We start from the raw sequence: 521,077 nt of genomic DNA on the forward strand, positions 1-521,077 counted from the left end.
ATTGGAGCCCCCCACTTAGCAACTATCTGGGTGGTTTAACGAGTGAACTCGAAGATGGTGACCATATCACAGAATGGTCCTCCTGTGGTCCCAAAAGCTATGCTTTTAGGACTAAAGACAATCACGTGGTGTTGAAAGCCAAAGGCGTGACTCAAAACTATGAAAATGCCCTGCGTGTAAACTTGGAATCAATTACACGCTTGGTCGAGGGGTTCAAAAACGACCAGAAAAAACGACCGGAATAGTGACTTTTTGAGAAATTTTGAGCTCCTACAAAAAAATTGTTAGGGATGAAAAGGGCTTCCTTCTAAGGAATGGCCCACTTACAAAAATATTCTGGGTAGTCTATGACAAGAGACTGCTTTTGCCTGACGGGACCACATTGCCCTTTGGCTACTGACTTATGCTACAAGCCCCAGTGTGTCTTAAAGCTTAATCTTGAAACTAGGGGGCACTATTTTCCTTTTTGGAAAAATAACGTTCCCAAAGTAAACGGGCTATTTTGTCAGGACAAAATGCTAGAATATGCATATAATTGACAGCTTAGGATAGAAAACACTCTAAAGTTTCCAAAACTGTAATAATATTGTCTGTGAGTATAACAGAACTGATATTGCAGGCGAAAGCCTGAGAAAAATCCAATCAGGAAGTGACTCTTATTTAGAAAGCTCTGCGTTCCTATGCGTCCCTATTGAGCAGTGAATGGGATATCAACCAGATTCCTTTTTCTATGGCTTCCCTAATGTGTCTAGTGTCACAATACATAGTTGCAGGCTTTTATTTTGAAAAATGAGCCTGAACGACAACATTGCGTCAGTGGTCAGCTGGAGGCTCTCAGAGTGTTTTGTGCGTAATAGACAAATGCGGCCATTGTTTCTCTCTTTCCTACTAAGAAGCCACCTGTCCCGGTTGATATATTATCGAATAGATATTTGAAAAACACCTTGAGGATTGATTATAAAAAACATTTGCCATGTTTCTGTCGATATTATGGATCTAATTTGGAATATTTTTCAGCGTTGTCGTGACCGCAGTTTCCGGTGGATTTCTCAACCAAACGTGAAGTACAAACGGAGGTATTTCGGCTATAAAAATAATCTTTATGGGACAAAATGAACATTTGCTGTCTAACTGGGAGTCTCGTGAGTGAAAACATCCGAAGCTCATCAAAGGTAAACGATTTAATTTGATTGCTTTTCTGATTTTCATGACCAAGCTGCCTGCTGCTAGCTAGGCATAATGCTATGCTAGGCTATCGATAAACTTACACAAATGCTTATCTTGCTTTGGCTGTAAAGCATAATTTCAAAATCTAAGGTGACAGGGTGATTAACAAAAGGCTAAGCTTTGTTTCAATATATTTCACTTGTGATTTCATGAATATGAATATTTTCTAGTAATATTTTTTGTCCATTGCGTTATGCTAATTAGTGTCAGTTGATGACAATTCCCTTCCGGATCCAGGAGAGGGAGTTCCAAGAGATATAATGACTGCTGTAGAATGTTTTGACCCCCGGTTGCAACTACCATTTTCAGCCTTCATCGCAGGCCCATCCAATAGTGGTAAAACTTGTTTTGTAAAAAGTATTTTAGAGAATTCTGAACATGTGTTATCTCAAAAGCCTGATAATATTGTGTGGAGGTATTCGTGTTATCAACCTCTGTATGATGAATTGTTGAAGAAAATAAAAATCAAGATTGTTGAAGGAATACCTGAATCCCTCTCTGATGATGAACTTCTCCCTCCTCATAAAAACAATCTGCTGGTTTTGGACGATATGCTATTTGCAGGTAGCGAACATCCCGAAATTGCACGAGCTTTTACCCAATATACTCATCATAGAAACCTGTCCGTGCTTTACTTGGTGCAGAATGTGTTTCACCAAGGTAAAAATAGCTGCACCATTAGTTTGAATGCCAATTACATGATTTTGTTCAAAAACCCTAAAGACAAACTACGATTTAACACTCTAGTTCAGCAGATGTACCCGGGAAGGAAATCCTACTTTATGGAGAGCTACGAGGACGCTACCAAAGCACCATTTTCTTATTTAATCGTGGATATAAAAGCAAATACTCCAGAACACCTGAGGCTACGAACCGGTCTGTTCCCATGGGAGTGGCCGGCTGCGTACATTCCTAAAAAGTAACCGCTATGTCTCTATGTTAAAAAAGAAATCTGCCCCTCTTGAGAAGCCTAGTTGGGGCTACAGCTAAAGAACGGAAGGCCATCTTGGGTCACTGTTCTTCAGATCTCATATTATCCCTATGTGAGATTGCTATGAATCTTTTCAAAGGACGCATTCCACTCACCCTAACCCAATTGAAAAAATTAAAGAGACAAAATACAGCGATCAAACTCTTTGCCAATAAAAGGGCCAGTCTTCAAAAGAAAAGTCATAGCATATAACAGTCTGAGTGTTTTCTTCTACCTTTACTAAGTATAGCCGTGCCCTTCATCACCAGCCTTATTGCTGCCAAACGTGGGGGTTGAACACAGAGTATGATGGCCAATAAAATGTATTTGGTGCCTCAACAAGAGTTGGATAGACTTTAAAAAAAAACAAATGCAGGGTCCTGAAAATATCAGACAAACAGCGGAAAATTATTTGGATTCGGCCATGACGGAGATTTTGAACCGAAAAGGATTGAACCCCTATGATAAGGTCCAAAAATACACAAACCTATTGCAAAGGTATTTGGCCTTGGTAAAACAAGGTGAGAGAGAGACCAACCATTTAACGCTTTCCCTACCGGACCCTTTAAAAGATGACGAGCCTAGCGAGAGCCAAACCTCTGTAATGCCTGTACCTGCGAGCTTACTAAAGTAATGCATGACATGTTGACACATGTTCCGGCACATAACAGGAAAGATGTTAGATACATTATGAACCAGATAAAAGACTCAAAGGGGGCCGCTACTTGGAATGACAAAGGAGAGTTTATTCTTCAGGGCTCTGTTGTCAGGGGTTTACATATGCTTGACTTGCTTAAAAGTACCACGGCTGCCCCCAAGGTTGCCGATGACAGAAGATCTCCCGGGTGGCGTCAGTTTCTTAAGGCCCTGGCAATCCTCAACATTCCCCTCTCAGGGGGTACCCAACTATAAGCTTCGTCAACAGATTCAAGCTTTAAAATAAAAACCTTCAACGAGCTACAGCACCTCTAGAGATGCCCCAACAACCCCTCCCCCCTATGAAAGGGATGATGACTAATTTACCCCCCAGAACATCTCCGGACCTTTTCCTAATCCCGATCTCTCAGGGTGGTTAGACTTTTGAATGACTTTGAATGACTATGATTAAATGCAATAAACTCTATTAGAAAAAATAAGCAATTTAACATTTGTGGCATTCTTGAAACAGTTGACGTGAGCATACGCTCTGATTACACGGTCTTACAGTAAAGGACACATATTTGAACACTTTTAATATTTTCTAACAAAACAAGCTACAACGTTATCATTACTTCTTAAATCATCATTATAAAGGGACATAACATCTTCAAAAGACACTCCCCGGGCTCTTTGGCATAGGTAGAATACACAGTGGTGACCGCATGTAGTGGAAAGGTTATCTTGCACTTGTTTGATGCAGTAGTATATCTTTGATCCGTTTTTGATTTGGGGAAATGGGAAAAACCGAGGGGGAAGCCGTAGGAATCAAAAAAAGTTTAGATTTTTCTTCTTCCTTCGTCTTCTAATGTCACAGCTAGCCAATGTTCACCCGGCATGTGTTTAGGATGGGCTGCTCCGGCCATTTCTCAATAGGTAATTCATCACAAGCCAACACTCCACAAAATTGTTTTCCAATCAATCGGCTCATGAGCCCTTCCAACTCTTGGGTATTAATGGCTTTGCTCAACGATCCTTAATAATAATCCACTAAGACCTGTCTTCGGGCATTCACATCCAAGATTGAATCAGAGCATGCATAAACAATCATGCTAACGGTACAAGCTAAAGGTGTACGAAAACGCATTTCCAGTCTGAGGTTACCTTGGGACACCACCGACAGATTTCCTGAGGTGTCTTCATCAGGTGATAAATTGAAAGCATACAATGTGTAACCCTCTGCAAAATCATTTCTGTCAATAGGTAAAGAGAGATCTTTTCGATGCCTCCCAGGAGCCAGGAATAGATTGTAAAATTCTCGCACAGATGTTGTTATTAAATTGAGGTTGGAAAGCCTTTGCAAGGACCTGACGTCCATCTTGACAGAGAGCTACATACTCTGCATTGAAGTGTTGAAAATTAAATGGGTTTTTATATAAGCTGTTGATAGAGGAATTCTAAACTCCTTTATGCTTTAATTGCCAAAACCAATTAGCACTCATTTCTAATTCATTAATGAATTGTAAGTTCATTAACCTCTTCCCTCTACTCGGGACGCTTGCGTCCCAACTAGAGCTCTGGAAATGCAAATGCGCTACGCTAAATGCTAATAGTATTAGTTAAAACTCAAACGTTCATTAAAATACACATGCAGGGTATCGAATTAAAGCTACACTCGTTGTGAATCCAGGCAACGAGTCAGATTTTTAAAATGCTTTTCGGCGAAAGCATGAGAAGCTATTATCTGATAGCATGTAACAATACACTACAACACAAAAGACCCGCAGGGGACGTAAACAAAATAATTAGCATTTCGGCGTTACACAAACCGCACAATAAAATAGAAAACATTCATTACCTTTCACCATCTTCTTTGTTGGCACTCCTAGATGTCCCATAAACACTATTGGGTCTTTATTTCGATTAAATCGGTCCATATAAAGCCTAGATATCGTTATATGTAGACTGTGTGATAAACGAAAAAAACATTGTTTCAAAACGTAACGTCATTTTTTAAAATTCAAAAAGTCGACGATAAACTTTCACAAAACACTTCGAAATACTTTTGTAATGCAACTTTAGGTATTAGTAAACGTTAATAAGCGATAAAATTCATCAGGAGTCGATGTAAAAATCATTAGCAATTTGTAAGTCGCTCTGGATAAGAGCGTCTGCTAAATGACTTAAATGTAAATGTAAATTAGCTGTCCGTCTGGAAAAATGTCCGGCTAGAAACTCAACCAAAATATCCGGTCCTAGACCTGAAGAAATGCGCTGCCTTGCATGTGTTTGACCAAGAAAAAACTTGTAGGGAAATGACAAGACTCTAGACACCGTGTGGAAGCTGTAGGTACTGCAACCTCAGTCAATTAATTGTGGTTCACCTTTATCAATGGGTTCAAGTCGTGCAGCAATATATTTTTCCATTTTCAGTGATCAGTTTTTCCTGTGCTTTTCGATGTAAATGCCGTTCTGGTAAAGCCACAGCAGTGATTTAACCAGTTTTATAAACGTCTGAGTGTTTTCTATCCACACAGACTAAGCAAATGCATATACTATATTCCTGGCATGAGTAGCAGGGCGCTGAAATGTTGCGCGATTTTTAACAGAATGTTCAAAAAAGTAGAGGGAAGAGGTTAATTATGCATGAAGTAGATTGAGACCAGTCTTAAAAGCCAGGTAAAGAGCATAAAGTGAACATAAAATGACGTCATCAGTTTCACACCCTCTCCCAGCCTTACAATGGCTTAGTATTCAGTCCTGGAGATAGTTTCACTCCCCTCATAAACTACATTCCAACCTGTCTAAAGGATATACTTCTCTCCACTAATGGAATCCAACCAAAACATTCTTATCTGTTTGAAAAACTATCTTAACCCTCTTTCTTAAACTTTCTCAGAGGAGACACAGACAATTAATTCATTTCTGCTTACATTTTCAGTAACAGCTCAACTAAAAACCCATACTTTTCAAATCATAACATAATAGTATTAGAATAAATGGTTCTAATCATTAATGTATACATAATTGATCATCTAAACTATAATTACCTCTAACAATCCTCCCTTTGATCAAATATTATACATTCAATTCTACATCTAGTTTTATTTAATCATAAAAAATGAAAGTATAAACGAACTTAACTAACCTTTTTATAGAGGTTTATCAGATTATCATATGAATAGACACATAATCAACAAATCAATTACAAATGTTTATCCAACTCTTCACATTTCATCAATCAAATCCAACCTTAACTCCAACTGTTTTTAAACCTACATCAGAATCATAACTCCTCTTTCAGGATTTTTCTTTTCTTCATTAAAAATAGTTTAATCATTGAAACAAATTACAATCTAATTCCCCTTCATCTCAACACTATTCTCATCAAACATAAATTCCCCACAAATGACAGATCCAGATTCGTCCACTTCCTCTGTAGACATGCCTTCAATCCTTCATGGGTCAGAACCTGGAATCGGCCCATAATGCACCATCTGTAGTGTCATTGATCTCTCCAGAGTCCTGGAAACAATAATTTTCATACATACACGCAATCAACCACGTACGTACAAGACTAACACAGTCACACCGGTTAAGGTGGCCCATAACACCACATTTTTCCATAAATACTGTCAACCCAATTTAGTTCAGAGAAGTATCCACCCCAGAGTTTCTGCCAACCCGTGAGCCAGGGTGGTCAAACCAGCTGAGGCTTCGGGCACTGATTCGTCCGGAGCTGTGCTACCTGGGATGTAAGACACGGTCCTGATTACCACGCCCACTTCCTCCTTTTATCTAATGCAATTCTATTCTGTCAGGTCTTCCAGCTGGTTGCTTCAGTCTGTTCTACAAACCCTTTAATAACCTTTCTGGTAACTATAATTAATCCAGTCTACATTCTTATTGAGAGTAGACCACTCTAATCCTGCTAGTATCTGATTTCTTGCCTTGAACTCATCCGGCACACCTCGTGGAACCCCAATGTTATCAATATATACTCTTTCGCCAAAAGACCCAGATGGAGCATCTCTTCTCTCTCGTTTGGCTAACTTCATGTCTTGGTGTTGTATGAGTGTAAAAGGCATTCCTAACCAGTCCAATCAGTCGGCAATACTGCACAAACTCATTCCCCCGCACAACCACCAGATGTCGACACTGGCCCATTTTATTTTATTGAAATCCCCAGAGTTCAACCAGCCTGTCAATTCAGACATGGTCTCGTCAATGGTCATATTCTCTGTACCAACTTGGTTCCTGGGGATATAAATAGTGCAAATCAATACAACTGTCATTATTTGGCATTCCTGCTTTCATGAACAGCTTTACCATACATGCCATTCCCTTAGGGGAATTAATTCCGTTCAGTGGGAAAGGGATAGTTGTTAACTGGGGTTTAGCGTTTGCACAGGCATAACATTCTTCTTTAGCCACTGATCTGGCCGTATATTGAATCCATTCCAACCATAAGTTGGACTCCCCAAACCCAGTCTCCACCTCTATAACTTAACTGGTCGAAGCCCACATAATGTTAATTCGCACCTTTATACAATACTTCCTTTGCTCGGGAACACAGTCCAAAACGCCAACCCCTACTATACTCCACCTGATCCCAAATTGAGTGTATGGGTTTACGTAGCCATCCCTTTCAGTGTGAGCTATGACCTGTGTCCACGATCAATATGGGAACCTGCACTGATATCTCTTCTATTTTGGAACAAAATCCTCACCGTCTAAACCATGGGTCAAATTACCACTCTCCGCATCTCTAGTAGGACGTGCTGTATCAGGAATACGTCACCCACGATAAGACAGCTCAGACGAACAGCTTCCATGTGAAACCCCACCCTTTCCCCGAGAACACATCACTTAGCAAGAGCCAGATACATCTTCACTTCTATGAACAAAAACAGGGGTGACAGGACAGGGAGGGTTACTTCATTCGAGAGATGGCCCCCGGAATTCTGTTAATTCCAGTTCTCCTCCCGAACACTGTTTATTGTTCGACAGTGAAATATGTATCTTACCCCCCCGCAGTGCGATATGAATCCGGGTGGCCCACGGGACTGGATTGAGTGTCTTCACCTGTAGTTCACCTGTAGTGCATAACTCTTGGACATACAGGTTTGGTTAATAAAACAATTTCTTATTCGTCAAACCAATTAGCTAAAAAAAAAGTGTATTAGTTAATTATCCCGTAGGTCACATCCTATTCTAGAACACTATTTACCCATCCCCCTTTTGTTACCTGGCTCTGCCCAGGTAACAACCTTGCCTTATTCTTATACAATGACTTAGATAAGATTTAGTGAATTATCCTTATGTATGAAATTCCATTTAGGAGTGTCCCTTTCATTTTCCACATGTCCAATTCTCACTTTTGTCTCCACTCAGTAACTTATCTACACACTATGTTATCTTTGCTCGTCCTGGCCCCCCTTCTAAAACTTCTCTGCTCTACAACCTTCAAGGTCTCTGCAGTGCGGGGGAGGGCTCCTCTGTCTGCCTATAGCTATGTTACTCATGTTTTCCAAATTTGAACTACATGTCTCACTGTTTGGCTCCATCCAAACCCATGGACCCTCTTTTAGAAAAAAAACATGTCTATGAGCGGCTTTTCTCCAAATTCCTTAATCAATCTATCTTAATCCTAACAATAATCCTAACTCCTCATAGATGTCCTATATTCCTGTTAAATATAATACTATTTAAAAACTTATAATCTAATAAATGCTAACCATATTAAAAATCCTTCCTACACTAACAAGCCCTCTCCTTGGGGACCCTCAGTATTCTATCTGACAATAACATGGATTTAATGTGTTGCAAAGTGTGGAATAAAACTTTGGTCCTGTAAAACAGAGTAAAGCAGAACAAAGCATTCTTATAAACCATCTGGTCCCCTCAGCTATTCTTATCCAGCACCAGGTGGGCAACATGCCACCCTTCACGACAGGGAGATAAAAACATACATGGGTCATCCTCAGTCAGTCTTATCCTCCCCTCAAAGCATGCTTCACCTCAGCCTCTCCAACTGGAGCATCAAGCAAAGGCATCATGCCTGAAGCCGTCACCACATCTGTAACAGACTTCTTAAAACACGGTATGATGCAAGCAGCACATCACATCAATAACAAATAATACAAGACTTAGGGTCAGAAATCCAGTAACCACCATACCAGTATACTTACCAAACCAGGCTCCCAACCAGGTGGACAGTCAGACTCCTCTACCCCCTAAGCAAGTCTATTCTGTATAAGACAGCCACAATTTGTCCCTACCATCAAAACCAGTCTCCGTGCCTAATTGATCAATAGCTGAATAGTCTAACATTAATTACCTGAATGGGATTTTTAGCATAGTGGTGGCAGGTTCGGTCCAGGGGTGGTAGAGGAGTGTGTCTGGCCCTGGTCCGTCTGAGACCTCCGGTTTTGGCAGTACCTTAATAGAAAACACACCCACCGTGTCTGTCCCGGTCCTTTGTAGTCCGGGGGTGTAAGTGCCTGCATCAGAGAGCTTAATAGTTTTGATGGTTAGTAGGATTTCATCACCTTTACAAAGTTCAACAGTGCTTCCAGGTTTCCCCTATATCATGGAAGACCTATCCACCTTTGTGGGATTCCCTATGCTATAAGGATATCCTCTTCTCCAGTCCCAGAACTGTCCCAAGTTGGTTATCATGTAATCCCCATACGGACACCCTCCCCCATTACACAGGTAATGTCCCCCGTCTTTTGACACTCCTGTACACGGGTGTTAAAATCAAACAAAAATACCTCAATTCCTTCCCTGCCCTGTTGGCTCAAAATATGTTATCTTCCCCTATTTATTCTCAATGATGAATATGACTTTCTCTCTGTTACAATACCAACTTCCTAATAGACTATTAAAAAAAAAATTCACAGCTAATGTTATAAGACAGAATCCTGAACCACTTCCTCATTTGCGGTTCAAACAGTAATTCTAAACCCTCAACCAAAACTGCTTCATTTCTAATGAATTTACCTTAAAACTAGTAACTCAATATGACCCATTCATTATACAAATGACTCTCCCCTGAGGCTGATCAGACCTCAGAAGCCAGTCATGACAAGGTCAAAGGGCCATACCATATTAGACATAAAGATCCCTTTATCCTTACAATAGAATAGTCACCTGTGTGAGCGTGCCTCTAAAACCTAATGATAATTCCCCTTTGACTCAAATCAATAATCATAAGTTTTAAACATCGTCTACGGATATGTTTACTTAAATGACCATGCTACCTTTAGATACAATTAACCCGATAACATTATTATCCAATGCATTACTTTTTCTCTCTGCCGCAAATGTCGTACATTTCACAGTGTAAGGAATCCGTAATTTAATCCCCGATATTTAATAAATATGCATTCGCATTTCTCTCATGGCTCCTTTAATTTACTTATTTTGGTTAACTCTCATCCGTTCCGGAACAAAGAGTTCTACCTAAACCCGCCAGAACACACTGTTCAACTAAGTTAAATCAAACCCTAAAATTGACTATAACCAATAAACAAAAAACAAAAAAAACACTTTTATCTCAACTTCTGAAAGGTTACTCGAAACCCCGATACACACACTAACAGCCATACATTTTGCTCCCTTATCCCCAGTCCCTGATGACAAAAGTGTCTCGCTAGTGACGTCATCATCAAGCGCTCAACCTGCCAATTCGTAGCGACTTCAAATTAATTGTAAATAATTCTTGTTCGATTAACCAAACCTAATTTTTCACATCTGTTCAAATCCTGAATTATAATTTACCACCCCAACCAACATCTCTAAATTCGCCAATTTTATAAAAGCTTTTCGATGGGCATAAATCATAATTGTCTCTTTGTTATCATTTAGAATCCATTTTGCTCTAAATACCTGTCTCGTCTTTGACTTAGTATTTTAATTACAACTCTATTCCCAATACGTTATTCACTTGTCTAATTACAACTCAGACCAGCATTAGTGAGTGCTCACCTTAAAAATGCCTTGTCTCTGGGAACAGGGAAATCCCCTTAACCCAAACATTTACTCCTACAACGACACCCAATAATTCTTATGATCCCTTCACGTCGTTCGTTTTAAATCTCTTGATGTATCATGTAACTTATTTTTCTCTCTTCGAATTGTCGTCCCACAATATTTTTTTCCCACTGTCATACACTCAAACCACTGTGATTACCGTGCACTGTCCCTTTAAGATAAGACTTTTCATTTGTTCCCCGCAACGAGAACGGAAATCAGATCATTTTTAGAATACGTTACTTTTTGTTCAAATTCACTGGTGTTACCTTAACCAAAAATCAATAATCAGAAAAACAATCACAACTTCTTACGATTAAACTATTCTTACCTAATTTATAGTCCAAAGCGTTGCACTATATAGCCCCATTGAGTGTCTAGCAATTCCGTTGCTTGGCTATAGACACAAATCTGCCCGCCTTTGTAAAATATATATTCCCTATTCAGATTGAGTTCAGTTTTAAATTCTAATCATCAGAGTAAACCCAACCGAACTTCTCAATTTACTATACCCTAACATTAAACGTACCATGTTTTTGTGTTAAACTTCTCATGTCAATTGATTCATAAATAGCCATAACGTCCAGGCAGGCTGGAATTGTGTTGTATCTCTCGTTATCCCCTCCATTTAACTTTAGTTAACTCTCTCTCTTCTATGATACATCTATTTAATTACGACTCCTATCTCAATACATTATTCCACCAGATCATTTTGGGCGAAATAGCGTTTTACATCGAAACTGTTTCGCCATTATTTTTAATGACTTCTTTTATCAATTCTATCTAGAACACATAATATCCATTCAGTTATATCTTTTGCAAACACTGGCGACCGTATTTTTCAGGCAAAACATGCAAATAGGTCAATTACGATCTAAAATCAATTTTAGTTAAACGGGAACCGAACCGTGGATTACCGTTGGTGAGACTGCCGCTCCCACCACTCCCCTACCAGCACAATGAAATTTGACTGAGATTCTCCGCAAATATACCCATTTTCACAGTTAATTGTATTTGTTACTCCGACATCTAGACAACAGAAAATAGCCCAAATTTAAACGCCCAACGTTTTCTCTCAGTTTAGGATTCTCATTAATCTCGCTCCCTTTGTATCTGTTTTAGAAGGGATTCTAACTTTTCGACATCTAGGCGTCCGTCAAAACCATACCTTTTTTCCCATTTAGGACAGAAATCTACATTCCTTCTATCTTTTTGTTTCATATAACGGTAATCTTCCGTCTTTGCAGAAAGCAGTTTATAAGGGTTACTACCTATTATAATAAATTCCTGCCCCCCCTAATAATTCCAATCTTCAACCCTTTATGTTAATTTCTCTTTCTTGGAATCCTTATTTACTTACGCCTAGTAATTCCAATATTTAACACTTTATGGTTAATATCTCTTTTATTGGAATCCTCATCTACCAAAGTCTGACATTAAGTCTCCCCCGTATACAATACATTACTGTTCCTTTAGGACTTTTGCTAAGATTGCCGCTCCAAATCAGCCTACTTGTAGGGTTGACCGAAGACAAATAGACCGAGTCTCAAGAGTCTCCGTCCACTCGTCGTTCAATCTGATACTAGTTTTCACCCGTATACAGCGATCACTGCAGTTATATACAGTATCCCCGTTCCTATAGGACTTTGAACTAAAATATCGCCCCAAATATAGCTTAATCTGTAGAGTTGATTGAAAATGACCAACGGAAAAGCAACTCAATTGTTCCCCATAATCTAAATAAAGACCACCCACCTGCAGTATCTATTACCAAGATCTATATATCTATGGGGTCACTTGTTCTGTCTCTCCGCTGGATACTTTGTTCAATCTGACATTTAACTCACCCGTATACAGTAATCACTTTTCACTATCAAGAACACTTACTACTAAAAACCGGGAAAGACCCCCCCATACATACATCGCTCGATCTCCCGTCAGTTCTGGGGCTTCTTTCGAGGCATTTCTCCCCATTCTTAATCCTTACCGTTACTAGTTGTCATGTATTGTCATGTTATGTCTTGTTCCTGTTCTTTCTCTTCACTTCGTTTCCCCCTGCTGGTCGTATTAGGTTACCTTCTCTCCCTTTCCTTCCCCCAGCTGTTCCTCATCTCCTCTAACTACCTCGTTTACTCTCTCCCACCTGTTCCCTTTTTTCCCTCTGATTAGGTCTCTATTTCTCTCTCTGTTTCTGCTTCTGTCTTTGTCAGATTCTCGTTTGCTTCACCCTTGTCCCGTCCTGTCGTAATCTGCCTCTTCATCAGATGCTACGTGTGATCAGCTACCTCTGTCCTCTACAACCCGCGCCTACCCGGAGAGACCAGCAGTCTGTTGCCGCTAACCCTGCTATTCTCCTCTGCTGCTAGAAGGGGACTCTCCTGTAAAGATCAGAGGTCTTTATGATTTATTTGTCGCCCTCTCTGCGGGTTGTCTATTTTGTCAACCGATACATCTGAAGAGGATTTATGTCTTCCCTGTGTTTGGACATTAAAAGACTCTGTTTCTGTTAAACCGCTTTTGGGTCCTCACTCACCTGCATAACAGAAGAATCTGACCAAGAATGGACCCAGCGACCTCGGATCCTCTCCACTCAGCTGTCGAGATCCAGGGAGCGATGCTAGGCAGACACGAGCAGGAATTGTCTGCTGCTCGACATGCCGTTGAGACCCTGGCCGCCCAAGTCTCCGACCTCTTGAAACATAGTCACCATCTCCGCCTCGATCCACCGGCTACTTCCAGGGCTTCCGAGTCTCCGGAGCCCAGAATTAATAACCCACCGTGTTACTCTGGGGAGCCCACTGAATGCCGCTCGTTCCTCACCCAGTGTGATATTGTGTTTTCTCTCCAGCCCAACACGTACTCCAGGGGCACAGCTCGTATCGCCTACGTCATATCTCTCCTTACTGGACGGGCTCGTGAGTGGGGCACGGCAATCTGGGAGGCGAGGGCTGAGTGTACTAACCAGTATCAGAACTTTAAGGAGGAGATGATACGGGTTTTTGATCGTTCTGTTTTTGGGGAAGAAGCTTCCAGGGCCCTGTCTTCCCTATGTCAAGGTAATCGATCCATAACTGATTACTCTATAGAGTTTCGCACTCTTGCTGCCTCCAGTGACTGGAACGAGCCGGCTTTGCTCGCTCGTTTTCTGGAGGGTCTCCGCGCGGAGGTAAAGGATGAGATTCTCTCCCGGGAGGTTCCTTCCAGCGTGGATTCCTTGATTGAACTCGCTATTCGCATAGAACGACGGGTTGATCTTCGTCACCGAGCTCGTGGAAGGGAGCTCGCGTTATCCGTTGCCCCCTCTCCGCATCACTACCATCTTCCTCCACTGGCTCAGGTGCTGAGCCTATGCAGCTGGGGGTATTCGCATCTCGACTAAGGAGAGGGAACGGAGAATCACCAACCGCCTCTGTCTCTATTGCGGTTCCGCTGGTCATTTTGTCATTTCATGTCCAGTAAAAGCCAGAGCTCATCAGTAAGCGGAGGGCTACTGGTGAGCGCTACTACTCAGGTCTCTCCTTCAAGATCCTGTACTACCTTGTCGGTCCATCTACGCTGGACCGGTTCGGCAGCTTCCTGCAGTGCCTTGATAGACTCTGGGGCGGAGGGCTGTTTTATGGACGAAGCCTGGGCTCGGGAACATGACATTCCTCTCAGACAGTTAGGGAGCCCACGGCCTTGTTCGCCTTGGATGGTAGTCCTCTCCCCAGGATTCAGCGTGAAACGCTACCTTTAACCCTCACTGTCTCTGGTAATCATAGCGAAACCATTTCTTTTTTAATTTTTCGTTCACCTTTTACACCTGTTGTTTTGGGCCATCCCTGGCTAGTGTGTCATAATCCTTCTATTAATTGGTCTAGTAATTCTATCCTCTCCTGGAACGTCTCTTGTCATGTGAAGTGTTTAATGTCTGCTATCCCTCCTGTTTCCTCTGTCTCTTCTTCACAGGAGGAGCCTGGTGATTTGACAGGGGTGCCGGAGGAATATCACGATCTGCGCACGGTGTTCAGTCGGTCCAGGGCCACCTCCCTTCCTCCGCACCGGTCGTATGATTGTAGTATTGATCTCCTTCCGGGAACCACTCCCCCCCGGGGTAGACTATACTCTCTGTCGGCTCCCGAACGTAACGGTTAAGAATCGTTATCCGCTTCCCCTTATGTCTTCAGCCTTCGAGATCCTGCAGGGAGCCCGGTTTTTCACTAAGTTGGACCTTCGTAACGCTTACCATCTCGTGCGCATCAGGGAGGGGGACGAGTGGAAAACGGCGTTTAACACTCCGTTAGGGCACTTTGAATACCGGGTTCTGCCATTCGGCCTCGCTAACGCTCCAGCTGTCTTTCAGGCATTAGTGAATGATGTACTGAGAGACATGCTGAACATCTTTGTTTTCGTTTACCTTGACGATATCCTGATTTTTTTCACCGTCACTCCAGATTCATGTTCAGCACGTTCGACGTGTCCTCCAGCGCCTTTTAGAGAATTGTCTTTATGTGAAGGCTGAGAAGTGCTCTTTTCATGCCTCCTCCGTCACATTTCTCGGTTCTGTTATTTCCGCTGAAGGCATTAAAGATGGATCCTGCTAAGGTCCAAGCTGTCAGCGATTGCCCCGTCCCTAAGTCACGTGTCGAGCTGCAGCGCTTTCTCGGCTTCGCGAATTTCTATCGTCGTTTCATCCGTAATTTCGGTCAGGTGGCAGCTCCTCTCACAGCCCTTACTTCTGTCAAGACGTGCTTTAAGTGGTCCGTTTCTGCCCAGGGAGCTTTTGATCTCCTCAAGAAGCGTTTTACATCCGCACCTATCCTTGTTACACCTGACGTCTCTAGACAGTTCATTGTCGAGGTTGACGCGTCAGAGGTGGGCGTGGGAGCCATTCTTTCCCAGCGCTCCCATTCTGACGACAAGGTCCACCCTTGCGCGTATTTTTCTCATCGCCTGTCGCCGTCGGAACGTAACTATGATGTGGGAAACCGCGAACTGCTCGCCATCCGCTTAGCCCTAGGCGAATGGCGACAGTGGTTGGAGGGGGCGACCGTTCCTTTTGTCGTTTGGACTGACCATAGGAACCTTGAGTACATCCGTTCTGCCAAACGACTTAATGCGCGTCCGTATCAGACCGCTTTCCATTCCCTCTCGACCGTGGTCTCACATCGCCTTAGACTTTATTACCGGACTGCCTTCGTCAGCGGGGAAGACTGTTATTCTAACGGTTGTCGATGGGTTCTCTAAGGCGGCTCATTTTATTCCCCTCTCTAAGCTTCCTTCTGCTAAAGAGACGGCACAAATCATCATTGAGAATGTTTTCAGAATTCATGGCCTTCCGTCAGACGCCGTTTCGGACAGGGGTCCGCAATTCACGTCTCAATTTTGGAGGGAGTTTTGCCGTTTGATTGGGGCTTCCGTCAGTCTCTCTTCCGGTTTTCATCCCCATTCTAACGGTCAAGCAGAACGGGCCAATCAGACTATTGGTCGCATCTTACGCAGTCTTTCTTTTCGTAACCCTGCGTCTTGGGCAGAACAGCTCCCCTGGGCAGAATACGCTCACAACTCGCTTCCTTCGTCTGCGACCGGGCTATCTCCTTTTCAGAGTAGCCTCGGGTACCAGCCTCCTCTGTTCTCGTCCCAGCTCGCCGAGTCCAGCGTCCCCTCCGCTCAGGCTTTTGTCCAACGTTGTGAGCGCACCTGGAAGAGGGTCAGGTCTGCACTTTGCCGTTATAGGGCGCAGACTGTGAGAGCCGCTAATAAGCGTAGGACTAAGAGTCCTAGATATTGTCGCGGTCAGAGAGTATGGCTCTCCACTCAAAACCTTCCCCTTAAGACAGCTTCTCGCAAGTTGACCCCGCGGTTCATTGGTCCGTTCCGTATTTCTCAGGTCATTAATCCTGTCGCAGTGCGACTTCTTCTTCCGCGACATCTTCGTCGCGTCCACCCGGTCTTCCATGTCTCCTGTGTTAAGCCCTTTCTTCGCGCCCCCGTTCGTCTTCCCCCCATCCTTGTCGAGGGCGCACCTATCTACAGGGTCCGTAAGATTTTGGACATGCGTCCTCGGGGCCGTGGTCATCAGTACCTAGTGGATTGGGAGGGTACGGTCCTGAGGAAAGGAGTTGGGTTCCATCTCGGGACGTGCTGGACCGTTCGCTGATCGATGATTTCCTCCGTTGCCGCCAGGTTTCCTCCTCGAGTGCGCCAGGAGGCGCTCGGTGAGTGGGGGGGTACTGTCATGTATTGTCATGTTATGTCTTGTTCCTGTTCTTTCTCTTCACTTCGTTTCCCCCTGCTGGTCGTATTAGGTTACCTTCTCTCCCTTTCCTTCCCCCAGCTGTTCCTCATCTCCTCTAACTACCTCGTTTACTCTCTCCCACCTGTTCCCTTTTTTCCCTCTGATTAGGTCTCTATTTCTCTCTCTGTTTCTGCTTCTGTCTTTGTCAGATTCTCGTTTGCTTCCCCCTTGTCCCGTCCTGTCGTAATCTGCCTCTTCATCAGATGCTACGTGTGATCAGGTACCTCTGTCCTCTACAACCCGCGCCTACCCGGAGAGACCAGCAGTCTGTTGCCGCTAACCCTGCTATTCTCCTCTGCTGCTAGAAGGGGACTCTCCTGTAAAGATCAGAGGTCTTTATGATTTATTTGTCGCCCTCTCTGCGGGTTGTCTATGTTGTCAATCGATACATCTGAAGAGGATTTATGTCTTCCCTGTGTTTGGACATTAAAAGACTCTGTTTTTGGGTCCTCACTCACCTGCATAACACTAGTAGCTATGGTCTTTAAACACTTATCTATGCCCTTCTATATCATTTTAAATTCTATGTGCGTGCAGTTCTATAAATTTGTAATTTACCGTTACTTAGTTACTTCTAGTTACTATTCCCTTTAAAAATAATCAGTATGTATTTTCCATCCTGTGAACCGCGTCCATAGAAGACTTTTGATCGGACATCACATTTTCCCCATAGGATATTCCTTCTGGGACTTTCAACGTTAAATGTCTCGAATCTCACTTCTCTAGACTAAGTTGACCTCTCCTGTGAACCACGTCTATAGAAGACTTTTGATCGGACATTCAATTTCACCCGTAAGATATTCCTTTTGGGACTTTCAACGTAAAATGTCTCAAATCTCACTACTCTAGACTAATCACTTATCATTTGATATTAATTTCTTTCAGCATTGTACAGGTTCATTTATTCTGTTCGCCTAGAATTACCCTGCCTTCTCACCAAGCCTAATTTATCCTCACCTGTTTTAACATATCTATCTGCTACTTTCCACAGTCAGACTACTTCCCATATACAGATAGACTATTAGGTAAAAACTTTATTTAGGTATGTTTATTGAATTATTGGCCATCCTATTTGTACGGAACAAGCGTCCTAATTCTCCAATGCGTACTATATCACTCCTTAATAATCCTTGGCTTGCAAAACCAGGCCGTATTAAGCTCTAGTTTATTTGTTGGTAGCGCTACTTACCTCAGCTCAATTTCGGACCTGCTTCCATTTTATCGATATCCTGGTTAATACCCCCGGTAGAAACCCATTTTATTTGTTCGGAATATTCAAGCACCTATTATTGATCAAATTCAACTCCTTCATAACATTTTAATCAATAAATATCCAAAATAATCCCTCCCAAATTCGAGAATAAAGGCTACTTTACCTGCTGCCGGCTGGGAAAACATTGTTCGTTTGAATCTAGTCACCCTCTCTGTCCTCTGTGATAATACGCAGGCCTGTTTCAATTTTAACCTCAATTCAGAGGTCAGGTCTTTAGTAAAACGAGTCAAAAACTCGTCCGTGCACGTTTTCAGCGTATTACCCCAAGGCACAGTGATAGTTATTTAGATCCGGCATATCGAAGGACCAAATTGATAGAGGAATTCTAAATTCCTTTATGCTTTAATTGCCAAAACCAATTAGCACTCATTTCTAATTCATTAATGAATTGTAAGTTCATAAATTATGCATGAAGTAGATTGAGACCAGTCTTAAAAGCCAGGTAAAGAGCGTTTAATTCCAGAGAGTACTGACCCAAAATACAAAGAACATTACATTTTAAAGAAAGTGAACATAAAATGACGTCATCAGTTTCACACCCTCTCCCAGCCTTACAATGGCTTAGTATTCAGTCCTGGAGATAGTTTCACTCCCCTCATAAACTACATTCCAACCTGTCTAAAGGATATACTTCTCTCCACTAATGGAATCCAACCAAAACATTTTTATCTGTTTGAAAAACTATCTTATCCCTCTTTCTTAAACTTTCTCAGAGGAGACACAGACAATTAATTCATTTCTGCTTACATTTTCAGTAACAGCTCAACTAAAAACCCATACTTTTCAAATCATAACATAATAGTATTAGAATAAATGGTTCTAATCATTAATGTATACATAATTGATCATCTAAACTATAATTTCCTCTAGCAGCTGTCCGTATTAGAGGCGTGATCAACCAAACCTATAACAATGTATCGGGGTAAAGGGCCTAGAAAAAGGTTTTCTTGACTGCAGATTCTACTGCCCACAGGTATGCTAAAGGTTTTCATGGTAATTCTTTGGAGAGGGTAAAGGGCATTTCCTTTCATCAAAGCCTGTGAGTGACCCAGACGAACTGCCGGAGATAGACAATTTTTTAAATAAAAAGCGTTGCCCCCAACACTTTTAAACTAAAATCCCCGTCCTGGGAAAACATCAGGCAAAACTCATTCTTGGCCCTCGTTAATTTTATTCTTAAATCAACTGAATTTAAGAGTAAACGTTCTTGAAAGAAAATGTCAGAATGTATAGGTCCTAGCAGATGAAACTCTCGAGATTCGGCACAGTAGCGAGCGCGTTCCTCCAGTCCTTTGTTTGCACCGGTGGAAGGGTCTGTCGGTTCCATAGAGACTCCTGCAGTATCCTTGCTAAACAGCCCTGTGCTGAATTGTGTCTTGAGAGTGTCTTCGGAGTAGTTGAGTAAACACTCCATGATGGCCCTATAAGGGTATGTGGCACTGCTTTGACTGATTAGACGTTCACCCAAAGTCACATCCACTTGGGAGAAGATGGTGGCAACTGGGTAATTAATGAGACTCACTTTGGCATCGTCTGCAATATTAGTAGCATCTCTTTTGGTCACTTTTAGCGTAAATGCACCAAGGTGTTGTTGAGGTCCAGATAGTTGTCAACGTGGCCTGGTATGAAAAATTCTATAGGACCGTTGTCTGTAATGGCAGAGAGTGGGGCTATCTCCACATAACTGGTCCTCTCTATTGAATGTTGGGTTAAGGGGGCCGTGAAAAGATCGAGCTCTGTCTTTATAACTTCAGAGGACATGCGGTGTAAAAGAGCCATGTTGCTTGTTCTTTTAGAAAATACTTCAGAGTATTCTTAATGTCGTTTTTGGTCCAGACCTCCTCACTTTACCACGTTTTTGACTCACTGAGTTTCTTTTAACTGTTAACCTCCACTTTTTAGGGGCAAGCCTGCGCCTTACACCCGGAGGTCTCTTTTTTGGTCTTCGAGACAACTTCATAAGCCTTCTTGATGCTTGGCATCTGGTGACGCCCTTCTGGTCATAGCATTGGCTATGGCTACAACCTCACTTACTATATTTTTAGCCGCTGATTTTAAATGTGGTTTGGCTATGCTGAGGCCTCTCTTCATTAACGGTAAAACTATCCTAAAGAGGTTACAAAATATACCTCCTATCCCCGAACCGTACATGGTCGGAGATCCATAATAACACTGTGAAGTCCATGGAGAACAAGAGCACCTCCTCCCAGCTGCCCACTGCACTGAGGCTAGGTAACACGGTCACCACCGATAAACCCATGATTATCGAAAACTTCAACAAGCGGCTGGCCATGCCTTCCGCCTGGCTACTCCAACCTCGGCCAAAAGCTCCCCCTCGCAGCTACTCGCCCAAGCCTCTCCAGATTCTCCTTTAACCAAATCCAGATAGCAGATGTTCTGAAAGAGCTGCAAAACCTGGACCCGTACAAATCAGCTGGGCTTGACAATCTGGACCCTCTATTTCTGAAACTATCCGCCGCAATTGTCGCAACCCCTATTACCAGCCTGTTCAACCTCTCTTTCATATCGTCTGAGATCCCCAAGGATTGGAAAGCTGCCGCAGTCATCCCCCTCTTCGAAGGGGGAGACACCCTGGACCCAAACTGTTACAGACCTATATCCATCCTGCCCTGCCTATCTAAGGTCTTCGAAAGCAAAGTCAACAAACAGGTCACTGACCATCTCGAATCCCACCGTACCTTCTCCGCTGTGCAATCTGGTTTCCGAGCCGGTCACGGGTGCACCTCAGCCACGCTCAAGGTATTAAACGATATCATAACCGCCAATGATAAAAGACAGTACTGTGCAGCCGTCTTCATCGACCTTGCCAAGGCTTTCAACTCTGTCAATCACCATATTCTTATCGGCAGACTCAGTAGCCTCGGTTTTTCGGATGACTGCCTTGCCTGGTTCACCAATTACTTTGCAGACAGAGTTCAGTGTGTCAAATCGGAGGGCATGCTGTCCGGTCCTCTGGCAGTCTCTATGGGGGTGCCACAGGGTTCAATTCTCGGGCCGACTCTTTTCTCTGTATATATCAATGATGTTGCTCTTGCTGCGGGCGATTCCCTGATCCACCTCTACGCAGACGACACCATTCTATATACTTCCGGCCCGTCCTTGGACACTGTGCTATCTAACCTCCAAACGAGCTTCAATGCCATACAACACTCCTTCCGTGGCCTCCAACTGCTCTTAAACGCTAGTAAAACCAAATGCATGCTTTTCAACCGTTCGCTGCCTGCACCCGCACGCCTGACCAGCATCACCACCCTGGATGGTTCCGACCTTGAATACGTGGACATCTATAAGTACCTAGGTGTCTGGCTAGACTGTAAACTCTCCTTCCAGACTCATATCAAACATCTCCAATCGAAAATCAAATCTACAGTCGGCTTTCTATTCCACAACAAAGCCTCCTTCACTCACGCCGCCAAACTTACCCTAGTAAAACTGACTATCCTACCGAGTCTCGACTTCGGCGATGTCATCTACAAAATTGCTTCCAACACTCTACTCAGCAAATTGGATGCAGTTTATCACAGTGCCATCCGTTTTGTCACTAAAGCACCTTATACCACCCACCACTGCGACTTGTATGCTCTAGTCGGCTGGCCCTCGCTACATATTCGTCGCCAGACCCACTGGCTCCAGGTAATTTACAAGTCCATGCTAGGTAAAGCTCCGCCTTATCTCAGTTCACTGGTCACGATGGCAACACCCACCCGTAGCACACGCTCCAGCAGGTGTATCTCACTGATCATCCCTAAAGCCAACACCTCATTTGGCCGCCTTTCGTTCCAGTTCTCTGCTGCCTGTGACTGGAACGAATTGCAAAAATCGCTGAAGTTGGAGACTTTTATCTCCCTCACCAACTTCAAACATCTGCTATCTGAGCAGCTAACCGATCGCTGCAGCTGTACATAGTCTATCGGTAAATAGCCCACCCATTTTTACCTACCTTATCCCCATACTGTTTTTATTTATTTACTTTTCTGCTCTTTTGCACACCAATATCTCTCTCACCAATACCTGTACATGACCGTCTGATCATTTATCACTCGAGTGTTAATCTGCAAAATTTTAATTATTCGCCTACCTCCTCATGCCTTTTGCACACAATGTATATAGACTCCCCTTTTTTTCTACTGTGTTATTGACTTGTTAATTGTTTACTCCACGTGTAACTCTGTGTTGTCTGTTCACACTGCTATGCTTTATCTTGGCCAGGTCGCAGTTGCAAATGAGAACTGGTTAAATAAAGGTGAATTCTTTATTTTTTTTAAATAAAATAACCGGGTAACCCATTACCCACTTGAGCAACATAGTATGAGACATAACGGTTAGGGTCGAGATGTTGGTGGTCCATAACCCTTTTAATTGATTTGTATTATGTTTATAAAAATATATAATACTAATACTTATATTATATATGTAGAGAGGTTTTGGTGGGTCTAAAGTGGAGTTTTACAATCGTTTTACCATAAGTAAATTCAATGTTTTCGTTCTGATCCGTTTTAAGCTCAACCAGAATGTTTTCGATATATTTCTTGCTTACAGGTACATAGTGTGGCTTGTCGTAGTTGACAGTGACTATATCGCCGTCCTTTCCGTCTATATGAGCTGTTCTCAGGAGGGGCACACAGTTGTCTCCAACCCTTTGATAGGACATGATGTCGGTATACACAAATATGTTGTAAAATCCTGCATGTATATCCGCAGGGAATGGGAATAATTTATCTTTCGCATACGTCCATTTATTGGGACCCATCCCCAACATGTAGGCTAAATTACCACTGGTCTTTATACCCCCATCAGCATCTCCTGAGATTTGTACACATTTATGTATAGGGTTGTAGATCAAGAGTATTTCCATATTGTTCAGGGTTAGGAGTTCATTCAACTCTGAGACGATCCTGTCGACAGTTCTATAGAACCCTTTTTTAAGCTTAATAAGTTTCGCAGGTTCTGATATCCTTTTGCAATAAAAATCCCGGTCCTTATCTTTGATATTATACCAACTATGAGGGTATGTAATCTTGCTGAGACCTACTTCCCAGGCCTCTGATAACTTCATTGGCTTTGGAAAATTGGTTGTATAATTCGAAATCTGATTATTACGATATATATGTGCAGACGCATTACTGGGGAGAGTCAGGTAGAAGCCGCTGTGTTCCATGATGCACTCCTGTGTACACGTGTCATGTATTGTCATGTTATGTCTTGTTCCTGTTCTTTCTCTTCACTTCGTTTCCCCCTGCTGGTCGTATTAGGTTACCTTCTCTTCCTTTCCTTCCCCCAGCTGTTTCTCATCTCCTTTAACTACCTCGTTTACCCTCTCCCACCTGTTCCCTTTTTCCCTCTGATTAGGTCTCTATTTCTCTCTCTGTTTCTGCTTCCGTCTTTGTCAGATTCTCGTTTGCTTCACCCTTGTCCTGTCCTGTCGTAATCTGCCTCTTCATCAGATGCTACGTGTGATCAGGTACCTCTGTCCTCTACAACCCGCGCCTACCCGTAGAGACCAGCAGTCTGTCGCCGCTAACCCTGCTATTCTCCTCTGCTGCTAGAAGGGGACTCTCCTGTTAAGATCAGAGGACTTTATGATTTATTTGTCGCCCTCTCTGCGGGTTGTCTATGTTGTCAATCGATACATCTGAAGAGGATCTATGTCTTCCCTGTGTTTTGACATTAAAAGACTCTGTTTCTGTTAAAGCGCTTTTGGGTCCTCACTCACCTGCATAACAACACGCGAATGATGTTGTATTTATAATGCATGAGGGTTTAAGTTAACCCCCGATGCCTCCACCACATCGTGCTCTAATACCCAACTGTTGAACTTTTGGGGTCAGTTTTTGGCGCGGACCAGCACCCATTTTTTTTTTACCCCTTTCTCTCTTTTGATCTAGAATCTCCTCCACGTTCTCATAAAAAGATCCCTCTATAAGCTCCCCGTCATAATCTTTTAACTTGTAGACCGGGGGTATGCGCGGTAGGAAAACACCCCTCAACTTGGTTATACGCATCAAGTCCCCCACTATGAATTTAAAATCAATTTTTTCTCACGGCGAAGGGGGAACAAACCATACAGATTTTAAAGATTTGAAAATAGTTTTCAGAAGAGACCTCAGAGGGCTTCATCTGTATACTCTTATGGTAGCTGTTGTTGTACCCCTTTACTAAATCTTGAACTATATCGATATATCTATGAACTATATCGATATATCTATGCGCGTTGTGAGCTGTAAAATATCGCCACATCCGCTCCTTCAGAGTTCTGTTAACCTCTTAAGTCGACCCTCTACTTTTTTGAACATTCTGTTAAAAATCGCGCAACATTTCAGCGCCCTGCTACTCATGCCAGGAATATAGTATATGCATTTGCTTAGTCTGTGTGGATAGAAAACACTCAGACGTTTAAAAAACTGGTTAAATCACTGCTGTGGCTTTACCAGAACGGCATTTACATCGAAAAGCACAGGAAAAACTGATCACTGAAAATGGGAAAATATATCCATGCGCTACTTGAACCCATTGATAAAGGTGAACCACAATTAATTGACTGAGGTTGCAGTACCTACAGCTTCCACACGGTGTCTAGAGTCTTGTCATTTCCCTTCGAGTTTTTTCTTGGTCAGACACATGCAGGGCACCGTATCTCCTCTGGTCTAGGACCGGATATTTTCGTTGAGTTTCTAGCCGGACATTTTTCCAGACGGACAGCTAATGATCTTTACATCGCCTCCTGGTGAATTTTATCGCTTATTAACGTTTACTAATACCTAAAGTTGCATTACAAACGTATTTCGAAGTGTTTTGTGAAAGTTTATCGTCGACTTTTTGAATTTTAAAAAATGACGTTACGTTTTGAAACGATGTTTTTTTCGTTTATCACACAGTCTACATATAACGATATCTAGGCTTTATATGGACCGATTTAATCGAAATAAAGACCCAAATAGTGTTTATGGGACATCTAGGAGTGCCAACAAAGAAGATGGTGAAAGGTAATGAATGTTTTCTATTTTATTGTGCGGTTTGTGTAATGCCGAAATGCTAATTATTTTGTTTACGTCCCCTGTGGGTCTTTTGGGGTGTTGCATGCTATCAGATAATAGCTTCTCATGCTTTCGCCGAAAAGCATTTTAAAAATCTGACTTGTTGCCTGGATTCACAACGAGTGTAGCTTTAATTCGATACCCTGCATGTGTATTTTAATGAACTTTTGAGTTTTAACTAATACTATTAGCATTTAGCGTAGCGCATTTGCATTTCCAGAGCTCTAGTTGGGACGCAAGCGTCCCGAGTAGAAGCAACAGGTTAAAGCGTTCAACAACTGAAGCTTTCAAATCTGAGCCTGTAGCAAAATGTACTATATTGTGCTTCTTCATGAGTTTCTGATAAGTATTATTAAAAAATTATTTTCCGCCATCAGTCTGCACTTTCTTGGGGGCTCCTCCTTCCTTCAAGATAGAGTCAAAGGCCCGGATCACCTCTGCCCCGCTCTTATTTTTTAAGACCCTTACAAAGGCTATTTTAGAGAAAATATCTATAACCGTTAGCATGTAGCGATTTCCATCATTTTTATCTGCAAGGGCCTGCATGTCACGTAGATCCGCCTGAAAGTGTGACAAGGGATGAGTAGAAAAAACTGGAAATTGTTGTCGTACAGGTTTATGCAAAGTGTATGCATCCTGCTCTGCTAACCACTCATTCACTTTAGCAGCGCTTAACCGGCTATCTGTCTCGGTATTTGGGTTCTATACACACTTAGAAACCGCTTTTTTGGCGCATCGTATATTATTGCTTTATACTTCGCCCTTTCTCTATGTTTCAGCCGAGGTCCTGCTTCCGTTGTTACAGTCATCAAAGCTCTGCCACTGATCACAAAATCCATGTTTATTTAAAAAATCTCATTTAGTGTTCTGGGTCCGCATGTCTTGTTCTGGGTTTTATTTATAATGTGTCTGCCTCAAATACAACCCCCCCGGACATTCCTACTTCATAGACAACAAGCCTAAGGGCAATACAATAGGGTGGGTGTGGGGTCACCCTCTATGAAATGTTCAAACACATCCCCCCCCAGTTCAACCAGGTCCCTACACATCAATCATCATGACAACTTCAAAGGAACAGATGCAATATAGATATAAAATAACACACCCTCTAACACATGACAACAGAAATAGGATGTCCTGGCCGGATGCCCATATTTGGGCATGTACGCATCATCCGGACATAGGGTCATAAATCAACATTTTGACCCGTGCCGTCTACTTTATTCTCTCTGCAAAGCATCCGAGTGAGCTGGGTGAGCAATTATGCAGGTACTTTTCAGAAATGGATGACACAAACTGGATTCGCTAGATTTCTCGATAGGGCAAAGCTCAGAGATTCTTGCCTTGGCAAATCGCACTGTTAAGACACTGAGGCTCTTTGCAATCACGTGCCTATGTGGGAGTGGATTCTCGCCCCTCACTAGCATGAAAACTAAATACAGGCACAGACTGTGTGTGGAAAATTATTTAAGACAGACTCTCTCCAATATAACCCAACATTGCAGAGTTATGTGCATCCTTTCAAGCATACCCTTCTCATTAACCTGTGGTGAGATATTCACCATTTTTGATGAACAAATAAAGTTTTATATGTAAGATGGCTAAATAAAGAGCAAAATTATTGATTATTATTATATTATTATTTATGTCCTGGTCCTATAAGAGCTCTTTGTCACTTCCCACGAGCCGGGTTGTGACGAAAACCTCACGTGTTATTATGTTTAATAAATGTATCATATAGTGTGTGTGTGGCAGGCTTACAATGATAGCAACAAAACAAAACATTTGAGAGTGAGCTGACCCTGGTGCTAGAGGGGGTACGCAGCAGGAGGTTGAATGTTTGAATGGGTACGGGACTATAACAAGTTTGGGAATAACTGCTTTAAAGGATATGTAATTACACTTGACCTTTCAGTGTCACAGCAGATGACGTGACAGATGAATGTTGGCACGGTGGGCTGAATTACATTTCATGGTACAAATCCGATTACACAAAAACCTGTCAAACATAAGATGGGTGATGTGTGGCAGGAAATACAAATACTACTGACTGTCAACATACAGACAATATTCAACATTTGTTACTCGTTTTTGGTGATGACATTTTTTGCATATGGTAGTTTGCATTGCAGCTGATATAGATAACATAGAACCAACATTCTATGAATCATTGTCATAATCCTTATCATTGAATTGGCACTATGGACATGTCCTTAAAACCTCTACAGGATCGATGGGTCCCCCACGGGATGGTTGAGCTAAGGTTGTAAGGTTGTAAGCAACAAGAACATTTTCCAGGACATGGACATATCTGATATTGGCAGAAAGCTTAAATTCTTGTTAATCTAACTGCACTGTCCAATTTACAGTAGCTATTAGTGAAAGAATACAGTGCTATCGTTTGAGGAGAGTGCACAGATATTAACTTGAAAAGTTATTTATAAACCAATTTGGCACATTTGGGCAGTCTTGATACAACATTTTGAACAGAAATGCAATGGTTCATTGGATCAGTCTAAAACTTTGCACATACACTGCTGCCATCTAGCAAATCTAAATTGTGCCTGGGCTGGAATAATACATTATGGCCTTTCTCGTGCATACAAAAAAAATACAAAAAAAAAATTGTTGTTTTTTCTTTGTATTTTCTTTTACTAGATCGAATGTGTTACATTCTCCTACATTCATTTCACATTTCAAAAAATTTCAAAGTGTTTCCTTTCAAATGGTATCAAGAATATGCATATCCTTGCTTCATGTCCTAAGCTACAGGCAGTTAGATTTGGGTATGTCATTTTAGGCAAAAATTGAAAACATTTAAGGAGCGGAGCATACACTTGCCCTGAACATACAGTATTTGTTGAAAGGAAATCAGACATTTGTCAACCTTTTTTAATCAGCCTGGGAGGAAGAGGTCCCTCTACTCCTTGAAGAGCGCTCTTCCTCATAAAAATATATTTTTATTTTAGAGATTATAGAGCTCCAGCATTTCTGATTGACATCTTTGCTCACGAACGCATACAGAAATGGGTTCAGAAAACTGTTTGCACTAGCCAGAGTCGCAGATATCTTTAGATATAAAAGTTAGAAAATTGTAATTACCTGGCTCCTGATTGATGAAGACATGGCAAGGCAGCCAGCTAATGAAGAACGTGGCTATCAGTACAGTCATGACTGAAGTTCTTGGAGGACCTGGTCATCCTGTTCATCCTCAGTTGCAGGATGATGACAGAGTAGCAGAAGATGATGAGGAGCGGGGCACAAAGCCAATGACAGCTACAGTTAGGTGGCTGTTTTGGGATGGGTATTGCTTTTTTTTCCATCAATCTACACACAATGCCCCATAATGACAAAGCAAAAACATACATGTTTTGCAAATTTATAAATAAAACAAAAATATTAAATTTACATAAGTATTAAGACCCTTTACTCATTATTTGTTGAAGCACCGTTGGCAGCAATTACAGCCTCGAATCTTCTTGGGTATGACGCTACAAGCTTGGCACACCTGTATTTGGGGAGTTTCTCCCATTTCTCTGCAGATCCTCTCAAGCTCTGTCAGGTTGGATAGGGAGCGTCGCTGCACAGCTATTTTCAGGTCTCTTCGATCGGATTCAAGTCCGGGCTCTGGCTGGGCCACTCAAGGACATTCAGTGACTTGTCCCGAAGCACTCCTGTGTTGTCTTTGCTGTGTGCTTAGGGTTCAGTTGTAAGGTGAACATTCACACCAGTCTGAGGTCCTGAGTGCTCTGGAGCAGGTTGTCATCAAGGATCCCTCTGTCCCTTGCTCCGTTCATCTTTCCCTCGATCCTGACTAGTCTCCCAGTCCCTGCCGCAGAAAAACATCCCCACAGCATGATGCTGCCACCCCCATGCTTCACCGTAGGGATGGTGCCAGGTTTCCTCCAGACGTGATGCTTGACGTTTAGGCCAAAGAGTTCAATCTTGTTTTCATCATGGTCTGACAGTCTTTAGGTGCCTTTTGGCAAACTCTAAGCAGGCTGTCATGTGCCTTTTATTAAGGAGTGGCTGTCTGACCACTACCATAACGGCCTGGTTGGTGGAGTGCTGCAGAGATAGAGTTCCTCTGTGGAGATGGGAGAACCTATCAGTGACCATCAGGGTCTTGGTCATCTCCCTGAGGTATTTGAGGTTTAAAAAGTCCAAGTTGAAAAATTCCACAGAAATTTCATTTCGAAAAATGTATATCAACCCCTACAAAAACGAATAATCCAAAATCAAATTCACATTTCCTGTTGTTGCTGTACGAAACTGGCTCAAAATAAGATCCTACATCGGTATGTGTCAGGTCCTGCAAGCTCTAGTCCTGTCTTAGCTTGATTATTGTCCAGTTGTGTGGCCGAGTGTTGCAAGGAAAGACCTAGTTAAGCTGCAGCTGGCACAGAGCGGCACGTCTTGCTCATCATTGTAATCAGAGGGCTAATATAAATAGTATGTATGCCAGTCTCTCTTGGCTAAGAGTTGAGGAGAGACCGACTGCATCCCTTATTTTTATAAGAAACAATGTGTCATCTGGATTATCCAAATAAAGTGTGACCAATATCTCCACAAGACTTTACTCATGAGAGAAACAAATCAAATCAAAGGTAGATTGTTCGAAATTATGTTAACATGAGACAAAGAACACGACTTCCATCGTAGACAGTATGGAGCTGCTTAAAATTAAAATATATAGCATTGGGTTGAGGAAAATGTTTGCTGTGGCTACAGTGGTACCCACCATCAGTCCAGCTTTTATAACCGCCAGGTCGTAGCTTTGGTGGATCAACTCAAACAGAACAAAGACATGGTTGGGCAGCAGATGAAGAACGTGGCTATCAGGGCAGTCATAAGTTAAGGGCTTGGAGGACTTGATCATCCGGTTGGTCCTCAGTCGCAGAATGATGACGGAGTAACAGAGGATGAGGAATGGGAGCACAAGTCTCCTGATAAACCGACCTACAGTGATCATCTTGTGGCTGTGTTGGTTTGTCTAGTTATTGAAACACTTGCTCTTCCCGACATGAGTCTTGGCATCGCTGAACACCAAGGAGGGGATGCTCAGTGCGACATAGGCAACCCAGACCAGGAACACCAATTCAAAGGCCTTGCCAATGGTGGAGTGTTCCTGAGCCCACACTGGAAACGACACTGACACACAGTGGTCAACACTGATGACGACCAGGAGTAATATGCTGCCGAACATGTTCAGGAACATCACAAAAGAGCTGAATTTGCACATGAAGAGCTCAAAGATCCACTCCTTTGTTTCCGGGTAAATGATGTTGAAGGGTAGACAGGCACAGAATATGATGTCGGAGACGGCCAGGCTGGGGTACCAGGTGGTGTTGACCATCTTTTTCATATTGTGACCAGCGATCCAGATGACCACGCCATTCCCACAAACCCCCAGAAAAAAACACATTGACCACCATGAGGGAAATGCATAAAACCTCCATGAAGCATGTATTATGGGTTTTGAAAGCTACCTCCTCCTCACGAGGAGTAACAAGTGGAATTGCTATAATCCCCATAATCATAACCAAAACCATAAATGGTTTCAGAATCCACCATTGTGTAGCAGTTCTTTGGCTTGCAATACCTGTCAAGATAAGATATTGTAGTTAGGAAACGGTTTTGATCACCCCTAGTTCTCTTCCCCTACATCCCCTTCAGAGGAAGTGTACATACACTTAGGTTGGAGTCATTAAAATTCGTTATTCAACCACTTCAACCAATTTTCTTGTTAATAATAACAAACTATAGTTCTGGCAAGTCGGTTAGGACATCTACTTTGTGCATGCCACAAGTCATTTTTCCAACAATTCTTTACAGACAGATTATTTCACTGTATCACAATTCCAGTGGGTCAGAAGTTTACATTCACTAAGTTGACTGTGAATTTAAACAGCTTGGAAAATTCCAGAAAATTATGTCATGGCTTTAGAAGCTTCTGATAGGCTAATTGACATCATTTGAGTCAATTGGAGGTGTACCTGTGGATGTATTTCAATGCCTACCTTCAAAGTCAGTGCCTCTTTGCTTGACATAGTGGGAAAATCAAAAGAAATCCGCCAAGACCTCAGGAAAATATTGTAGACCTCCAAAAGTCTGGTTCATCCTTGGGAGCAATTTCCAAACGCCTGAAGGTACCACGTTCATCTGTACAAACAATAGTACACAAGTATAAACACCATGGGACCACGCAGCCGTCATACCTCTCAGGAAGAAGACGTGTTCTGTCTCCTAGAGATGAACGTACTTTAGTGCGAAAGTACAAATCAATCCCAGAGCAACAGCAAAGGACCTTGTGAAGATGCTGGAGGAAACAAGGTACAAATGTATCTATATCCACAGTAAAACGAGTCCTAAATCGAGCGTAATCATAGCCTCAAGCTCATTACCATAACGCAACGTTTCCTATTCATGAAAATCGCAAATGAAATGAAATAAATATATTCAAACACAAGCTTAGCCTTTTGTTAACAACACTGTCATCTCAGATTTTCAAAATATGCTTTAACCAAAGCTACACAAGTATTTGTGTAAGAGTATTGATAGCCTAGCATAGCATTAAGCCTAGCATTCAGCAGGCAACATTTTCACAAAAACAAGAAAGTTCTTCAAATAAAATAATTTACCTTTGAAGAACTTCGGATGTTTTCAATGAGGAGACTCTTAGTTAGATAGCAAATGTTCATTTTTTCCAAAAATATTATTTGTGTAGACGAAATAGCTCCGTTTTGTTCATCACGTTTGGCTAAGAAAAAGACCGGAAAATGCAGTCACTTACAACGCCAAACTTTTTTCCAAATTAGCTCCATAATATCGACAGAAACATGGCAAACGTTGTTTTAGAATCAATCCTCAAGGTGTTTTTCACATATCTATTCGATAGTCTATCAGTGGTGGCAGTTGGCTTCTCATCAGTAGCAAACGGAAAAATACTGCAGCTGGAGATTACACAATAATTGTGACAGAGGACACCAAGTAACCACCTGGTAGATGTAGTCTCTTATGGTCAATCTTCCAATGATATGCCTACAAATACGTCACAATGCTGTCGACACCTTGGGGAAGCGACAGAAAGCCTAAGCTCATTCGTGGCCCATTCACAGCCATATAATTCATTGGCATGAGGCGGTTTCAAAAAATGAGGCACTTCCTGATTGGATTTTTATCTGGGTTTTTTCTGTAACATCAGTTCTGTGGCACTCACAGACAATATCTTTGAAGTTTTGGAAACGTCAGAGGGTTTTCTTTCCAAAGCTGTCAATTATATGCATAGTTGAGCATCTTTTCGTGACAAAATATCTTGTTTAAAACGGGAAGTTAAAGCCAAGCCCACTCGAAATCGGAAAAATCGATCTGCTTCCACCTTGAACAGAATTGACACATCACGTCATTGCGAACGACCACTCCACTTTGTGGGGAATATGTCCACTAAACACAAATCGAAACGCCCATACCTGGAAACAGTCCTGGAGGACTGCTTAACTTGTCATGCGCTAATTGATTCAGGTGCGACAATACCACTCATCTCTCAAACATTGTTTGATTATCTAAAAAGGGCTTAGAAGCCAACTAAATGTTGGTTAAAAGTGGAACGATGCGACACTACACTTCGAGGGGTCACTCAGACTACCTCGCCTCTCACATTGAGAGTCATGCTGAAACTACACTTCAAGGACGTATCGCTCGTCCACCCTGTGTATGTTACAAGCCTCGAAACTGTACCCCTGCTACTTGGAGCAGACTTGATGGATCGGTTACTGCCATTGATGGATTGGAAAACAAACCAGGTATGGTCACAGGCTACAGTGTCTTCTCCACCGACCACACTGTCTTCCCCTAACGCTAGCTGCAACGCAGTCATTCACGAGGGGTATCTGTCGAAAGCACTCCTTGGGAAAAAGATGTTTAGAAACCTCTTGGTGCAGAATCCGATCCAAGGAGACATTACGATATCTCGACACATTCCATCAGCCAATCTGATTGAAAATTATTTTCATGATTTCGAGCCAGCTGTCTCTGTGAATGAGCAACTTCCCTCCTCCTTGCAGTCATGCAATACGGTCATTGAGATGAACTTGTCTTGCCCTTCTGACACTTCCGCAAACACTGCGGCTGTACCAGCAAGAAAAACATTGATGCGCAGAGTATACTCTGCTTACGATGACACACCTTCCACTTTGTGGGGGACTGTCAACTCTTACAATGACACTAATGGCGTCAGTCCAGCAACTGACCCGATGACTCCCACTGGTGAAACACTTTGCGATATCACAGACCGACATCCTTGTCTCAGTTCGCAGGTACTGAAGAGGTTGCCACACGCGGACGCGGTGGTGACTGACAGACCTCCACAGCCACTGAGGGTGTTGAAGCACAAACACCAGGAGATTTGGTTGAAAGGTTACAGCCACTCTCATAATAACGCGGCCACTGACAACTTGTACATAGGGTCCGAACTTTTCGTTTGCGCTTCGGTTACCAACACTACGGAAAACACCGTACGAGGCCGCCAGAGCATAAATCAAATCTAGTTGTAAACTCCCCTTTAAAAACAGTGAGGAGCAGACAGGCCCCTAGATGGGGATTATCTTAGAACACATCTAATATGGTACTGAGGTGTACCACACTGGTCGTAAAGGAAGTCCAGTGGAGTTGTCCACCTCCAAAACAAATGGCAACAATAATCATTCCTTGCCATGTGTAGTGGTCACTACACGACAACTAGTAAAATGCTCTAATCATGTATTCCTGTAGGATAATACATTTCAGAATAAATCGGTAGGACAACTGGACCCCTTGAGTACCAGTACCAATACCACAGTCAGTCCAGCAACACTCAGTAAGAGGATTAGTAACCTCGCGAGTTAAATTGCTATTGATAATAGCAACATAGGAGTCACTCAGGGTGCAGCACGGGGAAAGGAATCTCCATTGCACTCTTCCAATGGTTAACACACGCCACTAATAAATAGAACCCTCCGTTCAGGAGAAAAGTTATTAGAAGTCATGAACCACGATCACACCATGTACGACTGGTCTAATACTTAGAATACTTCCGCCATGAGGTTAGCTCCTCCGTGGATAACATAGCTATGAAGTATACTTCCGCCACTACAATATTGGAAGACAGTGACTGGTAGTAAAATCACTACAGACTCCCTCGACACCAATTCTGACTGACCTCCAGGCATTGACTTGAAAATTACCTGACTACGTCAGACTCATTCTGAACAAATTGTAATCTGCCAGGATACTTAGTTTCCTTCCCTTGACATGTGCGCTTGCGTAAGCATAAACGCACATGCACAACGGAACATCCAATTAGGATTTATGCTAGGATCACTTAAGGGTCCAAGCAAAATACCAGCCTTAGAAAGTTAAACATTTATTTTGAGGCCTTTAACCTCTTAAGTCGACCCTCTACTTTTTTGAACATTGTGTTAAAAATCGCGCAACATTTCAGCGCCCTGCTACTCATGCCAGGAATATAGTATATGCATTTGCTTAGTCTGTGTGGATAGAAAACACTCAGACGTTTAAAAAACTGGTTAAATCACTGCTGTGGCTTTACCAGAACGGCATTTACATCGAAAAGCACAGGAAAAACTGATCACTGAAAATGGGGAAAATATATCCATGCGCTACTTGAACCCATTGATAAACGTGAACCACAATTAATTGACTGAGGTTGCAGTACCTACAGCTTCCACAGGGTGTCTAGAGTCTTGTCATTTCCCTTCGAGTTTTTTCTTGGTCAAACACATACAGGACACCGTATCTCCTCCGGCCTAGGACCGGATATTTTCGTTGAGTTTCTAGCCGGACATTTTTCCAGACGGACAGCTAATGATCTTTACATCGCCTCCTGATGAATTTTATCGCTTATTAACGTTTACTAATACCTAAAGTTGCATTACAAACGTATTTCAAAGTGTTTTGTGAAAGTTTATCGTCGACTTTTTGAATTTAAAAAATGACGTTACGTTTTGAAACAATGTTTTTTCGTTTATCACACAGTCTACATATAACGATATCTAGGCTTTATATGGACCGATTTAATCGAAATAAAGACCCAAATAGTGTTTATGGGACATCTAGGAGTGCCAACAAAGAAGATGGTGAAAGGTAATGAATGTTTTCTATTTTATTGTGCGGTTTGTGTAACGCCGAAATGCTAATTATTTTGTTTACGTCCCCTGTGGGTCTTTTGGGGTGTTGCATGCTATCAGATAATAGCTTCTCATGCTTTCGCCGAAAAGCATTTTAAAAATCTGACTTGTTGCCTGGATTCACAACGAGTGTAGCTTTAATTCGATACCCTGCATGTGTATTTTAATGAACTTTTGAGTTTTAACTAATACTATTAGCATTTAGCGTAGCGCATTTGCATTTCCAGAGCTCTAGTTGGGACGCAAGCGTCCCAAGTAGAAGCAACAGGTTAACTGTACAGCTACAGCACTCACCAGTTTTCTTCTCAGAAGTCCATAGGTCATCCCTGTAGACTGCCCAAAACTAGTGTCTTACAGCTGTAGACTTATGTTGAAGGATTTTTATCAATAATGACTAAATAATGTATACATTTGGCGTAGAGTTATAATTCACAGAGTGGTCTGTCGACTGTTAACCTCTTGAATCTAGGTGGCACTATTTTAATTTTTTGAAAAATAACGTCCCCAAAGTAAACGGCTATTTTGTCAGGACAAAATGCTAGAATATGCATATAATTGACAGCTTAGGATAGAAAACACTCTAAAGTTTCCAAAACTGTAAAAATATTGTCTGTGAGTATAACAGAACTGATTTTGCAGGCGAAAGCCTGAGAAATATCCAATCAGGAAGTGACTCTTATTTAGAAACCTCTTCGTTCCAATGCGTCCCTCTTGAGCAGTGAAAGGGATATCAACCAGATTCCTTTTTCTATGGCTTCCCTAATGTGTCTAGTGTGACAATACATAGTTTCAGGCTTTATTTTGAAAAATTAGCCTGAACGTCAACATTGCGTCAGTGGTCAGCTGGAGGCTCTCAGAGTGTTTTGTGCGTAAAGAACAAATGCGGCCATTGTTTCTCTCTCTCCTACTAAGAAGCCACAAGTCCCGGTTGATATATTATTGAATAGATATTTGAAAAACACCTTGAGGTGTCACACCCTGACCATAGTGTGGTGTGATCTGAGTGGGCATTCTATGTTACATGTCTAGTTTGTCTAGTTCTATGTTTGGCCTGATATGGTTCTCAATCAGAGGCAGGTGTTAGTCATTGTCTCTGATTGGGAACCATATTTAGGTAGCCTGTTTGGTGTTGGGTTTTGTGGGTGATTGTTCCTGTCTCTGTATTTGCACCAGATAGGGCAGTTTAGGTTTTCGCACGTTTATTGTTTTTGTTAGTCTATTCATGTATAGTCTTCGTTATTAAAGAACCATGAATAGAAACCACGCTGCATTTTGGTCCGCCTCTCCTTCACCACAAGAGAACCGTTACATGAGGATTGATTATAAACAACGTTTGCCATATTTCTGTCGATATTATGGAGCTAATTTGGAATATTTTTCTGCGTTTTCGTGACTGCAATTTCCGGTCGATTTCTCAGCCAAACGTGAAGAACAAACGGAGCTATTTCGCCTACAAAAATAATATTTTTGGAAAAAAGGAACATTGGCTATCTAACTGGGAGTCTTGTGAGTGAAAACATCCGAAGCTCATCAAAGGCAAACGATTTAATTTGATTGCTTTTCTGATTTCCGTGACCAAGTTACCTGCTGCTAGCTGGACAAAATGCTATGCTAGGCTATCGATAAACTTACACAAATGCTTGTCTAGCTTTGGCTGTAAAGCATATTTTGAAAATCTGAGATGACAGGGTGATTAACAAAAGGCTAAGCTGTGTCTCAATATATTTCACTTGTGATTTCATGAATAGGAATATTTTCTAGTAATATTTATGTCCGTTGTGTTATGCTAATTAGTGTCAGTTGATGACAACCCTCCCGGACCCGGGATGGGTAGTATCAAGAGTTTAAGGTAACACAACAACAGAGTTTTGGACAGGAGATCAAACAAGTGAAGGCAGGAAAAAGCCTAAACAATGACTGTAAAATCAGAGAACTGAAACCTTTCCTGGACGAACACAAACTACTCAGTGTAGGAGGAAGACTGCAACAGTCCAACTTCACATTCAGAGAGCAGCACCCATGGGTTCTGCCCAATAAGTACAGATACTCAGAAATGCTGATACAGTACCACCATGAGAAGGTGATGCATTCTGGAGCAAGTGACACTCAGCACCCAATGTTAAACAAGGGGGAAATGACACGCAGATGGAAGTACAGGCAGAGACTTGTGACCAGTTTCTGGAACAGTTGGTGAAGAGACTACTTGCTGGATCTAAAGTCAGCACACCGCTGTGACACACCACAGCCCACCCCACTGAAGGCGGGTGACGTTGTACTCATTGGAGAAGATAACATACCCAGACAAACCTGGAACTGTTTCTAGGCCGAGATGGCCTAGTTAGATCATATTCAGTTCGTACTGCTTCAGGGACTTTGTTGAGGAGACCTATTCAGTTGATATACTGCCTAGAGATCTAGATGAACAGTTGTTCATCGGGGGGGGGGGATGTTGTAACTTTAATGTGTTACAGAGTTAATGTTTAAGTTAATTCATTGAGCTGTATCTAAAGATATTTCTTTACAGTTATTTACATATGTAATTGTATTGGTTTGTATTGAATTACGCTTTTTGACTGCAAGTTCCAGAATGCCTTGCGACAGGAATGAGGAGATAACGCACCAGTTATGTGCAGGTGCAAAGTGATTAAGTGATTAAGCTGACTTTCCGCTAGCATCTTACCTGCATTGCTCTTGTAAAGAATTGCTATTTCTTATGCAGGTGACCAGCCTACTGCTAATACACGGCTACAACTCACAGTAAAGCCTGTGGGGTCCCCTACAGGATAGCTCCCGCATTACACACTTACTGCCAAACTAGCGCACACACATAATCTCCTCTCTAGTCGAACATTGTGTGCCCGAAGAGGATTCCACGATGACGGACAGACAACTGAGCCAATGGCGGAAGACTACAGACTACACCCAGCCTGAACCAATCCAAAGATCCGATCTTCTAGAATCAACCTACTTTCTGTGCCATATATTAGGGCTGTGCTGATTGTTAACGGCCTCTTTTCCTGCTGTTCTGTGCGAGCTAACGGGAGAGCCGTAATTACGCGGTACCAGATATCTTCACTCTGAATAAACTGTCGCTTGTCATACAATTTACCACTTTGTCTGAATCGATCCTTGACCGGCTCAACCATTTACATATCTAATTACTAACAGAACTTGGTAAGCAGAGGATAGTTAACTAACGGTCCAGTCGAAGTGAACTGATTGGGTGTGCGAGAGGGGGTGAGTCGGAGGAAGGACGATTCACGAAGGGCGAGTGAAGACGTTTCGGGGGTGGACAACAATTCTGCTCAACTCGGGAAACTGATCTAAAGGTGCAGCATAAATAAGGTAAGCAAAACCTGTTAAATCAAACTTTGCATATTGTCATATAGTCTGTCTAAATTTTGATCAGTATTTCCGAGTAAGTATGAATTCTTGTGTAAATTTATAATTTGCTGACGAGTCGAAAAGAACAGTGAAGTGAACATATGTAGTAACAAGCCGGCGACGGCCGGTGTGATATAAATCATTGATGAGATATCAGTAAGGGGATAGTTAATTACTATTCATTAAATCTGGCGCCGAGGGGATAAATTGTAATTTTGTCCCGCGACCCGGTCAGCACAGTCTGATAGCTTTCAATGATGAGAGATCACTTTTAAGGCCTGGATAGTTCCGATAGGGGTCAGGAATAGAGATCAGTAAGGGGATAGTTAATTACTATTAATTAAATCTGGCGCCGAGGGGATAAATTGTAATTTTGTCCCGCGACCCGGTACGGCTCAGTCTGATAGAGATTCACTGATAGGGGTCGGACATGTGTAATAATTCTGATAGGGGTCAGCTCGATAGGGATCAGGAATAGAGATCAGTAAGGGGATAGTTAACTACTATTCATTAAACCTAGCGCCGAGGGGAGAAATTGTAATTTTGTCCCGTGACCCGGTCCAGGCTAGTCTGATAGAGGTTCACTGATAAGGATCGGCTTTCAGGGGTCAGAGATATAACGTGTTGTTTTGTCTTGTTTTGTCTATTTGTAACTGTTTATATTAAAATGCAATGTGGTTGTAATTGTTTCCATTAAGATTGTTGGTGGTTAGATAGAGAGAAAGAGGCAGAAAAGAACAAAAATCACGTATTTAAGAAAGAAGGGTCAGATACGAAGGGAGCGAGATTAATGAGAATCCTAATTGAGGGAAAACTTTGGGCGTTTTAAATTGGGTCTATTTGCGGAGAATCTCAGTTCCATAGCATTGGTGGTTCAGTGGTAGAATTCTCGCCTGCCACGCGGGAGGCCAGGGTTCGGTTCCCAGCTGAGGTGTAAAGAATAGTTATATATGTCTGAGTTTTTGGTTGTAATTAAACTAATTGTTTTGCAGAGAAAGTTATAGTCACTAGTATTGGTATAAGATATAAACTGAATGTTTTAAATAGTTTGTTTGGTTCAAATTGAAAGACTAATTCATTCAACTTAATATAAGAACGGAGATTTTGATGCAAGACGATGTCTGTTCACTAAATGATTTGTTGGGAATAATACATTGGGAAAAGAGTCGTAATTAAAATGCTAATTCAAAGACGAGACAGTAACTTAAATCAAATTAATTCTGAATAATAACGGGGGAACAATTACGATAGATTTGTGTCCATCGAAATGTTTTTATAAGATTAGCGAATTGAGAGATGTTGATTGATGTTGTAAACTCTAATTCAGGATTCAACAGATGTGATAAATTAGGTTTGGTTTATCGAACCCGAAATACTGTTGTTGCAGACAGCCAACCATTATTTACAATGAGTTGAAAATCGTTGCGAAATGAGTCAAGATTGAGCGCTTGTTGATGACATCACTCGCGAGGTTTCCGTCGCCACGGAAATGATGTCTTGACTGAGGGTGACGGAGAAAATGGTTGGTGTCTTTTAGAAGGAAATGCGTGCATTATTGTTGAGTCACTTTTCAGAAGTTGATAAACATTTCAAAATACATTTTAAAAGGAGTATGTAAATCGTCAGGAAAGATGCTAAAAACTAGCAGCTGATTCGCTGGGTGGGTATCATTGATTTGTGGCGTTCATTTGGACTGTAATTAGGCCATGAGAAAGATAGATTGAATGTCTGAATCATAAAACATTGTGATAATGGATTCTGATGGTTATTGATTCTTGTTTTGATCGTTTAAATAACACCAGTGAATTTGAGCACTGTTTCCATTATGTGGAACGGTGTCAGGGTATTAATGGTGAAAAGCAACCTCTATAGTAAAACATAATTGTACATGTTTCGGTAAACTAGCTAGGTTGAATTTGGTTATTTGAGCATTTCCCTTGATACGTAGACATACGTAACAGGGGCAAGTTGTTTTTCCTTGAGGAACACGCAGATGGTGTTTTGTTTTATTGAGATGTAAATGTGAGTTGAAGGAGCCAAGGGAAAATACATTATTTTTATTAAATATCAGGGGCTATAATCTTGGGGAGAATGAGGCCATAAACGACCAAATTGGAAAGGCCTGGAAGTTTTGATTAATCATTAAGGTTTGCAAATATATACACATAAAACATTTGTTAGGACCAATTGTTTTTGTGCAAAGGTATTTTAAAGAGACACGCTCAAATATGGAACTTTATGAGTTTTTATTTTATGAGTTTTAAATTACACAAGTGAATTTGGATTTTAAGGATAAAGGGTTCTTTAATATGTCTAATGTAGTATAGAACTTGACTATAAAAGGGTGGGTTGACTTATTGACCTTATCATGACTGTCTTCTAGGGTCTGATCAGCCTTAGGGGAGAGTCATTGGTATAATGAATGTGGTCATATTAAGTTACTAGTTTTAAGGTAAATTCATTATAAAGGAGTTTAGGTTAGGAGGTTAGAATTATTGTTTGAACTACAAATGAGAAAGTGGTTCAGGATTCAGTTTTTGAATGGGCTATTAACAGAGAAAAATAATCCTATTTAGCATTGAGAATAAATAGGGGAAGATAAGATACATGGAGGTTGGGATAGGAGATATATTAAGCCAATAGGGCAGGGAATTACATAGAAAATAAGTTTCAGTTCTTAGGGGTGATAAATTACTGTAGATAAGGAATTCTGCACTTTGTAACATATATTAAATTCATGTTATTGTCAGATAGAATACTGAGGGTCCCTGAAGGAAGGATTTTGATATGATAAACATTTGTTTTGATCTTCTTTTTTTTTTGACTATTAGGAGTTTAAAAAAAATAGTATTAAATTTAACAGGTATATAGGACATCTGTGATGATTTAGGATTATAGTTAGGTTGATTAAGGAAATGTAAGGACTTTAGAGATTGACACTCATAGACATGATTTTAGATAAAGTCAAACAGTTAGAAGCTTAGTGGTATTTGAGAGATATGAGAGAAAAGGTTTAAATTGGTAAATATATATTTAAGAAAATATATAAGTAGCGCAGATAGTTCTTAAGTAGATAAGAAACTTGACAGGGAATTGGTACTGGATTGACGCCCAAGGGAGAATTGGACATGTGGAAAACTAAAAGGGGCTCCTTCATGATGATGTCAGACATAAGGATAATATACTAATCTTACCTAAGTCATTATTTAGAGTAGGTAAGGTTGATACCTGGGCAGAGTCAGGTATCAAAAGGGGGATGGGTAAATTGTGGTCTAGGATAGGATGGGGCCTATTGGATAAGAAACTAATCATTTAAAAAATGTAGCTAACAATTGGGCATAGAAGTTAAAGATATAATCAGATAAAACATATGAGAATTTGTTTGTTAACCAAGCCTGTATGTCCAGGATTTTATGCATTACAGGTGAACTACAGGTGAAGTCACTCAATCCAGTCCCAGAGGCTTGGGGACCATAGAAGACCCCTGGTGACAGCTAGCTGAAAGAGCTACCCAGATTCATATCGCACGGCGGAAGGGTAAGACACTTTTTCACTGTCGGACAATAAACAGAGTTCGGGAGAAGAACTGGAATTAACAGAATTCCGGGGGCCAACTCTCGAATGAAGTAACCCTCCCTGTCCTATCACCCCTGTTTTTGTTCATAGAAGTGAAGATGTGTCTGGCTCTGGCTAAGTGATGTGTATTTTGTTCCAAAATAAGCATAAGAGATCCCTAGATCTGGGTAGACAAGAAGTTAGAGTAGAGATTACATGATAACCGATTTTGGACAGTTCTAGGATTGGAGAAGAGGGTATCCTTATAGCATAGGGAATCCCACAAGGGTGGATAGGTTTTCCATGATATGGGGAAACCTGGGAGCAATGTTGAACTTTGTAAAGGTGATGAAATCCTACTAACCATCAAAACTATTAAGCTCTCTGATGCAGGCACTCACACCCTCGGACTACAAAGGACGAGGACAGACATGATGGGTGTGTTTTCTATTAAGGTACTGCCAAGACCAGAGGTAACCGGACACACTCCTCTACCACCACTGTGTTAAAAATACCATTCAGGTAATTAATGTTAGAGACTATTCGGCTATTGATCAATTAGGAACTGAGACTGGTTTTGATGGTAGGGACAATTTGTGGCTGTCTTATATGAGGTACACAGCTAAAACCCTGAGAAGAAAGGACTGCATTATTTGTAGTCATGCTAGACCTGTTCTGGCTACACACCCATTTGCTGTAGGAGAAGGAGAGGGGTGGTTGTGTATTCTGAGAAGTTTTTACCAGGTTAAGCCCAATTCAACCCTCTGTTCCTCTTTGAGCCTTGTGTTTCCTGCAGTACCTCCTCATTGGGCCTCTTGGGGTGTTGAGGCATATGGGGGCAATTACAAGTGCATCACGGGTACAGGTAATGGCATTGATTATGGGAGATTGCCTGAAGCTGATTGCAGTAGTAACATAACCATTAATTCCACTTGGCCAGTTACAGGCCTAAACCAAACTAGTGGTAATGTAAATGTCTGGCTGATGTGTGGTGGATGTGTGGAGCCAAAAGAGAGCTGAGACCCATTCTTAGAGGAGAATGGCAAGGTACGTGTGGTCTGACCAGTTTGATAATTCCACTAACCATTGTTGATGTTGCTGCTGAACAGCTGTTGGGTTCTGTATCCAGGGGACCTGAAAACATTCCATCCCTTGGGAGACATAGATGTAGTGCTCCATGGACAGAGGATGTAGTCGACATACACACTAACCTGTTGGGTGTGCCAGTGGGGATTCCTCATGAGTTTCAGGCCTTGGGTAGGAATGATGGACTCTGGCACTTACTACCTACTATAGGTCCAGCCATGGTGGATGCTAGACAGACTGCATGGATTAATTATATCTACTATAATCAACAGCGTTTTGTGAATTACTCCCGTGATGCACTCACTGGTATGTCTGAACAGCTTGAGGCCACATTTGGGGTTTCCAGACAGAATAGACTTGCCTTGGATATGCTTCTTGCCAGTCAGGGGGACGTCTGCAAGATGTTCGGTGAACAATGTTGCACGTATATTCCTAATAATACCAGTCCAGATGGTAGTATATCTAAGGCGGGCTTGATGCACTATCTGCTAAGATGAGGTCCACGGGGGGGGTGGAGGAGTCTGTTCTCTTGGCCTGGTTTGGTAAGTACACTGGTATGATGGTTACTGGATTTCTGACTCTAATTCTTGTATTATTTGTTATTGATGTGATGTGCTGCTTGCATCATACCGTGTTTTAAGAAGTCTGTTACAGATGTGGTGAAGGCTTCAGGCATGATGCCTTTGCTTGATGCTCCAGTTGGCGATGCCGATACTGAAGCATGCTTTCAGGGGAGGATGGGACTGACTGAGGATGACACATGGTATGCTGTGGGTGAGGTAGTAGAATAATTTTACACCACCACAGTTCCTTGTTATAAATTTTTATGATTTTTATGTTTTCTTTCCAGTATGTTTGTTCTCCCTGTTGTGAAGGTTTAGAGTCCCTGGGTGGCAAGGAGCCCACCTGGTACAGGGTAGGAGTAGCTGAGAGGACCAGATGGTTTCTAATAATTCTTTACTCTGTTTTCCATGACCAAAGTTTTATCCTACATCTTACATGTCAATAACAATAAAGTTTTATCCCGTTTTTGATAAGTGACACCCTTGTGGGTGACAAAAGGGGGAAACAAAAGCATACAACAAAAGCATATATCACTTGTTATTAATAATACACTTTTTATTATTTTCATGAAATGCTATGACTGCTGAAATAAAGGATAATGAGTGACACCCTAGCGGGTGTCAAAAGAGGGACTTAAATTTCACACTATTTTCTTTTGTTCTGTTTTTGAATGAGCTGTTCTCTTTTGACATGAAGGTAGTTTAAACTTTGTAACTGTTATATGATTCATTGCTGAATTTTTGTTCACACCCTTGGGGTTATTTTACATTATAGCCATTACCATATATATGATTGAATATTATCTGCTGTTGCCTTGTGTGGATGTATGTATGTGTTATGCTACCTAGCTGATTTGAAACATTGTTAAAAGTATCAGGGCCATGGAATTTTCTCATGCTGGAAAAATACAGAAGGGAGGGCACATTCAGAGCGTGGGGTTGCGAGAACAAGCGGTCTTTTGTTAGATAACAGGAGCCAGGTGCGAGATAACGGTATGGAGCATGAGACCCATCTTTCAGTTTTTGCAGCCATTTTAGGAGGGGGATCCAGTTGCTTTTATTGATTAAGCTTCTCCATTGTATGTCGTGTCCCATCTGGGATGGGAAGAGGGGGAAATTATTTTTCTTTGTGGGCCATTTCCGTATAGACTTACCTAGTTTAGGCTATTTTTCCTTTTTGGATTATGTTTTCGTTTTTGCTTGGAGTAATGTATCTGGACTATATCACATCTCTTAGGAGATGTGAAGAGAGGAATCACAACTTTTCCTGCGGGAAAAAGTTGGCTTATGTGGACAATCATTTTACTTTTATTTTGAGCTGTTGTTCTCCGCTCTGTTAAATGAGGGTTGTAAGTTCCTAGGTGGCTGGTAGCCAACTTAGTACATAGTGGGATTGAATGGAGAACATGATGGTAATACATATATATCTATTTCTGTTTAATACCGTGCCTTATTTCATAGTCCCTTTGGGAGAAGTTTCTCTTTGTGTCTGGATCTAGTTAGGTTGTGTCACGTCTCTGGTGAGACGTGAAGAGAGGGTTTTGTAAAGAATTGCTATTTCTTATGCAGGTGACCAGCCTACTGCTAATACACGGCTACAACTCACAGTAAAGCCTGTGGGGTCCCCTACAGGATAGCTCCCGCATTACACACTTACTGCCAAACTAGCGCACACACATAATCTCCTCTCTAGTCGAACATTGTGTGCCCGAAGAGGATTCCACGATGACGGACAGACAACTGAGCCAATGGCGGAAGACTACAGACTACACCCAGCCTGAACCAATCCAAAGATCCGATCTTCTAGAATCAACCTACTTTCTGTGCCATATATTAGGGCTGTGCTGATTGTTAACGGCCTCTTTTCCTGCTGTTCTGTGCGAGCTAACGGGAGAGCCGTAATTACGCGGTACCAGATATCTTCACTCTGAATAAACTGTCGCTTGTCATACAATTTACCACTTTGTCTGAATCGATCCTTGACCGGCTCACCCATCTACATATCTAATTACTAACACTCTGTAGTATCTAAAGTTGTTAAATGTAACGTGAACAAGTATTATTACTAAAAGAAGCTTTCATATCAAACCTGACGTCCCGAGTCATTACTTTGAAGTTAGTTCATCTAAAACCCTCGAAGCATCGTTACCAATCACACCACAAAAGCCCCGGCCCTTGCAGAGCAAGGGGAACAACTACTTCAGGGTCTCAGAGCGAGTGACGTCACCGATTGAAACGCTATTAGCTCGCACAAACCACTAACTAGCTAGCCATTTCACATCGGTTACAATAACAAACATAGAATTCACATGCATAATGATACTAAATAACAATAGGCTAATACATCAGTCATGGGCTGACAGCCATCAGTGTAAATATGCACAATACTGATGATCAACATTAGCATCAATACAAATGTATAGCAATTTTTTTACTCATGGTGTTACATAACAGGTGCACTGTGCACATCCTTGAATCATCACGTCAATATCATGACAAAAAATATGCTGATCAAAATTATCATCAGCAACGTCATCATCACCATGTTCTGACAACCAAGCATAATGATACCAGTCCAGACAGACTAGCCTACTCCTTCCTCTTCCCTGTATTTAAATGAGAAATGCCATTAGGGGTAAAGTAGTGTTTGGTCATGACAGTGGGAAATCCATCCTGTCTGACTGTGCCCACCCTTTACACCATGAGTAAACAATCCCTTAAAATTACATGCTAAACCACACTACTGACATTTTATCATATTCTTTAGTTCAGCGTTTCCAAAACTAGAATCTGGGGACCCCAAGTGGTTGATTATGAGTTGATTATTTGAATCAGCTGTGTAGTCGTGCTAGAGCAAAACCCTAAAAAGTTCACCCCTTGGGGTCCCTAGGACCGAGTTTTGGAAATGCTGCTATCGGTCCTTGGCTGAGTCAGTAATTAGATCAAACAACTCATGAAGGGCTTGAAAGATACAGGAGCTTGACTAGTGGGGGGTTGCAGGTCCAAAAGCAGCTGGTCAGTGTTAGAATAGGCCAAGTCGGGGGTCATGGTTCTAGGTTGACTCAGAATGGACAACTCTGTGGGAACAACATGAATAGAATAACAATATTGAGTTAAATGTCAACTGGGCAGTACACACCCCTTGTTACACAGAACAAGACATTTGAAATAGCATGTTAAGCTATTTGATCAATCTTAGAAACAGCAGTCACTCAATAAAAGGAGGCAAGAGGACCACATCCTGGAATCCAAGCCAATAGCACACGGTTGCTGTTCCTGATTTGTTGATTTGCTGTTCCTGACTTGTTAACTCCTTCCCTGTGTGTGTGCGTGTGTGTGTGCGTGTGTGTGAATGGAGGACAGTGTGTGTCAATGTGTGTGAATCGGTGCATGCAGTGTTTCTGCACGTTAATATGACATCATTATGCAGTTTTACATGTTCATAAGCTTGATCAAGTTGTCTCAGGTTTAATTTGAATTGGTCATTTCATACTTAAAAATGTTTCCTTCATAACAATTATCAGATTATCTTGAACCATCATCATAACATGGCCTGTGCATTGTTACACAATTAAACCCTCACGTTATTATTGGCAGGTTAATCCTTTTTTACGGATAAAAGTATTTACAGTGAGTGTAATAACTTTGCGTTTTATTCAACTCTGAAACATTGCCCAGCCCCTCAATCCAATGGTGCAACACTTTACAGAGAGGGATTGAACAGACACAGAATGCATGTATTCACTAGGAAACAAACAGTGGCGGTTGGTGCCGTTTAAGATGGAAGATTATTTTTATTTTTTGCATGGCCTTATTTCTGTTACAGCATATTGGATGACTATCATTCATATTCTATTCACCAAGCTCAATGTAACATCTCTAGTTTTATGCCACTACATGATCCAAAATAAATGTTATTTGTCACGAGCCGAATACAACAGGTGTAGACCTTACTGTGAAATGCTTACTTACAAACCCTTAACCAACAATGCAGTTCAATAGAGTTTAGACAATATTTACTAAATAAACTAAAGTAATAAATAAAAAGACAACACAATAAAAAAACTATTCCAAAGGCTATATACAGGGTACACCGGTGCCGAGTCACTGTGCAGGGGTACAGGTTAGTCAGGCTATATACAGGGTACACCGGTGCCGAGTCACTGTGCAGGGGTACAGGTTAGTCAGGCTATATACAGGGTACACCGGTGCCGAGTCACTGTGCAGGGGTACAGGTTAGTCAGGCTATATACAGGGTACACCGGTGCCGAGTCACTGTGCAGGGGTACAGGTTAGTCAGGCTATATACAGGGTACACCGGTGCCGAGTCACTGTGCAGGGGTACAGGTTACTCCAGGTCATTTGAACATGTAGGTAGGGATAAAGTGACTATGCATAGATAAAAACAGTGAGTAGCAGCAGTGTAATATCAAACGGGGGGTGTCAATGTAAATAGTTTGGATGGCCATTTGAATAATTGATCAGCAGTCTCATGGCTTTGGGGTAGAGGCTGTTAAGGAGCCTTTTGGTATCCAATTGTTAGCGCCTAACGGTCGTATGCGGAGCATTTGCCATACCAGGTGGTGATGCAACCGGTTAGGATGCTCTCGATGGTGCAACTGTTGAACTTTAAAAAATATATATATTTTTTATTTTACCCCCTTTTCTCCCAGGGGTTGACATTTCATACTTTTATTTAGTAAATAGTTACTATCTTGTCTCATCACTACAACTCCCGTACGGGCTGGGGAGAGACAAAGGTCGAAAGCCATGCATTCTCCAGAAACACAACCCAACCAGAAACACAACCCAACCAAGCCACATCCAACCCGGAAGCCAGCTGCACCAATGTGTCAGAGGAAACACACGGACCTCCCGGTCGCGGCCGGCTGCGACAGAGCCTGGACTCGAACCCAGTCTCTGGTGGCACAGCTAGCACTCCTAACACTGCAATGCAGTGCCTTAGACCACTGCGCCACCTGGGAGGCTGTTGAGCTTTTTGATGATCTGGGGACCCATGCCAAATCTTTTCAGTCTCCTGAGGGGGCCCTCTTCACGACTGTCTTGGTGTATTTGGACCATGATAGCTTGTTGGTAATGTGGACAACAAGGAACTTGAAACTCTCAACCCGCTCCACTACAGACCTGGCGATTTGAATGGGCATGTTCGGCCCTCCTTTTTCTGTAGTCCACGATCATCTCCTTGGTCTTGCTCACGTTGAGGGAGAAGTTGTTGTCCTGGTACCACACTCCTAGATCTCTGACCTCCTCCCTATAGGACGTCTCTTCGTGGTCGGTGATCAGGCCTACCACTGTCGTGTCATCAGCAAACTTAATGATGGTGTTGGAGTCGTGCTTGGCCACACAGTCGTGGGTGAACAGGGAGTACAGTAGGGGACTAAGCACACACCCCTGAGGAGCCACCGTGTTGAGGATCAGTGTGGCAGATGTGTTGTTTCCTACTCTTACCACTTGGGGGCAGCTCGTCAGAAAGTCCAGGATCCAGTTGTAGAGGGAGGTGTTTAGTCCCAGGGTCCTTAGCTTAGTGATGAGTTTTGTGGGCACTATGGTGTTGAACACTGCACTGTAGTCAATGAACAGCGTCTCACATAGGTGTTCCTTTTGTCAAGGTGGGAAAGGGCAGTGTGGAGTGCGATTGAGATTGCGTCATCTGTGGATCTGTTGGAGTGGAATGCGAATTGGAGTGGGTCTAGGGTTTCCGGGATGATGGTGTTGATGTGAGCCATGACCAGCCTTTCAAAGCACTTCATGGCTACCGACGTCAGTGCTACGGGATGGTAGTCATTGAGGCAGGTTACCTTTGCTTTCTTGGGCACAGGGACTATGGTGGTCTGCTTGAAACATGTAGGTGTTACAGACTCGGTCAGGGAGAGGTTGAAAATGCCATTGAAGACACTTACCAGTTGGTCAGCGCATGCTCTCAATACATGTCCTGGTAATGCATCTGGCCATGCGGACCTGTGAATGTTGACCTGTTTAAAGGTCTTGCTCACATCGGCTACGGAGAGCATGATCACACAGTTGTCCGGACAGCTGGTGCTCTCATGCATGCTTTCAGAGTTACTTGCCCCGAAACGAGCATAAGGCATTTAGCATGTCTGGTAGGCTCACGTCACTGGGCAGCTCGTGGCTGTGTTTCCCTTTGTAGTAATAGTTTGCAAGCCATGCCACATCCGACAAGTGTCAGAGAGGTGTAGTATGATTCAATCTTAGTCCTGTATTGACACTGCCTGTTTGATGGTTCGTCTGAAGGCATAGCAGGATTTCTTATAAGATTATTAGTGTTGACAACAGGCAGTCCTTGGGCAAGTGATTTTTTTGTATGTTCCCAAGTATTCCCACAAATAAAAAAAACGGACATATGTGATCATGTAGCAATGTAACCAAGGAATGAAATGTATGTTATTTTCAAATACAATCGGTTTTTGGGCTAGGTTGTGGAGAAATTGCAGTGTACAAATTATTAGAATTGGGTGCTGCCTCCCCGACCATTCGCTCCGACAAAAATCAGATCGCAGGTGAATGTAGTTGTCAACCCCTGGTGTAATGTTAACACACTATTATAAAGCAAAGTGCACATGTGAACTTGCTATTCCACATGTGAAAGTTTGATTTTCACATGAATGTTTTTTACATCTGAAAATGCAATTGAACATGTGAAAGTTAGATTTTCAAATGTGAAAGTGTTTCACATGTGAAACTGGAAATTAGATTTTCCTGTGATAAAAAAAATGATGTGTTCTCCTCACGTGGAAAGGTGGTGTTAACATGTGAAAATACTGTACGTAAATAACGTTATGTAAATATAAAAACTGACCACTTTTCAGCTCAACATGTGAAAATGCTATTTCACCTGTGAAAAGGTTATTTCACATGTGAAAATGTGTTTTTGTGTGAAAATGGGATTTTAACATGTGAAAATAAAAATGACACTTTCTTGCAAGGGACATTTTTCCTATCGCATATTGTAACATTTAATTCAAAATAAATATTTTCAGAAATGTTAATGGTTATATATTTCATCAAATCTTTATTTAATAAGCATTTGAAAAGAAAAGAAATACAGGTTAAAAAAATAAGACATTTGTTACCTTGATCAAGAGGGATTTAGAACAATGTGTAATTATACTGTGCATACTGTGAGTATACAATTCATAAAAATTATAGACCAAAATATTGTATATGACATTTACAAGTACATTTCAAGCTGGAAAAGTATGTTGTATTCCCATTACTGTTCAAGGACATTGTCCTCCCTATCCAGGCAAGTCATCTCATGGCCCTCCTCTCCTTCGTCCTCTGTCTCAGGCTGTGAGTGAAAGTTATGCTTAAGTTCTTTATTTCCTTGCCAGATGCAGATGATAGGATAGATGCAGCTGTTTAAGACTGACAGGGCAGTGGCTGTGGGCAATACGTATCTGAACCATTTGTTGTCTATCCCCATTGTGATTTGCGGCATAGATAGACAGAGGACAGGAGCCCAGCATAGGAAATGGGCAATAGTCACAGGTCGAATAACCAATGACTTCACTTGGTTATTTCCCCTGCTGTTAATGCAGCAACGGCTGACACACGTCACACCCAAAGGGAGCAGCAGCCCGAAAATTAAGCGACAGCTCACCACAGCCATCATTCTCTCCTTACCCTTTTTAGAGATCTGGCGTTGTTCAGTATAATCATAGTTGTCAAGGCAGAGGTATCCATCGGCAGTATACTGAACCTCCCTGGACAGTAAAGAGGGGGTGCTTAGTATGGCCCCAATGAACCAGGACAGCAGAACCATGCTGCTGGACATGTGATGTTCAAAACATCGGGGGACACACCAGCGCACATTCCAGAAAGTGATCATCACTGAGGCAGAGAACATGTTCATAAACATCACGAAGGACCCCAACTTGCAGACAACCTTCCCAAATGTCCAGGAGAAGTAGTTCCAGGCTGTGATCAAGTAAAGTGGAGTGAAGAGGCAGAAGATGAGGTGGGTGGCAGCCAAGCCAATGATCAACATCCGTCGACTCAGTTTCTTCTTGGACCTGTATTTCCAGACAATCATGAAGATGACGGCAGCGTTGAGCAGTAGACCCAGTAGAAGGTTGGCTGCGTAGACCGACACATACATTAATCTCAAGCCAGTCCTCATCTGATACATCTCATAGATGACTGGGGACTGAGATGGTATCACCACTGAATCATTGTAGTCATCATAGTCAGATGAGTTGATTGGGGGAACCATGATTTCAGTTGTTTTTTACCCTAAGAAAAAAGGAATGCAATGATTCTGTCAGAACAGGTCCTGTATTCAATGACGACATTTATATCAGTGGAGGCTCCTCATAGGAGGAAGAGTAGGACCATCCTCCTCAGTGAATTTCATAAATATACATTTTTAAACATTTAAAAAGTTCTAATTTTTTGATAAAACTATACTAAATATAATCACGTCACCAAATAATAGATTAAAACACACAATTTTGCAAAGGTCTATAGTAGCCTCAACAGCACTCTGTAGGGTAGCACTATGGTGTAGCTGGAGGACAGCTAGCTTCCGTCCTCTGGGTACGTTGACTTCAATACAAAACCTAGGAGGCTCATGGTTCTCACCCCCTTCCATAGACTTACACAGTAATTATGACAACTTCCGGAGGATGTCCGCCAACCTATCAGAGCTCTTGCAGCATCAACTGACATGTTGTCCACCCAATAAAATGATCAGATAATTCCTGTACTGAAAGCATGGGGTACAGCTAGCTAGCACTGCATAAAATGTGCTGAGTAGTTGATTTCAAAGAGAAAGAAAGACAATTTTATTTTATTTGACCTTTAACTAGGCAAGTCAGTTAAGAACAAATTCTTATTTTCAATGACTGCCTAGGAACAGTGGGTTAACTGCCTGTTAACCTTGTCAGCTCGGGGATTAGAACTTGCAACCTTTCAGTTACTAGTCCAACGCTCTAACCACTAGGCTACCCTGCCGCCCCCAATAGTTGAACAGTTTTTTTCACTTACTATGTTAAGCAGCTGGCTATGACTACACAACACAACATTGGAACTCTTCCAAGTCAAGGTAAGCTTTTGATTTGACTCATTTATTGCCACCGGGCCTATTGATGTAACTGCCTACTGACTGTACACTAATGTTAATGCATGATTGTAGCGGGTTTACTAACGCATTAGTTCTATTAGCTATGCTCACTCTGACGCTAAATGAGCTAATATGGTGACAACGATGTAGGCTGTGTGTAGCGGTTTGGCTTGGAAAGGTTTTCCTACTTACAAAACATGTAGAGGTCTGTAATTTTTATCACATGTATACTTCAACTGTGAGAGACAGAATCTAAAACAAAAATCCTGAAAATCACATTGTATGATTAAGTAATTAATTTGCAATTTATTGCATGACATAAGTATTTGATCACCTACCAACCAGTAAGAATTCCGGCTCTCACAGACCTGTTAGTTTTTCTTTAAATCAAATCAAATTTATTTGTATAGCCCTTCGTACATCAGCTCAAAGTGCTGTACAGAAACCCAGCCTAAAACCCCAAACAGCAAGCAATGCAGGTGTAGAAGCACAGTGGCTAGGAAAATTCCCTAGAAAGGCCAAAACGTAGGAAGACACCTAGAGAGGAACCAGGCTATGTGGGGTGGCCAGTCCTCTTCTGGCTGTGCCGGGTGGAGATTATAACAGAACATGGCCAAGATGTTCAAATGTTCATAAATGACCAGCATGGTCAAATAATAATAATCACAGACAAAACAGTTGAAACTGGAGCAGCAGCATGGCCAGGTGGACTGGGGACAGCAAGGAGTCATCATGCCCGGTAGTCCTGAGGCATGGTCCTAGGGCTCAGGTCCTCCGAGAGAGAGAAAGAAAGAGAGAGCATACTTAAATTCACACAGGACACCGGATAGGACAGGAGAAGTACTCCAGATATAACAAACTGACCCTAGCCCCCCAAACACAAACTACTGCAGCATAAATACTGGAGGCTGAGACAGGAGGGGTCAGGAGACACTGTGGCCCCATCCGATGACACCCCCGGACAGGGCCAAACAGGAAGGATATAACCCCACCCACTTTGCCAAAGCACAGCCCCCACACCACTAGAGGGATATCTTCAACCACCAACTTACCATCCTGAGACAAGGCCGAGTATAGCCCACAAAGATCTCCGCCACGGCACAACCCAAGGGGAGGCGCCAACCCAGACAGGAAGATCACATCAGTGACTCAACTCACTCAAATGACGCACCCCTCCTAGGGACGGTATGAAAGAGCCCTAGTAAGCCAGTGACTCAGCCCCTGTAATAGGGTTAGAGGCAGAGAATCCCAGTGGAAAGAGGGGAACCGGCCAGGCAGAGACAGCAAAGGCAGTTCGTTGCTCCAGTGCCTTTCCGTTCACCTTCACACTCCTGGGCCAGACTACACTCAATCATATGACCCACTGAAGAGATAAGTCTTCAGTAAAGACTTAAAGGTTTAAGAAGCCCTCCTGTTCTCCACTCATTACCTGTATTAACTGCACCTGTTTGAACTCGTTACCTGTATAAAAGACACCTGTCCACACACTTTATCAAACAGACTCCAACCTCTCCACAATGGCCAAGACCAGACAGCTGTGTAAGGACATCAGGGATAAAATTGTAGATCTGCACAGGGCTGGGATGGGCTACAGGACAATAGACAAGCAGCTTGGTGAGAAGGCAACAACTGTTGGCGCAATTATTAGAAAATGGATGAAGTTCAAGATGACGGTCAATCACGCTCGGTCTGGGGCTCCATGCAAGATCTCACCTCGTGGGGCATCAATGATCATGAGGAAGGTGAGAGATCAGCATAGAACTACGACAGGACCTGGTCAATGACTTGAAGAGAGCTGCGACCACAGTCTCAAAGAAAACCATTAATAACACACTACGCCGTCATGGATTAAAATCCTGCAGCACACGCAAGGTCCCCCTGCTCAAGCCAGCGCATGTCCAGGCCTGTCTGAAGTTTGCCAATGACCATCTGGATGATCCAGAGGATGAATGGGAGAAGGTCATGTGGTCTGATGAGACAAAAATAGAGCTTTTTGGTCTAAACTCCACTCGCCGTGTTTGGAGGAAGAATAAGGATGAGTACAAACACAAGAACACCATCCCAACCATGAAGCATGGAGGTGGAAACATCATTCTTTGGGGATGCTTTTCTGCAAAGGGGACAGGACGACTGCACCGTATTGAGGGAAGGATGGATGGGGCCATATATTGCGAGATCTTGGCCAACAACCTCGTTCCTTCAGTAAGAGCATTGAAGATGGGTCGTGGCTGGGTCTTCCAGTATGACAACGACCCAAAACACACAGCCAGGGCAACTAAGGAGTGGCTCCGTAAGAAGCCTCTCAAGGTCCTGAGTGACCTAGCCAGTCTCCAGACCTGAACCCAATAGAAAATATTTGGAGGGAGCTGCAAGTCCATATTGCCCAGCTACAGCGCCGAAACCTGAAGATTCTGTATGTAGGAGGGGCCAAAATCCCTGCTGCAGTGTGTGCAAACCTGGTCAAGAACTACAGGAAAAGTATGATCTCTGTAATTGCAAAGAAAGGTTTCTGTACCAAATATTAAGTTCTGCTTTTCTGATGTATCAAATACTTATGTCATGCAATAAAATGCTAATTAATTACTTAAAAATCATACAATGTGATTTTCTGGATTTTTGTTTTAGATTCCGTCTCTCACAGTTGAAGTGTACCTATGATAACAATTACAGACCTCTACATGCTTTGTAAGTAGGAAAACCTGCAAAATCTGCAGTGTATCAAATACTTGTTCTCCCCACTGTATGTCTACCACAGTATAAGAACAGCTGTTTACTTACATCCTGTCAGTTCTCTGTTCTACCCTGCGTGGTGTTATAGTGAACCCGTATATATGAAAAATTGCATTTGCCATTTAATTCAAGATAATTAACGACAGATTCTGACTTTTATTCTTCCTGATACCGGATTCGAAAGACGCAGCCTCTAACAGAAGGGAAAGGAGAGAGGAGGAGAGCGCATAGATGCGAGAATGAATACAAAGTGCTGTGTTAACGCAGGATCAGGGGTGTATTCATTCCGCCTATTCTGTTAAAACATTTCTTAAATGAGAGCAAACGGAAACAAAACGGGGATAAACATGAATTTGTCCAATAGAAACTATTTTGCAACTGTTGGACTATTGATTACATCCTATATAAGCTAGATGCACCTACATTGTACACTTTCATTCATATTCTAGGTTGTAGCAACGTCATGGTGGATATAGGGAAAATTTGAGTATCATGTAGTAGACTAAACCTATTGCTGTTACATTGAACTGGGTGAATGGAATATGAATGACAGTCATCCAATATGCTGTAATAGAAATAATGCCATGCTCATGAAAAAAAGATCATCCTCCCTCGTCTTAAACGGCACTAATTGCCGTTGTAAAAGTAAAAAAAGTACATTTAAAAAAGTAAAAGTACATAAATGCTCCTTCATTCCAGTTGATCAGTAAATAATGTTTATGTTGCTAGATCTAAAATAAAAACTTCCATCATTCCCTGTATGTTTACTACAAATTGTCCATGTTATACTTGACCACTACTGGATATATTCAAGGCAACACAAAAATCAACACAAAGAACAACATGCTAAGTTTTAGTGAATGGTATGCTAATTGTAAAGCCAATCCATCAAACAAGTTGTTTGTAGCCTGAGAGTGGCAATAGCAATGGTCCTAAAGTCTGGAAGTTAACAGCTTCCAGTTCAGAAGTGTTGCTGATACCGTATGGTCTAAGAAAAGAGTTCAAAGGAACACAAGACAAACATGCTGTTGGTGTAAAGATTTCCACCGAAGTTATTAACCTTACCGTAGGCAACAGACTTAGAATATTCTGTAGAAAAAAAGTGCAGCTTCCCAAACAGTATTCAAGCGATGTTAATCACTGATCCCCTTCAAAAAAAAAAAACTCAATAAACAATAAATTCTTTAGGAAATGAACATCCTGTATTCCAGGACAGCCCAGCCCCAGTAATGCAGAACAGATTACATCAGTAAGCCATTTCACTAAAAGAGTCCCTTTTACACCCCTTTAATATTTTAAATAGAAATTGTGAACCAATATTGAAGCCTGTTATATTAAATGAAGCGCCTTTTAATATAGACCACATGGATAATTCAATAAATCCAATGTTTTATATGAATAAAGACTGGTCAAAATCTAGGAAGATTTTTTCCCTACTTAATGAACATTTCTCCAAGTTTTCACCATCATTGTAAAGCCCTAGTTATTTTGTTGTTTTGACAAATTCATTTTTGAAGATTATTCATTTCATGTGATTAATGATTCATTTGTCTGTCCCTCATTTTAAGAACCCTGGTAGACGAACTTCACGCCTTTTTTTACTAGAAATACAGATTTAGAAATATTTTTCTTCAAAAGAAACATTGAACATCTATAGTCAAATCCTAGTGTAAAAGCAGGTGAGCGGGTCGAGCGTAAAACGTAACAAAATGTGTGGATATTGCATTCAATTATCATTCCCTGTTGCACACAACACACTTCAATTCCCCATGTCACAAGGGGATGGTCAACCCTGTTACTTTATTTGGAACTTAGTCTTTTTTCCTCGAGTTGGGATAACATGGTTTTTATTAAGTTGGACATGTGCTCTACATGGCAGAATGTTAAAAAAAACATTTTTTAAATCACTAAGTTACACTACCCAAAAGGGACCCATCCGCTCAAACTGGTACACTTATTAGGTACTATAGTCCTTTTGTTTTATTTAACCTCTTGAGATGTGAAAACTTGTACTTTATGACAATGTAAAAAAAAAGAAGGTGAAATCATATACAGTGGGGCAAAAAAGTATTTAGTCAGCCACCAATTGTGCAAGTTCTCCCACTTAAAATGATGAGAGGCCTGTAATGTTCATCATAGGTACACTTCAACTATGACAGACAAAATGAGGGGGAAAAAATCCAGAAAGTCACATTGTAGGATTTTTAATGAATTTAGTTGCAAATTATGGTGGAAAATAAGTATTTGGTCACCTACAAACAAGCAATATTTCTGGCTCTCACAGACCTGTAACGTCTTCTTTAAGCGCCTCCTCTGTCCTCCACTCGTTACCTGTATTAATGGCACCTGTTTGAACTTGTTATCAGTATAAAAGACACCTGTCCACAACCTCAAACAGTCACACTCCAAACTCCACTATGGCCAAGACCAAAGAGCTGTCAAAGGACACCAGAAACAAAATTGTAGACCTGCACCAGGCTGGGAAGACTGAATCTGTAATAGGTAAGCAGCTTGGTTTGAAGAAATCAACTGTGGGAGCAATTATTAGGAAATGAAAGACATACAAGACCACTGATAATCTCCCTCGATCTGGGGCTCCACGCAAGATCTCCGTGCTTCTACACCTGCATTGCTTGCTGTTTGGGGTTTGAGGCTGGGTTTCTGTACAGCACTTTGAGATATCAGCTGATGTACGAAGGGCTATATAAATACATTTGATTTGATCTCACCCCGTGGGGTCAAAATTATCACAAGAACGGTGAGCAAAAATCCCGGAACCACACGGGGGGACCTAGTGAATGACCTGCAGAGAGCTGGGACCTACCATCAGTAACACACTACGCCGCCAGGGACTCAAATCCTGCAGTGCCAGACGTGTCCCCCTGCTTAAGCCAGTACATGTCCAGGCACGTCTGAAGTTTGCTAGAGAGCATTTGGATGATCCAGAAGAAGATTGGGATATGGTCAGATGAAACCAAAATATAACTTTTTGGTAAAAACTCAACTTGTCGTGTTTGGAGGACAAAGAATGCTGAGTTGCATCCAAAGAACACCATACCTACTGTGAAGCATGGGGGTGGAAACATCATGCTTTGGGGCTGTTTTTCTGCAAAAGGACCAGGACGACTGATCCGTGTAAAGGAAAGAATGAATGGGGCCATGTATCGTGAGATTTTGAGTGAAAACCTCCTTCCATCAGCAAGGGCATTGAAGATGAAACGTGGCTGGGTCTTTCAGCATGACAATGATCCCAAACACACCGCCCGGGCAACGAAGGAGTGCCTTCGTAAGAAGCATTTCAAGGTCCTGGAGTGGCCTAGCCAGTCTCCAGATCTCAACCCCATAGAAAATCTTTGGAGGGAGTTGAAAGTCTGTGTTGCCCAGCAACAGCCCCAAAACATCACTGCTCTAGAGGAGAACTGCATGGAGGAATGGGCAAAAATACCAGCAACAGTGTGTGAAAACATTGTGAACACTTACAGAAAACGTTTGACCTCTGTCATTGCCAACAAAGGGTATAACAATGTATTGAGATAAACTTTTGTTATTGACCAAATACTTATTTTCCACCATAATTTGCAAATTAATTAATAAAAAATCCTACAATGTGATTTTCTGGATTTTTTTTCTTCTCATTTTGTCTGTCATAGTTGAAGTGTACCTATGATGAAAATTACAGGCCTCTCATCATTTTAAGTGGGAGAACTTGCACAATTGGTGGCTGACTAAATACTTTTTTGCCCCACTGTATATATATATATATATATATATGTATTTTTTAATATACACTTCTCAAAAGGCACCGAATTGGTGGAACCCAAGTAGTAAAGAACCCAGCAGGCCCTAGTGTGGAGACTGCAGGACTTTTAATGATTAACATTTAATAATGTTGGTCATAGTCTATAAAAAAAGTTAATTATCAACTGTGTACTGTAAGATAGACTTTGAGCACAACATGCAGTGGCTAGTTTAATTTGGTGGGCTGAGCAGCAGACCCCCAAAATAGGGATCTACAGTATTTACATTGTGTGAATGATCTCATCCTAAAACCCTTTATTAAGACAGAGCAGCACTTTGTGCTATGGGAACAAAATGCATGAACTTGCCTCGAGTTGTGACATGTTTTAACAGACAGGTCTCTAGTGTTCAGCATGTCCCATCAAAAAATAATCTCACTAAGACGGCATTCTTTTGGAGTTCTGGATGGTACATATTCACAATTACCCATTTATCTAATGATGTCCAGGGCCGGGGGAGGAGAGCAGGCCCAGCGGTGGCAGCTCCCCAACTGAGGCCCGGCCGTGCCCCAGCAGAGGAGAGCATGCACGGTGGAGATTCCCCAACTGAGGCTGTCAAGTCCCCAGAGGAAAGTAGCCTGTGTGGTCTCTGTTGGCCACCATACTGTAGTGGTGTCAGCAAAGTCACAAATCCAATGAGACAAAGGACCATGAGAGAGAGCGACCTGGCTCTAGTAGATCAAGTGGATGGGCAAATGTCCAGCACCGTAGTGACCTCCCTAGGTCACACAGGTCAGGGAGAGTTTTGAGAGGCAGTTATGGTAGACTCTTAGGCTCCAATCATAGGGGATGAGGAGTGGAGTGTGCAGCTCAGGGTTGTGAGGTAGTGTTAATTAAGTCACCGGAAGGGAATTTGTAACACTGTTATTAGGGAAACAGTTTCACGTCATAACTGGGATATTACAGGAATAGATTCGACCAAGCGTACCGTGTGTGTGTGTGGCTGCCCATATGTCAAAGCCGTATCTGGAATTGATTTAATACCAGCCTAAGAATGTTACCCAACTGGAATATTAGTCAAATATATATTTTTTAACTCACATCCTTTTCCATCGATACTAGTTTGTTAACAGATATTTAATGGTTGGGGGAACAGTCTCTACAGCACAGGTAAATCATTGACCTAAACCTGGGACAGAATCTGTGTGCTACACCCACAATAATATCTGATCTATATGTGTATATGACCAATAACATTTGATTTGGCGTCTGTAAACAGGGGTACAAAGTGAGGATGGCTGAGGGGGTGTCCGGAGAAAGGCCCCCCCGTTAAATTGGAGAATTTTTCCAAACTGAAAACAGCCTTTTCCTGCAATCCAAAGCCACAATCTTTATGCTTAATTATTTGTAAAAAACATGTTTATTTTTCTGCATGTCTAAGCATACTTGAGTTGTTTTTACCCTCCTGACTGGTGGTTCTTTTAAAGAAACAATGCTTTTCTGCATCTCTGCTAAAATCAGTGTAAAATATTTAAAGTAGTGCGTCATATTCAGTACACTTAGTTTATGCTTGCTTTTCTAAAGTCTACCAACCTTGCCAGCAGGAATGCCAGCTAAGATAGACAAGCTAGCTACTCTAAAGTGAATGAGCCTGAAATGGCTTCTTGGTAGCTAGTTATGAGGTTGGGTACCTATCTGGGATAGCTAAAGCCAACTTCATAAAATTGCTAAGCAGCTAGTAGTATTACAGAAAAGAACACGACAAATCAGAGGGCACTGCAGCAGTGCCCATTGCATGTCACAGCCTATCTGACCCACTTCAGCAAAGTCACTTTTAACTTTAGAGAACATGGAGACCTGCTCGTGTGTTACACACACACACACACCTCTTGGAGGGAATGCAACACCCTGCTACACTCAACTCCCCGTGGAGTGAAAGAGGTATGCGATTGTAGGTGCGGGTAAGGTATGACAGAGGCAGAGAAGTTTACCATTAACAGGGAATTTATTTCCTTCACACAGTAAGGTGGGGAAAAGGAGCTGGACAGAATGAAAGCAAAGAAAGTAAAAGAACCCCCTCTCCTACCTTAACTACTTACCCGTTCTTTGTGCGCTAACCAAAATACAGGGGATGGTCCACCCAGGTCTTACATAGTGTGCATAGACTGAGTACATACTACGGGTATATGTCTGCCCACAGGTCTCTTGCGTAAGCACTCCCAAGGTCCCTTCCTCTTCCCCCCTGGGAAAAAAAACAGAATTACTAACGTAATGCGAACCATTTCAATAATCAAAAACAGTCCTTTTGAAATACACATACGTCTGCAGGACCGTCTACTTAATACTTTACAACAATTATACAGACCAACAACAAAACACAGGACATACCAAGAAGCTCTCTTGCATAACAAAGGAACACTGTATTTTAAATCTGCAGAAGGAGTCAGTCATTTCAGACAGCTGTATCCCCCTGACGAGAGGGCAGGGTCAGAGCTCCAATTGTCAGAGCCCCAATTGTCGATGGGGCCGACCAATCAGCTGCTTTGGACTTCAGGAAGCCATTTCCTGAAATACACACATAAATACATACAAACCCACAACAACACAGAAACTGGGGAGCGTAACCTCATGTACCCTGCAGATTAGATTTCCCAATGAAGGTCTAGCTATAAATAATTAACCAGTACACACAGACACACAACAATGGCTTGGTTTCAGGCTGTCTCACCATGGGAACATTTGAGGGGGATTCAGGCTCGACTTCCTGTTTGGTCTTGAACGGCCTGTTCTTTAGGAGGCTGTCTGGGAAACATGCCAGACAGTAAGAGGCTTGCCATATTTCATATCAATGTTCATAGTGTTTCCTCAGCCAAACATGGTCTCACATGGTTCTGTTTTGGGTCTTGGAATCCTGGAGGGTTGGGGCAGTGTTGTTACACGTGGTGTAGTTCGGGTGTAATCCAGAGACTCCCTTTCTAAATCAGTCTCAAGTGAAGAAACATTTGTGATATCTATTAAAGGTCCTGTAGCCTACCTACCACTACAGGAATGACTGTGTTAGATTACAACACATTTCTACCCATTTACAGAAATGTTAATGAACTTAAATTGAAGCGTGGTTCATTCTGCGTTGTGTAATTTAATGAGGACACTGCCACAACTGGAGGTCTGCTTGTTGGATTTTTATTTGCCCTGCGCACTTGGAGACATCGCACGATATGTTAGCGCATGGCGCGGTCACAGCTCTCAGGCATCTCGCTAGCTGAAGGTCAGGCAAGAGAGAACCAAAAATAAATAACAGGTGCTGCGTGCACACATTCAGTGCACAACAGCACACAATACAAGTAAAATGATATACAACATAATTTGGAAAAAATAAAAGACATACCTGCGCATGAAGAGACAACGCACAATATGTTAGCCCTTGGCGCAGTCACAGCTCTCAGGTACCTGCGCGAGCACATGGAAACTCACTCAAACACTGTCCCAAGTACCCACAAGTTACAATAGGTACCCTAGTTAGCGAGCTCCTTAAAATTAGTTAACATAAATATTTATATTGTCCACATTGTAACAAAACTTATGGTTGCATAACAGCACATTGTGTAACATTACCACGGTTCTATATTTAAAAATTGCAGAGCCAAGGACAACATACCTTGCTAGTTGAAGGTCAGGCAAGAGAGAACAATAGGGGGGTACAGAAATACAGATAACCCCCGATGGACAAAACCAAAATATAACATGTTTTACAATCAAGTGTATTTACAATATACAGTCGTGGCCAAAAGTTTTGAGAATGACACAAATATTAATTTTCACAAAGTCTGCTGCCTCAGTTTGTTTGATGGCAATTTGCATATATTCCAGAATGTTATGAAGAGTGATCAGATGAATTGCAATTAATTGCAAAGTCCCTCTTTGCCATGAACTGAATCCCCCAAAAAACAATTTCCACTGCATTTCAGCCCTGCCACAAAAGGACCAGCTGACATCATATCAGTGATTCTCTCGTTAACACAGATGTGAGTGTTGACGAGGACAAGGCTGGAGATCACTCTGTAATGCTGATTGAGTTCAAATAAAAGACTGGAAGCTTCAAAAGGAGGGTGGTGCTTGGAATCATTGAACACGTGCCGCCATCCTTGCTTTGCACAAAAAGGGCTTCACAGGCAAGGATATTGCTGCCAGTAAGATTGTACCTAAATCAACCATTTATCATATCATCAAGAACTTCAAGAAGAGCGGTTCAATTGTTGTGAAGAAGGCTTCAGGGCGCCCAAGAAAGTCCAGCAAGCACCAGGACCATCTCCTAAAGTTGATTCAGCTACGGGACCGGGGCTCCACCAGTACAGAGCTTGCTCAGGAATGGCAGCAGGCAGGTGTGAGTGCATCTGCACGCACAGTGAGGCGGAGGCTTTTGAAGGATGGCCTGGTGTCAAGAAGGGCAGCAAAGAAGTCATTTCTCTCCGGGAAAAATATCAGGAACAGACTTGATATTCTGCAAAAGATACAGGGATTGGACTGCTGAGAACTGGGGTAAAGTCATTTTCTCTGATGAATCCCCTTTCCGATTGTTTGGGGCATCCGGAAAAAAGCTTGTCCAGAGAAGACAAGGTGAGCGCTACCATCAGTCCTGTGTCATGCCAACAGTAAAGCATCCTGAGACCATTCATGTGTGGGGTTGCTTCTCAGTCAAGGGAGTGGGCTCACTCAAAATGGTACCAACACATCCTCTGAGAGCAACTTCTCCCAACCATCCAGGAACAGTTTGCCTTTTCCAGCATGATGGAGCACCTTGCCGTAAGACAAAAGTGATAACTAAGTGGCTCGGGGAACAAAACATCGATATTTTGGGTCCATGACCAGGAAACTCCCCAGACCTTAATCCCATTGAGAACTTGTGGTCAATCCTCAAGAGGCGGGTGGACAAACAAAACCCCACAAATTCTGACAAACTCCAAGCATTGATTATGCAAGAATGGGCTGCCATCAGTCAGGATGTGGCCCAGAAGTTAATTGACAGCATGCCAGGGCGGGTTGCAGAGGTCTTGAAAAATATTGACTCTTTGCAATCAACTTCATGTAATTGTCAATAAAAGCCTTTGACACTTGTAATGAAAATGCTTGTAATTGAAATGCTTGTAATTATGAAATGCTTGTAATTATACTTCAGTATTCCACAGTAATATCTGAGAAAAATATCTAAAGACACTGAGGCAGCAAACTTTGTGGAAATTAATATTTGTGTCATTCTCAAAACTTTTGGCCACGGCTGTAGATATGAAAAAGTGTTTGTACACAAACAAAATAACATTAGCTATGCAGCTGTATTTAAATGTTAAAAACACACTGAATTATTATAATTATTATCAAATTATTAACATCCCCTCTTGACCTGGCCTATTTGAACTGGTCCTTGTGTGCAACTTGGTGCATAATCTAGGGGAACAACATCACACTGCTACATAAACATGCATCTTGGCCTGAAGCTATTCTCCACTTCAGATAGTATTATCATGTTAAAACATGTTAGGTGGTGGTGGTTTCCTCACATTCTTTGATTTAACCTCTCTTGGGTAGGGGGCAGTATATTCATGAAAAGCATGCCCAAAGTAAACTGCGTCAAGAAGTTAACCTGATAGATATTGTGGCAGATGGCAGGGAGAGGTGAGGGGAGTGGTGATTGAAGGGAGATACCTTGCAGCCCGCCGGCTCCACCCCCGAGCCTTATATGACCTTCCTGCCTACAGAGGCGACCCTGTGGATCGTTAAGCCAAGGAGGGCTTGGGGATAAAAGAGGAAGCGACCTGCACAAAGGGGCAGAGAACGGAGAGGGAAGAGTGTGTTATGAAGAGTGTGTTATGAATAGTGTGAGAAGAGAGAAAAATATCTGTGTGATTACCTGTTGTGACCTCGACTGTCTGATTACCCCCACTATGTACCGAACCGGTTTGGCTGAGGACCCGAGTTTTAGGATTACCCCTGGAGAACAGAAAAGATAACGAGAACGGATTGTGGACTGTGAAATGGTTGGTGAATTCCCTCCTTTTCACCAGTGTGCAAAACTCCCTAATAAACTCCCCATTTGCATTCTAGTTGTGTTCCTTGTGCGTGTTTGGTTATTGGACTTAGTGAAGTGGAAAGCCCACACCCTTGAACTTGGTACAATATCTTCCCCGAAGATATATTCATGGAGAAGCGTTGTAATAGGCTGTAAATAATTACTTGAAACGTACTCCTGAAAAGGCTAAATTCACCATGCTAAAGAAGAGCATGCTAAGGAAGAGCAATCAATGTTTTTGTAGGGAAATATAGAAAGAGCTGAAGTGTCAAATGTCCTATTAACATATTACCATTAATTGGTCAGTCATAAATTCACTGTCCATAACAACAATATTTTGGCAAGGTAGTACCTAAAATATCAGAGGCTGACGACACCAGAGACCCACTCTAGAACAACGAGAGGTGGAACTGAGACACAAAGCAATTATTAAGCATTCAACTGAGGCCTACAACAGAACAGAACAAAATAATTGCATTTGTTCTATATCTCAGATCCCTTGATTACCAGGATTCCAGGATGATTAATATGTGGTATAACTGGGGTGATGTGTGAGGTGAGAGATTGGGTTCCAAAGCCTCCAATGCCTGCATACTACTCAACAATGTTCAATCATTAGTGAATAAACTTGACAAACTCAAAACGAGGATCTCCTTCCAGATGGACATCAGATTCTGCAACATACTGTTTTTCTGAGACCTGGTTTTCCTACGAAATCAAAACTGATTATATACAACCAACGGGTTTTACAGTTCATCAAGTGGATAGGAAGAAGACTCTCTCTGGTAAGAACAAAGGTGGAGAGCTCTGTTTTATGACCAATAACAAGTCGTGCGATGGAGAAAACGTATAGGGACTTGCAAGCTTCTGCTCTCTCGACTTGAAATACTTGGTCATCAAATGTCTCACTTTTTATCTTCAGAGAGAGAGTTCTCAGGGATTACCGCCACGGCTATGTACATCCCACCCCAAGCAGACACCAAAAATTTGTTCAAAGAACTTCATTGGACCCTGAACAAACCGGAGACTGCATACACAGAGGCAGCATTCATTGTCACAGGGGACTTCAACAAAAGTAATTTGAGAACCGTGCCCCCTAATTACTATCAACACTGACTATCCAACTCGCATTCTACGTGAGACCACTGCTACACCCCTTTTCGACTTGGTTATAAGGCCATCTCCCGTCCTCCTTTCTGCATATCTGACCATGACTCAATTTTACTCCTTCCCGCCTACAAACAAAGACTCAAGGGATGTTCCGCTGGTCTGACCAATCAGAATCCATGCTCCAAGACTGTTTTGATCACGTGGACTGGAATATGTTAGCCCTCGCAAGGTTGCCGGCCCAGACGACATCCCTAGCCGACCCCTCAGAGCATGTGCAGAACAGCTAGCTGTTTCCGGACATTTTAAATCTATTTTTAGCTCAGGTCGTTATCCCCACCTGCTTCAAGATGTCCACTATCATCCCCGTGCCCAAGAAAGGGACAGTAACTGAACTGAATGACTACTGACCAGTAGCACTCACTTCCGTCCTCATGAAGTGCTTCGAGAGGCTAGTCAAAGACTACATCACCTCCTCCCTCCCCGACACACTCAACCCGCTCCAATTCACTTACCACCCTACAGATCCACAGACAACACAATTGCCATTGCACTGCACACAGCCCTTACCCACCTGGACAAGAGGAATGCATATGTCAGGATGCTGTTCAGCTAGGCCTTTAATACCATAGTGCCCTCCAAGCTCAACACAAAGCTCACAGCCCTGGGACTGAACTCATCCCTTTGCAACTGGGTACTGGACTACCTGATGGGGCGCCCCCAGGTGTTGAAGGTAGGCAACATGACCTCCTCCACACTGATCCTCAACACGGGGGCCACACAAGGGTGGGTCCTCAGTCCCACCCTGTACTCCCCTCATACCCACAACTGCGTGGCCTCACACAGTTCCAACTCAATCATCAGGTTTTCTGACGACACGACAGTAGTACAGTTGAAGTTGGAAGTTTACATATACTTAGGTTGGAGTCATTAAAACACATTTTTCAACAACTTCACAAATATCTTGTTAACAAACTATAGTTTTGGCAAGTCGGTTAGGACATCTACTTTGTGCATGACACAAGTCATTGTTCCAACAATTGTTAACAGACAGATTATTTCACTTCTAATTCACTGTATCAGAAATCCAGTGAGTCAGAAGTTTACATACACTAAGTTGACTGTGCCTTTAAACAGCTTGGAAAATTCCAGAAAAGGATGTAATGGCTTTAGAGGCTTCTGATAGGCTAATTGACATCATTTGAGTCAATTGGAGGTGTACCTGTGGATGTATTTCAAGGCCTAACTTCAAACTCAGTGCCTCTTTGCTTGACATCATGGAAAAATCAAAAGAAATCAGCCAAGACCTCAGAAAAAGAATTGTAAGACCTCCACAAGTCTGGTTCATCCTTGGGAGCAATTTCCAAACGCCTGAACGTACCACGTTCATCTGTACAAACAATAGTACGCAAGTGTACCGCACAGCCGTCATACCACTCAGGGACAGCGCAGCCGTCATACCGCTCAGGAAGGAGACACGTTCTGTCTCCTAGAGATGAACGTACTTTGGTGCGAAAAGTGCAAATCAATCCCAGAACAACAGCAAAGGACCCTGTGAAGATGCTGGAGGAAACAGGTACAAAAGTATCTATATCCACAGTAAAACGAGTCCTATATCAACATAACCTAAAAGGCCGCTCAGCAAAGAAGAAGCCACCCGTTAGATAAAATACCGAACGGTTCCGTATTTCACTGAAATAATAAACGTTTTGTTTTCGAAATGATCATTTCCGGATTCGACCATATTAATGAGAAAAGCATGAAGACTTCTGCCTGAAGCCCATACATGCCGCAGTGCACTTGTTGGACCGCAAGTATGTTAGCAAGAGCATCCTGTCTGTTGCCTAGATCAACAAGGCCTATGATGTCATCACTACCGTGTCTCGCCACCTTGGCCTGAATGAGGGCAAGGTTTTTGGCAGTCTGGCGGGGTACACATCCAAGCAAGGGCTTTGGAATGGAGATGCAGTATGGCAGTCGTGCCAACATATCTCATCAGCCACCTGGTGGAAGGATATTTGTGGATCTGAGGCTCTTTCCCCTGTTGCCTCCATCATCCTACAAATCCCACCAACATCAGCCGCCTCACAGCGCAACTAGTCCTTGTTTGGGAACACACACACCAAAGCATGCAACAGGCTGACCAATACAAGGGTTGAAGAATTGGTGGCCATCCGGGCAAATTGGATGCTTTTTGAGCCTGACAACAAGCCAGAAGAGGTCCAGGGAAAATACATGGAAGCCTAAGATGAAGACAACCAAAGCTTCAGTTTCTAGACTATCATTTTACAGATGTATGTTGAAAAAGTTTTTGGGAGATGCGATGGATCATTGGGGATCATTCAATATTCCCTTTCTTTTGTTGTTCAGTGAAATCATCCCATGTGAAGAGTCAACTCATTTAATTAAAGTTAAATTCGTAACTAAATGTTGTTGTTTTTTCTATTGGAAGGATTTAATCATTTGCAATTATGTCTACTTAAGGTAAAATGTTAATTTTTCTGTCTCCATATGATATGCTAAATATATCCAATGCAAAAACCATCTACATTTAAATGGTATTAATATTAATTTGCATATATTTCCGTTAATTCTCATATATTTCCGTTAATTCCCATATATACCCATTAATTCCCACTGAAAGTTTCCACCTCTGAATATTCCCCAAAATGTGCAACCCTATCACACACACACAGAGAACAAACAGAACAGAACAACATCTCCAAACAGAACAACAGCTTTATCACTGGTGTACAGGATATAATCTTTACTCTGTCCCCAGTTTAGCAAAGAGGAACCAGATGGTTTCTGTCAGGTCTTGGCTGAGTGCCCAGACATCATGGGGTCATTCTACACACACAGGCCTCTATTAATGCCCACACACTTTTCTATTTTATATGAGTTAGTTTCTTTAATAATCTCAATCCCAATGCCTAGGCTTAAAGAAGGATATTTTAGTACACAAGCATTAGTAAGGGTTAACAGAAAATGCCATCACAGTGCACATCTCCGAGGAGCTGAAATGGTCAAACCAAACAGACACCATGTTGAAGAAGGCACAACAGTGACTCTAATCTCAGGAGGTTGAAGAAATTCAGTCCATGCTTGACAGTGTTCTATGGCAACTCTACCACCTCTGACCGCAAGGCTCTACAGAGGGTGGTACGCTCAGCGCAATGCACCATTGGGTGCACACTGCTTGCCCTCCAGGACACCTACAACACCAGGTGTCGCAGGAAGGCAAAAAGATCATCAGGGATCAGCTACCAAAGCCACAGCCTGTTCCCCCACTTCCATCACTCCGACAAGGACAATACAGGAGCATTATGGCCATAACTAACAGATCGGTCAGTAGCTTCTGACCACCGACCATCAGGCTGCTGAATAGCCACCACTAGTCAGCTACAGTACCTACTCCCCATGTATCACCCCTGCTGCTCCCCCTTTGGACCCCCCCCCCCCAAAACAGACAATTACCCTGCCTACACCCAAATGTATATTTATAGTTATCATTGCCAGTTGTAATTATTATTATTATTTTATTAATATTCATTTTATTATTATTATTGTTTCATTCACACCTCCACTGTTGGAGTTCGGAGCTTAAGTATTTAACTGTACACTGTAACTACATCTACGACCCTGTGCATGTGACTAAATAAAATGTTAATTGAATCTGTATGCTATGTGCTACAGCCACAATCCGTCATCCAGAGAAAATCACATCAAGCTTAAATGTCACCACGGACATTAACGGCTCTGTAGTGTCTTCGCGACTTCAAATACAAGGATGTGAACTTGACCTTGACATTTACTGACGTTTCTAGTTAGCAATACAAGAATAACATGGCGTAACACTGCGCACAACCAAGTGTGCTTGGTCCTTAAAACCTCTTGAATCTAGGGGGCACTATTTTCATTTTTGGAATAATAACGTTCCCAAAGTAAACGGCTATTTTGTCAGGACAAGATGCTAGAATATGCATATAATTGACAGCTTAGGATAGAAAACACTCTAAAGTTTCCAAAACTGTAAAAATATTGTCTGTGATTATAACAGAACTGATATTGCAGGCGAAAGCCTGAGAAAAATCCAATCAGGAAGGGACTCTTATTTAGAAAGCTATGCGTTCCTATGCGTCCCTATTGAGCAGTGAATGAGATATCAACCAGATTCCTTTTTCTATGGCTTCCCTAATGTGTCTAGTGTCACAATACATAGTTTCAGGCTTTTATTTTGAAAAATGAGCCTGAACGTCAACATTGCGTCAGTGGTCAGCTGAAGTCACTCAGAGTGTTTTGTGCGTAAAGAACAAATGCGGCCATTGTTTCTCTCTTTCCTACTAAGAAGCCACAATGATATATTATCGAATAGATATTTGAAAAACACCTTGAGGATTGACTATAAACAACGTTTGCCATGTTTCTGTCGATATTATGGAGCTAATTTGGAATATCTTTCGGTGTTCCGGTCGATTTCTCAGCCAAACGTGAAGAACAAACGGAGCTATTTCGCCTACAAAAATAATATTTTTGGAAAAAAGGAACATTTGCTATCTAACTGGGAGTCTCGTGAGTGAAAACATCCGAAGCTCATCAAAGGTAAACGATTTAATTTGATTGCTTTTCTGAATTTCGTGACCAGGTTGCCTGCTGCTAGCTATGCATAATGCTATGCTGGGCTATCGATAAACTTACACAAATGCTTGTCTTGCTTTGGCTGTAAAGCATATTTTCAAAATCTGAGATGACAGGGTGATTAACAAAAGGCTAAGCTGTGTTTCAATATATTCCACTTGTGATTTCATGAATAGGAATATTTTCTAGTAATATTTATGTCCGTTGCGTTATGCTAATTAGTGTCAGTTGATGATTACGCTCCCGGACCCGGGATGGGTAGTATCAAGAGGAGTGGACATCAGTAATTAACAGAGCCCAACATTCCCTCCCTTGTACAATCAGATTTAATCTTTACCAAACCACAACCCATCATATTTCACAGAACCTGATGCAGTCAATTTGCTTATTGGACATGAACTTGAACAGTCTTAGTTTTTGGTTGTGTTTGATTGTTAATAAATCCAGTTAATCTGGTGGGTGGCGCTGTCATTCCAGGTAGCGCCTTGGATTGTCTGGAGGCTCCTGCACATCCTCCATTATAGCTTCTGCTATAGCAGCACCTTCATCCACACATTCCCTTCTTTCAGCCTGGGGTCCCTGTACCGCCCCACTGTCCTCTACAGCTCCCTGTGTGTCACCCCCAGGAGCTCTCTGTGCATTTTCTCTCTCAATTGTTGTGCTGTTTCCTGTGGAATGGATTTGGTTAATGTGAGGCCGCCATATCATGTCTGGGCTCACTTGAACCTGGTATTAGTTCTCACTTGTCACATTTTGCAGTTGTGGTGCCTAAATACATTGCAGTGGATTTCATGTCTACAGAAGAAATCACACTTCTGTAAGTTTCCCAGTAGTCTATAGTACTCTTTCAAGTCTTCATATGACCTCTTCCATGTTAGCCAGGTGCTCTTCGTCTGTGCCTCCTGTTATGATCATGTCATCCAGGAAACACAGGGTTCCTGAGAATCCTTGCAAGATCTGGTCAATGATTTGTTTCCAAATGGCTGGGGCCGATACAATGCCAAAAACCAGGCGGTTATAAACTGTATTCGGAAAGTATTCAAACCCCTTCACCTTTTCCACATTTTGGTACATTACAACCTTATTCTAAAATGGATTCAATTTTAATTCTCATCAATCTACACACAATACCCTATAATGACAAAGCTCAAACAAGTTCAGATTTTTTTGCAAATGTATTTACATAAGTATTCAGACCCTTTGCAATGGGACTCGAAATTGAGCTCAGGTGAATCCTGTTTCCATTGATCATCCTTGAGATGTTTCTACAACTTGATTGGAGTCCACCTGTGGTGGATTCAATTGATGAATTTGAGTGATTTGGAAAGGCACACACCTGTCTATATTTGTAAGTCGCTCTGGATAAGAGCGTCTGCTAAATGACTTAAATGTAAATGTAAATGTATATAAGGTCCACAGTTGACAGTGCATGTCAGAACAAAACCCAGGATTGTGTCGAGGCACAGATCTGGGGAAGGATACCAAAATTTGTCTGCAGCATTAAATGTCCCCAAGAACACAGTGGCCTCCATCATTCTTAAATGGAAGAAGTTTGGAACCACCCAGACTCTTTCTAGAGCTTGCCACCCGGCCAAACTGAGCAGTTGGGGGAGAAGGGCCTTGGTCATTGAGGTGAAGTACAGAGAGATCCTTGATGAAAACCTGCTCCAGAGCACGCAGGACGTCAGACTGGGGCGAAGGTTCACCTTCCAACAGGACAACGATCCTAAGCACACAACCAAAACAATGCAGGAGTGGCTTCACGACAAGTCTCTGAATGTCCTTGAGTTGCCCAGACAGAACGCGGACTTGAACCTGATCAAACATCTCTGCAGAGACCTGAAAATAGCTGGGCAGCGATGCTCCCAATCCAATCTGACAGAGCATGAGAGGATCTGCACAGAACAATGGCAGAAACTCCCCAAATACCGGTGTGCCAAGCTTGTAGTGTCATACCCAAGAAGACTCAAGGCTGTAATCGCTGCCAAAGGTGCTTCAACAAAGTACTGAGTAAAGAGTCTGAATACTTATGCAAATGTGATATTTAAGTTTTAAATTTTTAATACATTTGCAAAACAAATTGCAATCCATTTGCAGTCCATTTTAGAAGAAGGCTGCAATGTAACAAAATGTGGAATAAGTGAAGGGGTCTGAATACTTTCCGAATGCACTGTACCTGTATAAACCTTTGTGTGTTTATTGTCATGTAGGGAGATCCGCTTTAGCCAACAGTTCGTGGTGAGTAGTCCCAGTTCTGATGTCCAGAAGTTATTTTCGGTCATAAAAGACAACGTTATGTACAAAATAAGTACAAAAAACAAGTTACAAAAAAGCAAACAAACAAACAAAATAGCACAATTGATTATGGGCATGTAAAACGTCAGTCATCCTCTTCGGCGCCATTTATTCCAAAAAAGCATAGCGAGGCTGGGAGTAATGGAGTGAAAGAGTCCATATGAAAAATCCCATTCGTGCAAACGAAGAACTGTAGAGCAGAAAGAACTGTAGACTGTAGAGTATAGTGAAACAGTAGGCAGTACTGTACAGTTCAGAGTGTAGGGTGAAGATTCGGTCACAATATATATATATATATACAGTGCCTTGCGAAAGTATTCGGCCCCCTTGAACTTTGCGACCTTTTGCCACATTTCAGGCTTCAAACATAAAGATATAAAACTGTAATTTTTTGTGAAGAATCAACAAGTGGGACACAATCATGAAGTGGAACGACATTTATTGGATATTTCAAACTTTTTTAACAAATCAAAAACTGAAAAATTGGGCGTGCAAAATTATTCAGCCCCCTTAAGTTAATACTTTGTAGCGCCACCTTTTGCTGCGATTACAGCTGTAAGTCGCTTGGGGTATGTCTCTATCAGTTTTGCACATCGAGAGACTGAAAATTTTTCCCATTCCTCCTTGCAAAACAGCTCGAGCTCAGTGAGGTTGGATGGAGAGCATTTGTGAACAGCAGTTTTCAGTTCTTTCCACAGATTCTCAATTGGATTCAGGTCTGGACTTTGACTTGGCCATTCTAACACCTGGATATGTTTATTTTTGAACCATTCCATTGTAGATTTTGCTTTTGGATCATTGTCTTGTTGGAAGACAAATCTCCGTCCCAGTCTCTGGTCTTTTGCAGACTCCATCAGGTTTTCTTCCAGAATGGTCCTGTATTTGGCTCCATCCATCTTCCCATCAATTTTAACCATCTTCCCTGTCCCTGCTGAAGAAAAGCAGGCCCAAACCATGATGCTGCCACCACCATGTTTGACAGTGGGGATGGTGTGTTCAGGGTGATGAGCTGTGTTGCTTTTACGCCAAACATAACGTTTTGCATTGGTGCCAAAAAGTTCAATTTTGGTTTCATCTGATCAGAGCACCTTCTTCCACATGTTTGGTGTGTCTCCCAGGTGGCTTGTGGCAAACTTTAAACAACACTTTTTATGGATATCTTTAAGAAATGGCTTTCTTCTTGCCACTCTTCCATAAAGGCCAGATTTGTGCAATATACGACTGATTGTTGTCCTATGGACAGAGTGTCCCACCTCAGCTGTAGATCTCTGCAGTTCATCCAGAGTGATCATGGGCCTCTTGGCTGCATCTCTGATCAGTCTTCTCCTTGTATGAGCTGAAAGTTTAGAGGGACGGCCAGGTCTTGGTAGATTTGCAGTGGTCTGATACTCCTTCCATTTCAATATTATCGCTTGCACAGTGCTCCTTGGGATGTTTAAAGCTTGGGAAATCTTTTTGTATCCAAATCCGGCTTTAAACTTCTTCACAACAGTATCTCGGACCTGCCTGGTGTGTTCCTTGTTCTTCATGATGCTCTCTGCGCTTTTAACGGACCTCCGAGACTATCACAGTGCAGGGGCATTTATACGGAGACTTGATTACACACAGGAGGATTGTATTTATCATCATTAGTCATTTAGGTCAACATTGGATCATTCAGAGATCCTCACTGAACTTCTGGAGAGAGTTTGCTGCACTGAAAGTAAAGGGGCTGAATAATTTTGCACGCCCAGTTTTTCAGTTTTTGATTTGTTAAAAAAGTTTGAAATATCCAATAAATGTTGTTCCACTTCATGATTGTGTCCCACTTGTTGTTGATTCTTCACAAAAAAATACAGTTTTATATCTTTATGTTTGAAGCCTGAAAGGCCGAATACTTTCGCAAGGCACTGTATATATATATATATATATATATATATATATATATATATATATATATATATATATATTTATTTATTTATTTTATCTTTATTTAACTAGGCAAGTCAGTTAATAAGAACAAAATCTTATTTTCAATGACGGCCTAGGAACAGTGGGTTAACTGCCCACAATATAATGGTCAGATATGAACTAGAGAATAGGGGTTGGAGAGTCCTACTGCTCACACTATTAGTGTGTGAGAGAAAAGGAGAACCATGGTTTTCCTGGCCTCCCTCCCTTCCCCCCTGCCTATGTGGATAAAGCCTGTTAATGTAAAGATTTAACACAGAGCCATGTTGTCCCATCTGTGCTTATGACTGTTGGCACACTGCCAGCTCTAATCCTCCAGGGTGTTAACCGGGAAACTGTGTGTGTGTGTTTGTGAGTGCATATCTGCGTGTGGCTATGTGCATTCCAAATATACGCATGCTGTTCCTCTACATAATCCATATGGTAGTCATATGGTTCCACACAAATACTATTTTTCCAGGTTAAACTAAGGTCATTCACCAGATACAGTATTGATTGCTTCAGACATGTCTGTGCTGTTCAACGGTCGTTCCAGCCGTTAATCATATCCTGCCTCTGTAGTTTTCCAAGCCCCACACACACATTTACTGGCAGGCCAAACTGGCCCTACGCATTCCCCTCACTCACTGGAAAAATCATTTTGACAAAGAATCCATCCCCTAAGCCCAGTGAAAACTCACCAGCGTAGCCAGAGTTTTTTTCCATTGGTCACAGGGTCTGGGAAAACGGCATCAGCTAACTAGAGTTGGGTCTTGTTATGTACAGCAATGTTCAGAGAGCAAGATCAATAGAAACAGCAAGATCCATTGTATGCTTTGGCAATGTGGTAAAACTTTCCATGCCAATAAAGTATTTTAAATTTAATCAATAGCACTGTCACACATCATGTGGGAGATGGGGTCCATATGTATGACCTGCGGCTATTTAGTTAACAGGGTAATTAATGTATTTTTGTATTTATTTGATTTTTTATTTAACTAGGCAAGTCAGTTAAGAACAAATTCTTATTTTACAATGATAGCCTACCCTGACCAAACCCTACCCTGAACCAGATGACACTGGGCCAATTGTGCCCCGCCCTATGGGACTCCCAATCACGGCTGGTTGTGATACAGCACGTGATTGAACCAGGGTCTGTAGTGACACCTCTAGCACTGAGATGCAGTGCCTGAGTGACCGCTGCGCCGCTCGGGAGACCATGCTAGTATCTAATGAACTATTCTGTGGGTAAATAGAGTTGGAGCAAAGAGTGTTTTGTCTGCAGCGAGGGTGTTATGTGATAACATGATAGTTTGTGAGGGTGATACACTGTTTTTTAAATCTTTAATTTCACCTTTATTTGACCAGGTAGGCTAGTTGAGAACAAGTTCTCATTTGCAACGACCTGGCCAAGATAAAGCGTAGCAATTCGACACATACAACAACACGGAGTTATACATGGAATAAACAAAACATACAGTCAATAATACAGTAGAACAAAAGAAAACAAAAAGTCTATATACAGTGAGTGCAAATGAGGTAAGTTAGGAAATAAATAGGCCATGGTGGCGAAGTAATTACAATGCAATTAAACACTGGAATGGTAGATCGGCAGAATATGAATGTGCAGGTAGAGATACTGGGGTGCAAAGGAGCAAAATAAATAAATAAATACCAGTATGGGGATGAGGTAGGTAGGTAGATAGATGGGCTGTTTACAGATGGGCTATGTACAGGTGCAGTGATCTGTAAGCTGCTCTGACAGCTGGTGCTTAAAGCTAGTGAGGGAGATGTGAGTCCAGCTTCAGAGATTTTTGCAATTCGTTCCAGTCATGGGCAGCAGAGAACTGGAAGGAAAGACGAGTGGGTGCTGTTATGGTGACCAGTGAGCTGAAATAAGGCGGGGCTTTACCTAGCAGAGACTTGTAGATAACCTGTAGCCAGTGGATTTGGCGACGAGTATGAAACGAGGGCCAACCAACGAGAGTGTACAGGTCGCAATGGTGGGTAGTGTATGGGGCTTTAGTGACAAAACGGATGGCACTGTGATAGACTACATCCAGTTTGTTGAGCAGAGTGTTGGAGGTTATTTTATAGATGACATCACTGAAGTCGAGGATCGGTAGGATGGTCAGTTTTACGAGGGTATGTTTGGCAGCATGAGTGAAGGATGCTTTGTTGCGATATAGGAAGCCGATTCTAGATTTAATTTTGGATTGGAGATGCTTAATGTGAGTCTGGAAGGAGAGTTTACAATCTAACCAGACACCCAGGTATTTGTAGTTGTCCACGTATTCTAAGTCAGAGCCGTCCAGAGTAGTGATGCTGGACGGGAGAGCAGGTGCGGGCAGTGATCGATTGAATAGCATGCATTTAGTTTTACTTGCGTTTAAGATCAGTTGGAGGCCACGGAAGTAGAGTTGTATGGCATTGATGCTCGTCTGGAGGTTAGTTAACACAGTGTCCCTGGAGGGGCCAGAAGTATACAGAATGGTGTCGTCTTCGGAGAGGTGGATCAGAGAATCACCAGCAGCAAGAGCAACATCATTTATGTATACAGAAAAGAGAGTCGGCCTGAGAATTGAACCCTGTGGCACACCCATTGAGACTGTCAGAGGTCCGGACAACAGTCCCTCCGATTTGACACACTGAACTCTATCAGATAAGTAGTTGGTAAACCAGGCGAGGCAATCATTTGAGAAACCAAGGCTGTCGAGTCTGCCAATAAGAATGTTGTGATTGACAAAGTCGAAAGCCTTGGCCAGGTCGATGAATACGGCTGCACAGTAATGTCTCTTATCGATGGCGGTTATGATGTCGTGTAGAACCTTGAGCGTGGCTGAGGTGCACCCATGACCAGCTCTGAAACCAGATTGCATAGTGGAGAAGGTATGGTGGGATTCGAAATGGTCAGTAATCTGTTTGTTAACTTGGCTTTCGAAGACCTTAGAAAGGCAGGGTAGGATAGATATAGGTCTGTAGCAGTTTGGGTCTAGAGTGTCACCCCCTTTGAAGAGGGGAATGACCACGGCAGCTTTCCAATCTTTGGGAATCTCAGACGATATGAAAGAGAGGTTGAACAGGCAAGTAATAGGGGTTGCAACAATTTCAACAGATCATTTTAGAAAGAGAGGGTCCAGGTGGTCAAGCTCGGCTGATTTGTAGGGGTCCAGATTTTGCAGCTCTTTCAGAACATCAGCTATCTGGATTTGGGTAAAGGGGAAATTGTGGGGGCTTTGGCGGGTTGCTGTGGAGGGTGCCGGGAAGTTGACCAGGGTAGGGGTAGCCAAGTGGAAAGCATGGCCAGCCGTAGAGAAATGCTTATTGAAAATTTCAATTATAGTGGATTTTCCTAGCCTCAGAGCAGTGGGCAGCTGGGAGGAGGTGCTCTTATTCTCCATGGACTTTACAGTGTCCCATAACTTTTTTGAGTTAGTACTACAGGATGCAAATTTCTGTTTGAAAAAGCTTTCCTTAGCTTTTCTAACTGCCTGTGTATATTTGTTCCTAACTTCCCTGAAAAGTTGCATATCACGGGGGCTATTCGATGCTAATGCAGAACGCCACAGGGTGTTTTTGTGCTGGTCAATGGCAGACAGGTCTGGAGTGAACCAAGGACTATATCTATTCCTAGTTCAATTTTTTTTGAGAGTGGCATGCTTATTTAAGATGATGAGGAAGGCACTTTTAAAGAATAGCCAGGCATCATCTACTGACGGGATGAGGTCAATGTCATTCCAGGATACCCCGGCCAGGTCAACTAGAAAGGCCTGCTCGTAGAAGTGTTTCAGGGAGCGTTTGACACGGATGAGGGGTGGCCGTTTTGTCACAGACCCAATACGGATGCAGGCAATGAGGTAGTGATCGGTGAGATCTTGATTGAAAACAGCAGAGGTGTATTTGGAGGGCGAATTAGTTAGGATGACATCTATGAGGGTGCCCATGTTTACTGATTTGGGGTTGTACCTGGTAGGTTCATTGATAATTTGTGTGAGATTGAGGGCATCAAGCTTAGTTTGTAGGATGGCCGGGGTGTTAAGCATGTCCCAATTTAGGTCACCTAGCAGCACGAGCTCAGAAGATAGATGGGGGGCAATCAATTCACATATGGTGCCGAGGGCACAGCTGGGGGCAGAGGGAGGTCTATAGCAAGCGACAACAGTGAGAGACTTGTTTCTGGAAAGGTGAATTTTTAGAAGTAGAAGCTCAAATTGTTTGGGTACAGACATAGATAGCCTGCAGAGTTCTGTATTACTATATCTGCAGTAGATTGCAACATAGCCCCCTTTGGCAGTTCTATCTTGGCGGAAAACGTTATAGTTAGGAATGGAAATTTCAAGGTTTTTGGTGGTTTTCCTAAGCCAGGATTCAGACACGGCTAAGACATCTGGGTTGGCAGAGTTCTAAAGCAGTGAGTAAAACAAACTTAGGGAGTAGGCTTCTAATGTTAACATGCATGAAACCAAGGCTTTTACGTTTACAGAAGTCAACAAATGAGAGCACCTGTGGGGTGGGAGTGGAGCTAGGCACTGCAGAAAATGTATTCACAGATATCTGTGCACTAGAAATGAGGTGTTCTCTCTACATTGCTGACAAATAATAAGACCAGATATGAGATGCAGAGTGGAAGTGGTGTTTAAGACAGCTGCGAGAGCTCCTGGGGGACACACAGAGGCAGAGAGGCATCCAGATAAATAACTGCAGTGCTGTACCAACCAACTCTGGAGGGAAGGTCGCGCATTAGCCAGGGGGACATCTCGCCTGGAACAGAGGCATTTGGAAAGTCATAAGCTTGTCAGACTGGAAACAAAGCGTGGCACAGCAGTCTGGTTGAGTGGTCTGACCTGGTTTAACCCAGCAGCATGGCCATGGTCCCTGCATCCCCATCTCTGAGCTGAGGAGAGAGGGGATGTGTAGAGAGAGGAGAGGAGAAGGGAGGAGGAGAAAGGAGAGGATACAGTAGGATAGTGGGGAGAAGATGAATAAGAAGATAACTGCATGAGCAGTGCATGAGCAGTGACGGATAACTGCATGGATGACGGATCACCACCTCAAGCTGAACCTCGGCAAGACGGAGCTGCTCTTCCTCCCGGGGAAGGACTGCCCGTTCCATGATCTCGCCATCACGGTTGACAACTCCATTGTGTCCTCCTCCCAGAGCGCTAAGAACCTTGGCGTGATCCTGGACAACACCCTGTCGTTCTCAAATAACATCAAGGCGGTGGCCCGTTCCTGTAGGTTCATGCTCTACAACATCCGCAGAGTACGACCCTGCCTCACACAGGAAGCGGCGCAGGTCCTAATCCAGGCACTTGTCATCTCCCGTCTGGATTACTGCAACTCGCTGTTGGCTGGGCTCCCTGCCTGTGCCATTAAACCCCTACAACTCATCCAGAACGCCGCAGCCCGTCTGGTGTTCAACCTTCCCAAGTTCTCTCACGTCACCCCGCTCCTCCGCTCTCTCCACTGGCTTCCAGTTGAAGCTCGCATCCGCTACAAGACCATGGTGCTTGCCTACGGAGCTGTGAGGGGAACGGCACCTCAGTACCTCCAGGCTCTGATCAGGCCCTACACCCAAACAAGGGCACTGCGTTCATCCACCTCTGGCCTGCTCGCCTCCCTACCACTGAGGAAGTACAGTTCCCGCTCAGCCCAGTCAAAACTGTTCGCTGCTCTGGCCCCCCAATGGTGGAACAAACTCCCTCACGACGCCAGGACAGCGGAGTCAATCACCACCTTCCGGAGACACCTGAAACCCCACCTCTTTAAGGAATACCTAGGATAGGATAAAGTAATCCTTCTCACCCCCCCATTAAAAGATTTAGATGCACTATTGTAAAGTGGCTGTTCCACTGGATGTCATAAGGTGAATGCACCAATTTGTAAGTCGCTCTGGATAAGAGCGTCTGCTAAATGACTTAAATGTAAATGTAAATGTAAGCATGGGGACATGACTGGAAATAACTTAAATGGAATTGGGTAAGACCATTGGCTCTAATATGGCCATATTGTCAAGAAGACTGCCGACAATTTTATGGGTGTTTTTAACTTAATTCATAGCACATTTGTCTGGAACAGAACACTTAGCAAGGGACTTGCTTTTCTGCCTGGCTTTTGGGAATGTAAAGCAGAAATATTTAATCTGTTGGCACCATGCTCAGCAATAAAATTCAAATAGCAAAACAGATAAATATGTCCTTTACCATAATAATAGGTCTCACTGTTATCTTCCTTTCCACACCAGCTGGCTGCCTGTCATAGCAACCAATCTACAGGGTCACTCAAGTGATCCAAGTGGGGATTACAGATGCTGTTCTCTGAATTTCCAATGACATGGTACGACAGAGGGACACATTGCTGTTATCATTATTATCATAGAGGATTAAGAAGTCAATATCTTATCTACTCTCTCTCTCTCATCTGAACAAGCCAATTGGACAGTGAGTTGAAACATGGGGGAAAAGCAAGCATTTGGATTAATGAAATTAAACCAATAAGATGCCGACTCAGAGGGCCTGAGGTTTTATGAGATTACTCTATTGGCTTTGGCCATAAATCTAAATCCTGTTATTCATTCAGAAACATCCAATGGCGCTGAGGTCAATTAGTGCCACAGCTCCACAGACAGACCTGGCTGGGCTCAGGGACAATTTCTCCATGTACAGTGGGGCAAAAAAATATTTAGTCAGCCACCAATTGTGCAAGTTCTCCCACTTATAAAGATGAGAGAGGCCTGTAATTTTCATCATAGGTACACTTCAACTATGACAGACAAAATGAGAAGAAAAAAAATCCAGAAAATCACATTGTAGGATTTTTAATTTATTTATTTGCAAATGATGGTGGAAAATTTGGTCACCTACAAACAAGCAAGATTTCTGGCTCTTTCTTTAAGAGGCTCCTCTGTCCTCCACTCGTTACCTGTATTAATAGCACCTGTTTGAACTTGTTATCAGTATAAAAGACACCTGTCCACAACCTCAAACAGTCACACTTTTTTGCCCCACTGTAATCACAGTGGGATCCTGTTATCCCAGTAGTCCCACCCTGCTGGGGGTTTTGTGCTGTTCAGATTATGACATTTTCCCTGTGCCTCCACACAACTGAGGTTCCAAATTGTTTTGATTTGCAGACATATCAGATGTTTTGAGGGCAGAACAATGTGGCATGTGAGATGTTATCCTATACATAACTGTGGTGGCTGTCATTTCTCCCTGCTCTAATTTTGTGTATCTTCCATCCATTGGTTGCGCTTCTAACGAGACAGTTTTTGTGTGGGCAGGGTGAAAACAGCTCCTGAATTAAAGGCAAGATGCTTCTTCACAGCAGATGCCTCTCACAGGAGAGTTTTCTACACCTCCCAGTCTCAGCACATTCTCCACAAACCACTCAAAAGCAACATGGAAATGTGCCATTCAAGAAAGCAGAATGAGAAAAAGAAACCCACCCTAAAATTCTTGCTTGAGGAATGTTATTTTGCTAAAAGCTGTTTTTGCCCATTTTAATTCAGTTATTTTCATATCCTATTCTTCTGAACATCATACATGTAATCCGCTACTTAGTCAGCAATGTCCTCTGACTTCCAGCACAGTGAGATTCAATTCCCAGTGGTCCAGATTAATACCCACACACTCAAATTACACATGCTCCTCGGGCATTTCTGTGTTTCTGGTTTGACATGAATACTCTGCCATCCCATGCATAAGCACAACTGTATGTGCATTATCATTATGCTGCAAATAGTGAGCAAAGGGACTGGAAACTTCCCGCAGAACTTTGCGAGGGAGCAGTTGGGCTGAGGCCAATTTCCTTTGAAGCATACAGAACTGTTAGAGTGAATATGCTGCTGAAGCTTTGACACCCTGGTTCTGGGGGATTGAGCACGTCAACTATTCATAGGCCTTGCAGATGTGGTGCTTGAGGGATTGGGAGTGCCTCTGGCTTTTTGTTTTGATAGTACTCACTAGCGATGTTACAAGGAGCACGTTGCCAGATGGGAGCTCCATGCTTAACCGCCATATGGGACTGTGATGATTAATCGAATCACGATGCCATTGGTGCCCCCAACTCCCTCTAACCCCCCACCTGCTGCCAGCTTATTCAGATCATTTTATATCCACTGATCTTTGTGTTTGAGGAAAACATTACATCTGAGGCATGGTATAACACAACTTAGTTCCCTTCCCTGACCAAACATAGACAGAACATGAAATAGAAACTGGACAGGAAAAAATACTGGAATGCCATTATGACCACATTGCTTAGTATCACATATAATGTTACAGGGAGGATTTTTGAGATTAGTGTCCCTTCCTTAGTTTTTTTTAGGTGAACAAGCCCCTCTGAATACACCTAGTATAGCTGATAAACAAGGGAATTGCATTTCATATTTTCACTCATACTGTTATTTTTCATCTATGGTTTCCAGTAAATTACAGGCAAGTATGATAATAACCAATCAAGTCAACCCACCAGACAACCACCTCACGTTCTCTCTGTGTATGATAAGATTATATTTTCCTGCCACCCACAGAAGCAGAGTGATCTCTGTGTACTGAGACATGTCCCTGTTAGCATTTGACTCCTGGGCTGCATCTCAAATGGTACCCTATTCCCTATATAGTGCACTACTTTTGATCATAGCCCTATGGTTGTAAAGTAGTGCACTAACAAGGTAATAAGGTGCCATTTGGAATGCATTTATGGTTCATTTGCCTGTATTGGAGAAAGCAGATGTCGGATGGTGATTTTTGTTGGTAAGTGAAACAGGAGTCCCTTGGAGGTCTCTGGTAGTTGTTGCTCTACAGCAGAGGAACGAGGCTTCTGTTCTTGGCTATTTCTATCTCCTGTCACTCTGCACGCTTCTGTAGCCCATACACCACTTCATCAGCTGGTGGCACTGCTGGAGTCCATTAGTATCCAATTATCTCAGAGGAACTGCTAGCTACCACACCACAGGAGACTGGCACTGTGGCTAGCCTACTGTACATTAGGTTATCTGACAGAAAACATCAATGTTATTGATCCTTATATAAAGATTGCTATGTAGAATTGTTTTTATAGTAATTGTTATGCAGAGGTTCTTTGTCCCACATTTACATAGCTAAAGTGTTCCTTAGACTCTAGATCTGATCAATGAATATGTAATTGATGAACAGGGGAGTGGAGTAATCACAAGAAAAGATTTAATAAATTGTGAAGGTCCTAATTTACTTCAATGTTCTACACGGATTCGGTCTCAGAAAGTGCCTGCTGTGCCAGACTGGTCTCATAGACTAGACCTAACATAGTAAATATACATTGGGGATACTCAAATTAGTATGATATGTTACGTTTGGTATGGTTACATAAGATAGAAGTTAATCCGACCCTCTCTCCCTAGTCATCGCCATTTTACCTGCTGTTGTTGTGTTAGCTGACTAGCTGTTGTTGTCTCACCTGTTGTTTTATCTAGCTCTCCCAATCAAGACCTGCGATTACTTTATGCCTTGCTGTATGTCTCTCTCAAATATCAATATGCCTTGTATACTGTTGTTCAGGTTAGTTATCATTGTTTTAGTTTACAATGGAGCCCCTAGTTCCACTCCTCACACCTCTGATTCCTCCTTTGTCCCACCTCCCACACATGTGGTGACCTCACCCATTATAACCAGCATGTCCAGATACAACCTCTCTTATCATCACCCATTCTTTAAAAGTAACTTCCTCACCATCTTAGACAAGCATGCTCCGTTCAGAAAATGCAGAAGTAAGAACAGATCTAGCCCTTGGTTCACTCCAGACCTGACTGCCCTCGACCAGCACAAAAACATCCTGTGGCGGACTGCAATAGCATCGAATAGTCCCTGCGATATGCAACTGTTCAGGGAAGTCAGGAACCAATACATGCAGTCAGTCAGGAAAGCAAAGGCCAGCTTTTTCAAGCAGAAATTTGCATCCTGTAGCTCTAACTCCAAAAAGTTCTGGGACACTGTAAAGTCCATGGAGAACAAGAGCACCTCCTCCCAGCTGCCCACTGCACTGAGGCTAGGTAACACAGTCACCACCGATAAATCCGTGATAATCGAAATTAATAATAATCGAATTTCTCAACGGCTGGCCATGCCTTCCTCCTGGCTACTCCAACCTCGGCCAACAGCTCCGCCCCACCTGCAGCTACTCGCCCACTCCTCCCCAGCTTCTCCTTTACCCAAATCCAGATAGCAGATGTTCTGAAAGAGCTGCAAAACCTGGACCCGTACAAATCAGCTGGGCTTGACAATCTGGACCCTCTATTTCTGAAACTGTCCTCCGCCATTGTTGCAACCCCTATTACCAGCCTGTTCAACCCCTATTACCAGCCTGTTCAACCTCTATTACCAGCCTGTTCAACCCCTATTACCAGCCTGTTCAACCCCTATTACCAGCCTGTTCAACCCCTATTACCAGCCTGTTCAACCCCTATTACCAGCCTGTTCAACCCCTATTACCAGCCTGTTCAACCCCTATTACCAGCCTGTTCAACCCCTATTACCAGCCTGTTCAACCCCTATTACCAGCCTGTTCAACCCCTATTACCAGCCTGTTCAACCCCTATTACCAGCCTGTTCAACCTCTATTACCAGCCTGTTCAACCCCTATTACCAGCCTGTTCAACCCCTATTACCAGCCTGTTCAACCCCTATTACCAGCCTGTTCAACCCCTATTAACAGCCTGTTCAACCCCTATTACCAGCCTGTTCAACCCCTATTACCAGCCTGTTCAACCCCTATTACCAGCCTGTTCAACCCCTATTACCAGCCTGTTCAACCCCTATTACCAGCCTGTTCAACCCCTATTACCAGCCTGTTCAACCCCTATTACCAGCCTGTTCAACCCCTATTACCAGCCTGTTCAACCCCTATTACCAGCCTGTTCAACCCCTATTACCAGCCTGTTCAACCCCTATTACCAGCCTGTTCAACCCCTATTACCAGCCTGTTCAACCCCTATTACCAGCCTGTTCAACCCCTATTACCAGCCTGTTCAACCCCTATTACCAGCCTGTTCAACCCCTTACCAGCCTGTTCAACCCCTATTACCAGCCTGTTCAACCCCTATTACCAGCCTGTTCAACCCCTATTACCAGCCTGTTCAACCCCTATTACCAGCCTGTTCAACCCCTATTACCAGCCTGTTCAACCCCTATTACCAGCCTGTTCAACCCCTATTACCAGCCTGTTCAACCCCTATTACCAGCCTGTTCAACCCCTATTACCAGCCTGTTCAACCCCTATTACCAGCCTGTTCAACCCCTATTACCAGCCTATTACCAGCCTGTTCAACCTCTATTACCAGCCTGTTCAACCCCTATTACCAGCCTGTTCAACCCCTATTACCAGCCTGTTCAACCCCTATTACCAGCCTGTTCAACCCCTATTACCAGCCTGTTCAACCCCTATTACCAGCCTGTTCAACCCCTATTACCAGCCTGTTCAACCCCTATTACCAGCCTGTTCAACCCCTATTACCAGCCTGTTCAACCCCTATTACCAGCCTGTTCAACCCCTATTACCAGCCTGTTCAAACCCCTATTACCAGCCTGTTCAACCCCTATTACCAGCCTGTTCAACCCCTATTACCAGCCTGTTCAACCCCTATTACCAGCCTGTTCAACCCCTATTACCAGCCTGTTCAACCCCTATTACCAGCCTGTTCAACCAGCCTGTTCCCTATTACCAGCCTGTTCAACCCCTATTACCAGCCTGTTCAACCCCTATTACCAGCCTGTTCAACCCCTATTACCAGCCTGTTCAACCCCTATTACCAGCCTGTTCAACCCCTATTACCAGCCTGTTCAACCCCTATTACCAGCCTGTTCAACCCCTATTACCAGCCTGTTCAACCCCTATTACCAGCCTGTTCAACCCCTATTACCAGCCTGTTCAACCCCTATTACCAGCCTGTTCAACCCCTATTACCAGCCTGTTCAACCCCTATTACCAGCCTGTTCAACCCCTATTACCAGCCTGTTCAACCCCTATTACCAGCCTGTTCAACCCCTATTACCAGCCTGTTCAACCCCTATTACCAGCCTGTTCAACCCCTATTACCAGCCTGTTCAACCCCTATTACCAGCCTGTTCAACCCCTATTACCAGCCTGTTCAACCCCTATTACCAGCCTGTTCAACCCCTATTACCAGCCTGTTCAACCCCTATTACCAGCCTGTTCAACCCCTATTACCAGCCTGTTCAACCCTATTACCAGCCTGTTCAACCCCTATTACCAGCCTGTTCAACCCCTATTACCAGCCTGTTCAACCCCTATTACCAGCCTGTTCAACCCCTATTACCAGCCTGTTCAACCCCTATTACCAGCCTGTTCAACCCCTATTACCAGTCTGTTCAACCCCTATTACCAGCCTGTTCAACCCCTATTACCAGCCTGTTCAACCCCTATTATCAGCCTGTTCAACCCCTATTACCAGCCTGTTCAACCCCTATTACCAGCCTGTTCAACCCCTATTACCAGCCTGTTCAACCCCTATTACCAGCCTGTTCAACCCCTATTACCAGCCTGTTCAACCTCTATTACCAGCCTGTTCAACCCCTATTACCAGCCTGTTCAACCTCTCCTTCGTATCATCTGAGATCCCCAAGGATTGGAAAGCTGACTTAGCGCGAGGTCATCCCCCTCTTCAAAGGGGGAGACACCCTGGACCCAAACTGTTACAGACCTATATCCATCCTGCCCTGCCTATCTAAGGTCTTCGAAAGCCAAGTCAACAAACAGATCACTGACCATCTCGAATCCCACCGTACCTTCTCCGCTGTGGAATCCGGTTTCCGAGACGGTCACGGGTGCAGCTCAGCCACGCTCAAGGTACTAAACGATATCATAACCGCCATCGATAAAAAACAGTACTGTGCAGCCGTCTTCATCGACCTGGCCAAGGCTTTCGACTCTGTCAATCACCATATTCTTATCGGCAGACTCAGTAGCCTCGGTTTTTCTAATGACTGCCTTGCCTGGTTCACCAACTACTTTGCAGACAGAGTTCAGTGTGTCAAATCGGAGGGCATGTTGTTCGGTCCTCTGGCAGTCTCTATGGGGGTACTACAGGGTTCAATTCTCAGGCCGACTCTTTTCTCTGTATATATCAATGATGTTGCTCTTGCTACGGGCGATTCCCTGATCCACCTCTACGCAGACGACACCATTCTGTATACTTCTGGCCCTTCCTTGGACACTGTGCTATCTAACCTCCAAACGAGCTTCAATGCCATACAACTCTCCTTCCGTGGCCTCCAACTGCTCTTAAACGCTAGTAAAACCAAATGCATGCTTTTCAACCGTTCGCTGCCTGCACCCGCACGCCCAACTAGCATCACCACCCTGGATGTTTCCGACCTAGAATATGTGGACATCTATAAGTACCTAGGTGTCTGGCTAGACTGCCAGCTCTCCTTCCAGACTCATATCAAACATCTCCAATCCAAAATCAAATCTACAGTCGGCTTTCTATTTCGCAACAAAGCCTCCTTCACTCACGCTGCAAAACTTACCCTAGTAAAACTGACTATCCTACCGATCCTCGACTTCAGCGATGTCATCAACAAAATAGCTTCCAATACTCTTCTCAGCAAACTGGATGCAGTTTATCACAGTGCCATCCGTTTTGTTACTAAAGCACCTTATACCACCCACCACTGCGACCTGTATGCTCTAGTCGGCTGGCCCTCGCTACATGTTCGTCACCACTGGCTCCAGGTCATGTACAAGTCTATGCTAGGTAAAGCTCCGCCTTATCTCAGTTCACTGGTCACGATGGCAACACCCACCCGTAGCACGTGCTCCAGCAGGTGTATCTCATTGATCATCCCTAAAGCCAAAACCTCATTTGGCCGCCTTTCCTTCCAGTTCTCTGCTGCCTATGACTGGAACGCATTGCAAAAATCTCTGAAGTTGGAGACTTTTATCTCCCTCACCAACTTTAAACATTTGCTGTCTGAGCAGCTAACCGATCGCTGCAGCTGTACATAAGTCCATCGGTATATAGCCCACCAAATTTACCTACCTCATCCCCATACTGTTTTTATTTTATTTACTTTTCTGCTCTTTTGCACACCAGTATCTCTACCTGCACATGTTCATCTGATCATTTATCACTCCAGTGTTAATCTGCTAAATTGTAATTATTCACTCCTGTGGCCTATTTATTGCCTACCTCCTCATGCCTTTTGCACACAATGTATATATATATATATTTGTTCTACTATGTTATTGACTTGTTTATTGTTTATTGTTTACTCCATGTGTAACTCTGTGTTGTTGTCTGTTCACACTGCTATGCTTTATCTTGGCCAGGTCGCAGTTGCAAATGAGAAATTGTTCTCAACTAGCCTACCTGGTTAAATAAAGGTGAAATAAAAAATAAAAATAAATAAAACTTAACACAAAAGTAAAACTAGGGTGGTTGGTCGGGGTGGCTGGGTGGGTGTATAACGCAAACGTTTAGCAACTCAAAGCATGCGTGTTCGAATCTCATCCCTAACCTTTTCAACCTAACTCCTAACCTTAACCCAAAATAAATTGTAACATATAATACAAAATGGATGATGGACATTCAGAAATGAATACATACCATACTAATTGGAGTGTCCTGGATTAACATTTACTATGTTACATCTACTCCTGAGTCCAGGTTGGCTGTCCCTGGCCCACACACACAGCTACTGTATGCCCACAGAAAGAGAGAGGGAGAGTATCCTCTGTGTTCAGTCATTCATAAAGGATGCCTCAATGTGAATAGCTCCCCTCAGGGGGCTGTCAATGAGGTAAAGAGGAAGGATGGATAAGAGCATCAAGTGAATTAATCATGACCATAGACAGAAAGTCATGTGGAAAAAAGTCCCTCTCCCTCAGGCCTAATTGTTTCATTTTGGAAGGGCGTAGCATTAACAGTGATTCTCTTCCCTATCCATCCACCCAGCCTCTCTGCAGAGAGGCTATCCACAAAGCTGATGCAATAGTTCTCACTTAACCACGCTGAACACGAATGAGGCAGGGTCAGTTGGTACACAATTGTGGGATTTGGAGTAGGGTTAGAGTTCAGAAATTATTTGATAAGGACACAATCATAAACTGTTTGTAAAAGCATTTTGTATCAAGACAATGTGTTGTATGCTCCTCTGGGTTTATACAGTACAATGCAATATATTACATGTTAATTTATGTTCACTATAACAGGCAGCTATACTTCTCATTTTGAGCGAGAGGCAAAGTTGGACACTGAAATAGCTGAGAAATGAAAAACGTTGTATTTTCAAATAATACATCAGGGAGGCCTTCTCTCCCTCCAGTACCTCTCCTCTCCACACTGTCATCCATCTTTCACCCCATTCCCTGCCCTCTGAGCCATCCATACTCAGAGTGAAAAGAGTGGCCATCCCTCCATCTCACTCCCCTCTCTCTCCCTGTGACAGGTCCCTCTATCTCTGACACCCAGCTCTGTCACCCAGAACAAAGCCTCTCCACAGACAGGAGCACGGCTCTTAAAAGCTGGGCCAAGGAGAGAGTCTGGGAATAGGGTGACAAAGAGAGGGACTGAGAGAAAGAGAGTGTGTGTGTCTGTGCTAGAAAGATTTGTTCACTGGCCCTGATAGCTCTCCCTTTTTGCTCTCCCGGTGGTTGGATGGATTCCCTATCTCTTGAAGCAAATACCCTGACAGTGACCCTGAGACCAGTGTGTTTTTTAATTGTCTGTAATGGAGCACTCTATCTGTCTCAGTCTGGAGGGGAATCTCCTGCTGCTTCTGTGTTCACAGGCCTGTGGTGTGAGCACACACATGATACCTGCCATGAGGAATTGTCTATCTTATACCAGCATAGTGCAGGTATCACATCATTGATTCATCCCTATGCAGATCATACAAACACTTGTGCCTATACGTAAGAGACATCATTAAAACAATTTGCCTGGTCAGAGAGGTATGTACAGTATGCCTGTCTCTCTAACCGCTGGCCCATTGTTCACGTTCCATGCATAGCAATAACGTGGCACGACTAATCTGGGAGATAACAGAATATGACTCTGTCCCAGATGACAGGCGCCTAACCTGTTTTTATAAGACTTTCATTTAAAAAATAATGCCAAAGTGACATAAGCATTTAATTGCATCTGCATTAAGCGCTCTGAATTAGCACTTATCAGAGATTTCATTACTTCACCCACACAGTTGTATCCTATTCTTGCAGCCAAGAGGTTTCTGCTCAGCATATGCCAGATGGACACAGAATTAGCCCACATTATGACCCGAGGGTCATCCATCTCATAACTTCATGTTTCCCTGCCTCAAAGTGAATTCCCTTTCATTCATGCTCTATTTTCAACTGGAGTGTTGTTGTGAATTCTCACCCAGAGGGTTAGCTATATGATGCCACTGTTCTGCAGATCAGAGGTCTTTTGACTGTGTTCTCAGTCAAAGTGACTGGGAGAATAGCTGCAGATAACATTAGACAGCAAGGGCTTTGGTTATTTTACTAAAGGTGCATAGCCGAACATACACTGAACAAAAATATAAATGCGATGTGTAAAGTGTTTACATCCCTGTTAGTGAGCATTTCTCTTTTGCCAAGATAATCCATCCACCTGACAGGTGTGGCATATGAAGAAGCTGATTAAACAGCATGATCATTACACAGGTGCACCTTGTGCTGGGGACAAAAATCTTGTCACAACACAATACCACAGATGTCTCATGTTTTCAGGGAGTGTACAATTGGCATGCCGACTGCAGGAATGTCCACCAGAGCTGTTGCCAGAGAATTTAATATAATGTATCTACCATGAGCTGTCTCCAATGTCATTTTAGAGAATTTGGCAGTACATCCAATCGGCTTCACAACCACAGACCATGTGTAACCACTCCAGCCCAGGACCTCCACATCCGGCTTCTACACCAGTGGGATCATCTGAGACCAGCCATCCAGACAGCTGATGAAACTGTGGGTTTGCACAACCAAAGAATTTCTGCACAAACTGTCAGAAACCGTCTCAGGGAAGCTCATCTGCATGCTTGTCATCCTCACCCGGGTCTTGAACTATCTGCAGTTCGGCGTCGTAACCGACTTTGTTGGGCAAATGCTCACCTTTGATGGCCACCGGCATGCTGGAGAAGTGTGCTCTTCACGGTTGAATCCCGGTTTCAACTGTACAGGGCAGATGGCAGACAGCGTGTATGGCGACGTGTGGGTGAGAGGTTTGCTGATGTCAACAGAGTGTTGCATGGGGACGGTGGGGTTATGGTATGGGCAGGCATAAGCTAGGGACAATGAACACAGTTGCATTTTATCAATGGCAATTTGAATGCACAGAGATACCGTGATGAGATCCTGAGGCCCATTGTCATGCCATTCATCCGCTGCCATAACCTCATGTTTCAGCATGATAATGCACGGCCCAATGTCGCAAGGATCTGTATACAATTCCTGGAAGCTGAAAATGTCCCAGTTCTTCCATGGTCTGCATGCTCACCAGACATGTCACCCATTGAGCATGTTTGTGATGCTCTGGACCGACATATACGACAGTGTGCTCCAGTTCCCGCCAATATCCAGCAACTTCGCACAGCCATTTAAAAGGAGTGGGACAACATTCCACAGGCCTATGTGACGGAGATGTGTTGTGCTGCATGAGGCAAATGGTGGTCACACTAGATACTGACTGGTTTTCTGATCCTAGCCCCTACCTATTTTGAAGGTATCTGTGACCAACAGATACTATATCTGTATTGCCAGTCATGTGAAATCCATGGATTAGGGCTTAATGAAACTATTTCAATTGACTGATTTCTTTATATGAACTGTAACTCAATAAAATCTTTGAAATTGTGTTGCGTCTATATTTTTCTTCAGTGTAATTGAAAATATATGGCAAGATCTGAAAATGGTTGTCTAGCAATGATCAACAACCAAATTGATAGAGCTTGAAGAATAATGAAAAGAATAATGGGCAAATATTGCACAATCCAGGAGTGGAAAACTATTAGACTTAACCAGAAAGACTCACAGGTGTAATCACTGCCAAAGGGGATTCTACAAATGATTGACTCAGGGGTGTGAAAACTTAAGTAAAAAAGAAAATTGTAATTCATTGTCAATACATTTGCAAAAAATATATAAAAACATGTTTTCACTTTGTTATTATTAGGTATTTTTAATCCATTTTGAATTCAGACTGTAACAGAAAATGTGCAACAAGTCAAGGGGTATGAATATTTTCTGAAGACACTGTATAGTCGGACGGTTGCAGATGGATTAGCAATTGTGGGCGGGTGCAGGTGAACAAACAGCTGACCCGTACACCAGTTCACATGTTCAAAATTCATGATGCAACTTTGAAACCAGGACTTCAAGGTGCTGTCATTAAACACTGGAGGTAAGGTGGGGTTATTCCAAATAAGGGTGCCTGGCGATGTTGGTTCTTTCCACCTCGTGAATTTATGTACATTTTCTCTAATACAAATGGAATTGAGAATCATTGGATTGTCTGTTTTTTTCTTCAACAACTTGGACACAAAGAAGTTCATATATTTTTAGATCATAAGGTTTTACTTTTTGGCTTTGACACTCCTCCATGCACAAGGATGATCTGCTGTCCATTGTTTAAGTGAACGCAGTTGTGCAACCCAGAAGACATTTACTCCTGAGGTGCTGACTTGCTGCACCCTCGACAACTACTGTGATTATTATTATTTGACCATGCTGGTCATTTATGAACATTTGAACATCTTGGCCATGTTCTGTTATAATCTCCACCCGGCACAGCCAGAAGAGGACTGGCCACCCCTCATAGCCTGGTTCCTCTCTAGGTTTCTCCTAAGTTTTGGCCTTTCTAGGGAGTTTTTCCTAGCCACCGTACTTCTACACCTGCATTGCTTGTTGTTTAGGGTTTTAGGCTGGGTTTCTGTACAACACTTTGAGATATCAGCTGATGTAAGAAGGGCTATATAAATACATTTGATTTGGTTTGATCTTCATATGAGGTAGTCCAAAACATCCAGATTTATAGGGTGAGTGTAAAGCAGTCAATTTGTCTCTAGCTCTTTCCATTCCAAATCAAGTTTGAGAGCAGACCATTTATTTTATTTTAAAAAGTTGGATGCAATTGAAACTGGCAGGCCCTGGAATAAATACATCAACCTTGGTAATATATTAATTTTGATTATGTTGAACCTACCTTACAAATAAATAGGGAGATTTCTCCATCTGTGAACATCGGATTCAATCTTATCTTTTAAAAGGAAAGTAATTGATTGTATATGCCTCCTCCAGATTGCATGGTATCGGTACACCCAGGTATTTCATACGTTTCTATGTTCATTTACACTTAATTAAATTTACTTTCTAAACTTGAGAAGTCATAATTAGAAATTCTCCCAATTCACTTTGAATCCTGATACAGCACCACATGTATCTAACAGTAGTAAAATAGATGACAGAGATTATTCTGGTTCAGATAAGTAAAGTAAAATATAATCTGCAAACAATGATATCACACGTTGATCTCAACCAATCTCTACGCCCGGATTGAGCCATGAGTTCTAATTATTGATGCTAGGGGTTCTGTGGATAAAGAAAGTAAATATCTAGACAAAGAGCATCCCTGTCTGGTCCGTCTTGATAACTTGAATGATTCCGAGATATGTCCATTTGTTTGTATATATACACACACTTTGGGGGATTTGTACAATAGCTCAATCCAGGAAATAAATATCAGACCCCCACCCCCCCCAAAAAAAAACATTCTAATCAACAGACTACAGTAGGTTCCTCGACTTGTCTTGGGTTCGGTAGCCTTGCCTTTCAACTGAAACAGGTACACTACCACTAGTGAACACTCACATTTCCTGAGCTATTAGATGATCCGTTATCCCGCAATTAAAAACTAATTCAGACAAAGTCGTTTTTGTCAGCAAGTCATTGTGCCAAATCTGTCCATTGACTTATTTCAGTGCCTGTCCCTGGCCCTGCCTGTCCCCCAGCAACCTCCCTGGCCCTGTCAGTTTATTCCTCTACATTTGCCCTCTAGTCTGATTTGATGAGCTCTTTATAAAAGTCAACACTGAGGCGTAGCAGGGGCTTTAGCCATGCCGGTATCTAAATGTCTGAAGAGGCCACACGGGTTGAATGCTCTGCCACTATGTAATGGAGATTTAATTATCATTGTCCTTAGATACATTGATTGTAAGACTTAGGGGATAGTGGGCTGAGTTGAGCCATAGGGGTAAGTTGAACCTGGCTTCACTCAACAAATGACTTGTTTATTATTTAACCCTCTGTTCCCCATGTTGTGTTCGTGGGTGATTGTTTGTTTGTTGTAATTCGGTCCGTGTTTGTGGGCTATTGTTGCCTTGTATATTTGTATTTTTTGAGTAAAGTATTTCAATTTCTCATATCTGCTGTCCTGCGCTTGACTCCCTACACCAGCTACACACAAGCCGATTACAGAATCACTCACCTGAAGAATGAAGTCAGCAGGAGCAGACGCCCTCCCTGTTGCAGTGGAGGAGCGCATTCAGCAGCACGTGACCATGTTGCAACATCCCAGCGGGATTCGACTCCCGCTCCGAGGGGGTATGATGGGACGGCTGCCGGATGCCAGGGGTTTCTACTCCAGCTGGAGCTCTACCTGATGACCATCCACCCGGCTCCTTCGGGCAGTGAGAGCGTGTCTCCTCCTGCCTCTCAGGCAAAGCCCTGGAGTGGGCCAACGCCATATGGAGTGATGGAGACGCGGCGTTGGACCATTACGCAAAGTTCACCCGCCGTTTTTGGGCAGTGTTCGACCACCCGCCTGAGGGTCGTGCGGCGGGTGAACGTGCCGCCAGCGCGGGATGGAACGACAGAGCCCTGATCTATCACTACAGGTGCAGTCTGCGCGAGGACGTCCGTCGGGAGTTGGCCTGCAGAGACACCCCCCTCACATTGGACCAGCTGGTGGTCCTGTCTATCCGGCTGGACAACCTGCAGACTGCCCGCGGACGTCCGGATCGGGACCTGTCCTTTCCATCCAAAAGCACCTCCGCTCCGATGCCCATGGAGCTGGGAGGTGCTGCACTTAGGATGACCGGAGGAGGGGCCATTCCCTGCACCATCTGTGGCCGCAAAGGGCACACTGCTGGTCGGTCCTGGGGGCATTCCTCAAGGAGTTGAGGCAGCAGGCAGGGTACTATCGTGTTGTATGTGTTTATTTAATTTCCTGAGTTTTCCCTGCATTCCCAGCATAAGGCGCTCGTAGATTCAGGCGCAGCTGGGAATTTTATTGACCGTTCATTTGCCCATAGTTTAGGGATTCCCCTTGTTCCTGTGGATATGCCCTTCCCTGTGCACACCCTAGATAGTCGACCATTAGGGTCAGGGCTGATTTGGGAGGCCACCGCTCCACGGAGCATGGTTACGCAGGAGGGTCATAAGGAGAGAATCAGTCTCTTCTCGTGGTGCTGGGCTTACCATGTTTGGCCTGTCATCACTCCACTATTTCGTGGCAACAGAGGGCTCTTAAGGGGTGGTCACGAGAGTGCTCAGGGTGGTGTGTGGGGGTTTCCATCGGTGCGACTATGGCGGAATGTCCAGACCAGGTCTCCACCGTGCGCATCCCCTCAGAATATGCCGATTTGGCTCTCGTCTTCTGTAAGAAGAGGGCGACTCAATTACCACCTCATCGGCGGGGGGATTGTGCGATAAATCTCCTGGTAGACGCAGCACTTCCCAGGAGTCACGTGTATCCTCTGTCACAGGAGGAGACGGTGGCTATAGAAACATATGTCTCCGAATCCCTGGGGCAGGGATACATTCGGTCCTCCACTTCACCTTCCTCCTCGAGTTTATTTTTTGTGAAGAAGAAGGATGGGGGTCTGCGCCCATTTATTGACTATCGTGGGATCAATCAGATCACTGTGAGGTACAGCTACCCGCTGCCTCTCATTGCCAGTGCGATCGAGTCAATGCACAGGGCGCACTTCTTCAGAAAATTGGATCTCAGGAGCGCTTACAACCTGGTGCGTATCCGGGAGGGGGCAGAGTGGAAGACGGCATTTAGTACCATCTCAGGACACTATGAGTACCTCTGGACATTGCGGGGGCACCGGCGTACGCTGTTCGAGCCATCCTGAACTCGAGGCGTCAGGCGAGGGGCCTTCAGTACCTCGTGGAGTGGGAGCGGTATGGTCCGGAGGCGAGATGCTGGGTTCCGGTGGAGGGCGTCCTGGACCCTTCGTTGCTGCGGGATTTCCACCGTCTCCCTCCGGATCGCCCTGCACCTTGTCCTCCGGGTCGTCCCCGAGGTCGGTGTCGGCGCGCTGCTGGAGCCGTGTGTCATGTGTGGGTACTGTCACGACATCCGCCGAAGTCGGTCCCTCTCCTTGTTCGGGCGGCGTTCGGCCGTAGACTTCACCGGCCTTTTAGCCAACGCCGATCCACTTTTAATTTTTCATTTGTTCTGTCTTTGTCTTACCACACCTGGCTTCACTCAACAAATTACTTGTTTATTATTTAACCCTCAATTCCCCATGTTGTGTTCGTGAGTGATTGTTTGTTGTAATTCGGTCCGTGTTTGTGGGCTATCATTGTTTACTTGTATATTTGTATTTTTTGAGTTAAGTATTTCAATTTCTCATATCTGCTGTCCTGCGCCTGACTCCCTACACCAGCTACACATAGGACCGCTACAAAAGGGGTGAATGAGAATATGTACATATAAATATATGGATGAGCGATGGCCGAGCAGCATAGGCAAGGTGCAATAGATGGTATAAAATACAGTATATACATATGGTATGAGTAATGTAAGATATGTAAACATTATTAAAGTGGCATTATTTAAAGTGACTAGTGATTAATTTATTAAAGTGTCCAGTGATTGGGTCTCAATGTAGGCAGCAGCCTCTCTGAGTTATTGATTGGTGTTTAGCAGTCTGATGGCCTTGAGATAGAAGCTGTTTTTCAGTCTCTCGATCCCAGCTTTGATGCACCTGTACTGACCTCGCCTTCTGGATGGTAACGGTGTGAACAGGCAGTGGCTCGGGTGGCTGTTGTCTTTGATGATCTTTATGGCCTTTCAGTGACATCAGATGCTGTAGGTGTCATGGAGGGCAGGTAGTTTTGTGCAGAACGCACCATCCTCTGGAGAGCCTTGCGGTCGAGGGTGGTGCAGTTGCTGTACCAGGCTGTGATACAGCCCGACAGGATGCTCTCAATTGTGCATCTGTAAAAGTTTATCAGGGTTTTGGGTGACAAGCAAAATTTCTTCAGCCTCCTGAGGTTTCACTACAGCTCAGGAGACGCCACACTGTCTTTGTGGGTGGACCATTTCAGTTTGTCTGTGATGTGTATGCCGAGGAACTTTAAAAAAAACTTTACACCTTCTCCACTGCTGTGCCTCTGCTGTTTCCTGAAGTCCACGATCAACTCCTTTCTTTTGTTGATGTTTAGTGAGAGGTTGTTTTCCTGACACTACCGTGACCACACCTCCTCCCTGTAGGCTGTCTCGTCGTTGTTGGCAATCAAGTCCACTGCTGTTGTTTCGTCTGCAAACTTGATAATTGAGTTGGAGGCGTGCACAGCCATGCAGTCGTGGGTGAACAGGGAGTACAGGAGGGGGCTGAGCATGAACCCTTCTGGGGCCCCAATGATGAGGGTCAGCGAAGTGGAGATGTTGTTTCCTACCTTCACCACATGTGCAGTCCATCAGAAAGTCCAGTACCGAATTGCACAGGGCAGGGTTGCGACCCAGGGCCTCCAGCTTGATGATGAGCTTGGAAGGTACTATGGTACTAAATGCTGAGCTGTAGTCAATGTTTACATAGGTATCCCTTTTGTCCAGATGGGATGGGGCAGTGTGCAGTGTGATTGCGATTGCATCATCTGTGGACCTATTGGGCCGATATGCAAACTGAAGTGGGTCTAGGGTGGCCGGGAAGGTGGAGGTGATATGATCCTTGATTAGTCTCTCAAAGCACTTCATGATGACAGAAGTGAGTGCTACGGGGCGGTAGTAATTTAGTTCAGTTATCTTTTCCTTTTTTGGGTACAGGAACAATGGCCATCTTGAAGCATGTGGGGACAGCAGACTGGGATAGGGAGCGATTGAATATGTCCGTAAACACACCAGCCAGCTGGTCTGTGCATGATCTGAGGACACGGCTAGGGATGCCGTCTGGGCCAGCAGCCTTGAGAGGTAACAAGTTTAAATGTTATACTCATGTTGGCCACAGAGAAGGAGAGGGTGGGGTGCAGTCCTTGTTAGCAAGCCGCGACAGTAGCACTGTATTATCCTCGAAGCGGGCAAAGAAGGTGTTTAGTTTGTCTGGAAGCGTGACGTCGGTGTCCGTGACGTGGCTGGTTTTCTTTTTGTAGTCCGTGATTTCCTGTAGATCCTGCCACATACGTCTCGTGTCTGAGCCGTTGAATTGCGACTCCACTTTGTCCCTGAACTGGCATTTTGTTTGTTTGATTGCCTTGCGGAGGGAATAACTACACAGTTTATATTCAGCCATATTCCCAGACATCTTTCCATGGTTAAATGCAGTAGTTTGCGCTTTCAGTTTTGCATGAATGCCGCCATCCATCCATAGTTTCTGGTTAGGGTATGTTTTAATAGTCACAGTGGGTACAACATCTCCAATGCGCTTCTTTATAAATTCACTGACCGAGTCAGCGTATAAATCGATGTTATCTGAGGCTGACCGGAACATATCCGAGTCCGCGTGATCAAAACAATTTTGAAACATGGATTTCGATTGGTCAGACCAGTGTTGAATGGTTCTAGTCACTGGTAAATCCTGTTTGAGTTTCTGCCTATAAGATGGTAGGAGCAAGATGGCGTCGTGGTCGGATTTGCCGAAGGGAGGGCGAAGGAGGGCTTTGTATGCATTGCGGAAGTTAGAGTAGTAGTGATTGAGTGTATTACCCCGCGCGTAGTGCAATCAATATGCTGATAGAATTTAGGTAGCCTTGTTCTCAAATTTGCTTTGTTAAAATCTCCAGCTACAAGAAATGCAGCCTCAGGATATATGGTTTACAGTTTACATATTGTCCAATGAAGTTCCTTGAGGGCCGTCTTGCTTGAAGGGGAATGTACACAACTGTACATAACTGACGAGAAATCTCTTAGGAGGTAATATGGTTGGCATTTCAATGTAAGGAATTCTAGGTAGGGTGAGCAGAAGGACCTGAGTTCCTGTATGTTGTCATGATTACACCATGAGTCGTTAATCATGAAGCATACACCCCCACCCTTCCTCTTCCCAGAGAGGTGATTATCTCTGTCGGTGCGATGCATGGAGAAGCCCGGTGGCTGAACCGATTCCGACAACATATCCCAAGAGAGCCATGTTTCTGTGAAACAGAGAATGTTACAATCTCTGATGTCTCTCTGGAAGGCAACTCTTGCTCGAATTGTATCTACCTTGTTGTCAAGAGACTAGACAGTGGCAAGTAGTATGCTCGGGAGCGGTGTGCGATTTGCACGCCTACGGAGCCTAACCAGGAGGCCGCTCCGTCTGCCCCTTCTGTGGCGCTGTTGTTTTGGGTCGGCTTCTGGGACTAGATCCATTGTCCTGGGTTGTGGTCCAAACAGAGGATCCTCTTCGGGAAAGTCGTATTCCTGGCCGTAATGTTGGTAAGTTGACGTCGCTCTTATATCCAATAGTTCTTCCCGGTTGTATGTAATAAGACTTCAGATTTTCTAGGTTAACAATGTAAGAAATAATACATAAAATACGAAATACTGCATAGTTTCCTAAGGACTCGAAGTCGAGTCCTAAGGACTCAAAGTAGATAATTTAAAGATTGATATAACCTTCAATATAAGGACCTAACCCTACCATGAAAGCGCATCATTGTTGCTGTGTGAGCTAATATAGTCAAACTGTTTGCCTTGGGGTAAATTGAGCCAATGGCCATGGGGTGAGCTGAGCCAATGGCCATGGGGTAAGTTGAGCTAATGGTTGAGCCAGTGACAAGTTGAGCAAATGTAAGCGTTTTCTTCCCAGGTGTAATGCAGGCATTATCGCTGGGATATGAGGTAACAGGCCAGGCCTATGTTAAAAGTGTTAAAAAAAGTACAAAGTGTTTGTTAGGTGTTAAGCCTTTAAACCTGTGTTACAATATACGTAAAGGGCAAAAAAATGATTGTGATTGTGTTGAATTGTGTTCTGGAAATATAGATAGACATGGTTTTAAAAACCTAATGGAAATATTTCATTCAGTCCAGAAATCTGTAGGCGGCTTAACTTCCCCTATCTCGCGGCTCAATTTACCCCACACCCAGGGTAAGTTGTGCTAAGAGACCACTTTTTCTGGACAAGCTATGTTTTCAAAACTGTCATGTTTACGTGAATTCTGATTATTTCCAGGGAAACACAACATCCTGAAATATATGTAGATATCTTTGTTAGAAAGAATACTGTATTTCCCTTGACTGAGTGATGCTGAATGTAAAAAATGACTCAATTTACCCACTTTCCCATATCATTGACTTACCAGTACAATCATTCTAGTTCTTTAGATAACATGTGATTTTGGTACAGAGATCAAATGTTAGAGCTGACCAAATCAGTTTTATATGGCCGTAACTTAAGTCAAAGTAAAACTTTGACTTTGCATCAGTAACAACTTTGACATATTGCTTTTACCTGTAGGACTTAAAAACTTCTTAGGGATAGGCGTCCCGCTAGCAGGACACCTGTCGACAACATCCGGTGAAATTGGAGGGCGTGCAACACAAATAAATAATTGTAATATTAAACATTCATGAACATACAAGTGTCTTATATCATTTAAAAGCTTACATTCTTGTTAATCTTACTGCGTTGTCCGATTTACAATAGGCTTTACAGCGAAAGCATACCATGCGATTGTTTGAGGATGGCGCCCCACATCAACATATTTTTCAACCAGCACGGGATTCATAAAATCACAAATAGCGATTAAATAAATCGCTTACTTTTGAAAATCTTCCTCTGTTTACAATCCCAAGGGTCCCAGCTACAACATGAATGGTTGTTTTGTTGTTTTGTTAGATAAAATCCTTCTTTATATCCCATAAAGTCTGTTTAGCACCATCGATTTCAGTAATCCACTTGTTCAACATGCAGACAAAGGAGTCCAAAAAGCTACCGCTAAACTTTGTTCAAACAAGTCAAACTACATTTCTATTTATCCTCAGGTATCCTAAATTGTAAATAAACTATAATATTTCATACGGAAAGAAGTATGTTCAATGGAAAAGTAAAATTAGTAACGCGCCAACAGACTGATTTTTGAATTGGGAATCTTTGTACAAAAACTCCAAATTCTTGCTCGTTTTTGAAGGAACAAGCCTGAAACAATGTCCAAAGACTGTTGACATCTAGTGGAAGCAATAGGAATTGCAATATGTGAGCTGGAATAACATAGAACCCATTGTTTTCCATTATAAGAGCATGGGAGCGCAACAAAAAAAAAGATTCTGGTTGGTTTTTCTTTGGAATTTTGCCGGCCATATCAATTGTGTTATAGTCTCAGACATTATTGTAACATGTCTAGAAGCTTCAAAGTATTTTCTATCCAATGCTACCAATTATATGCATATCCTGGCTTCTGGGCCTGAGTAACAGGCAGTTTACTTTGGGCACGTCAGTAAGGCGGAAATTCAGGAAAATAGACCCTAGCTCTTGTAGTGCTAAACATTATTTCAGAGGTGTTCTTGGGAACCACCATGGCTGATGGATGGTTTGGCCTCATCACTATTAGACAATACAAACATTATGGCTAACACACACACATACTGTCTGAACTATAACACAGGGAAAAAATGGGATATACTGTACATCTGATAGGCAATCAAAAGCAGACACATTTATGAGTGGTGCAGACAAGATTAGTCTACCTTGCAGACACATAAACTGCACAGTATGGCAGGCTAGTTTAAAAACAACATGAGTGGATCTTACAGTAATCTCATAAGCACAGAATCAATGAGAGATTGATAATAACCGGCTTCCTACTATACAGGTTTCAGACTCTGAATTATCTCTGCTCAAGTGATCATAATCAGATACACCACTGTACAATATCAAGCAGGATGTGCTGTACAACAGATGGAAGAAGGCCTTCTGATTTATTGCTACTCTGTAGAAGTACCGTAACACACAGCCAAGGTAAAAATAGCCTCAAACACGCAGTTTGGATGCGTGGGATAGCGTTGCGCACCTAGATGGCATACTAAGTAGACTGTCTACTGGAAATGGGGTGAAGAGGCACCTCTTTTCTCCCTCTGACATTTCTTCAGATGAGGGAATAAAAGCTTTGAATTGTCACATGAAAGGATGAGCCTTTGGGGTCGTTTTTTTCTCTCAGAAAATCTGTTTACCATGGGTCAGCAATATAAGACCTTGACTTGTTTCAAGAATTGTGGAAGGCCTTCTCCTCCAATGCACACATGTAATAATATGTGTGGGCCGGCGAAGAAAGAATTGTATATACTGAGGGTTCTATCTTCAAACCCGCCATATGTAGCGTACAGTATGTGAGGGCAAGGGGGGGTTGAAAGTTCAACAGCATTTTATCTCTCTACAGCAGATATAATGCTTTTATCTGTAACATTTTGATTAGTTCTCCCAAGGATTGATATTTCTCTTTCTCTCTCTAATAAATGCTTTATTGGCAAGAATGGGTGGTTGCCAATGTACAGTATATGAAGTATTACATAAATTAACTATATTTTTCTCTTTCTCTCGTACACCTCCACCCCTATTCAATTGAGTGAGCAGGATGGAGAATTTATAGTAAATACACTTGGCTGCTAGAACTGCTTGGGGTTGCAGAGGAGAGCTCTCTCATGCTATAAATCACACTTTCTCCTTGGCCCCGCAGAAGACACAGACAACTGCAGTCTTAGCTGGTCTCAGCCTGTTGGGAAGGCTGTGTTTACTCTTGCATGCATGTAGTGTGTGTGTGTGTGTGTGTGTGTGTGTGTGTGTGTGTGTGTGTGTGTGTGTGTGTGTGTGTGTGTGTGTGTGTGTGTGTGTGTGTGTGTGTGTGTGTGTGTGTGTGTGTGTGTGTGGTAAACGTAAATCCGGGATACTCAAATAAGTATGATATGTTACGTTTGGTATGGTTACATGAGACAGAAGGTTACGTAAGGCAAAAACAAAAGAGGGGTGGTTATACAGCGCAAATGCCTAGCAACCCAAAGGTTGCTTGTTCGAATCTCATCACGGACAACTTTAGCATTTTAGCAACTTTGCGACTACTTACTACTATTTAGCTACTTTGCAACTACTTATCATGTTAGCTAACCCTTCCCATAACCATTTATCCTAACTCCTAACCCTAACCTTAACTATAACATGAATGTCTAGCAACCCAAAGGTCATGTGTTCGAATCTCATCACGGATAACTTTATCATTTGAGATAATTAGCAACTACTTACTACGTTTTAGCTACATTGCAACTCATTAGCATGTTAGCTAACCCTTCCCCTAACCGTAGTCCTTTAACATAACCCTTAACCCTAACCCATCATGCAATGTTAACTGTGAACACGGAATGATGAATCCTCAGGGAGTAGTACCCCAGGAGGTCCAAAAGAGAGCATTACTAAACCAATGATAAATTGTTGGTGTAATAATCACAATGATCTTATCAGTGTGGGGAAAAACAAGAGGCAACGTATTTCAAAATGGCAATGATGCAGTAACACTGTGGCAGCAGTAGTGTTTCTCTTGTTGTTCATTGATGTTGCTGTTATCAAACTCACAGTAATTCAGGTCTGAAAAATGTAAGGAATATGGCAATACTGCCCTCTCCTGATTATAAGTGAAACTACAGAGAAATGCACAGCTCGTGAAAAAAAAACATATTACACATCAGAATATTAACATTTTATATGGCTTTACAGTGACTGACTAAAAGGTGATTGTATAAATTAGAATGTAAGCATTCAGATCAAATGGAAATACAAAGACTGAATTATGGGGAAATCCTTTTGGTCGGCTGCAGATCGATCTGAAGCCTATAACTAGCTGTCACCTCAATCAGGCTAAGCAGTGATTTAAATGGACATCAGTAGTAGGACATTTTAAGTATATTTCTCTGCAAATGCATATTTTGCTCTCTGCCTTTTAATGAATTTCCTTCCATAGCCTCCAGTAGCAGGGATCTACAGAACAGGGCTCTCATTAACCTATCAAAATGAGCAGAATCAACTGCTCCCCCAGGGTTTTGGCTTGTGCCAGTCTAATTACAAGCAAAGCCTGTTCCTGCATTACACCGCTGGCTGGTGTTCCTCTGAGACCCTGCACAATACCTGTACTCTAATTGAGCTGTAACACAGAGAGAGAGCTAAGCATGACACTTGAGGGGTTTATCTTAAAACACAGTATTGCCTATAGATGTTTATATGCTAATACCCCAAAATGGCAAATATCCACTGTATTTTCCGGAAAGAAAAATCCCTTCAATTTGCAATGAACACCTACTCAATGCAACAATGACTGGATTATCAGTGGGTCGAGAAAATATTGGTTTAGCTGATAGGCCTACACTGATATTCACACCCCTGTACTTTTTCCACATTTTGTTATGTTACAGCCTGAATGTAAATTGGATTAACTTGAGATGTTGTGTCAATGGCCTACACACAATACTCCATAATGTCAAAGTGGAATCATGTTTTTGAACATGTATACATATTAATTAAAAATTAAAGCTGAAATGTTTTGAGTCAATAAGTATTCAGCCCCTTCGTTATGGCAAGTCTAAATAAGTTCAGGAGTAAACGTGCTTAACAAGTCACATAATAAGATGCATGGACTCACTCTGTGTGAAATAATAGTGTTTAACATGATTTTTGAATCTGTAGCCCCCACATACAATGATCTGCAAGGTCCCTCACTCAAGCAGTGAATTTCAAACACAGATTCAGCCATAAAGACCAGGGAGGTTTTACAATGCTTCGCAAAGAAGGGCACCTATTGGTAGATGGTTTAAAATGTTTAAAAAGCAGACATTGAATAGCCCTTTGAGCATGGGGAAGTAATTATACAGAACGAAAATATAATTGCAACATGCAACAATTTCAAATAATTTATTTAGCTACAGTTCATTTAAGGAACTCAGTCAATTGAAATAAATAAATTAGACCCTAATCTTTGGATTTCACATGACTGGGCAGCCTTGGGGAGCAGCCTTGGGTGGGCCTGGGACAGCATAGAGCAAGGCCCAGATAATCACAATGAGTTTTTCCCCCACAAAGGGGCTTTATTACAGACAGAAATACTCCTCAGTTTCATCAGCTGTCCGGGTGGCTGGTGAAGTTATTATTTGCACTTTGGATGGTGGATCAATAGACCCAGTCACTGAAGAGATACAGGCGTCCTTCCTAACTCAGTTGCCGGAGAAGAATGAAATCGCTCAGGGATTTCACCATGAGGCTTTAAAACAGTTACAGAGTTTAATGGCTGTGATATGAGAAAACTGAGGATACATCAACGACATTGTAGTAACATCACAATACTAACCTAATTGACAGTGAAAAGAAGAAAGTCTGCACAGAACATAAATAACGTTTGCAACAAGCCACTAAAGTAAAACTGCAAAAAATGTGACGAAGTAATTCACTTTTTGTCCTGAATTCAAAGTGTAATGTTTGGGGCAAATCCAATACAACACATTACTGAGTACCACTCTCCTTTTTTCAAGCAGAGTGGTGGCTGCAACCATGTTATGAGTATGCTTGTAATCGTTTAGGACTGGTGAGTTTTTCAGGATAAAAAATAAAAGGATTGGAGCTAAGCACAGGCAAAATCCTAGAGGAAAACCTGGTTCAGACTGCTTTCTATCAGACACTGTGTCACGACTTCGGCCGAAGTTGATGCCTCTCCTTGTTCGGGTGGTGTTCGGCGGTCGACGTCACCTGTCTTCTAGCCATCGCCGATCCATTTTTCATTTTCCATTTGTTTTGTCTCGTTTTTCCACACACCTGGTTTTCATTTCCCAATTATTGGTCATGTATTTAACTCTCTGTTTCCCCCATGTCTTTGTGTGTGATTGTTATTTTGTTCAGGTCAGAATGTTCCGGCTGGTTTGTACTGGGTGCTGTTCATCACCCTTGTTTTGTAGCAACCGTTCTTTTTGCACTTTGTAAGTTGTTTACTTTGTGCTGTTGAGTAAAGTGCGTTGTTTCACTCATCTCTGCTCTCCTACGCCTGCCTTTCTACACCAGCTACACCCACCAACCTGACACACTGGGAGATTAATTCACCTTTCAGCAGGACAATAACCTAAAATACATAGCCAAATCTACACTGGAGTTGCTTATCAAGAAGATAGTGGCCGAGTTACAGTTTGGACTTAAATCTATTTAAAATTCTATAGCAAGACTTGAAAATGGTTGTCTATCAATGATCAACAACCAATTTGACAGAGCTTGAAGAATTTTGAAAAGAATAATGGGCATATATTGTACGATCCAGGTGAGCAAAGCTCTTAGAGACCTACCCGAAAGACCCACAGCTGTAATCACTGCCAAAGGTGATTCTAACATGTATTGACTGAGCGTTGTGAGATATTTCTGTATCTCATTTTCAAAACATTTGCACAAATTTGACAAAAACATGTTTTCACTCTGTCATGTGGTATTGTGTGTAGATGGGTGAGAAATAAAATATATTTAATCCATTTTGATTTCAAGCTGTAACACAACAAAATAATAAGTCAATACTTTCTTAAGGCACTGTATCTGTTCAGTGGGATATGTTTGAGTGAAAGTTAGAGTGAACTGTCCAGCTCATGACACAATTGTGCCTTGTCACAGTTGATCTCAAACTTGCAGGATGCCAGGGGACAGAATATACTGATGTGTTTTAATTCTCTGTAATAGCTGCTGGATCTATAATTAATCAAGAGATCATGGAAAGTAATTATCCAGTGTTCTGGGGGCAAGGATTTCTTTGCTAGTAGTTGTCTCCTCTGAGTGTTGATATTGGGTCGTTCCACAAAATGAGTCCCTTTAAGTAGAAATTGTGCAGCAATATTACATTTGAAAAGCCTGTTATATTAAATTAAGTGCCCTTGGAAAATTAAATAAACTCAGCATTTTGACATGTCCCTCTGTGTACTCTCTGTGACTTCTAGGAAGTTTTGAATTTACTTAACATAAACATTTCTCCAAGGTTTCACCACTTCTCCACAGCCCTAGTTATTTTGTTGCTTTGACAAAGTCATAGCTGAAAAGTATTATTTATTTAATGTGATTAGTGTTTCATTTTAAGGTAAAAAATAAAAATAAAAACGGACTCATTTTAATGTCAACCCTGTTACGTGAAATTAACTCTCATTTTAATATGGTGAAACTATTCCTTAAAAAAAAAACGTTAACCCTGTTACGCATAGATAGACAGACTAGAAATGTTTTAATGCTAAACATTTCTGGGGTGAAGCTGGGGTTGCCCCTCCATGTAACACGCTTCCATTCCCCCTGTCACAAGTGGATTCATGACTGATTTGGTACTAAGTCATTTCTTTATTTAACACCTTGAGATGAGAAAACATGTGTTTTTATTAAATTGAGCATGTGCTCATGACAGAATATAAAAATCTGGTGAAATAAAACGTTTTTTTTTTTATCACCAAGTTACACTACCCAAAAGGGACTCATTTAGTTAAATGACTCTATTACCCACCCGCTTAAACTGGTAGAGGATGCTTCCCAGCACTGACTCTCATGGTACTGTCATGGTAAAAGAAACTGGGAATATCTATAGGCCAATTTGCCATTTAGGAGTAGTGTTAGAAGTGTTGCATGATCACCAACTTAGTTATTCAGTGCTGACTGTCAACATAAACTGCAGTCTAGGCTAGGTTGCTACTTATACAATACAGGTCGACGTATTTAATCAATGCATAACGATTTACTAACCAAATTCTATTGTCATAATGACAGTTATTACATTATATACTGTTAACTCCAGTTAATAGATAATAGGCCTACATTTTCATCAGGCATAGAGAGCACAATTTATATCCAACATCCAATCAATAAGGGCTACGAACCGGTGTTTGTTTTGCTGAATGAAAGCACGCTTTGTAGAGATCTGAGCCAATGAACAGCAACGAACAATCTTGTTGTGACCAATCATATTCCAGCACATATACCGGCTTGTTTTCCCAGGAAGTTGATGATGTGTATTTACAAGAGGTTCGTAGCTACCTGAGCAGCGCTTTAGCTACTTAATGTATCTTTAGTCTACAAACGATAGTGGTTACTTAGAGACTGATACATTTATTTAACATTTTCACGTAGCTTGTTTGATTTCTAGTCAAGAATGGTGTAATAAGGTGAGTACGCTGGTGAAGATGCTTTGCTAGCTAGCTAGCAGCTGTCAGTGCCATTTTTGCAGTACAAGCCTGGCTTGTCGAAAATACTGCCAGTAGCTAGCTATGTATCCTGTGTATTGGGTGATTTATATTTAGCCATATAGCTAATTAGGCTTACTAGTTTTGTATGGGTTATTTAGCTACTCAATTTAACACTTAAGCTCTACGTTAGCTAAAGACTGCCTCTGCAGTTTTTCGTTTGACATGTACACAACTGCCAGCTGTCAAAATGAAACGACCATAAATTCTGTGTGAAAACTGCTTCTGATTCTGCCTCTCCTACACAGCTGTTCCTCGGCTAGCCTAACTCGAATAGATGGGGGACGTGTCACTTGAGAATGGAGGATACTATCATCAGTGATGATGGCTTCATTAACGGTGTGGTGGCGTTACACAAGTGGCCATCTCCTTGGCGGATGGGGCCCGCTGCTCTGCCTGTTCCTGGGCTCTATGGTGGCGCTGTTGATGCCAATGGTGGGGGTGGAGGACCAATGCTGTATCACTCTAAAGGGGATTGCCCAGTTGCACTGCCAGCTATGGGGTAAAACTCATCGCCCCACTGTCCAGTCCACCAGCCTCACTGTCCCCTTTACAGCCCTCGATCTCCTGCCCCTTAGGGCCAAGCCCAGTATAGGTAAGTGAAGTTCTCATGAAATATATACTTCTGGTTGTAAGACTCTAAATCAACTGTCGGTAGTAGAGCACCGACACAAAATGAAAATACAGCGTTCAGTTAAGAGAGAATGAATTTCCAGAGTGTGTTAAGGGTAGGAGGATAATACCCTCCATACTCTTGGGTTCATGAGTCATATTTAAAAGTACAAATATGAAATCGCCTTTTTGATTGGGTTAATACATGTATTGGACAGCACAGCCTAGTTATGCAATGTATTTGGTGTGTGCTGATTGCAGAGACCCAGCTGGAGGCCAAGGCAGCGCTGCAACAGGCTGTGGAGATGAAGAAGCAGGGGAAGAGGGAGAAGGCCCACAAGCTGTTGGTGCATGCACTCAACATGAACCCAGACTTTGTGGAAGCTCTGACGGAGCTGGGGACCATTCTGGAAGAGAAGGACGTTGTCCAGGCGGACCATCTGTATACCAAGGCCCTGGCCATCTCACCATGCAACGAGAGGGCCCTGGTGAGCCGTGACCGCACACTCCCCCTGGTGGAGGAGATCGACCAACGCCACTTTGGGGTTATCGACAGCAAAGTACGCAGGCTGATGTCCATCCCCAAGGGTAACTCTGCTCTTAGACGTGTCATGGAGGAAACGTACTACCACCACATCTACCACACAGTGGCCATAGAAGGCAACACACTCACTCTGTCTGAGATCCGCCATATAATTGAGACTCGCTATGCCGTGCCCGGCAAGAGCCTGCAGGAGCAGAACGAGGTCATTGGTGTGGACGCGGCCATGAAGTACATCAACACCACGCTGCTGTCCCGAGCTGGGGCCATCACTGTCAATGACATCCTGGAGATCCACCGGCGCGTGCTGGGCTATGCAGACCCTGTGGAGGGTGGGCGGCTGCGTACCAGCCAGGTGTTTGTAGGCCACCACATCCCACCCCACCCACAGGACCTGGAGCGCCACATGCTGGACCTGGTGCAGTGGCTCAACTCAGAGGAGGCCCTGCAGCTGCATCCTGTGGAGTATGCAGCACTCGCCCACTATAAGCTGGTGTACGTGCACCCCTTTGTGGATGGGAACGGACGCACATCACGGCTGCTAATGAACCTGGTGCTCATGCAGGCACGCTACCCACCCATCACCATCCGCAAAGAGCAAAGGTCCGAGTACTACGCCGTTCTGGACACAGCCAATGAAGGCGACGTCCGCCCCTTCATCCGCTTCATAGCCAAATGCACAGAGATCACCCTGGATACCCTGCTGATCGCCACCACTGAGCATCCTGTGGGGCTGCCTGGCACCAGCCACCACCAAGCCTGTCCAAACTGCAAACAAACCATACCTGTCCACAACAGTGAGAGGGGACGGGAGTGAGCTGGGCAGGAGGGTACATGACTGTTTGGATTTTGATTTAATTGATCTAATTTGGGGTTAATCCTGCTTTAAGTGTAAAGATATCAGTTGATATACATATTACTAATAGCAGCCCTGTGTCAAAATGATAGCATGACCTTGCAATTTCCCAGTAGAAATGTGCATCTTTACATAAAACAAATATTCTCATGGTTTAAGATTTCCTCATACCAGGTAGAGGTGCAGGTTAGTGGAGGCTGCTGAGGGGAGGGACAGCTCATAATAATAGCATCAAACCATGTGTTTGATACCATTCCACTCCAGCCATTATCATGAGCCTGTCCTCCCCAATCAAGGTGCCACCAACCTCCTGTGGTGCAGGTGTTTGAACTAATTATGCTGAGTTGTGATTTAGAAAACTCAAAGGGTCATGAATTTGTTGACTCAAATGGGGCTGTTTCATACTCTTGGCCATGCTACTTATTGTTTTTAGTGCCGTTTCTAAAGGACATTTAGGCCTAAACTGCATTTCACCCATCTATCAGTGAACTCATAACTGAAGGTGTTACAAATTGGGTAATACAGTATGTGTACATGTCTGAGTTGTGATTCTGATTATTGGTCTGTCTTATCCATGGGGGAGAAACATCTAAAGCTTGGCTGTGCGCAGAAGAACGGTGTTGTAATGTAGCTTATCCAACTGGGTCATACAGTCTTTCACTGAAGCACTTTCATGTATTTGAGTTTATTTACTACAAAATAAACGTATTATCTGTTGAATGTGACTTAGTGTAAAAACCTTAAACATTATTTGAATTGTTTTAATAAACTTTAGGCCAAAACAGCAACAAACCACAAGATGGCAATTTTACAACATCCAAATAAGTAGTAAATAAAATCACAGAAAAATAGACCACGTACAATCTCAGAAAGTTGCATTGATAATTTAGTTTACATTTGTTCTAATAAAATAAACACCATGACAACATTTTAAAATGACACACCCCATATTTTTGTATTGGACGAAACAGAAAGCAACTTCTAAAGTTCAAACATTTGTAGTCTAACTAGATTAGGCCAGGGTTTCCCAAACCCGGTCCTGGGGCCCCCCTGGGTGCACGTTTTGTTTATTCCCCTAGCACGATACAGCTGATTCAAAGCTTGAGTTGGTTATTGAATCTTCTGTGTAGTGCTAGAGAGAAAACAAATGTGCACCGGGGGGGAGCAGGATGAAGTTTGGGAAACCCTGGATTAGGCCACTGTGGTGATAGAACATTGATAGATATAGCTAATAATTCTCAAAACAAACAAATGTATTACAAAACTATGGTCAACCACTGGGAGTCTGAACACACATTTGACGTTCCCCACTCATCCAAACAGGATTGATTTGAAAGGAAAAGGAGACAGTTCTGAATTAAGTATAAACCTGCTTTCCCATGATGTTATCACATACGGAACATATATTGTAGGGCAGATTTGATGGAGGGCTCTTGCAATCAAACAGCTGCATAGATTTTTCTCCCAACAACAGTTGATTCACTTGTGGACAGTACTCATTACAATACTAGGATGACAGCTTCTCCAAACTGTCAGTTCTTCATTCCCTACCCATCTCAAGACTTCCACAGATGGTTAAGGTATTTAAGAAACTAACTTACCTGGAAGTAAATTGGAAACAATCTAAGGAAAATATGACATACAATGTAGAACAAAAATGTCCTCCCTTCAATCATTTCAGGTAAGACAGCCTAAACATGATAAGCAAACCAAATGGGGCGCTGGGTTAATGACATGCACACGACTACCTGTTAAATTACAGTGCCAGCAATAAAACTTTTAACAGCTATAGATGAAGGATAAAGGATTTTAACAGCTATAGATGATACATGCCTTTCCTTTTTTGTTTCCTATGAACAGAGACTTTTGAAAACTACATTGTAAATGTGAGCACAGAAAAGGTAAGGAATTAGGTGTACATCTGAAAATAAATTATTTGTACAACTGCCGTTTAAGGTAATATTCTGTAAAGCGAAGCATTAGTCTTTCACTGTTTGGGAACAAATATCGTTGCATGTTAGCTGCCCTGTAAGGGACGCAAAAGATTTTAGTGGCATGTTGACATTGAAGATACCTTAGAGGAAAGATTCACCCATTCTAAATGTTATATTGCTTTTGTGCATCTGATGCAAAACGCATCATACCAGCTGTATTTCTGCCTGCTTGAACGGCGCATAGCTCAGATAAACATGAAATTACACCAGGATTCGATAGAATATCACTCTAGATACACAAAGATATTCATAATGTGTGACACTTAAACACAAATGGGGGGAAATTATTTTCATTGTTGTAATACATAATCTATAACATCTCAAATGTCAAGCTCTTGCATATACTTTTTAAAAACAACAAGAAACATAATTCACAAGCTGGGTTGTTTTAGCAGTTAACAACAAAAAAAATACTAAACTCAGAACCCTTTTCTCAATTCAGAAAAAAATAATTTACACGTTATGTCTTCTATAAAAACACCTTTTCCAATCTAAAAAAAGCAAGACGAAATTGGTCACTCACACTTTTTATGAATCAATCATTGTTCAAAATGAATATGAATCAATCATTGTTCAAAAGGAATATCAATCAATCACTGTTCAAAAGGATGGTAATATGGAGTTTGGGGCCAGTCGAAGGAGCCAGGGAGATTAAGGCTTTCTCACAAAAAGTGACAAGGAGAATGAGGCCATGGGAGTGATTAAAGGGGAGTCAAACAGCACAAGATCTGCCATTTCTTCTCAAGGACCCAAGATGGCTTTCCATACAAAAGGCAGTCATTTGATTTACTTTCGTTTTTCCATAATTTTCACTTTCTGAGAAGCATTTTGGCAAAGTCTGAATTGGACATGGGCTTGGCCTGTGCTTCAAACCCAGCGTCTCCGGATGCACCCCCTGTGGGTTTAGGTGCAGTCCCATTTTCTGCTTTACTTTCTGATCCAGTCTGCCGATGTAGGGAACGAGGGATTAGTGAGAGTTGGGTTCGCCCTTTTCCCCTCCTGAAAAAGAAAACCAATGGAATCAAAGCTCTCATTCACATGTATATATTTCTTCTGTGAACATGTGAGAATAGCCCGATTTAAAAGGCAGCTTATGTTTAATGAGTTGGAGAAACATAGCTAATCGGATATTTGTAATGAGTACTTTCGTCAGGGTAACTAACATCTTTCCTTGTTAGAAGAGTATTATTACTAGTGTTGGAAACTTACGATCCATAGACCATAGCCCGGGGCATCATGGCTCCCATGGGCCTGCTGAAGTCAGGCTTGTCGGCTGCATTTCTGCGAGGTGGGTTGCTAATGGCAACAGAGAGTGTGTGTTCCTGTAGTACCGTGCCATCCAACTTCAGCACGGCCTGGGAGGCCTGAGCCTCATGTTCAAACTCCACGTACGCCAGACCCTGCAGACACGCCACAGCAGCACATTATAGCAGCAACTCACATGAGCTATCCATTTTACGTATAAGTCAATGGAGCTTCTACATGTATGATTCAAATGATCTGTTTGGATTTTTACAAAGATTACACATAACAAATATAAGTTACTAACTTATTACTCAACTGGAGAGCCTAACTGGAGAGCCTAACATCTGGATGGAGAAAAATACTTAGCCTCCCAGCCCTGTACAGACCAACCTCCCAGCCCTGTACAGACCAACCTCCCAGCCCTGTACAGACCAACCGCCCAGCCCTGTACAGATCAACCGCCCAGCCCTGTACAGACCAACCGCCCAGCCCTGTACAGACCAACCTCCCAGAGTTATGCCTCCTAACCTTGGGTTTGCCTGAGCGGTTGGTGACCAGGCGGATGTCTTTGATGGTGCCTTGATCCTTGCACAGCTCCTCCAGCTGCTCCTTGGTGCAGGAAAAGGGCAGGCCCGAGATAAAGATCTTGTGTTTCTCTAGGTTTGTGTTGTACTTAAACACCTAGAGGAAGAGACACGAAAAGAGTAACTCACTATCTATATGGTGAAACCACCATTCCATTCATCCACCCCTAAATCAAAACAAACATACTGAACAAAAATATTTAAAAACGCAACAGCCAACCATTTCAAAGGTTTTACTGAGTTACAGTTCATATAAGGAAATCAAGTCAATTGAAATACATTCATTATGCCCTAATCTATTGATTTCACATGACTGGGAATACAGATATGCATATGTTTGTCACAGATACCTTAAAAAAAAGTTAGGGGCGTAGATCAAAAAAACAGTCAGTATCTGTTGTGACCACCTTTTGCCTCATGCAGGGCAACATCTCCTTTGCAAAGAGTTGATCAGGCTGTTGATTGTGGCCTGTGGAATGTTGTTCCACTCCTCTTCAATGGCTGTGCGAAGTTGCTGGATATTGTCGGGAACTGGAACATGCTGTCATACACGTCGATCCAAAGCATCCCAAACATGCTCGGTGAGTATGCAGGCCATGAAGACCTGGGACATTTTCAGATTCCAGGAATTATGTACAGATCCTTGCGACATGGGTCCGTGCATTATCATGCTGAAACATGAGGTGATGGTAGATGAATGGCACGACAATGGGCCTCAGGATCTTCACACAGTATCTCTGTGCATTCAAACTGCCATCAATAAACTTAAATTGTTTTCGGTGTCCATAGCTTATGCCTGCCCATATCATAAACCCACCATGAAGCACTCTGTTCACAGCGTTGACATCAGCAAACAGCTCGCCCACACGACGCCATACACATGGTCTGCGGTTATGAGGCCGGTTGGACATACTGCCAAATTCTCTAAAATATTGGAGGTGGCTTAAGGAAGAAAAATGAACATTAAATTATCTAGCAACAGCTTTTGGACATTCCTGCATTTGGCATGCTGACTGCACGCTCCCTCAAAACTTGAGATGTCTATGGTATTGTGTTGTGTGACAAAACTGCACATTTTAGAGTGGAACAAGGTGCACCTGTTAAATCAGCTTATATGCCACACCTGTCAGGTGGATGGATTATCTTAACTAATTTGTGCACAACATTTTAGAGAAATAAGCATGTGCATGGAACATTTCTAGGATCTTATTTCAGCTCATGAAACATGGAATCAACACTTTACATGTTGCGTTTATATTTTTTTGTTCAGTGTAGATTGGTCTCACCTTAAAATCAGGGTTCTTGTTTTTATCCACACAAGGCGATACGAACATTGGCCTGCCATCGACCTCACGCCGGTCCATCTTCAGGGCCTCGGGCACGGACGTCTTGCCCTCAAACTGTACGTAGCAGTACCCTCTGAAGCCCTTGGCAGCATAGACGGGGCGCACCGACTGGACAGGACCACAGGGCTCAAACAACTCCTTCAGTCTCTTCTCTGGATCCTCCATGCTGAAGGCCAGGTTGCTGATAAACACACTGCAGTCATCCTTGCGTTGTTCAGGGTTGTCTTCCTGGGTCTTCCGTACGGTGGCTGGTGCCATCTGTTGGCCCCTCTTAGCACCAGGGGGTTCCTGTCTGCGGCAAGGGGGGGCTCTCCTCCCAAACAGTCCACTCTCTGTCTCCATATACTCCTCAGCACCTCCTCCCCTGAAGCTGCCCTGGTTGCCCTCCCCTCGGTGCCTCTTTGGAGGTTGCTCTGTTGCACAAAAGATAAATTGAGTGTAAGGCGCTGCGATAGACTGGTGTCCTGTCCAGGGGGTTTACTTGTTCTTCAAGCTGCCTCACACTACACAATCAGGAGATAGCTCATAGGGCAGGAGCCTGTTCCGGCTCAAGGCTACTTACACAAAGCTTTAGCAAACACACAGGATGACTTTTATACTTGCCATTTTGTTAGCATAAGCGGAGATCAAGCAATAACCTTCCTATGTAAAAAATAATTAAAGGGGGAAAAAAATGGTAGGATCGTCATGTCGTCTCCCCTTTACCCGATTCCTGATGTCTCCCCTTTACCCGATTCCTGATGTCTCCCCTTTACCCGATGTCTCCCCTTTACCCGATGTCTCCCCTTTACCCGATGTCTCCCCTTTACCCGATGTCTCCCCTTTACCCGATGTCTCCCCTTTACCCGATGTCTCCCCTTTACCCGATGTCTCCCCTTTACCCGATGTCTCCCCTTTACCCGATGTCTCCCCTTTACCCGATTCCTGATGTCTCCCCTTTACCCGATTCCTGATGTCTCCCCTTTACCCGATTCCTGATGTCTCCCCTTTACCCGATTCCTGATGTCTCCCCTTTACCCGATTCCTGATGTCTCCCCTTTACCCGATTCCTGATGTCTCCCCTTTACCCGATTCCTGATGTCTCCCCTTTACCCGATTCCTGATGTCTCCCCTTTACCCGATTCCTGATGTCTCCCCTTTACCCGATTCCTGATGTCTCCCCTTTACCCGATTCCTGATGTCTCCCCTTACCCGATTTCTGATGTCTCTCCTTACCCGATTCCTCCCCCCACTCATTCTCGTTATCCTCATCCTCTGCCTTCCTCTTCTCCCCAGGCCTGCTGCCTTTCTGTCCCTTCTTTTGGTTCTTCTTGTCTGCCTTGGCCCTCCGCCGCTGTTCAGTCTTCTGCTCCTCCTGTCGGACCAGATGAGCCTCTTTCTCTGCCACCTGAGAGAGGGATTGGGATGAAGTTAAGAACATGACAGCACAGAAACAGACAGCTGCACAAGCAAAGCTGCTCCCATTCCATCCTCCCCTGCCCAGTATAATCAGTGTTCTATGTTCACAGGCCTAACTAGCAGCAGTGTTGTGAGTGTTGCGGGGTCAGCTTACCTTGGCCCTCTGCTCGTTTACTCTGTTCAGCCTCGTCTCAGTCTTCTGCACCGCTGCATCCCAGTCCTCCAGAGACCCTGGTGGCGACACAACAAACTGCACTGAAACTCACTTTACTCTCACACCATGACTTACCGATTCGGTGTTGTTTTCTACAAATCAGCCAATCAATATTCCCAACTGACACCTGTCCACTTATTCATGGCATTTCCATTAAAAAAAGACTCACCCTCAACCCTCTCAAAGGTGAGCAGGACCTCACACACATGCTCAGGGTAGTCGGAGGTACACTGGACGGCCCTGTGGAGGGCTTTCCTGCAGTGAAGAGCATCTCCGTACGACCTGCAGAGTCAAACCATATCACAACCACCATCAGACTTGTCATAGATACATATATCTCTCGAGCCATCAAATCAACAGTTCACAGGTGACCACTAAATAGTGGCCTCACTGACCTCTCCAGGTTATAGTGGCCTCACTGACCTCTCCAGGTTATAGTGGCCTCACTGACCTCTCCAGGTTATAGTGGCCTCACTGACCTCTCCAGGTTATAGTGGCCTCACTGACCTCTCCAGGTTAGTGGCCTCACTGACCTCTCCAGGTTATAGTGGCCTCACTGACCTCTCCAGGTTATAGTGGCCTCACTGACCTCTCCAGGTTATAGTACTCCAGCCACATGTTGGCGAATTTGGCATTCCCTTTTGTCATGATGCTGTCCCACAGTTCTCTAGCTTTCTGAATGTTCTTACAATGCAGGGCCTGGTCAGAGAGAGGAGGGAGAAAATGGTATACAATCACATTTTAAATTGTATAGATGCAATTTTTGCACTGACTTGTATCTGCAATGAAAGAAGCAAGTGAACAAGACAAGTTTTTCATGATCGTCACCCTTACCTCTATCTTTGCCCAGACCTGCATGATGGTACAGGAAGGGTCTCCACTTTCACTAAATCCTAGACACGAGTAATACACCGTAGTGAGTCTCCAACACAAACACACAAGGACCAAGATGAAGAGTACTGTACACAGGCCGCAGGTCCACTTACTCTCTTCCACGTCCTGTTTCATATAGTCTAGAGAACGGGTGAAGGCTGCCCGCAGCTCCTCCAGCTCTCTGCTCGACTCTGGAAAATAAACACCATTATCAATAGAGGACTTCATTCATCCATACATTCATCCATACATTCATCCATACATTTGACTTTCTCAACACCACAAATATGATCTTATTACTTATGTTACTTTGCATTACCCAATGTTAAGGTGCTTTCACCTTTGCTGAAATCGACACGCCGCCTCAGGTAATCGAGGTACGCTTCCCAGATATTAACATAATCTGTAGCCTGTATGAATCCGGCATTCAGGGCCTTTTCAAAAACGTCTGTGGAGGGGAAAAAAATAGATGGTCTTTCATGATTCCCCAGTCCCAGTACCAATAATAAGGGCAATACAACATCTTTAACCAAGTTCACCCCTTTTCATTGAAACATATAGTATATCACAACAGCGAGTACACCCCTCACATTTTTGTAAATATTTGAGTATATCTTTTCATGTGACAACACTGAAGAAATGACACTTTGCTACAATGTAAAGTAGTGAGTGTACAGCTTGTATAACAGTGTACATTTGCTGTCCCCTCAAAATAACAACACACAGCCATTAATGTCTAAACTGGCAACAAAAGTGAGTACACCCCTAAGTGAAAATTTCCAAATTGGTCCCAATTAGCCATTTTCCCTCCCTGGTGTCATGTGACTCGTTAGTGTTACAAGGTCTCAGGTGTGAATGGGGAGCAGGTGTGTTAAATTTGGTGTCATCGCTCTCACACTCCCTCATGGTCACTGGAAGTTCAACATGGCACCTCATGGCAAAGAACTCACTGAGGATCTGAAAAAAAGAATTGTTGCTCTACATAAAGATGGCCTGGGCTATAAGAAGATTGCCAAGACCCTGAAACTGAGCTGCAGCACAGTGGCCAAGACCATACAGCGGCTTAACTGGACAGGTTCCACTCAGAACAGGCCTCGCCATGGTCGACCAAAGAAGTTGAGTGCACGTGCTCAGCGTCATATCTAGAGGTTATCTTTGGGAAATAGGCTTATGAGTGCTGCCAGCATTGCTGCAGAGGTTGAAGGGGTGGGGGGGTCAGCCTGTCAGTGCTCAGACCATACGCCGTACACTGCATCAAATTGGTCTGCATGGCTGTCGTCCCAGAAGGAAGCCTCTTCTAAAGATGATGCACAAGAAAGCCCACAAACAGTTTGCTGAAGACAAGCAGACTAAGGACATTGATTACTGGAACCATGTCATGTGTTCTGATGAGACCAAGATAAACGTATTTGGTTCAGATGGTGTCAAGCGTGTGTGGGGGCAATCAGGTGAGGAGTACAAAGACAAGTGTGTCTTGCCTACAGTCAAGCATGGTGGTGGGAGTGTCATGGTCTGGGGCTGCATGAGTGCTGCCGGCACTGGGGAGCTACAGTTCATTAGGGAACCATGAATGCCAACATGTACTGTGACATACTGAAGCAGAGCATGATCCCCCTCCCTTCGGAGACTGGGCCGCAGGGCAGTATTCCAACATGATAACGACCCCAAACACACCTCCAAGACGACCACTGGCCTTGCTAAAGAAGCTGAGGGTAAAGGTGATGGACTCGCCAAGCATGTCTCCAGACCTAAACCCTATTGAGCATCTGTGGGGCATCCTCAAACGGAAGGTGGAGGAGTGCAAGGTCTCTAACATCCACCAGCTCCGTGATGTCGTCATGGAGGAGTGGAAGAGGACTCCAGTGGCAACCTGTGAAGCTCTGGTAAACTCCATGCCCAAGAGGGTTAAGGCAGTGCTGCCAGCAGTTTAGACATTAATGGCTGTGTGTTGTTATTTTGAGGGGACAGCAAATTTACACTGTTATACAAACTGTACACTCACTACTTTACATTGTAGCAAAGTGTCATTTCTTCAGTGTTGTCACATGAAAAGATACTCAAATATTTACAAAATTGATTTACAAAAATGTGAGGGGTGCTCACTTTTGTGATATACTGTACATTTCATTCATGTTTAAAATCTCCTTGTTTACGTCCACATCATACATGACACATATGAGTGCTGCCTCCATAACCCACCTGTGGTCCAGTGCTTACCTGAGATAGTGTGGTGGTCAGCCCCATGCCTCTCCAGGGCAAGCAGGTAGTTCTTCCACAGGCCCACGGTCCAGGGGCAGTTCCTGACCGCACGGTCGTGAGAGGACAGGACCAGGTCTTTGATTTTTAGTTGACGATCCTGAGGCAACAGCAAAAGACTTGATAATAAAACAATCCAACAATCAATCACAACCCACATTGACAAGGTACTCAAAAACCGTGAAACTACAGTCATTTCTACCTGAGTGATAAATGACTTCATTGCTAGAAAGGTGAACCTGTAGGATAGTGTTCATTCTCCATCATAACGCTGCACAAGGAATATTATACTGCCCAACACCATTAGGCAAAGTCATAATTTGATTCATGTGTGGAAGAATATAATGCAGTTAAATCGCACCTCCATCAATTTAATCACTTCCTTTAGTATATGCAGAAGGCCAAAACGTGGCTTTTAAAAAGAGCCTAATGGATCACAGGTTTGGAACAACAAGATGAAACTTTGTTTCTTCACCAAACGGCCAGGCTCTGATGAATTACTGGATGTTGTCCGTGTTTAAGGTTGCGATCTCAGCATCTTATTACCATCCCATTAAAGCAATTAAAAGGCCATGAATACATTTCAGGAGCTGCTGGAGAGAGCGAGAGACGGCTGGCTGCGAGTAATTCAAATGAGCCCAGTGCAGCACGTCACCCGGTGCGGGGCGGGGGGGGGACACTCACCAGGTACTTGGTGTACTTGGCCCACATGTCTGGTACCAGGCAGTTCTCTGCCAGTGCCCGCTCAAAGATGATCTGGATCCGTGCCGGGTCACCCTCCTTTTGCTCATAGTCAATATAGGTCTGATATTCTGCTAGCTTGGGTGGCTCGGCTGCCATCTGAAACACAAACGTTGGCAAGTTAAAGGCATTGAGCAGATGACCATGTCTAGCATACAGACTCGCAATGATTTCAGAGGTACACGTAGGAAAAAGCAATCAATTTGCTTAAGCACATAATGCTTAAAATGACAAAACTTCCCTACTAATCTACTGCTACTTTCTAGGCAGTGCAATCAGAATTGAATGCTTCAAATCCATTAAATTATTCCAAAACAAACAGCATGGTACAAAATGTCCAGGGTAGAATACAATCTAGGTAAGTACCAAAGTCTCCTCATAAGGCTTGCTCTTCTCCATCTGTTGCAGGGCCCTCTTGTACTTCTGGGAGACTGTATCAGACACCCCCTGGTCAGACCACTCCTCATACTCTGCATATGTTCCTTCCATGTCTGTAAAACAGCAGTTATCATTAGGAGAAACCTCTTTCACATTCTAAGTGTGGCTTAAAATGAAGGTGATTATATAAAAGAGCATCCTGTGCATTTATTACAGTAAATTAAAAGGGAGGAACACCAAAAGGTTCAAATCTCATTCAGAAGGATATTGACTTTTGACATTTTGAGTGTCCCCTCATTTGACCAATAACACACAGCCATGTAAATGCTTCAGCCTGTTTTCTTTTTCTATGTGCCATTATCTTGTGGAGGTAGAAAACAGTGACTGACAGGCTGTAGATAAGGAGGGATTATACACTGAGCGTTGGCACCATGGTTGGCACAGGTCATAGAAGCGAGAGATGGGTTTAGCCATTCCAGAAATGCCTCCGGTGGCCTTTCAGCCAGACCAGAAAAAGGCTGCAGACAATACCAGACCATCTGGCTATCTCTTGGTGAGTCCTGCGCTTGGATGAAAGGCTGGTCAGGGACCACATTACTGGGCCTGGTGAGAATGAGTGCTTTCTCTGTAAACCTATTGAGTCTTTGAAAGGCAACATAGTAAGAGAAAGCAACACTCAGCAACTCTCCTAGTGTCTGGTGACTTTAATGCAGGAAAACAAATACATTTTTACCTCATTTCTACCAGCATGTCGCCTGTTCAACTGGGGGGGGGGGGGACTGAGCTTAAGGCTAGAGCTGCCGCTTTCAAGGAGCGGGACACTAACCCAGACGCTTATAAGAAATCCCTCTACGCCCTCCGACGAACCATCAAACAAGCAAAGCATAAATACAGGACTAACATCTAATCCTACTACACCAGCTCTGACGCGCTCATTGGATGTGGCAGGGCTTGCAAACTATCACGGATTACAGAGGGAAACCCAGCTATGAGCTGCCCGGTGACACGAGCCTACCAGATGAGCTAAATGCCTTCCATGCTCGCTTCGAGGCAAGCAACACTGCCTCGAAGCTCTCCGTGGCCAATGTGAGTAAGACCTTTAAAACAGAAACAAACCTTTAAAACAAACGTCATTCAAGGCCAGACGGATTACCAGGACGCGTACTCAGAGCATGTGCTGACAAGCTAGCAAGTGTCTTCAATGACATTTTCAACCTCTCCCTGACCCAGTCTGTAATAACTACATGTTTCAAGAAAACCACCATAGTCCCTGTGCCCATAAACACCAAGGTAAACTGTCAAAATGACTATCGCCCTGTAGCACTCACATCTGTAGCCATGAAATGCTTTGAAAGGCTGGTCATGGCTAACATCAACACAATCATCCCAGACCTACTCCAATTTGCATACCACTCCAACAGATGACATACTCTCTATTGCACGCCACACTGCCCTTTCCCAATTGGACAAAAGGAACTAGGGTTGTCCCGACTAAAAATGTTTTCCCATATATAGACACACCCTATGTGTTTAAATAAAATCATCTTGTCTGAAGCTTTAAGTACAATGTGATTAATAAATTCACACAAATGACTCAAGAGGGAGCCAGAGATCAAGATAGCCTAACCAGAAGAAAAAAACCTGTGGCCGAACCACCTTTTCCCACTGCTGCTGGCCTTCGCAGATTGTGCCATTATGCTCCTGAAATTGCCGGTAATTTGGCAACCTTTTCAATTTGGAGCAGTGGTGGGAAAAGTACTCCATTGTCAAACTTGAGGAAAAGTAAAGATAACTTAATAGAAAATGACTCAAGTAAAAGTCACAGTAAAATACTACTTGATTAAAAGTCTAAAAGTAATTGGTTTTAAATACACTTAAGTATCAAAAGTAAATGTAATTGCTAAAATGTACTTACAGTGCCTTTGGAAAGTATTCAGACCCCTCAACTTTTTCCACATTTTGTTAGGTTACAGCCTTATTCTAAAATGGATTAAATTGTTTTTTTCCAACTCATCAATCTACACAATACCCCATAATGACAAAGCAAAAACAGGTTAATAATTTTCTGCTAATTTATTTTTTTAAATGAAATTTACATAAGTATTCAGACCCTTTACTCAGTAACTTGTTGAAGCACCTTTTGCAGCCTCAAGTCTTCTTGGGTACAAGCTTGGCACACCTGTATTTGGGGAGTTTCTCCCATTCTTCTCTGCAGATCCTCTCAAGCTCTGTCAGGTTGGATGGGGAATGTTGCTGCACAGCTATTTTCAGGTCTCTCCAGAGATGTTTGATCAGGTTCAAGTCCAGGCTCTGGCTGGGCCACCCAAGAACATTCAGAGACTTGCCCCGAAGCCACTGCGGCGTTGTCTTGGCTGTGTGCTTAGGGTTGTTGTCCTGTTGGAAGGTGAACCTTCGCCCCTGAGCGCTCTGGGATAGGTTTTCATCAAGGATCTCTCAGTACTTTGCTCCGTTCATCTTTCCCTCGATCCTGACTAGTCTCCCAGTCCCTGAAAAACATTCCCACAGCATGATGCTGCCACGTGCCTTTTACTGAGGAGTGGCTTCCGCCTAGCCACGCTACCATAAAGGCCTGATTGGTGGAGTGCTGCAGAGATGGTTGTCCTTCTGGAAGTTTCTCCTATCTCTACAGAGGAACTGTAGAGCACTGTCAGAGTGACCATTGGGTTCTTGGTCACCTCCCTGACCAAGGCCCTTCTCCCCCAACTGTTCAGTTTGGCCAGGCGGCCAGCTCTAGGAAGAGTCTTGGTGCCAAACGTATTCAATTTAAGAATGATGGAGGCAACTGTGTTCTTGGGGACTTTCAATACTGAAGAAATGTTTTGGTACCCTTCCCCAGATCTGTGCCTCAACACAATCCTGTCTAAGAGCTCCACGGGGAATTATTTCGACCTCATGGCTTGGTATTTGCTCTGACATATACTGTCAACTGTGGGACCTTATATAGACAGGTGTGTGCCTTTCCAAATTATGCCCAATCAATTGAATATACCACAGATGGACTCCAATCAAGTTGTAGAAACATCTCAAGGATGATCAATGGAAACAAGATGCACCTGAGCTCAATTTCATGTCTCATAGCAAAGGGTCTGAATAGTTATGTAAATAAGGGGTATTGTGAGTATGGGGTATTGTGAGTAGATTGCTGAGGAAATGTTTTTATTTAATCCATTTCAGAATAAGGCTGTAATGTAAGAAAATGTGGAAAAAGTCAAGGGGTCTGAATACATTCCAAAGGCACTGAAAGTATCAAAGGTATCAAAACCCTTATATTATGCAAGCCAGACAGCAACGCCTTCTTGTTTTTTTAAATTATGGATAGCTTGTGGCACACTCCAACATAATTTACAAACGGAGCATTTGTGTTTAGTGAATCCACCAGATCAGGTAGTAGGGATGACCAGGGATGTTCTCTTGATAAGTGTGTGAATTGAACCATTGTCTTGTCCTTTGTATTTTCTTTTATTTCACCTTTATTTAACCAGGTAGGCTAGTTGAGAAAAAGTTCTCATTTACAACTGCGACCTGGCCAAGATAAAGCAAAGCAGTGCGACACAAACAACACAGAGTTACACATGGAATAAACAAGCATACAGTCAATAACACAATAGGAAAGAAAGTCTATATAGAGTGTGTGCAAATGGCGTGAGGAGGTAAGGCAATAAATATGCCACAGTAGCGAAGTAATTACAATTTAGCAAATTAACACTGGAGTAATAGATGAGCAGATGATGATGTGCAAGTAGAAATACCGGTGTGCAAAAAAGCAGAAAGGTAAATAAAAACAATATGGGAATGAGGTAGGTAGATTGGTTGGGCTATTTACAGATGGGCTGTGTACAGCTGCAGTGATCGGTTCGCTGCTCAGATAGCTGATGTTTGAAGTTAGTGAGGGAAATATAAGTCTCCACCTTCAGCGATTTTTGTAATTTGTTTCAGTCATTGGCAGCAGAGAACTGGAAGGAAAGGCAGCCAAAGCAGGTGTTGGCTTTGGGGATGACCAGTGAGATATACCTGCTGGAGCGCGTGCAACGGGTGGGTGTTGTTATCGTGACCAGTGAGCTGAGATAAGGCGGAGCTTTACCTAGCATCGACTTACAGATGACCTGGAGCCAGTGGGTCTGGCGACGAATATGTAGCGAAGGCCAGCCGACTAGAGCATACAGGTCGCAGTGGTGAGTGGTATAAGGGGCTTGGTAACAAAACGGATGGCATTGTGATAGACTGCATCCAGTTTGCTGAGTAGAGTATTGGAAGCTGTTTTGTAAATGACATTGCCGAAGTCAAGGATCGGTAGGATAGTCAGTTTTACGAGGGTGTTTGGCGGCGTGAGTGAAGGAGGCTTTGTTTGCGAAATAGGAAGCCGATTCTAGATTTAATTTTGGATTGGAGATGTTTAATATGAGTCTGGAAGGAGAGTTTACAGTCTAGCCAGACACTTACGTATTTGTAGTTGTCCACATACTAAGTTAGAACTGCCCAGAGTAGTGATGCTAGTCGGGCGGGCAGGTGCGGACAGCAAACGGTTGAAAAGCATGCATTTGGTTTTACTAGCGTTTAAGAGCATTTGAAGGGCACAGAAGGAGAGTTGTATGGCATTGAAGCTCATTTGGAGGTTAGTTAACACAGTGTACAAAGAAGATGTATACCAAATGGTGTCGTCTGCGTAGAGGTGGATCAGGGAATCACCAGCAGCAAGAGGGACATTGTTGATATATACACAGAGAAAAGAGTCGGCCCGAGAATTGAACCCTGTGGTACCCCCATAGAGACTGCAAGAGGTCCGGACAACAGGCCCTCCGATTTGACCCACTGAACTCTATCAGAGAAGTAATTGGAGAACCAGGCGAGGCATTTGAGAAACCAAGGCTGTTGAGTCTGCCGATGAGAATATGGTGATTGACAGAGTCGAAAGCCTTGGCCAGGTCAATGAATACAGCTGCACAGTAATGTCTCTTATCGATGTCGGTCATGATATCGTTTAGTACCTTGAGTGTGGCTGAGGTGCACCGTGACCAGCTCGGAAACGGGATTGCACAGCGGAGAAGATACGGTGGGATTCGAAATGGTCAGTGATCTGTTTATTAACTTGGCTTTCGAAGGCTTTAGAGAGGCAGGGCAGGATGGATATAGGTCTATAACAATTTGGGTCTAGAGTGTCACCCCCTTTGAAGAGGGAGATGACCGCGACAGCTTTCCAATCTTTAGGGATCTTGGACGATATGAAAGACACGTTGAACAGACTGGTAATAGGGGTTGCAACAATGGAGGCGGATAATTTTAGAAAGAGAGGCTCCAGATTGTCTAGCCCAGCTGATTTGTACAGGTCCAGGTTTTGCAGCTCTTTCAGAACATCTGCTATCTGGATTTGGGTGAAGTAGAAGCTGGGGAGGCTTGGGCAAGTAGCTGTGGGGGGTGCGGAGCTGTTTGCCGGGGTTAGCCAGGAGGGGGGTAGCCAGGAGGAAAGCATGGAGAAATGCTTATTGAAATTCCCGATTATCGTGGATTTATTGGTGGTGACAGTGTTAGCCTCAGTGCAGTGGGCAGCTGGGCGGAGGTCCTCTTATTCTCCATGGACTGCTATGGTCCTGCTAGGCATTCGATATGTAACAAGTGCTTTTGGGTGTCAAGGGAAACTGTATGGAGTAAAAAGTACATTATTTTCTTTAGGAATTTACTGAAGTAAAAGTTGTCAAAAATATAAGTAGAGTAAAGTACAGACACCAAAAAAAAAAACTTATGTAGAACTTAAGTATTTTTACTTCCTTTACACCACTGATTTGGAGTGCCAACTTAACGTTTCTACCGATCTCCGTGCCCGTTATGTACATTTTCGTGGAAGTTTCATTTCTTTAATAATAAAGTTGGCGTATCTCAAAATCATTGTCATGTAATTAATACAAATATATCTGAATTAAAATTACACAAATCTAAAATGAACTTCCATTGCCAACTATGTAAAAATAGCCTACATAAAGGCAACAAATAAAAACATTGCAGCCTGCAGGTAAAAAATATCCTGATAAAAATAAAGCACATTGGCTACGCATGGACTGTCTGCAAGGAACTTCAAACATTGCATCAACTATCAACTTGGTCCAAACATACAAACAAACATTGTAGATTAGAAATTATGGGAATTAAATGGTACAAGTACTACTGGTAATACTGGTGTCATCCGCGTCCTCCGCAATGGATTAGTCCTTTGAGACAGGCATCAATCAAGACGTGCCATAAAACATTTTTTTTTTTGTGCAACTGCTCAACCCAAAAAATTATTGGTAGACCAATAACCTATCGAACAAACAATCGACCAGTCAACTAAATGGGGTCAGCCCTAAAAGAAACACATACGTGAGAATGCTGTTCATTGACTACAGCTCAGCGTTCAACACCATAGTGCCCTCCATGCTTATCACTAAGCTAAGGTTCCTGGGACTGAACACCTGCCTCTGCAACTGGATCCTGGACTTCCTGATGGGCCCCGACTCCAACACCACCATTAATTTTGCCAACGACACAACAATGGTGGGCCTGATCACCGACAACGATGAGATACCCTATAGATAGGTCAGAGACCTGGCAGTCTGGAGCCAGGACAATAACCTCTCCCTCAACGTCAGTGAGACAAAGGAGCTGATCGTGAACTACAGGAAACAGAGGGCCGAGCACACCCCCATTTACATCGACGAGGCTGTAGTGGAGTAGGTTGATAGCTTCAAGTTCCTCGGTGTCCACATAACTAAGGATCTATCGTGATCCAAACAGACCAGCACAGTCATGAAGAGGGCACGACAACTGGTGGCTAAAAAGATTTGGCATAGGCCATCAGATCCTCAAAAAGTTCTACAACTGCACCATCGAGAGCATTTTGACCAGCTGCATCACCACTTGGTATGGCAACTGCTTGGCATCAGACCGCAAGGCAATACAGAAGTTAGTGCGTACGGCCCAGTACATCACTGGGGCCGAGCTCCCTGCCATCCAGGACCTCTATACCAGGCAGTGTCAGAGGAAGGCCCAAAAATTGTCAAAGACTCCAGCCACCCAAGCCACAGACTGTTCTATCTGCTATTGCATGGCAAGCAATACCAATGCACCAAGTCTGGAACAAACAGGACCCTGGACAGCTTCTAACCCAAGTCATATGACTTCTAAACAGCTAATCAGAATACCTGCATTGACCCTTTGTTGCACACACTGGACTCTGCCCACACAATAACACACACACTACATACACATAAAATGCACACGCATGCATACTGACGCCACACACACCTTTCACACTCACCACATATGCTGCTGCTAGTAACTTTACCCCTACCTATATGTACAGTACATAGCTACCTCAATTGCCTCATACCTCTGCACATCGACTCGGTACTGGTACTCCTTGTATATAGCAATGTTATTTTCTACTCCCTATATATAGCCATGTTATTGTTACTCAATGTGTGACTTTTCATTTTTAGATTGTTGATCTTATCTTTAAAATCTGCATGGTTGGAAAAGGACCTATAAGTAAGCATTTCGCTGATAGTAAGCATTTCGCTGTTAGTTTACACCTGTTGTCTATGAAGCATGTGACCAATCCAATTTGATTTGACATTGCACTGGCTCTCCACGACTTGGTCCTGAAAGGGTCATTGCGATGGGTACTTCCCAAGTGTGCCATAATAGCCTCTCAAGGACATGTTGTTCCATCCAACCAAATCCCTCCCCCCTACCCTCTGTACAGCATCCCCTCCAGAATGGAGCAGGGAGAGCCTTACCCATTAAGGGGATGGCCAGCTGGCGGCGGAAAAGAGTGTGGATGCGTTCGAGCTGAGCGTTCAGAAGCTCCTGCTGCTCGCAGGTGGGGACAATGCCAGGGGGAGGCTGAACAAAAGGAAGAGATAGAAAACAGACAAAATCCAGCAAAGAGCCTAGTTTGTGTAATATCAGATTGCGTTCAATCATGCTTTTTCAAAATTTCTGCCCAATACTGAAGATACAAGGAAAATCTACCATCATTAAATTAGCAGACGGTCTTATACAAAACACCAAGAAATATAGACATGCGGAGATATAGAAAAATGAGCAGCATGTTGCAGCTACTAGAGATCATTATTCTTCAGGGACGCTCACCTGAACAGTTGCCAGTATGACGTTCTCAAACTCCCTGTAGGCCTCCCACAGAGTTGCCCCCTTGGTCATGTGCAGCCCCACGGCTGTCAGGGCTCTCTCGAAGATGGACCTCACCTTCTCCATCCCACCAGGCAATCCCATGCCCCCGATAGAGTACTGGGCATACTCCAGCCAGATTTCAGGGCCTGAAGGCCACACAAGAAATTCAATGTTTACTTTACAATAACATCACATTATATAGAATCGTAACACAATCCAATAAGTAGGGACAGAACTCACAGATATAATCTTTCACAGCCATCTCAAAGAGCTCGTAGACTTTCTCCCGGTTCTGCTCCTCCTCGGTTAGGCGGATCTCATCCTTGAGCCAGTCCAGCCATATCTCTGCAAGAAAGGACAAGTCAGATTTGTATACAGTTCACAATAACATTCAGTATGTTTACAACAATTAAACCATCACTTTTCACAGTAATGATGAAACAGTAAACCTTGTTCCAAATTACTGAATCATCATCATACATAAGACTTCTTCACATCAATGAATCACAAAAGAAGCAGCAGACGTTGCAACAAGTATTTTATTTAATCTAGTCTACCACAAAGCACATCAGCTCAATCAGAAAAGTGGCAAAGCATAAAGTCTGCTGCATCTCCAGAGGCCATCAGACACCAACCTTCAGTCAGTGGGAAGAGCTCACTCATCTTCTGCCTTGCCTTACGCAGTGGAGGCAGCTCCCCCTCCTGCCTCAGGAGTTTTATGAGGTCCACATGACAGTTGTAGTCAAAAGCATTGATGGACAGCTGAAAGTCAGAGAGAGCATAGAAGACGAGTCAGACCAACAACCTTGTGTGTGTGTGTGTTTACAGATGTTTTTGATTAGCAAACAAATATATAATATGAAAGTTAACTAAATACTGTAATGAGTATTGCTTGTGAAATCAACCAGATAGCTTGACTGTTAAATGTTGTTGCTGACTGACTGGCTGGCTACCTACCTTTCTCAACTGCAGCCCGCCGAAAGGGCGCGTGTTCAGTTTGTAATACAACTGCAAGCACGTTGGCTGGTATTCTTTTCACACGTATTATATAATTGTGGCTGGGTAACATGCTAGTTGACTGGATAGTTACATAATGAGGCATCAACTAATAGCTGGCAAACTATTAGCATACGAGCTAACGTTACCTTAGTAGCTAGCTAGCTTTCTTTGCAGTACAAGCGGTGCAAGTCTGCAAACAAGCCAACTTGTTTGTGATGTGTTTGCTTTTAAATCAATGTAACAAACAACGCTGTTAGCTGGTTGACATCAAACGTTATAAATGGCTAGCCGTAACTGTGGATTAAAATAGCTAGCTAGGTTTCCATTCATTTCTCAAACAGTTAGCTTAGCTAACGTACCTGCTCCTCCAAACGCTGAATTTCGGCTTCATTCTCTTTATCATCTTCTGACGAATCGTCTTCTTCGTCGTCGGAGTTTTCGATTCCCATACCCTCCTCTTCATCTGAATCCATTTCTCTCTCCATCCCTGCCTCTTCCTCCATCTCTTGCAACTGCGTCTCTTCTGCGTTCCCCGTTGCTGCCATGTTGGAACTATGTCTGCCTGGTAACAGCAGTGAGAGCTGTCCAAGGTAGAGCCTGGCAGGCAAACCCACCCCCTGATTCTACTATGCTAAATTCGAAACGTCACGTAATATGTTACCTACATGGCAAGAACACAACCAAATAACTATGTATTAATATTACTTGGACAATAACAGCTATAACCACCATATATTGCATTTGCTAAGATTCCTCCTGAAAAGAGCAGATACCGAATATCCCAGCAATTAAAGAGGGACTCCTGTAGGGCAATTTTAATGGCCGACGTCCCTGTGCATGCTGTGTAATGATGAGAAGCACATAAGCAGCCTATTGTACTGTTATGCACTTCGTCGTACATATCATATGAGTAAAAAACAAAGTGGGAAATGTAGACCTATTTGTTCTTATACGTGTCAAAAGTAATTGATTCCTGTTTATATGCTAATGCGGCAAAATGCTACGTTACATTATTGTGCAGATGAGACTTAATAGACATGTTGCAAATGATCAGAATGTGTTATTTTGAATGCACAAAAAAATTGTTGTTTGGGGCCACAGCACAGCATACTGCCAAAAATATTTGAAACAGCAGACAACCGCCTTTTCTTCTCGAACGCAAAAAAGTCGAAAATGTCATGTGTTTGTGACGTATTCGATTACGCTTCTTCTTTGGTTTTTATGACGGTCCACAAACAAATATTATAGGTGCATGCTGCCACCTACACTGTTGGCTGTATATCAGTCCTCAACAATCCTCTAGATGAAGTATGAATTAATTACACTTTGTAAAAATAAAAAATCCCTACAAACTAACCCTGCACCCATTAAAACCTAAACACTATTCCAGTACTTTGGCCCTATCTGATCAAAGACTACAGTACGAAGATAGGCAGAAACTTCCCGCTTTGAGGATAACAAAGTGCCATCGACACGGCCAGCTACCAAGGACTGTGGGGTCTCCTCTTCCGTGGCCAACGTGAGTAAGACATTTAAACGTGTTAACCCTCGCAAGGCATGCGCAGACCAGCTGGCTGGTGTGTTTACGGACATATTCAATCTCGCTATCCCAGTCTGTTGTCCCCACGTGCATCAAGAAACTACAATTGTTCCTGTACCCAAGAATGCAAACTGAACTAAATTATTATCGCCCCGTAGCACTCACCTTTGTCATCATGAAGTGCTTTGAGAGACTAGTCAAGGATCATATCACCTCCACCTTACCTGTTACCCTAGACCCACTTAAATTTGTTTACCGTCCCAAAAGGTCCACAGACAATGCAATCGCCGTCACACTGCCCTATCCCATCTGGACAAAAGGAATACCTATGTAAGAATGCTGTTCATTGACTACAGCTCAGCATTCAACACCATAGTACCCTCCAAGCTCATCATTAAGCTCGAGGCCTTAGATCTGAACTCTGCCCTGTGCAATTGAGTCCTGGACTTCCTGACTGGCCGCCCCCAAGTGGTGAAGGTAGAAAACAACACCTCCACTTCGCTGATCCTCAACAGTGGGGCCCCACAAGGGTATGTGCTCAGCCCCTCCTGTACTCCCTGTTCGCCCATGACTGCGTGGCCATGCACACCTCCAACTCAATCATCAAGTTTGCAGACGACACCACAGCTTGATTACCAACAACAACGAGACCGCCTACAGGAAGGAGGTGAGGGCTCTGGGAGTCTGGTGTCAAGAAAATAACCTCTCACTCAACGTCAACAAAACAAATGAGATGATCGTGGACTTCAGGAAACAGCAGAGGGAGCACCCCCCTATCCACATCGATGGGACGTACACATCACGGACAAACTGAATTGATTTGATTTGATTTGATTTGGTCCACCCACACAGACAGCGTCGTGAAGAAGGCGCAGCAGCGCCTCTTCAACCTCTGATCCAAGGTTTTACCAGCCTTTGTTGCGCAATCGATATGCTGATACAATTTAGGGAGTCTTGTTTTCAGATTAGCCTTGTTAAAATCCCCAGCTACAATGGATGCAGCCTCAGGAGATGTGGTTTCTAGTTTGCAAAGAGTCAAATAAAGTTTGTTCAGGGCCATCGATGTGTCTGCTTGGGGAGGAATATATACGGCTGTGATTATAATCGAAGAGAATTCCCTTAGTAGATAATGCGGTCGACATTTGATTGTGAGGAATTCGAAGTCAGGTGAACAGAAGGACTTGAGTTCCTGTATGTTGTTGTGATCACACCACATCTCGTTAATCATAAGGCTCTTCTTACCAGAAAGATGGTTGTTTCTGTCGGCGCGATGCGTGAAGAAACCAGCTGGCTGCACCGATTCCGTTAGCGTCTCTCGAGTGAGCCATGTTTCCGTTTAGCAAAGAACGTTACAGTCTCTGAAATGGTTGATACTAAATGATTTAACTTCATATGGAGGAATTCATCTCATTATTTAAGAAAAGCGGTAATATGTAGCACCCAAGGTGAGGGAGGGTTGAATGCTCTGGATTTTAAAACATCTAATATAATATTTAAGATTAAATGGATACAAAACTATTTAAGAAATAAGGATTGCATCTGGAGTATCATCCCTAATTTAATATTCCAACAAATTGGTAGTCTTGAATTCTTACTCAAATGCAACTTTGATATGGGTAAAATCCCTACTAAGCTTGCTAACTTTCACAAACAAGTACTTCTAACTTGGAACTTCATGTACAAACGCACTTCCCCTCATAGGTACACAATCTGGAATAATAAAGACATAAGATACAAAAACAAGTCTTTGTTTTTCCAGAACTGGTTTGACAACAACATTATTTGGGTTAAACTATTATTGAATAATGATGGACAACTATATGATTATCCAGAATTTATTAGAACACACAATGTTACATTCACTCCTGAGGAGTATCAAATTGTTGTTAGAGCTGTCCCTAAAGGTGCTATTCTTCTTTTAGGAGATTATAACAGTACTCCAAGTGCAACTGTTGAGGATTTTGTAGCCTCAATACAACTAGAAGGAATGAACATTTTAAACTACAAATGTAATAACATGTATATAAGGAAACTATGTCCATATGTTACTATTCCCTCTGCTAAAATGTACTGGAGTGCAGCCCTAGGACAAGTGAACTGGAACTAAGTTTTGTTATCTGGTAAATATTGTATATCCAATAAGGTGAAAGAAGTATCATACAAACTCATTCATAGAATCTACCCTGTAAAGACCTTTATTATACACAGATTTAAAATAGCTATTGATAACAAATGTGTATTTTGTGATTGTGACCCAGAGACTCTTGACCATTTATTTTGACCATTTATTTTGGGACTGCTCTTATGTCGAAGATTTTGGTATGAGTTAGAAGATTTTATTTTAAAAGAAACAACTATTAATGTTAATTTGAAAGACTCTGATATTATGTTTTATTTTGAACCAAATTATATGGACCCTGATTTAACTTTCATTGGTTAATTTGTTTATCTTTCATGGAAAACTTTCTTTGTCCATAAAATGAAGTGGGCAGAAAACAAACCCGTTATCTTATTTAAGATATAATTGAAATATTATTTTGAAATTATCAGTAAATGTAAAAATCAAAAAAGCAATACGCACCATAAAAGTATTTAACCAATCGAAAATTAATCTTGATATGTAATACCCCTGTCTGTTAGGTTTATGTACTCTTGTTTGTATATTTCTTTTTTGTGTGTGTGTTTGTTGTGTTCATAATAAAATAAAATATTTATTTTTATTTTTTCAAGTTGTAGCTAAAGTTGTCCAGTGCTAGCTAACTATAGTACTGTTGACTAACACCATTCCGTACAAATTTGCGCAACCGCAGCATTCAAACGAGGCTGCAGTGTAAATTCATGGAACTAACTGTGTTGGCATCAAAATCCTGAAGTGTGAACTACGTTTCTATTCAAGCGTTGATTTATTTACATGGTAATGGCCGGATAGTATTGGAGAGAAATTGAAAAACTGACTGATGTTTTACGTTAAATTGTGACGTACCATGACGTACGGCACGCATAATGCAGCTCATTCTGTGTCGTACAGCTTCTCTCGCAGATTAGAAACAAAAGGGACAGGGTAAAGGGGGATACCTAGTCAATTGTACAACTGAATGCGTAATTTTTTTTTAATGCGTCATCACTGCAAGCCATCATGATTCTCAAAAGCCGCTGTTTACTTCTGAAGATAATTTAAGCGACGCCCTAAAAACCTGATTCAACTTCGACACAAACCTTCGAATAGGTATGTACTGACACGTAAAATAAAACTCTTTATAAAGAGTTTAAATAATATTTTAGAGGTAATAAATTGGACAGATCGGGGGAAAAAAGCCGTATCCCACACGGCTAATCTCCCCATTCCCTATCACGCAGTAGGTTTCGCTTCCCAATCCGCTATTATTAAAAAGACCTGACAGAGCCTTCAATCATGCAGATTCGGGCAGCATGAAGGTCTCGTCAATGATTTTGCTGGAAAGGGGAGAAATTGTACTTTACAATGGTATTCATATTACAGTTGACCTGGAAATATTACGTTTTTTGGGCGTTAAAATAAGGTAACTTGAATGTTACAGCGCGATGTACAAAAGTGAGTTAGCTAACAAGAAGTTGCTTCATCTTCACTGGCTGCTATATATTTGATCCTTATGCCATACTGCTACGAATAGCTTTTGTCCCCATATGTATGCTTTGTTTCCATGTCTTGAATGTCCCTTTCCTTGTATTGTGTCTTTTCTGTGCCATTCGCAGGTAGTGGACCACTATGAGAACCCAATAAATGTGGGTTCCTTAGACAAGAACGCCAATCATGTGGGGACTGGCTTGGGGACGTTATGAAACTCCAGGTATGTCAGTTCAAAAATCTTGCTTATGCCTTTTGTGTCTTTCCCTTTGTGTGGTTATCTGTGCCCAATAATGTTTGTACCATGTGTTGTGTTGCTGCCTTGCTATGTTGTGTCTTGGATCTTGTATGTGTTCTTGTGTTTTGTCCTATATTTTTTATTTGTTTTATTTTTAATCCTTGTCCCCGCAGGAGGCCTTTTGGTAGGCCGTCATTGTAAGTAAGAATTTGTTCTTAACATATTTGCCAAATTAAATAAATGTGCAGTGGATTGTTTTGTAATCCTTTTGGTATTATTTGTTTTTCCTTGTCTGGGGTTTGATACTAAGTTCATAAGTTTTGGTCTTTTCAGTCATATGCAACTGTTAAATATCTGCTTGTCTGCAGATCCAAGTGGATGAAAAGGGAAAGATAGTGGATGCTAGTGTAACAGTATAACTTTAGTCCGTCCCCTCGCCGGGCTCGAACCAGGGACCTTCTGCACACATAGACAAGTCACCCACGAAGCATCGTTACCCATTGCTCCACAAAAGCCGCGGCCCTTGCAGAGCAAGGGGAACCACTACTTCAAGGTCTCAAAGAGAGTAACGTCACCGATTGAAACACTATTAGCGTGCACCACCTCTAACTAGCTAGCCATTTCACATCGGTTACACTAGATTCAAGACCTTTGGCTGTGGCTCAGCCATTGCTTCCAGTTCTCTAGTAACAGAGTGGGTAAAGTGCAAATCTGTAAGTTGATTAGCCCAAATTTGACACACTACTCTTCTCTGCATCATGCTGGTAGGATTGGGGTTTAGATTTATTCTCCTACATGTTTCCACTTGCAGATTGACAAAGCTCTTAAGATCAAGAACACTGATATTGCCAAAGAACTCGGCCTTCCACCAGTCAAGCTTCATTGCTCTAGTCAGTCAAACAAACTGATACTACAATAGGGACATGGTCTAATACCTACAGTGCCTTGCTTCAGAAGTATTCATACCCCTCGACTTATTCCACATTTTGTTACAGCCTGAATTCAAAGTGAGAGAAACTATTTAATCCATTATCTACACACAATACCCCATGATTAAAGTTTAAACATGTTTGCAAATGTATTAAATTAGATATCTCACATACATACTGTAAAAGTATTCACAACCCTGAGTCAAACATGTTAGAATCAGCGATAGCAGCTGTGAGTCTTTCTGGGTAAGTCTAAGAGCTTTCCACACCTGGATTGTACAATATTTGTACATTTTTAAAGAACTTTCAAGTTGGTTGTTGATCATTGCTGGAGAGCCATTTTCATGCCAATTTGAAGTAAAAACTACCTATGCCACCTTGGTAAGCAACTCCAGTGTACATTTGGCCTTGTGTTTTTAGGTTGTCCTGCTGAAAGATGCATTTGACTCCCAATGTCTATTGGAAAGGAAACTGAACCATGTTTTCCTCTAGGATTTTGCCTGTGCTTAGCTCTATTCTTTTTGTCCTTGCTGATAAGCATACCCATAACATGATGCAGCCACCGCCATGCTTGAAATTATGAAGTGGTACTCCCTGCTGTTGTATTTAGCACATAGTTAATATCTTTGCAAACATGATGCATGCTCTGGAATATTTTTTTTATTCTGTACAGGCTTCCTTTTCACGCTGTCATTTAGGTTAGTGTTGTTTCTCCTATCATAGCCTTTCAAGTCTCCATTGATCTCATGGTGAAATCCCTGAGTGGTTTCTTCCTCTCTAGTAACAGAGTTAGGAAGGACACCTGTATCTTTGTAGTAACTGGGTGTATTTTAACTAAACCATGCTCAAAGTGATATTCAATGTCTGTTTTATTTTGACCCATCTACCAGTAGGTTTTTATTTTCTTTAAGGCATTGGAAAAACCTCCCTGGTCTTTGTGGTTGAATCTGTGTTTGAAATTCACTGCTCAACTGAGGGACCTTACAATTCTGTGTGTGGGGTACAGAGATGAGGTACTCATTCAAAAATCATGTTGGACACAGTGAGTCCATGCAACTTAACATTTTTACTTGACTTGAATACTTGACTCAAGACATTTCCGCCTTTTATTTATTCATAAATGTTTAAAAACAATTCCAATTTGACCGTATGGGGTATTATGCGTAGGCCAGTGACACAACCTCAATTTAATCCATTTGAAATTCAGGCTGTAACAATGTGTAAAGACTTTGTTTCTGAAGCCACTGTATATCCCAGATGTTGGCGCAAGATTGTATTTCTCCCTCTGTTATTCATCTCCATTTAGTGCTTGCAGAGGATGCTATAAAGGCAGCCTTGGCAGACTACAGGGTCAAACAGAAGGAAAAGAGATGGTAGCAAAACTCAATCAGTCCCGGTTCTTTCCAATCGCCTTGCTCTGACATCCTAACCACCTGTGTGATGCAGGCCTCAAAAGGTGAACATGACAGGTCAACAGTCATGGCCAAGTTCGGCGATGTGTAATTGATGCTTTCAGTTTAAACCGTATCAGAACTGCTGGAGAGTGTTTACTGTTAAGTTATGGCAAATGTTTAAGAATTGTTTGTTTGCTGTTATGTATGACAATTCTCAAATGATTACATTTACATTTACATTTAAGTCATTTAGCAGACGCTCTTATCCAGAGCGACTTACAAATAGGTGCTTTCACCTTATGACATCCAGTGGAACAGCCACTTTACAATAGTGCATCTAGGTCAAATGATAATCCTAAATGTTGAAATGGAATAAAACTATTTTGTATTTACAACTCCCAAGAAAGGCATTTTAAACGTAATTAAAGGACTACATTTTTGATGTACATTACCAAAAATCTCATCAAGTTTTGTTTAGTTGGCTCTAAAGACAGCATCATGTTTCTGGTGGCAAGTTACAACTAGACAATTGAGGTAGTTACATTTCAGTAATTAAACTGAGTGCCATTGCACAAAAATATAAATACATAATCTTTGTCACTCTGGGGGACACATTGTCCCTACTGTTGATCTCAAATCACAGCAAGTGTGATTCATCCATCTGTGTGTTGCAGTTAAGATTTTGATAAGATTATTTTTAAATACATTTTACTCTCATGATTGCTGAAATGGGGCCACCCTCTGGTTATGCGCAAGGATCCGTTTCAGGATCAGCAGCACTGCTACAATGAGAAGACCCACCAGCACACACAACACAGCCAACAGGCTTATAACTGCTGATGAGCCCTGTTGAGTGAGGGTTCTGGGAGTGGGCGCAGGTAAGGAGCTAGCCTTGTTTGCGGAACTTGTTGCCTCTACAGCAATTGAATTACCAGGAGGATATCGGCCTGTAGAATTGTCTAAACACCTGGGCTCCTCAATTGGTAAAGAAGTGGTGGAAGGCTCCTTGGGTGGGGCTACAGATGGTGTTGAATTCAGAGACAAGCAGTCCTCATAGCTTAGATCCTGTAAAGTGTAGTGGTCAGAAAGAAGCTGAAACAGAGCAGTATCTTGGTCTTGATAAGGTGCTTGAGTGGGGCTCTCTGCATTGTGAAATGTTCCCTTCAATTCTTGCTTTGATGAACCAGAGATACTTCCAAAATCCCTGGTTTTGATGGGTGAGTATAGAAAACCAGGCACAAGGGTTTTCACTGTGAAGGTACCTAGCTGTCTCTCTGGCTTGGTGGTGAAACTATGGTGAGAGACTTTCTCATTAGGCTTTAGAACCCGTGGACAGATAGCCATGACAGATAGGGTTAGGAGCATGTGATGTGCAAGGTGTGTTGGTTCGGCACACACCAGGTCAGTGGCCATCTTCAGCCTTCCATTCAGTAGCCACCGGTACAGGTACAGGATGTCACACTCACACACCCACAGGTTGTTGGCGAGCTCCACAGAATGGAGACTTGGCAGCCCGTCAAAGGCGCTCTCTGGCACTGAGCGCAGGCAGTTGCTGTTGATCTTCAGGACCTGCAAGTTGACCAGTGCATTCAGCGAGGGGAGGTCCAGGGCAGAGATGCAGTTAGCTGATAGGTCTAAGTGGGTGAGGGAGGCTGGCAGGTTCAGAGGCAGGCTGGTTAGTCGGTTCCCTTTCAGTGTCAGAACCTGCAGCTTTCCCAGGCCCAGCAGAGCCCCTGGCTGGATGGCACGGATGCGGTTGTCCTCCAGGTCTAAGCGGGTGAGGTTGCCCAACTGGCGCAGGGCCCCGGTGGTGATGTAGGTGATGCGGTTCTTCTGCAGCTGCAGGGTCTCCAGGCTGGGGGGCAGGCCCCGGGGGAAGTGAGCTAGTTGGTTGTGGCTGAGGCTGAGCTCTTGCAAGCTAGAGAAGGGCCGAAGTAGGTGGTCCACATTACAGAGCTGGTTCCGGGCCACAGAGAGGACAGATGTGTTGAGAGGGACGGAGACTGGCAAGGACCTCAGGCCCAGGGACTCACAGAGGACCAGCAGCCCAGGGTGAGGACAGCAGCAGCCTTCTGGACAGGGGGATGTCACAAGGCAGGCCAGTGGAGACACACAGAGAACCAGTAGGAGACCACAGAGGCACCACAGCATGGCTCACTTGGAGGAAGAGGAAGGAGAAAGGACAAGGCAACATTAGACATGGAGATAGGTAGATTGCAGCTTGTGCCTAGTTACTAATGACTAACTAATCAGGATAAAAACTACAGCAGCATGCAAGGCATTTAGTATCAGACAACTGTGTGTGTTTCTGATACCGAAGGCAGTTTCAGAGGCTGATGTCCATTTGGATGGATATAACTATAAGGAAGGAGAGTCACTCAGACTATTCAGAGCTGTTATTCCATATGAAGCTTGGATGTTTTAAAAGATAAGACCGTGCTGATATAGTGAATCCAATGTGTTCAATGACTTAACTGAATAAATAAAAATTTGAAAAAACAGCCATCATTGTAAATCACAAAGTAATTGGCATACATTTTTATACACAACCTGTAACTACTACTGTACCATTCTTCCAAGGCTCTGTTTCATCCGCTCTTCCCAAGAAGCTGACCAGCCAAGACGGCTATGATCCACTGTGTGACTGACTCTCTCCAGAAACCACAGTCTTTGACAATTCCAACCAGCTGCCCATCAAAGTTTAATGAACCCTTAAGGTGCTCTGTTACCGGTTTTGTATCCTCTTCATCTTCCAAATGAATTCAATGTTCCTATTCCTTTAAGGGCAGATGGAGAACACTGAAGTCTCAAAATAGAAACACAGCAATAGTCTCTTTCAGGAGCAGATCTCCCTCTGGTAGCGTCTTCTCTACGGTTATCCTCCAGGTCATATGGCATACTTTAGCATCCTGTCACTCTGCGAAGTACGATTAAATGAAGCCAAGTCAGTGTTATTGACAGCCCGAGACACTTTGGGTGGTCCTGTCCTGTGGTTGTGTGCCTTCTGTTCTCCAGGTGGACAGAGTTAGAGTGCAGGGGTAGTATTATTCCAGAATTATTTAGCACCTTGTTGACAAAAGAGTAGGGAATCAGATCCTGGTGCGAGGCTCCTTCAGGGCTCACCTTTCAGGCACGACAAGGCTTCACTTGCTTTTGGGCTGTTCTGCCTTCATCTTTGATGTTTGTTCTTTCTTAACGTGACTGAATAACTGGCCTTCTGCCATGGGATCAAACTTCGTTTTCACTTTGAAAACAAATGGGTATTTATGATATACATGCCTCCCCTTTCTGTGAAAAAGAACAATCGGATATTTTATAATTAAATCATAAACAATAAAGATGGCAATTAATACTTTATTTTTTATGTAACGGATATTGCAATTATTTCTGCACCGTTATTTATAGGCATTTTCATATTAAGGCATCAACAGTTTTTTAGGGTCTGGTTTTAATTGTTTCTTGCAACAAACAGCTGTTACATCCTCTCACAATACTTACAATGTTTGCAGGAGGGCAGCAGTTGCATGCCATTTAACTAATAGCTTACATTTTCTTTTCAGGAAATAGGCAAATCTTTACATGTCCCTGGTACAAAATCAGATAAGTGATTTATCTTCAAGTAACCTGACTTGATATGGGCATGTGGACAAATCAGTGTGTCTTGTTTTCAAATACACTCATGTCCAGTTTCAGAGCAAAGTACTTCATGTAGTTGGATTGACAGCTGTTGAAATATTGATCGCATCTTGTAAGGAAATAAGGGAACAAGACAAAGGAGCTCTCTCGTCATCTCAAGGCTCTGGTGCCTTTCACTGGCTTTGTGTTTGGGCATGACATTACATAGTGGTGCCAGCATCCTGTCCCTGGCCAATCAGGTGACACTACAGCCATATTTTCCCCTGTAATGTGTGAGTGGGCAGGGTATTTCAAAGTTTGTCACAGAAATATTTATTATAGCTTATATAATATGAACCTAAAAATACAACTGTCAGCGCAGACAAAGTACATGCAGTAGTATGCATGTCACTATAATTGTCATTAGTCTTTTTCTTTTCTTTTTTTTTTTTTACATTTGAGAACAGGCCTAACAAACCAGACAGCTTTTCTTCAAACATAGGCTACTGAAGTTATTCTTGGGTAGAAATAGATGAAAATGAGGGGCTCCAAAGTAGAATCAAATGTTTTTACACACCCTGTGGTCCAATTGGCAGCACTAACATTCGGGCATAGTCAAACTCCACATTGCAATTTGTTATAAAGGGAAAATTGTGAAATCTCTTCCTCAGACTTTTGCACTTACAATTTCAATAAAAACAAATATATCAACCATACCTCTTTATTGAAGCTGGACAAAAATAAAATAAGAAAACTACCACAATCTACAGCAGAACTGAGGGTCATGGTAAAACAATCCATAAAGGGATTCAGGAGAATCTTTGGATTTTACATGACTTTAGAATTAAATAAGTACCAGTATTAATAAAAAGTTAGTATGCACTGATCTTGAACCTGCAAATCACACGTTTTGTTTGAAAAAAAATATATACAAAAAGCTGCTCTACTCATATAGCATTTGCAAATTCTCTAAAATAATAATCCATAAATCACCCAGTGTGACATGTATGAAAATGCATGTAATTTCAAAATGTCTAATTCCACTCAAAAAATTCCCATCAATTAATTGAGTAGAGTTAGTAGAGAATCATGTTTGGCTTTCTCTCTTCACAGATGCCAACTTTCTTTTCTCTGTGTGATCTAAATGTAACAGACAAAATAAAGGAAACACCAACATAAGGTGTCTTAATAGGGCCACGAGCCACCAGAACAGCTTCAATGCACCTTGGCATAGATTCTACTTGTGTCTGGAACTCTGTTGGAGGGATACGACACCATTTATCCACGAGAAATTCCATAATTTGCTGTTTTGTTGATGGTGGTGGAAAACGCCGTCTCAGGCGATGCTCCAGAATACCCCTTAAGTGTAAAACTGGGTTGCGATCTGATGACAGACGGCCATAGCACATGGTCTACAACTTTTTCATGCTCATCAAATCATTCAGTGACCACCTGTGGATGGGAGCATGGTCATCCTGGAAGAGACCACTCCCATCAGGATAGAACTGATTCACCATTGGTTGGGTGATCACTCAGAATGGCTGTGTATTTATTGTCATTTACCTTGCCCTCTAAGGGGTTGTGTGAACCTAAACCATGCCAGGAAAATGCACCCCACACCATAACAGAGCCTTCATTTACTCAAGTGTTTCCTTTATTTTGGCATTTACTTGTACATCTCTTTAGTAAAGCTAAACTGATCAGTACAATTTCCCAACGGTAATAACAACATGCAAACATCCTATAAATACTGTCTTTGTATAATGTCTTCTTTTTTACTATCAGTAGAATCTATCAACAATTGATTAACCAATCTCATTTCACAATGACCCTTTTATACATCAAGAGAAGTATAGGAAGAATAATTTATACAGTCACAGTCAAAAGTTGACACCTACTCGTTCCAGGTTTTTAAATGATTATTTTTTTACTATTTTCTACAAAGTAGAATAATAGTTTAGACATCAAAACCATGAAATCATGTAGTAACCAAAAAAGTTTTAAAATCAGAATATATTTTACATTTGAGATTCTTATAAGTAGCCACTATTTGCCTTGACAGCTTTGCACACTCTTGGCATTCTCTCAACCAGCTTCATGAGGTAGTCACCTGGAATGCATTTCAATTAAAAGGTGTGCCTTGTTAAAAGTTAATTAGTTGAATTTCTTTCCTTCTTAATGTATTTGAGCCAATCAGTTGTGTTGTGACAAGGTAGGGGCGGTATACAGAAGATAGCCCTACTTGGTAAAAGACTAAGTCCATATTATGGCAAGAACAGAGAAACGACAGTCCATCATTACTTTAAGACAAAGGTCAGTCAATTGGGAAAATTTCAAGAACGTTGAAAGTTTCTTCAAGTGCATTTGCAAAAACCAAGCGCTATGATGAAACTGGCTCTTATGAGGACTGCCACAGGAAAGGAAGACCCAGAGTTAACTCTAATCAACTTATCCACTGCCTCAGAGTTACCAGCCTCAGAAATTGCAGCCCAAATAAATGCTTCACAGAGTTCAAGTAACAGACATCAACATCAACTGATCAGAGAAGACTGCATGAAATCAGGCCTTCATGGTCGAATTGCTGCAATGAAACAACTACTAAAGGACACCAATAAGGATAAGACACTTGCTTGGGCCAAGAAACACGAGCAATGGACATTAGACCAGTTGAAATCTGTCCTTCGGTCTGATGAGTCCAAATTTGAGATTTTTGGTTCCAACTGCCATGTCTTTGTGAGACGCAGAGTAGGTGAACGGATTATCTCCACATGTGTGGTTCCCACCATGAAGCATGGAGGAGGTGTGATGGTGCTTTGCTGGTGACACTGTCAGTGATTTATTTAGAATTAAAATATTGGTTTGCGCGTAGTGGGACTATCATTTGTTTTTAAACATGACAATGACCCAACACACAGGCTGTGTAAGGGCTATTTGAACAAGAAGGAGAGTGATGGAGTGCTGCATCAGATGACATGGCCTCCACAATCACCCGACCTCATCCCAATTGAGATGGTTTGGGATGAGAGTGAAGGAAAAGCAGCCAACAAGTGCTTAGCATGTGGGAACTCCTTCAAGACTGTTGGAAAAGTCTTCCAGGTGAAACTGGTTGAGAGAATGCCGAGAGTATGCAAAGCGCTATGGCATAAGGTGGCAACTTTGAAGAATCTAAAATATATGTATTTACTATAATTCTACAATGTAAAAAATAGTAAAAATATAGAAAACCCTTGAATGAGTAGTTGTGTCCAAAATTTTGACTGGTACTGTATTTACATATGACATGATATGGCATATACTGTATATATATATATATATATATATATTTTGGCAGTCAAACCTGAAATTCCTTCTGTTTTAAGGTCTTTGTATGCTAACTAGACCCAGTTATATCTGTATGCTAAAGGTGCCGACAGAGTCAGATTCCACAGACAAGTTTGGCACACAGCAGCTGACATACCCAGGGAGTTCCCTCTGCAAAAGAAAAGGCCTCAATCTCCTTTTTTGCTAGTTTGCATGGTTGGAGCCCCAACCTATACTTAGTGGTTTGCCTTCCGCAGGTGGCAGGTGCAGACCATGGGCTGGCTGGTGTTGGAGCTCTGCGGCACCTCCTCAGCCTTCTGGCCTTTGTGCTTAGACTCCACTCTGCGCGTTTCCTCCTCCTCTACCTCACTCACTTTCTGGACCTCCTTCGGTTTGGGCTCCTTACCCACCTTTTCCCCCACCAGTGCGGTGGAAGGGGTGCGCAGATTCTTGGGGGTTCCCTGGATCTGGACCCTCCTGGCAAAATCAGGCCCGTCATAGACCCTACTCTGGACTTCACTGGAGGGTTCGACTCCGCCAGCTGTGTCACCCATAGATTTCCTGGGTGGGTTGGCAGGGGGTTTGTAGGCCTCCATCTTGCGCTTTTGGCTCATGGTAGCGGCACAGCAGATGATGAAGATCATGACGATGAGGAGGGACGTGACCACAATTATGATCAGCATATTATCCTGGAGGAAGTCCACCACCCGGGTGAGCATAAAGTCCTTCAGGCGGATCATGGTGATGGTGATGGTGTTGGTGATGGTGCTGACCAGGGTGGGGGCTAGGGTAGTGGTGGGGGAAACATCAACGGGGGCGACATCGACGGGGGTGACGTCGACGGGGCGACATCGACATCGACGGGGGAGAGAGGGTGGTGGGGGCCATCGACGGGGATAATGAGATCCGGCTCCCCTCCGTCACCACTGCCATCCATGGAAATTCTATAGACCAGGGGCACATGCACTGCATACCCATGACCCCAGAGCAGAACCATGCTCACACATGCCAAGTGAAGAATCAAGTGGTTACTCATCTTTCCTTCAGGATCCTGTAAAGACAAGAGCGAGACATTCAATACAACATTTCTCAAAATTGCAGATGGTTTAGAAAATGTTTTGATGTCAAATTCATGACTATTTGGGCTGATTTCAAGAATATAGGCTTTCATTTTCTGCATCTATATAACAGCAGCTACTGTAGGCCTACAACATGCCTCCCCACTGAGCACAAACTGGTTAAATATTTTATATATATTGAATTTGCTTCCACTACAAGCAACAAAAAATAGCCTGGGCAGCACCTCCTACTGGAGAGTTGATACATCTACAGCTATTCCTTCTGTCTCCCATTCAGGGCTGCAACCTGGTCTCAGAGCATTATGTATGTAAATTCGACACTCCATTTTGTATATGTTAGGTTTTGTATTGAGTTTCACCCCTTTTGCCCTCAGAACAGCCTAAATTCTTCAGGGCATGGACTCTACAAGTTGTCGAAAGCGTTCCATATGCTGGCCCATGTTGACTCCGATGGGTGTCCTTTGGGTGGTGGACCATTCTTGATACACAAAGGAAAGTGTTGAGCGTGAAAAACCCAGCAGCGTTGCAATTCTTGACACACATCGGTCAGCCTGGCACCTACTACCATACCATACTTCTCCAAGATGGCGTAGCAGCAAGACGTGTTTTGTCCCGTGTAAATATTCAGCTTTGTTTTTCTGTATACATATCAATCTCTTTTTCCATTTTCAAGTTAAATATACCTTCCTGCAACCCGCCTTACCTAACGTGGTATGGATCTGCTATTTTTTTAGACCTTATAACTAGAACCTCCATTAGAAGCTAGCCTTCAGAAGTTCCCACACTGCCCCTACTCGGATGGTATCGCGCCGTCCCAACCTTCGCTCTCTCTCCCCCGCTACTCTCTCCTCTTCCATCCTATCATCTCTTCCCTCTGCTCAAACCTTCTCCAACCTATCTCCTGATTCTGCCTCCTCAACCCTCCTCTCCTCCCTTTCTGCATCCTTTGACTCTCTATGTCCCCTATCCTCCAGGCCGGCTCGGTCCTCCCCCCCCGCTCCGTGGCTCGACGACTCATTGCGAGCTCACAGAACAGGGCTCCGGGCAGCCGAGCGGAAATGGAGGAAAACTCGCCTCCCTGCGGACCTGACATCCTTTCACTCCCTCCTCTCTACATTTTCCTCTTCTCTCTCTGCTGCTAAAGCCACTTTCTACCACTCTAAATTCCAAGCATCTGCCTCTAACCCTAGGAAGCTCTTTGCAACCTTCTCCTCCCTCCTGAATCCTCCTCCCCTCCCCCTCCTCCTCCCTCTCTGCAGATGACTTCGTCAACCATTTTGAAAAGAAGGTCGACGACATCCGATCCTCGTTTGTTAAGTCAAACGACACCGCTGGTTCTGCTCACACTGCCCTACCCTGTGCTCTGACCTCTTTCTCCCCTCTCTCTCCAGATGAAATCTCGCGTCTTGTGACGGCCGGCCGCCCTACAACCTGCCCGCTTGACCCTATCCCCTCCTCTTCTCCAGACCATTTCCGGAGACCTCCTCCCTTACCTCACCTTGCTCATCAACTCATCCCTGACCGCTGGCTACGTCCCTTCCGTCTTCAAGAGAGCGAGAGTTGCACCCCTTCTGAAAAAACCTACACTCGATCCCTCCGATGTCAACAACTACAGACCAGTATCCCTTCTTTCTTTTCTCTCCAAAACTCTTGAACGTGCCGTCCTTGGCCAGCTCTCCCGCTATCTCTCTCAGAATGACCTTCTTGATCCAAATCAGTCAGGTTTCAAGACTAGTCATTCAACTGAGACTGCTCTTCTCTGTATCACGGAGGCGCTCCGCACTGCTAAAGCTAACTCTCTCTCCTCTGCTCTCATCCTTCTAGACCTATCGGCTGCCTTCGATACTGTGAACCATCAGATCCTCCTCTCCACCCTCTCCGAGTTGGGCATCTCCGGCGCGGCCCACGCTTGGATTGCGTCCTACCTGACAGGTCGCTCCTACCAGGTGGCGTGGCGAGAATCCGTCTCCACACCACGTGCTCTCACCACTGGTGTCCCCAGGGCTCTGTTCTAGGCCCTCTCCTATTCTCGCTATACACCAAGTCACTTGGCTCTGTCATAACCTCACATGGTCTCTCCTATCATTGCTATGCGGACGACACACAATTAATCTTCTCCTTTCCCCCTTCTGATGACCAGGTGGCGAATCGCATCTCTGCATGTCTGGCAGACATATCCGTGTGGATGACGGATCACCACCTCAAGCTGAACCTCGGCAAGACGGAGCTGCTCTTCCTCCCGGGGAAGGACTGCCCGTTCCATGATCTCGCCATCACGGTTGACAACTCCATTGTGTCCTCCTCCCAGAGCGCTAAGAACCTTGGCGTGATCCTGGACAACACCCTGTCGTTCTCAACTAACATCAAGGCGGTGGCCCGTTCCTGTAGGTTCATGCTCTACAACATCCGCAGAGTATGACCCTGCCTCACACAGGAAGCGGCGCAGGTCCTAATCCAGGCACTTGTCATCTCCCGTCTGGATTACTGCAACTCGCTGTTGGCTGGGCTCCCTGCCTGTGCCATTAAACCCTACAACTCATCCAGAACGCCGCAGCCCGTCTGGTGTTCAACCTTCCCAAGTTCTCTCACGTCACCCCGCTCCTCCGCTCCCTCCACTGGCTTCCAGTTGAAGCTCGCATCCGCTACAAGACCATGGTGCTTGCCTCACGGAGCTGTGAGGGGAACGGCACCTCAGTACCTCCAGGCTCTGATCAGGCCCTACACCCAAACAAGGGCACTGCGTTCATCCACCTCTGGCCTGCTCGCCTCCCTACCACTGAGGAAGTACAGTTCCCGCTCAGCCCAGTCAAAACTGTTCGCTGCTCTGGCCCCCAATGGTGGAACAAACTCCCTCACGACGCCAGGACAGCGGAGTCAATCACCACCTTCCGGAGACACCTGAAACCCCACCTCTTTAAGGAATACCTAGGATAGGATAAAGTAATCCCTCTCACCCCCCCTCCCCCTGAAAAGATTTAGATGCACTACTGTTCCACTGGAGGTCATAAGGTGAATGCACCAATTTGTAAGTCGCTCTGGATAAGAGCGTCTGCTAAATGACTTAAATGTTAAATGTAAATGTAAGCTAGCCAGCTAATTAGCTAATTGCTATTTAGTCATTGTTAGCAACTGCTAGCAGTCTTTACCTTTAGCACAGACACCAGCCGCTTTAGCCCGGATAGCCCAGATAATATCTGGCATTCTGCACAGTGCGATATCAGCCCTGAGCATATTGGACTGCTTTTTTTTCTCTCCACTACATCACCGGATTCCTGCCGCAAGCTCCGGACCATTACACTGGGTCATCGCAGCAAGCTAGCTGCTACCGAGTGGCTATCGTGTCTAACGGCCTTGTCCAGGAAGCAAGCACCAGTTAGCCTGGAGCTAGGCCCATCCCCCCAGCTAGCAAACGAAGTACACCAACTACAATACCTCTCTTGCCAATTGGCCTGGACACTTTGTCAACACGGAGCCACCCCCCAATCCATCACGACGTATTTAGTCCGATGTGCTCTCAACCAGCCTCTGAGTTGATGATGTCGGTGAGGACCCAGCTACTAGCCCCGGCCCGCTAACTGTCTGAGCGCCGTGTCTCCCGCTCGCCTAGCATAGTGACGACTGCCGAGCAGCTCCCCGTTTCGTCCATTGCTGCTTATTGGACCCTATGATCACTCGGCTACACAGCTGATGCCTACAATACTTAATTTTGTTCATCTGTCGGCCCCAGCCTCAAACTCAGGCCCTGTGTGTAGCTAACTGACCCTCTCTGCCCATTCATCGCCATTTACCCGTTGTCTTAGCTCTCCTGATCAACACCTGTGATTGCTTTATGCCTCCCTCTAATGTCAATATGCCTTGTATACTGTTGTTTAGGGTAGCTCTCATTGTTTTGTTTTACTGTGGAGGACCTAGTCCCGCTCTGCATGCCCCGGTTATCTCCCATGCCCCACCACCCACACATGCAGAGACCGCACCTAACTTAACTTGCGCCTCCAGAGATGCAGTCTCTCTCATTGTCACTCAATGCCTAGGTTTACCTCCACTGTACTCGCACCCTACCATGCCCCTGTCTGTGCATTATGCCTTGAATCTATCCTCCACGCCCAGAAGTCTGCTCCTTTTACTCTCTGTTCCGAATGCACTAGACGACCAGTTCTTATAGCCTTTAGGCGTATCCTTATCCTACTCCTCTGGTGATGTAGAGGTTAACCCAGGCCCTGTGTGCCACCAGGCACTCTCATTTGTTGACTGCTGTAACCAGAAAAGCCTTGGGTTCATGCATGTTGACATCAGAAGCCTCCTCCCCAAGTTTGCTTAATTCACTGCTTTAGCACACTCCACCAACCCTGATGTCCTAGCCGTGCCTGAATCCTGGCTTAGGAAAGCCACCAAAGCCACCCAATTACAACATTCTCTGTCGAGATTGAACTGCTATAGGGGACGGAGTTGCAATCAACTGTAGAGATCCCTAACCCTAAACAGTTCTGTCCTACTATCCAGGTCTATGCACAAACAAAGAGCTACTACTTTTAAAAATCACTCTCTCCACAAATAAGACTCACTGTTGCCGCTTGTTATAGAGCCCCCTCAGCCCCCAGCTGTGCCCTGGACACCTTATGTGAATTGATTGCCCCTCATCTATCGTCAGAGTTCGTATTGTTAGGTGACCGAAACTGGGATATGCTTAACACCCCGGCCGTTTTACAATCTAAGCTAGATGCCCTCAATCTCACACAAATCATCAAGGAACCTACCAGGTACAACCCCAAATCCGTAAACATGGGCACCCTCATAGATAACATCCTGACCAACTTGCCCTCTTAAATACACCTCTGCTGTCTTCAACCAGGACCTCAGCAATCACTGCCTCATTGCCTGCATCCGTAATGGGTCTGCGGTCAAATGACCACCCCTCATCACTGTCAAACACTTCCTAAAACACTTCTGCGAGCAGGCCTTTCTAATTGACCTGGCCCAGGTATCCTGTAAGGATATTGATCTCATTCCATCAGTAGAGGATGCCTGGTTATTCTTTAAAAGTGCCTCACCATCTTAAATAAGCATTCCCCTTTCAGAAACTGTAGAACTAAGAACAGATATAGCCCTTGGTTCATTCCAGACTTGCTGCCCTTGACTAGCACAAAACATCCTGTGGCGCACTGCACTAGCTTTGAATAGTCCCCGCGATAAGAAACTTTTCAGGCAAATCAGGAACCAATATACAGTCAGTTAGGAAAGCAAAGGTTAGCTTTTTCAAACAGAAGTTTGCATCCTGCAGTACTAATTCCAAAAGGTTTTGTGACACTAAAGTCCATGGAGAATAAAAACACCTCTCAGGTGCCCACTGCACTGAGGCTAGGAAACATTGTCACCACTGATAAACCCACGATAATCGAGAATTTCAATAAGCATCTCTCTACGGCTGGCCGCGCTTTCCACCTGGCTACCCCAACCCTGGCCAAATGTTCTGCACACCCCGCAGCAACTGGCCCAATATCCCCCCACTTCTCCTTCACCCAAATCCAGACAGCTGATGTCTAGAAAGAGTTGCAGAATCTGGATCCCTACAAATCTGCTGGGCTAGACAATCTGGACCCTCTTTTCCTAAAATTATCTGCCGCCATTGTCGCAACCCCTATTACTAGTCTCTTCAACCTCTTGTATCGTCTGAGATACCTAAAGATAGCAAAGCGGCCGCAGTCATCCCCCTCTTCAAAGGGGGGACACTCTAGACCCAAACTGTTACAGACCTATATCCATCCTGTCCTGCCTTTTCTAAAGTCTTTGAAAGCCAAGTGAACAAACCGATCACCGACTATTTCGAATGCCACCGTACCTTCTCCGCTATGCAATCTGATTTCAGAGCTGGTCATGGGTACACCTCAGCCACGCTTATGGTCCTAAACAATATCATAACCGCCATTGATAAAAGACAGTACTGTGCATCCGTAGACATCGACCTGGCCAAGGCTTTCGACTCTGTCAATCATCGTATTATCGGCAGACTCAACAGCCTTGGTTTCTCTAATGACTGCCTCGACTGGTTCACCAACTTCTTCTCAGACAGAGTTCAGTGTGTCAAATCGGAGGGCCTGTTGTCCAGTCCTCTGGCAGTCTATGGGGGTTCCACAGGGTTCATTTCTCGGGCGACTCTTCTCTCTGTATATATCAATGTCGTCGCTCTTGCTGCTGGTGATTCTCTGATCCTCCTTTACGCACACGACACCATTCTGAAAATATCTGTCCCTTCTTTGGACACCGTTAACAAACCTTCAGATGAGCTTCAATGCCATACAACACTCCTTCCATGGCCTCCAACTGCTCTTAAATACAAGTAAAACTAAATGCATGCTCTTCAACCGATCGCTGCCCGCAAGGGCCCTCCCACCTAGCATCACTACTCTGGATGGTTCTGACTTGGAATATGTGGACAACTATAAATACAGAGGTGTCTGGCTAGACTGTAAACTCTCCTTCCAGACTCATATTAAGCATCTCCAATCCAAAATTAAATCTAGAATTGGCATCCTATTAAGCAAAAAAAGCCTCCTTCACTCATGCGGCCAAACATACCCTTGTAAAACTGACCATCCTACCGATCCTGGACTTCGGCGATGTCATTTACAAAATAGCCTCCAACACTCTACTCAGTAAATTGGATGCAGTCTATCACAGTGCAATCCGTTTTGTCACCAAAGCCACATATACTACCCACCATTGCGACCTGTATGCTCTCGTTGGTTGGTCCTCGCTACATATTCGTCGCCAACCCCACTGGCTCCAGGTCATCTATAGGTCTTTGCTAGGTAAAGCTCCGCCTCATCTCAGCTCACTGGTCACCATAGCAACACCCACCCATAGCACGCACTCCAGCAGGTATATTTCACTGGTCATCCCCAAAGCCTCGTTTGGCCACCTTTCCTTCCAGTTCTCTGCTGCCAATGACTGCAACAAATTGCAAAAATCACTGAAGTTATATCTCCCTCACTAACTTTCAAGCATCGGCTGCCAGAGCAGCTTACCGATCGCTGCAGCTGTACACAGCCCATCTGTAAGTAGCCCATCCAACCAACTACCTACCTAGTCCCCATATTTGTTTTGTTTTTCTCTGCTCTTGTGCACCAGTATTTCTACTTGCACATCCTCATCTGCACATCCATCACTCAAGTGTTAATGCTAAATTATAATTACTTCACCACTATGGCCTATTTATTGCCTTTACCTCCTTACTTCATTTGCGCACACTGTATACAGATGTTCTATTGTGTTATTGACTGTACGTTTGTTTATCCCATGTGTAACTCTGTTGTTTGTGTCGCACTGCTTTGCTTCATCTTAGCCAGGTTGCATTTGTAAATGAGAACTTGTTCTCAACTGGCCTAGCTGTTTGTGAAATAAAAATAAAAAAATACCCTGTTCAACTGCACTTAAAACATGCCCATTCACCCTCTGAATGGCACACATACACAATCCATGTCTCAATTGTCTCAAGGCTTTAAAATCCTCATTTAATCTGTCTCCTCCCCTTCATCTACACTGATTGAAGTGGATTTAACAAGTGACATCAATAAGGGATCATAGCTTTCACCTAGATTCACCTGGTCAGTTTATATCATGGAAAGAGCAGGTGTCCTTAATGTTTTGTGCTACTCAGTGCACTTAGTATGTTAGCTAACCCATCCCCAAACCTTTTAGCTAACCCTAACCATTTAACCTAACTCCTAAACTCCAAGCCTAGCTAGAATTCGTAACATATATACGTTTTTGCAAATTTGTAGCATATTGTAGATTTTGCTAATTCGGAACATTTAATACGAATTGTAATTCATAACATATCATACAAATTATTGATAGACATCCACAAATTAATACATACCATACAGTATCATACCAAAAGGAGTGTACTGGATTTATGTACAGAATAACAAAATGCTCTGAGACCAGAGTGAGGGTTTAAACCAACCCCAGCACTGTTTATTTGTCACTGAATATTACCAAAATTATGTAGTGAGAATGATTAAGTAATTCCAACGACTAGGTTCAACAGAGCAAATTATTTCAATCATACAGTATATTATCAATTATGCTATTTAGGCATAGGCAGCATGTGAGTTTAAAGTTTGGGGAAGCAAATTTTCACAATAAAAATGCACCTTTAAATAAAGCAAAATCAGTTTTCAAGCGATTGTATTTTGAAATATTGCATTGTGACTGGCTGGGCCTCCACTTTTCACTGACAGTCGCATCTCAACAATCATGTATTTGGTATTTGCCACGTGCTTAGCCCAAATTGCACACGCTGTCATTCCCTCCTGAATATAAGCAATGTGAATTAAAACAATCCATAACTGATTTTAAAAACAAAAAATGTAAATCATGCTTTCAGGGTATACACATATATATATACACAAATGAAAAATGTGACATGGGCGGTGGCCCATAGCCTGCTAACATTTATGTTTCTGTATTATTTTTATAATCTAGCGGATGTCACGTATACTCAGATTCAAAGTCAATATGGCACTATGAATTACTTTGAGAGGAAAGGAGGGTACTTGAGAGAGAGCGGTCATAAGCTCCCACATTTTTCAGCATGTTTTTAAAAATACATTTATAGATTTTTTGAGATGTACATATACAGGATGCTACCCTAAACAACATAACCTTCATTCCAAATCTGAACAGCAAACCTACAACCTGATTTTGGATGGAATTACTTGGGATGCTTCCTACACAAGGATTATTATTCCCAAACTGTAAATCAAAAAAACCATCCAACCTGGAGCTGAGTGAGTAATGCTTAGCGTGAAGCAATTTTTTTACTTTCAAAAGCCAAGAAGAAAAATACATTACAATTATATATTTTACTTAATAAGGACTGAATGCTCAGGCTACCAAGCTTTGCTAGGACAAAGAGATACAACTTCAATTAGCACTGACGTGTTAAGCGAGTGGTGTCGAAGTCACCCCGATCCAGAGGCCTTGAAGTCCCCTACTGCTGTTCAAAGACCATCCACTGGCATTTTCTACAAGAAATCTTCCTACAGAAATAAAAGCTTCTCTGAAGTGAGTGACACCTACTCCCATTGCCTGCTGCTTGGATTCCACCTGACGATCTTGCCCATCCCCCATCTCCCCTACGCTTTCACTCGTCTCCACAACACATGCACTGTTGGGGCGAGTAACTCTGAACTTACAACGGCTTGCCCCAAGTCATTATATATATATATTTATTTTTTTGTGCATTTTGCTTTTTACCTCATGACTCCTGCATGCTTTGTTGACTACGAACTTCCTTTACCCAACTGTGGGACAGACTATTTGTTCCCACACTCGGGACTCTGACTCGATTGGTTACAGACTTTTGGCCTCCCATGCCGTTCTATCACCTCTTCTCCCGCTTTGTATTCATGTTACCTGATGAAATTGCTGTACAATATGATCTTGTTGCCATCTGATGCACATTCAGATGTCATAAATCAGAGCTCTCCCTGTACTATGTCGTGCCTTGATTGTATTACTGTTGATGATATCTGGAAATGTGCATGTACACCCTGGCCCATCTACTGTTGCTAACCCCAATTCTGACCTGTGCACTGATATCTGCTTCTGTAAAAATCTGGGGTTTCTGCACGTTAACACTAGAAGCTTGTTACCTAAAATTGATCAATTGAAAGTGTGGGTTCAGAGCTCCAATCCAAATGTGTTGGTCATTACTGAGACGTGGTTAAATAAGAGTGTTTTGAATTCCGATGTTAACCCTTCTGGTTATAACCTTTTTTGGGCGAGACAGATCTTCCAAAGGTTTGGGAGTGGCAATCTTTACCAAGGATCACCTTTAGTGCTCGGTTGTCTCCACCAAGTCTGTCCCTAAACAATTTGATTTTCTGGTGTTAAGCATTAAACTTTCAAATAGCTCTTTGTTGACTGTTGCTGGGTGCCATCGTCCTCCATCAGCACTGGCCTGTACCCTACCTGCCCTAAGCTCTCTCCTGGCCCCTTACACCAAGTCTGAATTGTCCTGCTAGGTGACCTAAACTGTGACATGCTTAAACCACCTGACCAAGTCCTAAAACAATGGGACATCTTTCTCAGATTATTACCAATACCACAAGGTATGACTACAAACACCCAGAAAAGGCTACTCTTCTTGATGTTTTCCTCACAAATAATCCTGATCGGTATCAGTCTGGTGTTTTTTGTAATGACTTTAGTGATCACTGTTTTACAGCCTGTGTTCGTAATGGCTGCTCAGTGAAACGACCTGTCCTGATTTGTCATAGACGCTTGCTAAAAAAAACTTTAATGAGCAAGCCTTTGTATAGAATCAGCTTGATCCCCTCTTCCGAAGATGCATGGACCTTATTTTTTAACATTTTCAGTGGTATTGCTAACAAACACGCCCCCATAAGGAAAATGAGAATTAAAAACAGGTTCAGTCCCTGGTTCGACTGTGAACTTGCAGAGTTACTCCACCGCAAAAATTGCATTTGGCGAAAGGCTCGGCACACGCATACTCAGGCTGACTGGTTCTCGTTCAGGCAAATGAGAAATAAGTGCACTCAGGCTATCCGGAAGGCCAAAGTTAGTTACTTTAAGGAGCAGTTCTCTCTCTGTGGGTCTAACCCCAAGAAATTCTGGAAAACAGTTAGACTTGGAGAATAAACGATCCCCCTCACAACTGCCCATGTCCCTTAAAGTTGATGATGTGGATGTTACTGACAGAAGCACATGGCTGAGCTCTTTAATCACCACTTCATTAAGTCAGGATTCCTATTTGACTCAGCCACGCCTCCTTGCCCGTCCAACATTTCCTCATCTCCCACCCCTTCTAATATGACTATCCCCGATGCTTTTCCCTATTTTTCCCCTGCTCCACTACAACATTTCTCCCTGCAGGCAGTCACTGAGTTCGAGGTCCTAGAGGAGCTGCCCCTATCATCTCCAAACCTCTCTCTCCTTTCTGGGGAGGTTCCCAGTGCTTGGAAGGCAGCCACGGTTCATCCTTTATTTAAAATGGGGAGATCAAGCTGATAGTGTTATAGGCCTATTTCAATTTTGCCAAAATAGTTGGAAAAACTTGTCAATAATCAACTGTCTATAGTATTCTCTCTGGAATCTGGTTTCCGCTCAGGTTATGGATGTGTCACTGCAACCTTAAAGGTCCTTAATGATGTCACCATTGCCCTTGATAGAGACTGCCAGAGGTCCGGACTACAGGCCCTCCAATTTGACACACTGCACTCTGAGAAGTTGGTGAACCAGGCGAGGCAGTCATTTGAGAAGCCAAGGCTGTTGAGTCTGACGATAAGAATGTGGTGATTGACAGAGTAGAAAGCCTTGGCCAGGTCGATGAATACAGCTGCACAGCAATGTCTCTTACCGATGGTGGTTATGATATTGTTTAGGACCTTGAGCGTGGTTGACGTGCACCCATGACCAGCTCTGAAACCAAATTGCATAGCGGAGAAGGCACGGTGGGATTCGAAATGGTTGGTAATCTGTTTGTTAACTTGGCTTTCGAAGACTTTAGAAAGGCAGGGTAGGATGGATATAGGTCTGTAGCAGTTTGGGTCTAGTGTCTCCCCCTTTGAAGAGGGGGATTATCGCGGCAGCTTTCCAATCTTTGGGAATCTCAGACGATACGAAAGAGGTTGAACAGGCTAGTAATAGAGTTTGCAACAACTTTGGCAGATAATTATAGAAAAAGGGGGTCCAGATTGTCTAGCCTGGCTGATTTGTTGGGGTCCAAATTTTGCAGCTCTTTCAGAACATCTATCTGGATTTGGGTGAAGGAGAAATGGGGGAGGCTTGGGCAGGTTGCTGTGGGGAGTGCAGGACTGTTGACCGGGGTAGCCAGGTGGAAAGCATGGCCAGCCGTAGAAAAATGCTTCTTGCAATTCTCAATTATAGTGTATTTATCGGTGGTGACAGTGTTTCCTAGCCTCCTTTATATATGCTATTTGTTTTAAAAATGAGCTGGTTAAAAAAATATGAGTGTATTTGTCTTTTGTTTATGTATGGTTGATATTGCTTATGAAAATAAATATTGTAAAAAATAAAGAGGACTATGTCTTGCCAGTCACTGGTACAGAAATGGCTGAGAAACAGTATACTGTACTGCCAATGTTGTGTCAGCATTACTGCCTGTGTCCAGTGCTTGATTTGAACTGGACACTGCCGGAACAGGATCCGACACCTCTCAGTTATGGACTGTTTCATTCCGAAACCCATTTTACCTCTCGTGTCATGAAAAATAATGTTCGCTATTTGTAATGTAAAATTTTTAAAAAGCAAAATCACAGTTAATTTAAGTTGCCTCCTCTGTAATTCTCATGTCCCCAAAGCTTGGTTTGATTTCAAATGGGATATACTAATTTTTAATAAATATGTTGGAGTCTCCCTCTTAACCAAAAAGTTAAATAATATAATTAGAATAGAATTAAGTCAAATAAAACTGTTTTTAAAGTGCATTTAAAGTTCTATTTGATTCTAAAAGATTTTTGATTGAAATGGAGATGAATCCAACATATCAATTATTAATTTGTAGCCAAACAGGAATTGAAGCCAGACTCAGTGGCACAGCTGGACCTGTCGAAGCAGAAGAAGCATCTCCTTTAAATGTGTATATTTGGTTGTGTTGACAAACAATTCAATATCACTTTTGTAATAAGGTAAATAGCCTATTAGTTTGTCGACAAGTTAAGAATTTGTTGGATTCACATTTCCCTCAACCAAAAATGAGTTAAAGAATAGGAGTAAGCCAGTGGCTCAGATTAAACTATCCAAGCAGTGGATACATATCCTTTAAATGTTAATATTTGATTGCATTGTCAACCAAACACAATATCACTTTTGTACATTAGGCTATTTACTATCTTACAAACTAATGTAACAGTATTTATTCAACCTTAAAAAGGGCAACTCCACCATTTTCAACCTAATTTTCATCATCTCCAGCACAATACCAGTGTCAACATGTGAAAATGGTGCATTTCTATGTTTTGTAGAAAAAATATATATAAAGTTAAAAAGTTCTACCCAATGACATAAAACATTTTTTTTAAAGTGATTTTCAAACACACATTGGCTGTGACGTTGGGAGCAAGATAATACGCTCCCTTGGGCTAGAAACTCGTAGTTTTGAAAATCACTTTCTTTTCATTTAATCCTTTCCTGTGACGTCACAAAAGCATTTTTATAGACCTTTTCAACCGCAGATCATAGAAACGCACTGTATTCACAGGAGATGATGAATATGGAGGTTAAAATCAGTGTCTGTGGAAATCTTCACATATGTTAAAAGAATCTGCACAGAATCTCAAAAAGGCATTGATTACTTGCACCATGTACTTTAATGTAATCTCAACTAACTGCAAGCCAGATCACTTGGTTGTGCTTTTAGATCAAGCAGTGATAACACATTAAGTTATAAATAAGACAGATTTTTCATTCAAATTTGGTTGTGTAGTTATATGGTTGAAAACACAGTGACAGCACATTGGGGGGAATTCAACAAACTTTTGGCTGTGTTTTTGAGTGGGTGAAAATAGGTTGGAATCTCAACGTATCTACCAAATACTACCCAATTGTCCATGTTGAAATGAGGGTGTGCCGAGTCTCCCTTTCGCTCTACTAAGGATGGATGGGCAGTTGGGTTTCTAGTATTAGATTGAAGAAACATTCAATGGTTTGACAGTACAGAGGATGGATTTTGTGTTATTATAACTCAGAACAAAGTAGAAACCTCTCAGGTGTTGCTCACGTTCCCAATTACCAGATCCATCTAGTTATACAATCACTACAGAAAAGTACAGCCACAATAGTTCTCCCATTTCGCATATTGTATTAAATCTATTTTAACTGTCTGTAGCCATTACTTATTTGGGGTGGAGGCCGGCAGTTTGGTCATGGTTTAAATGTGTAGTGGAGAGAGGCCACCCATCCACCACACCAAAGAGAGGAGAAAGCTATATATGCCACAGGGAGCAGAGAGGCGTAGGATACTTGTGGCTGTGGTCTCCCTTTACACTGGGCTGCAGCACGCTAACAACAGGCTGCGGCAGGGATCGGATGGGTTATTTCTGCTCATAGGGAAAGTCTGCATTCATCCTGCCTTAAGAACGGGTGCACTTATAGTATGCTCTACAGAGAAAGAGTCAGTCTCAAGAAGCAGCTAATGCAGTTCAAAACGGTCTCTCTCTCCTAACATAGTATCTCACAGCCCAAACTCTAAATCTGTAGCTTCACTCCATCTGGAAATACATGTAATTACACAGTGCTGCTTACTACTCTGGTGAGAATGGCTGGCTTCTAATCAGCCTTGTTACATTCAACCTCTGAAGCCTTACTCCTTACTGTAAATGTGCCCATCATGTCTCTCTTGTGTGGTTATGCATACAGTATGTATGTACTTTAGTCATTCTAAAATGGATGGTTAGCTTGATCTCCCCACCCATGTATGTTCAGTCAGGAAAGCTACAGAGCCATGTGCGCTGTGACTGGACCTTGGTATTTACCAGACATAATTACATCTTCAGGAATAGTCTCCTCGTTGGTCATCATCTCTACAGTCCATCCACTGAAAAACACTAAAAGAATAATGCTGAATTCCTCCAGCCATCTACACCTACAAGCTCCAATCACCACCATGTTATTGTGACTTTTACCCCTCTAAATATTAAGACTAACTTTCTAATGTGACATTCACCATAATCATATTTTTAAACATTCTATTAGCTGGAGGACTCAACCTCTCAAACGTTGATATTTCTAAACAAATGGACTCTTACTTCGATCATTCAAAACCAAAGATTGATGGATATGTTAATCTACACTTTTGAAACCTTTTCTTAGGTCTTCACCAAAAATATAAGACCACAACTGATCTTGTATGACAAATGAAACGTGACAGTACCTGTAACTTTAATTTCCTAAAAACAAAAACTTTCCCCATTGTCCCCGTTTCTTGTCCTTAAGTTGACAGGTTTGTCGTACCGTACAAAGTCTACAGCAATCAAAACTACCATTTATTCTTGTTACCCATACAGTACCAGTCAAAAGTTGGAACTCACCTACTCATTCAAGGGTTTTTCTTAATTTTTTACTATATTCTACATTGTAGAATAATAGTCAAGACATTAAAACTATGAAATAACACATTGAATAATGTAGTAACCAAAAAAAGTGTTAAAAACAAATCAAAATATATTTAGATTCTTCTTCTTTATTCTTCAGTAGCCACCCTTTGCCTTGATGACAGCCTTGCACACTCTTGGCATTCTCTCAACCAGCTTCATGAGGTAGTCACCTGGAATGCATTTTAATTAACAGGCGTCCTTGTTAAAAGTTCATTTGTGGAATTTCTTTCCTTCTTAATGCATTTGAGCCAATCAGTTGTGTTGTGACACGGTAGGGGTGGTATACAGAAGATAGCCCTATTTGGTAAAATACCAAATCCCTATTATGGCAAGAACAGCTCAAATAAGCAAAGAGAAAAGACATGAAGGTCAGTCAATTGGGAAAATGTCAAGAACTTTGAAAGTTTCTTCAAGTACAGTCGCAAAAACCATCAAGCGCTATGACGAAACTGGCTCTCATGAGGACCGCCATAGGAAAGACCCAGAGTTACCTGCTGCAAAGGATAAGTTCATTAGAGTTACCAACCTCAGAAATTGCAGCCCAAATAAATGCTTCACAGAGTTCAAGTAACAGACATCAACATCAACTGCTCAGAGGAGACTGCATGAATCAGCCCTTCTTGGTCAAATTGCTGCAAAGAAACCACTACTAAAGGACACCAAAAATAAGAAGAGACTTGCTTGGTCCAAGAAACACGTGCAATGGACATTAGACCGGTGGAAATCTGTCATTTGGTCTGATGAGTCCATGTGAGATTCTTGGTTCCAACCACTGTGTCTTTGTGAACGGATGATCTCCGCATGTATGGTTCCCACCGTGAAGCATGGAGAAGGTGGGATAGTGCTTTGCTGGTGACACTGATTTATTTAGGATTCAAGGCACATTTAACCAGCATGACTACCACAGCATTGTGCAGCGATTCACCATTCCATCTTGTTTACTCTTAATGGGACAATGATTTGTTTTTCAACAGGACGATGACCCAACACACCTCCAGGCTGTGTAAGGGCTATTTGACCAAGGCGGCGAGTAATGGAGTGCTGCATCAGATGACCTGGCCTCCACAATCACCCGACAACTCAATTAGGATGGTTTGGGATGAGTTGGACCGCAGTGTGAAGGAAAACTATCCAACAAGTGCTCAGCATATGTGGGAACTCCTTCAAGACTGTTGGAAAAGCCTCCTACATGAAGATGGTTGAGAGAATGCCAAGGGTGTGCAAAGCTGTCTTCATTGCCAAGTGTGGCTATTTTAGAAGAAACTAAAATATATTTTGATTTGTTTAACATTTTTTTGGTTACTACATGATTCCATGTGTGTTATATCATAGTTTTGATATCTTCACTATTATTCTACAGTGTAGAAAATAGTTAAAATAAAGAAAAACCCTTGAATGAGTAGGTGTCCAAACTTTTGACAAGTACTGTGTCCTAACTGGGAATTAAACCAAAAAAGAAAAGGTCTGTACTTACAGATGCTGTCTGGCTGAAGTGTCTCCTCTGGACTGAATGGTAGAGGGGTTCGAACAGCAGAGAGAGAGAGAGCAGAAGAAAATTGAGGTGTGGAAAGAAGAGGGAGCGTCCAAGTTGCCACCCTCTCCTGTAACTTCCAGTCTACTGAAAGTTGTTTATCCAGTTCTAAAAAAGCCTGCTGATTGCAGAAAGATGTCCATCCCTCTACATTTCCATCCCCTCCCCGTACCGCTTTACATAACTCCCCCCAAAATCCTCCTCTCCCAGAAGTGGGATCATGGTGGATGCTTTGGCCAGTCTAGAAAGGAGGGACAGTTAGGGGCTGCCATACTGCATGGATTTTCCTTGTTTGCTCCTAAACCTTAAATATGATGGAGATATTTATGAGGGGAACATCTTTGTCCACTACATAGATATTTCCTAATTGCTCACAATCACAGAGTTACTGGTTCACGTGGCAATTCTGAAAGTTGAGTGATTAGGTCAAATACAAAATTTAGCCGAAATGTGGTCAATCTTAATGCAGGATTAATGCACTGGAGTAGCACAACATTTGTAGTACTTTCTTCATTATCAAAGACAAAGTACTCACTTCCCCCTTGCCATTACACACAGTTGAATCAGTATTCTCTAAAATGGACAAAACCACTTTTTGTACGTTGACAGTTAGTGGGTATTTATGTTCTCCACAGGGCGAGTCCCTATTTTCCCCCTGCTTCTCACAGAGATCTCTAATTATGTGCTCCAGATTACAGCCCGTCTCCACACAGCCTACAAGGCCAGCTTAAGAGAGGGCCCGTCTTTCATCATATCACACACGTACAAACCTAACAGAAAATTTACAGTCAGCTACAAACATGTGCCTCAGATCATAAGCCCTGCAGCGCCAGCAGGGATGTCTGTTTTGCCCATGGCTGTTTGGAGCACTTCTTGCCTCAGCATTGTTGTAATAAGATTCGATAGAGGTTGAAGAATTCAGTACGACAAACATTTTTTAAATGTTTTTATTCTGTATGTACAGGGAAGGTCAGGCATACACATGCTTCACAACAGTGATAGATGTGTATTTCTCATTAGAATAACAGTGACAGTAACAGATAAGCAAAGCACTTCTTTTTCTGTATAAGTACAAAACATTTGCTACATAGCTGACAAAGTGCAAGTGTGTTATTGTGAATTGCGAGTTTGACTGTGAAGTGTTACAAGCATCCGTCAATGTCTGGGATGAAGCTGTTGAGAGTGAGATTGTCCCCCTCGCTGTCCTCTGTGCTGGGCATTAGGGTGATGTTGCTTGTGGGGCATCTGTATCTCCCCTGGCCTCCATAAGTGGTTCTGGTGGGGACCACTGCTGAGATGCACACCATCTCTGTGCCCTGTCCCTGCTGGCCCCTGTGTCTGTATCTGCTGCCCCTCAGCTTGGTCAGGAGGATGACGGTGCTGACAATGAACATTGTTATTACAGCAGCCAGCACAGCGATGATGATCAGGCACTGACCTACCAGCCCTCTCCCCTTAGGGGTCATGGTCGGGCATGTCACTCTGTTCAAGACACTGACGCTTCCTGGAATGGAGGATTTTGCTGTCCCTTCTGTGAAGGAGTTGATGGCAGTGGTAGGGTTGGGTGGATGCAGGGCGGATGGGACAGGTGTTTGTTTAACTCTCACAGTTGTGTGGGAGAGCTCAGTCTCATGGTCTGTCTCTGAGGTTTCAGTTCTCATTGTTTGCTGGGTAACGGAGACTTCTGTTGCGTTTTTGGTGAGGGCTACAGGGGGCATTGGTTGAGGTGGTAGCTCAGACAGGTTCAACTCCTGGGGTCCATGGGTTGCTACCTCCCCATGGCTAAGTAGACATCTTGAGACCGCCTTGCTTGACAGAACCAGAAGGAACACAAGAGCTGGAAATCTCCCAGGCTTTGGGGTAAACATGGTGGCAAATCTGCGAAGGGAAATGATAACAGCAAAAATGTAAAGACTATGTTCAATGAAACAGTGGTACAACTCAGACGTTCATCACAAAACTATGAGGCATAGCTATGCCCAATTCAAGCCTTCCTGTTTTACACTACCGTAGCATGCGCTAAGGAAGAACCAATGTGATAAGTGCTATGAGACAAAGTGTGAAAAGTAACTTGACCTTCTGTAATCTAGTGTGATACATTACAGAAGACTGCACCGAAATGCCAGCACTGTCATGCACAAATACCCAATACTTGTAATAACACGGTATAATACATTGGCTTAATATTTAAAATGGTGTTGCTCATCAACATCACTTTGAGCCTGTGTAAAGGGATCAATTTCCTTTACAAAAAATGTTAGTGACAGTGACTGACAGATAATGATCTGCAATACATCTAAATCCACCCCATCAGTGATGTTGCAAATCTATCTAATTACAGGTTCTTTTAGAAAGTGGAGACTTTGTAGAAACTGTATACTAGCTCATGCAGCCCAACACTACTGATCACCCCACTGCTATGACACTTACCCAAATGCTGGAGGAGAAGTCTTGTTTTATGGTATATTGGCCCCTCAACCAGCAGATTGTTCACCGTCAAGCAAGAAGCGAGACATTGGCTGATCTGTGAGGAATACAGGAAGCATGCTGCCTTTCACAGAAGTGAAGCTGTTTAAAAAAATAAAACACTGACAAGTGTTACACTTACAAATGAGGAATGGGGTATGGTGGCATACATGGGTTTCAGATACAAGGAAAGCTAGAATCTCTTGATAAAGAATAGCAAGTATGTGAGAGCAAAAGTATATGAGCGTACACTTGACATGCAGTGCATTAGTAAAGTGTTCAGACACCTTACCATTTATTACGTTACAACCTTATTCTAAAATGAATTTATTATTCTAAAAGTCTAAATTGTTTCTAAACACAATACCCCATAATGGACAAAGTGAAAACAGGTTTAGAAATTTGTGCAAATGTAAAGAAAAAAGGTAAAAATGAAATACCTTACATAAGTATTCAGACCCTTTGCGATGACTCAAAATTAAGGTCAGGTGCATCCTATTTCCATTGATCGTCCTTGAGTTGTTTCAATAACTTGAATGGAGTCCACTTGTGGTAAATTAAATTGATTGGACCGGATTTGGAAAGGCACACACATGTCTGTATAATTTCCCACAGTTGACAGTATATATCAGAGCAAAAACCAAACCCTGAGGTCGAAATAATTCCTCGTAAAGCTCCGAGACAGGATTGTGTCGAGGCACAGATCTGGGGAAAGTGTACCAAAAATATCTGCAGCATTGAAGGTCCAAGAACACAGTGGCCCCCATAATTCTTAAATGGGAGATGTTTGGGACCACCAAGACCCTTCCTAGAGCCTGCCACCCGGCCAACTGATCTGGCCGCCCTGCCACTCCTCAGTAAAAGGCAAGACCGCCTGCTTGGAGTTTGCCGAAAGGCACCTAAAGGACTCTGACCATGAGAAAGATGATTCTCTGGTCTGATGAAACCAAGATTGAACTCTGGGGCCTGAATGCCAAGCGTCACGTCTGGAGGAAACCTGCACCATCCCTAAGGTGAAGCATGGTGGTGGCAGCATCATGCTATGGGGATGTTTTTCAGCAGCAGGGACTGGGAGACTAGTCAGGATCGAGGGAAAGATGAACGGAGCAAAGTAGAGAGATCCTTGATGAAAACCTGCTCTAGAGTGCTCAGGACCTCAGACTGGGGCGAAGGTTCACCTTCCAAAACAGGACAACGACCCTAAGCACACAGCCAAGACAACACAGATGTGGCTTCAGGACAAGTCTCTGAATGTCCTTGAGTAGCTCAGCCAGAGGCCAGACTTAAACCCGATCGAACATCTGGAGAGATTTGAAAATAGCTGTGCAGCATTGCTCCCCATCCAACCACAGACCTTGAGGATTTGCAGAGAATGAGAGAAACTCCAAATACAGGTTTGCTAAACTTGGCGTCATATCCAAGACTCGAGGCTGTAATCGCCGCCATAGGTGCTTCAATGTAAAAGGTTTGAATACTTATGTAAATGTGATAGTTTAGCAAATGTATTTAAAAATAATAATAATAATTCTACAAACCTGTTTGGTGCTTTTTCATGGGGTATTGTGTGTAGATTGAGGGGAAAAAACAACTCAATCCATTTTAGATTAAGTCTCATGTTTGCCCAGTCCTCTGCATCACTCATTAACTTGACAACAGAATACACTTACTATTTTTAAATTTCTTTATTCATTTTTCTGATAATCGATAAGTTTGATACTTGAAGCAGAAAAAAATGAACAAAAATGCTCTACAGACCTCCACAAGAGGCTGAATCCTTGTTTGTTTTTCTTCTGTTATTAATTTCTCTTTTTGTATTTATAATACCTGTGATAGAATGGAGATTCTGTTCAGTCATGACGCATTATGGCAAGGAACGCAGACAAGAGGTAACGTTCAAAACCCACCAGAACCCAACTCCTAAACACACTGCAGCCCAAAACAACAATGGAAAAAAAAAAAAAAAAAAATGGATACAAATATTTACAAAGCTTTAAATCATTTTCTAGGCCTTTATTTCAAACATCACATACATCTCTCTACAGCATATATCTCCAACCTATAGTGTCCCTTTGAATAGCTATTCATCAATATTCCAAACATCACAGGTATCGCTGCCTTGAGTAGACCAAGGAGGCTGAGGAGAAGCACTTACAGGGCAGTACAGGACAAAGTCCAAGACATCCTCCCCTGACAGATTCATATCTCTACAGCACAGTAGAACACATTGAAGTAGTTCTCAACCCCAATCAAATATTACAGAACACCAGACGATGCATATTTAGACTAAAATTGCATCCTCGGATGTAATCTTAGATTCTGTGAGGCCAGGATGGAGTGATTGATATAAGCATACATTTCTCAGTGCTTTCTATGCCCAAAACCCACTGTCAAAGTTCCTCTCAGGGTGCCTATCCACTCTCTCCTGCTAAATAGCTCACACCATTCTCAAACCGCAGTCATCATTAAGTACTTCCTGTGCACAACTCTGTCATTTCTGATCTCTTCAGTGGCAACAAACTTTAAAGGCTAACAAACTCTGAACCGTAAACCTAACCCACCCTCCCGCTGAAAAAAAAGGCAGAACAAAAATAGCATGACAATAGAACTATTATCGCAGTTGGCAACACCATCAAATATTCGGACAATCCAAACGACTCCTTGTTCCTCTGATTCTCTAGTGATGTGACCATGTATTTAAGGGGAAACTATTTAAAATCCTGATAAGGAAGTACATAGTGGGATATCTGCAACGGGAGAGCTGGAGAAGGAAGCACAGGATAAAACGCACAGTATATTAACATCACCATACCACCCAATTCTGTTATCATAGGCCAAAACCTTGGTCACACCCTATGGTGAATCCATATAATCATCTAAAAATCCCCTCGCAGAAAAAAAAACTCCAACCAGGTCAAAGACATACGAGACAAATTCACACATCCTGAAAGCCTTCCTTCTCCACGTTACTTCTTGTCAACCAACAGTCAAAATTGTTGTTTCAGACACACCCCTGTTACTCACCCTCTGGTTGGCTGTATGGGTATGGGCCAATGAAGTGGCGAATAGTGAGCATCCTGACACACACACCCTGAACACAAGGGCACGGTTCAACATTGGGGTTTATGACAGCACAAACTCCTCAAATCAAAGGCGGGACAAGGCTGATACACTGCTAAAAGCCAGGAAATGTTTACCAGCTACATAGAACACAATTCCATTGGTCCTTCTCTGGGCAGCACACAGGACATTGCCACAAGAACCCGTACAAGCCACCCAGGTGGCTCCATGTCATGAGTCAGCAGAACTGTAACTTACAGTGCAGAGCTTATTACAGTACACACATACCATCTGTGTCACAGGGCCAGATGGGGACAATGACAAACAAACAAGGAACATAGTAGCAAACTATGGCACATTTGTTTCATAAGACTGGAACGCCAACAATGCTGATGGTAGCCAAGGTCACCTAAATGACAGGAACGCTAACAATGCTGATGGCAGAGGTCAACTAAATGATTGAAAATGATTTTTGGATTGGGCATGTGCATTGTAAACAACTCCAAAAAAGAAAAACAGTTCAAGTGAACATCTAAGGCTACGAGAAGTACAAGGTGCAGGGTGACATCTCACCTGTCGTTTTCATCTACAAAGCTAAGGGGAGTCCACTCATACCCTTTCTGTTCCACAAAATTGATGGAGATGATCAAAACATTGTTCAAGTTGCAAACATAAGTTATACCAGGTATCAAATGATATGTAAGGACTGCATGTTTGCGGCTTGCTTAGTAAAACAAGCTAGAGTAAGAGAGATCAAAGATGGAGAATAAACAGTGGAAATTAAAATCTCTTGAGTAGAATATATATGCATGTATTAACGCTGGTCAGAATCAGGAGATGTTAACAAGTGTACAGACAATGGTCCTGTTAAGATGGGAGGAGAGGGAAGAATTTAGAGGTTCAGAAAAGTCAGGCGGGAGAGCAAGAACACTTACAGCAAGAATCACACCACCACCTCAGAGCTTTTCAGCAAAGACAACAGAAGTACTATGATAAATCAGGCTTGAGTGTTTGATATTTTCCCATAATGAGTTGGTTCTCCTCCATTGTCTTTTACAGTAATTGTTTGATTATTGAAATCTGCCATCCCCCTCCTCGCATTTCCAGCCTATTGCATTGTCCCTTATAGTTTGTATTTTGAGTCTTCCTGGAAAACAAAGAGAAACATTTTTTTTTAAAGAAAAATACTGTCAAGGAGGTGTAAACATAACTCCTTTAAAATTTGGCAACATAAGTAGTTGGGGTAGACAATATACTGATACCTACATATAAAACATTTGGGTTTACCCAAATAGAAATGTTTCACATTGGAATTTTCTTGGTCACAATCTTAAAAGCAAAAGGAATATGCAAGACTTTTTCATACAACATACAAGACTAAACCGCCACTTATTAAAAGGAATGGAATAGTTTGCCATATTTCTCTCTTATTCCATCATGTTAAATGAGGGTTTGGGGCTGGCTAAGAAAAGTTAATATCGGAATGTTGCTTGGGATCATTGCTAGGCAGGTTTCAGGCAGAACGCTGTCATTGAGATTGGCAGTGACGGGTCCCGCCCACCTCCTAGCCAATGGATCGTCCTGAATTTTGGGGGGAGGGTCCTTAAATGGCGATCTTGGACATCTGCTCCTCAAGTTGGATGATTCGCTTCTCCTGACTGCTCACCAGGTCCTTGAGGGATTTGATTTCTTTCAAGACCTCATCCAGCTTGGCTTCATTTTTCTGAGGAATACAGAGACAGGAGCAAGACATGAGGCCCTTTCTGGAGATGTTAGTACCAGTCCTAGTATAGTTAAAGCTTTTGCACAAAGACAAAATGACTGTAAATTCAGGGTCTACAGCAGGGTTCCATAACTGGCAGCCTGTAGGTGATTTTATTTGGCCCCCAAATGAGCAATTATAGATATATATTTTTTTATATAATACATTATTTTTTATTGTTGGACATTTTTTTAAAAAAACTAAAAACACCAGCAAATCAACTCCAAATTATTATTTTGGAATTCTGTCCCAAATGTTTTCTTCAAATATTATATCGATTTTGGGCTTCTTACAAATATTTTGTAGACTGCAAAATGACTGCAATTATGTACCAGCCCCTTGATCGCCCGCTCAAAAAAAAAAAAATTGTCCCGTGACTGAATCTAGTTGATGATCCCTGGTCTACACACTGTGTGCGTGTACATTTTTAATACGGAGGTCCATTCTATCCCTGCAGGCATTCTACGCTGCAGGCATGCAGGGCTCCAGTATCCCGTAGCACCCTGAGGGTTAACATGGAGCGCCTGCAGGCTGCAGAGCAGCAGCCCAGTCTGCCATGATTACAGGCCAGAGCTGCAGATCGAAGTGGAGGCCAGGGCTGGGCCCTGCGTGGGCAGCTGTGTTGTGGGTGAGGTGGGGAAGGAGCAGCAACCGCCCCTCATTGAGTCAGAGAGAGCGAGGGGGGTGGAGACTTCTAGTAACCACCTTATGAAGTCAGGCAGCCACCCACTTCTAAAACACACCCAGCCAACAAACTCTTCATGTTCCAAGGCCCCAACTGCAATATGTCAAGGCCAGGGCTGAACTAAAGGCCATTTGATGACTGTGGTGGTGGGTGTGGCAATCAGACTAGCCCTGGGAAAGCACTGTACATACCCAAGGAGATACATACTGTAATGTTGATATACTGATCCAGTCTGGTGTCAACTTTCAATCAAAACACTAGTGGTACATTGCACATACAGAATAATATCCTGGTGTCTGGTGAGTAGTACTTGTTTACATAAAAAAGAGCAATGTTTCCCAACTCCTGTCCTCTAGTACCCAAACAGTACATATTTTTTATTGTAGTCCTGATTCAACTTGTCAACTAATCATCAGGCCCTCTGAGTTGAATCAGGTATGCTAGTCAGGACTACAACACAAATGTGTGCCGTTGAGGATACTCTAGGACTGGAGTTGGAGTGGAGAGAGACTATGTCTCTCCCATACAACCCAGTCAGAGTCCTCCCCAGACAGAGACAGCAGTCCTCACTCTGGATGGAGTGGGCGAGGCAGACTTGTTGGCTGGGCCCCTTTTCTCTGTGTTCTTGCTCAGCTTGTTGTCCAGGATGTTTTTCTTGACCACTTTGAGGTCGCGGTTCTTGCCAGGGACGTAGCCGTTCTTCAGGGATATGAGGATGGGCTCGCCATTCTTCCCCTCGAACCAATCCTCTGCCTCGATGGCACAGTCTGGTCCTGCCGTGTCTGGGTACAGGTCATCCTGGAACAGGTCAGACTGCAGAGCGAGAGCGGCACAGAGACTGCTGTTAGAGAACGCTGTACCAAACACACAGGGCCCGTTACCTGGACACAGATTAAACAATCCTGAACAAAAAAGCATTCTCTATGGAGATTCTTCATTGAGCTTGCTTTCTTAATATGTGTCCAGTAAAACACCCTAAAATGTTCTATCCCTCAAAACCGACGTTTCAGTTAAATGTGGCATTGATTGTTGAAATCATTCATATATCGACTGTCTAGATCAGAATGAAGAAGCTCACCTTTCTGGGCACAGTCATGATGATCGGTTCACATTTCCTTTCGTGCAGTTTATAAAACCTGCCAACATAGAAGCAGAAATAAGTGTATTATTCAAAACATCATAACAGGCCCACTGTCTAACATCCTTTTACAAACACTGCAGCCCAGCCCAATGCACTTCTACTTCCAGGACACTGGCAATAGTCAGGCAGCCTCAGTAAACATGGAGTTGAATAACTGCATGGTACACAATTCTGGTTGGCAGGGCCTGGAGTTAATCCGTTTATAAGGAGAGAGTTCTCCTCCAACATGTGGTTATGTGTTGCCTCCTGGTGGACATGGACAGGTAATAGCGCCACATTCCAAGTCATCTTCCGTTTAGGGCCACCTCATAGACCCGGCCAAGAACCACCCCACTTGGTTCTAGACCTTCCCACTAGACCTTGCTGAAATGAATCAGGGGTATGCCCAACAAGACATGATATTCAGATATGATAGAGCAGTCCTAAAATGGCTGATCCATTTCTCTATTCAGCCAGCCCTACCTGGCGATCTCACACTTGTTGACATCCAGACCTCTCTTGGGCATGTATCCCATTCCCCTCTGGGGCTCCTTGGTGGTGAAGGTGCTGAGGTAGTGGACAAATGGGGCCTCGTCCGTGATCTCAAAGTAGCGGATGCTGCTGTCACCCTACAAACCAGAGAGACAAGATCACGGCCTTTTAGTGCTTGTCTGAATTCCTACATTTTTTTAATGACTCAATGAGCAGCAATAGACTAAAGTTTAAGATACAGTATAATGTTTTAGTAATGACTTCATGGATAACACTTCACCATGCAGAACTTCATGGATCAAAGTAAGACTTGTTATAAGTCACTTGCACAGCAGATCAAATGGGTGTGTATGTATGTAATCTTCGGGAAAAACTCCACTCACCTTACCACACAGGTAAACCACATTGGTGTCTGGGTCATAGAAGGGCAAGAGAACTCCATTGCTGGTGTCCATCTCATGCACTGAGATGGCCTCGTCCATGGCTTGCTGTAAATGAAACATTGCCATAGTTGGTTACTGAGCAGTCCAGTAACATCTTTAATATAGGGAATATAGGGTTCTGTTTGTGACTCAGCCAAGAGTTGTGATGGTGAGGACAGGGTGACCCACCGGGTTCCACAGGGCTAGCTGTCTCTCACTCATACGGCTGAAGCCCGTGGTGAACACGTTTCCGTCCGACAGGAAGATGGCCCTCATGGGCCGTGCCCCATCATGGGCCTTCTCCTTCTCCTGTGACACAGATGGTCAACATCAACATAAGGTACATACACCCTAAATTTTCACCTCCGAGATTCCTTCGAATTCGTTTTTTTTTAGGGAAAGTTTGCGGAATTTGACAACCCTATACAGCAGGTTTGTTAGTGAAAATTATTGTCAGTGGTGCTCACCCCTACGATCTCCTCCTTGCGGGGGTCGATGACACGGATGGTCTTGTCCTTGCAGGCAGTGCAGATGAGGCTGCCGTTGCGGTTCCAGCAGGCACTGAAGATGACATCAGGGTGCATGTCCTCCAGCTGAATCATGGCTTCTCCCGTCCCCACGTTCCAGATGATGATCAGGTTGTCACAGCCTGAAGATTACACACATTTAACAAACACACAAGAGAAGCATGGACATAATATCACTCTGATGTGGCAAGATAATATCATCTACAACTCTTAGCTCATTCTGGTTTGGTTCTGACTCTTCACACTGTGAATATGGTCATTCTCAAATGGATACTGCGAGATTCTGGCAATTAAGCAATGACGAAGTCTATAGGTAAAGTAGCATACGCTAGCGTACCTGTAGACTTTCAGTCATTGCGCTAATGCTAGTCAGCATTGGCTTGCCAAACTACCTCTTCCTTCTGCATGTAGACATAACAAATGACATCCACAAGTTCAATGGACTAATGGGTAAGTAGAAAAACAGCACAATAGCAAAAATCTTGCAGTATCCCTTTAAGGCAATTGTCAGTGTGTCAATGGGGACAGATGTGCGTTGATCAGACATCTCAGTGTTTGGGGAAAATTATGCCACAGGGTAACAGTGACAAGCTCACAGCAGGTTACCACTTTTCTCAGGGCGAGGAGGGGATGAGAGCGAGTGAGCTGATGGCGACCGAGAATACAACCACAAAAGCAGAGGCACACAGGCTGAACCAGAACTATAATGATAAGGACAGGAGGACACTAGTGTTGTCACGATACCAGAATTTAAACTTTTGATACCATCACAATACCACTGCAAAAAAAGGCATGGAGACAAACTTCACTACTGCTCTGTTCAATCGTTAGGCATCTTCTGAGTTCATTATTACATTGGAAATGTTTGACGTCAGAGACAGACATGTACGCATTAATGAATCAATTATACAATCAATTTGACTTTGTTGGTTAAAACAAGTACATAACAATGGTAATCATGTATTTATTAGTATGAAAATGTATACACTCAAGCAGTGAGTCACTTCGGATAAGAGTCTGCTGAATAACTCAAATTTACATTTTTTAATTGGAATGGTAAACCTCCTTTGATAAACTGGGTAAATCAAGATGTAATCTAGGCCTATTCGCAATACAGATGAACGCATATTCAATGTGTGTGTGTGCATGCATTGAGTAATTGAGCTGGTTTTGGCTGATTTCATCTGTTTCCCTTCCATTTGGGACTTAAGCATTTCACTGTAAGGTCTACACCTGTTGTATTTGGCGCACGTGACAAATAAACTGATATAATATTGTACCGTACTGATCAACAATATTTGCATAGAGGTCATTTATTTTATAAGAGTGTGCGCTGTCTCTTTAACGACATTCACGAGGCAAGCGGGGGGCGGTCCGTCTGAGCCTTATTCACACAGTCAGTTCGCTAAGGCAATAGATCATCTTTGGGAGAGACATGAGAGACCGATTAAGTGAATGAATTAAGTTTGTGGCAATCAGCTTTGAAATCAGCATATTTTGCATTAAGGTTTGCATATTATCACAAAGTACTCAGGTAGTAGTGAATCGATGTTAGCGTCAGCTGTAAGCTAGCAAGGGAAGTTAGCCTACAAAGCAGGAAGCTGACGGAATCTTATTGCATTGTAAAGTGTTCTAGCCTGTATAGAAATGGTTTTGCGACCAGTAATGAACAGGTTCAACATTTCTACATGCCGTGTCGCATTATTCAAGTGTGTAAACTTCTATGCAGCATTTGTGGAGAGCTAAACCTGATGCAGCCCAGACTCCCAGTGCAGACTAAGAGGAGCAGGCACAGTGCGCTCGCACTAAGGGGGACCTTCAGCGGCGCTGATAGACTTGATCCGTGAGAAATTTGACAGAAGTAGCAAAAGTAACAAAAATGATAGTACCGAACCATGTATGTTCTAGTATCGAAAAAGTACAGACGTTTTGGTATACCATGCAACACTAGAGGATACCACTCACCGGCACTGAGCAGGACGTTGCGTGCTGTGGGGTGCCATGTGATGATGCCAACCCTTTTGGAGTGTCCCTCCAGGACCACCACAGGCTCAGACAGGCCAGTAACCAGTCCGTTCTCAGGGATCTGCCACACCTGCAGACAGAGATGAGGGTCAGAGGTCAGGGCATAGCTAGGGTCAATAATGCATCACATACAGAATTTAAATCAAATTTGATTTGTCACGTGCCAAATACAACATTTCACCTTACAGTGAAATGCTTACTTAACAGCATTGTTGGTTTAAGGGCTTGTAAGAAAAATATGTTAAGAAAAAATAGAAGTAACAAATAGTAAAATAACAATAGCGAGGATATAAACAGGGGGTACCGGTACAGAGTCAATGTGCAGGATATAAACAGGGGGTACCGGTACAGAGTCAATGTGCAGGATATAAACAGGGGGTACCGGTACAGAGTCAATGTGCAGGATATAAACAGGGGGTACCGGTACAGAGTCAATGTGCAGGATATAAACAGGGGGTACCGGTACAGAGTCAATGTGCAGGATATAAACAGGGGGTACCGGTACAGAGTCAATGTGCAGGATATAAACAGGGGGTACCGGTACAGAGTCAATGTGCAGGATATAAACAGGGGGTACCGGTAGAGAGTCAATGTGCAGGATATAAACAGGGGGTACCGGTACAGAGTCAATGTGCAGGATATAAACAGGGGGTACCGGTACAGAGTCAATGTGCGGGGGCACCGGTTAGTCCAGGTAATTGAGGTAATATATACATGTAGGTAGAGTTAAAGTGTCAGAGAGTATGGCTGCAGTTCCCCTGCTGTTACGTGTCGTAAAGCACTAAACTAAATCGACCACAGAAAGCAGTACATTCACATCAAAAACTCTTTTAGATTGACATTACTGTGACAGGAAGTTAGTAGATCACACAACCATGACTCAAGGGGGCGGCAGAGATCTAAAGTCACTCCCCATACTGACGTACAGCCTGAGTAGCTTACTTCCCACTGACAATACAGCCAGTAGACTATACAAATACAGTAAAGATCGCAGAATGAAAACATTGATCTATGGAAATAAAGACTAAGGGTGAAAGTCATTATCTCTATGATCTCCGACAGCAGTAGACTGACATTATGAAAGGCATGTGGTTCAGTAGTCAAACCACTGCATTACTACTGAACCCTTACACGAATCAGAGCTCCTACTCCAGCTGCAATAGGTCACTACAGATACAGCAGTCAGCAGCAGCTCATCAGGAAATGTAATCTAAAGTAAAAATTACTTTTAGGGAACCAAGTCTGTGTGTATTTCTAGCAGCAATATTAAATGTTCTGAAGAGAGAGGAACCTTTGGCGGTTCAACTTCTGTAAATGCACTCGGAACACTGCATCCATTTCACAGACAGGTCTTCTGGTGTTGAGAGAGTTGCATGGGGAAGTCAACGCCTACAGGTGGGGAAGTGGTAGAAGCATACCAAAGTACACTGCGCACACTGATCACTGCCCAAATAAGGACATATGGAGAAAAGTACAGCACCAGCCTCAAACAAGTTAGTGACCTCAGCCATATAAAAAAGGCTAAATCATTCCCCAGAGCTGATTCCTATACGACTTGTCTCTCTGCATCTAATCTAATCCAGACTAGAGGGCGAGCCCTGCCTGCACCCATGCTTAGCTACCCTATCACTATCGGAATCAGCACCCTTCCCTACGCTATCAGTATCTGGCCTTTCACAACCAAAACTTGTCATCTCCTGTCGGTTGGCATCGGTGAGAGGGTGTGTGTAGATGGACAGGTTAAGTATGAACAAACATTGCTGTACGGTTCCACTGAAAGGCACAGTCTCTGCTGAGGTGTGTGTCATGGAGAGGGGTGATTGTAACCATACCATAACTGTGCAATCCTCCGAGCCGCTGGCGATGACCTGGTCATTGTGGGGGCACCAGTCGATGTCCAGCACAGGGCCTGTGTGACCACACACTGTGGGGTAGGCCTTGTCAATGCGGCCCGACTGTGGAGAAACAAGCAGATACAGACATGAGATCAGTCACGGATGTCTATAACGCCTGGTGATCTGAGGGAACAACTTGACCAGAGTTTAACTTACACATTAAATCACAGGGTTAGGCCGACCAACCAGAGACCATGTACAAAACAAGGAGTATACAATAGCGATGTTCCCTGTGAGCAGAGGGCAACATCCCGAGGAGGAGGAGCTCAGTCAAACATTAACCAGACACATTTTGACTACCTGTATTTAAATCTGTGTTTTCAACCAAATTACACAGTCCACTAATGCATTAAGAGCATAGAGAGGAACAGAGACAAACACAGAGAGACTCACCAGCCTAGCACTGTCATAGCCTCTAAAAACAATCTGTTTGCAATTCTGCTGCATAGCTATATCCTAGGACTCATTTAGATTAAAGCTTGCCCTTGTTTAATATGTAAATGATGGCATGTTGGTGGTGATGTCGTCAGACGCACACCAGCAGAAGCTTATTTTTTGCTCTTTAAAGTGAAACCCTGAGCTAACCTCCAATATGAGCCTCTTATATAATACCCTTATACAACACACAGGCCAGATGGCCAGAAATCACTTCCCCAGCCATCACACACACACAAAACAAAGGAGCCAGACAAAGGGAAGGCTTTTCCACCCTATCAGCTGACTTCCTGATGACATCAGTCTGGTCTGAAGGCGGGTACTATCTTGACCTCTGACCCTATCGTGATTGGAGGATCAGGTGCTCTCCACAGTGTAAATTCTGGGTAATGTAAAGTCTGAAGATGCTGAGGGGGGGTAAGGGTTGGATTCGGGAGACTGACGCACCCTTTTCCATGCTCCCGTCAGTTGATTGCCCAACCAGACCACCACAGAGCCCGACAGTCCGATGATGTCACCGAGACAGAGCCCTGCTGGCTGCAGCCATATTTAAAGCATAATGGTCTGCCTCATGAAAATCACTCAATGCCCACAGCCATTCTAGCAGTAGACTGGGCACCATGACAACAATGGTTTCAGAGGGCTAAATATAAGTGCTGCATATTCAGTCACAGGGAGAGAAGAGCTTTTCCAGGTCTCTACTGTAGACATTAGAAAACATAACAGGGCCTGTAAGCATTAGGCACACCAGCCTTTAGTGTTGACTTCAAAACTCAAGAGAAATGCTTAGAATGACCATTCAGATAACCTAAGAGCGTGAAGTCCGAGAGAACAAACATTCAGGTATGAAGAAGCTCTGTCCTCATGGACATGTAATCGAGGCGTATGTGGACAGAGGGAGGTAACAAACGACGAACCTGAGTGGGCGGTCTAGGCCCTATGTCTAAATGCTTGTGTAACAGCAGGCAGTGGATTGGCCACTAGGACCCAGACAGCCATTTCAGACCAGGATATGAGTCAGTATGTTGTCTGAAGTCTCCTCCATATTTCTCTATTACTTCCCTTACTTCCCTGCCTGCTGTGGCACTGGGCCAAAAAAGGACTGGCCAGTTCAACTCTGCTGCTCACGTCACAATACACCACACAGTGTTGGGTTAAAACCTGATTACGATAGTGGTCAGTGAGTCACAGTAGTTCAACACAAACTAAAATGAATCTCATGCCAGACATGGCCATGGGGATTGTGGTCATAGAAGACAGTCAATTGGTTCACACCACAACCCACTGCCCAGGAAACAATCACAGCCCTCCCTACAGCAGAGTTGGGCCGTGACACAAACTCCAACATCAGTGATCAAAGTCTGAGTGTACTATACCTGTGTGTGTATATGAATCTAAAAATCACATGACCATGCCTCGCCCTGTCCAGAGAACACTCCTGGAAATCTAACATAGAATAATCAGCCATTGTTCTGGGCCTGGGACGGAAGGATAGGCTCCTCTGAATACATAGCCAGAGAGGGAGGTGAGCAGTTTCTGGAATGAGACAAAAGGTTGACGTGGTCACAAACAGTGGCCCATATTGTAGCAGCGGCCTGAAAGTGATTCTCAATCTCCCGCTGTTGGGGGGGGGAGTGGCCTGTTAGCAGCAGGATGTGCAGCAGGAAAGACAAGTCAGTGTCGAGGGGGTTTAGGCTAGCTAGGCTATATCAGCAAGAGGACCAGGTGTGACAGAGCAATGTAGGCTAGCTAGGCTATATCAGCAGAGGACCAGGTGTGACAGAGCAATGTAGGCTAGCTAGGCTATATCAGCAGAGGACCAGGTGTGACAGAGCAATGTAGGCTAGCTAGGCTATATCAGCAGAGGACCAGGTGTGACAGAGCAATGTAGGCTAGCTAGGCGATATCAGCAGAGGACCAGGTGTGATAGAGCAATGTAGGCTAGCTAGGCTATATCAGCAGAGGACCAGGTGTGACAGAGCAATGTAGGCTAGCTAGGCTATATCAGCAGAGGACCAGGTGTGACAGAGCAATGTAGGCTAGCTAGGCTATATCAGCAGAGGACCAGGTGTGACAGAGCAATGTAGGCTAGCTAGGCTATATCAGCAGAGGACCAGGTGTGATAGAGCAATGTAGGCTAGGCCTATAATAGCAAAGGATACTGCTCAGTACTAGCATTTCCTCTTAGCTGCTTCGGCCTTGCTCAGATCAACAACATACAGCTAGCTGGCGGCTGTGTTCGAGAGCATCAAACTGATGCATCATGGGGAAATTGTGACTGACTAATATTATTGAGTAGTTATTTATGATGCATGGTGATTTGTACAGTCAGTTTCGACTCGCCTTTAAAGTCAGCTGCAATGTGGAACACGCCCAATGTTTTTCATCAGGCTAGGTGGTTGGTTGTATAATGTCGTTAATGTCAGCAGAGGTGTGGTTTCCCTGGCTTCATGTGATTGTGACATGTTGAGTTGCAGGTTTTCAGCAGACCTTTTTCTTCACAGGGACAACAAAAGGTGTGCAGATGGCAGACTAGGATCTGGGTGTGTGTAGTACATAGGCCAATACACTGAGCGCACAACACTTCAGGCTCTTTCCATGACAGACTGAACAGTTGAAAGCTATGATCCCTTATTGATGTCACCTGTTAAATCCACAGACAGGTTAAAAGAAGGCCTCGAGACAATTGACACATGGATTGTGTATGTGTGCCATTCAGAGGGTGAATGGGTAAGACAAAAGATTTAAGTTCCTTAGAACGGGGTATGGTAGTAGGGCCAGGCACAACGGGTTGAGTGTGTCAAGAACTGAAACACTGTTTAACAACAATGATCTATCAACCAAAGGACATCCAGCCAACTTGACAACTGTAGAAAGCATTGGAGTCAACATGGGCCAGCATCCCTGTGGAACGCTTTCGACACCTTGAAGAGTCCATGCCCTGACGAATGGAGGCTGTTCTGAGGGCAAAAGGGGGGGCAACTCAATTTTACAAAGGCATTCCTAATGTTTTGTTCACTCAGTGGTATTTGCTGCCTGCCCGTCTCAGTGGTATTTGCCGCTGACATCAGCAGTGTCATGTCCTCTAACTGCTGCCTGGTTCACAGACCCCAGAGAGATTAGAGACAGTGCCCCAAATGGCATCCTAATCCCTATATTGTGTACTTCTTTTCACCAGAGCCCTATGGGTTCTGGTCAATAGTAGGGCGTTATATAGGGGACAGGGTTACATTTGGTACGTACTCGCAGACAAAGAAAATGTGCACAGGGTCTAGGGAGGACCTCGGCACTCTACAGGAGACTCACATTTCACATGGAAACTCTGTTACACACATCTCTCACACCAGTTCAATTCATACGCTTTGTTATTCTTCACCACAAAAACTAGGCGGACAGTACAGACTGTCCCCCAACCAACAATCTACATGGTTGACTTGTGAAGAGGGGACAGAGCCCAACAGCAGTGAGGGGCTGCTGTAGGCCTGGCTGTTAACACAGTTCACACGGCTGCTGTAGGCCTGTTTACACACAGCTCATAGGGCTGCTGACATGCCGTCCAGCGGGACTGAGAGCCTGTCGTTCCAGTCATCCCACACCCCAGGCAGCTCTGATGGGGCTGTGACTAATGAGAGAGAGGGAGCGAGAGGGTTAAACGCACCACTGAGGTGTTAATCGTGTTTGTCTTTGCTATACACAATATGGAATTCCACGGTCCGAGAGAAGTACAGGACAAGATCTCGCTTCAAGCCTGAATAAATATTATTTGATAGCGTTGTGATCATCTACAAAAGGCTGGAATGTTGTGCATGGTGAGGTCACTGATGGTTAGGAAAGGACTGCCAATAAACAGATCCTAGCCAAACTGCGCAAACATTTCCAAGGCAGGCACCACCATGCTGCTGTTTATGGGGAGAACAGACGACACACATCACTCTTTTACACCACAACTTCTCAATACATAACCCTTTTAGTAGACATTCTTATCCAGAGTCCAACTTCCTTGATTCAGGTGAACACAGGTAACTAAGCTAGATTCTGAGATAGTGAAGAGCAATAGGAGGCCTGGCCTGTGGCAACCTGCCTCTGCTCTGACTGACTTGCTCCTCCCTGAGACGCAGCCTGAGGCAGGTATGTATAGCTGCGTTTACACAGGCAGCCCAATTCTGATAAAACATCCCCCCCCCAAATTGGACTTTTGACCATTAAGATCAGCTCGGAAAAATGTGGCGTGAAAAGATGTGATTGGTCAAAAAAAACTATTAGTAGGAAAAAGATTGGAATTGGGCTGCCTGTGTAAACGTAGCCAAACGATACAGCCAGCCTTGATTCTTATTAGTGTCATAAAATTCAACCCCATGTAATTCGGTAACCACAGAACTGTATTGAACTGGAACCATTCCTGAGAAGGTGCCAAGTGAGCAATTGCTAAAGCTGAAGATAAGAGGAAAGGCGCTGATAAATGATGCTTGTAAGTACAGAGAATAGTGCTCTAAGCTGAAGACCAGGCAGAGTACAAGGACCGGCGACAAGTATAAACACAGTGAAAAGACTGTTAGCTAATTGGCACAGCCCCTTTACATGCCTGCCTTGAGTGACATCACAGAACACTTTCAGCCCCCAAACCTTAAAAAAAAAAAAATTTAAGCGCTGCTCCTGAAACAGATCAAACCAGCAAAGAAGCAATGAATGGCAGACCAGACCACTGGTCATAATCTCCACGACAAACAGTCCAGTGGGAAAGACAGGAAACTGGGTAGGAGTGTGTTTCATGTAGACAAGGAGGCGGGAGTTGAGACATGCGACAGACAGTTGAGCAAACCACTGACTTGAGTAGAAAGGCTGAATAGCACGGTCAAAATCATACGCAATTGAGGCAACCCATCAAATAAGTAGGCTAAAGCCTGAGTTGAATAAAGCAATCCAAAGCAGACTCCGTCCCCAACATACATTTTTCATTGGATTGTTATATATGATACTGTAAATGACCAGAACACCTAAGGACCTTGACAAGGCTATGTGCTGTATGATATCCTATGAGAGAATGTGTCAAGCAAGCAGACATGTTGGATAGCAATAAGTGAAGCTACACAAAATTTGTGTCCAAACCTCATAAGATACAACAAAACAAAATGGACGATGGCAAAGTTAACTTGTTATGGCTGGGGGCAGTATTGAGTAGCTTGGATGAATAATGTGCCCAGAGTAAACTGTCTGCTACTCAGGCCCAGTTGCTAATATATGCATATTATTAGTAGATTTGGATAGAAAACATTGAAGTTTCTAAAACTGTTTCAATGATGTCTGTGAGTATAACAGAACTCATTTGGCAGGGAAAACCTGAGAAAAACAATCCAACCAGGAAGTGGGAAATCTGAGGTTTGTAGTTTTTCAACTCTTTGCCTATCAAATACAGTGTCTATGGGGTCAAATTGCACTTCCTAAGGCTTCCACTAGATGTCAACAGTCTTTGTTTGATGCTTCTACTGTGAAGTGGGGGCAAATGAGAGGGGAATGAGGCATGAGCTGACCACGCGCTTTCACGTGATAGTTAGCTTGAGTTCCATTGCAATTCTTCAGATAAAGGAATTCTCCGGTTGGAACATTATTGAAGATTTATGTTAAAAACATCCTAAAGATTGATTCTATACATCGTTTGACATGTTTCTACGGACTGTAACGGAACTATTTGACTTTGTCTGCACCTAGTGATCGCGCGTCATGAATTTGGATTACTGGGCTAAACGTGCAAACAAAAAGGAGGTATTTGGACAAATTATGGACTTTATCGAACAAATCTAACATTTATTGTGGAACAGATTCCTGGGAGAGCATTCTGATGAAGATCCAAGGTAAGTGAATATTTATAATGCTATTTCTAACTTCTGTTGACTACACAACACGCCAATGTATACTGACATTTTTGGATATAAATGTGAACTTTATCAAACAAAACATACATGTGTTGTGTAACATGAAGTCCTAGGAGTGTCATCTGATGAAGATCAAAGGTTAGTGATTAATTTATCTCCATTTCTGCTTTTTGTGACTCCTCTCTTTGGCTGGAAAAAATGGCTGTGTTTCTGTGACTAGGCACTCACCTAACATAATCGTTTGGTTTGCTTTCGTCGTAAAGCCTTTTTGAAATCAGACACTGGTGGGATTAACAAGAAGTGTATCTTTAAAAATGGTGTAAAATACTTGTATTTTTTAGGAATTTTAATTATGTGATTTGTTGTTTTGAATTTGGCGCCCTGCACTTTCACTGGCTGTTGTCATATCGATCACGTTAGAGGGATCTCAGCCCAAAGAGGTTATCACTTTGAATCCGTAAAACCCAAGAGGCGTCACGCACAAACACATCCTTACAGCAAAACATCTGACACATGATGGGAGGGCTCGTACACGCATGTTTCCCCTCTGCGCACCATGGAAATGTCCACCTTTCCGCTTCCCTTTGTGAGTGTACGGCCTTGAGAGCACAGCTGAGGCTGCATACCGGTCAGACCCTCGGGCCGGTCTCCATGAGAAATGCAGCACAATGAGAGGCACAGTACAGGCAACCTGGACACCACCGTGAGGCACTCTACTCTGACTGTACATGGCTGGAGATGCTCCAGCTTCAACACATGAATGGAGGGGTAGATCAGAGGGCAGGTGGTCAGAAATTAGTGATGACAGGGCAGGAGCCAAGACCAACATGTGGCTGCCCAGGCCCAGTTAGGTTAGGGAAAAAACATTTTTATAGAGATCAAAAGAGGAATGAATCTTGGGCCCAGCATGTCTTACAAACCTCATTAACAAAATGTTTAGAGGGACATGACTGTCACTCAACCAGCAAAACACTAGCACTAGTGAGGAGAAATTCTACTTGGTTCATTCACAATGTTCCATACATTTCCTTGCCTTTCAGAAAGAAAATATGGAAATTATATACAATGAAAACCTGCACCAAGCAAGCATAGTCCTAATATTTAATTACAAAATCAATCGCACTAATAACAAACAGAACATGGCAATGAGATCCACCGTGAATCTGGCTGACAGACAACACTTGACATAAAAAAAATCTCCCTCTCCTCCAGGCCTCTCATCTCCAGCCTATCCCTGAAATCACCGGGAACTGGCAGTGCTGGCAGCCAATGACGAGGCAGGGAGGAAATGGTCCTGTAAGGCTGTCAGGCAGGGTGCAGTGAATGGCCATATATGGTAAAATCTGCAGTCAGCAGGACTCAGTGGCAGCAGTGGTGAAAGCAGTAGCAGAGGCAGTATAGGGCTCCTGGAATACAGATTGAGCAGTGGGCAAAGACCATTACAATACCCCCCTCTTGCATGTTTAAGAGTTAAGTAGGGAGTGTGTGTGTGTGTGTGTGTGTGTGTGTGTGTGTGTGAGTCAGCCAGAAAGAGCCGGCTTTAGGCAAAATAAATAAATAAAAAGAAAAGCAGATCAATTTAAAAAAATTGGCAAAGGTAACGTGTCAGTGAGAATAAATACAAATCCATTGAAAAAGACTGCTTTTTAGCCCATTCATTGATGAATACATTTGACCGGTCATGCTTATCGGTGTGTAGGTCATTTTGCAAAATGTAGTGGAATTAATTGCAGCGTGTGTATTTTTGTTGGTCATTATGTATACCCGCACAGCGTACAGATACAGAGCCTAGTTTGAGTGGAAAATGTGTCAGCGTGAGAGCTGCTGCTACAATGCCTCAAACAGCTCGTTCGTTACTGCTGGAGTGAAATGTGCTTTTTTACTAGTCCAATCATTGTGCAACAATTCTAAATGCAATGGTGTGATAAAAGTTGATGGCCACAATTAAAAATAGCTAGTATTTTTATTTCTCAACTGGTAATTGAAGCATGCTTCCCATCCACCATCCAAGTGCACAGGCAACGGTAAGGAGGCTTTAGCGCCTCACACCAGTGGAGGGAGTATGCATTTTGAAAACATACTTAATGTTTGAAACCAGAACGTTTAACTTCATATCATAAACTCAGCAAAAAAAGAAACATCCTCTCACTGTCAACTGCGTTTATTTTCATCAAACATAACGTGTAAATACTTGTATGAACGCAACAAGATTCCACGAACAAGTTCCACATACATCTAAGAGAAATGGAATAATGTGTCCCTGAACAAAGGGGGGCCAAAATCAAAAGTAAATGTCAATGCAGCTGGTGGCCACACCAGATACTAAGTACTGCAGTGCATCTCCTCCTCATGGACTGCACCAGATTTGCCAGTTCTTGCTGTGAGATGTTATCCCACTCTTTCACCGAGTTCCCGGACAATACTGGGGGGGCGGCCCTTGCCCTCACCCCCAGAGCCAACAGGTCCCAGCCATGGTAGAACAGACATTCCTGTCTTGCAGGAAATCACGCACAGAACGAGCAGTATGGCTGGTGGCATTTTCATGCTGGAGGGTCAATGTCAGGATGAGCCTGCAGGAAGCGTACCATGAGGGAGGAGGATGTCTTCCCTGTAACGCACAGCGTTGAGATTGCCTGCAATGACAACAAGCTCAGTCCGATGATGCTATTACACACCGCCCCAGACCATGACGGATCCTCCACCTCGATCACAGGCCTCAGTTTAACGCTCATTCCTTCGTCGATAAATGCGAATCCGACCCCTGGTGAGACAAAACCGACACTTTTCGCCAGTCCTGTCTGGTCCAGCGACAGTGGGTTTGTGCCCATAGATGACGTTGCTGCCGGTGATGTCTGGTGAGGACCTGCCAAACAACAGGCCTATATGCCCTCAGACCAGCCTCTCTCAGCCTATTGCGGACAGTTAGGCCTCTCAGTACGGACAATGCAATTTATTGCCCTGGCCACAGCTGCAGTCCTCATGCCTCCTTGCAGCATGCCTAAGGCACGTTCACGCAGATAAGCAGGAACCCTGGGCATCTTTCTTTTGGTGTTTTTCCAGAGTCAGTATAAAGACCTTTAGTGTCATAAGTTTTCATAACTGTGGCCTTAATTGCCTACCATCTGTAAGCTGTTAGTGTCTTAACCATTCCACAGGTGCATGTTCATTCATTGTTTATTGAACAAACATGGGAAACTGTGTTTAAACCCTTTACAATGAAGACCTTTTACGAATTACCTTTGAAAGACAGGGTCCTGAAAAAGGAACTTTTCTTTTTTTGCTGAGTTTTTATGAGGTATGTCTTACCTTGCTTCGAAGTAGCCTAGTCAAAACCAGACCATAGAAATGTGGCGGAAACAGAAATTCTCATCTCCATCACGTGCCGGGTGCTTTTTCCCCTGCTAATTGCATTATGGAGCGAACATTCGAGTATAACTTACTGCCTTGTGCACATTACTGCGCTTATAGTTTATCAACATTTTAAGATAAACATTCTGATCGGTTGCATCAGCCTCGCTACTTATAACAATGTAGCCAAATGGTTCTACGAATTTTGGATCCATCATCCCACAACTGTCCCAGAGTCTGTTTGGAATTGGCCATTTCTTTCTTGCAGAGAACGACAAGCTGACCAGTAGAATAGGTATACTTTTCCACTGTAGGGGATGGTAGATTGACATAGGCTAGTGATTTTGCTATTCGCTACTTGTCTTGTTGGCTGAGGAAAAGTAAAGGAACAGCTTTAACATCTTCAAATTGCACATCGGAATTCGGTAAGAAGGAAGCACGCCGTTGCATGTTAAGATGAATTACCATAATGTAAATGTGATTTGTCATTCTGAGCAACGTGGGTGGATGCTCAAATTAGATTACACACCTAATGCACATGGGTCTGGTACATTTCAAATATCCAGTTCATTTAAATGCTGCCGGTAAAATCTGTCAGGTACCACTAACGGAAACCCTGGTGTGTGTGTGTGTGTGTGTGTGTGTGTGAGACCGTGTGCACGCACACACACCCAGGGATCTCTTAAGCCAAAAGGGTGAGCTCTGGATGAATGAGGGATTGAGGACTGGTCTAAAGACAACATGGCCAAATCTGATTTCTCTCTTCTATGAAGAAAGAGTTTTTGAACCACTGGTTTAGAACATGACCTCGTACACACAGTGTCCTGGCTGTATTTTTATCCCAAAAGAGTCCCAGAACAGACAGAAGAAACCTACTGCCTCAGTCAGAATAACGTTATTGCAGCACACTGATCAACACATGGTGACTACATATGGGAAATAAAGACAGAGGCTACTGAGCCAGCAAGTCATGAAGAATTCAACAATTTCATGCTTGACTGACTCAAGAGGGCTTTCAAGGCATCAGATTATAAAGCATAAAGTGGTTTATTTATTTTTTCCTTATTGAGACCCCCACCCCTCTACAGAGTTGGGTCAGGCAGATTGAGAGGCCAAAGCAGGAATGTCTCAGTGCAGTTGCTAAAGCATGCAGTCTCCCACTGCTTCCTTCATATGGAAATGAGGGAATATATTACATTGCGTCAGGCGCACAGAGAGAAAGGAGATTGAAAGCATGAGGGTTGAAGACGACATGCGTTCAGTCAGACACCTGACACCTCCACACATCCCTCTCGGTCCTGACAGGACGCAGCCAAACATGCAGGCAGCAACAATGAGGCGAGGCGCTGAGTCATCTTGGACTGCCACAGGAACCACCTCCTACACAGAGACACACCCAGCTCATCTCTGTGATACTGACTGACCAATACCACAGGCACCTTATGGCCACACACACACACACACACACACATCGCTCCACAAGCTCAAGCATAGGCCAACGTGTCCAAGCACACACACAGGATAATAGGCAAGTGCAAGGAAAGTATGAAGGGTGAATATCAAGGCAAAATCTCAAGACACCTTCAGTCAAAGCTCAAACCTACACTTACATGGAGGGTTTCTGTGGTTCTCGGACTTAACACCAACAATGCTGGATGTGGATAGGGGAGGTAGAACATATGAAGATAAAATGAGGGCCACAGTACGGGCCATATTTTGGGGGTTGGATTCAAGGAGCAGCACCCTCGTTCCACATCCAGCCCCCCTCAGCAGGCCGAATGCTGCTGTGACAAAGGGCCTGGCTGGGAGTGAGCGAGGGACAAAGGCTCTGAGCAGCTGGCTGCCCAAACAGGCTGTGAACAGCACAGCATGGGCAGATGGGCCTGTCCACCCTCACATGGGCTATAGTGTGTGTGTGTGTGTGTGTGTGTATAAAAGAGGCAGAGATGGCAGAGAGAGTCAGACAGACATGCGAAGACACATTGATCTGAACGCTGTGCCCTGCTATGAGTCTACGTTGACATTGTGTGTAGGGGTTGAGCCATTAATTAAAAAAAAATTCACCTTTATTTAATCAGGTAGGCCAGTTGAGAACAAGTTCTTATTTACAACTGCGACCTGGCCAAGATAAAGCAAAGCAGTGACACAAACAACACATGCAATAAACAAACGGTCGACCTCTAGACTGTACGATTATGATTTTTCAACACAGATACCGATTATTGGGAGAACCAAAAAAGCCAATTCCGATTAAATCGGCAGATTTTTTAATAAAAAAAAATAATAAAATTAGTTTTAAGTATTTGTAATAATGACAATTACAACAATACTGAATGAACACTTATTTTATAATACATCAATAAAATCAATTTAGCCTCAAGTAAATAATGAAACATGTTCAATTTGGTTTAAATAATGCAAAAACGAGAAAAAAAGAAGTGCAATATGTGCTAATGTAACCGATGTGAAATGGCTAGCTAGTTAGCGGTGGTGCCCTAATAGCGTTTCATCGGTGACGTCACTCACTTTGAGACCTTGAAGTAGTGGTTCACCTTGCTTTGCAAGGGCCGCGGCTTTTGTGGAGCGATGGGTAACGATGCTTCGTGGGTGACTGTTGTGTGCAGAGGGTACCTGGTTCGAGCCCGGGTCGGGGCGAGGGGACGGACTAAAGTTATACTGTTACACTATGTAAGAAAGCTAACGTTTCGGTTCCTTGCTCAGAACATGAGAACATATGAAAGCTGGTGGTTCCTTTTAACACGAGTCTTCAATATTCCCAGGTAAGAAGTTTTAGGTTGTCGTTATTATAGGACTATTTCCCTCTATACCATTTGTATTTCATTAACCTTTGACTATTGGATGTTCTTACAGGCACTTTTGTATTGCCAGTGTAACAGTATAGCTTCCGTCCCTCTCCTCGCTCCTCCCTGGGCTCGAACTAGCAACACAACGACAACAGCCACCATCGAAGTAGCATTACCCATGCAGAGTAAGGGAAACCACCACCCCAAGGCTCAGAGCGAGTGACGTTTGAAACGCTATTAGCATGCGCTAACTAGCCAGCCATTTCACTTCGGTTACACCAGCCTCATCTCGGGAGTTGATAGGCTTGAAGTTATAAACAGCGCAATGCTTGGCGGCACAACAAAGAGCTGCTGGCAAAACGCAAGAAAGTGCTGTTTGAATTAATGTTTACGCGCCCGCTTCTGCCTACCACCGCTCAGTCAGATGCTTGTATATTCAGTCAGATTATATGCAACGCAGTACACGCTAGATAATATCTAGTAATATCATCAACCATGTGTAGTTAACTGGGGCGGCAGGATACCCTAATGGTTAGAGTGTTGGACTAGTAACTGAAAGGTTGCAAGTTCAAATCTCCGAGCTGATAAGGTACAAATCTGTCGTTCTGCCCCTGAACAGGCAGTTAACCCACTGTTCCTGGGCAGTCATTGAAAATAAGAATTTGTTCTTAACTGATTTGCCTAGTGTGTTATAGTAAAGGTTTATAACATTTTAAAAAAACTAGTGATTATGATTGATTGTTTTTTTATAAGTTATTTTGCTATTTTGTAAATGACATCGCCGAAGTCAAGGATCGGTAGGATGGTCAGTTTTACGAGGGTGTGTTTGGCAGCATGAGTGAAGGAGGCTTGGTTGTGATTCTAGATTTAATTTTGGACTGGAGATGCTTAATGTGAGTCTTGAAGGAGAGTTTATAGTCTAGCCAGACACCTAGGTATTTGTAGTTGTCCACATATTCTAAGTCAGAACCATCCAGAGTAGTGATGCTACACGGGCGAGTGGGCAGCGATTGGTTGAAGAGCATGCATTTAGGATTACTTGGATTTAAGAGCAGTTGGAGGCCATGGAAGGAGTGTTGTTTGGCATTGAAGATCTGGAGTTTTGTTAACACAGTGTCCAAAGAAGGGCCAGAAGTATACAGAATGGAGAGACTGCCAGAGGTCCGGACAACAGGCCCTCCGATTTGACCCACTGAACTCTATCAGAGAAGCGGTTGGTGTACCAGGCGAGGCAGTCATTAGAGAAACCAAGGCTGTTGAGTCTGCCAATAAGAATGGTGATTGACAGAGTCGAAAGCCTTGGCCAGGTCGATGAATACAGCTGCACAGTAATGTCTCTTATCGATGGTGGTTATGATATCATTTAGGAGCTTGACCGTGGCTGAAGTGCACTCATGACCAGCTCAGAAACAAGATTGCATAGCGGAGAAGGTATGGTGGGATTTGAAATGGTCGGTGATCTGTTTGTTAACTTGGCTTTCGAAGACCTTAGAAAGACAGGGTAGGACAGATATAGGCCTGTAACACTTTGGGTCTAGAATGTCTCCCCTTTTGAAGAGGGGGATGAACGTGGCAGCTTTCCAATCTTTTGGAATCTCAGAAGATACGAAAGAGGTTGAACAAGTTAGTAATAGCGGTTGCAACAATTGTGGCGGATAATTTTAGAAAGAGAGGGTCCAAATTGTCTAGCCCAGCTGATTTGTTGGGGTCCACATTTTGCAGCTCTTTCAGAACATCAGCTATCTGGATTTGGGTGAAGGAGAAATTGGGGAGGCTTGGGCAAGGTGCTGGATGGTGCAGAGCTGTTGACCGGGATAGGGTAGCCAGGTGGAAAGCATGGCCAGCCGTAGAAAAATGCTTCTTGAAATCTCAATTATCGTGGATTTATCGGTGGTGACAATGTTTCCTAGCCTCAGTGCAGTGGGCAGCTGGGAGGAGGTGCTCTTACTCTCCATGGACTTTACAGTGTCCCAGAACTTTTTGGCGTTTGTGCTACAGGATGCAAATTTCTGTTACGAAAGCAAAGGCTAGATTTTTCAAACTGCCTGTGTATATTGGTTCCTAACATCCCTGAAAAATTGCACATCGTGGGGACTATTCGATGCTAATGCAGTGCGCCACAGGATGTTTTTGTGCTGGTCAAGGGCAGTCAGGTCTGGAGTGAACCAAGGGCTATATCTGTTCCTGGTCCTATATTTTTTTTGAAAGGGGCATGCTTATTTAAGATGATTAGGAAGGCACTTTTAAAGAATAACCAGGCATCCTCTACTGATGGGATGAGGTCAATTAGAAAGGCCTGCTCGCTGAAGTGTTTTAGGGAGCGTTTGACAGTGATGAGGTTGTGGTCATTTGACCGAAGACCCATTACAGATGCAGGCAATGATCGCTGAGATCCTGGTTGAAGACAGGTGTATTTAGAGGGCAGGTTGGTCAGGATGATATCTATGAGGGTGCCCGTGTTTACGGATTTGGGGTTATACATGGTAGGTTCATTGATAATTTGTGTGAGATTGAGGGCATCAAGCTTAGTTTGTAGGATGGCCGGGGTGTTAAGCATGTCCTAGTTTAGGTCACCTAACAGTACGAGCTCTGAAGATAGATGGGGGGCAATCAATTCACATATGGTGTCCAGGGCACAGCTGGGGGCTGAAGGTGGTCTATAACAAGCGGCAACAGTGAGAGACTTGTTTCTGGAAAGGTGGATTCTTAAAAATAGAAGCTCAAGTTGTTTGGGCACAGACCTGGATAGTATGATAGAACTCTGCTCTCTGGGTTGGCAGAGTGTGCTAAAGCAGTGAATAAAACTTAGTGAGGAGGCTTCCAATGTTAACATGCATGAAACCAAGGCTTTTACGGTTACAGAAGTCAACAAATGAGCACCTGGGGAATAGGAGTGGAGCTAGGCCCCGCTGAGCCTGGATTAACCTCAACATCACCAGAGGAACAGAGGAGGAGTAGGATAAGGGTACGGCTAAAGGCTATAAGAACTGGTCGTCTAGTGTGTTCGGCACAGAGAGTAAAAGGATCAGGTTTCTGGGGAAGAAGAATAGATTCAAGGCTAAATGTACAAACAAGGGTATGGTAGGATGTGAATATTGGGGAGGTAAACCTAGGCATTGAGTGACGATGAGACACCAGAGACACCATTTAAACCAGGTGAGGTCACCGCATGTGTGGGAGGGGGAACCAAAGGGCTAGCTAAGGCATATTGAGCAGGGCTGGAGGCTCTACAGTGAAATAAGATAATCACTAACCAAAACCGCAATGGACAAGGCATATTGACATTAGGGAGAGGCATGCGTAGCCGAGTGATCATAGGGTCCAGTGAGTAGCTAGGCAAGCTGGAGAAACGGCAATTCAGACAGCTAGCGGACCGGGGCTAGCAGAAGGGCTTTAGGGGGACGTCGCAAAGGAAGAGTCTGTTGAAGCCCCCTCGGACAGTTATGTCGGCAGACCAGTCGTGATGGATCGGCAGGGCTCCGTGTAGGCAGTAAAAAGGTCCAGGCCAATTGGCAAAATAGGTATTGTATCCCAAGAAATTGTCTGATGGACCTCTTCAGCTAGCCGGGAGGTAGGTCTAGCTCGAGGCTAACTGGTGCTTGCGTCGAGACAGAGACGTTAGCCAGGAGTAGTCACTCGGATAGCAGCTAGCTAGCTGCGATGAGCCGGTGTAAAGGTTCAGCGGTAGATGTGGTAGAGAAAAAGCAGTAAAAAAGCAGTCCGATATGCTCTGGGTTGAATCACACTGTGCAGACTGGCACGAGTTGACCAGGCTGAGGTTAGCTGATGACCGCTAGCAGTGGCTGACTACTAGCTAGTAGATAGTTAGCTGGCCAGCTTCTGTTGGGGGTTCCGGTTGTAAAGTATAGAAAATAGCAGATCCATACCACATTGGGTGAGGCGGGTTGCAGGAGAGTATGTTGAAATTGAGGTTAGAAATATATACGAAGAAAAAATAAGAAGTTTTGTCATGTCCCGTGTACATGTCTGACTGCTACGGCATCTTGGATAAACCACCAGAAGAAACACTCTGCTAAGCCATGATCAGAATACCTAGAGCTCCATAGCCTCATTCAAATCAGAAAGGTCATCTGTAAAATCAGGAAGTAGTCTCCAAATCTATGGCACAAAGTCATTTTAAAAGGCTGCAGTTGCAGAAGAAAACCCTGAAACCCTGATACTGCAATGTTAATTAATGCAGTGTAACATTCCTGTTTGTAGAGTAGTATTCTCCACGCTGCCATAGAGATCGATGTGTGTTCTCTAAACTTATATGGAGACAGCAGCCTGAACCTCCCCTTTCTCTGAAAGACTACGTTTTGACACAGTGGTAACCAAACAAGCCAAATAATTCAAAACACTTAATGGCCATTTGAAACAATATTAACTCTTAGTGTTTTAGAGCATAGCCTGTTGAGGGAACATTAAAAAGAGATTAGTCCATGCTGCCAGCCAGTATGTAAGCAGATCTGAAAACATGGGATCCATTTTTAATCCTCAGCTTGTGGAAATTGCCCTTCGCTCTGCGCGTAAAAGCAATCATTCTGTCCACTTTTAATTCACCAGTCAAAGCAGACTTTGTCCTACGAATACACCCTGAAGCCCAAATTTATTTTTTACGCGCATGAACGAGCACGTACATGCTGGAATTAGAATGCACAGGAGTAAATGAGAGAACACAGGGCCGCGAGCGTCAATAGCGTCAAATTATAAAGCAAGTCTATTTTACCCTTGCTTCTACGCGGTTCAATGCTGGTAAAATATTACAGAGATCATACGTTTCCTGTAGTTCTTGACCAGGTTTGTACACACTGCAGCAGGGATTTTGGCCCACTCCTCCATACAGACATTCTCCAGATCCTTCAGATTTCAGGGCTGTCGCTGGGCAATATGGACTTTCAGCTCTCTCACTTTTCTATTGGGTTCAGGTCTGGAGACTGGCTAGGCCACTCCAGGACCTTGAGATGCTTCTTACTGAGCCACTCCTTAGTTGCCCTGGCTGTGTGTTTCGGGTCGTTGTCATGCTGGAAGACCCAGCCATGACCCATCTTCAATGCTCTTACTGAGGGAAGGAGGTTGTTGGTAAAGATCTTGCGATACATGGCCCCATCCATCCCCCTCAATACGGTGCAGTCATCCTGTCCCCTTTGCAGAAAAGCATCCCCAAAGAATGATGTTTCCACCTCCATGCTTCACGGTTGGGATGGTGTTCTTGGGGTTGTACTCATCCTTCTTCCTCCTAACACGGCGAGTGGAGTTTAGACCAAAAAGCTCTATTTTTGTCTCATCAGACCACATGACCTTCTCCCATTCTCTGGATCATCCAGATGGTCATTGGCAAACTTCAGACAGGCCTGGACATGCGCTGGCATGAGCAGGGGGACCTTGCGTGCACTGCAGGATTTTAATCCATGACGGCGTAGTGTGTTACTAATGGTTTTCTTTGAGACTGTGGTCCGAGCTCTCTTCAGGCTCTCTTCATTGACCAGGTCCTGCAGTGTAGTTCTGGGCTGATCCCTCACCTTTCTCATGATCATTGATGCCTCACGAGGTGAGATCTTGCATGGAGCCCCAGACCGAGGGTGATTGACCGTCATCTTGAACTTCTTCCATTTTCTAATAATTGCGCCAACAGTTGTTGCCTTCTCACCAAGCTGCTTGCCTATTGTCCTGTAGCCCATCCCAGCCTTGTGCATGTCTACAATTTTATTCCTGTTTTCCTTACACAGCTCTCTGGTCTTGGCCATTGTGGAGAGGTTGGAGCCTGTTTGAGTGTGTGGACAGGTGTCTTTTATACAGGTAATGAGTGGAGAAAAGGAGGGCATCTTAAAGAAAAACTAACAGGTCTGTGAGAGCTGGAATTCTTACTGGTTGGTAGGTGATCAAATACTTACGTCATGCAATAAAACGCAAATGAATTACTTTTTTAAAAAATCATACAATGCGATTTTCTGGATTTTTGTTTTAGATTCCATCTCTCACAGTTGAAGTGTACCTATGATAAATTACAGACCTCTACATGCTTTGGAAGTAAGAAAACCTGCAAAATCGGTAGTGTATCAAATACTCGATCTCCCCTGAATATCCATCCTGCCCTGCCTATCTAAAGTCTTCGAAAGCAAAGTTAATAAACAGATCACTGACCATTTAGAATCTCACCGTACCTTCTCCGCTGCACAATCAATCCGGCTTCCGAGCCGGTCAAGGGTGCACCTCAGCAACGCTCAAGGTACTAAACGATATCATAACCGCCATCGATAAAAGACAGTACTGTGCAGCAGTCTTCATCGACCTGGCCAAAGCTTTCGACTCTGTCAATCACCGTATTCTTATCGGCAGACTCAATAGCCTTGGTTTTTCTGACGACTGCCTCGCCTGGTTCACCAACTACTTTGCAGACAAAGTTCAGCGTGTCAAATCGGAGGGCATGTTGTCCGGACCTCTAGCAGTCTCTATGTGGGTACCACAGGGTTCAATTCTCGGGCCGACTCTTTTCTCTGTATATAAAATATGTCGCTCTTACTGAGGGCGATTCCCTGATCCACCTCTATGTAGACGACACCATTCTGTATACTTCTGGCCCTTCTTTGGACACTGTGCTAACTAACCTCCAAATGAGCTTCAATGCCATACAACACTCCTTCCATGGCCTCCAACTGCTCTTAAACACTAGTAAAACCAAATGGATGCTTTTCAACCGTTCTCTGCCCCGCACCTGCCCGCCAGACTAGCATCACCACCCTGGACGGTTCCAACCTAGAATATGTGGACAATATAAATACCTAGGTGTCTGGCTAGACTGTAAACACTCTTTCCAGACTCATATTAAACATCTCCAATCCAAAATCAAATCAGCTTTCTATTTCGCAACAAAGCCTTCACTCACGCCGCCAAATTTACCCTAGTAAAACTGACTATCCTACCGATCCTTGACTTCGGCGATGTCATTTACAAAATAGCTTCCAATACTCTACTCAGCAAACTGGATGCAGTCTATCACAATGCCATCCGTTTTTGTTACCAAAGCCCCTTATACCACTCACCACTGCGACCTGTATGCTCTAGTCGGCTGGCCCTCGCTACATATTCGTCGCCAGACCCACTGGCTCCTGGTCATCTATAAGTCTATGCTAGGTAAAGCTCCGCCTGATCTCAGTTCACGATAACAACACCCACCCGTAGCACATGTTCCAGCAGGTATATCTCACTGGTCATCCCTAAAGCCAACACCTCATTTGGCCGCCTTTCCTCCGAGTTCTCTGCTGCTAGTGACTGGAACGAATTGCAAAAATCGCTGAAGTTGGAGACTTATTTCCCTCACCAACTTTAAACATCAACTATCTGAGCAGCTAACCAATCACTGCAGCTGTACATAGTCCATCTGTAAATAGCCCACCCAATCTACCTACCTCATCCCCATACTGTTTCATTTACTTTTCTGCTCTTTTGCACACCAGTATCTCTACTTGCACATCATCTGCTCATTTATCACTCCAGTGTTAATCTGCTAAATTGTAATTATTCGCTCCTATGGCCTATTTATTGCCCACCTCCTCATGCCTTTTGCACACACTGTATATAGACTTTATTTTCTCTACTGTGTCATTGCAAATGAGAACTTGTTCTCAACTAGTCTACCTGGTTAAATAAAAGATTAAATACATTTTTTTTTTATATAAATCCCTGAGACACAGCCAGGGTCTGGTAGCGGGCCAGGCAGGCAGTGGCTGTATTGAGTAAGGTGCATGGCTGTATTGAGTAAGGTGCATGGCTGTATTGAGTAAGGTGCATGGCTGTATTGAGTAAGGTGCATGGCTGTGGCTGTGTGATGACAGGCCAGAGGATCGGCTTCCCAAGATCATAGCGGAGTCAAATGACACTGTCCACCAATGGCCTGCTCTGGTTACAAGCAGTCAAAATCACACAGGCAGAACTTACTGTATATCAGGCCATGGCTGGCTGACATTGGGGCCCCGCTGAACCAGACATGCAGGAACACCACCAGGCTCTGTGTGTGCACGCGTCTGCTGCAGCCAGACATCTACTACTGACCACTTATGACACTAATAACAACTAATGCTGTGACTGAGGGACATCACAGACCAGAGACCCCGTTGGCGTCAAGGAGTGTCTGACCTTCTACACTGTAATTAAACTAATTATGAGGTTTGGTCCGACATTAACAATGTTCCGCTGGCCTAGGGCCAGTAAAAACATGTCATGCCAGTGGATCTCGTTAGTCACCGGCCCGACATGTTTTTACTGACTAACGTTCCAGTTCAACATTTACCTGCTCTGTCAGTCTACCATTGTAGACTAAAGACAGAAAAGTCATGATATTTGTATGAGCAACATGATCAGCCTTTCATTCACGCTGCCGCAAGTCATTACTTCAAAAACTAGGCCTACATGAGTTGATGCCTTCACACAGCACACGTAAGCCATCCAAAGCAAAAAATCCACTCAGTTTATTTTAGGGAAAGTGATTCACAGAAGTAAACCTTCAATTGTGAACGTACTAGCAATATGCTGGCTAGTCTGCAAAAAGAAACCTAGCATTGGGACTAGCCAGTCAATGTCTCGTTTGGAACGTTTGCCCCTTTAAGACAGTCGTATTTTGATGTAAAAAAATCGAAATGACATACTTAAAAAAAAAAAATTCAATGCAAGAATAGGCGAATGACTTGCATTTAATTACGTTACACCAGTTTTTCATACATCATAACCTAATGTAGCCAATTAATAGCTGAATATATAGAGAGAAAGCATGCCAACCTGCATGACCCCAGGAGTGGGTGTTCAGTCAACTGTTTACAACCAAACACTGTCCAAATGCTGTTAATCTCCAAGCTGAGGGTAGAGCAAAGTGGTCTGAGCGCTTTAAGGCCCTTATATGGAGCGGATCAGCACAGAGAGGTCCTGTCCCCAGAGGCCTTTGGTTTAGTTTGTGTTGTACACAATGCTATAATAACCGAGATAGCCTGCCAGCCTATAGTGAGGGTTGGGAAACCTCACTCAGGGAGAGCGGACACAATCATCCCAGTTGCTCAGACACGAACAGTGTTTGTCCTCCCTGAAGTGAAATCTGAAATGCAAATGTATGTTTATTTACTGTATGCAAAACAGACATTTTAACTGGAAAACAACCTTGCTGTTAAAAGGGGCAAAGCTGAAGGAAAAAAGGCTTGCCTGGCTGGCCTTTGCCATCCATCAGTAACAGCCTAGCTTCCAAAGGCATTGTAACACTACCCACCCTATCCTCCTAGGTCCCATGTCCTGCTTGTATCAAATATCTGAAGCCAGTTTGGATGCTTCCCTCTAAAAATACCCTTTAATACCCAAAAAGGGATACTTTGGGACTTTGGCAATGAAGCCCTTTTTCTACTTCCCACTAGTCAGATGAACTCGTGGATACCATGTGTGTGTGTCTCAGTAACTTCCTTCAAACTGCATGCAAACTACACAACAACGTTTGTGGCCACCTGCTCATCAAACATCTCATTCCAAAATCATGGACATTAATATGGAGTTGGTCTCCAGTTTGTTGCTATAACAGCCTCCACTCTTCTGGGAAGGCTTTCCACTAGAAGTTAGAATATTGCTGCAGCCACCAGAGCATTAGAGGTCAAAGACTGATGTTGGGGGATTAGGCCTGGCTCACAGTCGGCGTTCCAATTCATCCCAAAGGGAGTTCGATGGAGTTGAGGTCAGGGCTCTGTGCAGACCAGTCAAGTTATTCCACACCGATCGACAAACCATTTTTGCATGGACCTCACTTTGTGCACGGGGGTATTGTCATGATGAAACAGGAAAGGGCCTTCCGCAAACTTTTGCCACAAAGCTGGAAGCACAGAATTATCTAGAATGTCATTGTATGCTGTAGCGCTAAGATGTCCCTTCACTGGAACTAAGGGGCCTAGCACAAAACATGAATAACAGCTCCAGACCATTTTTTCCTCCTCTACCAAACTTTACAGTTGGCACTATGCATTGGGGCAGGTAGCGTTCTCCTGGCATCTGCCAAACCCAGATTCGTCCTTCAGACTGTCAGATGGTGATTCAGCACTCCAGAGAAGGCATTTCCACTGCTCCAGAGTCCAACGGCGGCAAGCTTTACAGTTGTCACTTAGCATTGCACATGGTGAGCTTAAGCTTGTGTGCGGCTCCTCGGACATGGAAACCCATTTCATGAAGCTCCTGACAAACAGTTCTTGTGCCGATGCTGCGTCCAGAGTCAGTTTGGAAATCAGTAGTGAGTGTTGCAACAGAGAACAGACCATTCATACATGCTGCAGCACTCAGCTGTTCCATTGTGAGCTTGATGCTCCTAGATGTTGTCACTTCACTTCACTTACAGTTGACCGGGGAAGCTCTATCTGGGCAGAAATTTGACAAACTGACTTCTTGGAAAGGTGGCATCACTAAGATCTTCAGAAGTAGTAAGGCCATTCTAGTGCCAATGTTTGTCTATGGAGATTGCATGGGTGTCTGCTCAACTTTATGCACTTGTCAGCAACAGGTGTGGCTGAAATAACCGAATCCACTCATTTGAAGTGGCTAACTAGCGCCAGCCCAGTGGCTAACTAGCGCCAGCCCAGTGAGCCCAGTGGCTAACTAGCGCCAGCCCAGTGGCTAACTAGCGAAACTAAAGCTATTACCATAAATGTCCAGTCAATGCGCCAACACTAGTTAGCGATGGCTCGCGAAACTACCTCTAACTTTCATACTGAATGCAGATACATACAAATAGTATCCACATGTTCATCGGACTCTAAGTAGACAAATGGCTTTCCTAGCAAAATCCCATAGTATCCCTTAAAGTAATATTATCCTCCTACATCATCGCCACGGTGAGTACACAATCACCCGGCCACTGAGGATATAGTAAAGAGCCAACAGGCACAAATAACAAAAAGGTGGATTTTAGCTGCTACAGTATTCTATGGTACTGTGTTGTCCCTCACTAAAAGAAGATAAATGACAATAATGAACTGTAAATCTGACAGCTGGTTAATTTAAGGTCATTAAAACAACTGCCGCTGAGCTGACGGGGCTTTTGCTTTCTTTCTGTTCAAAATATAGGAGAGGTGAACAGACTTGAGTTACTAACAAACCATTTCATTGATACAAAGATGGCACTTATTATGATCTTCAGAATAGTGAATCTGTAGTATCGGTCTCCCACATCTGGGCCAGTCAGACTGCAGTCTCTCTCTCCACTGACCACCACCAGTATGTACTGCTGCCTGCAATGCTGAGCAACCCAGAATCCATCCAATCTCACACAGCAAAAAAATCCCCATCTGTCCACAACCTGAAACACGTCTATGTGATGCTGCTACTGATACACAAAATGCTGTTGCTTTCTCCTCATGAATGACTAAGGGAAATATGTAGGCTCTCGAACACACACACATAAATACAAAAATATATAACTGCAGGGTTGGGATTTGTAGGTGGCCAATGTGTGATTTCCCCTGGATGTGTGTGGGTCTGAGCAGTAAATTTTGCTGTGTGTGACGTGCCTGGTTGTTCCCTGCAAACAGGGCATGTTGAAACTGACTCTGGGAAGGAGGGGGGCTGGCCCAGGCCAAAGCCACGCAGACACACACACACACTCCGTCATGTCCCCAGGGGGAGGTGTGTGTTTGGGAAGTGTGTGTCAAAGCCACAGATGTAAGGACAGGTCAAACTAGGCCAAAGCCCAAATCTGCTCAGGCAGCAATAGCACATATGAATGTATAAACCTCTGTTGCTTGACATTAGTTTCCTTGCGAAACCCACTGACAGATCTATGCAATGCAGTTGTTATAGTCAATAATCTGACTCACCTTGTTAAGAGGGAGGACCAGGAAGGCCCCGCCCCCGCTGGCCTCTATGATGATGGCGACAAACTTGGGGTTGACGGCGCAGAATGAGCTGTCCCATGTGACCCGTGACACTCTGATGTCATCGTAGCACTGGTCATTCTTCAACGCCTGGCCAAAGACATGACGGAATTTGCTCGCTCGCACAACTCGCCTGAACATATCTGGATAGTAGACGGGGGGAGGGGAGAAAAGTTGGGGTTTAAGTTTGGAAACTGTCACTCACAATCAAAGGGAAAAGACAAAACCAAGCAGTCAGGGATTTTAGGCCTGTAACATCTCAAATGACAATTCTTTAAAGAAACAAAGAAAAAAAACAGCATTTCACAAGGTGCTACTTGGCTGAGAAGTAGAAAGGCTGCAGCTCTCACATGTATACGTGTTTACTGCTTGTGAGACATGGGTGCCTTGAACGTCCTGTCCCCTAGCTGTGGCTGCTACTCTGCAAGACAGATTGATTGCATGTGTGACAGCCCTTTACACATTCCCCTCCCAGATGTGAGTCTCAGCCTCAGTCAGACTAAGCATTCATCCCAAATGGCACCCTATTCCCTATGGGTCCTGGTAAGAAGTAGTGCACGAAAAAGGGAATAGGGCGCCATTTGGGACATCACTACGGTAAGGTTCTACAGCAGCATAGTACAGCCAGAGAGAGGAGCCATATGACAGATCAGACTAACCCTCCTTCCCCATCCCTCCGACACACAACCAGGCTGACATTCAGCAGACATGTGCCAGCATGGGCGCCAATTATCTAGAGTTGAGCAATGAGCATAGCTCAGCTGTATCATTCCTTTGTTCCACCACCAGAATTAGGCCTACACTTGCTATTGTGTACTTCCTCATACACAAGCAACGAGGAACTAAATAACAACAGAGTAGGCAGAAATGAAGCCGAGAGAGCAAGACAGAAAGAGATGATAGCAAAGCTGGGCAACCAAAGCCTCCCTGAGTGAATTCCTGGATTGGAAAATAATGTTGGCGTAGGCTTTGCCATGAAGGTTAAAGTGTAATCACAGTCTATTAAAACCAAGAGATAAAATGCTTGGCAGGGAGAAATGGTAATCCTCAAATAACCCCAGATATCTAGACATATACATGGATATTTATTTAAGCCCCACCCTAGCACATGAACATGTTTGACATAACATGTCACACAAGGCTCACACCTCATCACATTTCATTTGTTTTTCTTTCATCTTGCATTATGCCAACTATCAAACAACTTAGAAATACAAGAACCATCTTTCATCCATTGAATAGCTCACCTACTTAAGTGCCATTTCCCAACGAAAATAATACATGTCCAATTCAAAATATAAAACAGCCAGGGAGGCTGTAGGTTGTTCAGCTGAAATTCTCACCCAGGAATAAAATCTGTTAATTAACAGATGAGGGCACTTTGGACAACATGTATTTTTAACAGCTACAAGTGAAGTCATATCTGAGAGGACAATAAGTAGTAACCTAGTTTTCAAAGATATGCTCCTGCTAAGAGCAATTCCTTGGTAACAGAATTACGCAGTCTCCTCTCTTTAAAATATATGCCAAACAATCATTTCAAAGTTAAAACCATACAACTCCTGTAAATGAGTTTGTCAAATGTGGTGGAAATGAAAAGTAATGCTTCTGCATAGAGTTGTATGGTTGGTTAAACTTTGGTTTGGTATACATTTTAAAGTGAACAATCCGAGTCTCAGGTGTATTTCCGTTACCATGGAATTGTTAATAACTAATCACAAAACTGGGCCACAGTCTTAGTTTATTAATTAAGCCTATAGTACCCCTTGCAACAGAAAAGTGAATGCTGCCATCATTATGTCATTGAATACAAAGACAAAACAACCACATTGTGTGCAGACAGGTGTGAAACTGTCGTGTGGGCTCGAATGAATGTTTTTGCGCGATATTCCAAATGCCTGTATCGCAGAATCAAGGATATTCTTATTTTTTGTTTTTATGAGTGTTTACGACCGCTTGTTCTCATGTCTTTTAGGTCTGGTTTCGTTCGCTCCTTCTGTGCACCTTCCCATTCACACTAGAGATCTGTATATGACGATATGCTCATGTCTCCGCCCAAACAATGGGAGTCGTTGTTCCAAACGCGGGAAGGCAGGCGACAAGTTTAGGTTCAAAATAAGCAACAAGCGCATAGAAATGCATTAAGCTTCACACGTGATCACTCATTCGACTCCGTCTCCCAAGCCCCTCCCCCTCACAACAACAAAGATGAGGGATCACGTGTTCCGCTCTGACAAACGGTTTCAACACGCTCTTTGCATTTGAGTTTTGGTTAAACAGAAATCTGTCATATAGACACTGAAACACATGGATATATTATTTTACTGTAATAGAGAAGTTAACATTTAGAACCATATCCTGTTTATATTTAAACTCCAAATTTGAGCAGACTAAAACAGATGTGCCAATGAACATTCATTCTGGAAAATGAAATGCTCAATGTCACGTGCGCATTACGGTACCACATATCGCTAGCAGCATTTTAGTAAAATAAAGATGGTTTTACAAGCTGTTTAGTCTTTTCTAAAATGTGCAATAAGAATAAAACAATTATATAAAGGGATTGGCAAATCGTTCTCATTCTGAGAAGGTAGGCCACTTGATTTCAACATCTGAACTAAGTGGAAAGGCTAGCATGCTGTTCAAACAGTTGGAGACAGACAAGGTTGTGTTCATAACAATTCAACTGTTTTTCCTTGTTAGCTGAATTCAGAGCTTGTGAAATTATACCTAGATTTAAGTTGGCTAAACATGTAATATTAGCTGGCTACTCACTAGCTTGTGCTGGAGAGATCGTTTATGAGACCGGTACTAATGCCTGCTACATTATTCGTGAATGTGCATTATTCATGGTTCTGGTTACATTTGTTAGAAAAATGGCATTTTTATAGACTGATCTGAATGCAAGATCAGTGATCACAAAAAAAAGCAGGTAAAACTATTTTGATAAAATATTAAATTAGTAGTGGGTCTTACGGTTGTGGAAGGCATATATTACACAAGCTCTGAATTCATTAGTTTATTGCTGACCATTTTAAATGCTGTGTATTTGACCTTTAAAATTGTACAACAAAGCTTAGAGAAAACATTTATCTAGATATATTTGTGAATCACCCATAAGTCTGAAAAACATTGAGATATGAGTTTTACGCCTTATCACCCAGCCCTAACTCTCGGTTGACTAGATTAATACATCGTTATTCAACAACTCAAATCACCTCTCCTTTTACACCTGATTTGGCAAATAGTCCGTGTTTAACTTCAACAGATGAAATACAGTGCTGTTGAGGCAACCAGGTAAGGGAGAAGAAACTAGGTCCTACATCATATAGCCACATCCCTTCTCTGGGACATAGTATGGCATCTAGCCTACAACTGTTTAGTTTAGCCTGAGAAAGAAGTCTCTCACTTAGAAGTCTCTCTCCTGAGATCCTCAAAAGGTTCTACAACTGCAACATCGTGAGCATCCTGACTGGTTGCATCACTGCCTGGTACAGCAATTGCTCGGCCTCTGACCGCAAGGTACTACAGAGGGTAGTGCGTACGGCCCAGTACATCACTGGGGCTAAGCTGCCTGCCATCCAGGACCTCTGCACCAGGCGTGTCAGAGGAAGGCCCTAAAAATGGTCAGACTCCAGCCACCCCAGTCAGACTGTTCTCTCTACTACCGCATGGCAAGCGGTACCGGAGTGCCAAGTCTAGGACAAAAAGGCTTCTCAATAGCTTTTACCCCCAAGCCATAAGACTCCTGAACAGGTAATCAAATGGTTACCCGGACTATTTGCACTGTGTTATTTCTTCACCTAATACCTTTTTTGCACTATTGGTTGGAGCCTGTAAGTAAGCATTTCACTATATGAATACATGTTGTATTCGGCGCATGTAACAAATAAACTTTGATTTGATCTGGCCTTCAGATCTGTGTAGTCTAGCCATGATCCACTGATATGATGCACGACCACCGAGCAGAACAAGGCTATCTACTATTCACATCCTAAATCACTGACGAAGCAGGGCATGTGGTGTTGCCGGTGTGTCAGAGGCAAAACGAGAGGATTTACTCAGGCCAAAATCTGCCCATGTGAGATTCTCCCATTTTTGTATGGAGTTCTAGGAGTGTGTTGCATTACATGAGGCTTAGTTGATCAACTTACTGATACAAGTTGATGCATGTGGCTTTCTGGACACTTTCAAAAAAAACTATTTAGGTGTACCTGTTCACATGCATATCTGCCCTCTCATTGGCTAGAGGGCAGATACGCATGTTCTCGCATTCATTCAATCATTGAGGACATGTATTTCCATTGTTAGAGCAGTCACTCTTATCTTGTCAATATAGTAGATCATCTTTGGTGTCAGTCAGGCAGGAAGTCCTTCCTGTGGAGGGGTATGGCACAGGCAGATAATATGCAACACTACTTCCACTGTTAACCCTTGTGGAATACAAGCTCAGATCCTCCCATCACCACCCTCCTCACCATGCTACAGGCAGTCGGGCACACAGCCCATGTATCCCCCCATGCTGGAGCTTAAGGAGGGAAGGACCTTGGCAGTAAAAGTTAAATGGGTAGGCTATACAGTCAATGAATCGTTCTGCTATGCATTTGTCCTTATTTGTTACATCGATGTTAAGGGGAATTATCCACACTGTTGGAACTAGAAACACAAGCATTTCGCTACACCGGCAATAACATCTGCTAAACACGTGTATGTGACAAATACAATTTGATGCTGACCCTCACCTTCTAACCTATGATCTTCATACTTCAATCTGTTTGTTTCTCAAACCAACAAACAGAAGAAAACGGGAAATTGTTCTTCCTCAGTGTGAGGGCCGTTTCGGCAAAAATACTCAACAAGGATGACTTTGTTTTAGGAAATGAAAGCCCCCAAGACCCAGTCTGCCCACCCTCCCACTGGGGATCTACCACAGTGCTTCTCTGTAATGGATGGCAGCTCTGTAGTCACTTAAAAATCAACCACCATTTCCTCTGGGAGGCCACATGCCTTGTCGACCGGGTCCAAACCAACCCAAACAGACACCTTCTCCTGTTGACCTCTTCATTACCTCTGTTGTCATGCTTCAGGCTCAGCCAAGGCCACCCTACTATGGAACAGTGGGTTAACAGAAAACTAACCCCTATTAGAAAATGTGTTCTGAGAGACTGAGCTAAGACATACATGCGATAAGAAAAAAAGTTTATCATTTTTGATTAACATGAGGCTTACTCAGATTTTTCCACACAAAGCTCTGAAAATGTGTCACAACAGCTGTATGGGCCAATATGGCCACCTAACAACACTTAAAGCCTCACAGGGTGTCTTCCATGGTCCTCTATGGCTTTTCCGCACAATATGATTGTGTGCTGCTGGTTCATAAACTGATGTAGATGGAGAGAGAAAAACCCACATCATTTGAACAATCTAGCGTATTGTCTTGCAAAAAGTATAAACCCACTACATTGAGTGACACAGGACAGATTAGGCCTTCAACCAGCTGGGAGCGGTGGGGAATTGCCATGGCATTTGGACATTTGTAAATAGAAAAATTGCATAAAATGTCCTTCATCATTTGATGTTTTGGCATGTCAGCCTGTGCAGTTTGAGCCCTCTTGGTCTAGATTGGTTTGTGTGGTCTGAAGGTTGGCTAATGCCAATCAGCTTTAGGGGCACAGTGAGTAGTGTTTCGCACCATCATGCCGACCTAAACCGTACTGTGCTAGCACAGTAGGCCTACTGCTCGTTTCACCTCAGCTGTGTGAAAAGGGCTAAATGTGACCCCAGTCTTGTATGTCCTCATTATGCCAAGGCTGAGGGAACAGAGTGGAAACAGCTGGCTTTAGAGCAGCCCAGTACAGAACATTGCTATAACCTGTATGAGTTTCCATCAAGCTGCCTGAACCTGCATGTTCCATACTGAGAGCTTGTGATCCAACACAGAGAACACGTGCCAACTCCAGTTATAAGACTATCTTAAAAAGGCATGATACTGGAAGACATGTAGAAATGCCAGACATTTTAGTTCTCTATGTTGCAAAGATGCATAAAACAGCTTACGTCAGGAACAAAGTCATGGTGCCCATGTTAAATGGGAAGGAACTGGTGTATGTGTGTGTATTTAGACACTGGCTATCAGACAGTCCTCAAAGTGGATGACAAGCTAATTGAGGACCACTCCAAATGTTCAATTAAAGCCAGTCTCTCCCTACTGGGTGTCTGATGGCACCATATGGTCTCTTGTCTGGAGGGAGCCAACTCTACAGAATGGGGGAGGCAATCATTGACATGTGGTCTATTGTGAACAGCAGAACTCACCAGGGTCCTAGCTCAGTCTGAACAGTGGAGCCTGATTGGTCCCCTGAGTGTGTGCAGGACCATGGCTAATTATCACAGAAAGCCAATCAGTCTCATTAGTGCATAGATGCTGAGGGGGGGTACATGTGATACCTGTTCCATTTCGGCTGACGTACGGTTTAATAAATAACAAGGTCAACAGGGTTCCCCTCTGTCCGAGTGATCCATCTGCTGCAAACAGAAAACTTCCCAGGTCTACTACACATCATACACAGATGGAGTAGAATGAAACTATGCATGGATAATGAGCTGTTTGTTCCTGTAGTGACAGGACCTTTGCCAGCAGAGCAGCCCCAGCCAGACACTTATGGCTTGGCCTGACCTGCTCATCACAGGCCCTGCCTGTATGGCTGTCCCACCCATTAGACCCTGGGCTTCCCTCCGAGTCAGATAAATATCCTGCTGCTTCAGTTTGGTCACCACGCCGGTCTGCCTGACCAGAATGCATAATGACCATTCTCCATCCCTGGCGGGGAGCAATGCATGTTGGGACATCCTGCTACGTGCTACGGTCCTGCATCAGAGGTCAACGCAGGGTCACGGCTGCAGATCCTGGCAAATATGCTGCGAGTTAGGTGAGGCTGGGACATCTGACAGACAGCTGGACAGAGAGATGGTGGAAAAGCGGTGTTGCCAAATGCACCAGTGGTCTGCTCTAGCCTAATCCATGAGTCAGCCATGCCTGAAGTTGAGACTGGATCGCAGTAAGATCTCCAGGCCATGTTTGCAAACACAGATGCTGCTTAGCAACATCAGTAAAATACCAGCCACGGAATGTTTAAAAATGTCAAGCATTTATGAGAGGTGTTTGTCATGACCACAGCACAGTTAATTAGGCCTCATGTCCATGAGCAGTATTTGAAGACAAGCTGCTTACAGATCAATTGAACCAGTAGAGTGGAATGCCCAATTTCATGCCATGAATCACACACAGATATCACATTTCTATAAACAATAAGAGGGAACATGCCATTATCCAAAGTCTCTACACATACAAGAAAATAAACATTGAAGGGGCGATATCAGGCTACTGCTCGGAGGACAGAGCAGGACTGGCAGTACAGTAGTGACATAGTGTAGCAGTCACTGTACCATAGCTCTACAATGACTAATATGAAGAGATTAGTGGTGTGAAAAATGGCTCATAATGTGTGTTAAATGTGACTGATGAATTTGTAAGCATTACAGCGTCAGAGAGGGGCCATGCAGTGTTCAGAACTAAGCCAGTCACCTGCCAATCAAGAAGCAAAGCTCTGTGAGAACTTCTGAGAACAGAAAATACACTCTGGCAAGTAAGAAGATCATGCAGTTCTGCTTGCTGAATCTGGTCCATACAACTTCAAACGTTTTTAAAATGTTCAGCTAGTGCATAGAAACCCCACATACTGTATGATTCAAAGGCAATGAATATGAAAAAGTTGACTGGAAGACAGGTGGGGTTTGACAACTTTGGTAAACAACAGTGATAGATGGGGTCGGTTGTTGAGGGAGTTCTGTAACAGAGCTCGGTCTGAGAGTCTTGCATGGCGGCGCACTGTAGCCTGGCTTTCCTATCCTCTACTTAAGCAATAATACGCAATGTTAAGCACTTGCTGGTCATTAGTTCTATTCGTATTGACTGCAATGTAAAGCAAAACCACTACCCAAGCACTGGTTGACAGGTCTAGAACAATGCAGGTTGCTATGGCAAAGCATGAGAGCTACTTATTAAAAAATGTAAACGTCACGAGCTACATAAATGTTTGATATACTTCCACCCGGTATGCCTACTTTGCAGTTAACATTTAATTGAGAAAGTTTTGGGTAGCGAAGCTCTGTCAACCCACAAGACTGTTATCACATCAACTGGCTAGACACAGAGTGATAGACCAACACGTGCACCACACAGACAGTGGGAGCTTTACTTGCAAGATGACAATTTGCAGTGGAACACGTGGAAATTGCATGTACTTTCAGAATTGTTTGGCAAGAGACTTGCGATCAATCTGCTATTGAGGCTCTTCCCACCTTGCTAACTAGCCAACCACACAGCTAACTCAATCACTTCAGACTGAAGTTGAAAAGACTGCATACTAGCTGTATTTCGTTTCACATGTTTTCTATTGATATTTCTTTGCGTGTGTGTATCCATAAAAATGATGCCAATCCAGGATTTCGACTGACTGAGAAAAGCTGGCCGTCTGTCTCGTCCCAAATCCTGACACTATGGAGATCGAATTTCAATATTGCAAATGTTGAAGATAATGTCGACATGCTTTTTACAATGGAGATCAAGTTTAAATTCCATGGCTGGGCAGATGAGTGTAGATCGTTTCAGTGTTGTGTTCAACACCACCTAAAGTGAGACCGATTCAAGACTGGAAAAATCCAAGTGAGTCCAATTCAAGACCATGATTGTAATTGTGTCAAATACAACCATAATAAAAGTTAAAAATGTCCATTATTTCTGTGTTCATATTTCAGAAGAACATATGGATTATTTAGACCAGGGGTTCATAAACTTTTACAGCCTGTGACCCAAATAAGAAAGTGCTTTCCTGGGACCCAAGCTCATGAAAACATGCACCTTTTTGTATTTATTATGGATCCCAGCAGATACTCTTACTGGGGTCCGGCAGTTACACAATTATTATTATTTTTTATACATTCAGATTTCACAACACACGGACCTCAGGCCCCTACTCCACCACATAGCTACAATACAAAACCAGTGTGTGTACGTGTGACCTCAGAGCATGCGCAGACCAGCCGGCTGGAGTGTTTACGGACATATTTAATCTCTCCCTAACCCAGTCTACCTTCACCACATTCTTCAAGATGTAAGAACGCTGGTCATTGACAATAGCTCAGCATTCAAAACCATAGTACCCTCCAAACGCATCATTAAGCTCGAGGCCCTGGGTCGCAACACCGTCCTGTGCAACACCGTCCTGTGCAACACCGTCCTGTGCAACACCGTCCTGTGCAACACCGTCCTAGACTTCCTGACGGGCTGCCCTCAGGCGGTGAAGGTAGGAAACGACACCACTTCGCTGATCCTCAACACTGGGGCCCCACAAGGATGCATGCTCAGCCCCCTCCTGTACTCCCATTTCACCCATAACTGCGTGGCCACGCACGCCTCCAACTCAATCACCAAGTTTGCAGTCGACACAACAGTAGTGGGCTTGATTACCAACAACGACGAAACATCCTATAGGGAGGTGGTGAGGGCTCTGGAAGTATGGTGCCAGGAAAATAACCTCTCATCCAACGTCAACAAAACACAGTGGACTTAAGGAAACGGCAGAGGGAGCATCCCCCTATCCACGGGACTGTAGTGGAGAAGGTAGAACGCTTCAAGATCCTCAATGTACACATCAATAACAAACTGAAATGGTCGACCCACACAGACAGTGTGGTGAAGGCACAACAGCACCTCTTCAACCTCAGGAGGCTGAAGAAATTTGGCTCGTCACCCAAAACCCTGACAAACTTTTACAGATGCACAATTGAGAGCATCCTGTCGGTCTGCATCACCGCCTGGTACGGCAACTGCACCGCCCACAATCGCAGGGCTCTGCAGAGGGTGGTGCTGTCTGCACAACACATCACCGGGGGCAAACTACCTGCCCTCTAGGAGACCTAAACCACCCAATGTCACAGGAAGACCAAAAAGATCAACCACCCGAGCCACTGCCTGTTCACCCTGCTATCATCCAGAAGGCGAGGTCAGTATATGTGCCTCAAAGCTGGGACAGAGACTGAAAAACTTCTTCCTCAAGGCAATCAGACTATTAAATAGCCATCACTAGCACACTAGAGGCTGCTGCCCTATATACATAGACTTGGAATCACTGACCACTTTAATAAATGGAACACTAGTAATAATATGGCGATGAGGTATTTGGGTGTGCTATTTACAGATTAGCTGAGTACAGGTACAGTGATCGGTAAGCTGCTCTGATAGCTGATGCTTAACGTTAGAGGGGAAGATAAAACTCTAGCTTCAGTGATTTTTGCAATTTGTTCCTGTCATTGGCAGCAGAGAACTCTAATGAAAAGCTGCCAAAGGAAGTGTTGGCTTTGGGGATGACCAGTAAAATATACCTGCTGGAGCGCGTGCTACGGGTGGATGTTATGGTGACCAGTGAACTGAGAAGGCAGGGCCAACAAGAGCATACCTGTCGCAGTGGTAGGTAGTATATGCGGCTTTGGTGACAAAACGGATGGCACTGTGATAGCAAACTGGATGAAGTCTAAGTAGAGTGTGGGGGCTATTTTGTAAATGACATCGCCGAAGTCAAGGATCGTTAGGGTAGTCAGTTTTACGAGGGTGTTTGGCAGCATTGGTGAACGAGGCTTCGTTGCGAAATAGGAAGTTGAGTCTAGATTTAATTTTGGATTGGAGATGCTTAATGTGAGTCTGGAAGGAGAGTTTACAGTCTAACCAGACACCTAGGTATTTGTAGTTGTCCACATATTCTAGGTCAGAACCTTCCAGAGTAGTGACACTAGTCGGGCGGGAGGGTGCGGGCAGCGATCGGTTGAAGAGCATGCACTTCAAAAAGCAGTTGGAGGCCACGGAAGGAGTTGTATGGCATTGAAGCTCATTGGGAGGTTTGTTAGCACAGTGAAAAGGGCCAGATGTATACAGAACGGTGTCGTCTGCGTAGAGGTGGATCAGAGAATCACCAGCAGCAAGAGCGACATTGGATATATACACAGAGAAGAGTCGGCCCGAGAGTTGAGCCCTGTGGCACCCCCATAGAGACCGCCAGGGGTCCGGAGAACAGGCCCTCCGATTTGACACACTGAACTCTATCAGAGAAGTAGTTGGTGAACCAGGCGAGGCAGTCATTTGAGAAGCTAAGGCTATCGAGTCTGCCAATAAGAATACGGTGATTGACAGAGCCAAAAGCCTTGGCCAGGTCGATGAAGACTGCTGCATAGTATTGTCTTCTATCAATGGTGGTTATGATATCGCTCAGGACGTGGATCGTGGCTGCGGTGTACCCATGACCAGCTCGGAAACCAGATTGCACAGTGAAGGTACGGAGGGATTCGAAGTGGTCGGTGATCTGTTTTAAAAAGGTTTATAAAAGTTAGGGTCTAGAGTGTCACCCCCTTTTGAAGAGGGGGATGACCGCGGCAGCTTTCCAATCTTTGGGGATCTCAGACGATACGAAATAGGTTGAATAGGCTAGTAATAGGGGTTGCAACAATTTTGGCAGATCATTTTAGAAAGAGAGGTTTCAGATTATCTAGTTCAGCTGATTTGTAGTGATTCAGTTATTTCAGAACATCAGCTGTGTGAATTTGGGGGAAGGAGAAGCAGGGGGCGTTGGGTAAGTTGCTGCAGGGGGTGCTGAGATGTTCGCCGGGGTAAGAGTAGCCGTGGAAAAATGCTTATAAATTCAATTATCGTATATTTATCAGTGGTGACAGTGTTGCCTATCCTCTGTGCAGTTGGCAGCTGGTAGGAGGTGTTCTTAATCTCCTTAGACTTTAGTGTCCCAAAATTTTTTGAAATTAGTGCTCCAGGAATCAAATGTTTGAAAAAGCTAGCCTTAGCTTTCCTAAATGACTGAGTATATTGGTTCCTGACTTCCCTGAAAATTTGAGCAAATCTGTTGGAATCATGGAAATAGAAGTTAGAATATAAGTGGGCACTTTGAATACAGTGGTGTTTGAGATGACAAATTAAAATGCCAGGGAGGAGTTAGTGACAAGGTAGGAACTAAATTGTTGATACTTGATTCCTAGGGGACCCTATAAGATTTGGCTACATTGCACGTTCTCTCTTAGCTACTTCATGTATCTAACATTCTTGCTTTGCATATTCCTCTTTGATTTAGAAGATACTGTTGCACAAACATGCTGATTGAGGTTGACGCCATCACTGGTATTATCAGGCTGTATTAGCTAGCTACGTTTGCTCAGTACATTTATTAGCTAGTTAGCTATTAGCATTTGTGGCTAACAATTAGCATCTCAAGATGTAGGGCAACTTGCAAATAAAAGACAAACTAGCTGTTTGCTGATGTAAGAAAAACGAATAGTGTAATTATAGGACGCTAGTGGATTTATATTAAGAAGCAAAGTGAAAACAGTATTGCTGCATGTGCTGCATTGACCATGCAGACTGAACACAAGTGTCTCGTGGTTGAGTAACATCAAATGCGTGCCTTGAGTGACAGGGGGCATGACCAACCAGATGTGTTGGAATGTGGTTACTGAAATGTGGTTAAGGAAGAGTGCTCTGAACACGGATGTTAACCTTTTTCAGCAAGACAGAGCTTCCAAACGGTGGGGGAGTGGCAATCTTAACCAAGGATCACCTTCAGTGCTCGGTTGTCTCCACCAAGTCTGTCCCTAAAGAATTTGATTTTCTGGTTTTAAGCATTAAACTTTCAAATAGCTCTTTGTTGACTGTTGCTGGGTGCCATCGTCCTCCATCAGCACCGGCCTGTACCCTACCTGCCCTAAGCTCTCTCCTGGCCCCTTGCACTCCCTCACTGAAGCTGGAGACTCTTACCTCCCTCACTAGCTTTAAGCACCAGATGTCTGACCAGCTCACAGATCACTGCACATAGCCCATCTGTAAATAGCCCATCCAACTACCTCATCCCCATACTGTATTTATTTATCTTGCTCCTTTGCACCCCAGTATCTCTACTTGCACATTCATCTTCTGCACATCAATCACTCTAGTGTCTAATTGGTATACTGTAATTACTTTGCCACCATGGCCTATTTATTGCCCTACCTTCCTTATCTTACCTCATTTGCACACACTGTATATAGATTTTCTTCAACTGTATTATTGATTGCATGTTTTGTTTATTCCATGTGTAACTCTGTGTTGTATGTGTTGAACTGCTTTGCTTTATTCTTGGCCAGGTCGCAGTTGTAAATGAGAACTTGTTCTCAACTTGCCTACCTGGCTAAATAAAGGTGAAATAAAAATAAAATAAAAACACCAAGTCTGAATTTGTCCTGCTAGGTGACCTAAACTGGGACATGCTCAAACCACCTGACCAAATCCTAAAGCAATGGGACTCTAAATCTCTCAGATGATGACCAATACCACAAGGTATGACTCCAAATACCCAGAAAAGGCTACTCTTCTTGATGTTTTCCTCACAAATAATCCTGATAGGTATGGTGTTTTCTGTAATGACCTTAGTGATCACCCTTTTACAGCCTATTTTTACCTTCATAGCTGATAAACACGCCCCGTTAAAGCAACTTAGGGTAGAAAAAAAGAATCAAACTAATCGTTTATTCTCCTGTGATTTGAAAATCCTTTTTCTGCAAAAGAATCAAGCATGGGCATTGGCGAGGAAAACTGGTGAAACAGCTGATTGGCTGCCTTTTAGGCAATTGAGAAATAAATGGACCGGAAGGATAAAAAAGGTCAAATCTAGGCATTTTCTTGATGCTATGACAGAGTCTGCTGGTGATCCCGCTAAATTCTGGAAAACTGTTAACTCACTTAAACGAGGAAACTCCGACTTCCCTGCCAAAGCAAATTACATCGGAATCTGGGATCATCAGTGACCGAACTGAAATTTGTGATGCTTATTAATTTATTTTATTTTTTAAGTTTTATTTTTGCATTTTCCAATTAAGAACATTCAAAACAAAAGTGAAAAGATATTAGACAACGATAGGACAAAGTGACAGTAAGAGACGAGCGTAACAAAAAAAATATATATATAATTATATATACAAACATACAATAAGAAAAAAATTACGAGACATTGGATCACCTGCCGTAGGCTACATATTCTACATTACGAGTGAAACATTATGTGAGGATTATATATAGATTCAATCAATGAGATGTGGGGGGAGATTCTCCATATAGTCAATAAAAGGTTGGATTATATATAGATTCAATCAATGAGATGTGGGGGGAGATTCTCCATATAGTCAATAAAAGGTTACCAAATTCTGTAAAATGTCTTTAACTTATTCCTCAAGCAGTAAGTGATTTTCTCCAAAGGGATACAACTATTAACTTCCGATAGCCACATTGCAACTGGCAGGGAGGAATCCAATACATTTCTTGGCAATCGCTAGCAATATTTCTGTTAGCTTTATAGTATGGCTTTGCCTAAGATTGGTGTTAGTAAAGTTACCCAGTAGACAGACCTCCGGGTCTAAAGGGAATGCAACCACATGAATTGAGGATATGGTATCGCATACCCCCTGCCAGAAACCGTGTAGTTTTGAACACTGCCAAGTGGAATGGAGGAATGTTCCTTCATCTGAGCCACATCTAAAACATAGGGAGGAGATATCTGGGTTGAACTTGTGCAGTCTAGATGGGGTGATATAGAGCTGATGGAGGAAATTAAACTGGATCAGTCTGTATCTGGAGTTCAATGTGGATGTAACCCCATCCCTGCATAGGTCACTCCATAGATCCTGATCAAGATCAATACCCAGATCTTTCTCCCATCTAAGTCGGGGTTTATCTAGCCCAGGCAGTGTTAGTCCTGACATAAGAGCATCGTATACACGGGAAATGGTCTTGAACAGTGGTTGGTCTGCGTGGCAGAGTTGTTCAATAGGTGACATCTTAGGTAGGTTCCATTGTCCCTTGAGAGTCACCCTAATAAAGTTTCGTAGTTGTAGGTAGCTAAAGAAGTCCCTGTTAGGCAAGTGGTATTTCTGTTTCAGCTGATCAAAAGACATAAGAACTCCCTCCTCGTAACAATGTTCCAGAAGAGTGATCCCCTTATCAGACCATGGTCTAAAGTCACTATTCTGGAAAAACATAGGGATCAATCTATTGTTCCATAAAGGGGTTTTAGGGGAAAGGAATCCCTCTCGTCCAAACAGCTCATGCAGTTTGCACCATGCCAGGACAGAATGTATGATTAAAGCGTTGTCTGTGGTGGTTTTTATAGATTTTCTGTCCCATTTGTAAAACAACTCTGCCCCGGTGTCATCATTTACCTCAAGCTTTTCAATGTTCAACCATGAGGGAGAGGGACCATTGTCAAACCTCTGAGCCAGAAACCTAGACTGTGCAGCTCAGTAGTACATTCTACAATTGGGGAGGTTTAAGCCCCCTTGACTGTAATCAAGGGTCAGTTTATCCAGGCCAACCCTAGGGGTTTTGCCGTGCCAGATAAACCGTCTGGTCAGCTTGTCGAGAGAGGAAGAAAATGCTGCGGGAACAGAGATAGGGAGATATTGAAACAGATATAGAAATCTGGGCAGGACATTCATTTTAATTACATTGATTCTACCCAGTAGAGTGAGAGGTAAGTCCATCCATTTACAAAGGTCAACCTCCACCTTTTGCAACAAACTGGCCAGATTGAGTTTATAGAGGTTGTTCAGATTACCATCCACCATTATGCCCAAATATGTGAAGCCCATAGGCGACCATCTAAAAGGAAACTTGTGCTTGATGGTATGATGGTCAAAGACAGACAACGGTAAGATATCGCTTTTATCAAAATTGACCTTATATCCAGAGAAAGAACTATAACACTGTAGTAGGATCTGCAAGTGAGAGAGGGAGTGTTCTGGGTTTGTTAGAAATAAGATAAGGTCGTCCGCAAAGAGTGATAATTTATGGGTATGGGGGCCCACCTCAAAGCCATGTATGTCAGGGCACGTTCTAATAGCCTCAGCCAACGGTTCGATGGCGAGGGCAAAGAGGTGGGGGCTAAATTGGGCAACCTTGTCTGTTCCCCCTATAAAGAGGGAAAGAGGAGGAAGTAATCCCATTGGTAGCAATCCTAGCTTTAGGAGATTTGTAGTGATTTTATCAAATTTACAAACACGGTACCTAAACCGAACTTTTCCAAGACGCGAAAGAGGTATGGCCATTCAACCCTATCAAAGGCCTTTTCAGCGTCGAGGGAGACTGCGACACTAGGTATTTTGTTTTTGTTAGCAAGGTGAATTATATCAAAGAACCTTCTGAGATTATTGGAGGACAATCTATTAATTATGAAGCCAGTCTGATCTGGGTTGACCAACAGGGGAAGACATGACTCCAGACTCTTAGATAGATGTAAGATGTGTTTCTTGTAAAAACACAATGTCAGCCTTTAATATCTTAAGGTATGTATAGACTCTTCCTTTTAAAATCGGGCTGTTAAGACCTTTTACGTTGAATGTGACATATTTTAGTGGATTAAGCATAGGTTGGGTTTCAAATATGTAACTGAATAGAAATCTATCATATGCAGATAATTAGGAAATGTTTCAACTTTGGTTTGAGCACAAACGTGACCTCTCTCTTTAGGAAGGAAACAATAAACAGAAAAAGGAAGAAAAAAATAATCCCACCCCGAATATTTACTGCCCACGGTAAGGGATGCTTGAGTCTCTTTTCGAAAGATTAACATAAATGAGGGGGAAAGCAGTGGGCCTAAGCCCACTTATTGCTTCGCCCAGTGGATATGGACTAAACCAAAATATACTCTCCTGTATATGTACTTTCATGCGCAGGGTGGATGAGGTAGCCGGTGATGTTCTTCTCCTTCAGTGCTTTGGCGGCAGGTCTGAACTGCTTGCGACGTCTGGCGAGATCCGCGCTCATATCTGGGAAAGGCTGACCCTCTTTCCATCGATGGTGATGTCCCCTTTGGCTCTTGCGAGATGCAGTATCTTCTCTCTGTCTTGGAAATGGAGGAACCTGATCAGGACGGCTCATCTGGCCGGGGTTTCGGCGCTGATGTTCTGTGGGCACGTTCGATTTCCAGCGGCTTGGTGAAGTTGATTATGCCTAGGACCTCCGGGATCCATTGAGTGAAGAAACGGACCAGGTCACGGCCCTGAGTGTCCTCTTTCAATCCCACCACACGGATATTACTACGTCTACTCTGGTTCTCCATCTGATCTACCTTGTTTTTGAGGTAGGCATTGTCCTTTTGCAGTTGTATCAAGACCTGGTCATGTCTAGCGATGGTATCTTCAACTGTGCTAATGCACAACTCTGCCTCAGTCGTTCTCTAAAGGAGATCATTCATGGAGGATTTCAGGTCGTCAATGGAAGAATGGAGTTCAGACGATTTCTTATCGATTTTCATAGAAAGACCTCTGTTACTATCCTGAATTTCCCGGAGGAGAGTAGCCAGCATGTCGGCAGGCTCGCAAGAGGCTGCTCAGAGCAACAGTCTGGACCTGTCGTCTGAGTTATGAGGGCTAATGCTAATCTTGCTAGCTGTAGCGTTATCGTTATCTTGGGAATCAACAACGTTTTGGTCGTCCTTCTTGCCTCTCGGTCGGAGGTCCATGGCTCTTTGGGAAGGTAAGTACTTGACAATTTATCAGCCGATGTTAGAATATTGTTTCAACGTTGTTATTTTAGGTAAAAATAGAATAACTTTGAAGAGCTCGGTTTGTCAACGTCTGCTCAGCTCCACGGCATCACGTGCTCCCGATGCTTATTAATTTACTTATTTTTCTGCTGGTTTCTTTTTGAAAGAAAAAAATGGCCAACATGATCCTGACCGGTCTATTGTTTCAGTCCCTTGGCCTTCAGCTTATGTGGAAAACAGTAAGCTAGTTTTTAATTTTCAAAAAGTCACAGAAGAGGTCTTTTTTGCACTATCTTCTAAGAAATCATTAGGCGCTGACAAGCTGGATCCATATTTACTCAAGTATGCGGCACCTATTATTGCTGGTGTAGTGACGCATATTTTTTATCAAACATTTGTCGTAGGAAAGATTCCTAAATCTTGGAAAACATTTTTTATTTTACCACTCCTCAAGGGAGGTGATGGTAGTGAATTGAATAATTATCGGGCCCATCTCTAAGCTCTCCTGTTTGGCTAAAATTCTAGAGTCATTGGTGAATAGGCAACTTCAATCTTTAACAATACTCTTTCTAGTAATCAATTTGGCTTTAGACCTAAACACAGTACTATTACGGCCACTGTACGTGTTGTAAATTATATTACTAATACCCTAGATAATAGAAAGTACTGTGCCGCCTTGTTCATAGATTTATCTAAAGCTTTTGACACTGTAGACCATGCAATACGTTTGGGTAAGCTGTCGTCAATAATACTGGGATTGGATGCCTGTCGTTGGTTTCATCACCATCTAAAGGATAGAAGTCAGGCTGATTGACTGGATGCCATCGACTCTGAGCCATTGGAGTTGGTTAAAGGGGTCCCACAAGGTTCTATACTTGGTCCATTACTGTTCACCCTCTACATAAACAATATCGGTGATGAGATAAGTGTCAAAATCATTTATATGCTGATGACACTCATGTACTCTATCGCTTCAACAGCTGACCAAGCATTATCACTATTGGAGACAGATTAAGATATTGCAAAGATTTTTTTATACAGCTGAGACTTGTTTTAAATGCAAAGAAAACATTTTATGATTTTTAATAGGTTCAAAAAGTTGGTTGAAAATACACTTGCACTTACGAGCTTAAATGGTTATCAAATGAATCAGGTCTCTGCATATAAATACTTAGGGATATGGTTGGATGATAAACTGTCTTTTAAAATGCATATTGACAAACTTTGTAAACGGCTAAAAATCAAGCTAGGCTTCCTCTATAGAAACAGGACATGTTTGTCATCTACAAATAGAAGACAAATTGTGCAAGCTACTTATGTCTCTTATAGATTATGGGGAAATTATTTACATGAATGCTACGGCATCAACACTTTAAAAAAAATCGCTGGATGCTACTTATAATTGCGCACTTAGGTTTATTACGGGTGCTAGCTACAGAACTCACCACTGTGTTTTATATCAATATGTGGCCTGGACTTCGCTGTCCGTTAGACAAGAACAACATGCTCTCATGTTTGTCTATAAAGCACTTCTGAATAAGCTACCTTTTTATTTATCATCACTCATCAATATTAGAATTAGAATTCCTAAAACCAGGTCTCAAGCATGGATTACACTTGAGGCCCATGCGATTTCCACAGAGTTTGGTATGGCTGCCTTTTCCTGTTAGGCTCCTTGCCTATGGAATAGCCTGCAGACTAAACATGACTCTTCTCCCCCTTGCTCATTTAAAATATTTATTGGAGCATTTTTATATTGCTTGTAACTGTTTCGGGTAATGCAAGTTCTTGTGCTGTTAGTAGAATAACCTGTGTGTAAATGTTATCTGTTGCTGTTTTTTTTGTGTGTTATCTGTGATCGTTGTGTTTGTCTTGTTTAGTTTTTTAATCGTTGTACCTAAACTGTATGTGTAAACATGTATACGCAGGGCCCAGCTGTAAAGAGACCTTGGTCTCAGTCTGTGTTCCTTGTTGGAATAAAGGTATAATAACAAATCACTGTTTTTCAGCCTGTGTTCGTAATGGCTGCTCAGTGAAACGACGTGTCCCGATTTGTCTTAGACGCCGCTTGCTAAAAAACTTTAATGAGCAAACCTTCATGAACTCTCCTCTGTCGAAGACGTTGGTCCTTATTATTTGATATTTTTAGCGGTATTGTTAACTTCTTGGTGACTGGGGGGCAGTATTGAGTAGCTTGGATGAATAAGGTGCCCAGAGTAAACTGCCTGCTACTCAGCCATAAAAACTAGAATATGCATATAATTTGTATATTTGGATAGAAACCTCTGAAGTTTCCAAAACTGTTTGAATGATGTCTGTGAGTATAACAGAACTCATATGGCAGGCAAAAACCTGAGAAAAATCCAACCAGGAAGTGGGAAATCTGAGGTTTGTAGTTTTTCAACTCATTGACATTCCAATATACATTGTAAGTGGGGTCATTTTGCACTTCCACTAGATGTCAACCGTCTTTAGAACCTTGTTTGATGCTTCTACTGTGAAGTGGGGCCGAATGAGAGGGGATTGAGCCAGGTGTCTGGCAGATTGCCAAGAGCTCGTGGCGCACGGTCATGTGAAAGTTAGATTGCGTTCCATTGCTTTTCTACAGAAAAAGGAATTCTCCAGTTGGAACATTATTGAAGATTTATGTTAGAAACATCCTAAAGATTGATTCTATACTTAGTTTGACATGTTTCTACGACCTGTAATATAACTTTTTGGAGTTTTCATCCGACCTTTTTGGCTGGACTTATATGCACGTTTGGATTTGTTTACCAAACGCCCTAAAAGAGGAATTTGAACATAAATTAACTTTATAGAACAAATCAAACATTTATTGTGGAACTCGGATTCCTGGGAGTGCATTCTGATGAAGATCAAAGGTAAGTGAATATTTATAATGCTATTTCTGACTTCTGTTGACTACACAACATGGCGGATCTCTCTTTGGCTGTTTTGGTCTCTGAGCGCCGTACTCAGATTATTGCATGGTATGCTTTTTCCGTAAAGTTTTGAAATCTGACACAGCGGTTGCATTAAGGAGAAGTTTATCTAAAGTTCCATGTACAATAGTTGTATCTTTTATCAATGTTTATTATGAGTATTTCTGTAAATTGATGTGGCTCTCTGCAAAATCTACAAATGGTAGAGGGAAATAGTCCTATAATAACTACAACCTAAAACTTCTTACCTGGGAATATTGAAGACTCGTGTTAAAAGGAACCACCAGCTTTCATATGTTCTCATGTTCTGAGCAAGGAACTGAAACGTTAGCACATATTGCACTTTTACTTTCTTCTCCAACACTTTGTTTTTGCATTATTTAAACCAAATTGAACATGTTTCTTTATGTACTTGAGGCTAAATTGATTTTATTGCTGTATTTTATTAAGTTAAAATAAGTGTTCTTTCAGTATTGTTGTAATTGTCATCATTTCAAATAAATAAATCTAAATTGGCCGATTAAAATCGGTATTGGCTTTTTTGGTCCTCCAATAATCGGTATCGGCGTTGAAAAATCATAATCGGTTGACCTCTAATATAAAGTCAGAAAAGCTGCTGTCTCAGCCACTGCCTGCCTGTCACCAAATGAGTACCCCTAGGCTAAATCCGACGCTCTTCTCAACAACATAGCTCAGGCAGTAGGAAGCTCTCATCCATTTATATGCAGTCATACTCAGCTGGCCCCTCCCCGGTTTTGGTGTTAAATGCTCTATAACAAAGCTTTCTTAGTATCCAACAAGCTTTCTCTTTCCTTAACCTTGTTCTGAACACCTTCAAAAACAAAAGTCATGTGGTTTGGTAAGAAGAATGCCCCTCTCCCCACAGGTGTGATTACTACCTCCGAGGGTTTAGAGCTTGAGGTAGTCACCTCATACAAGTACTTGGGAGTATGGCTAGACAGTACACGGTCCTTCTCTCAGCACATATCAAAGCTGCAGACTAAAGTTACATCTAGACTTGGTTTTCTCTATTGTAAATCCCTCCTCTTTCACCCCAGCTGCCAAAAGAAACCTGATTCAGATGTCCATCCTACCCATACATCCAGCCATCAGATTTGCCACCAATGCTCCTTATAGGACACATCACTGCACTCTATAGTCCTCCGATTTGATTTGAAACTGGTCATCGCTGTGTACCTGTCGCAAGACCCACTGGTTGATGCTTATTTATAAAACCCTCTTAGGCCTCACTCCCCACTATCTGAGATACCTACTGAACCCCTCATTCTCCACAGACAACACCTGTTCTGCCAGTCACATTCTGTTAAAGGGCCCCAAAACACACATCCCTGGGTTGTTCGTCTTTTCAGTTCGCTGCAGCTAGCAACAAACACTCAAACTGGACAGTTCTCAATCTCTTCATTCAACAACTCAAAATCACGCACACTCGTACTGACAGTTGTTGCTGCTTTGTGTGATGTATTGCTGTCTCTACATTATTGCCCTTTGTGCCATTATCTGTGCATAATAATGTTTGTACCATTGTCTCTCGTCCTTTTTTTTTTATACCAGCCCCCGCAGGAGGCCTTTTGCCTTTTGATAGGCCGTCATAGTAACTTAGAATTTGTTCTTAATTAACTGACTTGCCTAGTTAAATAAACGGACAGACCTCTCCATCTTAGCTACTGATATATTAACATGTTTTGACCATGACTGTGTAACAGAGGGAGAGTGAATGAGCAAAAGTACCCAAACCAACAAGTTAGACAAACTTGTTGCTGCGATAGGTTCTCTCATCTGGTAGTGTCAGTCTTGACTGCATCAAATCGATGTAAAGCTAGCTAGCTACACTAGCCAGCTAAGTTAGTTAGCCAGCTAGCAAGGATAATTGAGGCTATTTTGCTGAGCTCCATTCATTTTAAACAGCCTACCTGTTGGTTGATCATTGTAGCCTACTCCTAACTTAACCAACTTAATTCTGTAATTGTCATTCTATTTTGCATTGATTATAAATCTACCAAGTCACTTGTTACACATGGTAGTGCAGCTAGCTTTTTATTTTGTTTATTTTTTTATTTTATTTTTAAATGGGGCGCACCGATAGAAACGGTCATAAAACGTATTTTATTACCATTTCTAATGTCATGGTATATCCTTGTATGTAGCAATGCCACAGATGTTAATTTAAATTTAGACAACACATTTGAAATTATACCTTATTTTTTCTCAAAAATGAATATTCTGGGCCTCCTGAGTAGCGCAGTGGTCTAAGGCACTTTTGAATACTCTAATAAATGTGTATATCCCTAACTGTAAAGAGCTTAACACTTTTCTATAAGCTCCTGTCCTGTGTCAGTGTCGCACAAAGTGCATTTTTGCACAACCAGTGAAGAGAATGACGAGACAGAAAGAGAGCGCGAGACTGAGCACAGCATGTGAAGTAATCAGTGATAACAGAACAATTCAGTCCATTCTCACTTTCCTTGAGAGCACAGAAGGTTAGAGGTCTCCTCTCTCCTCTCTCCACCAAACAGTCAAAGCTGAGTGCTGGGGAGTGGGGACTGCTGCCTTTTCTTAAACCAAGGCACATTATTATGCTCTGACATAAGGCTGGGAAGCAGTTAGTGAAAAGAGAGGGGAAGAGTGGAAAAAAAAAAGAGCAAGAGCTCGTAATGCCTTCTTTTATGTCCCTTTCATTTGAAGACAATCTAACACTATACATGGTTATGTTCATGCATCACAATTAGGCCTACTACAGCATGGCCATCCCATTTGTCTACAACGATCAGTGCCAAAACTGGTTTGTCAATGAGAAGGCTGCCACACTATAATACTGCCCCACCCTGACAATGCACCACAAGGATCACTGCAAAACAATACACACAAGGAAATAGACACTGTCATTCAGGGGGAAAGGTTAGTTCACTGATCAATCTGAAATCATCCTGAGTAAAAGGGAAATTGTACACAGACAGAGCCAGGAAAATGATGAGGAAGGTCTGTATCCGGTCTGATCCCATTCCCCCCACCCACCGACAGATCAGGTCAGCATCTCCACTTCCATTATTTTTTAACTAGTACCACGGACCTTCAGACAAGTCTTGAGGCTTGTAGGCGCCCTAGAGCAGGGTTTCCCAAACTCGGTCCTGGAGCCCCCCCCTGGGTATACGTTTTGGTTTTTGCCCTAGCACTACATAGCTGATTCAAATAGCCAACTCATCATCAAGCTTTTATTATTTTAAATCAGCTGTGTAGTGATAGGGCAAACGTGCACCTGGGAGGGGCTCCAGGACCGAGTTTGGGAAACCCTGCTCTAGGGCACCCACGGGGGGGGCAGGACAGAGCTTTCCACAGATATTAGTATGTAGCCCCAACCGTTCAGGCGCAACACAATTTATTTTGTGAGAAGACCGATTTTCAGGATGTCTCATGGTCTGACAAACACCGCTCTAGCTCTGCCACCTTCCATCGCAGATGCAGAAGGGTGATATTGGCTATTGAGATGCAGCTCTTGCAAAAAACAGATCTCTAGTTTAATGAATGTCATCAGGCTCAGGTAGCATCAGCTTGAATTTCCATTCTGATCAAAGCTTTAATCAAATCTAGACACATTTATATGCTTTATAATGACACTTTTGGTTTGGAAGGGAAATACCGGGTTGCCTAGGAGAAAAGTGATTTATTCTCAGGATGGACATTTGTAAAATATTCAACCCTAGTCGGTGTGCACATGAAGTAGCCCTACATAACTTGGCACTGATTAGGGCCTCCCAGGTGGTGCAAGTGGTCTAGGGCACTGCATCGCAGCGCTAGCTGTGCCACCAGAGACTCTGGGTTCACGCCCAGGCTCTGTCGCAGCCGGCCGCGACCGGGAGGTCCATGGGGCGACGCACAATTGGCCTAGCGTCGTCCGGGTTGTCTCATCGCGCACCAGTGTCTCCTGTGGCGGGCCGGGCGCAGTGTACGCTAACCAAGGTCGCCAGGTGCACGGTGTTTCCTCCGACACATTGGTGTGGCTGGCTTCCGCGTTGGATGCGCGCTGTGTTAAGAAGCCGTGCGGCTTGGTTGGGTTGTTTCGGAGGACTCATGACTTTCGACCTTCGTCTCTCCCGAGCCCGTACGGGAGTTGTAGCAATGAGACAAGATAGTAACTACTAATAATTGGATAATATTAAATTGGGGAGAGAAAGGGGGTAAAAATTAAACAAAAAAACTTGGCACTGATTAACCACATAGCCCATCAACACAAATGACCACTCTGGAGTGGAGCCCCCCACCCCAGTGTCTGGCATTATGTTGTCCCAAGGCTTTTCTTTCTGTACTGTCGCCTCAATGCACTGGCAGACTTTGCCTTTTGTCACTCAGAACGCATAGAGAGACGCCACCTAAATCCTCTTCCCGTAACCAAATCCACAGTGTACCATTGTAATCAAATTCCAGCTACATTCCACTGCTTTTCTCAACAATGAGATTGGTGAAAAAACAGCACCTTTCTCTGTTCCTGGGTGACCATGTGGTCTGTGCTCTGCTCTTTGTAAAATACCACGAGGGCACAATGTCAGCAGCACAGTTCAATGGAATGTTGTATTGTTTTCAAACTTGGGACTATGCGCTCAAGGGCCAAAAAGACTGTATCCTGCAAAATACAGACAGAGCCAGTGCAACAAGACAATCCACTGGAACTGAGCCACTTATTTCCCCATTTACAGTGCATTCGGAAAGTATTCAGACCCCTCAACTTTTTCTACATTTTGTTTCATTACAGCCTTATTCTAAAATGGATTAAGTTGTTTTCTCCCCTCGTCAATCTACACACAATACCCCATAATGACAAAGCAAAAACTGTTTTTGTTTTGCACATTTCTTAAACACACTGAAATATCACATTTACCTAAGTATTCAGACCCTTTACTCAGTACTTTGAAGCACCTTTGGCAGCGATTACAGCACCGAGTCTTCTTGGGTATGACGCTACAAGCTTATTACACCTTTATTTGGGAAGTTTCTCCCATTCAACCTGTTTTCACTTTGTCATTATTTGGGGATTGTGTGTAGATTGCTGAGAATTTTTTGTTATTTAATCAATTTTAGAATAAGGTTTTAACCTAACAACATGTGGAATAAGTCAAGGAGTCTGAAAACTCTCCTAAGGCACCGTATCCATCTATGCTCGGACGAATGAGACCAGACATTTCAACTATGTTCAAACTGTACATTAAATGTCAAATGAGGATGATGTACAGCAGCATTCACTATTTCACCTTGTTCTGGAAGGTCAGGATCTGGTACAGAACCTTACCAGGGACTAGCCTAAACTATAAGAATAAAACGTCAACTGTTTCAAAGGAGGACATTTGTCTATGCATGTACTTATCCAACTTAATTCCCAGACTTGAGAAGGTCCACTAACCAAACCCTATGAAACTACTTAAATCAAGACAGGCTTTAGGCAGACAGAATCCTGTGCTGTGTGGCCTAGATTAAGGTGAGAGGTTCTGTTTTACATCCACAATAACATCCACTAAATGATAAAGTCAAAACAAAAAGTGTGGGCAATAGTTAAGATGAAACAACCAGTTTTGACCAGATGGATACACTGCCACAGAAATCATGCTGAATGGTGTGCTCATCAGATCAGTGCATGCTCCTGGCCACTTCCCAAATGAGTCACATCTACAGACAGACAAGCACACATCACATGACATCTTGGTCTCAAACCTCAACTAGGCCTGTGCAGTCCTGTCTGTCACAAACAATCTCACCCTGGTTCTGACATAGTCAGTCAGGTCCTCCTCCCAGTTCCTGCTGGAACTTCAGAGCAGGTTTGGGAGCGCACACACAGAACTGGACAAAGGAAATGCGACTGGACAAAATACCATCACACTTGGTTCCCAAAAATGAGGAGAGGTGGATACTGTTGGCAAGACATGACCACCTTTCCATGATGGGTCATGTTCACAGCACCAAAGGTACTTGTGCCTACTAACCCTAATCAAACAGACTAATGGTGTTGGGTGTGATAATACCAGCAAGAACCTGGTGTGATGCAAGAACTTAGAGCACATGTGCAGCTTTGTGTGATGGTTTCTTAATACCTCCACAGGGCAGAAAATAATTGGTTCAATAAACATTGCTAATGTGTAGGCCTACTCCAAATCGTTATGCAGAATTTTATTTCCCTGTAGAGGAGGAGTCTCAGAAGATGTAAACCCTTCACCTTGGTGATGTGGCCTCAGATAGCACCACCTTGCACAGACAGGACCTGACAAACTCAAGAATGTGAGATGTGAACCGAGGTATGCAATCAGAGTTACCATCAGGCAGAAATGCTACCTGAAAATGTGCATGTTCTTCTTGTGTTCTCCCAAATTTTCTAAGGACCTTCATCTTGGAATCCATTTATACAAACGTGGCTGGAGGGGGGGGGGTTCGAGGACTTATTTGACAACCCCCACTCCCTCTCGCTGCATCCTCTGTAGCCTGCATCTCACGCTTAATTTCCCTCTGTATTCTGACCCACTTCCTCTCCCAGACAAGCCTTGGGAGGTGAGGGGTAACTTCGGAGTTAACAGTGGTGCGGTCTGAGTGGCCAGCCAACCTGCCAGCCAGAGGTTGATGCGTCCTGACATCCAGACCAAACATGACCATGGTGTTAACATGTGCCCCTCAGGTCAGACTGACAGCTAGCTATGGCCAGTCGTCCACCCACAATGACTCACTCATTCTCCAATGGAAGGGAACTCCCAAGCTGCTTACGCAAACACAAGTCTTTGCAAATAGTTCTGGAGGGGGATCGAGGCTAATAATAGGCAAATCCTTCTGGTCTGAAAACCAAAATCCCTCAAGTAAAATCAATGTTGTCATAGATCAAAATGCTATTTTTAACAGCCTGAAAAGTCAAAGGCTGATCAAAGCTATGGCTGTTTAATCACAGTAACAGATGTAAGTAGGTTGGCATTATACAGGGCCATTCACGGTGACCCATCACCTCTGTTAGAGAGCAAAGCCATAGCTTAATGTTTATGGGCGATGTCAGATACAAAGAGGGACGCATAACGTCTTTATGGTCAGACTAAAATATTTGTGTACAATTAATTTTATCCAATCGATCCTCGAAACATAGCTGTGCCAGTAGTAGCACAGCTGTGCTGACAATGTGCTTTTGTCTGGGAATTTGAGTCATTCCTACATGAATTATAAATTCATTTTTGCAAATGAGGTTATATCTGTGGACACAAAACTAATTTGATTGTGCTAAAGCCTGCAGTCATCAGCAACACCCAGATGACATTGTAAAGCTGAATGAGCTCAGATGTCTGAATCAATACTTTCCAGTTAACTAGCTAACGTTACCTCCCTAATATTATATCGTTTTGACAGTTTGAGGCTAAATTACATTGCCCCATCCTCGTTTTAACTGGAACCACAAGTCAGTTCGGTTCATCAGAAACGATTACTTTGTCGTGGAATAATACCCTACCACAACTGGCTGCTGGACTGGTCATTCATTCCACATGGTGGATAGCTTGTCAGTTTATGGCTATCACAAGTACTAAAGGCAAAAAATGTAGCTAGTTAGCTACCGAATTTAGCTAGGTAACTAACTCATTGGCGTTGAAAACTTGTCAATCCCAATTAGCTGTAGTTTTCCTCACTGGATTCAAGCAAGTGGTGCCTCGCTAACTAAAGCACAGACGGCACAGATTAATACAATAACCAAGTCGGAACTGTGTGTACAACATTATTAAAGATAAAGCAAAAAGACTTACCTTCCAGATCAAAGTACAAATATCCCTGACTGCTGAATTATCTAAAATAGGACTGTCGACGTTCACCCAATTGAATCCACCGCTAATGCCACTGACAACTCGCTTGTGCTCTCTTTCCCTCTGTCACTGCTGCACCGGACGCAACGCCCTCCCCTATCCCCATTCCCCGCCTCAGTTATGGCTTGGCCAGGCATGTTTGGAAAAGATGAGCAGCAGCCAAGACCACCAATCACAATCACCGTTAGAGCTGTGTCAGGGAGCAAGACACATGCCTCCAATATGTAATTGTTAATGTGATAAATTGTGTGTTATAATGAATAACATAAAAAGGAAACCCAATTGTTTTTTTCTACATAATAACACATCTACTGTATATTGTTACAATGTGATAAATATGAATGCCTTGAAAATCTGAAACTTGATGAGCAATAAGCATTGACATAATCCCCCTCTCTTTCTTTTAATGACCGATGTGTACACCTTGAAGGCATGGGAATGGTTGGTGCACTGTCCCTTATAAAACGTAATGTCCCAGTAGAAGTAGGCTGAAAATCTATTCTGACTGTACCTATGCAAATGTCACCCAGACGCAGTAAAAGGGCAAGAGGGCAGTGTACTGTATGTAGTGTGTTGCTTTAACTGCCTCCTCTAAAGCTGATGACAAATGTTGTTTAGAGATATTTTAGCTAATAGATTAAATAGAACATGAATTGAGAACAAAATCTACCTCAGGAATTTGTTTATTCTGCTTGCCACAAGATGGCATCATTTTACAAATCCACATAAATAGCGTCTGTATCCGTCCAATCAGCCACCAAATGTTTCCCTGAGCCTTGTTGCTTAGGCCCACGGTAGATTTGGAGAGGTTTGGGATAAATCATATAACTAAATGAAAAACAATGTTTTGGACCTATGGATCAGAAAAGCCTATGATTACCAAATACTTTCAGCATACAAATTATTCAAATATACACGTTTCTGATTCATGCACATCTGTTATCTTTCATTCATCCCCACTTACAGTAGGTTGTCACATAATGCACAATTCAGATGAAAACTTGTAAAGCTCATACCTTTTCTCACAGATGGTTTCCTCTCCAGTGTCTTCTCTGGGGATTTCTTGGGGGTGTCAAAAGCCGCCAACATTTGAGCCACATTCACAGACTGGGGTTGCTCTGAAACTCCATCAGGTTTAGCTTCCAATGGCTTTGTCATATCCGGATGCTTCAGTTTTTCTTGTAGTAGAATGTTCTCCTTTAAGAGTTCAGAGACAGGCCTTGATTTAGGAGTATCCTGGTGTTTGCCACTCTCTGAGACAGTTTGGTCGTTGTCCTGGGTAGACTGTTCATCAAAGTGGACTGCAGTGTTGCTCTCTGTGACTTGCTCTGACACAAGCTCTGTTTTGAAAGTAAAATCTTGAGACTGAAGCTTCTCATCTTTGTTCTGATTATCCATACTCTCTTGGCTTTCTTCTGATAGAGCACTTCCAGTTCCTACCGAGGCTGAGGCAGCCTCTATCACTACAACTGGGATGTGTGTTATTTGAGGAGGGTCCTTCATGGTCTTAGCCTCCTCCATAGACTCAGCATGCAAGGCCTCTGAGGTGCATTGCCTGGGTGTTGGTGGAGGAATCTCAGTGACAGTGATAGCGCTTGGTGATTCATCAATGTTGTGCAAAGGCAGGGGCTCTGTGGTTTGATCATCCTCTTTATTGCAGAATGGAGACTCAGTAGACTCAGTAGACTCAATGACGCCCTCATCAGACATTGAGGAAGATGCAGGTTTTTCTGTGATGACCTCACTCCTAGTGGAGGGCCTGCCTTTAACAGGCAGACTTGTCTGTGAAGTCTCTGGTGATGGGGTCTCAGCTGGGGGAGTATTTTTCATCGTCTTCCCCTCATTTTGGGGCGAGGCAGCTGTTGTTGCAAAGTCCTGCTCTGAAGCCTTACAGTCAGCCTCATCCATCAGTGATGACATTCCCGCTTCTCTATCAGTGACAGATCCAGTCTCCAGAGGTGGAGCTGGTGGACAGATGATATCTGTAGAGTCCTGAGTAGTTTTCCCTGCCTGGTCACTTTTTTCTAGGCTTTGTGGATGAATCTCCTCATGGCAGGGCTTAGTGTTAACTTCTGCTCCAGGGGGTCTCTCTGTTGTACATACAGAGGATGATAACATTATGGTTTCCTCCTCAATATGACATTGTAATCCAGGGTTATTTTGATCTGGAGCTGTCTTTGCAATATCAGCGGATGGTTTTGGTGTTGTTTCCTTGGCAGCAGGTTTTGGTGTTGTTTTCTTGGCAGCAGGTTTTGGTGTTGTTTCCTTGGCGGCAGGTTTTGGTGTTGTTTCCTTGGCAGCACGTTTTGGTGTTGTTTCCTTCACTGCAGGTTTTGGTGTTGGCACAGCCCCTGTCTCCACAGCCACTGAATGAAGCTTTGTCTCAGGTTGCAGCTGGTCATGGTCATCAGACTGGTCCCTTGACACAGAGACCACCTTTTTAACTTTGGAGAGATCTGGAGACGGCTCATTTTTGTTTATTTTCAGAAGCTTCTCCAAAATGGAGCTGGGCTCCTCTGTATGCCCCATGGGCAAGGCTTCTTTGTCCCTTTGAGTGGGAGGGTTAGTTGTAGGGGATCCTGCCCCTTCCAGCTCACTTTGTTTGTGATTATCATTCAGGTCAGGCTTAATGTCACACCTTGCCACCTCTGACACTTTATTTTCTTTCTCAATGTCACCCTTGTTTTCATATCCATGTGGCTTTACCTGTCCCGTTGTTGGAGGGTCATGATTCAAGGTACCACCCACGGCTAACAGAGACTTTTCCCCTTTTGTCTTTTTTAATGGTGATTGAAGTTCAGCCTTGTAGGGGTCTTTCAGCTCTCTCAAATCGCCTACTTCTCCATAAATGCACCTGGTGTCTCCATCCTCAACTGCCTTTGAGGGTTCATTTTTCATTTTCATTTCCTGGTCTTTCTGAACAGTCAACATATTTCTTCCTCCCTCTTGAATGACGTCATCAGTAGTTTCAGTATTAGTCCCATCCTTGCCGACTTTCACAGAACCTTCCTTCTTGTATTCCATGGTGCTCTCACCCATTGAAACAGTGCCATCAGTTTTCTCCACAACTGGATTATACATCTCACCAGTAACTCCCTCTGAAGCAGAACAGCAATTTTCTTCCTGGTTTTTCTGGTGTGGAGCTGTTCTTTCATCTCGATGGTCCATCTTGGCAGTTTTACCCTCCTTCTTCTTCTTCTCTCTCACGTTTTGGGTGGATTGTCTGGGTGTTCTGGCCTTCTCCTCACACTGTGTGTTACTCTCTGGGCTATGGCTTTTGTACTGATCCTGTTGAGTCAGTGGAGCAGTCCTGCCACCCTCCTCTCTTCCCTCCTCTCCTCCAGCCCCTCCCTCTCTCACCTCCCCCTCCTTGAAAGGACTCACCCCTTTTTGAGTGCTATGGTTTTTCTCTGCCGAAGGTGTTGTTGGCTCCATGCCTGGACCTTCATTCAGACTTTTAGCATCAGCTAACGCTGGGTCCTCCCCGGCTTTACCGGCCTCCTCACAGGGGCTTCCTCCCTCCATGGCACCACCTCTATCCCTGCCTGCTTCCACTAGGTCGGGGCAGGGCCCCCTCTCCTCCACCCCTCCACTGCTGGCATGTTCATCCCCATCCACCTTGTCTTGATTCTGCCCAATGCTAGTCTGTGGACAGAGACAAGCTGTTACCCTCCTCACTCTGAAGTAGCAGTCTACAATAATGCCATAGCTGTGGCATGCCAGTCCAGCAGCGTTTATTTAACTGTAAACCCTGTGCTCTGCTCTCCCACATCCACTCTCTCTCTCCATCCATCTCCTTTTTTTCTTTCAAAGCAGGGTGTATGATTATACCTGTCCCACTGAGAACTGGCAGAGATAGAAATATGAGCTGGAAACATGAGAAGTAGAGACAGGAAAAGGAACAATGTAATCAGATATCAGGAACAGAGCCAGGTTAATTTACTGTGAAATAGCACAAATCTGATCATGTGTAGACACAGTGGATACATTATATACCACTAGTTCGTTATGGCACACAAAACAGGAGCCATTTACATGGTCTGGTCTGGCTAAGCATCTTATGACCACAACTGCTCTAAACCACATTGATTGGTCATGCTTTCACAATGTCAACCCTTATAGGGTCAACTTAAGAAAAATACATTGGTGTCACAAGATTTCTCCTTCTGAGGATGATCATGTCAGCTTGTAGGACCTTAGCCAGGCATGACACATTCTGATGTATGTAAAAGTAGAGGTATGACATGAGTGAAGGAAATTGCACTAATAAAAAGGGTTAGGATAGATCATCCCAAATTAACACATTTAATAGTAAGTGGGTGACAGACATGCAGGACATGGTCCTTTGATTCTAGTATTTGAGATGGCCAGAGTGAAGCCTGACTCCACAGATGAAGCAGAGGCACATACAGTTGAAGCCGGAAGTTTACATGCACCTTAGCCAAATACATTTAAACTCAGTTTTTCACAACCACTGACATTTAAAAATGTAAAAATCCCCTGTCTTAGGTCAGTTGGGATCACCACTTTATTTTAAGAATGTGAAATGTCAAAATAATAATAGTAGAGAGAATGATTTATTTTAGCTTTAATTTCATTCATCACATTCCCAGTGGGTCAGAAGTTTACATACAGTCAATTAGTATTTGGTAGCATTGCCTTTAAATTGTTTAACTTGGGTCAAACATTTCGGGGAGCCTTCCACAAGCTTCCCACAATAAGTTGGGTGAATTTTGGCCCATTCCTCCTGACAGAGATGGTGTAACTGAGTCAGGTTTGTAGGCCTCCTTGCTTGCACATGCTTTTTCTGTTCTGCCCACAAATGTTCTATAGGATTGAGGTCAGGGCTTTGTGATGGCCACTCCAATTCCTTGACTTTGTTGTCCTTAAGCCATTTTTCCACAACTTTGGAAGTATGCTTGGGGTCATTGTCCATTTGGAAGACCCATTTGCGACCAGGCTTTAACTTCCTGACAAGGTCCTTTGCTGTTGTTCTGGGATTGATTTGCACTTTTCACACCAAAGTATGTTCATCTCTAAGAGACAGAACGCGTCTCCTTCCTGAGCGGTATGACGGTTTCGTGGTCCCATGGTGTTTATACTTGGGTACTGTTGTTTGTACAGATGAACGTGGTACCTTCGGGCATTTGGAAATTGCTCCCAAGGATGAACCAGACTTGTGGAGGTCTATAATTTTTTTCTGAGGTCTTGGCTAATTTCTTTTGATTTTCCCATGATGTCAAGCAAAGAGGCACTGAGTTTGAAGGTAGGCCTTGAAATACATCCACGGTACACCTCCAATTGACTCAAATTATGTCAATTAGCCTATCAGAAGCTTCTGATGCCTAACCGACTTAGCCTAACCGACTATAGTTTGTTAACAAGAAATGTGTGGTGGTTGAAAAACAAGTTTTAATGACTTCAACCTATGTGTATGTAAACGTCCGACTTCAACTGTAGACGATTTAAACTCTCTAGCCTGATAATAATCTCTTTCTCACTCTTTGGGAGTTTATGAGGTTTTAATAAATTACATTTCTGGAGATTTCTTTGTCCATCTTTAGGTTACAAAATGTATTTCCCATCGTTTGGATTGAGAGGACATTGGATCGGGGAGTTATTTTTGTTTGGAGGAAACTCAATTTATCACCAGATGTTTGTTCTCAATAATAGTAATTGATTGACCTACTCAAAATGAATGCATCTGCAGGAAAATTTAAGAGATTACTCCCTGAGATGTTGACTCTGTCTAATACTATATATGTAATTTCTGAAAGCAGGATTTTCATCTAGTACATCTACTGGTTATATTGGATATTTAGCTTATTCCTTCATTATTTTAGTTTTTTGTCCATTGTTATTTAGGAGGCTGTTGTAGGGGCACTAGCAATCCTGGATCTGGTGTGTGTCTGTCTATGGTTTTAGTTGCTTCAGTTGCCTAGTCTGTTGTACAACTGAATGCATTCAACTGAAATGTGTCTTATGCATTTAACCCAACCCCTCTGAATCAGAGAGGTGCGGGGGGATGTCTTAATTGACATCCACGTCATCGACACCAGGGGAGCAGTTGTTGTTAGGGGTTAACCAGTGACCGTTTCGCGCTCTTAACCGCTAGGCTACCTGTCGCCCCAATCATCTCATCGCTTCGCAAGCGATCTTAGCTTTCGCTCGTGTTGCTGGTGAGTGTATCAGTTGGTCCTCAATGTTACAGAGCTACTTTTTTCACACTGAACTGCAGTGGTCATCAGAGAGAATGATGAAGCATAGTGGAAAGAGGTCTGGAACAAGAGTCTGTTTCCTGTCAGTGCCCCTACTCTACTTTCCCCCTCTATTAAAGCTGTGGCTGCTGCTTCCTTATCATATGGCTGCTCTGAACATTTACCAGACAGCCAGAGACAAGACTGGGTGAGAACATGTTATCTAACAGCCGGTCACTGTGCAGAAATACAAACGAGTTGAAAACATGTAGAAATCTGTATCAAAGTGTTACAATATGTTTACATTACATGGTATATACATGATATATCACTCAACCCTGAGTCCATTGTTTGAGTAGTGTAGCTGAAATGAAGATAAAAAAAAGTGTAGCCTACCATTATTTTTCCTCTAGAGAGAGAGGTGAGGTTCCAAACGTAGGTTTCTACAGCAGTGGTACATCAAGCTCACGGTGCAGTCACAGCTATGCTGAACTCTCTGGTAGACTGCATGAAATAAGAGAGAAAACTTTAAGGAGAATAAGGAGAAAACTTTCCTTTCCATCACACACCAGTCATGTGAAAACTGACTACTACAAAGGCTCACCCTAAAATCACCCTCAGCTCAGACTCCTGAGAGTCCTGCAGGCCCCATCAGCACCATGCTCACCGAGGAGGACCCCCTGCCTCGAGACAGCTCATTCCTGGCTACAACTACACCATTGTCCTGCACCCTTCTGCCATAACGCACAAGGCAGATCACTTGATCGCCTTGCGCTCTGCTGCCCCAACTCAAACCAACAACAACAAGCCAGGAAGCACAAGCAAAAAAGTTATTCCAGTCTTACAGTACCTGAATGAAGGCAGCATGCAGTAGGCTACACATTCTCAGCACTCTGGTATGATGACTGGAGAGGCAGCCAGGGTTAGGCCTGGCTCCTTACCGTTACTACAGTGATGGATATAGTTTTGATCTGTCCTGTGTTTGTGTAAAACCGCGACGGACACTGACTGATCAGTCATGTCTCCCAGCTGAATGCTCACCCAGGACTGACGGAGCACTCTTTGTTAGTTGGTTGGTTGGTTATGTCGAGTCCTCCCTCAACTGCACTAGCAATGGGAGGCTTATATTCCAGCCTTGTGATGTCAGACCCCATTTGCCTAATACAATAAGTGTCTCATCAAGGTTTATCAATTAAGGCCAAGCTCCCAGTTTCTAATTTCCATACTGTGGTGAGATACACACCGCACAGTGACCTGTAAACTCTATAAGTCCACAAATCCACCATGAAAAGCCTTACTCCTCATCAACTCATTCAATATGTGTTTATGTTGAGTTCTAGAGCACCTTTCACTGAATTCTTTACATTTGGAGCTGTTCATTACTAGACAAGGTCTGATATCCCCTTATCATGTTCAGGTACAGCAGACTCAGATTGTTAGAGCATTGGGCCAGTAACCAAAAGGTTGCTGGATCGAATCCCCGAACTGACAAGGTAAAAATCTGTCGTTCTGCCCCTGAGCAAGGCAGTTAACCCACTGTTCCCCAGGTGCAGAAGATGTGGATGTTGATTATGGCAGCCCCCCACAACTCTATGGTTAAATGCGGAAGACACATTTCAGTTGAATGCATTCAGATGTACAACTGACTAGGTATCCCCCTTTCCTTTTGACAGATCTTCTCAGAGTGCACAAGTCATTTTCACAGAGTAGGCTTTGATTGTGAACTCAAGCTGAGATGTATTTTTCTGAATTTCTAGTCTCCTAGGAAACAGCATGAGAGGTCTGGCTCAGCAAACAGTGAGGACCCACTGGGCGTGTGGAAATGTGGGTAATATTTGGTTGAGACATTGATCAATGAGATTTCAACCATTATTCACCCACTCAAAAAGACAGCCAGAATTTTGTTGAATTCCCAATGTGCTATCATTATGCTTCAACCATCTAAAAGCACAACCAAATTCCAATGAAAAAACAAATGTCCGATTTTTGGTTTAGTCCTCATCTAAATGTGTTATCTTGGTTAAGATGGAGACGTGAATCCAGCATCTCAATTATTCATTTGTAGACAAACTGGAATTTTTGGTTAAAATGGAATTAAAACCGGACTGAGTTACCTCTGGCTCATTCAGCGATCCCTATGGGAAAAATGAATGGGGAAAGACGTTTTGACGTTTTTCCAAAAACACCATTCATTTTCCTGTGTTGTCATGTGTTGCTGCCTTGCTATGTTGTTGTCTTAGGTATCTCTTTATGTAGTTTTGCGTTGTCTCTCTTGTCGTGATGTGTTTTGTCCTATATTTATGTTATTTTTTTATTCTTTATTTTAATCCCAGACCCCATCGCTGCAGGACGTATTTTGCCTTTTGGTAGGCCATCACTGTAAATAAGAATTTGTTCTTTAACTGACTTGCCTAGTTAAATAAAGGTTAAATAATTTTTTTAAATAAAAATAAATAAATAGGCTTTGTCCAACGAGCCATGGCAGAGTTAGTGCCTACAAAAAGACGCCATTACTATTTCTCTCTATATACTGTAGGCCAAAATGGTATCATTGATGATACTGTATATGACTTATAACGTATGGTTACATTTCATTTGCTCTATTAAACCTACTATTTGGAGTGACTTCGATAACAACAGTGAATATACAGTACCAGTCAAAAGTTTGGACACACCTACTCATTCAAGGGATTTTTTTATTTTTGCTATTTTCTACATTGTAGAATAATAGTGAATACATCAAAACTATGAAATAACACATATTGAATCATGTGGTAACCAAAAAAGTGTTAAACAAATCAAAATATATCTTATAGTTGAGATTCTATAAAATAGCCACCCTTTGCGTTGATTACAGCTTTGCGCACTCTTGGCTTCACCTGGAATGCTTTTCCAACAGTCTTGAAGGAGTTCCCACATTATGCGGAGCACTTGTTGGCTGCTTTTCCTTCACTCTGCGGTCCAACTCATCCCAAACCATCTCAATTGGGTTGTGGTCAGGTGATTGTGGAGGCCAGGTTATCTGATGCAACACTCCATCACTCTCCTTCTTGGTCAAGTAGCCCCTCTGAAAGATTCTTGGAATCTGTGTGTGTAGCTGGACAGGTCGAATGACTGACAATAGTGAAGGTGAACAGGGCCACGGGTCAGGTGACAGAGGAATGGAGGAGACAAAGGCAGGAATTCCTTTAGGTGTATTTACTGGGTAGTTTTGTGTGTGCTGCATAGCAAAGAAAACAAAATAACATGTATCAAATCACATTCATAATCACAAAAGTCAAATCATATTAACAATCATTCTCATTGACATTATGAAGTAATTAAGCAAGTCAGTTCAATATGAAGCATGATTGAGTCATTTAGGATCATAACCGTTTCACCATAATCATGACAATGATTATGCAAATAAATTGATCAGTTATAAATTATTACATCTATAATCTCAATCAGTTTGATCTCAGGATTATCAATTTAGCAAATATGAATTAGGTTTCATATTTCCAGGTTTGTCTTGATATGTATATATAATTTAGTTACATTTAATCATATATCAATGCCATAATTGTCCAGTGATGATCTGTAGGGCCGACATCATTGTCCAAACCGCGCTCCTCTGTATTAACTATAAACAATAACTGATGGCCCACTCTCCCAAGCACAACAAATAGTTCAGATGAAAGATAACCGATTCGGTGGATTTACAATTTGCGGACGCACACAATGTCTGTATTAGACAGAGATGGGGGAGGGGGGGAGGCAGTGAGGTCGGGCGGAGGCGATATCCTCCTTTTAATGAGTTGAGACCTGTTGGACATTTCCACCCGACCTAATTAAAGCGCTCTGGCCCAGTTTGCGCAAGCGGCCATACATTTATGGCCGATTCCACCAACTCCATGGGCCTTTTCAACACCCCCGGTTTTCAAATAATGTAGCGGGCTTGGGCTGATACACGATAGCAACCAAAGCCCATGTAAATCAGTTTATAGCATTCCGTCATTGGTTAATCTGAGAGTTCCTCATACTGACATTGGCTGTGGCCTCGGGGCCTATGGTGCCAACTTTAGAAAAGTCATTTCAATTTCTACTCTTTCCTCTATTACTAATAGGGATATAGACCAAATGGGGCAGTTCTATGCAATCTTATAGCCGTACCAACTTTATCAATATCAACCATCAGACAGGGCCTTCAACTACCAATTGAAGGTAGCTTGTTCGTGTTGGAAACTCCATGTGACTTTAAACATTGTAAAGGACTTGGGTTGATGCATCTGAACATAAGGGGCTTACTTCCTAAACTGGATTACATAAAGATCTGGACGAAGTAGACAAATCCAAACATTCTGGTATTGACTGAAACGTGGATCTCTGGGGACATTGTGGACTTAATATTGAGGGTTATAATGTGTTCAGAGATGATAGACAGGGTAGAGATGGTAGAGGGGCCATTCTTATTAAAAATAATTTATCTGTCTCTTTACTGAAATCCATTTTCCTTACCAAAAAATGTGAGCTACTATCTTTAAGCCTTTGTTAACTAGTTTGTTGCCTTTTACTAAATCAGAGTTATTATCCTGTGTGACCTATATTATGATTGGGAAATGCAGGCTTCAGACAATATCAAAGACATGTCATGATCTAAACCTAACCCAGCTGGTGACTAAGCTTAAAGATCCTTCAAAGTTAACTCTAATCAATCTTATTTTAACAAATACACCAGAGAAATATGTTCCTACTGGTGTCTTCGCCCCAAGATATTTGTATCCATTGCCCAGTTGTTTGTGATAGAGATGTGAAAATACATACAGTACCAGTCAAAGGTTTGGACACACCTACTCATTTGGGCTACAATTTCTGAGGTTGGTAACACTAATGAACTTATCCTCTGCAGCAGAGGTCATTTAAAGTAATGATAGACTGTCTTGTCTTTTTGCTTATTTGAGCTGTACTTGCCATAATATGGACTTGGTCTTTTACCAAATAGGGCTCTCTTCTGTATACCACCCCTACCTTGTCACAACATGCTGAAATGCATTAAGAAGGAAAGAAATTACACAAATTAACTTTTAACAAGGCACACATGTTAATTGAAATGCATTCCAGGTGACTACCTCATGAAGCTGGTTGAGAGAATGCCAAGAGTGTGCAAAGCTGTCAGCAAGGGAAAGGGTGGCTACTTTGAAGAATCTCAACTATAAAATATATGTTGATATGTTTAACACTTTTTTGGTTACTACATGATTCCATATGTGTTATTTCATAGGTTTACTGTCTTCACTTTTATTCTACAATGTAGAAAATAGTGAAAATAAAGATAAACCCTTGAATGAGTAGGTGTGTCCAAGCTAAGCCTTGTGTCATCACAAAGAGGAACTTCAAAAACTTCAGTGAACAGGCTTTTTAACACAATATTTATTTTAGTGACTGATTGTATTTCAGCTATCCCTGAGCCTGATATAGGTTTCAGCCTTTTTGCATACCATCGTGGATAATCATGCTCCCTTAATTAAATAAATGAAGGGTTAAAGGTATTTAGAATGCCTGTTACACTCCGGAATTATCAGAAGTCATTCATAAAAGAGATGATGATGCTTTGCCAGGAAGGCAATTTGAACATCTACTTTTAAAAATCCACCTTTCTAAAAACAAGTCTCTCAACGTTGCCGCCTGCTATAGACCACCCTCTGCCCCCAGCTGTGCTCTGGACACCATATGTGAACTGATTGCCCCCCATCTATCTTCAGAGCTCGTGCTGAAATGATGTAAAATATATCACTAGCCACTTTAAACAATGCTACCTAATATAATGTTTACATACCCTACATTATTCATCTCATATGTATACGTATATACTGTACTCTATATCATCTACTGCATCCTTATGTAATACATGTATCACTAGCCACTTTAACTATGCCACTTTGTTTACATACTCATCTCATATGTATATATTGCACTCAATACCATCTACTGTATCTTGCCGCTCTGTACCATCACTCATTCATATATCTTTATGTACATATTCTTTATCCCCTTACACTTGTGTCTATAAGGTAGTAGTTTTGGAATTGTTAGCTAGATTACTTGTTGGTTATTACTGCATTGTCGGAACTAGAAGCACAAGCATTTCGCTACACTCGCACTAACATCTGCTAACCATGCGTATGTGACAAATAAAATTGGATTTGATTTGATTTGCATGGCGACCTAAACTGGAACATGCTTAACACCCCAGCCATCCTACAATCTAAACATGATGCCCTCAATCTCACACAAATTATCAATGAACCTACCAGGTACCACCCCAAAGCCGTAAACATGGGTACCCTCGTAGAAATCACTATAACCAACTTGCCCTCTAAATACACCTCTGCTGTTTTCAACCAAGATCTCAGCGATCACTGCCTCATTGCCTGCATCCGTAATGGGTCAGCAGTCAAACAACCTCCACTCATCACTGTCATACGCTCCCTGAAACACTTCTGCGAGCAGGCCTTTCTAATCGACCTGGCCGGGGTATCCTGGAAGGATATTGATCTCATCCCGTCAGTAGAGGATGCCTGGTTATTCTGTAAAAATGCCTTCCTCACCATCTTAAATAAGCATGCCCCGTTCAAGAAATGTAGAACCAGGAACAGATATAGCCCTTGGTTCTCTCCAGACCTGACTGCCCTTAACCAACACAAAAACATCATATGGTTCTGCATTAGCATCGAACAGCCCCCGTGATATGCAACTTTTCAGGGAAGCTAGAAACCAATATACACAGGTAGTTAGAAAAGGCTAGCTTTTTCAAGCTGAAATTTGCTTCCTGCAATACAAACTCAAAAAAGTTCTGGGACACTGTAAAGTCCATGGAGAATAAGAACACCTCCTCCCAGCTACCCACTGCACTGAAGACAGGAAACACTGTCACCACCGATAAATCCACTATAATTGAGAATTTCAATAAGCATTTTTCTACGGCTGGCCATGCTTTCCACCTGGTTACCACTACCCCAGTCAACAGCACTAAACCCCCCACAGCTACTCGCCCAAGCCTTCCCCATTTCTCCTTCTCCCAAATCCAGTCAGCTGATGTTCTGAGAGAGCTGCAAAATCTGGACCCTTACAAATCAGCCGGGCTAGACAATCTGGACCCTTTCTTTCTAAAAAATGATCTGCCGAAATTGTTGCAACCCCTATTACTAGTCTGTTCAACCTCTCTTTTGTGTCGTCTGAGATTCCCAAAGTTTGGAAAGCAGCTGCGGTCATCCCCCTCCTCAAAGGGGGGGACACTCTTGACCCAAACTCCTACAGACCTATATCTACCCTACCCTGCCTTTCTAAGGTCTTTGAAAGCCAAGTCAACAAACAGATTACCGACCATTTCGAATCCCACCATACCTTCTCTGCTATGCAATCTGGTTTCAGAGCTGGTCATGGGTGCACCTCAACCACGCTCAAGGTCCTAAACGATATCTTAACCGCCATCGATAGGAAACAATACCGTGCAGCCGTATTCATTGACCTGGCCAAGGCTTTCGACTCTGTCAATCACCACATCCTCATCGGCAGACTCGATAGCCTTGGTTTCTTAAATGATTGCCTCGCCTGGTTCACCAAATACTTCTCTGATAGAGTTCAGTGTGTCAAATCGGAGGGCCTGTTATCCGGGCCTCTGGCAGTCTCTATGGGGGTGCCACAGGGTTCAATTATTGGACCGACTCTCTTCTCTGTATACATCAGTGATGTCTCTCTTGCTGCTGGTAAGTCTCTGATCCACCTCTACGCAGACAACACCATTCTGTATACTTTTGGCCCTTCTTTGGACACTGTGTTAACAACCCTCCAGACGAGCTTCAATGCCATACAACTCTCCTTCCGTGGCCTCCAATTGCTCTTAAATACAAGTCAAACTAAATGCATGCTCTTCAACCGATCGCTGCCTGCACCTGCCCGCCCGTCCAACATCACTACTCTGGACGGTTCTGACTTAGAATATGTGGACAACTACAAATACCTAGGTGTCTAGTTAGACTGTAAACTCTCCTTCCAGACTCACATCAAACATCTCCAATCCAAAGTTAAATCTAGAATTGGCTTCCTATTTCGCTCCAAAGCATCCTTCACTCATGCTGCCAAACATACCCTTGTAAAACTGACCATCCTACCGATCCTCGACTTCGGCGATGTCATTTACAAAATAGCCTCCAATACCCTACTCAATAAATTGGATGCAGTCTATCACAGTGCCATCCGTTTTGTCACCAAAGCCCCATATACCACCCACCACTGCGACCTGTACGCTCTCGTTGGCTGGCCCTCGCTTCATTCTCGTCGCCAAACCCACTGGCTCCAGGTCATCTACAAGACCCTGCTAGGTAAAGTCCCCTTATCTCAGCTCGCTGGTCACCATAGCAGCACCCACCTGTAGCACGCGCTCCAGCAGGTTTATCTCTCTGGTCACCCCCAAAACCAATTCCTTCTTTGGCTGCCTCTTCTTCCAGTTCTCTGCTGCCAATAACTGGAACGAACTACAAAAATCTCTGAAACTGGAAACACTTACCTCCCTCACTAGCTTTAAGCACCAGCTGTCAAAGCAGCTCACAGATTACTGCACCTGTACATAGCCCATCTATAATTTAGCCCAAACAACTACCTCTCCCCCTACTGTATTTATTTATGTATTTATTTATTTTGCTCCTTTGCACCCCATTATTTCTATCTCTACTTTGCACATTCTTCCACTGCAAATCTACCATTCCAGTGTTTTACTTGCTATATTGTATTTACTTCGCCACCATGGCCTTTTTTTTGCCTTTACCTCCCTTATCTCACCTCACTTGCTCACATTGTATATAGACTTGTTTCTACTGTATTATTGACTGTACGTTGGTTTTACTCCATGTGTAATTCTGTGTTGTTGCATGTGTCGAACTGCTTTGCTTTATCTTGGCCAGGTCGCAATTGTAAATGAGAACTTGTTCTCAACTTGCCTACCTGGTTAAATAAAAGTGAAATATATATATATATATATTTTTTTTTTTTTTTTATTTTAAAGGCCAGGAACACAGGCTTTGGCCCAAACTAGCAAGCTTTTAAGCAACTGAGGAATCATAGTATAAGACAAATCAGAAAGGATAACTGATTATTACAGTGCCTTCAGAAAGTATTCACACCCCTTGACCTTTCCAAAAAATGTGTTACATCCGGAATTTAAAATGGATTAAACTTAGATTTTGTGTCACTAGCCTACACACAATACCTCATAATGTCAAAGTGGAATTACGATTTTATATTATTTAAAAAATATATATTAATAATAAATGTAAAGCTGAAATGAGTCAATACAGTAAGTATTCAACCTCTTTATGGCAAGCCTAAATAAATTCAGGAGTAAGAATATGCTTAACAAGTCATATAACAAGTTTCATGGACTCAATCTGTGTGCAATAATAGTGTTTAACATGATTTTTGAATGACAACCTCATCTCTGTACCCCACATATTCCCCATGAATTTCAAACATACTGTAGATTGAACCACAGAGACCAGGGAGGTTTTACATTGCCTCACAAAGAAGGGCAACTATTGGTAAATGGGTAAATAATACAAAAAAGCAGGCATTGAAAATCCATTTGAGCACAGTGAAATTATTCATTAAACTTTGGATGGTGTATGAATACACCCAGTCACTACAAAGATACAGGCGTCCTTCCTAACTCAGTTGCAGGAGAGGAAGGAAACCGCTCAGGAATTTCACCATGAGGCCAATTACAGAGTTTAATGGCTGCGATAGGAGAAAACTGAGGATGGATCAACAACATTGTGGTTACTCCACAATACTAACCTAAATGACAGAATAAAAATATTCAAAAACATGCATCCTGTTTGCAATAAGGCATTTAAGTAAAAAATGAAAAAATGTGACTTTATGACTTTATGTGAGGAATACAAAGCGTTATGTTTGGTGCAAATCCAACACAACATCACCGAGTACCATTATTCATATTTTCAAGCATTTTGGTGGCTGCATCATGTTATGGGTTTGCTTGTCATCGGCAAGTTTTTGGGAATAAAATAAATGGAATAGAGCTTAGCACAGGCAAAATTTGAGAAGGAAACCTTGTTTAGGTCTGCTTTCCAACAGAAACTGGGAGACAAATGTACCTTTCAGCAGGATAATAACGTAAAACACAAGACCAAATATACACTGGAGTTGCTTACCAAGACGACATTGAAAGTTCCTGAGTGGCCTAGTTACAGTTTGACTTAACTCGGCTCAAACATCTATGGCAAGACTTGAAAATGGCTGTCAAGCAATCAACAACTAACTTAATCATTTTTTAAAGAATAATGTGCAAAAAGATTGTACAATCTAGGTGTGCAAAGCTCTTAGAGACTCACCCAGAAAGACTCACAGCTGCAAAGCTCTCAGAGACTTACCCAGAATGACTCACAGCTGCAATTGCCGGCAAATGTAATTGCCGCTAAATGTACTGGACTCAGTAAATGAGATATTTCTGTATTTAATTTTCAATACATCTGCAGAAATGTCTAAAAATATGTCCTCACTTCGTCATTATTAGGTATTGTGTGTAGATGACTGAGATTTTTTTTATTGAATCCATTTTGAATTCAGGTTGTAACTCAACTAAATGTTCTGGAAAACTGTCAAATCCCTGAAGGGCTCTACTTCTTCCTCTTTGCCACAACAAATTAATTCAGACAGGCCTCATTACAGAAAAAATGCCATCATTGATGCATTTAATTAATCACCATTTTATTTCAACATGCCTTCTCTTTAAAATAACTTCCAAGCCTATTCACAATGATATTGGTCTGGATGATCATAGGGGAAACTTGCTGAATGATCAGAAAAATTATAGTCCAAGCTTTTCTTTAGGCTATTTACAGAAAAATAAGTCTTCGATGCTTTGCTTGCAATAGACAACAAGAAATCCACAGGCGCTGACCAATTTGATCCCAGTCTGCTTAACTGTGCAGCGCCCATCATTGTTGGCTCAATAATCCACATTTTTTAATTAACATTATCAGGAAATATTCCAAAATCAGTTCTTGTGCTGCCACTTCATAAGGGTGGGAGAGTATAGATCTTAATAATTATTGCCCCATTTCAAGCCTTCCTTGTTTTGTGAAGATTCTTGAATCATTGGTAAATGTACAGCTTTGCTCTTTTTTATCTGGGAAATGTATTTGAAATGTAAACCAATCAGGGTTTAGGCCTGGGCATATCACTATTACAGCAACCACTTTAGTTGTTAATGATCTTGTCAATGCTTCAGAAACTAAAAGTAAATGTGCTGCATTGTTTGTGGACATGTCAAAATCTTTTGATACGGTTGATTATGCTATTTTTTTGAATAAGTTGTCCTCGGTAGGCCTGAGCTCTGATACCTGTTTATGGTTTCATAATTCTTAGTGACAGAACTCAGGCCATCATGATTGATTGAATTAAGTCCAAATTTCTTGAAGTACATTAAAGTATTCCGCAGGAGTCGATACCAGGACCTGTTCTTTTCACTACTTATACACTGCTCAAAAAAATAAAGGGAACACTTAAACAACACAATGTAACTCCAAGTCAATCACACTTCTGTAAAATCAAACTGTCCACTTAGGAAGCAACACTGATTGACAATAAATTTCACATGCTGTTGTGCAAATGGAATAGACAACAGGTGGAAATTATAGGCAATTAGCAAGACACCCCCAATAAAGGAGTGGTTATGCAGGTGGTGACCACAGACCACTTCTCAGTTCCTATGCTTCCTGGCTGATGTTTTGGTCACTTTTGAATGCTGGCGGTGCTTTCACTCTAGTGGTAGCATGAGACGGAGTCTACAACCCGCACAAGTGGCTCAGGTAGTGCAGCTCATCCAGGATGGCACATCAATGCGAGCTGTGGCAAGAAGGTTTGCTGTGTCTGTCAGCGTAGTGTCCAGAGCATGGAGACGCTACCAGGAGACAGGCCAGTACATCAGGAGACGTGGAGGAGGCTGTAGGAGGGCAACAACCCAGCAGCAGGACCGCTACCTCCGCCTTTGTGCAAGGAGGAGCACTGCCAGAGCCCTGCAAAATTACTTCCAGCAGGCCACAAATGTGCATGTGTCTGCTCAAACAGTCAGAAACAGACTCCATGAGGGTGGTATGAGGGCCCCGCCGTCCACAGGTGGGGGTTGTGCTTACAGCCCAACACCGTGCAGGACGTTTGGCATTTGCCAGAGAACACCAGGATTGGCAAATTCGCCACTGGCGCCCTGTGCTCTTCACAGATGAAAGCAGGTTCACACTGAGCACATGTGACAGACGTGACAGAGTCTGGAGACGCCGTGGAGAACGTTCTGCTGCCTGCAACCTCCTCTAGCATGACCGGTTTGGCGGTGGGTCAGTCATGGTGTGGGGTGGCATTTCTTTGGGGACCACACAGCCCTCCATGTGCTCGCCAGAGGTAGCCTGACTGCCATTAGGTACCGAGATGAGATCCTCAGACCCCTTGTGAGACCATATGCTGGTGTGGTTGGCCCTGGGTTCCTCCTAATGCAAGACAATGCTAGACCTCATGTGGCTGGAGTGTGTCAGCAGTTCCTGCAAGAGGAAGGCATTGATGCTATGGACTGGCCCGCCAGTTCCCCAGACCTGAATCCAATTGAGCACATCTGGGACATCATGTCTCGCACCATCCACCAACGCCACGTTGCACCACAGACTGTCCAGGAGTTGGCGGATGCTTTAGTCCAGGTCTGGGAGGAGATCCCTCAGGAGACCATCCCCCAACTCATCAGGAGCATGCCCAGGCATTATAGCGAGATCATACAGGCACATGGAGGCCACACACACTACTGAGCCTCATTTTGATTTGTTTTAAGGACATTACATCAAAGTTGGATCAGCCTGTAGTGTGGTTTTCCACTTTAATTTTGAGTGTGACTCCAAATCCAGACCTCCATGGGTTGATTGATTTGATTTCCATTGATAATGTTTGTGTGATTTTGTTGTCAGCACATTCAACTATGTAAAGAAAAAAGAATTTAATAAGAATATTTCATTCAGATCTAGGATATGTTATTTTAGTGTTCCCTTTATTTTTTTGAACGGTGTATAAATGCTACCGGTCAATCTGTTAAAACCTCTACAGGAATAGGTGTCCCGACCTCAATTTTTTTTCTCATCGGATGGTTCTGTAATCGAATGAATCACAGCATACAAACACCTTGGTATTTGGATTGACAATGATTTATCATTTAAAAAACACAACTGAGTTTCTAAAGAAACTATTATTTAAAGTGGGCTTTTTTTTACAGAAACAGATCTCATCTCTCTTTAGTCAGCAGGAAGCAGATTGTGCAGTTAACCTTTCTACCTGTTTTTGATTATGGTGAAACTATTTATCAAAATGCAGCTACCTCTACTCTTAAACTCTTGGATGTTGTTTTTCATTGCGCCCTTCGTTTTATCACAGGAGACAATTTTGTTACTCATCACTGTATTCTTTACCAAAAGGTTGGTTAGACCTCTTTGAAGTCACATACAGTTGAAGTCGGAAGTTTACATACACCTTAGCCAAATACATTTAAACTCAGTTTTCCACAATTACTGATATTTAATCATAGTAAAAATTCCCTGTCTTAGGTCAGTTTGGATCACCACTTTATTTTAAGAATGTGACATGAAATAAATAATTCTCTACTATTATACTGACAGCTTTTATTTCTTTCATCACATTCCCAGTGGGTCAGAAGTTTACATACACTCAATTAGTATTTGGTAGCATTGCCTTTAAAATGTATAATTTGGGTCAAACATTTCGGGTAGCCCACACTAAGTTGGGTGAATTTTGGCCCATTCCTCCTGACAGATCTGGTGTAACTGAGTCGAGTTTGTAGGCCTCTTTGCTCGCACACGCTTTTTCAGTTCTGTCCACACATTTTCTATAGGATTGAGGTCAAGGCTTTGTGATAGCCACTCCAATACCTTGACTTTGTTGTCCTTAGGCCATTTTGCCACAAGTTTGGAAGTATGCTTGGGGTTATTGTCCATTTGGAAGACCCATTTGCATCCAAGCTTTAACTTCCTGACTGATGTCTTAAATGCTGCTTCAATATATCCACATCATTTTCCTTCCACGTGATACCATCTATTGTGAAGTGCACCAGTCCCTCCTGCAGCAAAGAACCCCCACAACATGATGCTGCCACCCCTGTGCTTCACGGTTGGGATGGTATTCTTGGGCTTGCAAACCATGTGCAGTTGCAAACCATAGTCAGGCTTTTTTATGGCGGTTTTGGAGCAGCGGCTTGTTCCTTGCTGAGCAGCCTTTCAGGTTATGTCGATATAGGACTCGTTTTACTGTGGATATAAATACTTTTGTACCTGTTTCCTCCAGCATCTTCACAAGTTCCTTTGCTGTTGTTCTGGGATTGATTTGCACTTTTCACACACCAAAGTACGTTCATCTCTAGGAGACAGAACGCGTCTCCTTCCTGAGCGGTATGACGGTTGCGTGGTCTCATGTTGTTTATACTTGCGTACTATTTTTTGTACAGATGAACGTGGTACCTTCAGGCATTTGGAAATTGCTCCCAAGGATGAACCAGACTTGTGGAGGTCAACAATTTCTTTCTGAAGTCTGATTTCATTTGATTTTCCCATGATGTCAAGCAAAGAGGCACTGAGTTTGAAGGTAGGCCTTGAAATACATCCACAGGTACACCTCTAATTGACTCAAATTATGTTAATTAGCCTATCAGAAGCTTCTGAAGCCATGCCATCATTTTTTGGTATTTTCCAAGCTATTTAAAGGCACAGTCAACTTAGTGCATGTAAACTTCTGACCCACTGGAATTGTGATACAGTGAATTATAAGTGAAATAATCCATCTGTAAACAATTGTTGAAAAAATTACTTGTGTCATGCACAATGTAGATGTCCTAACCGACTTGCCAAAACTAGTTTGTTAACAAGAAATTTGTGGAGTGGTTGAAAAACAAATTCTAATGACTCCAACCTAAGTGTATGTAAACTTCAGTAAGCTCTTTTTGTTTACAAAGCCCTGCTCTACAAACTTCTGACTTACCTAACGATTTGGTGCCTCTAGGGCATTTCAGATTGATGTTAGGGGACCTTTTTACTGAAGAATGTGTCTATTTTAATGTGCATATGAATGTGTAGTTTAATTTGTTTATTGTATTTTGATGTGTATTGTGTTGCTATACAGGGCTCATCTGGAAAAGAGACCTTGGTCTCAGCATTGACTCCCTGTCAAAATAAAGGATAAATACAAATATTGAGAATGATTACTGAAAGATCTCTTAATAACTAAATATATTTGATTTTATTCAAACCCAATGTCAAACTTTATTTAAAGATGACTTCTAATGCAATGTATTTTCCACATCACAATATGTTGAGAAATGGCATTGAAACAACACTGATTCAACCAGTTTATGCCCAGTGGGGAGGGATGCGGCTCCTGACACCATGAGCTGGAGAACTCAACCTCTACCGACTGTATAAGATGAAGACCGTCCTCTTCCTTACCCAACTATGTTTACATACTCCTGCCATGGCCTGCCGCATATGAACACATGCCAGAAAACTGTTTCAAAGAAGAAGGAGAGCGTGAAAGAATGTGAGAGTGTGTTTGTCTGTGTGAGGGTGTCAGAGGGTGAGTTCTGTGTAGACTATGGCTGCAGTAATGGTAAACCAAGGCCTCTGACTAACCAGGAGGGAGGAAAGAGAGCTGAACAATAGCTGAGAAAAATGTCTGTTTTCTCTCTGGTCTCCATAGTAACTTCCAAAACAGGATACTTACTCAGATAATAAAACAAAGGGGAGGTATGGCAGCCAAGAATTCACCAGCAACATAATCTACAGCAAGTAAATAGGGGCCAGCCGACAGCCAGCTAGCGCTGAGTCTAAGGGCTGCCGCTGTGCAGACAGTCAGCAGTTCCCCAAAACACGCCACTGGCAATTGGTGCCTGTTTGCATTTGAAGAGTGTGATATGACACTTTAGAGAGGTTGCGTCATCGCAATATAACGTCGGCCCAACTACATCCCTGATTCTATTAAAAGCCCAAAATGTAAAAATTTTAAAAGGGAGACTGCTAACCTGTTTGCTGACCAAGGAGGACATTTGAAACCGTCTATCACTTTTTACTGCATCCCATCAAAATCACCACAGAACAGTGTCATTCAGAATTTCACACACAGTTTCTTGCAGGGTCTTTCTGACAATGTTATAGCCATTACACACTCAATCCACAGTTCAGTCATGGAGGTCAAATGAAATTAAACTGTTACAGTTATCTGAAAATCTGATCTCATTTATGTTTTAAGGTAGTGTTAATAACCAGAGTGATTAAAAAAACATTACAAATATAAGTGTTCAGAACCTAAAAAGATTTGATAGTCGTTTACCCTGTTATGACGTTGTTAGTCCTACTGCAGTGTTAATTGTGCCACTTTTTAAATTTTGATTTAGTCTAGTCTTAGTCACATTTTGGTCATTTGAATAAGGATTTAGTCCAGTTATTGTCAAAATGACAAAAACAGTGAGCCATTTTAGTCATCTAAATGCCCTTTGATTTTAGTCATATTTTGTATTGCCTCATTAACCTACAGTAAACATAAATCACTGACTTCTACAGTATGTTCAAACATACATAGCCTTGTCCTAACATGTTGTTTCTGCATTCCCAAAAAGCAGAAATATAACAAACATATATAAGAATGATCTGGTCATGTAAATTCCTAATTCCCCCTACATAGATATTGCACATTACATACATAATAACTAGACACACACAAGTACAGAGAGAGAGCGAGAGCTTGAGTAACACAATCACCAGATGGTGCCGCAAAGTAATGGAACAGTAATATGTAACTGGTTAGCTATGGGGAAGCAGGAGTCGCCTGCACAATGTGTACAATCAAGGCAGAGCAGGGCTTGTCTGCCCACACACATCGCTTGCTCCCCAGCAGCTCACCAGCTGATGTTGGCTGTGGCGTATCGTTCCCACTGCCGATCAGAACTGCGATGTGCATGCTAATATTAATTGTGCTTATCACGGAAAAGCTCTCCATCTCTCCAAAAACTCCTATCCATTCCACTTAATAGTCAATTTTTGTCAGCAGATATCCATCCAATTGGAGACAGATTTATGTGAATATTCAAAATTCCGCATAAAGAAAATATGCGCATTTCCCCACCAATGGTATTTTAAAACTGATTAAAAATATACTAATAAATTACATTTCAAATTACAATACAATAACAAAAAAACGAGTAGTGATGTCCCAAAGAAACAAAATAATATTAAAGTAAAAAATAACTACACAATGATATCATTTTACTGATACAAATAGATCCCACCATGTCAAAATAAGGAATTACGTCGGAATTTACATCATCACAGCTGTCATGATTTTGTTGTTGTTTTATATATAGTATGACTTATCTTTCATAAAAACTGTGGATGGAAACGTGGTTAAGAGATACCTTTTGTCGTCTCGTTTTAGTCAACTGAAACGAAAAATTATTTTCGTTAAATTCGTTTTTTTCTTGGTCTATATAGTCAGTTATAGTCTAGTGAATTGCCACTGAAAATAGGTGTTTGACTAATATTTTTGGTGACGAAATTAAACAGTCCTACTGACATAGCCTCGGGAGAAGCATGTTTTAACTTAAAGGCTTTCACATAACAGTGCAGCAATGGCTCCACCCCCCTCTTCGACACCTATGTCATTTTATGAAGAACAGTCCATCATTATTCACACACTCTACCATACAGACCAGCAGGAACCAGAGCCTGCACCAGAAAGTGCTTCATTGATGTCATGCAAACTGGGGCCGCCAGCCAAACGTTACCTAATCTGGCTGTTATAACGCAACTCTCCTGCCAAGGTATACAGATGGGAGCATGAGTCTTGACCCATGCATTTAGCGATATTTAGCAACGTCAATCCCTCCCCTCGATGAAATATTTCATCACACACAGTGGGCCTGTAGCAATCAGTGGACCATTTTATGTGTCACCGCGGATTTATTACCACATCTCCCTTTGTCAATTCATGTTCAATGTCAGGAGAATTTAAATAGATTGTAAAACAGTGATTATGAAACCACATGCCTCCTCTCCCTGCTGAGTAACTGCGTGTCTGTCTGTCTGTCTTAATTAGCAGATAAAAGGCTATGGTATGGTTCTTATTTTTCTCAAAATACCAACAGTAATAGTTTTGAGTTACGATATTGTATTCAAAAGCCACATGTTTTCAGTTTGAGAATAAACAAATATACATACTTCTGTGATATGAAAAAACGTTTATTTTCATAAAAAGTACATTTTAACAAATGTAAAAAAGTGCATAATGCATTCAAACTACAGCAAATGTACAGTACCAAAAATCACTGCATACTTAATGATAACAAAAAACAGTGGAGAAACCTATCGCTGTGATCTTTCTCAAATTGATTTGACTTTATGCCTACAAGAAACCTCAAAATCATTAGTGATATGAACACTCTATCAGTATGACACTATGCGATCCTACGGTCTCTTCTGTTTCTCCCAAAGGTGCAATACATAAGATGTAACAGATTAGACGCAAATAAATGATTAATATACAAAATGAGAATCACGATTATGTCAAACAGCTTCAATAGTGTCTATTTAGTGACAACACCAGTAGATATAATTTTTGTGCTATCCCACATTTCAAAGAGCACTAACAATTTGGAATCAAAATCCCGTCTTGGAAACCCTGATGGACATGTGAATGGGACAAGGAAGAGAATATTGATTAATACTCTTCAAACCAAAGAAGTTTAAAAAAAGGAACACCAGGCTTCAGATTCCTGTTTCACACCTTGGTCTATCATTAGAAAAAAATAAAAATATGAAAAGAAATGCAGGACCACTGTTCTACTAAAAAGGAAGGGAAGTCTCATCAGTGTCCCACTCCCATCATGTATCAACCCTACTATCCAAATCCTCTGCAATACTGGCTGCACCACACACACACACACACACACACGTCACACAGCTCTATGCCTCTGTTCTCACGGCTAAGGCACTAGTGTGTGTCCATAAATCAAACCTAAATGGAAGTGGACTAACAGCTCACACACTCATATAGCACTAATGACCTCCAGTTGCACTGTGTGCAGCATCAGACGCCAAGTGGCAACCTAGATGGGGTTAAGGGGCACCACACTGGACAACAGACCCCACAACACAGGTTGGCATCCATTGTGAAAAGAGTCTAGATTGCCACACACATTTTAAAACTTAGTGCACATTACATGATGCACACACACCATAGGACAGCCCTGCTGTCCAGAGATGTTGGCCTGGCACCTGGGAAGCACGTCCATCGCTCTGTTCTCTACATCTAGTGTGCAGCAAGAAAACAAAACAGCAACTAAATAAACCCTCACCCTGAAATGGAAGCAGCAAGGGTATAAACTGGGGAGAAACATTACAGAGCCATCTCTACAGTACAGAGGTCCTGTATACAGTATGTGCACAATCACATCAGCGTTTGCGTGGCACATCAAATACACTTACACAGTATCATGGTTGACATTTTGACGTACAATGACAGAGGCAATTCAGCTAATTTAACACTTTCTTTGAGGTCAAGATTTTAGTGGTAAGTGGCTGTTTGGGTTATGCCCAATAGAACCAAAACCTTTTCAAAAATAAAAAATAAAAAAACAGGCAACTGACACATGTCAATAAAATAGCATATGTACATACATACATACACAAACACAGCATAAGTGATTAAAACTGGAAGGACACTGCTTGCAGTAAAACAGTGTCCGCACAGGAACTGGAGTCATTGGGAAGAACTAAGTCTCTGCTCTCCATATTAACAGACACGTACATACAGTACTATACAGCAGTATATTCTGTAACGTCATCGACTACTGTACATACATATTTACATACAGTAAATGCGTCATGTGCTCTCATAAGTGGGAGAAATGCATGTGCAATATGAACCTATTAAAAATGTAGTTCAATAGTTCACAGTAACCATTCTCATGCACAAATACTGAACTTATAAAATCATTTCAAAAGCAAATATGACTGCAACATTGTAAAAATAACTGCAAAACTGAAGAAAAAAAAATATGGTAATGTAGCTAGATGTTAAATGAACAATTGATATTATTTTCAATTATACACGAAGACAAGCTGAGTGGAATGAACGACATGGAACGTGAAATAGTGGTACACTTTTCAGGGTAGCAGTACTGAGACAGGGCGAGAAAGAACAAGGATGGAAGTGGATAGACATCATGGATCTCATGGCCTCATGCATAAGGAATGGTGTGACCCTCCAGAGTCCCACAGAGGAAAGAAAGATCAGAGAGAAGCCGTCTCTGGAACCTAAAGAAGACTTTGTACGACTCCCAATGCAACTGCTCACAATTTTGATTCTGCAGCGCAACTCAGTTCAAAGACCAAGTCTCAGATGCAATAAAGGACATGATTACAGACAAGCGTGGGTCAACAAGCAGCTGCAGAGGGAGAGAAGTTGTATTTTATTTATTTTTATTTAACTAGGCAAGTCAGTTAAGAACAAATGTTTATTTTCAATGACGGCCTAGGAACAGTTGGTTAACTGCCTTATTTTTTACCTTGTCAGCTCTGGGATTCGATGAACGCTCTAACCACTAGGCTACCTGCCGCCCCTATGCTCAACTTATAAAACTGACAAAGAGCAGTTTGAATAAGATTAGCATTCAACGTAGCCAGAAGCAAAGCAAAATCGCAAGAAGGTTCCTTTCAGTGGACGCCGATCTCAGAAAGGACCTCTACAAAACACTGGTAAACCCAGGCCTAGACACAGGCTAATGGGAAGGGAGGGCAGTAAAGGAGCTGCAAGATGGCTTTCTCAGCCCCATTGCTATGTCATATGTTTTCCACGGCACTGTTGCTGAATCTCAGGTGAGGTTTGGCTGGTGAGTGTCTAGACATTGGAGGCTCGGCAGATTTAAGATTATAAACCAGACAACTATGGACTACCCTGCATACAACATACCTCTCACCTGACAGGAGCAGGTCTGTAGAACTGCTTGAACAAAATGAAAAGCACCACATCACCATGGCGTCAGAGGTAGAATGGTCCCAGAAGACTCCTGGAATTATATGTAGACGTTCTGCAACAGGTAAAGGTTGGAAGCTTGGAGGATATTATAGCATCAAGGAAGGAATGACTTTTGTTACAGAAGTGAAATCATACTGCAGTACTTGCAGGGAGGGCTATGGTCTTTTTGGTTTTTATTATTTTTGGATCTGAATGGTTTGAAAATGATTTGTGACATCTATTTGGCTCATCCCAAAATGATTCAAATCCCCAAATACAAAGCAGGCTCAGAAGCAGAGGAAATGGATTCTATGCTTGTATAATTTACAATCACATTTCTAATATCACATCGTTAGTAAACAACCGACCACCTGGAACAGATCATCTGTAACACAGAGGTGAAAAGAGGAAGAAAATGTTTCAGCATACCAACTATCCAGGACCATTGTGATGTCACACATTTGACCTATCACATGATAGTCATTGTCCTCCAAACAACATACTGCACATCAAATGAATGGTGCTTTGTGTTATGACATGTTTATGGTCTCTGTAAGTGTCATATTGCTTACTGTAAAAATGTTGACTGAAGCTAAGATAGATAAGCAGTGCTAAATACAGCATGGACAACCACGCCCTCTTCTCACCTTTGTTTTCAGCACATGGTGAGAGAGAGAGAGCAAAATCAATATCATCTGATTATCAACTCTAAGACAGCAACTAAGCCAATCAACACAATTTGTACCATAAACCAATGGTAAAGCAAACAGAACATTGAATGATAAAGTCTATGTAATATCCACTGCTTGTGAAAGTCAGGGTATATATATAGGATGGTGATGATAATGAGGAATATGGTGGTGATGATAATGATGAAGCTGTAATTCTGATCTCTGGACAGCTAGAAAGGCAAAGGACCAGGAATGAAAATAGCTTTTTTGAAGTCCTGATGGAGACCAGGTCTTCTGTACAAGGTTCATCTTCACACACACATTCATTGAGCTCCATGCAAAAACAGTCTAACCAAAATACCATCTGGATTGTGGTATAATATTTGGATTGTTTCTTTTAACTTCAATATGATGTGGACTTATATTTATATTATTTAAATGTTTATTTATATATGTATAATTCTATATATACACACACATTTGTTTTTTTAAAGACTGTCCCTCTCCCATCTCCAAAATCTGTTACCCTCTCCAGCTCAGAGTGGGGGATGGCGGGATGGGTGGAGGAGTGTCCCTCCATCCTTCCTGTCAGCTCCTGGCCCCCCCTGGCAGTGCTCTCTCTGGGCTGGTCTGGTCCCTCTGTGCTCTGGGATGAGTGGAGGTGAAGGTGGAGGTGGAGGTAGAAGAAGAGGTGGAGGTGGTGGGGCACTCCCATTCTCGGCCTGGCTCTGGGGAAAGAGAGCGGAGCAGGAGGGTGCCAGCGTCCGAGGAGCAGATGGAGCACAGGTCTTCAGAAGAGAAATTGAGGCTGCCCAGTTTGGCCAGTGAGTTAGAGCGTTTGAGGCTTGAGGGGATGGTGAGGCCGGCCAGCCGCATGCGAGTCTCGATCTCCTGAGCCCTCTGGCGCACCAGGCCGGGTTTGCCCCTCACACTGCGGATGCTGTCACTGCTAGAGCTACGTGTCAGTGTGGAGCCATGGGGGGAGGAGGTGGGCGTCAGACCCCCAGATCCCACTGCCCCCAGCAGGGTCTCATTAGGCAGAGGAACCAGCAGCGGCTCTAGGCGTACTGGGCATGGTGTGGAGGACTTGGGGAAGTCTCCTGGGAAAGCTGAGAAAATCCCCTCCACAGGACTGGAGTCCTCTCTTGCCCCTGAGCTGGGAGTTTCTGGAAGCTCCAGGGGATGAAGCCCCTCTAGGGACAGACCTGACAGCCTCTCCAGCCTCTCTGCCCTCCGGCGGACCAGCCCTGACCTCTGTAGCTGCACTAGAGTCTCCTGCTGCTGGGCCACGTTGCAGGCCACCACCGGCCTTTCCTTCTCCAGGCTCAGCAGCTCTGGGACAAGGAGAGCCTCAGAGACCCCTAAAAGCTTCCCTTCCTCACCCTCAGATTCACCCTCCAGAATATCAGCCCTGTCCTCAGATGTCAGCGAGTAAGGGGAGTCCTGGGCATCAGGTAGAAGTGTAGAGGGCGGGGTAACACAGTTGTCACAGTCACACAGCAGGCTACAGGGGTGTAGTAGCAGGCTGGGGGAACAGGGTGTGTCGGGTGAGGTGAGTGAGAGAGGGAACGTGGGACTGGGGACCTCCACAGAGACACTTAGCACACTGGGGAGGGGTGTGGGGTTAAGGCAGAGATCGGCGTCCTGGGTCAGTATCTCCACTCCATGGCTGGGCTTGTCGTCTGATCGAGAGAGGCCTGAAGGCTTGACTGTGTGAGCAGGTTTAGAAGGAGCAGTGTCCTAAACAGAGGGGAAACAAGAAGTCAGAAACAAAGAATAACCATTACTCTTTATGAGTTCAGTTATCTATTTACCATGAGCTACTACATATACATATGAATTGTATATTACAGAGACAGAAGACACCATAATGAAAACCGCTCCACACTTACATTGAGGCTGGACAGGGTATTAAAGTGGTTGTTATTGTTGGAGTTCTGGTTCAGGGTTACCAGGTCCAGCCCATTGCTCTCTTTCTCTCCCTCCTTCACCTCTCCTTCACCATCCCCTCGCCCTGCACTCTCCCCTCTTCCTCCTGGCTGTGCTAGTGCCTCCATCTCTGCCTCCTCTTTCTGCGCCTCCTCCTCGTCCTCCTCCTCCACGGTGCTGAACTCCAGACGTAGGCGCAGCTCCTCCAGGGGCTCTGGTCCTCGGCAGCAAGTCTGGGCCGCTGTCCCCTCCCCAGCCTGACCAAAGTGGGTAAGGCCTTCTCGCCCCCCAAAGGCCTCGTCATCCAGCAGAGCATCCCGCTCCACGTCCTCTATCTCTATAAAGACCCGCTCCATGTCCAGGAGGGGCGGAGCACGCACCGGCGTGGAGGGGTCACTGTCCAGGGCCGAGTCAGACAGCCTGCGAAAGTAGTAGTTGTTGTAAGCGGGGTCCACTTCCAGACTGATCATCCTGCAGGGGGAGAGGGGATGTGCCACCCCCTTCTCCCCCAAAGCCTCCTCATAGCAGGGGGACATCACCGGTTCAGGGGTCTGATTACCTGGGTCCTCCCTCCCACAGCACTGGGCCTGCTGGCCCTCAGGGAGGTCGCAGTCTGGGTCGGGACGATCGGGACGCCACAGCTTGTTGTGACGTTGCTTACTGGAAGTGGACAAAGGGGAGGTAAGGAGGAGCTTGGGAGATATACTCAGATAATACACATAACATACAGAAAAATCTATAACCTAGGGCAGTATTTCAGTGCTTTGATCCCTTGCTGGGCTTCCTTAGTCGATCTGGGCTATGGTAATTACAGAGGGCGTAGTGTGACTGTACCTGGCGTCCAGGATGCCTTCGTACTCAGCCAGCTGTCTCATGAAGCCTGCGTTGGGCCGTGTGATGCTTCTTTTCTGCTTGACAAAGTTGTAGGCCTTCTCCAGCGACCAACCATACTCCTTCATGACGTAGGCAATAACGGTGGAGGCCGAGCGGCTGACGCCCATCTTACAGTGGACCAGACACTTGGAGTGGTTCTTCCTGGTAGGGTTAACGCAACATGAATGCAGAGTAGTTAGGAGAATCAGAGTAGAATCCTCTGCTAGTTCTGTCACTCAGACGAAGATAATGACAGCCTTTGGGTTGCTAGTGGTAACCATCTTCAACTCCCTTCTCTAGGACAACTTGGTCACAGACAGTGGCACACTGCCTCGTGTCACTTTAATTACATTCCAGTCAAGTCACTCACAGTTCTCTGGAAGCTACTATTACTGTACCTCAATTGAAAGCAGCAGAAAGATACATTTACTATCATCGTGGTTCTGACTAAGAGCCACCTATCTATGTGTATGAATAAACAGAGGATTACACAGGAGTGTGTAATAGTAAAAAATGGCTTGCTTTATCAGCTGTGTCTCTCGCTATCGCTGTCCTTCGGTCACTCTTACCTGTTTCAAGGCTAACAGGACTTACTTTGCTTTAACAATGAAGTTGTAAGTCTCGTTCCAGTGGGCCAACAGGTCTGTAGTCTCCTCGTCATAGACCCGTATGTTCTGGTAGGAGAATGTTCCTGGGAAGAAGTTATCTATCTCCCTGGTGACGTTGAGGATATAGCCCACCCTGGTAAGGAGACGGTTATTGGATGAAGATAGACAGACAGATACTATCCCCGTAATATCCTGACAACCTTTGAGTTTAATAAAATAAAAGTCCACATGAGCCAATAAATAATACATTTTATGGAATAGAAATGTTTGGAAGCTGGCAAAAGGCTCCATTTATTTACCCAGTGTCCTGAAGCTCCTCCAGATTGGAGGCATTCCATTCAGATCCCTGCAAACAAATGTGGAAAATTTTTAGTTAGACTGAACATATAGTTATGACATGTATAGCGATGGGCTGTCCAAATGTTGCTCTTCCAGGGTACTTCTCTGCTAGCAGCATCAGCCAAATATCATGGCTTCAGTAGGCCAAAACTCATTGAGACAAATAGATCCTATCTCAACCAATGAGAAACTCTAAAATGTACTCGATCAATCAGATTAAGCAGAGTTTGAGTAGCTTGAATGCTAGTCTGCTTGTGCTTCTTGTCACTCGTTGTCATGCCAATGACAACAACAGTGTTTGCAAGAACACAAACAGATATGGGAACATGCCAGAGTTTGAGCATTGCCAAGCAGTTCTGGATGGGAAAATGTTGCCAGGTGACTAACCAAGTAGAGGTGATCAAAGATGAGTGTTGCCTTGTCCATCTGGCCCAGGATCAGCAGCATCTCGTTGTCGATGAACTCCTTGTACTGCATCAGGTTACAGCTCATATGCTGCTCCAGCTCTGTTCGGATCTGACGGGACAGCACAGTCATAAACTCCCAACCACTTTATTTTCTACCGCTTCTCCTTGTAATATTACTGATTATGGTTTCAAGTATATAAATAATGTCAGACCGAAATAGCCTGAAGACTACACTACAAGTCATTAAGACCGTAATAAAAATGTTTGTTTTTAATACTTCATCCAAATGACACCCTATTCAGTGGCCCCTGGTCAAAGTAGTGCACTATAAAGAGATGGCACGCAGTTCATGTTCATGCCTCCCCTCTGTTCACCTGTTTAGAGGTGACATTCTCCAGATCCTGGAACATCATGATGCTTCGGAGTTTGGCTTTGATAAGGCACTCGGTCCTCTCCCTCTCTGTGGGCCTGCATCAGCGGACACAAACACAGAGGTTTCATCAGCACACTACTCTCCTCTCAGTCCAAGGGTCAGTCAGAAGCAGCAGCCCTCCAGGACCAGCACACGTTTCATATACACTATATATACAAAAGTATGTCGACTCCACTTCAAATTAGTGTATTCGGCTATTTCAACCACATCTGTTACTGACAGGTGCATAAAATCGAGCACACAGCCATGCAATCTCCATAGACAAACATTGGCAGTAGAATGGCCTTACTGAAGAGCTCAGTGACTTTCAATGTGGCACCGTCATAGGATGTCACCTTTCCAACATGTCAGTTTGTCAAATTCCTGCTAGAGCTTCCCCGGTCAACTGTAAGTGCTGTTAATGTGAAGTGGAAACGTTTAGGAGCAACAACAGCTCAGCTGCAAAGTGGTAGGCCACGCACGCTCACAGAACAGGACCACAGAGTGCTGAGGTGCGTAAAAATCGTCTGTCCTCAGATGCAAACACTCACTTCCGAGTTCCAAACCGCCTCTGGAAGCAACATCAGCACAATAACTGTTTGTCTAGAGCTTCATGAAATGGGTTTCCATGGCTGAGCAGCCGCACACAAGCCTAAGATCATTTGCAATGCCAAGCATCGGCTGGAGTGGTGTAAAGCTCGCCATCATTGGACTCTGGAGCAGTGGAATTAGTGGATTCGGCTATTCTCTCACGTTTCACTATCTGCAGTCCAACGGACGAATCTTGGTTTGGCGGATGCCAGGAGCCCGCTACCTGCCTCAATACATAGTGCCAACTGTAAAGTTTGGTGTAGGAATAATGGTCTGGGCTGTTTTCTTGGTTTGGGCTTGACCCCTTAGTTCCAGTGAAGGGAAATCTTAACAATTACATTGTATAGTGTCTGTGCTTCCAACTTTATGGCAACAGTTAGCGGAAGGCCCTTTCCTGTTTCAGCATGACAATGCCCCTGTGCACAAAGCGAGGTCCATACAGAAATGCTTTGTCCAGAGCGGTGTGGAAGAACTTGACTGGCCTGCACAGAGCCCTGACCCCATCGAACACCTTTGGGATGAATTGGACCGTCAACTGCGAGCCAAGCCTAATTGCTCAACATCAGTGCTTGACCTCAATAATGCCTGTGGCTGAATGGAAGCAAGTCCCCGCAGCAATGTTCCAACATCTCGTGGAAAGCCTTCCCAGAAGAGTGGAGGCTGTTATAACAGCAAAGGGGGATCAACTCCATATTAATGCTAATGATTTTGGAATGAGATGTTCGCTGAGCAGGTATAGTTATGTCATATTCATTGGCAATTTCTGTTGACTCACTTGTCAACAAACATGGTGGGGGAGTCAGGCCTCAAGGTCTCAAGGTCTCTCATGGCATTCCACTCATTGATGCAGCTCTGCTCAGAGGAGATGCAGCTCTCATAAAAGCCCATCCAGGTGAGGGCCATGCCCCCGGGGAAGTAGTTGTACCTGCGGGACACCTCACACACCTTGTGGAGGATCTGCAAAGCCGACCTGAGACAAGGGTTAGAAAGAGACACGGGTCAATAGTGGGTCAATTCATCTTTAAATCAACCATCTTTGTTAATCTGGGAGAAAAGAGGTGCAGTATTTTTGACCTATACGTTTTTAATGTGTATTGAGCTGATTCACATGAATGAATGGAATGCATTTTAAACTGAGTATCTGTAAAGCACTTTGTGACAACTGCGGATTTAAAAAGAGCTTAAAAAAAAACATTTGATTGATTTATTGTTGCATGCACCTACATCTCTACCCCACTAGACAGCAAAGTGAGTCAGTATGGAAATGCCTCAACAGTATGTTCTGAAGTCAGCAGCCAATTCATTGATGTGGTATTGCTTCAATAACAACAATGTATTAGGCAGTCATTCCTACGGTTGTCTACTCACCACATGGCCTGTACAGACACAGGTTTGAAGACATGATTCCGGCTCACTGTGTTCACACTGAAACCCCTGAGGGAGACAAGACAGGCGATGACTCTCCCTGATCACACACTGATTAACACCCAGTAACCACTACTTCAACATAACTGGCTCTATCAAAATACAAGTCATTTTAGTACTTTAGGCTGTGTGAAAGGATAAGGTGATACCTGTAATAAGCTCAGTATCATTTTCTGTACAGGTATTCAAGTTATTACAGTTTTAACCAAAACAGAGCTGTTTCTCCCCTGAATGGACAGCAGGGGGCTGGCTGCCTGACTGATGGGACAGATATAGAAGACTTGTATCTCTATGGGGGACTCACTCACCCGTCTCCATCCAGATGGATCTTGGTGTCACTCCACAGAGGCAGCACCATGCCAACGGAGCAGCTTTTACTGGGAACAACACACACAGACACGTTCCCAGCAGATCAACACAACATCTGGTTTTACGTTCCAAAACAACTTTAAATGGAGATGCTGCTTACAACAAGGGTCTAACATCTGCATCAAAGACGACCATAGCAAGTGAGCAGACATGCGAGCGGGCCCAAACCCATACACACCTGTCCTTGTTGCTGAAGTCTATTCCCAGCAGGATGTTCTCCTCTGTGTCCTGTCGTCCGCTGGTGTACACCACCACCATGTAACGCACTCTGTCTGACCAGGCACTCTCCAACCGCACCGCCTGTAGCAGAGGACACGACCGTTTCATCAACTCTTTCACACAAACAACTAGGCTGCTACATGTCCATCCACTTCTACCAACAAGTCAACCTGCTTAATACAAATTGACTCTGAACATTGATGGTAAACACAGCCTGACCCTGGGAAAATGAGCCTAACACCCATACAGTCCAACCATTACACACACACATTCCAGTCCTCTAAAGTAATTTCTCTCAGTCAAAAACTGTTTGTAAATGCATGGGAAGCATGATTCCAATGGAGTGTGAGAACATAATGGTAGGTTTTATTTATTTCACCTTTATTTAACCAGGTAGGCTAGTTGAAAACAAGTTCTCATTTGCAACTGCAACCTGGCCAAGATAAAGCGTAGCAATTCGACACATACAACAACACAGAGTTACACATGGAATAAACAAAACATACAGTCAATAATACAGTAGAGCAAAATAAAACAAAAAGTCTATATACAGTGAGTGCAAATGAGGTAAGTTAGGAAATAAATAGGCCATGGTGGCGAAGTAATTACAATATAGCAATTAAACACTGGAATGGTAGATCGGCAGAAGATGAATGTGCAGGTAGAGATACTGGGGTGCAAAGGAGCAAAATAAATAAATAAATACCAGTATGGTCATGAGGTAGGTAGATAGATGAGCTGTTTACAGATGGACTATGTACAGGTGCAGTGATCTGTAAACTGCTCTGACAGCTGGTGCTTAAAGTTAGTGAGGGAGATGTGAGTCTCCAGCTTCAGCGATTTAGGTTAGGTAACAATCTAACTAACTCTTCATTTCACAGAAAGCATGGAAACACTTGGTAATGCTCTCCTGCGCACGTTCAAACATGTTCTCATGAGCTAATAATTACAGTGAGTAAACGAGAGTCTTAAATACACAATAAAAAGCATTCAGGCAGTTTGCCTATGTCATGGTGCCAGGTGGTTAGTCACTGCACGTGCGTGTGTCTCTTACCAGTTTGATTCGGTCCTCGAAGCGAAGAATGTTGATCATCACCTGCAGGTGCTGAGGTAAGTCTCCTGTTGAGAGAGAATAAAATAAAACATAAATACTAAAAGACAACCATGACAACACCTGGTCAGTCAGTGCCATTATCAGATAGCATGGTTTCATGTGATTAGTCCTATAAAACAAATCTTGACATTTGAAACTGAACACTCATCGTACCACATGACATCTTAAAGGTACTCCATTGTTGAGTGAGTAAGTGCAGGTACAATGGGCTAGTGTCATGCAACAGGCCAAAGACACTTTCCTGCTTGTCATCAACAAATTGATCACCCACAACTCAGTCTCAGCTAACCATAAAACCACACCTAAACACCGCTTCTTCTCTGTCACGTTGGAATGTTTTGAGCCGATCATGCCAGGCTTGACGTAAGTTCCCCTGAGGAAGTGGGGTGAGAGAAAGGTTACGTACCAAATAGCACTGCATTCCATATGTAGTGCACTACATTTAACCAGAGCCTCATGGTCCCTCGTCAAAAGAAGTAGTGCTCAAAATAGGGCTTAGGGAGACATTTGGGACGCAGGAAGCCAAAGAGGGAGCTACTGGATAACGAGGGGTTAAATGACAAGCCTAACCACTGCAGTGATGATGAGTAAAGAGGGGTAGCCAAGTATGTGTCAGTCAAGGTGTTCTGCCGACTGGCAAACAAACTATGTCCTCTCCTCCTGGGCAGCTTTAATTATAGCTGTCAGCGGCACGCTGGCTCTGGGCATGTTCCCCTGCTTCATGGTACGTTCAAACATATATTACAGACACGTTCAGACATACAGTGGGGAGAATAAGTATTTGATAACCTGCAAAATCGGCAGTGTTTCCTACTTACAAAGCATGTAGAGGTCAGTCATTTTTTATCATAGGTACACTTCAACTGTGAGAGACGGAATCTAAAACAAAAATCCAGAAAATCACATTGTATGATTTTTAAGTAATTAATTTGCAATTTATTGCATGACATAAGTATTTGATACATCAGAAAAGCAGAACTTAATATAGGGAACAGAAACCTTTGTTTGCAATTACAGAGATCATACGTTTCCTGTAGTTTTTGACCAGGTTTGCACACACTGCAGCAGGGATTTTGGCCCACTCCTCCATGCAGACCTTCTCCAGATCATTCAGGTTTCGGGGCTGTCGCTGGGCAATACGGACTTTCAGCTCCCTCTAAAGATGTTCTATTGGGTTCAGGTCTGGAGACTGGCTAGGCCACTCCAGGACCTTGAGATTCTTCTTACGGAGCCACTCCTTAGTTGCCCTGGCTGTGTGTTTCGGGTCGTTGTCATGCTGGAAGACCCAGCCATGACCCATCTTCAATGCTCTTACTGAGGGAAGGAGGTTGTTGGTAAAGATCTCGCGATACATGGCCCCATCCATCCTCCCCTCAATACGGTGCAGCCGTCCTGCCCCCTTTGCAGAAAAGCATCCCCAAAGAATGATGTTTCCACCTCCATGCTTCACGGTTGGGATGGCGTTCTTGGGGTTGTACTCATCCTTCTTCTTCCTCCTAACACGGCGAGTGAAGATTTTAATCCATGACGGCAGTGTGTTACTAATGGTTTTCTTTGAGACTGTGGTCCCAGCTGTCTTCAGGTCATTGACCAGGTCCTGCCGTGTAGTTCTGGGCTGATCCCTCACCTTCCTCATGATCATTGATGCCCCACGTGGTGAGATTTTGCATGGAGCCCCAGACCGAGGGTGATTGACCGTCATCTTGAACTTCTTCCATTTTCTAATAATTGCGCCAACAGTTGTTGCCTTCTCACCAAGCTGCATGCCTATTGTCCTGTAGCACATCCCAGCCTTGTGCAGGTCTACAATGTTATCCCTGATGTCCTTACACAGCTCTCTGGTCTTGGCCATTGTGGAGAGGTTGGAGTCTGTTTGATTGAGTGTGTGGAAAGGTGTCTTTTAAACAGGTAACGAGTTCAAACAGGTGCAGTTAATACAGGTAATGAGTGGAGAACAGGAGGGCTTCTTAACCTCTTCCTCCTACCCTCTACTTTTTTGAACATTCTGTTAAAAATCGCGCAACATTTCAGCGCCCTACTACTCATGCCAGGAATATAGTATATGCATTTGCTTAGTCTGTGTGGATAGAAAACACTCAGACGTTTATAAAACTGGTTAAATCACTGCTGTGGCTTTACCAGAACGGCATTTACATCGAAAAGCACAGGAAAAACTGATCACTGAAAATGGGAAAATATATCCATGCGCTACTTGAACCCATTGATAAAGGTGAACCACAATTAATTGACTGAGGTTGCAGTACCTACAGCTTCCACACGGTGTCTAGAGTCTTGTCATTTCCCTTTGAGTTTTTTCTTGGTCAAACACATGCAAGGCACCGTATTCCTTCAGGTCTAGGACCGGATATTTTCGTTGAGTTTCTAGCCGGACATTTTTCCAGACGGACAACTAATGATCTTTACATCGCCTCCTGATGAATTTTATCGCTTATTAGCGTTTACTAATACCTAAAGTTGCATTACAAACGTATTTCGAAGTGTTTTGTGAAAGTTTATCGTCGACTTTTTGAATTTTAAAAAATGACGTTACGTTTTGAAAACGCTGTTTTTTTCGTTTATCACACAGTCTACATATAACGATATCTTGGCTTTATATGGACCGATTTAATCGAAATAAAGACCCAATAGTGTTTATGGGACATCTAGGAGTGCCAACAAAGAAGATGGTGAAAGGTAAGGACTGTTTTCTATTTTATGGTGCGGTTTGTGTAACGCCGAAATGCTAATTATTTTGTTTACGTCCCCTGCGTGGCTTTTGTGTTGTAGTGTATTGGTGCATGCTATCAGATAATAGCTTCTCATGCTTTCGCCGAAAAGCATTTTAAAAATCTGACTTGTTGCCTGGATTCACAACGAGTGTAGCTTTAATTCGATACCCTGCATGTGTATTTTAATGAACGTTTGAGTTTTAACTAATACTATTAGCATTTAGCGTAGTGCATTTGCATTTCCAGAGCTCTAGTTGGGACGCAAGCGTCTCAGGTAGAAGCAAGAGGTTTTAAAGAAAAACTAACAGGTCTGTGAGAGCCGTAATTCTTACTGGTTGGTAGGTGATCAAATACTTATTTCATGCAATACAATGCTAATGAATTACTTAAAAATCATACAATGTGATTTTCTGGATTTTTGTTTTAGATTCCGTCTCTCACAGTTGAAGTGTACCTATGATAAAAATGACATACTTCTACATGCTTTGTAAGTAGGAAAACCTGCAAAATCAGTAGTGTATCAAATACTTGTTCTCCCCACTGTATATTAATTTACATGTATTAGTAGGTGAGTACTTTACTCTGCAACTGTTCTGGATCATAACAGCCAGGGGCTATTGGAGTTTCTCAGCTCAGCCCAATTCAGACGCTCTGTCTCACTGTCAGATCGAGAGAAATCTACTTAGACAAATGATAATCTCTGCATTTGGTTTGTTTAAGGCCAAATTCAATTGACATGCAGGCATATTTCTTTTTGTGCTGGCAGTTCTGCAAGTTTTTCACTAGGCAGTGTTTCCATAAGATATGTCCCGCCACTGTTACAGCTTTGAGAAAATAGTGGCCAGCCAAGATGTTGGCCAACAATGGTTGTTTCTCAGACCGAAAAAACTGCACAGTGTGGATCAGAAATCAGTCAGCTCACAACCTGAGGGCACCGCTAAGTATTCTAACTACAATACGGCACAATGTTCACTAGCGGGCTGCAGGCCAATACATTGCCCAAAGTCCAAGCTTGGGAGATTATCCTACTTGAAAACATTCTGTCCCATAGCAAAGAACCCAGAAAAAACCTGGCCTATTAATTTTCCACAGGCAGTACTTCCTCTATAAGAAACACATGACTGCATCCTCCAGTAACTCCCAACCAACACAAACACTTAATGCGGGCTCGCAGCCAATCCTGAGTGTCCTGAAGTTCTGTCAATTCACTTGGTGACGCAAACCATTCCAAATTCCTATTGAATTCACTTAAACAAGGAAAACAACAATGAGAATCAAGTCAACCTTGAAAACAGTAAGTAAAGGGGAGAAAAACATCCATGGTTCTCAGTGATATTGAGAGTGCATGCTAAGCTCTCCCTAGCAGCTGCAGGATCTTGTCTTTAACCAATTAAAACCTCTGCCTCAGAATCACACCTGAAATATCATCCATCACATAATACTGGTGGCTAAACACAAGGCCCTATATATGGTATACCATATGGATTTCATGACGTTGAAGCTTTGAATAGACTCTCAGATACATGATTCCAACATCGATAACTGCCAGATGACAAACCCTCAGTGTCCTGTTTCAATTGATATGGAACACAAGTAGACCTACTACTGAACACTACCAGCATCCACATAACCTATTGTAGACCTACTACTGCTGAACACTACCAGCATCCACATAACCTATCGTATGCCTACTACTGAACACTACAAGCATCCACATAACCTATTGTAGTCATACTACTGAACACTACCAGAATCCATATAACCTATTGTAGGCCTACTACTGAACACTACCAGCATCCACATAACCTATTGTAGTCATACTACTGAACACTACCAGCATCCACATAACCTATTGTTGTCATACTACTGAACACTACCAGAATCCATATAACCTATTGTAGGCCTACTACTGAACACTACTAGCATCCACATAACCTATTGTTGTCATACTACTGAACACTACCAGCATCCACATAACCTATTGTCGTCATACTACTGAACACTACCAGAATCCATATAACCTATCGTGTGCCTACTACTGAACACTACCAGCATCCACATAACCTATTGTTGTCATACTACTGAACACTACCAGAATCCATATAACCTATTGTAGGCCTACTTCACCACTAATCTGCCTAAGCTACACATGACTGGAACATGCTAATAAAATCAGCCAGACACCTCTACTCAAGTGCACTCAAGTTTTCCAGAACAGGTCGAAAGTAGAGACCATTCAGACTACACAACAAAGTACCAGACAAAACAACCACAACAACACTGTCTGTAAGATAGACAGAGTAATGTCAAAAATTCAAAGTCTGAGTCTTGGGACAATTTAGCCACTTTGCATGGCAGCCCATGTGGTCCTGTCCTGTGGAAGGGTGGTAGGTACTCACCTGCATGTTTGTGGTGGGGATGTGCTTTCTGGCCCTGAGGACTGCTGCCCTGCTGCAGGAAGAGGGCAGCACCCTTCACCATGAAGAAGCTCTCGCTCAGGCTAGAAAAACAACAGATGGAGAGAGCCGTTAGAAACTGGATCATGCAACAATGTGGGCAGACTGAGCCATATGGTCACTCAACAGTTCAACACTGATATGCGAGTCAAACTGTTCCAGTTCTATAACATAATCCTTACACCTTCTAGAGCGCCATGTTACAGAGAAAGTGAAGATAAGTCATACGTGGGACCAGACAGACAAGAAAAGTGTTTAATATAGGGCTTCAGGTCAGGAGGTCCAGACAAGCACCCAGTATTTCAGCCACTAAACCCAATTGTAAAAGTTCAGCATTAAGCCAAGTTTAACCTCTTCACTTTTTAAGGCGAGGGGGCAATATCCTGAATTCCAGATGACTGATGTTCCCAAAGTAAACTGCCTGTTACTCAGGCCCAGAAGCTAGGTTATGCATATAATTGGTAGCATTGCATAGAACACTATAAACTAAAAATGTTAAAAAATAATGTCTGTGAGAATAACAGAACTGATATGGCAGGCGAAAACCCGAGGAGAATCCACACAGATTTTTTAAAATTGTTTTTAGGTCACAGGCCATTTCAGTGCAAGCCTATGAGATATTCAAAATAATTCCTCCCAGATTGCAGTTCTTATGGCTTCCACTAGATGTCAACAGTCTTTAGAAAGGGTTTCAGGCGAATTATTTGAAAAACGAACAAGTAGTTGTAGTTTTTCCAAGGAGTCCCTCATTAGAAAAGTAGCCTTGTTGCGCGAGTGAATGAGGTGCGCGCTCTTCGTTATTTATCTTCCCTATTGAACATACTATTCTCCGTATTAAATTGTATCGTTATTTTAGATATTAGAGTACCTGAGGATTAACTGAGGATTGACTTGTTTGGATGAACTTTACCGGTAACTTTTTGGATTAGTTTGTATGCATGTTGAACGAGTTGATTAATGAAATCAATGGCGCCAACTAAAAGGACTTTTTTGGATATAAAGAGGGACTTTATCGAACAAAACAACCATTCATTGTGTAGCTGGGACCCTTGGGATTGCAAACAGAGGAAATTCTTCAAAAGGGAAGTGATTTATTTCATCGCTATTTGGGATTTTGTGACGCCTGTGCTGGTTTGAAAAAGTATTTTGATTTGGGGTGCTGTCCTCAGATAATCGCATGGTATGCTTTCGCTGTAAAGCCTTTTTGGAAATCTGACAACGCAGTTGGATTAACAAGAAGTTAAGCTTTTAAACGATGTAAAAAAACGTGTATTTTTTATGTTTAATATTACGATTTTTGTATTTTGTGCTCTGCAATTTCACCGGATATTGTCGTAGTGGAACGCTAGCGGGACACCGACCCCAAAGAGGTTTTAAGAGGAAGCCGGAGCCTCAACTTACAGCAGCTATGAATCAAGCTTTGATCCTGAATGCTTATCTGGCCTTTCCCCTGGCCTGCATAAGCTGCTGCATCCTGATGGGATCTGTCAGGTCTCTGCCGGCCCAGACAAATGCAAAACAGACTGAATAATTAGCTGCAGTAGTTTGTAATGCATTCCTCTGAGCTACACACGGCATTTACAAGTCTCACCTGTCTAGGATATTATGTCCACATTGAGTTCCTGTGCATTCTGCAGGTGACATAACTAATATGGCAAGGTGAAGCTGAAGCTGTTTTCTATGCTTGTGCCAATTATTCTCTTTCACTGTGCTTACAGAATAAGTCTCTCTCCGGGCTCGTAAATCCACCTGACAGGAGGGTGGAACATATATCCCGATGTACCCTGTATGTGCAGTCTAGCAAACAGGCACGTCATTGGAAAGTACAGGCGTGATGAGAGTGACAGGAACAAAAACAAACCGGAAAACTAGACAACACCAGAGCCTATGGAATAGGCACATGTTAAATGTCTACCGATATATTAGTATTTCAGGTAAGACAATAACGTCCTCCGAGCAACCGATGGCAAAAGTCTGACTTAAAACTAAACATTCAGAAATCACATATTTCAGCCCAGTAAGGGTCAAGAACCATCCCAGAGTCATTCCACCACCCCCCTCCCTGATTGTCTGTCCCTGACTGGACTTCCTGTTTCCAGGCTAGGAGGAGGAGACCTTGCCCAAGCATATGATAAGGCCGAAACAGGCTCTGCTTTGTGCCACCCAACCCCACCACAGAGACAGCGTTCCACAGTGACGGGCACATAGGAGTGGCCAGCCGCTGATCACAAGCGCTTTTGTTTCACTTTGGCTTCTCTCCTACCCATTGGGTCGTTCCACCTCAAAATGCACAAGAAAGAGGGTTGACACCCATCATCACAGATTGTTCTGAAATCATTTTGGTTGTTAGAAACAGATAGCATTCCTGCAACATTTTGTTGAAATATATTAGATCTGAGGAATTAAATGTAATTGATTGCACCCATATAGGCCATTTTAATGTATAGGATTCATATAATATTAAATAAATATAGTACCTAACATCCGATTTGGACCAAACTTTTATTGAACAATGAGTTAGACATGACAATTCCAACACATGGTCACGAATCACCCACACCCCATGCCAATTCCACCCTAACAACGAGTATATAGTATCAGTTCTCTATGTCTGACAAGTAGTACGGAGCAGCTGCGGCTCAGAGTATAATTTCTTCATCCTATGTAATGTATTCCCAGTGAATTTAGGAGTGTTTTTTTCCCCCCTGTTCAGAGAAATTAGTCAGACGTTGATAGGTTTATGTCCCATCCTAACGGGAAGAAAAAAAAGAAAGAAAAAGAAAAACCACTGGGAATACATTACATAGGATGAAGAAACAAAACTCAGAGTTGCAGCTCCATACTACTTATTAGACATGGAAAACTGAAACTATATACTTGTTCTTGTGGTAGGATTAGCGTGGGGGTATGGGGGGGTCCGTGTGTGGCTTTTGGCCATTTCTTTGGATTCCTCATGTCTTACTCATTGTTCTAAAAAATGTTTGGTCCAAATAGGATGTTAGGAACTACATTTATTGAATATTATATTCATTTGATCAATTAAAATGGACAATTTGGATGCAACAAATTAGCTTAGTTTCTCAGAGATCAAACTATATTTCAACAAAATAATGTTGCAGGAATTCTAATCTTATCCGTTTCTACAGAAAATATACCTGAGATGGTGGGTGTCATGGCTTGCTGAAATGATCCTGTTTTGAGATGTATTAGGCTATGGAGGCGCTCCTGTCAGGGAATGATGAATATGAGGTAGAGCTGCAGCTAGCTAAATCTATAGGAGATGGAGCACCTCCTTCAAACTTTAGGACTCTCTGTATGTGCTAGAGAATCCTCAAACACTTTTATACCTCAACCATCTAGCCTATCACTTGGAGCCTTCTTCAGCATAACCTGTGATATCTCGGCAGGATATCATTCTATTAACCCTATAGCATTGTAAAACTACAGTATTTCGCTCTTACTAAAAAACTAAATTATAGTAATTCTCCTATTCTCTATTAGATAGTACACATACATTGTATTCGGAAAGTATCGAGAACCCTTGACTTTTTCCACATTTTGTTACATTTACATACAGCCTTATTCTAAAATGAAGGGAAAAATGACTCAATTTACACACAATACCCCATAATGACAATCTATATCTATAAAGCAGGTGGAGTTGATAGTTTATGGTTGTGATCAGGGTGATTCCAATATTGTTTGTTTAAATCTATCAAAAGTAAATAACTTTACTGACCGTGAGTGGTCTTGCACGAGTTGTAATGAGGACATGAGTAAGGGGTCCTTATGGTATAACTGACTCTGCTTAAAAGAAAATGGTCTCGTTTTGAAATGACTATATGGCTGATTTTAGTGAGACTAAGAACTTCTATTTAATCACTTTGATTCATTTTATTTTGGCAGAGGTCAGCCATCAGAGGACATAAGTAACAGTACAGTGCAGTCGTAAAGTATTCAGACCCCTGGACTTTTCCCACATTTAGTTACGTTATAGCCTTATTCTAAAATGGATTCAATTGTTTTTTTCCCTCAATCTGCACACAATACCCCATAATGGCAATGCAAAAAAAGGTTAAGAATTATTTGCAAATGTACTCAATATAAAAACTGAAATAAACATTTACATAAGTATTCAGACCCTTTACTCAGAACTTTGTTGACGTACCTTTGGCAGCGAGTACAGCCTCGAGTCTTCTTGGGTATGACGCTACAAGCTTGGCACACCTGTATTTGGGGAATTTCTCCCATTGTTCTCTGCAGATCCTCTCAAGCTCTGTCAGGTCGGATGAGGAGCGTCACTGCACAGGTTTTTTCATGTCTCTCCAGAGATGTTCAATCTGGTTCAAGTCAGGGCTCTGGCTGGGCAACTCAATGACATTCAGAGACTTGTCTTGAAGCCACTCCTGCATTGTCTTGGCTGTGTGCTTAGGGTTGTTGTCCAGTTGGAAGGTAAATCCAGTCTGAGGTCCTGAGTGCTATGGGGCAGGTTTTCATCAAGGATCTCTCTGTACTTTGCTCCGTTCATCTTTCCCTTGATCCTGACTAGACTCCCAGTCCATACTGCTGAAAAACATCCCCACAGCATGATTCTGCCATCACCTTGCTACACCGTAGGGATGGTGCCAGGTTTCATTCAGTCGTGACGCTTGGCATTCAGACCAAAGAGTTCAATCTTGGTTTCATCAGACCAGATAATCTTGTTTCTCATAGTCCGAGTCCTTTAGGTGACTTTTGGCATACTCCAAGCGGGTTGTCATGTGCCTTTTACTGAGAAGTGGCTTCCGTCTGTCCACTCTACCATAAAGGCCTGATTGGTGGTGCTGCAGAGATTGTTATCCTTCTGGAAGGTTCTCCCATCTCCACAGAAGAACTCTAGAGCTACTCTGTTCGTGACCATCGGGTTCTTGGTCACCTCTCTGACCATCTTCCATTTAAGATTGTGTTTCACTTGGTTCTTGTGGACCTTCAACGCTGCAGAAATGTTTTGGTACCCTTCATCAGATCTGTGCCTCGACACAATCCTGTCTCGGAGCCCTACGGACAATTCCTTCGGCCTCATGGCTTGGTTTTTTCTCTGACATGCACTGTCAACTGTGGGACCTTATATAGACAGGTATGTTCCTTTCCAAATCATGTCTTTACCACAGGTGGACTCCAAGTTATTGAAACTTCAAGGATGATCAATGGAAACAGGATGCACCGGAGCTCAATTTTGAGTCTCATAGCAAAGTCTATGTAGTTCTGTCCTTGAGCTGTTCTTGTCTATTGATGTTCTGTATTATGTTTCATGTTTGGTGTGGACCCAGGAAGAGTAGCTGCTGCTTTTGCAACAGCTAATGGGGATCCTAATAAAATACCAAATAGTCTGAATAATTATGTAAATAAGGTTTTGGTTTCTATTTTTAATACATTTTCAAAATAAAGTCTAGAAACCTGTTTTCGCTTTGTCATTATGGGGTATTGTGTGTAGATTGATTAGGAAAACATGTTAATTTGATCCATTTTAGAATAAGGCTGTAACATAACAAAATGTGGGAAAAGGGGTCTGAATACTTTCCAAATGCTGTACACTACTGTATGATCGATTGAAATAGGCTGCACGCATAAAACACAGTGAGAAACCACAGTGAGAAACCAGAGGATGTGTTGAGCGTGAATCTTTCTCTCCTGTCATGTAAATTACCAGCCCTACGTCCACCACCATAAACCACACTCAGACAGTCTAGCGGCACCCTGCTATCAGCTTCTCCACTAAAACCAGGGCTAAAAATATATCTGTTATCACAGCAAACAAAGACAGTGACAAAGAGACTTGCCAAATAGCCTCAATGATCCCTTGGAGTACCTATTCTTCTAGGATAGGAAAGACAGGCTTTGATTCTGAATGAGCAGAATTCATACAATCTCAAATGTATGACTACTATTAGTATCAGGCTTGTAATGTGCATGAACTTGATCGGACCCGTGTTAATTTAGGCTACTATTTTTTTTGAGTGCTCTCACATTTAGTCAATTTTTGTCATTTGAATAATGATTGTCTAGTTATTGTCAAAATTACTAAAACAGTGGGACATTTTAGTCAATTCACATTTGTATTGCCTCATTAACTTATAAACATAAAATCTTCCATGTGCACAAAACATACATAGCCTTGTCCTACCAACATTTTTCTGCATAACATCCTATTCTCTTCCCAACAGCAGAAATATGAAAGATAAAATAATAATATTACATTATATAAGAATTATCTGCCTAGTTAAATAAAACATGTAAATGTAAATTCCAAATTCAGCATACATAGATAGATACATTACATACAAAACAGACAGACAAGTGCAGAGAGAGCGAGAGAACAATCACAAGATGGTGCCACAAAGTAGGCTATTGGCAAAGTAGTATGGGTTGCACACCTCCATCACACAGTCCAGTCATTGCCACTGTTTTGAACGTTCCACAGTCGCCAGAGCCACATTGATGTCCAAAAGTAGAATGGGGGCTTATGACTGTTTCGCACAATGATGTAGTCGAGTCACTAAACCTCGAGTCCCATGTCTCCTGTGTTCAAGTCCAAGTCACCAATGGTCAAGTCACAAGTCCCTATGGCTTAAGTCTGAGTCCCAGTGCTCGAGTCCTGGTCCATGTGTTCAAGTCTAAGTCACTGGGTTCACATCAACTTTTTTTTAAAGAAAGAAAGAAAAAAAGAAGTTATTTAAAGCGTAGTGGCAAGAGGAATTTAGTCAATAAATTGTCTTCTATCCCTTTTCCCTTCTTTCTGTGCCACCAAATGTTTGCATATAGGCTACTGGTAATGTTACCATGGCCACGTTGAGATGAAAAATTCTCAAACATTGCAGATAGAAATTCCATGAATAGGGCAGACTTTTATTCCTTGTTCTACATTACATATTTCTATCTGAACGTTCCAAAACATTGCGTTGTGTTGAATGTGCCTCAAGTTGTAAAGCTATAGCTAGCAAATGATGCAACATGACTGAAAAAGGTGTAGCCTAAACAAATGATTAACGGTCCAGTCCACAAGTAGCCTTGTTTTAGAACGGCCCGCGATATGCTTTATGAATTTAAAATGCACCACGCCATTGTACGATAGAAATAAATAACGTAGCACCGGTATGGGTCATGTCTTTTTAACGGAATCAAACTTTTTTTTTCTGAGGAAAAGATGGAAATGTATCTACAGGACCTGTATATGAAATGCAGTGGAAAAAGTAGGAGGGTTGATCGAGACTAGAAATTCAAAAAGACTACTTTTCTATAGCCTACTCAGGGGAGAGAAAAAAACAGCAAGACTTTTACTATCAAACTTAATGCCGTTTTTTACTTCGTAAAGCAGCTTGTGTAGGACCTAGAAGGTTGGTGGTGTCTGATTAGCTAAAGTGATGCAAGAGTGTCAACTGCACGGTGTGTATAATCGGAGCCGGAGCAGAACCTGTCTACCTACACTCATCACTTGCTCCCTACAGCTCACCAGTTGATGTAGGCTGTGTTTTCCGGGTGTGACGCATCCTTCCCACTGCTGAACGGAACTGCGCATCTGTGCTGCTAATATTAATTGTGCTCGTCACTGAAAAACTCTCAATCTCTCCAAAAATTCTTGTCCAGTCCACTTAGTCAGATTTAAGCCACAGAGATCATTTTGGCTCATCTTAGTCAATTGAAATGAAATAGCACTTCGGTTTAGTTCGTTTTTTTTCTAGGTCAATTTAGTCAGTTACAGTCTCGTCAATTGCCACTGAAAAATAGGTGTTTGATGAATATTTTACTCAATTTCTGTTAACGAAATTAACACTGGATCGGACACATGATTACTCTTCTGTTGAGCTATGGAAATGTCAAGCCAGTAGCTAGGCTAGGACATTTTACACAGAAAAAGTTTGCAGGTATTGTTCCAAAAAGGACATAGTACACAATAACATTCCAGTAGCCCTCCTATTGCATTTGTACACCACTGAGTATTATCTGTCATACACATCCTCCCATTCTACACAACTGAGCAGCACTGGGCACACTACTGTCTAAGAACCACACATGTTAAATTAGGAAACTAACAGCATTTCTATTCTTGTAGATCACACACTCCATTTACCTATGAGAGAACTTTGCAGCACTCTACTAAACTCACATGCGGCATATCTCGGTCTGGGTCAGCACGGCGTTCTCCACAAAATAGGGCAGCATCTCCAGTGCAGCCTCCTGAGAGGACTCCAACACCAGATGCATTCTGTTGACCAGCCAGAGAGAAATCTAGCCTCTTCCCTGACCAGTCTACAGCCCTCTTCTTTCGATCCAAGAGTCGGAGTAAAGAAATGTAAAGAGAGAGATCTTCAGGTCCTGACCCAATCCCTGGGTGACAGACTGACAGTTACTTAGCCCGGTCTTATCTGTGTGATGTAGGTAGGCGGCTGCCTTCTGCTGCGCTGTAGTGGCACACCTCCTTCCCTCTCCATTTATCTATAGCCTACTTTTCCCCCAGTCCCTCTGTGTTTGAGTAAAGCAGTGAAGAAAAGCAAAGTCCGAGTGCTCCTGCCTGAGAGGACTTGCTGCAGCGCAGTGTCCAACCGCAGCTTGAGGCAGAGGGCTGTGTCCTACCTCCCCTCCCCCAGGGACTCACACACAATTCAACCTCCTCCCCCTCTCTCACGCACAAACTCACAGACACTGTATAGCCGGAAGTGTTACGAATCCAGAGGATTTCAGATGCTGGACCTTCTTTTCTCAGCATGAGTTCTTCCCCAGCATGAAATCATTTTCCATCCAGAATCAATTGTAAGAAGTCAACCAAACAATGTATATGTCCTAGTTCTCAGCTGCAGAGCAACAACAGGTTTCCACTTCAGCAGGGGAAAATAAGGTCCTAATCAGGATCTTATACTGCTGTCCAACAGAAAACTGCTCTCCAAGTCTTCAGAGAATGGCTTTCTTTCTTCCCTTCTCTGGGACCAGCAAAGCTACTTGTTCAATTTCAAAAGACAAAAGGAAACAGAGGGACTTCGGCCAACAATTCAGAATGGATGTCTTGATCTCCTTAGCTAGCAGGGGCCAGAGGCTGCATGCCACCCAACAAGTCAACTGACTCCCAGGCAGCGCTGCCAGGGAGCTCCTCACATGGGCCAAGCATGGACAGGGAGGGCAGTGAGCCTGGCACATAGCTCTGCCCAAATCTCATTAACCTCAGGGGAGGGACCAGCCCATCTCTCTCATTTAAGACTGGCCACTGCTGCCTGTCCCTCACTTCCACTTCCATCTGTCCCACACAGACCAGTGTTACTGTCAGTCACTCCACACTCGTGTCACATATGGTAATGTGTGTGTCTGGGGCGGGTTAGGAAGGGAGAACATTAGAAAGAGTAGGTATTAGGTCCATGTTATTGTGTGAAGTAGACTCAAGTCATGACTGTCCACGTGAATCCAAATAGATCAGCAAAGTACAGTGGGGAGAACAAGTATTTGATACACTGCCGATTTTGCAGGTTTTCCTACTTACAAAGCATGTAGAGGTCTGTAATTTCTATCATAGGTACACTTTGAGAGACGGAATCTAAAACAAAAATCCAGAAAATCACATTGTATGAAGTGTACCTATGATAAAAATTACAGACCTCTACATGCTTTGTAAGTAGGAAAACCTGCAAAATCGGCAGTGTATCAAATACTTGTTCTCCCCACTGTATATGATTACTGTAAGTGAAAGTAGTTTCTAAATGTACCAATGTTAAATGTCTCTGTCCCTCTCCTCCACCCCGCCATCTCTTTTGTAACAAGCAGTCATGTTGTGTCATTCCGCTAGGGACCTGTTTTTAACGTATTAAGTGTGTATGTTTACTGTGTTAGCATTTGATTAGCTAGAAAATAAATAATTAAACCAATGTGTGGTATTGAAGGCTTGAGTTTTTGCAGATGCAATGAGGTTGACTGTTCAGAAAGATGACATGATACAAGTTTATGATTAATAAGTTAACTGTTTATAGATGTGAAAGGTAAAGACCTTTGAGTTTAACTCTTTAAAAGAACAGCTCGTGGTGCCCCAGATCATAATGATTTAATTCTTACACGATTAATTTAAATTGGGTAACAATTAAACAGTTAGGTAATTAGATAAATAATAGTCTTCAGATTTATGTTAAGTCACTCCTATTTTCTCTAACACACACACGTCATTCAACTAATTTGAGAGGATTTGCTGACATAGAACTCCTGCCTTTGTCTAGGACACAGATAACACCATCTCCTTGTCAACAGAAAGAGCTCTGTGATACCTAAACAACAGGCTACTAGCAAGTCAACTGAGCTCTAGGTGGAAAACTCCTTCTAAACTATATGTGATCAATATTGCCAGGAACAGTGGATTAACCTAGTGAGGTCAGCTTTGGTAGCAGAGGGAGGCCTAGTCCATGTGACTGGGCATTAACAGAATTACTCTTGCAGCCAGATAGATCACTTGGACCGGTCTGAACCAAGCACAGCCTGCCAGTAATCTTATCCTCTGAATCACCAGGTGTTTGCATGGTGTAATGGATTACTCTGAAGGGGACTCTCCACACAGAGACTCTCCAGAGGGGGAGTCGCTACGCGGGTTATTCATGGGCCCAGGGCTTTCTGCACCCACCAGCACAATGGAAGAAAAGCCTCTTCTCAGGGCTGGCTAGCTATTGCATAAGGTTGGAGTTTGAGGAAGTTCACAGACGCTTTGGATGGACTCAAAAGAGACCTACATTGCCTTGCAAAAGTATTCATCCCCCTTGGCGTTTTATCCTATTTTGTTGCATTACAACCTGCAATTTATATGGATTTTTATTTGGATTTCATGTAATGGATATACACAAAATAGTCCAAATTGGTGAAGTGAAAAAATTAACTTGTTAAAAAAAGAAGAATTTAAAAACGGAAATGTGGTGTGTGCATATGTATTCACCCGCTTTGCTATGAAGCCCCTAAATAAGATCTGGTGCAACCAATTACCTTGAGAAGTCACATAATTAGTTAAATAAAGTCCACCTGTGTGCAATCTAAGTGTCACATGATCTCAGTATATACACTGCTCAAAAAAATAAAGGGAAACAACACAATGTAACTCCAAGTCAATCACACTTCTGTGAAAGCAAACTGTCCACTTAGGAAGCAACAACAATTGACAATAAATTTCACAGGCTGTTGTGCAAATGGAATAGACAACAGGTGGAAATTATAGACAATTAGCAAGACACCCCCAATAAAGGAGTGGTTCTGCAGGTGGTGACCACAGACCACTTCTCAGTTCCTATGCTTCCTGGCTGATGTTTTGGTCACTTTTGAATGCTGGCGTTGCTTTCACTCTAGTGGTAGCATGAGAAGGAGTCTACAACCCACACAAGTGGCTCAGGTAGTGCAGCTCATCCAGGATGGCACATCAATGCGAGCTGTGGCAAGAAGGTTTGCTGTGTCTGTCAGCATAGTGTCCAGAGCATGGAGGCGCTACCAGGAGACAGGCCAGTACATCAGGAGACGTGGAGGAGGCCGTAGGAGGGCAACAACCCAGCAGCAGGACCGCTACCTCCGCCTTTGTGCATGGAGGAGCAGGAGGAGCACTGCCAGCACCCTGCAAAATGACCTCCAGCAGGCCACAAATGTGCATGTGTCTGCTCAAACAGTCAGAAACAGACTCCATGAGGGTGGTATGAGGGCCCCGCCGTCCACAGGTGGGGGTTGTGCTTACAGCCCAACACTGTGCAGGACGTTTGGCATTTGCCAGAGAACACCAAGATTGGCAAATTCGCCACTGGCGCCCTGTGCTCTTCACAGATGAAAGCAGGTTCACACCTGCTTGACTGCCATTAGGTACCGAGATGAGATCCTCAGACCCTTTGTGAGACCATATGCTGGTGCGGTTGGCCCTGGGTTCCTCCTAATGCAAGACAATGCTAGACCTCATGTGGCTGAAGTGTGTCAGCAGTTCCTGCAAGAGGAAGGCATTGATGCTATGGACTGGCCCTCCCGTTCCCCAGACCTGAATCCAATTGCACATCTGGGACATCATGTCTCGCTCCATTGCACCACAGACTGTCCAGGAGTTGGCGGATGCTTTAGTCCAGGTCTGGGAGGAGATCCCTCAGGAGACCATCCGCCACTTCATCAGGAGCATGCCCAGGCATTGTAGAGAGGTCATACAGGCACGTGGAGGCCACACACACTACTGAGCCTCATTTTGACTTGTTTAAAGGACATTACATCAATGTTGGATCAGCCTGTAGTGTGGTTTTCCACTTTAATTTTGAGTGTGACTCCAAATCCAGACCTCCATAGGTTGATAAATTTGCTTTCCATTGATACTTTTTGTGTGATTTTCTTGTCAGCACATTCAACTATGTAAAGAGAAAAGTATTTCATAAGAATATTTCATTCATTCAGATCTAGGATGTGTTATTTTAGTGTTCCCTTTATTTTTTTGAGCAGTGTATACATACACACACACACACACCTGTTCTGAAAGGCCCCAGAGTCTACAACACCACTAAGCAATGGGCACCACGAAGACCGAGGAGCTTTCCAAACAGGTCAGGGACAAAGTTGTGGAGCAGTACAGATCAGGGATGGGTTATAAAAAAATATCAGAAATTTTGAACATCCAACGGAGCACCATTAAATCCATTATTTACACAAATGGAAAGAATATGAGACCACAACAAACCTGCCAAGAGAGGGCCGCCCACCAAAACTCATGGACCAGGCAAAGAGGGCATTAATCAGAGGGGCAACAAAGAGACCAAAGATAACCCTGAAAGAGCTGCAAAGCTCCACAGCGGAAATTGGAGTATCTGTCCATATTACCACTTTAAGCCGTACACGCCACAGAGCTAGGCTTTATGGAAGAGTGGCCATAAAAAAAGCCATTGCTTAAAGAAAAAAAATAAGCAAACACGTTTGGTGTTTGCCAAAAGGCACGTGGGAGACTCCCTAAACATATGGAAGAAGGTACTCTGTTCAGATGAGACTAAAATATATATTTTTGGCCATCAAGGAAGAAGCTATGTCTGGCGCAAACCCAACAACTCACATCACCCGAGAACATCAGCAGTCCCTGCTGTTTTTCCTCAGCAGGGACTGGGAAACTGGTCAGAATTGAAGGATGGAGCTAAATACAGGGAAATTCTTGAGGGAAACCTGTTTCAGTCTTCCAGAGATTTGAGACTGGGTCGGAGGTTAACCTTCCAGCAAGACAATGACCCTTAAGCATACTGCTAAAACAGCACTCGAGTGGTTTTAGGGGAACATTTAAATGTCTTGGAATGGCCTAGTCAACGCCCAGACCTCAATCCAATTGAGAATCTATGGTATGACAAATATTGCTGTACGCCAGCGGAACCCATCTAACTTAAAGGAGCTGGAGCAGTTTTGCCTTGGGCAAAGATCCCAGTGGGGGGGGGGGGGGGGTGAATAGTTATGCACGTTCAAGTAGTTTTTTTGTCTTATCTCTTGTTTGTTTCACAAAAGAAATGATTTTGCATCTTCAAAGTGGAAGGCATGTTGTGTAAATTAAATGATACAAACCACCAAAAAAATATATTTTAAATTCCAGGTTGTAAGGCAACAAAATAGGAAAAACGACAAGGGGGTGAATACTTTCGCAAGCCACTGTATATGACAATTTTGACAACCTCTCCAGAACTCTCCGATCAGAAGTGTCCTTAATTAAGGAAAAACTGAAATCTGTAGACACACTACAGGCAACAGTGACTACACAGGGCACTACCATACAGTGATGACATAACATAACATAACCACCCTTCAGCCACAGTCAAGTGTTTAAAGAAAAATGCGAGAACCAAGAAGGATGTCAACGGCGCCAAAACATTCGCCTGGAGGGCATTGCTGAAGGTCTAGAGGGGCCCCGTCCAACAGACTTTGTTTCTCAAATATTGCAGGACATGCTTAACCTCAAAGAAAACACCCTCTTAGAGACTGTGCCCATAGGTCACTGCGAGCTAGACTCAGAGAGGGTGATCCCCCAAGGCTCTTCGAGGGTATTAGAGGGTATTACCACCATGTCCGAGACCAGATCATGTGCCAAGCTGGAGAAGCAACACTCTTACTGACAGAGGCAAGAGACTGTCCATTTTTCCAGACTTCACTGCCTCTGTGGCCAAGAAACAGATGCCTCACAAGTCCTCAACTGGCAGCTTAATTAAATAGTACATGTAAAACACCAGTCTCAATGTCAACAGTGAAGAGGCGACTCCGGGATGCTGGCCTTCTAGGCAGAGGTCCTCTGTCCAGTGTCTGTGTTATTTTGCCCATCTTAATCTTACATTTTATTGGCCAGTCTGAGATATGGCTTTTTCTTTGCAACGTAAACAAGACTAAGGAGATGATTGTGGACTACAGGAAAAGGAGCACCGAGCACGTCCCCATTCTCATCGACGGAGCTGTAGTGGAGCAGGTTGAGAGCTTCAAGTTCCTTGGTGTCCACATCAATAACAAACTAGAATGGTCCAAACACACCAAGACAGTCGTAAAGAGGGCACGACAAAGCCTATTCCCCCTCAGGAAACCAAAAAGATTTGGCATGGGTCCTGAGATCCTCAAAAGGTTCTACAGCTGTAACATCGAGAGCATCTTGACCGGTTGCATCACTGCCTGGTACGACAATTGCTCGGCCTCCGACCGCAAGTCACTTCAGAGGGTAGTGCGTACGGCCCAGTGCATCACTGGGGCAAACCTCCCTGTCATCCAGGACCTCTACACCAGGCGGTGTCAGAGGAAGGCCCTAAAAATTGTCAAAAGACCCCAGCCCGGCCCATATGCTAGAATATGCATATAATTGACAGATTAGGATAGAAAACACTAAAGTTTCCAAAACTGTCAAAATATTGTCTGTGAGTATAACAGAACTGATATTGCAGGCGAAAACCTGAGGAAAATCAAACCAGGAAGTGGCCTCTATTTTGAAAGCTCCATGTTCCATAGCCTGCCTTCGCTCCATTTAAAGGGATATCAACCAGATTCATTTTCCTATCGCTTCCTCGAGGTGTCAACAGTCTTTAGACATAGTTTCAGGCTTTTATTTAAAAAAATGAGCGAGAAAGATATCATCGCGTAGTGGATAGCTGGGTGTTCGCATGAGTTTTGCCTGCGCAACAGTGGGGCAGCCATTTTCTCTCCCTCTCCTACTGAAAAAGAGACAGTGCCGGTTGATATATTATCGATTATATATTTTGAAAACAACCTGAGGATTATAAAAACGTTTGACATGTTTCTGTGAACATTACGGATACTATTTGGAATTTTCATCTGCGTTGTCGTGAACGCTCAAGCCTGTGGATTTCTGAACATAATGCGCCAAACAAACGGAGGTATTTTGGATATAAAAATAATCTTTATGGAACAAAAAGGAACATTTATTGTGTAACTGGGAGTCTCGTGAGTGAAAACATCCGAAGATCATCAAGCGATTAATTTGATTGCTTTTCTGATTTTCGTGACCAAGCAACTTTGATGCTAGGTGTTCATAATGTTTTGTCTAGTGATCGATAAACTAACACAAACGCTTGGATTGCTTTCGCTGTAAAGCATATTTTCAAAATCTGACACGACAGGTGGAATAACAAAAAGCTAAGCTGTGTTTTGCTATATTGCACTTGTGATTTCATGAATATAAATATTTTTAGTATTCTTTTTTAAATGTGGCGCTCTGCAATTCAGCGGTTGTTGATGACAATTATCCCGCTAACGGGATGGGTTGCGTCAAGAAGTTAACTACACATGGTTGATATTACTAGATATTATCTAGCGTGTCATGCGTTGCATATAATCTGACTGAGCATACAAGTATCTAAGTATGATTGAGCGGTGGTAAGCAGAAGCAGGCGCGTAAACAATTCAAACAGAACTTTCGTGCGTTTTGCCATCAGCTCTTCGTTGTGCGTCAAGCATTGCGCTGTTTATGACTTCAAGCCTATCAACTCCCGAGATGAGGCTGGTGTAACCGAAGTGAAATGGCTAGCTAGTTAGCGCGCGCTAATAGCGTTTCAAACGTCACTCGCTCTGAGCCTTCTAGTAGTTGTTCCCCTTGCTCTGCATGGGTAACGCTGCTTTGAGGGTGGCTGTTGTCGTTGTGTTCCTGGTTCGAGCCCAGGGAGGAGCGAGGAGAGGGACGGAAGCTATACTGTTACACTGGCAATACTAAAGTGCCTATAAGAACATCCAATAGTCAAAGGTTAATGAAATACAAATGGTATAGAGGGAAATAGTCCTATAATTCCTATAATAACTACAACCTAAAACTTCTTACCTGGGAATATTGAAGACTCATGTTGAAAGGAACCACCAGCTTTCATATGTTCTCATGTTCTGAGCAAGGAACTGAAACGTTAGCTTTCTTACATAGCACATATTGCACTTACTTTCTTCTAAAAACTTTGTTTTTGCATTATTTAAACCAAATTGAACATGTTTCATTATTTACTTGAGGCTAAATTGATTTTATTGCTTTATTATATTAAAGTTAATAAAATAAGTGTTCATTCAGTATTGTTGTAATTGTCATCATTTAAAATAAACAAATACAAAATCAGCCGATTAATTGGTATCGGCTTTTTTTTGGTCCTCCAATAATCGGTATCAGCGTCTAAAATGCACCTGTGTAATGATCATGCTGTTTAAGCAGCTTCTTGATATGCCACACCTGTCAGGTAAATGGATTATATTGGCAAAGGAGAAATGCTCAGTAACAGGGATGTAAACAAATTTGTGCACATAATTGGAGAGAAATTAGCATTTTGTGCATATGCAACATTTCTGGGATCTTTTATTTCTGCTCATGAAACCAACACTTTAGATGTTGTGTTTATATTTTTGTTCAGTGTACAATGTTTTCATGGGTCAAGTGGTGGAATGAACCTTAAAGAGAATATGTAATCTGGCAGTTAAATTGCAAAATGTTGTAGTGTAGAACGTCCCATACTGAACCACTGAGACCTGGAAGCAAGACAGGTCTTAACCAGGTGGATATAGGTGCGCTATTTTAATTTTTGTATGAAAAACGTTCCCGTTTTAAACAAGATATTTTGTCACGAAAAGATGCTTGACTATGCATATAATTGACAGCTTTGGAAAGAAAACACTCTGACGTTTCCAAAACTGCAAAGATATTGTCTGTGAGTGCCACAGAACTGATGTTACAGGCGAAACCCAGATAGATAAAAATCCAATCAGGAAGTGCCGCATTTTTTAAAACCGTCTCATGCCAATGACTCCTTATATGGCTGTGAATGAGCTACGAATGAGCTTACGTTTTCCACGCATTCCCCAAAGGTGTCTACAGCATTGTGACGTCTTTTTAGGCATTTCCATTGGAGAATAGCTGTAAGGGACCATATTTGGCAAGTGGTCACATGGTGTCTCCCGGAGACAATCTCGCGTAAAATACTGAGGTAGCCATTTTTCCAATCACTTCTTATGAGAAAACAATTGCCTCGATGGATATATTATCGAATATATATGTTAAAAACACCTTGAGGATGGATCCTAAACAATGTTTGCCGTGTTTCTGTCGATATTATGGAGCAAATTTTGAAAAACGTTTGGCGTTATAGTTTAAGTATTTTTCGGTCGATTTCTCAGCAAAAACTGATGAACAAACGGGAGCTTTTTCGCCTTCAAAAATATTATTTTTGGAAAAAAGGAACATTTGCTATCTAACTGGGAGTCTCCTGAGTGAAAGCATCTGAAGTTCTTCAAAGGTAAATAATTTAATTTGGTTGCTTTTCTTATTTTCATGAAAATGTTGCCTGCTGCCAGCAGAGCCTAGCATAGCATTATGCCATGCTAAACTTACACAAATGCTTGTCTAGCGTTGGCTGTAACGCATATTTAGAAAATCTGAGATGACAGTGTTGTTAACAAAAGGCTAAGCTTGTGTTTGAATATATTTATTTCATTTCATTTGCGATTTTCATGAATAGGAAAATTTGTGTTATGCTAATGAGTTTGAGGCTATGATTACGCTCCCGGATACGGGTTTGCTAGTCGCAAGAAGTTTTAAATAGTATCTCATGGATATCATTCCTGAAGACGTGCATCACTGAGTGCTAAAATCCAAAATTGCATTACCAGAAGAAAGTACGTTCTCAGAAGAAAATCCTTGAGTAGTTTACACACTGTACAAAATCTAGTTAAGCTCACAACCAGTGGTTGCAAACGGTTCAGGTAACAGAACTGAAAAATAAAACATTTTGAGGAACAGGAACGAAAGTGATATACTGTTTCGGAACAGTACTGTTATTTTAAAAACATGGGAACTAGTTAATAACATTGATGTTCTGGGCATTTTTTTCAGTCCCACAAAAAACCCTCACTCTAACTCAGGAACATATTCCAGTGTCTGCCTGCCAGCTGGAAAATCATTGCCAGTGTGTGTGCATGTATATAGGCAACCTCCCCCTCCAAAGCTTAGGCCACTGTATCCTACTGATGTTAAAGGTGTTATTTAGGAATTAGAGAGAGATTTGTAATTAAGAGAAAAATGTATTATCTTTTCAATGCTCGGTATGGACAGGGGCTGAGTCACTGGCTTACTGGCGCTCTTTCATGTCGTCCCTAGGAGGGGTGCGTCACTTGAGTGGGTTGAGTCACATGATGTGATCTTCCTGTCTGGGTTGGCACACCCCCTTGGGTTGTGCTGTGGGGGAGATCTTTGTGGGCTATACTCGGCCTTGTCTCAGGATGGTAAGTTGGTGGTTGAAGATATCCCTCTAGTGGTGTGGGGGCTGTACTTTGGCAAAGTGGGTGGGGTTATATCCTTCCTGTTTGGCCCCGTCCGGGGGTATCATCGGATGGGGCCACCGTGTCGCCTGACCCCTCCTGTCTCAGCCTCCAGTATTTATGCTGCAGTAGTTTATGTGTCGGGGGGCTAGGTTCAGTTTGTTATATCTGGAGTACTTCTCCTGTCTTATCCGGTGTCCTGTGTGAATTTAAGTATGCTCTCTCTAATTCTCTCTTTCTTTCTCTCTCTCGGAGGACCTGAGCCGCAGGACCATGCCTCAGGACTACCTGGCATGATGACTCCTTGCTGTCCCCAGTCCACCTGGCAGTGCTGCTGCTCCAGTTTCAACTGTTCTGCCTGCGGTAATGGAATCCTGACCTGTTCACCGGATGTGCTACTTGTCCCAGACCTATTATTTGACCATGCTGGTCATTTATTGGCTATGTTCTGTTATAATCTCCACCCGGCACAGCCAGAAGAGGACTAGCCACCCCTCATAGCCTGGTTCCTCTCTAGGTTTCTTCCAAGGTTTTGGCCTTTCTAGGGAGTTTTTCCTAGCCAACGTGCTTCAACACCTGCATTGCTTGCTGTTTGGGGTTTTAGGCTGGGTTTCTGTACAGCACTTTGAGATATCAGCTGATGTACGAAGGGCTATATAAATTAATTTAATTTAACACTACAGTTTCTGCTTCACATTGATTTATTAATGAACAAGGTAAGACGTGTTAATTCTGAGGCTGCTCTGCACACACAAGCTTGCTAGCTACAGTAGCTCTGGTGGAAGTTAAGCCAACTCTCGGAAGTTCAAACACATTCAAAGTTCCTCCATAGAAGCCGCTCCTCTGTAGCTATAATTCTGTGGGCTTTACTCTGATAATGCATGTCGTAACAATGCCCAGCGCATCAAACCAAGCCTCCACTAGCGGTCTCCCCATCCGCAAATTCAGTCACATTTCACGCCCTACACTTGTCTGTCCATCACGCATGCAAGTAACTATAGCCTAGGCAGCCAATAACACCAATGCACAAATCGGCTGCCTAGGCTAAAACAAGTGGTGTAAAGTACTTAAGTAGTACTTTAAAGAATTTTTACTTAAGTCATTTTTTGAGGGTATCTGGACTTTATATTTTTGCCAACTTTTACGTCAGTACATTCCTGTAGAAAATAATGTACTTTTTACTCCATACATTTTCCCTCACACCCAACAGTACTCGTTACATTGACAGGAAAATGGTCCAATTCACACACTTATCAAGAGAACATCCCTGCTCATCCCTACTGCCTCTGATCGGTCGGACTCACTAAACACAAATTATTTGTTTGTAAATTATGTCTGAGTGTTGGAGTGTGACCTTGGCTAGCCGTAAATAAAATAAAATTGTGCCATCTGGTTTGCTTAAAATAAGGCATTTGAAATTATTTATTCTTATACTTTTGATAATTAAGTACATTTTAGCAATTCCATTTACTTTTAACACTTACGTATATTTAAAACCAAATACTTTTGACTTTTACTCAAGTAGTATTTTATTGGGTCACTTCACGACAATTGAGTACTTTTCCCACCACTGCTACTTAAGTTGTTTTTTGGGGTCTGTACTTTACTATTTATATTTGACAACTTTTACTTCACTACATTCCTTAAGAAAATAATGTACTTTTTACTCCATACATTTTCCCGGACACCCAAAAGTATTTGTTACATATTGACAGGTGTCATGACTGCCTTGTGAGGATCCAAATAGGTCAGATCAACTTTGAAATAAATAACATCAACCAGAGCCCCTTTCACTCGCAGAGGAGGCAAGGAGGGAACTGGTGGGGGTAAACCCTGTTGTAAGTCAAGGAGAGAACATTCAGCATCTGCCTCTCCAATGTTCACCACAGGAATGTGCCTTTGTTTTAAAAATACTTTTCCCTCCGAAACTCAAACACGGTCTAATGCGAATACTGGAACAATATTTACATTTACATTTAAGTCATTTAGCAGACGCTCTTATCCAGAGCGACTTACAAATTGGTGCGTTCACCTTAAGACATCCAGTGGAACAGCCACTTTACAATAGTGCATCTAAATCTTTTAAGGGGGGGGGGGATGAGAAGGATTACTTTATCCTATCCTAGGTATTCCTGAAAGAGGTGGGGTTTCAGGTGTCTCCGGAAGGTGGTGATTGACTCCGCTGTCCTGGCGTCGTGAGGGAGTTTGTTCCACCATTGGGGGGCCAGAGCAGCGAACAGTTTTGACTGGCCATTAATATTAACATAGAACGTGGGGAATAGTCAGAAGCGACCTAAAAGAACACTAATGTCGGTTTGGTTGTTATTTTGTGATGTCATTAAAAAATGTTAGAAAAGGAAATACTGCAACTTGCAAAGAATACATACTACATGTACCAATGTTTCCATCCTCTGTGTTGTGCATGCTATATGAAAAATAATTAAAGTGTTAATGAGCTCAGTCTCACGCGTGCCAGTGAGAGGTAGCTGAGTTCCATTGCATTTCTAAAGACAAAGGAATTCTCCAGTTGAAACATGATTGAAGATTTATGTGAACATCCTAAAGATTGATTCTGTACATCGTTTGACATGTTTCTACGAACTGTAACGGAACTTTAACTTTTCGTCTGGACCTAGTGCTCGCGCCTCGTGAATTTGGATTTGTGAACTAAAACGCGCAAACAAAAAGGAGATATTTGGACATAAATGGACTTTATCGAACAAAACAAACATTGTGTAACTGGGATTCCTGGAAGTGCATTCTGATGAAGATCAAAGTTAATATTTATAATGCTATTTCTGACTTCTGTTGACTTCACAACATGGCAGGTATCTGTATGACTTGTTTTGGTCTCTGAGTGCTGTACTCAGATTATTGCATGGTGTGCTTTCTCCATAAAGTTTTTTTGAAATCTGACAGCGGTTGCATTAAGGATCTATATATTTAATCAATGTTTATGATGAGTATTTCTGTAAATTGACGTGGCTCTCTGCAAAATCACTGGATGTTTTAGAAGCAAAACATTACTGAACATAACACGCCAATGTACACTGAGATTTTTGGATATTAATATGAACTTATCGAACAAAACATACATGTATTGTGTAACATGAAGTCCTATGAGTGTCATCTGCTTTTTGTGACTCCTCTCTTTGGCTGGAAAAATGGCTGTGTTTTTCTGTGACTAGGTACCGATCTAACATAATCAGATGGTGTGCTTTCGTCGTAAAGCCTTTTTGGGACACTGTGGTGGGATTAACAACAAGTTTATCTTTAAAATTGTGTCAAATACTTGTATGTTTGAGGAATTTTAATTATGAGAATTCTGTTGTTTGAATTTGGCGCCCTGCACTTTCACTGGTTGTTGTCATATTGATCCCGTTAGCAGGATTTCAGCCGTAAAAAGTTATTAAGAGAAGGATGTGATTTAAGAAACTATAAGAGGAAATTGTTTCTATAACTGTGCACAGTAAGTAGTCACCGCCCCCTTGAGTGAGGTCAGAGAGCGTGTCAACCTGACAGAACCGCTCATTTTAAAACAAACTATAAAATTATGGATTAAGAATTAAAATATTAGACCAGAGAGAAAAAAAGTGGTTTGAACTCAATCTCAACATGAGGTAGAGACGATAGTCACCTCCCAGACAATCACTGGTACAGCTGATTATCTGTCCTTAGTAATGTGGGACCATTCTACTACTCTGCTCAAACCACCGTAGTACACTACTTTCATCACCCCGCTGGGAACCATCGACACAGCTTGCTGGCTTATTTTCAAAGAAGCATCTTCCAGAGCAAATGGAAGGAGAATAAACTCTTTAGTTCTGTTCAGGACTACATGACAAGTTACCGGATACCGGACAACGGCAGAGGAGAACAGTAGAAGACGGGTGGGAACCCCTTTTGGACAATCAGGGCTTTACAAGCGTGCCGCGAAAAGGCCCAACTCCCTTTCCAAGGCGACCTGGTTTATTAGAGAAAGACGGCAAACCAAGGCATTTTCAAGTAAATACATTCATGATTTATTACTCCAAGCGGGCGGCGGTTAGTGTGAAAGGATAAGTGAGAGTAGTTTCTAAATGTACCAACGTTTAGTGTCTCTGTCCCGCTCTCTCTTTCCTCGCCCTCTCCATGGCTTTTGTAACGAACAGCCATATTGTTGTCAGTCCGCTAGGGACCTGTTTCTAATGTATTAAGTGTGTATGTTTATCCTGTGTTACCATTTAGTTAGCTAGTAAATAAATTAAACACATTTGTGTAGTACTGAATCATAAGGCTCTGGTTTTTGCAGATGCAAGGATGTTACGACTGTTCAGAATGATGATACAAAGCTATTAATAAGTTGACTGTTTATTGATATGATAGGTAAAGATCTGTCGCAAAGACCTGGCGATCTGTCACGAAAACAAACAAACAAAAATGTGCCGTTTGGTTTGCTTAATAAGGAATTTGAAATAGTTTATACTTTTACTTTTGATACGTAAGTACAATTTAGCAATTCCGTTTACTTTTGATACTTTAGTATATTTAAAACCACTTTTATCAAGTAGTATTTTACTGGACTTGAGTCATTTTCTATTAAAAGGGATCTTCACATTTAGTCAAGTATGACAATTGAGTACTTTTTCCACCACTGGGTAACTATAGGTTGCTCGCTCCATAGCAAGCTGCTCTATACGCACTAATTGGTTAAGTAGTTTAATGTCAAGCTAAATATAAAAAAATGAGAGGTTAATAAAAAGGAACAATATAAATAATTACTTTTTTTGGGTTCGAACCAGATCAGAACTTGTTTTTCAGGTTAGAACAGAACAGAATGAAACAATTGGAAAATAATTTAGGTTCCAACCCCTGGTCACAACATTGTTCCATCTCTCATGCAGTGTGCCGCCTATTCATGTTTCCAGGTCTGAAATTGTTAGTTATCAGAAATACATTGAAAAATAATAATAATAACAATGTTGACATAAACACCCCCACCAACAAAAACAAAAATAAACGCGACATGTTCCCCATTTTCAGGAGCTGAAAAAAAGGTCCCAGAAATTATTAACTCAAAAATGTTGTGCACAAATTTGTTTAAATCACTGTTAATGAGCAGTATCTTTAAAACCCTTTCAGGATCCACCCCTTTTTTTTCAATTTTCACCTGAAATGACTACTGCCTGTAGCTCAGGCCCTGAAGCAAGGATATGCATATTCTTGGTACCATTTGAAAGGAAACACTTTGAAGTTTGTGGAAATATTAAGACTGTAGGAGAACACAGTAGATCTGGTAAAAGATCATTCAAAGAAAAAAAAACATTATTTTGTATTTTTTTAAACCATTATATTTTAAATGGAAGAGAAAGGCCATAATGTATTAATTACAGCCCAGGCACAATTTAGATTTTGGCCACAAGATGGCAGCAGTGTATGTGTTAAGTTTTACACTGATCCAATGAACCATTGCATTTCTGTTCAAAATGTTGTATTAAGTCTGCCCACATGTGCCTAATTGGTTTATGAATAACTTTATGTTCAAAATTCTTTCACTGTAATAGCTACTGTAAATTGGACAGTGCAGTTAGATTAACAAGAATTTAAGCTTTCTGCCAATATCAGATATGTCCATTAGAGGTCGACCGATTATGATTTTTCAACGCCGATACCGATACCGATTATTGGAGGACCAAAAAAAGCCGATACTGATTCATCTGACTTTTTTTTTTTATCTGTAATGAATTAACACTTAACTTAATATAAAACATCAATAAAATCAATTTAGCCTCAAATAAATATTTAAAAAATGTTCAATTTGGTTTAAATAATGCAAAAACAAAGTGTTGGAGAAGAAAGTAATATGTGCCATGTAAAATATGTGCCATGTAAAAAAGCTAACGTTTAAGTTCCTTGCTCAGAACATGAGAACATATGAAAGTTGGTGGTTCCTTTTAACATGAGACTTCAATATTCCAAGGTAAGAGGTTTTAGGTTGTAGTTGATATTTATAGGACTATTTCTCTCTATACCATTTGTATTTCATATACCTTTAACTATTGGATGTTCTTACAGGCACTATAGTATTGCCAGTGTAACAGTATAGCTTCCGTCCCCCTCCTCGCCCCTACCTGGGCTCGAACCAGGAACACATCGACAACAGCCACACTCAGAAGCATCGTTACCCATCGCTCCACAAAAGCCGCGGCCCTTGCAGCGCAAGGGGAATAACTACTCCAAATCTACAAGCGAGTGACTGCTGGCAAAACGCACGAAAGTGCTGTTTGAATGAATGATTAAGGGCCTGCTGCTGCTCAGTCAGACTGCTCTATCAAATCAGACTTAATTATAACATAATAACACACAGAAATACGAGCCTTTGGTCATTAATATGATCGAATCCGGAAACTATCATTTCGAAAAACAAAACGTTTATTATTTCAGTGAAATACGGAACCGTTCGGTATTTTATCTAACGGGTGGCATCCCTAAGTCTAAATATTCTTGTTACATTGCACAACCTTCAATGTATATCATAATTACGTAAAATTCTGGCAAATTAGTTTGCAATGAGCCAGGCTGCCCAAACTGTTGCATATACCCTGACTCTGCATGCAATGAACGCAAGAGAAATGACACAATTTCACCTGGTTAATATTGCCTGCTAAACTGGATTAGTAGTTATAACTAGTGATTATGATTGATTGTTTTTTATAAGGTAAGTTTAATGCTAGCTAGCAATTTACCTTGGCTTCTACTGCATTTGCGTAACAGGCAGGCTACTCGTGGAGTGCAATGGTTAGAGCGTTGGACTAGTTAACTGTGCGGTTGCAAGATTGAAACCCCTGAGCTGACAATGTGAAAATCTGTCGTTCTGCCTCTGAACAAGGCAGTTAACGCACAGTTCCTAGGCAGTCATTGAAAATAAGAATGTGTTCTTAACTGACTTGCCTAGTTAAATAAAAGGTTTATTTAAAAACATTTTTTTAAATATATATTTTTTTTAATCGGAAATCGGCACCCAAAAATACAGATTTCCAATTGTTATGAAAACTTGAAATCGGCCCTAATTAATTGGCCATTCCGATTAATCGGTCGACCTCTAATGTCCATGTCCTGGGAAATGTTGTTACTTACAACATTGTGCTAATCGCATTAGCCTACGTTAGCTCAACCGTCCCGTGGAAGGGACACATATCCCTAAGAAGTTTTAATAAAGCCCTTTTGTGGGGAAAAACTCATTCTGATTGGCTGGGACTGCCTCCCCAGTGGGTGGACCTGGCTTCCTTCTATGAACTGTAACTCAGTCAAATCTATGAAATTGTTGCATGTTGAGTTTATAGTGTTGTTCAATATAATATCAATACATATTTAGTTTGAGATATTGTTTACCTTCTGTAAGTTTAAGAAATATTGCCTTGTGCCTTTTAAGTCCATTACCAAACACCCACATAACTAAGGTATTTTCACATTTCTCTCCATCATGAGGGAGAATAATAAAAGTTCACCAACTAGTGATTTTACTGATTTCACATTTGTTTATGAATGTGATAACTCGTAATTTAATGATTACTACAAAAAATAAAAATTTAAACAGAATTACTGCAACTGAATTGGCTACAACGGGAAATCATAATCGTCACAAACCACAGCCGGGTCACCTGCTACTGTCCTCCGTTCCACTGGCATACAGTTAGGTTCAACTGTTTTCTTTGTCTTTGTTGTCCGGTGGTCAAACCAAGAGTGTTACAACAGTTTGAACCACCCCTCTATGCCTTTCACTCTCACCTCTCCCAGCTCTTACACACCTACCCATGAGCCCCCTCTTTCCATTTACTGATACCAACATACTCACCCAATGAGTACCGACTGACACCGGATGTTGGTAAGTAGTTGAAACTTGGTCAGTCCCTCCTGGCCTTGATGTTAACGTCCACAGTTGGATCGGACAGGTTCAGATTTGGTCCAATCATGGATATTTCCCAAGTTTGGATAGTACAGTAAGTAGAGCGCAATACAGTACCGCACAGTAAGTACAATACAGTAAAGACAAGTAGAGTATAGTACATTGTACTGTACTGAACTCTACTGTCCAAACTTGTGAAACATGAGAATGACATTACATGGGGCAGCAGGTAGCCTAGTGGTTAGAGCGTTGGGCCAGTAACCGCAAGGTTGCTAGATCAAATCCCGAGCTGACAAGGGAAAAATCTGTCGTTCTGCAGTTAACCCACTGTTCCTAGGCCGTCATTGTAACTAAGAATTTGTTCTTAACTGACTTGCAAGTTTAAAAAAATGTATGAAAAACAAGTCGCATCTGCACAGTTCCACTAAATTAGTTTTTGTACCATTTTCAGTGGAAATTGTTGAAGGTAGTCCTTGTGCATAGAGTTGTATTGTTTGTTAGTTTCAATACAATGATTTTTGTTTGGCATACATTTTAAAGTGAAAAAACTGGCATCATAAGCTGTTTCCGTGGAAATGCCCAAAACATTCACAGCAGTATCAGATTTCACTGCATGAGGGCATGGAGGCAGAACACAGTAAATCTCCCTGTGATTAATTACCAAGATTATTGACCCCATGGAGCCAGAGAACCACATCCCTCACTATGTAGGAAGGGTGACGTGCTGACCTCTTCCACTCTTCCCCCTTTGTCCTGGGGCACAGTAGAGCAGGAAGTTATGACCAGCTTTCAGGCATCCTGTTTTCAGCGAGAACAAAAATAAACTAATGTCTGACCCACACGCACATGAATGGAGAAAAAAAAAAAAAAGACTAAGGAAAGTGGGATGATGGGCTTGAAAACAATCATGTCTCTGAATGTCAACACCTTTGTTCATGAGTGACGTTACACATCCATATAAAAGCTGACAAATGAAGCAATACAGGCCAGTGGTGCACATGCCCCTCACTCTGCCCAATTTCACCTAAAAACTCTGATTGCTTCATACAGGGAAAGTAACTTAATTCAGCGGCACACTAAATCCATTCAGTGAGTTGATTAAGACTAGAGGTTGACCGATTATGATTTTTCAACGCCGATACAGATTAAATCAGATGATTTTTAAAAATGTATTTATAATAACGACAATTACAACAATACTGAATGAACACTTATTTTAACTTAATATAATACATCAATAAAATCAATTTAGCCTCAAATCATTAATGAAACATGTTCAATTTGGTTTAAAAAATGCAAAAAAATGTTGGAGAAGAAAGTAAAAGTGCAATATGTGCCATGTAAGAAAGCTAACGTTTCAGTTCCTTGCTCAGAACATATGAAAGCTGGTGGTTCCTTTAAACATGAGTCTTCAATATTCCCAGGTAAGAAGTTTTAGGTTATAGTTATTGTAGGAATTATAGGACTATTTCTCTCTATACGATTTGTATTTCATATACCTTTGACTATTGGATGTTCTTATAGGCACTTTAGTATTGCCAGTGTAGCAGTATAGGTTCCGTCCCTCGACTTGCCCCTACCTGGGCTCGAACCAGGAACACAACGACAACAGCCACCCTCGAAGCAGCGTTACCCATGCAGAGCAAGGGGAACAACTACTAGAAGGCTCAGAGCGAGTGATGTTTGAAACGCTATTAGCGCACACCCCGCTAACTAGCTAGCCATTTCACATCGGTTACACCAGCCTAATCTCAGGAGTTGATAGGCTTGAAGTCATAAACAGCTCAATGCTTAAAGCACAGCGAAGAGCTGTTTGAATGAATGCTTAAAAGCCTGCTGGTGCCTACCACCACTCAGTCAGACTGCTCTATCAAATCATAGACTTAATTATAACATAATAACACACATAAATACGAGCCTTAGGTCATTAATATGGTCAAATCCAGAAACTATCATCTCAAAAACAAGACGTTTATTCTTTCAGTCGGTCGATCTCTAGTAGTGACCAAAACAGACAGACAATCACTGTTTAAGCACCTGTCGCAACAATAACGAGCCAAAAGAGGGAAGACAACATTTTGTCTAATTGTCTGTTAAAGATTGGAGAACCCTGGTCTACAGGTTTGTCCCATACTGGTGGTTTTATTTGGCCCCCCAATATCATTGTTGTACATAAGTCTGTAAAAACATCAGTATATCGGTGATTTTAATTTTGTATTCCCAAGCATAATAGAGACACGTGATTGCATAAATTTAAGCAAGATTTATTTTGTTTTAGTAAAATATTATATAGGATTGGGATTCTGGCAGTCAAATTGCAGTCTACAGATGATTTCTAATCATGTTCCAGCTCGCAAACCATCCCCTCAAGACAAAAATCGGCCCGCGGCTGAATCTAGTTGATGATCCCTGCCGACAGACAGACAAAGGTTTCTTAATAATTTGTTACAGTGGTGACCGGCATTGAGAGGAACCAGGAATGAGTAGATCTGGAATGCTTACCCCACACCAACAAACACAGATGACAAAAACGTCCTCCTAATCTCCATCTAGCATTATCCTGCTCCACCATGGAAAAGAGAAGCAGCTCTGGGCTACCCAAGCAAGTCCACTAACACTAAGTATTAACAACACTTACCTCTGATTTAGCCGCCGCTCATAGTCACTCCCAAAGTCCTGCAAACCAAGAAAAAGCAGAGGAAAAGAAACAAAAATTACCAAATCTGATACTTCAAGACATTGAAGCGCTACAGTGCAGCCATTAGTATCAGGTGGACATGGATCTACAGGTAACTGACAAAATAAAGGAAACACCAACAAAGCATCTTAAAATAATTGTCCAGTGTTTCCATATTTCTATGATATATCATCTACACAGAGAACAAAACATTAGGAACACCTTCCTAATATTGAGTTAAACCCCCTTTCGCCCTCAAAACAGCCTCAATTCATCGGGGCATGGACTCTACAAAGGTGTCAAAAGCGCTCCACAGGGATGCTGGCCCATGTTGACTCCAATGCTTTCCAAAGTAGTGTTGAGTTGGCTGGATGTCCTTTGGGTGGTGGACCATTCTTGATACACACGGGAAACTACTACCATACCCCGTTCAAAGGCACTTAAATCTTTTGTCTTGCCCATTCACCACTGAATGGCAAACATACACAATCCAAGTCTCAATTGTCACAAAGATTAAAAATCATTATTTAACCTGTCTCCTCCCTTCCATCTACACTGAAGCGGATTTAACAAGTGACATAAAAAAAAAAAATTCACCTTTATGTAACCAGGTAGGCCAGTTGAGAACAAGTTCTCATTTACAACTGCGACCTGGCCAAGATAAAGCAAAGCGACAAAAACAACAGCCTTACAAACAAACGTACAGTCAATAACACAATAGAAACATCTGTATACAGTGTGCGCAAATGAAGTAATGAGGTAAGGCAACAAATTGGCCAATAGTGGTGAAGTAATTATTTGTAAATACCATTACAAAGTAGGTGTTGGCTTTGGGGATGACCAGTGAAATATACCTGCTGGAGCGCGTGCTACGGGTGGGTGTTGCTATGGTGACCAGTGAGCTGAGATAAGGCGGGGCTTTAGCTAGCAAAGAGTTATAAATTACCTGGAGCCAGTAGGTTTGGCGATGAATATGTAGCGAGGACCAGCCAACGAGAGCATACAGGTCGCAGTGGTGGGTAGTATATGGGGTATTGGTGACAAAACATATGGCACTGTGATAGACTGCATCCAATTTACTGAGTAGAGTGTTGGAGGCTATTTTGTAAATGATATCGCTGAAGTCAAGGATCGGTAGGATGGTCAGTTTTACGAGGGTGTTGGCAGCATGAGTGAAGGAGGCTGTGTTGCGAAACAGAAAGCCGATTCTAGATTATAATTTGGATTGGAGATGCTTAATGTGAGTCTGTAAGGAGAGTTTACAGTCTAACCAGACACCTAGGAATTTGTAGTTGTCCACATGTTCTAAGTCAGAACCATCCAGAGTAGTGATGCGAGTCAGGCGGGCAGCGATCGGTTGAAGAGCATGCATCTTGTTTTACTAGCATTTAAGAGCAGTTGGACGCCACGGAAGGAGTGTTGTATGGCGTTGAAGCTCGTTTGGAGGTTTGTTAGCACAGTGTCCAAAGAAGGGCCAGATGTATACAGAATGGGGTCGTCTGCATATAGGTGGATCAAGGACTCACCCGCAGCAAGAGCGACATCATTGATATATACAGAGAAAAGAGTCTGCCTGAGAATTGAACCCTGTGGCACCCCCATAGAGACTGCCAGAGGTCCGGACAATAGGCCCTCCGATTTGACACATTGAACTCGGTCTGAGAAGTAGTAGGTGAACCAGGCGAGGCAGTCATTAGAGAAACCAAGGCTGTTGAGTCTGCCGATAAGAATACGGTGATTGACAGAGACGAAAGCCTTGGCCAGGTCGATGAAGACGGCTGCACAGTACTGTCTCTAATCGATGGCTGTTATGATATTGTTTAGGACCTTGAGCGTGGCTGTGGTGCACCCATGACCAGCTCGGAAACCCGATTGCATAGTGGAGAAGGTACGGTGGGATTCTAAATGGTCGGTGATCTGTTTGTTCACTTGGCTGTCGAAGACTTTAGAAAAGGCAGGGCAGGATGGATATATGTCTGTAGCAGTTTGGGTCTAGAGTCTCCCCCTTTGAAGAGGGGGATGACCGCGGCCGCTTTCCAATCTTCAGGAATCTAAGACGATACAAAAGAGAGGTTTAACAGACTAGTAATAGAGGTTGCAACAATTGTTGTGGATAATTTTAGGAAGAGAGGGTCCAGTTGCTGCAGGGGGTGCAGCGCTGTTGGGCCTGGGGTAGCCAGGTGGAAAGCATGGCCAGCTGTAAAGAAATGCTTATTGATATTCTCGATTATCGTGGATTTATCAGTGGTTACAGTGTTTCCTAGTCTCAGTGCAGTGGGCAGCTGGGAGGAGATACTCTTATTCTCCATGGACTTTAGTGTCCCAAAATGTTTTGGAATTAGTGCTGCAGGATGCAAATTTCTGTTTGAAAAATCTAGCCTTTGCTTTCTTAACTGAGTGTATTGGTTCCGGACTTCCCTGAAAATGTGCCTATTGCGGGGACTATTCGATGCTAGTGCAGTACGCCATAGGGTGTTTTTGTGCTGGTCAAGGGAAGTGAAGTCTGGAGTGAACCAAGGGCTCTATCGGTTCTTAGTTCTACATTTTCTGAAAGGGGTATGCTTATTTAAGATGGTGAGGAGAGCACTTTTGAAGAACAACCAGGCTTCCTCCTGAAAGCTTATATGGGATCATAGCTTTCACCTGGATTCAAATCAAACGGTCACATGCGCCAAATACAAGTGTAGTCCTTAACATGAAATGCTTACTCCCAAGCTCTTACAGTTCAAGCGTTTAAAAAAAATTCAACAAATAAACAAAATTGTTAAAATTATAACAATAAAACAACAAGGCTACAGTTGAAGTCGGAACTTTACTTACACACACTATAGTCAAATACATTTACACTCAAGTTTTCCACAATTCCTGACATTTCATCCTAGTAAAAACTCCCCGTCTTAGGTCAGTTAGGATCACCACTTTATTTTAAGAATGTGAAATATCAGAAGAATAGAGAGAATTATTTATTTCAGATTTTATTTCTTTCATCACATTCCCAGTGGGTCAGAAGTTTACATACAGTCAATTAGTATTTGGTAGCATTGCCTTTAAATTGTTTAACTTGGGTCAAACATTTCGGGTAGCCTTCCACAAGCTTCCCACACTAAGTTGGGTGAATTTTGGCCCATTCCTCCTGAAAGAGCTGATGGAACTGAGTCAGGTTTGTAGGCCTCTTTGCTCACACACGCTTTTTCAGGTCTACCCACAAATGTTCTCTAGGATTGATGTCGGGGCTTTGTGGATGGCCACTCCAATATCTTGACTTTGTTGTCCTTAAGCCATTTTGCCACAATTTTGGAAGTATGCTTGGGGTCATTGTCCATTTGGAAGACCCATTTCCGACCAAGCTTTAACTTCTTGACTGGTGTCTTGAGATGTTGCTTCAATATATCCACAATTTTCCATCCTCCTGATGCCATCCATTTTGTGAAGTGCACCAGTCCCTCCTGCAGCAAAGCACCCCCACAACATGATGCTGCCACCTCCGTGCTTCACGGTTGGGATGGTGTTCTTGGGCTTGCAAGCGTCCCCCTTTTTCCTCCAAACGGTCATTATGGCCAAACAGTTCTATTTTTGTTTCATCAGACCAGAGGACATTTCTCCAAAAAAGTACAATATTAGTCCCCATGTGCAGTTGCAAACCATAGTCAGGCTTTTTTTATGGCGGTTTTGGAGCAGTGGCTTCTTCCTTGCTGAGCAGCCTTTCAGGTTATGTCGATGTTGGACTCGTTTTACTGTGGATATAGATACTTTTGTACCCGTTTCCTCCAGCATCTTCACAAGGTCCTTTGCTGTTGTTCTGGAATTGATTTGCACTTCTCACACCAAAGTACATTCATCTCTAGGAGACAGAACGCATCTCCTTCCTGAGCGGTATGAAGGCTGCGTGGTCCCATGGTGTTAATACTATTGTTTGTACAGATCTACAATTTTGTTTCTGGAGGTCTTGGCTGATTTCTTTTGATTTTCCAATGATGTCAAGCAAAGAGGCACTGAGTTTGAAGGTAGGCCTTGAAATACATCCACAGGTACACCTCCAATTGACTCAAATGATGTCAATTAGCCTATCAGAAGCTTCTGAAGCCATGACATTTTCTTGCATTTTCCAAGCTGTTTAGAGGCACATTCAACTTTGTGTATGTAAACTTCTGACCCCCTGGAATTGTGATACAGTGAATTATAAGTGAAATAATCTGTCTGTAAACAATTGTTGGAAAAATTACTTGTCATGCACAAAGTATATGCCCTAAACAACTTGCCAAAACTATAGTTTGTTCACAAATGTCTTGTTGATGGGTTGAAAAACAAGTTTCATTCTCCAAACTAAGTTCTATTTCAACTATTTCAACTGTATATACAGGGGATACTAGTACCGAGTCAGTGTGCAGGGGTACAGGTTAGAGGAAATGTGTACATGAAGGTAGGGGTGACATGACTATACATAGATAAACAGCAAGTAGCAGCAGTGTACAAAACAATGTAAATTGTTTTTGGGTGGGGGGGCGCAATGTAAATAGTCCGGTGGCCATTTGATTAATTGTTCAGCAGTCTTATGGCTTGGGGATAGAAGCTGTTAAGGAGCCTTTTAGTCCTAGACTTGGCGTTCCAGTTCAGCTTGTCGTGCAGTAGAAGAGAAAACACTAACTTGGGTGACTGGATTCTCTGACAATTTTATGGGCTTTCCTCTGACACCGCCTATTATATAGGGTCCTGAATGGCAGGAAGCTTGGCCCCAGTTATGTACTAATGTTCTTTGAGTAAATAGCAAGCATTTTTCAAACTCTTTGAGACAAGTTTGAGGTGAGGTTTTTGAAGTGTTTTTCTACAATTTATGCTTTGACCACAAATACGAGTATAGGACGAGTCAACAACATTATTTAAGTTAACAGAATAGGGTGATCTTCAACGAGCCTTGGCATAGATTCTACAAGTGTCTGGATCTCTATTGGAGGGATGCCACAGCATTCTTCCAAAATAAATTCCATAATTTGGTGTTTTGTTGATGGAAAACACTGCCCCAGGCGCCGCTCCAGAATCTCCCATTATTGTTCAATTAGGTTAAGATCTGGTGACACCCACTGTTTGTGTGTCAATCTAATAAACATGATAAGAAATATGACAACTCATAAATGTTCATTGTTAACCTAGATACCTGACTTTATGAGAGAGGTGAGCGCCACTAAATGGAGGGAATGGGGCCATTCTTCATGATAAAGTTTCACAACAGTAATATCTTCAAAACAGTTCTTATTGTACTAGGAGGGATATCATAGATTGGAAGTATCAAGATAGAACTACAGATGTAGGATCTTAATTTTATCACTTTTGTTGCTGCGAACTTTGTGCCCAGCAGGAAATGCAAACTTGTACTGTATTTGAGTTTTAAAAAGGCTTCAAGTTTGTCATTTTCACTCTGAAATTTCAGACTTGATTTTCCCTAAGAAAAAAGTGTTATCAACCTCTACAGAAATGTCTATTAATTATGAAATACATCATTCTAATTTCCTGTTGCTGCAGGATTTTTTTCTGCTGTAGCAAGCTGGCTCTAATTAAGATCCTATATCTGTACATGGTGACAGGTAACTGAGGTGGGCCATTCTCCAGAAGTTTCACCTACTAAAACCTGAGGGATGTCAAACAAAGCACTACTAGCAATCTCCCTGCCAAGGTAAGGTAGGCTGTGCCAGAGTACAGCAACAATGAGAGCAAATACTTGTGACAAGTTGTGTCCAATACTGCATTTCAGCTCCAAAAACACACGCCGCTTTCCATTTTTGAACTAACTAAATAGGGCGAGCATTACACTTGTGATGAGCAGAAAACAGCAAAGAAAACTCATTGTCTTTCATAAAAATTTGAAGTTTCACAAACACACAAAACAGTGAGTAAAGTAAAGGTTTATGTCCCCATCTAAACAAACAGTGCCAGTAAGGTAATATGGTTGGCCTCTACCCAGGGGAAGGGCACCGAGGGGCCAGGTGAAACACACCAGGGAGGGTAATCCAATAGTTCACCTGAACAGCCCTGCAACCGCTACAAGTGAAATTACAGCCATAATTCTGCCACAGCAAGACATAAAAGCAACAAGTTAGAGCCATGAATAGAAAGAAGATTTCACTTCGTAGGGAAGAGTCTAAAACCGAGGAATGAAACTCTCCGCGTGGGTAAAGAAGCAGAGCATTTTAGGTTGTGATTGTACTTTTGTTTTCATGACTAATCAAAACTCGTTTCCTCATGGCCCTCTGCAGCATACATATGGTGAGCAATATGTTGAAGCACATTTGTTCATTAAAATAACATCAAATTGATTATAAATACAGTGCAGATATTGTTAATGTTGTAAATGACTATTGTAGCTGAAAACAGCTGATTTCTTTATGGAATATCTACATAGGCCCATTATCAGCACCCATCACACCTGTGTTTCAATGGCATGTTGTGTTAGCTAATCGAAGTTTAGCATTTTAAAAAGGCTAATTGATCATTATTACACCCTTTTTCAATTGTGTAAGCACAGCTTAAAACTGTTGTTCTGATTTAAAGAAGCAATAAATCTGGCCTGCTTCAAACTAGTTGAGTATCTGGAGCATCAGCATTTGCGGGTTCGATTACAGGCTCAAAAGGGCCAGAAACAAAGGCCTTTCTTCTGAAACTTGTCAGTCTATTCTTGTTCTGAGAAATGAAGGCTATTCCATGCGAGAAATTGCCAAGAAACGGAAGATCTCGTACAACGCTGTGTACTACTCCCTTCACAGAACAGCGCAAACTGGTAGTAACCAGAATAGAAAGAGTGGGAGGCCCAGTTGCACAACTGAGCAAGAGGACAAGTACATTTGTGTCTCGTTTAAGAAACAGATGCCTCGCAAGTCCTCAACTGGCAGCTTCATTAAATAGTACTCACAAGACACCAGTCTCAACCTCAACAGTGAAGAAGGGACTCCAGGAGGCTGGCCTTCTAGTCAGAGTTCCTCTGTCCAGTGTCTGTTCTTTTGCACATCTTAATCTTTTATTGTTATTGGCCAGTCTGAGATATGACTTTTTCTTTGCAACTCTACCTAGAAGGCCAGCATCCCGGAGTCGCCTCTTCACGTTGAGACTGGTGTTTTTAGGGTACTATTTAAAGGACAAAAAATAAGTGGTTTTCTTTCAAAAACAAGGACATTTCTAAGTGACCCCAAACTTTTGAACGGTAGTGTATATAGAATCGCAATACATATTGCGATCGTGATAATATTGCATCATGTGATCCCTGGCAATTTCCAGCGCTACATGTAGGGCTAATAGCTATATTTCACTTTTGCTATTCTTGGCTAATTCATGTAGCCTACCTTCCACCGTCACAACAGCTACCATATTGTTACCCCACCACCGTCCTCTCCTCAATGCTTTCCCTCCACTTCTCATTCCCTCCACCGTTCATGTGAGAATGACATCATAGCTGCAGCAGCCTCCTGAGGGGCTTGGTTGCTCCTCATCAGTCAGGGCCCTGGGAACAACGAGGCAGCCAGTCAGTCAATTCCAGCCCGCATGGAAAGTGAGTGACAGGGAAGGCCAGTCCTCTGTCATGCCAGCTCAACTATCGCCATCCTCATGACAAACATGTTTCTTTTTACACATCTCTTTTTCACATTGCAGGTGTAATGAGTCAGGCCCAATGACTCAGTATTTTAAGGCAAAGAAGCAGTCTAATGAAAGAAAATAAAGATCAGCTAATGCTATGGTCCCAGTTCTTGATATAACAATGATTGTTCTCATCTTTGATACAAATCCACCCTCTACTCCTCAGTAAGGGCTAGTGCCTAGTGGAGACATACAACCTTCCTTCCTTCCTTCCTTCCTTCTGGAGGCTAGTGTCTTTGTTGAGTTTTACATGACTACAGTTTATATTAACAGTTAGCACCCCCAACTGGTCGAGGTGTACTATCAATTCAAAAACAGTACTTTGACTAACTATCATTTCTATGAGTTATATGAGTTACATCACATGCCATTGGGGTGATTTGTGTAGGCTTAACTGTTATATTTTGAAATGTCAAAAAGTGGTCATGTTATTGTTTAGAATTACCTTGCATTTTGTGATGGGATTAAAGCATTGGCTAAAGTTAATACGGACTCATGGTTCAGCTAACAAATAAAACACTTCAACACAAGGAGCAGTAACATGAGTCCCTTTGTCATCTTGGAAGTGTTCAAGATGGCAAAGGGATTACATGTTTTTTACTTGTCTGTCTGTATTGTCAGACTACTCTCTGTATGGGAAATTACTAGGCCTCTACCACATGCCATGGCTGTATGAAGTTATGCCACATTTCACCTCATTGACAGTTCCTTTAGAAGACATTATATAAATCAGTATATAGAACATTACATACTGTCCATAATAACACTGGTTTTGGCAAAAGTAGCTAACATTTAGCTAGCCAACATTTTGGTCTACCAGATTTTATGGCACTACTGCAGTACCGTTACACACACACACACAAATGTGTTAGCTGGCTAGCAAGCTAGTTTACTACATTCACCAGCAGGATAGAGAAGAAAACAGCACAGACCTTGTTTAAAAGCACTTCCATTTAACGAGCAAACTAGCTAGTTGTGGGTTTTAAAGCTCAAGCTTGTAACAACGTTGTGTGCAATACAATTATGATTAATACATACTCAGTGATAAAATAACAAGGTACCTATGCATGATAAGAATGCAAACTAGGTACCTAATGCCATAGTAATTTGGAAATGGCAAGTGGTAGCTAGCTAATGTTGGTCATTAATATGTTAACGTTAAATCAATTGCTAATTAGTTAAAAGAAAATAAGTACACGCTAGCTAACTAGGTAACCTGCGTGTATTGTGAGTTAGTTGGGTAGCTACCTAATAACTTTACTGGCTAGTAATAGCATTGCTACTGAGATGCAACTTTGCTTGCTCGCTTTTCCAAACAGCTAGCTACCTTGCTAGTGATGGAGTTGAGCCTAGTACTAAACTAGCTTATCCCGTCGCTACAAAACACTAGCTACAAGGCCTACCTATGTTACTCCCACGTATCCCCGGTGTTTTCTTACGCGCTTTCTTGACGTTTCTAGAACGTCTCTCCAGCTATTTCCAAACTTACCTCCCCCACGTTGGTGGTGGTAGTGCTGGCTGTGGATGCAGCGCTTGGGGTAGGGGAGCGCTGCAAAGTAACCAGAGCCATGACTGGGAGAATCTGCACAGGCCGGTGTAGCCTGTCCAGAGAATGGTTTTATTTCGGGTAAAGAACCTGAGGAAGTTGCTTCTTGATGTCAACGTCTATTGCGGTCGAAGCAGAGAATTTCATCGTCGTTATTACATTTCCATCGTCCTAAAATCTGGCAGCCAGTGCCTCAGTTGTTGCTTTTGAATGTTCTCTAATAAAAATACATTCATGTAATATTAAGAACGTGCAGTGCAGACACACGTCGTTCCTCATGCTGCGGCTTTCACACTAGCTAGCCTCTGTAGCCTGCACAAAACAGCTTCAATCAGGCAGGAGGATGTAGGGATGCGAGCGTATACCATAATGCCAGCCCAGACAGCTAGAGCTGCTGTCTGTGTGTTGATGCTGAATTCAAACATTCAGTGGTCTGGTCCAATGGATGTTATCAAAATCTGTCTTCCAGTTTAAACAGTGTATTTCACTTCGCCTGTCGGTAAAAAAAAAGAGTAATTTCTCAAAAGTGACATGCTTTCCCATGTGTTTTACTGGGAGAATGCGTGTAAATTCGAAAGGAATTTTTGCCACGAATCCTCATCCAAAAATGTTGATTCGTGAGCGGATTCCATTATGCTCTACTCTGGGGCAGTGGGCTAAAGTCCGTCACGTCGCTGGTAATGGGGACATACATAATTGCCAACAAAATAACATTTTGGTCAGTGTGTGTTAACCATTTAACTGTACGAGAAAGCTTAAAAGGCCTCAAATGGTAAATATCGGTATAGGTTTTTTTGTATCGCCAAACATTTCATATCAGTGCATCCCTAGTTTCCGATGTTCTAGGAAGATGGACAGGGACTTTGCCCTCCTAGCTTCAGGGGGAAGCAGGTTCCAACATTGGGGTGCCAGGACAAAGAAGAGCTTGGACAGGGCTGAGAGGGAGCTGGGTGGGCCAAGAGACCTGAGGTGGCAGAATGGAGCACTCGGGTTGTGGTGCAGGGTTAAAGCATAGCCAGCAGGTGGGCTGCTGTGTTCTGGGTAAATCACACACTTGGGGAGCCCAGCCAACAGCGAGTTGCAGTGGTCCAGACAGGAGAGGATAAGTGCCTGGATTAGGACCTGCGCCATTTCCTGTGTGAGGTAGAGTCGTACTCTATGGATGTTGTAGAGCATGAACCTGCAGGAGCAGGTTCAGGGTCCAGGGTCACGCCAAGGTTCCTTACACTCTGGGAGGGCGACACTGTGGAGATGTCAACCGTGATGGAGAGGTTTTTGAGCAGACAAGCCTTCCCCGGGAGGAAGATCAGTTCCGTCTTCTCGAGGTTGAGCTTGAGGTGTTGGGCCGACATCCAAGTTGAGATATGTTTTTATTTAACCTTTGTTTAACTGGACAAGTCAGTTAAGAACAAATTCTTATTTACAGTGGGTTAACTGCCTTGTTCAGGGGCAGAACAACAAATTTATACCTTGTCAGCCCGGGGATTCAATCTAGCACCTTCTGGTTACTGGCCCAACGCTCTAACCACTTGGCTACCTGCCACCCCATCTGCCAGGTACGCAGAGATGCGTGTCACGACCTGGGTGTCAAAAAGGGGAAAGGAGAAAAGTAATTGAGTGTCATACGCATAGCAATGATAGGAGAGACCATGTGAGGATATCACGGAGCCAAGAGTGTGCATAGCCTGAGACACCCAGCCCTGAGAGGGTGGACAGGAGGAGCTGAGGGTTCACAGTGTTGACGGCAGCAGATAGATCTAGGAGGATGAGAACAGAGGAGAGAGTCAGCTTTGGCAATGCGGAGAGCCTTCGTGACACAGAGAAGAGCAGTCTCAGTTGAGTGACCCATCTTGAAGCTTGACTGGTTAGGGTCAAGAAGATCGTTCTGAGAGCGATAACTAGAAACTGTATCAGAGACAGCACACTTAAGTGTTTTGGAAAGAAAATAAAGGGATACAGGTCTATAGTTTTTGACGTCAGATGAGTCGAGTGTTGATTTCATGAGGAGGGGAGCAACTTGGGCCATTTTGAAGTCAGAGGGGATGCAGCCAGTGGTCAGGAATGAGATGAGGGAAGTAAGGAATGGGAGAAGGTCTCCAGAGATGGTCTGAGAAGGGAGGAGTGGATGGGGTCGAGTGAGCAGGTTGTTGGGCGGCCAGATCTCACTAGTCGCAGGATGTTGTCTGGAGAGAGAGGGGAGAAAGAGGTCAAGGTGTAGGACAGTTCTGTGTGAGTGAGACCAGTGGACTCCATAGGCTGAGTGAATGAGTGGTGGATGTCAACCTTTTTTTCAAAGTGGTTGACAAAGTCGTCCACGGAGGGAGGGGAGAGGTGGAGGGTTAAGGAGGGAGGAGAGAGTCGAAAAGAGTTTCCTATGGTTAGAGGCAGAAGCTTGACATTTAGAGTGGTAGAAAGCTGCTTTAGCAGCGGATACAGAGGAAGAAAGGGTAGAGAGGAGGGAGTGAAAGGATGATAGGTCCTCCAGAAGTTTAGCTTTCCTCCATTTACGCTCAGCTGCCCGGGTCCCTGTTCTGTAAGCTCGCAACGAATCACTCTGCCACAGAGCAGAAGAGGAGGCCCGAGCCGGCCGGGAGGAAAGGGGACAGTGCGAGTCATAGGATGTGGAAAGGGAGGAGAGTAGGGTTGAAGAGGAGGATTTAGCAGAAGGGAGAGATAATAGGATAGAAGAGAAAAGAGTCATGAGAGAGAGCAAAGATTACGAAGGCGCATGACCATGTGGGTAGGGGCTGAGTGGTTAGGGTTGGAGGAAAGGGAGACAGAAAAAGAAACAAAGTAGTGATCAGAGAGACCAGGGGGGGGGGGGGGGTTGCAGTGTGATTAGTAGGCGAGCAGCCTCAAGTAAAGATGAGGTCAAGCGTAGTTCCTGCCTTGTGAGTTGGAGGGGATTGGGTAAGGGTGATTTAAAAAGAGGCATGGAATTGAAAGAGTTGGAAAGACATGAATCAAAGGCAGACGTTGGGAGGTTTAAGTCGCCAAGTAATAAGAGCGGTGAACCATCGTTAGTAAATTAGCTTATCAAAGTGTCAAGCTCATTGAGGAACTCTCCGAGGGAACCTGGTGAGCAATAGATGACAATAATGTTAAGTTTGAGTGGACAAGTGACAGCATGGAATTCAAATGAGGAGACGGACAGGTGAGAGGGGGAGAAAAGAGAATCTCCATTTAGGAGAAATAAGTAGACCCGTGCCACCACTGCAACGACCAGATGCTCTCGGACTATGAGAGAAAACATAGTTAGATGAAGAAAGAGCAGCTGGGGTAGCAGTGTTCTTTGGGGTGATCCATGTCTGCTTTTGAATGTTCTCCAATAAAAATGTATTTATGTAATATTAAGAATGTGCAGTGCAGACACATATTGTTCGTCAAGGGACTGAAGGGCAGCATAGGCTGAGATGAACTCGACGTTCTCAAACGCAGATGGGCAGTTCCAAACACTGCCAGACCCGGAATTCCACAAAAAAATTGAATTATATCAAATTTTATTGGTCACATACAGATATTTAGCTAATGTTATTGCGAAATGCTTGTGTTCCTAGCTCCAACAGTGCAGTAGTAACTAACAGTGCAGTAGTATCTAAAAAACAATTCACAACAATACACACAAATCTAAAATTAGAAGAATGGAACTAAGAAATATATAAATGTTAGATCGACTAATGTCGGAGAGGCATTGACTAAAATACAGTAGAATCGAATACAGTATGAGATCAGTAAAGCAGTATGTAAACATTATTTAAACGGTATTAAAGTGGCCAGTGTAAAGCAGCCTGTAATGTGAAGGGTTGCGTAACCGGGTGGATGCCGGCTAGTGATGAATATTTAACAGTCTGATGACCTTACGATAAACCTATGACAGAGAGACTGAAAAACAGCTTCTGATGCACCTGTACTGTTCTCGCCTTCTGGATGATAGCGAGGTGAACAGGCCGTGGCTGTGGTGGTTGATGCCCTTGATTTTTTTGGCCTTCCTTTGACATCGGGTGCTGTAGGTGCCTGGAGGGCAGGTAGTTTGCCCCCAGTGTTGCGTTAGGCAGAACACACCACCCTCTGGAGAGCCCTGCAGTTCCGGGAGGTGCAGTTGCCATACCAGGCAGTGATACAGCCTGACAAGTGGCTCTCAATTGTGCATCTAAAAGTTGAGGGTTTTAGGGGCCATGCCAAATTTCTTCAGCCTCCTGAGGTTGAAGATGCGCTGCTGCGCCTTCTTCACCACACTGTCTGTGTGGGTGGACCATTTCAGTTTGTCAGTGATGTGTACCTCGAGCAACTTGAAGCTTTCCACCTTCTCCACTGTGGTCCTATAAATGTGGATAGTGCGTGCTCCCTCTGCTGTTTCCTGAAGTCCACAATCAGTTTCTTTGTTTTTTAGACATTGAGTGAGAGGTTATTTTCCTGGCACCACTCTCCCAGGGCCCTCACCTCCTCCCTGTAGGCTGGCTCGTCATTGTTGGTAATCAAGCCTACTACTATTGTGTCGCCTGCGAACTTGATGATCGAGTTAGAGGCGTGAGTGGCCACGCAGTCATGAGTCAACCAGGAGAACAGGAGGGGGCTGAGCACGCACCCTTGTGGGGACCGTGTGTTGAGGATCAGCGAAGTGGAGGTGTTGTTTCCTACTTTAACTACCTGGGGGCGGCACATCAAGAAGTCCAGGACCCAGTTGCACAGGGCTGGGTTCAGACCCAGGGCCCAGAACTTAATGATGAGCTTGGAGGGTACTATGGTATTGAATGCTGTGCTATTGTCAATGAACAGTATTCTTACATAGGTATTCCTCTTGTCTATATGGGATAGATGGGGCGGCAGGGTAGCCTAGTGGTTAAAGCGTTGGACTAGTAACCGAAAGGTTGCAAGTTCGAATCCCTGAGCTGACAAGGTACAAATCTGTCGTTTTGCCCCTGAACAGGCAGTTAACCCACTGTTCCTAGGCCGTCATTGAAAATAAGAATTTGTTCTTAACTGACTTGCATAGTAAAATAAAGGTCAAATTAAATAGGGCAGTGTGCAATGCGATTGCATCGTCTGGATCTATTGGGGCGGTAAGCAAATTGTAGTGGGTCTAGGTTGGCAGGAAAGGTAGAGGTGATATGATCCTTAAGTAGCCTCTCAAAGCAGTTATTGATGATACGAGTGCTACGGGGCGATAGTCATTTAGTTTAATTACCTTTGCTTTCTTGGGTACAGGAACAATAGTGGACATCTTGAAGCAAGTGGGGACAGCAGACTGGGATAGGGAGAGATTGAATGTGTCCGTAAACACTCCAGCCAGCTGGTCTGCGCATGCTCCGAGGACGCGGCTAGGGATGCCGTCTGGGCCGGCAGCCTTGCGAGGGTTAACATGCTTAAATGTCTTACTCACGTCGGCCACGGAGAAGGACAGCCCACAGTCCTTGGTAGCGGGTCGCGTCAGTGGCACTGTGTTATCCTTAAAGCGGGCAAAGGTGTTTAGCTTGTCCGGAAGCAAGACGGTGTCCACAACATGGCAGGTTTTTCCTTTGTAGTCCGTGATTGTCTGTAGACCCTGCCACATACAGTGGGGAGAACAAGTATTTGATACACTGCCGATTTTGCAGGTTTTCCTACTTACAAAGCACGTAGAGGTACACTTCAACTGTGAGATACGGAATCTAAAACAAAAATCCAGAAAATCACATTGTATGATTTTTTTGATACATCAGAAAAGCAGAACTTAATTTTTAGTACAGAAACCTGTTTGCAATTACAGAGATCATACGTTTCCTGTAGTTCTTGACCAGGTTTGCACACACTGCAGCAGGGATTTTGGCCCACTCCTCCATACAGACATTCTCCAGATCCTTCAGGTTTCGGGGCTGTCGCTGGGCAATACGGACTTTCAGCTCCATACAAAGATTTTCTATTGGGTACAGGTCTGGAGACTAGCTAGGCCACTCCAGGACCTTTAGATGCTTCTTATGGAGCCACTCCTTAGTTGCCCTGGCTGTGTGATTCAGGTCATTGTCATGCTGGAAGATCCAGCCACGACCCATCTTCAATTCTCTTACTGAGGGAAGGAGGTTGTTGGCCAAGATCTCGCGATACATGGCCCCATCCATCCTCCCTTGAATACAGTGCAGTCATCCTGTCCCCTTTGCAGAGAAGCATCCCCAAAGAATGATATTTCCACCTCAATACTTCACGGTTGGGATGGTGTTCTTGGGGTTGTACTCATCCTTCTTCTTCCTCCAAACACGGCGAGTGGAGTTTAGACCAAAAAGCTTGATTTTTGTCTCATCAGACCACATGACCTTCTACCATTCCTCCTCTGGATCATCCAGATGGTCATTGGCAAACCTCAGATGGGCCTGGACATGCGCTGGCTTGAGCAGAGGGACCTTGCGTGCGCTACAGAATTTTAATCCATGACGGCGTAGTGTGTTACTAATGGTGGTTCTTTGAGACTGTGGTCCGAGCTCTCTTCAGGTCATTGACCAGGTCCTGCAGTGTATTTCTGGTCTGATCCCTCACCTTCCTCATGATCATCGATGCCCCACGAGGTGAGATCTTGCATGGAGCCCCAGACCGAGGGTGATTGACCGTCATCTTGAACTTCTAACTTCATTTTCTAATAATTGCGCCAACAGTTGTTGCCTTCTCACCAAGCTGCTTGCCTATTGTCCTGTAGCCCATCTCAGCCTTGTGCAGGTCTACAACGTTATCCCTGATGTCCTTACACAGCTCTCTGGTCTTGGCCATTGTGGAGAGGTTGGAGTCTGTTTGATTGAGTGTATGGACAGGTGTCTTTTATACAGGTAACGAGTTCAAACAGGTGCAGTTAATACAGGTAATGAGTGGAGAACAGGAGGGCTTCTTAATGAAAAACTAACAGGTCTGTGAGAGCTGGAATTCTCACTGGTTGGTAGGTGATCAAATACTTATGTCATGCAATAAAATGCAAATGAATTACTTAAAAATCATACAATGTGATTTTCTGGATTTTTGTTTTAGATTCCGTCTCTCACAGTTGAAGTGTACCTATGATAAAAATGACAGACCTCTACACGCTTTGTAAGTAGGAAAATCTGCAAAATCGGCAGTGTTTCAAATACTTGTTCTCCCCACTGTACGTCTCGTGTCTGAGCCGTTGAATTGCGACTACACTGTCTCTGCACTGATGTTTTGCCTGTTTGATTGCCTTACTTACGGGAGGAATAACCACACTGTTTGTATTTGGCCATATTCCCAGTCACCTTGCCATGGTTAAATGTGGTGGTTCACGCTTTCAGTTTTTCGCAAATTATGCCATCTATCCAGTTTCTGGTTTGGGTAGGTTTTAAGTCACAGTGGGGACATCTCCTTTACACTTCCTGATGAACTCAGTCACCGCATCTGTGTATTCGTCAATGTTATTCTCAGAGGCTACCTGGAACATATACCGGTCCATGTGATCAAAACAACCTTGATAGTGCATTTTATTGTTACAGGGTAGACATCATGCATGTGTATACAGCCGTAAAACAAGCAGAGGTCTAGCCCCCCTTGAGGTTCTTGAAGGAGCAGCCAAGGAAGTGAGAGAAGGGAAGAAGTCCATTCGAGCAGCAGCAAGGGGCCGAAAAAATGCATGAAATGACACTGAAGATTTAATTGATTCTGACCAGTTACATGGGCTTAGTGACTGTTGATAATGGGATATGATAAAGGGTGAGTCGGTCAAGGATCGATGCAGACAAGGTGGTAGATTGTACGACAAGCGACAGGTTTATTCAGAGTGAAGATATCTGGTACAGCGTATATACGGGCCCCTCTGTTAGCTCATCAGAGACTAGCAGAAAGGAACCTTGCTAACAGTGAGTACAAGCTTCATATACAGAACAGAAAGTAGGTTGATTTCTAGGAGATCGGATCTTCGGATTGGATCAGGCTGGGGTGTAGTCATCCGGCATTGGCTCTGTTGTCTGTCCGTCATCGTAGAATCCTGCCATGCCTGTTCTTGGTCGTCACACCATGTTCAGCTGAAAAGGAGATCTGGTGTGTGCGCTATCTTCAGTCACACAATGTTCGGCTGGGAGGGAGATTATGTGTGTGTGCTAGTTTGTCTCTAAGTCTAGGCTTTCTGCCAATCTGTGGGTGTCTTATCTGGGTGTCCTCGGCAGCTATGTGTGTACTGTATGTGCGTCGTCCCTGTCTTCTGGGGTCAGTGTGTAAGAGCGTATGCGTCCCTGTCCTGTCCTCAAGAGTCCGTGTGTAATGTGTGTGCGTCCCTATCTTCAGGGGAGTTGTGGCCGAACTGCCGTCTAGCACCTGTGGCTAGGAGTATCCTGTTGTGACAGTGTTGTGGATGATTTAAGTGAGTGTGTGTGTGAGAGATATCCTGTATGGGGCCCAACCTGTTTTACTATGAAAATACGTTGTCTCAGCTATAGTAGTGTAATGTCACCTACATGAGAATTAGCAGTCCTCTACATGACCTCAAATGCAGAGAGAACTTGCCTATGAATTGGCACATCAAAATAACATCCCTGTCCCAGAACATCATACCCGAAGGTGGCTCTACTTACCTTGTCCTAAAGTTTTTGGACAAGCTATGTTTTTAAAAAATGCTATGTTTTCATTCATTCTGATCATTTCCAGGGATACACACCATCCTGAAAATGTGTAGATATCTTTGTTAGAAATAATAAGTCAAGGGAAATATAGTAGTGATGCTGAATGTAAAAAATTCGTTTTTCTTTTTCCCAGCGCAGTTAAGTCAAAACTACGCCCCGTTATTCAGAGGGGCGTTCTACTACGCTCCAATTGGCTAGCTAGCATAGTCTCTCTCACTGATCAGCCCAGAGACAGTGGTCTTCCAAGGTAAGGATGGAAAGTGTAATTTAACAATTAACGTTAGATGCCGAACGTAATGCAGGCTTATTATTATCAACATTTGCCCAAGTATTTATTTTCAGAGTTTCAATGAGTTGTGAAAATGTCTCAGAACTCTGCTGAATTCCCCCAATTGAAGGTCAGCTAAGTTTACTTAGGCTACTTAACGTTACTAGCTCGGTATTTGAAGTTGTTATATTATCATTAGTTGTGTATTATCAGGTAAAAGCATATGCTTACTATTCATAATTTCTCAAATATTGATTAGCTAATAATTCAGTCGAATACGCTATGCTACAGCCATTGAATCTGTCTTTGAGCGTTAAGGGACGTTAATGGCTAGCTCTGTAAACGACATTATGTTATTATATTTTTCAATCTTGAAATACAAGGGCAAACGTTATTAATCAATGACTGAAATTTCGCGTACGTGATATTCCCTTCCGGACTTGGAGAGCGCTCAAAGCGTTGTAGAACGCCTCTGAATAACGGGACGTGGTTTTGGCTTAACTGCTTTGGGAAAAAGAAAGACGCGTAAAAATGGCTCAACATTCGCCTCTCTCCCCTACAGGCCTTATGGGTTAAAGTACGGTGAACGTTTTAAATGTTACCTAGTAGAAGTAGATGTCATTTTGTAATTCTATTAGTTTTAACAAAATATTTTTCTACAGTACATTATTCCTTGCCGGGCAAGGCTAATAGAGTGGGATATATTTTCATATTCAAGCCTTTATCTGTCACGTAGACCCAAAACGACTTCTGTACCTTGGACCGACCATGTGACGCTATATTTGGAGGCGGATTGTCAGCTCGAGGACAAGGCAACTTAGAAGGTAAATCCAGTTTTCCTGCTGTCTCCATTTTATAATGATTTCTAGTTTACTTTGACATTTCTTGAATTATTTGTTCACCTTCTTTTCTTACATTCTTCATCCAACCAATCGCCATTTCGAGAATGTTTCATTTTCAAAGTTGCAGCAAAGCCATCGAATATCGAGCAAAACAGATACTTCACACTGTTTTAACCTGCAAGAAGCATACTTATACCAATCTCTACAGGCTATATTGCTACTTTGTCAGTTTCCAATGTTGTTTTCAGAAGGATTTGTTAAAGTGTGGACACGTGCAGGCTTTACATTTTTTTTTGAACTAGGTAAGTAAATTAAGAACACATTCTTATTTACTTTTGAAGGCCTACAGCTTTCTACCTTGTCAGCTCGGGGTTGTTTTGATATATATCTATATTCTGTTTTTTTCACAATTTCATGCTACTTCATACAGTTAGATGGTCAGAGGGTCGGGTACACTCAAGGACATGTAAATGTTTGTTAAAAGTTATATGGAATGGTAGCAGATTCTGAGCAGAACCAAGGTCACAAAGAATGGATGCAAATCAGAAACAAAAATAAGTAATAATAACAACAGTAAACTGTTGTGTTTGTTATTTCCAGACATGCGTGTGGCAGTGATCGGAGCTGGGGTCAGTGGCCTGTCCACAGCTCAAAGCATCTATGAGCAGTACCACTCCATAGTCAGTCCACTGACCATTGAGGTGTATGCGGACTGCTTCACCCCACTGACCACCAGCGATGGGGCTGCAGGATTCTGGCAGCCATACCTCTACGACAAGGGCAATGTCCAGGAGACGTGAGAGGGCTTTCTGCTTGGCTCTATGAATACCAGTGGAGGCTGCTGAGGGGAGCGGCTCATAATAATGGCCGGAATGGAGCAAATGGAATGGCATCAAACATCTGGAAACCATGTGTTTGATATATTTGATACCATTCCACTGACTCCGCTCCAGTCATTACCACAAGCCTATTTTCCCCAGTTAAGGTGCCACCAACCTCCTGTGATGAGTACATTTTGTGCATGCCTGTAGTCCGTGAATCAATAGAATGTTTTATAAGTGAATGCTTACACTGTATCATTCTCTGTGTTATTTTGCAGTAAATGGTGTAAGGAGACGTTTGACTACCTGTTGAGCTTCCTGAGCTCCCCGGACTCTATCAAAATGGGGATTTTCCTCCAGTCTGGCTATAACCTTTGCAGTGAGCCTGCACCAGTGAGTATTAGTGTATCTTCAGCTTAACATCATGACATAGATTCACCCTCAGATAACAGTTAACTGACCCATACTTCATCACTCACATGGAGGCAAGGCCTAGCAGTTAAACATTTCAAGATTTTTATTTAACTAGGCTAGTCAGTTAAGAAAAAATTCTTATTTACAATAACGGCCTACCCCGGCCAAACCCGGACGACACTGGGCCAATTGTACACCGCCCTATTGGACTCCCAGTCACACCCGGATGTGATGCAGCCTGGATTCAAACCAGGGACTGTAGTGAAGCCTCTTGCACTGAGATGCAGTGCCTTAGACTGCTGCGCCACTCGGGAGCCCAGTTGTTGTAAAGTCTATCTACTTCTGTATAAGCCTTTTGCTGAAGTAGATGAACTTGAGCCCAAGTTCCTGTTCCACCATCTGTGTTATTACAGTGTAGCAATGGTCTATCGTAGCAGTTGCTTCGCTAAGTTTACAATGTTTGTATTTTCTGAATAGTCTGAATACACTAAGCCCATCTCAATAGTCTACTCTTCAGCATTACAAAGACAAGTCCATGACATAATTAGAAGACATGGCCACTGAGACCACACTGTATGCTCTCTCTGTCACAAGGCTAAAGGATTAATGAAGCCTCTGCATTACAACCGCAAACCAGCACAGGCATGGAAGGTCATGAAAATAATTAGTAACTAATAACTATATTCACTTTATTTTATTGCAGGATCCCTCTTTTAAAGATAGTGTGCTGGGCTTCAGATTGCTTACTAAACGAGAGCTGGAGCTGTTTCCTGCATACTGGTACTTTGTTTGGACATTTGCTATGTTTTTGTTGCATTAGTCCCGTTGGCTGTTGTCATATGTCGACAGGAGTCATGCAACCCTATACGGCTGATGACTTTAGAATGAGTCTGGTCATGCAGCATGTGCCCCTATCAGTTGTCATTGTTTTTGACCCTCACTGTCACTCTCCCCTTGTTTATGTCGGGGGGCCTTTTAGCTATGGGTGGTTCAACACTGCTCTCATGGTGGAGGGGAAAAGTTACTTGCCTTGGCTGATGGACTGGTGAGTGATTTACTTACCTTATCTGTGATATCCAAAAAAGTGTTGATAGTTCATACACACAGGGCCATATGATCAAGCATTTCCATTTCGTGAGTTAACCATCTATATTTTACATAAATCTATGACCAGTTTAGTTCATTACAAAATATACAATTTTAAAGCAGTTAGAATTTTTACAAATGGTCAAACCAGTTGTTTGAGAATAACTTTATATTGACACAGCTGTGGGATAAGCTGGGTTTATCTAGTGGAAGGGGAAGCAAAAGATCATGTGTTATTTATTTATTATGGTGGTTTCATCATCTCTCAAGGTCAATATTATGTTTTAGCACCCAACCTAACATCATGTAAATATGTGCAATTTGGCTTCCCTATATTACTTCCTTTTCTATATACCTTTATGTGATGTTTCTAGGTTACAGAAGCGAGGTGTGACATTTTACCAGAGGAGGATAGAGTCCTTCAAAGTGGTGAGAGTTCTAAATGAATATAATGAACAGTGCGGAATGTTCTAAGACCCACCTCACAAGGAGTATGAAGAAAGAAGGTGCTGTATTTTCTGAGGACCTCATTCTGTCCTTGGCCTCTTTTGTCCTGATGACAGTAATTTTACTATGCTTATTCAATTTCCATCTAATCTAGGCATGTGTTTTCCTTACCCAACGGGAGTGTCTTACACAGTACAGTGCATTCATGCTCAGAGTGCAGCTCAACCATATTAGTTTTACTCAGTGTTTAATTTTGAGAAATATCCTGAAAGTATTCATATCCAATATCCAGTCATTAATATCCTACAAACCACCCCAGAGAGAGGGAGAGCTTTGGCTTTCATAAATCCCTGTTCATGAATATCAGCCGTGTTTATTTATTTTAATTCAACCTCCCAACTTTTCTTCCTGCCGCCTTGTCTGTTGAGTTCAGCTTGCGGAGAGTGGGGCAGACGTCATCATCAACTGCACAGGAGTGAGGTCAGGGGATCTCCAGCCTGACCCTGACCTCACACCAGGCCGTGGGCAGATACTGAAGGTCAGAGTGCAAAGGTTGAAAGGTGAGTTTGGTAATTACAATGAGGACATGGCTGATTATGTTACTCTTAATCTGTCTGTGTTTCAGGTGGATGCTCCATGGCTTAAGCATTGGATCCTCACCCACAATTTCACTGCTGGAACCTACAATTCACCGTACATTATACCAGGGTAAAGTGGATAAAATATCAGAAATTCCACCTACTGCAGGTGTCAATAAAGCAGTTATTACACATTTTTCAAGTTGTTGCATATAATTACAGAATCAAAGTATACCTTTGTCTAAGTATTCAGCTCCTTGTTTTTTATTTTATTTTGGAATACAGTGAATTGAAGACCAATAACTTCTGCCCTGTCTCTGTAGGAGTCGTTCAGTGGTTGTTGGTGGGTGTTTCCAGCTGGGGAACTGGAGTGAGCAGAACAACTCTGAGGACCACAAGGCGATATGGGAGGGGGCCTGCCAGCTGGAGCCCAGCCTCAAGGTCAGAGGTCACAGACCTTTGAAAAGATCCCTGGTCTGACAGACATTGAATAGAGGGGTTATCACAGCACCTATGTTTAAATGGCTCAGCCATCAAACCAAATCAATGCTTCTCATCCAGTAGACAATACAAGTACAGATACAGTATAACTACATTAGCTAGCTCTTCCCTGTTTGTTTATTCATATGGCTCACCTCCCCCTGACTCCTCAGCATGCCCGGATAGTGGAGGACTGGTCAGGGCTCAGGCCTGTTCGTAGTAAAGTCCGACTGGAGAGGGAGACCATGCAGTCTGGACCAACCACATTTGAGGTGAGTCACCAAGAATAGACTGGTTACTACTTCTTCAGTAACCAAGATGTATTGTTTGGCTATTAGTGTTTGCCACCCTTTAGGCTCCAGATTAGAAGTACATAGACATAACACTGATATTAATGTGCTGTTTTCAGGTGATCCACAACTATGGCCATGGAGGGTTCGGATTGACCATCCACCGAGGCTGTGCACAGGAGGCAGCTCGGCTCTTGGGGGAGATATTGGAGCAGAAGGGCTGGGAGCCCAGGTCTCGTTTGTGAACTAGTGGTTTATTACCTAAACAGCAGTGGCATCAGTATCTCTCACATGTCTGTATGGGACCATTTTAACATCAGAACGGTTTGCGAAGGAACCCGCATAGGAAACTCCTGGGGCCTTCAGACAACAGTGAGGGTTCATTCGTATTTGCAAGAGAACAACTCAAAATCAGAGTTTAGGTAGTGGAGTACCTGATTAACCCAAAACCAGCTAACTTGGAACACAAAGACTACCAGCCAGCCTTAAAATGGTTTCATGCCAGTCATCAGGATTTCTTTTATTGAATGACAATTTCCTTTGTTGTGTAGTCATAACTATTATAACTATCGGTTGAAATCTATTTTGAAAAGTTAAAATGTTATATTGTAGTTGAAGAGATGCTAATATATAACATATTGAACCAATACATTTTTTTTCCAAAAGTGTGATCTCACAAATGTGACATAAAAATAGGAGTGCAATATCAAACAAAAATGTTAAGATATCTTATTAATAATGTTCTATCATGAGTTTTAAAACTTATCAAGTTTGAAAATGAGTGAAGAAATAAATACTTCCACAATCCAACATTCTGCTTTTTTGAAACTTAATTTATTGTTGTATCATACACATTTACATCCAGTGTACTGAGAAGAATCTGTGCACAGACATTTTTAATGTGGTACTAAATTGCAATGGCAGGCATGTAGGAAACAGCTTTTAGGACAAGTCCAGGGTTCACTACCATTTTCAACAACAACTTGTTTCATGTGTTACTTTTACAAGGGGACAAAGACCATCCCCGCACCACCTCACCAACAAACAACAACCAAACCAGGTATTGGTATAGTATATACAGAGATTACTTTTTTCCAGTAAGCAAAAGCTGTACCACTCCGATAAATTGTTGTATGAAGGTTTGTGTGTGTGTTTGTATTATCAGTATTGTTGAGTGTTCTGTGTTTAATATGTGAATTCAGGTTAACATGATGTTTAGCATTCACAGCCAGCCATTGAGGTGTACCCTGAAAAACCATGTGATTATGTTTGCTTTGAATAATTTCACTCATGTGGAGTAAATACTACTGTACCAGACTGACAACTCTGGGTGAATAAGAGGTGAAAGTATAGTACGGTTCAAAGATTTCAGTAGCACTTCAGTTTCATGACATATAAAGCCTTCAACATGCACATATAAGCATTGTAACACCTGGCATGAACTTTCATCTGTACCCATCTGCAATTTCCCTAATTTACATAAACAATGTTCACTGTGCGACAACAGTACGATCCCGTTCAAGTCAGACTACAATATGAGTGCTAATAAATGCTTATACCAGCTGCACAGAGAGACTTTACGTCGTCATTTGATTGCCTCACTTATACGTTTCTAAACTGAAGTGTAACTGAGATTAGTGACCCCACACCTCGAAGTGCCTCATGTCAGTTGACCGCAGGGTGATTACAGTGGCTGATGGTTACCGTGGTGATGGGGACGTGCAGACAACCCAAGATGTACAGATTTGATTATGTTGAGTGAGTAATTACGGTAACATTAGATAGCAATTTGTTACATGTCATTGTTTTCATTATAGCTTTGCACAAGATAATGGACTTTTTGGGATGTTTCAAAGCAGCTGCCCTTTCATTAGGCAAAAGTCCTCAATTTGTCCCTCATCCAAAAACAAGTAGTAGGACCTGAGTATGATCTCTTAGAGGAAACGGGTTTAATAGAAACAATGCAGCAAATCAACGTCCTCTATCACACTCTTCTACCATCGCTCTCGCTGTTCTTCTCTCACAATATGACTGTAAAATTCAAATACTGAGCTGGAAGAATGGCAATCCCACCCGAATGTTTTTTCTCCCTGCCACCATCCAGTGCAACTTTGAATACTCCATTGAGCTCTGTCTCACTCAGAGTGCGGTTATCGTACATTAGCAAAAATCATGGTAGTGGTCGAAGATTAAAATCGGAGAGAAATGTTTTTCAATAACATTTTGCTGGCAGGCTCTCTCTCAAGCCACTGTGGTGCCTATATACAAACCAGTAATGACACATTTGAGTTGAGAATGGACAAGGGCTTCTTGCCTAGCTTCCTTCTCCTTCATTGCCCCTCTATTCCACTCCAGCCTCCATCCTCCACCACCTTCTTGCCTGTGTTCAGTCCTCCTGGGACCCAGAGTCAGAGTGTGGGATGCCCCCAGAGCTGTTGCCATGGGCCCGGCCCATCATCTCCTGGCCCCACTCGCGGTGGCTGGACTCCTGGAGGCCCCGGCCAGTGGTCTCAATGGGCAGAGCACATGAGGCGATGGCAGCCAGCATGCAACAGATGCTATACACTGACAGAGTCAGGTACACAGAAGACTCCAACATCACCTGCAGGAAAGAGAGGAGGAATGCAGTATTAGTGTCTCTCTGTGAAGACTTGACTGTCTTTCAGTACACATTAAGTACAAAGCAAATATACCTTATATTGGTTGTGGTAACCTTTATTTTATTGTTTTACCTGTGCAACAAAGGGTGTGATGAGGGCTCCCACTCTGGCCATTCCACTACTAGTGCCCAGACCTAACGCTCTGGTTGCTGTTGGATATACCTATGGAGTCAGGAGAACACCATAGGAATACATCACTCATAAACATTCAGGACAGACACTTCAAGTGGTTTACGCAAAGGGGAATGTCCATTTTACGCCTTATTTGCATTTACAGTATGGTTTTAGTTTGTACCATATTGACGCTTATTAGAAACCAATGGGGAAGAAGAGTATGGAGCAAAGAACTAGTCCTTTGTTTAGTTACAAATCTATCAAAGAAATACAACTGAACAGAAAGCTGACGTCTGAAATGTAGTATAATCTTGAAGCCATAAATAACCTCAAGACATAGTTATACAATAACAGAGGAAGAGGCAGAGCTACAGTGTTTGATCTGGTTATAAATCAAAGTCGTGTTTGTCCACCTCCGTCGACCTGTAATCAAGGCCAAGTCACTTCAGCTTTGTTTTTAGAGTACGAGCTGACGTTCATAGAGTCAATAATGTAGCCATAGGGTTCCATGGCCGATCAACTCACCTCAGGGGTGTAGACATAAGCAGCCTGGAAACCTCCTGCAATGAAGGCCCTGGCGATGAATATCAATACTGTCAACCAGGTCCTGGAGCAGAGACAACAACACTGTTAATAACAACAACAACAACACTGTTATCAACAACACGGGTAATAACAACAACACCGTTAACAACACTGTTTATAATAATAACAGCACCGTTAACAGCAACACTGTTAATAACAACAACAACACTTAACAACAACACTGGTAATAACAACAACACTGTTAACAACAACACTGTTAATAACAACAGCACCGTTAAATGCAACACAGTTACTGTGTTGTCAGTTGTGGATCCACCACAGTGTGATGTTTGTCATGTTAAATTTGAGAGTAGTACATTACTAATACTAGTAGTAATAACGCCGTAATGGATGGTCTTACCTCCCTACACAAGCGTAGAGTGGAACAAGGCAGAGAGAGAAGACAAAGAAGCACAGTGCCATGGTCTTCCTCCTTCCCAGCCGATCGATGGCCCACAGAGTCACCAGTAGGCCTGCCCAACATTAACACATCAACCAATCCATTCAGATATTTTTATCGATCAGAACAATTTACAACCTACTTTACTTCACAGTACACTGCTCCCCATACAGCAATTATTGCATTTAGCAATATACTGACTGAGTTGAGGTTGAAGAAGTATACAGTGCCTTGCGAAAGTATTCGGCCCCCTTGAACTTTGCGACCTTTTGCCACATTTCAGGCTTCAAACATAAAGATATAAAACTGTATTTTTTTGTGAAGAATCAACAACAAGTGGGACACAATCATGAAGTGGAACGACATTTATTGGATATTTCAAACTTTTTTAACAAATCAAAAACTGAAAAACTGGGCGTGCAAAATTATTCAGCCCCTTTACTTTCAGTGCAGCAAACTCTCTCTCTCCAGAAGTTCAGTGAGGATCTCTGAATGATCCAATGTTGACCTAAATGGCTAATGATATTAAATACAATCCACCTGTGTGTAATCAAGTCTCCGTATAAATGCACCTGCACTGTGATAGTCTCAGAGGTCTGTTAAAAGCGCAGAGAGCATCATGAAGAACAAGGAACACACCAGGCAGGTCCGAGATACTGTTGTGAAGAAGTTTAAAGCCGGATTTGGATACAAAAAGATTTCCCAAGCTTTAAACATCCCAAGGAGCACTGTGCAAGCGATAATATTGAAATTGAAGGAGTATCAGACCACTGCAAATCTACCAAGACCTGGCCGTCCCTCTAAACTTTCAGCTCATACAAGGAGAAGACTGATCAGAGATGCAGCCAAGAGGCCCATGATCACTCTGGATGAACTGCAGAGATCTACAGCTGAGGTGGGAGACTCTGTCCATAGGACAACAATCAGTCGTATATTGCACAAATCTGGCCTTTATGGAAGAGTGGCAAGAAGAAAGCCATTTCTTAAAGATATCCATAAAAAGTGTCGTTTAAAGTTTGCCACAAGCCACCTGGGAGACACACCAAACATGTGGAAGAAGGTGCTCTGGTCAGATGAAACCAAAATTGAACTTTTTGGCAACAATGCAAAACGTTATGTTTGGCGTAAAAGCAACACAGCTCATCCCGCTGAACACACCATCCCCACTGTCAAACATGGTGGTGGCAGCATCATGGTTTGGGCCTGCTTTTCTTCAGCAGGGACAGGGAAGATGGTTAAAATTGATGGGAAGATGGATGGAGCCAAATACAGGACCATTCTGGAAGAAAACCTGGTGGAGTCCTGAGACCTGAGACTGGGACGGAGATTTGTCTTCCAACAAGACAATGATCCAAAACATAAAGCAAAATCTACAATGGAATGGTTAAAAAATAAACATATCCAGGTGTTAGAATGGCCAAGTCAAAGTCCAGACCTGAATCCAATCGAGAATCTGTGGAAAGAACTGAAAACTGCTGTTCACAAATGCTCTCCATCCAACCTCGCTGAGCTCAAGCTGTTTTGCAAGGAGGAATGGGAAAAGATTTCAGTCTCTCGATGTGCAAAACTGATAGAGACATACCCCAAGCGACTTACAGCTGTAATCGCAGCAAAAGGTGGCGCTACAAAGTATTAACTTAAGGGGGCTGAATAATTTTGCACGCCCAATTTTTCAGTTTTTGATTTGTAAAAAAAAGTTTGAAATATCCAATAAATGTCATTCCACTTCATGATTGTGTCCCACTTGTTGTTGATTCTTCACAAAAAAATACAGTTTTATATCTTTATGTTTGAAGCCTGAAATGTGGCAAAAGGTCGCAAAGTTCAAGGGGGCCGAATACTTTCGCAAGGCACTGTACCTGGGAATTCAGACAGGGTGGTCCACAGCAGATCCTTGTAGTCGTCTGAGGTCAGGTATTTACACTCCAGGCTACACCTGGGCTCCCTCTTACTACCCTTTGACTCTAGAGGGAGACATAACACAAGAAACACGTGATGCACCAGTTATCACTACAGACATACAGAATCACAACTCCTGAAATGGCCTTGAGACTTGCACTGAGTGTACAAAATATTAGATACAATTGCTCTGGCCATGACATAGACTGGCCAGGTGAATCCAAGTGAAAGCTATGATCACTTATTGATCAGTGTAAATGAAGGGGAGGAGACAGGTTAAATAATGAATGTTAAGCCTTGAGACAATTAAGGCATGGATTGTGTCATTCAGAGAGTGAATGGGCAAGACAAAATATTTAAGTGCTTTTGAACGTGGTATGGTAGTAGGTGCCAGGTGCACCGGTTTGAGTGTGTCAAGAACTGCAACGCTGATGGGTTTTTCAAACTCAACAGTTTCCCGTGTGTATCAAGAATGGTCCACTACCCAAAGGACATCCAGAAAACTTGAGAACTGTGGAAAGCATTGGAGTCAATATGGGCCAGCATTCCTGTGGCACACTTTCTGCACCTTGTAGAGTCCATGCCTTGATGAATTGAGGCTGTTCTGAGAGCAAACGTCATGCAATTCAATATTAGGAAGGTGTTCCTAATGTTTTGTACACTCAGTGTATATGCTAATGTGACCTGAGGTCAACGGGAGCTATTCTTGGTTAAAGCATGACACAAACATCCTGTTTTTAGTTGTCAAGATGACATGTTAATTGTATGTCAGAAATGACCTTGGCCTGTGTTGTTCTCCCATTACACTAAGAATTAACTGATTAATAAGATTGTTTGGCCTCAGCAGGTTAATGCTGTCCTTGAGAGTGTTTGTGTGAGTGTTACTGATGATGTCAGAGGAGAGGAGCAGTGACTCACCCCCACAGGCGCCCCCCTCCTGGAAGAGCTCAGTGGTGAGCAGGACCAGGCCATAGTAGGCAAATGCATTAGAGAACCTGAGACAGATAAAACACAGTGCTCAGTCAATATAAGGATTCCCATAAGGAAACTGGGTTAATTAAAGATGCAACTCTTATGAAGACATTTAATCAAAGTATGTAACAGAGCACTGGTTATGTTTTAGTAATGTAGGAAAGTTGAAATTAGCCATCAGATGGGATTTACTAACTTTTAATTACCTGTAATTAAAAATGAGGAAATTCAAATTTTTTCTTTGTTAAAAGGGTTATTTACCAAATAAACCACAACAGAATTGTGGTCCAGCGAAAATGTGGTGAGAAAAGATCCTGGATCTTCCCACGGTCCTCCTGATTGAAAAACAGAAAAGCAACATGACAGATAAATAACTGAAGCAAAACAAACTACAACCATTTTAGTACACTCTATTTTCATTACATGTGACTTGCCCTGTCTGGAACTGCGAGGAGTAACAGAGTAACCTACGTTGCTACCATGACAAAGACCAAAGCCGGCGGGAGAACCGTTGAGGACAATGGTGTCTCTCTATCATTGGGGAAGGATCTTTTAAACAAAACAAAAAGAGTTCTACAAACAATTGTTTCAACAACAAGAAAATAGATTCAAGTATTTTGTCCACATACTGGTGGATTCAACTAATAAAAGAATGGACAACCTGACCAGAGAGGTCCAGGACCTGAAGAACAGTTTGCAGTTCTCCCAGGGTCAGCTCAATGAATTGAAACAGGAGAACGACAAGATGAGAGAGGACATCAGTTCTGTGTGTGAATCCATGATAACAAGGACAAGCAAGGCAGAATAACATGGTTGTGGACGGAATTGCAGAATCTCCACATGAGACCTGGACCGAGCCTGAGGAGAAAGTGAGGGAAATGATCAATGAGAAATTGAATTTGGACGACAGGAAGATTGAGGTGGAGAGCGCCCAAAGGACTGGAAAACCCACCACCGGCCCAGGTGACAGGCCCAGGCCAATAGTGGTCGAGTTCCTGAGGTTCAAGGACAAAGTAGCTGTTCTGGAAAGAGCCAAGAACTTGAGAGGAACGTGTATCTTCCTCAACAAGGACTATTCTGAAGCTGTGCGCCAGAAGAGGAAAGAACTTATCCCAGCCATGAAAAGCTGCCAGAGCACGTGGAGACATTGCTTACATCTGTTATGACAGGCTCATTGTCCACCCTCCTTTCTAAAAGCCTGGAAGGGATGAGAGAGCCAAGCCAATGGGTTCGTATGTTCAACCCCACAGCACACACAGACACTTAAACACTTAAATGTGTATATTTTTATCTTGTTTGTTATTTTCCATATTATGTCTATCTCTGATAAGTTACCCAGTAATGGGCTGAAAATAGCCCATATTAACATATGTAGCCTTAGAAATAAAGTTCATGAAATCAATAACTTGCTAATATCAGATAACATTCATATATTAGCCATTTCTGAGACTCACTTAGATAATTCATTTGATACATCAGTAGCAATACAGGGATATAACATCTATAGAAGAGACAGACATGCTTATGGGGGAAGTGTTGCTGTATATATTCAGAGCCATATCCCTGTAATGCTTAGAGAAGATCTTACAGTGGGGCAAAAAACAAAAAAAGTATTTAGTCAGCCACCAATTGTGCAAGTTCTCCCACTTAAAAAGATGAGAGAGGCCTGTAATTTTCATCATAGGTACACTTCAACTATGACAGACAAAATGAGAAAAAAAATCCAGAAAATCACATTATAGGATTTTTCATGAATTTATTTGCAAATTATGGTGGAAAATAATTATTTGGTCACCTACAAACAAGCAAGATTTCTGGCTCTCACAGACCTGTAACTTCTTCTTTAAGAGGCTTCTCTGTCCTCCACTCGTTACCTGTATTAATGGCACCTGTTTGAACTTGTTATCAGTATAAAAGACACCTGTCCACAACCTCAAACAGTCACACTCCAAACTCCACTATGGCCAACACTAAAGAGCTGTCAAAGGACACCAGAAACAAAATTGTAGACCTGCACCAGGCTGGGAAGACTGAATCTGCAATAGGTAAGCAGCTTGGTTTGAAGAAATCAACTGTGGGAGCAATTATTAGGAAATGGAAGACATACAAAACCACTGATTATCTCCCTCGATCTGGGGCTCCACGCAAGATCTCACCCCGTGGGGTCAAAATGATCACAAGAACGGTGAGCAAAAATCCCAGAACCACACGGGGGGACCTAGTGAATGACCTGCAGAGAGCTGGGACCAAAGTAACAAAGCCTACCATCAGTAACACACTACGCCGCCAGGGACTCAAATCCTGCAGTGCCAGACGTGTCCCCCTGCTTAAGCCAGTATATGTCCAGGCCCGTCTGAAGTTTGCTAGAGAGCATTTGGATGATCCAAAAGAAGATTGGGAGAATGTCATATTGTCAGATGAAACCAAAATAGAACTTTTTGATAAAAACTCAACTCGTCGTGTTTGGAGGACAAAGAATGCTGAGTTGCATCCAAAGAACACCATACCTACTGAAGCATGATGGTGGAAACATCATGCTTTGGGGCTGTTTTTCTGGGCCAAAATACCAGCAACAGTGTGTGAAAACCTTGTGAAGACTTACAGAAAACGTTTGAACTCTGTCATTGCCAACAAAGGGTATATAACAAAGTATTGAGATAAACTTTTGTTATTGACCAAATACTTATTTTCCACCATAATTTGCAAATAAATTCATGAAAAATCCTACAATGTGATTTTCTGGATTTTTTTTCTCTCATTTTGTCTGTCATAGTTGAAGTGTACCTATGATGAAGATTTACAGGCCTCTCTCATCTTTTTAAGTGGGAGAACTTGCACAATTGTTGGCTGACTAAATACTTTTTTTTGCCCCACTGTATGTCAAGAGTTATTGAAGTGTTGTGGTTGCAGGTTCACTTGGCACATCCAAAGACTTTTATTTTGGGGTGTTGCTAGGCCACCAAGTGCTAACAGTCAACATCTAAATAATATGTGTGAAATGCTTGATGGTGTATGTGATGTAAACAGAGAAGTCTACTTTCTTGGGGACCTGAATATTGACCTGTTCTCATCAATCTGTCCACTCAAGTGGAAGCTTCTCATTGTAACCAGTGCCTGTAATCTGGTTCAGGTAATTAATCAACATACCAGGGTGTTTACAAACACTACAGGAACAAGATCATCCACATGTATCAATCACAACTTTGTTCTAAATCTGTATCCATACCCATTGGATGCAGTGATCACAATATAGTGGCTATATCCAGGAAAGCCAAAGTTCCAAAAGCTGGGCCTAAAGCGGGGCAGGGCAGGCTATACCTGTCTTGCAGCCACAAGTTTTCCAAGGGGCATGGGGGCTCCGTTCTCCTTGGCGATGCGCTTCAGGGTGTTCAGCGCTTTCTCCTGGTTCCCTGTCAACACATCATAGCGGGCACTCTCTGGCAGCCACTGTTTCCAAAACCAAAGGGTCAGTCGTTCAATAGTGTAAAAAAACAGAATTCAAGTGAATTGGTAGTAGCTGTTACAGTCATACTCACAAAAGAGAGGATAGCAAAGATGAAGAGCGGAATGGTAGAGAGGCCGAGCAGCCAGCGCCAGCCCAGAGTGGGCATCACCACGATAGCCAGCAGTACCTCAAACACAGTGCCCAGCGCCCAGAATATCTGCAGGGGCACAGCAATAGGTACAGGAGAAGGTTGGCATGATGAGTTCCCTGGCACAGTGAAGCAGCTTCATTGATCCAGCGAAGAGTGGAGACCTATCCTGCTCCTGAGGGGCCACAAACCTGGCATCAAGAGGATCACTCACAAACAAGTGGATCAATGTGCACCACACTGACCTGCTAATGTCTCAAATCAATGAAGGACTTGACAGAGTTGAAAGTGGACCTCACAGGACAGCAGAGTTAGAAGGGTGGGGGAAAGGAATTGGGTTGGACAAGCTACAGACAGAAGGTAGAACTACATACAGAATATAGGATAGTTAAGGGTAAGCCATACCTCTATCAGCAAGATGCAGGTGGCTCTGGACCTCATGGGGAGAAACTCTGCATACAGTGTCACCCTGAAGGGAGAAGGACATGTGACTATTATGCCACTTCTAGAATAAGATGTTTTATTTTTTATTTAGTCACATGCACAGTTGTAGTTGCAGTGTACAGTGAAATTATTAAGCTCCAAGCTCCAGCAGTGCAGGTGTGAATGAAACAATAAAATATATATGTATATATTTGTTTACAACTGTGACAATGAGAAATATGAATGTCCCTATAGGGAGCAGCCAGGGTTATGTACCCAGTTATAAATTGCCTACTTATAACTGGGTAAATAACATAACCCAATCCTTTACTTTGAACTACTAAAGTATATACTGTAGCTATTGCTATAATGCCAGAGAGAAGGGACACGTACGACTGTGGTGCTCCTCCGATGCCAAAGCCCACCAGGGCACGGAGGAAGAGTATCCAGCCATAGACGGGGGCAAAGGCGCTCAGGACACCATAGAACATGGTCCACGCCACACTCATCTTCAGACCCTGTGTACACACAGACATACACACCCACATCCACAGCTGTGAGCTCTGACACTGACAACAAAATACCCCAACTATCTCTACCACACATCACACTGTTATGGATCTCCCCATTCCCCATCTCTTCCCAATACATTGATATAAAACTGATGTCTCACGAAAGCCTGTAAAACAAATAACTGTTGTGAAATTATTAATCAATATAGCTGTGTCTGTCCTGTTGTGAAATTATTAATCAATATAGCTGTGTCTGTCCTGTTGTGAAATTATTAATCAATATAGCTGTGTCTGTTCTGTTGTGAAAGTCATAACCTCCCCCATAATAAACCCAGTCATTGAACTTACTGTTTTTCTGCCATACTTGTCGGATATGTTCCCCCAAATGGAAGAGCTGATCATCATTCCAATGAACACCGCCTGGATAAAAGAAACAGAGGGACTAGTTATCACTATATGTAGAGGCTTTATCTGTAATGAAAAGTGACAAGTGACACTGTAAGACTGCATTAACATCAACAGCTACTGCTATTAAACTCCTCACTACAATTACTAGTCCATCCAATCCCCACCAGCTTCTCAACAACTACCGTTAGCCCACCAATCTAGTCATCATTTAGTATTACTTGTAGTCAGTGTAAGAATGTGTCAGGCATTACCGAGGTGAGTAGCGCCACCCACAGACTTGGCAGCCTCCATTCACAGTGCAGCTGTGGAGCTAGGATGCTCAGAATCATCATCTCCATAGCATCAGCCATCTGAAAAACAACAGCCATAAGGACCAGTGCGGAAGGAAACAATGAAGGCACAGTGAATTTTGCTCATATACAGTACATTAAATCCACATGCACATGTTTGTAATACAGAACATACACAACATGTTATGAAACTGTTATGTTTTCCTCTCTGACCAGACTAGCCCTGTCTAATGCTTGGCTGCTCACCCAGGACAGACCAGTGAGGATGGAGAGTTTCCACTGGAACTTCCCAAAGCCAATGGCCTCCACAGCATCCTCCACCATGAAAGTGTCTGTGGAGAACAACTCAAGTAAGAAATCACATAAAATACAGATGACGACTTGCAAGTATGGATTACAAGTTATTAAAATAAATGTGTCCAAAATGAGTAACTGTAGTCAATCTCATAATAGATAAAGCCACTTATAAAAGCACAGTGGTCCCCAGGCAGGGAGGGGATAGGTGGAAGGAGAGAGTGGGAAGGTGGTCCATGCATATGGGAGTTGTTATGAGTTTGGTTGGGAAACTGAGAGTGGAGGCTGAGGAGGGACCCAGTCATACCATCAGTTGGATTAGCAAATTCCCGAGGTACTGGTGCACCATCCTGAAGTGCCACAGACTCCATATAAGCCTGCCTCCCATCGATCTGGACCTCCTGCTCTCTACCCCCGCCGTCATCCTCAGAGCGTGTGCTATCACCCGTGCGACGGAACTTGACCACGCTGCAAGAAAGAAAGCCAGGAAGATCAACTTTGATCAGTTGCCAGTCTACCGTAAGGAAACAGAGCTGAATGAAGCGAGAATGAGAGGCTGTTGCCTAGGTGATATAAGCTGTTCCTATGTACTCTGTGCTTTGTGACTGGGTGGTGAAATCCATCAGTGGGTGAGATGTGTCAGGGAAACGGAGGGAAGTTGCGCACTGCTGTTCACAACTGAGAAACTTGTGTGACTCCTAAAAAGTGTGTGTAGATGGCAAATAGATTGGATTTTAGGAAAAATATGAATTCTCAAATTAAGATAATACTTAAAACACCTGTATGTTATCTGTACGTGGAGTTTATAAACTCCTCATTTTGTAAAATAACAGATTGCTGATAGAGGGTGGAACATTGTAAAAGGAACATTGAGGCAGACCTTTATTTTTTTTAACCTTTATTTAACCAGGCAAGTCAATTAAGAACAAATTCTTATTTACAATGACGGTCTCGCAAGAGGAGGCAAAAGACAGTGAATGTGTATGTGTGTGTGCAGGAATGTGAAATAACACAACATGCTTCCTTACATAAGGCAACGCAAACAAATGACATTGGGTGACAACTAGAAACAACTACATGTCTCAACAATCTGTTCATCTATTTGTCCTTTGAACTCCTCCAGGGACAACAGGTTCTGGAGTTTCAGTTTGGCTTGGAGGGAATTCCAAGACCAAGGGGTTGAGTAATGAAATTACCTTTTTCCATGCTCAGTTCTAATTTTTGGAACTGCTAGCATATAACAAGTTTGAGATCTGAGCTTGTATGTGCTTTCATTTCAAGCTAGAAGAGAGGATAGATGAAATGGCAGTTCTCCTAAAATGGCCTTATAAATAAGAATGTACCCGTGTTTGAGCCTGCGTGTTGCTGGTGATGTCCACCTGACAGCACTGTAGAGATCACAATGTTGAGTTAGACGTCTCTGATTGGTTTCAAAATAAAGGGCTGCATGATTCACAGAGTCAAAAGTCCAGTGTAGAGCTTGAGGAGTGTAGATACATAGTATCAACATTGTTCAACACAGAGAGAAAAGTACAACGAATCCACCATTTTCTGGGGGCAAAGGAAAAACAAGCTTTGTGACGGTAATAAAACCAAATACGCAGCTTATGTTTCTTGACAAGGTTCTCTATATGGGTGGTGAAGCTCAACTTCTCATCCACCCAAACTCCCAGATATTTGTACGTTTTGACTTGCTCTACAGAATGTCCTTCCAAAGTAGTAATTACATGGATTTCAGAGTGTTCATTATTGAAAAATATGATTCATTTTGTTTTAGAAGAATTAAGAACAAACTTCAAATCGTACAGATTCTGTTCAATAATGATAAAAGCTGTTTGAGATAATTCAAAAGCCAAAGTCAAACTGCTGCCACTTGAATAGAGAACAGTGTCATCCGCATAAAAATCTACATCAGCTGTTTCAATATGTCTCCCAATGTTGTTGCTATAGATAATAAACAACAGGGGACCAAAAATGATTCCTTGAGGCACATCCGAGCACAACTCTACGGTGTATGACTTACAGCCATCTGCCTTAACACACTGGGTTTGAAGTGACCAGTAGTTCACAAACCACTCCTGAGCATGACCAGTGAACTCAATGCACTTCAAACTCTACACTAAGATAGTATGGTCCACAGTGTCAAGCGCCTTTGACAAGTCTATGACTACAGATATACAATGTAGCTTCTTATCCAGAGCACGGTGAATATCATTAAAAACCTGAAATGTTGACTAGGGACTCCAATACCTTTGCCAGAACAGACTATTTAGATCTGTGATTAAAGTTATTCAGTAAAGTCAGATCACCTTTCAAAAGAGGTAGGACAAATGCTGATTTCCACAATTTGGGGATTTCATTACATTCTAGGGTGAGGTTAAAGATGCATGTTAAAGAGGGAGCAATTATGTCTGCAGCTAATTGTAGTAGACAGGCACCTAGAGCATCAGAGTCAAGGGACTTTTTGACATCAATTGCTTTCAGGCCTGTATGCACCTCTGAGACAGAGAAGGGTGAGAAGGAGAACCAGTGATGTCTTAATCACTGTAATTACTACACAGATTTGCCAAGGGCAGAATAAATACAGCTGGTGGCCCAGTGAGGAGCCTAGAAATCAACATGCCTTGTTTCCTGTACTTCAGTTTCTTTCAGTTCTGTACAGAACAATCCCACATTTATCCCATATATAGATTTGGAGAATGGAAAATGGACAGATCCTGTAAACCTTTGTGTTGGTGGCTTGACACTTTCTGCAGTAACATTTCAATGTGGCCTAATTGCCTCAAAATTCCTCTCCTTCAACATAATAGCTTTAAGATATACCGTATGTATCCTGTTAGGAAATATTATTTGGGGGTTCACGCTGGGGAGAAAGGCAGTTCTGAGCATTAGAACTCAAGGTTTGCAGCCACAGTCACTTATTACACAATTTCAGTTCTTAGTTAGATAGTTTCCAGGCCTACTGCCAAGTCACTGCTTTACTACCATAGGAACAATTAGAAAGAGAATGTTATGCTTTTATTTTATTACACATTAAAAAGGAGAGTCTCAATAGGAACTGTGTTGAAAATTGATAGTGACAGCCATGTGTGGACATCTCTGTTTGACTAGCTAAACTAAAAGCTTTACCTAAACTCACTGTACCTTCAGTGAAAAACATGTTAATCCTTTTAACAATAAACATAAATTTACATAAAAGATTATCATCCACAAGAGATGACATTGTAGTATGGATATTCTAAATCGTGGTCATAATTGTTGCTAGTAAATATTGAGTAATAGGCAACCCCTATACAGTAATTGGTAGGCTAAATGCGTGGCTATTGTCGAGCAGAAATATCAGGGGAATTTGTTAATTTTAATTTTATATTTGCTACATGTTGTGTAAAATATTATATGTTATCCAATCCATACTAACAAACTGGTGCAACTCATGGATGATCAAAATAAAGACATGACCAATGATGTTGTCACAGTAGTAGCTTCATATGCAGTAGGCAATGATGTTGTCACAGTAGTAGCTTCATATGCAGTAGGCAATGATGTGAATGAACCATTTTACAAATATGCACACTGTCACTACCAATAAAAAATACCTTGAGATACAAGGAAAAATAGATACAAATACTAGGCGACCTTGTTGTAGCACCCATATGAGGAGTTGGTTTATGGTTACTGTTTACCGGTCATTGATGCTTTCAAACAAAACGCACCGTCAGTTCCTCGACATGCCACATTGTATTCGCGTAGAGTGGCGTATTGCACTGTGGCTATCTCAACAGAGGAATGCAATGTTGCACATAATATTGTCAAGAGATCATTCTGTCAACCAACAGCTGCGAATCAAACGATCACGAAAATGTGTGCTAAGAAAGGCTGTTTCTGTTGGGTCGGTTTAGCAAATTAGCCCAGCCACGATCAAATTAGAAATTAAGTCTATTTTTATATATATACATATATATTGTTGAGTATACTCACGGGAGTTGTCTTAACTGGAACAAATCATCTTCCATTTTGGTGATGTTTATTGGGTTCCACAGTGAAGTGTTTCATTGCCGTTACATTGTTATCATAGCGAGACGAGATTTCAGCACCACGGGCTTGCGGAGAGCGACCCGTCCTTGTTCTCAGCGGAGAGCCAATGAGGAGCGGGATATTCACAATTTCAGCTTCCAGTGTCGTTGTCACAGTAGTGTTCCAGTCAGAGAGGACGGGTGCATGCCTCTGCCCTGGCGTTGCTGACACATACCGGATCTTACAACGCCTGGTTAGGTATTTTACGTATCAGCTAACCACATCATATGTTATAGCAATCTGTCAGTCGATGACACAGTCGAGACGTGACACGCAACCATTGGTTTATGCATGCAACGTCTGAGCAGGGGAACGCGACCGGTGTGTTCACTGCATGGTGCAACACAACTGATGTCTTAGTCTGTTTGATCGCAAATTAAGGAATTTCAAACTGATTGAAGAAAGACACAGAGTAATCACAACGAAGACCACGTTACTGCATAGGCTGTTGTGAGAAAATGCCAGAACCGCTGCCAGTGCAAGGATTTACAATGGGGATTCGATCATTTTTTCATAGTTTAAGAATCAATGAACATCTATTGACCCTCATAACTAACCTAAACCTTTCTCTAATTAAGATGCAGATCTCTAGTACTCTATAAACTCAGCTACTTCTGCTTAATCCTGAGTCAAAGTGCAAATAACATTAGACAGATCTTTGTCTGTAGAATGACCTTTATTCGCCATGTATATTTACACATACCCATAATTTGCCTTAGTGAGAAGGTGCTGCCATCAATAGACAACAGACAGAATACAGACGCATGTCCACATAGACATCATAAAGAGCAACAAACATAAAACCTTGGAGTATAGGCTGATTACAGAGGGAATATATACTTTACAGAGAGGATATATCTATATCAGCAGAGGAATGTGTGTGTGTGTTGGGGGGGGCTGTCACAAACACACACCGCTGTAGTGAGGACACCCAATCATGGCCAGATGTGATTCAACCTGGATTCAAACCAGGGACTGTAATGACACCTCTTACACTGAGATGCAGTGCCTTAGACCTCTGTGCCACTCGGGAGCCCTAGAACTCTCTGTATTTGTCTGTCTGTCACACACACACACAAACACACATATGCAGAGAGAATATAAGGGACATTGTCACATGTCTGTGATAGGCTATAGGCTGCAAGCTTTTTGATCCCTTGTGGAATCAATCCTAAAAAAATGTTTATGCTAGTCAGGTTTGCAATTAAGATGTTATTTAGAACATTTCTGTGGGTAAAATAGAATGCTTTTTAGCATGTGACAACCTGTATAATACGCTTAAGTCACGCAGGCTCCATTTTGAAATGAAAGCGAGGCTGAGGTGGGTAACCCCCGGAAGTCGCTAGTCAAAACAACAATACACTGGATTTATATCGATACATGGGCAGATGAAGACGTTAGACTTTTTAAAATGTATTTTTAATTTAACGAGGCAAGTTAGTTCCGAAGAAATTCTTATTTACAATGACGGCCAACCCCTAACGACGCTAGGACAATTGTGCGCCGCTCTATGGGACTTCCAAACACGGCCGGTTGTGATACAGCCTGTAACGTTAATCGAAACAGGGTCTTGTGGTGACGCCTCTTGCGCTGAGATGCAGTGCCTTAGACCGCTGCGCTACTCGGGAGCCCTGTATGCCCAAGGCAGTCAAACTAAGAGGTTACTGTAACTGGATCGAGGGTTACATTCACGATGTACAAGGTAAGATGATGTATTTGTACTTTTTTTGCAGCTAGCTAGGTAGCTAACGCAACTTTGTAGGTTGAAAAAGGTGTAAAGTTGGTATTTTAACGTAGCTTATTTGATCATATTACTGAATGTTTTCAGCTATTGCTACATAAACTCTTTGTAGCTAAGTATTTAGTTAATGTTCCCTGTTGTTGTGCGTGCCGTCTTGGTTCAAGTATGGGTTCAGTCAGGAGTGAGGCAGGCAGGTGTAGTTTGACAGCAATGTCACACATTGTCCTCACATTATTCGTACATAATTCAGGTAGATGCGGGTCAGTTAGGAAAGTAGGTGTCAATTGAGTAATTATGTTTCTATCTGCAAATTAGGATAATATTACTTTAGAAACAAACGGAAATGCGCTTGGATGCACGACTCGAATGGCAAGTGTGGAGGTATCAGTGTTGCCAACTAATTTTCAGGTTAAGATGCTAGAAGCAGGTTGATTTGTTGCTAAATGACGTTGTGATGTCATTGCGTGATAACGTAAAACTGCGTCATTACGTAGAATACACAATAACGTTTCTCAAATTGACTGGCCATCTCGGCAAAAAATATGATTTGACATTTGTTCATGTATAGACTCCCACTCTTTTCTGTACTTCTGGCTGTACAATTTTGATTGAGACATGTTGATTGATGTTGTAAGTTCTTTTCAAGATCAAACATTCGTGACCAACTATATTCATTGGGTTTGACTCGTCGAACCCGTACTACTGCTGCTGCAGTCAGCCAAAATCGCAATGTACTTTAATATATATTTTTTTAACAACAAATCAATACAGAAGGTACATGAGGGAACACAAGTATATATAGATTATAAACAATGGACAATTGAGCTAGGGGGTACAATATCACATTACAATTACACAAGGACCTTAAGGGACATACATACGCTTACAATTCTACCAGCTTTTTTGTTAGAGTATTTAACTCTTAAAATACAGTTCAATTTCTTGAAAGAAGGTGTCACACAATCTTTGACAGCTATGAGTTCACATTTATTAATGTTAAGATATAGACCATACGCTTTGGAAAAGGATTGTAATCACATTGATCGCTATGGGAATTTGGTTAGCGTCTTTCAGAAAAAGTGTAGTATCGTCAGCCAGCTGGCTTATAATAATTTCTTTACCAGCTATGGAAATACCTTGTACAGGACTATTATTTAAAGAATTTGTAAGAAGTTGGGTGATTAATAAAAACAGGTACGGAGAGATAGGACCATCTTGCCTAATTCCTCTCTTTAACTCAAATCTAGGTGAGGTGCCAAATTTCAATTTGATAGAGCTGTTACCATTTGTATAGAGAGTCTTAATAGCCTTACAGACAAAATCCCCAAAGCCAAGTTTCTCAAGGGAGTGGAAGAGGAACTGATGCTCTACTGTGTCAAATGCTTTATAAAAATCTAAAAATAATATGAAGATATCCTCAGGTATTAGGTCTGAGTAGTCAAGTATGTCTAATACTAGTCTGACATTGTTAGAAATATGTCTGTTCCTCATGAAGCCAGACTGTGTTTCATCAATGATTGCATCCAGGACTTCTTTAATTATTTTTGCAAGTAGTAAGGCTAATATCTTATAGTCATTATTAAGAAGACAAATTGGACGCCAGTTATCGATGAGCAGCACTTATTTTTTAGGCTTAGGTATCAGTGTTATTAACCCCTGACTCATTGTAGGAGGGAGAACATTGTTTTTAATCCTCTCTAAAAAAGACTTCAATTAGGAAGAGAGCTACTTGTTCAGAAGATAATTTGTAAAATTCTGATGTAATTCCATCAACACCTGGTGATTTATTGTTCTTTAGATGTTTGATAGACTCTAATCTCTTCAACTTTTATTGGTTCATCACACTGTTTAGATTTGCAATGTACTGAAATTGCTGCTGGCCTGCTGCTGACGTCATTCACAATGCACTTTTGCAGCCATGCACGTGTGTTGTGACTTAGTGTGTGACAGAGAAAATTGTTTTTGTCATTTAGAGGGAAAATATGTGCATTTTAGCATTTGAGTCACTTTTCAAAAGTTTTTGAATAAATTTTTAAAAGTAGCTAAATTGGTTGCTAGGTGCTGTTTGAAAAGAAAGTTGCCAGGGTGGTCTGAAAAGTTGCTAAATCTCGCAAAAAAATGGCTAAATTGGCATCACTGGGAGGTATGTGTTTAATTTGTGTGCTAGGATGCCACGAACCGCAATCCAAAAATGGAAAGTGCTGTATGTGTGTCAAATTTACTCAATTCCCATTTTCATCAAGAATAATAAAATGGTAATGTAATCCCTTAAATTACATACCTTTATGTTATTTTCAATTAGATATAATAGACCCAAATTGAGTAATTTTGACCCCACCAGATAGTTACAATACTTAGCAGTATTTTCTTCAAACCCCTCACTAGTGAAAATCCATACATCTATGCAATAATCAAACCTCTTAAGTTTTTAATTTCAGGCAAGTAGACTTTTTTTGCATTGTTTCGGGTTCTGCTTTGATTTAGCCTAAATTAATGCATTATGGAATTGTTTGGACAAACCATATCATTATCTGTTCTTTGTGTCCCTTATGGAAGGTTCTAGTAGTTGAAACGCGTTGCAGTTGTTTGTCCTGATGTTCTAGTCTGACTTTACCCATATGTATTATTTTGTAAATATATTCTGTTAATAGTTCATTAAAGTTTGTCGCAATGTCCCGGCCGCCTACTCTTCATCTTTCTTTGGATTACTTGCCATTTAGGAGTCAATCTTCATCTCACTTTATGGTGTGTTGAAATAAATATTTTGTCTAACTCACTTATTTTTCACTTTTTTCCCCCAGCTGCAGTTCTACTCTGAAAGTCCATTCATCATGGAGACTAAATGCAACTGCAAAGCTGGCCCGGGACAGTGCAACCATTCCCTCAGTTTACTGTAAGCCATTGCTCATTACATTAAAATGGGCTACACATCTATTCCACCAACAGAAACCTAAACATGCTTGCCTCAAACATGGCACATCCGACGCGTACGTCAGGCCTGAAGTCAAAACATGTAAAAACAGTTAGATTATCGAAAGTAAAGCCACTGAGGAATAACAATGCACCTGCCAACAAGGTCCGCAGGACTTGAGGGGATTGTGCCAAATATGTATTGTCCAGTCCCTACACCATTGCCCAGTAAATAGTTTGCAAGGAACCTTATGCAAAAACCTTGCTGCAATAGGAAGCAACTGCCAGATATACACCTTGCTGGCCTCAAACTCAGCATACTTTTTTTGTGAAATGCAACAATTATTTCCTTGAGAGTCTGAAAAGTTGGTGGACATGAAGTCCAAGTTGGACCAATACTTTTTTGAGCACTTCCTGCCAGCCCTGTGCAGGAATAAAGAAAAAATAAATCACACTGGTAGGTGGACAGGTGTGTCTCTGGTCAACACTCCAGTCCAGTTGGTGGCGGTAATGCACCTTAAAGTTGGTTGCCAACCGCCATATAAAATCCTCAGAAGAAGAAGGTGGAATGGTGATACCCTGGTGCCATGGTAAAAATAAATACTGGTGTAGTTTATTCAGTGATGTACAGGACTGGACTTTGAAATGTTTGTAATTCCAGTTACATGATTGAAGCTTAAAATATGTCTATAAATGGAGTTAGTCTATTTGATTGAAGCTTGAACTTTTAATGAACTGTGAAATTATTGATGCTGGAGACATGTATTTTGATAATTAAATAGTCATGTTTGAAAAGCATTTGTCATGGTATTCTTCTCAGGTAGAAATTCAGTATATCAATCTATTGTACATCACAGAAATACAGGGTTCTCCCTTAAGCATTACAGTGGCTCTCTACATTGAGTGTTAGACAAATGGATAAATGCTTACAATAAACAATTCTTCATTCATTCCCATATAGTGGAAATGGGTAGAGCACAAGATACGTGTTCTTAAAAACAGTAGCTCTTGGAAAGTTGAGTACAGCACGTACAAACCACAGCTGGTTAACTGAACTGGCGAGTGTCAGGGGGATCACGCTATCAAATATGTCTTCTAAGCCTGGTAATCAGCTTTCAGGGTGTCAGTTTTTAACCCCCGTGTACAACATGATGAACCTGGGATCACACTGGAAACTAAACTGTTGCCTTCTTAGTGAGTCATTCTCCTTTGCTAGCCAATCTATTTCATCACGCGCTGCCTCCAGTGGCTCTTCCGTAGGCAGGGGCTTCTGTGTAATCATGCTTTGGGAATAGCAGCTCTGCAACCTGGCCAGCTCTAGGGGAGAAGGAGGGTCCGTCATGGTCTGGGACGGTGTGTCCGGGAGAAGGGCCTTGGTCAGGGAGGTGACCAAGAAGCCGATGGTTACTCTGACAGAGGAACTCTAGAGTTCCTCTGTGGAGATGGAATAACCTCCCAGAAGGACAACCATCTCTTCAGCACTCCACCTATCAGGCCTTTATGGTAGAGGTTCCAGACGGAATCCCATTGAGCACATCTGGGATCTGTTGGATCGGAGGGTAAGGGCTACGGCCATTCTCCCCAGAAATGTCTGGGAACTTGTAGGTGCCTTGGTGGAAGAGGGGGGTAACATCTCACAGCAAGAACTGGCAAATCTGGTGCAGTCCATGAGGAGGAGATGCACTGTAGTACTTAATGCAGCTGGTGGCCACACCAGATACTGACTGTGACTTTTGATTTTGACCTCCCTTTTGTTCAGGGACACATTATTCAATTTCTGTTAGTCACGTCTGTGGAACTTGTTCAGTTCATGTCTCAGTTGTTGAATCTTGTTATGTTCATACAAATATTTACACACGTTAAGTTTGCTGAAAATAAACACGGAAGTTTATTTTTTTGCTGAGTTTACTATCTTAACTAGCTACCATCACACAACAACATGTTGGCTGGGCTTACTTCCGGGGTCATATGATTTCCCCAACCTCACTTTAATTTCAAAATGTCACCTGAAGCATCACTAAATTAAATGTTTGGTGCTGATGAAGTCTGCAAAGTTGAAGAAAGTGTGGAAAAGAATAACAATGTCAACCATAGATGTCGCACTGATCTGGAACAATACACAAGAAGATGGAACCTGAGACCCTACGGCGTGCCAGAGGTGGAGAATGAGGATGTGCGCGGTGCTTCGAGGGTGATTGTTGACGTGTGCAGTGCGCCTGGTTCGCGCAAGGGGACAGACGTAAAGTCTATACTGTGTTTCGTGATACCATCAACGTTGGACGTCGCCTCGGCAAGAAGCAACAGCAAAACGATTCAAGACCAAGCGGTATCATCATCCTCTTCACTGCCAGATTCTACAGGGATGCTGTCTGGAAAGCTGCTAGGAAGAACGCCTTCCTTCAGAGCCATGGTATGCGTTTCGCCGAGCATCTCAGCCCGGAGGACATAGAAAGAAGGAACAGGTTGTGGCCAACGATCAAGAAAGCACGAAATGAGGAAAAGGCTGCTTACTTCGTCGGAGGACGAGGCTTCATCAACGGTTCAGAAATCCATATTCCTCTCTAAAATCTCACCAGAAGGAACATAGATAATTCAACTGATAGTGTAAGGAAAACATTAACTCAAATTGTTCTATTGTAATGACCATCCAGAAACAGTGTTGCATCTTTTTTGGCATTGTATTCATGTAAGAAAACTGTGGCAAGACATCAGTAGATGTATAATTGAACACATTTATGAAGATCTTACACTATTATGGAGAGATGTACTGCTTGGATTCTTTACCTACGATAGAAATAAGATGAAACATTATATGTAATTAATTTAATTATTATTTTGGACAAATGTCATATTCACAAATGTAAATTTACAAACACAACACCACATGTTCTTGACGTCAAAAAGAAATTGAACTATTTTAAGACAATTAAATACTATACTAACAAAAAAGCTGTTATAATAATAAGTGTTTGTATGTCCCTTAAGGTCCTTGAGTAAATGTGATATTTTACCCCCTAGCCCAATTGTCCTTTGTATATTATGTGTATATATACTTGTGTTCCCACATGTACGTCCTGTATTGATTTGTTGTTCATTAAAAAAAAAAGAAGTATCGAACAAATGACTTCCTGTACAGCTGTGTTTGGTCCGTCAAAAATCCAAAGATCCCAATTTAAGTTCCACTACGTTAGCTCCGAGAATATGCCGTGGTGCAGATCAGCGACATCTGAAAAGCTTATTCGAGAGTTCCTGTACTCTGGTACCATTGTCAGGTCAGACCTGAATGTTTTTACAAGGCCTTTCTTTTCGCCCATTAAATGTGTGATTGTGTCGGGGTTTAGCGAAGTGTGTTCAATGAGCTTGCTCTTTCTTAGTGCGCAGTTCGAACGACGTTTTTAAGTGGCGCACACCCAAACGACGCCAAAGCAATAGAGTACTGTTGATCTGACTGCATCAATCTGAAATTAACAATTTTACGGACTATTATGGGATTACCATACCACCTGTTAGCAAAATTCCAACATGTTTTAGAGAAGTCTTTGTGCATTGTGTCGTAGTAGAGGATGTCAAAAAGAGCAATCTACAGTAGCTAACGTTTATAGGCAGATCTGTCTGTCATGTCGACAGGACTGCCTGTCGTTGCCTGGCGAACATGTGTCATGTTCAGCAAATGAAATTCGACTCATATGAACCAGGAATTATCTAGTCAACAGGTTTATTGAGCTAATTTGAGCTCCGCTGCTGCTTTGGATACATTAGAGTTTGTTAGGTATGGACATAGAATATATTCAGAGTAAGTAAAGGGAAACTCATTTGATGTCCCAACAGTTCAACCTTTTCTATGAGACTGTCAATAATATGTAATCACTTTTGATTTTTTTTCAGGAATAAAATTATGAAAAACTGGGGAGTCATTGGTGGAATAGCGGCTGCCATGGCTGCTGGAGTATATGTTCTATGGGGTCCAATTACAGACAGCAAGAAAAGGAAGAAAGGTAAGCTTGCCCAATGTCTGTGTAGGCAGTTAAATACGAGATCACTAATGTTATGTAGGTGGATGTTTATGAGGGCCATTGACTGTATACTAAAAAAAGTATCCACCATAGGCATGGTACCAGGCCTGCTGAACCTGGGAAACACCTGCTTCATGAACTCTCTGCTCCAGGGCCTGGCAGCTTGCCCTTCCTTCGTCAAGTGGCTGGAGGAGTTCACTAGCCGCAAAGGTGTGTCAGAGGACGAGCCAGAGAAGGACCCCAAACTTTCCACAACACTCCTGCAGCTTCTCCAAGGTAGTGTTTGGTGATGGGCGAAGAAGGAATCAGAATCCCTGTACACTCAATTGTTAGACTCTGTGGTTGCAACCCAAGTGGCACCCTATACCCTAAGGTGCACTACTTTTAACCAGGGCCCATGTAATGCACTATGTAGGGTACCATATGGGATGCACTCTGACAGTACATTCTCTGATTTGCAGCATTGTCAAACGACAACACTGGGGAGGATGTGCTGGATGCAGGGCGTCTGCTGGAGGTCCTCAGACTCTACAGGTGGCACATCAGTTCCTTTGAGGAACAGGTACGTTATCCTTACTTGTTAAGTATTTGTGAGCATTTTTTCAGAGCATTCAAGTCAAAATGATTGTCTTAAATCTGTTCCCCATAAGAATTCCGCTCCACGTTCAAAACAAATTAAAAGGCAGCCCTTCCAGTCGAAGCTCACATCCACTACAATACCATGGTACTTTCCAATAGAGCAGCAATTAATCCCCCTATGGATTTCACATGACTTGGCAGGGGTACAGCCATGGGAGGGCCTGGGAGGACCACCCACTGGGGAGCCAGGCCCAGACAATCAGAAAAAGTTTTTATTACAGATAGAAATACTCTTCAGTGCCCCCCCTCCCAACGATCCCGCAGGTGAAGAAGCCAGATGTGGAGGGCCTGGGCTGTGGTCTGTGGTTGTGAGGTCGGTTGGACTTCTTGCCAAATTCTCTAAAATGACGTTGGAGGTAGCTTATGGTAGAAATTAACATTAAATTCTCTGGCAACAGTTCCGGTGGACATTCCTGCAGTCAGGATGCCAATTACACGTTTCCTCAACTTGAGACATCTGGCCTTGTGTTGTGTGACAAACTGCACATTTTAGTCACCTTTTATTGTCCCCAGCACAATGTGGACCTGTAATGATCCTGCTGTTTAATCAGCTTCTTGATATGCCACACCTGTCAGTTGGATGGATTATCTTGGCAAAGGAGAAATGCTCACAAACAGAAACAAATGTGTGTACAATATTTTGAGAGAAATAAGCTTTTTGTGCATATGGAATATTTCTGGGATTTTTCTTTTATTTCAGCTCATGAAACACAGTACTAACACTTTACATGTTGCATTTTATATTTTTGTTCAGTCTATGACTGAGATATGTGGTCGTCCCACCTACCTACACTACATGACCAAAAGTATGTGGACACCTGATCGTCGGATATCTCATTCTAAAATCATGGGCATTATTATGGAGTTGGTTCTGCCATTTTCTGCTACAACAGCCTCCACTCTTCTGGGAAGGCTTTCCACTAAATGTTGGGACATTGCTGCAGGGACTTGCTTCCTTTCATCCACAAGAGCTTTAGTGCGGTCGGGCACTGGTGTTGGGCGATTAGGCCTGGCTCGCAGTCGGTGTTCCAATTCATCCCAAAGGTGTTTTGATTGGGTTGAGGTCAGGGCTCGGTGCAGGCCAGTCAAGTTATTCCACACCGATCTCGACAAACCATTTCTGTATGGACCTCGCTTTGTGCACGGGGGCATTGTCATGCTGAAACAGGAAATGGGCTTCCCAAACTGTTGCCACAAAGTTGAAAGCTCAGAACCATCTAGAATGTCATTGTATGCTGTAGCGTTTAGATTTCCCTTCACTGGAACTAAGGGGCCTAGCCCGAACCATGAAACCAGCCCCAGACCATTATTCCTCCTCCACCAAACTTTACAGTTGGCACTATGCATTGGGGCAGGTAGCGTTCTCCTGGCATCCGCCAAACCCAGATTTGTCGGTTGGACTGCCCCCATTCTCATCGACGGGGCTGTAGTGGAGCAGGTTGAGAGCTTCAAGTTCCTTTGCATCCACATCACCAACAAACTATCATGGTCCGAACACACCAAGACAGTTGTACCGGTACCCCTTGTATATAGCCTCGCTACGTTTATTTTACGGCTGCTCTTAATTATACACTGCTCAAAAAAATAAAGGGAACACTAAAATAACACATCCTAGATCTGAATGAATGAAATATTCTTATTAAATACTTTTTTCTTTCCATAGTTGAATGTGCTGACAACAAAATCACACAAATTATCAATGGAAATCAAATTTATCAACCCATGGAGGTCTGGATTTGGAGTGACACTCAAAATTAAAGTGGAAAACCACACTACAGGCTGATCCAACTTTGATGTAATGTCCTTAAAACAAGTCAAAATGAGGCTCAGTAGTGTGTGTGGCCTCCACGTGCCTGTATGACCTCCCTACAACGCCTGGGCATGCTCCTGATGAGGTGGCGGATGGTCTCCTGAGGGATCTCCTCCCAGACCTGGACTAAAGCATCCGCCAACTCCTGGACAGTCTGTGGTGCAACGTGGCGTTGGTGGATGGATGAGACATGATGTCCCAGATGTGCTCAATTGGATTCAGGTCTGGGGAACGGGCGGGCCAGTCCATAGCATCAATGCCTTCCTCTTGCAGGAACTGCTGACACACTCCAGCCACATGAGGTCTCGCATTGTCTTGCATTAGGAGGAACCCAGGGCCAACCACACCAGCATATGGTCTCACAGGGGGTCTGAGGATCTCATCTCGGTACCTAATGGCAGTCAGGCTACCTCTGGCGAGCACATGGAGGGCTGTGTGGCCCCCCAAAGAAATGCCACCCCACACCATGACTGACCCACCGCCAAACCGGTCATGCTGGAGGATGTTGCAGGCAGGAGAACGTTCTCCACGGCGTCTCCAGACTGTCACGTGCTCTGTGTGAACCTGCTTTTATCTGTGAAGAGCACAGGGCGCCAGTGGCGAATTTGCCAATCTTGGTGTTCTCTGGCAAATGTCAAACGTCCTGCACGGTGTTGGGCTGTAAGCACAACCCCCACCTGTGGACGTCGGGCCCTCATACCACCCTCATGGAGTCTATTTCTGACCGTTTGAGCAGACACATGCACATTTGTGGCCTGCTGGAGGTAATTTTGCAGGGCTCTGGCAGTGCTCCTCCTTGCACAAAGGCGGAGGTAGCGGTCCTGCTGCTGGGTTGTTGCCCTCCTACGGCCTCCTCCACGTCTCCTGATGTACTGGCCTGTCTCCTGGTAGCGCCTCCATGCTCTGGACACTACGCTGACAGACACAGCAAACCTTCTTGCCACAGCTCGCATTGATGTCCCATCCTGGATGAGCTGCACTACCTGAGCCACTTGTGTGGGTTGTAGACTCCGTCTCATGCTACCACTAGAGTGAAAGCACTGCCAGCATTCAAAAGTGACCAAAAGTGACATTGTGTTGTTTAAGTGTTCCCTTTATTTTTTTGAGCAGTGTATTTATTTTTTACTTAACACTTATTTTTCCCAACTGCTTTGTTGGTTAAGGGCTTGTAAAGTAAGCATTTCACCTGTTGTATTCGGCCCATGTGAAGCGTGACTCATCACTCCAGAGTCCAATGGCGGCGAGCTTTACACCACTCCAGCCGATGCTTGGCATTGTACATTGTGTTCTTAGACTTGCGTGTGGCTGCTCGGCCATTTCATGAAGCTCCCCACAAACCGTTATTGTGGTCATGTTGCTTCCAGAGGCAGTTTGGAACTCTGTAGTGAGTGTTGCGACTTACCAGCCCTCTGCGGTCTTTTTCTGTGAGCTTGTGTGGCCTACCACTTCGCAGCTGAGCCTTTGCACCTAGACGTTTCCACTTCACAATAACAGCACTTAAAGTTGAAAGAGGCAGCTCTAGCAGGGCAGAAATTTGGATGTACTGAACTGTTGGAAACGTGGCATCCTTTGACAGTGCCACGTTGAAAGTCACTGAGCTCTTCAGTAAGGCCATTCTACTGCCAATGTTTGTCTATGGAGATTGCATGGTGGTGTGCTCAATGTTATACACCTGTCAGCAACGGTGTGGCTGAAATAGCTGAATCCACTAATTTGAAGGGGTTTCCACATACGCACAAGTATCTTAGGATGAATGCACTAACTACATCACTTTGGATAAGAGCGTGTGTTATATGACTAAAATGTAAATGTGTAAGGTATATTGGTTTAATCTCTCGTCCCTATTTACTTTTCTTAGGATGCCCATGAGCTCTTCCATGTCCTCACCTCTTCCTTGGAGGAGGAGCGAGACCGACAGCCCAAAGTCACCCACCTCTTTGACATTCAGTCCCTTGAGGTACGTTGTCACTCCCTTTCCTTTAATACTCATAGCCCTGCTAAGCTTAGTCTCTTTCAGCACAGTGTGTTTTTGATGTAAGTTAATTGCATTTTTGCCTTCTGACTTCTGTTCCTTTATTTTTGTTATCAGAGTCTCCCAGATATAGATGATAAGACCTTAAGCTGCAAGAGTCGAGGTAAGAAAGCAAATAGTGGTGTGGAATATTTTACTAGAGAAGTAGGTTTTGGGAAAATAGGGAAACTACTTTTGCTCTTCCAGGCCCTCTTCATCCTTTACGAAGTCCTTGGAAGTTTCCACATCCTTTCCATGGCCGCCTAACAAGCAATATGGCTTGCAAGCGTTGCGAACAACAGGTGATTAATGTATTTGATTATTTTTCATAACACGTGAATATCAGATATTTGGCAGTGTACTGTCATTAAATCAGTGGTTTGTTTGTGCTATTAATTCCTTTTCTTGTTTGCAGAGTCCAGTGCGATATGACTCTTTCGACAGCCTCTCCTTATCCATCCCTTCACCGCAATGGGTAAGCAGAATGGGTGACAGGAGAAAAAATACATGACGGAAACCTTCAAATCATTCAGGTGAAGGTTTTCCTTGTACCATTGCTGGTACAAATATCATTATGTGTACACCAATGTTGCAGGAGCAAAAGCATCCACGAGTTCAGGTAACCCTGTTCTACACGACTATGTAAAATAATAGCTTGTGAGCTACAGTATATGCAATGTGCTGAGTATATTTCCCTTTAGGGCTGGCCTATCTCTCTGGATCACTGTCTCCAGCATTTCATCTCTTCAGAGACCATTAAAGAGGTGGAGTGTGAAAACTGCACCAAGGTACTAGTCTTCACTTGGTTGGTTAAGAAAAAGGAACTGTACTTCTGTGAGCCTATGGGTATGTTATTTTGGAGCTTTAGAATGAACCTTGTTTTGACATCATCTCTCCCGTCAGCTTCAACAAGGCACCTTGGTGAATGGGCATGTCCTGGAAAGCCAGAGGACAACCTTCATCAAACAGCTTAAACTGGGAAAGGTAATGGTCTTTCCCACTAACCATGTTTTTATGCAAGTAAAGTCAAAACGTACACAGAAATTGCTGTGATAGACACAGGAAGTTTCGGCACAATTTTAGAAATGCAGACGGATAATTTGTTCGTTCGACATGGTGGGATCTTTTTGTATTGGTCAAATTAATTATACAAGAAATGGCGGTGGAAACATCCTTATGTGCAAATATTGATTAGATAACCATCATATCGAAGTGAACTTTGAGTCACACAATATTATGGTGTGTGGTCCTCCTACGACTCAGGAAGCCATGCAGTTTATTAGGCTATGCTGCCCTAAAAAGGCAAAACGCAGTAACTAAACATATTTGACCAAATTCGTAATCTGTTGTAATGGCCAGGTATATTATCTGATTTAATCTTGGCATTTAGTTTCTTGACACAAGAACGAGCCAGTTGATCAGAATATATCATGGAGTATCAGAAATTCCTGTCTAGACAGAAAAAGGTGGTTACTGCCTTTTGTAGTGCAGTGTAGATAAAACAATCTATGAACTTCACAGGGTGGTGAAAGTGCACGGTGATGAGCTTGATGCTCCTTTCCAATAAATATCCAGGGTCGTATTTTCGGTAGTTGGAAATGCAATGGAAACACATTGGACTTTAGATTTTTATTCGGTACATCAATCATGTAACAAAGTGCTTATACAGAAACCCAGCCTAAAACCCTAAAGAGCAAGCAATGTAGATGTAGAAGCACGTTGGCTAGGAAAAACTCCCTATAAAGGCAGGAACCTAGGAAAAAAACCTAGAGGAACCAGGCTCTGAGGGGTGGCCAGTCCTCTTCTGGCTGTGCTGAGTGGAGATAAGAGTTTATGGCCATTAAGGCCAGATCGTTCTTCAAGCTGTTCAAACGTTCATATATGACCCACAGGGTCAAAAAATAATCAGTGGTTGAAGAGAGTGCAACATGTCAGCATCTCAGGAGTAAATGTCAGTTGGCTTTTCATAGCAGAGCATTGAGGTCAAGACAGCAGGTGCGGTAGGGCAGGAGAGAGATGGGGAGAGGGAGAAAACAACATGAAACGTAACAACATGCACTCCATCACACAATGATTTTTATCTGCAACAAGTCCGTTTGGTGGGAAAATGTGCATATTTTCTTTATGCAGATTTTAGAATATTCACATGAAAATCTGTCACCAATTGGATGGAAACCTACCTATTGTGACCTACTTGATGATATGTGAAACAATTGCCGTGTACTAAATGGTTTCACTGCTTTACTGGTATCCCCTTGCACACAGCACTATCAGATGCATTTGTGTCTGGCTTCAGGATATCCTTGTCCTCAGTTATGTGACATACTGTATACAGGTATATGACGGCGTGTGTTTGTGACTCCTCCCTCCAGCTCCCACAGTGTCTCTGTATTCACCTGCAGAGACTGACATGGTCTAATGAGGGTACGCCCATAAAGAGACAGGAACATGTCCAGATCTCAGAGTACCTGTCTATGGACCACTACAAACACCGCGCAACCATTCAGAGGCTCCAGGTCATCAACTGTACTCCCAAAACCATTAAAGCAGAGGATTCAGGAGAAGCTGCAGATAAGACCCCTCCCAATGGCAAAGGTACGGTGAAATCACTTAAATTGTCTTCCTGGAACTAAATTGCTTGTCTTATGAGCTCTTGCCTTTTCAGCTTGAGAGGACTGAGACCTGTCATGATTGTTGGAAATTGGCCTTAGATTATTTGGGATTTGTTTGAGGACAGATACTCTCATAATGTAATTGTTGTTTTACAAACCCTTGAAAGGCCTTGTACAACACTAAGATCATACTGTATTCTACTTATTTTCAGATATAGAACACCATAACAACAACAAGCCTCAGTCCAATGGAACCTGTTCGTCTGTCTTTCTCCATTCTCCTGGGTTGAACCCACAGGTCAACCTCACATATGACTACAGGTAAACACAACCTGATAATCTTAAACAGCCTTTTCATATCAATAAAGAGAAGAACCAATTATACAAACTCAGTAAATTGTCTTGGAATTATAGTGTGTACTCTGATAACACTGTTGAATACACCATGTCTCTCCACAGCTCCTCAGAATACCACTTTCAACTGATGGCTGTGTTGGTTCACCATGGTGACATGAACTCAGGACACTTTGTGACTTACCGCCGCTGCCCTCCCTCGCCCCACAGCCCCTCTCCATTCAGCTCCCAGTGGCTGTGGGTTTCAGATGACTCTGTACGCAAGGCCAGTCTGCAGGAGGTGCTGTCCTCCAACGCCTACCTACTCTTTTATGAGCGGGTGAGACGGCTCCGTCTACTGTTGGAGGAGTAGAGCCCCGGAGCACTGAGCCAGACTGGACACCTACTCCCCTGCCAACCCATACCACCACAGCCATTTGTGCCACAGAAAACACCCCTCAGAAGTGTAATTCTCCTGCCCCAATGGCTTACCTGTAGGATTGTTCTTTAACAGTACAAAAGATTATGCTGCTCTACTTTGACCTGTCATATTAAAATCATGAATGTCCCCCTCGTCTTTTACAGCGATTTAGGATGCACTGCCTTTTAGATCCCAGAGATTGCCTACCTGTAGGAATGATTGGACTGTTCTCAAAAACATCTCAGAATACTGGTAGTCGTTTCACAAAAGATTTGCGTTACTTCAACCAAGATGTTTTAGGCTAAATGGGTGTTACTAGATTAGGAAATGTGGAGGTACTTTAATCACTGTCTTCAGCCATTTGTCTGGAAATAATCACTCAATATATCTTAATGTAGGTTTAATTAAAATAATGCAATGTTTCAATTGACATTGTATATAAGCTGCTGTATATTACGTTTTTCTATGTGTGTAACAAATTCAGAATACTGTAATAACGTGCAGGTGGTTTGGATTGTAGTCTAGCTCCACATGCCTGCAGACCATTTACTTTCATGTAGAATAATTTCTGCAGTTGTTGCACAAGATCTCATTGTATCAAGCTAATGTGTATATTGCTATTTTTGTTCCTAAATGATATTGAAGCAACATGATAGTTTTACAACTCTTTTATAGAGCAGCGGAATTGGAATTGATAGCAATGTAACAAATTTACCCCAAATATTGTCTGATTTGCCAAAGTGTTTAAAGTTGTGGTGGCAGTGTGTACAACTACACAATCTGTGTGTATTGCTCAACAAGCATACCAGTTATAAATACTGCCATTTACTCACTCTCCTCCAAGTATTGATTTAGGATGCAACCTCTAAATAACCCTCTAACCCATTTTCTGATCAATTTGCACTAATGTATATTTTGAAGATTTGTGTGTGTGAGATCTGTCAAGAAGTTGATATTTTTCAAAGATACAATTATGAAAATAAAAAATCTATAAGTAAAGAGTTACCACGACTGATTTTTATGAATTGGACCATGAACAAATTCAGAAACTAGTTGAATCAATATTGCAGTGGGGACAGTACGTCCCCTGACGTCAGCCACAATGAAGTGAGACTCCCAACGGAACATGTCTGACCCTCATTTCTTGCCGTCTTGGAGGATGCGTCTGAAGGTAAGGTTGATGCGGGGTGTGAGGACCCTCTTGCGGGCTGGCAGGCTGTGGTACCAGTGGGTGTTTGTGGGAGAGTTCATGAGGAGCAGGCTTCCGTGGGCCAGTTCAAGCTTCACCGGGTTGATCTGCCGTCGGCGCTGTTTTCCCCGTGACTCCCGGTGTCTGAAAACAAAGTCCCGGACCGCCCCCAGGGATACGGAGGCGATGGGACAGAGGGGATCCAGTTCCCGCTCATCATCACGGTGCTCACCCATGTGATCATGTCCATCTTTGTACCTGAGAAAACCAGGAGCAGCTACAATGGAATCACAGTCGAACAGTCCTAGAGTGTATTTATTACACCGAAACCGTTTACTCCAAACAGAAAACGTTTTGCAACAAAAACTAGCTATTGGACAAATTCAAGTAGGTCTCTCCCTGTTTTGCTCCATTTGCTTCTATTTGGTTCTTAAACGGTAAACTATTTCCATTGCAAGACATAATGAATACACCCCTGTAGATGTAGAATCTTCTATAGCAGTGTAGACAGACTCACCTGTTAATCAGGACGAAGTTGAATGTTTGCCCTGTTGCCTTTGTAACAGCATCACGAATGTACTCCAAGGTTGGAGTCCACGGGCTAGCCTGAAGACTCACTCCAGAATAGGTGTAGGTTAGTCCTGCGTCCCCACAAGTCGCCTGCTTTCTGGGGACATTGTAAACCTTCCCAAACACCTGAATCTTTGTTTTATCTCCTGTAACAAAATAAGAATGGCTCATCTACATACCAAGAAGAAATGTATCTGAACTGTCACTGAATTGAGTGTGACAATTGTATACCTGTGAGGTAGACTACCTCCTCCTCCAGCTGTGTGTAGAGGCAGTCTGCTTCCTCTTTAGGAAAGAGTAGAGCATAGTCACAGTCCAGTCCCTCTGCTTCAATCTTCTGCCAAGACTGAGAGAACTCAGTCAAATCGGCATCCTCCTTTACAATCCCCTGATTGCATTCTTCCTCTTTACATTTTTTCAACACAGGTTCTCTCTGTTCATCTGTTGTCCCATCAATATAGCGCTTCCTGGTTTGACTCACAAATGTATCCATCAGCCGCCACCTTGCTCTGTGCTCACCAACATGAGAAAACTTCCTTGTAATAATGTCCTAGACCAAGAATGAAAAGAGAACGCAGGAGTACGGATAACAGGAGGAATAGGCCTACAGATAAACGTATAGCATAGGATAATTCATTACTAAATACGTGAGTAGAAAGTTTACAACATATCACTATACTTGGCCATTACAGTTTAATACCTTGCTAATCTCAAGTATGAACATTGAACTATAACCATTGACGTAAACAGGTACAAAATGCACACTATGATGGACAGTGCCAACCGGGGTCCTTGGGACGTCCCTGCCCTTAAGCCCTAACCCCCTCTACCCTTACCCAGCGTTTCCCAAACTCGGTCCTGGGGACCCCAAGGGGTGCACTCTTTTGTTGTTGTTGCCATAGCACTACACAGCTGATTCAAATAATCAATTTATCAAAACGTGCACCCCCTAGGGTCCCCAGGACCGAGTTTGGTAAACACTGCCGTAACCATTTTAAATTTCAACTTCAATGGTTGGTCTTGGGGAATGGGTTGGCATAAAAAGTGAACGTCTGGCAACCCAAATATTGTGTGTTCAACTCTCATCATGGACATCTTTAGCATTTTAGCAACTTTTTAACTACCTAATACTTTTTAGCTACATTGCAACTACTTTGCATGTTAGCTAACCCTTCCCTTAACCTTGACCATTTTAGCTAACCTTTAACCCTAGCCTAGCTAACATAACATTGCACTTTTGCAAATTCGTAACATATAACACGTTTTGCAAATGTATTATATTGTACGTTTTGCAAATTCATAACATATAATACGAATTGTAATTTGTAACATGAAATGAAATGGGTGATTGGACAGCCACAAATGAATACATATCATACTAACTAGAGTGGTCAAATTACGTACAGAATAATACTAAATGCTCTGAGACCATGTTGGATAGCGCCGACCATACTGTGACCGAAGCCCTGCGCGTTCACCTTACCATACGTCATCGCAAGTTGGCGGGAAATGTTCTGTCAGAGAAGTGGTTCAAAACAAGCGGGACTGTGTTTGTGCTGCTGAACAATAAGGAAAGCAAGCTCTAAGTCAACTACTACCAAATTAATCAAGGTTACTAAAAATGATAGGGCAGAAAACTATAAATTCTTTTTTCCCGCCCATTTCGAAGAAGAGAGCTTCGGGAGGGGAACATGAGAGAGAGGATGCCCAAGAACATGTGAGAATTAGCGCACTATTAATTTATAATAATTGTTTGCACGCGAGCTGCATGAATACAAAACGGTGCAATTGTCTAACTATTTTAGGTAGCTAACATTCTGTACATTACAACTTTTAACCTAAAGTTGCATGTATACACATTGAAATCAGGTTATATACTGTTTCACCAGCACGTACCTTGTTGTCTTGACGCTGTTATTACAATAATCTGCTTGCTAACTAACAAAATAATTGATTTAATTGTTACATTTTATGTGATAACGTTGAAAAGACCATACAACATGGGTTTCAAACCAGTATTCTAAACCATCTTTGACCGTAACACACAAATCCCGCGATATCTTTACCGTCAGCGATCACAGGGGGTGGCGTCAGTGTTTAGGAAATTTCGTAGTAGATTTAGAACATGTTGCTAGCTGGCTAAAATGCTTGCAATGAATGTACCATATTTGAGACGTTCTCCAATAATGTTTTTAACTGCACCATTAACAGCCACACATGTTTCACCAACCTTGCATTTTGCTCAATATACCAAGGTTGGACGGGTGAAGAAGCTGAAGCTATCAGGCAACGGAACGACGGAGTCACCTTCTTCTCCAGTGTGTCCAGAACTGCTGGCCCGAATCGCCAAAAACAAGCAAGCTGCGTTGGAGAAACTGTCCGCCAGTAACACACCGGATGAATTTGGGGAGAGTTGGAGAAAGAGTTTGGTCTCTGAGTTTGGAAAGCCTTATTTCATAAACGTAAGATGAGTCTAGCCATACATAGCTACATCGTATAGATTATCATAAATGGGCATAATCAAATTCCCTTCGCTCCTTACTGTTTCAGTTGATGTCTTTCGTTGATGGAGAGAGGAAACTCAACACTGTCTACCCACCCCCTCAGCATGTTTTCACCTGGACACGGATGTGTGACATCAAAGATGTAAGTTTAGGTGTTTGACAACAATGGCACATGTACAGTTTTTCATATTAAGGGGCAGAACCCGCTAATGTACAGTATGAGCCAACTCATAGGGTTAGACTGTACAAGTTATTTCCAGGGGGAAGAACCACTGCACTGCCCATAATGTTCAGAGCCATTTCTCCTTGGTACAGGTCAAGGTTGTAGTCCTCGGTCAGGACCCATATCACGGTCCAAACCAAGCCCATGGATTATGCTTCAGTGTGCAGAGACCTATCCCACCTCCACCCAGGTAGCCTACAGTATTATTACGTTGTAGACCATGTTAAACATATCCAGGCAAGGGGAATATGTTTCCTGCAATAAAATGTATGGTGTAATACATACAGTGCCTTTAGAAATGTCTTTTTAAATGTATTTTTTGTCAATGATCTACACAAAATACTTGAATGTCAATGTGGAAGAAGAATTCTAACATCTGTAAAAATATATATATATATATTGGTCAATACATGTTAGAATCACCTTTGGCAGTGACTACAGCTGTGAGTCTTTTTGGGTGTCTTATTTTATTTTTACCCCCTTTTTCTCCTCAATTTCGTGATATCCAATTGCGATCCTGTCTTGTCACTACAACTCCCAACAGGCTTGGGAAAGGCGTAAGTTGATTCATGCATCCCCGAAACATGACTCGCCAAACCAAGCTTCTTAACACCAGCCCGCTTAACTCGGAAGCCAGCTGCACCAATGTGTCGGAGGAAACACCATTCAACTGACGACTGAATTGAATGGTGTTCATTGATCAAAATAGTATGCGGAATCATCTGGATATGTGTGCAACAAAATTTCAACATTCACCTTCTGCTACCATTTCTGTCAAGCCGTCTACACATACAGTTTGAAGCATATGTTCAACGTAAGCACCACACAACGCACTGCAACTGCCTCTGCAACGTAATGCTGCAAGGCAAATGCAGTGTTCCATTGGAAATGAATGTACTTCTGGTGTACCGGAATGCAATGATGCTGTCGGTGTGATCGAGGTGTAAAAATGAATCTTTCACTCAGCTCTTTAGAAGGTGCACAGCCCCCAGCCAGGCAGTGTGAGGTGGAATAGGCTAAATAGGATTCGTCGTTCTTTGTCTTGGTGCGATTTAATTGAACTATGAAACAAAACGGCAGAAATACTTTGAAGACGGCTACTGCGCCATTTATTTTAATATAAATGTGATCATACTTGACTTTTTATTCACATGTGAGTGAAATGTTCGCACTGTTGAGCCCTGACCATCTGTCAACGTGGTTGGTGAAATAGACATCTTACACACCAATGCCAAAATCTACCCACATTTGGCAGGTGGCGGGTGTTAATTTTAGGCCCTGGTTGGGTTGGATTTGCCCCAAACATAACGCTTTGTGTACGGGACATGATGTTAATTTTTTGCAGTTTTACTTTAGTGCCTTATTGCAAACAGGATAAATGTTTTGAAGTATTTTTATTCTGTGCAGGCTTCTTTCTTTTCACTGTTTAATTAGGTTAGTATTGTGGAGAACTACAATGTTTATTTATCCTCGGTTTTCTCCTATCACAGCCTTTAGTCTCTTTAACTGTTTTAAATTCCCTATTGGCGTCATGGTGAAATCCCTGAGCGGTTTCCTTCCTCTCCGGGCAATTGAGTTAGTGACTTTGTAGTGACTGGGTGTATTGATACCAGTGGAGGCTGCTGAGGGGAGGATGACCCATAATAACGGAGTAAATGGAATGGCTTCAAACACATGGAAACCATGTGTTCTATGTATTTGATAATATTCTGCTCTAGCAATTACCATGAGTCTGTCCTCTCCAATTAAGGTGCCACCAACCAACTGTTATTGATACACCATCCAAAGTGTACTTAATAACTTCACCATTCTTTAAGGATATTCAATGTCTACCAATAGGGGCCCTTTGTGAGGCCTCCCTGGTCTTTGTGGTTGAATCTGTTTGAAATTCACTGCTCGACTGAGGGACCTTCGGTAATTGTATGTGAGATACAGAGATGTAGTAGTCATTCAAAAAATCATGTTAAACACTGTTATTGCACACAGTGAGGGCATTTAACTTATTATGTGACTTGTTAAGCACATTTTTTCTCCTGAACTTATTTAGGCTTGCCATAACAAAGGAGTAGAATACTTATTGACTCAAGACATTTCAGCTTTTCATTTGTAAAAAATTATAAATAAATCAAAAAACATAATTCCACTTTGACATTATGGGGTATTGTGTATAGGCCAGTGTAAAACAAAATCTACATTTTTAATATTTAATACATATTTTAATTCAGGCTGTAACAACAAAATGTGGAGAAAGTCAAGGGGTGTGAATACTTTCTGAAGGCACTGTATATTTATCTGTGAAGGACATTTAGTTTTTTTGCCTTTTTATTCGGTATTGGTTTTAGTTTTTCATATCATTGACACAGTTGCCACATCGTCAAATGTATTGCCTCTTCTCTTTTTCAGCTTGTTGAATATGTACAAAGAATTGGCGTCTGATATAGAGGGCTTCCAGCACCCTGGACATGGAGATTTAACTGGATGGGCTAAACAAGGTACTGTAGTCACAATAGTCTAGCTCGCGTGTCTCAGGAGGGCATAATGTCTGCAAGTTTACGCTCCTCCCTTCTGCCTTATTGATCAGTTAGTCATTGATTAGTTAGGAACTCCCCTTGCCTGGTTGTGTAGGTCTTAAGTGGACACTAATTGAAAGCAAAATAAAGAAAGCCAGCAGAGAGACGAGCCCTTGAGGAATTGAGTTTGACTAGGGCTGGGCGGTATACTGTATTTTACAATATGCCGGTATCGATGCACGGACCGGTTTGGATTCCACTTTACTTTCTATAATGTTATTTCAATGTAAAAAAAATGTGAGACGCTACTCCACCGTGTGTAGCGTCCGTTTTTATAGTTTACTCCACTACTTGAGTCTCCTCTCTCTCATTCCGCTTTCCACACATACCAAGCCCTGCCCCGTCACTCAAGGAGCGCAGTTGTTTTTGCTCGACCAAATCAAATCAAATTTGATTTGTCACATACACATGGATAGCAGATGTTAATGCGAGTGTAGCATACTGTAAGGTGATAAAGAATATGTACATAAGGATATATGAATGAGTGATGGTACAGAGCGGCATAGGCAAGATACAGTAGATGGTATTGAGTGCAGTATATACATATGAGATGAGTATGTAAACAAAGTGGCATAGTTAAAGTGGCTAGTGATACATGTATTACATAAGGATGCAGTAGATGATATAGAGTACAGTATATACGTATACATATGAGATGAATAATGTAGGATATGTAAACATTATATTAGGTAGCATTGTTTAAAGTGGCTAGTGATATATTTTACATAATTTCCCATTATTAAAGTGGCTGGAGTTGAGTCAGTGTGTTGGCAGCAGCCACTCAATGTTAGTGGTGGCTGTTTAACAGTCTGATGGCCTTGAGATAGAAGCTGTTTTTCAGTCTCTCGGTCCCAGCTTTGATGCACCTGTACTGACCTCGCCTTCTGGATGATAGCGGGGTGAACAGGCAGTGGCTCGGGTGGTTGTTGTCCTTGATGATCTTTATGGCCTTCCTGTAACATCGGGTGGTGTAGGTGTCCTGGAGGGCAGGTAGTTTGCCCCCGGTGATGCGTTGTGCAGACCTCACTACCCTCTGGAGAGCCTTACGGTTGAGGGCGGAGCAGTTGCCGTACCAGGCGGTGATACAGCCCGCCAGGATGCTCTCGATTGTGCATCTGTAGAAGTTTGTGAGTGCTTTTGGTGACAAGCCGAATTTCTTCAGCCTCCTGAGGTTGAAGAGGCGCTGCTGCGCCTTCTTCACGATGCTGTCTGTGTGAGTGGACCAATTCAGTTTGTCTGTGAGGTGTATGCCGAGGAACTTAAAACTTACTACCCTCTCCACTACTGTTCCATCGATGTGGATAGTGGGGTGTTCCCTCTGCTGTTTCCTGAAGTCCACAATCATCTCCTTAGTTTTGTTGACGTTGAGTGTGAGGTTATTTTCCTGACACCACACTCCGAGGGCCCTCACCTCCTCCCTGTAGGCCGTCTCGTCGTTGTTGGTAATCAAGCCTACCACTGTTGTGTCGTCCGCAAACTTGATGATTGAGTTGGAGGCGTGCGTGGCCACGCAGTAGTGGGTGAACAGGGAGTACAGGAGAGGGCTCAGAACGCACCCTTGTGGGGCCCCAGTGTTGAGCATCAGCGGGGTGGAGATGTTGTTGCCTACCCTCACCACCTGGGGGTGGCCCGTCAGGAAGTCCAGTACCCAGTTGCACAGGGCGGGGTCGAGACCCAGGGTCTCGAGCTTGATGACGAGCTTGGAGGGTACTATGGTGTTGAATGCCGAGCTGTAGTCGATGAACAGCATTCTCACATAGGTATTCCTCTTGTCCAGATGGGTTAGGGCAGTGTGGTTGAGATTGCATCGTCTGTGGACCTATTTGGGCGGTAAGCAAATTGGAGTGGGTCTAGGGTGTCAGGTAGGGTGGAGGTGATATGGTCCTTGACTAGTCTCTCAAAGCACTTCATGATGACGGAAGTGAGTGCTACGGACGGTAGTCGTTTAGCTCAGTTACCTTAGCTTTCTTGGGAACAGGAACAATGGTGGCCCTCTTGAAGCATGTGGGAACAGCAGACTGGTATAGGGATTGATTGAATATGTCCGTAAACACACCGGCCAGCTGGTCTGCGCATGCTCTGAGGGCGCGGCTGGGGATGCCGTCTGGGCCTGCAGCCTTGCGAGGGTTAACACGTTTAAATGTCTTACTCACCTCGGCTGCAGTGAAGGAGAGTCCGCATGTTTTCGTTGCAGGCCGTGTCAGTGGCACTGTATTGTCCTCAAAGCGGGCAAAAAAGTTATTTAGTCTGCCTGGGAGCAAGACATCCTGGTCCGTGACTGGGCTGGTTTTCTTCTTGTAGTCCGTGATTGACTGTAGACCCTGCCACATACCTCTTGTGTCTGAGCCGTTGAATTGAGATTCTACTTTGTCTCTATACTCACGCTTAGCTTGTTTGATAGCCCTGCGGAGGGAATAGCTGCGCTGTTTGTATTCGGTCATGTTACCAGTCACCTTGCCCTGATTAAAAGCAGTGGTTCGCGCTTTCAGTTTCACGCGAATGCTGCCATCAATCCACGGTTTCTGGTTGGGGAATGTTTTAATCGTTGCTATGGGAACGACATCTTCAACGCACGTTCTAATGAACTCGCACACCGAATCAGCGTATTCGTCAATGTTATCTGACGCAATACGAAACATATCCCAGTCCACGTGATGGAAGCAGTCTTGGAGTGTGGAATCAGCTTGGTCGGACCAGCGTTGGACAGACCTCAGCGTGGGAGCTTCTTGTTTTAGTTTCTGTCTGTAGGCAGGGATCAGCAAAATGGAGTCGTGGTCAGATTTTCCGAAAGGAGGGCGGGGCAGGGTCTTATATGCGTCGCAGAAGTTAGAATAACAATGATCCAAGGTTTTTCCCGCCCTGGTTGCGCAATCGATATGCTGATACAATTTAGGGAGTCTTGTTTTCAGATTAGCCTTGTTAAAATCCCCAGCTACAATGAATGCAGCCTCAGGATGTATGGATTCCAGTTTGCAAAGAGTCAAATAAAGTTTGTTCAGAGCCATCGATGTGTCTGCTTGGGGGGGAATATATACGGCTGTGATTATAATCGAAGAGAATTCTCTTGGTAGATAATGCTGTCGACATTTGATTGTGAGGAATTCTCAATCGGGTGAACAGAAGGATTTGAGTTTCTGTATGTTTCTGTGATCACACCACGTCTCGTTAGCCATAAGGCATACGCCCCCGCCCCTCTTCTTACCAGAAAGATGTTTGTTTCTGTCGGCGCGATGCGTGGAGAAACCCGCCTCTGCTTACTCTCAGGGAACCTCTTAGGATCACTCGCCCTGGACCCATCTTCCTCTACTACTCCCTTCACAGCCTCAACATAAGACACCTTCTGTACTCTTCTGGCCCAGTCAACCTCGACCTGCCTTTCTCTCACCGGACTCTTCTGATCTCCAGCAACATTAACACACACAGCTTTTTCCACAGATATTACACATCTCTTTGTCTCATGCCCTTCTTTAGGAATCTCCCTCCTACACACTGCTGCGACATGACCATAAGCTTAGCACCTACAACACTGATCGGTTCGGGACACAAGCTCTCACAGGATAACTGACACATCCTAACTTGACTTTGTCGTGAAAGGACTGCATTTAAAACTCAGCAGGACAAACCGTGTCTTCTGTTTCACCACGCTCTCCACCGGGTCTGCTTCGCACCAAATGGCGCTCGTCACAGACACCAAGAATCTTCCATTTCAGTTGATCCTCAACACTTAACGAGATTCCACTTATCACTCCTTTTAGCGATGCCCTGCTCCTGAGAGCAAAGTAAGTCTTTTCCCGTGGTGCGGAGCGCCAGGTCCTTCTGGACGGACAACACACAAAAAAGCATTGAGTCCACTTGAAGGTACTTTCACAGATTCAACAGTCCCCAAACTCTTCTCCACCCAACCTGACACCACATATGAATCAGCCAGAAGACAAGGATCCATTCTCTCAAAATCCCACTCACTGGGCCACAATGATCTTTATCATCATTGGGACAAAGCTCGACCTCGACGATCTTCACCACACCTGCCACCGCAGGTAATCCATTCTCTCTCGTCAGGTAAAATTTCTGAGCTACTGTGGTACGTTTTTTTTTTTGCTTTTTGTACTTGATGTCAATCTTCTTCACCATACCGCTTCCCTCTACACTCCACTCCTTTCCTTCTTCCTCACTGTCCAATTCCACATATCCATGCTCTTTCCGGTCCATCCTCTGTAGTAGAAAACTGTTCAAATGGTTCTTGTATCCGCATGAATAGAAGTAGCAACGAAAAAAACATTTAATGTAGTCAAAGATTATAGGGTCCCCAATGAAACACTGACCAACACATTGGTTACTACCCTGTAACAATAACTCCTCATTCTATTTCCATTCCAACAGTTCACCCAAGTGTTTTGATGTAAATCGCTAGTCAAATTGCAATATTTGGTTAAAACTAAGGCCAAGATTGTTTTGCCCATATCATGCAACCCAATGTGGAAATGATCTCAAATGAGATGCAGGAAATGCAGAAATGGATGAAAATACTGAATTATTTTTGGTTGAAGTTTGTTTTACACTGTTCAACTCATTCAGAATAGAGAAAGACCCATTGACATCTCTTAAAATGTATGTGTTGCCACCCTAGGGTCATGCACTACTCATAAAGGAAATGTAGACCTTTTTATTATTCCAAAACATCAAATACCGTTCCAATTTGTTGTGATATATTTTGGCATTATAGGCCAGCCCTAAGTTTGGGACCCCTGGTCTAGCAAGTTTGGCTATAGACATACAGTATAAATATCATAGACTCCTGATGCAATATCTTAGGACTGTCATGAATGCAGGCACTATTCAGGATTATGCAGATAATCAGAACAAGTAAATTGAAGTATGAATTGGACATTGATGAACTTCAATGCCTTGATGTGCAGTTATCAGGAGCTAACTGGCATAATGCTTCTCTTTCCAGGTGTCTTGCTGCTCAATGCTGTGCTGACCGTCCGAGCTCACCAGGCCAACTCTCACAAAGACAAGGGCTGGGAAACTTTCACTGATGCTGTGGTGCAGTGGCTCAGCTCCAACCGGGAGGGCCTCGTCTTCATGCTGTGGGGGGCCTATGCTCAGAAGAAGGGAGCAGCTATTGATAGGGTTGGTTAAATGTAATATTGTATTAATAGTGAAACAAACACTTTTCTATTCTTGACACAATCCACTGACCTCAGCTTAATGGTCTTTTGTCTTTATCCTCTGTAGAAACGTCACCATGTCCTTCCCACTGTACACCCCTCCCCTTTATCTGCTCATCGAGGCTTCTTTGGATGCAAGCACTTTTCCAAGACCAATGAGTTGTTGGAGAAATCAGGGAAGGAGCCCATAGACTGGAAGGCACTTTGAGATGTCCCACACAGCCTTATTTTCATGGTGGGGATTCCAAAATGCAATTAACTAGATTCATCACTACTGCTACCAAACCATAAGCTTATGGTATTATTTTTGTTATCAAATATCTGGGTGACATGTTTGTAAATGTTTACTGCAGTGGGCAAGTTCATACTAATTTCCTTTATTGGCAGATTATAGTTTTCACTCGTTTGCAGTTTGCAACCTTTTTAAAATGTAATTGGATTTGATGTACATTCAAGCTAAGTAATACCTCGAGTATCACTTTGTTATGTCAAAACATAGCAGTTATATCAAGGTTTCCCAAACTCAGTCCTGGCCCCACCTCTGGGTGCACATTTTGGTTTTTGCCTTAGCACCACACAGCTGATTCAAGTAATCAAAGCTTGATGAGCTGGTTATTTGAATCAGATTTGTTTGTGAAACCCTGAGCTAAATGTGGCTGGTCTGTAAATATGTAATTATTCTGTTCTTGATTTTTAGTACATTTTTTATTATGCTTTTCTACTTTAAAAATAAACGTACTGTTATTCAAGGCTGTTTTATGATACTGTAATCAATATGAGAAGAATCTATTTAGAATGTTTCCTCTGGGGTTGATGTCTCTGTCAGGGTTTCCCAAACTCAGTCCTGGGGACCTCATGGGTTGCATGTTCTGGTTTTTGCCCTAGCAATACAGAGTTGATTATGAAATATTCAACTATTCATAAAGTTTTGAGATATTTCAATCAGCGGTGTAGTGCTAGGGTACCCCTTGGGGTCCCCATAATCGAGTTTGGGAAATTATGCTCTAAGTTGACATGATTAAAATTAAAAAGGTAATGTGCAGCATGAAGTGAGGGGGGGTTCGATGCCCGGTGTTTTGCACCAGTTGAAAGTTGTTTGCATTTGTTTTGGAACCGGGCTGCCTCGCGGGTTTGAGCCTGGTGCCCAAGGATTCTGTTTTCAAATGCTAAACTCATTGCTTTATCCGTCTACCCAATGAACACTTGTTGACTAAATGGCCGAGCGGTGCAGATTAGTGTTCGATATGGGAAGGGGCTCCTCCCTCACCGTTTTTGCACTTTCACTGTCACGTACCATACATGGACAGTTTAGCGTAATCGAATCCGCCCACTGTCAGGTTACGTTCCAGACCTTGAGTGGCCACTGGCCAGACCAATGATTTATATATACACTAGAGGACGCCCATGGGGTGCGGTTTTGAAGCCGCCGCCCCTCCATCTTCGCACTCCCCCACATTGTAAAAAATATTTTGGAAGCTATAGAATTTTTTTAATTTTCATGTCTGCATTTGTTTGTTCCACGTTTATTATATTATTGACAACTTAATGTATACTTTTACATTATATTATGTGAGCTTAACATAAACATGAAAATATATATAAAAACATTTCCCTAAAGTATGATTTTGTAATGTTACTGTCCCCTCTACAAAAAAAACATAAATGCATGTATTTTTTTCCCCTTGAAACCATTAATTAAAATACTGTATAATTCCATCCACTCCTATCGAGGACTGCTTCTAGTTCTAGGTAGTGGCAATATGGCCGACCGGTGGCTTCAAATTCTCTCGTTGACCAGTACATAGCATCAGCAATCCAGGGTTTATATACATCATTTATCCAAACATATCTCATCGGGCCAGACACATCTGTACGGTGGTGGTCCTTCAAACACTAAACGTATCGTCTAAATGCAACATTATCTAGCGTGACAATGCCTGTACAAAGTTTACCGATTCGAGACTCTGCCTTCCATGTGCGACTGCTGCATCAATACTTGATTCTGCTGAAGAATTACCCAATTCTTACCAAATCCGTGACGAGGTCAGTATAGCTAACGGTAGCTAGCCTATTGAAATAGTTTGAATATAATGGGATCATTAGCTAGTTAGCTTGCAGGGGTCTTTCTCGTTATCGTATAGCTAACTAGTGTAACACCTAACAATTGACAACAATTACAACTGATGACTCATACAGAAATTGTTCTTAACTGACTTGCCTTGTTTAAAAAAAAATACATTAACTAATTTGTGGTAGACATCGTAAGGTTATGGAGCTACTTTGCAAACTATGCCTAGGCAAGGTAAACATATCCTTTTGCCAAGACCTTTCTACTTTGCTCAGTCTGTTTTCAGCCAATCAGCCTCTGCTCTAAGAACCTCCCTCATCTTTCCTGACAACAGTTGCTGTCATAGTTGCATTGTTTCAATGCACTTAAAGAAGAAAACTTTTTTCAAACTTTAACCACTACCATGGCATGAGTACAAATAAATGGTCTACATCTTTTTCAGTGGCGTTCTCTCAGCAATGGGAAATCTTCTATCGCAAGCATTGGAAGCAAAACGAAAGGCCAAAGAAGGGACCCCAGTGAAGGAGATTGACATTTCAGGACCTGCCCGCTTTGCCTTTTATGGGTAGGCATGTGATTAAAATCAGGTCCAAATCACTTGAATTTGTTAAAAAAAAATTGCAATGTACTGTATAATGAACACAGCTATTGAAATTTCCTGTTTTTGTTTCAGGTTGCTCATTACTGGGCCTGTAAGCCATTACTTTTACCAACTTATGGAGGTGTTGATGCCTACCACTGTTCCATACTGCATGGTGAAACGCTTGCTCTTGGATCGCCTCGTCTTCGCCCCTGCATTCCTGCTGCTTTTCTTCTTTGTCATGAACATCCTGGAGGTAAGTCAGCTTCTCCACTATGGAGTCTCCTGTACCATACACCTGACTAGCCCATTCATAGACGCTACTGACTTTAGCGTCTATTGACGATAGTACCTTCTGGCCGAGGGGGAACATACATTTCTTCTGTTTTTTATATTTTCCAAAACTGTATCTTTCATATCAGCGAGAAATCATTTTCAAAAAAACAAAAGTTTATATTACTACACAAATTTATAGAGTTCCCACGCAGACATATTTCCATGTTACAGCGTTTGTTTATAGAAAACAGATGCAAGACAGTCCTTGGGCTATAAGCAGTAACATTAGGTTCCTTTAGTCCATTACTGACCAACTCTCCCTGCTTGGATCAGATAGCACTGTCTTGTATAAAAAATGACAAAATACTCTTGTGTAGGGACTGCCTCTTAGTCTGTCAGTTTAGGTTGGGCCTAGTGAAATTATGCAGTACTACTCAGACAGTTAATTTCCATTAGTGGTTCATTAATTACATTCTAATCCAGACTATTGCCATGGCTGAACATTCATTTTCATCCATTCTAATGCTATTTTAGGGTAAGAGGTGGGCAGACTTCCAGAGCAAAGTGAATAGTAGTTATTGGCCTGCCTTGAAGATGAACTGGAAAGTGTGGACCCCCTTCCAGTTCATCAACATCAACTATGTGGCTGTAGAGGTGAGCAGTTCTCACTGGCTTTTCTTTTATGCATTCATCTGGAATGTAGTGGTGCTCTGTTACCAATATGTGTTGTTGTGTTTTCAGTTTCGAGTGCTGTTTGCCAACATGGTGGCCTTATTTTGGTATGCTTACCTTGCGTCTGTGAGGAAGTGAAGACTCCCAAGATCTTCTCCCTGATTACTGAAGTAAGAAGGCACAGGGTGTGCCTCTGAAGCTGCAGAACATTACAAGGACAGGCCTGTGAATACCAGTGCAGCAAGATGGTACAACCAGGCAAATTGACTGGGGTGATGTGAAGGACTTCACTCGCATACTACAAAAGTACTACACTAACGAAATCATAACACATCTAATGGGTTGTTCACATGCAGAATAACCGATAACTAAAATGTTCAATGTTAATTCTTACTACTGAAATTTCCAATCTTAAATTAATTGTGCCAAGGTGTATTTTGGTTTGAACAATGATAAATACATGTTACCTATTCTTGATAGATACAAATGTATATTATAATTTAAGATGAAGCAAATATGCTGTAGGAAGTTAATATCAGTAACAATTTCAACCTTGAATGCAATTCATTTATCACCATATGAATATGCAATGTTAAGATTGTTATCAAAGCACAATGTATTGTGTATATTGCTGACAAGGCTGGCCTGTAGTTTCCTTATGTGGACTGCATTGTTTTAGTTTGAGTCTCAACTCAACTGTGAATGTGACTGCTCTTTATCAGGTCAAATAAGGGAGCAACAGCACATCGGACTGAAACTGCCAAAGTATTTTACATCCTGATGCATTTGATTTAACTGTTTTTTATAAATGAAAGCAAAAACCAGTCCATTACATTGTTGCTGTAACTTTTGGTTTGAGTTGGAGCCATGACAATGATGGTAGACTGAGTTTTATACTTGGTTATTACTTTATTACAATGTCATTAACATTATTTCAACAAAAGCCAATATCAGCCATGCTTAATTTAAAAGTTTACAACTGACTACAAAATTAACACTGGTAATTTTTGGACAAGATAGCTTTTTCTCTATAGACATGGAATGCATAATAAGTTAAGGGCTTCAGGTGGTTTCAGGTCGATACTGGGTGTCTTCAGCCTCCCCTTAGACGGAGCGTCAGGTGAATAGTGCTTAGATTTCTGACACCATAGTCTTCCAGTTTCTTGCCATCATCGAGCTGCTTGCCCTCGTGAATCAGCCTCTGTTGGTCGGCTGGGACTCCCTCCTTGTTTTGGACCTTGGCTTTGAACTGGGTTACAGTCTCACCTGACACCACCTCATATGTGTGTGTCTGGCCCTTTTCGTTTTTCAGGAACACCTGGATATGAGTGGGTTCTGTAATCAGCACCATCACTTTGGATCCTGAATGCAGGCCATAGTCACTCAAAGTTTTTGAATCATCGCTGAGACTGATGTTGTTCCCATTGACACCTGACAGCCTCTGCCTTTCTATGGCCACTCCAAAGTGTTGCTTGATCAGACTCTTGAGAGACCCCACGGTGGTGTGTGGCTGAACCGTCAGGGGATGTGAGTCCCCATTCAACAGTGTTATAGTGAGTTCCATGATAGATATCTGAAAGAGGATTTCATGTATTATTTATTTGGCCTTACAATAGCATAGCTCAATTGAATGATTTAGTCTTAACACTTTACTTAAAGCCTGCTGGTATAATGCTTTATAACTGTCTGAAAGCATTTATGATACTTTATCTTGTGTCTCTATCAGCATTTCTGCTGACTCAAATGGTTGGAATTTAGTGAGAATCATTATGAGATGATTGACAGACACAAGGTGGTATTGTCATACATGCTCATGACAATTTATACAACATATTATAACCTTTATATTAACCTACAGGATTCAAGGTTACCATTGATTCAGCCCATTGCAATAACTAAAATTATGTGCAATAGAATTGCTTGATAGCTATTTAGCTTTAACAGCAGAGTTATATAAAGTATTATAGCCTAATGATGAAAAAAATACTTACCCTTTTCAGTAGATATTGTTGAGAAGTCCTTGTTGTGAAGTCTTGCAAACTGTTTCAACAAATAGTTTTGAGAAATCGGTATGTTGACAAAAACAACTTCTGTGATTGAAGATGGTGACCGTGTACAGCTGAGCCTGGTATATAACAGCTGATAAACCCCGCCCCTCAAATTCAGATTCGTTTTCCCTCTCTGCCTCCCACCACTTTCGGTTTCTATTCTCTGATAATAATGATGTAGTCTGCTGCTATTTATAGAAAGTTGTGTATAATAAATGGTTTGTTTGTTATTGTTGAGTTAAGACTTAGAACAGAGTAAGAGCCTAAACCCCATGAAATAAACTAGCCCAATGACTTGCTCCCATTCCAAGGATGTAAAAAAATATATATTTTGTTGGCATTTATACATATCACACAAACATGTATAAAGCTCATTCCATATAATTCTATACAATTCCATCATTCTACATCTTTCCCTATAATTCTAGACAATTCCCTATCATTCACACAGATACTGTATGTTGGACACAAGAAGGAGAAACCCTTATAGATCATTCCCTATAATTCTAGACAATTCCTTATCATTCACACAGATACTATGTCGGACACCAGAAAGAGAAACCTAATATCATTGTCGATGAAACCCCATCCTTGGGAAAACCCAGGACCAGATTATACTGATAATGACTAACAACTGCAGGTATCTTGTGATACGTCAGACATACGTGAGTGCAGAGGGAATTTTAACAGCAATACAAATAGACACACCCTGCCTCACCTTTCCCAAAATGAAAGCAAGTCAGCAGTTGAACCATCACGTGTTATTGTCAGCAGTTGAACCATATGGCTTTTGGACTTCACATCTCAGACTACCCAAAGTTATTCACCCTTATCTTCTCTAGTACAAACTGTAACCAGTGGAAGTACATTTACTTGCATGTTCTCCAGTAAAGCCTATTTTATTTCTGCATCTGTGGACATCTCCAAGAGTCAATGACCTCTGTGCATTTTGCTAATGTAATTGTAATGAGTCAGAACTGATGTTAGCTGAGGTAAGTGGTATTGAAAGCTGTTCAGAGACTACTGAGAAGTACAGTGCATTCAGAAAGTATTCAGACCCCTTGACTTTTTCCACATTTTGATACGTTACACCCTTAATTGTAAAATCTATTCAATGATTTAATTTCCTCATCAATGTACACACACTACCCCATGACAAAGCAAAAACAGGTTTTTATAAATGTTTGCAAATGTATTATAAATAAGAACAAATCACATTTACCACTATTCCGACCCTTTACTCAGTATTTTGTTGAAGCACCTTTGGCAGCGATTACAGCCTCAGTCTTCTTGGGTATCACGCCTCAAGCCTGGCACACCTGTATTTGTGGAGTTTCTCCCATTCTTCTCTGGAAATCCATTCAAGCTGTCAGGTTGAATGTGGATCGTCGCTGCACAGCTATTTTCAGGTCTCTAGAGATGTTCGAGTCTGGACTCTGGCTGAGCCACTCAAGGACATTCAGAGACTTGTCCCAATGCCACTCCTGCGTTGTCTTGGCTGTGTGCTTAGGGTCGTTGTCCTGTTGGAAGGTGAACCTTCGCCCCAGTCTGAGGTCCTGTGCGCTCTGGAGCAGGTTTTCATCAAGTATCTCTCCATGTAAATAGTCTGGTGTCCATTTGATTAATTGTTCAGCAGTCTTATGGCTTGGGGGTAGAAGCTGTTAAGGAGCCTTTTGGTCCTAGACTTGGCGCTCCGGTACTGCTTGTCGTGCGGTAGCAGAGAAAACAGTCTATGGCTTGGGTGACTGGAGTCCCAGACAATGTTTTGGGCTTTCCTCTGACACCTTTTTATTTTTTAATTTATTTTTTCACCTTTATTTAAGCAGGGGGACACGTCTGGCACTGCAGGATTTGAGTCCCTGGCGGCGTAGTGTGTTACTGATGGTAGGCTTTGTTACTTTGGTCCCACCTCTCTGCAGGTCATTCACTAGGTCCCCCCGTGTGGTTCTGGGATTTTTGCTCACCGTTCTTGTGATCATTTTGACCCCACGGGGTGAGATCTTGCGTGGAGCCCCAGATCGAGGGAGATTATCAGTGGTCTTGTATGTCTTCCATTTCCTAATAATTGCTCCCACAGTTGATTTCTTCAAACCAAGCTGCTTACCTATTGCAGATTCAGTCTTCCCAGCCTGGTGCAGGTCTACAAATTTGTTTCTGGTGTCCTTTGACAGCTCTTTGGTCTTGGCCATAGTGGAGTTTGGAGTGTGAATGTTTGAGGTTGTGGACAGGTATTTTTTTATACTGATAACAAGTTCAAACAGGTGCCATTAATACAGGTAACGAGTGGAGGACAGAGGAGCCTCTTAAATAAGAAGTTACAGGTCTGTGAGAGACAGAAATCTTGCTTGTTTGTAGGTGACCAAATACTTATTTTCCACCATAATTTGCAAAAAAATTCATTAAAAATCCTACAATGTGATTTTCTGGATTTTTTTTCTCATTTTGTCTGTCATAGTTGAAGTGTACCTATGATGAAAATTACAGGCCTCTCATCTTTTTAAGTGGGAGAACTTGCACAATTGGTGGCTGACTAAATACTTTTTCGCCCCACTGTAACAGAAGTATGTGAGGGAGTTCCATAACTTCCATTTCAAATTTCCACTCGCGCAGCGCCCGAAACCCAAAAACTGACACTCATCCCACGAACAATAGGTTTTCAAAGTAGCCCTACACTACCGACATGACAACTCGGTCATGGTTGTTCTAGGTCAAACAGAAAATATCCTTTCAACACGCGCGCCCAGATGGCGCTGGGACCCCTGTCGGTAGAGCTATGGCCAAGACTTTGAATCTGAGGGTCCAGGGGTTCAAAATAAATTATATATTTTGTTGTGGTATATTGACTGAAAAATACGTAATGTAGCCCCCTGTTGCCCACGGACAGCCAGTGATGTGAATTCAAACTATTAATGCCAATGTACAGCACACATCTTTCGGTAAGGACTTTTATTTTGAAGACCGAAGGTTCTTTGTATTTGACACGGAAGTGATTCCATACATTTCTGCAAAATGTTTCCAGGTTATCAATGCCCACCAAGACAGACGTCCATGCGTGTTTGTTGTTGACGTCTATATTTCCCCTTATTTCAGTGTTTAGACGGGATTTAGGTCTCCTAAAATGTCGAGATTAATCGTCAAAAACCTTCCAAACGGGGTAAATTATGTTAGAATGTGTTGTTGAATGGAGGATGGAGTTTGAACCAGTATCTGGGCTTGAGAAGACTAATATGACGAGATATTTTCTGACGCCCAGGATCCTTTAATCCTTTAAAGTCCCGATAATACGCTCTGCAAACTTGATCATGTTCAAATACGTTCGGTATTTCGCATAGCAACTATCGTCACTACTGCCGTTATGTACTTCCAAAAAATGTATAATTTAAATATCAATGATTTTTCGGGTTACTGTACTGCTGCTGGATCAGCCGACCTGCGTGGCAGTATTGAGTAATTTGCGCACTTGGTCAAAAACAATACTTTTTATACATGCATTTTGTTGATGTACATTACCGTGCGTAATAGCGAAAGTCAATGTTTTGAGTACCGAACGTATTTTGTCATTGTTGCGTTTTCAGATCAGGTTAATGCGATATTGAATTTATGGTACTGGTTCAGGTGGAGTGTAGCTACAGATCTAAGCTAACCGTAAAGGGCTAAAACTACACAACAAATCATTGTATCTACTATTTCGTTCTTGAATTACAGGGGCTAATGTGTGGTAAACTGGAGATGAGTTTGGCCTACGTTTGTGACTGAATTTACTTAACCTGAGTTTAGTTAATGATCGAGTTTACGTTTACCTTAGTTCAAAATGAACTTCTAGCCCCTACCCTCTTAGGCACTTGGGTATCTGAAAGGATATAATAATATATGTAACTATGTCTGAAGTGGTAGCTCCATCTTGTTTGCTGATAGGCCAAGCAGAGTTATCAATCCTCTTAGATGTTTTCTCCACAAGTGCCGATGGAGTAGTGGCTAGGTCTGGGTTGATTTGTTATTCAGGGTTTGTTAAACTGAGTTTAGGTTACTAATGACGAGCTTTGCCTGCAGATGAAGGAGGAGCGGTTCAAGGAGATGTTTGCCGCCTTCGGAACCTTGACAGACTGCGGCCTGAAGTTCACCAAGGAGGGCAAGTTCCGCAAGTTTGGATTTGTGGGCTTCAAGACTGAGGAGGATGCGGACAAGGCGCTGAAGCATTTCAATAAAAGCTTTGTAGACACGTCCAGAGTAACGGTGAGACAGTTAGCCACCCATACTACTGAGTAGTGGTGAGATGGACAGCTAGCCAATCACAGATTGTATGTCAAATTGGATTCGCTAGCCTGGTTGACAGATAATGCCATCGTCTTCTCTGATAGTGTGTGTTGTTTTTGCCCAGGTGGAGATGTGCAAGTCGTTTGGGGACCCCACTAAGGCCAGAGCCTGGAGTAAACACTCCCGTGGCCCAGCCACAGCCCCCAGGGAGAATAACAAGGTACAGTATAAGGATAGGGCTGCAGTCAAGTGTTTAATGTTTTTGAATGTTTCACACCATGAGATGTTCCCTTCATCTTCTGGTCATGTCTACACACAGGGTCCTGGGTAACATTGAGGAGTTATTATATTGGGTGTTAATGTACCATAATAACAGGGTACATACTATGATGTATTTTGTGCTGAATTGTTGTGAGAGATCATATCTATTCTTACATTTTTCTCTTGTGTGTTTTTTTTCCACCAGGAGAAGAAGAAAAAGGAATCCCCCAGTATTCTAGGCAAAGTAAGTACACATCTGCCTGGCAGAGGAAATACACTATGGATGGTGTGTAAGATATTGCAAATGCCTGAAGTGTTGACAATTATTCTCTTCCTTGACATTCTGGTGATCTGTTTCATATTATTTCTGTTTAAACTTGTGTGTCAGCTGGAGGATGACGAGGGTTTCCAGGAGTTTGTGTCAGTGCATCAGAACCGCAACCAGGCATCTACCTGGGCCAACGACACTCTGCCCCAATCAGCAGCCCCCGAGACCGGACAGGGGAGGAGTCAGGAGAAGAAGCCTGCCTCCGATGATTACCTTAACTTTGATGAGTCAGATGAGGAGGAGGAAGACCAGGGTAGGTACACATGCTTACATAGACCCTTTGTCTGACAGATGCCGGTGAGGATCTGTGTGTGTAAACGGTGTGTTTTCACTGTCAGGTGCTGATAAGGAGGCTCTGAAGTCTGGCCTGTCTGATATGGAGTACCTGCGCTCCAAAGTGGCACAGACAGAGGGTGCTGCTGTGGAGAAGAACAATGACGATGAGGATGAAGATGCGGAAGACGAGCCTGCCGCTGTGCAGCAGACAGATGGTGCCTATGAGAGTAGGGACACAGACTGTATCCAGAGGGCCTCAGCACCAGCCACTTCACTGGATCAAAGCCAGGGCAAACCTGGCAAACAGCAGGAGGTAGGGCAGACTCCTAACCTTTAACCCCTAGCACTTGACGGGCACCAATAACCCTCAAACCTTGGGATTGTATATTTGACCTCAAATCCAACCTTAATCGAACTGATGGAGGTTAGCAGTTAAAACAGCATAATGGTGTAGCATTCTGACAGTGCTATTAAGGTTGAGGGTTTTCATTACCTTTTTCCCTTTGGTAAAATATGTGTGTGTGTGTGTGCGTCTGTGTATCTCTCTGCGTTCCACAGACTGAGCCCACCACTGAGTTCACAGTGAAGCTAAGAGGATGTCCCTTCAATGTCAAAGAGGTAAGTGTGTGTGGGTTTTTGGGCATGGCATGGGGGTGTGATGAGTTCAGATGATTGTGAAAAGGGAGATATGTCCTTCTATTATTAACAATGATGCAGTTGTTTGTTTATGTATGACTTCTTGGGTTGTTAATGTGTGAAATCAACAGCAACAAGTACGAGAGTTCATGACTCCTCTGAAGCCTGCAGCCATTCGAATCATCAAGAACGCCACTGGCAACAAAACCGGGTATATATATGTGGACGTGCGGTCAGAAGAGGAGGTTGAAAAGGCTCTGAAGAAGAACAAAGATTACATGGGTAAGAATCAGACTGTTGTGTGTGTGCATGTTGGTTTCCTCACTGAGAATATAGAGACATGTATTGTGTTTGTTTGTCCTAAGGGGGGCGCTATATTGAGGTTTTTCGGACTAGTGTGAGGGGTGAGGTGCGCCCGGCGAGGCGGGAGAAAGGGACCGAGAGGAGCTTCACCAGGGAGCTGAAGGATGATGAGGAAGAGGAAGATGTTGCAGAGTCAGGAAGACTCTTCATAAGGAATCTGCCCTACACTTGTACAGAAGAGGAGCTCCAAGACCTATTCTCCAAGCAAGGTGTGCACACACACACACATACTGTACTCCAAGCAAGGAGTTCACACACAGCTCCACGACTTATTCTCCAAGCAAGGTGTGCACACACACACATACTGTACTCCAAGCAAGGAGTTCACACACAGCTCCAAGACTTATTCTCCAAGCAAGGTGTGCACACACACACACACACACATACTGTACTCCAAGCAAGGAGTTCACACACACCCCTGACCCCTCAGCCTGTGTTACAGGTCCTCTGGCTGAAGTGGTTTTCCCCATCGACAATCTGACCAAGAAGCCTAAAGGATATGCCTTCGTCTCTTACATGATCCCTGAGAATGCAGTGACAGCACTGGCCCAGCTAGATGGACACATATTCCAGGTACTAATCTCACACCCTTACCCATTGTGTGTTTCTGGCCATTAACCTGTAACATATAACCTTCTATACCCCCATCTCTTTCTCTCTCAGGGCAGGATGCTGCACCTGCTTCCATCCACTCTGAAAAAGGAGAAGTCTGACTCTGCCCACTCTGGCCCAGGCTCCTCCTCCTACAAACGGCAGAAAGACGCCAAGAACAAAGCCAGTAGTACAAGGTCAGTTACAGTCTAAAGACATCTCTCCTTAGTTTAAAATCTCTCTAAATTGTCCTAGTTTATGTTTACAACCCAGTACTGGAATTGTTCAGTAATCTTATTGCCTTTTTGTGTTTGTTCACATTTTGATGTTTGTCACTCTACAGCTCCCATAACTGGAACACCCTGTTTCTGGGCACCAGTGCTGTAGCAGATGCTATCGCTGAAAAATACAACACCACCAAGAGCCAAGTCCTGGACCATGTGAGTTCTACTCTCCCGTCTCCTCGGCCCCTTTTACCCATCTTCCCTTACCACCGAATACACCTTTCCCCCACCCTCTACCCCATCATCTTTAATGATGTGATTCTCAGGAGTCTAAGGGGAGTGTAGCAGTGAGGATGGCTTTAGGAGAGACTCAAATTGTCCAGGAGACTCGACAGTTCCTGTTGGACAACCACGTTTGTCTGGACTCCTTCAGTCAGGTATGTTGTAAAACACTTTCTAGGATGTGCTAACCGTCCATAAAGGACATAACATTCTATAAAGTTTAGAACATTATTTAAAGTTATAATTTTGGATTCCGGTTATTTGTGTCTGTGTGTTTAGGCGGCGGGGCCTCGTAGCATGTCTGTGTTCCTGGTGAAGAATCTTCCAGCGGGAGTGACGGTGGAGAACCTGGAGGAACTGTTCTCGCCGCATGGCACCCTGGGTAGAGTGCTGCTGCCGCCTGCAGGCTTGACTGCCATCATAGAATACCTGGAACCCACTGAGGCCAAACAAGCCTTCACTAGACTGGCATACAGCAAGGTGTGTGTGTGTTCGTTCCATACAAATTTTGCCTATATAATGTAAAAATAGAATGCTGTCTGAGGAAGACCATGGTCCTGTTCAGGGAAGTATATGTAACGGATGTGAAACGGCTAGCTAGTTAGCGGTGGTGCGCACTAAATAGCGTTTCAATCGGTGACGTCACTTGCTCTGAGACCTTGAAGTAGTGGTTCCCCTTGCTCTGCAAGGGCCGTGGCTTTTGTGGAGCGATGGGTAACGATGCTTCGTGGGTGACTGTTGTTGATGTGTGCAGAGCGTCCCTGGTTCGCACCCGGGTATGGTCTAAAGTTATACTGTTACATATACTGTAACATATACTGCCTCACTCTCTAGTTCCAGCATGTCCCCCTATATTTGGAGTGGGCCCCTACGGGAGTATTCTCAGCAGCCATGCCTAGCAAGACACTTACACCAGATCCGGAGTCCACCACCAAAACCTCAGCACAGGAGGAGGAGGTGGAGGAGGAGGAGGAGGAAGCACTGGGATCCACCCTCTTCATCAAGAACCTCAACTTCACCACAACAGAGGAGACATTGCGTGAGGTAGGGTTAGCATTAGATGAGGAATAGAGGATGAGTGAGTCATAGAGGATGCAGTTAGGTCGGAAGTTTTGTTGAATGGCTCATGTTTTTGGTTTGTGTCTTTCTATAGACCTTCTCCAAATGTGGCACATTGAAGACCTGCACCATCTCTAAGAAAAAAGACAAGACCGGTACTGAACATGACATTTTAAAGGCTGCGTGGTCAATCCCACGTCTGCATTGGCCTTGCAGCATTTATGGTTATATGGCCTCTGCAGAAGTCAGGGCGTTGATACTTCTTGCGAATCGCGGAGCAGCACAGAGCCGCCCTCACCTACTGTCAATCAAATCATTTCAATGCGGAGCTATACAGAGCCCTCCGCATTCATTGTTACATACATTTGGGAGGTGCACAGCAATGTGGAACATAGCTAAATTTGGCCTCTGTGTGCCTCCGGAGGCTCCGCAACTACTTCAGTCTCCGACCACAAACATAAATTGAACATTGGTGTTCTGTGCTGTTTTGTCCCTGTAGGTCAGCTGTTGTCCATGGGGTATGGCTTTGTCACCTATCGGACGCAGAAGGCAGCAGAGAAGGCCATAAGGCAGCTTCAGGTATTGACCCTAGCCCTGATCCTGAACCTTTAACCTCTACACCTATAGATACTGACCTCACCTCTTTCTGTCTCTCTCATCCCCCCCATCTCACTTCTTTCTCTAAGCACTGCAGTGTGGATGAACACCAGTTGGAGTTGAAAGTGTCTGAGAGAGCCACCAAGTGAGTCACTCCATCATACTAATACCATCCATCATACATGGTTACATTAATTAACAACAAACTGATAGGAGTAATTACAGTGCATTCGAAAAGTATTCAAACCCCTTGACTTTTTCGATATTTGGTTACGGTATAGCCTTTTTCTGAATTGAATGGGAGAAAATAATGACCACTACAGGGAATAGAGTGTTGACTAGTAACCAAAAGGTTGCAAGATCGAATTCCCGAGCTGACAAGGTAAAAACGTCGTTCTGCCCCGTCATTGAAAATAAGAATTTGTTCTTAACCACTTCTTAGGGATCAAATCTCGTTAACGGGATCGATTTGACAACATCCGGTGAAATGGCAGATCTCCAAATTCAAATTATTAGAAATATTTAACTTTAATACAATCACAAGTGCAATACACGAAATGAAAGCTTTACTTCTTGTTAATCCAGCCACCATGTCAGATTTCAAAAAGGCTTTACGGCGAAAGCAAACCATGCTATTATCTGAGGACAGCACCCCATCAAACAAACACAGACAATCATTTCATCCCGCCAAGCACGACACAAAACTCAGAAATAACGATATAATTCTTTGACGAGCTCTTTGAAGAGCTTCTTCTGTTGGCACTCCAATATGTCCCATAAACATCACAAATGGTCCTTTTGTTCAATTAATTCCGTCGCTATATCTCAAATGTCCATTTATTTGGCGCGTTTGATCCAGAATAACACCAGTTCCAACTCGCGCAACATGACTACAAAATCTCAAAATTACCTGTAATCTTTGTCCAAACATTTCAAACAACTTTCCTAATACAACTTCAGGTATTTTTTTAACGTAAATAATCAATAAAATGTAAGACGGGATAAACTGCGCTCAATAGCGGATAAAAACAAAGTGGAGCGAGCTTTCAGGTCGCGCGCCCCAACCACAACAGTACACTAGACTCAACCTTTGTTCTGAACAGCCCTACTTCTTCATTACACAAAGGAAAAACATCAACCAATTTCTAAAGACTGACATCCAGTGGAAGTGATAAGAACTGCAAGCAAGTGCCTTAAAAATCTAGATCCTCATTGAAAACACTCACCTAAAAAAAAAAAAATTCCTGGATGATTTGTCCTCAGGGTTTCGCCTGCCAAATAAGTTCTGTTATACTCAGACATCATTCAAACAGTTTTAGAAACTTCAGAGTGTTTTCTATCCAAATCTACTAATAATATGCATATCCTAGCTTCTGGGCCTGAGTAGCAGGCAGTTTACTTTGGGCACGCTTTTCACCCGGGTGTGAAAATACCACCCCCTAGCCTAGGGAGGTTATTAACGGACTTGCCTAGTTAAATAAAGGTCAAATAAAAAAATACCCCATAATGACAAAGCAAAACCAGGTTTAGACATTTTGGCAAATGTATTAAATTAAATACTGGAAATGTAACATTTACATAAGTATTCAGACCCTTTACTCAGTATTGTGTTTTAGCAGCGATTACAGCCTAGAGTCCTCTTGGGTATGATGCTACAAGCTTGGCACACCTGTATTTTCAGAGTTTCTCCCATTCTTCTCTGCAGAGCCTCAAGTTATGTCAGGTTGAATGGGGATTGTCGCTGCACAGCTTTTTTCAGGTCTCTCCAGAGATGTTTGATCGGGTTTAAGTCCGGACTCTAGCTGGGCCACTTAAGGACATTCAGAGACTTGTCCAGAAGCCACTCCTGCGTTGCCTTGGCTGTGTGCTTAGGGTCTTTGTCCAGTCGGAAGGTGAACCTTTGCCCAAGTCTGAGGTCCTGCGTGCTCTGGAGCAGGTTTTCATCAAGGATCTCTCTGTACTTTGCTCCGTTCATCTTACCCTTGATCCCGACTAGACTCCCAGTCTCTGCTGCTGAAAACATCCCCACAGCATGATGCTGCCACCACCATGCGTCACCATTGGGATGGTGCCAGGTTTCCTCCAGATGTGATGCTTGGCATTCAGGCCGAAGAGTACAATCTTGGTTTCATCAGACCTGAGAATCTTGTTTCTCATGGTCTGAGAGTACTTTAGGTGCCTTTTGGGAAATTCCAAGCGGGCTGTTATGTGCCTTTTACTGAGAAGTGGCTTCCGTCTGGCCACTCTACCATAAAGACCTGATTGGTGGAGTTCTGCAGAGATGATTGTCCTTCTGGAAGGTTCTCCCATCTCCACAGAGGAACTCTGGAGTTCTATCAGAATGAACATCGGGTTCTTGGTCACCTCCCTGACCAAAGCCTTCTCTCCCGATTGTTCAGTTTGGCCTGGCGGCCAGCTCTAGAAAATTTGTGGTTCCAAACTTATTCCATTTAAGAATGATGGAGGCAACTGTGTTCTTGGGGACATTCAATGCTGCAAAAATGTTTTGATACCCTTCCCCAGATGTGTGCATCAACACAATCCTGTCTCTGAGCTCTACGGACAATTCCCACGACCTCATGGCTTGGTTTTTTCTCTGACATGCACTGTCAACTGTGGGACCTTATATAGACAGGTGTGTGTGCCTTTCCAAATCATGTCCAATCAATTGAATTTACCACAGGTGGACTCCTAGTTGGAGAAACATCTCAAGGATGGTCAATGGAAACGGGGTGCATCTGAGCTCAATTTTGAGTCTCATCGCAAAGGGTCTAAATACTTATGTAATTAAGGTATTTCTGTCTTATTTTTATAAATTTGCAAGAATGTCTAAACCTGTTTTTGCTTTGACGTTATTGGGTATTGTGTGTAGATTGATGAGGGATAATGTTCTACTTAATACATTTTAGAATAAGGCTGTAATGTAACAAATTGTGGAGAAGGGGTCTGAATACTTTCCGAATGATCTGTATAAGCATTTATGATGACACAATGCAGCATTTATCCTCCGTGGCAGACCAGGGGGTTTGGTCAAAACGTTTACACAGATCAGACACGGACAGAGTATGAATAGCTCTGTTTCAAGGGTGTTTATTTAAATAATAAATCAAAAGGAAAAGGATAGGTCTCCCCCATGAGACCCTCTCCAGGGTACCGCCATCTGGGCTCCGGGTCTCGCTGTATCCTGTCGGGCACAAAAACTGAACTCCCTGCACATACCTTTGCAACCGTCCTCAACTATACGGGAGTCCTTTCTTCTCCCGCTCTCCTTTGTGTGCTGCCCTTCTGGCAGCTTTATGGGCCTTGCACAGCTGGTCAGCAATCAGCCCTTGATTACTCACCAGCTCCCAATTAGTCCTGGCCTGAGAGCCCGTCGAGACCTTGCACGTCCAGCAGATGGAGCCTTCGCCACGTGATGTATACTGTCACCAGGCCTCGACGAGTCTCCCCCTGGTGGCTGACCTGTATGCCACACCTTATAGATATGTGAGTATTTTGTAATTTTTTTGTATTTGTTTATTTTGTATAGGTCTGCAGTAGTGTCTCGTAAGAAGCAGGCAGAGGGGAAACAGACCAGCTCTAAGATCCTTGTACGCAATGTCCCCTTCCAGGCCACAGTCAGGGAGATACGAGAGCTCTTCTGGTAATCTCTATATATATACGCATGCACAGACATCCTCAGAGCTTTCTCACTGAGACATTGCATTTTTCATCACTCACTTATGATGATAATATGTATATCCCCTCCAGCACGTTTGGGGAGCTGAAGACTGTTCGTCTGCCAAAGAAAGCGTCCGGTACTGGCACGGGGGCTCACCGCGGGTTTGGCTTTGTAGACTTCCTCACCAAACAGGATGCAAAGGTGAGTGAGGATGAATGAGCACGGTGTGTGTTATTTCTTGTTTCCCCTTTAAAATGTGTGTTGTTGCTGTACAGTAGTGTTGACCGGTCTTGTTATTTCTTGTGTCCCCTGTAGAAAGCATTCTCAGCACTGTGCCACAGCACCCATCTGTATGGGCGGCGGCTGGTTCTAGAGTGGGCCGACGCTGAAGACACTGTAGAGACGCTACGCAGGAAAACAGCAGAGCATTTCCATGGTAACACCCAGCGTACAGATGCAGTAATACATTTCAGATTGATGTTTTGAGAAACCTGTTCTCTGATGTCCCTGTCTCTCTCTTTCTCTTAGACATTCCTAAGAAGAAGCGGAAGGCCGAGGTGATGGAGGGTATTATGGAGACGATGGAGGCTGGGGGGACAGAGGATGACTGACCTCTCAACCACACACCCCAACCCAGCCCCGATTGTTGCTCTGTCGACCCATGTGGGTAGGAATGACTGTGTAATCTGAACCTGAGTGACAGGAGAAGAAAGAATCAGATGGACCAGAACTCGACAGAAGCCAATTATTTTGTCAGTGATTCTGTTCAAAGCCTTGACAATCCTCTCAAACACGCTGAGGGAATTTGACAGAGCGTTGTTGTTATGAGGAACGGGTGTGGGTGTGTGAGGAGAAAGCGGGACAGAGAGAGCGAATGTCTGAGAGAGCTCTGATGATGCATGGGACTCTGATGACATGATTGATAGGATTATTTGTACACAACAATTAAATGTTACCTATCTGCTACTGTAGCTTTAAGTTTTTATTGAATTGTATTTTATCAGAAAATGTAACCCCCTCCAGCATATCTATCTACGTTAGAGGGTTAGACTTTTATTTTGAAATTCCTTCATCTTTGGTCACATGAACTATATTGCTAAAAATGGCTGACAGGCGCACACAGATGTCAGTAACAACAGAGAAGATGTTTATGTTTTCATGTGTTTTTTATTTATCATGGACGTCTGTTCGGGCCGAGATTCATTCTGCAGTTCTCGATAAACAAACTGGCCAGCTGTCCTTGGAGGAGGGGTTCCGAGACGACTATGTAGCCTGGGCGAACTTTACCGACGACATCAAGAACTCGGGGTAAATTCAGTCATCTGATGTAGCTGTATCTCTGGGCTAGGGCATTACCGAGTTCCTCCGCTAACGCGCACAAACTCCCTGGACCAGAGCTAATCTAGGTTCATAGACGATGTATGAATAAAAATATGCGTTTGGGTAAACAGCGAGTTACCACAACCATTTTATCAGAATATGACTTCTGAATAAGTCTAGACAATAACGTTGGATTGATAATTGGGGTATGGCAGGCGATGATGTCCCCATGTTGCGGAATAAAGAGATGTGAAAGTCTAGGTTTGAAATCAAATGTAACCAATTACCGTTCCAAATTCTAATATGAAAGGAACATTTTTAAATCCACAAGGGCCTCATTTATAAACGGTGCGTAAATTTCACCCGAGATTTGTACAGAAATACTGAGATGTATAAACTTGGCGCACGCCATATATACGCATCAGACTTGTCATAAAAATATATGCATAAGTGAACGAGGATTAACGCTGCCTGAAAAACGCCCTACAGTCACTTGTTATGCTTACAATAACACCCTTTATTTGCGGTATAGTTTGGTACGATTCATGCAAAAGACGAGTTGTTAGATATTTACTTATCAATATATTATTGAGTTTCTATGTCCTGCCCTGGAGCCTGGACTCATAGACTAGACGTAACATAGTAAATGTAAATCCGGTACACTGAAATTGGTGTGGTTCCATAAATTAGATTACTTAAGGCAAAAACGAAAGTAGGGTGGATGAGTGTGCGTATAACGTGAACGTCTAGCTACCAAAAGTTTGCAAGTTACTACTTTTTACCTACTTTACAACTACTTAGCATGTTAGCCAACTCTTCCCTAACCTTAACTTTTCGCTAACCCTTCTGGGAAGAAGGCCTATGCTCCAGTTTTTGGGAAATTCGCTCAGCACTCCAGTCAAATTGGTCATGCTCCACTCAGCTCACATATTCTGGTTGGCAGGATGTTTAATCTTTAGCAGTAATTTATGCTGTATCTGGAAAATGACTGTCAATTTCTGAAATAAAAAAACATGGCAAGTTGTTGTGGACCTGTCAGCATACATTTTTTTGCATGAACTTTTCCCCCAACTTAAATGTGATGGACTGCAAGGGAATTCTGAAACGTAGGGCAGGCTACAAAAAAATATGCAATTACAGTAGCTTACTAAGGCCTACTTCAATGTAAAAATGACTGTATACCAGTATTATAAGCCACACTGCCTATGACAGTCCAAAACAACCATTTGGAGTTGAACTCCTCACCCAAACAAATTTGATCATGATGTATTTACTATGTGTTCTCTCCCTCAGCTGGGCATATCTGGAAGTGACCACTAGCGGACGCTATAATGATAGTATCCAGGCGTATGCTTCCGGGGCCGTTGAGGCTGCAGTCACCTCCCAGGTAAGGTAGAGACCATCTGCCCCAACCCCTAAACTAAAACCATATCCTGCTGGGGCAGTGGAGTCAATCTATAGCTGATTCTGTGTGTATTTGTGTTTGTCTCAGCTGATCTATAAGCACTGGATGAACACTCTTATGGGGTACTGCGGTCCGTTTACCTTCGAGTCGGGATTCTGCCAGAGACTGAAGGATTACATCACTTCCAACCTGCAATGGGTCAGACAGCAGATAGAGGAGCATCCACACTGTCCCTACTGGCACCAGGTACTGGCTGGGTCTGGGTCAGCCAGCATGCTAAATTATGAAGTGTCTGCGCCTTTTCTCTGTGTCTAAACAGTAAAGATTTATTGCTAGTGTGCCTCATTCAGTACACATTTGGGATCTAAGAATATCTTAGAGAATATTTTTCATTTAGACTTTCTCTCTCAGGTGCGGTTGGCGTTGCTGCAGCTGAAAGGTCTGGAGGACGGCTACAATGATCAGCTGTCATTTCCCAGTGGCCCTTTCACTCTCAACCCCTTCGGCTTCCTGTAAGTGTGGTCTGTGATTGGTGGATTTGAGTTCACCCCATTAGTGACAGTCTCTGTAAGCGCCCTTGATTTAACGCGGAGTACCCATCTCCGGAGCAATGTAAATGGTTCCAATGGGGTGAGCTAAATGAAGTGTGGCAACCCTACATTTTTATGTGGCTATTCAGACTTTTCCAGATGGGAGGAGACCTAGAGGATCTTGAAGGGGCCCTAAACAAATCCAGCCATTCACGGACTCTGGGCTCCGGCTCTTGCTCCGCCCTCATCAAGCTGTTGCCTGGCAACAAGGATCTACTGGTGTCTCATGATACCTGGAACATCTACCAGGCCATGCTGCGCATCCTAAAAAAGTACCAGTTTGCCTACCGTGTCTCTCCTACAGGTAACCCTAACCCCTAAACCTCTCATAAGGATAACTTAACTCTGCCTACAGCGTCTCAACGTCCCCCCTTTCCCCCTAACATATACACTCTTCATGAAACACTCCTTGAAACTCTGCATCTGAACACTGGGAAAGTCCAAACATGAGTTATGTGGTTCAGAGTTCTATATTTTGAGTTTGATTTCTGTGTTGTGTTGTTCTCAGACAGTGATATGATCCCTGGTGGAACCCAGGCGTTCTCTTCCTACCCAGGCTCCATCTTCTCTGGAGATGACTTCTACATCCTTAGCACTGGGCTGGTGAGAGCTGTGTGTAATATGTGTGGACATAGCATATACAGTGTGTGTATTCTTTTTATTTTAAAGATGTCCCTTAGGTTACTCTGGAGACCACCATTGGCAACAGTAACCCCGCCCTCTGGAAGTTTGTTCAACCAACCGGAGCAGTGATGGAGTGGCTGAGGAACATCGTAGCCAATCGGCTGGCTACAACTGGCAAGGCGTGGGCAGAAATTTTCAGCAAACACAACAGCGGAACGTAAGTCTCTGTGGTCCCTCTGGTTGACATTTCCCCTTTTTCCTATAGATGTCCACCATGTAGGTTATCTCTCCGGTTCGGTCAGGCTGGAGCTCTGCAAACCAACTTTCGTACAGGCTTTTGAACTATCCATTTAAAGGAAACTAGGAGAGGAAGAGTGAAGGGAACTATCTTTTTAAGGAATGAAGGGAAGTAAAACTATAATCGAGTTTATAAAACATCACATTAAATATCATGAGTGGGGGGAGGACAGAGTCAGCAGTTAAGTCAGCTGATAAAGTAGTGTCTCTAAAGTGCTGAGTTGTCTTTTATGACACACACTTCAGGCAGGTCTGGGAAAGCAGGGCTGGGACTTATCAGTAATGCCCACTCAGGCCAAAGTCCCCTGAGGTCAAAAGTGACACACTCATGTTGTTTTGTATGGTTACATTTATCTGTCTTCTGCAGCTTTTTGTTTATTTCTCTAGCCTATCTCTATCAGTGGAAGCTAGTGGGAGGAGCTATAGACTTTGTAATGGCTGGAATAGAATGGAATCCAACATGTGGTTTCCATATGTTTGATACCGTTCCATTTATTCCATTCCCGGCATTACAATGAGCCGTCCGCCTATAGCTCCTTCCACCAGTCTTCTCTGATCTCTAGAATATCTACACAGTGTCTTATCAGCCTCAGTTACTCAGCACAGTGGAACCTGAGAGTGACTAGTGTATCATAGTCATTAATTACTCAGCCTCTAAACAGACCCACATACCACATAGTGTCTACCTTTAAAGTTAATGTATTCCCTCGTGTGTGTGTTAGGTATAATAACCAGTGGATGATAGTGGACTACAGGCATTTCACTCCAGGGATGACAGAGACTAAGGAGCAGCTGTTTACTGTGCTGGAGCAGATCCCGTAAGACAGGCAACACACATACACACAACAACCTCTCAACACATGTACATTTTGAGAAATGGGCTGGTTATTTATCAGTAACATTAATAGGTGTGTGTGGTTCTGTTCTGTAGTGGGCTAGTTGTTCACTCTGATAAAACCCAGGAATTGCTGCAGAAAGGCTACTGGTCTAGTTACAACATCCCGTAAGTACCAATAACATCAAACTACCACACACTAGTAATGACTATATAATTAATAAAAAGAGGAGTTGACTGTGTCGGTCTTGCAGGTGTTGGAGAGGATGGTTATAATTTGTTCAGCTTTAACGTGTATATGTGTGACGCACACTCTCGCTTTGTGTTTGTGTAGGTACTATGAGGAGGTGTTTAATGCCAGCGGCTGTAGAGAACTGGTAGAGCAGTTTGGTCCATGGTTTTCTCTGGACATGAATCCTCGAGCCCAGATCTTCAGAAGGAACCAATCACACGTCACAGACATGGACTCCATGGTCCGCCTCATGAGGTACACGCCTCCATTCAGAGGCTTCAATCCAAATGTGTCACAGGAGGGAGATGGACAGACCTGCTTTTATACACGGTCATTTCCATGTAAAAGGACCCATGAGCACCAATGTGAAGTTTATAGGAACATGTCAAAAGTGTTTTTAAAATTTTAATTAAGGCATACATTTGGAATAAGCAAAGGCTTTGATAAGTGGTCAAACAGATGGACAATGGGTCCAAATCAAAGTTTATTTGTTACGTGGCCGAATACAACAGGTGTAGTAGACCTTACAGTGAAATGCTTACTTACAGGCTCTAACCAATAGTGCAAAAAAGGTATTAGGTGAACAATAGGTAGGTAAAGAAATAAAACAACAGTAAAAAGACAGGCTATATACAGTAGCGAGGCTACATACAGACACCGGTTAGTCAGGCTGATTGAGGTAGTATGTACATGTAGATATGGTTAAAGTGACTATGCATATATGATGAACAGAGAGTAGCAGTAGCGTAAAAGAGGGGTTAGCGGGTGGTGGGTGTGACACAATGCAGATAGCCCGGTTAGCCAATGTGCGGGAGCACTGGTTGGTTGGCCCAATTGAGGTAGAATGTACATGAATGTATAGTTAGTGACAATTCATATATGATAAACAGAGAGTAGCAGCAGCGCAAAAAGAGGGGTTGGGCGGGGGCATACAATGCAAATAGTCCGGGTAGCCATTTGATTACCTGTTCAGGAGATAGATATGAATGTACTTAGGTGTGAAAAGTGCAAATCAATCCCAGAACAACAGCAAAAACCTTGTGAAGATGCTGGAGGAAACGGGTACAAAAGTATCTATATCCACAGTAAAAAGAGTCCTATATCGACATAACCTGAAAGACCGCTTAGCAAGGAAGAAGCCACTGCTCCAAAACCGCCATAAAAAAGCCAGACTACAGTTTGCAACTGCACATGGGGACAAAGATTGTACTTTTTGGAGAAATGTCCTCTGGTTTGATGAAACAAAAATAGACCTGTTTGGCCATAATGATCATCGTTAAATTAGGAGGGAAAAGGGGGAGGCTTGCAAGCCGAAGAACACCATCCCAACCGTGAAGCACGGGGGTGGCAGCATCATGTTGTGGGGGTGCTTTGCTGCAGGAGGGACTGGTGCACTTCACAAAATAGATGGCATCATGAGAAATTGAAAATTATGTGGATATATTGAAGCAACATCTCAAGACATCAGTCAGGATGTTAAAGTTTGGTCGCAAATGGGTCTTCCAAATGGACAATGACCCCAAGCATACTTCCAAAGTTGTGGCAAAATGGCTTAAGGACAACAAAGTCAAGGTGGCCAGAATTGAAAAAGCGTGTTGCGAACTAGGAGGCCAACAAACCTGACTCAGTTCCACCAGCTCTTGGGAATGGGCCAAAATTCACCCAACTTATTGTGGGAAGCTTGTGGAAGGCTTTCTGAAACGTTTGACCCAAGTTAAACAATTTAAAGGCAATGCTACCAAATACTAATTGAGTGTATGTAAACTTCTGACCCAGTGGGAATGTGATGAAAGAAATGAAAGCTGAAACAAATAATTCTCTCTAGTATTATTCTGACATTTCACATTCTTAAAATAAAGTGGTGATCCTAACTGACCTAAGACAGGGAATATTTACATTTACATTACATTTAAGTCATTTAGCAGACGCTCTTATCCAGAGCGACTTACAAATTGGTGCGTTCACCTTAAGACATCCAGTGGAACAGCCACTTTACAATAGTGCATCTAAATCTTTTAAGGGGGGGGTGAGAAGGATTACTTTATCCTATCCTAGGTATTCCTGAAAGAGGTGGGGTTTCAGGTGTCTCCGGAAGGTGGTGATTGACTCCGCTGTCCTGGCGTCGTGAGGGAGTTTGTTCCACCATTGGGGGGCCAGAGCAGCGAACAGTTTTGACTGGGCTGCGCGGGAACTGTACTTCCTCAGTGGTAGGGAGGCGAGCAGGCCAGAGGTGGATGAACGCAGTGCCCTTGTTTGGGTGTAGGGCCTGATCAGAGCCTGGAGGTACTGAGGTGCCGTTCCCCTCACAGCTCCGTAGGCAAGCACCATGGTCTTGTAGCGGATGCGAGCTTCAACTGGAAGCCAGTGGAGAGAGCGGAGGAGCGGGGTGACGTGAGAGAACTTGGGAAGGTTGAACACCAGACGGGCTGCGGCGTTCTGGATGAGTTGTAGGGGTTTAATGGCACAGGCAGGGAGCCCAGCCAACAGCGAGTTGCAGTAATCCAGACGGGAGATGACAAGTGCCTGGATTAGGACCTGCGCTGCTTCCTGTGTGAGGCAGGGTCGTACTCTGCGGATGTTTACTTGGATCAAATGTCAGGAATTGTGAAAAACTGAGTTGAAATGTATTTGGCTAAGGTGTATGTAAACTTCTGACTTAAACTGTCGATTATATATTTTTTTTAAAGTGTTGAACATCTAAAATATTTTCAGAAAATAAAGCTCTAGCACCAAGAAGATAAGACTTTTTATTTATTTTACCTTTATTTAACTAGGCAAGTCAGAGAGTTGTCTCTAGAGAGTTGAAAACAGCAGGTCTGGGACAGGTAGCACATCCGGTGAACAGATCAGGGTTCCACACAGGACACCAGATAAGACGGGAGAAATACTCCAGATATAACAGACTGACCCTAGCCCCCTGACACAAACTACTGCAGCATAAATACTGGAGGGTGAGACAGGAGGGGTCGGGAGACACTGGCCCTGTCCGACGATACCCCCGGACAGGACCAAACCGGCAGGATATGTCCATTGCTCGTGTTTCTTGGCCCAAGCAAGTCTGGAGTTAGGGGAGTTAGAGCCCTGTCTAGGCAGGATATAACCCCACCCACTTTGCCAAAGCACAGCCACCACACCACTAGAGGGATATCTTCAACCACCAACACACTACCATAAGACAAGGCTGAGTATACATGGGGCCAAAGGTGTAACGTTAACTTACACAGCGACTCAACTTTCGTAAAACTTGTTCAGGAAACCTAAACTCGATTCTGAACCTTAAAACTTACTTCAAATATGATGCTTTCGCCAATCGCGAAAAGAGCTTGTGGAGCTGTGGAAATATTCTCTCTTCTTCTGTCTGTTATTCTTATTCTTTTTTATCTCGCAACCAACGTTAATATTCTCTCTTCCCTGTCCTCGATTTGAAAAGGTCAAAAATAAATACTTCTTTCAACGAGGTGAAATGAGATATCAATCAGCATCAAACTGCCAGTAGCAAATTAAATTTTGGTAGATGTGTGTTGTGCTGTACATTGATGTCCAAACTTGTGAAACGTAGACGTATATGATTGGTTCAGATTTGGTCTGGACTAGAGGTCGACCGATTATGATTTTTCAACGCTGATGCCGATTTATAATAAAAAATAAAAAAACAATTTAAATTAAAAAAACATGTATTTATTTGTAATAATGACAATTACAACAATACTGAATGAACATTTATTTTTAACTTAATATAATACATCAATCAAATCAATTTAGCCTCAAGTAAATAATGAAACATATTCAATTTGGTTTAAATAATGCAAAAACACAGTGTTGGAGAAGAAAGTAAAAGTGCAATATGTGCTAACGTTTCAGTTCCATGCTCAGAACATGAGAACATATGAAAGTTGGTGGTTCCTTTTAACATGAGTTCATGTGTAACGGTATAGCTTCCGTCCCTCTCCTCGCTCCTCCCTGGGCTCGAACCACAACGACAACAGCCACCATCGAAGCAGCGTTACCCATGCAGAGCAAGGGAAACAACCACTGCAAGGCTCAGAGCGAGTGACGTTTGAAACGCTATTAGCGCGCGCTAACTAGCTAGGAAGTTGATAGGCTTGAAGTCAAACAGCGCAATGCTTGACGCATAACGAAGAGCTGCTGGCAAAACGCACAAAAGTGCTGTTCAAATGAATGTTTACGCGCATGCTTCTGCCTACCACCGCTCAGTCAGATACTTGTATGCTCAGTCAGATCATATGCAACACAGGACACGCTAGATAATATCTAGTAATATCATCAACCATGTGTAGTTAACTAGTGATTATGATTGATTGTTTTTTATAAGATAAGTTTAATGCTAGCTAGCAACTTACCTTGGTTTACTGCATTCGCGTAACATGCAGTCTCCTTGTGGAGTGCACTGAGAGAGAGGCAGGTCGTTATTGCGTTGGACTAGTTAACTGTACGGTTGCAAGATTGGATCCCCCGAGCTGACAAAGTGAAAATCTGTCTTTCTGCCCCTGAACGAGGCAGTTAACCCACCGTTCCTAGGCCGTCATTGAATATAAGAATGTGTTCTTAACTGACTTGCCTAGTTAAATAAAGGTATTACATTTTTTTTATATATAAAATTTTAAAATCGGCAAATCGGTGCCCAAAAATACCGATTTCCGATTTGTTATGAAAACTTGAAATTGGCCCTAATTAATCGGCCATTCCAATTAATCGGTCGACCTCTAGTCTGGACCATCCAAATTTGTCTTGTTTGGGGCAGAGCTCATTAAAATAATAGCCACTGTGTAGAATAATACCCAAATATGCAAACATGGATATTGCATATTTATACCTTTTTTGTACCTATTTAGAAAGAATCACCATGAAGAGAATTACATTCATAGTTATGCATTTCTTTGTAGTACACATCAGGAACCCATGATTCCGTTACTGCAATTCCGTTGCCAGGTGTAAAATCCACTTCACTTACTGTAGTTCAATATCCAAGAGATTTTCTCAATGTGTCATGTCATAGCTGACACCCCATTTGTTCTGCAGACATTGTTGAATCTTAATTCAGATCAGATATTTAAGAGTTTTTGGAAAATTTGGACACACAAACTGAGGAAGATGTTTCCAAACTTTGCATCTGTACAGTTCTTCCATTAAATGTTTTGTAAAATGTTCAGTGTAAATGGTTAAAAGTAGTGCTTGTGCAGAGTTATGTTTTGTTTGGCATACCTTTTTAAGTGAAAAATCGGAGTCTCAGCTCAATTCCGTTACTGTGGAATTGTCCACACCTGACCTGTATACGAGTACCCCTACTGACATTTTAGCCTATGTATAAAAATATCCCTTCCCGCTCTCTCTGTGTAGGTATAATAACTTTAAAGAGGACCCATTGTCACGGTGCGAGGGCTGCGACCCGCCTGCTAACGGGGAGAACACCATCTCGGCCCGCTCCGACCTGAACCAGGCTAATGGGACATATCCCTTTGGAGCGCTGAAGCAGAGACCACATGGTGGAACGGATATGAAGGTAAGGCTGTACTCCCTCTACTTTTGTCTTGCTTCTCCATCTATCTAAGTATGAATTAGGTGAGCTGCAATGTCATGTCTCCTGTGGGTATCACTAATTGGCTGTGTGCGTACCATTCCTTGTGTGTAGGTGACGTCTTATGAGATGTGGCGTGAGTTTGGGTTCTTGGCAGCGAGTGGACCCACGTGGGACCAGGTACCTGCTTTCCAGTGGAGTTCCTCTCCCTACTCAGACCTGATGCACATGGGACACCCCGACACCTGGGCTTTCACACCTATACATGTCACCTGGTCTACCTAACCCGTAACCTTTTAAATTAACCCTACACGCACACATCCATCAGTGTAAGAAAATAAACTGAGGGGTGCTGGATTTCATTTGAAAAGGGGAAATTATTACAAATGTAATGCAAATGGATATACAGTACAACAGTAAGCATATGTTTACTGCACTGCTGTTTGAGATAAGGGAATGTGTTTTAACAGTTTAAAAAACAAAATAATTTTTTGCTCATACTGGCTGTCTCATATTGAATGTAATGTGAGATGGTATAACTCTGTTTGAAATGAGACTTCCACTATTGACAATATTGAGGTAGGAAATTGTACCTCTTAGATGCACAAAAAATACTTTGTTTGGGCAATAGAGAATGATTTTTGTTTTCCATTTTTAAATCTGTTTTCAATTTGAATCCTAAAGTATTCTACCATTTGATTCATGCTGCTAAGGCACTGGTCAATTCATTTAATTCATATCAACGCTATTAAGACCGTAATCAGATCAAAATATGTATTACATTTCTCATTTGACAGGGAAAGGCTTGAATGTGTCCAGTTTTTTTTATTCAATGGTCAATGGTTGTCATTAAATGAGTTTTGAACTTCAGTTGTGTGCTGTAGCTTATTCATAAATACAAAGCTGGCATACTGTCTTTTGTTGTCTGACACTGTTCTATCAGATGGCACAGACTTTCTGAAGCCTACCTGAAAGCAAAAAGAAACATTATTTTCTCACCACTTTTTCATAGCAGGACTTTTTTGTAGCAGGTTAGAAGACAGGTTGTTAGGAAAAGGGTTCTAGTTAGAGTTAGCGAAAATGCTCTCCTAACCTGCTACGAAAATCACTTCGTATCAAAGTAATGTGAAAAGTGTCCTGAAAGCAAAACAATTCTGACTGAAAAAAGGGATATACGGTCATCACACCTTTTTAGATCCAATGACAATGCAGGTGGCTCTGCTTTCCACCAATCAACTGTTTATCTGAGTTTGATCTTTCTGATTCCTCTGCCTTTCAATTCAATGGTCATAAATATTCCTGCATAAACTGAGTTTGAAATGTAACTACCAGTAACTGTTACTAGTACTAGCTAGTTTTCTCATGTGAACTGCTTACTTCAGATGTAGCTAGTTTAGAGCTGGATGGTCATGATTTAGTTTGCAATTGTATCAAAGCATGCTTGCTAGCTGGTTGACTTCGGATCCGAGTTAGTTGGAGAGCTAGATAGTATGGGGATGTGTGGCTAGCTAGGTGCTGCACTTTTGATATCAAGAAAAACACAGATACGGAAGTTGTACTTTGACTGGTAAATTCTGTTGTCTGTCTTACCCTTGACAACATGGCAAGCAATGTACGGTGGTATTGCAGAGAACAGCTCGAGGCTTGATGTTGGACTAAACCACGTCATCCCTGTGGACCTGTCTCTAAATCACGTGGCGAATGCAATGCTCTTGTGGTTTATTTGTCTGAATTCTGTATAGCCGTCAGTTTTTATAGCAGCAATCTGTTGTATTACAGGTGTGTCATGGGTTCCTGGCAGTCTGTCTGCTAAATGCATCTTGGGCATGCAGGTCAAAACATTCCCTGTATGGGTCGCAGACTGCAGACTACTGTAGATTAACAGGAAAATGGAAATGCATATTTTCTTTCAAAGGACTAGAACCACTTCCTGGCCTCATTGGCTCACAAGTTCTGTGCGAGAGCCAATGTCACAGTAATGGTGATGGTCTCCTCTCTTCCATTCAGGTAGAACAGCATTGCCTAATTTCACCCAGAGCCCTCAAGCCATCACCCATTTTGTTCCTGTGGGTGCCGCTGGCTGTAAAGGAGAGCTCAGACATCCAATTCCTGAGCAACCTCCACCTCCATGCAATGTATTGGCAAGTCTAACAGCTAATGTTGCACATTTCATGCTATTGTTAATTGGTTTTATATGAAACCATTCTTTATAATACATAAATGAGATGTCCAGTTTTGTCAAGCTGAAATAACTAGCAGCAATACAACTTGACAATTACCTTAGGTAAAGAGGCTGAAATGTGACGCAGGTGTTCTCTCCATCTGTGTGGGGCAACTTGCACACTTGCCTTACTGTCAGCGCACATACACATTCTACTTCCGATACTGTGAGTGATACACACATACTTAGTCTTACATACACTGATTCATTCACCTGTTGCATACAACTCTGTAGAGTGCCTGGATAGCACTTCTGCCTTCTCTCCTCTGGTGTGTCTGTACGTAGTCTACCTTCTCTAAAATGTGTCTATGTATGTCCAGACTGCCACCTGTGTGCCCTGCCAATGAAGGGGACATCCTCCCGTCAGAGCGGTTGCATAGGAGACAAGCAGCCAAAATCCCTGTGTTAGTCTACAGTACACACCTGATCTGATCCTACACTCACCATGCTAACGCAGGTACACATACACACAACGGTCATGACCCCTCGCTCTCAAAGCTCCATTGACACACCCACAAGTCACAACCTACTCACCACCATGCATAGCGAGAGGGATAACTGGGCCCAAAATCTGTATTCTCCAGCAAGTGGTGGTTTTTTTCTCTCCCTTTTTTTGCTCACCAAGCAAGGAGTTTTTGGAGGTCAACAAGTGTTGAAATTGGTCAACAAAAAATGTTATGGCTTATTTGATTGAATAGAAGTTTCGTAATGCTTAGGTTGTTACGAGTGAATATATATAAGTAGGACGTGACATACTGGCAACTTTGAGAAAAAACACTTTATATAAGAGATGTGCCTGTTGTTCATGCATATCTACCCTCTCATTGGCTAGAATGGTCCCACCTGATCTTGCCTCCTGACTGCCTTCCATTTTTGAAGACATTTATTTTCATTGTTAGAGCACCCATTTGAGCATCTGGTCAATTCAATGGATACTCTGTTAGTACCCAGCAGAGAAGGAAGGAAGATAATAGGGAGGATGGTTGGGCTGAAGGACTCTTTCCGAGTCTGCTTCTGTTGTTGATCAGTTTGATGGAGTGTCTCATTAAACTGCTTGCCTGCTGTTATTAATCTTAACCCTTGCCGTGTCCACAAACAGTGCCCTCTGATACTTTTGACTTTCTACACTTCTCTGATGGGTGACGTAAACGTGAATAAATATTTCAATTTTACAACATCTAAGGTGTCTATTATTCCTCTCAGGCCTCTAGGCACTTCCATCGATCTGAGTCACCTGCAGCTGTTCATCCCAGTCCAGCTCCTCTCTCTGCAGCCACCACAGTGGTGGAGCATCTTTCCCACCACCGTCAAGAAAAGTGGAGTCGCTGCCCATCTTCTGCCACAGGCTGAAAATCCATCTCGTCATGCTGCACCTTGGCTCCCGTACTGCCTTCCCTAGCTTATCACTTCTCCTACAAAGATCACTCGTGGTGGGCACTAAATCCACACAATCACAGATAAAACTTGTGTTGAATCTTGCAGTTTATTCAGTGTGCCGCTGCTAAATGCATGTTGGGAAAACATTGCCTATTGCCTTGGGCAAGTGAACTGAGCAGTCACACAAGTTGAGCCTGCTCCGAGGTTGGTGATTTGTTATTTATTTTTGAAAGTGAAAAAACTGCAATGAATTCCAGTAGACTAAAACTGATATTTAATGGTACCTCTCCATTGTTTAAGTGAAAGACAGACAATTTATGGCATTTATTGCAGTCATGGAAGTTGAGCCTGCTCTGAGAATTGTTTAACTGATTTTTTTTAAATACCAAAAATTCCATGACTGATCTTTTACATTCCTCCCCTATGTGTCGGTGAAAGACAGACAAAGTATGTCCCTACTGATGGTTATGTTAATACCTAGAGGTGAACCATTCTTTTCACCCTAGCTCTTCAAATGGTAGTCATATAACAAAGGACCGTTGGAATTACATGTTGGGAGTTGACAATTTATATTTTCCAGTAGCCTACTTAAAATAGAAAGTTGTGCAAAGATATAGGTGTAATGCTCACCTCAAAAAAGTAAATAACTTACAAGCACACATGGTTAAACTAATTATTGTATCAAGCAAGGACACGGGCAGCCATTTCAGAATTTGCCTGAGTGACAATCAACATGGCTGTCTAGTAACTAACAACAACACACACACAGCTAAAACACTTCATTTCACCTAGGTCCTAAATGAACAAGCAAAATGATTCAAACAATGGAATATTATTGAAACAAGTTAAAGCCTGTTCCATTATTAGTACAATTTCCGGGAATTCTTTACTGGTCTATAAACCGTTAGCTAACAGTTGCTAGTGGAACAAACTTACCATGGGAAAAATAGAGAAAAGGCCAAACGAAAGATAAACGTTTAGTTTTGGCTAAAAACAAAGTTGAAATTGAGAGCTAGCCTAGAACTATGGTAGAGTAGCATAATGGGCTCCCCGAATTCCTCAGCTACCTAGCTAGCTAGTAGGCTTCATTATGTATATTAAAATAGTAATATTCAACAATAACTTACTATTTATTTATTTTTTACCCCCTTTTCCCCCCAAATTTTGATATTGTCTTATTGCTGCAACTCCCCAACGGGCTTGGGAGGCAAAGGTTGAGTCATGCTTCCTCCAAATCATGACCCGCCAAACCGCGCTTCTTAACACCCGCCCGCTTAACCCGGAAGCCAGCCTCACCAATGTGTCAGAGGAAACACCGTTCACCTGATAACCAAGGTCAGCCTGCAGGCGCCCTGCTCTTCACAAGGAGTCGCTAGAGCGCGATGAGCCAAGTAAAGCACCCCCGGCCAAACTCTCCCCTAACCCGGACGACGCTGGGCCAATTGTGCGCCGCCCTATGGGACTCCCGATCACGGCCGGTTGTGATATAGCCCGGGATCGAATCCGGGACTGTAGTGACTTTAGCTACTATCACACAGCTTGGACAACCATGAATACCCCACAAGACATGCCACCAAAGGTCTCTTCACAGTCCCTGAGTCCAGAAGAGACTATGGGAGAAGCACAGTACAACATAGAGCAATGACTACATGGAACTCTATTCCACATCAGGTAACTGATGCAGTAGAATCAGATTTTAAAAAACAGCTAAAAATACACCTTATGGAACAGCAGGGACTGTGAAGAGACACACAAAAGGTACAGACAGACATAAGCTAGCACATGCACTCTACACACATGTACAATCTAATATTCTAGTATGGTTGTATTATACATTTTGTATTGTAGATATCTAGTGGTGTAATAATGTTATATGATGTATTTTTTTATATTTTGTTTTATATTTAATGTAAGTGCCTTAATATGTTTGGACCCTAGGAAGAGTAGCTGCTGCCAATGAGAATCCCTAATAAATACAAATATTGACGACGTCCGTCCTAGCTCGCTCATTAATGTCTTCATCGAAATATTGCCTCTTATTCGCTCGTCGTCCCCTTATGCCATAGTTTGTACATCTCAATTGTCAGTAGAAACCACATTGGTTTAAGCTAGTATCAGCCATATCAGCTGTTTTTTAAGGCAGTAAATTAGACTGAATTAACTGTTTTGCAGCTTAGGCAAGGCTCAGCTAATAGCCAGGTGTAGCAGTAAGGATTCACTGAAAAGCAAGCTCCGGTTTTTGGACTTTAAATAGGTTTGTGGGCATCGTTTGTCACCGTTATGGTGCAATTCGTGTGTTGTGTAGTGGCTTTGCTGGCATGAATGTACTTTTTTTTGTTAATTTGCCCCACCAAGAAATGCATGATAAAATCGCCACTGCACGCTGCATGAGGCAAATAGTTGTCACACCAGATACGGACTGATTTTCTGATCCACGGGGGCTACCTTTTCTTCTAAGGTATCATGTGAAATCCATAGATTAGGGCCTAATGAATTGATTTATTTCCTTATATGAACGGTGACTCGGCAAAATCTTTGAAATTGTTGCATGTTGCGTTTATATTTTTGTTCAGTATAGTTACGATTTGTACAAAAACGTTTACCTGACCGGTAGTTTAGAGGGTAGAGTAGGAAACTATGGAACATGCAGGTAGTTGACGAGTAATTAACCGTTTTCCGGCACAATTTGTTGAAAGCGCCAATGCCTTCTGAAAGCCTCGTTTTCCAACCCGTTTTCCCATCAATACTAAAAACCGGAAACAATAATCACCGCAATTTGACCCCTGTGCAAGTAGCACGAAGATAGACAAATCCGAGTAATGTAAATAAATCAGATATGTTCCTATTGGTGTTCTGATGCATGGTAGAGGCGGGCGTACACTTCGGACCCTCCTTTCCGCCGTGCGCGAGGGAGGGGAGAAAGGCGAGGAGGTTTTCGCGGCCTGCGGTGTGGTTCTATTTCGGAAATCAGTAGTTATCGCTTCATTCTGAACCGACGGATGTTTTACACGGACCTAAATTCAATTTGAAGCGGCGGGTGCTCTAAACGGTTTGCATATTGGTTAAATATAAATGCTAATATGTTCTTTACATGTGTTTACCCAACTAGCTAGCTACATGGGGATGGGTAACGTTACCAGAGATTGTGGATGTGAGACAGCCAGGATAGGTTACTAGCTACTGTAGTAACTAGCTTGGTCAGTTGACTAACCATTTGTTAAAGCATTGTTGGACATTGCAACTCTCCATCACTGACAATGACCTTGTCTCTTTAATCATCAATACTCGATAATAAAATGACGTCAAGATTTAGCCTAGATGAGTCTTCTGGAATGATCCAAATAAGACTCACGTGGGAGGCCTGTTTGTGCTGTTATCTCGGCGGCTGGTTTGAATGGAGGGTTACCTGGCTCATGGTTTATTGTAGAGTGGGAGCAGACAGAGGGGGGCATGTGTGTAGCTAGACTGTGTGATGATAGTAATAAGTGATAACATGTCTTAACCTCCTAGAAAAAAAACTCCTAACCAATCATGTATTGCCAATTACCACAAGACTTATTCTCAAGTTTGAATACTCCTACTGTTCAACAGGACTTATTCCCTCTTCAGATATCTCAATGCTTTTCCTTCAGTGGTATTTGTGCTTCTTTGCTCTTTATGAAAGCTCATTATATTCCAGGCACCATCATAATGTCTTTGACATCATTCATACTGTTGACCAGTGGCACTGACTGCTGCTGTGATTCTGTAGGTGCATGAAGCTCTTGAATAAAGCTCTTGAAAAGCCTCACCGGACTGAAGGGAAGTCAGAAAGAAGACCAGGAAATAGCTTTTAGCAAGTGGAGATGGCCTACTCTAACTACAGCACACTGAACAGGGCTCAGCTCACCTTCGAGTATCTGCACACCAACTCGTAAGTACCGCCTGGGGTAAATACATAACATAGCTACACACTCATGCTACACATCACATGGAGGTCACAAATTGCCATAGGGCAGCACTCAACTCACAGTGGGAATTCTGTTTTGGGGTGAAAAAATACATCACATGAAAGTGTTTTTCCAATGTACACATTGTAAGAGGAGAGGAATGCCATTGTGTCTGGCAAGTGATAATGATCTACAGATTGGCCACACTATGGAGCAGGATATTTCATGCCTTGGACACTGACTGTCACAAACATGAGTGACTAAAATTGTGCCTTCAGATGTTTCACAAAAGATGGTTGAATAGACTACATAAAAATAAACAATGCTAAAAAGCCTTTTTACAGCAAAATATTGCTGCATCATATGGTTGAAAGACCTTCGTGATCAAAACAGAGGAGTAGAAAGTCAAATGGTTGCTAATGGTACCTACATAACCAAGTCATTGATGAATCCAGCTGATACAGGACAGCTGTCCAGTGTGTCTGAAATTGTGTTACTTCCCTGAAAACACTGTATGAACAACTACTGTTGGACAGTTAAGGGCTCAGAAGGCCAGTGGTATGAGTGATATCTGGACAGGAAAGATGCGCTTTGGACTAGGGCCAAGATGAGATGAGAAAGAGAGACTAACACCATCAAATAGCACAACATAAATAGTTGCTGCAACTTGTAGATCAACACACTCCCCCCTCAAGTCGTGAAGTTATGTCACTGGAGGCTTGAACATATAAAGCCCTGTTAACATAAAATGGCTATCAATCATACTGCCTGACTATGTAGGACTCATGACATCACCAGAGAACAACTGTTCATGTTTGATGATGCAGGCAATGAGATAATTTCATTTGAGGAAGCGTAACACCCCTGCCCCTGTACATCATGTGCTGTCGAACTCTGGCAACACATAATCAACACCACATTCATAGGTTTTCAGAGCAAGCAATAATATCCCCACGTGTATTTTATTTATGTTCTCACGTTTGGAGAGGATAGCGATTATAACCCGTATAACGAGGTTAGCCTCCTAAAGCCTCTTATACATTATGCCCATGGTTATACTTCCTTGACTCTACCCTCGCCTATGGCAATTCCTCTCAAACAACAAAATGAAAGGATGTGATACCTTCACTGGAATAAATTAATGGGACAGCCGAAAGATGAAGGATACAAACTGCATTCAAACCTGAATTGTTCATCCCTGTTGGCCGACTGAGTCAAAGCCTTGGCATTATTTCTGGGAGCTAGCATGTGTCTTTAGGTCTCAAGCAAGGTTACTCAGTTTATCAGAACACCATTGCTACACAACCACGTTAACATGGGACTCCGGTAGAGAATCTCAAAGAAAAACCCAAATCCACTGAAAAGTATAAACGTTATCTGTGGGACGTCCCAACTCTAATGTCACCCCATTTGAAGTTAAACATTTAAACGGTTTAGGGTAGGGATGTTCCAAGGATCCCGGATAGCACTAACCATTATGCCATCCGTCAACTTTGACCAATGATTCGGCCACACCCCATAACTCACACGATGTTACCCAACCCCCGGCCGGATGATCTCACAGGGCCCAAACCCCATGTTAAGCACACGGATGTTTACACTGACTTGCAATTGTGCTTGCTCACATGCACTCTCCTTACCTCAGCAAGCGTTTTGGAAATTGAGCTTTTTAAGGACCAGACCTGTAGGTTGATTGGCTGGTTATTTGTTTCCAGGACAACCCATGAGTTCCTGTTTGGAGCTCTGGCTGAGCTGGTGGACAACTCCAGGTACCAACGATGCATTTCTCTCTGTTGTTATCCACAATTCTCTGCTTTTCTATCTCTACCCATCCAAAATGTTTGTATGTATGTGGGACATCATCTGTAGGTGTTAGTCTATCACAAGGGGTCAATTGCAGCGAAACAACAGTGAACTGATCCAGGATTAAACCTGTGGGATTTGTACAAGTGTTATTATTCACTGTATTCTGAAATTAAAGGTAAAAGCCTAGGAACCATATCTAACCACACTGGTTTTTATCTGTCTTCCGATTGGTTTGTCACCTGCCAATCATCTCCTACAGGGATGCCAATGCCACCCGGATTGACATCTACACAGGTACACACATGCATACACACAAATATATTGGTTCTCATACACAGGTACATAGACACAAATCTACATACACTGAACAAAAATAAAAGCGCAACATGTAAAGTGTTGGTCCCATGTTTCATGAGCTGAAATAAAAGATCCCAGAAATGTTCCATATGCACAAACTTGTTTCTCTCAAATTTTGTGCACACATTTGTTTACATTCCTGTTAGTGAGCATTTCTCCTTTGCCAAGATAATCTAGCCACCTGACAGGTGTGGCATATCAAGAAGCTGATTAAACTGCATGATCATTACACGGGTAGTGGGGACAATAAAAGGCCATTCTAAAATGTGCAGTTTTGGCACAGATGTCTACAGTTTTGAGGGAGCGTGCAATTAACATGCCGACTGCAGGAATCTTCACCAGAGCTGTTGCCAGAGAATTGAATGTTAATTTCTCTACCATAAGCCGCCTCCAATGTCCTTTTAGAGAATTTGGCAGTATGTCCAACCGGCCTTTAAACCGCAGACGTGGCGTTGTGTGGGCGAGTGGTTTGCTGATGTCAATGTTTTGAACAGACTGCCCCATAGTGGTTATGGTATGAGCAGACATAAGCTACGGACAACAAACACAACTGCATTTTATCGATGGCAATTTGAATGCACAGAAGTATCGTGACGAGATCCTGAGGCCCATTTCTTTTAAGGTACAGTATCTGTTACTAACAGATGCATATCTGTAATTCCCAGTCATGGGAAATCCATAGATTAGTGCCGAATGAATGTATTTAAATTTACTTGTTTCATCATATGAAATATAACTCAGATAATCTTGGAAATTGTTGCATGTTGCCTTTATAATTTTTGTTCAGTGTTTATATACGGAAACATTACATTCCTCACCTATAACCCCTCTGACAATACTATACATACCACACATTGCCTATCAACAATCTAGAATACCTGGAGTGCCAATGATTACCTGACTACGGATTTTAATTATAAGCTACACCCAGACTTTGACTAGTTCTCATTTTAGAAAGTATAGTTTCCGCTATAGAAAAAGCCATTATGTCAGGACTAGTTCTGTGTGTTGGGCTCTCTCCCCCTCTTGTATCTAACCTGTGCGTGGCTTTCGATGTCATCCACCTCCTATTCTAACCTGTGTCTAAACTCGCTTCTCCTCGTGGCCAACAGAGAAGAAACAAGACTTGCGTGGAGGCTACATGCTATGTTTCTTAGACGACGGCACAGGAATGGACCCCAGTGAGTTCCACTCAAAATATAATGACTAGAGTAGACATGTACAGTAATCGAGTTGATCCATATATCTATTTATAAGCTATAGTAAATACCATAGTAAGCAACAGTCAACCATATATGACGGTTATATTTCCCTCTTATCTCTCTCACAGACGAGGCGACCCATGTGATCCAATTTGGGAAGTCCAGTAAGCGTACACCAGATTCCACTCACATTGGCCAGTACGGGAACGGACTCAAATCGTAGGATACTCTTTAATCTTCCCTCACAATCAAAAAAGTCAATTTTGCATTCAAAGAAACTTACTTACTTAAACTTACATACATTTATAGTGTTTTTATGTGAAGCCCGCGGTAATTGAATCTGCAACCTTGGGGTTGCTTGCTCTCACCAAGTGAGCCAAATCATTTGTGTGTGTTTTCTCTAGGGGTTCCATGCGTATTGGGAAAGATTTTATTCTGTTTACCAAGAAGGACAACACACTGTCCTGCCTGTTCCTGTCTAGAACATTCCATGAGGAGGAGGGGCTTGACGAGGTGAGGGGTCAGCTACAGCAGGCACTCTTCCATCCAGCAGACCCAGTGATGTCACACGTCAAGTGTCTTAAAAAAATAGTGTATTTATTTTGTGAATCTTGTTAGCCTTCGACTTTCTGAAAGAGGGTTTACTGACTTATGTCCAGCTATTTGAAACGACACTGCATCATCATAACATCACCTCTTGGGAAGTGTGACTGTGTGTAGCTTAAGGTTGTCTGTCTCCCCCGTCAGGTAATCGTACCCCTGCCCACCTGGGAACTGCTGACCAGACAGCCAATCACAGGCGACCCTGAGAAGTTCGCCATAGAGACGGAGCTCATCTACAAATACTCTCCTTTTAAAAACGAACAGCAGCTGATGGAACAGTTCAACAAGATAGAGGGCAGCAGCGGTGAGACGTGTGGCTGTATATGGGTGTTGTGAGTTGGCGTGTGTGTGTGTGTCAGACTATGTGTAGTTGATCATCTATAATCCTAACCGTGTGTCTGTAGGTACTTTGGTGATCATCTATAACCTGAAGTTGATGGACACCAGAGAGCCAGAGCTGGATGTGGAGACAGACCACCAGGATATCCTGATGGCTGGAACCCCCTCAGAGGGAGTGTAAGTATGGTGTGTGATAGAGGTCTTCACAGGTCCAAAAAGTTGGACTCGTTCCGAAATGGACCTGGGACTTTCCCACCCAGACACAATATGCATAAATACATTTTTAAGCTACTTTATTAACCGGAACTGATAAAGCACGAGAGAAGGGAGAGAGCGGTCAAGATGCCGCTCTAGCAGACGGGGGAGGGGCCGTACTGTGAAATGGGGAGGAGGGAGGGAGAGATGAGAGACGGCAACCAACCAAGCCGTCTCCTGCTATAGTAAACTTTGCGACCATAGCTAGTTTATTTATCATCAAATATCATTACGTAGCACCTGTCTTGATTGCATCAAACCGGGAGAAGCAAGTCAAGCTAACTAACATTAGTTCGATAAGTTAATTGAGGCTGTAGTGCATGCACTTTCTCATCCTACAGTTACAAATAACAACAACTCCATTCAGAATATTAAGAAGAGCCTACCTGTTGGCTCTTGGGCATTGTAGCTAGCCTATTCTTCTCCTTTAACTTTTAATTCTGTCATTTTAATTCCATTTTCCATTGATTAGATATCTCCTAACTTTTGCCACACTGAGGCTCTGACTGTAGCCTATTGCCGCTTTGATGATTTATGATTGGCCAACAACAACAACAGCAAGCTACACGTGCCACACATGAAAAGCAAGAGCAGCAGCATAAATTATAAAATGTCTCTTTCTCCTGCAGTAGTTTCCTTTGGATCTGTATAGGCCCTTCTGGACAAGTCAGTTAAAATTACACATACCCGAGACCCATAACAATCAGATCCTACTCAGACCCGTGACATTTAGGATTCTGGATCCAGACCACTCGGGTCCTGGATTGGGTATTGGGATACAGGTGGATCTCTGAAGACCTCTCGTGTTTGTGTGGAAGTATTTTTCAAAGAAAATATTTAAGGCCTTTTCTGTGTCACATCACCGGACTTTGTGTTTATGTTGATTGTATCACTTCCCTCATACAGGAAGCCAGAGCGTCGGTCGTTCCGAGCATATGCTGCTGTCCTCTACATCGACCCCAGGATGAGGATCTTCATACAGGGACACAAAGTCAGGACCAAGAGACTGTCCTGCTGCCTCTACAAACCCAGGTTAATATATATATATATATATATAACACACACACACAGTTGAAGTCGGAAGTTTACATACACCTTAGCCAAATACATTTAAACTCAGTTTATCACAATTTCTGACATTTAACTCTGGGTTTTTTAAAATCCTGTTTTAGGTCAGTTAGGATCACCACTTTATTTTAAGAATTTGAAATGTCAAAATAATAGTAGAGAGAATGATTTATTTCAGCTTTTATTTCTTTCATCACATTCCCAGTGGGCCAGAGGTTTACATACACTCAATTAGTATTTGGTAGCATTGCATTTAAATTGTTTAACTTGGGTCAAATGTTTCAGGTAGCCTTCCACAAGCTTCCCACAGTAAGTTGGGTGAATTTTGGCCCATTCCTACTGACAGAGCTGGTGGAACTGAGTCAGGTTTGTAGGCCTCCTTGCTCCCACATTCTTTTTCAGTTCTGCCCACAAATGTTCTATAGGATTGAGGTCAGGGCTTTGTGATGGCCATTCCAATTCCTTGACTTTGTTGTCCTTAAGCCATTTTGCCACAACTTTGGAAGTATGTTTGTGGTCGTTGTCCATTTGGAAGACCCATTTGCAACCAAGCTTTAACTTCCTGACTGATGTCTTGAGATGATGCTTCAATATATCCACATAATTTTCCATCCTCATGAAGCCATCTATTTTGTGAAGTGCACCAGTCCCTCCTGCAGCAAAGCACCCCCACAACATGATGCTGCCACCCCCGTTCTTCACGGTTGGGATGGTGTTCTCGGGCTTGCAAGCCTCCTCCTTTTTCCTCCTAACATAACGATGGTCATTATGGCCAAACAATTCTATTTTTGTTTCATCAGACCAGGGACATTTCTCCAAAAAGTACGATCTTTGTCCCCATGTGCAGTTGCAAACTGTAGTCTGACTTTTTTATGGCTGTTGTGGAGCAGTGGCTTCTTCCTTGCTGAGCGGCCTTCCAGGTTATGTCGATATAGGACTAGTTTTACTGTGGATATAGATACTTTTGTACCTGTTTCCTCCAGCATCTTCACAAGGTCCTTTGCTGTTGTTCTGGGATTGATTTGCACTTTTTGCACCAAAGCACATTCATATCTAGGAGACGGAACGCATCTCCTTCCTGAGCGGTATGACGACTGAGTGGTCCCATGGTGTTTATACTTGTGTACTATTGTTTGTACAGATGAACGTGGTACCTTCATGCGTTTGGAAATTGCTCACAAGGATGAACCAGATTTGTGGAGGTCTACAATTTTTTTCTGAAGTCTTTGCTGATTTCTTTTGATTTTCCCATGATGTCAAGCAAAGAGGCACTGAGTTTGAAGGTAGGCCTTGAAATATATCCACAGGTACACCCCCAATTGACTCAAATGATGTCAATTAGCCTATCAGAAGCTTCTGAAGCCATGACATAATTTTCTGTAATTTTCCAAGCTGTTTAAAGGCACAGTCAATTTAGTGTATGTAAACTTCTGACCCACTGGAATTGTGATACAGTGAAATAATCTGTCTGTAAACAATTGTTGGAAAAATGACTTGTCATGCACAAAGTAGATGTCCTATCCGACTTGCCAAAACTATAGTTTGTTAACAAGAAATTTGTGGAGTGTTTAATGACTCCAACCTAAGTGTATGTAAACTTCCGACTTCAATTGTATATGTATTTACACACACATACACACACAGTACCAGTCAAAAGTTTGGACACACCTACTCTTTCAAGGGTTTTTCTTTATTTTTACTATTTTCTACAATGTAGAATTATAGTGAAGACATCAAAACTATGAAATAACACATATGGAATCATGTAGTAACCAAAAGTGTTTAACAAATCAAAATATATTTAGATTATTCTTCAAAGTAGCCACCCTTTGCCTTGACAGCTTTGCACACTTTTGACATTCTCTCAACCAGCTTCATGAGGTAGTCACCAGGAATGCATTTCAATTAACAGGTGTGCCTTGTTAAAAGTTCATTTGTGGAATTTCTTTCCTTCTTAATGCATTTGAGCCAATCAGTTGTGTTGTGACAAGGTAGGGGTGGAATACAGAAGATAGCCCTATTTGGTAAAAGACCAAGTCCATATTATGGCAAGAACAGCTCAAATAAGCAAAGAGAAACGACAGTCCTTTGTAACTTGAAGACATGAAGGTCAGTCAATACGGAAAATTTCAAGAACTTTATAAGTTTCTTCAAGTGCAGTCTCAAAAACTTTCAAGCGCTATAATGAAACTGGCTCTCATGAGGACCGCCACAGGAATGGAAAACCCAAAGTTACCTCTGCTCCAGAGGATAAGTTCATTAGAGTTTCCAGTCTCAGAAATTGCAGCCCAAATAAATGCTTCACAGAGTTCTCAAAATCAACTGTTCAGATGAGACTGTGTGGGGTGAATTGCTGTGAAGAAACCACAACTAAAGGACACCAATAAGAAGAAGAGACTTGCTTTGGCCAAGAAACACGAGCAATGGACAATAGACCGGTGGAAATGTGTCATTTGGTCTGGAGTCCAAATTTGAGATTTTTGGTTCCAACCGCCGTGTCTTTGTGAGACGCGGTGTGGGTGAACGGATGATCTCTGCATGTGTATTTCCCACCGTAAAGCATGGAGGAGGAGGTGTGATGGAGTGGGTTGCTTTGCTGATGACACTGTCTGTGATTTATTTAGAATTCAAGGCACACAACCAATATGGCTACCACAGCATTCTGCAGCGATACACCATCTAGTTTGGGCTTAGTGGGACAACCATTTGTTTTTCAACAGGACAATGACCCAACACACCTCCAGGCTGTGTAAGGGCTATTTGACCAAGAAGGAGAGTGATGGAGTGCTGCATCAGATAACCTGGCCTCCACAACCCCCTGACCTCAATCAATCGAGGATAACCGTCTTCCTCGTTTGCAACACCCTACCGAGTTCCAAACTTCCTCTGGAAGGAACGTCAGCACAAGAACTGTTAGTTGAGAACTTAATAATGTGTTTCCATTCCCGATCAGCCACACACAAGCCTAAGATGACCATGTGCAATGCCAAGTGTCAGCTGGAGTGGTGTAAAGCTCGCAAACCATTGGACTCTGAAGCAGTGGAAACATGTTCTCTGGAGTGATGAATCACGCTTCACCATCTGGTAGTGTGACTGACTAATTTGGGTTTGGGGATGCCAGGAGAACGCTACTTACCATGGTTCAGGTTAGGCCCCTTAGTGCTAGTGAAGGGAAATCTTAACGCTACAGCATACAATGACATTCTAGACTGTTCTGTGCTTCCAACTTTGTGGCAACAGTTTGGGGAAGGCCCTTCGATCGGTGTGGCAGAACTTGACTGGCCTGCACAGAGCCCTAAATCGGCCCCATCGAACACCTTTGAGATTAATTTTGGACACCGACTGCGAGCCAGGCTTAATCATCTCACATTAGTGCCCGACCTCACTAATGCTCTTGTGGCTGAATGGAAGCAATTCCCCGCAACAATGTTCCACCATCTAGTGTTCATGCCCTTGATTTTGGAATGATATGTTCGACGAGCAGGTGTCCACTGCCTAGATCTCTCTAGGCAGGAATCTCTAAGTCCTGTTTGTCTATTCAGCTAAGTGTGGGTCTTTCTGTTTCAGGGTATATAAATACACATCAACTCGATTCAAAACCCGCGCTGAGCAGGAAGTAAAAAAGGCTGATCACCTCGCTAAGTTAGGTGAGTTTCCCATATTCACGCATGTGCGCACACACACACACACAGATCACCTGGCCAAGATAGGCAAGGTACACACACACACAGAGAGAACCAGGTCTGCCTTTAGAACCTACTACCCCCACTGAGTGTGTGTGTGTATGTGTGTGTGTGTGTTTTACAGCTGAAGAGAAGGCTCGGGAGGCGGAGAGCAAAAGTCTGTCTCTGGAGACCAAACTGGGAGACAACATGTCTAGAGAATCACGGGTAAGAACCAACATACGCACACCACTCTGCAAGATGAACAATATCTTGACCCAATAGTCTGACTCCTCTCCTCCCTTATTCAAATCACCCTCTCTCTGTCTCCTCCAGGTCATATTGCGTAAGGCCCAGGAGGGTGCCATGATGCTTCGCCGGGAGGCAGAATTGAAGAAGAAGATTCAGGATTCCAAACAGAAGTCAGTCAAAATATTAAACTTTATAATCAAACTAAAGTTAAGGAAAACTATAGAACTTTAACACTTCTCTCTCCCTCCCCCAGAGCGTTGAAGGACCCAAAGGAGCTGAGTTTTATCTTTGGGGTGAACATTGAGCAGAGAGACCTGGACGGGATGTTTGTGTATAACTGCTCTCGCCTCATCAAGATGTATGAGAAGACTGGACCTCAGCTGGAGGGAGGAATGTGAGTAACACACACTCCTTTCTTATTGACTATCGTCTGTGACCAGTGTGATGACCAGAAATGCTTTCTAATGTGTGTGTGTGTGTGTGTGTGTGTGTGTGTGCGCGCAGGGCGTGTGGGGGTGTTGTGGGGGTAGTAGATGTCCCATACCTGGTTTTGGAGCCCACTCACAACAAGCAGGACTTTGCGGACGCTAAAGAATACAGACACCTTCTGAGAGCCATGGGAGAACACCTAGCCCAGTACTGGAAGGACAGCAACATAGGTAACACACTTAACGTACACGGTGCCTTCAGAAAGTATTCATACTTCTTGACTTATTCCCCTTTTTGTTGTGTTACAGCCTGAATTCTATTTTTTTTTTTTTTAATTTATGTCACCTGTCTACACACAATAGCCCATAATGTCAAAGTGAAACATGTTTTTAGAAATCTTTGCAAATGTATTGAAAATTAAATACAGAAATCTAATTTGCATAAGTATTCACAAACCTGAGTCAATGCATGTTAGAATCACCTTTGGCAGCGATTACAACTGTATCTTTCTGGATAAGTCTCTTAAGAGCTTTGCACACCTGGATTGTTCAATATTTGCACATTATTCTTTCAACATGTTCAATTCTTGCCATAGATTTTCAAGCCAATGTAAGCCAACTGTAATGAGGACACTCAGGAAGATTCAAAGTCGTCTTGTATTCAGAACAAAAAGTGAATTGCTTTGCCACATTTTTTGCAGTATTACTTAAGTACCTTGTTGCAAACAGGATGCATGTTTTAGAATATTTTATTCTGTACAGGCTTCCTTCTTTTCACTGTCAATTTAGGTTAGTATTGTGGAGTAACTTCAATGTTGTTGATCCATCCTCCGTTTTCTCCTATCACAACCTTTCGTCTCTAACGGTTTTAAGTCACCATTGAATTGGCCTCATGGTCTCATCTCCGGCAACAGAGTTAGGAAGGACGCTTATATCTTTGTTGTAACTGGGTGTATTGATACACCATTCAAAGTGTAATTAATAACTTCACTATGCTCAAAGGGATATTCAATGTCTATTTTCTTTGTGGGTTTTTACCCATCTACCAATAGGTGCCCTACTTTGCAAGGCATTGGAAAACGTCATTGGTCTTTGTGGTTAAATCTGTATTTGAAATTCACTGCTCGACTGAGGGTCCTTACAATTATCTCTATGTGTGGGGTACAGAGATACGGTAGTAATTTAAAAATAAGGTTGAACACAGTGAGTCCATGCAACTTCTGTGACTTGTTAAGCACATTTTTACTCCTGAACTTATTTGTGCTTGCCTTAACAAAGGGGTTGAAGTCATTTCAGCTTTTCATTTTTTATTAATTTGTAAAAAATAAAAATAATTCCACTTTGACATTATGGGGTATTGTGTGTAGGCTAGTGGGAAAAAAATCTAAATGTAATACATTTTTAAATTCAGGCTGTAACAACAAAATGTGGGAAACGTTGAGGACTGTGAATACTTTCTGAAGGCACTGTACATAACCATAATAGTGGATAATCAGAGATGAATTACGCTTCAGGGTAACAATACATTATAGTAATTCTAGCATTAGAACGTTGACATTCTCTGCTTTTCAATAGTATACAACTGACATTGTAAGTTAACTGCTTGATATTGTTTTCAAAGCGTTCATAAATGAGTACAGTCAAAACCGTTCACCCCTACTTAAGTGTAGCCTACCATGCCCCTCTCCCGATGTCTAGGATGCAACATTAGAGTGACAGTGGAGAATGCAGGCAGATTGTTTGGTTGGCTAAATAAACGGATCGTAGAAAAACAGAAGCGTGGAAAAACAATAACTTTTTAATCAGGTGAATAGCTCTAGTTAGAGACACACTACTGTTCATGAGCATAGTTGGGTCATTCTATAAATTAAGGGGCCAATGTGTGACGTCCCGGGTCAAAATGTCAAAATGGTTAAATAAAAATGTAATATAATACAATGGGTTCTGACAATAATAATAACCAATAATGAAATCATTATCCTTAAACTCTTCAAGCAAGTATGTGTGAACTAGACATCACATTCTTGCTTCCTCTGTCCTTGATTCCTCCAATCCTTGCTTCTCCTTGAAAGTGCATTGGAGCCCGAGGGGAAGAACCTTCCCTCCTCTCCCCCAATGTGCTTGGGGGCCTTATCATTCAATGGGTTTTGATGAGGAGAGAGGATGCAATGACTCAAGGAAATGCAATTCAGATTCTCCTAAGGACAGAGGAAGCAAGTATTTGACAGCTATTAAGTATTTTTGACAGTACCAGACTGACTGACTGAGCTACAATAATACCAATAGCCTGTCCAGAAACAACCCCTAGCCCCTACTGTCCAGAGTCTAGACACTTGTCGATAGGCTTGGTTGAATTTTGGCAGTATTGCTTGCACCTGTCCAATTCTCTGAGATCTCCACAGTGTCTAGGGGTAGGAGCTAGGGGTTGTGTCTGGACAGGACCCTACAACCCTCCAGGTGTGGGGTGGACCTACAGCACTACACTTTAGGCATTGGTTGGATGTTTCATTCCATTGCTATATACACACAGATTTTCACAGGTGTAAGCTGGACACACCCGCGACACCCTACCAGGCTGATCAGACATGTCTGGGTAGCTGGAGACCTGCTGGAAACACTGAAAGGATATATTTACATATGTACTATTCACACCCTTGCTTCATTCCAGCTAGTTAGTCAGTGGTTGCACATCTAACTATAGCGCTGCTAGAGCATATCTCTAGTCTAGCAATAGATACGGTTGTTTTGGCTGTATAGCACCATTTTAATAAGATTACCCATGGTAGCTAGGTTATATCAGTCAGCTAACCATTTACAGTAACAGCAGTTTATTAATAAGTCAATACACACAGTCATATGCAGAAATTGACAACTCTTACCTTATATTGGCACTGTGAAACGGTACGGGAAGCTATTTATGAATAAATAATAGATGTATAGAAGGGTGACCTGCTTTGAAAGGACAGGAAGTGTTGGCTGTGCACTTGACCAGGCATTACACATTTAACCCCTACCCACTTTTGAACATTGAAATAAAACATTTTGGTTTTATATGCAAAAACAAATAAACAGGCTGTTTACACATTCCCGTTTACTCTGTTTTAACTTGGAAAGCAAACGATCAAAACGTACACGGACCGTAATCTTACCTCAGAGATCTTGATTTAATGTTGTCCACAAAGCAGGCTTATTATCTTGATCGCTGTAACAGACACCAAAATGTTCTGTCAATTCTCCAGTTCCTCCGCACTTCGGGTGTTGTTAAATGGCGTGCAGTATCACACAAGCTCTTTATCACCTGTGAAAACAGTCATTCAGAAAATCCTTTCCTGAATCAGCTGATGTTGCTCAATAATGTCCCCACGTAACTAAACAGCTAGACATCAAGGGTGCATCAAACAACTATATGCGAAATTATTTTAGAACCCTGTTAATGACATATCAATTTTTGTTTTATTAATCATTAAAGTTAGTCTTTCTGTTTTAAAGTATTGGATTTTGCAATCACATACTTTATTTTGGATATGTATTCCCATGAAAACTGTTTTCACACTGTAACATAGGGAGATGTGGAATGTTAGGTTACAGTACACTTCCTACGAGTCCGACGGCAATATCCAGGAATTTCACAGGATCAAGGTCAATGTGTAATTCAATTGTTAAATGCTTAGTATATGTTATAACAACAAACCGTATCATAAATGTAAAGAAAGAAAGATAGTGTTTTATGTCACCCAATGTTTGTATGACAAAGGGTTTAAACATAGGTTTGATTCAACTAATGAATTATATTGAATGTAGCTTTGTTCCTCCGCTATTTCTTAACGGGGGGACAAATTGCAAATGATTATTCATGACTTTGTAACAGCTCCAAACAGTTGTCCACTACAAGAAATGCTCACTGGTACCCTAGTTTATAGAAAGACCCAGTTATGTGGTTGTATCGTTTCTGCGACATCCCTAGTCCAAATGACTGGAATGTTTATGCTTTCCCTCTTTTAGCTCAGAAGGGCATAGTGAAGTTCTGGGATGAGTTTGGGTACCTGTCTGCCAGCTGGTCCTCGCTCCCCTCGCCAGAGCAGAGGTACAAGAGACGCCGCGCCATGGAGATACCCCTCACCATACAGTGTGGTGAGTTGTACACTCAGAGACATTGCTCACTCTTAACGTGTTGAGTCACACACACACGAACAAATGCAAACAAACAAGCTCTGATGTTATTCTCTCTCCCTCTCTATCTGTAGATAAGTGTCTGAAGTGGAGGACTCTGTTATTCTCTCTCCCTCTCTATCTGTAGATAAGTGTCTGAAGTGGAGGACTCTGCCATTCCAGATGGATGCCGTGGATAAACGTTACCCGGACAGCTGGGTGTGTCTGATGAACCCTGACAGCACTCAGGACAGGTAGACACACACACTGACACACACACACACCTGCAGGGACACCAAATATATCACCAATATCTTATTTGTGTGTGTGTGTGTGTTGTAGGTGTGACGCGCCGGAGCAAAAACAGAACCTTCCGTGTGGGGTTCTGAAGAAGGACAGGCAGACGGCCGAGGACAAACAGAAAGAACTGACAGAGAAGATTAGACAGCAGCAGGAGAAACTAGAGGCTCTGCAGAAAACCAGCACCATCAGATCAGCAGCAGATGTGAAGAAGTTACCTCTGGACGTCAGCATGAGACCCATAAATGAGAGTTCCTCCCAGGTACCCACACACACAGACATGCATATACTCACCTTTTACTGGTAAACACACACTACAGGTCTGTCACACACACCCACACAGTCACACATACTCCCCCTCTACAGGTAAACACAAACACTACAGTCATGTATTTATTTATTTATATATATTTTCACCGTTTATTTAGCCAGGTAGGCAAGTTGAGAACAAGTTCTCATTTACAACTGTGACCTGGCCAAGAATAAAGCAAAGCAGTTCCACACATACAACAACACAGATTTACACATGGAATAAACAAAACATACAGTCAATAATACAGTTGAAGAAAATCTATATACAGTGTGTGCAAATGAGGAAAGAAAAGGGAGGTAAAGGCAATAAATAGGCCATGGTGGTGAAGTAATTACAATATATCAATTAGACACTGATTAATGTGCAGAAGATGAATGTGCAAGTAGAGACACGGGTGCAAAGGAGCAAGATAAATAAATACAGTATGGGGATGAGGTAGTTGGATGGGCTGTTTACAGATGGGCTATGTACAGGTGCAATGATCTGTGAGCTGCTCAGACAGCTGGTGCTTAAAGATAGTGAGGAAGGTAAGTCTCCAGCTTCAGTGATTTTTGCCGTTCATTCCAGTCATTGGCAGCAGAGAACTGGAAGGAAAGGCGGCCAAATGAGGAATTGGCTTTGGGGGTGGCTAGAGAGATATACCTGCTGGAGCGCGTGCTACGGGTGGATGCTGCTATGGTGACCAGTGAGCTGATAAGGCAGGGCCTTACCTATCAGAGACTTGTAGATGACCTGAAGCCAGTGGGTTTGGTGACGAGTATGAAGCGAGGGCCAGCCAACGAGAGGGTACAGGTCGCAGTGGTGGGTAGTATATGGGGCTTTGTTGACAAAACGGATGGGACTGTGATAGACTGCATCCAATTTGTTGAGTAGAGTGTTGGGGGCTATTTTGTGAATGACATCGCCAAAGTCGAGGATCGGTAGGATGGTCAGTTTTACGAGGGTATGTTTGGCAGCATGAGTGAAGGATGCTTTGTTGCGAAATAGGAAGACGATTCTAGAATTAATTTTGGATTGGAGATGCTTAATGTGAGTCTGGAAGGAGAGTTTACAGTCTAACCAGACACAGAGGTGTTTGTAGTTGTCCACATGTTCTAAATCAGAACCGTCCAGAGTAGTGATGCTGGACGGGCAGGTGTGGGCAGCGATCAGTTGAAGGTCATGCAATTAGTTTAACTTGCATTTAAGAACAGTTGGAGGCCACGGAAGGAGTATGGCATTGAAGCTCGTCTGGAGGTTAGATAACACAGTGTCCAAAGAAGGGCCAGAAGTATACAGAATGGTGTTGTCTGCGTAGAGGTGGATCAGAGAATCACCAGCAGCAAGAGCGACATCATTGATGTATACAGAGAAGAGAGTCGGCCCGAGAATTGAACCCTGTGGCACCCCTATAGAGACTGCCAGAGGTCCGGACAACAGGCCCTCCGATTTGACATGCTGAACTCTGTCAAAGAAGTAGTTGGTGAACCAGGCGAGGCAGTCGTTTGAGAAATCAAGGCTGTTTAGTCTGCCGATAAGAATGTGGTGATTGACAGAGTCGAAAGCCTTGGCCAGGTCGATGAATACGGCTGCACAGTAATGTCTCTTATCGATGGCGGTTATGATATCGTTTAGGACCTTGAGCGTGGCTGCGGTGCACCCATGACCAGCTCTGAAACCAATTTGCATAGCATAGAAGGTACGTTGGGATTCGAAATGGTCGGTAATCTGTTTGTTAACTTGGCTTTCAGGTTAGGATAGATATAGGTCTGTAGCAGTTTGGGTCTAGAGTGTCTCCCCCTTTGAAGAGGGGGATGACCGCGGCAGCTTTCCAATCTTTGGGAATCTCAGACGATATGAAAGAGAGGTTGAACAGGCTAGTAATAGGGGTTGCAACAATTTCGGCAAACAATTTTAGAAAGGGAGGGTCCAGATTCATACAGACATACTTACCTTCTACCCCAGGAATCATCAACTAGATTCAGCCGCAGGCTGATTTTCTTTTCTTGAGCTGATGGTCAAGGGGCCGGAACATAATTAGAAATAATTAGTCTGCTAATTGACCGCCGGAAGCTCAAACATAATCATTTCAAACCGTACTTACATTTTATATATGATCACATATACACTACATGGCAGTCGGTGTTCCAATTCATCCCAAAGGTGTTCGATGGGGTTGAGGTCAGGACTCTGTGCATGCCAGCCAAGTTCTTTCATACCAATCTCAACAACCCTTTTCTATATGGACCTTGCTTTGTGCACGGGGGCAGATCTCATGCTGAATCAGGAAAGGGTCTTCTCCAAACTTTTGCCACAAAGGTGGAAGCAAAGAATCATCTAGAATGTCATTGTATGCTATGGCATTAAGATTTCCCTTCACTGGAACTAAAGGGCCTAGCCAAACTAGGAAAAGCAGCCCCGGGCCATTCCTCCTCCACCGAACTTTACAGTTGGCACTATGCATTGGAGCAGGTAGCTTTCTCCTGGCATCCACCAAACTCATATTAGTCCGTCTGACTGCCAGATGGTGAAGCGTAATTCATCACTCTAGAGAGCATGTTTCCACTGCTCCACAGTCCAATGGAGACGAGCTTTACACCACTCCAGTCGACGCTTGGCATTGTGCATGATGATCTTAGGCTTGTGTGCAGCTGCTTGTTGAAAGGTGGTATCCTATGACAGTGCTACGTTGAAAGTCACTGAGCTGTTCAATAAGGCCATTCTACTGTCAATGTTTGTCTATGGAGATTGCATGGCTGTGTGCTCGATTTTATACACCTGTCAGCAACGGGTGTGGTTGAAATAGCTGAATCCACTAATTTGAAGTTGTGTCCACATACTTTTGGCCATGTAGTGTATCTATTATCCATGGAAATACTTGAAATTAAAATAACTTGGAGCTAATTTTTCTGGTGCTTTTATAGTGTTCTGTCCAACAATATTCTTAACTCAGAAAACTTGGAGGACCAAATCTGGAATTCGGGCTGCCAGTTGGGGAACCCTGCTCTACCGGTTACACACACACACACACACACACACACACACACACACACACACACACACACACGGTCTCCCTGATTATCTGAATATAATGTGTCTCCTGCTTTTCTCTGTCTCTTAGGGAACCAGGTCGTCAGAGCGTGTGTCACGCCCTCGCTCCCCTCCTCTCCCCGCCCTCCTCAAGAACGCCCCCAGCCAGCCCCCAGCCCTCAACCGCAAACCCACATATTCCCCTCGACCGACCACCCGGCCTGCTGCCCCTCCCCCGGCACCCAGAGTTGACCAATCCAGAGCTGGAGCGAAGCAGTCACCCGCTCCAGCAAAGCCCGCCCCCAAAACTCCAGCCAAAGTCCCCGCCAAACCCACCCCTTCAAGCCGTACCTCACGGGTTAGTGTGTTGTGTTTTAAGCTGTCCTTTATCAAATCTTCTGGTTTATGTTAATGGTTGAAGCAGATATTTACATGATAGCTGTTCATATCTATGGTCCCTTAGCAGTAGCAGTAATATCTATGGTGTTTCTACAGACTCCAGCCAAATTGTCTCCTGGCAAAGCAACCACACCTGCTAGCAGCCAGCGCAAGAAAGTGATGGAGCAGGAGGAGAGTGAAGAGGAGGAGGAGGAGGAGGAAAAAGAGGAGGAAGATGAGGACGACAGCGAGGATGACAGTGAGGAGGAGGAGCCTCAGCCCAAGAAATCCAAGATGGTAACTGCAGTGGGGAATCGTGGGAAAGCTGTTGAGAAAGCTCCACTCAAACGGGGAAAAGTGACAGAGGTACAGTCTCACTCAATCGCTCTCTCTCTCACACACACTGCTCAGACTATCACGCTGTCAATCTATAGCATATTTCTATACAACATATCACACAGACAGAGGGAAGTACTGAATTTGTTAGAGGGAATGGAGAAAAGGGAAAAGGTGATGTTTGGAGGAAGAGGATAGGTAGAAAGATGTCCCCTTAAAACGAGTCAGGACGGAGAGATGATGTTCGGTACAGAGAGGGGGATAGCTCTTTTTGAGGAAGAAACAGACAATGGTTCTTTTGAAAGAGGAGAGGGGATGTATGAAGAACAAGAGACACGTGGAACGGTCCAGAAGTCAGGCCACTGTACTGTTGACACAGATGTCATCGAACCCCGCAGGTCCATACCCCCCCACCCAGCACCAAACCCCGCCACCTGAGAAGAGGAGAGCTATCATAGCAACACGGCTGCCCCCCGCAACACCACCCCTGGCTAAACCCATCCCCACCCCCCCTAGAGCCAAGGTACCCATCTGCCACAGAGAAAGAGGCTACACTTGCCTTCTCTACTCATAATGGAATCGGCCCTATCCTTCTCTCTTAACTCTAATCATAATAGAATGGATCATACCCTTCTCTTACAATTGTACACTAAATGGAATGGGTCCTATCTGTCTCCTAACTCTACTCTTAATAGAATGTGTCCTATCCTTGTCTCCTAACTCTAATCATAATATAATGGGTCCTGTTTGTCTCCTAACCCTACTCTAAATGGAATGGGTCCTATCCTTGTCTCCTAACTACTCTAAATAGAATAGGTCCTATCCTTGTCTCCTAACTCTACTCTAAATAGAATATGTCCTATCCCTGTCTCCTAACTCTACTCTAAATAGAATATGTCCTATCCTTGTCTCGTAACTCTACTCTAAATGGAATTGGTTGTATTCTGCTCTCCTGCTCTTTCTTTTCTCACAGTTCAATAACACACCGCTCTTCCTGGTATTTCCTTACACACACTTACTGTTAGTTTGAACATTGTGTTTTCTGTGTGTGTGTTTTCAGGTGACAGACAGCACAGAGAACGAGGACCCAGAATATGATCTGAAGAATGCTCAGAAAGGTGATTTATTCAATTCTTGATGATAGTTCCAGCCATACATTTTGATTGGCCAAGAAGATTTCCGATTAGCAACAGGTCCACACGGGAAAGTGACCGTTTCACAGAATATCACGGACGCAATCTTTCCCCATTGAAAGCAGTTCAGCCAAGCCTGAATTCAGTTTCAGGACAATGCTTCATAAAACTTCTATGTGTTGTCTCCTGTAGATAAGGGTGTGTTGGTGGAGGTGCGTGTGAATAAGGAATGGTTCACAGGCAAAGTTGTTGCTGTGGAAACCAGTAAGCAGAGCATTCGCTGGAAGGTGAAGTTTGACTACGTCCCCAGATCCACCCCCAAGGACCGATGGTAGGCGCACCAACTCACCGTGTCAGTGCTCTGTTCTCTTATGTTTATGTATGTGCCATATGTATGTGTCATTTCCAAATGTTTATTTGTGTATTGATTTGATGACTTAGTGTTCTCAGGAGTTTTGGGGTGTTATTATGATGGTTAGGCAGTGAGGAGATGAGGTTGTTTTTGGTATATCATTTATTGTTGTTGTTATTAGGGTTTTCAAAGGCAGTGAGGAGGTGAGGTTGATGCGACCGCCCTCTCCCCTCTCCCAGACCCCTGACACACAGCAAGGGGAGGGGACTGAGAAAGGCCACCCCCCCATGGAACCTGACACCACCCAACCAGGAACCAGTCGAGAGGTGACTGACAACCTGGTCACCATGATGAGGTAACTATGATCACCCGATGCTCTGTCATTGAGTCATAATTGTTGGATTTTGGCCTCTAATTCCCTTTTTTCAAAGGGGATGTCATAGCTATAATTGTTGGTGTGTGTGATCTCTTCAGGACAGTGCTGCGTTATTTCTTCCCTCCTGATTTCCGGATCCCGAAGGAAGATGTCAACAGCATGACTGCAGAGGAGCTAGTGGCCTTCCCTATGGTGAGACTGACCCTGAACTTCTGACCTCTAACCAATGTCTTCTAGAGACCTACCCTGGAGTCTAGCCTGCTGCAGGCATTGTAGACAGTCATATCATTGTAATTCATACCAGAGCAATGTCTGTGTATGTGTCTGACCAGTGTGACCTGTGTGCATGTGTTTCTGCAGAAAGAGTATTTCCAGCAGTATGAGCTGGGTCTCCAGTCTTTGTGTAACTCGTACCAGAGCAGAGCTGATGCCAGAGCCAAAGCTGTGGAGGAAAAGAGTAGCAGCGCTGAGACCAAACTCAGGGAGGCAGACGAAAAGCTACAGAAACTACGAACCAACATTGTACAACTGCTGCAGAAAGTACAGGAGGTAAGACACACACACACACACCAACATTGAAGCTTTGCTACAGAAAAGATACGAGGTAACACACACACTGAATACTAATGTCTCTCCTTCCCTTCTGCAGGACATTGACATAAACACAGACGATGAACTGGATGCCTACATAGAAGACCTGCTGACCAAGGGGGACTAGAGAGGTCTCTCCACCCGGTGCCTGACTCGGACAGCACCGCCCCATCTGATTCTCAGAACTCTGGTCCGTCCGGCCTTCCCAATGTGTACTGTAGCTCCTCTACAGACGCCCTTTACCCATAACTCCCTCCATGAGGCCTGCTTGCCCCGCTCTACACAGTCTACTCCGTCTTCTGATAGATCTGCAGATGGAGGAGAGGAGAGGCAGCTGCTGCCTGAACTGGTGCTGTTGCTGTTTGGTCCCTGAGTTTGTTTTTATAAAACTGCAGTATATGTTTTTCTGTTTCTCTTTCTGTTCCTATTTAGTAAGCATTAGCATGTTCTCATAATGGACGTGTATTTTTATTTAGTCCTTTTATATATCAACAATGTATGTTATATACAATATATGTTAAGCTACTGTAGGTTAAGCCAACCAGTCCTGATTGACTGTAGAACTGAACTGTCATCAATCTGTAGGTGGTAATCAGATTCTGCGCGCACACACACACACACACACACGCCAGTCTGAGTAGGGCACCAAGCATCCCCGATCAAAGTTCCTGTGATGTAGATGACAGGCGTTTCTGTGATTTCAGAAGACTGTCTGTATTCTCCATATTGATCTGTGATCAGGTGGAGAGATATTAAATGAATCATAAACCAATAATCTGATAACGTCCTGACCTCTAATCCTGACCCACAACCCCTTTATTACCACCAGTCAGTCAGATGCAAATCCAGTTCCATTGAATCCCGTATTTGATGTTAGCTGCAATCACTCTGGTCGAGCCTTTTAAAGCATGTTAAAGCATTAAGTTTCAGCCATTGTCCCAGTGTTGATAAATCAAATCAGTGTTGCCTAGTGGCTTTCAACCTACTTTCTCCTACCCTCCTCTCTCCCCATCCTACCCTCCTCTCTCCCCATCCTACCCTCCTCTCTCCCCATCCTACCCTTCCATCCTCTCTCCCCATCCTACCCTTCCATCCTCTCTCCCACCCTTCCATCCTCTCTCCCACCCTTCCATCCTCTCTCCCACCCTTCCCTCCTCTCTCCCACCCTTCCCTCCTCTCTCCCACCCTTCCCTCCTCTCTCCCACCCTTCCCTCCTCTCTCCCACCCTTCCCTCCTCTCTCCCACCCTTCCCTCCTCTCTCCCACCCTACCCTCCTCTCTCCCATCCTATCCTCCTCTCTCCCACCCTTCCCTCCTCTCTCCCACCCTGCCCTCCTCTCTCCCACCCTGCCCTCCTCTCTCCCACCCTGCCCTCCTCTCTCCCACCCTACCCTCCTCTCTCCCACCCTACCCTCCTCTCTCCCACCCTACCCTCCTCTCTCCCACCCTACCCTCCTCTCTCCCACCCTACCCTCCTCTCTCCCCATCCTACCCTCTCTCTCCCTTCCCTCCTCCCTCCCACCCTTCCCTCCCTCCTCTCTCCCATCCCTTCCTCCTCTCTCCCACCCTTCCTCCTCTCTCCCACCCTGCCCTCCTCTCTCCCACCCTGCCCTCCTCTCTCCCACCCCTGCCCTCCTCTCTCCCACCCTTCCCTCCTCTCTCCCACCCTGCCCTCCTCTCTCCCACCCTGCCCTCCTCTCTCCCACCCTACCCTCCTCTCTCCCACCCTACCCTCCTCTCTCCCACCCTACCCTCCTCCTCTCCCCACCCTACCCTCCTCTCTCTCCCCTCCCTATCCTATTCTGACAGTGTAGTCGTCAGATTTACCAGCCAGCTTATTGAGGGTGTTTGGTTCTCCCACACCCTCAAGACTGAAGTACTTACTGGGTTTTATCAGTACGACTATCTATAACGTTTCCTCAGTACAACCGTATTATGTCCCAATTGTTTCCTCTTGCCATTGTGACCCAACGGTTCACTGTTTTCATTTAGTTCTCAGTTATTATCTGGATTCTGAGTTTATAGTTCTTTGTTCCTATTATTCAGTGGTCATGTTTCTTCTAATAAGTATTTTTAACATGTGAAAGGAAACATTTTATTAAAAGGTGAACGTTATTTTGTCTGGTGTGTCCTCATTGAGGGTAAAAATGCAGTATTTGTTACCTCCTATATGGAGAAATAATCAATTTGGTTTCCAAACAACTACACAAAGGCATATTTACAAGTAATCAAATTTATTTGTCACATACACATTGTTAGCAGATGTTAATGCGAGTGTAGCGAAATGCTTGTGCTTCTAGTTCCGACAATGCAGTAATAACCAACGAGTAATCTAACCTAACAATTCCAAAACTACTACCTTATACACACAAGTGTAAAGGGATAAAGAATATGTACATAAAGATATATGAATGAGTGATGGTACAGAACTGCAGAGGCAAGCTACAGTAGATGCTATCGAGTACAGTATATACAGTGGGGCAAAAAAAGTATTTAGTCAGCCACCAATTGTGCAAGTTCTCCCACTTAAAAAGATGAGAGAGGCTTGTAATTTTCATCATAGGTACACTTCAACTATGACAGACAAAATTAGAAAAAAAATCCAGAAAATCACATTGTAATGAATTTATTTGCAAACTATGGTGGAAAATAAGTATTTGGTCACCTACAAACAAGCAAGATTTCTGGCTCTCACAGACCTGTAACTTCTTCTTTAAGAGGCTCCTCTGTCCTCCACTCGTTACCTGTATTAATGGCACCTGTTTGAACTTGTTATCAGTATAAAAGACACCTGTCCACAACCTCAAACAGTCACACTCAACTCCACTATGGCCAAGACCAAAGAGCTGTCAAAGGACACCAGAAACAAAACTGTAGACCTGCACCAGGCTGGGAAGACTGAATCTGCAATAGGTAAGCAGCTTGGTTTGAAGAAATCAACTGTGGGAGCAATTATTAGGAAATGGAAGACATACAAGACCACTGATAATCTCCCTCGATCTGGGGCTCCACGCAGGATCTCACCCTGTGGGGTCAAAATGATCACAAGAACGGTGAGCAAAAATCCCAGAACCACACGGGGGGACCTAGTGAATGACCTGCAGAGAGCTGGGACCAAAGTAACAAAGCCTACCATCAGCAAGGGCATTGAAGATTAAACGTGGCTGGGTCTTTCAGCATGACAATGATCCCAAACACACCGCCCGGGCAACGAAGGAGTGGCTTCGTAAGAAGCATTTCAAGGTCCTGGAGTGGCCTAGCCAGTCTCCAGATCTCAACCCCATAGAAAATCTTTGGAGGGAGTTGAAAGTCCGTGTGGCCCAGCAACAGCCCCAAAAACATCACTGCTCTAGAGGAGATCTGCATGGAGGAATGGGCCAAAATACCAGCAACAGTGTGTGAAAACCTTGTGAAGACTTACAGAAAACATTTGACCTCTGTCATTGCCAACAAAGAGTATATAACAAAGTATTGAGATAAACTTTTGTTATTGACCAAGTACTTATTTTCCACCATAATTTGCAAATAAATTCTACAAAAAAATCCTACAATGTGATTTTCTGGATTTTTTTCCTTCTCATTTTGTCTGTCATAGTTGAAGTGTACCTATGATAAATTACAGGCCTCTCTCTTCTTTTTAAGTGGGAGAACTTGCACAATTGGTGGCTGACTAAATTATTTTTTGCCCCACTGTACATATGAGATGAGTAATGTAGGGTATGTAAACATATTAAGTAGCATTGTTTAAAGTGGCTAGTGATATATTTTACATCAATTCCCATTATTAAAGTGGCTGGAGTTGAGTCACTGTGTTGGAAGCAGCCACTCAATGTTAGTGGTGGCTGTTTAACAGTCTGATGGCCTTGAGATAGAAGCTGTTTTTCAGTCTCGGTCCCTGCTTTGATGTACCTGTACTGACCTCGCCTTCTGGATGATAGCGGGGTGAACGGGCAGTGGCTCGGGTGGTTCGCTGCTCTGGCCCCCAATGGTGGAACAAACTCCCTCACGACGCCAGGACAGCGGAGTCAATCACCACCTTCCGGAGACACCTGAAACCCCACCTCTTTCAGGAATACCTAGGATAGGATAAAGTAATCCTTCTCACCCCCCCCCCCCCCCCCTTAAAAGATTTAGATGCACTATTGTAAAGTGGCTGTTCCACTGGATGTCTTAAGGTGAACGCACCAATTTGTAAGTCGCTCTGGATAAGAGCGTCTGCTAAATGACTTAAATGTAAATGTAAATGTTGTTGTCCTTGATGATCTTTATGGCCTTCCTGTGACATCGGGTGGTGTAGATGTCCTGAAGGGCAGGTAGTTTGCCCCCGGTGATGCGTTGTGCAGACCTCACTACCCTCTGGAGAGCCTTACGGTTGTGAGCGGAGCAGTTGCCGTACCAGGCGGTGATTATGTACCACACATGCATGGTTAGTTGGTAAATCTACTACAAATATCACACAGGATTCAACATAATGTACCACACATGCATAGTAAGCTCATAGGGCAGGAGCCTATCTCCTGTTCCTATAGTGTAAGGCAGCTTGATGTACAAGTACACTCCCAGGACACTGGTCTATCACAGGGCCTTACCCCCGAATGTATTTAAAAAAATATATATCAAATTTTTCTCATTTTAACAGTCTTTGGTATGACTCGGCCAGGGATCAAGCACACAACCTCCCAATCTCAGGGTAGACACTAACCACAAGGCCACTGAGTTGGTCACACATGCCTGCATGGTTATTGGTTTGTGGTTATTCTTTGTATTGCACTGAATATGATGTTTTTCAACTGAGAGTTTTAGATCTTTACTATAGGGTTGTCATTTATTTCATTGTAGAAGCTTTGTATATCTTCTGAAAAGCAGCTGTCTAGTTTGATGTTCCAGACTTTTATTTTGAAGGTTGATAGACTATTAACGAGACCAGAGGTTGCTCCTTTATTTTGAAGAAAAGTAGAAGGGGATTCGTTGAAGCCTGAACGGTGTGTAAAAACAAAATTGCAGAAGGGATTGTTAAGTAAGGCATATTTATTCGTTTTCCTTCAAGCTTTTCTAACCACATATTTTGTAAACGTTTGACAACCATTGGTAGACTACCGTGCAGCAAAGATTGCTCCGTTGCTATAGTGCCTGAACTTTGACACACTTTTGAGTCACACGTTGGCATTGCATAATGTTTTTTTTTTAGCTTTTTTTATTCGAATTACTAAACTAAATGTTGAAATAATTTTTTTACCACACATGACATGAGAGGTGTTGACTGTTAATTTCATTCATTCGTTTTTGTAGACTATTATTAAAGCTGCAGTCCATAATATTTCCTACCGCAAATACGTGTGATTTCTTATTAAAGGCCCACTGATATTTACAGGTATTTATGATAATTGAAATTAATTATATAGATATATATATATATCTATATAAAAATCAATTGATTATTGTTGAATGTCCCTTATAATGTCTAGGTAGCTTTATAGACGTGATGGCTGGTGTTTGTTATTTTTCAAATCAAGAAGTAGGCCTTTAAATGTAACTAAAGAAATGCAGCTGTTCTTTTGAAAAAATCAGTTTACATTGTATCATATTCAGGCCAGTGGCCTGACATCTGAGCTCCTGGATGATGGCTGTGAACCGACAGGTCACTAGACACAGTTACCGGGTGTGTACCGGATTGTATCGGCCGCTGTCATGCAGCAGTTCTGTGAGCATGGTTCAGAAGGTCCTGGTTCGGCCTCCCCAAGATGTCCCCGGAGCAGAGGGGCAGGCAGCGTTCTTCCGGGCTGGGATTGGAGGGTTCTTCCAGGAGAGGCCAATGCTGAAGAACCCCTTCCTGGAGGACGCTCTGCTACAGGGATACCTGAGGAGACACCTGCCCAGTGAGGTGTGTGTGTACTGTGTATAACATAATGTTTCAGAATGGATTGAAACTATGACGATGATGCTTTATCTGTTAGTCACCTACGATGATGATGATGATGATGGTGTGTGTGTTCCCAGGCAGTGTATTCCGACCTGCGTGTGTTTGGGGAGCGATTGGTGCGCGAGGTGGATGGGTGGGGTCGGGAGTGTGAGGTCACACCCCCTCGGTTGGTGACCTATGACCCCTGGGGTTGCCGTGTTGACCGCATTGTCACTTCCCCTGCCTGGCAACGTATGAAGGACCTATCAGCACAGGAAGGGCTGGTTGCCATCGGATACGAGAGGAGCTACGGGGAGTGGAGGTGGTAGACACACACACACCTGACCCATACACACTGAATCCTTACCTAAACCCTAATACATAAACACTAACCTGACAAACACACAATGAATCCTTACCTAAACCCTATACATATACACTAACCTGACAAACACAGAGCAAACATAAAAACATCACAAGTGACAGTAATCTCAGAAACAACTCATTGGCATTTTGTGACTTGACATTATTAGAATTTCATACACCAATAGTATGTGTCAGCTAAGGTTAAATATAAACTCAGCAAAAAAAGAAACGTCCTCTCACTGTCAACTGCATTTATTTTCAGCAAACTTAACATGTGTAAATATTTGTATGAACATAACAAGATTCAACAACTGAGACATAAACTGATCAAGTTCCACAGACTTGTGACTAACAGAAATGGAATAATGTGTCCCTGAACAAAGGGGGGTGGGTCAAAATAAAAATAAAAAGTTACAGTATCTGGTGTGGCCACCAGCTGCATTAAGTACTGCAGTGCATCTCCTCCTCATGGACTGCACCAGATTTGCCAGTTCTTGCTGTGAGATGTTACCCCACTCTTCCACCAAGGCACCTGCAAGTTCCCAAACATTTCTGGGGGGGAATTGCCATAGCCCTCACCATCCGATCCCAGACATGCTCAATGGGATTGAGATCCGGGCTCTTCACTGGCCATGGCAGAACACTGACATTCCTGTCTTGCAGGAAATCACACACAGAATGAGCAGTATGGCTTGTGCCATTGTCATGCTGGAGGGTCATGTCAGGATGAGCCTGCAGGAAGGGTACCACATGAGGGATGAGGATGTCTTCCCTGTAACGCACAGCATTGAGATTACCTGCAATGACAGCAAGCTCAGTCCGATGATGCTGTGACACACCGCCCCAGACCATGACGGACCTCCACCTCCAAATCGATCCCACTCCAGAGTACAGGCCTTGGTGTAACGCTCATTCCTTCGATGATAAACGCAAATCCGACCATCACCCCTGGTGAGACAAAACCGTGACTCGTCAGTGAAGAGCACTTTTTGCCAGTCCTGTCTGGTCAGCAATGGTGTGTTTGTGCCCATAGGCGACATTGTTGCCGGGGATGTCTGGTGAGGACCTGCCTTACAACAGGCCTACAATCCCTCAGTCCAGCCTCTCTCAGCCTACTGCGGACAGTCTGAGCACTGACGGAGGGATTGTGCGTTCCTGGTGTAACTCGGGCAGTTGTTGTTGTCATCCTGTACCTGTCCCGCAGGTGTGACATTCGGATGTACTGATCCTGTGCAGGTGTTGTTACACGTGGTCTGCCACTGCGAGGACGGTCACCTGCCCGTCCTGTCTCCCTGTAGCACCTTGTTAGGCGTCTCACAATACGGACTTTGCAATTTATTGCCCTGGCCACATCTGCAGTCCTCATGCCTCCTTGCAGCATGCCTAAGGCACGTTCACACAGATGAGCAGGGACCCTGGGCATCTTTCTTTTGGTGTTTTTCAGAGTCAGTAGAAAGGCCTCTTTAGTGTCCTATGTTTTCATAACTGTGACCTTAATTGCCTACCGTCTGTAATCTGTTAGTGTCTTAACAACCGTTCCCCAGGTGCATGTTCATTAATTGTTTATGGTTCGTTGAACAAGCATGGGAAACAGTGTTTAAATCCTTTACATTGAATATATGTGAAGTTATTTGGATTTCTACGAATTATCTTTGAAAGACAGGGTCCTGAAAAAGGAACTTTTCTTTTTTTGCTGAGCTTAGTACTAATATAAAGTGTGTGTGTGTGTGTTCCAGTCGTGTGTACCAGATGTGTAAGCTGTATCTGTACTCTCCCTCCTCTGGTCTCTACACCTGTCCTCTGGCTATGACTGATGGAGCTGCCAAGGTTATACAGGTGTGTGTATGTTTGTGTGTGTCTGTCTGTCTGTCTGAATTAACTTTAATGGTTGCTCATGTTGGAATTGTTGATTTGTGTTACAAACACAAAACCACTACAACTTGTGATATTCTGATTCATGAACTTGTCTGCGTGTCTGTGTGTGCATGCCTAGTCTCTGGGTGTGTCTTGGCCAGTAGCGGACGCCTTCAGCCGCCTGACCTCTCGTGACCCTGAGCACTTCTGGACGTCTGGACAGTGGATGACTGAACGCCGGGGCGGATCTGACGTAGGTCAGTGTGTCTGTATTCTCTCTGGTTGGTTACATACACTGTATTAGATGATGATAGGTTCCATGACAACTGATGATAATGATACTTGTGTGTGTGTGTGCACGTGTGTGTGTCTAGGCAATGGTACAGAGACCGTAGCGTTACCTCAGAGTGATGGTACATACAGACTGTCAGGTTTCAAGTGGTTCACCTCGGCTACAGATGCAGACATGACTCTCACACTGGCCAGGGTCACAGACGTAGACGGACAGACCACATCGGTACCACTCAATGTTCATCAGTCCTCATTTTTTCAATTCTTTACTCCTTACTCTTCCGCTCATACTAACACCAGATCCTTGACCCCTCACCTCTTACTTGACCTCCTCACTCCTGATTATCTGACCCCTCAAACCCCCCCCACACACACACACGTCTGTTTTCCTCCTCCTAACTGGTGTGTGTGTGTGTGTGTGCATGCGTGCGTGCGTGCGTGTGTCAGGGTAGTAGAGGTCTGTCTATGTTCTATGCTGCAGTGCGTGATGAGCAGGGGATGGTACAGGGCATCGAAGTCCAAAGACTGAAGGACAAACTGGGAACCAGACAGATGCCCACTGCCGAGCTGCTGCTGGACAGCCTGCCTGCTCACAGGGTCAGATTTCTCTCTCTCTCCCTCTCTTTCTCTCTCTCTCTCTCTCTCTCACACACACTAACATTCCTCCCTTCTTTCTCAGCTGTCAGAAGAGGGGAGAGGTGTGGCGTGTATAGCCAACATGCTGACTGTGACTCGTATCCATAACAGCGTGTCTGCTGTGGCTGGTATGAGGAGGTAGGACATCTATTCACTACTACCCACTGCCGTACTGGCGGTCAAGAGTGTGTATTGATGGTGTGTGTGTGTGCAGGGTACTCCAGCTGGCTCGTGACTACGCCACACGTCGCTCTACCTTTGGGAAGCTCCTAAGAGACCATCCCCTTCACATGCAGACCCTCGCTAGGATGGAGGTCAGCTGAAAATAAAGTTGTAAAATAGAATACCCTACTATAACCCCTAAACCTACCACTTGTCTTCACACACCTCAGCTCTCTTTCTCTCTTCTTCCCTCCCTCCCCTCAATACCTTCCTCTTATAGGTGGAGACTCGAGGAGCGTTCCTGCTGGTGATGGAGGTCTGTCGTCTGATTGGCCGAGAGGAGACAGGCCACGCCTCTCAGCTGGAGACTCACCTCCTTCGCCTGCTCACACCTGTGGCTAAACTCTACACTGGCAAACAGGTATACACACACACACACACTCTGTTTTTGTCGAACAAGCAGGTAGCCAATAACATTACACCAGAAATCAGAACATAGACATCGGTTAATACTGGCAGATGGCAGTGGAAAACTGGTGTGTGTATTTAATAATTTTTGTCGTTGTATAAATCAAATCACATTTATTTATATAGCCCTTCGTACATCAGCTGATATCTCAAAGTGCTGTACAGAAACCCAGCCTAAAACCCCAAACAGCAAGCAATGCAGGTGTTGAAGCATGTTGGCTAGGAAAAACTCCCTAGAAAGGCCAAAACCTAGGAAGAAACCTAGAGAGGAACCAGGCTATGTGGGGTGGCCAGTCCTCTTCTGGCTGTGCCGGGTGGAGATTATAACAGAACATGGCCAAGATGTTCAAATGTTCATAAATGACCAGCATGGTCAAATAATAGGTCTGGGACAGGTAGCACGTCTGGTGAACAGGTCAGGAAAGGCATTAGAGATGTGTGTGAGGTGATGCAGGGGGTGTGTGTGTGCCATCCCTGTGTGTCTCAGGCGGTTGCCGTGATTTCCGAGGGGCTGGAGAGTTTCGGGGGGCAGGGCTACATCGAGGACACGGGACTACCTGCAATGCTCAGAGATGCTCAGGTAGGTAGTCACATGATGTACACAGACTTACTTTGTGTTACGTAATGGAGTAAAGTTATGTTGCTGTTAATGGATGAAGTAGTTTGTTACTTTCAGTCTGTTACTCAACAACAACAGTGGCAATAGTTGTAGTGCAACAGTACCCAGGGCCAGACTACTGCATTTGGGGCCCCGACCTCCAGGGTGCAAATTTTCTGCAATTCAAAACTTTTTGCCATGGGTCAGAGAGAAAAACGCTATTGTTTTATAGCTCATCTCATGCCATTGTTCACCTTGTGCCATGAGGCTGAGAGAAAATTGTGCAGTTTGAAAGTGAATTTCCTGCAACTCTACACATGTTTATATCATACACAACCAACCCCCCAAAAAAACATATTTTTGTTTGGGGGCCCCATGGAAGTCGGGGGCCCCAGGGCCAGGGCTCTAAATTAAAATGTTTCATTGGTAGCACTGGTGCTCCCAATTGGTGCTCACCACATAAAATGTAGGAGCCCCAGAAAATACGATTTAAAAGAATTGATTGAGATATAGCCTATATTGGAATTATATGAATTCAGTCTACTTTTGAAGCACATGTTGTGCCCGATAAACTAATATTTAACACTATAAAGACATTAGTTAAGCTAAGATGTTGATACGAATACCTGTCATTGAAATTAAAGTCATTTGTGGAATATTAGGTGTCTACATTGTGTAGAAGCACTGTTTTCCTAATGATATGGAGTACATAGAAAATTGTACACTGTCTCTTTAAAAAAGTCAGGTTTATGATGATGACGACATACAAGAGACCTGTCATTCATTCATTGCTATGCTCATTGGTCCCCTAAAGAAGCTATCCCTTTTCTTTTCTTTCTGTGCCCCAAAATGTTTGGATATACTGGTAAAGTTACCAGGTTGTTAGCTAGCTAACCCTTTGAGATAACCTGACTCAACAAAGTGTAAACAAATGGTTAACCACGCACAAGTAGTTTTTGAACTGCCCACAACATGGTTTATGAATGTAAAATGTGGTCCCGGCAATGCAGGTAATATGGGTCAGATCTTTTCACCTGGTTGGGCTACAAGCAAACCGTTTTCACTGTAGTCATGGTGCAACCATGACGCTATCAAATCTGCACACTTTTTCCTCTCGTACACTCGTTAACAACGGTACAGCGTAGCCTTATAATTTAAATATTTTTCCTAGTCGCACAGTAATCATTTTAGAGTCCTGCCCAGGTCACATGCCCTTCGCTCCTATTCGGTAATCCAGCCCTGACAGTACCTCTTCTCTCTCACTCTCTATTTCTAGGTGTTGAGTATCTGGGAGGGGACCACTAATGTTCTGTCTCTTGATGTTCTGCGCTGCGTCTCTCGGAGCTCAGGCCTCGTACTGCAGGCCTACTTCACACACACTCAGGTCAGGGTCCCTTAACCCTCTACTGACTAAGCCTTGTCTAAGTCGGGGGTTGTTTTAAGAAGGTCTAAGCTATATGGAATTGTTTTAAGAAGGTCATACCAAGGATCATTTAGCTATTTGATTTTGAATTTTAAGACCTATTGAAGTATAAAAAATATATAATTATATGACGAACATTTTTATTTGGCCTTACTGCTGTTAGCCCATACAAAAGCATTGAATAACAGATTCACTACATGGAATAACAGATATCAAAAGGAAGTTTGTTCTGAAGTGTCTGTCCTATATCTGAGAGATATAAGAAAGATCTGGAAACATGTATTGAACCATTTATTTTTGGCACTAAACAGTCTCCATATATACTTCCATTCATTTTTCCCAACTGGTACTGGGGACCTTCAGGCCTGTAGACATCCTAGAGCAGAGCCACCAACATGTTAGTGTGTAGACCAAACTGTTGGGACGTAACAGACCATTTTGTGAGATGTCTCATGGTCTGACTGCTCTAGCTCTGTCGCCTTTCACAGCACATGCTGAAGTACGACATCGGTGGAAGCGGAGGATTGAGACGCATCCAATGCAACAAAAAAACTATCTCTAGCTTAAACTGACAGTTTTTAAATGGGGATTTTTAAATTATTCTTATTACATTGATCCGAAATATAAACACAGCATGTGAAGTGTTGGTCCCATGTTTCATGAACTGAAATTAAATATCTGAGAAATGTTCCATAGTCACACAAAGCTTATTTCTCGAAAATGTTGTTTACATCCCTGTTAGTGAGCATTTCTCTTTTGCCAAGATAATCCATCCACCTGACAGGTGTGGCATATCAAGAATCTGGTTAAACAGCATTATCATTACACAGGTGCACTTTGTGCTGGGGACAATAAAAGGCCACTCTAAAATGTACAGTTTTGTCACACAACAAAATGCCACAGATGTCTCAAGTTTTGAGGGAGCAAGCAATTGGCATGCTGACTGCAGGAATGTCCACCAGAGCTGTTGCCAGAGAATTTAATGTTCATAAGAATTCTCTACCATAAGCTGCCTCCAACGTTGTTTCCAAGAATTTGGTGTCCAATTGGCCTCAAAACCGCAGACCATGTGTAACCACGCCAGCCCAGGACCTCCACATCCGGCTTCTTCACTTGCGGGATCGTCTGAGACCAGCCACCCGGACAGCTGATGAAACTGAGTTTGCACAACTAAAGAAACCGTCTCAGGGAAGCTCATCTGCGTGTACGTCGTCCTCACCAGGGTCTTGACCTGACTGCAGTTCGGTGTCATAACCTACTTCAGTGGGCAAATGCTCACCTTCGATGGCCACTGGCACGCTGGAGAAGTGTGCTCTTCATGGATTAATTGTGGCTTCAACTGTAACGGGCAGACAGCATGTATGGCATTGTGAGGGCAAGCGGTTTGCTGATGTCAACATTGTGAACAGTGCGCCCCATGGTGGGAGTATGGTATGGGAATTCATATAAACTACGGACAACGATCACAATTGCATTTTATTGATGGTCATTTGAATGCACAGAGATACTGTGACGAGATCCTGAGGCCCATTGTTGTGCCATTCATCCACTACCATCACCTCATGTTTCAGCATGGCCTGCATAATCACCAGACATGACACCCATTGAGTATGTTTGGGATGCTCTGGATCGACGTGTACGACAGCATTTTCCAGCATTTTTTCCCCTATTTTGTACATTGTAGAGTAATAGTGAAGACATCAAAACTATGACATAACACATACGGAATCATGTAGTAACCAAAGAAATGTTAAACAAATCAAAATATATTTTATTTTTGAGATTCTTCAAATAGCCACCCTTTGCCTTTGACAGCTTTGCACACTCTTGGCATTCTCTCAACCAGCTTCACCTGGAATGCTTTTCTAATCATCTTGAAGGATTTCCCACATATGCTGAGCACTTGTTGGCTGCTTTTCCTTCACTCTGCGGTTCAACTCATCCCAAACCATCTCAATTGGGTGGAGGTCGGGTGATTGGGGAGGCCAGGTCATCTGATGCAGCACACCATCACTCTCCTTCTTGATAAAATAGCCCTTACACAGCCTGGAGGTTTGTTGGGTCATTGTCCAGTTGAAAAACAAATGATAGTCCCACTAAGCACAAACCGGATGGCGTATCGCTGCAGAATGCTGTAGTAGCCATGCTGGTTAATTGTGCATTGAATTCTAAATAAATCACAAACAGTGTCACCATCAAAGCACCCCCACACCACCACCTCCATGCTTCATGGTGGGAACCACACATGCGGAGATCATCCGTTCACCTACTCTGCGTCTCACAAAGACACGGCGGTTGGAACCAAAAATCTCAAATGTGGACTCATCAGACCAAAGGACAGATTTCCACCGGTCTAATGTCCATTGCTTGTGTTTCTTGGTCCAAGAAAGTCTCTTCTTATTATTGGTGTCCTTTAGTAGTGTTTTATTTGCAGCAATTTGACCATGAAGGCCCGATTCACGCAGTCTCCTCTGAACAGTTGATGTTGTGTCTGATATTTGAACTCTGAAGCATTTATTTGGGCTGCAATTTCTGAGGTTGGTAACTTTCCTGTGGCGGAGATGAGAGCCAGTTTCATCATAGCGCTTGATGGTTTTTATGGACTGCACTTGAAGAAACTTTCAAAGTTCTTGACATTCTCACAATTAACTGACCTTCATGTCTTAAATTAAAGATGGACTGTCATTTCTCTTTGCTTATTTGAGCTGTTCTTACCATAATATGGACTTGGTCTTTTACCAAAATAGGGCTATCTTCTGTATACCACCCCTACCTTGTCACAACAACTGATTGGCTCAAACGCATTAAGAAGGAAAGAAATTCCACAAATTAACTTTTAACAAGGCACACCTGTTAACTGAAATGCATTCCAGGTGACAACCTCATAAAGCTGGTTGAGAGAATGCCAAGAGTGTGCAAAGCTGTCATCAAGGCAAAGGGTGGCTACTTTGAATAATCACAAATATAAAATAGATTTTGATTTGTTTAACACTTTTTTTGGTTACTACATGATTCCATATGTGTTATTTCATAGTTTTGATGTCTTCACTATTATTCTATGTAGGAAATAGTACAAATAAAGAAACTCTTGAATGAGTAGGTGTATCCAAACTTTTGACTGGTACTGTATATATTTTTACTGAGCTTAGTTTTTGTTGATAGACTTAGACAGTTAAGATCATATTTGGGATATTTAGTAAGTTTCCACAGCCTTTATCTAGCATCATCCTCCTTGCACCAACATTGAATGGCAGGCATGAAAGACTGTTACTATTAAAAAATGAAAAAGACCCTACAACCTCTGTTGATTGCTATACGAATTCTGACTTTATCCCTCTGTGTCTCTCCCTCCCACTCATCCCCCAGTCCCTGCTAGCAGCAGCCTCCCTCCCCTCCCTGTCTGTGGCTGTGAGATCAGTAGACAGCGCTCTCTCTGGTCTGAGAGAGTTCCTGCAGGCCGCTGCTCTCACACCACCTGGCTTTATGGAGCTGGCAGCACGAGACCTGGCATACAGTTTGGCACGCATTTATATGGGTACTACACACTTTATTTCATATGTTTTACTCTACATCATTGGGAAGGGCCCGTAAGCAAGCATTTCACGGTAAAGTTTACACCTGTTGTTTTCTACACGTGACAAATACAATTCCATTTTTGACTTAACATTGCATAACAGGAGTAGCACTTACTGTATAGCCCGTCACCTTTCTCAGTTAACCATTGCCAGAGTTGGCTTGTCCTGAGGATGCATTGTGACCCCATCTGTGTGTGTGTGTGTTTCAGGGGCTCTGCTCATTGACCACGCCTCATGGGAGGGAGCCTCTCACTCTGATGCCTATGCTGCTTTGCGGTAAACACACATCCGTCCCCACCACTAGTCCATAGTCCAGGGCTCTCCAACCCTGTTCCTGGAAAGCTACCCTCTAGGTTTTCACTCCAGCTAATTATTAGAATCGGATGAGCTAGATTAGGGTTGGAGCGAAAACCTACAGGACTGTAGTTCTCCAGGAACAGGGTTGGAGAGCCCTGCCCTAGTCCTTACTACTTGTAGGCTAATAGTTCTAGCAGTAAATGTGTGTGTTACAGGTGGTGTGAGCAGGACTTGTGTCCAGTGGTAAGTAAGGCGGCCATAGGATGCTACAACATGAAGACTCCGCCCCTGGATGCTGCGCTGGTCTATGAAGAGTCAACCAGAGACTGAGGGGGTGTGGGGTTGGCTGGGGGCAGGCAATATTCGTGTTCTCAAGGCGATGTAGTCTATGTAAGAAGGGGTACTTCGAGATTAGCCTAGTATGTATGACTGCATGCTATTTCCTGACCTGTGTTAAAATAAAGACTTTCTGATGGAGAGCACTCACTCACCACCCTGACTGATTTCTGTTTGATCTGAGACTGCAGCGGTCAGTGGGTCGCACACACACGAAGAGGTCTGCCTGGTCCTCACTACAATTGTCGGATGGGTTTAAGTGTGGACGTCACGTATTTTAAGGAAGTAACACTGATGACGCAGGCTTGGAGAGTCCGCGAGTCAGATGATTTTGTACATAATGTTCACGGACTTTGCGAACACTCAAACATAAATGGTGTCAACAACTACAAGAAGAAGAGCTTTGCGCGTATATTTGTAACGACTACATAACAGAGGTAGCTGTAACAAAGGTTTGGTCAATCTGTTAATTCTTGCTGATCAGGCAGCTTTCAATTTTTCATTGCAACAATTAGTGACACTTTCATTTCGTCCCCAGTATTCTATTCTTAGGTTTGATCTGAACCGAACCCACGCAGTCTAGGGAATGGACGCAATTCTTGAACGGAATAAATTATGAAATCTCGGGTTGTTTTTATCTCCTTGCTGTTGTGTTTTCAATATATTTATGGCTTGGGCTCCGGAGAGTCTGGTACCGGGGTAGTTCCGTCTCCAGACCGATACCCTGACGGTGCTGACCTGCGCTCGTCCGTGGGTACTATGATGGGCACGCATTTCGCGATGTTTCATCAGGGAAACACAGACAAGGTTAGTGAGATACACTACATGACCAAATGTATGTGGACACCGGCTCGTCAAATATAATTTCAAAATCATCAGCATTAACATGGAGTTTCTCCCCCCTTTGCTGCTATAACAGCCTCCACTTTTCTGGGAGGGCTTTTCACTAGATGTTGGAACATTGCTGCGGGGACTTGCTTCCATTCAACCACAAGAGCAAACTGAAACAGGAAATGGCCACAAAGTTGGAAGCACAATTGTCTGGAATGTCATTGTATGCTGTAGCATTAAGATTTCCCTTCACTGGAACTAAGGGGCCTAGCCCAAACCATGAAAAACAACCCCAGATCATTATTCTTCCTCCACCAAACTTTACAGTTGGCACTATGCATTGGGGCAGGTAGCGTTCTCCCGGCATCCGCCAAACCCAGATTTGTCTGTTGGACTGCCAGATGGTGGAGCGTGTTTCATTACTCCAGAGAACGCATTTCCACTGCTGCAGAGTGATGGCAGCAAGCTTTACACCACTCCAGCTTACGTTTGGCATTGCGCATGGTGATCTTAGGTTTGTGTCGGCTGCTTGGCCATGGAAACCCATTTCACGAAGATCCAGACAAACAGTTCTTGTGCTGACGTTGCTTCCAGGGGCAGGTACCACATTGAAAGTCACTGAGCTCTTCGGTAAGGCCATTCTACAGCCAATATTTGTCTATGGAGATTGCATGGCTGTGTGCTCAATTTTATACACCTGTCAGCAACGGGTGTGGTTGAAATAGCGGAATCTACTAATTGTATGAGTGTCCACATACTTTTGTATATATAGTTTATCTAATTAGATTTCAATCATTAGTCTGACTTTTAACACAATTTTCCCCGACAAGAGCCCCTTGAAATGTGTCTCTACTTCTGACAAAATCATGTTGATTTGATTATATTTGGTGATGTGCGGTTAACTGTGCAACTCTTCAAGTAGAGCGGAAAACTCCATTATCTTATATACAGGCAGAGTTGAGTATTGATAACTGGTCGCGCGATTTGCTAGCAACAACAATGAATCATCAGCAATCGATACTTGTAAAAATGTCAATTCTGAAAACGCTTACCTGTACCTATGTTTGTCCTGTACACCTGCGGTCCTTCCGAGGGGTGCTGAAACTCATACTTTTAATAAAAACGTATCGAATACAACCACCGACGTTTTCCTTGTTTGTGTTGCTCAACTTGACACAGCGGCCTTGCTATACTACGTAAACGGATAATAAATTGGCACCAGCTCATTTGGGTTGAGCAACGAAAGAAGAAAAATTGTGGTTGTAGTCGATACAAGTTTTTATTAAAAGTATGAATTTCCGCAGTTCTACTGGACAAACGTTGGTACAGGTAAGCGTTTTCAGAATCATTGACTGATGGTGATTCAATGTTGTTGCTAATCTCGCAAACAGTTATCAATACTAAATTCTGCCTTGATATAAGATAAACTGAGTTCAGCTTTACTCAGCTACTCTTCCAATTAGTATAAGGCATGAACATGCGCTTTTTAAAAAATAGATCTCACTTGATCGTGATTGGTGTATATGAGCAAAAAAAACTTCCTTTTTAAAAAGGAATTTTTTTTTGCATCTCAATAATCTAGAATAGCTCTCCTCTTTCCTTTATCCGCACAAAGTAAATACACCTATATTGTTTTCACTTGCCCAATAGAGTACCACAGTATGACTCATAATACCCATAAAACCTAGCAGTCAAATAAGGAAATGGATCTGACATCCCAAGTGGTTCGTGCTGATTGTATTGAGATTGTGACAGCGGTTAAATGTTGTCCATTGAGAAAGCAAGAACAAGATGTATGTCAGGAGAAGTGCAGTATTATCATAAGGAGATGTATATTTGGAATACGGAGGGGGAATGGAGGGAAAAAGAGAGGCAGAGGAGGTCTAAGAGAGAGAGAGAGAGGAAGACAGTGAGCTTGTCGGTTAAAAATGGCAGGAAAAAGGGAGATGGTTTGTTAAAGAAGAGTGGCAGAAAGTGTAAGCAGAGTGAGCTGAAGACAGGAGGAGAAATGGAAGTGAATGAGGGTGAAGTATTGGTGGTAGGTGTGGTGAAGTTCTCGGAAGTTCTCGGAGCCTGAGGCTTGCACCAAGGGTCAGGATAAGGATGTGTCTGTGACAGTAGGATTGAAGTTTTTGGAAAAAGTGGACCCTTGCCTTTTGGCTGATCCATTTGTGGTTTCAGGGTGGGTGAAAACAGAGTTGGGTGCTGTGGAATCGGCGAGGGTAACCAGAAGTGGTCTTGTGATAATTGTTTGTGATTCTGCTGGTCAGAGGGAAAAGGCGCTCTACATTAAACGAATGGGGGCAAGAAATGTGAATTGTTTTGCTCTCAAGAAAAGGGTGCCATTGAAAGGATTGATTACTGGGGTAGCAGTAAATGTAAAAGTTGACCAACTGATGGGGAAGATTCCCGGTGTTTGTGATGCTCATCGTTTGGTGCGACACAGACAGGGTGATGAGAGTGCTGGAACAAAAGAGTCATTGTCTGTTATTTTGAGTTCTGATGTTGAGCCTTTGCCCGACAAAGTGATGTTAGGATATATAAGTTGTTCTGTACGAGCTTTTGTGCCGAATACATTACGTTGTTACAGGTGTCAAGCTTATGGGCATGTGTGTAGGAGAGAGGTTCCTAGGTGTGAGAAGTGTGCAGAAGGACATGAGACAAAGGAATGTGTAGCATTGGGGAAAGTAGTGGTATGTGTTAATTGTAGGGGTGCCCATGTGGCTGGGGATCAGAAATGTTCCATCGAGAGAGGCAGGTTGAGGTTTCCAGGGTTGTTGTCAACTGAAGTTGTCAACTGCTGAGGCAGTGAAGAAAGTAGAGGAAGATGGGTCAAAGGGGAGGATCCTGAGAGGAGTGGTGTGAGTAGTAGATCTGTACCAGTACAGAGGGAGGGATCCTGAGAGGAGTGGTGTGAGTAGTAGATCTGTACCAGTACAGAGGGAGGGATCCTGAGAGGTGTGGTGTGAGTAGTAGATCTACCAGTACAGAGGAGGGTGAGTGTGAGTAGTAGATCTGTACCAGTACAGAGGGAGGGATCCTGAGAGGAGTGGTGTGAGTAGTAGATCTGTACCAGTACAGAGGGAGGGATCCTGAGAGGAGTGGTGTGAGTAGTAGATCTGTACCAGTACAGAGGGAGGGATCCTGAGAGGAGTGGTGTGAGTAGTAGATCTGTACCAGTACAGAGGGAGGGATCCTGAGAGGAGTGGTGTGAGTAGTAGATCTGTACCAGTACAGAGGGAGGGATCCTGAGAGGAGTGGTGTGAGTAGTAGATCTGTACCAGTACAGAGGGAGGGATCCTGAGAGGAGTGGTGTGAGTAGTAGATCTGTACCAGTACAGAGGGAGGGATCCTGAGAGGAGTGGTGTGAGTAGTAGATCTGTACCAGTACAGAGGGAGGGATCCTGAGAGGAGTGGTGTGAGTAGTAGATCTGTACCAGTACAGAGGGATGAACCAACAAGTGAAATATGTTTCAGTAAGATTGGATTTTTAGCCTTTTATAGCAATGGTTATCAACTGTACTGAAGGGATGGAACATAAAGTCGCAGAAAATTGTGGTTGTGGTGGCAGCTGCAGAGAGGCATTTGGGTGTGTGAGACTTGACATCAGAAGAGTTCCATGGTTTCCTGCAGTACAGTTGATAACCATTGCTATAAATGTGTTAAGTGCTGATGTCCCACCCTTTCAGGTTGTTGGCCTGAGGTAGGACTTCATATATTTAAATAGTGGAGTAGGGTGGTGTTTTTTTTTGTTTTTTTGAGTATAGTGTTAGATTTTAGGCTATTTGTTTGTTTATTTATTTTGTTCAAGCAAAGTATAAAGAAGTTGTATTCAAGTCTAGTTGGTGGCGGTAATGCAACATATTGGATGCCAACCGGCATTAAACCTCATCGAAGAAGAATTAAATGGTTCCAATCGTTATTTCCATCATTCATTTGTCCTATAGGGGATTTTAGAAACACTTAAAATTAGGGAAGTGTTTCTAAACTTCCCTATAGGAAAAATGGTTTTATGGGTATTATGACACCTTCAATGTCAGGCTGTATAGAGGGGTTGGTTGTTTAGCAACAAAACGACATGTGCGCAACTAGGGGTAAAACAGACAGGGTTGGCTTAGATTGTTGACAACATGAAACATCTCCAATGTTTATTGAAAACATAAAGTTGCACAATGAGCACTTGTCTCTCAAATACATCATTACAGTTGTTCGTTAGCTAGCTAGTGAATGTTTGTCATTGTTGCAAGCTACTCTATCTGGCCATCCAGAATCACAACAACACTAGGCCTTCTGTTCCCTTAAAGCGCTGCTTTGTTTTCATTAGGTTCTAAGCTAACCTGTCTGTGTTGAGCTCAGTGTGAGAGATGATGGTTGCCAGTATCCAGATTTAACCATTATTTATTTCTAAGCTTATCCCCTCTCCAGTGTGATGTATTGATGAAGTGTGTGTGTGTGTGTGTGTGTGTGGGCATGCATTTGTCTTTCAGTGTGCCATAGTGATGAACCTGAGTGCTGTTGATCGCTGTGCGTTTGTGAAGACCACCCCAGACTGCAGTATGGAAGACAGCTTCATCAACTACCTCAAGATGACCTTCTGTCTACTACCACCCGACCTCACACCCCTCACCATCACACTCTGTGTAAGTGTGTGTGTGTCTTGTCAATAGCAGGTGCTCTTACTACCCAGAATGACTTAAATTGAAATAAGGAAGCTGAAGCAACCTCAATAGAAGCTAGTAATGGATACTTCCCTCTGTTCTGAGTAGAACTTCCTCTAATAAAGCTGGATTTACATCAGCTTTAACTGAGCCATGCAGTAAAAACACAGAGTCATGACATCAGGCAGTGAGGGAAAAATTACATATTTACCTGCTTTGTTGATTATATCTGTATGAATATTGATAGTTAACAACTATGAGCTTGGCAATAGTAAGAGATTGCTAAGAGATTTTCATAACTACCAATGCTGTGCTTCTGCAAAAGGATGGTTCCCCTCTAGCTCCCCGAAGACCCTCTGAGTGTATGGTCAAGGACATGGCGCAACTCAAGATAGAGAGCCTGAGGAACAGAACAAACTTGCTATTGTTTCTAATCAACTTTGCTTCTGACAAACTAAGCCAAATGGAGGGGGGGTGAACATCACCTGGTACACATAACGACAAGATGAACACAAGGTAGCTTGTGATGCCCCGATCTGCCGGGCAGGGGTGGAACCAGCCATGACTAAGCATTTTTAGGTCTGCTATATTAGGTCTGCTGTAAGACCTCTGTATTTTTTGTATGGTTGAGCTCTCAGCCTTCCACTTCAGAGTGTATGGTTGACCAGCTTCATTATTGCAATTCTTATTCAATAAAGATGATTGTTTGAAGAAATGACAAAGTCTCTCTCACTTGGTTAAACATTTCCACGACAAGTGTTTAACTGAGGATTTGTCCTCAGGGTGTCCACCCAGTCTGGGTTACCCCAGAGGCCCAGGCTGTAGGCCTAGTAGTAGAGGCTACACTAGTTATTTGTGGGGAAGAAGAGATGCGACACCTGCCCATTTGATATAAAAGTCATTTAATATTTTAAACATTGACGTTTTGGCCATGTCAGAACTAATCTTTCATCTCTATCCCTCTACTCTCTCTACAGATGATTTGGTTGTTGTTCTTGTTCATAGTTCTGGGACTGACTGCATCAAAGTTGTAAGTGTCACTTACACGCTCTGTTTATAATGTCTTTACAGCCTGTAAGTTAAGTTTACACACTCTCTATAAGACTGAGAAACATGAGTTTCGTAACAGTCTCTGTCTCTCGCTGTACGCTGGCTGTAAAGAGAGTGGTGTTTGTGGTTGTGTTTCGTTGACTGCAGGGTTACAACAGCGTTCTCCTCAGCAGTTCAAGTTGATATGGTCACATCCCACTGGGCACACACTGGTTGAATCAATGTTGTTTCCATGTCATTTCAATGAAATTACGTTGAATTGACGTCTGTGCTCAGTGGGATGGACCTAGTCACTTGACCACCTGAGATGAGTGTGTCATGGTTAAGGTTTCCTCTCAGGGAGATGAGACTAACTTTAATGCTTGTGATTTGGTCATGTGACTGATCACATGTATCACAGAGAAAGCAAATGTCCACCAGACTGTTGTTACATACTGTGTGTGTTTGAGGCTGGGGGGGTTCTAGGTTAACTATTGATTGACTTAAGGCGCATCTATGTTTTTTCTATCTTCAGCTTCTGTCCCAACCTCTCAGCCATCTCCTCCTTCCTTCGACTCACACACAACGTGGCTGTATCCCTCTACAGCACACACACACACACACTGTATCGCATTCAACATATTTTCATGAATATTTCTTTAAATCTGCTTAAATTATCATCTCGTCAGACACACACACACAAATACACTCGCAAACAAACTCTACTCTAGCACCAGAAGTGTTTTCCCTAACAGTGTGTGTCAGGGTGTTACGTTCCTGGCGCTAGGTAACGGAGCCCCAGATGTCTTCAGTGCCACAGTGGCCTTCTCCCGTCCACACACTGCTGGCCTGGCGATAGGTGCACTGTTTGGTACGTACACATACAACGCCTTGCTATAGAAGCACTGTTCAGTCAGAGTAGACCTGCTCCTTTAATCCCTCTTTCCCTCCGTCCATAGGAGCGGGTATCTTCGTAACCACTGTGGTTGCCGGGGCTGTGTCATTGGTCAAACCCTTCACTGTGGCGTCCCGCCCCTTCCTGCGTGATGTCATCTTCTACATGGCTGCTGTCTTCTGGACCGTCGTCATCCTCTACAGAGGAACTATATCACTGGGAGAGACACTGGGTAAACACACACACAGTTGGGTTAGACTTCTTGCGTTAGAGTTGAATAAGAGTTGTGTCATGGTTGTAGTAGTCAACATTACCCTGGGAGCTACACAACACCAAACCTCTCTCTATTTCAGGTTCATCTATCAGTCATGCCTCTGTGTCCCTCAAGCTTGAACCCAGTCAAAATATTACAGACCTAGACACAGTATTCAGTGCACTTCAGAAGTTAGGACTGTTTACACTGGGGTGAATGGGGTGAAATAAGAATGAGGTGTTTGTTTCTCTCTGTAGGGTACCTGGGGCTATATGTGGTGTATGTGGTAACAGTCATCGCCAGTGCCTACATCTACAGTCATCAGAAACACTCAGCAACCAGAAGTTCCATCCAGAGCTCAACACATGTACCAGGTAACACACCCACACAACAAACTCTGCATTGTTGGGAACGGCCCGTAAGTAAGCATTTCACGGTTAGTCTACACTAACTGTGAAATAACTAAAATGTGACAAATAAAATTGGTTTTAATTTGACACACAAACACACACAGTGAGTGTCACCTGGTGGACGTGTTTAACTATTCTGGTCTAAACAAGAATAGTAATTGGGGACATTTTGTTAGTCCCCATGAGGTCAAATGCTATTTCTAGGGGGTTTAGGGTTAAGGTTAGAATTAGTATTAGGGTTGGAATTACATTAAAGGTTAGGAGCTAGAGTTAGGGTAAGAGTACGGGATAGGGAAAAATAGGCTTTTGAATGGGACTGAATTGTGTGTCCCCACAAGGTTAGCTGTACAAGATTGTGTATCTGACAGTCATATCTGTCTGCAGAGTTCCAGTCGTCTGAGTCAGATGATGAGGCAATTCTTATATCTAATAGCAGCATCCAGGAGGACTACGGTAACAACCACAATCATGTGTACATTCTACTAAGTTATTCTGCTGGGGTGTGCTACGAGAATCAATCCAGTCAAGTGTTTGTGTTTTTGCGTGTATAGACAGTGAGTACTGTCCCCTGCTGCCCTACTGTGAATCAACCAGTTCCATCCTGTTGAGTTCTCTCAACCCGGTGGACAGCAGGATCTGGAGGAGGAAGTCCTGGCGCTGGAGGGCCATCAAAATAGTAAAGGTGTGCATGCATGACTGTATGTGTGTTTTTCTATTTGCAGATCTGAAGTTGTCTTTGCACTTTTCTATTGGCAGAACTGTAATAATTAGGAGTCAGTGTTATGACAGGGGTTGTGAACAGAGCCAGACCATATGTTTTTATTTGGACAGGAGGAGCATCATTGTGTGCTTGAATGTGTGGTTACTGAGCTGCAGTTTCTCCCCTGTCCACCAGATGCCACTGGAGGTGCTGCTGCTGCTGACTGTTCCCGTGGTGGATCCTGATAAAGAAGACAGGAACTGGAGAAGACCATTAAACTGCCTCCACCTGATCACCGCACCACTGGTGTGTGTGCTCACCTTCCGTTCTGGAGAGTGTAAGTCTACATGCCTGTGTATTAGTGAAGCGCTGCCCACCTGGGTGTCATTCCTTAAAAAATCCACAAATGTATAATTCTTGTGCTCTTTATATCTATAGGTCACATTTAGCCTAGAATACTGAAAGAAAAACCTATCTGGTATTAGTGCATAAGTGTAAGCTTTACACCTCGATCACACCGACAGCATCATTGCATTCTGGTACACCAGAAGTACATTCATTTCCAATGGACACTGCATTTGCCTTGCAGCATTACGTTGCAGAGGCAGTTGCAGTGCGTTGTGTGGTGCTTACGTTGAACGTATGCTTCAAACTGTATGTGTAGACGGCTTGACAGAAATGGTAGCAGAAGGTGAATGTTGAAATGTTGTTGCACACAGAGCCAGATGATGATGTGTAACATTTTGCTCAGTGACGCTGTCGGTGTGATCGAGGCGTTACACCAAATAGCTTTTGCGAACAGGCAGAGAAAGTTAATGTCAATCCACTGAGGCAGAGTTTTTAATTAAGAGAGAAACTGTGAAATGGAGAGTTGAAAATAAAGGGAAAGGAGGGCCAGAAAAGTCATGTTTGTGACAGATTTGTGTGTTAAGAGGATGACAGCATTGCCAGCTGTGTGATGATTGTGAGGCCCTATACAAATTTGACAGTCACAAGACAGGGACTTCAAATGGGCCTATGGCCAAGGGAACTGGACTGCCTACTGTTCAGATGGGTTAAATGGAAACTGAAATCTGGACACTGACTGTAGAGCTATAACCTCTCACATATGCTTAATTATTTTAATATTAAGGCTATCTTGCAGTAAAATTATACACCAAATGTAGGAAAAATGTGGATATGGGAACAGGAGTGGAAAATATGATTTATTTCTTTCAGCATCTTGAGAGAATGTGAAAGTGCAGTTCGATACAGTCTGTAGAGCACAGGAGGTTGGTGGCACCTTAATTGGGGAGGACGGGCTCGTGGTATAGGCTGGAGTGGAATGGTATAAATACATCAAACACATGGTTTCCAGTTGTTTGATGCCATTCCACTGCTGTAGAGGTGATATCTTGATCAGTATCATAAAAGCTAGTATTTAAACCACATAAAATGTGCATCCAAGCCGAAATTGAAATCTTATCAGGAACCTGTTGGGTCATTTTCATAGCTTTCTATTTCCTTACAACTGGTCAAACTGATGTCATTTGGAAATTTTGCAGAGAAAATCTTTCATTTTTTTTTAGTTAATTTATTTTCTCCCCGGTCCCTAAACTGCTCCACGAAAGAATCAGAGATGACCGAGAACGTTACCAATGTTAAGTAGATTGAAACATATTCTGGCGAGCAAGAGTTTATTTAGTCTTCTGGGGCAACATATAATGACAGAAGAGAAGCTGCATGTATATAATTATAGACAAGTTGACTAACACACAGCCTACCAAAATGTCAGAAATAAGCAGAAATGTATCTACATCGGGCATCGGGCCCCTGCCAACAAATTGTTCCGCCATCTCTGCCTGTAGCCTACAGCGCATTTTCTATATTAGAGGGTTAGGGTTGGGTGCGGTCTTCATATTTTCACTTTATCACATATAGTCTGGTGGTTGCGGATGCGTTGTTAGCAATTGCAGGCAGGGGCAGGTGAACAAACAGCTGATCTGCGCACCACTACTGTGTATGGGTGTGTGGTCAAAGAACCTCAATCTCTATTCTGTAAAATGTGACATCCTCTCCAGAAGAAGTGGGCTAACCCACTGGACTCGTGTCACTTTCTCTCTCTAGACGGGATGTATCAGATCGAGGATCAGTTTCCTGTCTGGGTGTTGACGTTGCTCTTTGGCCTCTTCCTCTCCGCCATAGTCTTTCTCACCACCACCAACAACCACCCCCCGCCATACCACTCAGTAAGAACACATACACAGACACATTCCTTCTTTCCATAACTGTTGTTGTCTCCGTTAGGTGTTGTGGTGAGTGTGTATGATGTGTGTGGGGTTTGTGGTGAGTGTGTATGATGTGTGTGGGGTTTGTCCATAGCTGTTCTCTCTGCTGGGCTTTGTGGTGAGTGTGTATGATGTGTGTGGGTTTTCTCCATAGCTGTTCTCTCTGCTGGGCTTTGTGGTGAGTGTGTATGATGTGTGTGGCTTTTCTCCATAGCTGTTCTCTCTGCTGGGCTTTGTGGTGAGTGTGTGGGTTTTCTCCATAGCTGTTCTCTCTGCTGGGCTTTGTGGTGAGTGTGTATGATGTGTGTGGGTTTTCTCCATAGCTGTTCTCTCTGCTGGGCTTTGTGGTGAGTGTGTATGATGTGTGTGGCTTTTCTCCATAGCTGTTCTCTCTGCTGGGCTTTGTGGTGAGTGTGTATGATGTGTGTGGGTTTTGTCCATAGCTGTTCTCTCTGCTGGGCTTTGTGGTGAGTGTGTATGATGTGTGTGGGTTTTCTCCATAGCTGTTCTCTCTGCTGGGCTTTGTGGTGAGTGTGTATGATGTGTGTGGGTTTTGTCCATAGCTGTTCTCTCTGCTGGGCTTTGTGGTGAGTGCGATATGGATCAGTGCTGCGGCTTTGGAGGTGGTCAGTATCCTGCACATGCTCGGTGTGGTCTTCAGTCTGTCCAACAATTTACTGGGTCTCACACTGCTGGCCTGGGGAAACAGCATAGGGGGTGAGACACATACACACAAACTGAGGTTATCTGCACTCCCCTACTAATCATTCAACAGAAGACAGACTGACTGCTTGCTTGCTGTAGTGTTGAATCTGTTTATTTCCAGATAGTTTTTCTGACGTCACCATCGCTCGCCAGGGATACCCTCAGATGGCAATATCAGCCTGCTTTGGGGGAATCATCTTTAGTATCCATTTGTGTGTCTTCTGGATATGTTTGTACAGGCATAATGGGAGTGTGTGTGTGTTTGACTGTGAAAAGCATAATGCGAGTGTGTGTGTACCTCTGCTATGTGTGTGTGCATCATGTTTCTGCCTTGACCGTGTTCCTCTCAGACATGCTGATTGGAGTGGGCCTTGGCTGTCTGATTCAGATGTTTAACAACGAGCCAGTGGTGACGGTACGTCTGCTCTTAGCTTCAGTACCCTGTCATATACATATACACACACACACAGTTGAAGTCAGAAGTTTACATAAACATTAGCCAAATACATTTATACATTCCTGACATTTAATTATAGTAAAATTCCCTGTCTTAGGTCAGTTAGGATCACCACTTTATTTTAAGAATTTGAAATGTCAAAATAATAGTAGAGTGATTTATTTCAGCTTTTATTTCTTTCATCAGTCTCAGTGGGTCAGAAGTTTACATACACTAAATTAATATTTGGTAACATTGCCTTTAAATTGTTTAACTTGGGTCAAACATTTCAGGTAGTCTTCCACAAGCTTCCCACAATAAGTTGGGTGAATGTTGGCCCATTCCTCCTGACAGAACTGGTGTAACTGAGTCAGGTTTGTAGGCCTCCTTGCTCGCACACGCTTTTTCAGTTCTGCCCACATATTTTCTATAGGATTGAGGTCAAGGCTTTGTGATGGCCACTCCAATATCTTGACTTTGTTGTCCTTAAGCCATTTTGCCACAACTTTGGAAGTATGCTTGGGGTCATTGTCCATTTGGAAGACCCATTTGTGACCAAGCTTTAACTTCCTGACTGATGTCTTGTGATGTTGCTTCAATATATCCACATCATTTCCCTTCCTCATAACGCCATCTATTTTGTGAAGTGCACCAGTCCCCCCGGCAGCAAGGCACCCCCAGAATATGATGCTGCCACCCCCGTGCTTCACGGTTTGGATGGTGTTCTTTGGCTTGCAAGCCTTACCCTTTTTCCTCCAAACATAACGATGGTGATTATGGCTTAACAGGTCTATATTTGTTACATCAGACCAGAGGACATTTCTCCAAAAAGTACGTTCTTTGTCCCCATGTGCAGTTGCAAACCGTAGTCTGGCTTGTTTATGGCGGTTTTGGAGCAGTGACCTCTTCCTTGCTGAGTGGCCTTTCAGGTTATTTCTATATAGGACTTGTTTTACTGTGGATATAGATACTTTAGTACATTTTTCCTCCAGCATCTTCACAAGGTCCTTTGCTGCTGTTCTGGGATTGATTTTCACTTTTCGCACCAAAGTACGTTCATCTCTAGGAGACAGAACGTGTCTCCTTCCTGAGCGGTATAACGGCTGCGTGGTCCCATGGTGTTTATACTTTGTACAGATGAACATGGTACCTTCAGGCGTTGGACCAGACTTGTGGAGGTCTACAATGTTTTTCCGGAAGTCTTGGTGGATTTCCCCATGATGTCAAACAAAGAGGCACTGAGTTTAAAGGTAGACCTTGAAATACATCCACAGATACACCTCCAATTGACTCAAATGATGTCAATTAGCCTATCAGAAGCTTCTAAAGCCATGACATCATTTTCTGGAATTTAGGCACAGTCAACTTGGTGTATATAAACTTCTGAGTCACTGGAATTGTGATACAGTGAATTATATGTGAAATAATCGTTGGAAAACTTACTTGTCATGTACAAAGTAGATGTCCTAACCGACTTGCCAAAACTATAGTTTGTTAACAAGAAATTTGTGGAGTAGTTAAAAAACGAGTGTTAATGACACCAACCTAAGTGTATGTAAACTGTATGTATATATATGAGCTGAGTTTGTAATTGGGTGTCATAAACATTTGTAGAGAGGTAGTGACCAGAGAAATGTCTTTGTCTGAAGTGTGTAGGATAGGAGAGTTTTATCAGGAAATAAATTAAAATGTTTATCAATGAGAGAGAATAGCAGCCGTCCCGATATTGAACTCTGTGCAACACCTTTTTTCAGTTTCCACATGATTGGACTGGTATTAACCTATTTCCCCCCTCTCTAATCCCCCTAGTTTGAACCTGCAGGTTTGTTGACCTGGGTTCTAGCAGGTTCTCTGGGTCTCTCTCTGGTCCTCTCCTTCATCCTAGTTCCTCTGCACTGTTTCCACATGGGCCGGTCCTATGGAATCTTCCTCCTGCTCTTTTACGCGGTCTTCCTCCTGGTTGCGCTGCTCACTGAGTTTGGCTTTATCCACACCGGAAGCCAGTAAGGGATGTAAGGGATGGACCAGTCTGGTGGAGCTGCCTGTGAGTACTGACAAGACTGTCGGAGACCTGAGTGACTTAAAGCCAATAACACTGGGCCTTAATTGAATTGGAGCAAATCACCCTGTGGCTTTACTTTAGTCTGTTTGCACTGACTGTATTTTTATATTGAGATTGCTATTAGCTGTTACTTGAGAACAGCTTCTCTTCCTGGGGTCCACACAAAACAATTATACAGAAATGACTGTAGGGACAATTGTTCTTACAGGCAACATCCCGTGAATCTTATGTGAAAGCAACACTGTTAAAAGTAACCCATATACCAACAAGGAGAAGAAATACATTAAAAAGCTGCAGTAGCACTAGGGAATTATCTCCTTTAAATCAATGTGAATGCAGTGTCTCCTATCTTAGTGAGACACACTGCTCTATGTAATGGTTGTGAGTAAACTGTCAAATGTGCTCTATGCGTTTTATGGCATAGAAATACCTTCCAACTTCTGAAACATGAAACAGTAGGGCGCAGCTGTTAAAATGATTTGAAGATGGCCCTAAAAACAAGCTACTTTACGTAGTAGCTTCAAACATTGTTTAAAAAATGTTTCATTAAGAAATAGTTCTTTACCATGACAGATGTATGATAGATATATAGGTAATACATTACTGCCCCTGATAGATATTTGCACCTTTGGTAAAGGATGCTGTTAGAACTTTGTCTGGACTGTGTGTATATGTGTTAAAGGAACTGAGCTCCAGGTAGATCACAAGTCCCTAGTGAACTCCGTTTAACAGCTTAACTGAAGAGAACATACTGAGCGGGGTTCAGTCTGGTTTTAGCACCACAACTGCAGCACAATGTTGCTTTTTATCATTGATTTATCAAAGGCATTTGATTCAGTTGACCATGAATTGTTGCTAGCTAGACTCGGTAACGGGGCGGTAAACAGTTCCTAAACCAATATGTACATGCTGACAATCACAAGTCTAGATTAATAGAGGTGTACCCCAGGGTTCCATTTTAGCTCCTGTGTTGTTCTCAATGTGTATTAATGATTTGGGAAATGGGATGCAACCAGTAAAGCTGCATCTATATGCAGATGATAGTCATATTCATGTGCACCTTCTCTGGTTCAGGCTGTTGAAGAGCTCCAGACTGCTTTTCAGTCACTTTTGTGGTCTCAAACTGGTATTGAATGTACAAACAACTAAATTCATGACCTTTAACAGAGTTAGCACTCAGCCAGAGAAGGTTAGCATTGTCACATCTAGGAGCTTATCCATTGAAGTGTCATCCTACAAATACCTAGATAAAGGACTTGTCATCCAACCATATAAAGTTCATTTGGATAATCTTGTGAGGAAGCTTAAATTGAAATTGGGGTTTTATTTTTGTAATAAGGCTTGCTTCCTGCTTATGGCCAGAAAGCAGATTGATCAGGCCACTTTTCTCTCTGTAATTGATTATGGTGACTTGTTGTATATGCATGCAGCCTCCTCTGTCATGCATCCTTACTCTTTATTACAAATGCCAAGTCACTCACCCACCATTGCGGGTTGGACCTCACTTAATATGCGCAGAAAGCTACATTTGTATGTGTTCATCTACAAAGCATTAACTCTAGTCTGGTCTCCTTCACCGCCAGCAGTTACCGGGCCTGCTAGGTGATTGCTACTTACAGGGGCATGGAATAGTCTACAACCAATGCTTCATCTAGATATGTTAGGGCCACTGACTTAATAAATCAGGAAGACTGTTACAGGAGTGTAGATGCTTTTTTTTCATGTTGAATTGATGCATGTTTTAATTCTAATATATTGATTGTTTGTAGCTGCCTTCTTGTCCAAGTCTCCCTTGAAAAAGAGACTCTGGGTCTCAATGGGCTTTTCCTGGTTCAATAAAGGTTCTTATGACTCATGTGTAGGTTCTGAGATGTTGATTGTGTATGGTCTCTGTTAAAGATCTAAATAAAAACATCCTTCATGTAACAACCAGGTGTTGTCTATAGCCATATCTCAGGGCTAGTCTGAGCCCGAAGTCTCCCAAGTGGTGCAGCGGTCTAAGACACTGCATCTAAGTGCTTGAGGCGTCACTACAGACACCGTGGTTCAAATCCAGGCTGTATCGCAACCGGCCGTGATTGGGAGTCTCAGGACGACGCACAATTTGCCCAGTATCGTCCGGGGTAGGCCATCATTGTAAATAAGAATTTGTTCTTGGCTTATTATTTTTTATTTAACTAGGCAAGTCAGTTAAGGTAGCTATGCAAATGCACGTGACAAAGTGAAACATTTATTTAAATTATTCCTAATTTAATACACTGACAAGTTATAAAAGTAAAGTACTGTCTTAGGTTTGTTGAAACACTGGTTAGGAGATATAGCTGTAGGGGTTTGAGGGGGCTGAGATTACTACTGGCAGACAGGGTGGGCGTGTCTTGATGCCAGGAGAGTCCGATGACAAATGAACACAGGAGGGGGAGTGGCTACAAAATAGGCTGTAGAGTGTATCTACATGCAGCAGTGTTCATCTCATAGAGATGGAGGATGTAACATTGTATCTGTCCCATTACAGTGTCAGAGCATTGGCAGCACCATTGAGGCATTCTCCATTTTTCAGTAATCAATTCTTATTTTACTACTTCTACAAACTTGGCATACTGCCACCTGGAGTGTTTGAACAGGTATAAAGCCAAGGTTAGTGATTTACTGCCACATGCAGTTATGGAATGTTTGGGTACGAGTATAATTCATTGGCTGATCCTTCCTGATGACCTGGATAGAATGATTTGTTCCTTCCTTAAGCCATAGAAAGTCCCACCCAATTGACTACTTCAAAATGGTTAAAGTCCTCAATGGCATTGCCCAGGCTACACCAGGCTTTTGGGCACTAGAGTCCTCTATCTCTATGGTGTGTGTCCGTTCCCTGTCCAGATGTGTCCTCTCCGTGCAGTTAAAAAAAAAAAAAAAAAAGTACTGTGAAATCCCAAGTCCATCCTAGTGTCTCATCGTACTCAGGTCCTGAACATCAGCTCTGTCTCACAGCTAGAGGGCCTAACACTTAAAAACCCTGACCTCTAAGCCATCCATCCATGCTCTGCTTCTCCTATCCATGCATCAGCAGACTAAGTCCTGTAAGGGTTGGGGTTAGATAAAGCTCTTAAACCTGTTTGAACACTGCGATCCAGTCAGAGAGAAAACAACATGATTTATATCAACACAAATCACTGCTGGGATCCAGGCTGTAGTCCAGTGACATCACATCTGTCCACATCCCGACTGTCCAACAGGATGCCAGAGTACAATCCCTCAGGATGGGTGGAGGGAGGGAAGAGATGGAGTGTTGAGTGTGTCTCCGTATTGTCATTGTGGAAAACGTTTAGTTCAGAGTGCTCTGTGGCATGATGACTGAAGTCAAAGAGGTGTGTTTGAAAGGGAGAAACAGTGAGTATTAGTTGGTGCTAAGTAGTCCTTGTGAGTTGAGCTGGGGTTAGGATTCTCGTTCAGGGCAGGGAGGAGGGATGTCCAGCTCTCTCTCCACTAGGCTTCTGTCTGACTGGGGTAAATTCTCTCTGGAGTACTCAGCATACCACTCCTATACACACACACACACACACACACACACTTTTAAAAAGTGTCACAGCTGACAAGTCAGAAATATAGTCATTTGTGTAATCCCATTGGTTAGACAGTGAGGGAACATCCTGTCTTCAGCTAGATCAATTCTCATTTAAAGTGACATCTAAGATGGAGCAGTCTGCAGGGTTCTGGTTGTCATGGCAACGTGACTCACCTGAATCTCCTCCTCGTACATCTTCATGCTGAGGTCACTCTTGGTCCGCGACCTCCGACCCAGATACACCAGAGACGAGCTCTACACACACACAAACAGGTGTCTATATTTGTAAGAGTGTAGGACGGGGTTTGTGTGCGTGTATTTGTGAGTGTAGGTCTGTGTGTTCTCACCCCACTGCGGTCCATGGCCAGCAGTACTCCCTGTAGAGAGTTAAGTGAGGAGAGCCCTGGACAAGTCTTCTTATAAAGCTCCAGAGTGGCCAACGCCTCGTCACGACTCACCTCTGCCTCAAACACTATACCGTTCTCATCTACACCACACAAACACACCATCTTTATACACACATTTCAAACACTATACCGTTCTCATCTTTACACACATTTCAAACACTATACCGTTCTCATCTACACCACACAAACACACCATCTTTACACACACATTTCAAACACTATACCGTTCTCATCTACACCACACAAACACACCATCTTTACACACACATTTCAAACACTACACCACACAAAAAAAACACCATCTTTACACACACATTTTAAACACTATACCGTTCTCATCTACACCACACAAACACACCAGCTTTACACACACACACACATTTCAAACACTATACCGTTCTCATCTACACCACACAAACACACCATCTTTACACACACATTTCAAACACTACACCACACAAAAAAACACCATCTTTACACACACACATTTCAAACCCTATACCGTTCTCATCTACAACACACCATCTTTACACACACATTTCAAACCCTATACCGTTCTCATCTACAATACACCATCTTTACACACACACACACACACACACACACACACCTCAAACACTACACCGTTCTCATCTACACACCATCCTTACACACACACAGTTCTCATCTACACCACACAAACACCATCTTTACACACATTTCAAACCCTATACCGTTCTCATCTACAATACACCATCTTTACACACACACATCTCAAGCACTACACCGTTCTCATCTTACTTTGACCGTTCACTCGCGCACACAGACTTACCCTCAGGATCTAACAGTGGTTCTTTGTTCTTCCGGCTGTAGTTCATACGGAACACAAACGCATCCAGGATGAAGGCAACGATGATGGTCATCACCACCTAGAGAGGACATAGGGAAATTATTACACACACTTGCACACACAAAAACAAGCATACACTACCGGTCCAAAGTTTAGGGTCACTTAGAAATGTCCTTGTTTTTGAAAGAAAAGCACAATTTTTGTCTATTAAAATAACATAAAATTGATCAGAAAACCATGTAGACATTGTTATCCCGGAGTTGCCTCTTCACTGTTGACTTTGAGACTGGTGTTTGCCGGTACTATTTAATGAAGCTGCCAGTTGAGGACTTGTGAGGCGTCAGTTTCTCATACTAGACACTCTAATCTACTTGTCCTCTTGCTCAGTTGTGCACCGGGGCCTCCCACTCCTCTTTCTATTCTGGTTAGAGACAGTTTGCGCTCTTCTGTGAAGGGAGTAGTACACAGCGTTGTACAAGATCTTCAGTTTCTTAGCAATTTCTCATATGGAATAGCCTTCATTTCTGAGAACAAGAATAAATTGACAAGTATCAGAAAAAAGTTATTAGTTTCTGGCCATTTTGAGCCTGTAATCGAACCCACAAATGCTGATGCTCCAGATACTCAACTAGTCTAAAGAAGGCCAGTTGTCTTGCTTCTTTAATCAGGACAACAGTTTCAGCTGTGCTTACATAATTGCAAAAGGGTTTTCCTATGATCAATTAGCCTTTTAAAATGATAAACTTGGATTAGCTAACACAACGTGCCATTGAAACACAGGAGTGATGGTTGCTGATAATGGGCCTCTGTACCCCTATGTAGATATTCCATTAAAAATCAGCCGTTTCCAGCTACAATAGTCATTTACAACATTAACAATGTCTACACTGTATTTCTAATTAATTTGATGTTATTGTAAATGGACATTATTTTTTGCTTATCTTTAAAAAACAAGGACATTTCTAAGTGACCCCAAACTCTTGAACGGTAGTGTACGTGCACACACAGAAAAAAACGGTCTTACCATGGTGACGATGTAGAAGGTCATGAAGTAGAGGCGGCTCCAGTGAGTGGTCATGGATGTCACTCCTTCCTGTAGGGTAGGGGACAGCAGCTGTCAATCAACCTCAGCAACCAATCACAACGCTGGACAAGCTTGACAGTCAGGCAGCAGCAGAAGTTTAATCAGATAGGAGGCATTCATTGTAAGGACGAACAGAGTATTACCATGGTGATGTACCAGTTGTTTACCACAGTCAGCTCAAACAGAGTCACTGCAGAGAAGAGATGGAGAGAGATCCTGAATTCCAAATCAATCCCTAGCACTTGATTACACTGAACAAAAATATAAAACACAACATGTAAAGTGTTGGTCCCATGTATCATGAGCTGAAAAAAACCTGCACAAAAAGCTTAATTAGCTTAGATTTTGTGCCCAAATTTGTTTACATTCCTGTGAGCATTTCTTCTTTGCCAAGATGATCCATCCACCTGACAGGTGTGGAATATCAATAAGCTGATTAAACAGCATGATCATTACACAGGTGCACCTTGTGCTGGGGACAATAAAAGGCCTCTCTAAAATGTGCAGTTTGTCACACAACACAATGCCACGGATGTCTCAAGTTGAGGGAGCGTGCAATTGGCAAGCTGACTGCAGAAAAGTTCACCAGAGTTGTTGCCAGAGAAATTAATGTTAATTTCTCTACAAACTCGTATTAGAGAATTTGGCAGTACGTCCAACTGGCCTCCCATCCGCAGACCACATGTAACCACTCCAGCCCAGGACCTCTACATCCGGCTTCTTCACCTGCGGGATCGTCTTGACGGGAGTGGGGGGGGATCTGAGGAGTATTTCTGTCTGTAATAAAGCCCCTTTGTGGGGAAAACATTATTCTGATTGGCTGGGCCTGGCTACCAAGTGGGTGGGCCTATGCCCTTCAAGGCCCATCTATGGCTGCAGCCCTGCCGTCATGTGAAATCCATAGATTAGGGCCTAATGAATTTATTTCAAATTGGGTTTCCATGTATGAACTGTAACTCAGTAAAATCTTTGAAATTGTTGCATGTTGTGTTTATATTTTTGTTCAGTATTATATATATATATATATATATATATATATATATATATATAAAACAGGGAACTGCCTAGTATCGACTACTGTGTGCGCATGTGTTTACCAAAGCTGCTGAGGATATTGTTGAAGTTGTTGAGATAGTAGTAGCCCTCGTCCAGCACCGTCCTGTTGCCTATGGTTACATTGATCTGCCTGTAGGAATCTGCTACTGTACTGGTACTGATAGGGGGTATGAGAGAGAAATAGAGTAGAGTGAGAGAGAAAGAGTAGAGAGAGAGAGGAGTGAGCGAGAAATAGAGTAGAGAGAGAGAGAGAGGAGTGAGAGAGAGGAGTGAGAGAGAGAAATAGAGTAGAGAGAGGGGAGTGAGAGAGAAAGAGAGAGAGAGAGGAGTAGAGAGAGGAGTGAGAGAGAGAGAGAGAGAGAGAGAGAGGAGAGAGAGAGAGAGAGAGAGAGAGAGAGAGAGGAGAGGAGAGAGAGAGAGAGAGAGGAGTGAGAGAGAAATAGAGAGTAGTGAGAGAAATAGAGTAGAGAGAGGAGTGAGAGAGAAATAGAGTAGAGAGAGGAGTGAGCGAGAGCGAGAAATAGAGTAGAGAGAGAGAGGAGCGAGAGAGAAATAGAGTAGCGAGAGAGGAGCGAGAGAGAAATAGAGTAGAGAGAGAGGAGTGAGAGGAGGAGAGAGAGAGAGGAGTGAGAGGAGGAGAGAGAGAGAGGAGTGAGAGGAGGAGAGAGAGAGAGGAGAGAGGAGGGAGAGAGAGGAGTGAGAGAGGGAGGAGTGAGAGAGGAGTAAGAGAGAGAGAGAAATAAGAGTAGAGAGAGTAGTGAGAGAGAGAAAGAGAGTAGAGAGAGAGGAGTGAGAGAGAAATAGAGTAGATAAAGAGAGAATAGAGAGAGAAATAACATAACTGAAACCCATGTGAACCAAGATAGCCATCTTGTAGTCATATTACTAGAGCTCCAATATCCTTGTAGAATTCATAGTCTGTGGTAGGGTCTGCCTCGAACAACGTGTCAGGGTAGACTTACCGGTTGGTGTGTGGAGTGTGTGAGGAAAGTGTGTATGAGGAGTGTGTGTGTGACTCACTTGCAGCAGTTAGGGTAAACTACATCAGCGAAGAACTCCATCCCCACGATGGCAAAGGAGTAGTAGAAGATAATCAGTGTCAGCCCCAGACTGAGAACACACACACACAAAGGTTCTTATTAAAAAGTCTCATACCTGCCTTGTATGTAAATATAGTGGGTTATGGTTCAGAGGTCAGGAAGTAAAGGCGTTACCTTGCCATCCTTGGGAAGAGTTCAAACATGGTGTCCAACACATTGCGATACCTCTGCTTTATCTTAAACAACCTGAGCGAGAAAACACACACACTTACAAGCGGAGTGCACACACTTACACGTGATGATCAATACAATATTTACAAAATACCCCTGAAAACATAGATGTGTGTTGTCATAGTAACCCACCTGAGTAGCTGCAGCGGTCTGAGCACCACAATGAAGTAGAAGGGCTCCATGTCGAAGGCCAGAGTAATCAAGCCCAGAAAGGCAAACACAGTCACAGAGAAGTCAAACCTGGTGAGGCGAACACAGAGACACTGATGGCTACTAAGCTACTAGATAATCACAGTGGACATGCTAATGGTTGAGGGTAAGGTGTTAGGGTTTAATGGTCGGTACTCACAGGTTCCAGCCAGAGCTGAAGTAGGCCAACGGCCCCAAACCTGTTATCTTCAACAACACCTCCACCCCATAGACTAGAGATTGAGAAAGAGAGAGAGGGGGAGTACAAATGTGTGTTCTCACTAGTGACAAAGAGGAGGTGGCTCTGTGTGTGTGTGTGAGAGAGAGAGTGTTCTTACTCGTGAGGAAGACGATGTAGCTCCAGGGAACCATTCTGGACCAGGAGAATCCACCTGCAGGGGGAGGGGCCAGGACAGAGATCAGAAACAACCTTACAGATTGAGTCTAGTCCTGAACTAAAAAGCATGCTCAATAGAGAATCTGCATTAAATGTACTTTATAGTTTGGGAATAGGTTTAGTTACTATTCAACATGTAGGTCCCTACTAAGACTCTTACTAATCAACATGTAGGTCCCTACTAAGACTCTTACTAATCAACATGTAGGTCTCTACTAAGACTCTTACTAATCAACATGTAGGTCTCTACTAAGACTCTTACTAATCAACATGTATGTCCCTACTAAGACTCTTACTAATCAACATGTAGGTCTCTACTAAGACTCTTACTATTCAACATGTAGGTCCCTACTAAGACTCTTACTATTCAACATGTAGGTCCCTACTAAGACTCTTACTATTCAACATGTAGGTCCCTACTAAGACTCTTACTATTCAACATGTAGGTCCCTACTAAGACTCTTACTATTCAACATGTAGGTCCCTACTAAGACTCTTACTATTCAACATGTAGGTCCCTACTAAGACTCTTACTAATCAACATGTATGTCTCTACTAAGACTCTTACTATTCAACATGTAGGTCTCTACTAAGATCCACACTCCGTTAACGGCCACCACCACATCTAGAGAGGAGAGAGAGGAGAGTTAGGCTGTCCTAGAGTAAGACTTGTCATAGGATGACAACACAGATAATAGTACTATAAACTACTAATAATGGATGTCCACTTACACATGGTATACTGGAAGGCTTTAGACTTGACCAGCAGGTTGATGCCTGTTAGAAACATAAACAGAAGGAGGTCAGTCAGTCTGAGTCACCCCAGATAAGAGGAACACAGCATTAGATGGATGGATGGAAGATAGAAGGGAAAAAGTAAGAATCACCTTTGAAGATAAGAAAAGTAGTGTGTGGAAGATCATCAAACCAGTGTTCCCCGCTCCGCCGTGCCTACAGAGTACAATCACACACACAAACGCCACAGAGGGGTGTGTATACAGGTACAGGTATCCACACAGAGAAATGGGATAATTGTGTACGTGTGTGTTGTCATGACTCTCTCCTGGGTGAGGATCAAAGGTTCCAGATCAGCTTGGCAAATAGCCAGGGGGAGAGGTGCCGGGGAAGGAGGTGCCGGTTTTGAAACCTTAACACCCGGTCATATATTGTATGCCGCAAAAGGGTCTTTCCTGCCCTGCAGTATTGGGAAAGAAATGTGCTTTGTGTAGAGAGACTTTGGCCTCAAAAACCTTTTTGTCCAGAAAGTGAAAATGGGAACAATATTTATAAGATAGGAATGTTAAGAATGGTCAGTGGGAATCTAAAGAATAATCATGTCATAATGTTTATTATTTTGCAATGTCATTAAGGATGATATAACGAAATAACTAACTCGGAAAGGGTACACATTATATTTGTCAAGATTACATCTAGATGTTGTATAAAACATATGATTAAGTATGAGAGTATTTTGGTGAAGTTATAAATGTCTTCTAAATTAGATACGTTTTTCATAACTTTTACCTAGTCAGTAACCACACCCACGTGAGCACAGACATTGTGTCGGCGTGATGGAACACCCCCTTTTTACCTGAGTATAAAAGCCTTGGTAACGAAATTTACATTCAGACTAGACGGTGTGGAGCGGTGGCTACAAGGCTGAAAATGGTTAGGCCAAAAGACGTGACACCATGGTCCACACATTGAAATGGTTGGAAACTCCGAAAACCAACACGAAGTGAGAAGATAACCCCCACTATGAGACCAGAAACATTCACATTCTGCAGCTGTGCATGTAAAAGTGGTCCTAGAACTTGAGGTGGGAAGGAAGAATCCCATCTCAGACAACCATCGGTGCAACTGAAGTATCTATTCTAACAAACACTTCACTATCAGAGAAGCTCTACAACCAAAGACATTTGACCTCTGGTGGACAACCAAAGCCTTACATCAAGCCACACCCCATAGACGGATCGATTGGTTTCAACAGAGAGACGACAGAGAAAGACATCTACGTGTAAATATATACATTGCATTTCTTATCCGAATGAGCGGTGGTTCATGTGCAAAGTATTACTATTCCTTTGAGCGTAGGTTCCAATGTATCCAAGTGTTGTCTCTCCCTCTCTTTACCTACCCCTCCCTCTCCATATGTGTAACAAGCCATCATATCTTGTCAGTCCACTAGGGACTTTTATCTTATGTAAGTGTGTATGTGTATTCTGTGTTATTATTTATTTAGTAAATAAATGATTCAGTTCTACCCCAATTGATTTAATCAGAAAATGCTGGAGTTCTTGCAGATTCAAGAGGTCTACGACATTCAGAATGAGACTGATGTGAGGTAATGATTAATAAGTGACTGTTATTGATGTAAGAGATATCTATATATCTTTCGAGTTTAAATCAGGAGATGGTAACTCTTCCCGTGGTGCCCCAAATTTCCAATGAGTTAATTGTTACATTTGAGTAACAATTAAACAGTTAGTTGATAAGATAAATAATAGTCATCAGATTAATAGTAATCACGTCACAACAGTGTGTTAGGCTTACCTTCCATTTGAGACCGATGACTTCATAGAACTTATAAAAGTCATCCAGGCTGCAACAGAACATCACAAAGACTTCTTTAAAACAACAACACTTACAGTATGTGTGTGTTTGCTTGTGATGTTTGCATGAGTGTATGTGTGTGTGTGTTACCTGAGCATGGGTGCTCCTGCAGTGTTGAGGGCCTTGTATGTGAGGAAGCGGTCTCTGGATGACATACGAGGTCTGTAGAAACGCATCAGACCATCGAACTGCTTCAGAGACACACCCATTGGCCTCTGGGGAGACAACACACACGAAATGCAACAGTTATACATAAGTTACCACAGCTTACAGACACTTTAGGTGGGGGCTAAACGTGTGTGTGTATGTACCTGTCTGCTGACCAAAAGTTGGAAGGCATGGTCGATAGCAGAGCGTTTGTGAAGCAGCAGAGATTTAAACTTCATCTTCTCAACACCGTTAAACGTATCGAACACCACCGCCAGGAGCTGCAACACACACAGTGTTATACCATGGCCATAGGGTGCACAGGTGGGAAACAACATATTGTGTGTCTGTGTGTGTATACCAAGTTCATGATGAAGTAAAGTTCTATGGAGAGGTAGACAATGAAGAAGACACAGGACCAGCGGTTGCGAGAGTACGCTGGCATCATCACATCTGGGAAGCTAGAGGAAACAGGAAACACCAGAAGTCTCATAAGGCTCTATATTGTCTTGAGAGCGCAAAACAACCTCCTCAGGCACTATGCTGTCTTGAGTAATTTAAAAAAAATGTTATTTTACCTTTATTTAACTAGGTAAGTCAGTTAAGAACAAATTCCTATTTTCAATGACGGCCTAGGAACAGTGGGTTAACTGCCTGTTCAGGGGCAGAACGACAGATTTGTACCTTGTCAGCTCGGGGATTTGAACTTGCAACCTTCCGGTTACTAGTCCAACACTAACCACTAGGCTACCCTGCCGCCCCAGTAATACAACCTCCTCAGGCACTATGCTGTCTTGAGAGAGTAATACAACCTCCTCAGGCACTATGCTGTCTTGAGAGAGTAATACAACCTCCTCAGGCACTATGCTGTCTTGAGAGAGTAATTACAACCTCCTCAGGCACTATGCTGTCTTGAGAGAGTAATTACAACCTCCTCAGGCACTATGCTGTCTTGAGAGAGTAATTACAACCTCCTCAGGCACTATGCTGTCTTGAGAGAGTAATTACAACCTCCTCAGGCACTATGCTGTCTTGAGAGAGTAATTACAACCTCCTCAGGCACTATGCTGTCTTGAGAGAGTAATACAGCCTCCTCAGGCACTATGCTGTCTTGAGAGAGTAATACAATCCCAACAGGCACAATACTTAAGAGATGAATACAATCTCAACAGGCACCATTCCGTCTTGGGAGTAATACCATGGAGTTTCCAAACCCAGAGGCGCAACATCGCAATACTTCCGTGAAACACGTCGTGAAGCAGGCTCGACAGACGAGACCGGGATTTGGCAAGTTAATGGGAGAAGTGGAAAAAAAGATCTAATTCTAAAAGGCTAAACAGATTTGAGACTATTTTTTTAAGTAGCTGAACCTGTCATTACTACAACCTTGTGAAAGTGACGAACTGAAGCATTTTTATTTTTAGTTCGACGCGGCACGACCGTAAGACCCATTGACTTGTTTCTGTGCATGAGCTATGCTAGCTAACATCATCATGACATTGCCTACAAGTGTGATTGGGGATTTCTATTGGAGAAGCAGTTTCTGCATATATTCATAGTGTATTGTTTTTGGTAATACAATATCATCAGGCCAGTGTTAGTAGCAGTGGGGGGGGGGCATTGTATTCCAAAATGAATAACTATTTTAATTAGACAGTGGGCTACCTGCCCTACTCTCTCCCTTTTCTGACAACTGGAGCTGCAGTCCAGTGTATTTATTTTTGGTTGGGGGCCCAGATAGCATGAACATGTCATAAGCCATTGCAAAATGGAAATGAAACTCTCTCTCAGCCTCATGGTAGAATAACATGAAATTAGCTTTAAAACTGCTATTTTTTTCTCTATGCCACATGGTTAAATGTGTCAAATTCCAAGAAGTTTGCTGCTTTTGATTGGTTGTTGTTTTTTGCTCTGACCTTGCAGGGGGCCTCGCAAAACTGCGATACGCCACTGGTACTTGACACCGATATTTGACTAGGGGAGGGTGAGGCTTGAGGAGGGGTGAGGCTTGAGGAGGGGTGAGACCTGAGGATGACGGAGTTCCTAATATGGCGTTCTCTCTCCGACTGAAGGCGGTGCACTCTGAAGTGATTCAAGTGACCTGTGTTTCGAGCCGCAGGTCTCGCCAGTGACTAGCGTGCTGTTTGGAGGACGGTGCACTGTGTTTCGAGCCGCAGGTCTCTCCAGTGACTAGCGTGCTGTTTGGAGGACGGTGCACTGTGTTTCGAGCCGCAGGTCTCTCCAGTGACTAGCGTGCTGTTTGGAGGACGGTGCACTGTGTTTCGAGCCGCAGGTCTCTCCAGTGACTAGCGTGCTGTTTGGAGGACGGTACACTGTGTTTCGAGCCGCAGGTCTCTCCAGTGACTAGTGTGCTGTTTGGAGGACGGTACACTGTGTTTCGAGCCGCAGGTCTCTCCAGTGACTAGTGTGCTGTTTGGAGGACGGTACACTGCGTTTCGCACGCAGGCAGGTTTAGCCGCCACAGTGGCCTAAAGCAAACAGCTAAATAACCTTTAGAATGGTGTTGTACCCAGACAGATCTATTTACTGAGGAAAAGCAAATGCACATAACAAAACTTTACTGAAAGTTTCTTTGGTAGAAATGTTAAACTGTTATTTTTTGCAGTGGCGGCAATTGTTTTGCCGTGGCGCAGCGCCGCAGCTAAATGAATGCAGCAGAAACACTGCATCAGGCAATATACTGTCTTTAGAGAGTAATACAATCAAAACAGTCAGAGTATGAAACATCAGACTATTATACAGACTGATGTGTAAAGCAGGAGTTGGTGTGTGTGTGTGTGTGTGTGTGTGTGTGTGTGTGGTATCGGAGCCTTACTTTGCGGTGGTCACGAGCACAAAAAGACTCACGATGCTGTTCTCCAGAGTGTTGAAGTACTGAGGAGAGAGAACACCAGACAAAACGGTGTGAGACCAGTATAAGGTAGACCACTCCAGCTAGCACAAGACTAGCAGTCTTCTACAGAGGCACAACATACAGCAAATGTCATTATCACTCACCGGATCAGAAGTATTAGGGGAGAACAGACAGAAGCCTGTAGCGAGAGAGAACAGAGCCATACTCACACAGGCACAATAGAAGAGAATGGATTTTATTCATTTTGAAGTTGTAAATTATAAATAATTTAATTTCCACTGTTTAATTGTCCACTGTTTTTGGAGACTCATCAAGGATTTTCATCTAGGATCAATGTCTTTTTCAACCTTGAAGAACATCCAAAATGATGTATGTGTGTCTCACCCAGGATGGCAAAGATGACCATGAAGAAGAGCAGCAGCAGCAGGATGTCTATAAAAGGGGGAAGGGACTGGAAAATTTGACGCAGGTTTCTGATTGGACAACAGGATGACAACACACAACAGTTATTCACGCTTTGCAAACAACATTTCTCAGTGACTTAATTTTTAAAAATGTGTGTGTATACCTTCGCACGGCACCACAGTATCTGCAATCCACCAGAAATATGGGTCTGAGAGCTCTGGTCACACGCAGGTGCGATGTCTGCCGGATCAGAACCACTATGGCCTCCACAAACTGGAGCAGCAGCACACAAGTCTACACACAGGACAGACCAGGTGTCAGACATATAAAATGGTGGAACTACACATTTTTTTAAACCAACTGATAGGCGAGAGTTTGTCACTCTTGTGAGTCAAAAAAGGTCACAAGGGGTCCCTCAGGGCACTGTTCTGGGACCATTCTTATTTGTAATCTATACGATACATTTGGGATGCTCCAATTTTTGGGACTGGAGTTTCACTTCTATGCAGATAGGTATGTACCTTCACCATGGTCCTCTTGTGTCTGATGAATGTGTGGAAGCCGAGCCAGCGCAGCTTCATACACAGTTCAAACGCCACCATAACCAGAGCCAATAACTCCAGAGTGGCATGGACCTATAGAAACAAAATACAACCTTTAACCTTTTAAGGTATAGGGGGTAGCATTTTCACTTTTGGATAAATAGCGTGCCCAATTTCAACTTCCTGCTACTCATGCCAGGAATATAAGATATGCATATTATTAGTAGATGTGGATAGAAAACACTCTGAAGTTTCTAAAACTGTTTGAATCATGTCTGAGTATAACATAACTTATGTAGCAGGCAAAACCCTGAGGACTAACTGTTCAGAATTGTTTGTTTTTTTTGCTTCTGACTGCTCCCTCAGTTGTCTTTGCCAAGGGATATTTGATTTTTTCAGTTCCTACCACTTTCACTGGATGTCACCAGTCTTTGGAATTTGGTTGAGGTTATTCATTTGTGCAACGAAGAAGCAGCACATCCTGGAACAACGTTACACTATTGAGAGTTGCGCAAGACGTAAAAAGGAGCATGGTTTGTTTAACGGCTGTATTGAATACAGATTGCCCCGTCTACAATTTGATCGATTATTAACGTTTAAAAATACCTAAAAAATACCTAGTTGTATTACAGTAGTTAAAGTAGTTTCAAATATTTTGGCAAAGTTTATAGGCAACTTTTGAAATGTTTTGTAGTGACGTTGTGTTTTTGTAAGCTGTTTTTTTCTGCATCAAACGCGCTTTATAAATGGACATTTTGGGTATATATGGACGGAATTAATTGAAAAAAAATGACCAATTGTGATGTTTATGGGACATATTGGAGTGCCAACAAAATAAGCTTGTCAAAGGTAATGCATGTTTTATATTTTATTTCAGCGTTTTGTGTAGCGCCTGCAGGTTTGAAATATGCTACCCTCTTTATTGACATTGTGCTATCATCAGATAATAGCTTCTTTAAAATCTGACATGTTGGCTGGATTCACAACGAGTGTAGCTTTAATTGAGTATCTTACATGTGTGATTTAATGAATGTTTGATTTTATATCATTATTTGAATTTGCCGCACTGCATTTTTCCTGTTTTTTTCCCCAAGTGGGACGCAAGCGTCCCCTATACCATGAGAAGTTAACCTCCAACCCAGCAGCTCCAGAGTGATGTAGACATGTGTCAGTGGTAGTATGTGTGTACGCACGTAAACATCCAGGCGTAGTGATGGTACAGCAGGAGCCTCACAGAGTGACAGGACCATCAGTAGGACTCCTGTTAGCAGCTCCATCATGTAGAACAGGTGGTTGTGAGCAAATAGGTACGCTGCCAGCGCCTTGGGGTTCCGAGGGTGTGTAAAGAACTTATCATTGTTCTCTCCTTCCTATTGACAACACACACACACACAAATGTACATCTGAATTTTGTTTGATAACACAAGTGTGAAAATATTATACATTTGTTCTATAGCTCTCTACCATTCACCTGAGCTATACCTGTAGCTACCAAAAAAAAGGTACAACGATTAGCACTTAAACTCATATGACCCATCTGTCACATGATGCTGATTAGTCCCTCCATAGCTAGGCTTTCTTACAGTCAGCCACCTGCCCTACACTGCCTCTAAGGTAGTTAGAGGCAGTGTAGGGCAAGTGGGGCAGAGTCACACCTGTTTTTACCCCCACATTGTTTGCAATAAATACAAAATACAAATATTTTTTTGTTGTTGGGAGGGGGGCTTGCCTGTTTTGCATGTTATTTTGGCATTAATACGTGTCACATTAATACGTGTCACATATCAGTTTGCAAACAATATATATATATATATTGCACGCTCAAAAAAATAAAGGGAACACTAAAATAACACATCCTAGATCTGAATGAATGAAATATTCTTATTATGACCCATGGAGGTCTGGATTTGGAGTCACACTCAAAATTAAAGTGGAAAACCACACTACTGGCTGATCCAACTTTGATGTAATGTCCTTAAAACAAGTCAAAATGAGGCTCAGTAGTGTGTGTGGCCTCCACGTGCCTGTATGACCTCCCTACAACACCTGGGCATGCTCCTGATGAGGTGGCAGATGGTCTCCTGAGGGATCTCCTCCCAGACCTGGACTAAAGCATCCGCCAACTCCTGGACAGTCTGTGGTGCAACGTGGTGTTAGTGGATGGAGCGAGACATGATGTCCCAGATGTGCTCAATTGGATTCAGGTCTGGGGAACGGGCGGGCCAGTCCATAGCATCAATGCCTTCCTCTTGCAGGAACTGCTGACACACTCCAGCCACATGAGGTCTACCATTGTCTTGCATTAGGAGGAACCCAGGGCCACCCGCACCAGCATATGGTCTCACAGGGGGTCTGAGGATCTCATCTCGGTACCTAATGGCAGTCAGGCTACCTCTGGCGAGCACATGGAGGGCTGTGTGGTCCCCCCAAAGAAATGCCACCCCACACTATGACTGACCCACCGCCAAACCGGTCATGCTGGTGTATGTTGCAGGCAGCAGAACGTTCTCCACGGCGTCTCCAGACTCTGTCACGTCTGTCACATGTGCTCAGTGTGAACCTGTTTTCATCTGTGAAGAGCACAGGGTGCCAGTGGCAAATGCCAGAGAACACCAAGATGTTGGGCTGTAAGCACAACCCCCACCTGTGGACGTAGGGCCCTCATACCACCCTCATGGAGTCCGTTTCTGACCATTTGAGCGGACACATGCACATTTGTGGCCTGCTGGAGGTCATTTTGCAGGGCTCTGGCAGTGCTCCTCCTGCTCCTCCTTGCACAAAGGCGGAGGTAGCGGTCCTGCTGCTGGGTTGTTGCCCTCCTACGGCCTCCTCCACGTCTCCTGATGTACTGGCCTGTCTCCTGGTAGCGCCTCCATGCTCTGGACACTACGCTGACAGACACAGCAAACCTTCTTGCCACAGCTCACATTGATGTGCCATCCTGGATGAACTGCACTACCTGAGCCACTTGTGCTACCACCAGAGTGAAAGCACCGCCAGCACTGCCAGCATTCAAAAGTGACCAAAACATCAGCCAGGAAGCATAGGAACTGAGAAGTAGTCTGTGGTCACCACCTGCAGAACCACTCCTTTATTAGGAGTGTCTTGCTATTTGTCTATAATTTCCACCTGTTGTCTATTCCATTTGCACAACAGCATGTGAAATTTATTGTCAATCAGTGTTGCTTCCTAAGTGGACAGTTTGATTTCACAGAAGTGTGATTGACTTGGAGTTACATTGTGTTGTTTAAGTGTTCCCTTTATTTTTTTGAGCAGTGTATATATATATATCATTGAGTTGATCAAGCTGCATACAAACATGGTCTCTTTTTTATTTTCTTCAGTAAGGCAGCTCCAAAATGCAGGTGTTTCAGCCTAGCTCAGTGAAGCCAGCAGAAAATATGGAGCATTGCGCCGTGATTGGCTCAGTGTTCTGTCAGTCATGGGGACACTTGCTCACCGCCAAGTCTAAGGGGAGAGCTGGAAAATTCTAGCCCCTTGGGTGCTGCCATAGAGTTACACTAGAAGTGCCCATCCAAGAAGGCTCAAGGTCATTGCCCACAGATAAAATAATGTAAAATCACGTTATATCTACAGTAGCTTTGATTGGACTGATCATACTTTCAAAATCTTAGCTAGCAGTCATCATCATGAATCATGTCGACAATCTACTAGCAAATCAATTTTAATCCTTAAAGGATATAAGGAGAAATAATGAAGAGAAATTATAGATTAAATGTATCGGTGCTCATCTGCCATTGGACATAAACATTACACAATAAGTTGGAAATCGCAAATTCAACAATGAGTGGTTTGGAAGGAATCATCGACAGTGGCTAACGTTAACGGCAAGCATTGCAAAGCAATCACTAGCCTGCTATTCAGTGGAGTGCTGCGTGGTCCCAAATCTGGGATTAAGGGTCTCTTTTCCAAGATTAAGATGATAAATATTCAACATTGGCCATGCTGTCAATGAAGCAGGATTTGTGCCGCGCTCAAAACAACTTAACTTGGAACAAAATCTATTAACGCCAAGATAATGGAATTCATTATGCTACTTGCTATGGCCGTCACAACTGACATTTGGACCAGCGATGTCAGCCCCATGAGCATGCGGAGTCTGACAGCACAGTGAGTTGACGAGGATTTCATACTGAGGAAAGCCGTATTGCATGCTCAAGAATGTGTTGGTTCTCATATCACTGCTGCCATTTCAATGGCATTTGAGAACATGTTTGAAACTTGCAAACTGAATAGAGAAATAAGCTAATCAACTGCGTCTGCAGCAGACGTGATACCCTCTGTCATGGCATTGAAACGCCTGCGAAACAAAATTGCTGACAGTCCGTGGGGTTAAAACTTACAAAAGTACACAAGGCTGTGAACAAGCGATTCAGTGGCATTCTCTCTGAGCCTCTTTACTGTGTCGCCACCATGCTTGATGCTAGGTACAAGGACCGCTACTTCGATGCAGACAAGAAACAGGGTTTACGTGAAATGTTACAGACACAGCTGGACAAGATGGAAACGGACACAGTGACAGTGGGCACCGAGGAAGAGGACCCACGACAGATAAGACCACGGACAGACAGAGCTGAAACTTCACTTCTTGACATGCATGATGAAATCCTGGTTGAATGAAACGACTGAACAAATGAACAACGAAACAGCACAGCAAGTAAGTGAAAGAAATAGGTTTTGATTATGTTTTACTGGTAATGGGGACATACGGATATGCCAACTAAATAACTTGTTGGTCAGTGTGGTGTGCATGTGTAACCTTTATTTCACTAGGCAAGTCAGTTAAGAACAAATTCCTATTTACAATGACGGCCTACCCCGGACAAACCCGGACGACACTGGGCCAATTGTGTGCCCCCCTATGGGACTCGGCCAGAAATGTCATATCGGTGCATCCCTACTCAAGACAACTTGGAAGTCAGGAATAAACCAGCTCTGACAGGGAAAATACATTTTGAACGGTCATCCAACTCTGAATTGTAAATTCGGCCTCTTCCTAGAGCTACGACCTGAAGATCAATGAAGTCATCATGATTTGTTCCCAGTTGTTTTGAAAGCACCATAAATCCAGAGAATGACAGACTTTGATGACAAAATTTGCCCATGAAAAAGACCACCGCGCCACCTTCCTGTTCAAGTGAGCACAGCACAACAAGGTGAGTCCAAAATGTATTGTATGCTGCTGCATACATGATGTAATATGCCAGGGAGATATGTATACTGTAGCTAAGAAAGTAATACTAAGTTTATGTTGTGTAGTAAGATGTTAGTAGCCCATGTGCCTCACCCTAATAATTTGGTCTATTTATCCACTTGTTGTCCCCTTATACCAGTTTGTACATCACAATTGTCATTACAAACCACATTTGTTTAAGCAAATCAGCCATATCAGCCATGTTTTTTTTAAAGGCAGTAAATGAGGCTGAATGAACTGTTTCGCTGCCAGACAAGGCTCCGCTGATTGCCAGGTGTAGCAGTGGTAAGATGTTGGGATTGATGCTGGGACAGCTTTATGTAGGCCATTGGTAGGCAGTGTTTGTCACTGTTATAGTGCAGTTAATGTATTGTTTAGTGTTGTGGCTTTGCTGGCATGCATTGCGCCCCCCACCACCAAGATGTACATACCAAATACGCCACTGGTTAGAGGTTATGGACAAATTACACTCACTGGCCAGTTGATTAGGTACAAAAATGGATAACTGGTCATTGAAAGGCTGGTCATGGTTCACATCAACACCATTATCCCAGAAACTCCATTTTGCGTACCGCCTTAATAGATCCAGAGATGATGCAATCTCTTTTGCACTCCACACTACACTTTCCCACCTGGACAAAAAGAACACTTATGTGAGAATGCTATTCCTTGACTAGAGCTCAGCGTTCAACAACATAGTGCTCCCAAAGCTCATCACTAAGCTAAGGACCCTGGGACGAAACACCTCCCTCTGCAACTGGATCCTGAACTTCCTGACAGGCCGCCCCCAGGTGGTAAGGGTAGGTAACAACAGATTTGCCATGTTGATCCTCAACACGGGGTCCCTCAAGGCTGCGTGCTCAGTCCCCTCCTGTCTCCCTGTTCACCCATGACTGCATGACCAAGCACAACTCCAACACCATCCTTAAGTTTGCCGATGAGACAACAGCCTGATCACCAATAACGATGAGACAGCCTATAGGGAGGTCGTCAGAGACCTGGCAGTGTGGTACCAGGATAACAACCTCTCCCTCAATGGGATCGAGACAAAGGAGATTATTGTGGACTACAGGAAAAGGAGGACTGAACACGCCCCCATTCTCATCGACAGGGCTGTAATGGAGCAGGTTGAGAGCTTCAAGTTCCTTGGTGTCCACATCATTAAACATACTATCATGGTCCAAACACACCAAGACAGTTGTGAAGAAAGCACGACAACACCTACTCCCCCTCAGGAGACTGAAAAGATTTGGCATGGGTCCTCAAAACGTTATACAGCTGCACCATCGAGAGTATCCTGACTGGTTGAATCACCGCCTGGTATGGCAACTGCTCAGCCTCAGACCCAAGGCACTATAGAGGGTAGTGTGTACAGCCCAGTAAAAGATTGGGGCAAAGCTTCCTGCCATCCAGGACCTCTATACGTGACAGTGTCAGAGGAAGGCCCCAAACAATTGCCAAAGACTCCAGCCACCCTAGTCATAGAATGTTCTCTCTGCTTCCGCACGGCAAGCAGTTCTGGAGTGCCAAGTCTAGGTCCAAAAGACTTCTTAATAGCTTCAACCCCCAAGCCATAAGACTCCTGAACAGCTAATCAAATGGCTACCCAAACCATTTGCATTTCTCCCCCACCCTCATTCTCCCCCACCCTCATACACTGCTGCTACTCTCTGTTTATTATCCATGCACAGTCACTTTACCTCTACCTACATGTACAGTACCAGTCAAACTTTTGGACACACCTACTCATTCAAGGGTTTTTCTTTATTCATACAATTTTCTACATCAAAACTATGAAATAACACATGGATTCATGTAGTAACCAAAAAAGTGTTAAATCTAAATACATTTTATATTTGAGATTCTTCAAAGTAGCCACCCTTTGCCTTGAGTTTTGCACACTCTTGGCATTCTCTCAACCAACTTCTCATTGGATGCTTTTCCAACAGTCTTGAAGGAGTTCCCACATATGCTGAGCACTTGTTGGTGTCACGTGTGCTCCCTCTCCGGCCTCTAGGTCACCAGACTGCTCGTTATGGCGCACACCTGTCACCATCGTTACGTGCACCTGTGCGTCAGACTCACCTGGACTCCATCACTTCCCTGATTACCCTCACCAAATATATGTCACTCCCTTTGGTTCTTTCCCCAGGGGTTATTGTTTCTGTTCTGTGCGTTGTTCGTGTTTCTTATTTTTGTATTGTGTTGTGTTTATTTATTAAAAACACTCACTCCCTGAACTTGCTTCCTGACTCTCAGCGCACATCGTTACAGTTGGCTGCTTTTCCTTCACTCTGCGGTCCAACTCATCCCAAACCATCTCAATTGGGTTGAGGTTGAGTGATTGTGGAGGCCAGGTCATTTTATGCAGCACTCCATCACTCTCCTTCTTGGTCAAGTAGCCCTTACACAGCCTGGAGGTGTGTTGGGTCATTGTCCTGTTGAAAAACAAATGATAGTCCCACTAAGCGTAAACCAGATGGGATGGAGTATCGCTGCAGAATGCTGTAGTAGCCATGCTGGTTAAGTGTGCCTTGAATTCTAAATAAATCACTTACAGCGTCACCAGCCAAGCACCCCCGCACCACTCCTCCTCCTCCATGCTTCACAGTAGGAACTAAACATGCAGAGATCATACGTTCACCTACTCTGCGTCTCACAAAGACACGGCAGTTGGAACCAAAAATCTCAAATTTGAACTCATCAGACCAAAGGACAGATTTCCACCGGTCTAATGTCCATTGCTCATGTTTCTTGGCCCAAGCAAGTCTCCTCTTCTTATTTGTGTCCTTTAGTAGTGGTTTCTTTGCAGCATTTCGACCATGAAGGCTTGATTCATGCAGTCTCCTCTAAACAGTTGATGTTGAAATGTGTCTGTTATTTGCTCTCTGAAGCATTTATTTGGGCTGCAATTTCTGAGGCTGGTATCCGTAATGAACTTATCCTCTGCAGCACAGGCATCTCTGGGTTTTCCTTTCCTGTGGTGGTCCTCATGAGAGCCAGTTTCATCATAGCGCTTGATGGTTTTTGCAACTACACTTGAAGAAACTTTCAAAGTTCTAAAATATATTTTCATTTGTTTAACACTTTTTTGGTTACCATACGATTCCATGTGTTATTTAATAGTTTTGATGTCTTCACTATTATTCTACAACGTAGAAAATAGTACAAATAATGAAAAACGCTAGAATGAGTAGGTGTGTCCAAATTTTGACTGGTACTGTACATATTATGCCCCAAAGAATTTAGGCTGTTCTGGAGGCAAAGGGGGTTCCCGGTACAAGATGTGTGTATCTAATAAACTGTCCGGTGCGTGTATAACTATGCCGTAATATTATAACGTAGCTAATCATTACTATCAAAATGTAAGTAAATACCAAGTAACTACCATGTGTGTGCGTGGTGGGGTACCTGTAGATAGATCGCTGCTTCCTGGTAGTTCATCTCCCAGCTTTGTTGAAGTGAGGCATTGTGTGATCTGTAGTTTGGTGGTGGCCCCGGTGTTGGTATCACCTGGTTATTCACGATGTCATACCCCCCTCCTCCATCTACACAGTAGAAGAGAAAAAACATTAATACAAATTTGTAAAGAGCCTCCAAAACCTGACAGAGTCATTTAGTTCACTGTACTGCATTTTCACAACATATTCCCCCCACACATACTTTTCGGGGACTAAGAATTGATTCCCATTGAAAATCCTATTTTCCCTAACGCTAACCTAGAATAGCCAAGTGGGAACTGGCAAAATGTCCTCACTTCACTGAATTTGAGTTGGTTTAGTATTCTTGTGAGGGCTTCTGGTACTCACAAGTATAGTGAAATGTGTACACAGACACACACCCACCCATGCAGTCTAGCTCGTTGCAGAATGAGGAGATGAGGGCTGGACTCTCCTCCAGGGTCAACTCTACACTGTTGTCATGGATACCAGCAGTCTCCACCAGCACAGACGAACACTCCATGGCTCTAATGGCCTCCAGTGGTCCAGGACCGTGTTTGTTCAGGTATGTGTGTTTGAACGTGGTCCCCTATTGAACGTGTGTGTGTGTGTGTGTCATTCACAGTCCACAGGTCCAGCGTTCACACACCTCCAAGGACACTCAGGGGCTAACATGCTACTGCATGTCCTTCAAGTTCTAGACAGGAAGTGAGGTCACCTCCTGATGGTGAGAGACACCAGACTGAGAATGAAGAACATCCTAGTTAGATCAGTGTGATGTCTGGTCTGGCTATATGGAGCCTTAGCAGGCTGAGGGGAAACTAAGCTATGGTCTTCAACTTACCCTAAGTACTTACAATATGACTTCAGTCTCTGACACCATGATAGATATAATCCTTAAATCAACCCAACTCATCTTTTAATCCAACTAAGTCATACTTGCTAAAGATAATATACATCCAGTTCACCACTGACCATTAAAAGACTTCTCTATAAACAGATTTTCAAAAGTTCCTCATAAAATCAAGCAGTAAAAATAAAATCTTAGTAGATGCGTCTCCGTCCTCTCCTTAGGAATTAGACAGACAGACATCTGTGATCACTGGATCTGAGTGCCAGTCAATCAGTCAGCCGGATCCTGCACATGGAGGCCTCTGCTGGTGCTCTGACATTCGCGTGTTCTGAGCTCAGTCTGCTGCTGTGTAGAGATCAGACTCCAGTTTAGTGATAATCCTAGGTGAGGCTCCTGTTCTCTCAGGCCTCTGAAGTGGCCTAGAATCTGCTGTTGTCCTGACAGCACTGTGTCTGTGGGTAAAGTCCCAGCCACTCATTTGTTTTTCAGACAAAATAAAATGTTGGAGCTCCTGTCAACAACTCACTGCCTATGGATCCCCAGGCCCATACAAACACACACAGGGCAGTCCTGGTCAGTCCTCCGGGCTAACAGGAAAATACTACAGAAATCCTCTTTCCTCCATGGTGGCTCCTCCAAGCGGCCTAAATCACAAGAACAAAGTCAGCAGCTGAATCATGTCCTGTCGTGAGCCAGAGCCTGAGTGAAGGTCTGCTCCAGGCTGTGTGTTTTAGAGCAGGCCTTCCTTTGCTGTGTCCTGCTCTCCACCACCTGTGGAACAATCTTTGCCTCCCCTTCTTCTCCCAGGCCTCAGGGAAGTCACTGCTCTGCCCGCTCCAGATATCCTGGAAAATATCCTGGAAAAACACCCGTACTTTTCCTGTCCACTTCCAAAGGAGGGGAAACCGAGAGCTCTCTCACACACACACACACACACACACACACACACACACACACACACACAGAGGGCCAGGGGGGCTTAGAAAGACACACACTGCCCTGCGTGTGCTTCGGGGGAGGGGGGGCAGCGTGGCGCAGGGGGCCACTCACAGAGGTATCTGCTTCTCTGCTGAGGCTGCAGTTTCCAGCATGTATGTGAGAGGCAGTTTGCAGTGTGTGAGAGGTACAAAGGCTACAGGATTACTGAAGTGGAGACACACGACACACACGTGATCTCTGGGTTATGGGGAGACCTCTTTCTTTTAATTTAAAGCGAAAGAGCAGTGAGCCAGCGCTCCCCAACTACCATACCCGCTAACAACAAAACCTCCCTCAGCCAAACCCTATCATCAGCCTGCAGAGGAGCTGCCCCTCTGGTGAGTCTTTATGGAAGGGTTACACCCTCTTATCTTCAACTACAGTGCCTGTTAAAGTAGAAGATACATTTGTTTCTGTACTCCTTTGTTCATTCATTTTTCCACATTAGATTCATTTGGCAGTGGTTCTTTGCCGAAGTTGTTTGGTGTGGTCATAAGAAAAATTATCACGTGATCAATTGATACATCTCTTGAACAGATTATATAGCCTGTTTTTTTTATTGCACCATTTAGAGAAATGCAGAAAATCTTAACATGAATTCCTAAAAGCTGTTCTTTCTAGTTTGAGTAATTTCAAAACAGACTTTCATAGTACCTAATTCACTCATAACCTACTCATCATAAACTACTAGACCAGTAAACAAAGAATAATTAAGTAATAAAAAGTCCTTAAAGTTCAGAAAGTTCAGGACATTTGTAAACACTCATTGAGTCATCATGATAGTTGAGTTATCAATGTAAATAAACAACAAACAAACCCCAAACAGGGCAGGTCACCAAGACAAACTCATATTTTTTTCTGCAGGCCTAATCTGATCTATGCGGAACATTAGAAAGAATAGAATAGAATTAGATGGCCTAACGGAAAAGTAAGCAAGTTAGCTAATGAGCATCATTATGATGACTTACAAACAGATCAAAGACAAAACCTAAAAAGTATGATACCCATTATGAAGAGGCTGTGTTAAATGCAATTTCAATGTCATTGGCTGCAGCCACTCTTGTTATCAAGCTAGATGGGTCAGCTATCCTTGCTAGCTACCTACGCAGTAAAATGGGGATGTCAACAAAAACTTACTCTCGTCTCCCCTCTCTGTCTCCTCACTCAACAGACCGCTGTTCGCATCATCCCAGGTCAGGATGAGGGGCACGTCATCATCGGTATCCTCCATTCTCTCGGCCGTAGATCAAATCCACAGAGGAAAACAATTTAGTTAACTAGTAAAACTACAAAAAGTCCCAGCTAGCTACCGTTAGTTAGTATCTGATAATTCCTTCTAGCTAGGCTAGCCTTAGTTACTGGCTAACGCTATGGTCAAAATATACACGCCATACCTAGTTAGCTAGCTTCTGTCTTTTAGCTAGCTATCATCTTCAGATAACGTTAGCATACTGTCACATTTAGCTAGCTAGTTAGCTAACTGGATAACTAACTTTCCAGGTAACTAACGTTAACTCCACTAAATTAGGTAAGAGTGCTTTCCATTAACGAAAAGCACCAGATTGACGACTATTGATGGAGTTATGTAAACCATGACACTTAAGCATTGTATTGGCACCACCATCGACTAAGTTTCGCATCCAAAGTCAAACTAAATATGAAATATTTTCAAATAATCTCCAAATACTAATTTATGCAAACTGCGTCTCGTCAGCAACACTAAAAAAAGTACTTCCGGTTCACGGAATTTCTGAAATGCTCAAATTAAAAGTCCCCCGTGTGAGGTAGTGAACATGATTTAATAATAAGGGTTTCATGTAGAGAAATCTGACCTCTCTGAAATGAAAATGGATGGACCTCCCTTAAGCAAAATATATTTTACCAAAACCCTCCCTATCATTAGTCACTTTAAATAACGCCACTTTAATAATGTTTATATATCCTACATCACTCATCTCATATGTATATACTGCTCTATACTATCTACTGCATCTTGCCTATGCCGCACGGCCATCGCTCATCCATATATTTATATATACATATTCTTATTCATCCCTTACATTTGTGTGTATAAGGTAGTTGTTGTACTTGTTAGATATTACTGCATTGTCGGAACTAGAAGCACAAGCATTTCGCGACACTCGCATTAACATCTACTAACCATGTGTATGTGACAAATAACATTTGATTTGAACGCCTGAATTTTTTGTTGTTGATGATAATACAAACAAAGTCCATGGCAAGTGTTTCCCTAAAAGCTGTCTGGGTTGAAACATATTCTATTGTACATAAAGTCAATAGCTTAATTAGGCTAATTGGTAGTGACATAATTAGATTACTTCCCAAGCAAAGTCAGCCTCAATGTCAAAGAAACGAAACAATGATATCCCCATATGCGTCTGAGTCACTTATTTTACAGCATAAAGCGCGGTTATAGATCACTTTATAAAATCGGATCCGTTTTATTTTCTTCAAAATCTTAAACTAGGCCTGTGCTTTTTGCCATTTTCTTTAATAAAATATAGACCTGTGGCATACCCTCTCATCCCCCCCTCAATTTGAGTGTTGGTTTGAACTTAACAACTCTTCACTGACACAGAGGTAGGCTATTTAAAATAAAGAAATTGAAATGAATTATGTCTACTTGATTTTGCCTACTTTCAGCACCATGAGCTGTCCATTTCGATTGATTTTGCCGCAGCTGCTGCTTCACATTTCAGCACCACAATGTAAATGATTCGAATCTGGTTTATTGTTAGGCCAATAACTTCAATAAATACATCATGCGCAAGAAGCATATTGTTTTTAGTAATATCATTTATAGTAGTAGCAAGCTATCACATTTGTCCTCCGTTCCTCCTCATCTTCGCGCTCTCCTTCTCAAATTGAATAGAACATAGGCTATAGGCCCGTCCGCACGCAGGACAATGCATTATTTTGGGCTAGACCTAATCAACAATTATTTTTGGAAGAAACCTTTTGACTCTCCTCCTGAACTGCCACCGTAGCCCTACACAGCACAACAATTGGTTAAGTTTTTTACATGAGGTGTATAAAATCGAATACACAGCATTGCAATCTCCATGGAAAAAACATTTGCAGTAGAATGTCCTTACTGAAGAGCTCAGTGACTTTCAACATGGCACCTTCTTAGGATGCCACCTTTCCAACAAGTTAGTTAAATTTCTGCCCTGCTAGAGCTGCCCCGGTCAACTGTAAGTGCTGTTATTGTGAAGTGGAAAAATCTAGGAGCAACAAAGGCTCAGCGCAAAACAATGTCTGTCCTACCAAGTTCCAAACTGCCTCTGGAAGCAACTTCAGCACAATAACTGTTCCTCAGGGCCTTCATGAAATGGCTTTCCATGGCCGAGCAGCCGCAGATTCCCATGCACAATGCCAAGCATCGGCTGGAGTGGTGTAAAGTTCGTTGCCATTGGACTCTGGAGCAGTGGAAACACGTTCTCTGGAGTGATGAATCACAGTTCACCATATGGCAGTCCGATGGACAAATCTGGGTTTGGCGGATGCCATGAGAACGCTACCTGGAACAATAGTTGGGTCTGTTTCTCATGGTTCGGGCTAAGCCCGTTAGATCCAATGAAGGGAAATGTTAACACTACAGCGTACAATGACATTCTAGACAAATCTGTGCTTCCAACCTTGTGGCAACAGTTTGGGGAAGGCCATTTCCTGTTTCAACATGACAATGCCCCTGTGCACGAAGTGAGATCCATACAGAAATGGTTTGTCGAAATCGGTGTGGAAGAACTTGACTGGCCCACACAAAGCCCTGACCTCAACCACATCGAACCCCTTTGGGATGAATTGGAACTCCGACTGTGAGCCAGACGTAATCACCTAACATCAGTGCCCAACCACACTAATGCTCTTTTGGCTGAATGGAATCAAGTCCCTGCAGTAATGTTCCAACACCCAGTGGAAAGCCTTCCTAGATGAGTGGAGGCTATTATAGCAGCAAAGGGGGGACCAACTTTATATCAATGCCCATGGTTTTGGAATGAGATGTGCGACGAGCAGGTGTCCACATACTTTTGGTAATGTAGTGTACTTAACCCTCCCCTTGACTGTAATTGAAAAAGTATGGCCCTCCCGCATTTTCCTCCAGGTAACCATTCTGTACATTTTTATCCCTTCCTAATAGTAGAAAGTGTCAATAATCTGTAGTTATTCATGTTATATGAAAAATAATTGTCTAAACATTCACAATGATTCATATTTGTTCATTTTTAAGTGACATTTGCTAATAAATGCCCCAAATGCAAATAATTGTATATGAAATAGATATTGGCTTATAGAGCAAAAATTATTCCAGGTGCCGCAGTAAAAAGGTATTGTAGGGAATACTCTGTAGAGTCTGTGGAATGTATATATGGTGTCATTTCATTGGACACTGAATAATGCAGAGTGTTACTGGCCTTTTACTCCACCCATTCCATTGGCCATAACCTTAACCTAATTCTCCTAACCTGCTACATTAATTCTCCTAACCTGCTGCGAAAAACTCACTTCCGGTCATAGCTGTATTCCACCTAGTCAGAACTCTGAGCTGATTGTGTATTTGACACTTAATGTAGTTCCACCTCTGACACTGCCAAAACAACCACAATGCGGATGTCAGCTAAAGTGGATCTGATTGAATCAGGCCCTTAGAGAAGGGAGGATGGGAAAAGATGGGAGGTTGAGATATACTTTGCTTGGGTGGGTAAGGGAGGGCAAGAATGGGAGTTGGTGATAAGCTTGGCTTAGGTGGGCAAGGATGGCAGGTTGGGATGAGAGTGGAGAGAGGCCCCATTCGCGGGATTGGGATGGGGGTGACTGGGAGGGCATCAGACACTGTCGCAGTCGGTGCCGTTTAAGATGAGGGAGGACACTTTTTTCATGAGCATGGCTGTTTTTCTATTGCAGCATACTGGATGACTGTCATTCATACTCCAGTCACCTAGTTCAATGTAACATCGATAGGTTTAGGCTACTACATGATACTCAAATGTTCCCTATACCCATCATGAGGTTGCTACAACTTTGTCTATGAATGAAAGTTTACGACTAGGTTCACACAGGTCGAGAGAAAAATTTGAGGTGACAGACAGTGACACATTAAATACCGCCCTTGCACACTCTTGCCTGCATCTAGTTGCTCTAGGGTGTAATCATTAGACCAACTGTTGCAAACAAGAGTGGCTTAAGAAATCCATGACAGTGATATCGGGTCATTCTCCGGTATCATGCTTAATAACACCAATAGAACATCATTTTGCGACAGAATATGGAGAATGAACAGAGCACATCAAGACAATGTATTAAATAGATAAATGAAAAAATAAACTTTACCATTACAAATAGACAGAGGATAGTAAAAAGCCGACCTCTGATATAATATTATACTCTGTAAAAGTTTCATCTGAGTAAGTGATTTATTTTTATTTAATTAGAAACACTAACCAATTAATGACAATTTTAAAAGCTTCTCTGAAATTCTATAGAAATCAGAATTAAACAGCGGGACTGATCTTAAAGGCTTCTTATAGTCAACAACCCTGAAGCAATTATCAGCAGACAAAAAACAATCCCTAAAAACGTCACCCAAAAGAAATATGACACTGTTAATAAAACATTTAGTGGAGAAAAGCACCAAGAATGGACAACTTTCCAATATAATTCTATTTAACATTTTGGGACAAAGTAGCGCCCCCATCTACACAAATGACAACACATCACTCAATTCAGTCTTTCCGCGTTCCATGTATCAAACAGTTATATTAAAACCAGAAAAATCTGGAGTCCCCTGCTGATTACAGACCCATAAATGTAATAAATTATCACGGCTCATAAGACCCAGACAAAAGAGACGGATAGTAGGAATCTCAGGTATTTATTATAACACAGGGAGCAGGCAAACAGCAGGTCGAGGGCAGGCAAAGGTTAGTAATCCAGGTCAGAGTCAGGCAGCTACAGAACAGCAGGCAGGCTCAGGGTCAGGACATGCAGAAAGGTAAGAACCGGGAAGACTAGAAACAAAACTTGGAGAACAGGAAAACGTGAAAAACGCTGGTACGACCTGACAAGACGAACTGGCAACAGACAAACAGAAAACACAGGTATAAATACACAGGAGATAACGGAAAAAAAAAAAAATGGGAGACACCTGGTGGGGGGGTGGAGACAAGTACAAGACAGGTGAAACAGATCAGGGTGTGACAAATTGTGTTAATAAAATAATAACAGTGCTTATAAGCAATAGAATGGCAAAAGTTTACCAGACTTGATACATATTAATCAAACAGGGTTTATACAAAATAGACATTTACAAACAAATACAAGAAAATGTTTAAGTTTAATACAATGTGCTAGAAGATTTAGATTTATCAATAATGGCTGTTGATGCCAAAAAGGCTTTCTTGAATGGCCTTTTTTATTCAAAACTTTGGAAGTTTTCAACTTTCGAGCTGAAATAATTCATTTAATACAAATATCTCATGTCCTACAGCAAAAATATACACAAATACAGTAATACATTTTCAGATGAAATTTCTTCAGAAAGGTGCACAAGACACGGATGTCCTCTCTCACCACTCCGTACCTATACCCCAGGTTGTTGCTCTAAATAAGAATGTGTTCTCAGTCAACTTACCTGGTAAAATAAGGGTTATAAAAACATTTTAAAAAACAATATCACTGTCACGCTCGCTATCCTCAAACTCCCAGTCATAAATCAACCAAGGCGCAGCGTGCATGTAGTTCCACATCTTTTAATGAAAGTGAAACCGAAATAACCAAAAAACAAAACAGGTAAACAGCAAAGACCGTGACGCAACCGAGATGCACACAAACAAACACACACAGAAAAATAATTACCCACAAAATACAGGTGGGAAAAGGCTACCTAAGTATGGTTCTCAATCAGAGATAATGACAGACAGCTGTCCCTGATTGAGAACCATACCCGGCCAAAAACGAAGAAATACAAAACATAGAAAAAAAGAACATAGAATGCCCACCCTAGTCACACCCTGGCCTAACCAAAATAAAGAATAAAAAGCCTCTCTATGGCCAGGGGGTGACAATCACTCCCTAAAAACACAATCCTTGGATAGCTTTTCAGACTTATCCGATAAATTGGTCCACATGGAAAACTAAAAGCATAAAAACTGTAAATTTACTTTCCATGACCGCATATTTATTAGTTTACAAAAATGTGAATGACAGAAAATGCAATTCAATCTATTTCAAATTCACTTTGTAACGCAACAAAATGTGAAAAAAATAGGGAAGGGGAGTAGACTTTCTATAGGCACTATAGAAACACCTGTAGGCCTGAATAGTATCATTGATGATATATGACGTATAAAGTATGGTTATATTTCATTTGCTCTGTTAAACCTACACTTTGGAATGACTTCGATAGTAACAGGGAATCTATTTAGTTATAAAGGCTACCCTGAATAAATAGAAGTTAATCAATTAAGATATCTCCCAATAATCATCTTCACAATAGCACATTGGTAGTAGTCGGTAACAAATATCAAAGCATAGCAGGGCTTGTTTAAAACCCTGGGAGACCAAATGGAGAGCTGTAGATAGATTAACTCACCAGTAGGAGGTGCTGCCCAGCCTATTGTTTTTTCCCTGATAGTCAATATAACATTAAAGATCTGACATTGTTTCAAAGGTACAAATTCAATATATTTGGGTTGGTCTATGTTGAAAATTAGTTACCATGATGACATAATCCTGTGGTGGAAATTTTACCCTCAAACCAAGTTTGATGACTTTTTTCAAATTCTATGTATTTTCCATGTAAATTCCACGTCACAATAGATTTACACATTTCGATGAAACAACGTTGATTAAACCAGTGTGCGCCCTGTGAGTCTGCTCTCATTATTCAAGACAGAAATTACAATGACCAAGAATTCTGCCTCAAGGCACATCAGTAATGAATACTGAACAAAAATATAAACACAACATGCAACAATTTCAAAGATTTTACTGAGTTACTGTTCATATAAGGAAATCAATCAATTGAAAAAGAAATTAGGACCTAATCTATGGATTTCACAAGACTGGGAATACAGATATGCATCTGTTGGTCACAGATACCTTTAAAAAAGGGTAGAGGTGTGGATCAGAAAACCAGTCAGTATCTGGTGTGATCACCATTTGCCTCATGCAGCGTGACACATCTCCTTTGCATACAGTTTAGCAGGCTGTTGATTGTGGGTTGTGGAATGTTGTCCCACTCCTCTTCAATGGCTGTGAAAAGTTGCTGGATATTGGCAGGAACTGGAACACGCTGTCGTACACTTCAATCCAGAGCATCCCAAATCAATGGGTGACACGTCTGGTGAGTATGCAGGCCATAGAAGAACTGGGACATTTTCAGCTGTGTTTCAGAACATTCAATTCTCTGGCAATAGCTCGGGTGGACATTCCTGCAGTCAGCATGCCAATTGCACGCTCCCTCAAAACTTGAGACATCTGTGAAATTGTGTGTGACAAAACTGCACACTTTAGAGTGGCATTTTATTGTCCCCGGCACAAGGTGCACCTGTGTAATGATATTGCCGTTTAATCAGATTCTTGATGTGCCACAACTGTCAGGTGGATGGATTATCTCAGCAAAGGAGAAATGCTCACTAACAGGGATGTAAACAAATGTGTACAGAATGAGAGAAATTCATTTTTTGTGCATATGGAACATTTCTGGGATCTTCTATTTCAGCTCATGAAACATGGGACCAACACTTTATATTTTTGTTCAGTGTAAAATGTCTTTGTATTTTACTAACAGGACATCAGAGGTGGCATGTGAACAGTGCCGCTCTCTCTCTGTGTGTAGCCCATCTATGCTGTCAAAAAAAAGAGAATGACATTGTTGCCGCCAACGCAAGAGAAGCCAGCAAGCATTTGGCCTCCCTTTGTAAAAAATAATAATTAATTAATAGCCAGTCAGTGTTGAGCTAAACTGAGTGAGCTCAACTGTGAATGGCCCTGGTGCACTAAAAACAAGGGTCAAGGGAAGCCAGTTTGTATTTGGCATCACACCAATCACATCGCATTTGAAACCAAATGTCATTAACAGAAATCTTGAATTGTTGCATCTTGTTGTGTCTTCCTCTGGTGGCTAGCTAGTTAGCTAAAATCGTCTCTTTCCTAAATTAACCATGGATGGAGATAGGGATTTGAACTTGTGATTCTACTTAATTTTTTGACATTGATTTGCACTTTTCGCACCAAAGTACATTCATATCTAGGAGACAGAACCCATCTCCTTCCTGAGTGGTACGAAAGCTGCTTGGTCCAAAGGTGTTTATACTTGCGTACTATTGTTTGTACAGATGAACGTGGTACCTTCAGGCGTTTGGAAATTGCTCCCAGGGATGAACCAGACATGTGGAGGTCTACAATATTTTCCCATGATGTCAAGCAAAGAGACACTGAGTGAAGGTAGGCCTTGAAATACATCCACAGGTACACCTCCAATTGACTCAAATTATGTCATTTTCTGTACTTTTCCAAGCTGTTTAAAAGGCACAGTCAACTTAGTGTATGTAAACTTCTGACCCACTGGAATTGTGATACCATGAATTATAAGTGAAATAATGTCTGTAAACAATTGTTGGAAAAATTACTTGTGTCATGCACAAAGTAGATGTCCTAACCGACTTGCCAAAACTATAGTTTGTTAACAAGAAATTTGTGGAGTGGTTGAAAAACGAGTTTTATTGACTCCAACTTAAGTGTATGTAAACTTCAGACTTCAACTGTATATATCACGGCGGAAGGCATATTAACGAACAGGTTACAGAGCAAACAACGCAATTATCACATCACTACATAGGTTGTAATATGGCCTTTCCCCCCTGGCTTTGCTTCCCCGGTATTTTACCCACGCAGTAACTGATTATTGCTGCATTTGCCACATTCGGATGCGAACTGAAAGCCTAGCCACTGGCGACTCCGGGTGCGTCACATGCGATAACGCTTGGAGAGACGAAGCAGGTACGGGGAAGTAAAACATTTCATGAGGACTGACATGGAACGAAACAGGAACAGCGTCAGCAAACAAATACTAAAGACAAAAACAATACAATGCAGCAGCGGGGAACAGAGCAGGGAACTGACACATACAGGGGAGGAAATAAACAGGTGATAAGTGAGTCCAGGTGAGTCTAATAACACTGATGCGCGTGATGGATGGGAGTGCGTGATGCAGGGCAACCTGGTGCCCCCAAGCGCCCGGGGAGGGAAGAGCGGGAGCAGACGTGACAGGGTGGATACATCTATAACTTCACGGTGGTGCAGTTTTGGTGGACCATCTTATATTCCTTCAGTTGATAAGACCATCTTGTCCTCAAAAGTCTGGTGAATGTATGTACTGTTTGTTGTGTTTGCTGAGTTCAAGTACGTATATTCATGTAGAGTGGAGATACAAACCTCAACAACGGTGTTGTATTCCGTTAGTCTATACACTGCCTTACTCTGTCAACTACCGAATTTTCCAATTGATTTAGTCTTGTAAATAAAACCGTAAAAAGAAATTATCTGTGGCCTTGCGTTCATTTACAAGTGATTGGGTCCTTGAATTGTTGAGCTCGACGACTTTCAGAATGAGAACATAGTAACTGACTGTTAATTAAGACTATTGTGGATATAGGATTGGTACAATGGTTAATGATAACTACGATAGAGTTCAGGGATCTCTATATAAAACCTTAATGGTTCATTTGGATAGGATAACCAAATTAATTACAATAAATTAGATCAATTAATTATTCCAGTAATATCTGGAATATCTATAGTCAAAGTTACAACACTGACATATCTGTGGGTGTGTGATTGATTGGAAATGATCTAGACTGATATGGAATGTAGAAACATTTGCACCAAGTTGTCATTGGGCTACTGTTTTTCATGGGGTTAGTAGTAGGCTAGTATTCCATTAAGTCTTAACTGAACAATAACATAGAAATAATTTATTGCACTCAGCTTTCTGCCAACAACAGTTGCCCTACGTCAGTATTATTAACTGAGAATAGAAACCGAAAGGGGCAGGGAGGCAGAGGGGAAAACGAACCTTAATTTGAGGGGCGGGGTTTATCAGCTGTTATATACCCGGCTCAGCTGCAGACGGTGACAGAGCTGTCATCATCTTTCAACTTGCAAGACTTCACAATAATAGGCCTATCTACTGAAAAGGTAAATCATGTTTTTACATTATAAGGCTACAATAGGCCTGCCATACAGAAATGTGCTAGATTAAAAAAAGCTTAATAGTGTATCAAGTAAATTATCTTATATTATGTCAGGTATTACAATCGTCTGAATAAATGGTAAAGCTTCATTAAAGCCTGTAGGTAAATATACAAGTTATAATGACTCCATAAGGACTTTCAATAATTTCTTAATGAATCTCACTAAATAGCCACAAGTCAGCTGAAATGTTGATAGAGATGAGACATGACATATTGTAACCCTTATTATAAGACATTATAAAGGATCATAAATGCTTTCAGCCAGTCATAAAGCATTATACCAGCAGGCTTTAAGTAAAGTGTTAAGACTAAATCATTTAATTGAGCTATGCTATTGTAAGGCCAAATAAATAATACATGAAATCCACTTTCAGATATCTATCATGGAACTCACTATAACACTGTTGAATGGGGACTCACATCCCCTGACGGTTCAGCCACACACCACCGTGGGGTCTCTCAAGAGTCTGATCAACCAACACTTTGGAGTGGCCATAGAAAGGCAGAGGCTGTCAGGTGTCAATGGGAACAACATCAGTCTCAGCGATGATTCAAAAACTTTGAGTGACTATGGCCTGCATTCAGGATCCAAAGTGATGGTGCTGATTACAGAACCCACTCATATCCAGGTGTTCCTGAAAAACGAAAAGGGCCAGACGCACACATATGAGGTGGTGTCAGGTGAGACTGTAACCCAGTTCAAAGCCAAGGTCCAAAACAAGGAGGGAGTCCCAGCCGACCAACAGAGGCTGATCCACGAGGGCAAGCAGCTCGATGATGGCAAGAAACTGGAAGACTATGGTGTCAGAAATCTAAGCACTATTCACCTGACGCTCCGTCTAAGGGGAGGCTGAAGACACCCAGTATCGACCTGAAACCACCTGAAGCCCTTAACTTATTATGCATTCCATGTCTGTAGAGAAAAAGCTCGTCCAGAAATGATCATTGTTATATAACATTTGTATTAAATTGTAAACTTTAAATTAAGCATTGCTGATATAGGCTTACTGTATGTTAAAATAATGTGAATTAGATTGTAATCAAGTAATAAACAAATATAAAACTCAAGCAGTCTACTATCGTTGTTATGGCTCCAACTCATAAAAAAATAAAGCAACATGATAGATACTGGATACTGGACTGGTTCTTGTTTTCATTTATAAAATAGGGTTTAAACAAATACTGTACATCAGGATGTAAAATGATTTGCCAGTTTCAGTCCGATGTGCTGTTGCTCCCTTATTTGACCTGATATTGACAGCAGTCACATTCACAGTTGAGTTGAGACTCAAACTAAAACAATGCAGTCCACATGAGGAAACTACAGGCCAGCCTTGTCAGCAATATACACAATACATTGTGCTTTGATAACAATCTTAACATTGCATATTCATATGGTGTTAAATGAGTTGCCTTCAAGATTGAAACAGTTACTGTTATTTATTTCCTACAGCACATTTGCTTTGCTTCAACTTAAATTATACAAATATTTTTTTTAATCAAACAAGAATATATAACATGTATTTACTATTGTTCAAACCAAAATACACCTTGGCTCAAAGGAGAATACTCAAGTATTTCAATTTATTCAAGAAGTAACAATTAAGATTGAACATTTCAGTTATAAGTTATTTTGCATGTGAGCAACACATTGGATGTACTAGGATTTCATTTATTTGTATTTTTTCATTTGGCCTTTAATTTAGGCAAGTCAGTTAAGAACAAATTCTTATTTACAATGACAACCTAACAGAAGGCAAAATATATATATAGAACAAAACACACATAACGACAAGAGAGACACCACAACACCACATAAAGAGAGACCTAAGACATTCGTGTAGTAGTGCAGTACCTTGTGTATTGTGTGACTGAAGTCCTTCACATCACCCCAGATAATTTGCCTGATTGCCAGTGCAGCAAGCTGGTACATTCACAGACCTATCCTTGTAACGTTCTGCAGCTTTAGAGGCACACCCTGTGCCTTCTTACTTCAGTAATCAGGGAGAAGATCTTGGGAGTCTTCACTTCCTCACAGACGCAAGGTAAGCATACCAAAATAAGGCCACCATGTTGGCAAACAGCACTCGAAACTGAAAACACAACAACACATATTGGTAACAGAGCACCACTACATTCCAGATGAATGCATAAAAGAAAAGCCAGTGAGAACTGCTCACCTCTACAGCCACATAGTTGATGTTGATGAACTGGAAGGGGGTCCACACTTTCCAGTTCATCTTCAAGGCAGGCCAATAACTACTATTCACTTTGCTCTGGAAGTCTGCCCACCTCTTACCCTAAAATAGCATTAGAATGGATGAAAATGAATGTTCAGCCATGGCAATAGTCTGGATTAGAATGTAATTAATGAACCACTAATGGAAATTAACTGTCTGAGTAGTACTGCATAATTTCACTAGGCCCAACCTAAACTGACAGACTAAGAGGCAGTCCCTGCATAAAGTTTGAACTTCCACAGAGTAGTACCAAGTTTGATATAGGACTGTTACATTGCACTATGACACCGTGTTATATCTAAGCCGTGAGAGTTAGTCAGGTGTATAGTGCAGGAGAGTAGATAGTGGAGCAGGTGACTAACCTCTTGGATGTTCATAACCAAAAAAAGAAAAGCAGCAGGAATGCAGGAGCAAAGATAAGGCGATCCAAGAGCAAGCGTTTCACTCTGTAGTATGGAACAGTGGTAGGCACCATGGGCTGGTAAATGTAATGTCTGGCAGGTCCAGTAATGAGAAACTTCAGAGAGGAATAGGCGAAGGGAAAGGTTTTATCCCGCCTAAAATCTGCCCACGAAAATAAGCCCAACAAGTGAGGACATTTTTTATGGAGGTTAATGAGTGTCGGATTTGGTCAACAAAAATATTGAGTTGCTCATTTGCTGCGTGCGGGCTTATTTGATGAAATAGAAGTGTCATAATGGTTAGGTTGTTACTAATGCTCTGTTATTAGCAGACACACATGGTATTTCCTCAACGTTGAAAAAAACTACTTTATATCTTAAATAAAGGTTAAATATATTTTTTAAATATCTGAGTTGTGCCTGTTGTCACAGAGATGGAAGACTCAACATGGATATAACTCGTTTTAACATGGAGTTTGCCATTGAGGGCTTCTACCATTTTAAAGTCGTCAACTGCGTGGGGATTCCTATGAGTTGGGAGCAATCAGTCAATGAAAAAGAAGAAATTCACATTAAAATGGAGATTGCCTCAATGGCACTTCCCATGCTGTCACAGACGCTATAATGGCACAGATAGAAAGATGAGTCTTCTATCTATCTTTATGCAGTGTACACACGTATGTGCCCTCTCATTGGCTAGAATGGTCCCACCTGATCTCGCCTCTCCCCGCCTGTCTTCTATGGTCATGTCTAGAAGGGATACAGCTTTTGCCAAATTGACATCAAAAGTTATTTAATTTTAAAGTTGTTGTTTTTTGTGCATTTTATCTAATCCTCACCCTTTTCCTAACCTTAACCTAAATTATCCTAACCTGCTACAGTAATTATCATAACCTGCTGCGTAAGTTCTCCTAAACCTGCTATGAAAAGTACATTTTCACAAAAGCTACACTGTATATGAAAAAGTATGTAGACACCCCTTCATATAACTGGATTCAGCTATTTCAGCCATACCCGTTGCTGACAGATGCGACCCCTTTGGCCATCGGGGTTCTGAGTAGGTGCCGGCTCAGCAATCTGAAGGTCAACCCTGTTGCGACGGTACAGTGATCCATTCACTTCAACCAAGTAGGAGCGTGGGGCCACTTTCTGTATACAAGATCCGAGTCTCCAGAGGCCTGTCCGGTCCCTTGATAGTGGCTTCATTCGCACCGTTTCACCCACCCTGAGCTCAGGTAAGTCTTTTGCTGATTTGTCGTAGATGAACTTGGAGACCCGTCTTCTGTGACGTAGCTTCACCAGCACGTCTGTCACCACACATGGCTCCAAGAGAGTGCTGGCTACTGGCAGAGCTGCTTTTAAGCGCCGTGCCGGGCTGCTATCCATGCCTTCTGTTGGGGTATTGCACCACTGCAGGATTGCTTTCCAGGCATCTTTGCCCTCTCGCAGAGCCTTTTTGCAGAGGTTCTTTGCCATTTCTACTGCGGACTCCGCCTTCCCATTAGCTTTTGGATGTCGTGGTGATGAAGTGACGTGCTCGAATTCCCATCCTGCAGCAAATTTTCAGGCGGGGGTCAATCTCCCAAAAGTCTGACTACCAGCAGAAAGTCTTTGCCACTGTGCTGGAAGAGATCTAGACTTACTATCTGCTAGGGGCGCATCGGTAGCTCGTGGGACATCATCGTCTCTCTCTGTTGCTCAATGGCATATTCATTGCAGATGCATTTACTCACATAGTCTTTGATTTCACTCTGCATTCCTGGCCAATACGTGTGTCAAGTGCTTGTCTGTAACAGGCCTCACCTCCTATGTGAGTGCACGCGCGCCAACATCTCAGGGCGCAGAGACCGGGGAATCACGACTCTCTAACACTTGAATATTACTCCGTTTTGAACACTGAGCTCCTCTTTGACTGGCCAATATTCTCTGATGGCTAAAGCAGTTTCTTCCTTGCAGTCAGGCCAGCCCATCAGAATCACAGACCTCAATGCCTGGAGTTGCTCGTCCCGGTCTGTGTGCTGTCTGATTTGTATAAGGCACTGGTCCGTAACATTGAGGTAGTCAGCCTGGTTGATGTGTTCAACATCCACTTGCTCTGTTTGTAAGCTGCACACTGCGTGTTGTTCATGCATGGAGCGTGTGTGAGTGCCTGATGCAGTAGCCCTGCTGAGCGTGTCACTCACATACATCTCTGGCCCTGGCTTATACACCACCTTGAGGTTGTAGTTTTGTAGGGCCAGTAGCATGCTCTGCAGTCGTTTTGGGGCATTCAGGAGAGGCTTGCTGAATATAGCAATAAGGGGCTTGTGATCTGTCTCTGCAGTAATATTGTCGCTCCCGTACAGGTAGTGGTGGAAGCGTTGGTATGCAAACACAATGCTGAGGCACTCCTTCTCTATCTGGGCATAGTTCTGCTCTGTTGGGGTGAGTGCCCTAGAGGCGAATGCCACAGGCTGGCCCTCCTGCATGAGGCAACAGCCAAGTCCATACTGGCTTGAGTCACTCTGAATCGTGACAGGTGTTGACACATTGTAGTATCGCAGTACAGGTGTCTGGGTGACCAGTTGTTTTATTTCCCTCACCGCTGTGTCATGTTTTGGGAGCCAATGCCAGATGGTGTCCTTGTCCATGAGCCTCCTCAGTGGCTCACACACTTCAGAGAGCCGCGGTAGGAATTTGGCCAGGTAGGTGACGAATACGACGAAGCACTGCACTCCCTTCACGTCAGATGGGTGGGGCATTTCCAAGACAGCCTTCACTTTATCAGGATCAGCCTTCAATCAGGTGGAGGATAAGATGTGCCCATGAAAGCGGACCTCTGGCACTTTAAACTGAAGCTTTTTTATGCTTAGCCTTAGCTTGACCTGTCTGCATCTGACCATCAGGGCCAGCAGCTTGGCGTCATGGTCACATTCTGCCTCCTCATCACTGTCCCCACAGCCCACTACGAGGATGTCATCTGCTATGGGTTCCACGCCACTGAGTCCCATCAACTGCTCATGCTGTTTCCGCTGATACACCTCTGGAGCCACGGAGACACCAAACGGAAGCTTCAACCACCTCTTCCTGCCCCAGGGTGTCCAAAAGGTGGTCATGTAGCTGCTGAGCTCGTCGAGCTTGCACTGCAGGAAGGCATCTCTGGCATCCACGAGCATGAAGACTCTGGCCTTTGGGAGCTTGTAAAGAACATCCTCCAACGTGGGCATAATGTAATGTGAAAGTCGCAGAGCCCGGTTGAGATGTTTAGGATCAATGCATATCCGTAGCTTGTCTGGTTTCTTGACGATAATCATATTACTTATCCAGACTGTAGGCTCGGTGACAGATATGATGTGGCCATCTGCTTCATATTTGTCAAGCTGAGCCTTCGTAGCTGCTTTCATGACCACTGGTACATTGCGGGGTGCACACTGGACAGGCTGGATTGCTGCGTCCAACTCAAAGTGGACTTCCCCGGGAACTGACTTGACCGGTGCATTGAAGACATCATGGTACTTGCTTAGGAGTGTCTCCTTGCTCAGGGGCCCAGCCTGGACTTTGTCTATAATGTTAAGATCAGCTGGGACGGTGAAGTTAATAAGCCCAAGACGCTTGCATGTAGAACCTGACAGTGATGGCTGTTGACTAGCCTCAACTATTTTTGGCCCCTGAATCTAGCTGGCATTGCTGTGGTTTATTATTAAGTAGCAGAGGGACAAACCACTTTTGTCCTTTTGCCCTTACTGCCCCTAGCATATACATCCTCTGTGCTGTCATTCCCTTCATCTGTGTTTGTTTCCATGGAGTGCACTTTACCCTCCTTTCTCTTGCTTTTCATGCAGACCCTTGCGAAGTGATTAGCTGTACCACAGGATTTGCATAGGATTTGCAACAGAGTTGGCTGTAGTATTAGCATTAGCTGTGGCAAAGGGGAATTTCTTTACTGGCTGCCTGAATGTAGCATTGACATTGTCCGTATGTTGCCTTTCTAGCTCCATGGACCTTATCCGTATATCAGTAAGTTCTGCTGCACGGCATGTCTCCACTGCCAAGGCCAGCGTCAGGTCACGTTCTCTCAGCAAACGTCTGCGGTGCCCTCATCAGTTATGCCAAGCACAATCTTATCTCTGATCAGTTCATCTCTTAAAGCATCATAGTCACATGTAGCCGCCTTTTCCCTTAATCTTGTGACAAAGCTGTCAATTGACTCCCCGTCCTCCTGTTTGCAACGACCGAAAACACAACGCTCGTAGATGACGTTCTTTGCTGGCGTAAAGTAATGTTCAAGAGCATCAAGAATAGCTATAGCGTTGCCTTGCTGAGTTGCTGTTAGGTTCAGGTTGTGTTTGTATACATGTCGGCATTCAGTTCCCATTATAGTCCACAAAGTGGCAGCCACTACCTCATCTTCCTTTTCCAGAAGTCCCGTTGCTAGTGCATAGTCCTCCCATTCACCTCTAAACGTATCCCAGTTCGTGCTCCAATCCCCGCTGAGCTTCATAACGGCGGGAGGGGGAATGTTCGCTGCCATATCTAACCGGTGCTAACAACACTGAAGCTGACTAGCAAACTCACTCTAGCTAAGGCCAATTCCAGCTAAATTTTACTCAAATAAGCATTTGTTTGGTAAACCAGAACAGGTGACTCTAATTTGCGGAAAGCATGGTTATCCGACTCCATGTTTGAATGTTAAATGACGAGACAGAGGCATTGATGCGAGAAACCAGTCTTGTTCAGTACATCACAACACCGCCGGGTATCTCAAGCACCCCGGTAAAACACAAGAGTTGCAGTAAAGAACATTTACCAACAGGTGGCATCACTGTGCCATCTTACACACATAACATCGGTGTCCCTAAACCGGGACAGTTATTGCGAACGTGCGCTAATCAAATCAACGAACGTGCGCTAATCAAATCAAATTAGTCAAATGCTCCGAATACAACAGGTGTAGAACTTACAATGAAATGTAAGTTTCCTATCCTAGGAATACCTAGGATAGGATAAAGTAATCCTTCTCACCCCCCCCCCCCTCCCCTTAAAAGACCTAGATGCACTATTGTAAAGTGGCTGTTCCACTGGATGTCATAAGGTGAAAGCACCAATTTGTAAGTCGCTAAATGACTTAAATGTAAATGATGTAAATGTAAATGCTTCCTTACGAGCCCCTAACCAACAATGCAGTTTTAAAAAATATGGATAAAAATAAGAAATATAAGTAACAAGTAATTAAAGAGCAGCAGTAAAATAACAATAGTGAGACTATATACAGGGGGGTACCGGTAAAGAGTCAATGTGCGGGGGCAACAGTTAGTTGAGGTAGTAGGTAGAGTTATTAAAGTGACTATGCATAGTGACCAGAATGACGTTTTAAGTAACAGACAACTTTCCAGGACATAGGCATGTCTTATATCGGCAGGAAGTTGACATTCTTGTTCATCTAACTGCTTTCTCCAATATACTGTAGCTATTACGGTGAAAAAAATACCATGCTACTGTTTGAGGAGAGGGCACAACAACAAAACGCTTTTATCACAGCAACTGGTTTGATACATTCACCTCTGAAGGTAAATAATGTACTTACTTACATTCAGTAGTCTTGCTCTGATTTGTCATCCTGAGGGTCACAGAGATAAAAGGTAGCATAGTTTTGTTTGATAAAATCCATTTTTATATTCAAATGTAGGATCTGGGTTCCACAGTTTGAACCCTGCGGTCTCTGGAACACATGTTTGTTAGTTTGTATTATCTTTTACCAGATCTAATATGTTATACTCTCCTACAATAAGATCACATTTCCACAAACTTCTAAGTGTTTCCTTTCAAATAGTATCCAGAATTATGCATATCCTTGCTTCAGGTCCTGAGCTACAGGCAGTTAGATTTGCGTATGTCATTTTAGACGAAAATTTAAAAATGGGGTATGATCTTTAAATCCCACTGAATTACTTCTGACTCGTGTACAGATTCATGTTGTTACTCCTATGACCAGAGAAAGTGAAATATTCCTCGATATTATAAAAGACACAGGCCGCAAATAATAACAATGAAAGCTTAACGAAACATTTTCTGGCTTATAAAACTATTAAACAAAGTGTTGACAGTGCTGAATAACAACTTATACATGAACTTACTCATAAAAACAGCAGATCTTGCTCTATTCGTTGAGCCTCTCTCTAGTCATTGTTTTTAAACGGTTTGAAATCTCACATTATCACATTTGTTGTGCGTTCGAGGCTTTTTTTTACAGTCCATTCTGCGAGGAAACTGTGCGGACACGGTGATCTGAGCTGTCTGATTGGCCAGAAGTAGGCATATAGGTACATTTGATTTTCTCCCTGGGTCTGCCGGGTAGGCGGAGTTCTACATTCAGACACATTGAATGGTTCAAAATTGGAAGGTTTTCTGAATTCAAGTGCCCCTACCGCCAACAGCGCGAAACGAATACAAAAATTGGGAATTCAAGGTTTTACCGATGGGTTTTTACCAGAAATGTTTGGTGCGATTGAGTATCTCTCTGGCTGTAGCGTTCACTTTCAATTATAATACAGCGCTATGAGACTAAAGGCAGTCCTTGTTTTTCAAAACAAGAGTTGAGCTTGAAATTCAAAAGTTTATCAAACAGACCGGCCGCCATAAATCGGACTTTAGTAAAATGTTGTAATATAACAAGCTAATGAGCCTAAATTACAATGCATGACCATGAGCATTATTTATTTATGCTAATTTATTTCAGTTATTCGTCAACGCGAATGGGCCCCTCCCCCACCCCACATCTTTGGTCTCTTAGCAACTGTATTGTAAACTATCAACATCGATGTGATGTTGTTTTCTATGCTGCTGCCAGTAACGTGGCTAGTGTGGTTCGATTTGCTTTATTTAAGTGGTGTTTAAGTTCAGAGGAGGTATGTTGTTTTCCTTTAGGCCTAACGTAATGTTTTCTTGATAAAATGTTTTATCTGCATGGAATCTTTATCTTTTTGTAGCTAACGTTAAGTACATTATATCTAAAAGTAAACTACACTAGACATTAGGCAACTGTTAATGTAGGTAGCAAATAGTAATATTGTCCTAACGTTAGTGGTAAATGTGTTTGTGATGCTGAATTGACCGATGTTATAGTGTTAATTTGGGCATGATGTTTTATTGTTTAATAAGATTCCCCCCTGTCTATGGCAGTATGTCTGCAGAGGTGGCCATACAGCCCCTGGAGGATGTTAGCCCCCAAATTATGTGCTCCAGTCCCCAACCCAGTCCACAGCCCCGGGCCAAAGTGCTCAGGGAGGACCTCCTAAAGATCCTGGACCCTTCACGGAAGAAGCTGTCATCCTTGGAGACGCAGCGCATCGCAGGGGTGCTGGAAGACTGCATCGCCAGGGTGGAGACGGTAGCCTTGCTGCCGGCTGTGCTGTCCCGCCTGGGAGGGCTGTCTGTGGGGTTGGAGTTGGAGGGGGCCTTACAGGAGCACCAGCACCTTGGAGAGAGGCTGGGGGGCCTGGGGCAGAAGCTGGTTGAGGGGGAGGCAGGGGAGAGAACGAGAGAAGAGTTAGAAAGGGCCATCCCCAGCTCACTGAGGAACGTGCTCAGACTGCTGAGAGCTCATCCAGCCACCACCCGAGCCCTGAGGGGTGAGGCAGAGGTAGGGGGGCAGGGGGTGAGTGAAGGGGTGCGAGGGCTGGTAGGGGGGCTGCAGGAGTTACGGGGGGTGCTGTTAGAGAAACTGCTCACGAGCCCGTCCGAGGAACGTCAAAGAACACGCTACATGCAGGAGGTTTCGCTGCGCCATGGCAACAACATGGAGCTGGTTGCTACACTGGAGATGGAAGTCGCTGCCGCCATCAAAGACAGAGATGCTGAGGTGCCGATACAGTTTTCATTGTCATTATACGACTGTTTGTATTACACCAGAGGTTAAACCTTGAAAGATTTAACCCATGATAATTCTATCTCAGTTCTCCAAAACGTAATCTCTCTACTTTCTCTGCTGCTCTCTCCATCTTTCTCTCTCACTCTTGTCTCCTCCTCTCTTCTACACTCTCTTCTCACCCCCCTACTCCCTGCTCTCTAAGACCTCTAAGAAAAATGAGGTGATCAGGAAGTTGAAGAGCTCTCTGCACCAGATGGAGAAGATCTCTGAGGACTTTGTGTTGCGGACACAGCAAGATGCCGACAAGCAGAACCAGTCAGACGCTAAGACCTCACAGGGGAGGCGGGCCCGCATGCAGCAGGAAGCCAATCAGCTGAGAGTTCAGCTTAACAACCTGATTTCTGAGAACCGCGAGGTAGAGACTTCGCTCCGTAAGGTGGGAGATCCCAGAAATAGAGCCCTAGCCCCTGCTCCTTATCTAAATCATTTTATATGCATGCAGTAGATCCTGCAGTGCGAAATATAACTTTTTCAATGTTGTTCTCCTCCCCTCCTGGCAGAAAAAATATAAAGTGGAGACAGAAATAGAGAACTGGATCCAGAAGTATGATGCTGATATGGGAGAGAAACAGGTAGACTGACCCTAAAAAATCCTAACAAATCTTCCACTGAGAAACAGCAATTAATAATATGATTTTAGTGATGCTTAGTAAATCCCCACCCCCCTCTCTATCTCTCTCTCTGTGTTGTCTGCTCCCTCCCAGTTTGAGCTGGAGGACATGACAAGGGTCTATGAGGAGGAGAAGGAGGAGCTGAGAGAGCTAGAGGAGGCGTATGCTGTCCTGGAGCAGGAGTTCAGTCAGATCCAGGAGGAGCGGCGTTTGGCCGAGGAGAGGAGGGAGGAGGAGCAGAAAGAGCTGGAAAAGAAGAGCCGTGCATCCACCATTATCCAGGCTTACTGGAGGGGCCACCGTGTCCGTAAGGCCATGAGGGGGAAGGGCAAGAAGGGTAGCAAGGGCAAGAAGGGAAAAGGCAAGAAGGGCAAATAACAGCCCTGTGGAAAACTCGGCTAGACAAGGACAGTCCATTATTCCAGCATGGTTTTTATATTTGTGGGAAAGAAGTGTCAGCTCTCCAAAAACACATCCATTTTCCTTTTCTCCTTTTGTACGTTTTCCTTTTAGGTGTCAGAGTTTATTCCAATAAATACTGTGCAACGAAGTTCTTGATTACTATTGTATGATTACTACCCTGTGTTTGATGTTATCTATTTTTAAGTGTTTCTTAAAAGAAAAGGGAATTTTGTTAAACCATTGTTTAAAAATATGTTTTATTGAAACATGTACAGTATTGTATTAATGAATCAGTTTAAATGGAACTCAACAATTTATAGTTGTTATGCAAAATTGGTCAGAATAGTAGAAAACTGGCACCATGCAATTGTTGGATACATTTGATCAAGGCTTGAGAAACACTAAACAGTTTGGCCCTCTATTGATATGTATAGTTAGTATTCCCTACAGTTGCCACTAGGTGTCAGTACTAGACTGATTGCAGAAGTATTATTGTCATCATGCTACGTTTGCTCCACAGCAGTGGTGTAAAGTCGTTTTTAGGGGTATCTGTACTTTACTATTTATATTTTTGACAACTTTTACTCCATTACATTCTTAAAGAAAATATGTACTTTTTACTCCTATACATTTTCCCTGACACCCAAAAGTACTACCGGTAGTTACATTTTGAATGCTCAGGCAGGACATCAATATGGTCCAATTCACAAACCTAACAATATAAAGCTTTGCCATCCCTACGGTCTCTGATCTGGCGGACTAACTAAACACAAATACTGTGTTTGTTTGTAAATTATGTCTGAGTGTTGGAATGTGCACCTGGCTCTCCGTAAATAAAATAAACAAGACAATTGTGCTGTCTGGTTTGCTTAATATAAGGAATTTGATATATTGCATATATAGCAAGTATGACAAGTTATTTTTTCACCACTATTTAAGTACATGTACAACCATATACTTTTAGACTTAAACTCAAGTTGTTTTTTACTGGGTGACATTCACTTTTACTTGAGTTATTTTCTATTAAGGTATCTTGTATGTACTTTTCCCACCACTGCTGCACAGAGTGCTGCCCATAACATTACTATCTGTGTGAAAACAATACAAGACATGGATTGAAATCTCCAATAATAAGAACTGCAGGATCCTCTGTCTAGATCATTCTCCACCTGTTCACTTCAAATTGGCTTTAGTAGTGGCATGAGAAGGGCTCTGTTTGAGGTTGTTCACTATGGCAGACTGGTCTTGGATGAAGAGCTGGATCTGGAGAGGAAAACACATTTTGATTTTACTGTTAACAAATTAATATGTCTGCTACTCTAAATCACTGTGACATCAGTATCCTTCTCTAACTGTGACATCACTAACCTTCTCTAGCTGTGACATAAATGTGACATAACTGACCTTCAGCTGTGTCATCCATAGGCATAGAATGAATAGAACGGGAATCCCTTTCAAGTCAATGATGGCATAATGGGGGGGACTGGAGGCCATTGTGAGTGTACCCATAGGAACAAAGCAGGAAGTAAAAGCAAGAGGTGTATCCTTCAATCTGTGCTATGAATTTTTGAATCAACTTAACTGACATTACAAAATACACACAGTGGCCAGTTTATTAGGTACACCACCCCGTTCTAGAAAACGGTTCGCTCCTACAGACAGTGAATCACGTGGCCATGACTTGCTATATAAAGCAGGCAGACAGGCATTCAGTTACAGTTCGATTGAACGTTAGAAGGGGCTAAATGAGTGACCTAGGCGACTTTTAGCGTGGTATGATCATCGGTGCCAGTCTCGTGAAACGGCTGGCCTCCTGGGCTTTTCATTCGCCACAGTGTGTAGGGTTTACTGATAATGGTACGACAAACAAAAAACATCTAGTCAGCGGCAGTCCTGTGGGTGAAAACAGCTTGTTGATGAGAGGTCGAAGGAGAATAGCAAGAATCTTGCAAGCTAAATGGGTGGGTAACAAACACACAAATAACTGCGCAGTACAACAGCGGTGTGCAGAACAGCACCTTGGAACACACAACTCGTCAGTCCTTGTCACGGTTGGGCTATTGCAACAAACAACCACACCGGGTTCCACTCCTATCAGCTAGAAGAAGCTGCTCCAGGGGGCACGTTATCACCATCACTGGACAATTGAGGAGTGGAAAAACATTGTCTGGTCCAATGAATCCTGGTTCCTGTTGGATCATGCTGATGGCAGAGTCAGGATTTGGCGATAGCAGCATGAGTCCATGGCCCCAGCCTGCCTAGTGTGAACGGTACAGGCTGGTGGCGGTGGTGTAATGGTGTGGGGAATGTTTTCCTGGCACACGTTAGCTCCCTTGATACCAATGGAGCAATGTTTCCATGTTTCAAAGAATTCAGACTGTTCTGGAGGCGAAGGGGTTCAGACCCGGTACTTGATGGGTCTAACTAATAAATTTGCCACTGAGTGTAAATTTGATTGCATGAGCCACATCAGTAAGTATAATTTTAATGAACATTCTACATTAATAAGGAAATGATTGCATCACAATACCAGGCAGCCATTGCGAGGGTACCCATGAGTTTACCAGTCAAATTGACAAGTTTTAAGTTGTCATGTGCACTAGTACAGTGAAATGGCTTTCTTGCTTGCTCTTTCCCAACAATGCAGTAATCAATATCAGTAATACTATAATTGTTTTAAATAAAAAAGTAAAGTAGAACAAAAACACATGAAAAATAGAAGAACACAAGTGTTAGTTCCCTGCCATATTGACACTTGATATTGGAAGTTCCAGGGTCAGTGCCAAAACCACATGGTTTCAATGTGTTTGAGGCCATTCCATTCGCTCCGTTAGAAGCTGTTCAGGAGCCTGTTGGTTTCAGACTTGATGTTCCGGTACCAATTGCCGTGCGGAAGCAGAGAGGACTATGGCTTGGGTCTATGGCTTGGGTCTATGGCTTGGGTGACTGGAGTCTTTCAACAACTATTTGGGCCTTCCTTTCACACTGCCTTATATAGAGGTCCTGGATCGCAGGAAACTTGGCCTCAGTGGTGTACAAGGCTTTCTACACCACCCTCTGTAGTGCCATGCGATCAAAGGCGGTGCAGTTACCATACCAAGCAGTGATGCAGCCGGTCAGTATTCTCTCAATGGTGCAGCTGTAGAACTTTTTGAGGATCTGAGGGCCCATGCCAAATCTTTTCAACCTCCTGAGGGGGAAGAATTGCTGTTGCGCTTTCTTCTCGATTGTTTGCGTGTGTGTCGACCAAGTCCTTTGTAATTTGGTAATCAAGGAAGCTCTCGACCAGCTCCACTGCAGTCCCGTTTCCTGTAATCCACAATCAGTACCTTGGTCTTACTGCCTAGAAGCCCGTCATCCTGGAGTCGCCTCTTCACTGTTGAAGTTGAGACGGGTGTTTGCGAGTCCTATTTAATGAAGCTGCCAATTGAGGACTTGTGAGGCATCTGTTTCTCAAACTAAACACTCTAATGTACTTGTCCTCTTGCTCAGTTGTGCACCGGGGCCTCCCACTCCTCTTTCTATTCTGGTTAGAGACAGTTTGTGCTGTTCTGTGAAGGGAGTAGTACACAGCGTTGTACAAGATCTTCAGTTTCTTGGCAATTTCTCACATGGAATAGCCTTCATTTCTGAGGACAAGAATAGACTGACAAGTATCATAAAAAAGTTTTGTTTCTGGCCATTTTGAGCCTGTAATCGAACCCACAAATGCTGATGCTCCAGATACTCAACTAGTCTAAAAAAGGCCAGTTGTATTGCTTCTTTAATCAGAACAACAGTTTTCTGCTGTGCTAACATAATTGCAAAAGGGTTTTCTAATGACAATTAGCCTTTTAAAATGATAAACTTGGATTAGCTAACACAACGTGCCATTGGAACACAGGAGTGATGGTTGCTGATAATGGGCCTCTGTACGCCTATGTCACGCCCGTCGTAATGAATGGACCATGGTGGTGGTATGCGTACATTATCCTTTAAAAAATAAACACAGAACAAAAACAACAAACTACCAACCGAAACGTGACGCTACTGGTGTGCACACAGGCAACTAACTGTAGACAAGATCCCACAAATCACAATGGGGAAATGGCTAGCTAAATATGATCCCCAATCAGAGACAACGATAAACAGCTGCCTCTGATTGGGAACCATATCAGGCCACCATAGAAATACAATTCACCTAGATGACCCACCCAAGTCACTATCACGCCCCAACCAACATAGAGAATAAACAGCTTACTATGGTCAGGGCGTGACAGCCTATGTTTAAAGATCTGCCGTTTCCAGCTACAATAGTAATTTACAACATTAACAATGTCTACACTGTATTTCTGATCATTTTGACGGACCAAAAATGTACTTTTCTTTCAAAACAAGGACATTTCTAATTGACTCCAAACGTTTGAACGGAAGTGTAGGTATTCCTCTTTTCTAGGGGGTTGAGGTTAGTGTGGAGTGCAATTGAGATTGCACCATCTATAGATCTGTTGGAGTGGTATGCAAATTGGAGTGGGTCTAGGGTGTCTGGGATGATGGAGTTGATGTGGGTTGATGTGTATCAGGGAAAGAGGTTCAAAGTATGTTCTATTCATTCTATTTCTATCACTAACCTTCACTATCTGTGACATCACAAACCTCCATCTGTAACATCACAGTGACATCACTGACCTTCTCCAGCTGTGACATCACAAACCTTCTCCAGCTGTGACATCACTGACCTTTTCCAGCGGTGACATCACAAACATAGTCCATCTGTTACATCACAAACCTCAATCTATGACATAATAACATCACTAACCTTCTTTAGCTGTGTCTCTGTGTCATCGATGGCCACGTCCTTTTCCTGCCCTGTGGTCCCACCCATCATGTGGTAGAGGTTAAGGGTCACCACTTTAATTTGGCCCAATAAAAGCGTCTCCTTCGCCGCTGTGGTCTGGATGTGATACCACGTGTTCTCCTGAACAAAAAACATTGTTTATATTCTGGATAGAGAGACATGGACTATAATCAATTGTAAATCCGTGACCCATCTAAAGGGATTGTCACTAGTTACCACAGCCACAAAGGCATATTGGCTATATCGTAAACATTAATGACACCAAAAAGTTGCTTTTTGGTCTTAATTTAAGGTGAGGGATAGGCATAAGGATAGTGTTGTTAAGGTTAGTGTTAGGTTTAAAATCAGATATTGAGAAGATAAATTGTAGAAACAGGTTTAGCCATAATTAGGACTTTGTGGCTGTGGTAACTAGTGACGACCCTCTAGTGACTACCCTCTAGTGACGACCCTGTGAATGCGTGATCAGGTCTGGTACCCATCTGAGAGCGTTGGAGCGTATCTGGTCCAGCTCTGTCTGTAGCTGAGACAACAGGTTATTCTTCTGCAGAATGCTGCAGCTCTGCTGCTCTGTGTGTCTCTGTAGCGCCCCCCGCTGGCCATCAGCTTGCTCCTGCACCTCACTCTCCCTCTGCCGCAGCTGCTCTTTGGTGGATAGCAGGGTGGCAAACCTCCCCAGTAACTCCCACACATCCTCATACTACATACACACACACACATGTACACATTATACATTTGAAGCTAAGGTTTGTGGTTGAGGCTAAGGGTGACGGGATGTTCAATCAGGATGTGGAGAGGTTTAGGGTAAGGGTTTGGGTTTGGGTTTGGGTTGAAGCTAGGGTTAGGGTTGTGGTTGAGGCTAAGGGTGACGGGATGTTCAATCAGGATGTGGAGAGGTTTAGGTAAGGGTTTGGGTTTGGGTTTGGGTTGAAGCTAGGGTTAGGGTTGTGGTTGAGGCTAAGGGTGACGGGATGTTCAATCAGGATGTGGAGAGGTTTAGGGTAAGGGTTTGGGTTTGGGTTGAAGCTAGGGTTAGGGTTGTGGTTGAGGCTAAGGGTGACGGGATGTTCAATCAGGATGTGGAGAGGTTTAGGGTAAGGGTTTGGGTTTGGGTTTGGGTTGAAGCTAGGGTTAGGGTTGTGGTTGAGGCTAAGGGTGACGGGATGTTCAATCAGGATGTGGAGAGGTTTAGGGTAAGGGTTTGGGTTTGGGTTTGGGTTGAAGCTAGGGTTAGGGTTGTGGTTGAGGCTAAGGGTGACGGGATGTTCAATCGGGATGTGGAGAGGTTTTAGGGTAAGGGTTTGGGTTTGGGTTTGGGGTGAAGCTAGGGTTAGGGTTGTGGTTGAGGCTAAGGGTGACGGGATGTTCAATCGGGATGTGGAGAGGTTTAGGGTAAGGGTTTGGGTTTGGGTTTGGGTTTGGGTTTGGGTTGAAGCTAGGGTTAGGGTTGTGGTTGAGGCTAAGGGTGACGGGATGTTCAATCGGGATGTGGAGAGGTTTAGGGTAAGGGTTTGGGTTTGGGTTAGGGTTGAAGCTAGGTTTAGGGTTGAACCGGGATGTGGACATGAAGCTAGGGTTAGGATTGAGGCTAGGGTTAAGGTTTCAGGTTAGGATTGTGGTTGAGGCTAGGGTTAGGGTTATGGTTGAGGCTAGGGTTAGGGTTATGGTTGAGGCTAGGGTTAGGGTTATGGTTGAGGCTAGGGTTAGGGTTATGGTTGAGGCTAGGGTTAGGGTTATGGTTGAGGCTAGGGTTAGGGTTATGGTTGAGGCTAGGGTTAGGGTTGTGGTTGAGGCTAGGGTTAGGGTTATGGTTGAGGCTAGGGTTAAGGTTTCAGGTTAGGGTTGTGGTTGAGGCTAGGGTTAGGGTTATGGTTGAGGCTAGGGTTAGGGTTATGGTTGAGGCTAGGGTTAGGGTTATGGTTGAGGCTAGGGTTAGGGTTGTGGTTGAGGCTAGGGTTAGGGTTATGGTTGAGGCTAGGGTTAAGGTTTCAGGTTAGGGTTGTGGTTGAGGCTAGGGTTAAGGTTTCAGGTTAGGGTTGTGGTTGAGGCTAAGGGTGACGGGATGTTCAATCGGGATGTGGAGAGGTTTAGGGTAAGGGTTTGGGTTTGGGTTTGGGTTGAAGCTAGGGTTAGGGTTGTGGTTGAGGCTAAGGGTGACGAGATGTTCAATCGGGATGTGGAGAGGTTTAGGGTAAGGGTTTGGGTTTGGGTTTGGGTTTGGGTTGAAGCTAGGGTTAGGGTTGTGGTTGAGGCTAAGGGTGACGGGATGTTCAATCGGGATGTGGAGAGGTTTAGGGTAAGGGTTTGGGTTTGGGTTAGGGTTGAAGCTAGGTTTAGGGTTGAACCGGGATGTGGACATGAAGCTAGGGTTAGGATTGAGGCTAGGGTTAAGGTTTCAGGTTAGGATTGTGGTTGAGGCTAGGGTTAGGGTTATGGTTGAGGCTAGGGTTAGGGTTATGGTTGAGGCTAGGGTTAGGGTTATGGTTGAGGCTAGGGTTAGGGTTATGGTTGAGGCTAGGGTTAGGGTTATGGTTGAGGCTAGGGTTAGGGTTATGGTTGAGGCTAGGGTTAGGGTTATGGTTGAGGCTAGGGTTAGGGTTATGGTTGAGGCTAGGGTTAGGGTTGTGGTTGAGGCTAGGGTTAGGGTTATGGTTGAGGCTAGGGTTAAGGTTTCAGGTTAGGTTTGTGGTTGAGGCTAGGGTTAGGGTTATGGTTGAGGCTAGGGTTAGGGTTATGGTTGAGGCTAGGGTTAGGGTTATGGTTGAGGCTAGGGTTAGGGTTGTGGTTGAGGCTAGGGTTAGGGTTATGGTTGAGGCTAGGGTTAAGGTTTCAGGTTAGGGTTGTGGTTGAGGCTAGGGTTAAGGTTTCAGGTTAGGGTTGTAGTTGAGGCTAGGGTTAGGGTTATGGTTAAACAGGGATATGGACATGGCATAAGCAACACGCGTGAGCTGGTAGATTATTTGATTATAAAAATGTAACTTCCAAGAGAAAGCAAGTGCCATGATCCCACAGGAAACACGGTATGTTTTTTAAATTTAAATTCTCTGGAGTTGAGAACAGATCAGATGAACTGGGGGGGGGGGGGTAATACCCAGAAGAGAGGAAAGATAGAGGGGGGGTTCAGTTTAGCACAGTAGTGCGAATAGGGTGTTTTTAGTGAATGCCAGGCTTGGGTACCTTGGCCAGTCTGAGGACCTGTTCCAGAAAGGTCCAGTAGAAGGCACTCTTCTCCACCCTGCGCTGCAGCCTCAATCTCCAGGCCTCCAGGACATCACACTCCTCCTTCAGTTTTTCTATCTCTCCCTCCTTCTGACGCACAGCATCCCTCTCTCTCTCTGCCTTCTTCTCACCCCGACCACGCTTTGAGTCGTTTTCCTGCAAGATGGCACATTTGATTACAATGTTTTTTCCAGAGTCTGTGTGTTTCAGTGCTTGTGTGTGTGCGTGTGTGTGTGTTAGCCACCAACTTTGAGGAATTTGTCAAATTTGAGCAGCGACTCCTTCAGTTTCTCCTCCTTCTTCTTCACCTCATCTCTCCGCCTTTGCAAACTCTCCGTCTTTAACTCAAACTCCTGTGACACACACACACACACACACACACACACACACACACACACACACACACACACACACACACACACACACACACACACACACACACACACATAATATCCCAGGTACACACACAATATCACACACAATATCCCTAACTACGATAGTCACATTTTTGTCACAGGTTCTCATGATTATGAGTACTATGAATAAGAACGTAGCTCCTACCTCTCTGTGTGTCTGGAGCTGTTTATCCACCTCTCTGATCTCTCTCTGTTTCTCAATCATCCGTGTGGCTCCGCTCATCAGACCTCTGTCCCGCACAGGCACTTTCCTACACACATAAGCACGAAAGTACGCATGCAGAAACGCACGCACACACGCATACACACAGAACCTTCTGTGGACATCAATCTGTGTTCCTTCTCTCAACCCCACTAGCAGAGAGCATACTAACACAAACACAAACAAACTCACATTAAGAGGTGTTCCTCAAAGACAGTATGGAAATAATCCTCCAGATCCAATGCCATTATCTCTGCTGTCTCCAGGGAGTTTCTGATCTTCAGTTAGAAACTTAAGCAGCTTTCCCTTTGGATTTCTTTATACCTTGCTGTACAATCCAGTCTCTATGGCAACACATAGACAAAGCCTCTGTCGCCCCCAGTGGCAAACTACTGACATAGACGCTCCACTACTGTGTGTGTATGTGTTTGTGTGTCTGTGTCTGTGCCTGTGTGTGTGTGTGTGTGTGTGTGTGTGTGTGTGTGTGTTTGTGTGTTTGTGTGTGTGTGTGTGTGTGTTTGTGTGTGTGTGTGTGTGTGTGTGCGGGGGACCCCTTTTGTGATAGCAAATTCATCAGAGACCCCCCCATAATCAAGTCAAATCAAATTTTATTTGTCAAATGCGCCGAATACAACAGGTATTACCGTGAAATGCTTACTCACAAGCCCTTAACCAACAATGCAGTTATAAGAAAATTGAGTTAAGAAAATATTTAATAAAAAATAAAAAAAAGTAAAAACAAATAATAAAATAAAAAAGTAACTCAATTAAATAAAAATAAAAATAATGAGGGGGTACCGGTGGTACCGGTACCAAGTCAATGTGAGGGGTTACAGGTTAGTCGAGGTAATTTGTACATATAGGTAGGGGTAAAGTGATTATGCACTGATAAAAAACAGTGAGTAGCAGCAGTGTAAAAACAAAGAGGGGTCAATGAATATAGTCCAGATGGACATTTGATTAATTATCCAGCAGTATTTTGGCTTGGGGGTAGAAGCTGTTAAGGAGCCTTTTGGACCTAGACTTGGTGCTCTGGTACCGCTTGTCGTGCGGTAACAGAGAGAACAGTCTATGACTTGGGTGAGTGGAGTTTGTGACAATTGTTTTGGGCCTTCCTAGTATATGCAGTTGAAGTCGGAAGTTTACATACACTTAGGTTGGAGTCATTAAAACTCGTTTTTCAACCACTCCACAAATGTCTTGTTAACAAACTATACTGTAGTTTTGGCAAGTCGGTTAAGGACATCTACTTTGTGCATGACACAAGTAATGTTTTCCAACAATTGTTTACAGACAGATTATTTCACTTATAATTCACTGTATCACAATTCCAGTGGGTCAGAAGTTTACATACACCAAGTTGACTGGGCCTTTAAACAGCTTGGAAAATGTCATGGCTTTAGACGCTTCTGATAGGCTAATTGACATCATTTGAGTCAATTGGAGGTGTACCTGTGAATGTATTTCAAGGCCTACCTTCAAACTCAGTGCCTCTTTTCTTGACATCATGGGAAAATCAATATAAATCAGCCAAGACCTCAGAAAAAAAACTTGTAGACCTCCACAAGTCTGGTTCATCCTTGGGAGCAATGTCCAAACGCCTGAAGGTACCACGTTCATCTGTACAAACAATAGTACGCAAGTATAAACACCATGGGACCACTCAGTCGTCATACCGCTCAGGAAGGAGACGCGCTCTGTCTCCTAGAGATGAACGCACTTTGGTGCGAAAAGTGCAAATCAATCTCAAAACAACAGCAAAGGACCTTGTGAAGATGCTGGAGGAAACAGGTACAAAAGTATCTATATCCACAGTAAAACGAGTCCTATATCGACAACCTTAAAGACAGCTCAGCAAGGAAGAAGCCACTCCTCCAAAACCACCATAAAAAACAAGACTACGGTTTCCAACTGCACATGCGGACAAAGATTGTACTTTTTCGAGAAATGTCCTCTGGTCTGATGAAACAAAAATAGAACTGTTTGGCCATAATGACCATCGTTATGTTAGGAGGAAAATGGGGTCGCTTGCAAGCCGAAGAACACCATCCCAACTGTGAAGCACGGGGGTGGCAGCATCATGTTGTGGGGGTGCTTTGCTGCAAGAGTGACTGGTGCACTTCACAAAATAGATAGTATCATGAGGAATTGAAAATTATGTGGATATATTGAAGCAACATCTCAAGACATCATCAGTCAGGAAGTTAAAGCTTGGTCACAAATGGGTCTTCCAAATGGATAATGACCCCAAGCATACTTCCAAAGTTGTGGCAAAATGGCTTAAGGACAACAAATTCAAGGTATTGGAGTGGCCATCACAAAGCCCTGACCTCAATCCCATATAAAATTTGTGGGCAGAACTGAAAAAGCATGTGCGAGCAAGGAGGCCTACAAACCTGACTCAGTTACAGCAGCTCTGTCAAGAGGAATGGGCCAAAATTCACCCAATTTATTGTGGGAAGCTTGTGGAAGGCTACCCAAAATGTTTGACCCAAGTTATAGACAATGCTACCTAATACTAATTGAGTGTATGTAAACGTCTGAGAAATAAAAGCTGAAATAAATAATTCTCTCTACTATTATTCTGACATTTCACATTCTTAAAATAAAGTGGTGATCCTAACTGACCTAAGACAGGGAATGTTAACTAGAATTAAACGTCAGGAATTGTGAAAAACTGAGTTTAAATGTATTTGGCTCAGGTGTATGTAAACTTCCGACTTCAACTGTAGGTTCTGGATGGCAGGAAGCTTGGCCCTGGTGATGTACTGGGCTTTACACACTACCCTCTGTAATGCCTTTTGGTCGGATGCCGAACAGTTGCCATACCAGGCGGTGATGCAATTTGTCAGGATGCTCTCGATGGTGCAGCTGTATAACTTGTTGACAATCTGGGTACTCATGCCAAATCTTTTCAGTCTCTTGAGGGGGAAAAGTTTTTGTCGTGCCTTCTTCACGACTTTCGTGATGTGTTTGGACCGTGATCGTTTGTTGGTGATGTGGACACCAAGGAACTTGAAACTCTCGACCCGCTCCACTACAGCCACGTCGATATGAATGGGGGCGTGTTCAGCCATCCTTTTCCTGTAGTCCACGATCATCTCCTTTGTCTTGCTCACATTGAGGGAGAGGTTGTTGTCTATGACCTCCTCCCTATAGGCTGTCTCATCGTTGTCGGTGATCAGGCCTACCACTAATGTGTCATTAGCAAACTATATTAAGGTGTTGGAGTCATGCTAAGCACGCACCCCTGTTTGATGCCATTCCATTCGCTCCGTTAGAAGCTGTTCAGGAGCCTGTTGGTGTCGGACTTGATGCTCCGGTACCACTTGCCGTGCGGAAGCAGAGAGAACTATGGCTTGGGTCTATGGCTTGTTTGACTGGAGTATTTTAACAACTATCTGGGCCTTCCTTTCACACCGCCTTATATATAGGTCCTGGATGGCAGGAAACTTGGCCCCAGTGGTGTACAAGGCTGTCTACACCACCCTCTGTAGTGCCATGCAATCAAAGGCAGTGCAGTTGCCCTACCACACAGTGATGCAGCTGGTCAAGATGCTCTCAATGCTGCAGCTGTAGAACCTTTTGAGGATTTGAGGGCCCATGCCAAATCTTTTCAACCTCCTGAGGGAGAAGAGGTGCTGTTGCGCTTTCTTCATGGCTGTTTGTGTGCGTGTCGACCATTTTAAGTCCTTATTAATGTAGACACCAAGGAACATTAATGTAGACACCAAGGAACTTGAAGCTCTCGACCTGCTCCACTGTAGCCCCGTTTCCTGTAGTCCATGATCAGCTCCTTGGTCTTACTGACGTTGAGGGAGAGGTTGTTGTCCTGGCACCACACTGACAGGTCACTGACCTCCTCCCTATAGGCTGTCTCATCGTCATCGTCACTGGTGATCAGGCCTACCACCGTCGTGCCGTCAGAAAACTTGATGGTGGTGTTGTAGTTGTGCGTGGCCACACAGTCGTGGGTGAACAGCGAGTACAGGAGGGGACTAAGCACACACCCTTGTGGGGCCCCTGTGTTGAGAGTCAACGTGGTGGAGGTAATGTTGCCTATCCTCCCCACCTTGGGGCGGCCCGTCAGGAATTCCAGGATCCAGTTGCAGGGTGAAGTGTTTATTTCTCAGGGTCATCACCTTAGTGATGAGCTTTGTTGGCACTATGGTGAGCTGTAGTCAATGAACAGCATTCTCACATAGGTGTTCCTTTTGTCTAGGTGGGAAGGGGCAGTGCGGAGTGCGATTGAGATTTTGTCATCTGTGGATCTGTTGTGGTGGTATGCAAACTGGAGTGGTTCTAGGGTTTCCGGCATGATGGTGTTAATGTGAGACATGACCAGCCTTTCAAAGCACTTCATGGCTACCGACGTGAGTGCTACGGGGTGGTTGTTATTTAGGTAGGTTATCTTCGCTTTGTTGGGTACAGGGACTATGGTGGTCTGCTTGGAACATGTAGGTATTACAGACTGGGTCAGGGAGTGTTTGAAAATGTCAGTGAAGACACTCGCCAACTGGTCAGCAAATGCTCTGACTACACATCTTGGTAATCTGTCTGGCCCAGAACAGAACACAACTTGAGTGAGATAAACAATAGCATACAAGGAGTTCAATTGTAGATTAATAATATGATATTGTATTGTATTACACACTCTAAACTTATTCCACGGACCCCTTGGCCAAAATGTGTTTAAACCGTTGTTAGTAATATTCATTCAAAAAAAGTGAGATCTGATCATGGACCCCTTGCAGTACATTTGCAGACCCCACTTTGAGAACCCCTCTAATAATGCATGTGGTCTGTTTTACACGCTGTCTCTCTTTCTCTCTCTCTACTTCTATGTATAGCCTACCTGCATATCTATAGCAGGATCTATATCTTTAGACTATATTTTTCACGACACAGAATCACTCCAGATAGCCTCAAGAGGTGTGAGTGTGCGTAAGTGGGGGCTTCTACGGGGAGGACAGCTCATAATGATGGCTGGAATGGAATCAATGGAATGGTATCAAACACATTAAACGAGTGGTTTCCATGTGGTTGATACCATTCCTTTGACTCCATTCCAGACATTATTATGAGCCGTCCTCCCCTCAGAAGCCTCCACTGGCGTGCTTGCGTGCATGCATGCGTGTATTTGTGTGTGTGTGTATTTCTCTCATCTGACTAATGTCTGCTAACAAAGAGAGAAAAGTGTAATATCGTGACTTGAAGCTGTAATATCACACCTGATATCCCACATTTCTCTGGGGACTGTGACACAGCTAATATAGGCAGGCGTGTTAAGTGACTATAACTGATCCTCACTGACTAGTTTCTACCTGTGATCCAGAGGGCAGTGTCATCTTCAGACTGCAGACAGTAAACAGCTCAGTGG

At 43.0% G+C, this 521,077-nt stretch overlaps 23 protein-coding genes, 2 long non-coding RNA genes and 1 pseudogene across 63 annotated transcripts; 14 read left to right on the forward strand and 12 right to left on the reverse strand.

Annotated features, from left to right (window-relative positions):
* Nucleotides 1–28,367: 28,367 nt before the first annotated feature.
* Nucleotides 28,368–31,009, reverse strand: LOC115140680 (chemerin-like receptor 1; annotated as a pseudogene).
* A 10,655-nt stretch (nt 31,010–41,664) lies between these two features.
* Nucleotides 41,665–45,688, forward strand: LOC135574733 (uncharacterized). Its single transcript, XR_010465627.1, has 2 exons — nt 41,665–42,580; nt 44,329–45,688. It is a non-coding gene; the product is annotated as an uncharacterized LOC135574733 (long non-coding RNA).
* Nucleotides 45,689–51,271: 5,583 nt separating this feature from the next.
* On the reverse strand, nt 51,272–62,450 carry LOC115140114 (chemerin-like receptor 1). Of its 4 annotated transcripts, none has more exons than XM_065026675.1 (3): nt 62,206–62,450; nt 61,917–62,059; nt 51,272–52,521 (listed from the first exon to the last, which is right to left on the reverse strand). In XM_065026675.1, the coding sequence occupies exon 3, from the start codon at nt 52,499–52,501 to the stop codon at nt 51,500–51,502; it is 1,002 nt and encodes a 333-aa protein (XP_064882747.1). In that variant the 5' UTR covers nt 52,502–52,521; nt 61,917–62,059; nt 62,206–62,450; the 3' UTR covers nt 51,272–51,499. The 4 variants fall into 4 exon arrangements, with proteins under 4 accessions (XP_064882747.1, XP_064882748.1, XP_029534871.2 ...); XM_065026676.1 differs by having other exon boundaries at nt 51,272–54,122; XM_029679011.2 differs by lacking the exons at nt 61,917–62,059; nt 62,206–62,450 and adding an exon at nt 57,146–58,169.
* A 47,567-nt stretch (nt 62,451–110,017) lies between these two features.
* On the forward strand, nt 110,018–113,176 carry ficd (FIC domain protein adenylyltransferase). Its single transcript, XM_029678230.2, has 3 exons — nt 110,018–110,195; nt 110,522–110,868; nt 111,147–113,176. Exons 2-3 carry the CDS (start codon nt 110,595–110,597, stop codon nt 112,241–112,243), a joined length of 1,371 nt encoding a protein of 456 aa, XP_029534090.1. The 5' UTR covers nt 110,018–110,195; nt 110,522–110,594; the 3' UTR covers nt 112,244–113,176.
* sart3 (spliceosome associated factor 3, U4/U6 recycling protein) lies at nt 113,030–133,270 on the reverse strand. Of its 2 annotated transcripts, none has more exons than XM_029678228.2 (19): nt 132,854–133,270; nt 132,131–132,257; nt 131,736–131,840; nt 131,457–131,641; nt 131,102–131,207; nt 123,300–123,424; nt 122,877–123,032; nt 122,154–122,292; nt 120,256–120,384; nt 120,050–120,127; nt 119,898–119,956; nt 119,653–119,762; nt 119,233–119,345; nt 119,004–119,080; nt 118,667–118,838; nt 117,392–117,864; nt 116,050–116,202; nt 115,486–115,676; nt 113,030–115,275 (listed from the first exon to the last, which is right to left on the reverse strand). In XM_029678228.2, exons 1-19 carry the CDS (start codon nt 133,037–133,039, stop codon nt 115,086–115,088), a joined length of 2,874 nt encoding a protein of 957 aa, XP_029534088.1. In that variant the 5' UTR covers nt 133,040–133,270; the 3' UTR covers nt 113,030–115,085. The 2 variants fall into 2 exon arrangements, with proteins under 2 accessions (XP_029534088.1, XP_029534089.1); XM_029678229.2 differs by having other exon boundaries at nt 120,277–120,384; nt 132,854–133,269.
* Nucleotides 133,271–144,521: 11,251 nt separating this feature from the next.
* On the reverse strand, nt 144,522–164,966 carry tmem119a (transmembrane protein 119a). The gene is given in 3 exon segments (XM_029678927.2): nt 144,522–147,959; nt 147,962–148,165; nt 164,808–164,966. Coding segments are annotated over 2 exon segments (798 nt in total). The 5' UTR covers nt 148,151–148,165; nt 164,808–164,966; the 3' UTR covers nt 144,522–147,350.
* A 4,031-nt stretch (nt 164,967–168,997) lies between these two features.
* Nucleotides 168,998–232,141, reverse strand: coro1ca (coronin, actin binding protein, 1Ca). Its single transcript, XM_029678232.2, has 11 exons — nt 231,999–232,141; nt 203,604–203,803; nt 179,253–179,375; nt 177,361–177,490; nt 175,336–175,517; nt 175,058–175,177; nt 174,830–174,934; nt 174,438–174,583; nt 173,913–173,970; nt 173,405–173,647; nt 168,998–172,110 (listed from the first exon to the last, which is right to left on the reverse strand). Exons 2-11 carry the CDS (start codon nt 203,799–203,801, stop codon nt 171,991–171,993), a joined length of 1,425 nt encoding a protein of 474 aa, XP_029534092.1. The 5' UTR covers nt 203,802–203,803; nt 231,999–232,141; the 3' UTR covers nt 168,998–171,990.
* On the reverse strand, nt 220,667–260,602 carry si:ch211-108c6.2 (uncharacterized protein LOC559375 homolog). The gene is made up of 3 exons (XM_065027002.1): nt 260,549–260,602; nt 233,082–235,700; nt 220,667–220,978 (listed from the first exon to the last, which is right to left on the reverse strand). Exons 1-3 carry the CDS (start codon nt 260,600–260,602, stop codon nt 220,667–220,669), a joined length of 2,985 nt encoding a protein of 994 aa, XP_064883074.1.
* On the reverse strand, nt 256,555–312,341 carry ssh1a (slingshot protein phosphatase 1a). Of its 5 annotated transcripts, none has more exons than XM_029678235.2 (15): nt 311,921–312,341; nt 302,773–302,810; nt 273,437–273,537; nt 268,249–268,313; nt 267,154–267,275; nt 266,915–266,977; nt 266,550–266,615; nt 265,957–266,151; nt 264,553–264,646; nt 264,159–264,287; nt 263,732–263,778; nt 263,419–263,565; nt 262,786–262,986; nt 261,915–262,611; nt 256,555–261,762 (listed from the first exon to the last, which is right to left on the reverse strand). In XM_029678235.2, the coding sequence occupies exons 1-15, from the start codon at nt 311,999–312,001 to the stop codon at nt 260,611–260,613; spliced, it is 3,198 nt and encodes a 1,065-aa protein (XP_029534095.1). In that variant the 5' UTR covers nt 312,002–312,341; the 3' UTR covers nt 256,555–260,610. The 5 variants fall into 5 exon arrangements, with proteins under 5 accessions (XP_029534095.1, XP_029534094.1, XP_064882750.1 ...); XM_029678234.2 differs by having other exon boundaries at nt 266,915–266,983; XM_065026678.1 differs by lacking the exon at nt 311,921–312,341 and adding an exon at nt 310,140–310,268 and having other exon boundaries at nt 266,915–266,983.
* Nucleotides 312,342–320,738: 8,397 nt separating this feature from the next.
* Nucleotides 320,739–326,598, forward strand: LOC115140122 (D-amino-acid oxidase). 5 transcript variants are annotated; one of them, XM_029678240.2, is made up of 13 exons: nt 320,841–320,960; nt 321,567–321,654; nt 321,921–321,974; nt 322,273–322,468; nt 322,772–322,886; nt 323,611–323,687; nt 323,887–323,952; nt 324,368–324,422; nt 324,874–324,978; nt 325,066–325,148; nt 325,342–325,459; nt 325,672–325,770; nt 325,908–326,598. In XM_029678240.2, the coding sequence occupies exons 1-13, from the start codon at nt 320,925–320,927 to the stop codon at nt 326,031–326,033; spliced, it is 1,218 nt and encodes a 405-aa protein (XP_029534100.2). In that variant the 5' UTR covers nt 320,841–320,924; the 3' UTR covers nt 326,034–326,598. The 5 variants fall into 5 exon arrangements, with proteins under 5 accessions (XP_029534103.2, XP_064882751.1, XP_029534100.2 ...); XM_029678243.2 differs by lacking the exons at nt 320,841–320,960; nt 321,921–321,974 and adding an exon at nt 320,739–320,809; XM_065026680.1 differs by lacking the exon at nt 321,921–321,974 and having other exon boundaries at nt 320,844–320,960.
* An 8-nt stretch (nt 326,599–326,606) lies between these two features.
* On the reverse strand, nt 326,607–342,090 carry svopa (SV2 related protein a). Its single transcript, XM_029678239.2, has 16 exons — nt 341,917–342,090; nt 338,246–338,406; nt 337,891–337,976; nt 337,606–337,704; nt 337,295–337,366; nt 336,828–336,952; nt 336,417–336,480; nt 335,955–336,080; nt 335,737–335,865; nt 332,680–332,753; nt 332,365–332,441; nt 331,407–331,511; nt 329,509–329,620; nt 329,088–329,169; nt 328,521–328,610; nt 326,607–328,390 (listed from the first exon to the last, which is right to left on the reverse strand). The coding sequence occupies exons 1-16, from the start codon at nt 341,949–341,951 to the stop codon at nt 328,175–328,177; spliced, it is 1,653 nt and encodes a 550-aa protein (XP_029534099.1). The 5' UTR covers nt 341,952–342,090; the 3' UTR covers nt 326,607–328,174.
* Nucleotides 342,091–343,324: 1,234 nt separating this feature from the next.
* On the forward strand, nt 343,325–347,458 carry LOC115140588 (uncharacterized). Its single transcript, XR_003865259.2, has 2 exons — nt 343,325–343,714; nt 346,555–347,458. It is a non-coding gene; the product is annotated as an uncharacterized LOC115140588 (long non-coding RNA).
* Nucleotides 347,459–348,701: 1,243 nt separating this feature from the next.
* On the forward strand, nt 348,702–359,507 carry LOC115140124 (ubiquitin carboxyl-terminal hydrolase 30). 3 transcript variants are annotated; one of them, XM_029678246.2, is made up of 13 exons: nt 348,702–349,267; nt 350,549–350,658; nt 350,770–350,952; nt 351,138–351,238; nt 354,984–355,082; nt 355,215–355,260; nt 355,344–355,438; nt 355,552–355,611; nt 355,838–355,924; nt 356,040–356,120; nt 357,509–357,731; nt 357,961–358,069; nt 358,208–359,507. In XM_029678246.2, the coding sequence occupies exons 2-13, from the start codon at nt 350,559–350,561 to the stop codon at nt 358,452–358,454; spliced, it is 1,431 nt and encodes a 476-aa protein (XP_029534106.2). In that variant the 5' UTR covers nt 348,702–349,267; nt 350,549–350,558; the 3' UTR covers nt 358,455–359,507. The 3 variants fall into 3 exon arrangements, with proteins under 3 accessions (XP_029534106.2, XP_029534104.2, XP_029534107.2); XM_029678244.2 differs by lacking the exon at nt 348,702–349,267 and adding an exon at nt 349,805–349,935; XM_029678247.2 differs by lacking the exon at nt 348,702–349,267 and adding an exon at nt 349,955–350,456.
* Nucleotides 358,888–362,311, reverse strand: alkbh2 (alkB homolog 2, alpha-ketoglutarate dependent dioxygenase). 4 transcript variants are annotated; one of them, XM_065026683.1, is made up of 4 exons: nt 362,158–362,311; nt 360,493–360,770; nt 360,209–360,407; nt 358,888–359,949 (listed from the first exon to the last, which is right to left on the reverse strand). In XM_065026683.1, the coding sequence occupies exons 2-4, from the start codon at nt 360,752–360,754 to the stop codon at nt 359,640–359,642; spliced, it is 771 nt and encodes a 256-aa protein (XP_064882755.1). In that variant the 5' UTR covers nt 360,755–360,770; nt 362,158–362,311; the 3' UTR covers nt 358,888–359,639. The 4 variants fall into 4 exon arrangements, with proteins under 4 accessions (XP_064882755.1, XP_064882754.1, XP_064882756.1 ...); XM_065026682.1 differs by having other exon boundaries at nt 360,493–360,811; XM_065026684.1 differs by lacking the exon at nt 362,158–362,311 and adding an exon at nt 361,745–361,822.
* On the forward strand, nt 361,861–371,478 carry unga (uracil DNA glycosylase a). Of its 2 annotated transcripts, XM_029678249.2 has the most exons (7): nt 361,861–361,978; nt 362,517–362,723; nt 362,812–362,907; nt 363,081–363,178; nt 365,392–365,480; nt 370,513–370,691; nt 370,797–371,478. In XM_029678249.2, exons 1-7 carry the CDS (start codon nt 361,883–361,885, stop codon nt 370,935–370,937), a joined length of 906 nt encoding a protein of 301 aa, XP_029534109.1. In that variant the 5' UTR covers nt 361,861–361,882; the 3' UTR covers nt 370,938–371,478. The 2 variants fall into 2 exon arrangements, with proteins under 2 accessions (XP_029534109.1, XP_029534108.1); XM_029678248.2 differs by lacking the exon at nt 361,861–361,978 and having other exon boundaries at nt 362,338–362,723.
* Nucleotides 371,479–372,545: 1,067 nt separating this feature from the next.
* On the forward strand, nt 372,546–375,152 carry pxmp2 (peroxisomal membrane protein 2). The gene is made up of 5 exons (XM_029678251.2): nt 372,546–372,772; nt 373,240–373,362; nt 373,471–373,633; nt 374,188–374,307; nt 374,395–375,152. Exons 1-5 carry the CDS (start codon nt 372,663–372,665, stop codon nt 374,461–374,463), a joined length of 585 nt encoding a protein of 194 aa, XP_029534111.1. The 5' UTR covers nt 372,546–372,662; the 3' UTR covers nt 374,464–375,152.
* A 62-nt stretch (nt 375,153–375,214) lies between these two features.
* LOC135574734 (polyubiquitin-like) lies at nt 375,215–375,889 on the reverse strand. The gene has a single exon (XM_065026685.1). The coding sequence runs from the start codon at nt 375,887–375,889 to the stop codon at nt 375,419–375,421; it is 471 nt and encodes a 156-aa protein (XP_064882757.1). The 3' UTR covers nt 375,215–375,418.
* Nucleotides 375,890–379,386: 3,497 nt separating this feature from the next.
* rbm19 (RNA binding motif protein 19) lies at nt 379,387–389,876 on the forward strand. The gene is made up of 22 exons (XM_029678253.2): nt 379,387–379,527; nt 380,424–380,606; nt 380,752–380,847; nt 381,094–381,132; nt 381,277–381,469; nt 381,555–381,805; nt 382,051–382,110; nt 382,260–382,410; nt 382,494–382,700; nt 382,934–383,064; nt 383,155–383,279; nt 383,426–383,522; nt 383,633–383,743; nt 383,868–384,068; nt 384,423–384,632; nt 384,742–384,802; nt 385,147–385,226; nt 385,334–385,389; nt 388,774–388,887; nt 388,995–389,106; nt 389,221–389,341; nt 389,434–389,876. Exons 1-22 carry the CDS (start codon nt 379,492–379,494, stop codon nt 389,514–389,516), a joined length of 2,718 nt encoding a protein of 905 aa, XP_029534113.2. The 5' UTR covers nt 379,387–379,491; the 3' UTR covers nt 389,517–389,876.
* Nucleotides 389,877–389,917: 41 nt separating this feature from the next.
* plbd2 (phospholipase B domain containing 2) lies at nt 389,918–400,614 on the forward strand. Its single transcript, XM_029678254.2, has 12 exons — nt 389,918–390,213; nt 391,519–391,612; nt 391,718–391,876; nt 392,042–392,142; nt 392,310–392,524; nt 392,729–392,823; nt 392,901–393,061; nt 393,864–393,959; nt 394,073–394,144; nt 394,311–394,463; nt 399,567–399,729; nt 399,859–400,614. The coding sequence occupies exons 1-12, from the start codon at nt 390,008–390,010 to the stop codon at nt 400,027–400,029; spliced, it is 1,686 nt and encodes a 561-aa protein (XP_029534114.1). The 5' UTR covers nt 389,918–390,007; the 3' UTR covers nt 400,030–400,614.
* Nucleotides 400,615–406,225: 5,611 nt separating this feature from the next.
* Nucleotides 406,226–429,705, forward strand: LOC115140132 (ATPase MORC2-like). The gene is given in 28 exon segments (XM_029678255.2): nt 406,226–406,391; nt 407,094–407,255; nt 408,987–409,040; nt 409,337–409,371; nt 410,547–410,615; nt 410,765–410,855; nt 411,041–411,149; nt 411,384–411,543; nt 411,644–411,755; nt 412,740–412,865; nt 416,469–416,548; nt 416,709–416,791; nt 416,900–416,985; nt 417,069–417,209; nt 417,320–417,474; nt 421,246–421,374; nt 421,541–421,646; nt 421,735–421,954; nt 425,106–425,372; nt 425,510–425,758; nt 426,127–426,154; nt 426,157–426,251; nt 426,789–426,846; nt 427,054–427,192; nt 427,395–427,568; nt 427,688–427,781; nt 427,950–428,138; nt 428,239–429,705. Coding segments are annotated over 27 exon segments (3,186 nt in total). The 5' UTR covers nt 406,226–406,391; nt 407,094–407,187; the 3' UTR covers nt 428,308–429,705.
* Nucleotides 429,706–433,060: 3,355 nt separating this feature from the next.
* Nucleotides 433,061–444,241, forward strand: LOC115140133 (acyl-CoA dehydrogenase family member 11-like). 5 transcript variants are annotated; one of them, XM_029678259.2, is made up of 16 exons: nt 433,103–433,196; nt 433,469–433,550; nt 433,769–434,060; nt 434,177–434,400; nt 436,181–436,280; nt 436,438–436,555; nt 436,673–436,815; nt 437,037–437,186; nt 437,269–437,363; nt 437,440–437,539; nt 437,668–437,808; nt 438,343–438,435; nt 439,730–439,837; nt 443,243–443,411; nt 443,661–443,727; nt 443,964–444,241. In XM_029678259.2, the coding sequence occupies exons 3-16, from the start codon at nt 433,797–433,799 to the stop codon at nt 444,076–444,078; spliced, it is 1,887 nt and encodes a 628-aa protein (XP_029534119.1). In that variant the 5' UTR covers nt 433,103–433,196; nt 433,469–433,550; nt 433,769–433,796; the 3' UTR covers nt 444,079–444,241. The 5 variants fall into 5 exon arrangements, with proteins under 5 accessions (XP_029534120.1, XP_029534118.1, XP_029534121.1 ...); XM_029678260.2 differs by lacking the exon at nt 433,469–433,550 and having other exon boundaries at nt 433,061–433,161; XM_029678258.2 differs by lacking the exon at nt 433,469–433,550 and having other exon boundaries at nt 433,089–433,196.
* A 124-nt stretch (nt 444,242–444,365) lies between these two features.
* LOC115140134 (mitochondrial sodium/calcium exchanger protein) lies at nt 444,366–460,185 on the forward strand. Of its 10 annotated transcripts, none has more exons than XM_065026689.1 (16): nt 444,366–444,891; nt 449,403–449,555; nt 450,551–450,603; nt 451,138–451,195; nt 451,368–451,473; nt 451,562–451,729; nt 452,008–452,124; nt 452,545–452,613; nt 452,712–452,842; nt 453,056–453,197; nt 454,967–455,088; nt 455,691–455,844; nt 455,954–456,034; nt 456,183–456,247; nt 457,406–457,518; nt 458,078–458,166. In XM_065026689.1, the coding sequence occupies exons 1-15, from the start codon at nt 444,700–444,702 to the stop codon at nt 457,487–457,489; spliced, it is 1,695 nt and encodes a 564-aa protein (XP_064882761.1). In that variant the 5' UTR covers nt 444,366–444,699; the 3' UTR covers nt 457,490–457,518; nt 458,078–458,166. The 10 variants fall into 10 exon arrangements, with proteins under 10 accessions (XP_064882761.1, XP_064882763.1, XP_029534124.1 ...); XM_065026691.1 differs by lacking the exon at nt 458,078–458,166 and adding an exon at nt 456,562–456,642 and having other exon boundaries at nt 457,406–457,486; XM_065026692.1 differs by lacking the exon at nt 457,406–457,518 and adding an exon at nt 445,004–445,545 and having other exon boundaries at nt 444,812–444,891; nt 458,078–460,185.
* Nucleotides 460,186–460,540: 355 nt separating this feature from the next.
* tpcn1 (two pore segment channel 1) lies at nt 460,541–485,915 on the reverse strand. 5 transcript variants are annotated; one of them, XM_029678268.2, is made up of 28 exons: nt 485,325–485,384; nt 482,762–483,853; nt 482,328–482,464; nt 474,895–475,071; nt 473,681–473,794; nt 473,323–473,453; nt 473,139–473,227; nt 472,898–472,932; nt 472,716–472,774; nt 470,241–470,340; nt 470,044–470,160; nt 469,823–469,947; nt 469,673–469,721; nt 468,007–468,070; nt 467,852–467,896; nt 467,688–467,744; nt 467,061–467,114; nt 466,883–466,955; nt 466,666–466,773; nt 466,477–466,548; nt 466,283–466,372; nt 465,304–465,419; nt 464,350–464,396; nt 464,147–464,215; nt 463,105–463,201; nt 462,234–462,373; nt 462,061–462,141; nt 460,541–461,862 (listed from the first exon to the last, which is right to left on the reverse strand). In XM_029678268.2, exons 2-28 carry the CDS (start codon nt 482,877–482,879, stop codon nt 461,758–461,760), a joined length of 2,469 nt encoding a protein of 822 aa, XP_029534128.1. In that variant the 5' UTR covers nt 482,880–483,853; nt 485,325–485,384; the 3' UTR covers nt 460,541–461,757. The 5 variants fall into 5 exon arrangements, with proteins under 5 accessions (XP_029534128.1, XP_029534130.1, XP_064882758.1 ...); XM_029678270.2 differs by lacking the exon at nt 482,762–483,853 and having other exon boundaries at nt 485,325–485,915; XM_065026686.1 differs by lacking the exons at nt 460,541–461,862; nt 462,061–462,141; nt 462,234–462,373 and adding an exon at nt 462,380–462,697 and having other exon boundaries at nt 485,325–485,393.
* On the forward strand, nt 484,239–507,874 carry iqcd (IQ motif containing D). Of its 4 annotated transcripts, XM_029678276.2 has the most exons (6): nt 484,239–484,525; nt 493,547–493,655; nt 505,263–505,941; nt 506,153–506,386; nt 506,511–506,582; nt 506,715–507,874. In XM_029678276.2, the coding sequence occupies exons 3-6, from the start codon at nt 505,264–505,266 to the stop codon at nt 506,997–506,999; spliced, it is 1,269 nt and encodes a 422-aa protein (XP_029534136.1). In that variant the 5' UTR covers nt 484,239–484,525; nt 493,547–493,655; nt 505,263; the 3' UTR covers nt 507,000–507,874. The 4 variants fall into 4 exon arrangements, with proteins under 4 accessions (XP_029534136.1, XP_029534135.1, XP_029534133.1 ...); XM_029678275.2 differs by lacking the exons at nt 484,239–484,525; nt 493,547–493,655 and adding an exon at nt 504,367–504,988; XM_029678273.2 differs by lacking the exons at nt 484,239–484,525; nt 493,547–493,655 and having other exon boundaries at nt 504,367–505,941.
* On the forward strand, nt 495,304–496,531 carry LOC115140139 (polyubiquitin-like). Its single transcript, XM_029678278.2, has 2 exons — nt 495,304–495,407; nt 495,838–496,531. The coding sequence occupies exon 2, from the start codon at nt 495,847–495,849 to the stop codon at nt 496,315–496,317; it is 471 nt and encodes a 156-aa protein (XP_029534138.1). The 5' UTR covers nt 495,304–495,407; nt 495,838–495,846; the 3' UTR covers nt 496,318–496,531.
* cfap73 (cilia and flagella associated protein 73) lies at nt 507,264–516,032 on the reverse strand. The gene is made up of 7 exons (XM_029678277.2): nt 515,890–516,032; nt 515,641–515,746; nt 515,328–515,432; nt 515,038–515,235; nt 512,339–512,560; nt 511,822–511,980; nt 507,264–508,286 (listed from the first exon to the last, which is right to left on the reverse strand). Exons 1-7 carry the CDS (start codon nt 515,943–515,945, stop codon nt 508,197–508,199), a joined length of 936 nt encoding a protein of 311 aa, XP_029534137.1. The 5' UTR covers nt 515,946–516,032; the 3' UTR covers nt 507,264–508,196.
* Nucleotides 516,033–521,077: the final 5,045 nt, after the last annotated feature.

The sequence above is a fragment of the Oncorhynchus nerka genome, linkage group LG13, assembly GCF_034236695.1.
Source record: "Oncorhynchus nerka isolate Pitt River linkage group LG13, Oner_Uvic_2.0, whole genome shotgun sequence".
In the NCBI taxonomy this organism is placed as follows: Eukaryota; Metazoa; Chordata; class Actinopteri; order Salmoniformes; family Salmonidae; genus Oncorhynchus; species Oncorhynchus nerka.

Coding starts and splice junctions, on each gene's coding strand:
- LOC115140114 (XM_065026675.1), bottom strand. CDS start 52,501: ATGGTTCCCCCAATCAACTCATCTGACTATGATGACTACAATGATTCA.
- ficd (XM_029678230.2), top strand. CDS start 110,595: ATGATGGCTTCATTAACGGTGTGGTGGCGTTACACAAGTGGCCATCTC. Junction 110,869..111,146: donor TAGGGCCAAGCCCAGTATAG/GTAAGTGAAGTT, acceptor TGCTGATTGCAG/AGACCCAGCTGGAGGCCAAG.
- sart3 (XM_029678228.2), bottom strand. CDS start 133,039: ATGGCAGCAACGGGGAACGCAGAAGAGACGCAGTTGCAAGAGATGGAG. Junction 120,128..120,255: donor TGAAAGCACCTTAACATTGG/GTAATGCAAAGT, acceptor TTTATTTTCCAG/AGTCGAGCAGAGAGCTGGAG. Junction 116,203..117,391: donor ACAAGAACCCTGATTTTAAG/GTGAGACCAATC, acceptor CTCTTCCTCTAG/GTGTTTAAGTACAACACAAA.
- coro1ca (XM_029678232.2), bottom strand. CDS start 203,801: ATGTTCAGGCGAGTTGTGCGAGCGAGCAAATTCCGTCATGTCTTTGGC. Junction 177,491..179,252: donor CGGAGGATTGCACAGTTATG/GTATGGTTACAA, acceptor CTCTGTCTGCAG/GTGTGGCAGATCCCTGAGAA. Junction 175,518..177,360: donor CAACGTCCTGCTCAGTGCCG/GTGAGTGGTATC, acceptor TGTAATCTTCAG/GCTGTGACAACCTGATCATC.
- si:ch211-108c6.2 (XM_065027002.1), bottom strand. CDS start 260,602: ATGGAGGGACACTCCTCCACCCATCCCGCCATCCCCCACTCTGAGCTG. Junction 235,701..260,548: donor CCCACTCTGAGCTGGAGAGG/GTAACAGATTTT, acceptor CTCTGTCCACAG/ACTAGCATTGGGCAGAATCA. Junction 220,979..233,081: donor CACTGGAGAGGAAACCATCT/GTGAGAAAAGGT, acceptor GATCTCCTTTAG/AGAACGACTGAGGCAGAGTT.
- ssh1a (XM_029678234.2), bottom strand. CDS start 312,001: ATGGCTCTGGTTACTTTGCAGCGCTCCCCTACCCCAAGCGCTGCATCC. Junction 266,616..266,914: donor ATCCATCTGGATGGAGACGG/GTGAGTGAGTCC, acceptor TGTCTCCCTCAG/GGGTTTCAGTGTGAACACAG. Junction 263,779..264,158: donor TCTTTGATCACCTCTACTTG/GTTAGTCACCTG, acceptor ATTTGTTTGCAG/GGATCTGAATGGAATGCCTC.
- LOC115140122 (XM_065026679.1), top strand. CDS start 320,925: ATGTCTCAGAACTCTGCTGAATTCCCCCAATTGAAG. Junction 321,655..322,272: donor AGGACAAGGCAACTTAGAAG/GTAAATCCAGTT, acceptor TGTTATTTCCAG/ACATGCGTGTGGCAGTGATC. Junction 323,688..323,886: donor GAGCTGTTTCCTGCATACTG/GTACTTTGTTTG, acceptor GGGGCCTTTTAG/CTATGGGTGGTTCAACACTG.
- svopa (XM_029678239.2), bottom strand. CDS start 341,951: ATGGAAGATGATTTGTTCCAGTTAAGACAACTCCC. Junction 336,481..336,827: donor ATCGGAGGAGCACCACAGTC/GTACGTGTCCCT, acceptor TTCTCCCTTCAG/GGTGACACTGTATGCAGAGT. Junction 331,512..332,364: donor GGAGGGGGGCGCCTGTGGGG/GTGAGTCACTGC, acceptor GTCTCCCTCTAG/AGTCAAAGGGTAGTAAGAGG.
- LOC115140124 (XM_029678244.2), top strand. CDS start 349,865: ATGCCGTGGTGCAGATCAGCGACATCTGAAAAGCTTATTCGAGAGTTC. Junction 356,121..357,508: donor AACAGCTTAAACTGGGAAAG/GTAATGGTCTTT, acceptor TCCTCCCTCCAG/CTCCCACAGTGTCTCTGTAT. Junction 357,732..357,960: donor GACCCCTCCCAATGGCAAAG/GTACGGTGAAAT, acceptor ACTTATTTTCAG/ATATAGAACACCATAACAAC.
- alkbh2 (XM_065026683.1), bottom strand. CDS start 360,754: ATGGATACATTTGTGAGTCAAACCAGGAAGCGCTATATTGATGGGACA. Junction 360,408..360,492: donor GGAGGTAGTCTACCTCACAG/GTATACAATTGT, acceptor ATTTTGTTACAG/GAGATAAAACAAAGATTCAG. Junction 359,950..360,208: donor AACTTCGTCCTGATTAACAG/GTGAGTCTGTCT, acceptor TGGTTTTCTCAG/GTACAAAGATGGACATGATC.
- unga (XM_029678248.2), top strand. CDS start 362,406: ATGCTTGCAATGAATGTACCATATTTGAGACGTTCTCCAATAATGTTT. Junction 362,724..362,811: donor GAAAGCCTTATTTCATAAAC/GTAAGATGAGTC, acceptor TTACTGTTTCAG/TTGATGTCTTTCGTTGATGG. Junction 365,481..370,512: donor AACTGGATGGGCTAAACAAG/GTACTGTAGTCA, acceptor TTCTCTTTCCAG/GTGTCTTGCTGCTCAATGCT.
- pxmp2 (XM_029678251.2), top strand. CDS start 372,663: ATGCCTGTACAAAGTTTACCGATTCGAGACTCTGCCTTCCATGTGCGA. Junction 373,363..373,470: donor GCCCGCTTTGCCTTTTATGG/GTAGGCATGTGA, acceptor TTTTTGTTTCAG/GTTGCTCATTACTGGGCCTG. Junction 374,308..374,394: donor TCAACTATGTGGCTGTAGAG/GTGAGCAGTTCT, acceptor TTGTGTTTTCAG/TTTCGAGTGCTGTTTGCCAA.
- LOC135574734 (XM_065026685.1), bottom strand. CDS start 375,889: ATGGAACTCACTATAACACTGTTGAATGGGGACTCACATCCCCTGACG.
- rbm19 (XM_029678253.2), top strand. CDS start 379,492: ATGTCGAGATTAATCGTCAAAAACCTTCCAAACGGG. Junction 381,806..382,050: donor AACCTGGCAAACAGCAGGAG/GTAGGGCAGACT, acceptor TGCGTTCCACAG/ACTGAGCCCACCACTGAGTT. Junction 384,633..384,741: donor CAGAGGAGACATTGCGTGAG/GTAGGGTTAGCA, acceptor GTCTTTCTATAG/ACCTTCTCCAAATGTGGCAC.
- plbd2 (XM_029678254.2), top strand. CDS start 390,008: ATGGCTGACAGGCGCACACAGATGTCAGTAACAACAGAGAAGATGTTT. Junction 392,525..392,728: donor CTACCGTGTCTCTCCTACAG/GTAACCCTAACC, acceptor TGTTGTTCTCAG/ACAGTGATATGATCCCTGGT. Junction 392,824..392,900: donor ACATCCTTAGCACTGGGCTG/GTGAGAGCTGTG, acceptor GATGTCCCTTAG/GTTACTCTGGAGACCACCAT.
- LOC115140133 (XM_029678260.2), top strand. CDS start 433,797: ATGATGGCTGTGAACCGACAGGTCACTAGACACAGTTACCGGGTGTGT. Junction 437,364..437,439: donor GCTGTGGCTGGTATGAGGAG/GTAGGACATCTA, acceptor GTGTGTGTGCAG/GGTACTCCAGCTGGCTCGTG. Junction 439,838..443,242: donor CCTACTTCACACACACTCAG/GTCAGGGTCCCT, acceptor CTCATCCCCCAG/TCCCTGCTAGCAGCAGCCTC.
- LOC115140134 (XM_029678262.2), top strand. CDS start 444,700: ATGAAATCTCGGGTTGTTTTTATCTCCTTGCTGTTGTGTTTTCAATAT. Junction 452,614..452,711: donor CAGCATCCAGGAGGACTACG/GTAACAACCACA, acceptor TTGCGTGTATAG/ACAGTGAGTACTGTCCCCTG. Junction 456,248..458,077: donor ACAACGAGCCAGTGGTGACG/GTACGTCTGCTC, acceptor TAATCCCCCTAG/TTTGAACCTGCAGGTTTGTT.
- tpcn1 (XM_029678268.2), bottom strand. CDS start 482,879: ATGGAGTGTTCGTCTGTGCTGGTGGAGACTGCTGGTATCCATGACAAC. Junction 467,745..467,851: donor AGCCTTCCAGTATACCATGT/GTAAGTGGACAT, acceptor TCTCCTCTCTAG/ATGTGGTGGTGGCCGTTAAC. Junction 462,142..462,233: donor TGGCCATGGACCGCAGTGGG/GTGAGAACACAC, acceptor GTGTGTGTGTAG/AGCTCGTCTCTGGTGTATCT.
- LOC115140139 (XM_029678278.2), top strand. CDS start 495,847: ATGGAACTCACTATAACACTGTTGAATGGGGACTCACATCCCCTGACG.
- iqcd (XM_029678273.2), top strand. CDS start 505,219: ATGATGTTTTATTGTTTAATAAGATTCCCCCCTGTCTATGGCAGTATG. Junction 505,942..506,152: donor TCAAAGACAGAGATGCTGAG/GTGCCGATACAG, acceptor CTGCTCTCTAAG/ACCTCTAAGAAAAATGAGGT. Junction 506,583..506,714: donor CTGATATGGGAGAGAAACAG/GTAGACTGACCC, acceptor GCTCCCTCCCAG/TTTGAGCTGGAGGACATGAC.
- cfap73 (XM_029678277.2), bottom strand. CDS start 515,945: ATGGCATTGGATCTGGAGGATTATTTCCATACTGTCTTTGAGGAACAC. Junction 511,981..512,338: donor GCTCCAACGCTCTCAGATGG/GTACCAGACCTG, acceptor TTTTTTGTTCAG/GAGAACACGTGGTATCACAT. Junction 508,287..511,821: donor CAGAGACACAGCTAAAGAAG/GTTAGTGATGTT, acceptor TTTCCTCTCCAG/ATCCAGCTCTTCATCCAAGA.